We start from the raw sequence: 576,716 nt of genomic DNA on the forward strand, positions 1-576,716 counted from the left end.
CATGGCCAGTTCTTGTGGGAATTGGGGATATAAAGATCGGACAGCTGCCCAGAATCTAATCTATATGAACACCAAAAGTGGAGTATGAGGCTGTGTAGAAGGTAATGTATCCAGTGTCAAGAATTTTCCCTCAGGGTAGGGTTCTCTGATTGTAGTTAGCCCTGCTCTCGCTAGTATATACTCGTGCTCATAGGTTTGTGTCAATGTAGCCCAGCTGCACCTTGATTGTTTACCAGCCTAGGCCAGTTTTATGCAAGTTTTGAGGGTCTTAAAATCTCCCATGTCAATAATATAGGAATGCTAACGAACATATACAGAAACCTGGGCAAGAGAACCCTTTTCATAACTGCTACCCTGTCAGACAGAGACAGAGGCAATCGTATCCATTTATCTACGTGGTCTACCAATTTTTTAACTACTCACCCATAGTTTAGCCTAATCATGACCTCCAGGTCTCTATGTACCCATACACCAAGGTATTTAACGGGTTCTGAGGGAATTCCATGGGTGAGGTATAGTGGTCTATGTAAGAGGGAATATGGAGGATTTGTCCCAAATGATACTGAGACTTGAGTAGCATTCATAGCACACATATTCACATATGAGAAGTGCTAGTTGTGTGTCAGGGTCGTGAACATAGAGCACCATATCATCTGTATGTAAGGGGATGGCAAGTGGACATTGAGGAAGCTGCAGTGCAGCTGCTGCGTGTCACTGCCAAATCATATACGCTAAAAACAAGATCAGCGACAATGGGCATCCCAGCCTTGTTCTCCTGCAGATCTTGACTGGCTCAGAAATACTATTAGTAATGAGTACTCTTGTTACTGGGTTTGAGTATAATAGATGCATCCACCTCAAAAATGCTTGTGGCATTCCCATGTAATCTAGACCTGTGAACATATATTCCCACTGTATAGATTTGAAAGCTTTTGCATCATCTAACAGCACAGCTGCTGCCTTAATCTGCGGGTTCAGTTGATTGAAAACTGAGAACAAAGTTTGCAGATTGTGTGAGGTTTAGAGAGCAGGTACACATCCAGATTGATCTGGTACTACTAAGCTAGGGAGGAGGGGTTGTAATCTAGCATCTATTATTCGTACCAACATTTTGGTGTCTATTTTTATGGGGGATAGTGGACTTAGCATTCGCATCATTTTGGGACCTTATCTGGTTTCAATAGCGTTATTATTAAGGCTTTGCGGAATGTTAAGAGCAACTTGTACTTGTCATACGCTCTAGATACATGGCATGCAGATATGGTGCTAATAGTCTTGCAGAACTCACTGGGAATTTCATCCCCACCTGATGCATTCCCATTTGGCAAAGTGCTTATGGCTTCTTTCACTTCCTCAATCGTAATCGACTGTACCAAACATTTGTTCTGTCCCGGAGAGATCCACGCTAAGGCCATATCATTGTGGTATTCGGCTGTGACTGCTACTGCTGCAGCTTCTCGGCCCATATAGACGAGTGTAGAAATCTATAAATTGTGACATAATGGCTGGGGTGTCATAGCATCTATTCCCCTTCTGGTGCTCTATCTCTATAACATCTGCTTTTCCCCTTGGTTCTTTTATTTTAGATGCTAATGTATGACTCATACTCCTGCCTTCCTCATACAATCTTGCTCTGTATCTTCAAGACATATGGCACACTTCCTGCTCTGCTGTGTCAGTGTATTCAGAGAGTTGTTATTGTATTTCAGATTGTATGTCCCTGTCAGGAAATAGTTCATATCTACTCTCCAATGTTTGTAATTAGACGTCCATGTCTTTTGGCCGTGAGTGGAATGACTTCAAGACCCTCGTCTCCACTTGCCATACACTCTCTTGTAATTTTGAACTCCTTCTTCTTATAATACCCGAGCCTCTTCCGCAGAGCCCTAATTTTCTTGAATGTAGCGCATAATCGCTACCCCTATGCTAGCCCTAAAGAGTGGATTTAGTAAGGAAGAGGCTTGAATTCTCCATTGAAATTGTGTGGGCATGTAGATAGGGATTGCAAGTTCTAATAGGACTGGTGTGTAGTCTGATATTGTCCTGGGTAGATGTCACTGCTGCTGTCCATGTGCACGCTTCCCTTGACAGTAACCAATATTGTCGTCAAGACCATGTGTTGTGTATTGATGAAATAAATGTTCCCACTCTAGTATCCACCATCCAATATACATCCATATTGTCCTGAATAACCTGGGCAGCCTGCTTCGCATGCCATTCCTTGGTGGCTGACAGGTCCAACATTGGGTCGATATAAGTGTTAAGATCTCTACCCCAAACCACCGCTGTAAAGTGCAAGGCAATTAGGCGTCCCCAAACCTTAGTACAGAATTTTGGATCATCTATTTTGGGCCTCATAGGTATTACCAATCATCACTATAGTACCATCTATGCACCCCTGCACTAGGAAGTACCTCCCCTGGTTGTCTGTTTTGGAGTGTTCAAGTGTAAATGGAGTTCCTTTCTTTATCAGCAGTAGCAATAAGAGGCATACGATGAGACCACCCACTGCCCATCTGGCACCTATGTTGAGCTCTGTGAAGCGTGCAAGATGTGTTTCTTGTAGCAGGGTTATTTGTACATAATGGAGGTCAAGGTACACTAGAACTTTTTAGGGTTATTGAGCCCTCTCACATTCCATATTACAAACCTAAAGTGGCCCATAGGGTGTTCCAGCTTAGCCGTGTATGTGTGTATGTTCTGTGAGATAGTGGTCATATTGTAGTATGGAGTAATATATTCTGCTCTTGTTGTAAAATGCACTGACAGTGCAAGAACTAACAAACAAAAACCCTCCCCTCAACCACTTCACTTACACCTACCCAAAAAAACTAAAAAAACAAGTTTCAACTAAGTGTCATTAGGGGTGTACCCTTTGAGGGTCGCTAGAAGACAAATTCCCCTCCCAGTGGTGGAGGTGGCCAGTTTCAACATTTTGACTGCAGAATATCAGTGTTGCAAATAGAGGGAATAGCGTTAACATTTTTAGAGCGGCCTCAGTAGTAGATCACGCAATGGGGATAACATAGAGCTACTCAGTAAATATCTTACAGTCTTTTAGGGTTGTATATGCCAAACCTGGACTGCAGCAGCCATGTAACTTCTCAGCTGGCCAGTAAAGTCTTTTTCGAATACAGGCAGCCTCAGCTTTCGGTCAACCTGCCACCTCATAGTCTCTGCAGAAGTGCACTGGTGCACACATCATAGGTTCATTTTCCTGGCGCTCAGCTTGTCGTGTCTTCGCCTTCCATTTCATGTTGAGCTTGCAGATTGTGGACCATTATTTTGATGAAGTCTAGCGCTTCTTTAGGTGTGGTGAAGATCCTTTGCGTGTTTACGAGGTCTATAGAGAGTCGAGCTGGATAAAGCATGGTGTATTGTATATGCTTAGTTTGAAGTTTCTTTTTGATGTGTAGAAATTCTTTGCACACTGCTTGGACTGCTGCTGTAAAATCAGGATAAAAGGCAATGTCATTGCCATGATAATTTGCAGTCTGTTTCTCTAATGCCAAGCAGAGAACAGCGTCATGATCCCGGTACTTTAGTAATTTGGTGATAATTGGGCGATAATTGGGCAAGGGGGCGCCCCTGGAATGGGCCATGCTGTCAGGGATCTGTGCCCCCTCTGCACTATCAAGACTGCAGGCAACTGCTTGTAATCGATGATCTCTCACAGCATGTTTTCTACATAGTACTCTAATATGCCAGTATTGGTGGACTCAGGTATACCGGTAATATGGATATTGTTGCGGCTGGAATGCGTCTCTAAATCTTTTTTTTTAGCTTGTATAACTGCCAATACCTCCATATTCAGACATTTTGTGGTGAGAGTCTGCAGGCCGTCTTCAATGTTGATATACGTAGCTCTGCCTCTATGAGTCTTGCACCCTGTTTGTCCAATTTGGCCATCATGTGGTTCATGCGCAGATTAAGTGCATCTATTTTGTCATCTATTGATTGCAAACTTTGCTGCATGGCTAACAGAATGGTCTCTAATGCTGTGTCCCCATGGGATGGCAACTCCTGCTCCAAGTTTGAGAGTGCATGCTGTTGGGACTTAGTGAGTCGCTGGGCTTAAAATGTGTTGTGATTGCTGTTTGTCTGTTTTCTCCATTTTGTCTGGACCACGCAGTGTTCAGCAGTGTAGATACTATTGTGCTGTTGCAGTGATCTTTGAGTGAGTGTTCACAGGGACTGGGGAAGTCCCCAGGCTGCTTACTTGCACAAAAACTATAGGAACCAATTTAGTAATGACTTGGATTTGGAAGCACCCACTTCTAATGTAGCACTGTTCTTTGCTGCGTACACCCCAGGAATGAGCAAGATGGTGACAGTCGAGCGCAGTCTCTCGGTAGCCCATTCAATAGTCAGTATGCCCATCTCCTCTCTTCCAGGTACAGATGAAGTATTTCACAGACCTTGCAAGTCTTATTTTAGAGTTCCCGATGTCATCAGCTTGCAAGGCCTTAAGTTAATCTATAGTCATGTGTTTCGTTTGTCTCATTTACCAGGCCCTGCACACCAGCGATACCTTACAGGCATCCCGTCCAGTCCTGGAGTCTCACACTCTCAGCACCTCTTTAGAGATAATAACAGGCACATCCCAATAGTGCTTTAAAACTGATCCTCGCTGCACTTGCACTCCTCTTACTAGGGCCTCTACCTCTTTCTCCCCGGGCCCGACGGTGCTTGGCGCCTGTCTCCCCACTGCGATCACGGAGCCCTGGGCCTCTTTCCGCATTCAAACCAGGTGCTCTGCACTGTCTCTCACTTAGCGGCTCAGAGGGGTCTCGCAGTCCGCTTCAGGCTAGTGACATTATACATCCGTGCTTTTTAGCTGCCTTCACAGCCTCAGCCATACGTTTTCTATGTGGCGGCCCGTCTCCCTATATATATTGCGTGCTACACAGGCTGTTGCCAGTGCACCCTCAGCTTCACATCTGCGAAACTATCAAGGCTTAGTGTTTCTTTGGTCAACTTGCGCTTCATGCATATATGCGGGGCTAATTCAGTGACTATCATTTCAGCCTCGCCAGTGCCACTGCGGTGAAGCTGTTTTCCCCCTGACTTTACGAGGTGGCAGGCATTTTCACCCTCAGGCGTTCTAGCTGTGGTCACTATAAATGGTTCAATACTCAGCTGAATGTTCACGGGCATTGCAGTTTTAGCCAGTGTCGGGTCCTGGCATGCTCAGGGATACTATAGCCTTTGTTTTAATCTTGGATGGCAGTCCATATTGCAGGATACATTACAGATCAATGTACTCGGCCAGCAGAGATACACTAGAGCGCGGCCATCTTGCCATGGGCTCTCCAGCGCCCCCATCAAGATGAATGTTGAGGTCGCCGAGTAGAAGTAAGTCATTGGACCTGATGGTGAGTGGGGTGATAAAGTCGGTGAGGAGGTTACTAATGGTGGTGCGAGGTTCTGGCAGTCAGTAAGCAAGGGTGCCTGAGATGGTCATGGAGTGGCTGAGTTGGAAGTGCAGGTGCGCCATGAGCATGGTTGGTTAATCAGAAGAGGTAGTGCAGGTGATGGTATCCTTGTGGATGATACTTAAGCCTCCTCTTGGATTGTGGGGCCTGTTGTGGTGGATGATCTTAAATCCAGGTGCAATGGCTATTGCAATGGCGGAGGCAGAAGATGTGCTGAGCCAGGTCTCATGAGGAGGGAAATGTCTGAGAGTGATTGTCGATGACATCCCAGATCTCAGTGGCATGCTTGCAGAAGGATATGGTGCTGAGGAACATGCATGTGATACAGGGGATGTTTGTGAGGTGGGTGGCATGGAGGATCCTGCAGGAGAAGCGGCAGTGAGCACATGAGAAAAGGACTTAATGTACAATATAGCGCAGCGCAAGGACAGTGGTGGTGGCAGCGTGAAGTGGTCAGTGCTAGCAGGTCGGCTGACCTGTAGCGGTGGAGGTCAGAAGTATAAGGGTCCATGGCGCTGCAAGCAGTCCAGGCACAGATGTGCACAGATTGGCTTGCTTTGGTGTACTGACAGCCTGCCCTCCGGGTGATGCCACTGATGCCACTGTGCATTCGAGATGCAGGTGCAAATAAGTAGGTCCGAGGGGGGGTGTGCAGGTGGCAGGGATAGAGAAGAGGAAAGCAGTGGGAGACTGCAGTGGCAGAAGGCACATGGGAGAAGCAGGTAAGGAGATGTGGAGGAGGGAGGTGGTAAGAGTGAAAGGGGAGGAGGAAAGGGGAGCAGGATTACAGGCCCAAAGTGTGGGCAGAGCAAAATGGACACAAAAGTACAAAGGCACCAAAAAACTGTCAAAACAAGCCCAAAAGACAAAATGGGCACAACAGAAAAATTCATTAAAAAAGACCAAAGTACAAAAGGCAAAACGGGTACAGAGGCAAAATGAGTACAAGAGACAAGGCACAAACACTAGCACAAAATACAAATGACTGGGCAGAGCAACAAAGAGGGCACAATCAACAACGGGCACAGAAGGCCAAGCACAGGGACAGACAGGCACAAAGGAAGAGCGCAGAGAGCTAAGTCCTCAAGACTAAATGGTCGTGTCTGGAAGGGCCACAGTCTAGTCATGTGGTCGTAGTACCAGTCCAAAATAAGTGTAAGCTGGGTCTTAGACACCTACTGCTCAATGGGGTCGTGCATCGGTCGCCATTAAGTAGGACCTCGGAGGGGAGAAGCATGGGGCTAGGGAGGGGTGGGAAAGCAGTGGGAGAAGGCAGCGGGAAAAAGCACAGGGAGAAGCATGTAAGGAGAAAGAGAGGAGGGAGGTGGGAAAATTGAGGGGGGAATAAAGAGGGAGCACAATTACGGGCCCAAAGACAGGGCAGAACAAAATAGGCATGAAAGCACAAAGGCATACAAAACGGGTAAAAACGAGTACTAAAGACAAAGCCACAAAAGGCAAAATGGGCACAGAGAACCATTAGCACAAAAGACCAAAGCACAAAAGGCTATACGGAACAGAGGGAAAATGAGTACAAGAGACCAGGGACAAAACTATCACTAAAGACAAAAGAACTGGGCAGAGCAACAAAGAAGCCACAAATGACAATGGGCACAGAAAGCCAAGTATGGGGAAAGACAGGTACGAAGAAAGAACATGGGGGCATATCAACAACAACCAGCGATAATTATCGCTAAGCGCACTTAGCGCTAGGATAATTATCGCCGGCTAGCGTTGATTTTTATCGCTGAGATAGCGTGCTATTAGCAACGCTTATCTCAATAGCGATAAAAATCCTCACGCTAAGTGGCTAACGTGAGATTATCGCTGGAAACCCAGCGATAATCTCACGTTAGCTTGTTGATAGGGACAGACAAACTTAGCCATGATATCCTCCTTCCATAGGATATCATGGCTAAGTCAGAAAAATACCAGACGTAAAAAAGCAGCGTTAACCGCGGTTAGCGCTGCTTTTTTTGTCTCTAACAGAGTTAGCGATATTCTTGATAATAGGAGAAATATCGCTTAGCGACATTTCTCCTATTATTTTACTCTGGAACGCCCCCTTTGCATCTCATTAGAGATGCAAGGGGAAGCGTAGAGTAAAAGGGTGCTAACATGCAAATTTGCATGTTAGCACCCTGTTGTTGATAGGGTGCTAGTTTTATCTCTGCTTTTTTGGCTTTTAAAGCCAAAAAAGCAGAGATAAGCCCTTGTTGATATGCCCCATAGAGATATGGGCCTCAAGGCAAGTCTGAAAGTGCCATAGACTAGTCAGAGGACCAGTCCAAGTAAGTGATAGCTGGAGCCTAGGCACCTGCTAAATGGGGTCGCGCAGCGGGCACCATTAAGTAGGTCCCACATGAGGAGGAGGTGAGGAGCGTGGCGGGGCAGGGCTAGGGATGGGCAGGAAAGCAGCAGAAGGCAGTAGGAGAAATCATGCGGGAGAAGCAGGTAAGGAGAAAGGAAGGAGCAAGGTGGCAAAAGTGAAAGAGTGGGGAGGAGCACAATTAAAAGCCCAAAGACTCGGCAGAGTGTAACAAGCAAAATGGGCACGAAAGCACAAATGCACAAAAAACTGCAAAACAAGCACAAATGACAAAGGCACAAAAGACAAAACAGTTACAGAGGGAAGACAAGTACAAAAGACCAAAGCACAAAAGGCAAAATGGGCACAGAGACAAAACGAGTACAAGAGAACAGGCACAAAACAGGAACTGTCCAAGGTAATTGGGAGCGGGGGCCAGTTCCCATTACTCGATTTTTGCTGTTTTGGTGATTTTTGTTCATTATCATATTCTCTATTTTTATAAATTGGAATAGAATTTTTATTGTGTTGTTTTTTCAAATTTTTACCTGTTTTGATACTTTTAAGTGCTTTATATATTTTCTTTAAACCTGTCTGCTCTATGCCATACCTATCAGTGTCTGATCTCAGATTTAAATTACTGAAACCTTTTGAGAATAGTGATATAATTACTATTGATAGGCTACCATCCACCCCAACTAATTATCCACTTTCTCACATCACTTAACAAAAAAAGGTCTAGTTAAAATAAAAACGTTCACTGCTAATTCGCTTCCGGCTGCTGCCAACGTGATTCCAGAAAATGCATTCCAAATATACTCCGAGACACAAGAAAAGTAAAACAGAGAGCAGGCAGGCCTCCCAAAGACCCAGTCATCAAGCAACTAGGCCCTAACACCCCACCCGACTATTCCTCCAGCAGTCCTCCTCCTCCAGCTCCCCATGATAGTAAGACTGTGCCGTCTCTCTACCTTCCTGACAGTGTTGTACCTGTAAATCCAAGGCAAGATGTGACATGGAGGAGTGGAGCCCAACAGAGCACAGGAGCAGCACCGCACAGTGCAAATCATGCATGCACAGTGAAGGCACACAACACCACGGAACACCTCTACAATTGTTGTTTGGTGCTGGAAGGAGTCCAGGAGCTCAGCATCCAATAACGGCTCACTGGGAAGCACACAAACAAGGGCATCGTTCTTCCCTGCACAACTTGACTGAGTCATAGGAGTACAAACAGGAAACAGAGGCATGAGCAAGATGTGACGTGAGAGCTCAGAGCAGGAGAGGGGAGGAAGAGCAATGCAGCAACAGCACAAGGAGGGACATGAGCATGCACCAAACTGTCCAGAATTCAGATCTCTTATAGTCACATGCTTAAGAACTTTGTTGGCCACATGATGCGAATGGGCCACTGAGTCTGTCTGAAGACTGTCTTTAATCATTCCTTGGTGCACACGGCCAAACATTCCTTGATGCACACGGCCAAAGAGAAAAGGCTATGCACAGCTGGGGGTGGCTGCCCGGAGTTTTTTTGAGCCGGCTGTATGCGAGGTCTTCTGTTCAAGTTCCAGCGCATTCAATTGAAGGTCCTGGATAGAGGTGCGGAGAATACTTTCATATCATTAGGGTGCAGTATGTCATCAAAAAGCTTTGAAAGTCACTGAAAAAAGCATAGTTAAAGTCAAGTTAAGACCAGGATTGTTTTAATAGCTTAAAGTAGGTTTAAAAAAGTCTGAAACTCACTTAAAGCGCCATAGTTAAAGTGAAGCTGTGATTACAAAAGAAAATCTAAAAACGACTAAAACTTGCCATTTATGGTAAGTCGCACGAGAGTGAATTACTATTTGCAAATAAAGTGAAAATGACTTGAACCATAATGTTTTTATGGTATGTCACCTCCTAAACCTCGATCTTTTCCTTAAATATAGACAATAGTAGAAAATGGACATGAATACTGAAAGCAGAACAAAGGTAAAGCAAAATGAGCATATCTGTGTTGCCTCCATCTTTAATGCTGAATATACGAGATAGTTGCCTGGATGTCTATATGTACACCCACTGTCCCTGTATTTTATCAGAAATCAGAATCATAAGAAACCAAAGATTACAGGGTAGATTTTTCAATGTTTCATGCAATGCAGCAAGACACTTTGATGCACAGGGAGAAAGGGACAGGGAAGGCATGTGCTACATTTTACATTATATGGTGCTTTACTGTCCTTTCCTTGCACTGGTGCACTTTTGGCTGCCCAGCACTAATGCAGGCACCCTTGCATCATGGTACAAGGGTACTTGTGTTGCAAGTGGGATTGTCTTTGCGCAAGAAGGCACACTTTCCAGCAGAAAAACAATCCCCTGAGGTTCTTGTCTTCATTCTACGTGTGCTAAAGAATGCAGCACAGGTAGAAAGAGGAAAACACAAGAAGAAATACAAATATTTCTCCTCGTTAAAAAACGTCAGCAGCTGTTGTTCATGTTGCTTTTTGTTTTGCATACATTTCTTTGCACCAAAATTGTGTCTTTGCATTCAAAATGGACGTGGGGAAGCACTGCGCACTAAAATGCAGAGGCAACATTTTGTGTAATTATGCAAAAGCTAATTATGCAATGGTGCACCCCCTAATGATTAACTTTGTAAGTAGATCCTCTTGGTTGACTGAAAGTGCTTTAGAGTAGCTGACAATTGACAATACTGTGATAGAAATCCTTTAATAGATGATTGAATTGAAAAAAGCGGGGCAGTTCAAACCAACTTCTAAATCTACATTTGAAACAAAACAAAAATATTCTGCAAAACGTGATAGTGGCAAACTTGAAATGTGGTATTAAAAAATAGTATGTTGCCACATCACACTGACTGTTAGATGAAAAGCACACACAAGCGAGCGATGATGGTGACTTAATAAAGAATGCAACAGAAACAAATGCCCAATGCTGGACATGGCTGTCAAACACCGGTGGAGAAGAATATTTATAGAGCTGCTTGAAAATTCTGTAAACTATCTAGTGATTTACAAATGCAAATTGGGAATTTGGGGCGATGTGTAGGGTTAAAAATCTGATCTAAGTTCTCAAATCTTTGAGACTCAGCACAATAGGAAAATGTATATATATGACTAGATGGCAGTTGAGGTAGGGCTGAAACATGTCGGCCTCCTAACAGGATGGAATTATTCCCTTACAATTCCGTTTAATCTTGGTGACATGAACAGCAATAATTATTACTCAGTGGATAGTTTTATTCTCACCACTCCTATCCCCTCTTGTTCCTTTCTTGACACTTCACCACTACATGTTAGACGCCTGAGGTCAGAGAGTGCTCCCATTGAATAAGGGTTGTAGCCCACACTGGTACAGCCTCTTCAATTAGTGTGGGAAGTAGCACCATGATGAAGCACGCCGTGATGGGTGAGTGGCCCCTTTTAGCCAAAAGGGCTTGATCGTTCATTCATTCATGTCAGCGGCTGGACAGGACTGGTATATCCTGTATTTGCACTCAAGTTTTCCTTCAGCCTCCAGAGTACTTGTTGATGAGTTTATATGTATACCTTTTGTCACTTTTTGGACAGCTATTTAAAACAAGACATTGAAAAGCAGAAGTGATAGTTACAAATACTTGTGAGCCAATTATAGTGCTTGAATCTTGTTCGAAAATCGAACTAGATTCAGAACTTGCTAACACATTGGAGTGCTCAGATCTCCTTTATAGGGCAGGGAAAGAATCCGGCCCACTCTGAAAGCATACATTTATGTGAAAGCAGAGTACATGAGAGTGTGGAATAACTTATAGCAGAATTTGGAGTTTACGACATTGCTGAAATGCTGAAACGAAAAGTAATTCAATGGATACAAATTATAATCACTTTATGCCGTGGAGTGTATGGAAATTTAGGCTTGAAACTAGCATTGTTCAGATAGATATCTAGACACAACTCTTCTGGACAGTGTAGAATAATGTATAGGAGTGCTTGGAGATAGTAACATTGGCGAACTACAGAAACTAAAACTTCAGTGGATCTATATTATAACAACTTTGATCCAATAAACGAAACCCATCTATACTGTCGCAAAGTATCGTTTTCTTTTGAAATATGGTTACATGGTGATTAAGTGGATTTACAATTTTCTTTCCCTTTTCATGAGTAAAAGTCGGGTATTTTCTCCCTAAACAACGCATGATATGACCCTTTAGCAAACTTGTACCACCTTTTCTCTTGCATTTATCTGAACACGTAGTTCACTTTTCAGATAATGCATGCATGCAGAATGCAATTAGCAGTTCGTATCAACCCTCAGATAAACTAGTAGCGAATTTTTACATTTTGCAAATTAGTAAAAGCAGAGAAGCTTGTATCTGTTTTCATGTGCAGGTGCAGCCATTTTCAATCAATCGGAGGTCTCCTACATTGAAACAATAAGCGTGGACGTGGCTGCTCCTCTTTTGTGCTGTTCTAAGAATGTCTTATGTCCCTCCAAAACCCACAATGATAAATTACTGGCACTGTTTTTCTACGTTATCATGTTTAACGTGTTTCTATGTCAAGTACTTCCTGCAGGAATATTTTTATGCAGCACAGTTCCATGAATTATAATTAAGTAATGTATTTTGGTAGTTGTTTGCTTGTTTTTGAATGGGTTTGAGAATGATTGTGTACACGCACTGTGGGACATGGGGCATGGGTTTAGCTTAAGATATGCTCAACGTTTTCTTGAAATAAACATTTTCATGTCTTTATACAATATGTACTGAGGCAAGTTGCAATTAAAATTGTCTTCGAATTGGCCAATAGAGCTCTTTCCTAATCACATTAACATTAAATGCAAGAGCGCAGCCACTTTGGAAGTGCTTTCCTTCTGAGGATTTAGATATCATAATGAGTTTATTTTCCCTTTCAACAGACACAATAAATATCAGTCTAAATATATTTGTCATGATCCCCTGATACCTCATCTCTGAAACCCCCAATGGATATTCAGCTCTTCAGCTCTCCAGCTTTCTGATTTGATTATTCTCAGAACCTGATTTTTTGAATATAAAATAGCATACCATATTTTCCTCTACCTGCTACTCAGACATCCCCCTTCTCAAACATTTTCTCGAACAGATGAGTGTGTTTTCTGCTCTATATTGATCTGTGGGGTCAATGAGACATTTTGCATATAAATAGATATAGATGAATTCAAATAATCAGGGCCCCTGCCGATGTCTTAATATTTTGCAAACCATGTATAAAATCCATAGTGTACTGCAGCTAAACAGTACAAGGAGACACAAAAGATTTCATAGCAAAACGTCCCAATTTTAAATCCAAAACAATATGTATGTATGTATGTATGTATTTATATATATATTCACTTAAAAAACCATAGGTTTCACACATGTTATAGTTAGCTGGACATTTCCCTCGTAAAAAACCAATGAAATTCCCCCGTTATAGTTAGTAAAGGGAACTATAACTCACGCGACCGCAATCCACTGCTGATGACGTCAGATATTACATCACTGTATTTATTCACTTATTTACCCATTTTTCTTTCCTTTAACTTTTAGCTATACATATTTATTAAATATTTATTTTACAGAAAGACACATATGTCATCAGTGATGTAATATCTGACGTCATCAGCAGTGGATTGTGGTCGCGTGAGTTATAGTTCCCTTTACTAACTATAACGGGGGAATTTCATTGGTTTTTACGAGGGAAATGTCCAGCTAACTATAACATGTGTGAAACCTATGGTTTTTTAAGTGAATTTGCAAGCTTTTTTAAATGCTAATTCCTAACTATAATGTGTGTGAAACCTATGGTTTTTTCAGTGAATTTGTACGTTTTTTTAAATGCTAAGTTATGTATTTATTATTTATTTATTTATTTTTTTTAAGGTTTTTCACCGTGCGCGTACCATGCACGCACGGTGCGCTTCGCACACCATGCGTGCTCTGTGGGCGCGCGGTGCGCGTACGCCGTTCGCGTAATTTTCACGTTTCTATAAAAATATTAAAAACATTTATGGCCCTTGGGGGTCCTTTGGGGACCCCTTGACAATGGCTAGGGGGTCAGGAACTGTCCACCCTGCCCCCTTTTCATGTTCTCCACCTTTATTTTTCACCTCCCTCGGACTGCGAGAGACAAAATGGCGGCCGACACTTCCTGATTTCGACCGATTCGAATTTTTACTAAGATCTAGCAACCAATCAGAATTGCGCTCGTGCACGTCAGGGTGCGCTTACCGTACGCGCACGGTGCGCGCCTATAGATATATATGCTTTTAAATGCTATTTTCTCAGAAAATACTGAACAGATTTACACCAGACCTGCAAAAGGCACATCCCTGACCTGAGGACTACCTCTCTGCCAAATTTAAAGGTTTTCTGTTCAGCCGTTCGGGCTGTAGCGCGGACTAAAGGTCCTATGGGAAAATGCATGGGGAAAACGCGTTTTGGGACCCCCCCTTTTTCTCAGCCCCCGCTTGACGAATCCCCCCGAGACTTTCAGAGCGGAGCGCCCCACCTATTTTGAAAATTTTGCGAGGATTCGTCAATCGACGCAAAAGTTATTCCAAATAAAATGTTGCGGATTTCCTATGGAAACACGGTCCTAACTATAACTATCTACTGGCGACCGCCAGTAGATGATATATATATATATATATATATATATATATATATATATATATATATATATATATATATATATATATATATATATATATATATTATATATATTTATAGCGCTCCTCGTGGGTGTGTAACCCTGTGGCAGAACCATGCCGCTCCAAATCCTTTCCCAGCAGGAAAGGAAACACGGGTCGCACTCCCATAGGTTTTTTCAATTTCAGATTTATTTTCTCCTTTACATCAAAAAGACTGGAACACAGGCAACAATACCTACATGTTTTGGTATTACACAATACCTTGTTCACGGTCTCCTTGTTCACAAGATCATGAAAAAGGTATTGTGTAATATCGAAGCGCGTAGGTCTTGTTGCCTGTGTTCCCGTCTTTTTGATGTAAAGGAGAAAATAAATCTGAAATTGCAAAAACCTACGGGAGTGCGACCCGTGTTTCCTTTCCTGCTGGGAAAGGATTGTGCGAGGATATATATATATATATATTACCTACTGGCGGTCGCCAGTAGGTAGTTATAGTTAGGACCTAGTTACTATAGGAAAATAGCAACATTCTATTCGTAATAACTTTGGCGCCGGCTAATGAATCTTCGTGAAATTTTCAAAACTAATTCTTTGTTAAGCTCAGCTGCTCTGTGAAAAGTTTGGGGGTGATTTGTCAGGGGGGGGCTGAGAAAAAAGGGGTGTCCCAAAATGTGTTTTCTACATGTTAATTTCCATAGGAAACTTTAGACAAGGCTACAGGTCGAACGGGTGAACGGAATTACCCCAAATTTGGCAGGAAGAAGGGTCTTGGTCTAGAAAGCACGCTTTTGTTTATTTGGTGTAAATATGTTCAGTAGTTTTTGAGAAATATAATAATTTACAGATATCACTATTTGGGAATTCTGCCATCTGATTGGCTGAGGCGTTACGAGCACGAGCTTGTTGCTGATTGGCTGCGAGTGGTGCGAGCGATTGCAACTAGGAAGAGTTGGCTGCCATTTTGTGATTCCGTTGAAGTGAGTAAGGTGAAAAAAGGGGGAAAAAAGGGGGGGAAAGTGGGAAATAGGAGGGTAGGAGCACTGTAACCTCTGTGGGGTATTTAGGGTGTGCTATAGAGGGGGTGTGAAGCGAAGTATGTACCCCTACCAGTGTGTAAGTGGTGGGCTATGGAAATTAAGTGAGGTATTGGGTAGAGTCTGATGCAGGTAAGGTGAGCTGGTGAGGGGCTCCGGGATTTAAGCAAGATCACACATTGTGTGTCTTATGCTGTGAAGTCATGTGCCATGGCCGCTGCACTACAGTTGTGGAAGTAGTGTCCGGATGTGTTTCTAACTACTAGGACAAACTACTGACCCGTACTGGTATGAAAGTCCTGGGGTACGGAATATATGTGAGGTATTGTCTAGAATCTCATGTTGCTAAGCTGAGCTGCTGCCGGAGTCAGGGATTAAAGCGTAAGCCCAAACTGTGTGTCATATGCTGTGAAGTCATGTGCTCTGGCCGCTGTGCCACATCTGTGCAAGTAGTGTCAGCATGTAGTTATAGGTACTTGGATGAACTTTTGTTTAAAACATTGTAGCTTGTGTATGGTGCTTAGGTGGTGTTGTATAGGGAGTGCGAAGGTAAATCAATATGGTATTTGTAGAGCGCAAACTACTCACCCCTATTGGTGAGTAGAGCTGGGGATCAAAGTGAGAGGTCTGTGCTGCAAAGTGAGATGGTCTGGCTGTTGCGCCACAGCTGTGTGGAGGATAAATTTAGGCGAGAGTGCGGGAGTTGGCGTTATATGGCACTAAAATAGGGGGCCTAAATTGTAAGTTATAGGGTGGCTCTAAAAAGAGCCCTTGTGTTCATTAGTTGGAGCTACATATAAGTGCAGATGCACACCTTCAAGTTATTCAGGAAAACTCGATTTCCCTGATCTGTGAAGTGTGCTCCATCACTTCTGTATATATCTGCCATATCAAAACATATGTTGTTGTTGTATATGGACCCCATTTTGTGGTCTCTGAGGTATGCACAGACAACTTTGTTGACTTTTTTCCGAAATTTTTCAATCTGAGGACAAAATTGTTTGGACCATTTCCACTTCTGTCTTTGGCATATATTGGAACATACAAAGACTGTTTGAGGCAAAAGTAACATCAATTGTCCAAAGGTGTCCTTCCTAAGCATTTCCAAATCCACCCCAGTCAATGTGCCTAGGTCGTTTCCACCACAGTGCACAATCATGAGGTCAGGGTGTTGGAGATGCAAACAGGTTTGAACCAAAGGCAACAATTAGTGGCACTTCAATCCTCTCTGTCCAAACCATTTAATGTCCGCATTTTGTAAACCTAGGTCTAAGTCAATACGTCTCTGTTCTGCATACCTCTTGCACCAGAAAACATATCTATGTCCTACGATCCACACTAGCATTTTGAAGGTATGGCTGGAAGGTATGGAAAGATGTCTGTAGCTCATGCAGTGCCTTCGTAGAATAAGAGATATGTTTAAATATGGGGAACTAGTTTCTTTTCGCATACAAAACGGTACCTGATTGGGAGATGAAAAGCATTGTTTTTTAAAAGTAGGGTGCACATTTGTTTGTGGAAAAGTATGTTTGCACGTACATATTATAGTACATATTATAGGATAAAATTTGCTCAACTCAACCACACCTGCTACTTGCATTTGGGAGGCACTGTTCGAACTTAAAACAATTGTGAACTTTAAACCTGCACATGCCGTTAAATGTTCGAGAAAATGTTGCAAAAAAATATCATTAGATTTAAAAATATTGATGAACTTTTAACCTCCATGTGTTGTAGAATGTTCTAGAAAGTGTGTTGATAGAATACGTTGCATTTCTGACTTCGATGTGTACTTGAATATTAAAAAAACTATTTATATGGAAAAGTAGAAAGACAGTAATAGAGAGAATTTTTTAAAGCTAAAAGAATCAAGGAACTATTGTAATTTGTTCTTGATTACCTACTGGCGGTCGCCAGTAGGTAGTTATCACTGTTAACGGTCTCAAATTGCGGTGTTGCTCAGAGTGGCATGGTGGTGATATGATATGGTGCTACACTCGGGTATGAAACCGAGAGTCTAAACCGTGAGGTCATTGCTGTAAAGTGATGTGGTCTGGTGTTTGTAGCATACGTGTGCAAGTAGTGTTAGTAGGTGTTTATACCATACAGGGAGTGGAAAGCGAACTACTGATCGCTACTGTGTGTTGATAGTATACCGGAAGCGGGAAGCGAAGTAGTTACGCCTACCGGTGTGAAGACTTGGGGATGAAACCAAGCTGATTGCTGTAAAGTGATGGGCTCTGGGCAGTGTAGGATACAAGCCACTGTAGTATATGTGTGTAAGTAGTGTTAGTATGTGTTTATAGTATATAGGGAGTGGGAAGCGAACTACTCATCCCTACTGGTGTGAAGACTCAGGGATTAAACCGTGAGCCTAAATTGTGAGCTCATTGCTGTAAAGGGATGTGCTCTGGGCGCTGTAGCATACATGTGGAAGAAGTGTTACTTTACGTTTATACAATATAGTTGGTGGGAAGCGAAAGTCTTATCCCTACCGGTGTCAAGACTCGTGGATGAAACTATGAGCTCATTGCTGTAAAGTCATGTGCTCTTAGTATACCATTGTAAGTCATAGTAGAATGTTAGTATGTAATTCTATTAGAATCTAAGGGCCATATTATCAAGGAACGGCGTTAAAATTATCACCGCTTTCGTGGCAGGAAACTGCCGCTAAAACGGCGATAATGGGCTTGATAATATGCCTTAGAGAATTCCAATAGAAGCCCATGTTAACACAAGAGCATGAGCTTCTATTGGAATTCTCTACAGCATATTATCAAGCCCATTATTGCCATTTTAGCGGCAGTTTCCTGCCGCTAAAGCGGCGATAATTTTAACGCCGTTCCTTGATATTATGCCTCAGTATGTAATGTTAGAACGTAGGGCTGTCATGAGGGGAACCTTGCGGAGTTTGTACATGGTGCTGGATTAGACGGTTGCTTTAGGCTGTCTGCTCCTGTTGGTGGTTGTTTCAGGTGTCTTGTTTTCTTGTAATAAATCTACTTATTGGATTCACTGCTGTCTGCCTCTTCACTACATAAATTTGATAACGAGTGGGATAAGGCAAAAAGAAGGCACCACTCAGCAATATTTCAAAATTGCTTGCGTTGAGCTGAAGACCCGTTTTGTCCGTGTAGCTGTTTCTACACTTGCCAGGGTCGTCGGCTCATTGAACTATGTCATCCGACTTCTGGTAAGATTTAAATTTTTAGATTTTGCACTTCCTCGGCTTCTTCACTACATTCTGGTAGCTGTACTACATGTGTGTAAGTAGTGTTAGTATGGGTTTATACTAACAAATGCATCGTGGTAGTAGGGAGGGTGACATCTCAGGCGCAGCTCATACAATGTCTCGGGGTGTGCATTCGCTGGACATTTGTGTTTGCTATTAGAGGGTGGTGCATGGCTTCCACCCTGTGATAGCAAATACTTGTTCGACTACATGAAGCGAGAGGAGGAAAACCTCGTATCGCTGTAATAGAGGGGATGCGGCCGGTAAAAATGGAGAGAAAAGAACAAAACAAAAAAAAGCGGGGTCTCACCCGTTCTTTTAAATGAGGCCCCTGGTGGGTGGGTAATGTTCCGTGGCCAATCCAATTATTATATTGCGGAGTCTCTGTAGGACTGGGGATCTTAATGTCACATGTAAATTAGGCGCGGAAGGGCACAGAGACGTTTTGCATTCTAGGGGAGCACCACCTTCCCGGTATTGTTCACTAATTGTTCGGGGGGTTCAAGACCAACCGAAGTCCGGGGACCACCACACTCCAGGTCTTTATTTAAATATGCAGGGTGGGCCTCGGCAGTCCCTGAAGCCTCGGTGGTCCTAGGCAGTGCCTTATTTGTTCTGTAATCACACGGGCAGTACTTATGGTGTTATAAAGTGATACACTCATAGAACTCTTGCAGTTGTACAATTACCCAGGCTTCATTTGTCTAATAGTCAGTTAGATCATGTTTGGTAGGTGCACTCTAATATTAAATAACGTTGTCCTTAAAATCTCCTATAAACAGATGATTTTCACAATAAACAATAGACAAGTGTTGTCAGACAAAGAAGACCTATACACTCAGTTATTTATTTGAAAAAATAAGCAACCTTTATTAAAACAGAAATAAATATAAATGTAACTTTAATAGAACAGTATAATAAAATATATGTTGATCTCCAGTGGAAGCAGCGTAGGAAACCTGCAAGACAAAATTGAAGCATAAGTATGTGTGCTATGTGGAAGAGGTAAAAAAAGGTAGTCCGAATGAAAGGACCATAGTGAGAATGGAAGGCAGGGGGAGTGGGTGGAAGGGAATAGGAGAGGGAGAGTCAAAAGAAGAGAGGGAGGAGGAGACAGAGCGTCGGCCTATTGCACCCAGCCCTTAGTGTTTACCCTCCGTCACCCGTTTGTCTAGGACGCTGGGGTCTGCGAGAAAGAGTGTGGTTCAGCAAGTCCCTAAAATTAAATACATGAGGCCAGAGATTATGGGCTATATTATGAAGGAAGGGCGATAACATTATTGGTGCTTTACCGGCAGGAAACTGCCGCTAAAGCGGCAATAAGGGGTTGATAATATGCCCTTGTGAATTCCCTTAGAAGGGAATTTACAAGGGCATATTATCAACCCCTTATCGTCGCTTTAACGTCACTTTCCTGTCGCTAAAGTGGTGATAATGTTATCGCCGTTGTTTGATAATATAGTCCTACATTATTAGCTATGGGAAAATCACTTGCATGCACCTGTGCTCCCAGGGTGCTGCACCCCAACCCCTTCCCCCGCACTGTGCTCAATTGTAGGTCTTGCACACCAAGGCTTCACTGCTCACCTGCCACCACTGGTGTGTCCCACGACGTGTTGGTGCAAGCTCCTAGTCCGGGGTATGTTTGTACGATTGACCAGGTCTCCGGTCAGGGACGGTGTCTTGATACCATGATGGAAGGTGTCAGAATGCCAGGGCATCATTGCGGGGTCAGCTCCCGCTCCACACTTCTTGTGGCAATCAATGGAATGTCTGAAAAGGGAGAAAAAATTTAATGGTGGAAACGTCTGGAGGTAAATGAAGGTTTATTTCAAGCTTGATAGAAAATAGGATTTGAGTGCATCCTTTGTTTTTGAAGTACGATCTACCAACTGTTAGTGGTAATCGTGGTTCAAAGAGGAGTTGGAGCGCACGAGAATACACAAGGTTAAATAATAATATGTTATGCCAACGTTCACATACAAAGGAACAGAGCGCATGCTAGAAGCATAATGTGCGTGTGTAATGTAGTGACGGGAGCCTGTGTGCATGTACACTTAGTAAGGAGCTCACTACAGTGTCCTAAAAGCCAACGCCACATGTCTGTAGGGCAGCTATGCCCGCTGGCTCAGGCCTACAGTACGGTCCAGCAAGTCCTTAGATATTAACCGATGTGACTGAATGAGGTCAGAGATTACATCATTACACAAGGCAACATCGCTTTTTCGCACATGCGCAGTCTGGCTTATGCATCCCATCCCTCCCGCAGCACCGCGCTGAAGAGATGTCTGTAGGGCAGCACTTCCCGCTGGCTCAGGCCTACAGTACAGTCCAGCAGGTCTTTAAAATGAGACAGAGATGTGACTGAATGAGGTCAAAGATCACATCATAACACATGGCAATATCGTTTGTTCGGGCCTGCGCAGCTAGGCTGCAGCACCCCACCCCTCTCGCCGCAGCGCGCTCCATTGGAGGCCCTGTGCAACCGGGCCGCTCTGCTTACCTGCTGTCATTGTTGTGTGAGTAAACACCACGGGCAGCAGTGCTCACAATTCAGATGGAGTGTTGATTGCAGGACAGTGTACACCTCATGGATCCCTTTCGTAGACGACGGGCAGTAGGGCTCACAAGTTAGAGCCCATGTTGATTGGCAGGATGGAGTACACCTCATGGATCCATTTCTTTTTTTTATTGCGCATTGTGATATGCGAGGTGGATGCGGCAAATCATTTGAGGTAGTGTGGAAGAAGAGGGATGTGTGGCGTCGTGGTTATCCTATTTATACGTATGCAAAGTTGGCTGGGCTTGCGTACGCCAGGCCAGCGTAGGGCTGTGAATAATTATTCCGGGGACTTGGGCGTTGTTCAGTTCCTGCCTGCCCAGGAAGTGTACTTATGTGTGTTTCTTTTGTAGTTTTGACCTCGCAGAGTGTGCAATTTAGATTAGTGTAGCGTGCGTCGGGAGGGCGAAACTATTGTTAATGAGATGGCATGTGATCCAGGATGTGCAGTCTGCCCGTGGCTGATGATGCTCCTTAGAGTCAGCAATTCCCAGGCCGAAAGGCAGCACAAAAATGTGCAGACACACACACCAGGGGCATCGTGTAACACATATTTGTTTTTTGATGGAACGTTTCAGATGCATGGCAATCACACTTGGAAGGCTAATGTAGAGAGCATGAAAATTGATCAAGATGTTCGTTGCATGTTGTGTGTAGTATAAGGTATGTGTATACAGGAAAACACTTTTCAAAAAAGCTTTCTAAGCAGAAGAGGTGTCTCTCATCAAACGCTGTGGAGAGAATGAGTAAAATGGGTGGGGTCGTATAACTGCTACAATGGGAAATGTTATGAACCAATTGTTAGAAATGGGATTTCTGGCTGGCTAAGGCGTGCGCCAAAGCCAGGCAGAAACCACCACTGTAGTCAGGGCAAGGAAATTACACGCCAAAGATAACCCCTGCTCACCCCCTTGGTAGCTTGGCACGAGCAGTCAGGCTTATCCCGGAGGCAATGTGTAAAGCATTTGCGCACGCACACAGCAACAACCTCCCAGGCCCACCACAAAAGAAACTCCACACAAGGTTATATATAAAAATAGCCTTTGTATTATCATAACACATTAGAATAGTAAGCACATATTATATAGGGTGCCACCGGGCACTAGGTCATATTTACAAGGGATTATTTACACCTGACCGGGCCCACTGGACCACTGTCAGTACCATCACCAAGTGAACTTAGTAAATGTAGAATTTAGCATAAACATAGAACACAAACAGTACTACTGGTAATCACTGTACTTAGCATCGGCCTGTAACATAAACTACATTATGCACAGTATCACAACAGGCGCACATTACATTCTGCGCCAACCTCACCATCATAAAAACATGAGGCAATCATCTCAACAGTCTAAAAGCATTGGACCCCAACATCCTAAGTATAACTACACTAGGGAATAACTCTCACTAGCATAACCATCATATTCGAACCAACCTCATAATCATAAAACATATTTAGAGGCATCAACACAGGTGCGTAAATCATTCTACAGAAATCACATTTCCTAGCACCCAAAATCACAGTAGGGCCTGCCGCCCTATAAATCTAACAATCCCAACAGCCCCCCTGGCCAACTGGCCATCGCAAAGAAGGGGCTCAAATGCCCTGTGTCCCGAAAGTCAGGGCGCGCTGCCAATGCAGCGAAAGCCAAGGGTGCGCCACTGCACAAACCTAAACGTTGCAGCTGGCACTAAGTGCTGCGCATCTGTACAGGTAAAGATGGGGGCGAAGGAGTGCGACTCACTCCTGGATTCAGCATGTCCCCCAAAATAAAGCAAGGCCTAAACGATGCAGCTGCCCACTACTTGCTGGGCAGCTGTAAATACTAAAATGCGGCATGGGCTTTGCATAGCCCTTAAAACAAATGTGCCCAATGTTGGAGCTGTCTAGGCTCTAAAACAATGATGGGGGGCAAATGTGGGAAAGAATACGGCTCTCAAAGTAAACCTGCACCAAAAAAAGAACTTGGCCCAAGCCCCACGGGGACCCCTACCAAAGTGACCACTGCCGCTCTCGTTGGAGCGGCCCGCTGCCAGCCGGGGCTGCTCTGCCTCTGTCTGTCTCACACAGGACCACAATACCCACGAGCTTTCACCCCCACGGAGCCCTACTCACCGGCTCTGGTCGGGGGAGGCTCTCTCTCGGCGTGTGCTCCTCTGCGCCCGGTCCCCCTTCTGGGACCGGGACTTCACCGTGGAGCCTGGATGCTCCGTCACTTCCCTCTTCACCCACGGTGGGGGCAGGCACCGGCACTGTGCCTCGAGCCCCCTCCGCCTTAAATCAGCACTTGGTGGTGCCTGCGGGGCTCTCCCTAAGCCATGGGAGCCCGCACAGTCAAGTGCCATCTTCCTCCCTCCGGGCAGCTTCCTCTCCGGGGCTCCTCCCAGCTAATGGGAGCCCCGCAACGCTTGCACTGCTTCCTGCTTCCGTCGGATGAGCCCCTCAGTTGCCAGGCAACGCCCGCGGTTGGGTCCAATCCCAGCGCGGCGGGCTCCTTACGTCAGGGGCAAAGTGAGGCAGCACTTGGGAGACTCCAGGCCAGCGGCAGTGATGCGGGGTGGGCACCCGCTGTCCAAACAACATGAGAGCAGGGTGGGCACCCACAAATCTGAACAACATGAGAGCGGGGTGGGCACCCGTAAATCTGAACAACATGAGAGCAGGGTGGGCACCCGAAAATCTGAGCAAAACAGATGCGGCCATGATGCGGGGTGGGCACCCTCATTTAGATATAAAAATAAGCGGGGTAGGCTCCCGCTAGGCATGAAAAAAATGAGGGGTGGCCATCCGCTTTCAGAGGTATCATGAGGGAATCCCTCACGCCGGGATTCCCTCTCCAAGCGGGCTGCAGCAACAACGCGGTGCAGCCCACACGCTCTTCTTGGGGGAAAATGGACAGGAAGTGCACACGAGGCGCTGGAGGCATCACAAAGTCTTGCACCCAAAAATAAGGGACCTAAGCAAGCAAAAGGGTCCCAAGAGTCAGTCCTCCAGGCATCCAGGAGCTGGGCAGGGCCCAGGGAGGCAAGCCTTCCCCTGAGCCCCAGCAGCAGCACGCCCCTGGTAGATTCAAGTCCACAAACAAGAACATTTTCATGGGGTCAAAGCCCCTTCTTTTATACAGCATTTTCCTTTGTTCTGCAACTGTAGGGCAAGGGGAGAACCAGATACAACTGGTTCAGGAGCACTTTGTTTTGTTCAGCTCCCCTCTCGATTCACAGGACAGGCCAGGGACATCATACGCACCACAGGAGGTGGAGCCAGCATAGTGAAGGGATGGCCCGGCCCCATTCAGGTCCCAGGTGCAACTCCTCCCTCCCATCTACATGCAGATCTCTCCATTCACCACCGGGCAGACTCACCCTGGCTCCTGGAATTCCCCAGCCCTCCCAGCTCCAGTCAATCACAAGCCAGACAGGCATATCACATCACACAGCACACCGACATGCCAACTCCTAGAAGTGGCACTTCTCCACCAGTCACAATAAATCTGCGCACACCATTGCACAGCATTTATCCTCACGAGTTCGCACATACCAAACTCGCCCCTGCACTCCTCTCACATCAGGAACTACCATGGACACACATATCCCCCATGCATTCCTATGGGAGGGCAGGCCAGTCTCACAAAATGTCACACAGAGCGCACACACTTTAAACTGGGACACAGTGTTAAAGTGCCTAGCGGCCTAAAACTACTAAGACTACATAGGGAAAAAGGCCAGGATAAATGCAAAAAGTTTAGGGGTGAACCTGCCAAAAGGGCCAGGTCCAACATCAATCAAATGCTTTTTTTTAAGCTCACATGGCAATCGCACACCGAGCGCGCAAAGCGGCCGCATCCGATGCGATTTTAACAAAATGTATTTATCATAATATAAGTTTATTACAGTTAGAAATATATAAATGTTTAAAATAATTTAGATTTTCGCGTGCTCTCATATACTGTTTAAAGTTATTTAGATATACTTTTGAGACAAAAAAAATAAGGGAATGGCGTACCCGGCACGATACTATACCTCTGTGATGTAAAACAGGGCCTGGCAGCGTGGACTTGTCGAATATGCAACGCGCAGCAGGCGCGACCCCATACGTACATGACGTAACGCGTGGCTTGGTACTGTGTACCCGTCGGATACTAAAGTAGTACCTATGGTGACTTCATGCGTATATGATGTTACGCGGGACGCGGTGCCACAAACTCGTCGGATACGAAATGCGCATCCTTTACGAGTTTAGCAATATGGTGGATAGGTTTTATAAACATTAAAATATGAAATTAATATTTAAAAACCTTCGAAATTCACTGAAAAAACCATAGTTTTTACAGACGTTATAGTTTAGAATTAGCATTTAAAAAACCTTAGAAATTCACTAAAAAAACATAGGTTTCAGGGACGTTATAGTTAGTTGAACATTTGACTCATATAAAACCAGAGAAATTCGCCCGCAATGCACTGCTGATGATGTCACATACTACATCACTCATGACATGGTCAGTGACATCACTGATGACATCACTGATGACATCTCAAATGGCATCACTCATGACATCATCCACATGACAATCTGATGTACATACTGATGCTCTAATATAAACTTTGATACACCCATTCTAAAATGCCGACTACTATTTTTGAAACCATACACAGAAGAATGCCATATACTACATAGCACTCACTATTTCCTAGGTTTACACACACATCCAGTTACTTATACATGTAGTTACTCATCAATAGAGGACTATAATATGCACTCATACATCCATACATACAGTCACACGCTGCCACTCATCCATAGAGTTACTCACACACCTAGTCAGTAATGCAAAGAATGAATCACTTACCCATTTGATCATGAATACAGTTATACACACCAACTTCGTTATTTGTAGACATAGCACACCACTTATTTATACAGATACTAACACATATTTACTGTCTTATACAATCACTGATAGAAGCAGACACTTATTTATACACCCACTCTTGAAATAACTTAGTCTCACGTATACTCATTTATATACTCTAACACTCACTTATAGTGGCTTAAAACATATGTAGTTAGTCACAGATATACCACTGAGACATTTATTCACTCACCAACACAACCATAGACACACTAACTCACCCATACAGCCCTTTCCAGATGCACTTTTTAATCCATACAACCACTGAATCACCCACTCAGACATCTATGCACAGACTCATGTACCCACCCACCCACACAGATACTCAGACAACTAATCAATAACCTATATAGACACTCATGTATGTATTCAGCAACCCATGCAGTTGCTTGCATACCAATGGAGAGACTAATACAGACTTTTACAGTTTAGTCACTAACCCATGCATTCAGTAAGACACGTTCAATCACTCACTTATACAGTCAGTCAAACACATACAAAATAATTCCTTTAGGCACTTGTAAATGCATTCATTCTTCAATACACCTTGGCATATATATATATAAAACATATTTACATTTTATAGAAACACACATTCACTGGATGATGTCATGAGTGATGTCATTTGAGATGTCATCAGTGATGTCACTGACCATGTCATGAGTGATGTAATATGTGACATCAGCAGCAGTGCATTGCGGGCGTGCAAGTTATAGTTAGCTAAACTAAATATAACAGGCAAATTTCTCTGGTTTTAGATGAGACAAATGTTCAACTAACTATAACGTCCCTGAAACCTATGTTTTTTAATGAATATATATATATATATATAAACTTTCTGCATTTTAAGCAGTTTTAATTTTTGCAGTCTTTTCTCTGCAGTTAATCGGCAGATTGTTTTGAGAGCATTGACGCCATTCTTTTAAATTACCATAAAGCACCTCGGCACGTCATTATGACTTGTTTAACCTCAGGCCAACGAGACATAATTATACATTTGCTGTGTATACATAAGGAATTTGATTAAGCCTAATAGCTGACATTACTTGCTCATTTGCGCAGTATGCAGTTTTCATATTTGTCAATGAAATTGTTTACATCTTGCATTTTTGCACATGTTAAAACCAGTATGTTTTACTAGCCACAATTCCGATCACACAGTCCACTTTCTATGTCCATTATAAGCCTGATGGAGGGAGGAGGGCTATATATTTCAAAAACTTTATGGCGCCAATTAGATTGACAAAGCCTGCTGCGCAGGTGAAACGCGTCTCTTTTTATGCGGGGTCGTGGGAGACCTGAACAAATAATAAAGAAGTCTTATCTATACATACCTTGAGTACGTGCCTCTTCGTTTGGAGCAGGATTGTTTTCTTTGATATATATATATATATATACATACCATATATATATATAATATATATATATATAAATATATATATATATATATGTGTATATATATATATTCACTGAAAAAAACATAGGTTTCAGGGGCGTTATAGTTGGTTGGACATATCACTCGTACAAAACCATCGAAATTCTCCTGTTATAGTTAGTTCAGCTAACTATTACTCACGCGCCCGCCTTGCACTGCTGCTGACATCACATATTACATCACTCATGACATGGTCAGTGACATCACTCATGACATCACTCATGACATCTCAAATGACATCACTGATGACATCATCCAGTGAATGTGTGTTTTTCTGAAAATTAAATATGTTTTATATATGTATATCTCAAGGTCGATGGAAGAAGAAATGGGTATATAAGTGCCTAAATAGATGAAAAAAGGGGGGTCCCATAGGAAACTTTAGACACGGATAGAGCCCGAACTGCTTTACACCAAATTTGGCGAAAAGGTAGCGTAGGTAGTGTAGGTGTTTTTTCTTGGCCCCCGCCTGCCGAATCACCCCGAAACTTTTAAGATAGGCGCTGACCGGAATGCCCCACGAGTTTTGAAAATTTCGCGAAGATTCGTCAACGGACGCAAAAGTTATTGGGAAAAGAATGTTACGATTTTCCTATGGAAAATAGGTCCTAACTATAACTACCTACTGGTGACCGCCAGTAGGTTATATATAACGGGACGCGCAGCGCGAGGAGTGTGGACCTTGTTGTTTGGCATTTGAAGGAACTACCAAGCCCAGAACACCTTGGGGGCAGTATCACCACCTGTTGCCCCTCCCTTCTCCCGGCGGCAGACTTAAAAGCGCCTCGCGCCTCCCGCTTCACGGGACGCGCAGCGCTAGGAGTGTGGACCTTGTTGTTTGGCATTTGAAGGAACTACCAAGCCCAGAACACCTTGGGGGCAGTATCACCACCTGTTGCCCCTCCCTTCTCCCGGCGACGGACTTAAAAGCGCCTCGCGCCTCCCGCTTCGCGGGACGCGCAGCGCTAGGTGTGTGGACCTTGTTGTTTGGCATTTGAAGGAACTACCAAGCCCAGAACACCTTGGGGGCAGTATCACCACCTGTTGCCCCTCCCTTCTCCCGGCGGCGGACTTAAAAGCGCCTCGCGCCTCCCGCTTCGCTGGACGCGCAGCCCGAGGAGTGTGGACCTTGTTGTTTGGCATTTGAAGGAACTACCAAGCCCAGAACACCTTGGGGGCAGTATCACCACCTGTTGCCCCTCCCTTCTCCCGGCGGCGGACTTAAAAGCGCCTCGCGCCTCCCGCTTCGCGGGACGCGCAGCGGGACACGCCGGGCTAAGCCCGGGCAAAGGGCGGGCCGTCTACGGCCGTCCAAGGCCGATCAAGGCTGGGCTGGGCCACCCCTCCTGTTGTTGGCCGTACAGCTCTCATTAGCCGCTCAGGACTAAGGTGATTGAAATAGCATACAGTTTCCTATTTATTTTAATTTTTTTTCACTGGTTATACCTGTTATACTTCAGTCATTTCACGTTAATAGTTGTGTATAGTCTTTTACTGCTTGGGAATACATTGTCAGCACCTTATCGTACGCAATTAAGTATAATGGCAACACGCTCTTCAAAATCTAGACACTCTTTGGTGGGGGGCTCGGTTAGGGGGACATTAGACAACTTTATCACTAGGGCCGCTACTGTTCTAGAACAAGAGATCGCTATTACAGAGCGCCGTTTATCTTTGGACCCTATTTATCAGAAGCGCTCGTCTCTGGGTCATATTCAACAGGTCCTGTCACCCCCAAACAGGAATATGGGCCCCGTTCCCATGGATAATGTTGCCCCCCCTTTGCAGTCACCTGATAAAATGGATACAACGGCTATTCCAAAGCCTTCTAATACACGTTCCCCCAACCTACAATCATCAATGGATATTTCTCTTGAGGACCCAACCCCAATTCAGCCCACCAAAACCGCTAAGATAAAACATGCAAAAATTAGACCCACCCCTTTTAAGCTCGCTGTAAAAAAATCATCTGCGCCAAAAAACAAAAAAAGACGAAAAGACCATCCTTCTGAGCCTCTTATCCTTACGCCTCAACTTACACCAAACCCAATGAGAGCCGGGCCCTTAAAAGACTTAAAAGACTTGACACAGCCTCCTATGTCACCTTATTCTAACTTACTGGCTGACATAGAGCTTTTGGTAAAATCTCTACTTTTACCACTGATGGAGAGAGTTAAAAACATAGCAAACCAGTTAACCTCACTAGAAACTTTACATACATCATTCACCGCATTAAATAGCGATATAAACACTTTTCTATCTAGAAACTTTACTCCAGTCACTATACCTTCTCCATCCACTCAAATAGCCACTCAGTCTAGCACTCTGAACCCTATGGACACCACCCCTGTTCCCATGCCTACAGTAGGGAAAAAACCTATTGCCGAAGGGGCTCCAATAGGAGATCATTTCTCCCACCCTGTAGTCCCCTTGGGTAAAAATGCCAAGTGGCAGTCCCCTTCAAAAAATAGAGTGGAAAAGACTTTCCACATCGACCTGCCCCCTGAAGCAGCCCCCTACGTAGTAACACTTACTGGCGTCCCAGAGCTTACCCAGGGTCAAACGGAGAGTTATCAAGGACTTAAAAACAAAGTAGTACACTGGTTAACCCAAAATAGACCACTTCCCCCAGAAATAAATGGCGAAATATTGCACGTGAGAAGACTGGGATGGTTGGGTTCTAGACCCAAGGACATACAGGGCGATATAATTATAATCAACTTTAGGGATCGCAGGGTATTACCCCATATAGTGGATTGGTATACTCCGAGTAGGGGCGCGGGTATCTCAACGTACGATCTGAGTTACTTTTACCCCCGCTCCCTCCTGTCTAATTCCCAAATCCCACATCCATCGCTGAGGACTAAGTCCGAGGCCCACCGTCCCACTCTCCCTACTTCCAATAGATTCGCCATTCTCTCCGGTTTGGATGAACAAGATTGACTTTCTAATTTTGCACCCTTGGAGGATAACTTCCCTAACACAAATATCCCGCCGGCCACTTCAGAACCTGATATTCTTAATTCCAAAAAGAATACCCCGCTCATTGACAATCTCAGTAGTAAGCAGCTCGAAGGCATCGCTCCTTTTTTTACTCCCTTTGAGCAAATGAGCGTAACTGGTTACTTAACACCCAATTCTTCTTTGATTACTCATTCTATGAGGGATATCTCCTCTCCACAAATCCTCCAGAAATCGCAAGAAACAGACCTTAATAGATCCTATGATCAGTAATCCCCGTACGGATGAAACTCCACTGGGTGATAGTCTTTTGTCCTGGAATGTCGCAGGTCTTTCTGACAAATTGACCAACCCTGCATGGGTTCAGATCGTCTCCCATCATAGCATTATTTGCTTACAGGAAACATGGACTATTACCGAGCTTCATCTTTTAGGGTATCAGACCTTTCATACCCCAGCTTCCCCAAGCCTTCATGGCAGAAGCAAAGGGGGCCTCGTGACTTACATTTCCGTAGAAAGTCAACTAAAAGTAGCCTACATCACAGGGACTTCAAATTATCAGATCATTTGTTTAACCGGTGGTTCAATCAAGTACACTGTTTTGGTTAACTTTTATAATAACATCCCAAGCCCTCATCTTGAACAGATACTTAATGGGCTTAAAACCGATTTATTAAAAATAGAGAATCAAAATAAATCTGATTCATTAATCATTTGGCTGGGTGATTTCAACTGCCCTCTGTGTTCACAGAGTATTAAAGGCACCTGTGGAATGATATCTGATACCGATGATTCTTCTTCTAGCCACTTCCGACACTCTAAACTAGGAGACTTTTTAAATGGCTTAACATCCTACTTTAACCTATCCTATGCCAACGAACTATGGTATCCCACCTAAATGTTTTAAACCCACTTACAATGGGAGAGGTAGTCACACTACAATCGATTACATACTCATATCTTCCAGGTATTCAGGGCTTATACGTAACTGGGAGACTCTTGATTCTGTAATCAGTGACCATTACCCAATTGGGTTGATCTTAAATCTCACCTCACACGCTAAGCACAAGGTTAGGCAGAATCCTCCCTACACCCAACCTCTTCAGCCAGGAACCACCATGGGGCTTTACCTTAAATGGGACAAAGTAGTCCCTCCCACCTTTTTAAATTCCCTGGTGAAGAACACATACGATCATATCCAAACATGTCTATCACTCTCAGACAATCCGCACGCAATAAGTCACTCCTTTTCTAAAATCTTATTGGAAATAAAAAGACTGCTTGAATGTGCCCCAAGGAAATCCTCCTTCTCTAGTAACTGTTGGTTCGATAGGAACTGTTCTAAAGCTCTGCGACTCCTGAAAGCTGCTTTAAAATCTAATCCCAGAAATCGCTTGGAAGTCCAGCAAGCTAGAAAAAATTACCACACCATACGCCAGGCCAGGAAAAATCAGCTGAAGTCAGAGGCCTGGCAAGCTCTTATGGAAGCTTCCACTAAGAGGGATAACACCGCCTTTTGGAGGGCAGTCAATGCCCCTTTTTTTCGATCTTCACAACCTCCAATTTTGGACTCAGCCATAACTGATGAAACCTGGGTTAAACACTTCAGTGCCCTATATAATCCCTTTGATCCGGGTGACCAACTGAATGAGAGGGGAAGTAATCCTAACCCCCTCCTAGATTCAAATACTCCTACTTTTTTTCCCCTGAACATTTCCTTCGAATATGTCGAAGTATTGATGGCATTAAAAGAAAGTCCTTCCGGGAAGGCGCCAGGTCCTGACTGCGTACCGATAGATGTTTTTAAATCACAGCCAGACCTTTGGGCACCTTTGCTTACAAATGTTCTGAACTCACTGAACATAACAGGTTTCATACCTACCTGGCCTGAGGCAGTCATTGTCCCGATTTTTAAAAAAGGCGAGAGAGATAATCCCGCCAACTATCGCCCAATTTCACTATTAGACTCTCTCATGAAGGTAGCTGGGCGAATTATTTTAACTAGAATACACGACTGGATAAATGATCAAGATATCATTTCTAACCTGCAATATGGCTTCAGACACGGCAAAGGTACTATTGAGCAAGGCCTGAACTTGTCTCTCATAAGAGCTAAATATACTCAGGCCAAAAAAGGCAATCTCTTTATTACCTTTGTAGATCTCAGCTCGGCATTCGATTGTGTTGATCATGAGCTTTTATGGGTTTCCCTTGCAGAGATAGGTTTAGACCCCCTCATCCTTTCATTTATTAAAGAGCTGTATAGGGATGCATCAGCCCGCGTTAGGTATGGCAGAACGGGAGAATGTACTGACAGATTTTTCATCAGGCGTGGCGTCAGGCAGGGTTGCATATTAGCTCCCCTGCTTTTCACCCTTTACATCAATTCTGTTGGTCATCATTTAAATAGAATTTTTCATGATTACCCTACAATAAATGGTAAACCCATACCTATCCTGCTCTACGCGGACGATGCAGCAATCATGTCCCAGACCCGAAGGGGGCTACAAAGGGCAGTAAATGAATTCACTGACTATATGTCAAAGAGAGGCCTAAATGTTAACACCTCTAAAACCTTTACCATGTCATGTGGCCTAGGGACTGGGAAAAAACCATGCTCTATTTTTTTAAACGGTCAAAAACTAGACAGCATTGATAGTTTCTCTTATTTGGGCATCATTTTCAATAAAAGGGGTACCTGGCATGCCGCAGCCCAAGCTAGGGGGTTAGCTTTGTCTAAAGCCATAGGCGCATTGACCAACTTTTCAAAAAAACTTGGGGGCTGCCCGATTAACCCCTTACTTCAGATTTATCGGGTGAAGTGCATCTCAGTTGGAACTTATGGAGCTGGGATCTGGGGGTTTGACTCCGTCGACCAAATTCAACGCCTCGAGAACGCCTTTTTGCGTTATCTCTTGGCTGTCCCCTCTGGTACATCTACCTACCTGGTACACACTGAATTAGGTCTTACACATATTGCGGATACGATTAATTCCTCCCCACTCATCCTATGGCACAAAGTCTGGACCAACCAAGAGACTCCTTTTAACAGAGAAATCATCAAAGACTGTCTTAAACTGAACAAGGTCAGGAATATTAAATGGTTGAATGATGTAAAGAATTTGTCTTCGGACTTAGGACATCCTGAATTCTTTTCTGACCCCTTAGCCCTAAGCAAAATAGCAAGAGTTACGCTAAAACGTCTTGTCCTAAACCACTTGAGCAGCCAGCGATGGTCCTCTGAAAAACAAAAGAGTTCAATCGTGGAATATCAACACTCGACCATTACAAATGGGATCCAGCAATATCTACTCCTAGAACCATCGCCTTTTACTCGCATGCTCCTGACCCGTTTTCGTACTGACTCTTTTTTCAGATTTTTAACTTTTCCTAACCCAAACTGTTGGTCTACTGACATGGAGAAATGCCCGTGTGACGGCCTATCTATGCAATCCAATATACACTGTATCCTATTCTGTAGATTTTACCAACTGCCAAGGACTATCTTTTTGAAACCTTTGCTCAAATCATGGGGTTTACGCTCACATAGAGTGGCTTATTATAAATTAAAGACCCTGGATACCCCTTTAGCCTTGGCAGCTATCCATCCTACTTGAAAATGACCATGAAGCTGAGGGCTACAATGCAGACTTAGTTGATACATGTCCTTAAAGTTCTATCGTGTATCCGTAATTTTAATTGAATCTGAGATTGTTGTAAAATAACTGAAATTTTATTCTATTAACAAATTTTATTTGTATGTACTTTTATGATATTGTTTTTACATATCGAATAAAGTTCATTATCTATCTATCTATCTATATATATATATATTCACTGAAAAAACCATAGGTTTCACACATGTTATAGTTAGCTGGACATTTCACTCGTAAAAAACCAATGAAATTCCCCCGTTATAGTTAGTTCAGCTAACTATAACTCGTGCGCGCGCAATCCACTGCTGATGACATCACATATTACATCACTCATGACATGGTCAGTGACATCACTCATGACATCACTGATGACATCTCAAATGACATCACTGATGTCATCAGTGATGTCATTTGAGATGTCATCAGTGATGTCATGAGTGATGTCACTGACCATGTCATGAGTGATGTAATATGTGACGTCATCAGCAGTGGATTGCAGGCGCGCGAGTTATAGTTAGCTGAACTAACTATAACGGGGGAATTTCATTGGTTTTTTACGAGTGAAATGTCCAGCTAACTATAACATGTGTGAAACCTATGGTTTTTTCAGTGAATTTCAACGGTTTTTTAAATGCTAATTCCTGACTATAACGTGTGTGAAACCTATGGTTTTTTAAGTGAATTTGTAAGGTTTTTTAAATGCTAATTTATGTATGTATTATTATATTTTTTATATATTTATTTTACAATAAATTACCTATGTATATAGTTATAGATTGACTGTATCCTGTAATATTGAATGGCTCAGCTCTTTTTTTTTAAATTTGGATAAAGTTGAACAGCATAGTTAATATCTTCTATAAACTTATAAACACTTTATTTTTATTTTTTTATTTTTTAAGGGTTTTTGACCGTGCGCTCCACGTGCGCATGCGTACGTTGTGCGTGCTCTGTGCGCGTGTGCTCCCTACGCGCGTGCTTCGTACACGCATGCGTGCGTGCACCGTGCGCGTACAGTGCGCGCACCTGCGTGCTCCGAGTGCGCATGCGTACGTTGTGCGTGCTCCGTGCGCGCGTGCTCCGTACGTGCATGCGCACGTAGTCCCTACGTGCGTGCTCCATACGCGTATGCGTGCATGCACCGTGCGCGTACGGTGCGCATACCGGCGTGCTCCGAGTGCCCATGCGTGCCTGCTCTGTGCGTGCTCCGAGTGCGCATGCGTGCGTGCTCCGTGCGTGCTCCAAGCGTGCTCAGAACGCGTATGGTGCACGCACCGTGCGCGCACGTCAAGTCATGTGATTACCAAGCAACACTTTTCATTGGTTCATATTAGTTTCAGTTTCAGAGTCTTCAAACACCACACCCACTCCCCTCACTTTTTCTACTAATTTCCTGGGAGAAGGAGCAAAACAACCTTTTGAAGCAAAAACTTCAATTGAAAATGGCAGAGCACCACTCCACTTCAGAAAGTGAGGAAGAGACCTTTTTTGAACCAGCAACAAAAAAGAAACAGAAACACTCCTTCATTTGGAATTTTTTTACATTTCCTGATAGACAAAAAAAGGTAAACGCACCACAAATTACTTGCACTGTATATGGGACAGTCTTATCTCGTGGAGACCCAACCAAAAAATACTCTTTCAGTATTTTTTCAATGATTCAACACTTTAAAAAAATGCACCCTATAGCATATGCTAAGGAGTCAACACGGGCCATGAGGGAGAATCCTGAATCTGCTCAGATTAGCACTTCATCTGCGGCTGCAGAATCACCATGCTCCAGATCTCTGGACATCCGTCCTCTCTTCAAAAACGTCCACATTCATTGCAACATGTGCAATGTTAGACTCTGTTACGGAGAGACCAGCATCAATCTTATAGAACAGAAGATCCAGTAGCACACTTGCTCCCCCCGTTAATTTAAAAAAAAAAAAATTTTGTTCCTGTTGAACAGTTTTTTTTGTTGCTCTAAAAAAATCCACAAAAAAAATACATTTTTTAAAATAAAAAAAATACAAAACAAAAAAAAAAAAAAAAGTTCTTTTCAGAACTCACTTCACTTCTCCAAGAAGAGCTATATTCTTAATATATATACTGTGTTGTAAATTAATTGAATGAATGTGTAGTGTATACATGAATGATTGAAATGAATGAAATGACTGAGTGAAGAGAAGGAAAGGACTGACAGAATGAGAGTGACAAGGAAAGTATGATCAGTCATGAAAGGGAAGTGAGAGACTGACTGCAACAAAGGGTAGAGGATACAGGTAAGAAGCGTGAATGAGTAAGGGAATGGCAGTGAGTAATGGAGAGTGAGGGAGGGGGAGGAGAAGTGGAGTGATGGTGAGATAAGGGGTATGAGGATTAGAAAAGGTGGTAAGGGAAAGTGAGAGATGGGGAGCGAGGGGATGGAGAGATTTAGGAAACTGGAGTGAGACAAAAGGGAGTCAGGATTTCAATGAGCAAAGCAGAGTGAAGGAGAGTGAAGGAAAGAATGCGAAAAGGTGAAGAGGTGTGAGATACAAACAGGAGGAAATGAAGTAGGAGAATAGGAGTGACTATGAGTAAAGGATAGTGACAGTTAGGGAAGGTGAGGGAAGGAGAATGACGGAGAAGGTTAAAAAATTAACATAGATGGAAAATGAGTGATGGAGAGAGGAGGAGTGGTAGAAACAGAGGGGCAGATTTATAACAAACGACTGCAGCACGGTGCAGCAAGTAATTTAGCTGCGCCGTGCTGCGTTAGTTCCGAAGCATGAAAAGTGACGTAGTGGTGGCGCAGGGGGCTTCTAAATCTGCCCCAGAGATGTTATGGAAATTAAGGGTAAGACAGACAAAGGGAGAGAGACAGAAACAGAGACAGAGATCAAGGAACTGAGAAGGAATAAAGCAGTTAGAATGACTGAGACATATGGAAACAGGGAGAGTAACATGGTTGAAAAAATAGTGATGGAGGCAGTAAACCTAGGGGAGTAGTAGAGAAGGAGTGAGGGAGTTACAAAAGAGCAGTAGAGGAAGAAGAGAGAGGGAAGGGGAATGAGAAAAGCAGAGTGAGGAGAAGTGAAGAAAAGGGAGCATGAAAGTGAAGAGGTGAGAAATACAGATATTTTAAACTTACCTGACCAACAAAATAACTTAATTAGAAATAAATGTTTTTTTTTAATTGCTAGAAAAAAGGATTACATTTCCTAAATTTTCTTTCTCGATCTGAAAAAAAAGAAAAAAAGTATTAATATTTAACAATACATTTTAGAATACAGTACACATATTTTCATATTTAACAAAGTCATTTTTTGCCGTTTTTTTGCTGTTTTCAGAATATATTGAATTTCACTGAAAATAGTGATATCAATTGCAAAAAAATTAACAATCTGAAAGATTGTTTAAAAAAGGCCCTGAATCTATCCTCTGTAAAACATACCTTGATAGAAATGTAACATATATATTAAAAATATCTTCTAAGAACAACAACAATTTGCAATAAATATCGTCTGTAAATCTTGTTGCTTAAGCACATACACCAAAATAATATCTGTCAAAGAAGTCCACAATAGAAACAGTTACCTTTCCATGAGGCCAAATGGTAATTTTTAAATTCTTTTTTGGTGAAATATCCAATTGTAATCCAATAAAATCGAAATAATGGTTTCTTCAGATGCTGCAATTTGTATCTAAAATTTTGGTTTTAGAAAAATTAAGTAGGAATTTGGTAATGCTGCAGGCAAACGTTGCTTGAAAATCAATTGTGAATCATTATACAGTGTCCAGCCTTTTTCACATTTTAGATAAACCAGAAGTTATAAAAGGTCCCTCATGGAAAATGATTGCAACTGCAACAAAAGTCTTTCCTGATATTGATAATTGATTTCCTATAAACTTCTTTAATAAAGTGACTAATTTTGTTCCATCAGCTCTACAACGTTGCATCATTAAAATTACATACTGTCCATATTTCTTTTAAAATAACGTTGATCACATTTCTGATTTACATTGAGAACATTCCATGTTGTGATTTGCATCTTTAACTAATTTACTAAAAGTCACTGATTTACTCTCTGGTAATGTTAAATATATGAACCTTTCAGAATCAACATTAGAGCTGCATGTGTTCAAACAGTTTTCACAACAATGTTCCCATTTATAAGAGAGACCAACCATATTTTCTAACTCTACCCCTTCATCTTCCAGTACCAGAAGCATATACATGAAGAATTCCTGTGCATCTTGCTGGACATTTTGAGTAAACTGTGTACATCCAGAACATACATAAAAGATTTCTAACATCAGAAGCACTTTCTATTTTAGTTTTATCATTACTCAGCTTCTCATAAAAGAAACTCAGCAGAGAACAGAATCTTTTTTCATGATTTAGTATTATCTGCTCTTTCAAACTTTCTATATAAAATACAACATTCAGCACTACATTAGCGTAGCAGTTGACACCAGAGCTATTTTCAAAATGACAACCAATAACCTCTTCAGCATTGTCCTTTTTCTTTTTGCTTGCAATCACATCAGTCTCTATTTGTTTACTCCTCTGTACATCCTCATTACAGATATTCTCAATTCTCCTTTTCCGACAAACAACACGTTTTTCAAACACAGGATACTGACCTAAATGAGGAGCATAGCTTCTTCTTAATCTATTATACTCCTTTACACAGTTTGCATCAGCACTAACTTTTGACTCATCAAAGTTTATCATGAATAAACCAGATATTTTTTTCACGCGTGACAAAGCAAAATATGCCATACCTTCTTTAACCCCTTCGCTGCGGCGCGAATTCCGCCGCAGCGCTGGGGGGGTTTGGGGGGTTTGCGGCACCGCTATGCTCATGACGGAACCACGCCGTCATGAGTCACGGGCGAGCTGTGCTCATGACGGAGTGGTTCTGTCATGACTCCACCCACTTGCGCTAATCGCCCGCACAGGCGGGGAATTAGTGCCGCGTGGGCGGAGCAGCCGCCAACGGCCGCAGCATGACGGAACCACTCCGTCATGAGCACACGGCGCCCGTGGCTCATGACGGAGTGGTTCCGTCATGAGCGGGGAACGGGTTAAACACACTAGATCCAATGTTTACAAAAGCACTATCTACAGTTAATCCTTCAGATTTGTGAATAGTTACAGCATATGCTAGAGAAAATGGAAACTGCTTCCTACGTACATATAAGTCTTTCACAAGCAAGAAACGAACTGAACAACGACTAATGTCTTTAACCTCTTCAATCTGATCAAATTGTATTTTTAAAAATTCAATTACATTTTTTTTCTGGTAATTAACAAAACCCACAACTTTACCCATAGCTCCATTCACTAAACCTTTTTCTACATCCAAATTACGTCTTAAAATTACTCGACAGTTCCTACATACATAAAGATTCTTTTCTAAACCAGCTGTTTTCGATATGTTTTTCTCTAGAGAATCCAATTTAGTTGTCAATTTGCTTGTCAATATAATAGTTATTCCTTCATGCTGTATTTTATCCACAGCTTCCAGTTTTATAGTCTCTTCATTTTCCAATTTCAAAAGTTCTTGATTGAATATAGAGCATTCATGTAGTGTTGGCATTAAGCAGATTACAGTATTTTTTCCTGCAATTTTCTTGTATATTTTCTCTGGAACTATTTGTTCTGTTGTAAACAAATTACATAGCAATCGACTCTGTAAAGCTTTTCTGACATGTTCTGTGAGTAGTCCAATTCTGATATCTTTGAGAATACTTGCATAATCATCATCATTTGCTTGCCGCATATTGGTAATGAGTTCTTTACTCAAAGTATGTCCAAATATTCACATTACCTATATTTCCTAATGACTATTTCATGTCTTCATGTGTAAGAGTATGACATACTGGTTGTCCTTTAACTGGAGTGAGCTGCAATAGATCCCCAAAAACTATAACATGTTTTCCTCCAAACAGCACGTCATAGTCTGTCTTTAGAATTTGCTGCATTCTTAAATGCACAAAGGCAAGCATTAAGTTTGATACCATGCTTACCTCATCAATAATGAGAACTTTCATTTTTTTCAATACTCTTGAAACTTAAAAACATGCTTCTCCTGTTAGCTTGTGGTATTGTATGTTTTTCTCATGCTCTACTGGTAACATTAGCAAACGATGGAGGGTAATTCCTTTTATGTTATATGCTGCTAACCCAGTTGGAGCAGTAACAACACAAGACAAAGTTGAATCAGTTTTTTCTGTAGGTAGCTTCTAATTACTTTAATTAGGAAACTTTTTCCAGTTCCAGCTTGTCCACTCACATACATTCTGATTGGTTCAAATGATGTGCATGAGCACTCTTTATTTTCATGTAGTAATCCATGATCAATTTGTTTTGTGACTTCCTCATAAATTTGTTGTTGTTCATCATTCAGTTGTTGTTCCAAATTTGGTAAGTTTATTAAATCTTCCTGAGCTTGATTCATAGCTGTTTCCACTTCAGTCATGGCTATTGCAGCTTCATTTTCTACGATTGGTTGTCCTAGAGGATCTTGACTGAGCGTCCCAGAACTTTGACTGTCTTGAGAACTGTCTCTAGCTACTTCAGCTGCAATTGCTACTTCTTGTTCAATTTCTTCATTTAACATTTGTACATACGTTGTGAAAGTACTGCATTCTATGGTATCTTTGCATGCATTAAAGGAATCTTCATAGCTTTGAAAATGTCCAAGTAATTCATCCTCTGAACGCCATGGTTTAAACAACTGTAAAAGTGCTAAGTAGTAAAATTCCTTCTTGTCAGTAGTGTCGCAACTCAGCTTTCTGTGATTAATCAAACTTCCTTTTGTTTGTTTTACCAAACATCCTTCCTCACCAATGACTTTATATTTTCCATTGTTGATGTCTTATGTGGTATTCCGTTTAATAATGTAGTTCTGCAGCACTTCATAGAGACACATGTTCTCAAGATGATGACTTCTCTTTGGGTAATATGTGTCCAACATGTTTGTTCTTAAAATGTATGTACTTTCTGGTTCGTACTCTGCTAAATATTCAATTTCCTGAATAGATTTTAATACCCGATTTCGCATTCCTGCAAGGCCTAAACTTACCCAAATTATTCTTCTGGATTTGGAGTACAGACTTGCAGATGATAACCTATCTGAGCATTCGTATGACCCAATTTCTCGATGCGATAACATCTTTAAACTGAAACTGTATAGCTTTTTACTGACAGTCTTCTCGTGAGAAATCTCTTCCCACATTTCTTTCAATTCCGTTTTCTCAGATTTAGTGATGTAAGATGTGACATACCGAGCAACAGCAATAGAATTGTCAGCTACATACTGAATATCGATGTTAGCATTCCACATGGATAAAATGACTGGGTTGTAGTCATTTATATATTTTGCCTCTTCTTTTCTTTTTAGGTTGTAGGTATTTTTAGGCGATTTTCTTGTAATAGTATGTCGCACAGCTGACATAATAATGTTTACTCTTCCTTTTGAAAGAACAGGTCGTGGAAATCCAAATCGACATTTTGTGTAGAATTTATCTTTACTCTTGTACTTTCTTCGACAGTATTTTCTAGGCCTGGGCAAAAATTTCGTTCCGTTCGCGGAAATTGCGATAATTTGACACTTTCGCGTTCCGCGGAAAGCGCGAAAATGTCAAAATTTCCGCATTCCGCAGCTTAGCGATAATTTGGTTCTTGCTCGCGCTGTAAAATAATACATTCTCGTGCGTGCGCGATCGCCTTTCCTGAATCCCTGCGTTCGCCGACAAGTTTTCTTGATCCGGTCGCGTTCTCCATGAGATGTTGTATTGTTTTTAGCCATTTGCGCTGTCTTGCGACAGTTCGCGCCCGCAGTGACGTCATGCGTCGCGCGATCACGTCTTTCTTCTCGCGATCATGCACCGCGAGACAACTGAAAACAAGATGGCCGCACCCACGAGCAACCGCATGGGTAAGTTGGCGAGCCGCAACCATGCAGAAAATCTCACGAACATGCGGGAAAAAAACTTCCGCATCTTCGCGATATTTCCGCGTGTTTGCGATAATTTTTAACATTTTCGTGATAATTTGCGAAAGTGGATTTCGCAAATTCCGCCCACCCCTAGTATTTTCCACACCGATGACTTTGAAAACGTAAAACTTGCTCTTTTAAGTTTTTTTCTTCTGTGCTTTTAGGTATAGCACATGTTGCATATCCTTCAATGAAAGATAAAACTGCATCATCAGAATCTGTTCCAAATTTTGGGGCATCCTTGATCCACAACAGCATATGAATATGAGGAGCACCTCTTGCTTGGTACTCTTTTCTCCAAAAGAAATCCACAACTTCTCCAAGAGGTGGATTTTTTTTATTGCAGATGAAGGAAATCATAGCCTCAAATCTATGATTGAAATATCTGCAAACATTAACCGGATCCAATGAGCACAATTCTCCTGCTGTCTTGTATTGGATGTTTTCAATATTTGAATTTGCCTCTCGAAGAAAATCCAGTAAATCATCCCAAGCGCACTCAGCACAGCTTAGGGTAAGGAACCATGTAGGAGTTCCTAAATTCCGTAACATACATTTCAATTCTCCATGGCGTCGGTACCAATATTCATTAGTCCCACGCTGACAAGCCATCAGATTAATCAATTGAGATTCCAAATGATCATCTCGCTGTTGCACTTTGTTCAGAAAATCCTTTGCAGACACATTATGTAGATGTACTCCAGTTTTTAAAATGTGATTTACTGCATAAGATAGTGCAGGCAAGTCACTTTCAAATAAAAGATGGAACAAATAAGGAATACTTTGACAAAATCTTGGATCTTCTGCATATAATCTTGTAGTCTGATACTCAGAAGCAGGAATCTGTACTGGACGTTCATCATATCGTCCACCTTTTCCTGTAGGAAACAGCTGGGGAAAACAACAAGCTTCCAAGCTCTCCTCCCATACACTCACGGGAGTTCCTTTTGCTTTTTTCATCTGAAACAGATCAATAGTGTTTCCCATAACTTCTTTAGAATGAAGAGGATGTATGCTGAAAGGTTCATAAATTTCTTCTTCTTTTGACTTATCCACTTTTTCAATTTGCCCAGTTGGTATTCCTGTGTCTGCTAGTAAAACTTCTTCATCTTCATCCATATAAATTGATTCATACCATTTATTATTTCTTTTCAAATATAAATTTGCTCTTTGTACTTTTCGTACATCTACCAGCTCCTGCCAAATTTTCTTATTCTTTGTAGGTACACCATTAACCAGAATAACTAATGGTTCAGTTTCCAAACTATCTGCATCAATTGTTTCAATATTGTTTTTCAAATCTAATGGCAAATAGACAACTCTTCCTTATAAACCTCTTTGTAAATCTGAAGGAGGTAATTTACCTGTTTTGGGCTCCATACGAACTATAGTCTGAAACGGATGGAAACATTGAATGAGTATAGACTCATACGCATTTAAATCAGAAAGTTCTGCAGGAATATCAACCAATTCTAAATTATTATGTACAGCTCTAGCTGGCATTTTATTTTCTTCTAACTTGTTATAACAGTATTTACAAATGCGCTGATCTTCACCCAAATCAAAACAATTTTCCAGAAATAAATATGTAGCAAAATCCTTCCACTTAGAATTATTTTCTTTTTCACTTTTTATTATAGAGATCAACATTCCTTGTTTGAGTTTTATAATGGCTTCTCCGGCCACAAATACAAGTAATATTTGGTCTTTCATTAGAGATGATAGTAAATTTTGTCATTTGATCTTCAACATTTTTAATAACAGTGAGTTCTACATTCTCTTCCACATTTTCTTAAATTACTGTGTCATTTCCTGCACTTTCTTGCTCTGGTCCAAAGTAACAAAACTCAGTATCCTCACAAACCTTCTTCACATCTGATACAGATCCACGGAACAGAGCACTATTCAACTCACTTAACTTTAGTGCTGGACTTTTAGAAAAATACAATCTTCTCACAAATTTTCTCATTTCAGTATGATGAACTGCTAGCATGCTAAAATGGTGAAAAACACTTTGACAAACTTTCCTAGAAAGACAAGCCAGAGAATGTCCTTGCAAACCAGTATTCTCTCTCACTCTGCATGGATCTAGTCTTTGAAGCACCTTAATCTTCTGTTTGACACTTTTTTTACTATATTCTCTTAGAAAGTCACGTAATTTATCAATAGATTCCTGTCGTACAGTACAAATACTACTACAATTCCAAGTGTACACTGGGGCTTTAGGACGTCTCCCCATAACCTCATCTGCTAAAAATTCTTCCTCATTTCTTGGAACCATTTTCTTCTTTTCCATTACACAACCATCTTTAACTTCATATGCTCGACCACTGGTGTCAACTGCATGCAGCAAACTATTACTTTGAAGCTAACTCTCTTCATTAAAAAATGGTTCAGTACTTGAACTATGCTTCCAATCTCCTAAGAACACTTTACAAAAGCTGGTTTTTTTCACTTCTCTTTTTCTTTTGCTGTTTGACTTCATTACATTCTCTAATTTATCTAATGTACGGATCCTGTTCAAAATTAAAATGAATAGTTTTCTTTTTAATTCCAAAGCCTTTGCAACAATTGATTCAATATGTTTCTTTTTCTTATAAAATTTGGCTTTCTTCCTATATTTTTTCACATCCTTTAGCAAATTGAACATCACTCTTCTCTGAAACATTTTTCTACGAATGTTTTTAAAATCTATTTTTCTTTTTAAGTCATTCTTTCTTACTTCTGATTGTACATTAGCATTTAGTATATTCTGTTGATTGTCTTGTTGTTTTCTACTTGAAACACTATTTGCAGTGGATATATTTTTTACATTTTTTCTTTGCTCGAGGATATTTTTTATAAAATCCTTAGTCTGCTTACCAGAAGACTTTTTATTTTTTCCAACATGAGGTTCTTCAACTAATTTTTGTTGTCCAGTTGTCTTCAAATATAGATGTTGTTGCTGTTCTTTTCTCTTTCTTGATTTCATAGGCATCTTTAATTTATTTCAGTGTTGTTCAGCAATACCTGAAAGAAACTAAAAAAAAAACCTTTATGTAATTTAAATATATTACTATATTTTTTATGAGCTTTTCAAATCCTATCATATGAGCTGTCCCTTTCCTACGACTGCAAGTCTTACACAATAAAAGCTACACAAATTAAATCTCTGACAACCATTCCTGTGTGCACACAGACTCATGGTGTGATTCTAGGCAGAAAGCGATATTTGATTGGCAATTTCAAAGCACATTTACTACTGTGGTAGAGCAAGTGATAATTACTGTAACAGCCTGACACATTTTCCTTATAGTTGAGAGAGGTAGAAAAGAGCACATGTCCTAACAGCTACTTGAGACCATGAGCATGTGGAACCTGGGTGAGTGATTAGACTAGAGCAAAGGAAATGATCCTTGGTGACATTGAATGTGTTAGCGTTACACACTGCTATCTGATATACCACACAGTGCTGAATACTTAGCGTGGGACTGCAGGAGAAGCAACTGCCTGTGTGCTAAAAGTGTGTTTCTGGAGACTGTGTATTGTCAGGTGCAAGAGAGATCTGCATGGATGCTTCCACAACTGCATGAAGACTGCAGAGATGTATATAAGAGTACATGTATGGTAAGGGTTAATTGGAGTTTTGAACATGTAGGAACTACCTCACCCATTGCAGGAGTGTACGGAAAATCTACCATGTTGATTTCAAATGTGTTTGCATTTGCCTTTCATCTGTGAGATAGTGATGAGTGCTGTATGCTAACTATCACTGTTCAAGAAAACAAGCTGCCCCTTTCCTACGAGTGCAAGTCTTCCAGAACAAGAGTAACACAAATTAAATCTCCGACAACAATTCCTGTGTGCACACAGACTCATGGTGTGATTCTAGGCAGAAAATGATATTTGATTGGCAATTTCAAAGCACATTTACTACTGTGGTTGTGCAAGTGATAATTACTGTAACAACCTGACACATTTCCCTTATAGTTTAGAGAGGCAGAAAAGAGCACATGTCCTAACAGCTACTTGAGACCATGAGCATGTGGAACCTTGGTGAGTGATTAGACTAGAGCAAAGGAAATGAGCCTTGGTGACGTTGAATGTGTTAGCATTACACACTGCTATACCACACAGTGCTGAATACTTAGCATGGGACTGCAGGAGAAGCAACTGCCTGTGTGCTAAAAGTATGTTTCTGGAGACTGTGTATTGTCAGGTGCAAGAGAGATCTGCATGGACGCTTCCACAACTGCATGAAGACTGCAGAGATGTATATAAGAGTACATGTATGGTAAGGGTTAATTGGAGTTTTGAACATGTAGGAACTACCTCACCCATTGCAGGAGTGGAAGGAAAATCTATGATGTTGATTTCAAATGTGTTTGCATTTGCCTTTCATTTGTGAGATAGTGATTTGTGCTGGATGCTAACCATCACAGTTCAAGAAAACAAGCTGCCCCTTTCCTACCAGTGCAAGTCTTACAGAACAACAGTAACACAAATTAAATCTCTAACAACAATTCCTGTGTGCAGACAGACTCATGGTGTGATTCTAGGCAGAAAACGATATTTCATTGGCAATTTCAAAGCACATTTACTTCTGTGGTAGAGCAAATGATAATTACTGTAACAGCCTGACACATTTTCCTTATAGTTTAGAGAAGCAGAAAATAGCACATGTCCAACAGCTACTTGAGAATATGAGCATGTGTAACCTAGGTGAGTGATTAGACTACAGCAAAGGAAATGAGCCTTAGTGATATTGATTGTGTTAGCGTTACTCACTGCTATCTGAAATACCACACAGTGCTGAATAGTAAGCATGAGAGTGCAGGAGAAGCAGCTGGCTGTGTGCTAAGAGCGTACTTGGAGACTGTGTATTGTCAGGTGCAAGAGAGATCTGCATGGACGCTTGCACAACTGCATGAAGACTTCACAGATGTATGTAAGAGTACATGTGTGGTAAGGGTAAATTGGAGTTTTGAACATGTAGGATCTACCTCACCCATGGCAGGAGTGGAAGGAAAATCTACCATGTTGATTTCAAATCTGTTAGCTTTTGCCTCTCATTTGTGAGATATTGATTTGTGCTGAATGCTAGCCATCACGGTTCAAGAAAACAAGCTGCCCCTTTCCTACGAATGCAAGTCTTACAGAACCAGACCACCACAAATTAAATCTCTGACAACAATTCCTTTGTGCACACAGACTCGTGGTGTGATTCTAGGCAGAAAACGATATTTGATTGGCAATTTCAAAGCACATTTACTACTGTGGTTTTACAAGTGATAATTACTGTAACAGCCTGACACATTTTCCTTATAGTTTAGAGAGGCAGAAAAGAGCACATGTCCTATCAGCTACTTGAGACCATGAGCATGTGGAACCTGGGTGAGTGATTATACTAGAGCAAAGGAAATGAGCCTTGGTGATGTTGAATGTGGTAGCGTTACACACTACTATCTAAAATACCACACAGTGCTGAATACTTAGCATGGGAGTGCAGGAGAAGCAGCTGCCTGTGTGCTAGGAGCGTGCTTCTGGAGACTGTGTATTGTCAGGTGCAAGAGAGATCTGCATGGACGCTTGTACAACTGCATGAAGACTGCAGAGATGTATGTAACAGTACATGTGGGGTAAGGGTAATTGGAGTTTTGAACATGTAGGATCTACCTCACCCATTGCAGGAGTGTAAGGAAAATCTACCCTGTTGTTTTCAAATGTGTTAGCATTTGCCTCTCATTTGTGAGATATTGATTTGTGCTGAATGCTAGCCATCACAGTTCAAGGAAACAAGCTGCCCCTTTCCTACGAATGCAAGTCTTTCAGAACCAGAGCAACACAAATTAAATCTCTGACAAACATTCCTTTGTGCACACAGACTCATGGTGTGATTCTAGGCAGAAAACGATATGTGATTGGCAACTTCAAAGCACATTTACTACTGTGGTAGAGCAAATGATAATTACTGTAACAGCCTGACACATTTTCCTTATAGTTTAGAGATGCAGAAAAGAGCACATGTCCTACCAGCTACTTGAGACTATGAGCATGAGAAACCTGGGTGAGTGGTTAGACTACAGCAAAGGAAATGAGCCTTAGTGATGTTGATTGTATTAGCGTTACTCACTGCTATCTGAAATACCACACAGTGCTGAATAGTAAGCATGAGAGTGCAGGAGAAGCAGCTGGCTGTGTGCTAAGAGCGTACTTCTGGAGACTGTGTATTGTCAGGTGCGAGAGAGATCTGCATGGACGCTTGCACAACTGCATGAAGACTGCACAGATATATGTAAAAGTACATGTGTGGTAAGGGTTAATTGGAGTTTTGAACATGTAGGATCTACCTCACCCATGGCAGGAGTGGAAGGAAAATCTTCCATGTTGATTTCAAATGTGTTAGCATTTGCCTCTCATTTGTGAGATATTGATTTGTGCCGAATGCTAGCCATCACAGTTCAAGAAAACAAGCTGCCCCTTTCCTACGAATGCAAGTCTTACAGAACCAGACCACCACGAATTAAATCTCTGACAAAAATTCCTTTGTGCACACAGACTCATGGTGTGATTCTAGGCAGAAAACGATATTTGATTGGCAATTTCAAAGCACATTTACTACTGTGGTTTTGCAAGTGATAATTACTGTAACAGCCTGACACATTTTCCTTATATTTTAGAGAAGCAGAAAAGAGCACATGTCCTAACACCTACTTGAGACCATGAGCATGTGTAACCTGGGTGAGTGATTAGACTACAGCAAAGGAAATGAGCCTTAGTGATGTTGATTGTGTTAGCGTTACTCACTGCTATCTGAAATACCACACAGTGCTGAATAGTAAGCACGAGAGTGCAGGAGAAGCAGCTGGCTGTGTGCTAAGAGCGTACTTCTGGAGACTGTGTATTGTCAGGTGCAAGAGAGATCTGCATGGACACTTGCACAACTGCATGAAGACTGCACAGATGTATGTAAGAGTACATGTGTGGTAAGTTTTAATTGGAGTTTGTAACATGTAGGAACTACCTCACCCATTGCAGGAGTGGAAGGAAAATCTACCATGTTGATTTCAAATGTGTTAGCATTTTCCTCTCATTTGTGAGATATTGATTTGTGCTGAATGCTAGCCATCACACTTCAAGAAAACAAGCTGCCCCTTTCCTACGAATGCAAGTCTTACAGAACCAGACCAACACAAATTAAATCTCTGACAACAATTCCTTTGTGCACACAGACTCATGGTGTGATTCTAGGCAGAAAACAGTATTCCTGGGTGATACCAGTACACCTTAACTTATGGTGAAGACATACGCCATAATATCTTACAAGTTCAAGGCAGTTAAATATCTTCCAAAACATAAAATGTAAAACACACCTTTAAAACAAGAATCACAATTCTAATATTTATATCAAAATGCACCACATACATCCCCTCTCAAATTCATAACTCACCTTTAAAAGTAGTTAGTTGAGAAAGAAATGTGGCACTCACACAGCAGATTATCAGAGCCAGAATCTCTGAGCTGTACACCTCTCACCAGAACCAGTAAATGGCAATCTTTCCCTCTCTTTTTTCACACATATACATGTTAACTTCAAATCACAGCGCTTCCCACATTTTTTCAAATGGAAACACACATTTCTATTGGTTGCAAATTTCAACCCTTTCCCTACACCCAACATGACATCTGCCTGCTACCATAGCAACAGGTCATGGAACACTGGTGTGAGCAGAGAGGTCAGAAGTTCAGCACACAATATTTCTAATCCAAAGAGCAAGAGTGCTTGACTTTTCAAACCTAACAGCAAATCCAAAGTAATGTTCTGTGGGAACACATTTTTCTGAACCAATACAAAACATGCTTTTAAAAATGTAAACATACAGCCTAGTTTTTAGTGTTGAATGGTCTGAAACAGCCAATGAGTTCTTTTTATTAAAAAAAAGTATATAAGCCTCCATTTTACAACTATCTTTCTTTTCGTATTGCCATTCTACTGAAAGACACCTTCTGAGTGCATCCAGATCTCCTTGAAAGATGTTCACAGTGTGGATTGTAGGTCATAGCTATGTCTTCTGGAGTGAAAAGTATGCAGAAAAAAGAGGTATTGTGAAAGACCTTGCTTTGCCAAATGTAGACATTAAATGGATTGGTCAGAGAGGGTTAAAGTGGCACCAATTAATGCCTTTGGTGAAATCCTTTCTACATCTCCCACAGCCTGACCTTATAATTGTGCACTGTGGTGGAAATGACCTAGGCACTTTAACTGGGGTAGGTCTGGAAATGCTTGTTAAGGACACCTTTGTGCAATTGATGTCACTTTTTCCACAAACTACCTTTGTATATTCTAATATATGCCAAAGGCAAAAGTGGAACTGGTCCAACCAATATTGTCCGCAGATTGACAAAGCAAGAAAGCACGTCAATAAGTCTGTTTCTGCTTTCCTCAGAGACTATGGTATGGGTTCTATATACCACAACAACTTGCGTTACAACATGCAAGGCATTTATAGAAGAGACGGTGTACATTTCACAGATGAAGGCAACAGAGTCTTCCTCTTGAACTTTAGACTCTGCATCGGTAGTTACTTGTAGGTAAAAACAACACTCAATGAACACAACGGCTCTTTTTAGAGCCAACCAACATCTAAACACTTAAACTTGATTTTTAATTCAATTTTTTTAATGGTTTTTTTGCTGCCGTGCGCGCACCGTGGCGCACCGTGCGCGCACCGTGCGCGCACCCCGCGATATATATATATATTTTTTTTTGGGACCTAAGGGGTCTTTCATGGTCCCCCTGAGAAGGCCTAGGGGGTCATGAACTCTCTACCCTGCCCCCTTTTAACGTTCTCCACTTGTGTTTTTAACTCTCTTCTGCCTCTAAAACTCAAAATGGCAGCTGGGGGGTGTGCGCATCATGCGTGCACCCCGCGATTTTTTGAAAAAAAATACACTGTTTTTTTCACCCTTCGGGGTCCTTCAGGGACAAAGGCTAGGGGGTCAGGAACTCTCTACCCTGCCCCCATTTCACGTTCTCCACCTTTCTTTTTCCCTGTCACACACACAACACACAAAATTGCGGCCGACACTTCCTGATTTCGAGTGATTCGAATGTTGACTGGCATGTAACCACCAATCAGAATTACGCTTGCGCACGGCACCGTGCGCGCACGGTGCGCTCACGGTGCGCGCATATACATATTTATGTACTTTTAACTGTAATTTTCTCAGGAACTACTGAAGAGATTGACACCATATATGCAAAAGGCACATGCCTGTCCTGAGGACTACTTCTTTGCCAAATTTCAAGTAATTCTGTTCAGCCGTTTGGGCTGTACCTTCGACTAAAGGTCCTATGGGAAAATGCATGGGGAAATCGCGTTTTGGGACCCCCCTTTTTTCTCGGCCCCCGCTTGACGAATCACCCCGAGACTTTCAGGGTATGAGCTGAGCGGAGCGCCCCATTAGTTTTGAAACTTTTGCGAGGATTCGTCAACCGTTATTCAAAATAGAATTTTGAGATTTCCTATGGAAACTCGGTCCTAACTATAACTATCTACTGGCGACCGCCAGTAGATAATATATATATATATATATATATATGTCCACGAACCCTCCAGCAGAACTGTAGGAAGAGGCCACACGAGGAACTCAGGAAAGAAGCCTTTAATGGACATGCAGGTAAGGCATAATGCATTTCGACCTTGTGGTCTTCCTCAGATGCCACTGCCACACTGAGAACCAGCCCCACGCCTCCACTTTAGAATCCAACTGCAGACCTCCCACTTCAGAGAGGAAGCACCTCCCCTGCCATGTGATCGCTCACCATCTGTAGTGCTGTCAGTCCTACAGCTCCCAGAAAGCATCATCTCTGGGTAGGTGCTGCGAGGGGAATGGATGATTCAAGTTCATGTGATATTGGTGCATTGCAGAGCGGGGCGCACTGGTGCTAGTGCAAATTAAGTCCTCGGGCTTCCCTGGGTCCCCGCATACGTCATAGCCACCTCAGCACTAGTTTAGCCGAATCATAGGCCGGTGAAATATCCAAACCTTTCCGTGAAGTCACGAGCTGCCGGTTGGCAGCTACCCTGCTTGACTCGTGCTAACGTGGTGGGCTGGAGCAATCCGATACCTCGGGTGCAAAGAAGAACTGCTCACGCAGACGCCAGTAATGCTACAGCCACTTGACAGACGGGGTCTCTTGAAGCGTCCCTGGCTGACGCTGAAAATGTCCACGAACCCTCCAGCAGAACTGTAGGAAGAGGCCACACGAGGAACTCAGGAAAGAAGCCTTTAATGGACATGCAGGTAAGGCATAATGCATTTCGACCTTGTGGTCTTCCTCAGATGCCACTGCCACACTGAGAACCAGCCCCTCGCCTCCACTTTAGAATCCAACTGCAGACCTCCCACTTCAGAGAGGAAGCACCTCCCCTGCCATGTGATCGCTCACCATCTGTAGTGCTGTCAGTCCTACAGCTCCCAGAAAGCATCATCTCTGGGTAGGTGCTGCGAGGGGAATGGATGATTCAAGTTCATGTGATATTGGTGCATTGCAGAGCGGGGCGCACTGGTGCTAGTGCAAATTAAGTCCTCGGGCTTCCCTGGGTCCCCGCATACGTCATAGCCACCTCAGCACTAGTTTAGCCGAATCATAGGCCGGTGAAATATCCAAACCTTTCCGTGAAGTCACGAGCTGCCGGTTGGCAGCTACCCTGCTTGACTCGTGCTAACGTGGTGGGCTGGAGCAATCCGATACCTCGGGTGCAAAGAAGAACTGCTCACGCAGACGCCAGTAATGCTACAGCCACTTGACAGACGGGGCCTCTTGAAGCGTCCCTGGCTGACGCTGAAAATGTCCACGAACCCTCCAGCAGAACTGTAGGAAGAGGCCACACGAGGAACTCAGGAAAGAAGCCTTTAATGGACATGCAGGTAAGGCATAATGCATTTCGACCTTGTGGTCTTCCTCAGATGCCACTGCCACACTGAGAACCAGCCCCACGCCTCCACTTTAGAATCCAACTGCAGACCTCCCACTTCAGAGAGGAAGCACCTCCCCTGCCATGTGATCGCTCACCATCTGTAGTGCTGTCAGTCCTACAGCTCCCAGAAAGCATCATCTCTGGGTAGGTGCTGCGAGGGGAATGGATGATTCAAGTTCATGTGATATTGGTGCATTGCAGAGCGGGGCGCACTGGTGCTAGTGCAAATTAAGTCCTCGGGCTTCCCTGGGTCCCCGCATACGTCATAGCCACCTCAGCACTAGTTTAGCCGAATCATAGGCCGGTGAAATATCCAAACCTTTCCGTGAAGTCACGAGCTGCCGGTTGGCAGCTACCCTGCTTGACTCGTGCTAACGTGGTGGGCTGGAGCAATCCGATACCTCGGGTGCAAAGAAGAACTGCTCACGCAGACGCCAGTAATGCTACAGCAACTTGACAGACGGGGCCTCTTGAAGCGTCCCTGGCTGACGCTGAAAATGTCCACGAACCCTCCAGCAGAACTGTAGGAAGAGGCCACACGAGGAACTCAGGAAAGAAGCCTTTAATGGACATGCAGGTAAGGCATAATGCATTTCGACCTTGTGGTCTTCCTCAGATGCCACTGCCACACTGAGAACCAGCCCCACGCCTCCACTTTAGAATCCAACTGCAGACCTCCCACTTCAGAGAGGAAGCACCTCCCCTGCCATGTGATCGCTCACCATCTGTAGTGCTGTCAGTCCTACAGCTCCCAGAAAGCATCATCTCTGGGTAGGTGCTGCGAGGGGAATGGATGATTCAAGTTCATGTGATATTGGTGCATTGCAGAGCGGGGCGCACTGGTGCTAGTGCAAATTAAGTCCTCGGGCTTCCCTGGGTCCCCGCATACGTCATAGCCACCTCAGCACTAGTTTAGCCGAATCATAGGCCGGTGAAATATCCAAACCTTTCCGTGAAGTCACGAGCTGCCGGTTGGCAGCTACCCTGCTTGACTCGTGCTAACGTGGTGGGCTGGAGCAATCCGATACCTCGGGTGCAAAGAAGAACTGCTCACGCAGACGCCAGTAATGCTACAGCCACTTGACAGACGGGGCCTCTTGAAGCGTCCCTGGCTGACGCTGAAAATGTCCACGAACCCTCCAGCAGAACTGTATATATATATATGGCGCAAAACACGTGTTGGCACTTTCTGTGATGTTTCTTTGTGAACTTTTGACTTCTAAAAAGAAAGAAGAATAAAAACATCATGAAATGAATGAATAAGAAGACTATTCATCTGTGTATTATTGAATTTATGGATTATTATTTTTCTCAGATGTGTTTGTGTGCGGTCGCCAGTAAATAATTATAGTTAGGACCGAGTTTCCATAGGAAATCTCAAAATTCTATTTTGAATAACTTTGGCGCCGGTTGACGAATCCTCGCGAAAGTTTCAAAACTAATAGGGCACTCCGCTCAGCTCCTACCCTGAAAGTCTCGGGGTGATTCGTCAAGCGGGGGCTTTCCTGGTGAGTAGTAGCTTTACTACAGTGATCTAATACGCAACTAGAGTGCTAACATTCTGAATTTATGGCAAATGTGTGACACATCTGAATGCCTTCTTGATGGAACCAAAATAAAAAACTGAAAGTATTTCCTACTGAGGAGACTGTAGTAAGTGAGGAAATTAGGAAACTTCATAACAAATAAGTCTCCCAAAATGGACACCAGAGACAAAAGAGCCCAAATGTAGCCCAAATATCACCCAGATGTAGCCCAAGTATAGCCCAATGACAGAATGTCCCAGAGTGTTCTTAAAAACAACTAGAGCGCTTACTGTCTTCATTATGACAAAAGTATGGCACACCTGAAGCCATCTTGATTGGAATAAACTGGTAACACTTAAAACATTTAATTTAAAAAGGAACACAATGAGGGGGTTCATTTTGCCATAGAAATTATGATTAATGCTGAAGAAAGAAAATGAGGGCACATTTTGAGTGACTTCTCAAATCCTCTTCTATTTCATTAAAAAATTCTGACATGCAGACTGAAACATGCACTTTTAATACCAGGAGCAGACTTCCATGGTGAACAGTAGTTTTACTACAGTGATCTAATGAGCAACTAGAGTGCTAACATTCAGAAGTTATGGCAAATGTGTGACATATCTGAATACCTTCATGATGGAATCATAGTAAAAAACTGAAAGCATTTCCTACTGAGGAGACTGCAGTACATGAGGAAATTAGGAAACTTCAAAATAAATAAATCTCCCAAGATGGCCACCGGAGACAAAAGAGCCCAAATGTAGCCCAAAATCACCCAGATGTAGCCCAAATATAGCCCAATGACAGAAGTGTGCAAAACACTTATTATTTTGTGTTTTTGCAGTGTTATATAGTGCAGACTTGTCAGGTATTGGAGTGCTTTACATGAGCATTGGTTACATCACACAAGAACAAATTCATTTTGGTTGTAGACATGGGGAGACTAAGTGATTTGACCAGAATCACAGAATGTCGAGCTGAAGCAGAAACTCCAACCTGGTTCCCCAGTTGCAAAGTCTGCAGTTCTGGAAGTAACACCACATCCTCTCCCCTAAGTGCAACATTTATTCAAGTGGTCAACTGGATAAAAAAACATAAAGATAACAAATAATTTAAAAGTGCTTTGTTGCTATTTGAAAACTCAGAAAATATGTCCTTATTTTAGTCTTTTAGAGCACTAACCATAATTTTGATGCCAATAAGACCCTCTCATATATGTAATTTCTAAAGGAAATGCTCTAGGTATTACAGTTTTGATTACATCAAGATGACGTCAGGCGTTCCACACTTTTGTAATAAATATAGAATGTTAGCAATCTAGTTGTTCATTAGGATACTGTTGAGAGGCAGAGGCCAGGGGCACGGACTCTGAAAATTGAAGGCAGGTAGGAGGGTGCAAAGGCAACACTTTAACCACACTGAGCAGGCAGGAAGGGCCGTGGCAGCACAACAGACTATGGAGGGCAGTGGAAAGGGGGGCAGGGGCAACAAACCAACAATACAGGACTTGCAAGAGAGGCTGTGGCAATGTAATAGACCATTGTGGGCAGAAGGAAGAGGCAATGGTAGTACAACCATACATGCCAACAGACCCTATTCAGCCAGGAAACGTCCAATGTGTTTAAGCTCAAATGGGCTTTATTTGATCCGTCTCCTGTCTACAATCTCCTCTTTTTCAATGTAACTCAAAGGGGAAAATCAATACCCCAGTTTTTTTTTCAAAATCTCCCTCTTACCAAGTTCAAAATGTTCGCAAGTATGGTACATTGGATCATGGAAGGAAATGGGGTAGGGACATGGACTTGGATAACAGAGGACAGGAGGGACATGGAGAGGTGCACCAAACTGACCCTGCAGGGCAGGCATCAGGGTTTGCAGCAGCACAATACAACACACAGGGCATGCGGGACGGGAGTTCAGCACAACAATCCAAAGAAAGAAAGAGGGAGGGGACAGGACCATGCACATGGACAACAGAGAATAGAGGGGCAAGAGGCAATGGTAGCTAGCTGACCATAATGGACAGACAGGAGAGAAAGCTGCAGCATAACAGAAGGGCAGGAGGGACGGATCAGGGGCATTACAATGGAACAGCAAGCCAGGAGGGAGGGAGTAGGGGTCTGCACATGTAAACAGAGGGCTGGGGGCAAGGGCGCAGGGCAGGAGCAGCAAGATAGCCATGGAGGTCAGGCAGGATGGGCACTAGCAGCAAGACACACCATGAAGAGCAACACTGAGACTGTGATGGCATACACACAGACCATGGAGGGAAGGTGGGAGGGGGTCAGGGGCAGCTAACTGACCACACAGGGAAGGTGGGAGGGGCCATGGCAGCACAGAAGACCATGCATGGCAAGTGGGAGGGTTAGTGGCAGCACAATGGCTATGATGGGCAAGAAGGAGGGTGCAGGGGCATGCACAAAGGACGATGGAGGATAGAAGGGAGGGTCAGGACCTGTGCACAGACAAGAAAGTTCAGGGGAAGGGGCCTCACAACAGACCGCACGGGGCAGGCAGGAGGAGCAGTTGCAGCACAACAGACCAGGGAGGGCAGAAGGGTGTGGCAGTACAATGGACCATGTAGGACAGGAGGAAGAGGATAGGGGCATGGCATGTGGACAGGCAGGGTGGAGGTGGTAGGGACAGGTTACAGTCATCTGACAATGCTAGGCAGGTGGGAGGGGAGCGGCAGCTCAACAGAACACTCAGAGTAGATAGGAGTGGCAGGTCCATGGAACATGGTGGGCAAAAAGGATGGAGCAGGGGCATGCACAAAGACATCGGAGGGCAGGGGGAAGGAGAATAGGGGCAGCAAGCTAAGCACAGAGTTTAAGCAAGAGGTCAATGATGGGGCATAGAATTGGGCAATGGAGGGCAGGAGGAGTGGACTGGTACATCATACTAAATTGAGGGCAGTGGCAGCACATCAGACCATGCATGGCAGGAGGGAGGAGGCTAGTCCATGGATTCACACAACAGAGGATAGGGAGGAGGGGGATGGGGCAGCAAGCTAACTGTTCAGAGAAGGCGGGTATTAGGAACTTTATTGTTTTTAAAACGTGTGTCTGTGCGAACTACTTAAAATATGAACAAGTATGCAGCATAATCTCACTTTTATTCAGGAAGAAGAGGACGTTTGTGACTGTGACTCCGGGCTCACTTGGCAGAAACTCCCCCTGACCCTCCACCCCCTATCGCAAAATGTAATGCCCGTGAAAAGGGTAGGTGAACACAGTGTTATATAGAACATAGTCCTGAGAGCACGATTGAAAATGAAAACTAGATATAGTGTATGGTATAAAATATGCATCAAAAAGTGTGATATAAGATAAACCGTCGTGAATTATAATATGCAATACATTGTGCACAATTACAGATTCATTGGAGAGCGCGAGATAGCACAGGTACCAGCGCGTGCTATGCGATATGCGCCTTGGAGTGTAATATGCACAGGGCAGTGTTGTGTAACCTAACTAGTCTCTAAAGTTGTAATATAAAATATGTGCTGGGGAGTGTAACGTTGCATATGCACTGTGACAAAGATATGGATCCCAGATTGTAATATGTATGGCATAGCACTGTGCGTTATAACATAGGCATCGAGGAAGGCACGTTAGATGGGGCAATTTAACCCGTGCGAAGACAAGTGTGGCATGACATATTCACGGGGTGGTGTTACAGTGCACATGGGCTAGAGAGTGACACAGCATATGCACTAGCTAGTGGAATACAACACAGAGGTGTGTGGCACTCAGCAGGCAATGGTGGGTGTAACACAGCATTGGGCTCTGCCAGGAGCGCGCTGTGACTCTCAAGTGATGTTCGTCCCCTTTCCAGAGAGTAAAATAAAAAGTATTACACATCCGGCAGTGGATGTGTGTTTAATTAACCGTGAGGGGGGTTTCTTGCATAGTTTTGGTCGAATTTTTGTCGAATCCCCTTTGAATGGCTTGGTGTGCATGTGTATTAAATTTGCCCGTCAATAGCTACCCATATTTGTATAAATAAACAACAAGGATGTCTACCGGGATTAGGCACGGTAGGGCATCAGACATGTCAGAGCTTCACTAGTGATGTAAATACATTCCACGTGGATTCATTGTATGCATAGTCGCCTTTTAATGAATATCACACAAATCGTCATGGTGATAGGTACGTACGGTTTGTCCAGCATGTCCTAGGTATGTCTATAAACAGTGGCTGACCCTGGGGATTGGGGTCAAAAAAATATAATTAGGAGACAGGCCCTGGGGGATGGGGTCATCAGGGCCAATAAATTAGAATAAGAAGGGGAACCACACAGCCCCCCTTCTTAAAAAACTTAATAAAAGACTGGCATCGTGCCGGAGGCCACGCCCCCTCCTTGCAGCATTCTGCAAACGCGCCCCCTGGCGAATTGTAAGTTGGGGAATTAATTCCTCTTCAATACTGAGGGTCCCTGAGGGCCAACTAGCCCAACAGGCATCTCCAGTATGCGCCAGGGAGCTGTGCTGCAGACAGGTGTTCTGAGGCCAAGCCCCTTTTTACACCTCTCTGCAACGCAGCTCTGTGGCGCTTACTGGAGGTACCTAGTGGTCTAGTTTGACCCTAGGGACCCTTAGGATTCAAGGGGACTTAATCGCTCAACTTAGAACAGCCACAGGGCGCGTTTACACAGTGGTGAAGGGAGGGGACGGGGCCTGAGGTGACGTGTGCAAACACGCACTATGGCACGTTTTAAATTGGGGATATAATTTCCCTTCAATACTGAGGGCCCCTGGGGGCTAACTAGCCCACCAAGTGCTTCCAGTAAGCGCCACTGAGCTGCATTGCAGAGAGGTGGTCCAGGCCATGCCCCTTTTTACACCTCTCTGCAACGCAGCTCTGTGGCACTTACTGGGGGTACCTAGTGGGCTAGTTGGACCCTAGGGACCCTCAGGATTCAAATGAACTTAATCTCCCAACTAAAAACGGACACAGGGCATGTTTACACAGTGGTGAAGGGAGGGGACGGGGCCTGAGTTAACGTGTGCAAAAACGCCCTGTGGCCTGTTTTAAGAGGTAGTTTTAATCCCCCTGCCCTATTATATACTAGGGGCTTACAGAGGAGGTCATGCTAATCACAGGGGGACCCCAATGCATAATGTTCCCTAGTGTATGTAGGTGTTTTCACTGTACTCTAAGTGTCTTTTAACATAGCACTGGCTCTAGGACTGGTTAGTCAGACTCAGTTACCACCAGTATCCATCTGAAAAAGTTGAGGGTACAGGATGATTTTACAACAAGGCTTCTTTCTGCTCTTCTTTTTGTTCTTTCTGCACGTTATCCTTCTTCCTGCACTTTTCTTCGTCTTTGAGGACTTCTGTTGCTTCTATCTGCACTTCTTTTTTTTCTTTCTGTGCATTTTTTCTTCTTTCTTCACATGTCCTATCTCTGTAGCCATAGTTAGAAATTAGCATTTAAAAAACCTTTGAAATTCACAGAAAAAACCATAGGTTTCAGGCACGTTATAGTTAGGAATTAGCATTTAAAAAACATCAGAAATTCACTGAAAAAACCATAGGTTTCAGGGGTGTTATGGTTAGCTGGACTTCTCACTTGTACAAAACCATTGAAATTCCCCCGTTATAGTTAGTTCAGCTAACTATAACTCGCGCGCCCGCAATGCACTGCTGATGACGTCACATATTACATCAATCATGACATGGTCAGTGACATCACTCATGACATCACTGATGACATCTCAAATGACATCACTGATGACATCACTGTTGACATCATCCTTGTGATAGAGTGGCAGACCTCCTCTCACCCTAATATAACCTTTGATACACACATTCAAAAATAGAGACTAAAATTTTCAAAACAATGGACATACCAATACCAGTTACAACAACCTCTTCAGTAATTCTAAGATCCACATACACATCCTCTCATTCACCAACAGTCCTATACAGTCACTCATACATGTACTCACTCATCATATGTACTCATACACCTATACATCCTGTTACACAATGCCACTCATCCATAGAGTTACTCACACACATAGTCACTCATGCTAATAAAGAATCAAACATACATTTACTTGCATATACAGTTATACACACACCACCACACTTACTTCTACGGAAACGTACACATACTTAGTCTTTTAAACAATCACTTATAGAAACACATACTTATTCATACAGGAACTCTTTCAATCTCTCACTCTCACATATACTCACTTATATACACCAATAGTCACATATACTAGTTTAAAACATATGTAGTTACTCATAAAGACACTATTGAGACAGTCATTCACTCACTAACACACCCACATACACACTCATCCACCCATACAGTCCTGCACACATGCTGTCTTCAACACATACATACAGTGAGTCACTCATTCATGCACCTATGCACTACGTAATACCCCCCACCGAACCATGCAGACACTCAGACTGATACTCAAAAAACCAACTAATAACCTATATAGACACCCATGTAGCTACTCACCAACCCATGCAGCCACTTATACACAAAGTGAGAGACTGATACAGATATTTACATATTTAAACATTACTCACTAAGCCATGTATTCACTATGATACACTTAATCAGTCAGTTACACAATCAATTTTTCAAAAACAAATCATCCATTTAGACACTTATATACCCATTTATTCTTCCATCGACCTTGAGATATACATATATAAAACATATTTAATTTTCAGAAAAACACACATTCACTGGATGATGTCATCAGTGATGTCATCAGTGATGTCATTTGAGATGTCATGAGTGATGTCATGAGTGATGTCACTGACCATGTCATGAGTGATGTAATATGTGACGTCATCAGCAGTGCATTGCGGGCGCGCGAGTTATAGTTAGCTGAACTAACTATAACGGGGGAATTTCAATGGTTTTGTACAAGTGAAAAGTCCAGCTAACTATAACACCCCTGAAACCTATGGTTTTTTCAGTGAATTTCTGATGTTTTTTAAATGCTAATTCCTAATTATAACGTGCCTGAAACCTATGGTTTTTTCTGTGAATATATATATATATATATATATATATATATATATATTCACTCCACAAAATCTCCTTATACTGAGAAAATACTCGGACTGCAAAGTCGAATGCAAAGAAGATTTAATCACAAGTGCAGAACGACGCGTTTCGCCATTACGGCTTGTTCACGCTCAAACTCGTAATACAATACTCCATGTTTAAATTACATAAATTAGAAGATGGACTCATCACACCGAAGTAAAGAAAGTGTTTGTGAATGTAGCGGCCATATTGTAACAGTGAAATACCGATGAAAAACAAACTGTACATTCTATATGAATATGTGGTCTAGAACATCTCGTTGTTTGATCATGATAATACACAGATTGTCTTTTCAAACATTTTACACCCAAAATCGGTAAACCTGTTAAGGTAATAAATAGACTATCGACACTATAGCCCAAGTGGGCCGGAGTTCGTAAATATAACTAAAATACATATCGGTGCACAGGTTATACCTTGGTTATAGTAAACCATGTGGTGACAAGGTTGTGCGTGTTCGGGGTATAATAAAGTTACCAATTACAATGACCCGTACAAAATGAGGAATAACCAAAATTGCCAACATCAGTAACGCACAAGGAACTTGCAGTACATCTGCACTGATTATGTTAGAATGGCTTGCCAGCAGTGTTGTTTAGTAGCTTCTTTTTAAAAAAAATGTGTATTGTATTTTATTCTAGATGGAGTCACACCGGGTGTCATACGAATTTCACATATGAAGAAGGAAGCATTTGATTAGATATGTAATGCTTCATTGTCAACAAATGAATTTTCCATTTTGGATATGGTTTTGTTGCTAATCTCTACTGTATAAAAAATGCTTACATGTTTTGCTGCATAGGATGCAATGTTCTCTATTAGTGGTTGTGATTGTACTCTGCCCACTGGGGCTGTACAGCCAATAACTTTATTATATTCGGAGCATATACAACTTTGCTATTACACGTTGCCTGTGGGTATTATAACCAGGACAGGAATTTTAGACCGATGTGTTATTTATACGTGACTACGAACGTATGTCTTTTCATCCTATATTGATGTTGACAATTGTGGTTCTCTGGTGTATGGATCATTGAAACCGATAATTTTATTATACATCGAAGATGTGCATATGTGACAGCATATGTCACTGTTGTTTATTGTAAGCAGGACATAACCCATGCACAGATGCGTCTTTTAGGTGTGATGTTGTACCAAAGCCTACTTGGGCTATACTGATGTAGATGATTGTGATTATTCTATACGTTTATTATTCTTGTGCATTTTACACAAGATTATGAACGTATGTCCTCTCGTGCGTTACTGATGTTGGCAATTTTGGTTATTCCTCATTTTGTACGGGTCATTGTAATTGGTAACTTTATTATACCCCGAACACGCACAACCTTGTCACCACATGGTTTACTATAACCAAAGTATAACCTGTGCACCGATATGTATTTTAGTTATATTTACGAACTCCGGCCCACTGGGCTATAGTGTCGATAGTCTGTTTATTACCTTAACAGGTTTACCGATTTTGGGTGTAAAATGTTTGAAAAGACAATCTGTGTATTATCATGATCAAACAACGAGATGTTCTAGACCACATATTCATATAGAATGTACAGTTTGAACTGACCGTTTTGTTTTTCATCGGTATTTCACTGTTACAATATGGCCGCTACATTCACAAACACTTTCTTTACTTCGGTGTGATGAGTCCATCTTCTAATTTATGTAATTTAAACATGGAGTATTGTATTACGAGTTTGAGCGTGAACAAGCCGTAATGGCGAAACGCGTCGTTCTGCACTTGTGATTAAATCTTCTTTGCATTCGACTTTGGAGTCCGAGTATTTTCTCAGTATAAGGAGATTTTGTGGAGTGAATGAACTACGGAATTCCAGTTTCTGGACTCGGACCGCCGCTGACAGACCGTAACTCGTTGGACCGGTACTTGTGGATTTCTTTTCATATATATATATATATATATATATATAAAACAAGGCTCGGACGAGCCGAAACGTTATGGCGACATATTGCACAAAATGAATTAATTTGCACTTAACTTAAGGTCCGTGTCTGTACGTGTTGTGTTAATGCTGCTGCTCGACTGCGGAGTTGAGGATATATATATATATATATACAGTATTTGCATAATAGAAACCAAGCAAAATACAGCACAATGCTGAACAGGGTCAAAGACAAATATTGAGTCGACATATGATTGGAGGGGTAGCTGATTTCTAAGATTTAGGGGCATATTTAAAACTTGCTGGTTGGACTTTGGTCTGCCAGGGCAACAGAGTAAATTACTTCAGAGTTCTGGCAACAAATTTTGAAATGTCCCTCAGGCCGGTGGATATTTCAAGTATCGACGGGAACCACCATCAAGACGATTCCTGCCAATGTATTGTAACTTTCCCATATGACTCCATCAAGCATGATGTAGCAGGATTGCAAAGTTACAAAGTTTTTTTTTTTTTTTCAAAAAACAGAAAGCTGAAGTGGGATTTTGAATATATAAAAAAATGCCCCCCTTGCCATGGGAGCTATTTCCCATGATGAGGGGGAGGTTTTACAGTTTTCACTGGCCCTTACCGCATGGGTTTTCCTGGCGGTGAGGGGCAATAAAAAATGATCTGTATGTCCACCCACCTTAAATGAAATTACTCCATCAGGTCTTCTGAGGAATGTAACCACGGTGGGAATGGAATAGTCTCCGCCGTCATTACACTAAATATTTGCCTGCATTTAAATCGGGCTAGCACATCATTATGATGGTGGGAAAGGTGCTCTGTAACGTGTTAAACAAAGTACCCTTTCCACCAACATACAAATCACCCCTCGGACTGGATTGTTAATGTGTGGCCTAAAGGTACATTCAACAGTGACCTTTATTTTAATATCACCCTCACTTTTCACGTCACGCTTATTGTCACTAATTGTGTGAGCACCTGAATACTGTTGTTTTGGTAATAAATACCTGTCATAAACTGACCTACATGTCCCTTTGTATATTACTGCTCCCTTAAAGAATTAACTTCCTACTCTTACACGCAGTGCCCCCCGTAGGGTCACTGTTGAATGGACCTTTAGGCCACAACAGAACCACTGCTTTCCTAATAACGCATTACCACCCCAGGTTCACATATTGGGGTATCGTTGTATTTTCTATTACTGGATTGTTAATGTATCATACTCTTTCCTAAATTGGAGCAAGGTTGGAGCAGTCCAGATGGATATGGGGTATGCCATTCCAGATGCTGGGTGCCATGATGGACAAAGCCCTTTTTCCCTATTTGTTTCTTTTCTGCACCATTTTTTCTTTCCAGTCTGATGGTGCAGTGGCTGCAGTTGAGCTAAAAGTCACAGAAAAAAGCCCACCAGTCCTCCCATCCTCTTACAACATACACTGGTGCAACCACACTGCCAGGGCTTGGGATATAGATGAATAACTTTTGGTGGGGGGGAGAGCAGGAGGTTTTGAGACTTCCTGGGGTCTTTTTGCAGACACGGCTTGAGCAACGATGATGTAACAAAGGTCTACCCGTCCCTGTCTGCCCTGAATCGTCTTTAACCCTCCAACTCCTGACAGTTTATTTGTATTTCCCGTCCCCCCCCCATAAAATTGTTTTCTAAATGATTTTATTTTGTAACCAATCACAGTGAAGAAAAGAAAGGCATGTTTACTGTTTCATTTTGATTCTCCAGCAATAGCTTCCAAAACGATGTACCAATTACCTTCCTGAAATCACGTTGGAAAAACATTCTTCAAAGAGTTTGTTTAAGGGATCCTGAGACATCCCAGTAGAAGGAAGCGTTATCACTGAACCAAAATATGTTAAAACATGTTAGCGAGAGCTGGTAGGTAGCACAGGAAATGTTAATGTTTTTTATAATGATAAACCACAACAAACAGCGGCCAATATTATGAGACAACCTAAACATGAATGCTGGATAACACAGCCATAGCAACAAGTAGTGACAGAAACATATATCATGATAGGCATGTTGCTTTATTGTGGCTTGCATGTGTGCATCAGACGATCATAAAAGAGCATATTTCTCCTTGGGTGGGCTTGGTTCCCAGAATAAACATGGGAAATAAAACCAATAACCACTAGCCCAGACTAACTGATCCTAAAAGAAGCTGTTGACTTTAACCTTTGAGATCCCTGCAAATATTATTACATTGCTCTGATTCTATATGTGGCTCGAGAATAATTCTCTATTGATTAATACGCCAATATGGATGCGCCCAGGGTCTGAAGAGGTAAAGGAAAAGTTAGTTTGAAGCATCTCTCTGCTAAGGTACCATTGGCCACATGGCTGACTTTTACAAGCAGTGGAGATGGTGAGTGTTAGAAACGGGGGTCTCTAGTTCGCAAAGGTAGGTACCGTTGTCCAAATAGGGATCCTTGCTTCTAGTCAGGGAAAGGGGGATACACTCGCTAGATAACTTACATAACATAACATAACATGTGTATTTGTAAAGCACACGTTCACCCATAGGTCTCTTGGTGCTGAATAAGAGATGTTTATTGTTACCCAACTCAATGGTAACCCCTGCTCACCCACTTGGGAGCTTGGCACAAACAGACAGGCTTATCCCAAAGGCAATGTGTAAAGTATTTGTACTCAAAACACACAGTAATACAGTGATAACACCATAAATGGACAGCACACCAGCTTAGAAAAATAAAGCATCTTTATCTAACCTTAACAAGACCAAAACAACAAAAATCCAACATACACGTATTGAGAAAAATGACTTTAGCAATTGAGTCCATAGAAAATTTTGGATGCGTGCTTTCTTGCAAAGTACCTGTCGTTGCCACCAAATTCACCAAGCCAAAAAGCTGGAGCGATGGGAGGCGTCGAAAAACAAAGCGATGCGTTGATGCCTGAGACCTTTGTGGCTGCGATGCAACAGTTCCACTGGGCACAGGGTAGCGGGGTGTCGGGTCCGGTCTTTAAGGGGAAGTGATGCGACGACTCCTGTCCGGAGGTGATGCGTCAGGGAAAACTTGCCACCCAGGGACGATGCGTGGAAATCCGGGATGCGTCGGTGAATGATGCAGCAGCGTCAAGTGGCTCTGTGTTGATTTCTTCAGCCGCGATCCCTTGATGCGTCAATTCTTGCAGCAGTGACAGGCGCTGCGCCAGTTTCAGCAGCGGCGCGTTGATGCATGGAGATTCTTCTCGCACCACGGTGTTGCTCAGAAAACTGTCGTAAGAAGAGCAATGCATCGATTTTCTCGTTGTTGTGTTGCTTTTCCAGCTCCCAGAAGCAGAAACAACCTCCAGAGGCCCCACACAGTCACAGGCACTTCTTGGCAGGTCAGAACTCACAGCAAGGAAGTTCAGGTGAGCTGGCGGTGAAGTCTTTGTGTTCCAGAGACTTCAAAACAGGAGGCAAGATCTACTCAAGCCCTTGGAGACTTTCCTCAAGCAGGGGACACAGCACACAGCAAAGTCCTACTCATTTCCTTTGCAGAAACAGAAACTGCAGGCCCACCCCAGACACACAGCAAGGGCAGTACTTCTCCTCAGTTTCTCCAGCTCTTCTCCATGGCAAAGGTTCCTCTTGATTCCAGAAGTAGTGTAAAGTTCAGGGGTTTTAGGCTTAATACTTATACCCCAAAATGTATTTGTTTTCTTTCTGCATAGAAGCCCTGTGCTCAGTCAAAACCAGTTCTGTCCTCTATGGTGCAGCTTCCTGGCTGGGGGTGGAGACAGCATTGTGGAAAGCAGACCAGGCCCATTCAGGTGAAAGGAAATCTCTTCCCTCTACTCTAAATGCAGGCCAGGTCTATTCAGCCCAGCCCTAACTCATCAGGCTCTCTGGAGCCACTGCTCCTCCCCAGCCCCAGCCCCTGACACTCCAAACCCAGACAGTCAATCCACATCATAGCAGAGGCACACTGGATGGCTATGCAAGAAAACACCTACTTTTTAAAAAGGGCATTTTCAAACACAGAATGTAAAAAACGCCCTCACTAAAAGATGCATTTTAACATTCTGAGTTCAGGCATACTAAACTTTATTTTCCCGCTATGTTCCCAGGGGTAGTTATGTTTATAAGATGTTAAGGGCCAACCTTAGGGGTGACTAACATGTAAGAAAAGGGAAGGTTAGGGCCTGGCAAGTGCGTGCACTTGCCAAGTCGAGATGGCAGTTAACAACTGCTCACATACAGTGTAGTGGCAGTTCTGAGTAACCTTTTCAGAGCTACTCGTGTGGGTGGCACAATCAGTGTTGCAGGCCCACTAGTAGCATTTGATTTACCAGCCCTGGCACACTTAGTGCCTTTTACTAGGGAACTACCAGTAAATCAAATATGCCAATCAGGGATAACCAAATTGTAACAACAATTTACACAGGGAGCACTTGCACTTTGACACTGATCAGCAGTGGTAAAGTGCCCAACGCATCTAAGCCAGCAAAATGAAATCCAGCACAGCATCAAAAATACTGGAGGTAGAGGCAAAAAGTCAGAGGAAACCACGCCAAAGATGCCAAGTCTAACAATGAGAATAGCGGCAATCGGACGGTGTTATCCTCACCTCTGCCATCTCACATAGGGCCATATATACAAAGAAGTGGCGGAGTGAGGGGTTTGCCGTCATGGCTTAACGCCTCATTCCACCAATTCAGAAATGCAAGGCTGCACCATATTTACAAGAATACGGTACAACCTAGCATTTCCACCTGCGCTGGCACTAAGGTTAGCAGCTTAGCGCCAACGCAGGCACCCTTGCACGATAGTGCCAGGGTGTCTGCATGCAGGGGAAGATTGTTTATGTGTAGGAAGGTGTCCCTTCCTGCACACAAACGATCTTTAAATGTTGTTTTGTTACTTCTATGTGTGCTGCTTAATGCAACACACATGGAAGTTACAAAATGTCTTTTTTTTTAAAGATTGTTTATGTGCAGGAAGGGACACCCTTCTACACTCAAACAATCCAAGGCGTTTTGCTCTTTTGATGTGTGCTGCACAAGGCAGCACACATGGAAAAAAGTAAAAACGAGTAGAAATAAAGCATTTCTCCTCGTTTTACCAAGTTAAGACCAGGGATTCCCTGGTCTTAATTTTGGCGCTGCCTCCTATTTACGTTACCATTGTAAATAGGGGGCAGAGTCAAAATCAGTGGGTGGTGCAACACCCACTGCCCACTCCTTTCACTATAATCATAGTGGGAAATTGGCCTTATTTACAAGGCAGCTTTATGCCAAGTTAAGTGGCTTAAAGCTGCCTTGTAATTAAGGCGACCCCTATCGCCACAGGAACGTTGGAAAAAGTGACGTTCCCGTGGAGTTAGGGGCTTGTACATATGCCCCGTGGTCCACAAATCAACGGCCATGTCATAAATGGGTGGCAGCATTCATAATCCAATTTTTATATGAACTGGTGAGGCTAAAAAATGGGACTGGAGAGGTAGTAAGGTCTGTCATGGATTGATAAACTGCTGCTGTCAGCCCTGCAAATTCCCTTTTTGCACCATGCATATGCACTGTGTTGGCAAGAGACTGCCAAGAAAAACTCTTTTGTGAGGATGTGCATACACAGTTCTGTGAAGGTAATCCTTGAGATTACCAATGAGTCTTGGAACCTTTACATCCTGGAGAATCCATGATGATTTGCTTGCCAGTAATACATACATGCACAATTCCGTCAATGGAATTCCTAGTTATTCCCCAGGGCACAGGTGTCACCACTAGGCACGATTCCCACCAGTAAGCCCAGCAGGACCCACAGGGTGACGGAGACAGGAGGATTAAGGATGGGGGTGCATGTCCACTTTTGCCCAATCATCCTCAAACTATGGCCCAGCCGCCCCTGAAATCAAGTGCAAATATCACTGGTGGGCTGAAGATGTGAGTGAGGTGTCCTTATTAATAATTACAAGTCAAAGAAGACACCTCACACAGCAGGTAAATGTCCCTGGCTCACTCCAAAAACCTTGGAATTAAAAAAGAAAACTAAGAGACTGGGGAAAAAACTATGACTGGTCCATGAAACTGACTTATAAAGGCACAGTCAGTAAATATCATGATGCCATTAGGGCTGCAAAAAGTAGCTATATTACAAAAAAAATTGGGACTGCTTCAAATTCCTCCAAAGAGTTATATCAAATAGTAAATAATCTTATGAAAATCCCCAAGAATGGAAAGCATCCTATACACTCAGAAGATCGCTGTAATGATTTAGAAAACTTTTTCAGGGAAAAGGTAGAAAACATCAGACAAGCTCTTGGTGGAGTCATAGAAACCCTTTCCAGAGATAACCCAATTTATGGAAAATTAACACTTTTACAGAGATGACAAATGATAAAACTACTGAGATTCTCTCTTCCCTTAGGTCAGGATCTTCTTCTGATCCAGCCCCCCCAGATATTGTATTAACCCCTTCGCCGCATGGGTATTTCCAACGCGGGACGGGGGGGGGCGGCGGCCAGCTCGTCATGAGGCACAGTGGAACTGGGCTCATGACGAGTTGGGCTCGTCACGACTCTGCCCACTGATTGATTCTCCCGCACAGGCGGGGAATAATTGCGCGTGGGAGTGCCACGACCGTTATGAGCCCAGCTCGTCATGAGCACAGCTCCACTGTGCCTCATGATGAGCTGGGCTCATCATAAGTATGGAAGCAGTTAAAAGGAGGTGATATACCCCTACGTACCCTAAGCAATATCTTTAATCTTTCTCTTATCTCAGGTACAATACCAGCAGCATGGAAACACGCTATATTGAAGCCACTATTGAAAAAGTTCCATGCCAAACTGTTTGCTAAACAACTACTACTGCCCTGTTTCTTTGTTGCCTGGACACAATAAAGTCCTGGAAAAATATGTAAATTTCATCCTGACCTCATACCTTGAGGAAAAAAATATTTTACACACATCACAAACCATCTTTAGAACTGAGACTGCCCTCCTCGCCACCACATAAGAGCTCAAAGCCATGCTAGATAATGGAGGAACAGCAGCCCTTATCCTCCTTGACCTGAGTGCTGCTTTCGACACGGTCTCTCACCCAATCCTTATCAACAGATTAGGGCGAGTAGGGGTATCAGGAACTGTGCTCGAGAGGTTAGCTGCCTTTCTTCGAAATAGAATCTTTCAAGTCATGGAAGAAAACAAATACTCTAACCCTCTTCACTTGAAATGTGGAGTACCACAGGGGTCTTCCCTTAGTCCTACACGTTTTAAAATATACATAAATCCGTTAGCTGAGATTATAAAAGAACATGGCCTTGCAGCCATTTCTTAAGCAGATTATATTCAAATCATCATGTCTTTCAAATCAAACAGAATTCACCTCCGCACTTCATGACAAATACCTAAATCAGGTTGTGACCTGGATGGCAGCTAGTAGCAGGTACTAGGGAAAAACTCATTGCTTTGGGGAGAATTGATTGGCCAGTATCTATGGGAAACAAACCCTCCCCTAAGGAAGAAGTAAAAAGTCTTGGTGGTGTTTGCCTCATCCAAGAACTTGCAATGGCTTCCCAAACCAAGAAATTGGCAGCTAACTGCTTTGCTCTCCTTCGCAACCTCAGGAGTGTACTGAGATGGTTGCCTAGATTCACATGCAGGACCGTAGTTAAGGGCCAGACTTTGTCTCGCCTTGACTGCGGTAACTCTCTATACCTAGGCAGGCAGCCCCAAATTTGCCGTATATTGGTTTCAGGGGATACAAAATGCAGCAGTCCTCGCAGTGCTGAACATCCCGAAGTTTCAGTCAGTCACGGCAGCAACATACTCATTACACTGGCTTCCAGTGCAAAAGAGGATACAGTTTAAAGTGCTCTGCCTGGCCTACAAAGCAATTGACAATCCATCAATCTGCAAGTCATCTGTGATCTGCCTCCCAGCTACGTCTGATTGTCCCCAGATTCAAAAGAGTGAGAGCCGGAGGATGGTCCTTCCCCGTCCTAGTACCTAGGCTATTGAATGCCCTCCCTCTTCAAACTAGGAAAGCAGAACCTGAGCTTACCTTTAGGAAACTGTAAAGACCTTCCTATTCAAAGAAGTAGTTTCCTTTTCCCCTTTCTCTTCTTCCTAGTGCTGGGAAGCCCGATGAGGGCAGCCATGAGCTTTACAAATCTCGGAGAATAGAATAGAATACAATAGTTATGGTGGTGGGTGCCAGAGTCACGTTCTGATGTTTCACATGCTCTGGTAATCTGCCCTTTCTTCTAAGCTTGTATAGAGAACTTTGTATAGATGAAAGATTCTGAACTATATGAGACAATTTAGATTAAATCGGTGAATGGTTCTGTTAACTAAAAACATTTGAAGTTACCTTCCCCCGATTTCTCCTGAGAGACAAGGATATAAGCAGTCTTTATGTTTACCACCTGTCAAGAGCACTGTAATGTATTGCGCCCCGGAGCTCTCAATCTGTGGGCCCCATTACAGCTGGTAGAAAACACTGATGCGCAATGCGCAAATATGATGAGTTCTGGTTTTAACTCATGAACCCCTTTAATTACCAAATAGAGCAGAACATTCTGTTCACTCCACTCTGCCCTGTACACTGTGTCATATTCTGAGTTCCCGCCCATGCTACAGGTTAAACTTATTCCTCCCGTGCATTTGACAAAACACAAGTTGTTATTTGTAAAACATTTCCTGTAACCAGTGGCATCTTTAAAAGGGTTTTTAGGATGGGGACACACAAGGGGCAGCAAATAAAAAGGGTGGAGCCTCCTACTGCAAGCAATCATGACGATTGTGAGCACATTTGTAATATATCTAAAATCGTTCTTCTTCAGCTCTTCGTTTGGACACTTAGCTGGTCTCGCAGATCTCACGCCACATCTCTTTCATCTACTGCAGGTTCTTTTCACTCTCGCCTGTTCATACTTCCTTGCATCTCCTTTGTCTCACCCCCCACACCCACCATAAGAACTGCCTTCTCATTAACTTTCATGTCAACATTTTGATAACTGTGTTCCTCTTCGATAGCTTTCTCATAGAATCATATTTACAATTGGCACACCTGTCCATTGTTCTGAATGCTCTTCAGAGAGACCAAGGATTGGATGAGCATCTATTCTCAAGCCCTTTATGACCCACCGGCAGGCACTATGAGAAATTCGTATGGACTTCGGCCTGATTCCTACAGACCTAAAGCGTGGCATGTTATAAACTCCCACCCACAACCTGTACTCACACCAGTCACGTAGCAAAACTTAAGGGGGCCCCTGCAAGGTACTGATGAGCCTCCCTCCTGACCTAATCCGGGGCTCTCAGGTGAGGTTAATGTCCTGAGGTGGCCCCTGAAGCTTGAGGGCCCCTTGCACCACAGGGGATGCGGGGCATATGTTACTCCACTGACTCATACAGATATGCAGAGGCAGCCCCTTTTACAGTATGCACTATACATGAGTAATGTGTTTCATGAAAAATACAACAGAAACACAGCATCACCTAAAACTACTTTTAGGGAATTGAAGAGTAAGTCAAATGTGAAAAAGAAACAGGAACAACTTTGCTCTTCCCAGGCTGGGAGTGGAGAGCCCAGTGTCAGTCCTTGCTGGCAGCAGCTGTCGCCTATGGAGGGTCTGGGAGTGTACGTAGATGAGTGCAAGGGGGTCAGGACAATTACAGATGGGGCACCAGCCCCACCAGGCCCCTTCCCCCCTAAGTGACTCTACTACTTGCAACACTGCAAAAGTGACAGCAGTACTTTACAACACACTGAATTCGGATTCCTACACTTTGTTTTTGGTCGTCTGTCTGTAAACCCCGCTTTCATAATAGTCAATGTTTCTGACTTAAGAACATTGTACAACATCTGCTGAGCACAGCACCAAGAAACCTCATGGTGTAGATGCACTATACAAGAGCAAACACAAGAGTTGCATGACAACTCATAGGAAATTATCCCACTCACCCTATGTAGCTCTTTTGTAGCTTCTACCTTGGGAGGAAGCATTTCAGATAATTTATGCTATGATAAAACATAAAATACTAGTAATTACTACACTTTCCAACCAAGTTCAATACTGAATCAAGTTGTAATATCAAAAGGATCATGTAATAATTTTGATAGCAGATGGAGCCAATGGTAGGTGTAATCGCCACGGGATCAAACACAAGTAATTTGTGGCAGCAATGTAATCCCTGTTTAGGCACAACTGGGAGTTTATATCACAAGTAGATTAATCAGCCCATAATAATCTGGAGTTTGTCTGCCATTTTACCTCACTCACTAATCCATCAAGGGGCTTATTTATAGGCCCATTGAGCCGCTGGTGCATCACTTTTTTAGACACACTGGCGGCGCAATGGGCTGGCCCATATTTACAAGGCCACGTAAACTCACCCTCCCTGACTTTTCATGGCCGTGTAAATATGGGCCCCTTTCACGCATTACTTTGCATGAAAGGGGCACTCCATTGGGGTTGCTCTGGGTGTTCCCACGCAACATCCATGGAACTGGACGCAATCCCAAATTTACAACATTTTGTAAACTGGGAATGCGCCAGAATCCTACGCCTCCCCAGGGGAGGCGTAGGATTACCACAACAGTGAGAAATACTTTTATTTCTCCTTGTTTTTTCTCTTTCTATGTGTGCTGAAGGATGCAGCACAAGTAGAAAGACGACAATGCAATTCCTTGTTTTTGTGCAGGAAGGTATATCTTCCTCTACAATTACAATCATCCCTGCAGCGCAGGCACCCAAGCAAAATGACGCAAAGGTGCCTGCGCTAGCACATGGCAGTCAATTGTGCGCCAGCACAGGAGAAAGTACAGGGATGTGTAGTATTGTTGTTAATACATCACAGCTCAGTGCTTTGAAAATGATGCAGAACAGCGCAGCTAAATGACTTGTGACACCACTCAGCATAATTTTCTTGTAGATGATGCCCCAAGTTTGGTAACCATACATACGAGTGTAAGACTCTTAATAAATATGAAAACAGGAATTTCTAATAGGGCATGCTGCCCATGTGTAATAAGAGGTCTATTATAACCATTTCACTTACCATGTTTTTTTTAAGTTGCTGTGGAGTTTTTCGCCCTTTAAAGTTTTCTAGTTCGAGAGAGCGGAAGTAAAGTATGAAGCTTTATCATCAATATCAGCTCAAATAAATCAAAATATCAAAGCAGAAGTTCCCTTAAAGAAATGTTTAAGAAGCTCAGTAGAGTCTCAAAGCAATGTGACATAGTCTAGATCTGGGTAAATCTCAATAGCAAGTGGGTCACACAGAAAGTGGTAAAAAGTGGGGTAACCTACTCTCAGAACACGCAATATTATAGACATCACTTTTCGCGAAGCTTTGCAACATGTTGCTCTTCTCTTCTCCCATCAGCGAATCAGCGCCCAATGTTTTCCTGGGAAAAAGATCACTCTTTGTCTTCTCATAGAATACCATAGTCCACAGACAGCAATATTACGTTTTCAACTAAATGATAATGATTATGTGTTCAAGGGGATATGGCCTCATTCAGGCCTAATTTGCCACATAGCTACTACATCTTTTACCGTCTGATATCACACCTCTAAACAATAGTCTATGTAGAAGTTGAAACATCTGCATTAATAAAAAGAAAAATATTTTGCAAAATCACCATAGATTGTGAATGAAATAGTAGGTTGGAAAAACAAGTTCACGTTTTAAATCCTGCATTTCAATGTATGAGCTCTTCAGTACCCCATTAAATGACAAAGATTAATCATGAGTCAACAGTGGTCTTTGTGTATATAGAAACATTTAACAGAAATACTTGAAACCATATAAGTAACTTATTATTTATTATGAAAAACATGCTCATGGAGAGGTCTAAAATCAAACTTTTAATCATATTTAGCATTTTCTATTCAAGCCTTTTTAGCCATATGAGGCCTAGTACGAGCAAACAGGACAGCTTACTGCTTAATGCATGTAAAATGTTATCAAAGCTTGCACGTAAATTCTGCACATTTATTTTAAACTGTTTTATTTCCATGTACATTTTTACATCCCTCCCTCACTTACTAAAGCACTACTTCACCCACCGTGGTAGCCCTGACACTGAGACTAGGTCAATCGTGAGCATTAACTTCGACTGGTGCTCTGTAGTTTCTTGAAATGGCACAAAAGTTTAAGAAGTTAGATCTTCTGTTTCTTTAACCCTTTTGTAATCATTTTGTAAAATCGTTCTTAATAAATCTTGCTTTTTCTAAATTGGTTGGGTACTTTTATAGTTTGGTTCCTTGACTCTAATGTTGTTTGACACAGGTTTCAGCTATTACGTAAATCCCTCGGGAAGAGTCTGCTGCTTTTGCCATATCTATCAGAAGTTTAGCATAGATTTCTCAGTCAACTATGTTTTTACATATTAGTGTCTTAATAAAATGGTGGGACATCCCTATCCCAAATTAATTATTCACTTTCTCATGATTTGAAATACGGACCCTTTTTTGGATACCTGTAAGAAAGGCCGGCAATGGAAATCTATATCCCTGATAATTCACTTCCTCTCTGAGTTCATAGATTTTGCTTCAATTATTATTTTCTCTTTCATCTCACTCTCGTGTAAAGTAAATACAAGACATGGATTACTTTTTATCAGTAGCTCAAGTGGAAATGTAATTATTCTCAAATATGTGAACAAATAGTACTCTCTATGAAATGACCTTAGGGCTTGGTTTTCGGCTGTCTAGAAGCCGGAGGCATGCCATCGGTCCACTCCAGGACTGCTGAAACTCACCACCCCACCCACCAGATTACAAGTAATTTTGTGTTCTGGCAGGTGGGCAGTGTGGCAGTCCTGCGGTGGAGCAGTTTAAAAGCTTATTGTGGGCAGAATGCCGCACACATAGAAAGAGGGGAAACCGAGGAGAAATGAAAACATTTCTCCTTGTTATGCCTGCTTTGGGGAGGCGCACAGTTTTGAGGTATTCACAGATGTATACTAACCCTGGGCGTAGTTTGCGAAGTAGCGCTACGCATAGCTACACAAAGTGCACTTCGCACTGTGCGAGCTACACGCAGCACTTCGCAAACTGCATAGTACCCTGTTCGCACTGTGCAAGATGCCGTTTTCAATGATTGCACAGTGCGGACAAGCATCCGGGACTTTTCAATCATTGAAAACGGCATCTTGCACAGTGCGATCTGTAGTTTCCTGCCACTCGAGTAGATTTTTACTCGAACGGCAGCTTTCTCAACGCGAACTGGTAGTTTCTCATCGCGAGCGGTCGCGAGCATACGCGACCACTCGCAATGAGAAACCTGACCTCCCCGCGTTGAGAATCTCGCCGGGAGGTTTATTTTCCATGCTCGCGATCACCAACTTGATGTTGCTGATCGCGAACGAGGAAAAAGTCTCGCCGGGATGTCATTTTGCTTGCTCGCGGTCGCCAACTTGACGTTGAGGACCGCGAGCAAGCAAAAAATGACCGCTGCACTACGCAACGCTACGCTACACGTGTTTGCACTGTGCTATGTGCAATTCGTGAAGTATTAATTTATACCCACAACAACACCCATGGAATGCCTCTTTGACTCAGAGTGCGGCAAGGCAGAAACTCGCACAGCTTTGTCATACCCCTTTTCTATGAAGCCACACAAGTGGCTTAGTGTGATCTCGTAAATATGGGTCTGCACACAGCTCCTCCAGAGCATCACAAGCTGTGCAAGTGTGCCACAAGGGGCTTGTAAATAAGCCCCTAAGTGTTCAAATAAATTTGACTTTAGCTAATTCCTAAACAATGACCAGGTGTGCTTCTGATAGAAGTGGAGAGGAAATTCATGAGCCTGGGAATAGAAAGTGAAAAGACTTGGTTCGCATGTCAAATTTTCTGGCGAGTGGTAGGTTGAGAAATGCTCAAAATGTATTTTAAATAATGTGTCCCTCCAGAGAACTGAAGCTTCACTGTCAAATTGGAGGGTTGTCATAGGATGAGGTAGGCAAGGTTACAATAAAAGCAAATTTTAATCCCAGCCCGTGCATAGATTTAAGAAAAAGTGTGTAACCATCGGTGAGCCTAGTTACTGAACATAAAATGAGTGTGAGTGGGTTGAGAAAACATTAAGGAATCCCTATCAAGATATCACTGTCAGTACCAATGTAAGATAACACCAAAGATTGTTCCACAATCACCAATCAAGGTAGAGCGATAAATGTTTTCACATGCTAAGTAATGTCTGAAAATGGGTGGTATGTTCTTTTTTGATAATATGTGCTCACATAGGAATATATGAGTTAAGACAAACACTAAAAGACCTGCTGAATTGGTTCCCAAATGCAAAGTACCCCTATTAGCGAACACGGAGAGCCAGGACTGAAGCTGGGTTTTATGCTTACAGCTTAAAACAGCATATAGCATATCTTAATAGTTAAATTGATAACTAGCTTTTGCCAACCAGGCTTCAACCAGCTGAAGGCACCTCTCCAGGCAAAGAACAATGCCTTTTGATGACATTGTATGGAAGACTTGGCCTGATTGACTATCAGTCTACTGGTGGATGGACAGCCCAAATACGGCCACCAGATCTTCTATTGGCTACATACACCAGCACATCTATGAAGAACACATTGTCTGTCATAATGTTCCTGAACCTACAGGTCCAAATTCATTACATGTGACCACAGATTTTTGGCTCATATTCGCTGGCGGCTCGTGCTCAACGCAAAACAGATAATCTGATGTTTGCCTGCTGTTCTGTTTGCATTAGCTTCCACGCTGACCGCAGCCTCCATATAGGGCATTCACCATACTGTACTCGATCTTTGGATTGGAACACCCTAGTGTTGTTGCATCAGTCCTTTCTAAAAACATTGTGCAGACTGCTCGCTAACCATATCAAGACAACCCGGTGCATTTAACACACCATGGGGCATATTATCAAGCATGGCGTTAAAATTATCGCCGCTTTAGCGGCAGAAAACTGCTGATAAAGCGGCGATAATGGGCTTCATAATATGCTGCAGAGAATTCCAATAGAAGCCCATGCTGACACCAGAACATGGGCGTTAATTGCGAGCGTCTGGAGCCCGAAGTCTCCATGCATTACTCAGACATACCTGATGGCTTTCTGACGAAGACAGCATGCTGACACGAGGGTAGAACATCATAACCCTGCAGGATCTTGTCTTATGGTTACAATATGTATATTAATTGAAATAGTCAGCAATCTTTTTTATTGTGTCTAATTTTGTACCATCATATATCAAAATAAATTTTGTGTAATTTCATATTATACTGCTTTTGAGAATGATTAGGAGAGTATGTATGTATGAGTGAGAGTATGTCTGATGAATGTTTCTTTCTGAAGTTTGAATATGATTCTATGTCATTATTCATTGATTAAACATATTTTTTTGAGTTTTGGTATAATAATAACAATCCGTTGAGCTGTGTTCTTTTGTGCCCTAATTTTCATTGTATATTCACTTGCCTTAGATTTAGTGTAAACTTTATGCAATAATCCCTGCTCCCGGCAAGCCATTTTATTGTGAGGGGCCCCTTATTTTTCAAAATATCTGTTTGCATTAGCTTTAAGGGTGAATATGAGTTGAGGGACCTCTCCTTTTGAAGTCATGAGGCCCATGTCACTTCAACCATGCATGGGATGAGCGCTGCATTGACATCTGCGGCCAGGCTCACCCTCAACCTCCCACACCGCACCTCAAAGAGAACCTCTAGCTCCTAAACAACAAAGCCTCACATGCCTCAACAACCACATAAACTTCAACAAACCCACCAGACGCCTCCATTCAGTGGAACTCGTACTTTCATCCCCCTCATCCCTCCAACCCCCCAATTACGCAGTACCAGATCCGGCAGTCATGCCTTCCACCTCGCTCCCGAAGCCTGGACCGACCTGTCATTGCACATGAGAGCCTTCTTCTCTGTTCTTGAATTATCCAAGAAGCTGAAGGCCTGGCTGTTCACCTAGCCCTGGCCCTGGCTCAGCCAATACAGCTCCTGCTCCAAACCCAGGATACTCTTCCAGGTGAGATACTTATAACATAACAGGTCTTAGAGGGCCTATACATGTCAACGCAATGAATTAAGTTCCCACTGACTGTAGGAGTGAAATGTGATTGTGTAGTCACGCTTCTAATGAGCAGTGAAGTGGGGTATCGGCGCTGCAATCGAGATAATATTGTACACGTTTGCATTACACCTTCAGTCTTGGCAGCTGTGCACTAGTTCAAAATACCACAGAGGAGCATGACGACTTTCAGGTGCAGAACTCATGACTGTTCTCTGAGTATTGAGGATGGGCTGAGACGTGCACCCACCACGCCCCCTATGATAGTCCCTCCAAACTCTGATTTGGGCTTTGGACAGATGCTCGTGGGAAGGACAATCTGAGCACACAGTGCGTCTTTAGTATAAGCCAATTCATTTTAGGAAGTAAGGTATGTGCTAAATGTGTGTTCCAAACCTTCAGAAAGGAAACACAACATTCAAGAAACTTCTTCTTAGCGTGACAAACGGTCATTGAAATGTGGAAAAGTGAAGAAACAGTCATAATCTATGCAAAAGTGTGTGCCAAGAACCTGAGAGGGGTGACAAGCACCTGCTATGTGAGAGTACACGGTTGTAAATGAAGGATGGACAAAGGATTAATATCTCAAGGGCATTTGCACTACCCGGCCAAGAATGCCAACAGAAGGGGACATCTGTCTACATATCAAACTACAGTGCATGCTCTCTATGATAGCAAAAATAATGTTTGAATTTAAAGTAAAGCAACAAAAAAACTGTAAGACACTGTTTTTGTACAACCATTTTTTCATATAAATTGTGCCAGAAAAATACCAGCAAGCATGCTTTCAAAACGAAACCTATCCTAATCATTGCAAACTATTTGCTCTACTTCACCACTTATACCACTTAACTTATTAGAACATTGGAATGTTGGGTGCTCCATTGAAAACAATGGAGTGCTCTGGGCTTATAATGGCTGGTATAAGCCCGGAGCACCAACATTCCAATGTGTCTTTGTTCACAGCTCTGGCTGTGAACAAAGACTTCAGGGAGCCTGAGGGGATTTCAATTCCCTCGCGCTCCCTGAGGCTTTGTTTTGTTAGAACATTCTGCCCTTTGGTGGCAGAATGTTCTAATAGCCTTATAGCCCTTCGTAGGCGGGCTATACAGGCTTTTAAAGTCCCTCTGCTTTGTTAAAGTCCCTCGCCTTCGGCTCGGGCCTTAAACGCTGCAGCGGGCCTTTAACAGCCGGTATAGCCCGCTACGGCGGGCTATAAGGCTATATTAACTTGTATAAATGTATTACACACAAACTCAGATAGGCTATTTGTCCAGGTCAAGTGTTTATCCTGCGTTTGTTTTTTTAACTTTGGAATAATTTATTGAAGTGCGCTCAAGTACGGTTCCGCAATTCAATATACCACTAAACAAAATCATATTGAACATTTGACTTTCTAACAAACAATCCTACATTCTACAATAGTCCACAGGAAGTGTGTAAATGTTTTTAAATAAACCCATGTACACATTTAGCTTCGCACAACACTATGACAATGCAACCTGTTCAGAATAAGTAACAAGAATTCACATCTCCTTACAAACCAAGATCAACTTTTAATTTAAAACAAACAATCCCAGAGGTTGTGTTTTGCAATATATTATGGGGGAACACTTTTGGCTCCTAACGGACTCTGTAGAGCTGTGAGGTCTATGTCAGAGCAAAATGCTATGAAGCCTGGTTTAGAATTTAGGGTTTGGAGTTACACCCAGCAGAATAAAGATGTGTAATACTAAGCACCATGTGATGACATAATCATTGGAGGATACCCAGGCTGGGAAAAAGCTACACCAGAGGCTATAGCTTTGTACAAATTTCTTCATCTTAAGTTTGACTTTCTCAATACAAGGAGTTAACTCAGTAGAAATGTGTCACAAGGAGCTGGAGGCAGAGAGAGATGTGCTATGTATAAGGCATGTTCATTTGCAGTTCGATCTTTCTGCTTTCTTTTCTATTCGGCAACATAACTTTAGTCGGCTGTCTGGGGCAGCATTAACATTGGCCTGTGCCGGCAATGATTTATCTATTCTGGAGTAGCACTCTCAGATGAACCCACAACCATGGCCCCCTTCATTCCTCTGTGGTCTTATTTCTTGGTGGTCATCACTAGCCCCTAATCATTTTATTGTTTTTTACAACCATAGCGAGAGGTGATAACATCCTTTCACCTCCAAATACTCCATACTCTGATGGCATCAATAAGTAACATGACATTAATCATTGTTATCGCTAAGTGATTATAATTAACCCCGGGCGGAGCTGGCAGAGTGCAACTATGCGGAGGTCCACAGAGTTGGGGAAAAACTCAGTGGAACTCCACGCCGCCACCCGCCTCCACCCCCCCTAATAAAATAAAACTTATAAAATATTTTAAAAGAAATAAAGTCACTTACCTGTACTGTGGCGTCCCCGGGCTGCCCTCCTCCTCCTTGCCGTACATCTTGCAAGAAATGCGCATGCGCACACATGCACACGTGTATTTCTCACAAGACGTCTTGCCCTCTACTCTGCATTCCCAGCGGAGCACGGAGTAGGGGAATTGCCGCACACTCTGCTGGCGTAGCGGAGTTCTCCACCCGCTTAATTATAATCAACACACTGTAATATGGAGGATCACAACCCTAAAGCCAAAATGTAGTTTCTTTGTTATGAGGTTGTAACCTTTACTATTTGTGAAAAAAGTATTATTGAACATTGACAAGACTATGAGAACGCAACAAAAGCAAAGACAAACAGCTGACTGTGTACCTGATACCAGGAAAAGAAGGGGGTGATTTCTTGGAGTTTTAAAAGGGCATTTACTATCTCTGCGAATTTAAGCTTAGTGCTTTGATTTGGGGTTAGTGATGCTGGTGACACCAAAGGGAAATATCTTGCCAATTGGGGTCTCACGATGCTTCAAGTTAGTGACTCCTCACTCGTGTGAACCAAAGTTGATAATGATGAGGTAGAAAGCTGTAAAACATATAGAGATGGGTACAAATTCAAAGGCACAATGGGCCTGATAATATCTTTAGCTGGCAAGTCAACCGAGTACTTCACCACCTCAAAGGCAGCATAATGACTGTTAGAAATTGGATTTCTGGTTGGCAGAGGTATGCACCCTGTCCAAGAAGGAACCACAAATCTAGCCAAGGTAAGTCACAAACACACCCTAAATTAACCTGTGCTCACCTTCTGGGCTTGGCACCGAGCAGTCAGGCTAAAGTTAAGAGGCAATAGGTAAAGTATTTGTGCAACACTTGAAACAGTACCACAGTGAAAACTCCACAAAAAGGCTCCACAACATATTAGAAAGATAGAACTCAATTTTATAAATTAAACAAGACCAACTCTACAAAAACCAAATAAGTCTAATGTGAGATATGATTTTTTTAGAGAATAAACTGAAAAATAGCGCTTAGCAGCAATAAGAGCTGAAGTGGGATATCTGGTCGCACAAGACCGGGACAAAGTCAAACGTTCAGGCTGACTGAGATGGAGCATGGGCCGGATACAAGGACCCACTTAGGCCCACTGAAAAAAAGTACCTTGATCTGAATTGCTGCGTTGTTGATAAAGATGCGAGGTGCCACTACATCGCATTGTAGGGTCTTTATTTTATAACCTAAAATAGAGACTTGTGTAACTCGCATTAGTTTATTGTTGATTGCTGATTGTCTCCTAGAATTATGCTATCACTTCCACCCTTAGGGCTTCCAGGTTAACAAAACTGAGTTTCAACTGGCATCAACATTCCTAACACTGATGATAGTCCATGTTTTGTTGTTAGCTGTAAAGGTAACTCCAAAACTACTTTGCAGTTATTACTGCATTTTGCATGTCTGAAACCTGAATTTCTCCCGTGCTGTTTATCTCACTCCTGCTGTTATTGACGGGTCCCAACATAAAGCGGACAGAGTCATGTCGCACTCATATGTGAACCACCTTAACCTTCATCTTTAGGGCCTCCTGTTTACTGTAATTCCTGGCTTTTAGACACCGCTGAATTCTGGCTGAGCAGCACATCAAATGTACAGTGGTGGCATATGCAGGGAAAGTGTTACCCCTAAGGCGTGCCTTATAAACCCATGTGGCATGGTGCTAATATATAGAAATAAGGCACTCTGCATTGTGGGGTCAGTGTGCTTTCTAGGGGTGGGTGTAACTCATACAATTTGCTCTAGCATAATAATGTGAAATTACAGCAAAAGTATGAAAAATTATTGGAGGAGCATAACTCTACATTTAGCAATATTTTCATAGTCCAAAATGCACCCTTGTATGCAAAATGGACCAGAGGATGCATTTTGCATCAAGAAAATAGCTTGAGGAGCAAATGGGTGTTAACACTTAGCAGAGATTAGTTGTTTGGGGTGGACAGGAATAGTTGGGCGATCACAGGCAGCTTTAGTGCTACCTCTGTTAACCGAGGCTGCACGAAATTTGACTAAATTGCCCTCATGGAACTACGTAAAATGTCAGAAAAATGAAACAAAAATACAGATGATCATGCAACATACCAATCCACTATTTAGCACTATATTTTAGTGCAAACTGAGTCTTCATATCAATGTTCGAGGATTCATTTTGCAAAAGAAAATTGCATGGCAACTCAATTGCTGTTAACAATAGCTGCTATCATTTTGCCACAACAGTGGTATAACTATGCACATGGTGTAATAGCTTAATTGCAGAAATTTTGTGCAACAAGTATAATACTAAATGACTGTAATTACGCGAATGACGGCAGCATAATTTAAATTTCACCCGGGTCTAATTTTGACATTGGCATGACAGGGAGGACGCCTCTGTATCATTCCCAGGCCCATTCCAGAACAACAGGCTTCAGTCACAGCGGGGAGTATGTCATGTCTGACCCGGTCAGAAGGCAGGAGTGCTCATGTAAACAGCAGAGTGGCTATCTGAAAACAGGCCTGTCTGGTGGTGGTTGGGTTCTGCCATGTTGAAACTGGGGTTCCTGTCTATTTTTTTCAGTGACGCAAAGAGGAAGACCAAGCTACAAAGCACCTTGGAATTGAAGTGGAGTAAGTTATAAATGGCGAAACCGACAGGTATCCATCACTGCTTCCTGAACCCAAATGTGTTAGAGGAGCGGATCAATTCAAAGGCTAGAAAGCGGCATTTATAAGTTGTGGGTTGTCGAACAAATCACCAACATAAACAGAGCACCTCGCCAGCTGTGAATAATGATTAAAGCGATATGACACATTCTTTCGTTCAATCCGAGAGCGACTAGTCGATTACATGACAGTATTCATGCTTTGTGTCGGAGTCCCCTGGACACAACGATCTCCCCTAAAAGCTCGTGCGCGGCTTCCCCTTCCAGGCAAGAAATAGTCTCCTAAAGACTCCCCCGGCGCAGACCCGTGGCAGCTGGCAGGAGGCAAATGACTCGGAGGCAAGACAGAGGAAAATGTCAAGAAAGCTGACACAATTAGAGCACAACGCTGCGCTAACCTACATAGATCACAGGAGCGTTCAGTTAATGGCATGGCGGAGTGGCGCCCCTCCTTTCTTTCCCGCCACTGTAGAATGGTTTAATTCATACACTGGCCATGCAGTGCTCGGAGCAAGCTCTAATTTAGGACTCCCTTCGTTTCTAACAAGGTCAAGCCTTGCTGTGCCAACGACCCCGGGGCAGCCTCGCCTCCGATCGTTTCATCTGCTGTGGAAAATGAATTCAGATGGAAGAAAAACAACTTTTTGTGAGTAACAATATAGAGTTAAGTGGCAGTGGCGCGCCGCAGAGATCACAGCCCGCAAGATGTCAGCTTCACAAAGGTAAGCGGAGCTTGCTTCTGTCTCCTGACTTACTTCAGCGCATCTTTGGCTCACAAAGGACTTCCAAACTGCACCTTGTCAAACAGAAAAGAGTCTTCTCTCATACAGAACATCTAATGCATGTTGGTGTTTTTGATATCAAGAGTGCGCCATGATCAGTTTTTATGCAAGTTCCTAGATGTTTGCAAATGTCGTGACTGTGAGCAAAGGCTTGTTAGATCATGGAGGTGTAAGTGCTACTAACATCAACAACACTCGAAATTGACAGAAACAATGTTGAACGGTTTTTTTTTCTCTTGGTATGTGGGGATTTTCGGAAATAGAAGCCATAGAATGTTATGCCTGCACAGTCCAATTTAATATTCGATGGACGTCTAAACTAGCATGAAAACTATGACATTTGGCCTTATAATTAATGAAAGGCCTTTGCCGTCCATAGAGAGGCAACCCACCACTTTTATTTTGCTTTTTCGCGATGTCATTGTACATCAGGCAAATGATTGCTCACACACTAACTTTGTGTTCCGTATAAGAGCCATACACACATGATGTTTGTATCTTTCACTAATTAGCAGGAAGCTGTGTTTGTGTTAATAAGCTATTTCAAAATCTTGAGGGAAAATTAAAGGCTTTTTTTACACCACATTATTTCTAATCAATTACACTTTCAGGAAATTGGCTCTTAATTTGAAAGGGGGCACCCTACCAATTTAAACAAATCCTGGCTAGACCCGAATGCAGCTGTAGTATAAATCTCTCCTCAATTTCTTATAGCAACAGTACCAGTGGAGGCAATGCCCCACAGAAACGTTTCCTAGGTCCATTATTAAATAAATGAAAGTCAAGAATACAATATAAGGCAATTTCAAACCAATTTCACAAAAACTGTGAAACATTTATTAAATAAAAAGATAACAAAACCATCAGTGTTGGATAAGGAGAACCTGAGGTATAAATTAAAAAAAAATGTTTTTGGGCAATAAAGCACCAAAAAGAGCACAAATTGGCAAACAAAAATTAAAGTTCATACTTGATGGGACCTAAGCCCATTATCAGGACCATAGTTATACATTGCGTATGCCATGTGGGTCACACGGGTAAAATATTTGCCTTTTGGCGCAGTTTACTTTCTGAACTTTTAAGTCTTTGAACAGGTCAGGTCAAGAAACTGAATCCTGCAAGCAAGCAAGGTGCATGGATTGGTTAGCCCAGATGTGAACGAGAATAGTAAGGTGAACTGACCAATTGATGACGGTGCCTTCACTCTTCCTCTGTCAAAGTGGGAAACAGGTCAACTTTCTCCACTAAGCCATTTTTTTCATTGTGTAAAAGGAGATGGGTGCTCACTCTCCTCTTTTTCTTCTCCTCCTGATGGTAGAATCATTCACCATGCGCATGGTTACCTTGTTGTCACGTTTTAATCGCAAGAACTGTGAAAAAAGGGAGAATAAATACAATCAACACTCATTCAGATTTCCGAGTACCTTACTGCTGTGCCTATACGGTGACTACTTGACATCCTAGTGTGCTTCGGTACATTTTTTCCCCAAAACCGTGTAAGGCCCAGTCAACCTATCCTTAATTGCTCAGGACATCACTGGTGTCATGACCAGAAGTCAGATAGCATGAGGATGCCGAAGCCAATTCCTCTGCCTCAACTTATGGGTACGCTAACCCCTGGTAGCTACTTTAAGGTCCCAAGTTTCAAGGAAAACTTTGGTATCGAGAGGGAGAAAGAGAAACACATTCCAGTGGGTTGGTTGATAGAAAACCCGAACTGGAAATTTTCAGCACAATGTATATGACCAATATTCAATGTTTGATGGATTGACAGTGTATGATCAGTAATGAGGAAGTCTGGGACAAGAGAGGCAAAACTAACAGACACAGGATACAAACAAGTCACAGGAATAATAGTGGCTAGGGAACCAAGGGAGCGAACTGAAGCATATGAAAAGGAGACCTAAAACCCACTGTTGCCAGATAGCCTACTTCTGCACTTGGTTGGTTTTTATATTGCCTCTACCTCTCTGTTGACCCAGAAGTACTGCTTCTTGGGATGATTCTAGGGTCATTGGTGCAGTGCAACTGGTCTATCTTACTCCATAAGCATCTGAACTTTTTATGAGTCTTCAGGAAGTCTCCAGGAAGATGGCCGCCGAGTAGGAGCCTCCTAAGGAGCTCCCGGTTTGTTGATTACCTTCTGGTAGTTATCCATGATAAACTGCTGTCACTGGCCCTCCACCTGCTTGCCCCTGGAGCTGACTTGGACCCCTCCCATAGCACATCATTGCAGCTATATACGACATCTATCTTACCTGCTGGATCGCTCTCCGCGGTTGCCCAGGTCCTGCTTGTTCTGCCCAGACGCCAGCGCTACTGGTCGGACCCTCTACTCCTGGGTCAGTTTGCCGCTGTGGGGCTGTTTTGCACGGTTTTCCACGGTTTTCCATCGCTGCAGGTTCCTGCGGTCACGCGCAGCCTGCCCTGCTGAGGATATGGATCTGTTCGCCTGGTTCCAGGGTTGGCCCTCCAGACTGGTGCCATTTTGAGGATCTCTACCGATGCCCAGCTGAGAGGCCGTCACCTCATAGGACTCCTCCCGATGCCCAGCCGAGTGGCCGACGAGTCCTGGCTTGCTAACGGCGATCTACATGTTGGGATTCTGGCTCCACTATGGCTTAGACCACTCCTTGCAGCCTCTAACGCTGCTGCCCCTCCGTCCTGCCTGGAACCCGTTCGATGGACTGGGGTCGCTGATGCCAGGTGTCCTCCAGTTTTCTATCGAGCTCTGTCCTGGTCTGGTCAGTCCTGCAAGGTACTGACCTCCGGTCACCTAACCTCAGGCGCTACTCCTTCTGTGCCTCTTCCGGCTTCTTTTCCCTTCCGCTGGGAGCTTCGCTGCCTGCAGGGATGTGCATGCAAAGACCCGTATCCACTGGAGCGAGTTCCTGAGGGGCTAGTGGGTGACCCTCAATTGCCGGCTCGCTTCACGGTGACTTCCCCTAGAGCTGGCGTTTCTCGGCGGCATCTCTCCCTGCCAGCATTGGCGGAGATCTGGTTGGCGCTCGATTTTGTCAAAGGTGGCTTGAGCGAGGAGCCCTGCCCCTCCTCCTCCGGTGATCCAGGGAGTGCCCCACGTCAGGTGTATTTTTTCAATTTTCTTTTCTGGTTTATGGTTTTTCCATTTTCTTTTCTGGTTTATGAATTTTCAAAATGATCATTAGCTGAATGTTGCTTGGACCTAAAATGGCGTCGCCTCACTAATACGGGGATTACGGTTCTTTTCAACACTGATGCCACCACATTCTTTAACAAGGTGATAAGTAAACGTTATTCGGAAGCATTACTGCCATCAGCCTCTGTGAGTGAGATACAGAATTGGGGTCGATTTCAAATGCATCACAAGCTGACCAATGCCTGACCCTAAAATGGCAGCGGTTCGTAGACATGTAATTACCTTACATTGCCTGACTTTAAAATGACGGCGGCATTAAATCAACATGATTATCCTCACCCTGCTAGCTACCCCTACAGCTGCAAACTAAGAGTAGCAGTCTCCTTTTGAATCGCTATTTTACTAAACTGCTTCCTCACTTGGGATATTCCATGCCAAGCCCAACTTGGTTGCTGAAGCCTGGAACTGACTTCCAATCTCTAAAAAAAAAAAAAAAAAAAACAAGAGGTCTACTGGCCACGGTCTGCCTTGTTGTCACCCAGGACCGAGGCGTTGTGACTGGCCCAGCCTCTCTTTCTCTACTGCAGCCTCGTGGACGGCCTCTTCAGACCATTGCAAGTACGCTTGGCCTTTCCGACAGCTCACTCACTCAAGACAGTTCACCTTGGTACACACCCCTCTTTCCATAACACAGCTGTGATGTGGCTACCCTACCTCCCTGCCCTGAAGAGACCAAGCTAAGTTAGCCAACTTCAACTCCTACACGCCTTGGTAGGTGGTTACCCTGCCTCACTGCTGCTTAACTGACCCTGTCATTCCTATAGTACCCCTCCCCAGCCACCATGGCAAGTCCTAGCCTAACTGCTATGGGGGGAAACTCTTTTACTCTGGTTTACCCTCCCAACCTCTCCAAAACCACTACCAAATCTTTCAAGCAATCCACCCTGAAAAGTCACCCTGAGTCATTGATTTCCGACCTGCGTTACAGCGCGGACAATGGCACGGTCATTAACGACCTTATCTTCTACTCCAGAAGAACCTCCACCTGGCACAAAACCTTTGTGCACCTCCTCAATGTACGCACAACCAGGAATATTCCACATGGCACTAAGCCTACAATAGCGCCCTCCGCAACCCTGCGAGCTGACCTCACAATCACCCTCTACAAAAATGGCATTGTCCTTATCCAAGCCTCAACCAAAAACCTTAACAAATTTGTGGACCTCTTTACTCTCCTCAGTAACCATGTGCACAACACTAGCAAGGCATCTAACACCCACCCCTCTGACCCGCCGACCAGCCTGTCTAGCGTCCCTAGCCACCCACACACCACCCCTCTAAGGATTTCCAACAGAGATCATCCTATCCCCTCTTGCACATCTCCCAGCCTTGCCAACAGATTCACCCCTAGACCTTTGGTCTCCTCCCCGCTAGCTCCCCACGCTAACTGTGAGACCGATTTGCCTCCAAAAACTTCGATACAGGTTGAGCCACCCGTTCTACCCGATCCCCTTTGCATGCCGATAGTATTGCTTCTGAAATACCTCCCTCCTGCCCTCTAACGCCTCCCTCTTATATGGCTATCGAAACCCTGCACTCAAGAGCTGCCAAATTAACTCAGAGCATCCATTTCTCCATTCTGGATCTAATGAACCTCCTTCACCTCACTGAACTCTCCTTCACCAACATCAAACCCCAGCGGAACTCCACCCCCTCACACCACAGAGCCCCCATAGACCCACTACCGCTATCCCAGAAACACCTCTGCCCTCGCAACCAACTTTTCCACCTCTCGAAGGAAGAAACCCTAGCTCTCGTCCTCTCCTACAACTCTACACTTGACACCCCAAGTCCGCTAGACCTCACTGAAGATTAAATCCTTGCCATCCTTTGTGACTACAACTCTGCCCCAGCTACCCTTTGTCCTCTAGACATGAGTGCCGAACATGCCATCTGCACGGTCACTATCAACCCCAAAAGATCGGCTACCCTCCGCAACAGAAGTGTGGTCAAAAGCAACCTAGCCCCAGTTCTCCTGTCCGCCCTGACTCCCAACACTCCTTCCGATCCCTCGCTATCTGGTCGCCGAATTAATTGCCGATCGGCCTTTAAGCACACCGCCAATATTACAGATCTTATCCTGAACAAAAACTTCGACTTAGCAATTGTAACAGAATCTTGGCTCAACGATTCCTCATCCCCATGCCTGGACCTCTTAGTCCCTCCCAACTACAACACTGCAAGACTGGACAGGCAAACTAGCAAAAAAGGAGGAGGCATTGCATGCATCTACCTCTCTAACCTCCTTTTCACTGAACTTCTGGCAGATACCACCGACTCCTGTGAATACCTCGCCCTTTCCATTTGCAGCAACTGCACCAAACTGTGTAATTTGCACATCTTTTACCACCCCCCAGGCATGAATAACACCTTCACTGACCACCTCATGGAACCCATCACAGCTAAGATTTCTTCCAACGCTAAAGATATTTTCCTTGGTGATTTCAACCTGCACTGGAACAACCCCAAGGATCCTCATGTCAATGCCATCAAAGACCTCTTGGCCGATCAAGCCCTGAACCAAGCCTGCTCACTCCCAACACATATTAAAGGGGTCATCCTTGACTGAATCAACAGTCAAGCTTATCTCTATAGACCCTTGCGACTGGTCTGACCACCACTCCATCGCCTTTCTACTACCTGGCACCCATAAGACAAGGGCACCGCAACCAGTGATTCCTAAACGCTGGGTCAGAGACACTAAAAACCTGGACCACAGGGAACTGGAGGCTCGCTGCAAATCAGACCTCCCCCTTTGCATATCACAACGGTCAGTGACCGCAACGATCACTACTCTGCAACTATATTGAACATTCTGGATGACCTAGCCCCACTAAAGCGAAAGAGAACTCAAATCAAAGACAGGAACCCCTGGTTCACTGGATCCCTCAACAATGAGAGGAGAGCCCTCCGACAATCCAAAAGAATCTGGAAACAGCACCCCTCTGTAGCACATCTAAAAATTCTCTGCCAGGCCAGAAATGCCTATAACAGGGACATCATCAACTCAAAAAAAGAATTCTTCAGATCTGAACTGAGGAACGCCAAGAATAGACCCCGCAAGCTCCTCGAACTGGTCAAACACCAATCCAATAAACTGGCCAAAATCACGAAAGAAACCCCCAACTCTTTAATATCATTCGAGGAATTCTCCTCCTTTTTCGCTGACAAAGCCACAGCCTTGGGAAACGAACTTAGTGCCGCCGCATACTCTCTACTCCTTCCTGACCTGCCTCCTCCTCTTGTGCTGCCGCCACAGACTTCACCTAAAAATAAAGCACTCTGGACCGATTTCAAACTCTATGACGAAGACTCTGTCTATAAAATCCTATTGACCTTAAACCCGAACAACAATTTTAATGACCCTCTCCCTCCCAACTGCCTAGCGGCCACCGCCCAGTCCATTATTCCTAGCTGGACTGCAATAATTAACGCCTCTCTGTGGCAGGGGTCCATTCCTGACTCTCTGAAAGTCGGGCAAGTCCTCCCCATTTTGAAAAAGCTGCTGCTGAATCCAGCTTCTCCTAACAACTTCAGACCTATCTCCAACATCCCTCTCTTAGCTAAAGTGTTGGAGAAATATGTACAACAGAAACTAAGTCAACACATCAACAACTTCCACCTACTTGATGACTTCCAATCTGGATTCAGACCCTGGCACAGCACTGAAACGTCCATGCTCTACATTGTTGACGATGCCGTCCAAGCCCTCAACCAAGGGAAAACCTGCCTTCTAATACTCCTAGATCTATCCTCGGCCTTCGACACGTTCAACCATGTAAAACTACTTCAAAGCCTCAAACGCAGGATGGGATTGGATGGCTCCGTTCTAGAATGGTTTAGGTCCTTCCTCCAAAATTGATCACAGAGATTTCTAATCAACGGCAACCTAACGGCTCCCTCTCCGGTCACTGTTGGAGTCCCTCAAGGATCAACCCTGTCCCCTACCCTCTTCAACCTTTACCTTGAACCTCTTGCCGAAGTTCTACGCACAGTGAATATCTCCTAAAATATGTACGCTGATGACACTCAAATCTGCATCAAAACATCAAGCCTCGAGGAGATTCTCTGCCAGAGTGAGGCCCTGAAAGTGACTGTCCAATGGCTAGCCTCCAATCAACTCAAACTCAATGCAAAGAAAACAGAATTTCACCTAATTTCCCCCCAGAAAACCAATCCCAAAATGCAGACATGGATTAAGGCTATCACAGCCTTAGATTGCCCACCGCCAAATCTCTGGGATTTACCCTGGACAGCAATTTGAACATGAGGGACCACATCAATGCGATGGCCAAATCAGCCAGATTCCACCTGAGCTACCTTAGGAAACTGAAACCCTTCCTCGACACTGCAGACCCAAAAAAGGCAGACCAAGCACTTGTCATCTCCAGACTGGAATATAGCTGCTCTACCCTCTCTGGTTTACCTAAGATCTCCCTGGCACCTTTAAAAGCCTGCCTCAAGACTGCCGCCAGACTTCTTCGAAGCTTAAGAAAATTCGATCACATTTCTCCACACCTGAAAGCTTTGAACTGGCTTCCTCTTGAGGCTAGAATACAGCTTAAACTGGCCTGCATCACACACAAGGCCTTATACTCAAACTCCCCTTCTTATCTTGCACAGAAGCTTGTGGTATCCAGAGGAATCAGAAACTCCCGATCTGCCAGAGACCTCCTGCTACAACCTGCACGTTTCCAGGAAAAAAAAAAACGTACAGTCGGGCTTTCTCTGGGGCCGTTCCAAGAATATGGATCTCTCTCCCGCCCGCCATCAGAAGAATCCCTTTTCTGGCCCGCTTCAAAAAGGAGGCCAAAACCTTCCTTATGGGTAAATTCCTCGGTTAAATGTTGCCTCCAACCAGCACAGAGACCCTGATCAACTCCCGACTAGCGCCTCCCCTCGGATTACCTAGTCACCTCTCCTAGAAACCTGGGGACTTGTCTTGAGTAACAATAAAATGCAAACTGTACATACGTGTCCTCTATCCTTTATATATCCTTCACCCTGCCCCTCTTTGCCTTTTGTATATTATTGTGATTCCAAGCCTATTGTACATTACTATGATTCCTGTAAAGCGCTCTGATACCCTAACAGGTCAAGTTCGTGCTCTATAAAACACAAAAATAAAATAAAATAAAATATTGGCGTCTGTATTTTCCACTGTCTTGTTTTCCACATTTTCTGTGTCTGATATCTTCTAGGTCTTTTCTCTCTTGTGTCTAGCGACCTGACAGTACCTCTCCAAATGAGCCCCTGCCTCTTTGATTTGGGTTGGGAATGGAACTGTCTATGGAATGCAAAATTCAATCGAAGAACATGAAGAAAAGAGGATGGGTCCCATGGGCTGTGTGAGACATCATATCTCTTCATTCAAGCAAATATTGCAAAATTTTCCTACTCTACGTAGTGTCTCTAATAACCTCAGATGCATGCTCTTGTGTTTCATGCACTAAAGTACATGACAGAACTAAAGGAGTGGATTAAATGGCCTTCTTAATGGGGAGACATGAAACATGTGATGGATTTTCCAATTATCAGGAAGGTCTAATTTAACAATTGCTGTTTTACCGCTTGGAAGGGACCCACATATTTAGAATCAAATATGCGGTGGGTTACAGGAATTGAAAGGTAATATTTATGGAAAGTCATATCTTCTCATCTATACTGAAAGTTGGACTAGTGTTACGATGACTATCTGCAAAAGTTTTTTATCTGGCTTCTGTAAGTTTCAGGTCACTATGGGCAGTTTTCTGTATGTCTCTCATATCTCGTTCATGAGTTTGAACAGAGAGATCTGTAGAAGGTCAAACTTTAGGATGACAAATGTAAGGCTGGAACCCAAAGGACCAATAGAAAAGGGATATTCTAAATAGGTACACTAATATGCATACTCGTCATCTGAGAGAAAGGTCTGAAAGGACAGACCTGCCAATCTCCAAACACCACTATGGACATCCGTCAACTCAGGCAGAGGTGTGTCTGAAAGGAAAGGCCTGTCCATCCACACACCCGACTATGCACACCTGTCATTCAAGAGAGGGGTCTCCGCAGAGAAGCCTATCTCTCCCTCTGCACCTTAATATGCACACTTGTTATCCAAGACGTCTGAAAGGAAAGGCCAGTCCCTTCCCCCCTACTATGCTAATCTGTCATCTGAGAGAGAGGTCTGAAAGGAAAGGCTAGTCCATCCACACACCCTACTATGCACACCCATCATCTAAAAAAGATGACTCAACAGAGAGACTAGTCTCTCTTTACACTCCTACCATGAACACCCATCATCTGAGAGATAGGTCTTGAAGGAGAGGGCTTTGCTTCTCCACTCAGTACTGCACACACCTGTCATCTCAGAGAGAGGTCTGAGAGGGAAAGGAGTCCCTTACCACTCACTACTATGCACACTCAAAGGAGAGTTTACTATATCCACACACCCATCATCTGAGAGAGATATCTAAAAGGAGAGGCCAGTCCCATGACACACCTTACTATGTACACCCATTATGCAAGAGAGGGGACTCAGCGGGGAGGCCAGTCCCTGCACACGTCCTCCAATGCAAAGTTGTTATTTGAGAAAGAGGCTTGAAAGTAGAGGGTAATCCTTCCTCATAGTTCATTATGCAGAAGCATTATCCAACAGAAGTTTTTAGTGGGGAGAATGGTGCTTTCCATAGACTAATATTTCTCTTCAATTCTATTGTGATCCCAAGAGAGTCTTACAAGAGTAGCATGCAAGCTTCAGGGAGTGAGGCTTTACAGCTTGAGGCCGTGTGATCCTGTAAGACACTCACGATACCCACATGGAAAATTGCTGAGCTTGCCAGGAGGTGTTTGTGATCCAGAGGACCTCTTGCGAAACCCACATGGAAAATTGCTGAGCCTGCCATGTGGCGTTTCACAATTCCATGAAGTCTTGCAAGGTGGTATGGGCAGACATTTAATAAAAGGGCCCAAGTCTAAACCAATTGCTACAAATCCTATTACATGGTTGAATAAGTGCTGTGATGTGATTGTTGCAGAACCAGAGATAGCTCAGTTTGTCCCTGTTGCTTTGGAGGAGAAGGAAGTCTGTTTCAGTTGTGCTCAGTGGAAGTGAATTTATGTGTAGCTGAAGGAGGCTGGTGTCTGCATCTTATTAAAGAAAGAACTTCAAGTTCAGGTATTTAATTATATATCTTATAAACTTTGTTGTGAAGTGTCAGTAAGTGTACTAATGTTGATAAACCTATTCTACACATGATTTACTGAGTGAAAAGCTATTTGTAGAGGTGTAGATGTCTCAATTTAGTTTTTGAGAGGTAAACACTAGACTGTAGAGAGATATCAGGAGGAATTGCAGACTGTGTTAAAATGAAGTGCATGTACATTTAAGTAAAGGAAACAGAGTTTCTCAAACTATAAAAAAAGATTGTGGATTGTGTTATTACAAGCCTTAGTGTTTTTATGAACCTCACTGTACATATACTATAGCTCTATGAGGTGTTTGAGTGGTGATATTGTTATTTCTAGTGTGAAACACTATGGTGAGTGTTATCCAAGGAGTATGAATATGAATGTGTTACTTCATAAACTGTTATGGATGTAGAGATCCTGGCATGTTATAATTTAATTGAGAAAATATGAAAATAGAGTGCTTACGGATGTGAATTTTACTAGATATAAATATGGGATTGTGGGTCAAAAATGCAGTAAAGTTTTGACAGTATAGTGCTGTATCAATGTTATCAATTATTGATCAGTAGGTAACTTTTATCTTTTTTGTTCTTTTATCTTTTTTTATATGGAAAATGGAGACTTGTTGCTGAGGAAATAAATATCTGCGTACATGAGCAGCATAATAGAGCCTTGATAACACAATCAGGAATATTGTGCTGCTGAGCAATAACTACCTCTTCAGACACAGTGTTTTCAGATTTGAAGTATGTGGAAGCACCTAAACAGCTGTGTAGTTCAGCAACACGAGATAACTCTGCACAAGCTAGCCTTTGTGAACTGTAAATTATAGATATGCTGCTATGCTTTGCTGATACTTTCTTTCCAGGTAGCCTGTTCTCATATACGAGGAAACTGAAGACCCTTTGGCAGGCAAGGGGGCTAAAAGACTGGAAAACAAGTTCTATGCACATCAAAATCCAGTAGACAAATAAAGCAAAAAGGGGTGAGACATTATCACTTGCTAATGAGTATCAAAGAAAATTGTTTTATATTACATAATTGTTTGTTTTGTTTATTTAATAGTTGTTCATATAGTTTTTCAATATAGTTGTTGTTTTGTAGTGGTGTAAAATCGTTTTGCTGTAATACAAAAGTTCAAAGTTACTTTTGATTTCTTAGTTTAGCACTAACTATACATTTATATGTTATTATGGTATTGCAATAGTGACTAAACCTTGCAGTTCTCCACAGAGAGGATACTCCATTGTATAGTCTACTATGGACATTCATCACTATGTAGAAAGGAATAAGCAGAGATAGCAGTCTCAACACACAGCCTACTGTGCACATATGCTCTTTAGGGAGATGTCCCAGTTGACAGGGCAGTGTGTTTCGATATCATAGACTGTATAGTTGTATGCAAGACAGACTTGTCAGCATAGAGGTAATTTCATCCCCACACATAACATATTGTCATCTTAGGGAGAGCTGTGACCATCTTTTCACACCCATCACCCAAGACACAGATCACAGAAGAGAGGCTCCCCACACTACTATGCAGAAGTATCATGCAAGAGAGAGGTGTTAGCAAACAAGGCAGTTCCTCCCTACAGTCTACCGTACATACCTATCATCATGGGAAGAGGTATGAGCAGAGAGGTAACTTTTTCTGAAAGCCTTTTACAGGCACCACTCATCCTGAAAAAATGTGCTTGTGGGTATGTCACTCCCTTCTCAGACACCACTGCATATCCCTGCTTCTCTGGGGAGAGGTGTCAGTAGAGAGGCCACTGCTTGCCCACACCACTCATTCATATTCTCCCGGAGATAGGTGTTAGTGGAGAGGACAATGTTTCCATACACACTACTGTATATGTCTGTTATCCTGAGGAGAGATGTGACTGGACAGTTAAACCCATTCCCACACCCTAATATATATAGTTATTTCTCTGGGGAGGAGTCTCAGTAGAGAGGTCAGTACTTGTTATAGTTACTATAGTTACTTACGAGTAAGGTGTGTACCTTCACCACCCTACTATACTGCCGATCCTGGGTAAAGGTGTGAGTGGATAGGTAGTGTCTTTTTTACACCCTACTCTAGAAACTGGTTATCTTCATGCAAGGTCTCACTGGAAAGGCCAGTCTCTCCCCATAGTCTACTATTAACAGTTGTGGAGAGATGTCAGTGAGATCATAGTATTTCCTTATACCTTGCTATGCACTTTTATACTGTGAAAAGTCTAATTTGAGAGTGTACTTTCTCCCCACACACTACTAGTCATGACTATAAGGTATATGTACTGTAATAAAGGAAAGTGTAAATTCTTCTAATTTTTTTTATCAATCTTGCAATACTCTCAAGAGATTATAAAAAAGTAGTGATCAATATTATTCTAATATTGATAAATGGACTTAAAGTAAATAAGTGAGTACAAATGTGTGCTGTGTACCAATGTTTGTCTCATGCAGATAAAACAAGTGTTTTTATAAAACTCTAAGGGCCCTATTAGGATGGTGGGCGGACTTTAGTCTGCCCGCCACCCTAGCATTACTGGGACTGGCCGCCTGGGGTGCGGCGGTCTTGCACCGCCAATTAGGAGGCTACCGCCACCCTGACGGTTGCATCCTGCATCCTTGACATTGCGGCGGGCGGTGCTGTAAGAAGCCATGGAAAGGCATACCCACCGGAACCATCATAATATGGATGGCGGTGCCTGAAAGGCACCGCCACCATATTGTGGGCTTTTTCCGCCCGGCTGGCAATCGTGATGATTACCGACCGGCGGAAAAGCCGTGGACAGACTTTCTGTCCACCGCGTTACCCCCTACCATGGTAATATGGCGGGAGGTAAATGTAGTTGTGATGGCGGGCGGTTCACCACCGTCGGCCGGGTGGTGGCGATCCGCCCGCCATCATAATAGTACCCTAAGTGATTTATTTTGCCCCACAATTATATAATGGATTGTATTTAATTAATCTAAACACACTGTTGCTACTCTATCCTATATAAATTATACATGCTACATCTGGATATATTCAGTGTAAATGTAAAGTCCATTATGAGAAGTAGGATCTCATCAGAGGCTTGCAACAGAAAACCAGGAAACACTGCCCCTCAGACTGCATATGAGGGATTGCTCACCTGGCTTTCGTAGAAGTCTTGCAAGAGCTTTTGAGAAGGAGAAAAAAGGAAAACATAGTAGAAACATCATACATCATGAAACTATAGAGTAGCTCTAAAAGGAGATTTTTTTGTTAATAGTTTCCAGCAACTATAAAAAAATGTGTGATTTCAAACGCTGTATATATTTTGGTCTTTTAAGGTGTTTTATTTAAAGGCCCTGGCAAAAACATACAACCTGAAGTGGTAAACAAACACCAACAGCATCTCCTTAACCCCTTCGGTGATCATGACGGAACGGTTCCGTCATGAGCCACGGTTGAGCTGTGCTCATGACGGAACCGTTCCGTCATGACCACGCCCGCGCAAGATTCCGTCAGCACAGCGGCGGAATCTGCGCAGCATGGAAGGGGTTAAAAACAAAAAAGAGAAAAACATACAAAAAACTGCCTAGGAGGCACTTGGGCATGTGCAAGCCTTCGTGGATGCATTGACCTCACATGTCTCCACATCCCTAAGGTACTCATGCTACATTGTTTTTTTTTACTCCCTTGGCTAAGCTTTATGCTGTAAAGTTTACAGGTAACACACTTCCCAGAAACTGTCCTGGCCACATTTCAGAGAATTGCCACACCAAGGAATCCTTGGGTGGCTGAGGAGGCTGAGCTGGTGCAAAAGCCCCTTGCTGTTCATTTGAATCTGACGAAAACATGTTTGTGTAGAAAGACAAACAGGAAGCAAGAGCAAGCCAAATATGGCTACTCCCACCAGCATCCAAGAGTAAAATAAAGCAAAAAGTATGGAATCTTCTAAAGAAAGTCATTCATATGAACTAATAACAATCACAGTGTAGACCTCCCATGAAATACCAGCAAGTGACTCACGAGATTGTAAAAATATTACTGCCTCATATAGTTCATGTAAAAATTCTTAATCAATGTTTCAAGCTAATCAACATCTCTATTGTCTTAATTTGTTTATAATTGTAAGAAACCACCATTATTAACCTAATTGTAAATGCACAATCTCGCAGTTAAATCGTGAGAGCCGAATGGGAAGTACAGCCCACTCGGAATCAATGAAACAGTTAATCAGGTTTCTTTAAAGCGTGACTACTTACCTGTTTGGGTCTAAGGATATGGGGGGGATCTGTGGTTCATTCGAAAGCCAGGTCTTGAGGTCCTTCCTGAATTGCAGCAGCGACAATGATTGCCTGAGATGCAGAGGGAGGGAGTTCCAGGTCTTCACAGTAGAGTAAAAGAAGGATATTCCTCAAGCCTTGGGTCTGCATAGTCCACCCAGGGGATTGTGGGCTTGACTCCCGCAAGCTTCTCGCTAGATCACAAAAATATTATTACTTTATATATTCAATGGAACAAATCATATGCAATTTTACTAACAATCAATTTCTGTAAATTGTTACTATGTTCAGAATTACAGGAATACATTGTTCTTAACTTAATCCCAAATATACGATCTCACAAGAGGATTGCAAGAGTCAACTAGGAAGTACATCCACTCTTGGAGTCTGTACAGGAGATTGTGTATTTGACTCCCTTGAGTGTCTTTTTACTGATGAATATTAAATAATAACACATGATAAAAAATCTAACAGTAGATTAAAAAATATAGAGCTCTAGTGAGTAATCAGACACGCAGAAAATAGATTTATATAAATAAACTTAATACTATACAATATTCCAAAAACTGATTATTCTCATTCTGAAGTGTAATGATGACTTCAATGTAAAAACACATACAAAGGGGTGCCTGGGATGCTGCCAGTTCTGAGTGACAACTTAGTAATACTAGGGAAATTGCTACTCTCAAGCCCAAATTATGGACCTTTGGCCTACAGGTTCTATGGGGGCTTGCTCTACTAAGCTCAATTTTCACAGTAAAGCAATCAGTTACTGCCCCAACTGTAATTTCCACCTTAACACATGATGTGCTCTTCGTGCTCCCCTACCAACAGATGGGGAAAATAAGAACACAAAGCTGTAGTAAATGGCCCCGTTAATCAGGAATACATCCATGGTGTGCTAATTAATGCCTGCGCCCTCATCGAACATAAAATCTAAATTTATGATTTGATTCTTCCACTGTTTCTTGACTGCCTATTTATAACTGAAACCTGGGCACCCATAATGATCTTTTGAACGTGGATAATATTGACAGGTATTTACAGACTCTACCAACAGGGCAGTAGGGGAGGTGTGCTGGCTATTATAGCACATGCTGCATTTAACAGCACCTTAGATTCAGTGGCAAAGAATATAGAGGACTTATTGATGGTAGCCCTCTTTAGGCACAAACTCTCTGCCCATTAGCACGTTCTCTGATCTACTGGTGTATCATCCCCTGGGTATATGTGCCAATTTTCAAGGGGTTTGGTGCTGGACTCTGTAACCTTATTTGGTGCATGCTCACTTTACTATTTAGAGGGATTTGAAATTTTAAATCAATCAATCAGTACTTGTAAAGCACATCAAGCAGTTCTTTACAAAAACCTTTTCAGTGGTAGAGTGCCACATAAATTATGCAAATAAAGGCAGCGAATGCAGGGTAGTTTCCAAGTTTTGGTGGAGAGCAGCTCCTATAAAGAGCATCCTACAGTACCATATATGCTGACCTAGGGTGAGTGAGTGTCTGTATAGGTGAATAAGTGTGTGTGTGTGTGTGTGAGTAGCTTTATGGGTGAGTATATGGCTGTATGGGTGAGTGACTGATTGTATTAGTAGCTGCATGTGTGAGTGAGTGGTTGTGAAAGTGGCTGTATGGAACTGCTGAATTTGACTAGTTTTGTACGAGTGAAATATGAGCCTACCTATAATGTCTCTGTAACCTTTGATTTTTTCAGTGAATTTCTATGGTTTTTTAATGTTTTTTGCTAACTACAACGTCCCTGTAACATTTTTATGTTTACTGAATTTCTATCATTTTTTTAATGGTATTTCCCAACTATAACATCCATATAAACTTTGTTTTTTTAAGTGAATTTCTAAGAGTGAGTGTTTGAGTGCATGCATGAGTGTCTCAGTGGGCGTGTGAGTGAATGTGTGAGTTTCTCAATAGGTGTGTGCATGGGTGTGTGAGTGTCTGGGTGGTTCTGTGAGTGGCTGCTTAAGTGTCCCATTGGGTGTGTGAGTGTGTGCATGAGTGTCTGAGTGGGACTGTGAGTAGGTATGTAAGTGCCTGAGTGACTGCACGACTATCTGTGAAAGGGTATGAGAGTGTCTGACTGGGTCTGTGAGTATCTCTGTGAGTGTGTGAGTCAGTCTGTGAGTGAGTACATGAGTATCAGAGTGGGTCTGTGAGTGGCTGTGTGAGTCTCTGAGTTGGTCTGTAAGTGGCATGAAAGTCTCTGAGTAGGTCTGCATGTTGATGCATGAGTCTCTGAGCAGGTGTAGGAGAGGATGAGTGGTTCTGTAAGTGGGTACATGAGCACCTGAATGGGTCTGTGAGTTGGTGTTTATATCTGAGTAGGTCTGTGAATAGGTCCATGAGTGTCTTAGTGGGTCTATGAGTACATGTGAGAGTGTCTGAGTAGGTCTGTGAATGGGTATGTGAGAGGGTGTGTGAATGTCTGAGTGGGTCTTTCAGTGGGTGTGTGAATACCTGAGTGGGTGTCTAAGTATCTATGTGGGTCTGTCAGTAGCTATTCCAGCAAGGGTACCACATCAGAACCACACCTGCCACTTTATCAAAAAAGAGTTCACAGTTTTGCAAAAAATATCTACCCACTTGGAGTAATTTCTACTGGTTAATTGCTAAGTGCTACCTCCTTGGGTAAATGTCCAGTACATATTCTACACTATAGCTGCACAATGGAGCACAAGGAAATGTCACCAGTGACCTTCTAAGCATTTTGGCAATGTGATTTTTCCTCGGGCGTCTTTATCCAGACATTTGTGATACATGAACTTTACTGTACAGAAGACAAAGAGAATACAAAGAGGTAAATCTCCACCAAACAAGGTCCTTCCTCTTAACTATGTGAAGTAATCAGTTCTTTGTTTGGTGAAGCTGTCCTCCTATTCCTCGGCATCAAGGACACATCACCAAAATCGGTGGGAAACATGCTGGGCGGCCTTTTGGTAAGCTGCTCATCATTCAGGCAATAGGCTGAAAAAACGTTGCATATTACAAAGGTGGAGGCGGTAGGGCCAAATGGGCTCCACCCCCTCTACCTTTGTCGTATGCAACGTTCAGGAGATTCAGGTGATTTCATAAATCTGTATACTTGTAGTCATGTGAAGGGAGAACCATGGGCTCTCATCAGGTAAGGACAAGAAAGAACCCACTCATCACAGTCAATACTAATTGCGCTCCAATAGATTAAGAATGCATTCACCAACCTAAAGCATTTGAGATCATCTTTCAATGTGGAATTGCAGAGAGAACACACTTGCTTTGCCTTTGTGAAGCCCAGGAGGCTCAGTATCATGTGTCAATTAGAGAAGTGGAGCTTCAATTGGGTCACCTTCTATGTTTATACAGGTGTTTCCTGTTAAGGTTTAATTTCTGTCAGAATTCAGCAGGTCCTCGTGCAAGCTCCCCTACGACAATTATCCTGTCCAGCTAACCTGCAGTCCACTACCCTCTGTTGTCTGTTTACCTGCTGCCCTCTGTTTGTGCATCCTCTGCTTGCTTCTTACTCTGTTTTGCATTTTCTGCTCATTTTTCTGCCCTCTGTTTTGCCTTTTATGCTCATTTTTCTGCCTTCGGTTTTGCCCTATCCTGCTCGGTTTTGCCTTTTCTGCTCCTTTTTTGCTCTCTGTTTTGCCTTTTTATGCTAATTTTTCTGACATGCGTTTTGCCATCTTCTGCTCTGTTTTGCCTTTTCTGCTAATTTTTCTGCCCTCTGTTTTGCCTATTCCTGCTTGTTTTCTTCCCTCTGTTTTGCCTATTTCTGATTGTTTTTCTGCCCTTTGTTTTGCCTTTTTCAGTATTGTGCTGCCCTCTATTTTCCCTTTCCTGCTCATGTTTCTGCCCTTTGTTTTGCCTTTCTGCTCGATTTTCTGCCCTCTGTTTTCCCGTTTCTGCCAATTTTTCTGCCTTCCTTTGCCTTTTCTGTTCCTTTTTCTGCTGTCTGTTTTGCCTTCTTTGCTTGATTTTCCTGTCCTCCATTTTTCCCTTTTCTGTTCTCTTTTGCTTTTCTGCCCTCTTTTTGACCTATTCTGCTTATTTTCCTGCCCTCTAAAACTTAATAGGGGCATTTTAGCCTCATTTCCCTGGCTGATTTTGGCCCCGACTACCCCATCCCCATGAGGTCTGGCAAAAATTCAATGAGGGAGAGGACCAATTTCAGTCCTCAGTACCCTATCCCCTGGAGCCTGTCCACAAAAGCCTGGGTGCCCTGGCCCTGTCTTGATGGAGACCGCTGAGGGAACCTTCATGCCTGGCAGTCCCAGCTGGTTACCCACCTCTTTCAGGAGCCAGCATTGCTCCCGCATGCAGGGATCTCCTAACTATGCAACCCCCTGTGTAAGGGAGCAATTCTTTCACCTGTTTCCCTGCCCACTGTCATGCAGATGAAAACTCTGCTTGGCAGGAACTGTCACAGCTCCCGTCAGGCTAAAGCAAACTTCTATCACATGAGGTTGGGTACCTCAGGAGACAGCAGGAGCCGGCCCAGGGGGGTGCTGATCCCAAGGGCCATTAATGGCTTCAAGAGGGGGTTATGCAGTATCCCTCCTTTAGTGTCCGTGGGCCAACCCCGTGTAGGTGGTGGTCTGGGATTGGGACCGTGCAGTCCTGCTCCAATTATTTAAAGTTGCATTCGGCCCCGGGGAGGTTATGGTTCCCGGGGCCAGGGGTGTCAGTGCAGGCCCCCAGCATTTTTATTAAATTAGGAGGTGGTATCTGGGGCATATTTAAGCCCCAGCAGTGGGCCCCAGATGGCCCCCTTTTTTTAAATAAAGCCCAGGGAGATGGTGGTTCTGAAAGCTTCAAAGAAGCCAATGGAGGGGGATCCCGGCCCTCCCTACAATATTTACATAAAACCTTGGGGCGGTGGTAGTCCCCCTGGCTTCAAAGAGTCCTAGAAGGGGGGGAACCATGCACCACCCTCCTTCATTTGTTTTTCAAATATTATCATGTCCCAGCGACCGGTCCACACTGTGTCTAAACTGCTTTTTTTTTTTTTATAAAATGTAGCCACAAGTTCAGAACTCCATCCTTATTTTCAGCACAAAAATAAAATAAATGTTTTTTAGGCATGGCTGGGTCTCTGAAGGTTCCATCACCAGAGCTAGGGGGTGAGGGTATTCCTACCCTGACACCTTTTCTTACTTTTTGGAGTTTATTTTGGGACTCGGCTGAGTCCCAAAATGGCTGCAAACACTTCCTGGTTGACGTGTTGACAGCTAAACAGATCTCTACACGAGATCTGGAGGATATGGAGGATATGAAGAAGGGGTGCGTCTATATATATATATATATATATATATATATATATATATATATATATATATATATATATATATATATATATATATATATATATATATATATATTTATTTATTTATATAAATATATATATATATTACCTACTGGCGGTCGCCAGTAGTTAGTTATAGTGAAGACCTATTATCCATAGGAGATTCGTAACATTCTTTTCCCAATAACTTTGGCGCCGGATGACGAATCTTCGCGAAATTTTCAAAACTGGTGGGGCGCTCCGGTCAGCTCCTATACTGAACGTTTGGGGATGATTTGTCAAGCGGGGGCAAAGAAAAATGGGGGGGTCCCAAAACATGCTTCCTCCATGGTATTCCAGGTACCTCCAGAAAGCACCACAGAGCTGCGTTGCAGAGAGGTGTAAAAAGGGGCGTGGCCTCTGAACACCTCTCTGCAACGCAGCTCCCTAGTGCATACTGGAGGTACCGGGTGGGCTAGTAGAGAAATAAACCACGTGTTCCAGTATGCATTGCGAATATGTTCCTAACAGGGAGGCACACCGGAGGCCTATAAAACATTAGCATATGGGGGCTGTGGTTTTTGCTGACACTGCTGCACCTTCACGTTTGCCTTGAGAAAGAAGCAAGAAGCTTCGAAATGCATTGGCATAAGGACAGAAGATATCGGGGTGGAATTGCTGTCTTCATTAAGAAAATTAAAGGTTGTACCTTATCTGATGTGGAGTGCGTCCTTAAATCTGGGAAACTGTTGGAAACAATATATATATATATATAGGTGGCAGTACATTAACTGAGGACACTATTGGGGGCCCACTGAGGGTCTGAGATTTTTATTAATTTTGTTGTTTGGCGAAATTCATCATAGATTTTACTTGGAGCACTACAAGTCCCATGAGGCTCCTTTGATTCGCCCATTGGAGGGCGTTATTTAACAAGGATGACGTTTGTGCTCGTTTTGCCACTCAACAAACAGCCCGTGAACAAGGAGCACATGGCTCCGAAACGCGTAGGGCAGAACTTCAAAGCCTGATGTCAAGTCAGTTCAGCCTAATAAAGACTTTGTGGTGCATAACGAAGTCTGCCTGTTCCTGAGTGCATTCTCGAAATTGGGACGCTTTTGGGATGATATATATATATATATATATATATATATATATATATATATATATGTAGTACTGCAATGCGGCTTGGATTCGGATCGCTCAGCAGCGGGTGCGAGTGTTGGGCCAAGCCAGCGGCCAAGAGTCAATTTTACAGCAAATGACACTCGCACTCAGGAACCTTGCAGATATTTTATTCTTTAACAGAGTACCCTTCTGTTACACCAACGCGTTTCAGCCCTGTCGGCCTTGTTCACGGTAGGTGACACCATATCCTGTTGCAATTTAAAGCATTTCCTGTGCAACAAAATACCCCCATGGACTTCTGGGAGCTGTAGTTTTTACATTTTGTGAGTTTTTTTAACATAAATAAAGTTTCATGGTGAACACCAGGTAACAGAAAAAATCAATTAATTCAATTTCCCGAAGCACCAATAAAGCATTTGGACAGTTGTCAATTATTACAACAATTGATTGAATAAGAGTAGATTCCCCAACGTAAACTGAGTAAGTAGTACTACTCGAGGATTGGTATTTTCAATGTATACAGCCTGAATGTTCCGGTTCTGTAGTAGCCTGAATCTAGAACATACACAGTGGCAACATTTTAACAATTTCACCACAGATTTCTCAAAGAACCGGCATTAGTGGCCAGTTACAATTCCCTGAATATACTTCAAATTTTTTAAAGTTATGCAGAAATCTACTAAATCAATGAATGTTTGCACAAAAATAGGGAAAGGAATTTGCAAAGATGGGTACGTAAACTACACACCCTAGTGGTGCAGTCCTACTAGAGGTGTACATAAAGTTCCTCGTCCAAGTTCATCCCTCTCGGGTGTTTAGTTCGAAGTCGAATGATGTATTTTGATTCAAGTTGTCTCAATTTTTTCTGACGGTCGCCCAGTCTCTCATTGGTTTCGATAGAATCAATTGCAAAGAATGACATATTCATCCAATTACCCTGCTGGCATGCTAGCATGTGTTTTGCGGTAGCATAGGAAAGGTCTTTGTTTTTGACCGCTCTGACATGTTCCAAAATGCGTTTTTTTAGCATGCAGATAGTGCTACCTATGTAGAGGATCCCACAGTCGCATTGAATTGCATAGATGACAAATTTGGTGGTACAAGTTATTTTATGTTTGATGTAAATAGTTTTGCCTTCTGGGTCAGTAAGTGTCTTCATGTTTTTCCCAATTTTGCAGGCTTTGCAACTGTTGCATTTTCTAAACCCTACTTGTTGCTGCGTGAGCCAGTTGGATTGCGTGGGTTTGATGCCTTGGAAGTGACTCTTGGTAGTAAGGTCTCGAATGGATTGGACCTTTTTATATGCAATTGATGGTTGATTTCCGATAATCGGCATCAAGTCTTGATCCTGTTGTAAAATCGACCAGTACTTTTGTATGTAAAAAAAAAAAAAAAAAAAAATATATATATATATATATATATATATATATATATATATATCCACTCCAACTCGCCTTCACTTTCTTTGTTCGAAACAAACGAGCGCAGACCCAATAGTTCTTGTGCAGAGTTTATTTAGCCATTATCCGCCATTACGCATTTCGGGCGATCCCGCCCTTGATCACATGACAACTCTATGGCTGATGACCGCTCTATTTAAAGTGCAAGTGCTAGTGAATCAATTCATGGACATAAAAGAAATATTTCACAATAGAAGAAAGATACCGTATGCTTAGCAATACCTACATAATGTAAACATCATATCTTGCTATTTTTTATATCTGTATATACATCACAAAATTTTGAAATGTACAAAGGTATCTCAACTTCATAATATCTGCATAAATGCAAAATGAATTCGCTTCATATCATGTCCAGAAAAAGTATTGAAATAAAAAGTGCTAATCATATACATATACATAATTATTTTAAAGTGCAAATAACCATATACCAATTACAATAAATCCATTCAACGGATGCTAGAAAGTGACCAATTCTAATCACAAAGAGGCTACTCCAGACCTATTATGACGTAATGTCAGTTCTCCGCTTGGGTCGGAATAGAGTGCAAATCGCAAGGATATTTATAAAGCGCAAAGAAGCTCAGGATGACAGGAAATAAATACTTAAATAGATTGTATTAGGTGGACCATATCAGAAATTGTATATCAATTAATAGAAGTAAAAAATATATACTCTCTATTACCAATTTCTAGAAATCAGACCTAAAACACTATATATATATACAAATAAATATATAAATATCATCCTTAAAATATTTGCCTAATATATCTTTTCCTAAAACCTTTTGCAGTGGTGAAAAACAAATTCATGCACCCATTAAAGGAGGTATAAAAATACATAAAGAGAAAGAAGAAGAAATTCCTATTTAAATACATTGAACTATCTTAAGGTTATTGGACAACTTGTTTTCAATTAAAAATTGTTGTGTAAAAGCACTATATTTATATATTTATAAAAATGTATAAAGATCTTCACTGTTGTTAAGTCCCATGGGGTGTTTGTAATCCAATTGGAGGATATATGTTGTTTCTAACCTCCTTAGTTTGGATTCCCTATCACCTCCTCTCTTTTGTGGGATAACTGTATCAATAACAAAATACTGCAAATATTTAGCGTCACTGTTGTGTTTACTTTTAAAATGCCTGGCTACTGGATAGCTTTTATCGTTGTTGCAGATTGCTCTTAAATGCTGAAGGATTCTTTTATGTACTGGCAATCTTGTGCTTCCTACATATCTTAAATTACAGCTACAGGTAAGCACATAAAGAGCAAACTCTGTTTTACTTGTGAGAAAATGCCGAATATCACATGATTTAGAGCCAAATGCTGTAACATAATTTTTGGTATTGATTGCATATTTACACGCTTTACAAGATGTACATTTAAAGAATCCCTTTCTCATCGTTAGCCAGGAGCCCTTGTTTCCCATCTCCAAGTTGCTTCTGACTAAGGCCATACCCATACTGTTAGTCTTTCTGAAAGCGACTGAGGGACTACTAGATAATAGTTCTCCAATTATGGGGTCGTCTTTCACTATAGGCCAGCTTTTTCTCACAATATTTCTTATTTGGTTTTCCTGACGAGAAAATCCTAAAATCAAACGAATAGGCTCCTGCGCTCTGTTTGGGTCTGCTAGAACCTCCTTCTGTTTTAATAGGTCATGTCTAGCCAAAGACCTAGATTTGGTAATGGCAGATTCAATAATTTCAGAGCTATATCCCCTATTAAGGAATCTGACCCTGCTCTCCCTCTGCTTTATATTGCATTCCTCTTCCTCACTACATATCCGTCTGATGCGGAGCATCTCCCCATAGGGGATACTCTTAATCAGGTGTGGAGGATGGGCGCTAGAGGCGTGCAGTAATGTATTCCCTGCCGTCGGTTTCCTGAAGAGGGTAGTGGATAACCTATTGTTAATTATCTTTATTTCTACATCTAGGTATGTGACTTTGTCTTTGCTAATATTTGAAGTAAAATTTAGATTTAGTGCATTATCATTCAGCTTTAAAATAAAAGCAGTGGCGCTTTCAACATCGCCGTCCCACACTATAAAAAGATCGTCTATATAGCGGAGCCAGGAAATTACTACCCTCTCATTAAATACTTGTTCATGCTGTTGCATGAGGACCAGCTCCTCCCACCAACCCATAAATAAACAGGCATTGCTGGGGGAGAAGCTGGCCCCCATAGCAACTCCCTGTATCTGCTGGTACATTAAACCATTAAAAAGAAACAGGTTGTTTTCAAGGCAAAATACAAGCATTTTCAACAGCATTTTGTTGTGATGAAGGAAATCAATTGGCCTATTCATCAAAAAATATTCTACAGCTCTGATACCATCATTGTTCCTAATACAGGTGTATAGCGAGGACACATCTAGTGCAATCATTAAATAAGAGGATTTCCACCTAATATTTTGCATTTTCCTTAGAAAGTCACTTGTGTCCTGTACAAAAGATTTTAGACTTTTCACAAAATCTTGCAGAAAAAAGTCAATGTATCTAGACATGTTCTCCAAGAGACCATCACACGCAGCAATTATGGGGCGCCCTGGAGGTTTATTCATGTCCTTGTGCAATTTGGGTATAAAGTAGATTACAGGGATGGTGGCATTCTCCTTTTTGAGATATTTGTATTCATCCCAGCTGAGTAAACCTGTACTTCTCCATGCCACAAGCTGGGAAAAGAGCGCCTCTTGTGTGATCTTAAATTTGGTCGGTGCAACTCTTTTATAGCACTCAATATTGTTCAATTGGCTATGGGCTTCTTCCAAGTATTCTTTTAGTGGCCACAACACCAAATTGCCTCCTTTGTCCGAATTCCGTATGATGATTTCGTGGTTTTCCCTTAATTTTTTGATGAGTTGCGAATATTTTCTCTCATGATTGGTGAATTTCCTTTTACTTGCCTCATTAGTAGCAATGTTGAGTCTTTTAATTTGCGCCACAATTTGTTCATTAAAAACATCTATAGAGTCCCTCGCCATCACTGGTACAAATTTAGATTTTGGTCGAAACGGAGTCCATCGCTTAATATTCGTACCAGGGATCTGAGATGTTTGTGTATTGGTTGACATCCTTTCATCTTGTGACTGACTATTAGTATTGACGTCACCTCTTTCCAAACTACGCATATCCTTAAGAAGCTCATAATCAGACCCCTGAAGACCATACAATTCGGAAGTTTGAACTGGGCATTCCGTTTGTTCTAATCTTTCCTTAATGCCTCGCTGGTGATGATATTTTTGCAGTTTGAGCTTACGTATGAATTTATAGATATCAGCGCGAGTTTGAGTGTAGTTAAAGTTGGATTCTGGGCAATAAGAGAGTCCTAATGATAGAAGTTGGCGTTCGGCAATGGAGAGATCGATACCTGCAAGGTTAACGATATATATATATATATATATATATATATATATATATATCAAAAAGTTTCTTCAAATGACGATGCACACTCAGGAGTCCATTGCATCCACAGGTATTTATTTCAAACAATCGCTACGCGTTTCGACACACAGAGTGTCTTGATCACACGAACTCATAAGAAGTTCATGACGTGTATATATTAACAAGCAACATAGAAAAGGCACTTCCTGTCAGGTATGTACTCTCGCCTCATTAATTGGCATCCATCTTGCACTAGTTTTCATATAATGAAATACATCCCTGTTTCTTAGGTTTGCAAGTCTATAGAACGACAGAAGATTGGTTTCGGCATTAATATATCATGTATTCCGTAATCATACATAATGTGGTCGTTTGAAAACTGGTGATGTTAAACATTGCAATATAACAAGATAATCATACATCAGTGCTATAAGGTTGATTCGATTGCACAGTAAACAAATATGTGTGTTGTACTCACGAACTGCAAGTGCAGAAAATTGCAAAGTAACCCATCGGCCGAAAACATCTAAAACCAATATTGACAGCTGTGTGAACTCGTGTTGTCATTGCCAGTTGTCAATAAAGTTTACAACCAAAAAATAAAAAATTATATATATAATGCGACAAGTGTCCAAAATAATACAAGACTCAGTTTGTTTCTTGGTAAGTTATTACCAGTGTTGTGCTTACAGGCTATTGTAGCAGAACAGATGGAATGCATCCTATGATTAGACAGCTTATTCGGCCATACTAAAACATGTGCGATCTAGTGTCCAAATTATTTAACGTTGATGAAGTATAATCATGGCTTGAAAAGGCAAGTGCCCTACAAAAACTGACTTGTTATTAGGGAAATGAAAGTGAGATGGACCGTATAGAAATTAAACGCAACAGTGGCTTTGATCCAGGCCTTTAGACGTGGTTCAAGTTAATAAATTCCAGGTAAGTGCATATAATCATACAAAATAGTATCAGAAAAAGTGCTGTACATAATCTAATGTGTTTTTACTTCTCTTTGATGGTGAGTGCCCAGATGATTCTGACGAAGGAAAAGGGTAGGGTGCCCGTGAAGTTGTGCCCGCAAGTGCCCGTGAAGGGTCCCTTCCTTTCCTCCTAAAATTCAACAAGAAAAAAATTAGTTAAAAACACATTATTTACAATACAAATATGAAGTAATCAATATATTTATCACAAAATTTCTGTACATACAATTTCATATTTAACACAGTTTGTAGCCAAGAGGGGGGGGGGGTTAATCTTCATGTAGATGACTTGTTAGTTCTTCATCGAGATTATGCCCCCCCGGGAATCTGGTTTCTAATTCTATAATCCATCTGGATTCCTTCTTTCTAAGGGCTGCCTCTCTGTTTCCGCCCCTCTTACTTGTGTTGACCTGTTCAATGGCAAAAAATCTCAGAAGGGAGTTGTTTGATTGATGTTTTGCTTCGAAATGACGAGCTACGGGGTAATGCTGATCTTTATTAGTAATAGCCCGTAGATGTTCCTGCACTCGTTTCTTAACCATGCAAGTTGTGCTCCCCACATATCTTAATTTGCAAGGGCATTCTAGAACATATATTATGAAGTTAGTGCTGCATGTTAGGAATTGCTCTATCTTTCTGTTGTGTTTTGTCCCTGGGACCCCAAACTCTTTCACCATGTGGCTAGATTTACACGCCCTACAGTGCCCGCATGGGTAGAAGCCTTTGAGGTTATGGTTCTTTTCAGGAATTTCAGTAATATCTCCTTTAACTAAGATATCCTTTAGGCTTCTGCCTCTCCGATACGTGATCAGGGGTCTGTCTCCTATATTGGGACCTATCACGCTGTCAGTTTTTAAGATTTTACAGTTGTCAACTAATATTTTCTTAATCTTTTCAGAATCATGATTGAATGTAGTGATTACTCTGGTTTCAACTTCTTCACTCACTATTGGTTGTTTGGTTTCCAGGGTACTTGATCTTGTGGTATCCTTGATTTTATCAATTGCTCTGTTATTGATTAATTTACATGAACAGGAGAAAATGCTTGCTAGGTTCAGAGAACGTGGCTACCCAGAATGGGCTCTTAACAGAGCAATTGATAAAATCAAGGATACCACAAGATCAAGTACCCTGGAAACCAAACAACCAATAGTGAGTGAAGAAGTTGAAACCAGAGTAATCACTACATTCAATCATGATTCTGAAAAGATTAAGAAAATATTAGTTGACAAATGGAAAATCTTAAAAACTGACAGCGTGATAGGTCCCAATATAGGAGACAGACCCCTGATCACGTATCGGAGAGGCAGAAGCCTAAAGGATATCTTAGTTAAAGGAGATATTACTGAAATTCCTGAAAAGAACCATAACCTCAAAGGCTTCTACCCATGCGGGCACTGTAGGGCGTGTAAATCTAGCCACATGGTGAAAGAGTTTGGGGTGCCAGGGACAAAACACAACAGAAAGATAGAGCAATTCCTAACATGCAGCACTAACTTCATAATATATGTTCTAGAATGCCCTTGCAAATTAAGATATGTGGGGAGCACAACCTGCATGGTTAAGAAACGAGTGCAGGAACATCTACGGGCTATTACTAATAAAGATCAGCATTACCCCGTAGCTCGTCATTTCGAAGCAAAACATCAATCAAACAACTCCCTTCTGAGATTTTTTGCCATTGAACAGGTCAACACAAGTAAGAGGGGCGGAAACAGAGAGGCAGCCCTTAGAAAGAAGGAATCCAGATGGATTATAGAATTAGAAACCAGATTCCCGGGGGGACATAATCTCGATGAAGAACTAGCAAGTCATCTACATGAAGATTAAACCCCCCCCCCCCCATCTCTTGGCTACAAACTGTGTTAAATATGAAATTGTATGTACAGAAATTTTGTGATAAATATATTGATTACTTCATATTTGTATTGTAAATAATTTGTTTTTAACTAAGTTTTTTTCTTGTTGAATTTTAGGAGGAAAGGAAGGGACCCTTCACGGGCACTTGCGGGCACAACTTCACGGGCACCCTACCCTTTTCCTTCGTCAGAATCATCTGGGCACTCACCATCAAAGAGAAGTAAAAACACATTAGATTATGTACAGCACTTTTTCTGATACTATTTTGTATGATTATATGCACTTACCTGGAATTTATTAACTTGAACCACGTCTAAAGGCCTGGATCATAGCCACTGTGGCGTTTAATTTCTATACGGTCCATCTCACTTTCCTTTCCCTAATAACGAGTCAGTTTTTGTAGGGCACTTGCCTTTTCAAGCCATGCTTATACTTCATCAACGTTAAATAATTTGGACACTAGATCGCACATGTTTTAGTATGGCCGAATAAGCTGTCTAATCATAGGATGCATTCCATCTGTTCTGCTACAATAGCCTGTAAGCACAACACTGGTAATAACTTACCAAGAAACAAACTGAGTCTTGTATTATTTTGGACACTTGTCGCATTATATATATAATTTTTTATTTTTTGGTTGTAAACTTTATTGACAACTGGCAATAACAACACGAGTTCACACAGCTGTCAATATTGGTTTTAGATGTTTTCGGCCGATGGGTTACTTTGCAATTTTCTGCACTTGCAGTTCGCGAGTACAACACACATATTTGTTTACTGTGCAATCGAATCAACCTTATAGCACTGATGTGTGATTGTCTTGTTATATTGCAATGTTTAACATCACCAGTTTTCAAACGACCACATTATGTATGATTACGGAATACATGATATATTAATGCCGAAACCAATCTTCTGTCGTTCTATAGACTTGCAAACCTAAGAAACAGGGATGTATTTCATTATATGAAAACTAGTGCAAGATGGATGCCAATTAATGAGGCGAGAGTACATACCTGACAGGAAGTGCCTTTTCTATGTTGCTTGTTAATATATACACGTCATGAACTTCTTATGAGATCGTGTGATCAAGACACTCTGTGTGTCGAAACGCGTAGCGATTGTTTGAAATAAATACCTGTGGATGCAATGGACTCCTGAGTGTGCATCGTCATTTGAAGAAACTTTTTGATACTTATTTACCGGCTTGGGTTTCTGCCGGTCGACGCATCACCTGGCGAAGGGACTGATCCCGGAAGGACCCGTATTTCTCTTGGTATATATATATATATATGTATATAATCTACTGGCGGTCGCCAGTAGATAGTTATAGTTAGGACCTATTTTCCATGGGAAATCCGCAACATTCTATTTGGAATAACGTTGCGCCGGTTGACGCATCCTCGAGAACTTTTCTAAGCATATTAGTGGCCAACCCTTGGTCATGGACGGCACCACCACAGGAAGATTGTGGGTCCGCGGCCGCCGGAGCACCGAGCGGCATCGCGGAACAGGAGATGCCTGGTGATATTTATGTACTCCCCATTTGACTTTGTTTCCTCGACTTTGATTGTTGGTATTATTGAAAATTACTATAGCACCCCACCTGGATATATATTTTTTGGGTGACTACCAGCCCCAGAATTCATCGTGATTAAAACCAAGGAGTAATAAACATAAATAAGGGGATATGCTGGTGGCTGTTCGCTATTTGTTTTCATCATGGCTGCCTTAGAAGAAGAGCTAAGTGCTTGAAACGCGTCGCAGCAGATGATGTAGAGGCTGTCAGGTTGGGACCTGAGCGATCCGGAGTGTGCCTCCACTTCGAGGGGTAACTTTTTAAGCATATTAGTGGCCAACCCTTGGTCACGGACGGCACCACCACAGGAAGATTGTGGGTCCGCGGCCACCGGAGCACCGAGCGGCATCGCGCAACGGGAGATGCCTGGTGATATTTATGTACTCCCCATTTGACTTTGTTTCCTCGACTTTGATTGTTTGTATTATTGAAAATTATTATAGCACCCCACCTGGATATATATTTTTTGGGTGACTACCAGCCCCAGAATTCATCGTGATTAAAACCAAGGAGTAATAAACATAAATAAGGGGATATGCTGGTGGCTGTTTGCTATTTGTTTTCATCATGGCTGCCTTAGAAGAAGAGCTAAGTGCTTGAAACGCGTCGCAGCAGATAATGTAGAGGCTGTCAGGTGGGGACCTGAGCGTTCCGGAGTGTGCCTCCACCTGGAGGGGTAACTTTTTAAGCATATTAGTGGCCAACCCTTGGTCACGGACGGCACCACCACAGGAAGATTGTGGGTCTGCGGCCGCCGGAGCACCGAGCGGCATCGCGGAACGGGAGATGCCTGGTGATATTTATGTACTCCCCATTTGACTTTGTTTCCTCGACTTTGATTGTTTGTATTATTGAAAATTATTATAGCACCCCACCTGGATATATATTTTTTGGGTGACTACCAGCCCCAGAATTCATCACGATTAAAACCAAGGAGTAATAAACATAAATAGGGGGATATGCTGGTGGCTGTTCGCTATTTGTTTTCATCATGGCTTCCTTAGAAGAAAAGCTAAGTGCTTGAAACGCGTCGCAGCAGATAATGTAGAGGCTGTCAGGTGGGGTCCTGAGCGATCCGGAGTGTGACTCCACTTCGAGGGGTAACTTTTTAAGCATATTAGTGGCCAACCCTTGGTCACGACGGCACCACCAAAGGAATATTGTGGGTCCGCGGCCGCCGGAGCACCGAGCGGCATCGCGGAACGGGAGATGCCTGGTGATATTTATGTACTCCCCATTTGACTTTGTTTCCTCGACTTTGATTGTTGGTATTATTGAAAATTACTATAGCACCCCACCTGGATATATATTTTTTGGGTGACTACCAGCCCCAGAATTCATCGTGATTAAAACCAAGGAGTAATAAACATAAATAAGGGGATATGCTGGTGGCTGTTCGCTATTTGTTTTCATCATGGCTGCCTTAGAAGAAGAGCTAAGTGCTTGAAACGCGTCGCAGCAGATAATGTAGAGGCTGTCAGGTGGGGACCTGAGCGATCCGGAGTGTGCCTCCACTTCGAGGGGTAACTTTTTAAGCATATTAGTGGCCAACCCTTCGTCACGGACGGCACCACCACAGGAAGATTGTGGGTCCGCGGACGCCGGAGCACCGAGCGGCATCGCGGAACGGGAGATGCCTGGTGATATTTATGTACTCCCCATTTGACTTTGTTTCCTCGACTTTGATTGTTTGTATTATTGAAAATTATTATAGCACCCCACCTGGATATATATTTTTGGGGTGACTACCAGCCCCAGAATTCATCGTGATTAAAACCAAGGAGTAATAAACATAAATAAGGGGATATGCTGGTGGCTGTTCGCTATTTGTTTTCATCATGGCTGCCTTAGAAGAAGAGCTAAGTGCTTGAAACGCGTCGCAGAAGATAATGTAGAGGCTGTCAGGTGGGGAACTGAGCGATACGGAGTGTGCCTCCACCTTGAGGGGTAACTTTTTAAGCATATTAGTAGCCAACCCCTGGTCACAGACGGCACCACCACAGGAAGATTGTGGGTCCACGGCCGCCGGAGCACCGAGTGGCATCGCGGAACGGGAGATGCCTAGTGATATTTATGTACTCCCCATTTGACTTTGTTTCCTCGACTTTGATTGTTTGTATTATTGAAAAATATTATAGCACCCCACCTGGATATATATTTTTTTGGTGACTACCAGCCTCAGAATTCATCGTGATTAAAACCAAGGAGTAATAAACATAAATAAGGGGATATGCTGGTGGCTGTTCGCTATTTGTTTTCATCATGGCTGCCTTAGAAGAAGAGCTAAGTGCTTGAAACACGTCGCAGCAGATAATGTAGAGGCTGTCAGGTGGGGACCTGAGCGATCCGGAGTGTGCCTCCACCTTGAGGGGTAACTTTTTAAGCATATTAGTGGCCAACCCTTGGTCACGGACGGCACCACCACAGGAAGATTGTGGGTCCGTGGCCGCCGGAGCACCGAGCGGCATCGCGGAACGGGAGATGCCTGGTGATATTTGTGTACTCCCCATTTGACTTTGTTTCCTCGACTTTGATTTTTTGTATTATTGAAAATTATTATAGCACCCCACCTTGATATATATTTTTTGGGTGACTACCAGCCCCAGAATTCATCGTGATTAAAACCAAGGAGTAATAAACATAAATAAGGGGATATGCTGGTGGCTGTTCGCTATTTGTTTTCATCATGGCTGCCTTAGAAGAAGAGCTAAGTGCTTGAAACGCGTCGCAGCAGATAATGTAGAGGCTGTCAGGTGGGGACCTGAGCAATCCGGAGTGTGCCTCCACCTTGAGGGGTAACTTTTTAAGCATATTAGTGGCCAACCCTTGGTCACGGACGGCACCAGCACATGAAGATTGTGGGTCCGCGGCCGCCGGAGCACCGAGCGGCATTGCGGAACGGGAGATGCCTGGTGATATTTATGTACTCCCCATTTGACTTTGTTTCCTCGACTTTGATTGTTTGTATTATTGAAAATCATTATAGCACCCCACCTGGATATATATTTTTTGGGTGACTACCAGCCCCAGAATTCATCGTGATTAAAACCAAGGAGTAATAAACATAAATAAGGGGATATGCTGGTGGCTGTTCGCTATTTGTTTTCATCATGGCTGCCTTAGAAGAAGAGCTAAGTGCTTGAAACACGTCGCAGCAGATAATGTAGAGGCTGTCAGGTGGGGACCTGAGCAATCCGGAGTGTGCCTCCACCTTGAGGGGTAACTTTTTAAGCATATTAGTGGCCAACCCTTGGTCACGGACGGCACCACCACAGGAAGATTATGGGTCCGCGGCCGCCGGAGCACCGAGCGGCATCGCGGAACGGGAGATGCCTGGTGATATTTGTGTACTCCCCATTTGACTTTGTTTCCTCGACTTTGATTTTTTGTATTATTGAAAATTATTATAGCACCCCACCTGGATATATATTTTTTGGGTGACTACCAGCCCCAGAATTCATCGTGATTAAAACCAAGGAGTAATAAACATAAATAAGGGGATATGCTGGTGGCTGTTCGCTATTTGTTTTCATCATGGCTGCCTTAGAAGAAGAGCTAAGTGCTTGAAACGTGTCGCAGCAGATGATGTAGAGGCTGTCAGGTGGGGACCTGAGCGATCCGGAGTGTGCCTCCACCTTGAGGGGTAACTTTTTAAGCATATTAGTGGCCAACCCTTGGTCACGGACGGCACCACCACAGGAAGATTGTGGGTCCGCGGCCGCCGGAGCACCGAGCGGCATCGCGGAACGGGAGATGCCTGGTGATATTTATGTACTCCCCATTTGACTTTGTTTCCTCGACTTTGATTTTTTGTATTATTGAAAATTATTATAGCACCCCACCTGGATATATATTTTTTGGGTGACTACCAGCCCCAGAATTCATCGTGATTAAAACCAAGGAGTAATAAACATAAATAAGGGGATATGCTGGTGGCTGTTCGCTATTTGTTTTCATCATGGCTGCCTTAGAAGAAGAGCTAAGTGCTTGAAACGCGTCGCAGCAGATAATGTAGAGGCTGTCAGGTGGGGACCTGAGCGATCCGGAGTGTGCCTCCACCTTGAGGGGTAACTTTTTAAGCATATTAGTGGCCAACCCTTGGTCACGGACGGCACCACCACAGGAAGATTGTGGGTCCGCGGCCGCCGGAGCACCGAGCGGCATTGCGGAACGGGAGATGCCTGGTGATATTTATGTACTCCCCATTTGACTTTGTTTCCTCGACTTTGATTGTTTGTATTATTGAAAATTATTATAGCACCCCACCTGGATATATATTTTTTGGGTGACTACCAGCCCCAGAATTCATCGTGATTAAAACCAAGGAGTAATAAACATAAATAAGGGGATATGCTGGTGGCTGTTCGCTATTTGTTTTCATCATGGCTGCCTTAGAAGAAGAGCTAAGTGCTTGAAACGTGTCGCAGCAGATGATGTAGAGGCTGTCAGGTGGGGACCTGAGCGATCCGGAGTGTGCCTCCACCTTGAGGGGTAACTTTTTAAGCATATTAGTGGCCAACCCTTGGTCACGGACGGCACCACCACAGGAAGATTGTGGGTCCGCGGCCGCCGGAGCACCGAGCGGCATCGCGGAACGGGAGATGCCTGGTGATATTTATGTACTCCCCATTTGACTTTGTTTCCTCGACTTTGATTTTTTGTATTATTGAAAATTATTATAGCACCCCACCTGGATATATATTTTTTGGGTGACTACCAGCCCCAGAATTCATCGTGATTAAAACCAAGGAGTAATAAACATAAATAAGGGGATATGCTGGTGGCTGTTCGCTATTTGTTTTCATCATGGCTGCCTTAGAAGAAGAGCTAAGTGCTTGAAACGCGTCGCAGCAGATAATGTAGAGGCTGTCAGGTGGGGACCTGAGCGATCCGGAGTGTGCCTCCACCTTGAGGGGTAACTTTTTAAGCATATTAGTGGCCAACCCTTGGTCACGGACGGCACCACCACAGGAAGATTGTGGGTCCGCGGCCGCCGGAGCACCGAGCGGCATTGCGGAACGGGAGATGCCTGGTGATATTTATGTACTCCCCATTTGACTTTGTTTCCTCGACTTTGATTGTTTGTATTATTGAAAATTATTATAGCACCCCACCTGGATATATATTTTTTGGGTGACTACCAGCCCCAGAATTCATCGTGATTAAAACCAAGGAGTAACAAACATAAATAAGGGGATAGGCTGGTGGCTGTTCGCTATTTGTTTTCATCATGGCTGCCTTAGAAGAAGAGCTAAGTGCTTGAAACGCGTCGCAGCAGATAATGTAGAGGCTGTCAGGTGGGGACCTGAGCGATCCGGAGTGTGGCTCCACCTTGAGGGGTAAGTTTTAAGGCATATTAGTGGACAACCCTTGGTCACGGATGGCACCACCACAGGAAGATTGTGGGTCTGCGGCCGCCGGAGCACCGAGCGGCATCGCGGAACGGGAGATGCCTGGTGATATTTATGTACTCCCCATTTGACTTTGTTTCCTCGACTTTGATTATTTGTATTATTGAAAATTATTATAGCACCCCACCTGGATATATATTTTTTGGGAGACTACCAGCCCCAGAATTCATCGTGATTAAAACCAAGGAGTAATAAACATAAATAAGGGGATATGCTGGTGGCTGTTCGCTATTTGTTTTCATCATGGCTGCCTTAGAAGAAGAGCTGAGTGCTTGAAACGCGTCGCAGCAGATAATGTAGAGGCTGTCAGGTGGGGACCTGAGCAATCCGGAGTGTGCCTCCACCTTGAGGGGTAACTCTTTAAACATATTAGTGGCCAACCCTTGGTCACGGACGGCACCACCACAGGAAGATTGTGGTTCCGCGGCCGCCGGAGCACCAAGCGGCATCGCGGAACGGGAGATGCCTGGTGATATTTATGTACTCCCCATTTGACTTTGTTTCCTCGACTTTGATTGTTTGTATTATTGAAAATTATTATAGCACCCCACCTGGATATATATTTTTTGCTACCAGCCCCAGAATTCATCGTGATTAAAACCAAGGAGTAATAAACATAAACCTGAGCGATCCGGAGTGTGCCTCCACCTTGAGGGGTAACTTTTTAAGCATATATATATATATATATATATATATATATATATATATATATATTTATATATATATATATATATATATATATATATATATATATATATATTCACAGAAAAAAACATAGGTTTCAGGCACGTTATAGTTAGGAATTAGCATTTAAAAAACCTCAGAAATTCACTGAAAAAACCATAGGTTTCAGGGGTGTTATAGTTAGCTGGACTTTTCACTTGTCCAAAACCATTGAAATTCCCCTGTTATAGTTAGTTCAGCTAACTATAATTCGTGCGCCCGCAATGCACTGCTGATGACGTCACATATTACATCACTCATGACATGGTCAGTGACATCACTCATGACATCACTGATGACATCTCAAATGTACAAGTGAAAAGTCCAGCTAACTATAACACCCCTGAAACCTATGGTTTTTTCAGTGAATTTCTGAGGTTTTTTAAATGCTAATTCCTAACTATAACATGCCTGAAACCTATGGTTTTTTCTGTGAATTTCAAAGGTTTTTTAAATGCTAATTTCTAACTATGCCTACAGAGATAGGACATGTGAAGAAAGAAGAAAAAATGCACAGAAAGAAAAAAAAGAAGTGCAGAAAGAAGCAACAGAAGTCCTCAAAGACGAAGAAAAGTGCAGGAAGAAGGATAACGTGCAGAAAGAACAAAAAGAAGAGCAGAAAGAATCCTTGTTGCAAAATCATCCTGTACCCTCAACTTTTTCAGACTGATACTGGTGGTAACTGAGTCTGACTAACCAGTCCTAGAGCCAGTGCTATGTTAAAAGACACTTAGAATACAGTGAAAACACCTACATACCCTAGGGAACATTATGCGTTGGGGTCCCCCTGTGATTAGCATGACCTCCTCTGTAAGCCCCTAGTATATAATAGGGCAGGGGGATTAAAACTACCTCTTAAAACAGGCCACAGGGCGTTTTTGCACACGTTAACTCAGGCCCCGTCCCCTCCCTTCACCACTGTGTAAACACGCCCTGTGTCCGTTTTTAGTTGGGAGATTAAGTTCATTTGAACCTCTAGTAAGTGCCACAGAGCTGCGCTGCAGAGAGGTGTAAAAAGTGGCACAGCCTGGACCCCCTCTCTGCAATGCAGCTCAGGGGCGCTTACTGGAAGCACTTGGTGGGCTAGTTAGCCCCCAGGGGCCCTCAGTATTGAAGGGAAATTATATCCCCAATTTAAAACGTGCCATAGTGTGTGTTTGCACACATCACCTCAGGCCCCGTCCCCTCCCTTCACCACTGTGTAAACGCGCCCTGTGGCTGTTCTAAGTTGAGAGATTAAGTCCCCTTGAATCCTAAGGGTCCCTAGGGTCAAACTAGACCACTAGGTACCTCCAGTAAGCGCCACAGAGCTGCGTTGCAGAGAGGTGTAAAAAGGGGCTTGGCCTCAGAACACCTGTCTGCAGCGCAGCTCCCTGGCGCATACTGGAGATGCCTGTTGGGCTAGTTGGCCCTCAGGGACCCTCAGTATTGAAGAGGAATTAATTCCCCAACTTACAACTTGCCAGGGGGCGCGTTTGCAGAGTGCTACAAGGAGGGGGCGTGGCCTCCGGCACGATGCCAGTCTTTTATTTATTTTAATTTTTTAAGAAGGGGGGCTGTGTGGTTCCCCTTCTTATTCTAATTTATTGGCCCTGATGACCCCATCCCCCAGGGCCTGTCTCCTAATTATATTTTTTTACCCCAATCCCCAGGGCCGGCCACTGTTTTTTATTATTTTAAAAAAATATATATTTATAGACACACCTAGGACATGCTGGACAAACCGTACGTACCTATCACCATGACGATTTGAGTGATATTCATTAAAAGGCGGCTATGCATACAATGAATCCACGTGGAATGTATTTACACCACTAGTGAAGCTCTGACATGTCTGATGCCCTACCGTGCCTAATCCCGGTAGACACCCTTGTCGTTTATTTATACAAACATGGGTAGCTATTGACGGGCACATTTAATACACAAGCACACCAAGCCATTCAAAGGGGATTCGACAAAAATTCGACCAAAACTATGTAAGAAACCCCCCTCACAGTTCATACAACACACATCCACTGCCGGATGTGTAATACTTTTTATTTTACTCTCTGGAAAGGGGACGAACATCACTTGAGAGTCACAGCGCGCTCCTGGCAGAGCCCAATGCTGTGTTACACCCACCATTGCCTGCCGAGTGCCACACACCTCTGTGTTGTATTCCACCAGCTAGTGCATATGCTATGACACTCTCTAGCCCATGTGCACTGTAACACCACCCCGTGAATATGTCATGCCACACTTGTCTTCGCACGGGTTATATTACCCCATCTAACGTGCCTTCCTCGATGCCTATGTTATAATGCACAGTGCTATGCCATACATATTACAATCTGGGATCCATATCTTTGTCTCAGTGCATATGCAACGTTACACTCCCCAGCACATATTTTATATTACAACTTTAGAGACTAGTTAGGTTACACAACACTGCCCTGTGCATATTACACTCCAAGGCGCACATCTCATAGCACGCGCTAGTGCCTGTGCTATCTCGCGCTCTCCAATGAATCTGTCATTGCGCACAATGTATTGCATATTATATTTCACGCCCGGTTCATCTTATATCACACTTTTTGGTGCATAGTTTATACCATACACTATATCTAGTTTTCATTTTCAATCGTGCTCTCAGGACTATGTTGTATATAACACTGTGTTCACCTACCCTTTTCACGGGCATCACATTTTGCGATAGGGGGTGGAGGGTCAGGGGGTGTTTCTGCCAAGTGAGCCCGGAGTCACAGTCACAAACGTCCTCTTCTTCCTGAATAAAAGTGAGATTATGCTGCATACTTGTTCATATTGTAAGTAGTTCGCACAGACACACGTTTTAAAAACAATAAAGTTCCTAATACCCGCCTTCTCTGAACAGTTAGCTTGCTGCCCCATCCCCCTCATCCCTATCCTCTGTTGTGTGAATCCATGGACTAGCCTCCTCCCTCCTGCCATGCATGGTCTGATGTGCTGCCACTGCCCTCAATTTAGTATGATGTACCAGTCCCCTCCTCCTGCCCTCCATTGCCCAATTCTATGCCCCATCATTGACCTCCTGCTTAAACTCTGTGCTTAGCTTGCTGCCCCTATTCTCCTTCCCCCTGCCCTCCGATGTCTTTGTGCATGCCCCTGCTCCATCCTTTTTGCCCACCATGTTCCATGGACCTGCCACTCCTATCTACTCTGAGTGTTCTGTTGAGCTGCCACTCCCCTCCCACCTGCCTAGCATTGTCAGATGACTGTAACCTGTCCCTGCCACCTCCACCCTGCCTGTCCACATGCCATGCCCCTATCCTCTTCCTCCTGTCCTACATGGTCCATTGTACTGCCACACCCTTCTGCCCTCCCTGGTCTGTTGTGCTGCAACTGCTCCTCCTGCCTGCCCCGTGCGGTCTGTTGTGAGGCCCCTTCCCCTGAACTTTCTTGTCTGTGCACAGGTCCTGACCCTCCCTTCTATCCTCCATCGTCCTTTGTGCATGCCTCTGCACCCTCCTTCTTGCCCATCATAGCCATTGTGCTGCCACTTGCCCTCCCACTTGCCATGCATGGTCTTCTGTGCTGCCATGGCCCCTCCCACCTTCCCTGTGTGGTCAGTTAGCTGCCCCTGACCCCCTCCCACCTTCCCTCCATGGTCTGTGTGTATGCCATCACAGTCTCACTGTTGCTCTTCATGGTATGACTTGCTTCTAGTGCCCATCCTGCCTGACCTCCATGGCTATCTTGCTGCTCCTGCCCTGCCCCCTTGCCCCCAGCCCTCTGTTTACATGTGCAGACCCCTACTCTCTCCCTCCTGGCTTGTCTGTTCCATTGTAATGCCCCTGATCCGTCCCTCCTGCCCTTTATGGTCTGTTATGCTGCAGCTTTGTCTCCTCTCTGTCATTGAAAAAGAGGAGATTGTAGACAGGAGACAGATCAAATAAAGCCCATTTGAGCTTAAAAACATTGGACGTTTCCTGGCTGAATCGGGTCTGTTGGCATGTATGGTTGTACTACCATTGCCTCTTCCTTCTGCCCACAATGGTCTATTACATTGCCACAGCCTCTCTTGCAAGTTCTGTATTGTTGGTTTGTTGCCCCTGCCCCCCTTTCCACTGCCCTCCATAGTCTGTTGTGCTGCCACGGCCCTTCCTGCCTGCTCAGTGTGGTTAAATTGTTGCCTTTGCACCCTCCTACCTGCCTTCAATTTTCAGAGTCCGTGCCCCTGGCCTCTGCCTCTCAACAGTATCCTATTGAACAACTACATTGCTAACATTCTATATTTATTACAAAAGTGTGGAACGCCTGACGTCATCTTGATGTAATCAAAACTGTAATACCTAGAGCATTTACTTTAGAAATTACATATATGAGAGGGTCTTATTGGCATCAAAATTATGGTTAGTGCTCTAAAAGACTAAAATAAGGACATATTTTCTGAGTTTTCAAATAGCGACAAAGCACTTTTAAATTATTTGTTATCTTTATGTTTTTTTATCCAGTTGACCACTTGATTAAATGTTGCACTTAGGGGAGAGGATGTGGTGTTACTTCCAGAACTGCAGACTTTGCAACTGGGGAACCAGGTTGGAGTTTCTGCTTCAGCTTGACATTCTGTGATTTTGGTCAAATCACTTAGTCTCCCCATGTCTACAACCAAAATGAATTTGTTCTTGTGTGATATAACCAATGCTCATGTAAAGCACTCCAATACCTGACAAGTCTGCACTATATAACACTGCAAAAACACAAAATAATAAGTGTTTTGCACACTTCTGTCATTGGGCTATATTTGGGCTACATCTGGGTGATTTTGGGCTACATTTGGGCTCTTTTGTCTCCGGTGGCCATCTTGGGAGATTTATTTGTTATGAAGTTTCCTAATTTCCTCATGTACTGCAGTCTCCTCAGTAGGAAATGCTTTCAGTTTTTTACTTTGATTCCATCATGAAGGTATTCAGATATGTCACACATTTGCCATAAATTCTGAAAGATAGCACTCTAGTTGCTCATTAGATCACTGTAGTAAAACTACTGTTCACCATGGAAGTCTGCTCCTGGTATTCAAAGTGCATGTTTCAGTCTGCATGTCAGAATTTTTTAATGAAATAGAAGAGGATTTGAGAAGTCACTCAAAATGTGCCCTCATTTTCTTTCTTCAGCACTAATCATAATTTCTATGGCAAAATGAACCCCCTCATTGTGTTCCTTTTTAAATTAAATGTTTTAAGTGTTACCAGTTTATTCCAATCAAGATGGCTTCAGGTGTGCCATACTTTTGTCATAATGAAGACACTAAGCGCTCTAGTTGTTTTTAAGAACACTCTGGGACATTCTGTCATTGGGCTATACTTGGGCTACATCTGGGTGATATTTGGGCTACATTTGGGCTCTTTTGTCTCTGGTGGCCATCTTGGGAGACTTATTTGTTATGAAGTTTCTTAATTTCCTCATTTACTGCAGTCTCCTCAGTAGGAAATACTTTCAGCTTTTTACTTTGATTCCATCAAGAAGGCATTCAGATGTGTCACACACTTGGCATAAATTCAGAATGTTAGCACTCTTTTTGCTCATTAGATCACTGTAGAAAAGCTACTGCTCACCAGGGAAAACTGCTGCTGGTATTGAAAGTGCATGTTTCAGTCTGCATGTCAGAATTTTTTTATGAAATAAAAGAGGATTTCAGAAGTCAAAATGTGCCCTAGTTTTTCTTTCTGCAGCACTAATCATACTTGTTATGGAAAAATGAACCCCCTCATTTTGTTCCTTTTTAAATTAAATGTGTTAGACCTGGCACCATTGGCGTGGGTCACCCTTCCATTTTTGTCTGTGCCTCAATGTGTTTTTGTGTTGGTGTTAGCTGCTCAGGGCACTGTGCCACTGCCATCCAGTGCCACAGTGCAAGTGCTCTCTATGGTAAAATGTATTATGTGAATTGACTTCCACGTTTGGTTTATTTGGTTTACTATCAGTCCCTAGTAGAGTGCACCAGGGGTGCCAAGGGCTCGTATATCCAAATGCTGCTAGTGGGCTTGCAGCACTGGTTGTGCCACCCACCGAAGCAGCGAGGTAAAATGTGTCTGCGGTCTGGTACCGTCGCGCTGACTGAGCAAGTGTCCCCACTTGCCCGTCCCTAAACCTTCCCTTAACTACATGTTAGTCACCCCTCTGGTAGGCCCAAGCGCAGGGTGCATTGTAGGCATAAGGTAGGACATGCCCTGATGTGTGTGGCATGTCTTAATAGTGAATTACAGCCATTTTCGTTTTTCACTATTGAAGGCTACCTGCTCTCCATAGGCCAGAATGGGCTGCTGGGATCACTACCCGCTGTGACCCCAGTGGACTCAGAGAGCATGGTAGAAAGTCATGTTTAGTATGCCTGAACTCAGAATAATAAAATACTTCTTTTAGCAAAGTTTATTTTAATATCCTGTGTTTGTAAATACTGCTTTTAGAAAGTTAGTATTTACTGATCTGACCATCCAGTCCGCCTCTGCGTGTGTGTGTGTTCTGCCTAGCAACAGTAAAGGAGCAGGGCTGGGGGATTCCAAGAGACAGGTTGGCTGCCAGGTGGTGGGTAGAGAGATTACACCAGGATGGGTGGGAGGAGTACACCTTGACTCTTGAATAGGCCTGTGATCTGCTACCACAAAGCCGGCTCCGCCCCCTGTGGAGCGGCTGATGTCTCTGCCCTGCTGCTGAAAGGAAAGAGCAGAGTCACCAAAACAAAGTACTCCAGAACTGGACTGAGCCAGGCCCAGGCCCCCTGGCGCTAAAGAACAAAAGAATCACTGTATAAAAGTAGGAGCCTGGCTCCTAAGAAATCAGATCCAGATTGAACCACAAAGGAACTCTGCCCGACTAGAAGGACCTGGAAGAAGCTGAAGGAGGAGTAACTTTCCCTAACCTGAGGGACTGGCCTGCAGTAGGTGCCTTGCTGAGGAAGGAGAGGAAAAGACTGAAAGAGACTTTGCACTTTGTTTTCAACTATCTCCAAGGGCTTGGAAGAAGAGCTTTCCCCCTGAACTGAACCCCAGGACCAGTGGGTTCACCGTGTCTCCGCTCGTCTGAGAACTCGAGCCGTGTGCTTTCTCCCGCCGGAGTGCTCTGCGCACCTTGCCACCCCTCCTAGGGCCGTGACACCCAGAAGCCTGGCCGCCTCCCCTCGCCGAGAGCCCCGCTCTACCTGAGTCGCTCTGGACCCATCGAGGCTGGCCGCCCCGCTTCCCTGTCACCTGCCTGCCACTGGAGCGTGCCTGGTGCCCTCTCGCCCTCCCGCCGGATTTCTAATTGGGAAGTGAAATCAAGCCTCGGACGGCCGCCCGTACGTCGTAACGTATCCGGCCACCCGCTTCACCTCCCAGCCTGAGTCTGACCGTGCTGCCCTTCGCAGTGACCTCCTGCACAGTCCGTGTCGGAGGCCCTGGGCCGCACCTTTCTACCGAGAGCCGCCCGCTGAATTCTTGATCCGGAAGACCCACGAGGTACAGAACCTGCATCTCCCCTGAAGACTCGTCCAAGCACATCGCACGTTCCCAGGTACAGTGAACTATCTATCGGACTCGGGGTCCGCAACGTTCTGATTTCCCCGTATCACTGTATCCCGGGTTCACTGCGCATCATCGTGACTGGACCGACTCAACCGAGCCCTGTGAAGCGCTCGTGATCGAATAAGTTACCAAAGAAAAGAACAGTGCCTAATTATCATCTTGTGGCTTCCATTTCGCAACCGTTATTGATGGTCTTGTACATGCCTGCGTAACCAAGAATCTTTTATATAAAGCATCCGTATTTTTGATACAACTTACGCCTGGTGTCCATTTGTGGGGGATCATTGTGGTTTACTGTGTGTGATCATAAATGCTTAACTGACTAGCGCCCTGAAGTTTAGCCCTGACTGCTCGCGCCACACTACCTATAGGGTGAGCAGGGGTTGTTCTGAAGGGGTAATTCTCTCGCCCTGAATAGAAGAAGGGACCACTGCTTGTCACAAGTGCTTACCTGTGCCAACCAGAGGTTCCCCATTCTAACATTGGTGGCAGCGGTGGGATTTCGAATTTGCATTTATGATTTACATACAGTGAATTATTGATCACCACGTAGAGCAGACCTATAACGCAGCCACAGATTGATTGACAGTTGTTGCTAAAGAAGAATCTCCACCTTACGAAACCATGCCTAGCTCAGTCAATGGAGGCGGAGCGTCCTCTGTATTCTCTGGAGTGGATGACATCGATTGGGAGCCCGAGGCACTGAGGAAGTGCACAAATGATGTCCTGAAAGGATATCTCTCCAAGTACAGAATTAAGCAAAGTGGACTAACGACCAAGGATCAGTACGTGAAGGCGCTGAGAGCCTGGCACGAATCAAAGTTTCCAGAGAATGCACGAGAGGTGATACCCCCAGAAGGTGTTTTTGAGCCTAGCAGAGGCCTGTCGCCCGAGGAGATGGCCGACAGGAGTGCTGCACGAGCACATGAGGTGGAGATGGTAAAACTGCAAATGGAGATGGAAAGGCAGAAACTGGCCATGGAGCATGAGGTAAAAATGAGGGAGTTGGATCTCAAGGCCAGGAGTTTAGACAACTCACCCTCTGGTGGCAGCAATTCAACAGAGTCAAGGGTGCACATTCCTAAAGATGTAGTCAAAGAATATTATAAGCAGGATGATATTGGGCAGTGGTTCAGGGCCTATGAAGTAGCCATGTCCTCCCACCGGGTCCCTGAGAAGGATTGGGGAGCGGGGTTGTGGGGAAGGTTCCTGAGTGAGGGGCGGGACACACTGCTAGACCTCCCCTCTGATGTCCACACATCCTATCCACACATGAAGGAGGCTCTTATGACCAGGTATGGGTTAACTCCTGAATTGTACAGGCAGAGGTTTAGGGATTGCACCAAGAAACCTGGTACCACTTATGTAGAATATGTGACCTTTTTTTGCAGAGCGCTGGATGGTTGGGTGAAGGGTAGCAAAGTGAATGATTACCAAGGGCTGTTTGATTTAATTGCATGGGAGCACTTGTCGGATAATTGTTTTCCTGAGCTACGCCAGCACCTGATCGATAGCAAGCTGTCCAACCCGAGGAAGCTTGCTGAGGAGGCGGACCGCTGGATCAGCACCAGGGTCCACAAGGGTCCCGTGGGAGGCCCCGCCAAAGGTGTTCAGGGTCCCCAGCAGAAGAGTGGGGGGGACAAGGGTAAACAGAGGGAGTTCTACAGAGGGCCCCAAAGTAATTCCCAAGGGAACCAAGGGAAAGGTTCTCAGCCACCCCCAAAGCAGACCGGGGCCCCGACAGGTAACCCTGTTCAAAGAGGGCCCCTCAGATGTTACAGGTGTAACAACCTGGGGCACATTTCCGTGGATCCCAAGTGCCCCCTGTATGGTAAACCTGCACCCTCTGGTGCTTCACCCCCCAAGCAGGTGAATAGTGTAGCCTTGGGGAGGGAGATAGATGTCCAAGGGGCGGGGGATCCCGTACAGATGACCCTAGTCTCATTAGGAGACAGTGAGATGGTCGCTGAGGCCCAGCTGCCCCCCAATACTCAAAAGTATGGGCAGTGGGTGACCATAAATGGCAAGAGGGTGGGGGCTCTTAGAGATACAGGAGCCAGTGTGACTGCTGTCAAGCAACACCTGGTGTCTCAAGAGCAGGTTGTCCCCCACGCATTCTGCCGTGTTGTCAACGCCGACAACACAGAGAGTCAGTGTCCAATGGCTCAGGTTCCCTTTGAGTGGGGGGGGGTCTCTGGTACTCTGCAAGTGGCTGTGAGAGAGGCCATGCCTGTTGATTGTCTCCTAGGTAACGATTTGGAGAGCTCCCCTTGGGAAAAGGTGGAGAAGACAACTCACCTGCGGATGGTGGGCTTGCCTGATTGGGCGTGCGTGACCACCCGCTCGATGGCAGCTGGTAGGGGTGTTGAAGGAACCCTGGAGCCTGAGGGAGAGGCCCAGGAACCGGCCTTAGAGAGAGGGCAAGGGAGGCACGGGAATCCGGCTCCTGAAGTTCCCACGGCCCAGGAGGAAGCAGTCCTTGAGGGGGATGCCCTGGAGCCTACCGGGGAACAGATAGCCGAACTGGGGGACCTGCCTGAGCTGACCCATTGGCAGCAAGAAGGAGGCCCCACCAGGGAGGAATTCTGCAGGGAGCAGAAAGAGTGCCCCTCTCTAGAGGGTATGCGGCAGCAGGCTGCAGCCCAGGCCAATGGTGATCAGTCCGGAACTCACTTGATCTACTGGGAGAACGACCTCCTATACTCAGAGCCTAAGGTTGCTGAACCTGGGTCAGCCCGTGCGCTGGTGGTACCCCAGAAGTTCAGAGCCTTCCTACTGGGGCTGGCTCACGACGTGCCGTTAGCAGGACATCTGGGGCAGGACAAGACCTTTGAAAGGCTTGTCACCCACTTTTATTGGCCCCAAATGCGCAGGAGTTCTGACACTCACTGCAGGACATGCCAGACTTGCCAGGCAAGTGGCAAGAGTGGAAGGAAGCTGAGAGCTCCACTCCAACCTTTCCCTGTGGTCAGTACCCCATTCCAGCGGGTGGGGATTGACATTGTGGGGCCACTGGACCCCAAGACAGCCATGGGCAACAGGTTTATCCTGGTCTTGGTGGACCATGCCACCCGGTACCCTGAAGCCATCCCTCTGAGGACAGTGACGGCCCCCGTGGTGGGACGGGCACTGATGGGAATTTTCTCACGAGTAGGATTCCCTCTAGAGGTGGTGTCTGACAGGGGGACCAACTTCATATCGAAATATATGAAGTCCCTTTGGCAAGAGTGTGGTGTAACCTACAAGTTCACCACACCTTACCATCCCCAAGGAAACGGGTTGGTTGAGCGCTTCAACCGAACCCTGAAGGGCATGATTATGGGTCTCGAGGAACCCATGAGGCGTAAGTGGGACGTCCTCTTACCATGCCTTCTCTTTGCGTACCGCGAGGTGCCACAAAAGTCTCTAGGGTTCAGTCCCTTTGAGCTTTTGTACGGCCACCCCGTACGAGGACCTCTTAGTCTGGTCAAGGAAGGCTGGGAGCAATCTCCCAGGAAACCTCCCCAGAATGTATACAGTTACATGCTGGCTTTCCGGAACCAGACTAGGCGTTTCAGGCAACTTGCTGAGGCAAACCTGGAAGCCAGCCAGGAGGAAATGAAGCGGTGGTACGACCAGAATGCCACTCTGGTTGAGCTTCAACCTGGTCAAAAAGTGTGGGTCCTGGCCCCGGTGGAGCCATGTGCACTCCAGGACAAGTGGACCGGACCCTTTGAGATTGTGGAGCGCAAGAGTTCTGTCACCTACTTGGTGAACTTGCGGTCCCCTCGGAACCCCTTAAGGGTCCTGCATGTCAATCGACTGAAGCCCCACTTGGAGAGGTCCGAAGTGGGCATGCTCTTGGCCACCGATGATGGGACGGAAGAGGAGTCCGAGCCTCTTCCTGACCTCTTGGTAGCCTCAGAGCGGGACGGGTCAGTGGATGGAGTTAACCTCTCACCCACCCTGACCCCTGAGCAACAGGGTGACTGCCGCCAGCTGCTGGGGCAGTTCCCTGACCTGTTCTCCCTGGTTCCTGGTATCACAAATTGGTGCGTCCATGATGTAGATACAGGAGACAGCTTACCTGTGAAGCACAAGGCCTACCGGGTAACTGACAGGGTCAGAGCCTGCATCAGAGAGGAGGTCTCGAAGATGCTTGCTCTAGGGGTGGTTGAGTCCTCCAGCAGTCCTTGGGCCAGCCCAGTGGTCTTGGTCCCAAAGGCTGCAGCGCCGGGTGCCACGCCCGAACTCCGGTTCTGTGTGGACTACCGAGGACTCAACTCAGTCACGAAGACTGACGCGCACCCCATCCCCAGAGCTGATGAGCTCATCGATCGGTTAGGGGCTGCACGGTACCTCAGCACGTTTGATTTAACGTCTGGGTACTGGCAGATCGCCTTAACTGATGGGGCCAAAGAGAGGTCCGCATTCTCTACACCAGATGGGCATTACCAGTTCCGGGTGATGCCCTTTGGGATGAAGAATGCCCCTGCCACCTTCCAGAGGTTGGTCAACCAGGTGTTGGCTGGGCTCACCGAGTTCAGCGCCGCCTACCTGGATGACATCGCAGTGTTCAGCGGCACATGGGAAGAACACCTGCAACATCTCTGGGAAGTGTTGATGGCGCTGCGCAAGGCAGGCCTCACGATCAAGGCAAGCAAGTGTCAGATCGGGCAGGGTTCAGTGGTGTACTTGGGACACCAAGTGGGGAGCGGCCAGGTGGCGCCCCTCCAACCCAAAGTTGAAACCATCCTGGCTTGGGAGCCCCCAAAGACCCAGACGGAGGTGAGGGCCTTTTTAGGACTCACAGGGTACTACAGGAGGTTTGTCAAGGGGTATGGCAGCATCGTTGCCCCCTTGACCGAGCTGACTTCGAAGAAGCAGCCCCGAAAAGTGATATGGACTGACACCTGTCAGAAAGCTTTCGACACCCTGAAAACTGCCATGTGCACGGCGCCCGTGCTCTTGGCACCTGACTTCTCCAAAGAGTTCCTGGTGCAGACGGATGCATCAGAGCATGGTGTAGGGGCTGTTCTCTCACAGATCACTGAGGAGGGCTTTGACCAACCCGTAGCCTTTATTAGCAGGAGGCTACTTCCCCGGGAACAAAGGTGGAGTGCGATAGAACGAGAAGCATTTGCTGTGGTCTGGGCGCTGAAGAAGCTAAGACCCTACTTGTTTGGGTCTCACTTCCGGGTTCAGACCGACCACAGGCCCCTCAGATGGTTGATGCAAATGAGGGGTGAGAACCCAAAACTGTTGAGGTGGTCCATCTCCCTACAGGGTATGGACTTTACGGTGGAGCATCGCCCTGGCACAGATCACGCCAATGCTGACGGTCTGTCCAGGTTTTTCCGCCTTAGTGATGCAGAACTCCCTGGGGTAGGGTAGTTCTCCCCACTTTTCAGCTGGAGGGGACACGTGTTAGACCTGGCACCATTGGCGTGGGTCACCCTTCCATTTTTGTCTGTGCCTCAATGTGTTTTTGTGTTGGTGTTAGCTGCTCAGGGCACTGTGCCACTGCCATCCAGTGCCACAGTGCAAGTGCTCCCTATGGTAAAATGTATTATGTGAATTGACTTCCACGTTTGGTTTATTTGGTTTACTATCAGTCCCTAGTAGAGTGCACCAGGGGTGCCAAGGGCTCGTATATCCAAATGCTGCTAGTGGGCTTGCAGCACTGGTTGTGCCACCCACCGAAGCAGCGAGGTAAAATGTGTCTAGGGTCTGCCACTGCAGAACCTGCGCGCGGTCTGGTACCGTCGCGCTGACTGAGCAAGTGTCCCCACTTGCCCGTCCCTAAACCTTCCCTTAACTACATGTTAGTCACCCCTCTGGTAGGCCCAAGCGCAGGGTGCATTGTAGGCATAAGGTAGGACATGCCCTGATGTGTGTGGCATGTCTTAATAGTGAATTACAGCCATTTTCGTTTTTCACTATTGAAAGCTACCTGCTCTCTATAGGCCAGAATGGGCTGCTGGGATCACTACCCGCTGTGACCCCAGTGGACTCAGAGAGCATGGTAGAAAGTCATGTTTAGTATGCCTGAACTCAGAATAATAAAATACTTCTTTTAGCAAAGTTTATTTTAATATCCTGTGTTTGTAAATACTGCTTTTAGAAAGTTAGTATTTACTGATCTGACCATCCAGTCCGCCTCTGCGTGTGTGTGTGTTCTGCCTAGCAACAGTAAAGGAGCAGGGCTGGGGGATTCCAAGAGACAGGTTGGCTGCCAGGTGGTGGGTAGAGAGATTACACCAGGATGGGTGGGAGGAGTACACCTTGACTCTTGAATAGGCCTGTGATCTGCTACCACAAAGCCGGCTCCGCCCCCTGTGGAGCGGCTGCTGTCTCTGCCCTGCTGCTGAAAGGAAAGAGCAGAGTCACCAAAACAAAGTACTCCAGAACTGGACTGAGCCAGGCCCAGGCCCCCTGGCGCTAAAGAACAAAAGAATCACTGTATAAAAGTAGGAGCCTGGCTCCTAAGAAATCAGATCCATATTGAACCACAAAGGAACTCTGCCCGACTAGAAGGACCTGGAAGAAGCTGAAGGAGGAGTAACTTTCACTAACCTGAGGGACTGGCCTGCAGTAGGTGCCTTGCTGAGGAAGGAGAGGAAAAGACTGAAAGAGACTTTGCACTTTGTTTTCAACTATCTCCAAGGGCTTGGAAGAAGAGCTTGCCCCCTAAACTGAACCCCAGGACCAGTGGGTTCACCGTGTCTCCGCTCGTCTGAGAACTCGAGCCGTGTGCTTTCTCCCGCCGGAGTGCTCTGCGCACCTTTCCACCCCTCCTAGGGCCGGGACACCCAGAAGCCTGGCCGCCTCCCCTCGCCGAGAGCCCCGCTCTACCTGAGTCGCTCTGGACCCATCGAGGCTGGCCGCCCCGCTTCCCTGTCACCTGCCTGCCACTCGAGCGTGCCTGGTGCCCTCTCGCCCTCCCGCCGGATTTCTAATTGGGAAGTGAAATCAAGCCTCGGACGGCCGCCCGTACGTCGTAACGTATCCGGCTGCCCCGCTTCACCTCCCAGCCTGAGTCTGACCGTGCCGCCCTTCGCAGTGACCTCCCGCACAGTCCGTGTCGGAGGCCCTGGGCCGCACCTGTCTACCGAGAGCCGCCCGCTGAATTCTTGATCCGGAAGACCCACGAGGTGCAGAACCTGCATCTCCCCTGAAGACTCGTCCAAGCACATCGCACGTTCCCAGGTACAGTGAACTATCTATCGGACTCGGGGTCCGCAACGTTCTGATTTCCCCGTATCACTGTATCCCGGGTGCACTGCGCATCATCGTGACTGGACCGACTCAACCGAGCCCTGTGAAGCGCTCGTGATCGAATAAGTTACCAAAGAAAAGAACAGTGCCTAATTATCATCTTGTGGCTTCCATTTCGCAACCGTTATTGATGGTCTTGTACATGCCTGCGTAACCAAGAATCTTTTATATAAAGCATCCGTATTTTTGATACAACTTACGCCTGGTGTCCATTTGTGGGGGATCATTGTGGTTTACTGTGTGTGATCATAAATGCTTAACTGACTAGCGCCCTGAAGTTTAGCCCTGACTGCTCGCGCCACACTACCTATAGGGTGAGCAGGGGTTGTTCTGAAGGGGTAATTCTCTCGCCCTGAATAGAAGAAGGGACCACTGCTTGTCACAAGTGCTTACCTGTGCCAACCAGAGGTTCCCCATTCTAACAAAATGTTTTAAGAGTTACCACTTTAATCCAAGCAAGATGGCTTCAGGTGTGCCATACGTTTATCATAAGTAGGACTGTTAGCGCTCTAGTTGTTCTTTGGAACACTCTGGGAAGCTGCAGTAGAACACAAAGGAATCAACTGACAGTCTCTGCCCTTGTTGGATGTACATGTTTTACTGAGAATGTCAGACTTCATTCTCACATGACTGAGAAAGATAATGTGAATTTACAGAAAATAAGCTCTCAGTTTAGCTTATAGATCACACTGTGGGAAAAGCATGAGAAAATATTTTTCTCTCAATCATGATATCCCAGCAGAAGGCTTTTTCACATGGTGAAATCACCTTAGAACATACCACAATCCCTAAAATGAGTATGGTACCATCAACATATGATTTATAATGTAACTAAAGTCTTTAAACCTTCTATTAAATGCAATGCTTTTTAATGAGGTGCTATCATGTATATTGGTCCCAAGATGGCTGCCAACACTTCTTGGATGAAGTGCTGACAGCCAATCAGATCTCAGGATGAGATGTGTGGTTAGGCTCCGCCCACATATATATATGATTTTACTTTTGATTTTCTCAGGAACTACTGAGCAGATTGACACCAGACCTGCAAAAGGCACTTCCCTGAGCTGAGGACTACCTCTCTGCCAAATTTCAAGTAATTCTGTTCAGCCGTTCGGGCTGTACCTTGGACTAAAGGTCCCTCTGGAAAATTGCATGGGGAAAATGCGTTTTGGGACCCCCCTTTTTTCTCAGCCCCCGCTTGACGAATTCCCCGAGACTTTCAGGGTAGGAGCGGAGCGGAGCGCCCCACCTATTTTGAAAATTTCGCGAGGATTCGTCAACCGGCGCCAAAGTTATTCCAAATAGAATGTTGCGGATTTCCTATGGAAACACGGTCCTAACTATAACTATCTACTGGCGACCGCCAGTAGATAATATATATATATATATATATATATATATATATATATATATATATATATATATATATAATCTACTGGCAGTCGCCAGTAGATAGTTATATTTAGGACCTATTTTCCATAGGAAATCCGCAACATTCTATTTGGAATAACGTTGGCGCCAGTTGACGAATCCTCGCGAAATTGTCCAATCTTTTGGCCAGCTCCGCTCCGCTCCTACCCTGAAAGTCTTGCGGTGATCTGTCAAGCGGGGGCCGAGAAAAAAGGGGGGTCCCAAAACGCGTTTTCCCCATGCATTTTCCCATAGGATCTGTTGTCGCAGCTACAGCCCGAACCGCTGAACAGAATGACACCAAATTTGGCAAAGAGGTAGTCCTCAGTTCGGACTCGTGCCTTTTGCATATATGGTGTGAATCTGTTCAGTAGTTCCAGAGAAAATTAGGGTAAAAAAGTTAGTGATATCTATGGCCGTGGAGGATCCGCGGACCGTACCCGCACCGTAAGCACACCCTCCCCGAACTGAGCGCGCACCTTCCCGATCGCACGCTGAATGCTAATTGGCTGTTGAGTGTCTCTCTACATTCAAAACCAGGAACTGTTGGCGGCCATTTTCTGCCTCGGTAGAAGCGAGGCTGAAGATGCAAGGGGAATAAGTGTGTAAAACATATAAAGGGGGCAGAGTGGAAATACTCTGACCCTCTAGAGGTACTTAGGGGTCCCAGAAGGACCCCTTGGGGCCCCCTTTTTAAAAAAAACAAACACGGGGAAATGCGCGCACGGTGCGTGCATCCTATCGCGTTGGATGCACGGATTCTCTCACGGTGGGTGCGCGGATCCACGGCAACGTTTTTTGAAAAACGACAAGAAATCATTGGTTGTATGACAACTTTCTACACTGAAAGGTAGTGTGTATATTTCTGTTTTTTAAAGGTATGATTGTTATTGGTTAACAAAAACAGATTGTAAGGAACATTATATATGATAAGCTGATATGTTGAATAGTCAAGCACACTTCCTGTCTTGTGTAGGAACATTGTGTGCTGAACTTGTGACCTGTGAGCTCAGTGCAGTGTTCCATGACCTGCTTCTATGCTAACAGGCAGAAGGCAGATTGGGGGAAGGGTTGGAATGTATTTCAGTTGGAAAGGGTTGAAATGTTTAACCAATAGAAATGCGTGTTTCCTTTTGAGTTTATGTGCGAAGGATTGTGATTTGATGTTTACATGTATATGTGTGGAAAATGAAAGGTAAACTTTTTCATTCTTTGCTTTTGCTGAGAGGTGCACAGTGCAGAGATTCTGTACAAGAAAATATGGTGAGTGATTGATATACTTCTTAATCTGCAAAATAATTAGAAAGATGAGTTATTTAATTGTGAAGGGATGTATGTAGACTATTTTGATTTTAATCAGACTAATGTATTTTTCCTGCTAAAGTGTAGGGAGTACTTTTTTTCTCTACAATGTGTGTGCATGTAGAAACCATTCTGTGATAAGCATTTGTGTTTTTCATGTGTTTGTAGACAGATAACTGTGCTTTTTTATATTTTGGCAGAATTAGAAACCAGTCATTGTTTATGAATTTGTGAAATGAGTTATGTTATGTTTCTATACTAAAATGTAGTACTACTTCTAGATGAAGAAATGTGTTTTGGTATAGTGCAAGGGATAGTGTTGTTTGTCTAGAATCACACAGTGAGTCTGTGTGCATTTGGGAACCACTGTGAGAGAAGCATTTGGTAACATCGTGTATTTGCTGACAGATAACTGTTGTAACTTGTCATGTTGTGAAGTTTTAGTAGCATTAGAAGACAGTTATGGCTTATGATTTGATTAAATGAGTCAGGCTTTGACAGAAAAGTGCAGTCCTGAAATATGTAGATTGTGTGCAGTTCCCTTACCAGTTGCACTGTAGTGAACTAGTTTTGGTAAACTCATAGGGATAGTGTCACACTGAGAGAAGCATTTGGTAACATCGTGTATTTACTGACAGATAACTGTTTTAAAACCTGTCATGTTGTCAAGTTTTAGTAGCATTAGAAGCCAGTCTTTGCTTATGCGTTGATTAAATTAGTCAGGCATTGACATTAAAGTGTAGTCGTCAAATATGTAGATTGTGTGCAGTTCCTTTACCACTTCCACTGTAGTGCATGAGTTTTGGTAAACTCCTAGGGATAGTGTTGTTTGTCTAGAATCACACTGTGAGTCTGTGTGCATTTGGGAACCACTGTGAGAGAAGTGTTTGGTAACATTGTGTATTTGCTGACAGATAAGTGTTGTAAAACATGTCATGTTGTCAAGTTTTAGTAGCAGTTATGGCTTATGCTTTCATTATATGAGTCAGGCATTGACAGTAAATTGCAGTTGTGAAATATGTAGATTGTGTGCAGTTCCCTTACCACTTGCACTGTAGTGAATGAGATTTGGTAAACTCATAGGGATAGTGTCACACTGTGAGTTAGTGTGTATTTGGGATCACTGTGAGAGAAGCATTTGGTAACATCATGTATTCGCTGACAGATAACTGTTTTAAAACCTGTCATGTTGTGAAGTTTTAGTAGGATTAGAATCCAGTCTTTGCTTATGCGTTGATTAAATGAGTCATGCTTTGACACTGATGTGGTGTACTTAAATATGTAGATTGTGTGCAGTACCATTAACTCTTCCAGAGTAGTGATTGAGTTTTGGTAAACTCCTAGGATAGTGTTGCTTGTCTAAAATCACACTGTGAGTCTGTGTGCATTTGGATAAGGATTGTGAGAGCAGCATTTGGTAACATCGTGTATTTGCTGACATATACCTGTTTTAAAACCGGTCATGTTGTGAAGTTTTAGTAGCATTAGAAGCCAGTCTTTGCTTATGCTTTGATTATATGAGTCAGGCTTTGACATAAAAGTGCAGTCCTGAAATATGAAGATTGTGTGCAGTTCACTTACCACTTCCACAGTAGTGAATGGTTTTTGGTAAACTCCTAGGTATAGTGGTTGTTGTCTAGAATTACACTGTGAGTCTGTGTGCATTTGAGAACCACTGTGAGAGAAGCATTTGGTAACATCGTGTATTTGCTGACAGATAACTAATTTAAAACCTCTCATGTTGTCAAGTTTTAGTAGCATTAGAAGCTAGTATCTGCTTATGCATTGATAAAATGAGTCAGGGTTTGACACTAAGGTGCAGTACCATGTACTATTCTGTTCACTGTGGCAGAACTGACAATTTAAAAGTTTTACCTAAGCACTGTCCTAGAAGTAGTCTGATTATTTAGTCAGCTTCTAAGTACCAAATAGACTGCTTCAAATGTCTATGCAGTATGCATGTAGTGTTCTAACATACTATACACTTGTCTTTTACACCTTCAATTCCCTAGTCAGTATCCATACACTTCCAGGAAACTCTAGAGACCCATTCAACAGCATGTACTAATCCATTCACTGTGCCAAAACCCAAACACTTACAAATTCACCAAGACACTCTTTTTCCAGTACTCTGAGCCAGGTCTTAGCACATGGACTTCTTCAAACCCCTATCCACTATGCATGCAGTCCTCTAAGCACCTACACACTTGTCTTTCACACCTTCAATTCCCCAGTCAGTATCCGTTCACTTCCAGCAAACACCCTGTCACTACATTTGCACTCCTCTAGTGACCCATTCAGCATCATGTACTAATCCATTCACTGCCCCAAACCCTAATAAATTCACCCAGGCACTCTCCTTGCAGTACTCTAATCATTCAGTCAGTACCCAAGTACTCATCCAGTGACCCAGGCCTTAGTATATGGACTGCTTCAAACCCTTATCCACTATGCATGCAGTCCTCTAACCACCTACACAATTGTCTTTCTCACCTTCAATTCCCTAGTCAGTATCCATACACTTCCAGGAAATACCATGTCACTCCCTTTGCAGTCCTCTAGTGACCTATTCAGCACCATGTACTAATCCATTCACTGTGCTAAAACCCAAACACTTATAAATTCACCAAGATACTATCTTTGCAGTAATCTAATCATTCAGTCAGTGCCTAAGTATTCATACACTGAGCCAGGCCTTAGCACATGGACTGCTTCAAACCCCTATGCACTATGCATGCAGTCTTCTAACCACCTAGACACTTGTCTTTCACACTTTCAATTTCCTAGTCAGTATCCATACAGTGCAGCACTTGTGACTGCCTTTGCACTCCTCTAGTGACCCATTCAGTACCAAGTACTAATCCATTTCCTGTGCGAAAAGCCTAGCACTTATAAATTCACCTAGGCACTCTCCTTGCTGTACTCTAATCATTCAGTCAGTACCCAAGTAGTCATGCAGTGAGCCAGGCCTTAGCACATGGACTGCTTTAAATGCCTATGCAGTATGGATGCAGTCCTCTAATCACCTACACAGTTCTGTTTCACACCTTCAGTTCCCTAGTTAGTATTCATACTCTTCTAGCAAACACCCTGTCACTCACCCAGTGTGTCTCCTTATAGTACTGTAATCATTTAGGGGCATATTATCAAGCCAGGCGATAAAATTATCGCCACTTTAGCAGCAGAAAACTGCCGCTAAAACGGCGATAATGGGCTTGATAATATGCTCTATGGAATTCCAATTGATGCCCATGTTATATGTGAAGGACGTCTAACATGGGTTTCAATTGGAATTCCATATAATTTATCGCCTGGCTTGATAATATGCCCCTACATCAGTTAGCATGTAGTCTTTTAGTGAGGTAGGCTTTAGGGCATGAACTGCTTCAAAGTAGTATGCACTATGCATGTAGTGTTTTAATGATCGTCACACTAGTGGTTCAGGGTTATAGTTTCTTAGTCAGTTTTTATATAAAATGTGTTTGTACAGTAATGGAATAGTATAAATTTGAAAGTTATTAATATACATTTATTTGTGATTCTTTTTTACAGATACAGAACAGGAGTGTTTCTCATCTGTTTGCACTCTTCTCGTGCAAGATTGTTTGGATTAAGGGTCCTTAGGTGTTTCATCATACTTGCTGTGCCGCACGAGTATTTTTTGTTAGGATCCCCTCGTAACAGAACTCTTTGGCAAATCTTGCGAATGAAGAAGGTGGCATTGGTCTTTGTTTGCCCCTTGGAAAAAGTTAAACATTTCTTCACCACTGAAGAAAAACGTTGTGGGCGTGGTGCCTTCTGCTAAAAAATTTCCTACGATTCGGTAAATATTTTAAAGCGGCAACATTTACAGTTTTTGAAAGTTAAACTTATAATATTTTGTTAGCTGTATACATTTTATATATCTGTGATTTGTTTCTTGTGGTATTTTGTTGAGAATACCATGTTGTTTTTTTTTTAACAATCTTTCTGATTTTCCAGGTCTGTCATCGACATCCGTGGTTCCCATAGGAGTGTTCCGCCTTGTTGTTTTGTATTATTGTTGTTACATTGTGTTTATTAGTTTATTGTTTATATTTATGTTAATAAAAAAATAAAGTTTGAAAATAGTTTATCGTTTATATATTTATTATTATAAAAAATAAAGTTTGAAAAAAAAATTAATAATGTTTTTGGTTGTTCTCTTAACTGCTGTGTGACTCTTTCTTGTTCTTATTACTGTTATTTGATGGAGTCCACCATGGTGTTAAATTTTGGGGCACTTATCGCTGGAATACTGGTGATATCTGCAGTTTGCACCAACTTCTGAATAGTGTGTTAGATTTATCTCAACTTTACTTCCGTTAAAGTGCTGATAATGAAATGGAGAGTAGCCGTTCCCGTGCACAAAGACACGAGGTGCACCTTTGCGATTTATTCTAAAAACTAAAATCCTGTATTGTATTGCAATGAGGTATTGGCTGCACTTACAGAGTACACACAAAATCTATTAAGAAATCTCATTGTATTTATATTGATTGGGAATAGTGCATCAGGTGCTGGATCTTGACGAGATACACTGCTCAGTTCGTATATTGTTGTGCACACGAAAAAAATCACATCACAACTTTCACACCAATTGCAATGCGAAACAAATTCCGACGATAAGACACGTTAGCACCAGGGATTTTACACTTGCTTTCTGCTGGTATTAAGCAGGACAACTACCTGCACCATGAAAGGGAACACAGCCAAGAGCCACACCAGAACACCCACAGGTGCCATAGAGTCAATGAGCATGATACAGGGACACCCATGAGGGCCAGAAGACTTATCTCAACAACTCCCGGACCGCCAATGCCCCCCAAACCCACATCTTAGTAAGTGTGTCCCTGTGGTCATTGTCTGAGCATGATAGACACGAACCCTGCAACATCACAGTGTGCTGTCACCTCAGCATTGGCAGTGAGCCTGGATGTGTAGCTACGTACGTATCCTCCTTCATGCACAACTGGCGTGTGCCGGTCTGTTGTTCAAAGGTCAGTGCAGGGGTGTGCCTATCCGGCAAGGGGAACGAGGTGTCTCGGACATGTCCGTGTACAGGATGTGCAGTAAGTGTGTCTCTGTGTTCTGGTGTGGCCTGTTACAAGAGCCGCAGCAGTCGATGTTGTAAAGTGGCATGCACCACTTCCAAACGGCACTGTGATGTTGTAGTTTGAATGTAGCAGGACATGCGCAAATAGGCATTACAATGGCGTGCCGTATGAGTGCACGAGATACAACAGCTCACCATACAAAAGTGTGGGGGCTTGTGGGATGGAGGAGCAGCCGTTTGGCAACATAACACACAGTGAAATCGACCATGTGCCACATGCTGGGCATCTCATCCATGATGACCACGGTCGCAGACATCCCACAACACCAACGACTGGCCTTTGTACACATCCTGTATGAATGCAGCGTGCTTTTCACTTCTATGCTCGTTCAGTGGTGTGAAGTTGGCAGGTTGTGTGACTTGTGCTTGTGCTCCTTGTTGGTGTGTTTCATTTTGGCCATTGCTAGTCTATATGTGTGTTGCACTTAATTGTGCATGTGTGCCATTCTGCCCATCTCCCACCCATACCCCACTCCCTGCTTCTTCCTCTTCCTAGTGCTGTTGTGTCTATAATTTTGTTGCTGCACACATAAATACATGTAAAGAATAAACTAGAATAGTTCCTTGATTCTTTTAGGTTTCAAAACTTCTCTATTGGTTTCTTTTTAATTTTCCATATGAACCGTTTTTTTAAATATTCAACAACACATAGAAGTCACACTTTCTAGAACATTCTACAATACGTGCAGGTTAAAAGTTCATCAATTTTTTAAAACTTTACGATATATTTTTGTAACATTTTCTTGAACATTTAACGACACGTGCAGGTTAAAAGTTGACGATTGTTTTAAATTCGAACAGTGCCTTCCAAATGCAAGTAGCAGGTGTGGTTGAGCTGAGCAAATTTTATCCTATGATATGTACTCCACGTTGAAACTGCTTTTTCTTAACCAATCACAAAGATGCTTTTCCACAAAACTAATGTGCACCCTACTTTAAAAAAAGAATGCTTTTCATGATATCTTCAGAGATAAGTTATAGATAGGAATTAGCATTTAAAAAACCTTTGAAATTCACTGATAAAACCATAGGTTTCATGCACGTTATAGTTAGGAATTGGCATTTTAAAAATCTTTGAAATTCACTGAAAAAAAACAAAGATTTCAGGGGCGTTATAGTTAGGAATGGGCATTTAAAAAACCTTAGAAATTCACTGAAAAAACCATAGGTTTCAGGGGTGTTATAGTTAGCTGGACATTTCCCTCATACAAAACCCTAGAAATTCCCCTGTTATAGTTAGTTCAGCTAACTATAACTCGTGCCCCCGCAATGCACTGCTGATGACGTCACATATTACATCACTCATGACATGGTCAGTGACATCACTGATGACATCACTGATGACATCATCCATGTGATAAATGAGTGCATCTTCTCACACCCTAATATAACCTTTGATACACCGACTCAAAATTTCAGACGGTCATTTTGACAACCATAGATACTCCAATACCAATAACTACTCACCCACTCATTGACTTTTAGGTCTACATACATCTCCACTCACTCACCTGTACAGTCACTCATACTTACAGTCACTCTGTGCATTTATACACCTATATAGACACTCGCACACCGCCAATCATCCATTGAGGTTCTGACACATCTTATCAGTCATGCAAATAATTAATCACAGTAAAATTTACTCACCTATACAGTTAAAAACACTCAAGTTCACTTACTCATAAAAATACTAGCAAATTCTGTATCTTCCTGCAGAAAAACAAATAAAACATTACACAGATATCCTTGCACTATGGCGCATACAGCCACTCCCAAAATCGCACACTCTCACATATAGATAGTTATATACTCTTATACACATATACACTGTGTTTCACATATGTAGTTACTGACACATATGCAACTGAGATATAGATTCAATCACTAACACACCCATACATACACTCACCCAACCATACAGTCCATCACAGATGCACTCTTAAAACATGCACCCACTGAATCACCCACTCACACATCTAGTCACAGAGTCACACACACCCTACCCACACAAACACTCAGGCACCCATACAGATACTCAGACAACCAATCAATAACCCATATAGACACTCATATAGCTATTCACAAAACCATGCAGCCACTTATACACCAACAAACAGACACATACAGACATTCACACAGTTTAGTCACTAGTCTGCAGTAAGATACATTTAATGACTCACTTATAGACTCAGTTACGCACCTAGAAAATCATCCATTCACACACTTGTGCACCCACTTATTTTTCAACAGGCCTTTCCCTATATATATTAAACATAATAAAACTGTTCAGAAATACATACTCAATGGATGATGTCATCAGTGATGTCATCAGTGATGTCATTTGAGATGTCATCAGTGATGTCATCAGTGATGTCACTGACCATGTCATGAGTGATGTAATATGTGACATTATCAGCAGTGCATTGCGGGGGCGCGAGTTATAGATAGCTGAACTAACTATAACAGGGGAATTTCTAGGGTTTTGTATGAGGGAAATATATCCAGCTAACTATAACACCTCTGAAACCTATGGTTTTTTCAGTGAATATATATATTATCTATTGGCGGTCGCCAGTAGATAGTTATAGTTAGGATCGTGTTTCCATAAGAAATACACAACATTCTATTTTGAATAACTTTGGCGCTGATTGACGAATCCTCGCGAAATTTTCAAAATAGGTGGGGCACTCCGCTCCTTCCCTGAAAGTCTCGGGGGGATTCGTCAAGCGGGGGATGAGAAAAAGGGGGGGTCCCAAAACGCGTTTTCCCCATGCATTTTCCATAGGACCTTTAGTCCAAGCTACAGCCCGAACGGCTGAACAGAATTACTTGAAATTTGGCAGAGAGGTAGTCCTCAGGTCAGGGATGTGCCTTTTGCAGGTCTGGTGTAAATCTGTTCAGGTTTTCCTGAGAAAATAGCATTTAAATCAATATATATCTATAGGCGCGCTCCGAGCGTGTACGGTAAGCTTACCGTACGCGCACGTTGCCGTGCGCGAGCTTAATTCTGATTGGTGGTTACATGACTGTAAACATCCGAATCGGTCGAAATCAGGAAGTGTCGGCTGCCATTTTGTGTGTCTCACACTGATAAACAAAGGTGGAGAACGTGAAAAGGGGGCAACGAAGAGAGTTGCAGACCCCCTAGCGTTTGTCAGGGGGTGAAAGAAGGACCCAAAAGTATGAAAAATAAATTTTATATTTTTCTACAAAAATCACGGGGTGCGCGTACGGTAAGCTTACCGTACGCGCACGGCAGAAAAAAATCATTAAAAAAAATAGAATTAAAAATAAAATATATATATTTTTTTTAAATCGTGAGGTGCGCGCACGATTCGCGCACGGCGATCCGTGGTTGCTCGGTGCGCGAAGCGCACAGAGCGCCCACAGCGCGCGCCTACGGTGCACGCACGGTGAAAAACCTGAAACAAAAAAAAAAATACATAACTCAGCATTTAAAAAACCGTACAAATTCACTGAAAAAACCATAGGTTTCACACACGTTATAGTTACGAATTAGCATTTAAAAAACCTTGCAAATTCACTTAAAAAAATATAGGTTTCACACATGTTATAGTTAGCTGGACATTTCACTCGTAAAAAACCAATGAAATTCCCCCGTTATAGTTAGTGCAGGCAACTATAACTCACGCGACCACAATCCTCTGCTGATGACGTCAGATATTACATCACTGATGACATATGTGTCTTTATGAAAAATAAATATTTGTAATATATATATAGCTAAAGATTAATGGAAGAAGACATGGGTAAATAAGTGTCGAAATACAGTGATGTAATATCTGACGTCATCAGCAGAGGATTGCGGTCGCGTGAGTTATAGTTGCCTGCACTAACTATAACGGGGGAATTTCATTGGTTTTTTACGAGTGAAATGTCCAGCTAACTATAACATGTGTGAAACCTATGGTTTTTTAAGTGAATATATATATATATATATATATATACATATATATATATATATATATATATATATATTATCTACTGGCGGTCGCCAGTAGATAGTCATAGTTAGGATCGTGTTTCCATAGGAAATCCGCAACATTCTATTTGGAATAACTTTGGCGCCGATTGACGAATCCTCGCGAAATTTTCAAAATAGGTGGGGCGCTCCGCTCCTTCCCTGAAAGTCTCGGGGGGGATTCGTCAAGCGGGGGCTGAGAAAAAGGGGGGGTCCCAAAACGCGTTTTCCCCATGCATTTTTCCATAGGACCTTTATTCCAAGCAACAGCCCGAACGGCTGAACAGAATTACTTGAAATTTGGCAGAGAGGTAGTCCTCAGGTCAGGGATGTGCCTTTTGCAGGTCTGGTGTAAATCTGTTCAGTATTTCCTGAGAAAATAGCATTTAAAAGCATATATATATGTCTATAAGCGCGCACCGTGCGCGTACGGTAAAACTTACCGTACGCGCACGCTGCCGTGCGCGAGCGCGATTCTGATTGGTTGTTAGATCTTAGTAAACATTTGAATCGGTCGAAACCAGGAAGTGTCGGCCGCCATTTTGTCTCTCACAGTCTGAGGGGTTGAAAAACAAAGGTGGAGAATGTGAAAAGGAGGCAGGGTGGACAGTTCCTGACCCCCTAGCCTTTGTCAGGGGGTCCCAGAAGGACCCCCAAGGGCCAAAATTTCCTTTAATTTTTTTGCGAAAAATAGCGGCGTACGCGTAGCGTGCACGTTCGGTAGAAACGGAAAAATTCCGCAAATTGCTTAATGTGGCTGTGCGGTGCGCGAAGCGCATCGCGCGCCCACAGCGCACGCACGCTGCGCGAAGCGCACTGTGCGCGTACGGTACTCGCACGGTGTAAAACCTTAAAAAAAAAAAATACATAACTTAGCATTTAAAAAAACATACAAATTTACTGAAAAAACCATAGGTTTCACACGCGTTATAGTTAGGAATTAGCATTTAAAAAACCTTGCAAATTCACTTAAAAAACCATAGGTTTCACACATGTTATAGTTAGCTGGACATTTCACTCGTGAACAACCATTGAAATTCCCCCGTTATAGTTAGTGCAGGCAACTATAACTCACGCGACCGCAATCCTCTGCTGATGACGTCAGATATTACATCACTGATGACATATGTGTCTTTCTGAAAAAAAAATATTTGTAATATATGTATAGCTAAAAATTAATGGAAGAAGACATGGGTAAATAAGTGTCTAAATACAGTGATGTAATATCTGACGTCATCAGCAGAGGATTGTGGTCGCGTGAGTTATAGTTGCCTGCACTAACTATAACGGGGGAATTTCAATGGTTTTTCACGAGTGAAATGTCCAGCTAACTATAACATGTGTGAAACCTATGGTTTTTTAAGTGAATATATATATATATATATATATATATATATATATATATATATATATATATATATATATATATATATATATATATATATATATATATATATATATATATATTCACTGAAAAAACCATGGGTTTCACACACGTTATAGTTAGAAATTAGCATTTAAAAAACCTTGCAAATTCAGTGAAAAAACCAAAGGTTTCACACATGTTATAGTTAGCTGGACATTTCACTCGTAAAAAACCAATGAAATTCCCCCGTTATAGTGAGTTCAGCTAACTATAACTCGCGCGCCCGCAATGCACTGCTGATAACGTCACATATTACATCACTCATGACATGGTCACTGACATCACTCATGACATCACTGATGACATCTCAAATGACATCCCTGAAGACATCACTGATGACATCATCCAGTGAATGTGTGTTTTTCTGAAAATTAAATATGTTTTATATATGTATATCTCAAGGTCAATGGAAGAATAAATGGGTATATAAGTGTCTAAATGGATGCTTTGTTTTTGAAAAATGTATTGTGTTACTGACTGATTAAGTGTATCATAGTGAATACATGGCTTACTGAGTAATGTTTAAATATGAAAATATCTGTATCAGTCTCTCACTTTGTGTATAAGTGGCTGCATGGGTTGGTGAGTAGCTTCATGGGTGTCTATATAGGTTATTAGTTGTTTTTTTGAGTATCAGTCTGAGTGTCTGTATGGTTCGGTGGGGGGTATTATGTAGTGCATAGGTGCATGAATGAGTGATTCACTCTTTGTATGTGTTGAAGACAGCATGTGTGCAGGACTGTATGGGTGGATGAGTGTGTGAATGGTTGTGTTAGTGAGTGAATGACTGTCTCAATAGTGTCTTTATGAGTAACTACATATGTTTTAAACTAGTATATGTGACTATTGGTGTATATAAGTGAGTATATGTGAGAGTGAGAGATTGAAAGAATTCCTGTATGAATAAGTATGTGTTTCTATAAGTGATTGTTTATAAGACTAAGTATGTGTAAGTTTCCGTAGAAGTAAGTGTGGTGGTGTGTGTATAACTGTATAAGCTAATAAATGTATGTTTGTTTCTTTATTAGCATGAGTGAGTATGTGTGAGTAACTCTATGGATGAGTGGCATTGTGTAACAGGATGTATAGGTGTATGAGTACATATGATGAGTGAGTGCATGTATGAGTGACTGTATAGGACTGTTGGTGAATGAGTGGATGTGTATGTGGTTCTTAGAATTACTTAAGAGGTTCTTGTAACTGGTATTGGTATGTCCATTGTTTTGAAAATTTCAGTCTCTATTTTTGAATGTGTGTATCAAAGGTTATATTAGGGGAAGAGGAGGTCTGCCACTCTATCACAAGGATGATGTCATCAGTGATGTCATCAGTGATGTCATTTGAGATGTCATCAGTGATGTCATGAGTGATGTCAGTGACCATGTCATGAGTGATGTAATATGTGACGTCATCAGCAGTGCATTGCGGGCGCGCGAGTTATAGTTAGCTGAACTAACTATAACGGGGGAATTTCATTGGTTTTTTACGAGTGAAATGTCCAGCTAACTATAACATGTGTGAAACCTTTGGTTTTTTCACTGAATTTGCAAGGTTTTTTAAATGCTAATTTCTAACTATAACGTGTGTGAAACCCATGGTTTTTTCAGTGAATTTGTATGGTTTTTTAAATGCTAATTCTTAGCTATAACATATGTGATTCCCATATTTTTTTTATTGATTTTGTTTTTTTTATAAATTCTTATATTAAATGTGTTTTTTTTAAAAAAAACAAGTTTTTTTTTTACTTTTTATTCTCTTAAAACACAATGGTTTTTTTCTTTAAAATCTGCAATATTTCAAGATTTTTTTTTTTTTTTTACCAAACAGGTAAGATATATTAGTATAATTGTGAAAATATTTTTATTTTTTATTTTTTTTAGTGCGCGTACGGTAAGCTTGCGGTAAGCGTACGGTTTACGCAATGTCCGTAATTTATCTACGCTGTTTGCGTATAGTTACGCAATTTGCGTAGCCGCGCGTACTGCGCGTGGGGCGCGTACGCGTGTACGCTACACGCGCACGTTACGCGGAAGTGTTGGGGAGTGACTGTTATGCGCATGCGCGCGAGCGCGTGTCTTTTTTACGCGCATGCGTACTTTTGCCGTAAGCGCACCGTAAGCGCACCGTAAGCGTACGGTTGGTCATGTGATCATGAAACACAACTTTTGATTGGTTGAAACTACTTTCAGTTCTAGAACTCTCCTACACCACACCCATTCCCCTCATTTCTGCTTGTGATCCCTTAGGAGAAGGAGCTGGGTTGTCTTTGTGATACGATGGCAGAACAGCAGAGCCCTTCTGAGAGTGAGGCTAGCAGCACTACCTTGAGGCAGAGAGCGAGGAAACAAAAGACCTCTTTCATATGGGAGTATTTTTCTTTTCCAGAGGGCCAGCAAAAGGTAAATGCACCCTTAGTGACTTGTAAGCTGTGTGGCCGTGTACTTTCAAGAGGGAATCCCGACAGGAAGTATTCCTTCGGGAATCACACCATGTTGAGACACCTTAAGGATGTACACAGAAGGACACATGCTCGACTTACTGAAGGTAACCCTTCAGTAAATCAACCAAGCACATCCACAGCAGCTCAGCCTGGACCATCATCTGCATTGCCGAGTCCTTCTTCTCCAGGTCAGGTGAGCCCTTCATCTGTGGGGGGAGCATCTCCTTTTTCTTCTCCTCAGGAAATTAACCCTCGGTTTCTGAGGGTTGAAATACGGTGCGCCACTTGTCATGATCTAATTTGTTATAGGGAGACCAGTATTTCCCTAGTGAACAATAAAATAGATCAGCACACTTGTCGTACCGTCTAATATTCCCATTCTTTCTTTCCTCTGTCCCTGCATGAACACAACAGCTCTTTTAAGAGCCAACCTTACCTTTCATCTATTTTTTATATATGTTTTTAAAACTTTTTTTTTTTTTTTTTTTACCGTACGCGTACGGTACGCGTAATTATTATTTTTTTTTAAAAAAACACTAAAAATCAATTATCACATTACAAGGTCCTTGAGAGACTACAATGAAAAACTGAAAATGTGATTGTGGAGAAGTGGAAAAAAGGGACCATGATATTTTTGACTTACCATACCCACTCAAAAAAATATTTATTCATTTACATTTTTTTTTAATTGCTTTAAAAATGGTTCTAGTTTTCGAAAATTATCTATCTCAATCTGAAAAAAAAGAAAAAAGTATTAATATTTAATAAAACATTTTATAATACAGTACACATATTTACATATTTTTCAAAAAAAAATGTTGCCTTTTTTTTGCTGTTTTCAGAATATATTGCATTTCACTATAAATTGAGAAAGCAATTGCATTCATCATTTAACAGCGGGCAAAAAAAATAACAATCTCAAAGATTGTATAAAAAAAGCCCAGAATCTCTTTTAACTTAAACATAACATTATAGAAATGCATAATATTCTAAAAAAATAGCAACTAATATTAATACTTATTTCTTTAAAATACCGTCTGATATTTTTGTTTCAGAAGTATAATCCCAAAAATATATCTCAAATAACTCCACAATACATCTGGTTCCATTTCCTTTAGGCCAAATAGTAATTTTAAAATTCTTTTTTGATTAAATTTCCAATGTTAATCCAATAAAAAACTAAAGTTTAAATTGTACAGATCTCACCGATTCTCTGTAACATTTTGGTTTCCGAAAGATTAATTAATAATTAAATAAGTCCACAATAGAATTGTTTACCTTTCCGCATGGCCAAATAGTAATTTTAAAAATCTTTTTTGAATAAATTTCCAATGGCAATCCAATAACATTCCAAAATTTAAATTGTGCAGATGTTACCGATTTTGTCTAAATTTTTGTTTTTCCAAAGTTTCATTAAAAATTAAAAAAGTCCACATTACAATTGGTTACCTTTCCATTAGGCCAAATGGTAATTTGTAAAATCATTTTTTTTGAAAATTCCACTGGTAATCCAATAAAATTTTTAAATTGTTTTGTCCAGATGTTGCCAAATCTCTCTAAAATTTAGGTTTCAGGAAGATTAGATAGGAATTTGCTAAATCAAAAGGCAAACGTTGCTTAAAAATCAATTGGGAATCATTACACAGTGTCCAGCCTTTTTCACATTTAAGATAAACTGTGTAATGTCCAGAAGTTACAGTAGGTCCATCATGGAAAATTATTGCAACTGTTACAAAAGTTTTTCCTGAAATTGATAATTGCTGTCCTGTAAACTTCTTTATTAAAGTATCTAATTTTGAACCATCAGCTTTACAGCGTTGCATCATTAAAATTACATACTGTCCGTATTCCTTTAAAATTAACGTTGAAAACATGTCAGATTGACACTCACTGCATTCCATGCTATGATTAGCATCTTTAACTAATTTAGCAAAAGTGACTGTTTTACTTTCTGGCAATGTTAAATAAATAAACCTTTCAGAATCAACATTAGAGCCACATATATTATAACAGTTTTCACAACTATGTTCCCATTTATAAGAGAGACCAAATACATTTTTAATGGGAACCCCTTCTTCTTCCAGTACCTGAAGAAAAAATATCAAGAATTCCTGTGCGTCTTGCTGTACATTTTGAGAAAACTGTGTTCGTCCTGAACATACATCTAAAAGTTTTCTAATTTCAGTGGCACTTTCTATTTGAGTTTTATCATTACTCAGCTTTTGAAAAAGGAGACTCAACTCAGAACAGAATCTTTTTCCCTGATTTACTATTATCTGCTCTTGCACACTTTCCAGATAAAATGCAACATTCAGCACTACATTAGCGTAGCAGTTGACACCAGAGCTATTTTCAAAATGACATCCTACAACCTGTTCTTCATTTTCCTTTTTCTTTTTGCTTGCAATTACATCACTCCTCTTTTTTTTCCTCCTCTCTACATCTTCATTACAGATATTCTCATTTCGCCTTTTACGAGAAACTACACGTTTCTCCAACACAGGATACTGACCTAAATGAGGAGCATAGCTTCTTCTTAATCTATTATACTCCTTTACACAATTTGCATCAGCACTAACTTTTGAGTCATCAAAGTCTATCATGAATAAACCTGATAATGTTTTCACTCGTGACAAAGCAACATATGCCATACCTTCTTTGAACACAGTTGAACCAATGTTCACAAATGCACAATCTACAGTCAATCCTTGAGACTTGTGAATAGTTACAGCATATGCTAGAGAAAACGGAAACTGCTTCCTACGTACATATAAATCTTTCACAAGCATGAAACGAACTGAACAACGACAAATGTCTTTAACTTCTTCTATCTGATCAAATTTTATTTTTAAACATTCAATTCCATCTTTTTTCTGATAATTAATAAAACCCACAACTCTTCCCATAGCTCCATTAACTAAACCTTTTTCAACATCCAAATTTCTCCTTAAAAATACTCTACAGTTCATGCAAACATATAGATTTTTTTCTAATCCAGCTGTTTTGGAAATGTTCTTCTCTAGTGAATCCAATTTATTTTTCAGTGTGCCTGTTAATGTGACAGTAATTCTTCCATCCTCAATTTTGTCCACTGCTTCCAATTTCCTGATATCTTCCTTTTCCAATTTCAAAAGCTCCTCATTGAATATTGAGCATTCACGTAGAGTTGGCATTAAGCAGATGACACTTTTCTTTTCTGCAATGTTCTTGTATATCTTCTCTGCAACTATTTCTTCCTTTGGAAATAAATTATGTAGCAGCCGACTCTGTAATGCTTTTTTGCCAGCTTCAGTGAGTAGTCAATTCTGATATCTTTCAGAATACTTCCATATTCTTCATCGTTTGCTTGCCTCATATTAGTAGTTAGTTCCTTGTACTCAAAGAAGGACCAAATATTTGCATTACCAATGCTTCCCAATGACTTCTTTGTGTCTTCATGTGTCACAGTATTAAACACTGGTTGTCCTTTAACTGGAGTAAGTTGCCAAAGATCTCCAAAAACTATGACGTGTTTTCCTCCAAATAACACGTCATAGTCTGTCTTCAGAATTTGCTGCATTCTTAAATGCACAAAGGCAAGCATTAAGTTTGATACCATGCTCACCTCATCAATAATGAGAACTTGCATCTTCTTCAATACTCTTGAAACTTCCAAGCATGCTTCTCCAGTTAGCTTGTTGTATTGTATTTTGTTCTCATGCTCCACTGGTAACATTAGCAAACGATGTAAAGTGATTCCTTTTATGTTATATGCTGCTAACCCAGTTGGAGCAGTAACCACACAAGACAAAGTAGAATCCGTTTTTTGCTGTAGGTAGCTTCTGATGACTTTTATAAGGAAACTTTTTCCAGTTCCAGCTTGTCCGCTTACATACATCCTGATTGGATGAAATGATGTGCATGAGCACTCTTTTTTTTCATGTAGAAATCCGTGATCAATTTTGTTTCTGATCTCTTCATAAATTTGTTGCTGCTCTTCGTTCAGTTGTCTTTCCAAATTTTGTAAGTCTATAAATTCTTCTTGAGCTTGATTCATAGCTGTTTCCACTTCATTCATGGCTATTGATGCTTCATTTTCAACGATTGGTTGTCCTAGGGGATCTTGACTGAGTGTTCCTGAACTTTGGCTGTCCTGAGAACTGTCTCTAGCTATTTCTGCTGCAATTGTAGTTTCTTGTTCAATTTCTTCATTTAACATTTGCAGATAAGTTGAGAATGTACTGCATTGTATGCTGTCTTTGCAAGCATTAAAAGAATCTTCATAGCTTTGAAATTCTCCCAGTAGTTCATCCTCTGTACGCCATGGTTTAAACAGCTGTAAAAGAGCCAAGTAGTAAAATTCCTTTTTGTCAGTAGTGTCGCAACTCAGCTTCCTGTGATTTATCAAACTTCCTTTTGTTTGCTTCACCAAACATCCTTCCTCACCAATGACTTTATATTTTCCATTGTTGATGTCTTCTGCGGCTTTCCGTGAATAAATGTAGTTCTGCAGCACTTCATACAGACACATGTTCTCCAGATGATGACTTCTCTTTGGGTAATATGTGTCCAACATGTTTGATTTCAAAATATCTGTACTTTCTGGGTCATTCTCGGCCAAATATTCAATTTCTCCAACAGATTTCAGTACCCGATTTCTCATTGCTGCAAGGCCTAAACTTGCCCAAATGATTCTTCTTGATTTCGAGTAGAGACTTGCAGAAGATAACCTATCTGAACATTCGTAGGATCCAATTTCTCGATGCGATAACATCTTCAAACTGAAACTGTACAGCTTCTTACTGACAGTCTTCTCGTGAGAAATCTCTTCCCACATTTCCTTCAATTCTGTTTTTTCTGATTTCGTAATGTAAGACGTTACATATCAAGCAACAGCAATGGAATTGTCAGCTACATACTGTATATCCATGTTAGCATTCCACATGGATAAAATGACTGGGTTGTAGTCATTTATATTTTTTGATTCTTCTTTTCTTTTAAGGTTGTAGGTATTCTTAGGTGATTTTCTTGTGATAGTATGTCTCACAGATGACATAAAACTGTTTACTCTTCCATTTGAAAGAACAGGTCTAGGAAATCCAAATCGACATTTAGTGTAGTATTTATCTTTGCTCTTGTATTTCCGTCGACAGTATTTTCCACACCGATGACTTTGGAAACATAAAACTTGCTCCTTTAACTTTTTATCTTCTGTGCTTTTTGGTATAGCACATGTTGCATATTCTTCAATGTAAGATAACACTGCTTCATCAGCATCTGTTCCAAACTTTGGGGCATCCTTGATCCACAACAGCATATGAATATGAGGAGCACCTCTTGCCTGGTACTCTTTTCTCCAAAAGAAATCCACTACTTCTCCTAGAGGTGGATTTTTTTTATTGCAGATGAACGACATCATAGCCTCAAATCTATGATTGAAATATCTGCAAACATTAACCGGATCCAATGAGCACAGTTCTCCTGCTGTCTTGTATTCGATGTTTTTAATGTTTGAATTTGCCTCTCGTAGAAAATCCAGTAAATCATCCCAAGCGTACTCAGCACATCTTAGAGTAACGAACCATGTTGGTGTTCCTAAATTCCGTAACATGCATTTTAATTCACCATGACGTCGGTACCAATATTCATTTGTCCCACGCTGACAAGCCATCAGATTGATCAGTTGTGTTTCCAAATGATCATCTCGGTGCTGCACTTTCTCCATAAAATCCTTAGCAGACACATTTTGTAAATGTACTCCACTTTTTAAAATGTGATTTACTGCATAAGACAGTGCAGACAAGTCGCTTTCAAATAAAAGATGGAACAAATAAGGAATACTTTGTCGAAATCTGGGATCTTCGGCATATAGTCTTGTAGTCCGATACTCAGAAGCTGGAATCTGTTCCGGACGTTCATCGTATTGTCCTCCTTTTCCTGTAGGAAACAGCTGGGGAAAACATCGAGCTTCCAAGCTCTCCTCCCATACACTCACGGGAGTTCCTTTTGCTTTCTTCATCTGAAACAGATCAATATTGTCTCCCATAACTTCTTTTGAATGAAGAGGATGTATGCTAAAATGTTCATAAATTTCTTCTTCCTTTGACTTGTCCACTTTTTCAATTTGTCCAGTTGGTGTTTCTGTGTCTTCTTGTAAATCTTCTTCTTCTTCTTCTTCTATATAAATTGATTCATACCATTTGTTATTCCTTTTCAAATACAAATTTGCTCTTTGTACTTTCCGTACATCTACCAGCTCCTGCCAAATCTTCTTATTCTTTGTAGGTACACCATTAACCAGAATAATTAATGGTTCAGTTTCCAAAGTATCCGCATCAATAGTTTCCATATTTTTTTTCAAATCCAAGGGCAAATACACCACTCTACCTTTTAAACCTCTCAGTAAATCTGAAGGAGGTAATTTACCGGTTTTGGGCTCCATACGTACTATGGTCTGGAACGGATGAACACATTGAATGAGTATAGACTCATATGTATTTAATTCAGAAAGTTCAGCAGGAATTGCATCCAATTCTAAATTATTATGTACAGCTCTGGTCGGCATTGTATTTTCTTCTAACTTATTATAACAGTATTTACAAATACGCTGAACTTCACCCAATTCAAAACAAATTTCAAGAAATATATATGTGGCAAAATCCTTCCACTTATAATTATCTTCATTTTCACTTTTTCTATAGAGATCAACATACCTGGTTTGTTTTCTATAATGAGTTCTGCGGCAACAAATACAAGTAATATTTGGTCTTTCATTAGAGATTATTGCAAATTTTGTTATGTGATCATTAAATGTCTTACTTACAGAGGGTTCTACATTCTCTTCCACTTCTTCCTCATTTACTTGTCCTTTTCTGCACTGTTTTGTTCAGGACCAAAGTAACAAAACTGAATTTCATCAACAACCTTCTCTACATCTGATACCGATCCACGGAACTTTATTGCTGGACTTTTAGCAAAATACAACCGTCTCACAAACTTTCTCATTTCAGTATGATGAACAGCCAGCATCCTAAAATGATGGAAAACACTATTACACACTTTTCTAGATAGACAAGCCAGAGAATGACCCTGCAAACCAGTATTCTCTCTCACTCTGCATGGATCCAGACTTTGAAGCACCTTAATCTTCTGTTTTACACTTTTTTTTACTATATTCTCTTAGAAACTCATGAAATTTATCAATAGATTCCTGACGCACAGTGCAAATACTACTACAATTCCAAGTGTACACTGGGGCTTTAGGGCGTCTCCCCATAGCCTCATCCGCCATCACTTGTACCTCATCTCTTGGAACCATTATCTCCTTCTCCATTATGCAACCATTTTTCACTTCGTAAGCACGACCTCTGGTGTCAACTGCATGCAGCAAACTATTACTTTGAAAATAGCTCTCTTCATTAAAAAAAGGTTCACTACTTGAACTATGCATCCATTTTCCTAAAAACACTTTACAAAAGTTTGTTCTGTTCACTACTCTTTTCCTTTTGCTTTGTGATTTCAGTACATTAACCATTTTATCTAATGTACGCATCCTATTCAAAATTAAAATGAATAGTTTCCTTTTTAATTCTAATGCCTTTGCTGCAATGGCTTCAATTTCTTTTTTTCTCTTATAAAACTTAGCCTTTTGCTTATATTTCTTCACATCCTTTATCAAATTGGACATAACTCTTCTCTGAAACATTTTTCTACGTATCTCTTTAAACGCTGTTTTTCTGTTTAAGTTTATCTTTTTAGTTGCAGAAGGTATATTTGCATTAACTAAATGCTCAATTTTTTCCTCTCCTTTTCTATTGAAAACATTTTTTCCAGTACAGACATTTTGTACATTTTTCCTTTTTTTGAATATGTTCTTTAAAAAATCTTTTGTTTGCTTACCAGAAGATTTTTTCTTTTTCCCAACATGAGCATCTCCAACTAACTTAGGTCCTCCAGTTGTCTTCAAATATAGGTTTTTTTTGTGGTCTTTCTTTACTCTGGATTTTGTAGGCATCTTAAATTTTGTTCACTGCTCTTCAGCAATACCTGAAAAAAACTAAAAAAAAATTCGTTTATTTTATTTAAATATATTACTACATTTTTTATGTTCTTTAGAAATCTTAAAATACTATAAACCCCTTTCCTATAAATGAAAATCACAATAACACCTTCACAAATTAAATTTCTAAAAATAATTCCTGTGTGCACACAAAGTCATGCTTTGAAATTAGGCAGAAAACTGCTTTTTCAGACCAGCACCATGTGTAACCTGGTTGACTGCCTACACTCCAGCAAGGGCAACCAGCCTTAGTGATGCTGAATGTATTTGCATTACTGACTGAAACCTCAAACCCCACTCGCTTGTGAATACTGTGCATGATTCCACAGGGTAAGCAGCTGGGTGTCTGCTAAGAGTCTGCTTCTGCACCAAAAAATGGCTCCCCCTTTCCATCCAATGCAACTGTGAAATCACCAGAGCAATACACAATAAATCTCTGCCTGTAATTCCTATTTGCACACAGAGTCATTTTTTCACATTAGTCACAAAACGAAATTTCTTTGCCAATTTGAAAGCACACTTACTACTCTTTTTTTTGGCAAGTGATAAACACTTTTACAGACTGACACATTATGAATCCACTTTTCAGATTCTTAAAAAAGCACATGTCCAAACTGCTTTTTCAGACCAGCACCATGTGTAACCTGGTTGACTGCCTACACTCCAGCAAGGGCAACCAGCCTTAGTGATGCTGAATGTATTTGCATTACTGACTGAAACCTCAAACCCCACTCGCTTGTGAATACTGTGCATGATTCCACAGGGTAAGCAGCTAGGTGTGTGCTAAGAGTCTGCTTCTCCACCAAAAAATGGCTCCCCCTTTCCATCTAATGCAACTGTGAAATCACCAGAGCAATACGCAATAAATCTCTGCCTGTAATTCCTATATGCACACAGAGTCATGTTTTCACATTAGTCAAAAAACGAAATTTCTTTGCCATTTTGAAAGCACACTTACTACTCTTTTTTTTGGCAAGTGATAAACACTTTTACAGACTGACACATTATGAATCCACTTTTCAGATTCTTAAAAAAGCACATGTCCAAACTGCTTTTTCAGACCAGCACCATGTGTAACCTGGTTGACTGCCTACACTCCAGCAAGGGCAACCAGCCTTAGTGATGCTGAATGTATTTGCATTACTGACTGAAACCTCAAACCCCACTCGCTTGTGAATACTGTGCATGATTCCACAGGGTAAGCAGCTGGGTGTGTGCTAAGAGTCTGCTTCTGCACCAAAAAATGGCTCCCCCTTTCCATCTAATGCAACTGTGAAATCACCAGAGCAATGCGCAATAAATCTCTGCCTGTAATTCCTATTTGCACACAGAGTCATGTTTTCACATTAGTCACAAAACGAAATTTCTTTACCAATTTGAAAGCACACTTACTACTCTTTTTTTTGGCAAGTGATAAACACTTTTACAGTCTGACACATTATGAATCCACTTTTCAGATTCTTAAAAAAGCACATGTCCAAACTGCTTTTTCAGACCAGCACCATGTGTAACCTGGGTGACTGCCTACACTCCTGCAAGGGCAACCAGCCTTAGTGATGCTGAATGTATTTGCATTACTGACTGAAACCTCAAACCCCACTCGCTTGTGAATACTGTGCATGATTCCACAGGGTAAGCAGCTGGGTGTGTGCTAAGAGTCTGCTTCTCCACCAAAAAATGGCTCCCCCTTTCCATCTAATGCAACTGTGAAATCACCAGAGCAATACGCAATAAATCTCTGCCTGTAATTCCTATATGCACAAAGAGTCATGTTTTCACATTAGTCACAAAACGAAATTTCTTTACCAATTTGAAAGCACACTTACTACTCTTTTTTTTGGCAAGTGATAAAAACTTTTACAGTCTGACACATTATGAATCCACTTTTCAGATTCTTTAAAAAGCACATGTCCAAACTGCTTTTTCAGACCAGCACCATGTGTAACCTGGGTGACTGCCTACACTCCAGCAAGGGCAACCAGCCTTAGTGATGCTGAATGTATTTGCATTACTGACTGAAACCTCAAACCCCACTCGCTTGTGAATACTGTGCATGATTCCACAGGGTAAGCAGCTGGGTGTGTGCTAAGAGTCTGCTTCTGCACCAAAAAATGGCTCCCCCTTTCCATCTAATGCAACTGTGAAATCACCAGAGCAATACGCAATAAATCTCTGCCTGTAATTCCTATATGCACACAGAGTCATGTTTTCACATTAGTCACAAAACGAAATTTCTTTGCCAATTTGAAAGCACACTTACTACTCTTTTTTTTGGCAAGTGATAAACACTTTTACAGACTGACACATTATGAATCCACTTTTCAGATTCTTAAAAAAGCACATGTCCAAACTGCTTTTTCAGACCAGCACCATGTGTAACCTGGTTGACTGCCTACACTCCAGCAAGGGCAACCAGCCTTAGTGATGCTGAATGTATTTGCATTACTGACTGAAATCTCAAACCCCACTCGCTTGTGAATACTGTGCTTGATTCCACAGGGTAAGCAGCTGGGTGTGTGCTAAGAGTCTGCTTCTGCACCAAAAAATGGCTCCCCCTTTCCATCTAATGCAACTGTGAAATCACCAGAGCAATACGCAATAAATCTCTGCCTGTAATTCCTATATGCACACAGAGTCATGTTTTCACATTAGTCACAAAACGAAATTTCTTTGCCAATTTGAAAGCACACTTACTACTCTTTTTTTTGGCAAGTGATAAACACTTTTACAGACTGACACATTATGAATCCACTTTTCAGATTCTTAAAAAAGCACATGTCCAAACTGCTTTTTCAGACCAGCACCATGTGTAACCTGGTTGACTGCCTACACTCCAGCAAGGGCAACCAGCCTTAGTGATGCTGAATGTATTTGCATTACTGACTGAAACCTCAAACCCCACTCGCTTGTGAATACTGTGCATGATTCCACAGGGTAAGCAGCTGGGTGTGTGCTAAGAGTCTGCTTCTGCACCAAAAAATGGCTCCCCCTTTCCATCTAATGCAACTGTGAAATCACCAGAGCAATACGCAATAAATCTCTGCCTGTAATTCCTATATGCACACAGAGTCATGTTTTCACATTAGTCACAAAACGAAATTTCTTTGCCAATTTGAAAGCACACTTACTACTCTTTTTTTGGCAAGTGATAAACACTTTTACAGACTGACACATTATGAATCCACTTTTCAGATTCTTAAAAAAGCACATGTCCAAACTGCTTTTTCAGACCAGCACCATGTGTAACCTGGTTGACTGCCTACACTCCAGCAAGGGCAACCAGCCTTAGTGATGCTGAATGTATTTGCATTACTGACTGAAACCTCAAACCCCACTCGCTTGTGAATACTGTGCATGATTCCACAGGGTAAGCAGCTGGGTGTGTGCTAAGAGTCTGCTTCTGCACCAAAAAATGGCTCCCCCTTTCCATCTAATGCAACTGTGAAATCACCAGAGCAATACGCAATAAATCTCTGCCTGTAATTCCTATATGCACACAGAGTCATTTTTTCACATTAGTCACAAAACGAAATTTCTTTGCCAATTTGAAAGCACACTTACTACTCTTTTTTTTGGCAAGTGATAAACACTTTTACAGACTGACACATTATGAATCCACTTTTCAGATTCTTAAAAAAGCACATGTCCAAACTGCTTTTTCAGACCAGCACCATGTGTAACCTGGTTGACTGCCTACACTCCAGCAAGGGCAACCAGCCTTAGTGATGCTGAATGTATTTGCATTACTGACTGAAATCTCAAACCCCACTCGCTTGTGAATACTGTGCTTGATTCCACAGGGTAAGCAGCTGGGTGTGTGCTAAGAGTCTGCTTCTGCACCAAAAAATGGCTCCCCCTTTCCATCTAATGCAACTGTGAAATCACCAGAGCAATACGCAATAAATCTCTGCCTGTAATTCCTATATGCACACAGAGTCATGTTTTCACATTAGTCACAAAACGAAATTTCTTTGCCAATTTGAAAGCACACTTAGTGATGCTGAATGTATTTGCATTACTGACTGAAACCTCAAACCCTTAAAGTATTCTTTATTTTTACCAGTACACCTTAATTTATGGTGAAAACATAGTCCATATTATTTTACATGTTCTTCACATTTAAATTTCTCCCAAAACAGAAAATAATAAACACAACTTCAACAAAAGGAATCCCATTTCTATTATTCATTTCTTAATTTACCATATACATCCCCTCTCAAACTCTAAACTCACCTTTAAAATTAGTTAGTTGTGAAAGAAATGTGGCACTCAAACAGCAGATTATCAGAGCCAGGATCTCTGTTCTTTACACCTCTCTCCTCTCAGCAGAACCAGATAATGGCAAACTTTCCCTCTCTTTTTCCACACATATACATGTTAGTTTCAAATCTCAGTGCTTCCCCCTTTTTTTCAAATGTAATCACACATTTCTATTGGTTGAAAACCAACCCTTTTCCAAAATACCCTTCCCCCAACTTGACTTCTGCCTAGTACCCTTCCCCCAACTTGACTTCTGCCTGCTACCATAGCAACAGCTCATGGAACACTGCTGTGTGGAGTTAGGTCAGAAGTTCACCAAACAATGTTTCAATTCCACAGAGCAAGAGTGCTTGACTTTTCAAACCTAACAGCAAATCCATAGTACTGTTCTTTGGTAATACATTTTTCTGTACCAATACAAAACATGCTTCTATTAATTTACACATACAGCCTAGTTTTTATTCTAGAATGGTATGAAACAGCCAATCAGTTCTTTTTTTTATGAAAAAATATGTATGCCTCCATTTCCAAACTGTCTTTCTTTTCATATTGCCATTCTACTGAAAGACACCTCCTGAGTGCATCCAGTTCTCCTTTGAAGATGTTCACAGTGTGGATTGTAGGGCACAGCTATGTCTTCTGGAGTGAAAAGTATGCAGAGAAAACAGATATGGTGAGAGACCTTGCTTTGCCAAATGTAGACATTAAATGGATTGGTCAGAGAGGGTTAAAGTGGCACCAATTGATGCCATTGGTGAAATCCTTCATGCACATCCAACACCCTGACCTCATAATAGTGCACTGTGGTGGCAATGACCTAGGCACTTTGACTGGGGTAGGTCTGGAAATGCTTATGAAGGACACCTTTGCACAACTGTTTTCACTTTTCCCTAAAACTGCCTTTGTGTTTTCTAACATATGCCAAAGTCAAAAATGGAACTGGTCCAATCATTTCTGTCCGCAGATTGACAAAGCAAGAAAGCACGTCAACAAATCTGTTTCTGCTTTCCTCCGTGACTATGGTATGGGTTCCATTTACCACAACAACTTGCGTTACGACATGCAAGACATTTATAGAGGAGATGGTGTGCACTTCAATGATGAAGGGAACAGAGTCTTCCTCTTGAACCTTAGACTCTGCATCGGTACTTATTTGTAGGTACCACTAAAAAATCATTTCATAAACACAACGGCTCTTTTTAGAGCCCCCTAATATCTAAACACTTAAATCTGAATTTCATTTCTTTTTTTATTTTTTTTTTCTACCGTACGCTTACGGTAAGCTTACCGTACGCGTACCCCGCGATTTTTTTTAAAATCAATAAATGTTGTCTTTGTACTTTTCTGTCCTTCTTTGACCCCCTTACAAATGTTAGGGGGTCTGTAACTCTCCTCCTTGCCCCCTTTTCAAGATATCACTCTTTTTTTTTCTGAGTGAAACACATGAAATGGCGGCCGCCGCTTCCTGGTTTCGACCGATTCGAATGTTTACTAAGATCTAAGAGCCAATCAGAATCGCGCTCGCGCACGCCACCGTACGCGTACGGTAAGCGTACCGTAAGCGCACCGTAAGCTGGCTCAGATATATATATTGATTTAAAGGATATTTTCTCAGAATCTACTGAACAGATTTACACCAAACCTACAAAAGGCACTTCCTTGACCTGAGGACTACCTCTCTGCCAAATTTCAAGTAATTCTGTTCAGCCGTTCGGGCTGTAGCTGTGTCTAAAGGTCCTATGGAAAAATGCATGGGAAAAACGCGTTTTGGGACCCCCCTTTTATCTCAGCCCCCGCTTGACAAATCCCCCCGAGACTTTCAGGGTAGGAGCGGAGCGTAGCGCCCCACCTATTTTGAAAAATTTGCGAGGATTCGTCAGCCGGCGCAAAAGTTATTCCAAATAGAATGTTGCGGATTTCCTATGGAAACGTGGTCCTAACTATAACTACCTACTGGCGACCGCCAGTAGGTAATATATATATATATATATATATTGGGTTGGTGTTAGTATATGTTTAAATAAGTGAGGTGATGTGTGTATAACTGTACAGGTGAGTAGATCAAAGTGTAATTGATTATTTCAATGACTGACTAGGTGTGTGAGTAACTCTATGAATGAGAGGCGGTGTGTGAGTGTCAGTATAGATATGTGAGTGCATATGATAATGCTGCATTGATGGCTGACTGTATGTATGAGTGACTGTATGGGTGAATGTATGGGTGAATGAGTGGATGTGTGTGTAGAGCTAGGAATTAGCGAGTGGATATGTACTAACTGGTATTGGTGTGTTGATGGTTTCGAAAATGATACTCTGTATTTTAGAGTGGGTGTTTCAAGGGTTATATTAGAGTGTGATGACATGTATCAGATTTTCATGTGGATGATGTCATCAGTGATGTTATCAGTGATGTCATTTGAGATAGCATCGGTGATGTCATCAGTGATGTCACTGACCATGTCATGAATGATGTAATATGTGATGTCTTCAGCAGTGCATTGCGGGGACGCGAGTTATAGTTAGCTCAACTAACTTGTGTATTGAGGTCGACTATCTATAGCGTGAATTGGACCCAACTCACAGCCACATATAAAGACCAACACGTGATACAGCTACTGATCATGCAGCTCCTACACCCAACAAGGCCACAACACCCACCACCACCAGGACCTCCGCCCCGGACCACCACCCCTACTACCACTGAGGCAGCGCAAAACAGTACAACGGCCCTTCCCAAAGCGCCATGGCCCCTCAGCCGCACAATAGCTGAATGTTGGGAGATGTGGGAACCAAGTATGTATGAAGGAGGCAAGTCACCCATCAATAATAATGCACACAATACCAAGCGTGGCGGTGATGTGCTGGACAGACCTCACTATGCAAAGCACAAACCTCTCCATGTGGACATATACTACTGATACTTGTAGTGTTGTGCACAGTGGACGCAACCATTTTACCTCAGGCAATGGGGAAGATCTCGGTCATGTAGCTGTGTTGTCCCTCCCTGGAAGCATAAGCAGAGTGGGCTAGTCTAACGTACGGCACTCCAGCATAGGAGTATGAATAAATAGGCTGGGGCTCTGGGCGTGGTTCACTTGTGGGAGGGCCAAAGCTTCTGCCAGAGCAGCGGCCCTCACCCTGCCATGTGGCTGCCACAATGACCACGAGCCTCCTTGACACAGCCCCCTGCGAACCCAGCGGCACAGCACCGCAGACTTATGTCTGTACAGACTACTGCCTTCGATCTACACTGCGGACAGTAGGCCTCACAATTCAGATGGAGTGGCGGTTGCAGATGATGCAGTCCAGTAGGCAAGGCACATTGCTCCCACGGCGGCCCGCCCGGACCATGCATGATAGCACGCTGCGTACACGCTGAGCGCCAAAGGTACCACTTACTCAGTGAACCACAAATCAACGCCACGTGGCCTTAATAAGGCAGAATTCATTAGACAAAAGACATTGCTCCCAGTGCGGCCCACCGGGACCACGTATCATCGCAGGGTGTGCACACGCTGAGTGCTTCAGGTGCCAATAACTGTGCAGCTCAACTCAAAGCCATGTGGCTATGCCCCCATCCTGACCACTGCCTCCGGCCTACACTGGGGTTAGCACGGTTCACAATTCAACATTAGTTGCGATGCAAATTGTGTAAGAGACTATAATGGGTTAACAAGACCAAATGCTCCCAATCTGTGTAGCTGAAGTCAACGTCATGTGATTGTGGGCCTTTGCTGACCGCTGTCTCTTGCCTACACTGTGGAAGACCGGCGACACGTGGTGCCACTAACCCTGTTCAACACAAGCCGATACCACATGTGGAACTGTGTCCTGAGTCCTGAAAGGCAGTGACACCAACTCCGTGAGAGAACCACAGCAGCAGACTCCCTTCGATTAGTGAGGCGTATTTGCATATGGAAGGCCGGCGACACATGGTGTCACTAACCCTGTTCAACACAAGCGGATCCCACATGTGAAACTGTATCCTGAGTCCTGAATGGCAGTGACCGCAACTTTGTGGCAATGACCACAGCACCAGACTCCCGTCAGTTTTATTTGTTGTTGTTTTCTTCAAATAAAATGTTCTATATGTAAACCTATACATGACTAAGATTCTTGTTTGTCCAACCGCACAGGGACACTTCCGGCCCAAGAAGGTTGTCGGGGGTATGTTGGTAATGTGGGAAGAGGGTGCATTACCTGCTGATGTGGGGAGAAGCAGCGTGAAAGGGGTATCTCTCACAGAAAGAACTCCGATATGTTTTCAGAAATGCCTCGGACAGATGCCAGCTGACGGACTGAATCACAAAATGGTTTTTCAATGCTTATGTAGTGTGTGTTATGAACAGTACGCACCCAGGCTCACAGAGGGACAACTGCGGCCCGTCCGCTCCACTCACAGACGCAGTACTACGAGCCGTCTGCTCCCAAAGGAACAGCGGTGTAGTAGCTCGCAGATGTACAGGCACAGTAGCGTACTAGCTCGCAAAGGTAGAGAGCTGCGAGCCGATGGACTGGCTTCTAATGGCATAGCTGCGAAGTGGTGATGTTGGGCAGAGGGAGTGTGAAAGAGTTATCTCGCAGAAACAGAGCTCCGGTATATTAAATTGCCCCCAAGACCTTTCTTTTATATTTTCACTCGATGTGAGAAAGCGTGCTTTCTGGACCAAGGCCTTTCTCCCTGCCAAATTTGGCGTAATTCCGTTCAGCTGTTTGACCTGTAGCCTTGTCTAAAGTTTCCTATGGAAAATCCATTGAGAAAACACGTTTTCACCCCCCCCACATAGCTACCTGTCGCAGGCGTACTCGCTGTTGGTGTACAGGTCAGTGGTCTAGTTGTCAACATGTGACGGCTACTCCCTGAGGGCAGGTTTGCACATACACCCCACCCATCTGGCACAAGCGTCACAGGCCATGTGACCACGCAAATGTAATAGATCGACAACGTCACATCCTTTTTTACCGGTGGTGACTGGATGGCGGACGCTCCATGGGTCTCAATCATAAAGAGTCCATGAAAAGTTGCGCAGAGGGTTAGTCGCACCCTGAGCTGTATGGCCGTCAGAGGCCTACTACCACAATGGCGCGTACTTGAGTTCCACAGGGTTAGTGCCACCCAAAGCTGATGTGGCCATCAGGGCCCTACCACCACGTGGCGATGACTTGAGTTGCACAGGGTTAGTGCCACCCAAAGCTAATGTGGCAGTCAGGGGCCTACCACCACGTGGCGCGGACTTGAGATGCACAGGTTTAGTGCCACCCGAAGCTGATGTGGCCGTCAGGGGCCTACCACCACGTGGCACGGACTTGAGTTGCACAGGGTTAGTCGCACCCTAAGTTGTATGGCCATCAGCGGCCTACCACCACATAGCGCTGACTTGCGTTGCACAGGGTTAGTGGCACCAAAAGCTGATGTGTTCTTTGCCATTGATGACTCAGGACTCAGCAAAATGAGTGAGATTTGAACGGGCCGCGGAGCAGCTGATGTGATCTCCGCCATTCATGACTCAGGACTCAGCGACATCTGTGAGATCTGCCGGGCATGCCCTCGAGAGTATTGAATGTTTAATAAGGTCACTTGTATTACCCATATTAGAGAGGCTAAAAAAGATGCAGCAACGGTTGGGGGACCTAGAATTGGCTATTAGCAATAATGTGGGGTTACTTAAGGAGTTTGTAAATTTGGCGCCCCCTTCTGTTGCACCAGTGATCCCTTCTATGTCAGATATTCACAATGGCGTAAGCATAAATAGTAATTCCATTACTAGTGCTCAACGTGGAGCTATTCCCCCCAAAATAGCTCAACAACTGGTACAGCCTGACTCTGGCGAAGCTTCAAAGAGTAGGAATCGACCTCCTATAGGAATTTTGCAAGATGAGAGGGGAAGCACCAGCCCTGTTAGGGCTGTGGATCACAAGAGGCGCCAAGTTCAACTACCTCCTGAAGCAGTTCCCTATGTGATAGTGCTTACGGGAGTTCCGATATTGGAGAAGGGTAGGAGGGAAGGGTTCTTTCAGTTAAAAAATAAAGCCATGTATTGGCTTAGCCAAAATAGACCCCTTCCTCCTAATGTTAATGGCGAGATTTTGCACGTTCGGCGACTCCCCTGGTTGGGATGCAGAGCCAAAGACATTGAGGGGGACCTAATTGTTATCAACTTTAGAGATCCTAGAGCAGTTAATTACATTTTAAATTATATCCCAGGGAAAACAAGCACTTCAATTCTCCCGTGTGATTTGACATATTTTTATCCGAGACCACTAGCGACCCCTATGATGTACCCTGGGGCTACAGTGTGTCCGCAGTTTGCCTGCTCCATTTATACCTTTAAATAATTGGCATACAACTTATGCACCCAATCCCGTGCCTATTGAAAATGCACCTGGATGGGATACTGTACCCCCCAGGAGCTATAGATATAGTTCTAGGAGGACAGACTATCGGTTACCATTCACCCCGTTGGAAGTTACTAACAGATTTGATGCCTTTTCAGGCTTCGATGATTGCGACTGACAGGGGGGATCCCCTAAGGGTATGCCGCCCACTACCGAGCATCAGGCTCTGAATGACAAGTTAATCCCCCCAGTGCAAACTTTGTTATTGGAACAATTTATCCATCCTGTAACTGCCCCCTCCCCTACTGACCAACTCTCACCGACTTGTGAGAATGAGCCGGCAATAGAAATTAGTTCTGTAGTGACTAATGATGTTTCTGATTCCTTGGACTATGATCCAATTAGTCCAGAACTGCCGTCTGCTTATGTCAAAATTCTTTCTTGGAATGTGGCGGGACTCAAGTGCAAATTGCCTATTCCTGAGTGGGGCTCTTTTATGGCCCTACACGACATCTGTATACTGCAGGAAACTTGGGCATTAAAAAGAAGTATAGCCCAGGGATTTGCTGTGAACGATATTTTGGCAAGTAAGGGTGAGAAGGGCAGACCTATGGGGGGATTGTCTATATGGGTCGGCACGCACTTGGGAGCTAAGGCATCGCAAATTCCAACTAATTCGTTGGATGTCCAGTGCGTATAGCTGACAACTCTAAAAGGGCCAAATATTGCCTTGATTAATGTATACTCAAGGCCAGTCAGGCGGGGCCTTGTGTCTGAGGCTATTGAAACCTTGCTGACCCTTATCCAGTCAATGGACTCTTCCACTGTGTTAATAGTGGGAGGTGATTTCATTTGCCATTTTGAACCACTTATGGACACGAATTCGGCCGGACTGGATGATGTTGATTCATTGTGGATTACCCCCGAGCCATTGACTACTCGGGTTAAGGCTTGGACCCCCTTAGTTTTACAATTACAGTCATTTGCGCTCATCACTTCTCTACGAGCATGTAACGGGAGGGTTGAACCCGATAGACCTGGGAAAGCCACATTTAATCGACTAAACCGGTCCTCAATTATTGATTATATCTTTGTAGAAGCTAGACATTGGGATAGGGTGCATGAGTTTAGGGTCACTGAAAGATCTGACAGTGACCATAATGCCCTGGTACTCTCATTAAAGATGGGGAGCTTCGGGTTGAAATGTCAAACATTGGGTGAAAATTGTGCCACAGCGCCTCTTATTATCTCAAATAGTAGACGTAGGGTTAAATGACCAGAATTCCAGATGTCCGACAGCAAACTTGCTGCATTATAAGAGATCATTATTCCATTCATTGAAGAGATGGGGAATATCGGTCACTTAGGTAGGGCATCTGATATACATAACAAACTGGTTATAGCAATTAAAGATATTTTCTGCACAGAGAGAAGGGAAAATCGGTTGCGGACTACGTCCGCTCCGTGGTATAATGCCTCTTGTCGCAATGCAAGAAGGGCACTCTTTAGAGTTTTAAAAATTAATAATAGGGAGGCTGTTAAAACACAACGCTCTGCGTATAAAAAGGCACTTTTTAAGGCAAAGAGAGAATGGGAGGCCACTAAGTGGGAGAATGTGGGATCTGCACTTACTAATAAGAATCCTAAACTATTCTGGACCCTGGTTGCAACTGGACTTGGTGGGCATGTCCCTGCATTTGTCCCCAATATAGCCCCTTCTGCTTGGGAAAGTCATTTTTGCGCTCTTTATGGCACTTCTGAGTCTGGTGGTACGTTTGTTAATACTACTGAACCCCAGCGATCCCAAAGGACTAGCGGGGCAGCAGATCCTGGGCGGTCAATTATTGACCGTCCATGCTTTCCTGCAGATGAACTAATTACCTTGTCCGAGGTAGAGGTAGCATTAGGAACTTTGCTCCCAAACAAGGCTCCAGGCTTGGACAAACTGCCAGGAGACCTGTTTTGCACACAACCAAAAATATGGGCCCCTTATTTGGTTACTCTTTTCAATGGCATTTTGCAGGGTGACGACTTGCCTCCCACATGGCTAGGAGCAGAAATCATGCCTATTTTAAAAAAGGGTTGCCCACTAACTCCCTCTAACTATAGACCCATCAGTCTTATTGATACATCGCAAAAGCTGATGGGGAGGGTTATTCTTGATAGGATCCTTGGGTGGATTGAGGAAAAGGGGATTTTATCTACATTCCAGGCAGGATTTAGGTCTGGCACTTCCACCTTAGACCAGATATTCCGCCTGCAGGTCCTTTATTGGAAAACAGCAAAAGTGGAGGGTGGCAGCCTCTACCTTGTGTTTGTGGACCTGCGGGCTGCTTTTGATCTGATCCCGCGTGCAAAACTATGGAAAGTACTGGCAGATTTAAGCCTCCCACCCTAAATGCTAGCTATCCTCTCGAGGCTCCACTTAAACAATTTTGAGCGGGTTAGGAGTGGGAGGTATGGTGAACTTACAGACCAATTCCCTGTCCTAAAAGGAGTTCGTCAAGGGTGTGTGTTGGCACCAACCTTGTTTAGCCTCTTCATAAATGGCCTAGTAGATCACTTGAATGGTGTGGCAAATAACGATGCCCCTAGATTGGCCACAGGCAGAGTGCCCGCTCTGATGTTTGCAGACGACACTTTGTTGCTGTCTAAAACATCAACGGGCATTCAAAAAATCCTTGATGGTTTTGTGGAATTTTGTGACCTTCGGGGTTTGGAAATCAATATAGGCAAAACAAAGTTTATGATCTTCAACCCCCCCAAAAGGGTGCGTCCAAATCCAGTACTTCATGATGCACCCTTGGAAAGGGTCAAGACATTCACTTATCTGGGTCTTACTCTAACTGAGAATTTTGATTGGCACAAGCAGATTGCCAAATCTACGCTTAGGCTATCTCAGCTGGCGGGGGGACTGAGCAAAGTTTTTAAACAATCTACTTATAGGCCGGTTTCCCCTGTACTTGAAATATATAGTCGCCAAGCAAGAATGGCAGCAATTTATGGGGCTGAATTGTGGGGGCATAAGCAGATTGTGGATCTTAAAAAGGTGGAGCAATCTTTTGCTAGAAACTTAGTTGGACTACCGCCTAGCACGCCATTGATCCCTCTCAGATTCGATCTTGGCCTGTCTCCAATAGAAGAGATCATAAGTGCTAGACCAATTATGTATTGGAAGAGGTTGTGGTCTGTTCCTGAATTAGCTGATTACAGAGCAGAATTTTCTGAGATTTGGCCTATTCTTAAACACAAAACTATTCCATGGCTTCGGTATATTAGTAGAGTTAGTGCCCGGCTCGGTTTTCCTGGACTAGGGGACACTCCTGAGATCTGTTGCACTGGGATATCTAAGAATACACTCCTCTCTCAGTTACGCTCGTTAAACCATCAAACATTAATGAGCTCTACATTATTGGGTAGGTTGACATCCGAGTTCCTCTCTGTAAAACCAGAACTTAAGGCTGAGGAATTCATGGATTTAATTGAACCCCCAGCTGCTCGAAAGCTGTATATTCAGCTAAGGCATGGTACCCTTCCTATAGGGTCCTTTACCTCTAAATGGTCCAAGTCTAGCATTGATACTTGCCCCACATGCATCCATACAACCGAGAACATCTTCCATGTATTGTTCTTTTGCCCTGCCTATTCTGCAATCAGGAAACGTTGGCTGATTCCTATCTGCAAGAACTTAGGATTTTTGCATTTTACACAGGCTTGCAGAATACTGATCTATGATACCGATCCTCCCATCGTGTTTGGGGTTTCTCGCTGTTTGCTTTATATGTGGCGTATGAGGCAGAACTTTTTAAGTAAATTTTTGTGTTCAATGTTTTTTCTAATGTTATGTGTTGTATTAACTTATAAGTGAACTTTCCCTTTTTTTCTTGTTGATACAGTTTATATGTACTTTTTATGGTCTGTTGACCGAAATAAAGTTATTACAACAACAACAACAGCATGTGGAGTGCCCACTAGTAGACACACTGGTGGCAGCAGGTAATTATTTGGTCATGGATGCGCAGGGGCGGCAGTATCTCTCTCTCACTTCCCTCTCTTCACTCTCTCTCTCACTCTCTTCCTTCCTTTCCTTCTCTTTCTCTATCTTTGTTCTCCCTTTCTCACTCCCTTTCTTTCCTTCCCTCTCTTTTTCTCTCTGGCTTTTTTTCCTTCTCTGTGTTTGATATGCGCATTACACACGTCCTTATTTTGTGCTTTAATTTCCAGGCTGTGTCGTCCACATTCATGGTCCCGACAGGAATCTTCCGCCTTGTTGTTTTGTGTTCATTTTGTTAAATTTAGTTTATCCTTTATATATACGTTTACGAAAAAAGAAAGTTTCAACAAAAAAAATCAATAATGTTTTTGGCTGTAACTTAAGTGCTGTGTGACTCTTTCTCGTTCTTATTACTGTTATTTTGTAGTGTCCACCATGGTGTTAAATTGTGGGGCAGTTATCAAGGGAATACTGGTGATGTCTGCTGTTTGCACCAGCTTCTGAATAGTGTGTTAGATTTATCTCAACTTTAGTTGCATTAAAGTGCTGATAATGAAATGCAGAGTAGGCGTTACTGTGCAAAAAGACACGAGGTGCACCTTTGCGATTTATTTTAAATACTAAAATCCTGTATTGAATTGCACTGTGGTAGTCGGTGCACTTACAGTGTACACACAAAATCAATGAAGAAATGTCATTGTATCTATATTGATTGGGAATAGTGGGTCAGGTGCTGGATCTTGACGGGATACACTACCCAGTTTGTTTATTTTTCTATACACGGAAAAACCACATCACAACTTTCACAACAACTGCAATGCGAAACAAATTCCAGCGATAAACTGTGTTAGCACCAGAGATTTTACACCTGCTTTCTGCTGGTGTTAAGCAGAACGACTACCTGCAGCATGAAAGGGAACACAGCCAAGAGCCACACCAAAACACCCACAGGTGCCATAGAGTCAATGAGCATGATACACGGATACCCATGAGGTCCACAACACTCATTGCAACAATCCCAGGACCTCCAACGCCCCCCGAACCAGCATCTGAGCAAGTGTGTCCATGTGGTCATTGTATTAGCATGATAGGCACGGTCCCTGCAACATCACATTGTCAGCGGACATTTCTATGTCACCTCAGCATTGGTAGTGAGCCTGGACATGTAGCTATGCATGCATCCTCCTGCATGCACAAGCGGCATGTGCTGGTCCGGCGTACACAGGTCAGCACAGGGGTCTGCCTATCCGACAAGGGGAACGGGGTGTCTCGGACATGTCTGTGTTCAGGAAGTGCGGTAAGTGTGTCTCTGTGTTCTGGTGTGGCTGCCACAAGGGCCGCAGCAGTTGATGTTGTACAGTGGCATGCACCACCTCCAAACTGCAGTGTCACAGTGTGGTTGGAATGCCGCAGGACATGCGCGAATAGGCGTTCCAATGGTGTGCCGTAGGAGTGCACGGGATACACCAGTGCACCGTACAAAAGTGTGGGGGCTCGTGGGAGGGAGGAGCAGCTGTTTGGCAACATAACACAAAGTGAACCTGCCCATGTGCCACGTGCTGGGTATCTCATCCATGATGACCAGGGTCGCAGACATCCCACAAAACCCACAACCGGCCTTTGTACATATCCTGTATGAATGCACCTGAAGAAGTTACTTTAGGGATGAAAGGTTTTTTGTCTGAGCTAACTTGCGCTAGCGCATCTGCTGCTCCGAGAAGGAACTTGCAAGTGGCCAGCCCCCCGACAGATATGATAATATTTGCATCCGTCTCCCTCACTATGCACTGCCCAATTTGAGAACAAAGAGTACACATCCCACAGTCAAAAGTCCTTTGTCGTAGTTAGCTTGCGTGAAATGGCCTTCACATGTACTCCCACCACAACCCTGCCCTGCACCCATTGCACACATATCCGGCTCATTGCACCAAGCTGTGCCATTTCATCCACAATACTGGCACACGGCAAGCCAGTGCAGCTACAAGCAGAGCCTCTGATGCAATGGCAAAGCATCCCGAACCCATGGTCGACTCCATTCATGTCCACCTATACCTTGCACATCTGCTGCATGTCCTGGGTGCACTGCCTTTGGCTGTACTGCGGATCATTTACCAGCTGAGCTTCCGCATTGCGGACGTCACCTGCTTTCAACCTGTATTGCAATGTCGCACGTGCCTATACAAGTGGTGCGTGAACGTGTGCCTCTCCAACGAGTGGGTAGCTGACATGGATTACGACGGGTGTCTGCGCCCCCTGTTGGCCCACGACCAGGAGTGTCATGGTGTTGCCTGTTTATGGCATGCATGGATGTTTGGCATGCATGTTGGGAACTGGGCCTGGGAGATTGCACGTGTCGTAGTATGCAGTGAGCAAATTGACCCACTTCCCGATTCTGCTTTGGTGCATATTGGGTACAGTGGTTGGAGTCAGCACATTTGTGTCCTGTGTTCGATTGTGCAAATGTTTGTGTTTGGACAACATTGTGTTGGATGTTAGTGTACTCTGCTTCCTAAGTGTGTGTTCTGCATTGTGTGTGAGATGTCCCTTCATGTGAGCCTTTGTTCACCCTTCCCCCTTTCAGGCAGTGTGGTTTTCACGTCTATGCTTGTTCAGTGGTGTGATGTTGGCGGGTTGTGTGACTTGGCTCCTTGTTGGTGTGTTTAATTTTGGCCATGGTTTCTCTATAGTTGTGCTGTACTTAATTGTGCATGTGTGCCCATCTCCCCCCGTCCCCCCACTCCCTGCTTCTTCCTCTTCCTGGTGCTGTTGTGTCTGTAATTTTGTTGCTCCACACATAAATACATGTAATGAACAAACTAGAATAGTTCCTTGATTATTTTAAGTTTCAAAACTTCTCTCAATTGTCAAATTTTCCATAGAAACAGTTTTTTAATATTCATGGACACATAGAAGTCAGAAGTGCAACGTATTCTATCAACACACTTTCTAGAACATTCTACAACACGAGCAGGTTAAAAGTTAATAAATTTTTTTAAACCTAACGATATTATTTTTGCAACATTTTCTCGAACATTTAACACTGCGTGCAGGTTAAAAGTTCACGATTCTTTTAAGTTCGAACAGTGCCTTCCAAATGCAAGCAGCAGGTGTGGTTGAGTTGAATAAATGTTATCCTATAATATGTACTCCACGTTTAAACTGCTTTTTATTAACCAATCACAAACATACTTGTCCACAAAACGAATGTGCACCCTACTTTAAAAAAAAAAAATGCTTTTCATCTCCCAATCACCTATCGTTTTGAATGTAGTTCTCCACCTTTAAACATATCTCTTATTCTACGAACGGACTGCATGAGCTACAGACATCTATCCATACTTCCCAGCCATACCTTCAAAATGCTAGTGTGGATCGTAGGACATAGCTATGTTTTCTGGTGAAAGAGGTATGAAGAACAGAGACGTATTGACTTAGAACTAGGTTTACAAAATGTGGACATTAAATGGTTTGGACAGAGAGGATTGAAGTGGCACCAATTGTTGTCTTTGGTTAAAACCTGTTTACATCTCCAACACCCTGACCTCATGATTGTGCACTGTGGTGGAAACGATGTAGGCACATTGACTGGTGTAGGTTTGCAAATGCTAATGAAAGACACCTTTCGATGATTGATGTTGCTTTTGCCTCAAACTGTCTTTGTATATTCCAATATATGCTAAAGACAGAAGTGGAAATGGTCAAACCAATTTTGTCGTCAGATTGAAACATCTAGGAAGAATGTCAACAAAGCTGTGTCTATATACCTCAGAGACCACAGAATGGGGTTGATCTACAACAACAACATACGTTTTGATATGGCAGAAGTGATGGAGTACACTTCAAAGATCAGGGAAATCGAGTTTTTCTGAATAACCTGAAGCTGTGCATCCACACTTATATGTAGCTCCAACTAATAAACACAAGGGCTCTTTTTAGAGCCACCTTATATTCCCAATATCGGTTCGCAGAGTAACAGCTGTGATCTGGCTAGCACAGGGAGACCTGCGGGCCATCGAGGAGCCTCGCAGAGGGACACCAGCGGCCCATGGGCTCAGCTCGCACAGGGAGAGCTATGGGCCGTTGGATCGGCTTGCAGAGTGTGAGCTACGGGCCGTCGGCTCACAAACGCACACCAGCATGCTGGCGCGCAGAGGGAGAGCTCCGGTATAACTTGCAATGGACACCAACAGGCCAACAGCCCTGCTAGCAGAGACACACCTATCAACTAACGGACTGACTCGCACATGTACAGCTAGGAACACGACAGCTCGCAGACGCACAGCTGTAAACCGATGGACTGCTACTGTTTTATGCTTTAGGGTAGTACAGTGGTGTTTGGGTAGTGTAGGGGGTTGTGCTGGAGGTAGTATTTTATGCTTTACGGTAGTACAGTGGTGTTTGTGTACTGTAGGGGGTTCGTGCAGGAGGTAGCGCTTTTGGGTTGAAGGTAGTGCAGTGGTGTTTGTATAGTGTCGGGGTTCATCCTCCGGGTAGTGTTTTAGTGTTTACAGTACTGCAGTGGTGTTTGTCTACTGTAGGGGGTCATGCTAGGGTAGTCTTTTAGGGTTTAGGATAGAACAGTGGTGTTTGGGTAGTGTGGGGGGTCGTGCTGGGGGTAGTGTTTTAGAGTTTAGGGTAGTGCAGTGGTGTTTGTGTAGTGTAGGGGTTCATGCTGGGGTAGTGTTTCAGGGTTTAGAGTAGTGCAGTGGTGTTTGTTTAATATAAGGGGTCATGTTGGGGGTAGTGTTTTAGGGTTTAGGGTAGTCTACTGGTGTTTGGGTAGTGTAGGGGTCATGCTTGGATAGTGTTTTAGGATTTAGGGTACTGCAGTGGTGTTTCCGTAGTGCAGGGGGTTCTGCTAGGGGTAGTGTTTTAGAGTTTACAACAATGCAGTGGTGTTTGGGTAGTGTAGGGGGTTGTGCTGGGGTAGTATTGTAGGGTTTAGGATAGTGTAGTGGTGTTTCGGTAGGGGGTCGTGCTTGGGGTAGATTTAGGGTTTACGGTAGCGCAGTGGTGTTTGTTTAGTATAGGGGTCATGTTGGAGGTAGTGTTTTAGGGTTTAGGGTAGTCTACTGGTGTTTGGGTATTGTAGGGGGTCGTGCTGTGATAGTGTTTGAGGATTTAGGGTACTGCAGTGGTTTTTCCGTGGTGTAGGGGTTCTACTAGGGGTAGTGTTTTAGAGTTTACTACAATGCAGTGGTGTTTGGATAGTGTAGGGGATCTTGCTGGGGTAGTGTTTTAGAGTTTACAACAGTGCAGTGGTGTTTGGGTAGTCTTTGGGTAGTGTAGGGGGTCGTGCCGACAGACTGACTCACAGAGCTCCGAGCCGACGGACGGGCTTCTCAAGACATAGCCGCGATCTGGTGATGTCGGTAGAGGCAGCCTGAAAGGCATATCTCACACAGACACAGATGCCAGTGTTGCCTCGCAGAGGTAAAACTACGAACCCGATGGCTTCTACACGGAGAGATGCGAGCTGACGGAGTAAATCACAAAATGGCTACCAACACTTCCTGATTTCAACCATTCCCAGCCAATAAGCCGCAAGCTGCTGCTTGTAACCCCTTAGCCAATCACTTGTCAGAATTCTCAAATATCGATATCTGTAAAATTTTATATTTCTCAAAAACTACTGAACGGATTTACACCATTTAAACAAAAGCGTGCTTTCTGGACCATCACCTTTCTCCCTGCCAAATTTGGAGTAATTCCGCTCAGCAGTTTCACCCCTAGTCTTCTGTAAAGTTTCGTATGGAAATTGCATGGAGAAAGCATGTTTTAGGACCCTCTTTTTTCTCAGCCCCTCATACACAATTCACCCCCAAACTTTCAATTTAAGAGCTAATCCAAAAAAGAGAAACGTTTTGGATAATTTCATAAAGATTCGTCAAACGACGCCAAAGTTACAAGCACATACAAGGCTCCAGAAGGGGGGGCCGCGCAACCCCCCTCCCAACATAAGTGAAGCCTTGGGGCTGCGCAGACCCCAGCGGACCCCCACAACCCCTGCAAGCCCCTTATATTATTTTTAAAAAAATACCGCCGGAACCTAGCCCACCCAAGCGCCTCATTAAAATGTAACGCGAGAACCCGCGACCCCAGCGCAAACTTTTGCCGATTTTTTTTTTAATGATTGTTTGGGCCCTGGGGATCCTTCTGAGACCCCCTGAGCAGACCTAGGGGGCCAGGGTTTTTTTCACCCTGGCCCCTTCTCTTGTTTTATACCTTTGTTTCTCCGTTTTTGGGTGAATCACTTCTACCGAGCCACAAGATGGCTGCCAACACTTCCTGGTTTGGAGTGCTAGCAGCCAATCACAATGAAGCTCGCACACACTACTTAGGCTCCGCCCAGATATCAAAATTTTTATTTTTCTAATTTCTCAGCAACTACTGAACGGATTTATACCATTTTTAAAATGTTAGCTTTCTGACCCAAGCACTACCTTTCTGACAAATTTGGAGTAATTCCGTTCAGTAGTTTTGGCTGTAGCCTTGCACAACATTTCCTATGGGAAATTTATTTTTTGAATAATTTTTTGAATTTCTCAAAAACTACTCAATGGATTTACACCATTTGAAAAGAAGTTTGCTTTCTGAAGCAAGCTCTACCTTTCTGCCAAATTTGGGGTACTTCCGTTCAGCAGTAAGAGCTGTAGCTCGTTGCAAAATTTACTACGGAAAATAACATGGAGAAAACGACTTTTGGGACCCCCCTTTTTTCTCAGCTCCCGCTTGTTGAATCACCCCCAAACTTTCAGGATAGGGGCTGACTTGGATAGACTTATTTTGGGGAGAATTTCAGGAAGATTCATCAAACGACGCCAGTAGGTAGTTATAGTTAGGACCTAGTTTCCATATGAAACTAATTTTTTGTTTTCCCAATAACTTTGGCGCCGGTTCACGAATCTTCGCAAATTTTTCAAAACTTATGGCCCGCTCCGGTCAGCTCCTATCTTGAAAGTTTTGGGGTCATTCACCAAGCGAGGGCCGAGAAAAAAGGGGGGTCCCAAATGTGTTTTCTCCATGCTATTTTCCTAGGAAACTTTAGACACGGCTACAGCCCGAACTGCTGAACGGAATTACACCAAATTTGGCAAAAAGGTAGCCCTTGGTTCAGAAAGAGCCCTTTTTGTTAAATGGTGTAAATCCGGCCAGTAGTTCCTGAGAAATTAAAAAAAGTCATTGAAAAATGCATTTCCCATTGGAGCCTTTAAACACGGCTACAGCTGGAACTGCTGAACGGAATTACACCAAATTTGGCAGAAAGTTAGTGCTTGCTTAAGAAAGCATACTTTTTTTTAATGGTGTCAATCCGTTCAGTAGTTTTTGAGATATTAAAGGAAAAAAAACCTTTATATATGTGGGCGGAGCCTAAGCCCAGAGCACGAGCTTGGCTCTAATTGGCTGCCAACAGTTCCAACCAGGAACTCTTGGCAGCCATCTTGTGCCTCGCATCGAGAGAGAATGCATCCAGTCTCCCCACAAAGAGCCACGTTTTTTACTTATTTAATAGGCGGTGCTACACCACATTTGGCAAAAAGGTAGCCCTTCGTTCAGAAAGCGCCCTTTTTGTTAAATGGTGTAAATCCGTTCAGTAGTTCCTGAGAAATTTAAAAAAAAGTGGTAAAAAAATGCATTTCCCATAGGAAACTTTAGACACGGCTACAGCTGGAACTGCTGAACGGAATTACACCAAATTTGGCAAAAAGGTAGTGCTTGCTTCAGAAAGCATCCTTTTTTTTAAATGGTGTAAATCCGTTCATTACCTACTGGCGGTTGCCAGTAGTTAGTTATAGTTAGGAGCTAGTTTCCATAGGAAACTTACTTTTTGTTTTCCCAATAACTTTGGCGCCGGTTGACGAATCTTCGCAAAATATTCAAAACCTATGGCCTGCTCCGGTCAGCTCCTATCTTGAAATTTTCGGGGTGATTCAGCAGGGGGGGGGGCAGAGAAATAAGGGGGTCCCTAAATGTGTTTTCTCCATGTTATTTCCCATAGGAAACTTTAGACACGCTACAGCCCGAACTGCTGAACGGAATTACACCAAATTTGACAAAAAGGTAGCCCTTGGTTCAGAGAGAGCACTTTTTATTAAATGGTGTAAATCCGTTTAGTAGTTCCTGAGAAATGTAAAAAAAAGTGGTCGAAAAATGCATTTCCCATAGGAAAATTTAAACACTGCTAAAGCTGGAACTGCTGAACGGAATTACACCAAATTTGGCAAAAAGGTAGTGCTTGCTTCAGAAAGCATACTTTTTTTAAATGGTGTAAATCCATTCAGTAGTTTTTGAAATATTAAAGGAAAAAAACCTTTATATATGTGTGCGGAGCCTAACCCCCGGGCATGAGCTTGGCTCTAATTGGCTGCCAACAGTTCCAACCAGGAACTGTTGGCAGCCATCTTGTGCCTCGCATCGAGAGAAAATACATCCAGTCTCCCTACATAGAGCTGCGTTTTTGGCGGTGCTACACCACATTTGGTAAAAAGGTAGCCCTTGGGTCAGAAAGAGCCCTTTTTTAGGTCTCGCCTATGCAGTGCGCATGCGCTCAATAGGAGAGAGACCTAACGTGCTTGCAAGTCTGGCGATTTCCATGCGGGAGCGCGCGGTGCCATATGGTCGCATGCTCCCGCAAGGGAATCGTGCAGGCCCCCTCCCCCTGCTGCCATGCGAGGTGTGCGCTTGTGCTGGTTTCAATATATTTTCTTCCTGCGCTCTATTTTTTTTCCATTTCACTCTGCTCATGTATCAGAAAAGGCGCCTGCTTTACAGATATTGCGTCATGTTTCGAATAGCACTTATTTCATTTATATTATTCCTGCCTTATCTTTCTCTTCCGTTGCTACCTCTTTGTTTTTGGCTTTCGCCCTCCCTCCTCGCGTTAGGAGCCCCCATCCTCCTAACACAAATGCAGCTGTGGGTTTCTCAGTATATGGCGAGAGCCAAAGCCAAGACCTCGGATTACACACCTCTCCCACCACCAGCACCCACCCTTTGCCTGTCTCCGTTTACTTGGGTGGACGCATGTGCAGGTCCGGTAACCCTTTGCCCCTCTGCCGATACTTTCGGCAGTGTGCAGTTATATGCAGCGTGCTGCCGCTTAAAGTTTTCCATGCATCTAGCTTGCTGACTTTCTGCTGTTTCCAGACCCCCTGACATTCGATAGACTAACAAAAACTAACAATATGGCAAATCAATGTATTTATTTCAGTTACCAAGTATGAGGAACAAAGACGAAAACTCAGATTTGCACACTGACTCTGTGAAGCCACAGAGATGTAGGTGAAATGTGGGGTGTCAAGCCTACTTCCACCCGTTCCCACCCAGACTCTCGGTCACTGTGATTCTGTAGCATGCTAATCTGTAGGGGGCCTCAAAACTGACCTTGATGTATACATTCCAGAGATATATAAACTTTATTCCACGGTACTCAGAATTTAATTTACTAATGGTTAACAATTCTGCTTTCCATTGGTGCACTTGCATAACTTCTCTGTTCTGTCCTTCTTGCTCTCATCTTTCAGGTATCTGTTTACAGCTTTGTGTGGTGGGTAGGGTTTGGGAAGATCCGGTAGCTAGTCGAATTACATAGCGTTTTACGGTTGAAGTGCCAATGAATAGTATGATGTATTGCTGAATGCTGTGATTTTAGTAAGATGGTGTGATGTGGCTGGAGGGTAACATTCTTTTAAATGATATGCTATGGCTTTGTGTGGCACGACGCGGTGTGCATGTTGTTATTGTATTTCTGGTGTTATATGATGTGGTATAATGTTCTGTGGTGCAGTATGGTATAATGTGAAGTTCGGTATGATTAAGTGTGATTTGGGGAAGTTTTATATGGTGAGATATTAAGTTATGTTGTATGGTATAAGGTGGTATATGCCGTAGAGTAGTGTGATGTAGTGTGTTTTGTTGAGCAGGATGAACTGATTTTGGATAGTGCTATGTCGTTCTATGATGAGAGACAGTGTAGTTTTGTGTTGTGTATCTTAGATGCTTTGATGTCTTATGGTCACGTATAGAATGAGGTGATATTAAGTGTTGCGATGTTATGTGCTTTTGAACGGTGTCTTATGCATCGAATGGTATTGCATGTGTAAGGTATAAGTTTGCTGGTTAAGTATGATGTGCTGTGGTGGGGTATGTTGCTGTATGGTATTATGTGTTGCGATGTACAATGACATGATGGAGTGGTGTGTGAGATAATGTGGCATGACCTGTTGCATGAAGTATTCTGTATGTTCTGGTGTTCTATACTGAGACTGGTGTGGTGAGTAAGAGACAGCTTGCAGTTTTGGATGTTGCAGTATGGCCTGGTGTAGAATTGTATGTTGTATGGATGGTGTAATACGATGAGGTTTTGTAATGTGTGACATGGTGTGTTGCATAGTCTGGTATGATGTGATGAAGTATTGAATGGTGTTGTATGGTATAATGTGGTATAGTACCTGTAATTTGATTTACTATGATGTTGTGCGGTGCTGGATGGTATAACATGGTGTGTATAGTTTGTTGTGTGGCAATATAATAAAAGATGATACACACTCTTGTATATATGTGTGACTTTTGAGGCACTCCAACATGTGCTCAACGTGCTCAGAAGGTGTCCTACATCCCAGGTAGTGCTTTTTATGTCACAAATTGCATTTAATTAATTTTGCATGCATATTACAAGATGTTTTGCACAGAGTGGGTTAAAATGTTTGAGGAACCTTGCCTCTATTTTTGTGAAACTTATGTACAATGTTTTGAACAGCTTTGTTTCTGTAAGTTGTCTGAAGGTTGCCAATGTTTTTGTGAAGAGCTTGGTTCAGTCGCAAAACTCTCTCCCTGCAGCACCACACAATTAAGTGCCACGCAATCCCACACAAATGCACACAGTATAATTCCACTACACAACACATTTCAACACCTCATAATTCCACACCACACAATGCAATTCCACATCATTCCACTCATGCCACATAATCACAACCCATCAAATTCACTCCAAAAATGTCCACTCTGCTCCATGCCACATCATACCACTTCACATAATACCACACCATGCAACATAATTTCATTACACTCCACACAACACAATTCAACTCCAGATAATTCTACTATACATAATTACACTCCAACCTACATAGTTACAATTCACATTACATAATTACACTCCACATATATCCACTCAGCTCCAAAACACGTAATTGCACTCAACAAAATTCAACTCCACAACATACCCCATATTTGCAATTCACCACACCATTCCACACAATGCCACACCACACAATTCAGTGCCACCCAATTACATCCATACAACATAATTACACTCCATAGCATGCTATCACACTCCACATAAATCTACTCCAAGCCGCATAACAACACTCCACATAAATATACTACACACCATGCTACATCATTTCTCTCAACATAATTCCTCTCAATGTCACACATTTCCATGCAACACAATTCAACTCCACACAATTTCATTCCAAGACACAAAATTCCACTCCACATCACATATTCCACTACACACTGCATACATCCAATCTACACCACAAAATTCCACATCATGCCACATAAATCAACACCACACCACATACATCCACTCAATACAAGCTCTCCGTGACGCACAATACCATTAAACATAAGTCCGCTACACTTAATACCGCATAATTACAATCCACATAATTCCATTGCACAAGCATGCACTGAACCAACATTGCTCATATTGGTTCACTTCAGGTCTTTCAGCACAGTTCCTTTAGCATAACTTTTCAAAAAATCCAAACCACACACAGTCTCCTCCATTTCTTTTGGTGTTGTTTAAGTACACAAACACAGCCGCTCTATGCATCTTTAACCTTCTCTCCCCTTCATTCTCTATCTCACACACTCGTTCTACTACTCTATCTAGACTTCATTCACTACTTCATACACAAACTACCTATTCATCTCAATCTTACTTTCTACCTATTTTGTACAGCTCTCACTCCGTATCTCACTATGCCACACCATTCCACTACACAAATACACTACACACACCACACAATTCCATCCCACACAATTTCACTACTAACAATTCCAATTCAAGACACATAATTCTAGTACAAACAACATACATTCACTCCACTCCTAACAAAAAACATAAGTAAAAAACAAAATAATTTACAATGCCAATAGCTGAAACTCATGTAAATGCGAGACCTATCACATTGCAAATGCTTGTGTTTTTATGGCACAGGTGAAAATCTCAGCGTGGGCTCATCATCATGTGATCCAGGTCAAATCACTTAAATCTCCTTGTGCCATTAAAAAATAAAATTTGCTTTTGCGTAAAACTTGCGCTTCTCACGTTAATGCCCTTGTGTTAAGTTCAAGTCATATATCATTACAACACCAATTACACCCTGCAGCTATGAGCAGAACTTGGCCAAGGGCACTGGGTCACTTTATATTGAAGAAGAAAATGCTGATAGTGTACAAGGCTGCCTCGAAGCCACGCCCCTTGACACGCCCCTCCCAGGCCGCACCCCAATCAATTTGGTGAGTACCGGCACTTCTCTTTTTCCATTTAAAGCACTGCCTGGCGGTGTGCCATGGAACCCCTTAATGAAACCTTAGTTACCTTAAACTCAGGGCTTTAAGTGGGATAAAAAAAACTGGGGGGTCTCTCAAAGGGGAGAGGTCAATGTAATTAAGGGTGTGGCTTAAACACATAAGATAAAAATCTCTGTTTAGCACAGTGTGCCACCCGACTTGTAATTTGCTGTTCCTTCCTGTCATGGCATCCAGATATATGATACAAGTAGTCACATCATACCTAGAAGTCAGGACTATTGGCTTTGTCAATGGTTGCTAGTTGCATAAGATATATAAGCAGCAACTATGGCTTATATATAATATTGAAAAAACTTCCACTTAAAGCACTGGTGACACCATGACAATGCTGCTGCTCCTGAGTTTAAAAAAACAGAAGGGAAATCCAGAGAGAAAATTACTCTCTATAAGAGATTTCTCTTCCTCTACAACGCTCATCACACGCACATCAATGTGCCAGTCACTGCAGTCCGGAAGAAAAACAAGCATTGGCATAGCCAATAGGTCTCGCCTTTGGGACCTTATAAGTGTTTAGCCATGCAACAGTTCCATAACTAAATACATATAAGGTCCCAAAAGTGAGACCTATTGGCTATTCCAATGCTTGTGTTAAATGGTGTAAATCCGTTCAGTAGTTCCTGAGAAATTAAAAATAAAGTGGTTGAAAAATGCATTTCCCATAGGAAACTTTAGACGCAGCTACAGCTGGAACTGCTGAACGGAATTACATCAAATTTGGCAAAAAGGTAGTGCATGCTTCAGAAAGCATCCTTTTTTTAAATGCTGTAAATCCGTTCATTACCTACTGGGGGTCACCAGTAGGTAGTTATAGTTAGGACCTAGTTTCCATATGAACTAATTTTTTGTTTGCCCAATAACTTTGGCGCCATTTGACAAATATTTGTGAAATTTTCAAACCTTATGGCCCGCTCCTATCTTGAAAGTTTCAGGGTGATTTGCCAAGTGGGGGCAGAGAAAAAAGGGGGTCCCAAAACGTGTCTTCTCAATGTTATTTTCCATAGGAAACTTTAGACACGGCTGCAGCCTGAACTGCTGAACGGAATTACACCAAATTTGATGAAAAGGTAGCCCTTGGTTCAGAAAGAGCCCTTTTTGTTAAATGGTGTAAATCCGTTCTGTAGTTCCTGAGAAATTTTTAAAAAAGTGGTCGAAAAATACATTTCTCATAGGAAACTTGAGACACAGCTACATCTGGAACTGCTGAACGGAATTACACCAAATTTGGCAAAAAAGGTAGTGCTTGCTTCAGAAAGCATCCTTTTTTTAAAATGGTGTAAATCCGTTCAGTAGTTTTTGAGATATTAAAGGAAATACCTATATATATGTGGGCGGAGCCTAGTTTCCATAGGAAACTCATTTATTGTTTACCCAATAACTTTGGCGTCGATTGACGAATCTACGCGAACTTTTTAAAACCTATGGCCCGCTCCGGTCAGTTCCTATCTTGAAAGTTTCGGGGTGATTCGCCAAACGGGGACCGAGAAAAACGGGGGTCCCAAAACGTGTTTTCTCTCATGTTATTTTCCATAGGAAATTTTAGCCCAAACTGCTGAACGGAATTACACCAAATTTAGCAAAAAGCTAGCCCTTGGTTCAGAAAGAGCCCTTTTTGTTAATTGGTGTAAATCCGTTGAGTATTTCCTGAGAAATGTATTTCCCATAGGAAACTTTAGACACGGCTACAGCTGGAACTGCTGAACGTAATTACACCAAATTTGGCAAAAAGGTAGCCCTCGGTTCAGAAAGAGCCCTTTTTAGGTCTCGCCTGACCCAGCACATGCGCTGGTCTGGCGAGACATTTTGTGAGGGCTCCAAAAAGTGCTACCAGGCCAGCCTAGACCTACAGTGCATGTGCGCGGGCACGCGCGTCGCATTTTACCGCGATTACTTTCACTTTCGCAGCCACAGGGCCGCTTTGATGTTTGATCGCGATCACTTTCGCGGCCGCTTTGATGTTCTCCGTGAGGCTTCAATAGATTGCAGCAGTTAAAACAAGCATTGGCATAGCCAATAGGTCTCGCTTTCGGGACCTTATAAGTGTTTAGTTATGCAGCTGTTGCATGGCTAAACACTTATAAGGTCCCAAAGGCGAGACCTATTGGCTATGCCAATGCTTGTTGTTAAATGGTGTAAATCTAACACTAGTGCCTCACTGCAATTGCGTTTCATCCTCAGATGCTCAGCATAAGGAATACTCATTTTAAGCCTCTGAGGATGAAAGCTCCCAGTGTAGAGGATAGTGTTTCCTGCTGTCGGCTTTCTGAATGTGCAAGTATGAATCACCCCATGCTCGACATATACCTCTAGGTCAAGGAACTAAACTGTAGATTTACTGATGTTATCTGTGAATCTAAGATTGAGATCATTTTCATTGATGTCCTGCACAAATGTCTTCGCTGAATCCCACGACCCATCACATACTACAAATAGGTGGTCGATAAAACGGATCCAAGTTATGATGTTTTCACTCCATTCCTTGGCATATATATATTACCTACTGGTGACCTAGTTTGACCTAGTTTCCATAGGAAAAGCATTTTTAGTTTTGACAATAACTTTTCCGCCGTTTGATCCTCACAACATTTTCAAAACTAAATTGCCACTCACTACCAGCTGCTGTCTTGAATGTTTCGGTATGATCTGTCAAGCAAGGGCCGAGAAAAAAGGGGTCCCACAATGCACTTTCCCCATGCAATTTCGTATAGGGATTTTAGACACCGCTAAAGCCCGAACCGCTGACTGGAATTACCCCAAATTTGGCAGAAAGGTAGCTATTGGTCCAGAAACTACCTTTTTGTAAATTGGTGTAAATCCATCCTGTAGTTTTTGAAATTTTAAGGGAAATCCAAATTTGAATATATAGGGATGCTGATCCTCTTAGGATCGAACAGTCTCATGCTGAATTGTGATTGGCTGCCAACTCTTCAACCAGGAAGTGTTGGCAGCCACCTGGAGACTCAGATTCAGCCGAGTCCCACCAAAAGCATTTAAAATATTGAAAAGGGGGTAGGGTAGAAATACCCTGACTACCTAACGTACTTCTCCTTCCCGGGCCTCTTTTTCTAATAAATAGAAGGGGGGGGCACATGAGTCCTCCTGGGCATGGGGACCACCACCTCCTGGGTGCCAAATCGTTTTCTGAAATGAAGGAGGGGGCGGAATACAGCCCTTGGGACCACCAACTCTTAGGGGGGTCCATGCAAATAGAAGGAGGGGGTCATGTAATCCCCTCCTGGTGCCATACATGGCCCTGGGGACCACCACACCCAAGGACTAGCTCCTGCTTTTTCCCAGGGTGCCCACCCTCAGGACATAGCTGACTGCAAAAAGCAGTCAGAGACGAAAAAGACGGCAGAAAAATCAAGCAGGAAAGACAAAAAAGAGGCAGCAAAATGAGCATGAAAGGCAAAACAGAGTTCAGAAAGGCAAGCAGAAAAGAGAACACTCAATCCCTCAAACACCCACTCACAGACCCAGCTAGGCACTCTCATACCGAGTACCAGACTCACTCAGAGACTCATTCACCTACTCACAGACATAGTGAGACACTCATGCACTCATTCACACACTCACTGTCAAGGGTTAGTGGTTATATTTAGGAAATAACATAAAAACACTTAGAATTATTTTAAAAAACGAAAGGTTAAAGGGACATTATAGTTAGGAAACATCATTCAAACAAAGCCTTAGAAATTTACTGAAAAAAACGAAGATTACAGGGTTGTTATAGATAGAAATAGAATTAAAAAAAAAACAATTTGAAATTCACTGAAAAAAACAAAGGTTACAGGGACGTTATAGCTAGACTCAAATTGCACTCATACACAACCAGTGAAATTCAGCAAGTGCAGTTAGCTAGGCTAACTATAACGTATGCCCCGGCAATGCACTGCTTATGACTTCACATATTACATCACTCATGACATGGTCAGTGACATCACTGATGACATCACTGGTGACATTTCAAATCGTATCACTGATAATATCATCCACAGAAGAGCACACACACTCACACCCCTATACAACCTCACTTACACCCACTCATTAGCCCACACATTCACAGTCCTAAACAAGTATACACACAATCACTCACTCACCATAGAGCTGCTCGTGCAGCCAGTAACTTACCCATGCAGCCACTCACACAGCCACCTACTCACATACAGCCACTCACACAGCCATACAGCCTTTCTACTCAGCCACTCACTCACCCATACAAGCGAGCTGGTGTGTGAGTGGTTGAATTGGAGAGTGAGTGTCTGTGTGAATGACTGTATGGGTGAGTGAGGGGATAGGGGACTGCTTATATGGATCTGTGAATGGGTAGATAAGTAGTTTTGTGGGTGTTTGAATGAGTGTGTAAGGGTTTTTATGGGTGTGTGAGTGGCTCTAAAGGTGAATACGTCTGTGTGTAAGTAGCAGCATATGTGAGTGTATGTCTATGTGAGTGTATGGGAGAATGAATGGTTGTGTGAGTGGCTGTATGAGTCAGTAAGTAGGGGTGTGAGTGGTTCTATGGAGGAGTGAGTGGGTGTGTGAGTACTGTATGGGTATGTGAATGGGTGTGTGAATAGTTGTGCGGGTATGTGAATAGGCATTCAAGAGGTTGTTTGCAGGAGTGAGGGGGTGATGTTATCAGTAATATTATTTGAGTTGTCATCAGTGATACCATCAGGGATGTCATTGAGCATGTCAAGAGTGATGTAATATGTGAGGTCATAAGCAGTGTATTGCAGGTGCATAATTTATAGCTAGTTCAGCTAACTAATACTACTGAATGTCAGTGGTTTTGTACAAGTGAAATATGAGCCTAACTATAACTTCCCAGTAACCTCTGTTCTTTTTTCAGTGAATTGCTGTGGTTTTTATGATTCTATTTCCTATCAATCACACCCCTGTAGCCTTTGTTTTTTAGGTGAATTTCTATGTTTTTCAACTGCTAGGCATGTTTGCAGAGTGCTGGAGAAGTAGGTCGGAGCCTCTGACCAGCTCTCAGCAATCCTGCTGTGTGGGACTTTCTTCTGGTAATAGGAGGGCTTCTTGGTTCCCAAGGACCCTCAGCATTCAAAGGGAGTACATTCCCCAACCAGTAGTGTACCAGGAGGCACATTTTCAGAGTGGTGGAGAAAGGGGGCAGGGCCTCGGATGAACTCTCAGCAATCTTGCTGTGTGGGACTTACTGGAGTTAAGAGGAGAGGGTGTTTGCCTCCAGTCACCCTCAGCAGCCAAGGGGGCTTTATTCCCCAACCAGTAGTGCTTCAGGATGCACGTTTTCAGAGTGGTAGAAAAAAGGGGTGGGGCTTCCGGTGACTTTCCTTGATGCTGCTTTTTTTTATACAGAAAGCCCCCTACCCGGGCCTGTTTTGGGCATAGAGACCCCATCCCCTGGGGCCAGGCCTTTTTTAAAAAAAAGTGTAAAGTGAGAGGGCTCGCACAGGCCCCCTTGGCCTGAGGACCCCATTTACCAGGGCCCGGTCATTACACTATGGGGAGGGGACTGTGAAGCCCCCCTCCACAGGCTGATTTTGGCTCTCAGGACTCAATCCCTGGGGCCTTGCCTCTTTTTTCTGGGTGCCACGAGGGTACCCAGTGACCTGTGTTGGGGACTGCGGGGGGAATCTCAAGGCACTTACAGTTCCTGCTGGCTTGATGGCTTCCTGCCTCCTGCGGAAGCCGGCATTGCTATGTCAGACAGGCGGCTGCTGAAAGGCAGCACCCTGTCTTGCAGAGCAATGTTTTCATCTGTTACCCTGCACACATATTTACGTGCAGAGAAACAGATGAATACTCCACTTTCTGCAAGCTGGAGCTGTTTGACAGATCCAGCTTTCTGAAAGCGGAGTTATGTTTGCTTCTGCTTCTGTTTGCTTAGCTCCCACCAGGCAAAAGCAAATAGCTACCTCCTGAGGCTGGGCACCTTGGGTGGTAGCAGGAGCCAGACCTGGGGGGTGGCTGTCTTCAGGGCCATAATTGGCTCCATGAGGGGGGCTGTACACCACCCCTCCATCTTAAATATTCACCCCAGAGAGGTGATGGTCTCTGAGTCTGCTACAGACCCCCTACATTAAATATATTCAGCCTCAAGGAAGTTGTGGTCCCTGAGACTGCGGGTGCCAGACATGCCCTCTTTAAATTCAATAAATTGCCCCTGGGAGGTGGCGCCTCCAGGGATGCTGGGTGTCCGTGCGAGCCCCCCACATTGATTTTATTTTTTGCCCCAGGGAGCGGGCGGTCCTTGACTTATTTAAAAAAATAAACAATTATACATATGGGGAAGCTGATCCTCCAAGGATCCGACAGCCCTGTGCTCAAATCTGATTGGTTGCCAACACTTCAACCAGGAAATGTTGGCAGCCATCATGGGACTCGGCTTCAGCCAAGTCCCACAAAAAACATTTTTCAAAAAAAGGTGCCAGGGTAATAGTGCCCTGACCCCTTATCTATGGTCATGTTGTCCTAGATGGACCTCGACAGGGCAAAAAGCATTTTATTTTTTAATTTTGCTGCAGAAAAGCGACGTAGCTGTGAATCCACTGTAAAAAAAAGCATGTGGGGCTGCCCAGTTGGAGGCATAATACAAAACGCGTTGGCATCCTGTTTCTTGTGTCTGAGTCGAAAATAAAGAACTAGCAAATATCCCGCCACTGTCCTGCCAAGCATATTATAAGTTTCCTCCTCCTTGAAAACCATGGCAGACAGGAACCGAAGGGGGCCCCTTGGTGCCTCACACTCTGTGGATGCACATAGTGGGAACAACATATGCCCTCCTGTGTGCATGCACACCAGTACCTGCATGGCATGGACTTTTCAGTCCATGCCGTGCAGGAACTGTATTTGGGGATCCTATTGCAGTGCCCATTTTCTGGCCACCACCTTGGGAACATCAAAAAGAAAGCCCACCATGCTGGAGAAAACTCCTAATCTGGCAAGTGGTCTGACCATGGCTTTGGCAGCGCCGCACCGCCAAAGTCAGAATCGGGCCCTTAGGGCCCTATTACGAGTCTGGCAGTTTGAGAACCGCCAGACTTGTAATGGCGCAGCGGTGGTGGATTCAGCCACCGCTGCACCAGTGGTCTGACTGCTCAATTAGGATTAGGGCAGTTGGATCGCCCAAAGGCCTCAATATGCGTTATAGGATCGCCACGGTTTCCACCAAGCAGACTAAGAGTTTCTACTCTGCCAGGGTTTTCATGGCAGTTGCACCACCATGAAAACCCTGTCACAGAGGAAACAAAGGGGGGGCCAACAGGGTTCCCCTGTGCCTCAAACATATGTGGATGCATGCAGGGGGGCATACTATGTGCCTCCTGTGTGCATGCACATTTGTTCCTGCACTGCAGGAACCTTGAAGTGCAGTCCCATTGCAGTGGCTTTTTTAATAGCACTGCCACCAAAAGAGACACCCTTTATGGGATAGCCATGCCGACCGCCTGCCAGAATACTCAAAAGTCATAATCTGGCAGGGGGCAGTGTGAGCTTTGGTGGAGTTGTTGCATGATGGTGTGCATCGCAGTTCCACAGCTCTGCCAAAACTTGTAATTAGATCCTAAGTGTTTTCCTCCACATTGGACACCATAGTCTGTTTTTAGAATTTGTTGTATTTTTAAATGTATAAAGGTATAAATTAAATTTGAAACCATGCATGAGAACTTATATTAAAAAGCTTTTGGCAGTGCCAGCCTGACCACTGACATACAACCATATAGGCTAGAATGACATACGTAAACACTCTTTCTTCTCATGGAGGAATCCATGCTGAACTTTCTCTTTCACCTCTATATATATTTCTTTTGCTTGTAATTTTGTTTTGCAACTAACTCTTTCAAATCAATGTTTTCCTGTATTTCTAGTTGCATTGCAGTCTCCATCTCATCCATTGCAATAGCAGCTTTATTCTCGATTATTGACTGTCCAAGAGGACTTACAGTACCTGTACTATAGCTGCTTTGTGAACTCTCCTTAGCTAACTCAGCAGCAATTATTTTTCCTGTACAATTTCATCATATAACATTTTCAAATAGGATAAACTGAACACTCAATGCGATCCTTTGCAGCACTGAAAGAGTCTTTGCAGCAGTCAAACTCTCCTAGTATTTGTGTTTCAGAATGCCAAGACTTAAAGAACTATAGAAGTGCCATATAGAAACTCTCTGGGGCAGATTTATGTTCCCTGGCGCATCCCTGCAAATCAGCATGGATGCGCCAGGGATGCGTCACGATGTAAATGGGGCGCAACATGGCACAGGGTTTACGCCGCCGCTGCGTCACAAAATTGATGCAACGGAGGCGTAAAAGGGGCGCAAGTCCCTCATAAATCTGCCCCTCTATTCACAGCAGTATGGAAACTCAGTTTTCTATGTTTCTTTAGACTGCCTTTGCTAAGGCGTACTGAACAACCTACACAACCATCCGCTGCAAATTTATTTTTATCGAGATTTTCTGTCACGTTGCTTCTATATTTGTAATTTAGAAGAATTTCATAAAGACATACAGTTTCAAGATTTTGACTCCTTTTTGGATACTCGGTGTCCAGCATATTTGTTTTGACAACATCTGTGTTTTCCGGGTCGAATTCTGCAAGTTCCTGAATTTCAAGGAATAATTCAGCAATCTATTTTGCGTGTATGCTAAGCCTAGACTCACCCAAACAATTCCTCTTGATTTATAGTGCAAACTATTTGAACACATCCAATCACTGCACTCATGAGATTCAATTTGCATCTTCAAACTGAAGCAGAACAGTTTTTCTGTTAAGGACTTTCCAGCAGAATGCTCTTCCCTCATATCCTTCAGCCACGCCGTCTTTTCAAATGTTGTTATATATGACCTAACTTAATGAACAACATCTATGGGGTTGTCTGCCACAAACTGAATATTCCACATTTTGAGATGACAGTATATATTTCAAAGCTTCTGTTCTTCTCAGATTGTAGGTGTTTGTGGGTGAATTTCCAGTAAGTGTATGTCTGACTGCAAACAAAACAAATTTGACTCTTCCTTTGTAATTACCAGGTCTTGGAATACCAAAACGACATTATTTGTAAACTTTTCCTTTTGCTCTGTTCTTCCACTGACAGTACTTTCCACATCTATGTGATTGAAAATGCAGAACTTGCCACTTTGGGCATATTTCATCACTCTCTTTTGGGATAGTACTTGTAACATTTTGCCGTATGAAAGAAAGTAGAAACTCCTCTGGGTCTGTTCCAAATTTGGGTGCATCTTTTATCCACAAAAACATGGTGGCTAGCTGAAGAGTCCGGTTGGGAGCTCCCGAGCTCTCCAGGCAGAATCACATGAAATTAGCACAAAAGCTCATGGGAAAACAGAGTAACGATAACAGAAAATGAAGACCATGTTTCACAGCACCGTAACCTCTACGACAGGACTCGTGCTTCCAGTGGCGTCCCAGGAGGATAGCAGTGATACCACAGAACAGGAAAGGCAACCGCGGTCACCAGTCTCCTGGGCAAGTACAGTGTTGGCTGAAGTGGCATTGGTCCTCTGCAACAACAGGAAAGCCGCTCCTCGGGTCTCCTTCCGGGGCAAATCGGCAGTCAGCCCAGGCAGTGTCAGTAGCAGCAGCTTGGTAACAGACTTTACCTCTTTATGTAGGGGGAAAGGAACACCAAGAAGAGACAAGAATATCAGGCAAAGCAACTGAGGCAGGGGACAAATGAGCCGGGTAAGTGAACGGGCAGAGGGAAGTGAGGGAAGTATCCTCAGGCGTGATCTGTTTTTCCTACAAACCATAAAGGAAAAGAAAGAGGAGGGAGGCAGGGGCACGCAGAAGGAGCAATTGCAGGAACTTAGTCAAAGAAGAGGGATAAGATATTGCCTGAGAAGCAGGAACCTGGCTCTTAACGTATCAACAACAACAGGAGTAATTCAGTAGCCTAAAGCTCTTGTGCCCCAGAACAGTGCGAAGAACAGTAAGAAGTCTATACCTCCCTAAAATTTGGAGGCTACTCTGGCATTACCCAGAGCAAGGGTAGTAGACTCAAAGGTGAAAATCACCCCCTACCTCTGCTCATATTTTAAGGTCAAGCAGAACCTTCCAAGCATTCTAACAGCACATGCGGGAGAACAAGGGGATGATGGAGAAGATTTAAGGATGTCAGGCGTCAGCCCAGTGGCGGGTATACCCCGCAGTAGCAATAGATTCTAGGGGTTAGAAACAGATGGAGAGAAGGAAGGGGAAGATGCGACCCCAAACCGTGCAGATTTACATACCGCAGGGCCAAACACCACAAAAGGACAGGAGAATACAGAAGAACATAAGGGAACGGAAAAAATGATCAAGACTTTGATTCTAGAAATGAGGGCGAATTTTACTACCATGGAAAAAAACATATCAGAATACAGGAGCTTGTGAGGTCTTGAAGGTAAAAATTAACACAATAATGGAACAAATCACTACAGTGGAAGCCACTGTGGCTGAGCTGGGGAGGAGAGTAGAAATGAATGAAGAATGAATACAGATATTGAAAGTAAATGAGAAGGACCTCAGATGGAAAATTGAATCAATGGAAAATCAAGCAAGGCGTAACAATCTGAGAACCTTGAATGTCCTGGAAGGTCAAGAAGGGAAGGACATCAAAAAATGTGTGGTCGACCTCCTGAAGGGGTTTTTCCTGTGACTAGAGACAGGAATGTTGGCAGAGGACATCCAGAGGGTACTTAGGACCAGTTTGGGAAAGGTAAACTGAGGAAAAACCCAAGAAAGATTCTGGTAAATTTTAGAACATACACCCTGAAGGACAGAATTCTAAGCGAGGCAAGAAGAGCTGGACACTATACAAAGGGTGAATGGGCTTTTAGAGTATGATCGGATATTTTCAAAGTAACACAGGATAGGCAGTGGAGGCTAGGGCAATACATGCAGGAGTTGAGGTCTCTGGGGGCGTCAGTGCAGATGCATTTCCCAGCATCCCTGAGAATAATGTGGGGAAACCAAATGCACAACTTAAGGTACACCAAGGAGGTATTATCTCTAATAAGTAGGATTAAAGTGCAACCAGTATAATGAGTGCCTAGAGAGCATGGGGCTCGAAAGGGTGAGAATGTCTCACCATAAAAAGAAAGGGAGGGTTCTCCAAAGGAGGGTGATGGCTAGGGGGGAGTCTGGGGGGTGACATAAGAATATTTTGTGATAATAACTTCACAAAGGGTGTGGGAGCATATCGGGAAAAAAGAAAAAGAAAAACAAAGTTTGTCCAACTTGTGAGAAGATAAGAGGGTCAGGGTTGAAGGGCAGGAAGAATTCGTAACATTCTACTCTGAGGTAATGACAGTTAACATCCTAACCTGGAACTTAAATGGCTTGCGGGTCAGAAACAGAAGGCAACATTTTTTACAGTACTTAAAATGGACTAAAAGTTAAATAATGATCTTATAAGAAATGCAGCTATTAAAAGCAGAATAGGGGGAGATAATGAAGAAGCAACACTGGGTGACATGCTCTGTGAAAGGAGTGATTATACTTTTTAAGAAAACAGCAAAAGCAACAATAGAAGCGGCCAATTGTGACCCGAAGGGGAGATGGATCATAGTGAAGGCATGCATAGCTGGTAGATCCTATGTATTAGCTGGATAGTATGGTCCCAATGTGGATGATGATGCTGCAATGCAGGCCCTGTATACACACCTCCTATATATTTCAGCTCCTGTGATACTCAGCAGAGATTTTAATTTGATTATAGATCCAAGGAAAGATAGATATCCAGCTAAGAACATCTTAAACTTGCCTAGAATGAGGGGATAGCTGAAACACTATTTCGAAGACCTAGGGCTGGTTGATATATGGAAGGAGAAAGGAGCTAAAACACAAAAATTCACTTTCAAGAACAAAAAATATGGTCCCTCTTCCAGGATAGATTTTTTCTAAGTGGTCAAGGCATTATGCAGTAAAGTAAGGAGAGTGAGCACCTGTCGGAACATATATCCGATCACTCTGCAAATCCTAGGGAAATTTATCTATATTTTATGTTGCCACACATCCTTTGCGCTCTTTGTCCCTTTGTTATGCTCAGGTCCCTTGTTTTAAGTTTCAGAGAATAGGGGGCAGTTCCTTTATGGTGAAGGCGACAGCTGCCTGGAACGCCCTCCCCCTTGCCCTTCGCACTATTCAAGACCCTGCTGTGTTTAGGAGGAAACTGAAAACACACCTATTCTCCTGATTTTCTCCATCTCCTCTACCCGCTAGGCTCCACACCAGGATACTCATGAGTAGCTGTGCGCGCTATAAATTTATATAACATAACATAACATCTTGAGAAGGCTCAGATTATGCCGAGATGGACACTGGAAAGATCTATGCTCCTTGGCCCTGAGTTAAAAGAAAGTCCGAGAACCAAGAGACCAACCTCTTTTTCTTAACAAACACAAATGAGACCTCATCTCAGGTTGCATGGGATTCACTTAAGACAGTGATAAGGGGGAAACTAATCAGTATAGCTGCCTTACAGCATAAAAATACTAAGATCAAGATCCGCCATCTAGAGAAGGAACTACAATATCTGGAGAAGAAAATGGAGGAAGACAACACAGCACAGGAAAGGGATAAAATAGAACTGGAAAGAAATGCCAAAAAGGAAGAGCTATCCAGCATATTAGATGCTATAACCAAGAGTAAGTGGGAGGCAAGTAAGCTCTCACATTATGAATACGGGGAAGGCTGTGGTAAAATGTTAGCCTGGCAGACCAAGATAGAACAAAGTTGTAAAAAGATTCTATATATTCGGGAAGAAAATCAGACAGAACCCAGTATGGAAGAAACAGTGATCAAGAGTGCTTTTAACACATTATTTAAAGACCTTTATACAGAGGACATAGTGGCTTGTGAAGAACAAATAGAGGGTTATCTCAAGAATTTGTTAAAACAGACTTTAACAGAAGAGCAAAGAAGTGAATGAAATGCGATAATAATAACGGAAGAAGTAGCAGGGGTGATAAAAGAATAAAAAAAAGCAAAAGTAGCAGGCCCTGATGCAATATCAAATGAAATATATAGTTCATTGATAGAAGAGCTTACACCTTGCCTGATGGTCTTTTTAAGGGGGCAAGATCTACGTAAGTCCTGGAAAGAAGCAACAATATGTATTGTGTTAAAACCAGGGAAAGACCCAAAGAGGTGTGACTCATATAGGCCTATGTCACTGCTAAACAGCGATTATAAAATCTACACTCAAATTTTGGCTAAAAGACTGGGTAAGGTCACTGATAGACTAATTTATGAGGACCAGAAAGGTTTTATCAGGGCAGACAGATCCAAGAGTTGATGCATGAATTGGTGGGAGCAATAGATGTGGCTATTCAGGAAAGGATGTGATCACTTTCGATGCCGCGAAGGCTTTCGATAGGGTTAGCTGGCCATTTTCACATAAAGTAATTGAAACATGTAACATGGGGAATATATTCGCAGGAGCAGTAAAATCCTTATATAAAATCCCAACAGCTAAAGTTTTGGTCAACGGAAACCTCACAGAAAAGATAACTATTAGAAGAGGTACCAGGCAGGAGTGCCCGCTTCCCCCTCTCTTATTCAATCTGTATATTGAGCCTTTAGCATATGCCCTTAGGTCCAATCATTCGATAACTTCTTTTAAGTATAGGGGATGGGATAATAAGATAGCCCTTTATGCGGATGACCTAATGGTATTTAGTAATGACCTGACGGGCTCGCTCCCGAAAATAACTGAGGTACTTGAGCAGTTTGGGAAAATCTCAGGTTACCCGATAAATCCTTGGTGAAGGAACAGATGAGATATTTGGGTATACAGATAGTTGGAGATAGAGTGAAAATTGCTCACTTAAAATTCAATAAAGTTTTAACTGAAACCAGAAAGCTTTTAAATAACCCTGGGTGTAGTTCGCGTAGTAGCCTACGCGTAGCTACGTGAAGTGCACTTCGCACTACGCGAGATACGCGTAGCGCTATGCAAACTGCTTAGTACGTTGTTTGCAATTATTGCACAGTGCCGGATGCTTGTCCGCACTGTGCAATCATTGCAAACGTCATCTTGCACAGTGCAAGTGGTCGTTTTCTGCCGCTCGAGTAGATTGTTACTCAAGCGGCATCTTTCTCAACGCGGATTGGTAGTTTCTCATCGCGAGCGGTCGCGAGCATACACGACCACTCGCAATGAGAAACCTGACCTCCCCGCGTTGAGAATCTCGCTGGGAGGTTTATTTTCCACGCTCTCGATCGGCAATTTGATGTTGCTGATCGCGAACGAGGAAAAAGTCTTGTTGGGATGTCATTTTGCCCGCTCGCGGTCGCCAACTTGACGTTGAGGAATGCAAGCGAGCAAAAAATGCCAACTACGCTATGCTACACGATTTTGCACTGTTCTACGTGCAATTCGCGTAGCGCAAAGTAGCACAAACTACGCAAACTTCGTGAGCGTAGCGTAGTTGTCTGCCCAGGGTTACTGTTAAATGTGTGTGAAAAGCCTACCGTTATCATTTCTGGGTCGCTCCAATATTGTAAAGATGGTAATTCTCTCAAACCTCGCATTTTTAATACCATACCCCTAGAATTTAGGAGAGAGTGGTTTAACAAGTTGCAAGAAGACATACACAGCTTTATATGGGCTTCAAAAGAGGTTAGAATAGCCTGGAAAAGATAAGGAGGAAGAAAGAACAAGGGAGGATCGCTAGACCAGACCTGTTCCAGTTCTATAAAGCTTTTCACTTAAAAAATATTAGAGTATTACTTAAAAAATACCGGACCTACCCACTTTACCTACAGGCCATGGCACATACAGAAGGAAGTAATTTCCTATATAAATTTGGACACCCAAAATATTTTTTAAAGTGAAACTAAAGATGCTATGGTACGCCGCTAGGTTATGGTACCAAATCAGGCGCCTGTTGAAAATTCCATACTATAGTGAACATGCCCCAATGTGGAATTACCCAGGAACCTTGGAATGCCTGAAAGACAGGCTGTCAGTACATCTGAGAGATGAATGAATATTGAAGTGGGGACAGCTAATAACAGAAAATGCAATTATTGGATGGGACCAGCTGTCAATTTTGACTAATGGGACACTTTCTAGGTTTAAGTATTATCATTTGGTGAGTTGGTCAAGGTCGCTAGAGAAGGATGGTGTAGGAAATAGTGACATTGAGAAGAAAATACAAGGGGATACAGTAATGAAGAAAGAAGTATTGACTTGGTATTGGTCATTTATATCAGCTGGAGAAGGGGATTTCACCTTACCCATGGAGATTTGTGGGAGGGATCTGCCGACGCTGGATGTATAAAACTTATGGCAAGTACTAATGTCTTCATGTTGATATATTATCAAATCTGCACTTCTAAAAAAAACATTTGTTTACTATGCATAGAGCATATTGGACGCCGAAGAAACTGTCAAAATTGTACAAGCGAGAGGTGAAATGCTGCCCTAAGTGCGGGGAGGAAAGGGCAGACGACATCCACATGTTTCGGCAGTGCTTCCAACTACAGGGATTTTGGATCAACGTGGGTAAGACACTCTCAGAAGTGCTATGCCAAAATATAGAGGTAAGCTTAGAGTTAGTTATATTCAGGGTGACAAACGGCAATATGGGAGGATTTAAATGAAGTAAAAAAGAGTAACTTACTTTTTGTACTAATGTTATTAGCTAGACGAGAGATCGCAATTAAATGGTTACACTAAAACAATCAGAATGGCTAGCATCGGTACATATGGTAAATAAGTTAGATCGTGCAAGGATGCAAAGCAGGAGAACAGGGTTTTGGGATATATGGGAACAACAATAAAAGCCACGAGAGGGCTGAACAGAGGGTGTTCAGGAAAACCGAAAGTCAAATGATTAAGCAAAACAGCAATATGACAAAGGTGGCTCCAGAAGTGCAGGTTTATCGCCCCACAGGGGAAGAGCGGGATGAGGTGCTGAGGGGGGGCCAAGAGGCCGAAAGGATACCCCCATACACCTAAACCACATCCCACCTAAAGGTGTATGTCCTGGGGTAGGGCCAGATCATAACAGACTGGTAGATATGGCCCCCCTAAATGAAAACCCAATAGCTCATCTCAACCTGATTATTGCACAATGGGGACAACAACAAAAAGAAGTGAAAAAAAAGAAAAAAATCCACAAAAACATATGAGTTGCAGCTCTTGCTTGGTACTCTGTAAGCAAAAAGAAATCGGTGATTACTCCAAGAGGTTGCTGTAGATGAAGGTAAGCATGGCTTGAAATCTGTGATTAAAATATCTACGAACATTTATAGAATCAAAAGATCAAAGTTCTGTTTTCTTCAGATTTATGTCAATTATATTATAGTTTGAATCTCTCAAAAGATCATGTCAGTCATCCCATGCATACTCTGCACAACGATACCAATATTCATTGGTGCCACATTGGCATGCCATCCAATTTATCGAATTGCATTGCAACTTCTCATCTTTTCCACAAATTTTGTTGACAAAGTCTCTTGCAGACATATTTTGATGATTAAATCCTGTCTTCAGAATACGGTTAACAGCATATGATAGTCCAGACAAATCGCTTTCAAATACCAAATGGAACATATATGGAATACTAATCTAGGGTCCTCTGAATTTAAACTGGTTGACCTGTACTTAGCTGTTGGTATTTGCACTGGACCGTCATCATACCATCTGCCTATTCCAGTTTAAAATAGTTGTGGAAATCAACGAGCTTTTAAACTTTTCTTCCACATAACTCTTGCTTGTTTCATCTGGTAAATTTCAATGGCATCTCCGATAACTTCTTTTGAATGCAGTGCATTGATGCTGTACTGCTCATTGATATCTTCAGATTTAGGGGGTGATTACGATGGCAAGTGGACTTGGTCCGCCCGCCCTCGTAGCGGTGTTTGGGACTGCCTGCCAGACATGCGGCGGTCCCACAATTGCGATTTGGATGCGCCCGCCTATACTGGCGGGCAAATCCTGGGCTTTTCACATTGCGGGCGGTGCTGCTGTCAAAAGTGAGTGCACAGTATTTCCCTGCACTATGTGGCAGGCACCACGCAGTGCCTGCCACATGGTGCATGGAAATGAGTGGGGTACCATGGGTACCCCCCAGTGCAGCAACACCCCCCCACAGAAGGGGGGCCAGCAATGAGCCCCAAACCAAATCCCCGCCAGCCTTTCCATGGCGGCATCGCCACCATGGAAAGGCCTTTTTGGACCCACATCCTAATGTGGTAGGCAGTCCCTGCTAGGCACCGCCACCATATTAGTGGCCCTGCTCCATCCACCAGGCAATCGGTGTGATTACCTTTGGCGGTGAAGCAGTGGGCAGACTTTTCGTCCGCCACGGTACCCACCGCCATCCTAATTTGGCGGTGGGTAAATAGCTACATGATGCGGAAGGACCGCCACCGCCGGCCCGGCGGTGGCAGTCCCTCTGCAATCATAATGACCCCTTTAGTTCTGTCCACTTTTTCAAACTGTGCACTTGACGGCAACATTTCGTCCTCTTTGCAACTTCCATCTGTGTGAACATCCACATCTTTGTAAGACACAACTCAAACTTTAAGTCCTTTCTGCAGCTCAGTCGGTGGTGGTTTCCCTATTTCTTTGGTTCCATATGAACTATTGCTTGAAATAGGTATATAGTTTGTAACAATAATGTTTGATAAACATTTAGTTATCGAAGTTCCTCTGGGCTTTCAACCATCTCTAACTTATTATGCTTTGTTCTTTCAGGCATTTTGTTGTCCTCTAATTTGTCATAGCAATACTCACATATGAACTGCCACATTGACAAAATTGCAAATTCTAGCCACTTTTTCTCTATTTTACTGCTCACTTTTTTATGACACATTTTGTGTTTGACCTTTGTAGTGAGTGCGCCAACAACATAGACAAACATAGGTTGGTTTCTCCGTTGAAGCTGCATTAGACTTTATTATTTCTCATGCAAAGTTACCAGTGCTAACATCTGTGTTCTCTTCCTCTAAACCTGGACAAACCAACTTCTCATTTTCCCCATACTCTACTTCAGGGCCAAAGAAACGGAATTGTATATCATCACAAACTTTCTCAACCTCAGATACTGTACTATACAAAAATTCTTTGTTCACTTCTCCTAAATAAAATGCTGGACTTTTCACAAAGAAAAGTCTTCTAAATAAATTTTGCATTTTTGAATGAAGAAAAGCCAACATTCGGAAATGAAGAAAAGTGCTTGTAAACACTTTCTTTGAAAGACTACGCCAATGAATGTCCTTATAGATTAATATATTTCCTCACTTTGCACGGATCTAATCCTTGCAACATTGCACTTTTCCCTGGAAAATGATGTAAAAAATGTCTTAATAGATCTATTGATTCCAGGCGAACACTCGAAATCGAGCTACACTCCCATTTATACACAGGGACATGTCTACACTTTCCTTGTACCGCTTCAGCTATCTCTTTCTCTACATTCCTACGAACCATCACTTCTTTTGCAATGGGAGTACCTCCTTTTACCTCACAGCATCGACAACTGTATGCACTAATTGTGTTCTCTTGCAAGTAGCTTTATTCATTAAAGAAAAGCACAGTACTAGACACATACTTCCATTCTCCTTTGAAGATTTTGCAAAAATTACTTTCATTACTAAGCCTTTTTTCTATTTCTTTTCTCTTCATAGACAACAGTATTTTATCCAGTGTTCCAATTTCCTTCAGTATTAAAATTAATAGCTTCTGCTTTACAACAAATGCTTCATTAACTACGCTTCAATATGTTGTTTTTGCGTCAGTGTTTCCCTTCTCCTCTTATTCTGCTTCATGTTTCATACCAAATTCTGTATTACCGTATTATGAAACATTCTCACACTAATTTCCTTAAATGTCTTCTTTTTTAACTAGTTGGTTTCTTATAAGATTTCTCAATTTGAATTTCACTTCCTCCTTCTCCTTTCTAATCTGATTTTAAACATCGCTTTTTATTACAATGATTTATTACATTTCCATATACTGCTTTTAGAAACTTCTTTGTTCTCTTACCAGCTGCTCTTTTCTCTTTAACCACATTTTTCACATGATGTCCCGTTTCATTGTTAGCTGTAAGCAGATAGTACTGGTTTCTATCTTTTTCCGCATTGTTAATCTTCCTTTGTAAATAAAAGTTGCCGTCTAAGAAGCCAATAAACAATACATTTACTTTAACATTACATTCTATTAAATTACATATTATCAGCAATGGAAATACCTACATAAGTAGTTATATCAGTGTGTAACACATTGTAAGTCTGCACATTCAATGATGAGTGATTAGCTTGCTGTGTTAGTGGGTAATTGTGTATACAACTGTGTATTCAACTGACTCAGTTACTGCTGGATACATACATACATTGTGTGTGTATGTGACTGAATGTGTAAGTGCCTCTGTCGATGTCTGATTGGTTGTGAGAGCGACTCTATGATTTTTACATCGGTATGGGTGGGAGACTTGATGTATCGCTAGACATACAGGTCTGTAAGTGCAGGTGTAACTCACTGAAACTTCAAACAACATCTCTTACCTTTCAAGTACATAGCACCATGCAGTATGCATGCAGTATGGGCTACCTACGGCCTACCTTCGGGGTATCTTATTTACACACTGTGTGTGCAACTAGCTTAGTTACTACTGGATACATAAGTGCTGTGTGGTTGTGGGAATGTATGTAATAGTACTTACATTGCTCTCTCATTGGGTGTGTGATTGGCTGTATGGTTTTGTAAATAGGTATGTGAATAGCTGTACAGGTACGTGACAGGGTGTATAGGTGTGTAAATGCATGTGTAACTGACTCTCTGAGTGCTGGGTACATGTATAGCTGTACAGGTGTGTTAGTAGGTGTTCCAGTGCCTGTATGAGTGAGTAAAAATAAGATATGTGTATGTATATGTGAGTAAATGGATGTGTGAATGGTTTAATGGTGTGTGACTTAATGTAGTAATCACTGTCTGCCTATATGAGTGATGGGTACATAAGTGTTTTTATGGAACTGTAAATGGATATGCAAGCGCCAGCCTGACTGTGTGAGGGGGTGTAAATTACATGCTATTAATTTACTATGAGCAAAACCCACATCTAATTCCAAACACATTCATACTGGATTAATTAAATTATAATAGTTTCAGTATACCAATTCCTCTTTCTCTACTCACAATTTAAGTTAATGTTCTGATTTAAGCTACCTTCTGTTTTGCCTTATAGTACAGTGTCTAAAAGCTAAAAAATGACTTTCATCTTACATGCACTCACAACGTTTTGTCGAAATATACTCTTTTATACTGCAACCTAATTACCATACCTGTAAAAGTTGTTTGCTGCTCTCCAACTTTAATTTCTATTTCTGTTAACATCTGTTTTTTGTTTAAATCTCTAGTCAGAACTATGGCAATCCTCATCCACTCTCAGCACAAAAGCAGCTCAAATGGCTATCCTTCAGCGTGTGCTTTTACTTATATTCTCGTAGTTAACAAATCACTGGCTTCCTTTCATCTTTTATTTTTCTTATACCACTTCTAAATTATCATTTTTTTTAACTCTTCCCATGTTTCCTGGGAAGAAGCCTAATTATTATTATTTTTTTAACCCGAGTCTTCGGATCCACCCCAACATTTAGTGTGGCCCGTATAACTTTGTGATGTAGCCGTGGATCTACTTGATACCCCATAGAAGCATTAAAAAATCTACTATTAATAGTTTGCATTTATATTATACTTTGCAAAACCTACTCAATTAAAAGCCAAACACTCCATAATTACCAATTCACACCACTCCTTTTGAGTTTCAAAGTGCAGTTGTTTTTGTTCCCCTCCCCCATATTCTTTTAGCTCTGTCCATGGTGACCATGTTAGTAGCCCTCTCTACTTACCAGTAGGTCAAAAGTAAATACCAGCTTCATATTAAACTGTAGCAGGTGTGGTTAACTGGTTGCAATTTCAAATATATTCCTAACAACAACTTTTTTTAATTTTTCAAAACCAATCACAGGTGTAGTTACTTTTTTCTCCAAATCACTACCTAATTTTAGCTCCAGGCACAACGCCACCATCCAATCAAATATATTATTTCATATTCTGCTTGAAGTCCTCCATTTTAGGTCACGTTTATTTTCAAATCTTCCTCATTCTACTGCAGCCTTCTCCTCTGTGCTACTTGTCCTTCACTCTCAAATGGTCATAGTGCGGATTATGAGTCATAATTTAGTGTGTTGAGCATTGCGGATATCAAACCTAAAGCACACTATCAACACATAATAGCACCGGGTTTTCCTCAACCAAAACCATGTAATTAACACAACAAAGCATTTAATGCAGTAGGTGTATAACTGGCTACATGGGTATCTGACAGAGTGTGGGAGCACCTGTGTAGGTCTATGAGTAGGTGTGTCAGTGGTTTTAATGTTTTTTGAGTGGGTGTATATGAGGCTCCATTGATCTATAATTTGGTGTGTGGTTGGCGGGATGGGTCACTGAGTCACCCTGTCAGCGTGTGATTGGGTGTGTGAGTAGGTCTTTCACAGACTGGATAGGTGTGGTAGTAGGTGTGTGACTATGAGACAGGGTGTCTCAATGGCATTATAAGTAGTAATATGGGTATATGAATTGCTATGTGAGTGGTAGTGTTGTAGGGATTCTGCGTATGCACAGAACTATGCGCAGGAAACCAGAACCTTAGAGAATTGTGGTGTACCAGAAACTCCCCTCAGAACTAAGAACCCCTTATCCGACTAGCTTAGTGTCACATTCGTTATCCGAGATTTAGCTCTGCGGTCCCAATGTATAGACAACCCAGAACATGCGACTTAGTTATTCTCAGGAATGGTGGGAACCCGAAATACCCGTTTGCACATATATATTAGTCCACAACAGAATAACTAAGACACAGTAAAGTTTAAAGAATGTATTCATAAACCTCGAGTCCTGTTATACAGTACTTTGGCTAACATAAGCAGACAAATGGTTAAGATCATTACCATTAGCATTGTTACAATACCATAGAAAATGAAAGAAGCGATCAGATTGTAATGACAGTGGAAAACAACCACCCTCCTTTCTCTAGCAACTAATAATATATTATTAGACTATTAGAAGGTCTCATAGGCTTGCATAGGGGACCCCATACCGTATAGATCAGCTCGGGTGTATCACATCACAGGATCAGCTCAGTGTTCTCTGCAACAGCTCTTCTATCGAATGCCCTAACAATACGCTGCGCTGTGATATTAAAGCCCACGACATTCTGGTATGTGCGGCTGCGTGCATGTTGTGACTAAACAGTGGTACGATCACCCTGAACATAATCAGCCGGCACCGTCTAGTGTCCTAGAACAGTTCTTTACTCGATGTACAGACCAAGGGCACTAGCAACTGTTAAGGATGTATAAATAACATTCACTTGAGACGAGTCTGCATTTCTCAAATGAATAACATGTAACAACAGTGTCGGGTGCAAAGGCAGCAAAAGCAACAAGATGTTTTTCCAACAGCTAACGTGATTGAGCGAACTTAGCACTGTAAATAGGGAGTGGCCTAAAACCACGTGACATCCCCCTTTGATCGAACCACTGTACAACCAGGGGCGAACAATTTTAGCAGAACGCAGAGTTCAAGATCAACGATGCAGACTAAAGAACTTGAAATGTGAGTTCAGAAAGTCAGAGGAAGAAAAAATCTCGAAGAGTAGAGAGAGAGACAGAAAAAAAATGTAAAAACACAATCCATCGTCCACAGAGGCCAACGATCGTTTGTGAGAAGATAGAAAAAAATTCACTCCATTGAACTCGCCATCCGGCAGTCAATTTAAGAAGGTATAAGCAGCATATGTAGCTGCAGCTTCCAGCAGAAAATCATTGGAGTCATCCGCAAAATTGGCTGTCATCCAATTCAGCAACGAAAAAGAACACACGTGTTCCACCGGGAAATGAGCATCAAGCACTCCACGTGGACAAGAAGCAGGCATCTCGATGTAACTTCGTGCCAGGAAGTCAACTGCTGCTTTCTCGATATCCCATAATCCAAGGACTCCATGCGCCGCACCCAAGGCCATAAACCCGACTCCAGAACAGTCAAACTCATGAACCACTAAGGGATACATCAGTCGATCAAAATCCAGGTCAGGTGACACCAAGTTTGACAGACACACATCCAGAGCCCATTGGAACGGACATTCGAGACAGTGAAAAACAGGCTGTACACAAGTGAAATACGGGAACCGGAAGGATAATCCATAAGCGATACTCAAGGTAGCCAGTGGTAAAGTCCCATAAGTTTCCCACATCCGGCTACGCAGATGGAACAGGCTGAATCTGTGGTCGAGAAGCGCAAGTTGTGCAGCCATAGCGTAGTGCGCAGACCAACAGTAGTATGCCAGCAACTAATGCGAGTATCAGAGGAAACCCTCCGAAAACACCAGAAAAAATAGAATGAAAAATAGCTGGTATTATACCAAAAATAGACTGGAAAGACGTCACAAGGCCAGAGCCTACAACTTTAAAAAAATGGACCAGACCAGTCGTAGAAGAAGCATTGAAGATAGTGTGTATTAGTGTGCCAAAATGGAGGGGGAGGTCAGTATTCAAAAGTGCTTGAACTTCCGTGCGAGCGTTTGCCACCTGAAGGAGAAATGTTTCACGTGACGAAGTCAACGCAACCTCCTTTTGAGACAAAAGAGCCCTTATTCTGCTCATCCTATTGAACTCTGCTTTCAAGGTCGGAATCGTCGGCCAGATGGATATATCCAGTCGGCCTTGCGGGGGTGGGAACAGCACGTTATTACAGCAAATTACTCTCCGTGAAACTGAAACAATATAGGGAATTCCAGCTAACATCCCACAGCAAGCCTCACTATTTAAAAGCAAATAACTACCATTAGCAAGCAGCGTAAATGACGGTGTTATAACTGGCACAGGAATGCCCTTCAGAACGCAAGCTAGATTAGGGGCATTCATATTACACGACCCATGTAATTGGATATGTCTACATACTACAGAATGATCAGGAGCAGACGTACACTCCTCACCTTTCAAATAAACTTCTTTGCCGTCTCTCTCACATCGATATGTAAATGGGAGAGACCATACCTCATGCAAGAATGCAGAACCAAGTTTTTCGTATCTGCCTAAGGCATAATGTTTCATGCATGAACTAAACCTATACATAGAAATTGGCAGAGTGACCATCCCATGTACGAGCCACACAGCATAATCCGACTCAGCAACAGAAAAAGGCAAAGGTTCTAACTTTTCTATATGCAGTAGTGAATATGTAGCATCTTTCATGGACATGAATTGCTGCTTTGATGTCAGATTAAATGGGCGGAATAAAGAAGAAATATTCATGTAATCCCACGGCACTTTCCCCGCCTTTAACGTCTGCAAAGTCCATGCAAATTGCATTATTGAACGCAATTGATTTTGACCATGATACAATACAGACACATCGTCCTGGACAATATCTACAACAGATGAAACAATGTTATCCAATGTATATATTCTCGAAGATAAGGTATTAATACTATTATCTATTACAGCCAATACTTTTTCCATATTGGCTTGGTCAATAGCACGGACTCTGGAAGCAGCCTCAATCTGCGACAACTTCCAGACCTCGTTGTAAACAGCATACACCCATCTTTTGGATCTACCCAATGCGGGACCCTTAACAAAATCATTCAAATCAATTTTGTCATGCAAACGTGACAAGTGAATCTTAACTGAATCTAATGTGGAATGTTGCAACCATGTCTGGCACAATTTACCTACCGAGTAGGTAGTGACAGTGTGTGAGGACAGAAAACGTGGGTCTACTCTATCCTGTACATACCCGGGAATTAACCCTAAAAATCTACGTTGACAGTTCTCCGAACTTTTCTGCCATACCAACCAACCTTTAGGGTCTAAGGCACTAATATTGAAGGTGGAATTGGAAATAAAAGACTGCAACATAGTAAGGGACAAATCTGTGTGATTCTCCCAACCAGGGTAAGCTCTCAGATCCGGGATCGAGGGGGAATTTAATTTTTTAGAAACAGCCAATCCTAAACAGGTTGTCTGAAAAATTGTAGAATTTAAAAATAACATGTGGTTTGGGATGAGGCAGGCACGATGTAAAGCTTCTGTACCTTGTACTTGCCAAGATTTAGTTCTCCAAACCGATTTGAGATCAATAGTATGTTTCCAAACGTCATACCCACCAACAGCCAAATCGTCCATGAAGGACTTAGAAAACAACAATTTAGTGTGGGTCAAACGCACCTTTGAAATAGGTTCGTCTCTAAGTTTAAAATAAAAAGATGCATTATTCGATGTACTGAAATCCGAAAAATATGAAAATTTTTCGATCAATGTTTTTGAACTACCAATCTTCGGGGCTGGGCAATGTTCCCACTGTGTAAAGTTGACTAAACTACGAAACGTGTTTGCCCTATGAAGAAAATGTGTGCCATAATGTTGATAACAAAACTGTTCTGCATAGTTTACATTATTCAAATACAAATCCTCAGCATCAAATGCGGCATAGTATTTTAAATCAGAAAACAGTGTCTCTATAGTTTTAACATCCCAATCATCAGATCGAATGTCTTGCTTCACCACATCACCCATAGAAACACGATATACAGATGGCACAATAATCACTTCCGTCGGCCCATGAATTTGAAATTTAACTGCATCCCATGCTATCCCATCACGGACAGGCCAGGCGGTGAAATTTACAAAAGTCAGGTCCCTCTTCATGATGTGCGACGATGAATGTGGGGCCAAAGTTCCATTAATTAAACTAATTGTAGAACGTTCATCCAGGTAGTGTCCATTTATCAGCCTAAAAAACACCACCACAAAACCAATGGACATGAACAAAAAAATGCAAATGAGCACCAGCCAAATGTAAATCCAGGGGGGAACCAAAAATTGTCTCTTGAACCAGGCAAAACATTTAAAAAATTTGGAAGGGGCAGTGGAAGTCAATGATTCAGTTCCAAAGGAAGAATTAGACTGGACAATGTTAGTTGATTGCAAAAGGGACAAAGGGACATCAGCAGGATAAGAATACTCAGCATCATCAGGCAAAGCACCATCCGCAGGTGAAACAGCAGAATCAGAAAGTACTTGCATTCCAATGGCAACCGCAGACACGATGTCAGAAGGTGGAACCACTACCGAACTGCGCATCATTGAAGGGCAAGAAACTGAAGGTGTCAGACTATGGAGTATCGGCCACCCTGTGTAGCTTGACATTGTCAACTGAAATGTACCTGTTGTCTCTGTGACCAGGAAGTGGAGGCAAAACAATTGTGCGGGTACCCTCAACTCCAAGCACCGGCACTGGTGCACGATAAGAGGGGCCAAACTCCTTCTTCTTCTCCACCTTCTCACGGACCAGATCACCAACTCTGGGTAGCCAGCCGACTACCGGAATCTGAAGTCCAGCTTCGGTCGCAGAGGATACGTGTTCTTTTGCTAGAGTGTCTCTGGTTTCTTGAAGATTCTGTAAGACAGTACAGTGGTCATCTAAGTCAAAAGGCGCGGCTGCCGCCGCCATGTCGAGACCCTCAAGGTCAGGAACAAACATTCGAACTCCGAAGAGCATCATGTACGGGGTCCTCCCACCCAGAGACCTTCTAGGGAGATTATTAAGTGCACGTTGGACGTCATACAAATGGGCTAGCCAGTTTTTGCCAGTACCTAACACCCTGGCTGTCAATGATTGCTTTAGGTCACGGTTCATTCGTTCCACAACACTATTGCCCTCAGGCCGGTATGGAGACGAAAATTTGACTTGGACCCCCAAACTTCTCATAGCTTCTTCTGTAAGCCTTAGAGGCGAACGCAGGGCCCTGATCAGAGTGAAGGGTGCCACATGCAAAACTCCCTATAAAGACACGCAATGCTTTGATGACAGTCCGGGCGTCAGCACTCCTGTGTGGCCACACCCAAAGAAAACATGTGCACGAATCTACTGCAACCAAGATATACTTGTACGCAGTGTCCGAGGAAAAAGGACCGCAGTGATCTAAATAAACACACGCCAGTGGTTGATTAGATATATGCAGCTGCGTTTGTGGTGGACGCGCCACCGTAGATGGCTTTATCTGTTGGCAAATCCCACAATTGAGGACATAAGTCCGTGTATGTTTGTACAAACCGTACCACCAATAACGCTGTTGCAACAGTGACACAGTTGCGGACACTCCGGCGTGCGCAGACGCAACACCCTCGTGCGCAGCTGGTACCAATGCGGGCCTGCAGTCCGAATTGGGAATAACCCTATCCCCAACATCATTAATCCTCACTAACGGGACGTTATCAGGACTTAAGTGATAATGGTATCGAGAAGGGAAACCTCTAAGGAAGTCCGTCCCAGTCTCTGAAACAGCAATAGCTGCCAAGATGTCATCATCGATCTTACTTTTGGATCTTGTAACTGCTGCTACTAAGTATGTTGCCACTGCTGTTTTAGCTGCCTCGTCAGCCAAACTGTTACCGACAGCATGGACGTCAACTCGTTGGTGACCAAGAGTGTGAATAACATTCACAAGGGGTCGACTGCATTTTAGTTCAGCCACCCTAGCCCAAAGCGTTTTATGCTTCACTGTGCTACCTTTTGAATCACGAAATCCATTCGCAATCCAAAACATCAGATTGTCGTTGTAAGATTGAACACAATAGTAAGAATCACTCACTATAAGAGTTGTGACTCTGTAATCAGCAAACTCCAGTGCAAGCACTAGAGCTCTAAGCTCCGCCAATTGTGCGGTACAATCACCCAAAGTCTGCGTATGCACCGCATCCTGTACGAATTCACCATTCACGAAAGTACCAACAACAATTGCGCAAGCCGCTGAATAAGCGTGCCTTGATCCAGTTGCGGGCTGCGCGGACCCATCAGTGTATATGACACAATTGAACTCCTCCAACGGGCGCAATGTAAGTGGAGCCGGATGAACTAATTCATACTCCAAACTCTCCTGAGTCTGAAGTCCTGCGTCAAAAATGAATTCGACATCAGGCGAGTCTAAGGAGGTCGCCCATTGCATCCACCTTGGATGCAAAGCTTTAGAATTCGGCACACTGGCTTTAGTGACTGCCTCTAGGGCAGGAAATGGTGTTACCACCATCATGCGCTTCCCCTGTGATAGCGCTCGCTCTTTCAGGATTGCCATCTGAACTGCTGTCAAAACTTTTTCGACAGTGGAGAAACGCATTTCAGCCGAAGTATATAAATGAGATTTGTAAGCAATGGGAACAGTGTCGCCCTCATTGTATGTTAAGTACGTGAACCCCTCCACACCCGGTACAATTCTTATGACCAGGTTTGTGTGGTTATCACGAGTTTGTAAATATTTCGCAGTAAGAAGGTCAGACTGCAAAGAGTGTAATGCAGCCGAATGTTCTGGCAGCCAGCAAGATTTGGTAAAAGTTGGTTGCACCAAGGCATATAATGTCTTGATACGCTGGGCATATTCAGGAATGTAGGTACGACCGAAATTCAGAAAGCCCAGCAATGATTGTAGTTGTTTCAGTGTCGTAGGGATACGAAGGCGTGCGCATTTCTCAAGGAACTGCGGAGCCAAGCCTCGGCCTTCATTGTTGAGTTCGTACCCCAAGAATAAAACAGTGTACTCGGCAATGTGGGACTTCTTAAAGTTAAACTTGTAACCAAAGTCCGCAAACATACAAATTATGTTGTCCACGCGAGCAAGGTGTGGAAGCAACTCGTCGTCTGTTAAGTAGATGTCATCAACGTACAAGTACGCCTCCGGGTCTACCATCTCTAAGAGAGAGACCACACGGGCAGCAAATACCCCAGGACTATTTTTATATCCCATTGGGAGCCTTTTGAACACTTTTTGTTTACCACCCGAAGTAAAAGCGGTCCACTCATAACTATGAGGGGATATGTTATGGCAATAAAAACCATTGGACAAGTCGAGTGTGGTTTTGAACCTTTTTCTCACAAGACTATCTACGAGGGCTGAACTATGGGTATTTTGCACCGCACAATTCCGGCAGTGCGAGTTTAAATGCCGGTAATCCAAAACTAGGCGGTACGATCCGTCAGGCTTCGTTACAGTGAATAAAGGATTATTCATGGATGACACACACGTTTCAATTACACCCTGATATTCCAATTGTTCAAGGATAGCCGCGACGTGAGACCTAGCCTCACGACGCATAGGGTATTGGGGCTGAGGCTGGGGGTCGGACCGCAATGGAAATTCGTGGAGGGTAGAACTTTTATCCCACCCCACCTGATTACGATACAACGCAGGTGCAAGCACCCGCGCCCACTCCTCGGCCAACTTCTTAGACTCCTCCTTGGGCACTACGTGTCCAAAAGAAGGAAGAATGACTTCTTCCCCCCTTGGAGCGTTTAGAACGAAAGCCGGGGGCCAATCTTTCTCCGCCAATAGTATATCATAGGTGGTCGTTAGATTATCCCAAAATACCGCGTTAATTTTTCGTTGTATGTCACCCTCAATATTGAGGACTATGTCAAATAATCTCTCAGGGGGGGCTACGTGAGTATCAGCCGTTTCTACTGTTACATAGATTTTAGTTGCTGTCGCCTCCAGAAATGGACGCAGTGCTCCCCGCACTACTGTAACTTCCGCCGCGCTGTCTAGCAGCGTCAGCGCCCATTTCATGTTCAGAAGCTGTGTCCGTACCATCTGAGGCATACTTCGCTGAGATTGCAGCAACCTTCTTTTTCTGAAACGGAGGACGTGGACGTGCAGAATCCTCCTGCTTGCCTTTCCTGTCCTCCTGTCGGGGCTGGTCTCGACCTTGAGCACCCCGGCCTCTCCCACGGTCTCCTCCACCAAAGTGTGAAGCCGCTGTTTCCTGTGAAGAACGAGGAGAGCGCTGGTCAGGAACCTGAAACCTATCAGGTGACTTAATACGAGAACGATCACGCAAATCATAAGTGCGTTCAACATAAGCCTGAACTGGGGACGCAGGACGTGTCTCCTGTTTCTGTTGCTGTTTATCTTGTTTTTTAGCTCGCCAATTTTGTTTTGGAAAGTTGGGTTTATCGTCTTTTGTAAACGAACTCACTTTAGTGTGCTGTACTACATCAGGAATTTTGATGACGGGTTTCACGCCTAGGGCACTACGTCCAACCATCCTATAGGCTTTCGCAATAACTTTTGCAAACTCCCTCGGCTTATCGTCATCCGCAATAAGTGCCATCATGTTTCCCACTTGAAACTGCATGGCATCTCCTTTGAGATTTCCCATTATCATGGAACATACTATATCGAAGCTGTCGATAAGCCGCATTCCCAATTCAATAGCTGCTTCCGCCCCATGGTCCTCCTGGACTTTCTTGATAACGGAAGGTAGTAACGACATAGACGTAGTGCCGAAGCACTTCGAATAGGTCGCGGCAAAGACCTTGCCCCAATTGTCACAATCGACAATGTCTGGGACCAGTTCTTTCGGCAAAGTAATAGTGAGTATCCTGTGTTTATCCACAGGACTAGTGTTAGGAAACACGGCTTCTAGTTGATCGAATTTTTCTGCAAGCCAATAAGGATACTCATCCTTATTCTGGGGGCGCTTGCCAACAACCGTGTTTACCATTACAGGACTAATCACAACCGCATGATGGTGATCAGCCCCGTGTCCCGCAACTGCAGGTGCCCCCACCTGTACAGTGCGCGACACATACTGCACTAACGCCCTATGGACCGTAATCAGGGTCGTGTGTAGTATACGTAAGCTATCCACTCCTACCGTCAGGTAGCGTGGATGAGGTGTATGTCCGGCCAGCACCGGCCAAGTAGCTCCTTCAATAGACAAAGGACCCAGTCTCGCCGGGGTGACCGTGTGGGGGAGGGCGCCATTAAACCAAATAGTGTGCTGCCAGGTTGAAATAGGAATTTCTAAAGCCATATATGGGGTATAATGTAGAGGCACCTGCGTGGCAGTGTATTTGTGGAACGTTTTATCGACATCTTCCACAGCCTCAAAGGTAACCCAAGAGTAAAACAACTCATAAGGGTAAGTGGCACTTGCACTTACGACAAACACCACTGCCATCCCGTCATCAGGCACCCCGTACGTCCTCAAATGAGCACGTAGAGACAGCCTACTATGAGCGGGAATTTCTACCGCCATTAGGACGAAAAAGAAGATACAACGAGGATCTTTAGTAGCACTTGGGCTTAGATTAGTGTAACCTTTTTTATTATCAAGCTTGAAAGAACCTATAGCCTAAAACCTAGGTAGGTTAAACCGTCACTCCCGTTATCCGGAAACCAGAGTGAGGGTGTTATGGACTAATAAAAAGCACTACTAAGGCATCTCAGATATTAAGACCAAACGTTAGGTGCGCCATGTTGTAGGGATTCTGCGTATGCACAGAACTATGCGCAGGAAACCAGAACCTTAGAGAATTGTGGTGTACCAGAAACTCCCCTCAGAACTAAGAACCCCTTATCCGACTAGCTTAGTGTCACATTCGTTATCCGAGATTTAGCTCGGCGGTCCCAATGTATAGACAACCCAGAACATGCGACTTAGTTATTCTCAGGAATGGTGGGAACCCGAAATACCCGTTTGCACATATATATTAGTCCACAACAGAATAACTAAGACACAGTAAAGTTTAAAGAATTTATTCATAAACCTCGAGTCCTGTTATACAGTACTTTGGCTAACATGAGCAGACAAATGGTTAAGATCATTACCATTAGCATTGTTACAATACCATAGAAAATGAAAGGAGCGATCATATTGTAATGATAGTGGAAAACAACCACCCTCCTTTCTCTAGCAACTAATAATATATTATTAGACTATTAGAAGGTCTCATAGGCTTGCATAGGGGACCCCATACCGTATAGATCAGCTCGGGTGTATCACATCACAGGATCAGCTCAGTGTTCTCTGCAACAGCTCTTCTATCGAATGCCCTAACAATATGCTGCGCTGTGATATTAAAGCCCACGACATTCTGGTATGTGCGGCTGCGTGCATGTTGTGACTAAACAGTGGTACGATCACCCTGAACATAATCAGCCGGCACCGTCTAGTGTCCTAGAACAGTTCTTTACTCGATGTACAGACCAAGGGCACTAGCAACTGTTAAGGATGTATAAATAACATTCACTTGAGACGAGTCTGCATTTCTCAAATGAATAACATGTAACAACAGTGTCGGGTGCAAAGGCAGCAAAAGCAACAAGATGTTTTTCCAACAGCTAACGTGATTGAGCTAACTTAGCACTGTAAATAGGGAGTGGCCTAAAACCACGTGACAGTAGTATGAGAGTGTGAGTTGGCGTTTCATTGGTTTTATGCATATGTGAGCGAGTGTGTGTGTGTAGCTCTCTAGGTCTATGAGTGGGGGTGTGACTGGTTGTATGGGTGTGTTTGGTGTGAGAGTAACTGTGTGGGTGTGTGAGCAGCTCTGTAAGTGTGTGAGTAGGTGTGTGAGTGCTTCTCTCATAATGTCAGTGTCTGTGTGAGTACCTGTGTGGATGTGTGAGTAATTGTATGGGTATGTGAGTTGGTGTATTGGTGTCAGTGTGAGTCTGTAAAGGGTATGTGCATGCCTGTGTGGGTCTGTGTGTGGGTGTGTGAGTGGCTGTGTGAGTCTGTGAGTGGCTGTGTGAGTGCCTGTGTGGATCTATGAGTGGGGGTGTGAGAGTCAATGTGGGTCTGCAAGTGGGTCTGTTAATGGGTACATGAGTGTATGAGTGGGTGTGTGAGTAGGTGAGTAAGTTGGTCTGTGAGTGGGTGTGTGAGTATCTGTTTGGGTCTGTGAGTGGCTGTGTGAGTTGGTGTATGGTCTGTGAGTGGGTATATGAGTGGCTCAATGGGTCTGTGACTGGGTCACTGAATGCCTCTCTCAGTCTGTCAATGGGTCTGTCAGTGCCTGCATGTGTCTATGAATGGGTGTGACAGTGTCTGTGTGGCTCTCTGAGAAGGTGTATGAGTGACTGTGGGTCTGTGAGTAGATGTGAGACTGTCCTTGTAGGTCTGTGAGTTGCTGTGTGGGTGTCTGAGTGGGTCGGAAAGTGTTTTTTTTCAAAGTGCACCAAGATTCATGAATCAGTAGTGGATTTACACAGGGGTCACTTTGAGCTTTGTGGGGGATCTGCGGATTCCCAAAGAGGAAAAAAGTTTTAATATAACTCAATTTTGTACCCAATAGAGGTTTCCCTCACACTACTCTAAAACACCCATGGGGTAGGGTGCTTCTAGGCTCACCCCATTAATCATTTTGCAGATAGATTTTGATCCCAGGACTGTCCCACGATACTTAAAATGGCAACCGCAACCTACCAGTCAGGCTGTGGTCATCCAATCACAGCGTTGCTGGAGGCACATGGCTTCATGGACCCACCGTTGGAGGATCCACAGTGGTGCCCACATCCCTATCTACCTATATTTCTTTTTCCTTTCTTAACATCATAACAGAATGGATTCACACCAATTCACAAAAATGTCTCTTTCTGGACCAAGAGCTACCTCTCTGCCAAATTTAATGTAATTCAGTCCAGCAGTTCAGGCTGTAGTTGTGTTCAAAATCCCTAAGGGGAATTGCATAGTAAACACATATTTTTTGAACCCGCTCTTTTTTCTCAGCCCCCACTTGACAGATCACTCCAAAACCTTCCATTCAAAACTAAACCTACTGTGGCTCTTTTTTGGAACATTTCGTGAAGATTCGTCAGACGACACAAAAGTTTTACGCAAGTCAAAAAATGCTTTTCCTTTTCATTGTTTTGCACTTTTCTTTGGAAGTTTGGCATTCACACAATAAATAGAAGAGTTTTGCATAATCTACCTGACTGTGGATGATATTGTGCAGATCTGCGGTGTCAGTGTTCTAAAAGGAAGACCTTGTGTGTGTATATATATATATATATATATATATATATATATATATATATATATATATATATATTACCTACTGGCGGTCGCCAGTAGGTAGTTATAGTTAGGACCCCTTTTCCATAGGAAATCCGCAACATTCTATTTTGAATAACTTTGGCGCCGGTCGATGAATCCTCGCGAATTTCTCAAAATAGGTGGGGCGCTACGCTCCGCTCCTACCATGAAAGTCTCGGGGGGATTCGTCAAGCGGGGGCTGAGATAAAAGGGGGGTCCCAAAACGCGTTTTTCCCATGCATTTTTCCATAGGACCTTTAGAACGAGCTACAGCCCGAACGGCTGAACAGAATTACTAGAAATTTGGCAGAGAGGTAGCCATAAGGTCAAGGAAGTGCCATTTGCAGGTCTGGTGTAAATCTGTTCAGTATTTCCTGAGTAAATAGCATTTAAAAGCATATATATATGTGGGCGGAGCCTAACCACACATCTCATCCTGAGATCTGATTGGCTGTCAGCACTTCATCCAAGAAGTGTTGGCAGCCATCTTGGGACAAATATACATGATAGCACCTCATTAAAAAGCATTGCAGTTAATAGAAGGTTTTAAGACTTTAGTTACATTATAAATCATTTGTTGATGGTACCATACTCATTTTAGGAATTGTGGTATGTTCTAAGGTGATTTCACCATGTGAAAAAGCCTTCTGCTGGGATATCATGATTGAGAGAAAAATATTTTCTCATGCTTTTACCACAGAGGTTTGGAAGGTGATCTATAGGCTAAACTGAGAGCTTATTTTCTGTAAATTCACATTATCTTTCTCAGTCATGTGAGAATGAAGTCTGATATTCTCAGTAAAACATGTACATCCAACAAGGGCAGAGACTGTCAGTTGATTCCTTTGTGTTCTACTGCAGCTTCCCAGAGTGTTCCAAAGAACTACTAGAGCGCTAACAGTCCTACTTATGATAAACGTATGGCACACCTGAAGCCATCTTGCTTGGATTAAAGTGGTAACTCTTAAAACATTTAATTTAAAAAGGAACAAAATGAGGGGGTTCATTTTTCCATAAAAAGTATGATTAGTGCTGCAGAAAGAAAAATTAGGACACATTTTGAGTGACTTCTCAAATCCTCTTCTATTTCATTAAAAAATTCTGACATGCAGACTGAAACATGCCCTTTCAATACCAGCAGCAGTTTTCCCTGGTGAGCAGTAGCTTTACTACAGTGATCTAATGAGCAAAAAGAGTGCTAACATTCTGAATTTATGGCAAATGTGTGACACATCTGAATGCCTTCTTGATGGAATCAAAGTAAAAAACTGAAAGTATTTCCTACTGAGGAGACTGCAGTAAATGAGGAAATTAGGAAACTTCATAACAAATAAGTCTCCCAAGATGGCCACCAGAGACAAAAGAGCCCAAATGTAGCCCAAATATCACCCAGATGTAGCCCAAGTATAGCCCAATGACAGAATGTCCCAGAATGTTCTTAAAAACAACTAGAGCGCTTACTGTCTTCATTATGACAAAAGTATGGCACACCTGAAGCCATCTTGATTGGAATAAACTGGTAACACTTAAAACATTTAATTTAAAAAGGAACACAATGAGGAGGTTCATTTTGCCATAGAAATTATGATTAATACTGAAGAAAGAAAATGAGGGCACATTTTGAGTGACTTCTCAAATCCTCTTCTATTTCATTAAAAAATTCTGACATGCAGACTGAAACATGCACTTTTAATACCAGGAGCAGACTTCCATGGTGGAGTAGTTTTACTACAGTGATCTAATGAGCAACTAGAGTGCTAACATTCAGAATTTATGGCAAATGTGTGACATATCTGAATACCTTCATGATGGAATCAAAGTAAAAAACTGAAAGCATTTCCTACTGAGGAGACTGCAGTACATGAGGAAATTAGGAAACTTCATAACAAATAAATCTCCCAAGATGGCCACCGGAGACAAAAGAGCCCAAATGTAGCCCAAAATCAACCAGATGTAGCCCAAATATAGCCCAATGACAGAAGTGTGCAAAACACTTATTATTTTGTGTTTTTGCAGTGTTATATAGTGCAGACTTGTCAGGTATTGGAGTGCTTTACATGAGCATTGGTTACATCACACAAGAACAAATTCATTTTGGTTGTAGACATGGGGAGACTAAGTGATTTGACCAGAATCACAGAATGTCGAGCTGAAGCAGAAACTTCAACCTGGTTCCCCAGTTGCAAAGTCTGCAGTTCTGGAAGTAACACCACATCCTCTCCCCTAAGTGCAACATTTAATCAAGTGGTCAACTGGATAAAATAACATAAAGATAACAAATAATTTAAAAGTGCTTTGTCGCTATTTGAAAACTCAGAAAATATGTCCTTATTTTAGTCTTTTAGAGCACTAACCATAATTTTGATGCCAATAAGACCCTCTCATATATGTAATTTCTAAAGGAAATGCTCTAGGTATTACAGTTTTGATTACATCAAGATGATGTCAGGCGTTCCACACTTTTGTAATAAATATAGAATGTTAGCAATCTAGTTGTTCATTAGGATACTGTTGAGAGGCAGAGGCCAGGGGCACGGACTCTGAAAATTGAAGGCAGGTAGGAGGGTGCAAAGGCAACAATTTAACCACACTGAGCAGGCAGGAAGGGCCGTGGAAGCACAACAGACTATGGAGGGCAGTGGAAAGGGGGGCAGGGGCAACAAACCAACAATACAGGACTTGCAAGAGAGGCTGTTGGAGGGAAGATCTATTACGGGTCAAGGAAGCTAGGGGCGGTCCCCAGATCCCCGGGAGCCACCACAGAACTGAGCAGGAGAGTGAGTCAGGGACAAAAGGGGCACCTTAATTTGAGCCGGGGTGCCTAGGAACGCTTGCTCCAAAAATGAAGAAAACAGACATATGAGACATGGAATTGGAGGCAGAATACAATGGCAGTTTAATGAGAAGATGCAACTTCAAAGAAACCGCAGAATAGAGACATAAAGTACAAAAAACAGAATCCAGATAATCATACAGCTGTCATAATATTCTCTGTATCTCAATTAATGTACTGACAGAGAGAGAGAGAAAACACATCTATAAATGCATCATGAGAAACAAGTTACACCAAGGAAAATGTTACCTAGGAACACTCACGTTTACTCTTAGAGCAAGCATTCCTGCAATTACAATACAAAATCTTTTAAATGCAAAAGTAAAGAGAACCATGGTTAAACATAACATGACATTTCATATAGGTAAAATAGAATAAGATACTTCAAGCAAAGCAGAGCAAGACATTTTAAGCAAAGGAAGACAAGAGCTCCCAGCTCTTGGGGAAAACCTGCACTGCCTGTTAACCTACATACAGACGGCGAGGTAGTCCGTCGATATCTGTGGGTGCTCCCTTTTTATATCATTTTGTGGGCTCCTTTGCACGCTACATCTACCTACGTATGCTACCCAAAAGCTTCGACTGCAGATTTTACCAGACATTTCGTCATTTACCCACTTAATGCTGACAATGGACTGGGTGAAAAGGTCAGTCTCTCAGGCCAATCGCTTATCGTAAGTTCCATAGAGCAAGCAGAAAATAATGGGTATTGTACGGGAATTCAATATATTCATGTATAAAATCTCCTCAGTTCTCCTAACTTGACGCTCTGCGGTTGCCACTTCCTTAAAAGCGGGAAACCTGCCCAGGAAGCAAGTACCAGTCCAGGATGCAGCCTACTGTATGTCGACAGCTTCAGGGGGATGTTGAACTTTGATACCGAGCACGGAGCACTCGGGTAGGGTGGGGGCTACTAGTTTGGATCAGAAGGGCTCGCAGACCTGCCTTCAGACTGCTATACACTAAAATTGCAGAGCTATGGTCAATTTAACAAAGAGGCCTACATATTGAACAGAAGGGCCTACACAGGGGTTTTATGCTGGCTGAGTGGTAAGGATGTCTCAGGATAATTATATAGCAATACAGGACCCGCTGGTCAATTTAATACGGCCTACAAATGCAGCTGGCAGGGCAAGGACAAGGGTCTCATACTTCAGGTGTGGACAGAACGGGCCAGGGGCCCCCTGTGATACAAAATCTACCCTCCTTCAAGGCTGTGGCAATGTAATAGACCATTGTGGGCAGAAGGAAGAGGCAATGGTAGTACAACCATACATGCCAACAGACCCGATTCAGCCAGGAAACGTCCAATGTTTTTAAGCTCAAATGGGCTTTATTTGATCTGTCTCCTGTCTACAATATCCTCTTTTTCAATGTAACTCAAAGGGGAAAATCAATACCCCAGTTTTTTTTCAAAATCTCCCTCTTACCAAGTTCAAAATGTTCGCAAGTATGGTACATTGGATCATGGAAGGAAATGGGATAGGGACATGGACTTGGATAACAGAGGACAGGAGGGACATGGAGAGGTGCACCAAACTGACCCTGCAGGGCAGGCATCAGGGTTTGCAGCAGCACAATACACCACACAGGGCATGCAGGACGGGAGTGCAGCACAACAATCCATAGAAAGCAAGAGGGAGGGGACAGGACCATGCACATGGACAACAGAGAACAGAGGGGCAAGAGGCAATGGTAGCTAGCTGACCATAATGGACAGACAGGAGAGAAAGCTGCAGCATAACAGACCATAAAGGGCAGGAGGGACGGATCAGGGGCATTACAATGGAACAGACAAGCCAGGAGGGAGGGAGTAGGGCTGGGGGCAAGGGGGCAGGGCAGGAGCAGCAAGATAGCCATGGAGGTCAGGCAGGATGGGCACTAGAAGCAAGGCACACCATGAAGAGCAACAGTGAGACTGTGATGGCATACACACAGACCATGGAGGGAAGGTGGGAGGGGGTCAGGGGCAGCTAACTGACCACACAGGGAAGGTGGGAGGGGCCATGGCAGCACAGAAGACCATGCATGGCAAGTGGGAGGGTTAGTGGCAGCACAATGGCTATGATGGGCAAGAAGGAGGGTGGAGGGGCATGCACAAAGGACAATGGAGGATAGAAGGGAGGGTCAGGACCTGTGCACAGACAAGAAAGTTCAGGGGAAGGGACCTCACAACAGACCACACGGGGCAGGCAGGAGGAGCAGTTGCAGCACAACAGACCAGGGAGGGCAGAAGGGTGTGGCAGTACAATGGACCATGTAGGACAGGAGGAAGAGGATAGGGGCATGGCATGTGGACAGGCAGGGTGGAGGTGGCAGGGACAGGTTACAGTCATCTGACAATGCTAGGCAGGTGGGAGGGGAGTGGCAGCTCAACAGAACACTCAGAGTAGATAGGAGTGGCAGGTCCATGGGACATGGTGGGCAAAAAGGATGGAGCAGGGGCATGCACAAAGACATCGGAGGGCAGGGGGAAGGAGAATAGGGGCAGCAAGCTAAGCACAGAGTTTAAGCAGGAGGTCAATGATGGGGCATAGAATTGGGCAATGGAGGGCAGGAGGACTGGACTGGTACATCATACTAAATTGAGGGCAGTGGCAGCACATCAGACCATGCATGGCAGGAGGGAGGAGGCTAGTCCATGGATTCACACAACAGAGGATAGGGAGGAAGGGGATGGGGCAGCAAGCTAACTGTTCAGAGAAGGCGGGTATTAGGAACTTTATTGTTTTTAAAACATTGTGTCTGTGCGAACTACTTAAAATATGAACAAGTATGCAGCATAATCTCACTTTTATTCAGGAAGAAGAGGACGTTTGTGACTGTGACTCCGGGCTCACTTGGCAGAAACACCCCCTGACCCTCCACCCCCTATCGCAAAATGTAATGCCCGTGAAAAGGGTAGGTGAACACAGTGTTATATAGAACATAGTCCTGAGAGCACGATTGAAAATGAAAACTAGATATAGTGTATGGTATAAACTATGCACCAAAAAGTGTGATATAAGATGAACCGGGCGTGAAATATAATTTGCAATACATTGTGCGCAATGACAGATTCATTGGAGAGCGCGAGATAGCACAGGCACTAGCGCGTGCTATGCGATATGCGCCTTGGAGTGTAATATGCACAGGGCAGTGTTGTGTAACCTAACTAGTCTCTAAAGTTGTAATATAAAATATGTGCTGGGGAGTGTAACGTTGCATATGCACTGTGACAAATATAAGGATCCCAGATTGTAATATGTATGGCATAGCACTGTGCGTTATAACATAGGCATCGAGAAAGGCACGTTAGATGGGGCAATATAACCCGTGCGAAGACAAGTGTGGCATGACATATTCACGGGGTGGTGTTACAGTGCACATGGGCTAGAGAGTGTCATAGCATATGCACTAGCTAGTGGAATACAACACAGAGGTGTGTGGCACTCGGCAGGCAATGGTGGGTGTAACACAGCATTGGGCTCTGTCAGGAGCACGCTGTGACTCTCAAGTGATGTTCGTCCCCTTTCCAGAGAGTAAAATAAAAAGTATTACACATCCGGCAGTGGATGTGTGTTTTATTAACCGTGAGGGGGGTTTCTTGCATAGTTTTGGTCGAATTTTTGTCGAATCCCCTTTGAATGGCTTGGTGTGCATGTGTATTAAATGTGCCCGTCAATAGCTACCCATGTTTGTATAAATAAACGACAAGGGTGTCTACCAGGATTAGGCACGGTAGGGCATCAGACATGTCAGAGCTTCACTAGTGGTGTAAATACATTCCACGTGGATTCATTGCATGCATAGTCGCCTTTTAATGAATATCACGCAAATCGTCATGGTGATAGGTATGTACAGTTTGTCCAGCATGTCCTAGGTGTGTCTATAAATATATATTTTTTAAAAATAATAAAAAACAGTGGCCGGCCCTGGGGATTGGGGTCAAAAAAATATAATTAGGAGACTGGCCCTGGGGGATGGGGTCATCAGGGCCAATAAATTAGAATAAGAAGGGGAACCAAACAGCCCCCCTTCTTAAAAAACTAAAATAAATAAAAGACTGGCATCGTGCCGGAGGCCATGCCCCCTCCGTGCAGCACTCTGCAAACGCGCCCCCAACAGGCATCTCCAGTATGCGCCAGGGAGCTGCGCTGCAGCCAGGTGTTCTGAGGCCAAGCCCCTTTTTACACCTCTCTGCAACGCAGCTCTGTGGCGCTTACTGGAGGTACCTAGTGGTCTAGTTTGACCCTAGGGACCCTTAGGATTCAGGGGGACTCTCAACTTAGAACAGCCACAGGGCGCGTTTACACAGTGGTGAAGGGAGGGGACGGGGCCTGAGGTGACGTGTGCAAACACGCACTATGGCATGTTTTAAATTGGGGATATAATTTCCCTTCAATACTGAGGGCCCCTGGGGGCTAACTAGCCCACCAAGTGCTTCCAGTAAGAGCCACTGAGCTGCATTGCAGAGAGGTGGTCCAGGCCGTGCCACTTTTTACACCTCTCTGCAACGCAGCTCTGTGGCACTTACTGGAGGTACCTAGTGGGCTAGTTGGACCCTAGGGACCCTCAGGATTCAAATGAACTTAATCTCCCAACTAAAAATGGACACAGGGCGTGTTTACACAGTGGTGAAGGGAGGGGACGGGGCCTGAGTTAATGTGTGCAAAAACGCCCTGTGGCCTGTTTTAAGAGGTAGTTTTAATCCCCATGCCCTATTATACACTAGGGGCTTACAGAGGAGGTCATGCTAATCACAGGGGGACCCCAACGCATAATGTTCCCTAGTGTATGTAGGTGTTTTCACTGTATTCTAAGTGTCTTTTAACATAGCACTGGCTCTAGGACTGGTTAGTCAGACTCAGTTACCACCAGTATCCGTCTGAAAAAGTTGAGGGTACAGGATGCTTTTGCAACAAGGCTTCTTTCTGCTCTTCTTTTTGTTCTTTCTGCACGTTATCCTTCTTCCTGCACTTATCTTCGTATTTGACGACTTCTGTTGCTTCTTTCTGCACTTCTTTTGTTTCTTTCTGTGCATTTTTTCTTCTTTCTTCACATGTCCTATCTCTGTAGGCATAGTTAGAAATTAGCATTTAAAAAACCTTTGAAATTCACTGAAAAAACCATGGGTTTCACACACGTTATAGTTAGGAATTAGCATTTAAAAAACCTTAGAAATTCAATGAAAAAACCAAAGGTTTCACACATGTTATAGTTAGCTGGACATTTCACTCGTAAAAAACCATTGAAATTCCCCCGTTATAGTTAGTTCAGCTAACTATAACTCGCGCGCCCGCAATGCACTACTGATGACGTCACATATTACATCACTCATGACATGGTCACTGACATCACTCATGACATCACTGATGACATCTCAAATGACATCACTGATGACATCACTGATGACATCATCCAGTGATCGTGTGTTTTTATGAAAATTATATATTTTTTATATTTATGTATATCTCAAGGTCAAAGGAAGAATAAATGGGTATATAAGTGTCTAAATGGATACTTTTTTTTGGAATTTTTTTTGTGTAACTGACTGTTTAAGTGTATCATAGTGAATACATGGCTTACTGAGTAATCTTTAAATATTTAAATATCTGTATCAGTTTCTTACTTTGTGTATAAGTGGCTGCATGGGTTGGTGAGTAGCTACATGAGTGTCTATATAGGTTATTAGTTGGTTTTTTATCACTATGAGTGTCTGAGTTTCTGTATGGTTCGGTGGGGGGTATTACTTAGTGCATAGGTGCATGAATGAGTGACTCACTGTTTGTATGTGTTGAATACAGCATGTGTGCAGGATTGTATGGGTGGATGAGTGTGTGCATGGGTGTGTTAGTGAGTGAATGACTGTCTCAATAGTGTCTTTATGAGTAACTACATATGTTTTAAACTAGTATATGTGACTATTGGTGTATATAAGTGAGTATATGTGAGAGTGAGAGATTGGAAGAGTTCCTGTATGAATAAGTATGTGTTTCTATAAGTGATTGTTTAAAAGAGTAAGTATATGTAAGTTTCTGTAGAAGTAAGTGTGGTGGTGTGTGTATAACTGTATATGCAAGTAAATGGATGATTGATTCTTTATTAGCATGAGTGACTATGTGTGTGAGTTACTCTATGGATGAGTGGCATTGTGTAACGGGATGTACAGGTGTATGAGTACATATGATGAGTGAGTACATGTATGAGTGACTGTAGAGGACTGTTGGTGAATTACTGTATGTGTATGTGGTTCTTAGAATTACTGAATAGGTTGTTGTAACTGATATTGATATGTTCATTATTTTGAACATTTTAGTTTCTATTTTTGAATGTGTGTTTCAATGGTTATATTAGGGGGAGAGGAGGTCTGCCACTCTATCACAAGGATGATGTCATCAGTGATGTCATCAGTGATGTCATTTGAGATGTCATCAGTGATGTCATGAGTGATGTCAGTGACCATGTCATGAGTGATGTAATATGTGACGTCATCAGTAGTGCATTGCGGGCGCGCGAGTTATAGTTAGCTGAACTAACTATAACGGGGGAATTTCAATGGTTTTTTACGAGTGAAATGTCCAGCTAACTATAACATGTGTGAAACCTTTGGTTTTTTCATTGAATATATATATATATATACCTATCTATATGAATATCTATCTATCTATCTATCTATCTATCTATCTATCTATCTATACATTTGTTCTTCTTTTTTTTTTCTCTCTGCAGCTTCAGCGAGGCAGATTTTGGGGCAAATAATTATTTTCCTCACATCCAGGTACATTTTTCAATCCATTTATTGCAGTTTTAGCTTAACCAAAGGCACATTATGTATATTGATTCATATTCTTGTATCCTAAGGTAACTAACTATAACTCTTGTCCCCACTGTGCACAGTTTTCTCATCAATAATTTCATTGCAAATGTTGCAGTGATATTAACAGTGATGTCACAGAAGATGTCATGAGTGACGTAATATATTGGGTAATTAGCAGGACATGGTGATGGTGGAAGGTATCATTACTTTCGAGTTATAATTACAACTGACTAATTTCTGTGTTTTTTTTGTTTGTTTACAACTTTACGTTGTTACTGAACATTTCACCTAACTATAACTTAACTTTTGTTTTTTCCAGTGAATTTCTATTTGTTTAACATATTTTAAGAAAAGTAATATTTTATTACATAAAGCCAACCTCCTGCTGCGCACAACCTTTGGCGATGCATGGCAGGGGGTTGTCCATAGGCAGCCAAACCCACGCTGTGAGGTCTGCTGCAGGGCCATCACTCCCACAGGTAGCCAACTCCATGCTGCGCAGCAAGAGGTTGGCCACAGTTATCGGCCTGTGTCCAGGCTCTTTGGTAAACCCCCTGTAGGCAGCCAAACCCACACTTTCAACAGCCTTTGGCTATGTGCCGCAGGTGTTTGGCCTTACCACCTGAAGGAAGTCAACCCCCCATAGACTGACAACCCCAAACAGAGCCTTTGGCAATGCGCATAGAGGTGCCTTCAGGCTCAGAGACCTCATTCCCACGGCCAAAACATGTATATTAAGAGGAATGTGGTGTGTAGCCACCCTCCTCAAGCCTTAATATATCACCGGGACCCCGTCATGTGGGGCCAAACTAAACAAAAAAAAGACTTAATAAGCCGCTGGGACCACATCCCGTGTCCAAATTCAAAGGGGGAGGCATGCAGCTCCCTAACCTTAATAGGCTCCAGGTACCCCATCCTCTTGGGTCAAATACAATAAATAAGGGAGGAGGCCTCACGGCCTGGTCCCCGAGCCTTATCAGTCCTTGGAGATCCTGTTCCCTAGGGTTGCCATGTGGCCCCCCTCCCTGAGCCTTCTCAGCTCCAGCAACCCATGGGGGCCAAACACCTAAAAAGGGGAGGGGGCTGCTTGCCCCCACCCTGAGCCTCATTTGGTCCTGGGGATCTCACCCCCACAGAACCATATCAAATTTAAAAGGGGGTATGCAGGCACCCTCCCATATGACTTCTCAAGTCCTGGAAACCCCATCCCCAAGGGTAAATCGACTTAAAAAGGCTACAGGGCCCTCTCCTCCCTGAGCCTCATTAGGCCCTGGGGATCATATCCCCTGGGGCCAGAGGAGGGTAACCAAGCACCCACCCAGGTTATCCACATGCCACATGTTGGGCACCACATGGGGTACCCCAGGGTCCCCATGGCCCCAACCATCTCCCCGAATGGTGCTGGAGCCACTATTTATCCTGTCTAGACTGAGCACTATTTATGGTTGCTCCCTCTGCATCAGAGCATGCAGGGAAACTGAACACAAGTCTGCTGCCAGCCAGTTGAAGCATTTTTAAATCCACTGCTGGCTGGCAGCAGACTAAGCATTTGCTTCCGTTTGGTGGGAGATTTAAAAATGCTCCTGCCATATGAGAGCAAATGTAAGTTTCACCTTTCTGTGGTGCAGAAGGGCAGGCGGGAGAACTGACATTGAGCCAGCCACGGGGGAGGGGGTCCTCTGGACCTTTGAAGGCTCATGCAGGGGGTGGTTACATGGCCTAACGGCTAGCACAGTCTACCTCGAAGCTGGGGAATCAGGTTTGAGTTTCTGCAGGTTCGCTCAACATCCTGTGATTCTGACCAAATCACTCAATCTTCCCAAGCCTAACATAATGTATTAGTGACACCTGAAGGAGCTAATTGGCCCAAACGGAAAAAAACTCCCTCAGACCATCAGAAGGCTCTCTCGCGCAAGTCCTTTGAACTCGACTGTAAAGATATTCATTTTTTTAACCATAATTTTTCAAAAACTACTGAGCAGATTTACATCAAATCACAAAAAGCACATTCTGTCGACTAAGATTTAGCTTTCTGCAAAATTTTTGTGGTAGTCTTTCTTAAAGTAGTCTATGGAAAATGCATGGGTATTTTGCATTTTGGGGCTCTCCTGTTTCCTGGCCCCTCGCTTGACGTATCAACCCAAAGCTTTCCAGAAACGAACTGAGGTGGATGAACTTATTTTTAAAAGCTTCATGGAGATTTGTAAGACAGCACCAAAGTTATTATAAAACAAAAAATCACTCTGTCTGTGGAAAAGCATATCTAACTATAACTACCCAGTACTGACCATATATTTATAATCAATTAAACTTCACATTATTTTTAATTAAATAGTACACATAAATAAAAATAAATGACATTTATTTTTTAACCTGCATTAAATAGTGCACAACATTTTGCAATAATGTAAAACTTTACTTACAACCAAACTGTATACAAACTAAAAAAAGATAGAATGTTAGCCTGGTTGAATGGTTTCAATTTTAAAATATTGTTTAACAATAAATAAAACTGAAGCAATATATTTCAATCAATTTGTACTAATGAAAAGTTAATTTTAAGGTAACGATGTGTTGTTTATCTTTAAGTATTCAAGTTGGTATTTTTTAAAAAATATTTTACATTTTCAATTCACATATTTAAATACATTTTTATTTTTTTAATATTCCTATATGTTCCTGTAGGGAGCTCTGCGCTCAACTAATTAAGATCTCCACAAACATGTGTAAAATTACTGTTAGTAAGACGTTAGAGTCTCCACTCTCTCATATAGGAACGAGAGACTCAAGTCTACATCTAATTGTAAATCTCCATTCACAAATGGTGAATAGTAAAAAAATGTACACGTAAAAGCAAATTTACACATGAGTAGATTCACACAGGCAAACTACCCTTGTGAACTGGCACGATAAGGTAGATATGCCGCTACCGCTGCTATCAGTACATTTCAATGGAGATGTGCATTCCCTGAGCTCAAATATTCTAGGGAAATATTAAAACAATCAAGACATGGACAGGTGGGCTTGTTACTTGTAGGGTGATAATTACAACTGTTGCTGGTAAATATGGCACAGATGTAAATATTTACACAGATAATGATTGCAGAATTTGGCAATGTATAGCCAATGTATAGGGACTAAGGAAAACGAATCTACTTTCAGGAGCTTCTGCTTCTGAAAGAAAATAGAACAGAACGTGTTTAAAATTATTTTCGTATAGCATTGCAGCCCTGCTACATCACAGCACTTAAGCAAGCTATCTTGTTTAGAAAGATACAGAAATAAAATAAAGGGGATAGGCTACTCTAGAACAGACAGGTTTGTGCTGTGCAATTTCTGCTATGTGGCGTAGAATGAAAACAAAATGCAATCACTCACTTGCACAAGGTGGTTTAATAAGGGCTTGCAAGATTAATTTATTGATTTTAAAAATGGTTTCAAAGGTGCATGCTGCTAAAGTGCCAGGGGAAGAAATCACAAGTGAATATTAGAAGAAATCAGCAGGCAGGAACACAGCAGCTTTTCTGAAACTGCAGCATGCAGAAGCAATCGCAAATTACAAGTTATTGTTGAAAAAAGACATACAAATAATTTGAGCATGATCTCATTTGGAATTCGGAAACATTTTTAAAAATGCACTAGTTTAGTTCGAATTGTGAGAACAGAATTTATTTCCGGTATTTAGTTTCTGTTTTCTCTTTTCAGGATGCTTTAATTTTCAAATTATATATGATACCCAAACTCATTCTACAAGCACTACATAAGTCACAAAGTTATTCAACAATTAATGTGGGTATGGCTTATAGTCATTTATAAAAAAGGGAATGTTCCTCAGGCGCCCATCGTGAATTTGTTGAAAGTCGCTTCAGAAATTACAAATGTAATTCTTAAAAAAGGCTCAAATTCAATGCAAGCATCCCCTGCGCCATCATGGTCTTTTTCGTTTGTTTGGTGTATCTAAAATGTCCTTCGACACTAATTTAAGACAAAGTAGAAAAGAAAGACATCAAGGCATTTTTATAGAGAAATTTGCAGTAAGGTGACCTTTTCGAGGTTCTCTAAAAATCAAACAAAGAAAAGAAGGAAAGGATGAACTCAGCTTACTTTTTCTGGTTATTGTACCACCGTTTCTATAGCCTGTATAAGAATAAAGATTTCGCAGCAATAAATGATTTTTATTTTAAACTCAAAACATATTTTTCAAGGGCAGTAATTTGAAGAAATCACAATGTAATATTTAAAAAACAATAGACCACTGTAAACATACATTTACACTGCTCGAATTGCCCATCTTGCGAAGGACATTAACATATTCGTATTATGCCATCAGACCATGAAGTAATGTCTTCAGACACGATATTGATAAAAGAGAGAGATAATAAGTCTTCTTACCAAAAGAGTGAAAGTGCGCCCCAAAAACAAAACAAGCGTGTTGTTTAAGACTCAGAAATGTACATACGTCTCAAGCACATTATACTTTTCATGAAATGAGTAAATGCATCTTCATTTTATGAGATAACAGTGAAAATAATATTCTGAGAGACAGATTATTTCTCATCAACATTTGCACTGACAAGCACATTATTTTCTAAGTGAACAACCAGTGCACAAACAAATTGCATCTACTAACTGGTTCTAAAATGGTCACAGTTTTGTATGTAAATGATGTTTTTACATTGGTCAGGTGATGCAAATATTTGTGTAAAATTGTACTGCACTTGTAAACAAGTTTATATAAATTCGCCTTCAGATGCTAACGGTCGCGCAGTAAGTCTCAGTTATTACAACTATGTCAACTTGTTATTGTGTGTTACGCAATAAAGATACTTTGTAAATCGTATTCTAAATGTAGAATCAGTTGCCTTTCATGTATAATATGCACTGGAATATTTTAACTCTGGGCACAGAAAGACTGAAATATTTCCAGTGTATGTGTTCTTAACCCTTAACATCATGGAAGATTAGTTGACATATAGTGGCATATTTAAGTAAGGCCAGTGCAATGTGTCTCAGGACGTCTATCAGTGATATAAAAGGTAAGTCTTACATGTAGGACAAAGTTACATGACTCACAAGCAGGGCTTTAAGAATGCCAATGGAAACCTGAATGGCTGTATGTTAGAGATGGTTTTCTGGTTGGCTAGGGTTTGCACCTAAACCAGGCAGAATCCACCACCCAGTTCCTTGAAGTTGATAGCTCTGTCCGGGGCTATCACGGTGTCATGAGCAAACAAATCCAAACAGTTCTGGCTGATCGCGGCATTGCAGGCCAGCTAAGGTGTCGGGAAGACCTGCAAAACAGTATGTTAGACTTGGCCCTTTTTGCAGGGTCATCCCAGAACTTTTTGCCTTCCTCCTGTATTTTTTCTGACCTGTTGTTGGTGGTTTTAGGACTCCTGGCACTTTATCACCGCTGTTCAGTGCTAAAGTGCATGTGCTCTCTAAGGTAAACTTGGTAAGATTAGTCTACACCTGTCTGGCATATTTAATCAGTCCATTGTACAGTGGTATATCATATACCCAGGGCCAGTAAATTAAATGGTACCGGAGGGCTTGCAGCGCTGCTTGTGGCACCCACTGAAGTAGTCTTTCAAACCTATCTCAGGCCTCTGCCACTGCAGTTTACTGCAGCAGTGACGTGGCACATAAAGTGGTTGCCACATCTGTGACTCTCCTTTCACTACATATCAGTCACGCCTAAGGTAGACCCTAGCTAGCCCTATGGGCAGGGTGCGTTGGAGGTAAAAGGTAGTACATGTGCCTTAACTGTATGGCATGTCCTGGTAGTGACATACAGCCTATTTGGTTTCTCACTACTGTGAGGCTTCCCTCTCATAGGAATTCATTGGGGATTCCCTGATATGTGCTTCAGGGCTAACTCCTGACATGAGAGGGGTAGCGTGATCAAGTTTGGAATGATTGGAATAGTGGTGATAAATGATGCGTATTGATGTTTGTGGATTTATTATCACTATTTTAGAAATGCCACTTTTAGAAGTAGGCATTTCTGTGTGCTATGTGACTTTGTGCCTGCCTGTTGTGTATTGACTGTCTGGCCATGGAGTGACAGGGGCTGGGGAGGTGCAGTGGCTCCAGGGACTCTGAATGAGTCATCGCTTGGCTGCATAGGCCTGGTGTGCATTTGGAGTGGTGGGAGGAGTAGCACCTGCACCAGCATGGCTCTGTGCCTGCCTTCCACAATGATGGCTCCATCCCCCTGTGGTGTGTCTAGGGCCAGGGCTTACACCTACAATGGGGAGTGTTGTGCCCTGTAAGGATAACTTTAAGTGCCCCCCAGAACTGGTTTGGACTGGGAACATAGCCCTAGGCCAGAGAGAACAACGACATATGCCCAATAATTAATGGGGCTGGAGGGACTGCCATGGGACCCAGCTGCTGCCTAAGGGGGGTTGGAGGGGCTGCCCTCTGCTGGAAGGCCCTGCATGCTGGCCTACCTGCGCCGAGCTCTGCTCTTGTAGATTTCTGGTAAAGAGCCCTGCCTGCTCCCTGTTGGTGTCTTCAGTTGGGAGACAGGCTCAGCGCTTTATTTATGGTGCCCTCTGAATTCAGCTGGTGGTGAGCATTTTACTTTTTGACCCAAATTCAGGTGAATTTCTTTGCCACAAAAGCGCATGCTGAGCGCTTTGATTTTCATTTTTAAGCTGATGCCACAGTAGGAGCTCATGGTGAGCACCATCTGCACAATTGTCCTCAGAGGCAGAGAAGGGGTTCAACCCTCAAACCTGCAGCTGGCGCTGAGTGTGTATCCGCGCTGGGAGAAAGAGAGAAGCACCGATGGAGACTTTGTGAACTGGAATTGCCAAATGTCAGGCGGAGGACTCCTGGTTGTTGGCGTGAGAAGAGGAGAGCCCTGCATGGTTGCCAAGCCTGGTTGGAGGCGTGGTTGCATTCCAGAAAGGAGACGGATCCCCATGTGGTTGCCAAGCCTGGTTGGAGGTGTGGCGGCATTCCAGGAAGGAGACGGAGCCTGCAGCTGTAGAAGGCTGGGCGGACAGGACAAAGTCCACGGAGACTTCACTCCATGTCCCTCCTCTGCCAGGCCATGCCGAAGGAGACAGTACAGCCTGAAGTTGGTGGGGTAAGAGACCCTGCCGTAATTGGTGTCCTGCCGCAGAAGGCAGCGTGGGATCACACTTCGCTTCATTAGCAGGCAGCTGCCCTGGCCAATCCTTCTGTTTGTTTAGTGGTCCTGCACGATTGCAGGTAACCGCCCTTTGTGATGGGACCCAGAGGAGAATGGGGTGAGACCTCAATGGAGGCCCCCCAAACCAGGATCACTTTCTCCTTTTCCTGGCATTTTGAGGGCTGGGCCACCTTATTGCAGTCAGCTGCTTCTTCATTAGCAGTATACGGCGCATTATCCTTTTCAGAGACAGGGTGAGTTGCACTCTTGCCCCTTTGTTGGTAGCATTGTGCCCCAGAACGGGGTGAGACCTTGACGGAGGCACCTAAATTAAATGTGCCGCTTTCTTTGTGGTAGACGGGCAGCAGCCTATGCAGGGGAAATCAGTGACCGTGGGCATAAGGTCTATAAGGTGTGCACTGGGCCAGTGGCTATCCTGGCGCACGGTGGACTACGGTTATACTGGGCTGTGTTAGACCCAGATGTGATTAGGCTGTGGTGTTAAGCCTACTGTTGGCAGGAGGCTCCTAATGGGGGCATGATGTATTCATGATGTGTGCCCAGCGGAAAGAGGACTACGGTGCACTGGTAATAATACACATATTGGGCTATACTAAATACCGTTGTGATGTTTATGCCTAGGAGGTGCTCCTGATATGTGTACTGCAAGTGTTTAGTTTGGTGCACTGTTCCTGATTCTTTTGCCTATGCTAAGTGCAATCCTGCCAGTATTTAATCAATCAATGAATCAATCAATCAAGCATTTATATAGCGCACTACTCACCCAGAGGGTCTCAAGGCGCTAGGGGAGGGGGGTCCGCTACTGCTCGAACAGCCAGGTCTTGAGTTGCTTCCTGAAGGCGAGGTGGTCCTGGGTCAGGCGGAGGTGGGTCGGGAGGGAGTTCCACGTCCTGGCGGCGAGGAAGGAGAAGGACCGTCCCCCTGTGGTGGCTCTTCGGATGCGGGGGACGGTGGCGAGGGTGTGGCCGGTCGATCAAAGCTGGCGTTTGGGAGCGTAGAAGTTGAGGTGGCTGTTGAGGTATCCTGGGCCTTGGTTGTGTAGGGCTTTGTGTGCGTGGGTGAGGAGGCGGAAGGTGATTCTCTTGGTGACCGGGAGCCAGTGCAGGTCTCTCAGGTGTCCGGAGATGTGGCTGCGACGGGGGATGTCCAGGATGAGTCGTGCTGAGGCGTTCTGGATCCGCTGAAGTCTTTTCTGGAGTTTGGCGGTGGTTCCGGCGTAGAGGGAGTTGCCGTAGTCCAGACGGCTGGTGACGAGGGCCTGGGTGACCGTCTTCCTGGTCTCGGTGGGGATCCACCGGAAGATCTGGTGACGCTAAATGTTTATGACAGTGGCAGGTTTGGCCAACAATTAATGTAATCTCTGTAAATTAATGACAAGTGCCTGGTGACACAGATTATACATGTGATGGTGTTCTAATGTGTTTTATGGATAATGCAAAGGCTATTTTTATTTAACCTTGTGTGGAGTTTCTTTTGTTGAGTACCTAGTGTGTCGCTGCTGTGTGAGTGTGTTGTGCAACCGCTCTACACATTACCTCCGGGATAAGCCTGACTGCTCTGCTCTGCCTAGCTATCTTCAGTGTGGAACTCCTTTGCCCTGACTAGAGTGGTGGTTTCTGCCTGGCTTAGGTACAGGCCCTAGCCAACCAGAAATCCCATTTCTAGCACAGTACCTTTAGAAATGTAGGGCATCGGCGACCTCTCATTGAGCTCCAAAGAGCCGGCATCGGCAGGCGTCGGTTCCGGAGGTTGGTGCAGGAGTCATTGGGCCCTTGAAGTCAAACACATTGCTGGTAGAACTCCGTGAGTTTGATGTCAAGAGTGCTGGTGTCGACAGGTGTCGGGGCTTCGGTGTGAAGTGCAGTGGAGCGGTGTGAAGTGCCGTCAGGTTGTGGTGCAGGCAGTGGCTCAGTGACGGTCATCCAGTGGCATCGGTAAGACCAGGGCTGCGGTTCAAAGTGATGCGGTGCTCGTTGCAATGCTGGCAGGTCATGGTTCAAGCAGCAGCGTCGCTGATCTCCTGTCAACGGTCGACCCAAGGCTGTGCTGCAAGACGGGGACATGCATCATGCGGACCCACAGGTCACAAAGCAGGCAGCTGCATTGGTTGATAATCTGGTGTCGATGGCGCTGGAGTCGGTGGGCCAAGGCTGCAGTGTGGGATGGGGCATCGAGTAACCTATGAGCAGTGCCCTTGAACCACAATGCAAGCAGAAGCATCCATCTCAGCTTGGAGCAGCATCGTAGGTGAGACCAGGCCAGCGGTGCAAAGTGGTGTGGTTTTCCATGTTCTCCACGAGTGATGTTCACGGTGCTGGCAGTGGCGTCGGTGATGACGTCACGCTGTTGTCTGGGTTACCAAGGCAGCGGTATGAAGCAAGGCGGTGCGAAGTGAGGTGCTCACAGGTCACGTGCAAGTAGCGGCAAGGTGGCGGCATCAGACGGTGTCATCGATGAGATCAGGGTTGCGGTATGATCTGCGGCTGTGCCCTCTGCTGTACCTTCAGGTCATGGAGCCGGCAGTGGCATCATTGATGGTATCAGGTAACCCTTTTCCTTTGTGGCAGCTGAAACATCCAGTTCCAGAAGCTGGTACCCAGAAAATGTTGAAGTCTTTGATTTCCCTGAGAATTTCAACAGGCAAGCTCTACATCAAGCCCTTGGAGTTACTTTGATGCAGAAAGAACAGTCCAGTCCTTTCCCTGCCCAAGACAGAAGCAGCAACTGCAGGCCAACCCCAGCAAAGCACACAGCAAAGGGGCAGTACACCTCCTGGCAGTTGTTCCAGCTATTCATCCTGGAAGGTTCCTTAGTCCAGCAGTAATCTAAAGTGATGGGGTCTGGACCCCAATATTTATATCACATTTTCCTTTGTTCTCTTGTGGCAAGAGTCTCTCAGCTCAGTCCAAACCAGTTCTGTCCTCTCTGGCCCAGCTTCCTGGCAGGAGGTGGAAGAGACAGGGCCTATTCAGGTGTAAGGGAAATCTCCCACTACTCTAAATGCAGACCAGGCCTAGTCGGGTGCTAGTGAAACTCCTCCTACTACTCTAAATGCAGCCCAGGTCTATTCAGCCCAGCTCTGAGTCACCCAGGAAAGACAGAACACACCTCAACCCCCCCCCAGTGGCTGTCTGCAGTGAATGCACATTCCCAGCCCCTGTCACTCCAAAACCAGACAGTCAATACACAAACCAGCAGAGGCACATTGGATGGCAAACAAATACCCACTCTCTAAAAGTGGTATTTGCAAACACAAAATAGAAAAATCATCTTTACTAAACGATGCATTCTTTAATCCTGAGTTCAATTATACTAAACTCCAGTTCCCTATCTTGTCCCAATAGGAAGTTATACTTGTAAGATGCTACACAGTAGCTCCAATTCTATCCTATGGGACAGTCAGCCTTTCAATTGTGAAAAACCAAATACACTGTATTTCACTATCATGACATGTCACACACACCAGTACATGTCCTACCTTTCACATACACTGCACCCATCCCATAGGGGTACCTTGGGCCTACCTATGGTGTGACTCACATGTAATAAAAAGGAAGGTTATGACCTGGCAAGTGGGTGCACTTGCCAGGTCGACATGGCAGTAAAAACTGTACACAGACACTGCAGTGTCAGGTCTGGGAACCCCTTTAAATGCTGCTTGTATGGGTGGCATAATCAGTACTGAAGGCCCACTAGCAGCATTTGATTTACAGGCCCTGGGCACACACAGTGAACTGTACTAGGGACTTAGTAGTAAGTCAAATAAGCCAATCATGGATACACCAATCCATAAACACAATTTACATGGAGAGCATATGCACTTTAGCACTGAATATCAGTGCTAAAGTGCCCAGAGTCCTAAAACCAATGAAAACAGGTTCAGAAACCAGAGGCCAAAAAAGCAAAAAGTCTGGGGATAATCCGCTGAAAAAGCCATGTCTAACACTGTAATAAACCTGCAGCCGACACATGCCTAATAGTTAGATTGGTATGTCTCTGTTGTGGCAGGATAAAAAGCCCTTTTTCCTTAATGTTTGTAGTTTACTTTTTCCTACAGTAAAAACATACTTGCGATAAAAATCATAGTCTTCATAAATTGATTTAGGAAATAGATACAGAAACCATCCACACGTCTTGTCAATGTTTATCGAAAAATCCAAATCAGTGTTGAACATAGACCTATGTTGAATCAACAAAGATAATTGTATTAAAGCTAGTATTTTTCTGCCAGAAAACCTGAACAGCATTTAATTAGGTTCTGCTAGACACACCCTTCTGCTTTGGCTCTAATTACCCATTGATGAGGTGTGAGATACTTTGGCAGGAAGGCATGTAAGAGGTAATTACCCTGTTATCTTGAAATGTGGTAGAGGGGAGTAGAAAGGAACCGCAGTTGACGGCAAAAATTATAATCTTGCAGCTGATAGTTGAGACATTATAGTAAACAGGACTCCAGTGAGAGGAAAACCTTTAATGTTTTCCTGTTCTAGCCGACCTGTCTTCATGGACAACACAACAGGAGGATACTTGCCATCCTAAGCAGGCAGGGTCTGTTTGTTTAGAATTTTTTTTTAAGCTTGTTGTTATTGGCATTTCTATAAGCATACGTTCTACATGCACTGGGGGTACGCACCGTACATACACGGGTGGGGGTACGACTCGAACGTACACGGGTGTACATACAGGGGGGTTCGACTCGAACGTACACGGGGGTTCGACTCGAACGTACACGGGGGGTTCGACTCTAACGTACACGGGGGGGTTCGACTCGAACGTACACGGGTGTACATACACGGGGGGGTCGGCGCATACATACGGGGGCTGGGGGGGGTCGGCGCGTACATACGGTGGCTGGGGGGGGGGTCGGCGCGTACATACGGGGGCTGGGGGGGGGCGTCGGCGCGTACGTACGGGGGCTGGGGGGGTACGGTGCATACCGGGCGACCTACTCTGGTCGATTCGCGCCGTACTTCGCTTTTCCGGCACTTTTTGGGTGCCGTGAAAATATTGCCGTCCGGACTGCTGTCGGTTCGAATCGTAATTCCTGGGTCGTGAAACGCTGCCTGAAAGCGTCCCGACGTCACGTCGCAGCATTCCCGGATCACATTCGTATGTATGTTTTCGTCGGTCGGTGTTTTTTTACGATTCGTACGGAAATGGTGTTTCCGTGCGAATCGTAATTCCATGTTTGTAAAGTTTTACGACCGGGTACGAGTCGGACGGGGAAAACGCTCCGACCGACGGTTCGTACCCGGTTTTTACCGGATCGTGATCGGCACCTCAATCTATTAATCCTGAGACTTCTGTTGGTCAATTGGGAATTTGAGCCAGTGCACCCTTTAAATAATTTCTCAGTCATGTATAAAAAAACTGCTGCCCTCTTTCTTTTTAGCCACTAGTTTATTAAACAGTGCGAGGTAAATGATGAGTTCTCTATTTTCTTGTCTCAGTTCTAGTAACTCATTGTAAGTGGCTTTTGAAACTTTTCTTCTATCAAAAACTCAAAGAAACTGTCTTTTAAGTTCTCAAAAATATACAAAATTGAGTCATCTTGAGAGACTAGGGGCATAGACCAGGATGCTGTATCACTGCTAAGGTAAGACATAATAAAAGCCACTCGAGATTGCACATCTGGAAAAATTGAAGGTCTGCACATAAAGTGTAAAGAACACTGAGTTAGGAAGACTTGTGCCGCCTGTGGATCTCCACTAAAGCATTCAGGAGGAGCCAGCGAAATTACAGGGAATAAGGAATGTACCACCAGTATAGAGATATATGAGGTGTGACTAGATGTTGAACCTGACCCTGCATCCTCTGGTGATGGGAATCTAAAATTCCCTCCAGAGAGTATCCCACTCATTTTGTTTGCCTAATCTGAGGTTTCACTCTTAGATGTCACTAAATCTTGTTTTAAGTTTTCATTTTCTCCCCTCACTGCCAGTAATTCTTTTTGGATGGCTCAAGAGTACCACCCAGGTTTTTAAGTCAAATCCCTTGGTCATTCTGCTTGGGTGAAAGACAATCATGGGTACTTCCCTCTGTCAGACCCTTGGACAAACTTACATGGGAGCAGAATGTCGACATTTCCCAATGCCCCTCGTGGAACCCATCCGTAATCTAAATTTACAAAATGATAGGTGTGCTCCAAGAGGGAAAAGGGGTTGGGGAGAAAGAAGAGACAGAGTGATAATCTCTGATTCTCTCTGGTCTTCTAACTTCTTATGGACGCGCTCTATCTAAGATGAAACACTTGTTTGTTCTTGCTTCATTTCTAGGTTGCTGTAGTTGTAAACTGTAAGAAACACATGTAACGCTTGATCAAAACATCTATAAATCTGTATTTCTTAACTGAACGATATACTAAGTACCATAACTACATACCCAGAGTTAATCATGATTGAGCCTCTCCTCTATTGATGAATTGCCACTATATTTTGTACAAGTGGGAATAACTTCTCTTTAATTCTTTTTGTTTTCCAGGAAAGGAGAAGATATTGGTTCCAGAAGGATTTTTCTATAACTAGTTTCCTAAAATTAAGTCTTTTCTTGTACTTTTCATAGTTATAGTTCTTTTCATTGTTTCATCAGAAACTCAAGCTTTACGCTAGCCAATCCTTTTCAGACTGTAATTTCAATGATAACAAAATAGTTAATTTTCACTTAGCTTTCTGTATGGAATCTTCTGAAGCTTTCTGCTGCTAGTCTTTCCTGAAGGTTCCTGCTGCTCCTGGTTCTTTTTTGGTCTTCAGAGCCTGCACATATGCGGAGAAACTGGTCTTGTCTTTGGGTGGCTACATAGAAGATACGCTAGTCTCCAGACTCAGATTCTACTAACTGGAGCCTTGGAAGGAGACACCGGCGCTATGGCAGACTGACAAATTGTGAAACTTCACCTGACATAATGGAAGAGACTCACTACCGAGACACTCCTCACTTAGAAAGGTAAATACTAGATTAGAAATTCACGTAGGAACTTAACAACACCCCAAAAAATGATGCCTTTATCTTATCTGAGTAGCTCGATGAGAGAAACAAAAATACATTCCTCGCAGGAGAATAAACTTGGTGAAGTGCGCAGAGTAGAATCTTTGCATGCTAAACATTCTACTCTAGGCTTCAGTGGAAAACTTTGACAATAACAGAGCTGTTTGGTACTGAGTGCATTTTGGCAGCCATCTTGGAATTTCTATGATTCCATCTAACTTTCCATAGTTTGGATTTAACCATCCCTGAGGTGTCTGTTTTTCCTTGAAAGGGAATCGTATTGATTGCCTTAACTCTGTTTCTAAGGGCCATATGTAGGTACATTTGTTTTACCGATTCTTAAATACCGAATTTTACCGAATCGGTATTTAAGAATCGGTAAGTTATATGTAGGTCAACAATCGGTAAACATTACCGAATCGGTAAAATTCGGTAAACATGAATCGGAATTTACCGAATCGGTAAATACCGAAGCGGTATTTTCCGAATCGGTAAATACCGAAGTGGTATTTTCCGAATCGGTAAATACCGAATCGGTAAATACCGAATCGGTAGTTCAAAAACACATGACTTCAATCAGCCAATCCTGTGCTACCTAAACCCCACCCAACCAGGGAGTGGCCACACCCAGGCAGGTGCACACAATCAGCAGACTCTGGAGAGGCTGGGAGTGCTGAGGAGAGGAAGAGAGCAACTGCCTGATTCAGCCCTGGAGACTGCAAGAATGGCCAGCCAGGACACAGAGAGGGAAGGAGGGGAGAGGAAGCGAAAGCTCAAATTCAGCCCAAAGGAGCTGCAAGTTCTGGTGGAGGAGGTCGTGAAGCAGCACCAGAAACTTTTTGGAAAACTGTCACAGCAAGTGCCTGAGTCAGAAAAACGAAAGATCTGGCTTGGAATCCAGGCACAGGTGAATGCCATGGGAGTGACCCCCCGGGACATCGATGTCCTGAAGAAACGGTGGTATGACATCCGCATCATCACAAAGAGGAAGGTGGCAGAATTAAAAAAAGAGGCCAGCCAGACAGGAGGTGGACGCAACAGAGCACCAGCCCTGACAGAACTGGAGGAGCTAGTGGAGACAACGATTGAGCCAGAAAGCATCGTGGGGATTGGGGACGCTGACAGCTCCGCCAGAGGCACCTCCAAACAAGGTAAGACGCTTGCACAGCAATGTGCCCCCCCCTACCCCTATCCCAACTCCCAAAATGTGCTATGAGAATCCCACTCCAGTACAGGTATTGGTGCATGCCTGCAATGCATCATGGGAGATGTAGTCCCTGAAAGCCCAAACATGATACGAGGACATTGAGATACTGTATAGAAAATGTATTGTCATGTCATCAAGAAAATGCTTCAGGTACACTTAGCTGCTGTCGCTTTTCTGTTCACAGGCACTACTGCGCACAGAACTGGCCATGACAAGGGAGAGAGGGCACACCACACACCCAGCACAGAGAAGGCCACCACCAGTTCCGCCCAGGGAACGGCACCACAGGCAGTTACACCACCCCAGCCAGCATCGCCGCTCCTGCCAGCATCCCCAGTCCTGCAGGTGTCACCACCATCTTCACCTCCTGCATTGCACAGGTTGAGGAGGCGTCCTGCAGCCAGGTTGGATGTGACCGACTCATCATCCGAAGACTCGAGGGGCCCGGAAACGTCCACTGTACCCCAGGATGTAACCCATGCCAGTGTGCCTTCCGAGTCTGAGGGAGAACACACAGTTGGCAGACGGCGCCGCAGGGCTCGGCTGCAGAGTCCCCCTCCCCTTGGGCAGGGCCATGGAGTGTTATCAGGTCTTGAGGGCACCATGGTGAAAATACAACGCATCCAGGCAAGGGCAATGGTGTCCGTACAGTGACAAATGCGTGGCCTCAACAATACCTTTGGAAACATTGAAAAGGGCATCAGCACCATGGCAGGGGGCATGGCTGATATGGCAGCGGGCATGCGGGACATGTCCCAATCCATCATGCTGCTGTGCTCAAAGTACGATGAGGATAGGGCAACACGGCGCAGGGGACATCAGAGGAAGGATCTGACCTCGAGGGCAGTGAACCGGCCGGCGACTGCCACATCGCTGATCTGCAGGCGCTCTGTGGCGATGCAGGAGGGCCTTGCACAGTGCAGCACAGATGTGTCCAGGGGGATGGTTAGGGTCACAAGTGCACTTGTGGAGGAGTGTGGCTCAATGGTTAGAGTGGCAGACCCTGAAGCAGAGTTCTGGCCAGGGACCAGGGTTCAATTCCCACCTCGGCGGGGTTCGGACTCAATTTCCTCAGACCTGTCTATTCTCGCCTCGGTGCCTATTCTAATCATGGGCCCCACGCTGCAACTCTGGGCAATAGCTTGCTTAGCCTCCACACCGGCCCCAACAGCGCTAAGGATGCCTGGCTTCACCCTGGGGGTGCCCAGGAGTGGACACTTCACAGGGAAAGCCAGGAGGGGTTCCACAGCAGTATGAGTATCAGCGCCAGGAAACCGCAAAGGCGACACCGCAAGGTGGCCGTCTGGTGACAGTGCGCTCTATAAGTACCTTGACATTTACATTTACTAGAAGTGCTGCTCACCAGCCAGTCTGCAACAGCTGGCGCTTTGGATGCTGGCGACACAGAAGACACGACCAGCAGGAGCAGCATAACCCCCCCTGTCCCAGACACTCGTCGGAGCAACAGGCATCAACGTGGTGCCACTGGTACCCCAGCCACTGAGGACTCCCCCTCAATTCCATCCCGCACTGGTGCGCGTGGGCGCAAACATTAATGCGTCAGGCAAAACAATGACACAATTGGGTGAAGTAACCCTTAACTAACAAAATTTTAGTTTTCATTGTTGTTGGAATACGATTTCCTTTGTGTTGTGGCGTAGTGCTGCCTGATTAAACTACGTTATGGCATCCAACTACAGGCTGTGTCCCCTTACTCATTCAGAAATAGTTGCATGTGATCTCTGCCCGTCTCACTCTTCCATCTGTTGCTGTTGGCACTCCTGCTGCGTTGGCCTCTGCCTGTGCAGACTCATCATCATTGTCCTCAATATATGTAATTTCGACCTCTGTGCCTCTCTTTGTGGCAAGGTTGTGCAGCATTGCACAAGTGGCAATAATCTTGCAGCAGAGGATGGGTGTGTACTGGCGTGCACCTCCACTCTTATGGAGGCAGCGAAACCTGCTCTTCAGTAGTCCAAACGTGCGCTCCACCACATTGCGTGTAGATTTGTGTGCCACATTATATCGTCTCTCACTCTGGGTTAATGGGTGTAGGTAGGGAGTGAGGATGAATGACCGCACGGCATATGCACTGTCCCCTAGGTGAGTAAAAGGGAGACATCAGTCACATGCCTCAATACACTATGATTTGCACTGAGTACTATGGAGCGTCACTGTTACTTACCTAGCAGGTATCCTTCTCCAAATTCTCCCGCAAGCAGTCGTGTGTAGATCCCACTGTTCTGGAAGATGTAGGAGTCATGGGTGCTCCCAGGGAATTTGGCAACGATATCAGTGATGATGTTCCCTGCATCACAGATTACCTGCACATTGATGGAGTGGGTGGACTTTCTGTTTCTGTAGATGTGCTCAGTGGCAGCTGGTGGGCAGATTGGGATGTGTGTGCCATCTATACAGCCAATGACATGGGGGAACTGTGCCATGTGATAAAAGTCAGTTTTAGTTTTCTGCAGTTCAGCCTGTGTGTTTGGGAAGCTGATGTAGTGGTGCATTCTCTGCATCATGGCATCCAGGAACTTCCTGAAGAAACGGGACAGGCAACTCTGGGATACACCGCCCACCGCAGCTATCACCCCCTGGTAACTGCCAGATGCAAGTAGGTGTAGGCTGCAGAGAACCTGCACATGTGGTGGTATGGCATGCGCCCTTCTTGTTGGCTGGTCCAGGAGTGGGTGCAGGTCCCTTATCAGGTCCATGATGGTTTGGGGGTGTAGCCTGTACCTTTCATGTATCTCTGCGTCAGTCAGTTGGAAGAGTGTGATGCGCTGTCTGTAGATGCGTTCCTCCCTTCTCCATATCCTCAGTCCTGCCGCCTGTAGACGTAGCCGCCTTGCAATGACATACAGAGCGGCCATGTTGTCCATGCTGTTGCATTTTGGGATTGCTTATATGCACTGTTGAAAATTACCACCTGCTTTCTATCAGTGTTAATTACCGACTCTTATTTACCGATTTTCAAGGATTTCTTAATTACCGAATTTACCTACATATCATTTTTCCGTATTACCACTTCATATTTACCACTTCATATTTACCGAATCGGAAAATATGTATTCGGTAAATTTGAAGCGGTATTTTAGAAGTCGGTAAATTTGAATCGGTATTTACCGATTCATATTTACCGAATATGGGTTTTTGGCCTCCTACATCTCAACTATCTAAATACCGGTCGGTAACGGGTTTTTTACCGAATTTCGGCCGTTACCGACCGATATTTAGCTACCTACATGAGGCCCTCAGTGTCTTGGGGATGGTTCTGACACAGGAGCACATCACTAGTAGGAGAGCCAACATATCCTTGAAGCCTTCATTGGGTTGTAGGCACAGCCTGTACACTTACTGCTGCTTATGTCCAAGAGTTCAGCAGTGAACCAAGTTAAGAATGTCCTTTCCCAAACTTTGGAGCACACTAGGTTGTTTATAAAACATATAATACGTTCAATGAGTGCTGTCACTTCTAAGGAGGTAGCACTGGCTGCTACTTTAAAGGTACTTTTAATATGACTGCAAGGGCACTTCTAAACACATTGCCAATACTTCAATGCAGCAATACCTTAATTTTTTTGTAAGGCTTTTAATAATATTGGGTGATGCTTGTGGTTCTCATCCCATCTCTAGCTGTTAGGGATATTCAAGCATCCCGCCTCACCTCACTATTGCTGGGCCACCTTCCTTACTCTCTAGCCTCCCAGAGGAAGAAAACAGCCAGAGACGTTTTAAGGAATGAGCTATGTGGACAAATGCAAAGGACCATATCCTCAAAGATCCCTTCTGATAAAATTATCTCCAGTTCTCTTTTTTCTCACTTCTGACTCTTAAAAATATTTCTTTCCCTCTCTCTGGCTATCTCTGACTGTGTCTCTCTTTCTCTTGTAAGGGCAAAGGCAGTGCAGGGCAGGAGCGCAAGTAATAGTTACTTTAGGGTGAATTTCGGAGGTTTTGTTAGTTTGTAATAGTATGTTTAACGTGACATTGTCACCTAACTATTATATCCCTTTAACCTTTGCTTTTGCCAGTGAATTTCTAAGGTAAAGTTAATGTAAAGTTAGATATTCTTATATTTCCTAACCATAATATCACTTTAACCTTTGTTTTTTCAGTGAATTTCTAGTGTTTTTGTAACATAAAGTAAGATGTCCATCATAATGCTCGGAAGGGAGTGGGCACAGGGTCTGGCCTGCCATTGTCTATTGTGCCGCCCCAGTCCAAACATGCTGCCCCTTCACCTTGCCCTCTATTGTCCAGGTCGATACTCCTTCCACCACGTCAATCCCTGTGTGGGCATTGTTCTGCCACAGCCCTTCCCATCAACCCTTCACATTTAGCTTGCTGCCCCCTAGCCACTGCCTCCCTTTCCTCTGTTGTCCAAGTCCATGCACCTGACCGCTTGCTCCTGCCCTGCATGGTCTCATGTTTCCTAACTGTTCGGTGTCCAATGTTTTTTCACTGTTAAGTATAGTTTACCTTGCCATGCCCTAACCCTTTTTCTATTTGTTTAACATTTTAACAATGGAATTACTGAGTTCAGCTGCAAACAAAGGAACACAGAAAAATGTATTTCCCTACTACAAAACGCAAAGATGCAAAACAAATATCAATATTGTATTTGTTCACTAAAAAAAAGGAGTACCAAAGACCCTCCTATAGGTTCTAATGAAAAGCAAGAGAACAAAAGAGTATTCTGATGCTGCTCTATCTAGCAGTGAAGGCATATGCTCACATTCGTATGACATCCCTGAAACATCATCTGCTGACATTGCAGCTGCTTCTCTGTGTGCTGATGATAGTTCTGCCAGTGTTCATTTCACACTGATGCTGAAGATTAATCTTCTTATGTTGGCAGCTTAGACAACAGTACTTCTCTGGCTGGCCTTGCTGACTGTTCATCATCATTTGATGACAATACAGCCAGCTCTTTTTTGAGGAGTGACATAATCGAGGCACCTCGAATCAAAGAAACTAGTCATACACCAACATCAAAATCCCATCCGACAAGTAAATTCTTAACAGATGACTTTCACTGATTCATTATAGTGACCTGGTGCAACCAAAACTTGAAACATCCTCCTTATTTGCATGCTGTGTGTTAAATTGAGTTTACAAAGCCCGTCCCTGTGTATAGTATTCAGTCTTTAACCCCTTCAGCGCGGCGCGGATTACCGCGCTGTGCTGAAGGGTTCGTGAGCGGGCGGGGCCGTGACGGAGTGGTTCCGTCATCCGCACAGCGCGACCGACGCGCATGACGGAACCACTCCGTCTCTCGCATCGAAGGGGTTAAAGATGCTGTTCATTGTTTTGCCTGCAGGCATTTTAGTGCTGGTTCTGAGGGAGAAGGAGAACATGAAACTGATAATGTTGCATTCAGTAAAATTGGATTCAGTAAGTGGAAATCCTACTTGTTCTTTGTCCAAACATTCACAGTCAGAGAAACATAAATTGCTAGTTATTGCTTGGACCACTTCAAAAGATTACAGCAGCCCACAAGCCATCAACAGTCAATTTCTTCCATGATAGTAAGAGATGCTGAGTAGGAAATTCCGGAAAATAGACAACATGTTGAGCAACTGCCTAAAGTAGTATGTTTCTTGGGTCGTCAAGGGCTTGCATTCCGTACTACGGATTAATCTGAGCATTCTCACAATAGGGGACATTTTGTTGCATTGTTAGAGATGATATCTGATAAAGATGAGAGGTTAAAAGTAAAAATGACCAGCAGGTATTGGCACTATACCTCTTGTGATTACCAAAATGACATGATATCTGTGGTGGCAGCACATGTCTGTGAGCGTATTGTGAAAAAAATGGCAAAGTACTTTGCGGTGCTAGGTGATGAAAGCAAAGGTGACTCACATAAAAAGAAACTGAGTTTGATTATCTTCTTTGTTGATGGTGATGGAAATTTTCAGGAGAATGCATTACGGTGTTACCATGTGGAGAAATTAGATACCTCCAGCTTTGCTGCAGCCATTGTTGAAGCAGTACAGAAAGCTGGACTTGATTAGAAGAAATGTGTTGCACGGTGCTATGATGGAACATTCTCTGTGCGTGGCTGTTTTAATGCTGTCCAAGCAAAAATAAGGGAAATCACATCACAAGTAATGCATGAACACTGCCATGCCCATCGACTAAAGCTTGCGTTAGTGCAAACAGTAACCAACATACAACCAGTAAAACATTTCTCTTCCGCATTGCAAGCAGTTTATGTTTTTCACTCACAAAGATCACCGAGGCATGAGCTTTTTCTGAAAGCTCAGAAAGAGAATGATCTGTATGTAATGGAGTTATAAAGACTCTCATGTACAAAGTGGTTTTACTGGTACTCCTGTGTTAGAAAAGTACAGATGCATTTTGAGTCTGTTATTGTTGTTCTCCGTGTAATAGAATCACAACAACGTCACACGTTCAGAAGCCAAAGAACTTCTTAAGAACATTGAAAACTTTGGTTTCTTGCCTACATTTCAATGTACGGAACTCATTCTCTGAAAGATGCACAGTCTATCCGAAGTACTATAGAGCAAATACCTTGACTTGCTAAGAGCATGTGATCTAATTAATTCAACAAGAAGTGATTTAGTGAAACTCCATCAAGACATTCAGTGGGCCAAATTGCTAAGTCAGGCTAAGGACTTAGCAGAGCAGTGTGGAATTGAGATTCAAGAAAATCCAATTCAAGGGCTCCACCTTTGAGACACCATAAATTGAGTAAGAAACTGACAGATTATTTTCTCTGTACCTCTGTAGCGAAAAGATCTAGCCATTTTAATGTTTCAGAAAGTAAAAATCCACTGTCTGAGTGCTTAAAGTAGGACGTTTATTTGTCTACTTTGGATATATTTGTAAATTAGTTTGTAGCTCATTTACAGACTTGGCTGACTTGAGACCCGAGCAGAACACTGGTGAACTCAGAGTGGTTCTACCGGTCACTTTATTTTAAAAAATGTACACTGCTGCTATAGAATACTATTTTTACCTGTTTTTCTTCATTTTATGCACTCCTCTGTCCTGGGAAAGAGCTGTGTTCAATGCTCTGGGGGTAGGAGGGTTTCGCGCTCAGTTCAGCATCTTTGCACTTTAGACGCCGGGTCAGCGGTCTAGTTGCTGTTCCCGGCGCCGGATAAGTCGCATAAAGACGCCCGATGATGCGACCGCACAGCGGACGCGCACAAATTTTTCACCAAGCAAGAAGCTGGAATATAGGAGAGTAATCGGCACTTATAGAGCAGAAATTAAAAAGGCCCAGGCCTCCTATTACGAGGAAAAAATCCTGTCAGCGGCCAACTCCCCCAGAGAAACCTTCCTTGTCATAAAAAAACTCCTCAAAACCCCTGCCCCGCCAGTTGCCCCCGACACTTCGGGTCAACGACGCAATAAACAGGCAGAGTTCTTTACCACTAAAATATAGAATATTCTTAAACTCCTGCCCCAAATTGACTACGAATGCAACACCTTAAATGAGCGCGCAGGTCAGGGTCCACTTATAACCGGACACTTGTTGGAGGTGATTCCTTCTCTCCCCCAGGAAACAATTTTGACCCTACTGTCCTCGGTGAAAAGTGGCTCATCCAGGGATCCCGCACCACTGAACTTCCTGAAAAGGGTAGCACCCATAATTGCCCTTATCATCACGGACGTGATTAATGCCTCACTTGTTACAGGAATAGTCCCCCCCAATTGGAAAGGGGACATGGTAAAGACACTACTGAAAAACCCCAATCTAGACCCAGCGGATCTGGGCAACTACCGCCCCATTTCCCTTCTTCCTGGGATTGTCAAGATCGCTGAGAAATATGTTAACCATACCTTTTCAAATTTTCTAGAATCCCATAATTTGCTTCACCCCTCCCAAACAGGATTCCGCCCACGACAAAGTACGAAAATCGCTCTGTTAGCAGTGGTAGAAGAAAGCAGAAAGATCCTGGACTCAGGAGGCTCATCAGCCATTATACTCCTTGACCTGAGTGCAGCATTTGATACCGTGAATCCCCGTATCCACCGTCTCAGAAATATAGGAGTAACTGGCACTGCATTGCAATGGTTGTGTTCTTTTCTGGAGGGAAGATTTTTCCAGATATTTGAAGGGGAGACAGTTTCTAAACCCTTGCCTTTGCCGTGTGGTGTCCCTCAAGGCTCATCGCTAAGCCTGACTTTTTTTTAATGTGTATATGGCCCCACTGGCGGCTATCGTGGCCCCTTTCAGAATCCACATGGTGACCTACGCCGATGATACCCAAATGGTCGTTGCGTTGAATCAAGCAAAGCAGTTGTCAAATGGCCTTTACTCATGTCTTGAGGAAGTTTCTAAGTGGATGGGGGCGTCCCACCTTAAGATCAATGGTGAAAAGACTGAGATCATGATTCTGGGCAATCCTTCAAGCTTTACATTGAGCACTATGTGGCCAGCATGTATGGGCCCAGTCCCAGTCACTAAGACCAAGATAAAGAGTCTGGGCATTTGGTTAGACCAGGACTTGACATTTAAGGTGCAAGCAAGGACGATGGTGGCCACTTGTTATGGCCTGCTCAGAATGGCCCGCAAAGTGCTTCCTCTTCTTCCTTCCCAGGCCCAAAAAAATGAGTCCAATTACTGATAATCTGGAGCATAGATTATGGAAATGCACTATACTTGGGGGCCCCAATTGCAATATTTACGAAACTTCAAACTGTTCAAATCTGCACAGCCTGACTGTTGTCGGCAATGTCTAATCGCCTCTCGGCAAAACCTGCCCTTCGCTCCCTTCATTGGCTACCGGTGAAAGAAAGAATTAGCTTTAAGGCCCTCTGTGTTGTCCAAAAGTCCCTGCAAGGGCCTGATAAACTTGACCATGATCTGCAAATACAAGGCCTCCAGGAAACTGCACTGGGACGAACTTCACCTGGTTGAAGTCCCAAGGATTAGAAGGCCCAGAAGTGGCAGCCGACTCTTTTCTCATAATGCGGCCTAACTCTGGAACGCACTGCCACTGTATCTCCGCAGGGAATCTAGCCATCCTGCCTTCCGAAAGCAGCTGAAGACACTATTGTTTCCCTAAGTTTCTCTGCTACTGGTCACTAGTCTCGCCCGACGCTGGGATGCCCTCGGGTAGCCATGCGCTATATAAATGTATTTTTCATTCACAGAAAACAAAGGCCTCATGTCTGCCTTTGGAATGTTCAATCCAAAAGCTGCAAATGTTTCGAATTTTTCCTCTGCACTAGTTATTGTTAACAAATATCCAGAGGCTACAGTAGATAGAACTCTTCTACAAGCCAAACTGAAAACTGCAAAATCCTATCTTTCAGACAAGAATGTACAAGGCATTCACTCTGTCAAGCAGTATCCTATGTGTCTACTAGGAGTGTTTCCTCAGGTTTTGGGTAGTTTGCATCTAGTTCTTACATTACCTATTACTACTACTACAAATGAGAGATTATTCTCCTATATGAAAAGAGTAAAAAGGTATTTGTGCAATAAATGTGGAGAAAAGAGACTCAGGGCATGATTATGATGTCGGGCAGACTGAGGAAAGGCCAACAGGGATTTGATCTCTGAATGTACCATCATAATCCTGAAGGCAAAAACGCCTTCCTCACAGGATTATGTAGCCCTTCCAACTGGCCCATCGGAAGTCAGCCATATTGACAGGCCTGTGTGAGTTCCAACCACGGTAATTGTAATATGGCGGTTGAAAGTCAAACCAGGGTTGTGGGTCAGATGCTTTCCGACTGACACCCTAATTATCCTCTCTCTGATTTAATGATAACGGCTTGTGAACCTAATGAGGTTCAGCAGCTAAATTTTAATGAAGCCATCGAAAGATTTACTGACATGCTCCACCAGAGGTATCCTCCTAAAAATTAGCTGGTCCTTTCTCTCACTCAGAGAAGCAGCTTAACACTTTGCCAGGCAAACAACAGTTACTCCTCAATCACTCTCTTTTCCCCTTGAAGCCTATGCCACCTGAAGAAATCTGCCAGTGATCACAGAAGCCTATAGCCTATGCAGGTGCATGAAGAGAGCAGCTACCACACAGCCATGTAGTATGGGCCTTCTCCTGATGACCAGGCAAACAACGGATACTCCTCAATCATTCTCTAATCCCGTGAGGCCTATGCCACCTGGAGATATCTGCCAGTGATCACAGAAGTCAGTAACTTATGCAAGGGCAAGAATAGAACAGCCACCATGCTTCTAAGCACTATTGGCAAAGCACCAACTTGCTGTCCATTTTGTTACTTTCTGTTATAGCCTCATCACATCAGCATGTCATGTGTAGAAATATGGAACCAGCACTGTTAGCTACCTTGATTTCCTGTAGCCAAGCACTTGCTGTCTTCCTATTTATTTTCTCATCAAGACTGGCAATTATCAGTACAGCAACTATTCTTTGTACCAGCCAGTATCCTATGCAGAGAATTGTATACCGTATCTGTGGTATTGTCAGTCTTTTCTGGATTTCATATTAGCTAAGCATCAGCTAACCCTCAAGTCAGTCCCTACATAGGATTCCCCAATCATCACAAGAACGAGCTGCTACTCATACCAGTAGATACAATTCTAGATGGGGAGAAGTGGACTGTTGGCCTCATTGTATCCACCTAGTCAGCGCCTTCTTCTTTCGAAGGTAGCTGGGCTGCAGCATCTCTTCTTATTAGTAATGCAGTATCAACACGACAGCCAGTATCTTCATTCATGTGAGTAAAATCTGCCCAAATTTTCATACTGCTAATGCATATATAATGATCTGTAGAAGAATTTAATGATAGTAAACCTGGAATGGTTCAATGACTCCATGGCTTTAGACTATGTATACCATGTCATGGAAAGGAAGGTTGTTGGGAAACCTTGACCTGCATTAAATAGGACAGTTATCTACTTTCCAAGACTTAGATTGAATTACATGGTACACTTAGTTCCTAAAGCAAATGATAACGTGAACTTGTTTTGAACATTAGAAGCCCATCAACCTTCCCATTTTATGAGTAATTTGATATTGACAATGCCTTATTTCAACTTGACTAGTGTATTCTCCATTGTTGTACACTATTTGATAGGTTCTTAATCAATGCTACATTATCTTGATTGTATGTTTGAAGATATTACCTGAAACAATGCATGCAGCTGCATTTTCAATAGGATTTAAAGTATTTCTATTTATAGGGTACTTCTTTTGTATCTGTAGAGGTTTTCCAGCCTCTGTGTGTGATGTAAGTAATTAAAAGTTAGATGCTTCACTTACTGTGATTGCATCATGTCAAAGGTAATGCAATGTCGCTTCCTTTGATTTCATCGGGGTCCATAGGGCAGATTATGTTACTTCCTGTGATGTCACCAGGTCAACGTGTGTGTGATGTCACTTCCTGTGACATCATAGGGGTGGGTCACATGGCATGTGATGTCACTTCTGCTACCCCAGGCATTTTCATGAATCGACATCCATGGAGGACACTGAGGAATACAAGGATGTTTCTTCATAGTGTTGCAGCTATTTTAACAAGATCAGAAGTGAGAAAACATCTGGCTTAGCTAGCATACTAGGACCGTAGGGAAGTGAGAAACTGCTCTAAAATAGCAGACAGATCCTCTGAAGGAGTTGAAGTTGTGTTTGCAATAAACAGAGAAGTTTAATTCAGTAAAGGTAAAACAACATTTTCACTTTCTACTGTGACATCCAAGTAAGCAACATACAATACAATCCTAGAGCAAAACACAGTACAATCCACTTTACATAAAAGATCTTAACTGAAAAGGTTAGACAGGACATTAGACGTAAGGAAACAAGAAAGAGATATGTAACATAGTGGGGTACCCTATGCTCAGAAATGCCAAATGTCTCAATTATTTTGACTGAGAGAGTATTTGCGATATTTACCTTTCCATTAAGGTTATAGTATACATTGCAAGAAAATAAACCAATGGCATGATAGTTAAATGAGACCTGTTGGCTGCAACACTACTTGTGCCATGCACTATGCTAACAAGTAAAAACATGGCTTCAGGCATACAACTGTAGTTGGAGGTTTTACAATTGCATACCATGTCACAATGACCCTTTTTCATAAGAAGAAACCCTACTTTTAATATTAAATAAGTCAGCCCATGTAGGCCTTGTACAAGGTAGGGTGATAAGTATTAAAAAGTGGAACATGTATGAATTTAAGGTTAGCATGTTACTCCAATGATGATCCCCCTAAAACTGTTTTCACTGTATAGGGTTGTAGCTGTTTGAATGAAGAAAAACTAAAGTAAAATTACATTATTATGTTATGGTACTTTTGTTTTGAAATAAGCTACAGAGTTGATTTAACCACTGTTTTAATAGTTAGGTGTGAGATATGTGACTAATATTATCTCAGGAAAGGCAGTTAGGGAAGGTTGGGGAAGGTTCAGGAACTTCATTACCTTGAAAGGAACCCCAGTAAAACCTGCCCATTCATAGTAAACTGTATGCTGAGACCTAGGGAAGATAGGCTATTTGATCCTAAATTCAACTGTAGGCAGTCTGGCTCCATAACAGTGCTGGGGAAGCTGTTCATAGAGCCAGTCTGATGTAGTAGGAAGTGACTGCTAATGTCCTAGACACACTCCTGGGTGGGTTACCAGCCTTCTCTAGGAGCAGAAGGATTCTGCCCTCTCGGTTTTCCTTGAGAATAATGCACTGTGGGATTGCTTGCAGTAAGGTAAATATAATGTGCTGCTAAGAGAAAGAATTGTCATTGTGAATGTGGTGTTCATTTGTTCTGATTAAGGTGTGTAGAATCATTCTCACCAACTGGCTAGTGAATTGTACAAAACTGGGACCTCACTGGACTTGTGAAAGAACATAAGAGCATTAGACAAGTAGTTTGCAACCTGTGTGGGGACCTGAGGGGCTGGACCTGCTCACACATGTGAAGGAAGTGACCCACTAGGGTCACCTGGGTCACTTTCAACCTCCTCTTGCCTTCTGATGATGAAGAGTCAATGACGCAGTAGAGAATACAAGCAAACTAGTTTATTCACAAAATACACTGCAGTGGAGTCCAGTCTAACCAGCCTCCTATGATGGCTGACGAAGGGCTAACTCTAACAAGCATTAAGTTACATTATGTAGGTTGCGGAGCCCCCAAAGACCCGTCTATAATGGAAAAGTACTGGTAGCTGTCGTAATACAATGGGGGCACAGAACATACGTTTCGATTCCACAGCCTGGTATTAGCTAGCTACTATCCAAGGTCGCCTGGCCTATCCTCCCCTCTAGATAGGTGGGAGAAGGCCTCTATGTAACAGAAATGCCATGTGTTAATGAGCAAGTTTCAGCATTAGAGAAACAAAACTTACCAAGGACCATTTCTCGTAAATGAGCAAATAACAGTTTCATTTATAATAGAAAATGGCATCTTAGAGAACTAAAATGGTGGCTCAGATGTCAACATAACTAACACAACATCTGTATTTACCGATTGCGTCTACACACAATATGCAGATATAATGTATTAGCCATATAAATGCTAACATAATTTTGGGTAAAACACGAATAAGATGGTAATGTTACATTTCAATTCTATCACCTGTACCCAGGACAAGGCGGTGCACTCCAAAGGTCAGTTAGATGTTCACCTGTTGGGCTACAGAGATATCAAAAGCTGCAAAAGGCGTTTTCCCTGGAGTGACTAGTTGATCAGTTAAACCTGTAACTGGACTGGACCTTGCTGATGGTCTCTGCTGAGTCCTGGCTCCTAAGTGCTGTCCCTGAGGTCATGTGAGCCTTCCAACTGACAAAGAGGAACTACTCCAGAAATGTGAGAATTAGAACATTGTTCGATCTCTGGTGCTTCAGTGGACTCTGTGGCAAAGGTATATCATTCAAGAGGACTTCAGTCAATATAACTTTGCAAGCTTACCCTGCTGGAGGATCTTGAGCTTCAAAAACTGCTTATTTTGAGTTTGCAGAAGGACAACCCTATATGCCCACGAGGGCTAGGGTAAATGTGTATAATCAAATAATTGTCCCATGGTGCTCCTTTAAGTGATTATCTCTAACATCTCATAGGTCATCCAATCAATCACATATGTTCATTTGACATGTCTAAAAAGTCATACAAAACAAAATTGCATTCTCTTAGTTTTCGATTCAGTTATTCATTGGATCATTGGATTCGATTTGAGTGCACAACTAAAGGGAGGGGGCATTGACGCTTTGACCTGGTATTATTTTTCAAGTCTTATCAGGACACCGTCATCTGTCCAATATATATATATATATATATACGAATCACATATGACATGGAAATTTAAAAACATTTTTCACCTGCCCACTTGGGCTGTGAAAAGAAGTACTGTGTATACACACCATCAGGGTTATAGGTATCCTGAAATTAGTGGAATCCATGGCAAAGCATCCTTTCTCCATGTCTTCTTAAAAACACACAGTAAAAAACGCAAAGTAATAAATGCAACTTAAATAACACAATTTATTAATGCATCAGTGTATTATACTACTATTCTGCGTTGTTCTGTAAATATATACGCGTCTGGGCGATCCTTTGGAATAAATATTTCTCTTTGACATACTGTCCCACGGTGTCAGCGCCTGTTTTTGCATACCTTGAATCAGGATTGGTACAATATATATATATATATATATATATATATATATATATATATATATATATATATATATTCACTGAAAAAACCATAGGTTTCACACACGTTATAGTTAGGAATTAGCATTTAAAAAACCTTGCAAATTCACTGAAAAAACCATAGGTTTCACACATGTTATAGTTAGCGGAAATTTTACTGATAAAAAACCAATGAAATTGCCCCGTTATAGTTAGTGCTGGCAACTATAACTCACGCGACCGCAATCCTCTGCTGATGCTAATACTGTATTTAGACACTTATTTGCCCATGTCTTCTTCCATACATTTTTAGCTATACATATATTACAAATATTTTTTTTTCATAAAGACACATATGTCATCAGCAGAAGATTGCGGTCGCGTGAGTTATAGTTGCCAGCACTAACTATAACGGGGCAATTTCATTGGTTTTTTATCAGTAAAATTTCCGCTAACTATAACATGTGTGAAACCTATGGTTTTTTCAGTGAATTTGCAAGGTTTTTTAAATGCTAATTCCTAACTATAACGTGTGTGAAACCTATGGTTTTTTCAGTGAATTTGTACGTTTTTTTAAATGCTAAGTGACTTTACGCCATTCGTGGCGTGCGCGCCCACTTAACGCAGTTCGTTCCGTGCGCGCACGGTGCGCTTCGCGCACCGTGCGCGCACAGTGAGCACGCGGTGCGCTTCGCGCACCGCGCACCCACTTTACGCAGTTAGTGCCGTGCCCACGTTACGCTAGATGGGCCATGTACGCACGATGCGCTTCGCGCACCGTGCGCACATGGAGGACATATTATGCGCTTCCTTGTGATAGGTAATCTGTTGAAATTTTTTGGGAAATTTCTGTGCTCTGTGCATGGCTGAAAAGCCATGCACAAATGGTGGCCTTCGGCCACCATTTGCACAAGGGGTGGAGAAAGTGTGGATAGTGTTTTTTTTATTTTTATTTATATATTTATATATATATATATATATTACCTACTGGCGGTCGCCAGTAGGTAGTTATAGTTAGGACCCCTTTTCCATAGGAAATCCGCAACATTCTATTTTGAATAACTTTGGCGCCGGTTGACGAATCCTCGCGAATTTCTCAAAATAGGTGGGGCGCTACGCTCCGCTCCTACCCTGAAAGTCTCGGGGGGATTCGTCAAGCGGGGGCTGAGAAAAAAGGGGGGTCCCAAAACGCGTTTTCCCCATGCATTTTTCCATAGGACCTTTAGACAGGGCTACAGCCCGAACGGCTGAACAGAATTACTAGAAATTTGGCAGAGAGGTAGTCCCTAGGTCAAGGAAGTGCCTTTTGTAGGTTTGGTGTAAATCTGTTCAGTAGGTCCTGAGAAAATAGCATTTAAATCAATATATATATCTGAGCCAGCTTACGGTACGCTTACCGTAAGCTTACCGTACGCGTACGGTGGCGTGCGCGAGCGCGATTCTGATTGGCTGTTAGATCTTAGTAAACATTCGAATCGGCCGAAACCAGGAAGCGGCGGCCGCCATTTTGTGTGTTTCACTCAGAAAAAAAAGAGTGAAAACAAGAAAAGGGGGCAAGGAGGAGAGTTACAGACCCCCTTACATTTGTGAGGGGGTCAAAGAAGGACAGAAAAGTATAAAGAAAACATTTATGGATTTTAAAAAAAATCACGGGGTACGCGTACGGTAAGCTTACGGTAAGCGTACGGAAGAAAAAAAAAATAAAAAAAGAAATGAAATGCAGATTTAAGAGTTTAGATATTAGGGGGCTCTAAAAAGAGCCGTTGTGTTTATGAAGTGATTTTTTAAGTGGTACCTACAAGTAAGTACCGATGCAGAGTCTAAGGTTCAAGAGGAAGACTCTGTTCCCTTCATCATTGAAGTGCACACCATCTCCTCTATAAATGTCTTGCATGTCATAACGCAAGTTGTTGTGGTAAATGGCACCCATACCATAGTCACGGAGGAAAGCAGAAACAGATTTGTTGACGTGCTTTCTTGCTTTGTCAATTTGCGGACAGAAATGATTGGACCAGTTCCATTTTTGCCTTTGGCATATGTTGGAAAACACAAAGGCAGTTTTAGGGAAAAGTGAAAACAGTTGTGCAAAGGTGTCCTTCATAAGCATTTCCAGACCTACCCCAGTCAAAGTGCCTAGGTCATTGCCACCACAGTGCACTATTATGAGGTCAGGGTGTTGGATTTGCATGAAGGATTTCACCAATGGCATCAATTGGTGCCACTTTAACCCTCTCTGACCAATCCATTTAATGTCTACATTTGGCAAAGCAAGGTCTCTCACCATACCTGTTTTCTCTGCAAACTTTTCTCTCCAGAAGACATAGCTGTGCCCTACAATCCACACTGTGAACATCTTCAAAGGAGAACTGGATGCACTCAGGAGGTGTCTTTCAGTAGAATGGCAATAAGAAAAGAAAGACAGTTTGGAAATGGAGGCATACATATTTTTTTCAAAACAAAAAGAACTGATTGGCTGTTTCATACCATTCTAGAATAAAAACTAGGCTGTATGTGTAAATTAATAGAAGCATGTTTTGTATTGGTACAAAAAAATGTGTTACCAAAGAACAGTACTATGGATTTGCTGTTAGGTTTGAAAAGTCAAGCACTCTTGCTCTGTGGAATTGAAACATTGTGTGGCGAACTTCTGACCTAACTCCACACAGCAGTGTTCCATGAGCTGTTGCTATGGTAGCAGGCAGAAGTCAAGTTGGGGGAAGGGTACTAGGCAGAAGTCAAGTTGGGGGCAGGGTACTTTTGGAAAAGGGTTGGTTTTCAACCAATAGAAATGTGTGATTACATTTGAAAAAAAGGGGGAAGCACTGAGATTTGAAACTTACATGTATATGTGTGGAAAAATAGAGGGAAAGTTTGCCATTATCTGGTTCTGCTGAGAGGAGAGAGGTGTAGAGAACAGAGATCCTGGCTCTGATAATCTGCTGTTTGAGTGCCACATTTCTTTCACAACTAACTAATTTTAAAGGTGAGTTTAGAGTTTGAGAGGGGATGTATATGGTAAATTAAGAAATGAATAATAGAATTGGAATTCCTTTTGTAGAAGTTGTGTTTATTATTTTCTGTTTTGGGAGAAATTTAAATGTGAGGAACATGTAAAATAATATGGACAATTTTTTCATGATAAATTAAGGTGTACTGGTAAAAATAAGGAATACTTTAAGGGTTTGAGGTTGCAGTCAGTAATGTAAATACATTCAGCATCAATAAGGCTGGTTGCCCTTGCTGGAGTGTAGGCAGTCACCGAGGATACACATGGTGGTGGTCTGAAAAATCAGTTTGGACATGGGCTTTTTAAGAAAATCTAAAAAGTGGATTCATAATGTGTCAGTCTGTAAAAGTGATTTTCACTTGCCAAAAAAAAAGAGCAGTAAGTGTGCATTTAAATTGGCAAAGAAATTTCGTTTTGTGACTAATGTGAAAACATGACTCTGTGTGCAAATAGGAATTACAGGCAGAGATTTATTGCGTATTGCTCTGGTGATTTCACAGTTGCATTAGATGGAAAGGGGGAGAGATTTTTTGGTGCAGAAGCAGACTCTTAGCACACACCCAGCTCCTGTCCATGTATAATCATGCACAGTATTTACAAGCGAGTGGGGTTTTCAGGTTTCAGTCTGTAATGCAAATACATTCAGCATCACTAAGGCTGGTTGCCCTTGCTGGAGTGTAGGCAGTCACTGAGGATACACATGGTGGTGGTCTGAAAAAGCAGTCTGGACATGTGCAATTGAAAAAAATCTGAAAAGTGGTTTCATAATGTGTCAGTCTGTAAAAGTGATTTTCACTTGCCAAAAAAAAAGAGCAGTAAGTGTGCTTTCAAATTGGCAAAGAAATTTCGTTTTGGGACTAATGTGAAAACATGACTCTGTGTGGAAATAGGAATTACAGGCAGAGATTTATTGCGTTTTGCTCTGGTGATTTCACAGTTGCATTAGTAGGAAAAAGGGGGAGCGATTTTTTGGGGGAAGAAGCAGACTCTTAGCACACACCCAGCTCCTTTCCATGTATAATCATGCACAGTATTTAGAAGCGAGTGGGGTTTTCAGGTTTCAGTCTGTAATGCAAATACATTCAGCATCACTAAGGCTGGTTGCCCTTGCTGGAGTGTAGGCAGTCAACGAGGATACACATGGTGGTGGTCTGAAAAAGCAGTCTGGACATGTGCAATTTAAAAAAATCTGAAAAGTGGTTTCATAATGTGTCAGTCTGTAAAAGTGATTTTCACTTGCCAAAAAAAAAGAGCAGTAAGTGTGCATTCAAATTGGCAAAGAAATTTCGTTTTGGGACTAATGTGAAAACATGACTCTGTGTGCAAATAGGAATTACAGGCAGAGATTTATTGCGTTTTGTTCTGGTGATTTCACAGTTGCATTAGTAGGAAAAAGGGGGAGCGATTTTTTAGGGGAAGAAGCAGACTCTTAGCACACACCCAGCTCCTGTCCATGTATAATCATGCACAGTATTTACAAGCGAGTGGGGTTTTCAGGTTTCAGTCTGTAATGCAAATACATTCTGCATCACTAAGGCTGGTTGCCCTTGCTGGAGTGTAGGCAGTCACCGAGGATACACATGGTGGTGGTCTGAAAAAGCAGTTTGGACATGGGCTTTTTAAGAAAATCTAAAAAGTGGATTCATAATGTGTCAGTCTGTAAAAGTGATTTTCACTTGCCAAAAAAAAAGAGCAGTAAGTGTGCATTTAAATTGGCAAAGAAATTTCGTTTTGTGACTAATGTGAAAACATGACTCTGTGTGCAAATAGGAATTACAGGCAGAGATTTATTGCGTATTGCTCTGGTGATTTCACAGTTGCATTAGATGGAAAGGGGGAGCGATTTTTTGGTGCAGAAGCAGACTCTTAGCACACACCCAGCTCCTGTCCATGTATAATCATGCACAGTATTTACAAGCGAGTGGGGTTTTCAGGTTTCAGTCTGTAATGCAAATACATTCAGCATCACTAAGGCTGGTTGCCCTTGCTGGAGTGTAGGCAGTCACCGAGGATACACATGGTGGTGGTCTGAAAAAGCAGTCTGGACATGTGCAATTTAAAAAAATCTGAAAAGTGGTTTCATAATGTGTCAGTCTGTAAAAGTGATTTTCACTTGCCAAAAAAAAAGAGCAGTAAGTGTGCTTTCAAATTGGCAAAGAAATTTCGTTTTGGGACTAATGTGAAAACATGACTCTGTGTGGAAATAGGAATTACAGGCAGAGATTTATTGCGTTTTGCTCTGGTGATTTCACAGTTGCATTAGTAGGAAAAAGGGGGAGCGATTTTTTGGGGGAAGAAGCAGACTCTTAGCACACACCCAGCTCCTTTCCATGTATAATCATGCACAGTATTTAGAAGCGAGTGGGGTTTTCAGGTTTCAGTCTGTAATGCAAATACATTCAGCATCACTAAGGCTGGTTGCCCTTGCTGGAGTGTAGGCAGTCACCGAGGATACACATGGTGGTGGTCTGAAAAAGCAGTCTGGACATGTGCAATTTAAAAAAATCTGAAAAGTGGTTTCATAATGTGTCAGTCTGTAAAAGTGATTTTCACTTGCCAAAAAAAAAGAGCAGTAAGTGTGCATTCAAATTGGCAAAGAAATTTCGTTGTGGGACTAATGTGAAAACATGACTCTGTGTGCAAATAGGAATTACAGGCAGAGATTTATTGCGTTTTGTTCTGGTGATTTCACAGTTGCATTAGTAGGAAAAAGGGGGAGCGATTTTTTGGGGGAAGAAGCAGACTCTTAGCACACACCCAGCTCCTGTCCATGTATAATCATGCACAGTATTTACAAGCGAGTGGGGTTTTCAGGTTTCAGTCTGTAATGCAAATACATTCAGCATCACTAAGGCTGGTTGCCCTTGCTGGAGTGTAGGCAGTCACCGAGGATACACATGGTGGTGGTCTGAAAAAGCAGTCTGGACATGTGCAATTTAAAAAAATCTGAAAAGTGGTTTCATAATGTGTCAGTCTGTAAAAGTGATTTTCACTTGCCAAAAGAAAAGAGCAGTAAGTGTGCTTTCAAATTGGCAAAGAAATTTCGTTTTGGGAGTAATGTGAAAACATGACTCTGTGTGGAAATAGGAATTACAGGCAGAGATTTATTGCGTTTTGCTCTGGTGATTTCACAGTTGCATTAGTAGGAAAAAGGGGGAGCGATTTTTTGGGGGAAGAAGCAGACTCTTAGCACACACCCAGCTCCTTTCCATGTATAATCATGCACAGTATTTAGAAGCGAGTGGGGTTTTCAGGTTTCAGTCTGTAATGCAAATACATTCAGCATCACTAAGGCTGGTTGCCCTTGCTGGAGTGTAGGCAGTCACCGAGGATACACATGGTGGTGGTCTGAAAAAGCAGTCTGGACATGTGCAATTTAAAAAAATCTGAAAAGTGGTTTCATAATGTGTCAGTCTGTAAAAGTGATTTTCACTTGCCAAAAAAAAAGAGCAGTAAGTGTGCATTCAAATTGGCAAAGAAATTTCGTTTTGGGACTAATGTGAAAACATGACTCTGTGTGCAAATAGGAATTACAGGCAGAGATTTATTGCGTTTTGTTCTGGTGATTTCACAGTTGCATTAGTAGGAAAAAGGGGGAGCGATTTTTTGGGGGAAGAAGCAGACTCTTAGCACACACCCAGCTCCTGTCCATGTATAATCATGCACAGTATTTACAAGCGAGTGGGGTTTTCAGGTTTCAGTCTGTAATGCAAATACATTCTGCATCACTAAGGCTGGTTGCCCTTGCTGGAGTGTAGGCAGTCACCGAGGATACACATGGTGGTGGTCTGAAAAAGCAGTCTGGACATGTGCAATTTAAAAAAATCTGAAAAGTGGTTTCATAATGTGTCAGTCTGTAAAAGTGATTTTCACTTGCCAAAAAAAAAGAGCAGTAAGTGTGCATTCAAATTGGCAAAGAAATTTCGTTTTGGGACTAATGTGAAAACATGACTCTGTGTGCAAATAGGAATTACAGGCAGAGATTTATTGCGTTTTGCTCTGGTGATTTCACAGTTGCATTAGTAGGAAAAAGGGGGAGCGATTTTTTGGGGGAAGAAGCAGACTCTTAGCACACACCCAGCTCCTTTCCATGTATAATCATGCACAGTATTTAGAAGAGAGTGGGGTTTTCAGGTTTCAGTCTGTAATGCAAATACATTCTGCATCACTAAGGCTGGTTGCCCTTGCTGGAGTGTAGGCAGTCACCAAGGATACACATGGTGGTGGTCTGAAAAAGCAGTCTGTACATGTGCAATTTAAAAAATCTAAAAAGTGGTTTCATAATGTGTCAGTCTGTAAAAGTGATTTTCACTTGCCAAAAAAAAAGAGCAGTAAGTTTGCTTTCAAATTAGCAAAGAAATTTCGTTTTGGGACTAATGTGAAAACATGACTCTGTGTGGAAATAGGAATTACAGGCAGAGATTTATTGCGTTTTGCTCTGGTGATTTCACAGTTGCATTAGTAGGAAAAAGGGGGAGCGATTTTTTGGGGGAAGAAGCAGACTCTTAGCACACACCCAGCTCCTTTCCATGTATAATCATGCACAGTATTTAGAAGCGAGTGGGGTTTTCAGGTTTCAGTCTGTAATGCAAATACATTCAGCATCACTAAGGCTGGTTGCCCTTGCTGGAGTGTAGGTAGTCACCGAGGATACACATGGTGGTGGTCTGAAAAAGCAGTCTGGACATGGGCTTTTTTAAAAAACTGAAAAGTGGTTTCATAATGTGTCAGTCTGTAAAAGTGATTTTAACTTGCCCAAAAAAAAGAGCAGTAAGTGTGCATTCAAATTGGCAAAGAAATTACGTTTTGTGACTATTGTGAAAAGAAATGTAGTAATATATTTAAATAAAATAAAGGATTTTTTTTTTAGTTTTTTTCAGGTATTGCTGAAGAGCAGTGGACAAAATTTAAGATGCCTACAAAATCCAGAGTTCAAAAAACGCACAAAAAAAACCTATATTTGAAGACAACTAGAGGACCAAAGTTAGTAGAAGATGCTCATGTTGGGAAAAAGAAAAAATCTTCTGGTAAGCAGAAAAAACAATTTCTAAAAAATATATTCAAAAGAATGAAAAATGTACAAAATGTCTGTACTCGAAAGGATGTTTTGAACAAAAAAGGAGAGGAAAAAATTGACAATTTAGTTAATGCAAATATACCTTCAGCAACTGAAAAGATTTATATAAATAGAAAAACAGCGTTTAAAGAGATACGTAGAAAAATGTTTCAGAGAAGAGTTATGTCCAATTTGATGAAGGATGTGAAGAAATATAAGAAAAAGACAAAGTTTTATAAAAGAAAAAAAGAAATAGAAGCCATTGCAGCAAAGGCATTAGAATTAAAAAGGAAACTATTCATTTTAATTTTGAATAGGATGCGTACATTAGACAAAATGGTTAATGTACTGAAATCACATAGCAAAAGGAAAAGAGTAGTGAACAGAACAAACTTTTGTAAAGTGTTTTTAGGAAAGTGGATGCATAGTTCAAGTAGTGAACCTTTTTTTAATGAAGAGAGCTATTTTCAAAGTTATAGTTTGCTGCATGCAGTTGACACAAGAGGTCGTTCTTACGAAGTAAAAAATGGTTGCATAATGGAGAAGGAGATAATGGTTCCAAGAGATGAGGTACAAGTGATGGCAGATGAGGCTATGGGGAGACGTCCTAAAGCCCCAGTGTGCACTTGGAATTGTAGTAGTATTTGCACTGTGCGTCAGGAATCTATTGACAAATTTCGAGAGTTTCTAAGAGAATATAGTAAAAAAAGTATAAAACAGAAGATTAAGGTGCTTCAAAGTCTGGATCCATCCAGAGTGAGAGAGAATACTGGTTTGCAGGGTCATTCTCTGGCTTGTCTATCTAGAAAAGTGTGCAATAGTGTTTTCCATCATTTTAGGATGCTGGCTGTTCATCATACTGAAATGAGAAAGTTTGTGAGACGGTTGTATTTTGCCAAAAGTCCAGCAATAAAGTTAAATGAATTGAATAGGGCTCTGTTCCGAGGAACGGTATCAGATGTAGAGAAGGTTGTGGATGAAATTCAGTTTTGTTACTTTGGTCCTGAGCAAAACAGTGCAGAGAAGGACACAGTAAATGAGGAAGAAGTGGAAGAGAATGTAGAACCCTCTGTAAGTAACACATTTAATGATCATATAACAAAATTTGCAATAGTCTCTAATGAAAGACCAAATTTTACTTGTATTTGTTGCCGCAGAACTCATTATAGAAAACAAACTAGGAATGTTGATCTCTACAGAAAGAGTGAAAATGAAGATAATTATAAGTGGAAGGATTTTGCCACATATATATTTCTAGAAAATTGTTTTGATTTGGGTGAAGATCAGCGTATTTGTAAATACTGTTACAACAAGTTAGAGGAAAATAGAATGCCGACCAGAGCTGTACATAATAATTTAGAATTGGATGCTATTCCTGCTGAACTTTCTGAATTAAATACATATGAGTCTATACTCATTCAATGTGTTCATCCGTTCCAGACCATAGTACGTATGGAGCCCAAAACTGGTAAATTGCCTCCTTCTGATTTACTGAGAGGTTTAAAAGGAAGAGTGGTGTATTTGCCCTTGGATTTGAAAAAAAATATGGAAACTATTGATGCGGATACTTTGGAAACTGAACCATTAATTATTCTGGTTAATGGTGTACCTACAAAGAATAAGAAGATTTGGCAGGAGCTGGTAGATGTGCGGAAAGTACAAAGAGCAAATTTGTATTTGAAAAGGAATAACAAATGGTATGAATCAATTTATATAGAAGAAGAAGAAGAAGAAGATTTACAAGAAGACACAGAAACACCAACTGGACAAATTGAAAAAGTGGACAAGTCAAAGGAAGAAGAAATTTATGAACATTTTAGCATACATCCTCTTCATTCAAAAGAAGTTATGGGAGATAATATTGATCTCTTTCAGATGAAGAAAGCAAAAGGAACTCCCGTGAGTGTATGGGAGGAGAGCTTGGAAGCTCGATGTTTTCCCCAGCTGTTTCCTAAAGGAAAAGGAGGACGATACGATGAACGTCCAGAACACATTCCAGCTTCTGAGTATCGGACTACAAGACTATATGCTGAAGATCCCAGATTTCGACAAAGTATTCCTTATTTGTTCCATCTTTTATTTGAAAGCGACTTGTCTGCACTGTCTTATGCAGTAAATCACATTTTAAAAAGTGGAGTACATTTACAAAATGTGTCTGCTAAGGATTTTATGGAGAAAGTGCAGCACCGAGATGATCATTTGGAAACACAACTGATCAATCTGATGGCTTGTCAGCGTGGGACAAATGAATATTGGTACCGACGCCATGGTGAACTAAAATGCATGTTACGGAATTTAGGAACACCAACATGGTTCGTTACCCTAAGCTGTGCGGAGTACGCTTGGGATGATTTACTGGATTTTCTACGAGAGGCAAATTCAAACATTAAAAACATTGAATACAAGACAGCAGGAGAACTGTGCTCATTGGATCCGGTTAATGTTTGCAGATATTTCAATCATAGATTTGAGGCTATGATGTCCTTCATCTGCAATAAAAAAAATCCACCTCTTGGAGAAGTAGTAGATTTCTTTTGGAGAAAAGAGTACCAGGCAAGAGGTGCTCCTCATATTCATATGCTGTTGTGGATCAAGGATGCCCCAAAGTTTGGAACAGATACTGATGAAGCAGTGTTATCTTTCATTGAAGAATATGCAACATGTGCTATACCAAAAAGCACAGAAGATAAAAAGTTAAAGGAGCAAGTTTTACGTTTCCAAAGTCATCGGTGTGGAAAATACTGTCGATGGAAATACAAGAGCAAAGATAAATACTACACTAAATGTCGATTTGGATTTCCTAGACCTGTTCTTTCAAATGGAAGAGTCAACAGTTTTATGTCAGCTGTGAGACATACTATCACAAGGAAATCACCTAAGAATACCTACAACCTAAAAAGAAAAGAAGAATCCAAAAATATAAATGACTACAACCCAGTCATTTTATCCATGTGGAACGCTAACATGGATATACAGTATGTAGCTGACAATTCCATTGCTGTTGCTCGATATGTAACGTCTTACATTACGAAATCAGAAAAAACAGAATTGAAGGAAATGTGGGAAGAGATTTCTCACGAGAAGACTGTCAGTAAGAAGCTGTACAGTTTCAGTTTGAAGATGTTATCGCATCGAGAAATTGGATCCTACGAATGTTCAGATAGGTTATCTTCTGCAAGTCTCTACTCGAAGTCAAGAAGAATAATTTGGGCAAGTTTAGGCCTTGCAGCAATGAGAAATCAAGTACTGAAATCTGTTGGAGAAATTGAATATTTGGCCGAGAATGACCCAGAAAGTACCGATATTTTGAAATCAAACATGTTGGACACATATTATCCCAAGAGAAGTCAACATCTGGAGAACATGTGTCTCTATGAAGTGCTGCAGAACTACATTTATTCACGGAAAGCCGCAGAAGACATCAACAATGGAAAATATAAAGTCGTTGGTGAGGATGGATGTTTGGTGAAGCAAACAAAAGGAAGTTTGATAAATCACAGGAAGCTGAGTTGCGACACTACTGACAAGAAGGAATTTTACTACTTGGCTCTTTTACAGTTGTTTAAACCATGGCGTACAGAGGATGAACTACTGGGAGAATTTCAAAGCTATGAAGGTTCTTTTAATGCTTGCAAAGACAGCATACAATGCAGTACATTCTCAAGTTATCTGCAAATGTTAAATGAAGAAATTGAACAGGAAACTACAATTGCAGCAGAAATAGCTAGAGACAGTTCTCAGGACAGCCAAAGTTCAGGAACACTCAGTCAAGATCCCCTAGGACAACCAATCATTGAAAATGAAGCATCAATAGCCATGAATGAAGTGGAAACGGCTATGAATCAAGCTCAAGAAGAATTTATAGACTTAGAAAATTTGGAAAGACAACTGAATCAAGAGCAGCAACAAATTTATGAAGAGATCAGAAGCAAAATTGAACACGGATTTCTACATGAAAAAAAAGAGTGCTCATGCACATCATTTCATCCAATCAGGATGTATGTAAGCGGACAAGCTGGAACTGGAAAAAGTTTCCTTATAAAAGTCATCAGAAGCTACCTACAGCAAAAAACAGATTCTACTTTGTCTTGTGTGGTTACTGCTCCAACTGGGTTAGCAGCATATAACATAAAAGGAATCACTTTACATCGTTTGCTAATGTTACCAGTGGAGCATGAGAACAAAATACAATACAACAAGCTAACTGGAGAAGCATCCTTGGAAGTTTCAAGAGTATTGAAGAAGATGCAAGTTCTCATTATTGATGAGGTGAGCATGGTATCAAACTTAATGCTTGCCTTTGTGCATTTAAGAATGCAGCAAATTTTGAAGACAGACTATGACATGTTATTTGGTGGAAAACACGTCATAGTTTTTGGAGATCTTTTGCAACTTACTCCAGTTAAAGGACAACCAGTGTTTAGTACTGTCACACATGAAGACACGAAGAAGTCATTGGGAAGCATCGGAAATACAAATATTTGGTCCTTCTTTGAGTACAAGGAACTTACTACTAATATGAGACAAGCAAGCGATGAAGAATATGGAAGTATTCTGAAAGATATCAGAATTGGACTACTCACAGAAGTTGGCAAAAAAGCATTACAGAGTCGGCTGCTACATAATTTATTTCCAAAGGAAGAAATAGTTGCAGAGAAGATATACAAGAACATTGCAGAAAAGAAAAGTGTCATCTGCTTAATGCCAACTCTACGTGAATGCGCAATATTCAATGAGGAGCTTTTGAAATTGGAAAAGGAAGAGATCAGGAAATTGGAAGCAGTGGACAAAATTGAGGATGGAAGAATTACTGTCACAGTAACAGGCAAACTGAAAAATAAGTTGGACTCACTAGAGAAGAACATCTCCAAAACAGCTGGATTAGAAAAAGATCTATATGTTTGCATGAACTGTAGAGTATTTTTAAGAAGAAATTTGGATGTTGAAAAAGGTTTAGTTAATGGAGCTATGGGAAGAGTTGTGGGTTTTATTAATTATCAGAAAAAAGATGGAATTGAATGTTTAAAAATAAAATTTGATCAGATAGAAGAAGTTAAAGATATTTGTCGTTGTACAGTTCGTTTCATGCTTGTGAAAGACTTATATGTACGTAGGAAGCAGTTTCCGTTTTCTCTAGCATATGCTGTAACTATTCACAAGTCTCAAGGATTGACTGTAGATTGTGCATTTGTGAACATTGGTTCAACTGTATTCAAAGAAGGTATGGCATATGTTGCTTTGTCATGAGTGAAAACATTATCAGGTTTATTCATGATAGACTTTGATGATTCAAAAGTTAGTGCTGATACAAACTGTGTAAAGCAGTATAATAGATTAAGAAGAAGCTATGCTCCTCATTTAGGTCAGTATCCTGTGTTGGAGAAACGTGTAGTTTCTCGTAAAAGAAAAAATGAGAATATCTGTAATGAAGATGTAGAGAAGAGGAAAAAAAAGAGGAGTGATGTAATTGCAAGCAAAAAGAAAAAGGAAAATGAAGAACAGGTTGTAGGATGTCATTTTGAAAATAGCTCTGGTGTCAACTGCTACGCAAATGTAGTGCTGAATGTTGCATTTTATCTGGAAAGTTTGCAAGAGCAGATAATAGTAAATCAGGGAAAAAGATTCTGTTCTGAGCTGAGTCTCCTTTTTCAAAAGCTGAGTAAAGATAAAACTCAAATAGAAAGTGCTACTGAAATTAGAAAACGTTTAGATATATGTTCAGGACGAACACAGTTTTCTCAAAATGTACAGCAAGATGCACAGGAATTCTTGATGTATTTTCTTCAGGTACTGGAAGAAGAAGGGGTTCCCATTGAAAATGTATTTGGTCTCTCTTATAAATGGGAACATAGTTGTGAAAACTGTTATAATATATGTGGCTCTAATGTTGATAATGAAAGGTTTATTTATTTGACATTGCCAGACAGTAAAACAGTCACTTTTGCAAAATTAGTTAAAGATGCTAATCATAGCATGAAATGCGGTGAGTGTAAATCTGACATGTTTTCAACATTAATTTTAAACGAATACGGAAAGTATGTAATTTTAATGATGCAACGATGTAGAGCTGATGGTTCAAAATTGGATACTTTAATAAAGAAGTTTACAGGACAGCAATTATCAATTTCAGGAAAAACTTTTGTAACTGTTGCAATAATTTTCCATGATGGACCTACTGTTACTTCTGGACATTACACAGTTTATCTTAAATGTGAAAAAGGCTGGACACTGTGTAATGATTCCCAATTGATTTTCAAACAACGTTTGCCTTTTGATTTAGCAAATTCCTATCTAATCTTCCTGAAACCTAAATATTAGAGAAACTTGGCAAGATCTGGACAAAATAATTTTACCATTTTACTGGATTACCATTGGAAATTTCTAAAAAAAAGATTTTTTAAATTATCATTTGGCCTAATGGAAAGATAACCAATTGTAATGTTGACTTTTTTAATTTTTAATGAAACTTTCAAAAACCAATAATTTAGAGATAATCGGTAACATCTGCACAATTTAAATTTTGGAATGTTATTGGAGTGCCATTGGAAATGTTTTCAAAAATGATTTTAAAAATTACTATTTGGCCATGCGGAAAAGTAACCAATTCTATTGTGGACTTATTAAATTATTAAAAAAAAATTCTTGAACCAAAATGTTACAGAGAATCGGTGAGATCTGGACAAATTAAACTTTAGAATTTTATTGGATTACCGTTGGAAATTTAATCCAAAAATTTTTTTAAAATTACTATTTTGCCTAAAGGAAATGGAATCAGATGTATTGTGGAGTTATTTGAGATATAATATTGTGATTATACTTCTGAAACAAAAATATCAGACGGTATTTTAAAGAAATAGGTATTGTTTTTTGATGATATTTTTTTAGAATATTATGCATTTCTGTAATGTTAAGTTTAATTGAGAAGAGATTCTGGGCTTTTTTAATACAATCTTTGAGATTGTTATTTTTTTTTTTGCCCGCTGTTAAATGATGAATGCAATTGCTTTCACAATTTAAAGTGAAATGCAATATATTCTGAAAACAGCAAAAATAAGGCAAAAATATTTTTTTTAAAATATGTAAATACGAGTACTGTATTTTAAAATGTTAAAAAAATATTAATACTTTTTTCTTTTTTTTCAGATTGATATAGAAAATTTTCGAAAACTAGACCCATTTTTAAAGGAATTTTTTTTTTAAAAAACAAATGAATAAATATTTTTTTGAGTGGGTATGGTAAGTCAATAATAATAATTGTAGTGTTTCAAAGTCCTTGTAATGTGATTATTGATTTTTAGTGTTTTTAAAAAAAAAAAAAAAAAAAAATTACGCGCACCGTACGCGTACGGTAAAAAAAAAAAAAAAAGTTTTTAAAAATATCTATAAAAAAAAGATGAAAGATAAGGTTGGCTCTTAAAAGAGCCGTTGTGTTCATGCAGGGAGAGAGGAAAGAAAGAATGGGAAAATTAGTCTCTGTGACAAGTGTGCTGATCTATTTTGAGGTCCACTAGGGAAACACTGGTCTCCCTATGACAAATTAGATCATGACAAGAGGCACATCGAATATCAACCCTCAGAAATCGAGGGTTAATTTCCAGAGGGCCAGCAAAAGGAGATGCTCCCCTCACAGATGAAGGGCTCACCTGACCTGCAGAAGAAGGAGTCAGCCCTGCAGATGATGGTCCAGGCTGAGCTGCTGTGGATGTGCTTGGTTGACTTTCTGAAGGGTTACCTCCAAAAAGTCGAGCATGTGTCCTTCTGTGTACATCCTTGAGGTGTCTCTTCATGGTATGATTCCCAAAGGAATACTTCCTGTCAGGATTACCTCTTGAAAGTACACGCTTACACAGCTTGCAAGTTACTAAGGGTGCATTTACCTTTTTCTGGCCTTCAGGAAAAGTAAAATAATCCCATACATAAGAGGTCTTTTGTTTCCTCGCTCTCTGCCTCAAGGTAGTGCTGCTAGTGCTAGCCTCACTCTCAGAAGAGCTCTGCTGGTCTGCCATCGTATCACAAAGACAACCCAGCTCCTTCTCCTAAGGGATCACAAGCAGAAATGAGGGGAATGGGTGTGGTGTAGGAGAGTTCTAGAACTGAAAGTAGTTTCAACCAATCAAAAGTTGTGTTTCATGATCACATGACCTACCGTACGCTTACGGTACGCTTACGGCAAAAGTGCGCATGCGCGTAAAAAAGACACGCGCTTGCGCGCATGCGCATAACAGTCACTACCCGACACTTCCGCGTAACGTGCGCGTGTAGCGTACACGCGTACGCGTCCCACGCGGAGTACGCGCGGCTACGCAAATTGCGTAACTATACGCAAACAGCGTAGAAAAATTACGGACGTTGCGTAAACCGTACGCTTACCGTAAGCTTACGGTACGCGTACTAAAAAAAAAAAAAAAAAAAAGGAAAAAATGTATTGCTAATAAATTTTACCTTTTTGTATTATAAAATATTTTTAAAAAAACATATTATAGAATTTTAAAAATTTAACCACAGTCTTAAAAAAAGGATAGAAAATTTTAAAAAAAAATATGTAAAAAAAATAGAAAAAAATACATAACTTAGCATTTAAAAAACCGTACAAATTCACTGAAAAAACCATAGGTTTCACACACGTTATAGTTAGGAATTTGCATTTAAAAAACCTTGCTAATTCAATGAAAAAACCATAGGTTTCACACACGTTATAGTTAGGAATTAGCATTTAAAAAACCTTAGAAATTCAATGAAAAAACCAAAGGTTTCACACACGTTATAGTTAGCTGGACATTTTACTCGTAAAAAACCATTGAAATTCCCCCGTTATAGTTAGTTAAGCTAACTATAACTCGCGCGCCCGCAATGCACTGCTGATGACGTCACATATTACATCACTCATGACATGGTCAGTGACATCACTCATGACATCACTGATGACATCTCAAATGACATCACTGATGACATCACTAATGACATCATCCTTGTGATAGAGTGGCAGACCTCCTCTCACCCTAATATAACCTTTGATACACACATTCATAAATAGAGACTAAACTTTTCAAAACAATGGACATACCAATACCAGTTACAACAACCTCTTCAGTAATTCTAAGATCCACATACACATCCACTCATTCACCAACAGTCCTATACAGTCACTCATACATGTACTCACTCATCATATGTACTCATACACCTATACATCCTGTTACACAATGCCACTCATCCGTAGAGTTACTCACACACATAGTCACTCATGCTAATAAAGAATCAAACATCCATTTACTTGCATATACAGTTATACACACACCACCACACTTACTTCTACAAAAACTTACACATACTTAGTCTTTTAAACAATCACTTATAGAAACACATACTTATTCATACAGGAACTCTTTCAATCTCTCACTCTCACATATACTCACTTATATACACCAATAGTCACATATACTAGTTTAAAACATATGTAGTTACTCATAAAAACACTGTAGAGACAGTCATTCACTCACTAACACACCCATACACACACTCATCCACCCATGCAGTCCTGCACACATACTATCTTCAACACATACAAACAGTAAGTCACTCATTCATGCACCTATGCACTACGTAATACCCCCCATCGAACCATAAAGACATCAGACACTTATACTGATACCCAAAAAACCAACTAATAACCTATATAAACACTCATGTAGCTGCTCACCAACCCATGCAGCCACTTATACACAAAGTGAAAGACTGATACAGATATATACATATTTAAACATTACTCACTAAGCCATGTATTCACTATGATACACCTAATCAGTCAGTTACACAATCAATTTTTCAAAAACAAATCATCCATTTAGACACTTATATACCCATTTATTCTTCCATCGACCTTGAGATATACATATATAAAACATATTTAATTTTCAGAAAAACACACATTCACTGGATGATGTCATCAGTGATGTCATCAGTGATGTCATTTGAGATGTCATCAGTGATGTCATGAGTGATGTCACTGACCATGTCATGAGTGATGTAATATGTGACGTCATCAGCAGTGCATTGCGGGGGCGCGAGTTATAGTTAGCTGAACTAACTATAACAGGGGAATTTCTAGGGTTTTGTATGAGGGAAATATCCAGCTAACTATAACACCCCTGCAACCTATGGTTTTTTCAGTGAATTTCTAAGGTTTTTTAAATGCCAATTCCTAACTATAACGCCCCTGAAACCTTTGGTTTTTTCAGTGAATATATATATATATATATATATAAAGTTTCACATTTGCCCAAGCTTTTAGGACGCACTTTCCATCGTCAAAATAAGGCAACAACACATCTGCAGCTCCCTGGATAAATAAATTGCCTTACGCGTTTCAGACATCAATCGTCCTTATTCATAGGCAGAGCAACCTCACATGTAAGGCACAGAATGCTGTTGAGTAAAACAAATACCTTTTATTAGCCACAGGTGGAGCCTTGCAATCAAAGTAGAATAGCATTCTGGGAACGGCACAAAAGGGGGTGGTGATGGACGGAGCATCAGAACCAATCAAACACTCACACCCAGTCAACAGATCTGGGTTTGATCCATCACCGTTCTTTAGCCCACTCTGCCACCCCAGTTCAGACATGGCCATATGCAAATCAGTCTGACCCTGTGCCTCATGGGAACAGTCCAGCCCGAACTGCCAAGCCATGCCTTCCCTGGACCGGAAACAAGCTTCCTAGGACCGGTTTCTGGCATTTCAGCCGTCTTCAGCCAGGCTTGCTTGAATCCAGTGGCAAAGTGAGCAAGGGACTCACGTCTGAGCATACCCTGACAACTTATGGCGAACAAAGCGGTACAAAAGGGGGTGGTGATGGACGGAGCATCAGAACCAATCAAACACTCACACCCAGTCAACAGATCTGGGTTTGATCCATCACCGTTCTTTAGCCCACTCTGCCACCCCAGTTCAGACATGGCCATATGCAAATCAGTCTGACCCTGTGCCTCATGGGAACAGTCCAGCCCGAACTGCCAAGCCATGCCTTCCCTGGACCGGAAACAAGCTTCCTAGGACCGGTTTCTGGCATTTCAGCCGTCTTCAGCCAGGCTTGCTTGAATCCAGTGGCAAAGTGAGCAAGGGACTCACGTCTGAGCATACCCTGCCAACTTATGGCGAACAAAGCGGTACAAAAGGGGGTGGTGATGGACGGAGCATCAGAACCAATCAAACACTCACACCCAGTCAACAGATCTGGGTTTGATCCATCACCGTTCTTTAGCCCACTCTGCCACCCCAGTTCAGACATGGCCATATGCAAATTAGTCTGACCCTGTGCCTCATGGGAACAGTCCAGCCCGAACTGCCAAGCCATGCCTTCCCTGGACCGGAAACAAGCTTCCTAGGACCGGTTTCTGGCATTTCAGCCGTCTTCAGCCAGGCTTGCTTGAATCCAGTGGCAAAGTGAGCAAGGGACTCACGTCTGAGCATACCCTGCCAACTTATGGCGAACAAAGCGGTACAAAAGGGGGTGGTGATGGACGGAGCATCAGAACCAATCAAACACTCACACCCAGTCAACAGATCTGGGTTTGATCCATCACCGTTCTTTAGCCCACTCTGCCACCCCAGTTCAGACATGGCCATATGCAAATCAGTCTGACCCTGTGCCTCATGGGAACAGTCCAGCCCGAACTGCCAAGCCATGCCTTCCCTGGACCGGAAACAAGCTTCCTAGGACCGGTTTCTGGCATTTCAGCCGTCTTCAGCCAGGCTTGCTTGAATCCAGTGGCAAAGTGAGCAAGGGACTCACGTCTGAGCATACCCTGCCAACTTATGGCGAACAAAGCGGTACAAAAGGGGGTGGTGATGGACGGAGCATCAGAACCAATCAAACACTCACACCCAGTCAACAGATCTGGGTTTGATCCATCACCGTTCTTTAGCCCACTCTGCCACCCCAGTTCAGACATGGCCATATGCAAATCAGTCTGACCCTGTGCCTCATGGGAACAGTCCAGCCCGAACTGCCAAGCCATGCCTTCCCTGGACCGGAAACAAGCTTCCTAGGACCGGTTTCTGGCATTTCAGCCGTCTTCAGCCAGGCTTGCTTGAATCCAGTGGCAAAGTGAGCAAGGGACTCACGTCTGAGCATACCCTGCCAACTTATGGCGAACAAAGCGGTACAAAAGGGGGTGGTGATGGACGGAGCATCAGAACCAATCAAACACTCACACCCAGTCAACAGATCTGGGTTTGATCCATCACCGTTCTTTAGCCCACTCTGCCACCCCAGTTCAGACATGGCCATATGCAAATCAGTCTGACCCTGTGCCTCATGGGAACAGTCCAGCCCGAACTGCCAAGCCATGCCTTCCCTGGACCGGAAACAAGCTTCCTAGGACCGGTTTCTGGCATTTCAGCCGTCTTCAGCCAGGCTTGCTTGAATCCAGTGGCAAAGTGAGCAAGGGACTCACGTCTGAGCATACCCTGCCAACTTATGGCGAACAAAGCGGTACAAAAGGGGGTGGTGATGGACGGAGCATCAGAACCAATCAAACACTCACACCCAGTCAACAGATCTGGGTTTGATCCATCACCGTTCTTTAGCCCACTCTGCCACCCCAGTTCAGACATGGCCATATGCAAATCAGTCTGACCCTGTGCCTCATGGGAACAGTCCAGCCCGAACTGCCAAGCCATGCCTTCCCTGGACCGGAAACAAGCTTCCTAGGACCGGTTTCTGGCATTTCAGCCGTCTTCAGCCAGGCTTGCTTGAATCCAGTGGCAAAGTGAGCAAGGGACTCACGTCTGAGCATACCCTGCCAACTTATGGCGAACAAAGCGGTACAAAAGGGGGTGGTGATGGACGGAGCATCAGAACCAATCAAACACTCACACCCAGTCAACAGATCTGGGTTTGATCCATCACCGTTCTTTAGCCCACTCTGCCACCCCAGTTCAGACATGGCCATATGCAAATCAGTCTGACCCTGTGCCTCATGGGAACAGTCCAGCCCGAACTGCCAAGCCATGCCTTCCCTGGACCGGAAACAAGCTTCCTAGGACCGGTTTCTGGCATTTCAGCCGTCTTCAGCCAGGCTTGCTTGAATCCAGTGGCAAAGTGAGCAAGGGACTCACGTCTGAGCATACCCTGCCAACTTATGGCGAACAAAGCGGTACAAAAGGGGGTGGTGATGGACGGAGCATCAGAACCAATCAAACACTCACAGCAGGAACAGCAGTTCTGTGGTTAGCCTCTTAGTTCATGATAAACAACAAAGTCACTCTAATATATTTCTCATAAATCCAGCCATTAGTGGGCTATCCAAAAGAAAGCAGATAGTGTTGCAAACAATGATATGCCGACACGATGGATGCGGTAGTGCAGTCCCCACTCATCATATGTACCGATACACCTATACATCCTGTTACACAACGTTACTCATCCATAGAGTTACTCACACACAGAGTCACTCATGCTAATAAAGAATCAAACATCCATTTACTTTCATATACAGTTATACACACACCACCACACTTACTTCTACAGAAACTTATACATACTTAGTCTTTTAAACAATCACTTATAGAAACACATACTTATTCATACAGGAACTCTTTCAATCTCTCACTCTCATATATACTCACTTATATACACCAATAGTCACATATACTAGTTTAAAACATATGTAGTTACTCACCGCACCCTAGTGCAGCGCCTCAGCAACATCGGAATCCAAGAGAAGGCACTGGAGTGGATCACCTCGTTCTTCGCCGGAAGAACCCAGAGAGTCCGCCTCACCCCGTTCAGATCCGAGGCCACCGAAGTCATCTGCGGCGTACCGCAAGGATCATCACTCAGCCCCACCCTCTTCAACGTCTACATGAGCCCCCTCGCAGCCATCGCACGCCAACACAACCTCAACATCATCTCCTACGCTGACGACACACAGTTGATCCTCTCCCTCACCAACCACCCAGCCACCGCCAGAACCAACCTACACGAAGGGATGAAAGACGTAGCCGAGTGGATGAGGAACAGCTGCCTGAAACTGAACTCAGACAAGACGGAAGTCCTCATGCTTGGATCATCACCCTCTGCCTGGGACGACTCCTGGTGGCCCCCTGCCCTGGGCAGCGCACCCAAACCAACGGACCATGCACGCAACCTGGGCTTCATCCTGGACTCCCCCCTCTCAATGACCAGACAAGTCAACACCGTCTCATCATCTTGTTTCAACATCCTACGCATACTCCGAAAGATCTTCCGATGGATCCCCACCGAAACCAGGAAAACGGTCACCCAGGCACTCGTCACCAGCCGACTGGACTACGGTAACACCCTCTACACAGGAACCACAGCCAAACTACAGAAAAGACTCCAGCGCATCCAGAATGCCTCCGCACGACTCATCCTGGACATCCCCTGACACAGCCACATCTCCGGACACCTGAGAGACCTTCACTGGCTCCCCGTCAGCAAGAGAATCACGTTCCGGCTACTCACCCACCCACACAAGGCCCTCCACAACCTGGGCCCCAGGTACCTCAACAATCGCCTGACCGTCTACACTCCCACCCGCCAGCTACGATTGACCAGCCACACCCTCGCCACCGTTCCATGCATTCGAAGAGACACCATGGGAGGAAGATCCTTCTCCTACCTTGCAGCCAAGACTTGGAACTCCCTGCCCATCCACCTCCGTCTGACCCAAGACCACCTCTCCTTCAGGAAGCAACTCAAGACCTGGCTGTTCGAGCAGTAGTGAACCCCCTCCCCCAAGCGCCTTGAGACCCTCCGGGGTGAGTAGCGCGCTATATAAATTCTTGATTGATTGATTGACTGATAAAGACACTATTGAGACAGTCTATCACTCACTAACACACCCATGTACACACTCATCCACCCATACAGTCCTGCACACATGCTGTCTTCAACACATACAAACAGTGAGTCACTCATTCATGCACCTATGCACTACGTAATACCCCCCACCGAACCATACAGACACTCAGACACTCATAATGATACTCAAAAAACCAACTAATAACCTATATAGACACTCATGTAGCTACTCACCAACCCATGCAGCCACTTATACACAAAGTGAGAGACTGATACAGATATTTACACATTTAAACATTACTCAATAAGCCATGTATTCACTAAGATACACTTAAATCAGTCAGTTATACAATAAATGTTTCAAAAACAAATCATCCATTTAAGACACTTATATACCCATTTATTCTTCCATCGACCTTGAGATATACATATATAAAACATGTAATTTTCAGAAATACACACATTCACTGGATGATGTCATCAGTGATGTCATTTGAGATGTCATCAGTGATGTCATCAGTGATGTCATCAGTGATGTCACTGACCATGTCATGAGTGATAGCATATGTGACGTCATCAGCAGTGCATTGCGGGCGCGCAAGTCATAGTTAGCTGAGCTAACTATAACGGGGGAATTTCAATGGTTTTGTACGAATGAAAAGTCCAGCTAACTATAACGTGCCTGAAACCTATGGATTTTTCAGTGAATATATATATATATATACACACTAAGATTTAAATCGAAATAAGTATCAGGGAAAGTTAATTTATTGCTTTCATACTATATCAACTTAAACTACACTAACATTAGAAATTAAATAATTTTATTTGTAACTTTATAGTTAAAGATCAAAGTTATAATTTGTGCCTCTCCCAAAACTTCCTATAACTCCCGCACCTCCGTACAGAGTTTTGTCAACTCACTAGCCAGACTAAATTAAGTATAACTTGCTCTTTCCCAATCCCCTGCTGACACTCTATCATACTAACCTACTTATAGCATGTTAAGTCATAGCATTGATTACAACACTCATAACATGTCAAATGACATCATTTATGAGAAAAGTGTGCAATATTTCTGACTATATTTCAGTAATATTATCCGAAACGTTACGTTCCCCAATAATTTAGCTATTTTAGTTTTTAAAGGTGGCTCTGCCATAGCATGCATTTCAATAACATTTGGTATTTTTCGAGTGTGTTTTCTTACTGGTGGTGTTTTTCTTACTAAGTATATTTTCTTTGTAATCCAACAGCGTCTTCACTTTGGGATGTGATGTATTTTGCTATTTCTGACATTTTATCTGTAGGTGTTACATTATGGAAAATATATGATAATTTTTTCTTTTTTTTAAACAGTATGTAATGTTATTTTTTTAAGCATTTCTAAATTACAGGTGCATATTTTAATTTACATTCTCAAGGTTGTCAATACCTTTAGTTGTAGATTTGTGCTCTGATGCTCTGCTGGGTGTGGTTTCTGGCACAGTTTTATTTTGTTGTAGTCTGTTGAGAGGAAAATGTGTTAGCTGCGTTTGTTTAATTTTATTTTTTTGATTTTTTAAAGGGTCGTTTTTCATTCGCTTTCAGTTTTGTGCTTTGGTTACAACTCTTACTCTCGAGATGGTATTTCTTTGTGGAGATATAACCATGTAGTATAGTCTTAATGATTGGCTATTTTAAGATACTTTTAATTCTTTATTAATTTTATTAGCTTTTCTTTTAAGCTAGATTTTTTTGTTAGCACTATTTAGTGGTTCATTAAAGTGTTTCAGACTTCTTTTGAAGCTTTGCATTCTAGCAAAGAGATGCTGTCCTGATGTAATCGCTGTTTTAGCATTCTGTTGTGATTCTCTGAGGCCTTTTTATACTGTTTGTTAGTTAGAACAGTTTTTCTATTTTATGACTGTTTTCAAGTTTAATTTTATTGGTTGGAGACTAGTTGGATTTTCTTTGCACCATTTATTGTAAAAGCTAGTCCAGCCCGAACTGCCAAGCCATGTCTTCCCTGGACCGGAAACAACCATCCTTGGATGGACTGTTCCCATGAGGCACAGGGTCAAGACTGATTTGCATATAGCTGGGTCAGAACTGAGGTGGCGAAGTGAGCTAAAGAACGATGGTGGATTCAACCCAGATCTGTGACTGGGGGTGAGTGTCTGAAAAGGTTCAGCGCTCCGTCCATGATCTCCTTGTGTTTGCTTCATTAGCCCAGCTGGTGACAGAAAAATGAGCAGTGGCACACATATCACAACAACTCTTTTACTGTCTCCTGACTGAGCTCATCTGTACTTCCTCATCCTGAAACCAATAATCCTAGAAGACAGTTACATCTTTTTATGATATCTCTGTCATATCTCAGGCTAACAGCAGACATAAGGTTAGGAATAGGGTATAGAGAGATAGGGCTAGTAGAAGGGGGTCTTCCACAAGCACAAGTGAGGAGGTGAACAGAAGAAGGACTGCTTTGTTACCCCTATGGCAGTAGCTTGCAGGAGGAATGAAGGAAAAGGTCATTGTTTATATCCTGTTTCCACAGTACGATCTCCTTAAGATACATTGACAGTTTACCTAGATTACAGTAGACTAAAAAATGTTTGAGGAAACACTGTGGACTTTCATAAAATGCTTATAACCCAAATTGCCCACTCTCAATCAGTTGTTGAGAGGTGTGGTTGCCATGCAAGTCAATGGCCAAATGATTGCAAGAGATAATTGGCCAAAACAGTCTCCTGTTGTACATGCTGCTATCATAACATCCAGAAAGGTTCTTGCCAATGCAGTTGTGGAAGTAAGTCCAACCAAAACAAACTGGATGAAAATAAATAATTGTTAACAAAACAAAGCCTGCTGGCTATTTAGACTGATTGAAAGATGACTTTGACAGAAATGATGGTTTCCAAAAGACATCAGAAAAAGCCTTTGACCTCTGTGGGGCCACCTTCTTTTAAGAACGTTTCAGGAATGGGGTTATTTAATTTGGAGATGGGTATTCTTCCAACTCAATAAAACCACTCTGGATAGGTCAAAATACATTTCTAAAGAATATGTGCTCAACTCCTGGGAGCTATGGCACAGGCAATTCACAGAGAAGTGCATGCTAAGTTCAAGCAGCACCAGCAATTTCAAAGTAATGAACACAATACACCAACATTCTTAAACCAATTTTGAAAATTAGAGAACAATTAAATTAGCAAAAAGGCGCTAATATTATTACAATAGGTAAAGAGAACCAGACAAGTGTTTTTCAAAAATTGTAAGCCAAAAATCACCTAGAAAAAGTAAAACCGCCATTGAAAGACAACTGTTCAAGTTGAACTGGGATCTAGTTGCCTGCTGCGATGGAGCGGAAGTGACACACACATGCACACCAGTTCATACGGCCAAGGGGGCAGGCAGCCTACATTCCCCAGCAATGCCTGCGGCTTCTGCCGCATGCCCAGGTCCACGTCATTCCGTGCCCAGAGGTGCTCTTGAGCAAAGCGGGTCTCCCACAGTGCGGGACACATGCAGGCGCTCCCGGGCAAAGCCCGGGCTCAAGGGCGGGCCTGTCTGCACCCGTCAGAGCCTGGAAGAGGCTGGGCCACCCCTCTAATCCCTGTGATCTGGGGCATCTTTTTAAGGTACTTTATAAAGTTAATTAATTTATTTTGTGCTGTGTTTCCAGACCGTGCAATATGTCAGCGGTAAACGTTGTTTGCTGTGCAAGTTTGTGGGCAAGGTTCTTTTTAAATCTCATAATTTATCTGGTAAGGCACTACACACAAGCAATCGAAGCCCCCCGGTCAGTCTTTGTAAATTGCAAAGTTCCCACTTAAGGTTCCTCAAAGCATGCATGATGAAAAGGAATGGGAAAAAGGAAGCAAACCATGGGCCCACCAGGTGTGGGGAGCACAGCTACTACTCTGGATTCGTTCCTAGCCAGGGCTGCAAACGTTTTGTCAAATGAAATTACTCTAACTGAATGGAGGCTCTTGCTGGAATTAGTAAATCATCCTCAGACTTTATCACCCCCTATTGACACTTTGCAATGGAAGATGTAGGCGAGATGGTACCCACGGCGATTATTGCTACTGATACTGATCTGCCATTTGGAGCGGATGGAAACCAAGCTAAAGTCACATCTTTTTCTGAACCTTCAATTAAAAGGAAGAGAGGAGGATGGGAAAAACTGTGCAGATACCCAAGAAAGCTGGTGGTTCAGTTGCTATAGACCGGGTGGACTCGAGTCTGTTTGTGTCTGAGTTGTTACCCAAAATTGAAGATATGTTAAAGTTACCTTTGGTACCTATTAATCTGCGGTTGACTAAGATAGAAGCCTTGCATCATCAGGTAACTGAGTTGCACTCTCGACATTTACTCAGCAACTTGGGAGCAGCAACTGGGGAGGTGGCAGAGGGTGCAGGGCAAACACAGTGGGTTTGACAGGTGCCCTTGGCCCACTTAACAAGTGGCTGTCAGCATAAGGACGCTAAAAGTAGTTCACAATCGGGTTTAGGAAACAAATACCCACCACAGGACGGCACACGCCCACAAAGGGCACCACACAAAAAAACGAGATGGTGAGGGGAAGTGCGGATGCAGTCCTATTGAGATTGCTAGATGCCCATAAGATTGTCACTCGGAACAACTCTTGGCCCGATCTGCAGGGCCCAAATTCCTCCAGCCTCCCTCTGATGGTAGAGGGGAGCACTGACATATTACATCTGCCTCCGTAGTCAATCCCCATAGTGGCTGTTCTGAGTGCGGTTCCTCCAGTCAAGCAGGGTACCAGAGAGTCTACGATAGACCTGCTACACAAAGTGATGCATTGACTGGACAACTCGCTAATAAATGGCTCCCATTTATCACCTCATGTCCTCATGGCCAGAAAAGTGGGATGGGTTAGATTCTCCATAAAGAAAGATAGGGAGGGCTACTGCATTGTGGTTAACCTAAGGCACCTGATACACACAAAAAACATGATTCACAGTCTGTGTACACAAGGTTGTAAAACCGGAATTAAGAGCTTCCCGCTTCACTTTTTTATCCTATAGGGATACCACGTTACAGAACCCAGGGTACAAACATCGGTTTCGAACCAGTTAGGTCAATACATCACCCAAACATGAACTCAGCTATCCCCCTTGCAAATAGATTTGCTCCGCTGAGGGATTTAGATGGTATTGATTGACAATTAGTCTCGACTGGGGGTAGGGAGATTACATATTGTCCAACATTACCTATTGGGGGGAGAGAAACGTCCTTAACAACTGTCTCCACCCAACCAGACCCATCGAATCTTAAAATCATTTCCTGGAACATTGCGGGACTAAGGGAAAAAAAAGATGAGGAGGCGTGGCTTATAATAATAAGGTCTGGTCAGAATATTATCCTAAAAGAAACATGGGATACATTTGACTATTTTGTCCTGTACACCTTTGCCCCTTTTTATAAAATGGCTTCCCCTTCTACTGTAGGTTGTGTAAAGGGAGGCTTGCTTACCCTGAGCTCACTCAAAATAGCATGCTCAATGAAGATGTTGGGCCCGATTCACAGAATTAACTTAAGACAAAATCCTAAACTTACTACTTTTGGTATTCACAGAATGCACTTACTACTTTTGGTATTCACAGAATGGATTTACGACTACTAACTTTACGTCTGCACTCGGGCCGGAAATTCCGGCCCGGAGGTGGAGCTTCCGGCCCAGAGGCGGAGCTTCCTGCCCGAAGGCGGGGCTTCCGGGCCGGAGGCGGAGCTTCTGGCCCGGAGGTGGGGATTCCGGCCAGTGGCAGAGATTTAGCCATGGCCAAAATCTCCACCTCCGGGCCGGAAGCTCCGCCTCCGGCCCGGAAGCCCCGCCTCCGGGTCGGAAACTCCACCTCTGGGCCGGAATTTCCAGCCCGAGTGCGGACGTAAAGTTAGTAGTCGTAAATCCATTCTGTGAATACCAAAAGTAGTAAGTGCATTCTGTGAATACCAAAAGTAGTAAGTGCATTCTGTGAATACCAAAAGTAGTAAGTTTAGGATTTTGTCTTAAGTTAATTCTGGGAATCGGGCCCGTTGTTCTGTTCTTCTCTCTATTTGTTAGTAGTTGAATTAGCCTTTTCCAAGTGACCTACATTGTTGGTTATTCATTTTTATAATTCTTTTTGAAGTGAAAATGATAGGAAGCATATTGACGCACTTGAGGGCTTTTTGGAGCATTATGGGGAGACAAGTCGTTCCTACTATGAGGTTATTTTATTGGGGGATTTTACTGTACACCCATATCCTTCTAATTGTACTTTAGGTAGTGGCTCTAGGGATACCTTTGTAACATCTGTTCTATTTGAACAATTTGCCCTATTTGGGGGCATATCTACAAGGCGGTGATATAAAATTATCGCTGCCTTTGCAGCTGTTTTCGACTGAAAAGCAGCGATAATTTTATCGCTATATCAGCAAGGTCACGCTATCGAGTGAAACCTTGCCTTAGCGCCTGAATTCCTAATGCCCATCTTTGCATCTCTAATGAGATGCAAAGTGGGCGTTCCTCCACAGGATAACGGGAGAAATGTCGCTAAGCGACATTTCTCCTATTATCAAGCCTCGCGCAAAGCAGCATAGCGACGAGAAAAGTAGCGATAACCTCTGTTATCGCTACTTTCATTACGCCTGCTTTGAAACTGACTTAGCCATGATATCCTATGGAAGGTGGATATCATGACTAAGCATGTGAGGCCCTATCAGCAAGCTATCGCCAAACTTTGTGGGATTATCGCTGGGTTTTCAGCGATAATCTAATTTATGGGAGTTAGCGCTAGGATTTTTAACGCTTTTGAGATCAGCGATGCTGATAGCACGCTATCTCAGTGATAAAAATCCACGCTAGCCGGCGATAATTATCCTAGCGCTAAGTGCGCTTAGCGATAGTTATCGCCGGTTGTTGCTGATATGCTCCTCAGTCGGCTAGAAAATGTACTTGCCACAAATAATTTATACTGCCTTGAGCACACTGGTGAGACAGAGCTAGTACCATCTTTTATTGGCAGGGGCTGTTCTTCACCTTTAGACTTCATCCTGGTATCTGCTCCCCTGCTCCTTGATATATTAAAGGTAAACCCCATGTGGAGCAGCTATAGTGATCACAACCCACTAATTTTAGAAATTATGGGAGAGCTGGTCTTCCATGGAGCTGAAAGAAAGAGTTTATCAAATTGGGATTTTAAACCAACAAATGAGGCCAGCAAAATTAGGTGGGGGAAGATAGTGCCGGAGGCCTTTTTAGGTAAGTTATACATGGAGGGGGATATAGCATGTTACATCGCATGCTATTACATTGCGTTCCTTTACAACGCAGTGGTTACAACGACCGTGTTGTTAGAACGAGATACCTTTACAATGCAATTCATTAGATAGACTTGCTGTAGGGGGTGCCCTGGATTTAGGAATAGTATAATTTACTATTCCAACTCCAGCCTGCGCAACAGTAGGGATGGTGTTGGAAAAGTAAATCATACTATTCCTTATGTTAGAGCGCACCCTACAGCAAGACGATCTAATGACTTGCATTGTAAAGGCATCGCGTTCTAACAACACGGTCGTTGTAATGACCGCGTTGTAAAGGAACTGCGATGTAATGACTGCTCCTTCTACGTACCCAACAGGATACTCCGCTCCGCTGACCACGCTCTGGCCACGGTCCCGCGCATCCGTAGAACCACTTCCGGAGGCAGATCCTTCTCCCACCGGACATGGAACACCCTCCCCCTCTACCTACGACAAACCAAAGACCCACTGACCTTCAGGAGACAACTCAAGACTTGGCTTTTCGACCAGTAGCAGCAGCACCCCCCCAGCGCCTTGAAACCCTTGCGGGTAAGTAGCGTGCTTTACAAATTAACTGATTGATTGATTGATTGATTGCTTTGGAAACACTGTCTCCCATGGAGGGTGCTGAAGATATCAAACTGTGTCTTGATTCCCAGGCTGAGGCTGGTGTGATAATAGGGGCTTCTGTAAATCTTACAAAGCAGATTGCAGAAAGTTTAATGGGGAGAGGAAGAATAGGGACCCTACAGGGGGAAAAATGGTTTGACGCAGACTGTTCTAAATCCCACAAAGCTCTTATGAGTGCTTTAAAACAAAAACCCAAGGATGTAGAACATATTAAGACATGTAGGAAAGCCTATAAATTGGCTATAAATCAAAGGAAAGACAAGATATGGGAACAAGCATGGCACAATCTGAATCAGGATAGTGTTTTGTCGAATGGATGTATGACTGTAAAACTACTACCTAAACCACGAATTCCCTAACCACGAATGCTAAACAACGAGCCAACCCAAACAACTACATTTTTAATAACGAGTTCCTGAACCACGAAGATGTCCATATTCCTCTTTGCACATTTTTTCTATTTTGTCCTTTTCAATCCTCTGTTTTATAACAATTCCCACAGATCTTACTTTACTTTGGAGCTACCCACCATGCTATTATACTATATAAATCGTTTTTTAATCTTACTTCCCTCCGATTGCTTCCTCTTCTCTTCATCTCCGGAAAGCACTAGTTCTGCAATCCAGATTGAAACGATCTTGCCCCTACCTCAGTAGATTCGACAGAAATGGAATGCATGCATTCCCCACATTTTCATTAGATAGTATTACAGCCATTTTTGGAACTTCACAACTTCATTATTCTGAGGTGACAGGGCTCTCCTTGAACATATTTTTTAGATATTAAGAAAGATGCATTTACTGTACAAATATTTTTTGCAAACATATTTGTATTCAAAAGTTTGGACATACATATCTCATCGGTCATTTTGAGTGATAAACACATTTAAAAGGAAGTTGACTTTCTTTTGTGAAAAAGGAATACATTGTGTGAAATAATGAATCTCATTTGATGGATAAGTAATGCCACGAATGTTTTTGCAGTCAAATGCTTGAGTAAGATGCAATGTTCAAGGGAGCACAAGCCTCATTTCTCTGAAATTGGCTTTTTATTAGATATGACACCAGTTTTAAAGAGCGGGAACAGTATATGTGATATTTCCAGAGCTCGATAGATAAATATACACCACGAAGCGGGCCAGATGCTGAGCTGAAGATCAAAGAACAAAGTGTAATTTCATTCAACTGCATGAAATGAATCTGCTGCGCCTTCTTATCAAATAGTTTTACCTCCCTAGAGGCGGAGAAGTCTGAGACGTGGTTTAAGAGTGTCGTGGTTCAGGAATTAGTGGTTAAGCACTTAGTTGATCGGGATTCCTCGTTGTTCTGACTTCGTTGTTCAGGTAAGTCGTTATTCAGACTTCATTCTTTAGGATGTTTCCCTTGTCGAATAGTGCACATTTTGGGAAAATCGTAAACAGTCCTTCTCCAATAGAAGGCACTCCATGAGAACAGATTGTGTCATCCCTGCTGATGTATGGGTCAGTTATTTGGAGCAGATCTATAGAGGAGTGGATTTGGAAAGAAACGTCACCCCCTGGGAACCTTGCATAGGGACGTGTCCGCTATGCTTTGGGGCAGCTGAGGTCCAGAAATCCATCATGGACACATCAGGACAAAAAGCCCCGGGCCTGATGGAGTACCTGCAGATCTTTACAAAGCTGACCCAGGGACGTGGGCAAAGATCCTAGTTAGGGTTTTTAATGCAGCAACGGTAGGCAGTTCACTGCATTCATGGTCCACAGCTGTTATTTTACCCATTTTTAAAAAGGGTGCTAGGGATGACCCTGCATGTTGTCGCCCAATCTCATTATTAGACTCGGCTGCAAAAATTATGTGGCAGGTGATTTTACAACGCTTAACAACATGGTTAGACGCAACTAATATAATATCTGACCTGCAATACAGTTTCAGGAATGGCAATGGCCAGTGGACCAATGATTATTGGCAAATTCTCACTCTCTAAAAAGTAACATATGCACATAGCTTTCATGGACTTAACGTCCGCTTATGACCGAGTGAATAGATCCAAATTATGGCCTTTATTATTAGAGACTGGAATGGATGCCAATTTAGTGGCTTTTCTGCATTGGTCCCACCTAAATTTAACAGCCTGGATCAGATATAATGAAGATGGTTCCCTTACAGAATCCTGCGACGTTAAGCGAGGGGTGAGACAGGGACGCATTTTGTCCCCAGTTTTGTCTACGTTATATATTAATAATCTGAGGGGCTGATTTACAAACTAAGCCTGGGTGGAGCAGGCGTAGTGCCTTTATGCGAAGTTCCACGGAGTTGGAAAGCAACTCAGTGGAACTTTTCTCTGCTCCGCGCCCTCCCCCCAAAATAATTAAAAGTAATTAAAAGGCACTTGCCTGCCCCGTGGCTGCCTCCTCCTTGACTTCGCCGCTCTCTTGCCTCCGGCTCGCCGTCCTTCTTCACTAATAACCCGTATGTTGTACGTCTTGCGCGTGCACATGCACACTTGCAAGCCGTATACAATGTAGGGGTTATCAGTGAAGCAGGAGAGTGGCCATGTCAAGGAGGAGGCAACCACAGGGCAGGTACATTCATTTTAATTAGTTTGAATTATTTTGGGAACGTGGAGGGGCCGGCTAGCTATGCACCGCCACGGAGTCGAAGTTTTGCCTGAACTCCGCACTCACAACGGAACGCGGAGTAGTAAAAACTACATAAACTCCACTGGCGAAGCTTAGTTACCCGCCTGGGTTTACTACAAATAGCTAGAAAAGACATTCTTAGAGCAGGCGCTAAACTCATCCCTGCTCTTTTATATGCTGATGATGCAGTTTTACATGCAAGGACACCAATGGCGCTGCAAAGACTTTATACATCAGTGATGTCATTTGAGATGTCATCAATGATGTCATCAGTGATGTCACTGAACATGTCATGAATGATGCAACATGTGACATCATCAGCAGTGCATTGCGGGCGCGCGAGTTATAGTTAGCAGAACTAACGGGGGAATTTCTATGGTTTTGTACGAGTGAAATGGCCAGCTAACTATAACACCCCTGAAACCTATGTTTTTTTCTGTGAATTTTTAAGGTTTTTTAAATGCTAATTTCTAACTATAACGTCTCTGAAACCTATGGTTTTTTCAGTGCATTTCAAAGAACTTTTTTAAATGCTAATTTCTAACTATAACGTCTCTGAAACCTATGGTTTTTTCACTGAATTTCAAAGGTTTTTTAAATGCTAATTTTTAAGTGTGATAGTAGTCATACCTATTATTTGTACTGATTTTCTACAGTTTTTTAACTGTTTATTTATAAATATTTTATTAATTAAAAAACATTATATATTTTTCTGAAAATTGCAAAAACAATTTTTAAAAAAACATTCAAACTGAAATGTTGATTCATTTTTTTGTTTTCATTTTTTATTTTAATATATTTATATTATTTTCTTTAAAAAAAATAATTTCCAAATTGTTTTCGGAGTCGTGCACTCAAAGCGTACACATCACGGTGGGTGCACGGATTCTAGCCGTAATTTTAGAAAAGTTGTGCTGGATCTGCGACGGTGTGCAACAGCTGCGTGTTTTTCAGTTACATCATATACATTTAATATTACATGATGTGCGTGATTGGTATGCGACCAGTCCGCGTCTCCTGCTCCCACGCATTTGCGACACATGCGCATTACGGTACGAGATGCTTGCACGGTGGCAGGTCCCACGTGACGTCATACACATGCTGGGACGCGCTGGCTGCGCGACTCCCGCAAAAAAGTGCATATTCCAAAATGATATGTATGTGTCTTCCATATACACATTAGGGCAAGAGATTATTGAAGATATTCATAAAAATAATATATTTGTACTTATATTAAACTTATATTATTTTTAAATATATTTTCGTGAAGTCGGGTGCGTGCATCGTGAGCGAAGAGAACCAGGTCAGCAGAGCTGCTGTAGAGCCAGAGAAACCAGGTCAGCAGAGCCGTTGTAGAGCCAGAGAACCAGGTCAGCAAAGCTGCTCTAGAGCCTAAGAAGCAGGTCAGCAGAGCTGCTCTAGAACCAGAGACCCAGGTCAGCAGATCTGTTCTAGAGCCAGAGACCCAGGTCAGCAGAGCTGCTCTAGAGGCCGAGAACCAGGTCAGCAGAGCTGCTGTAGAGCCAGAGAAACCAGGTCAGCAGAGCTGCTTTAGAGGGAGAGAACCAGGTCAGCAGAGCTGCTTTAGAGCCAGAGAACCAGGTCAGCAGAGCTGCTCTAGAGCCAGAGAACCAGGTCAGCAGAGCTGCTTTAGAGCCATACAACCAGGTCAGCAGAGCTGCTCTAGAGGCAGAGAACCAAGTCAGCAGAACTGCTTTAGAGCCACAGAACCAGGTCAGCAGAGCTCTTTAGAGGGAGAGAACCAGGTCAGCAGAGCTGCTTTAGTGCCAGAGAACCAGGTCAGCAGAGCTGTTCTAGAGCCAGAGAACCAGGTCAGCAGAGCTGGTTTAGATCCATAGAACCAGGTCGGCAGAGCTGCTTTAGAGCGAGAGAATCAGGTCAGCGGAGCTGCTCTAGAGGCAGAGAACTAGATCAGCAGAGCTGCTTTAAAGAGAGAGAACCAGGTCAGCAGAGCTGATTTAGAGCCAGAGAACCAGGTCAGCAGAGCTGCTTTAGAGCCAGAGAAACCAGGTCAGCAGAGCTGTTTTAGAGGGAGAGAACCAGGTCAGCAGAGCTGCTTTAGAACCAGAGAACCAGGTCAGCAGAGCTGCTCTAGAGCCAGAGAACCAGGTCAGCAGAGCTGCTTTAGAACCAGAGAACCAGGTCAGCAGAGCTGCTCTAGAGCCAGAGAACCAGGTCAGCAGAGCTGCTTTAGGGCCAGAGAACCAGGCCAGTAGAGCTGCTCTAGAGGCAGAGAACCAGGTCAGCAGAGCTGATTTAGAGGGAGAGAACCAGGTCAGCAGAGCTGCTTTAGAGCCAGAGAGCCAGGCAAGCAGAGCTGCTCTAGAGCCAGAGAACCAGGGCAGCAGAGCTGCTTTAGAGCCAGAGAAACCAGGTCAGTAGAGCTACTTTAGAGGGAGAAAACCAGGTCAGCAGAGCTGCTCTAGAGGGAGAGAACCAGGTCAGCAGAGCTGCTCTAGAGCCAGAGAACCATGTCAGGAGAACTGCTTTAGAGCCATAGAACCAGGTCAGCAGAGCTGCTTTAGAGACAGAGAAACAGGTCAGCAGAGCTGTTGTAGAGCCAGAGAACAGGATCAGCAGAGCTGCTCTGTAGCCTAAGAACTAGGTCAGCAGAGCAGCTCTAGAGCCAGAGAACCAGGTCAGCAGACCTGCTGTAGAGCCAGAGAAACCAGGTCAGCAGAGCTGCTTTAGAGGGAGAGAACCAGGTCAGCAGAGCTGCTTTAGAGCCAGAAAACCAGGTCAGCAGAGCTGCTCTAGGTGAAACTGACTGACTGACACTGACTGACTGACTGACACTGACTGATTGACACTGACTGACACAGATTGACTGACACTGAGTGACGCTGACACTGACTGACACTGAGTGACTGACACTGACTGACTGACACTGACTGACTGACACTGACTGACTGACTGACACTGACTGACACTGACTGACTGACACTGACTGACACAGACTGACCCTGACTGACTACTCTCTACTACTCTACTACTCACTCTCTACTACTCTCTACTACTCTCTACTACTCACTCTCTACTACTCTCTACTACTCACTCTCTACTACTCTCTATTACTCACTCTCTACTACTCACTCTCTACTACTCTCTATTACTCACTCTCTACCACTCACTCTCTACTACTCTCTACTACTCTCTCTCTACTACTCACTCTCTACTACTCACTCTCTACTACTCTCTACTACTCACTCTCTGCTACTCTACAACTCTCTACTACTCACTCTCTACTACTCACTCTCTACTACTCTCTACTACTCACTCTCTACTACTCTCTACTACTCTCTCTCTACTACTCACTCTCTACTACTCACTCGCTACTACTCTCTACTACTCACTCTCTACTACTCATTCTCTACTACTCTCTACTACTCTCTATTACTCTCTACTACTACTCTCTACTACTCACTCTCTACTACTCACTCTCTACTACTCTCTACCACTCACTCTCTACTACTCTACTACTCACTCTCTACTACTCTCTACTACTCTCTCTCCACTACTCACTCTCTACTATTAACTCTCTACTACACACTCTCTACTACTCACTCTCTACTAATCGCTCTCTACTACTCACTCTCCACTACTCACTTTCTACTACTCTACTACACTCTACTACTCAGTCTCTACTACTCACTCTCCACTACTCTACTACTCTCTACTACTCTCTCTACTACTAACTCTCTACTACTCTCTAATACTCACTATACTACTCTCTACTACTCAACTGAAAATTAAGTTGAATGTATTTACAATTTCTCCAACGGTCATTCATAGTATAGATATAATCAATTAACAATGGTTTTATGATTTTTTGACCTCATTTGATTATGCGAATATAGATTGGTGTAACGTAACGACCAAAAACTACGAGTATGTATTCACTTTTGATGGTTGTAGTTTGTCACGTGATATGGAAATCATGCACGGTTAAAATTGCGAAAAAAACTTTATTGAAGATGTTAGTGAGCAAGCCTGCTGGGCAGGCGAAACGCGTCTGACTCTTTTTAGCTGACAATAAAGAAAACTTCCGAAACGACACAGTGTCGACATTCCATTTCTTGGAAAGTGAGCATATTGTTGGACCGGGCTTCGGAGGTCTGTCAATGCCGACGCGCCTTTCCTTCAGGAGGTGGTGGGTCATAGAAGCAAACAAGGAACCTATATAGATATATATATATATATATATATATATATATATAGAGAGAGAGAGAGAGAGAGAGAGAGAGAGAGAGAGATATGACATATAGATTTACACACATATACATAATATATATACATATATCTAAACACACACATATATATATTTATGATTTTAACCCGCATTGTGAGAACTTCTCATGGTTCATTTTCTTTTTACCACCGGAGAAAATGGAGGGGACGAATTAGAGGATCATCGAAAGTGCACTCCTCTTTCCTTTTCTTCAGAATCACCTCGGTGGAGGGCGACACCCTACAGATAAGAGATACGTTCTCCATTATCTTTTTTTCTTAAGAACAAATTTTATTTGTCAAATAAAAAATATGGCGCAGACCACTGTACCCCAGCAACTTCTGCATACGAAATGTACATTTAACTGACTTTGACAGTTTCAATAATCAAAATAGGACAACTGAAAAGCAATACATATGAAATATCATCAAAATAAAAATAAAAACAAGAACCCCACGAACCCACCCCCCATCGCTCTTGCACCTACTCCAGAACAGCACCACAAAAAGAACAGCATGGTTCACATAGACATGATCTGTCAGTGCCCAAGGGGCAGTATCATATGTCAGCTAAGGTGGGAGTGAAGCCGGGTCAGGGGTCCTTGCTATGGAGACGGGTTCCAGATCTAAGTCGCGATAATCTGCCCACCGCTTCCAGATTTTTTAAAATTTCTTTTTATTATTTTATTTTTGCTGGTCAGCATAAGAGAAAACAGAAAGGAAACATACTGGGATAGGTACATATTGTCACATAAAAATGGCCCCATAATGGACCTGACATAAGTACATCACCAAACGTGGCCCACCCATCACAGAAAGGAAGAAAAACCATATGTATTGACCCATATTACCACATTTCGCCACCACCTCACTGCAGCATCTAGCAACAGTTTTGACATAGATAATGCACTAGTTTCAGGAAACCTTTGTGGGGGCTCTATCGCAGCATCGGGTGGGGTACTGAGATAGTGAACAAAAGGTTCCCAGAAGTCCCTGGGTCGGGAAGCTTGCGGTATCTCCTCTGCATATGTCTCCAGAGTCTCCTTGCAATATGTCATGTCTGATACCCAATCTTTGAAACGCGGTGGGCGCTTGTCCCCCCATCTTATAGCTACCCTGCGCATGGCCAGCAGCAGAGCCACTGCTAGCAGCTTCCATCTCTTGGCCAGTCTCAGCCTCTGGGTCCCTAATAAGCATATTTGCGGAGCATTTGGAATGGGTTCAGAGAGCATGGTTGTAAGAGCGACTGTAATTTCTTGCCAGTAGGCTTGAAGTGGTGGGCATGACCATGCCATGTGCAGGAAGTCTGCACCTGCATCGCCACATCTTTGACAATTATCATCTTTACGAAAGCCTTATTTGTATAGTCTGGCGGGGGTACAATATATTTGGTGCAGAAATTTAAAATGAATGATGCGGAGGTTACAGTTGGAGGTCAGTAGGTGCAATTGGGTGCAAATGTACTCCCAGTCCCCCTCCTCTATACTGACACCCAACGTCTCCTCCCACTTTTTTATAGATTTATTCTGAGCTGGGATCAGTTCTCCCTGAGATGCCTTATATAGACGTGTGACCAGTCCCTGTCACGTGGGTGCTTTTAGCAGTAGTTGCAGGGCTTGGAGCTGGGGTGCCTCCCTCGGAAATGTTGGGAATAGTTTCTTGATAGCCATTCGTAACCGTAAATAGGCAAACACCTACAATGGTCCGCGATATGAGCTAAGGGATGGCTCGTCTTGTGGGATGAATTGGTTGTGTGGGAAGATCATGCTCATGTCGGTGAGGCCCAAATCTTCTAGTAGTGTGAGCATCTTTTTCACCTGGGTGACTAAAATTTGCGGATGGTGGGCTATGGGCAGTGCAGGGGCATATATTGGGAGTTTCTGGGCTCTGTATGCAAGCATGTACCATGCTCTCGACGTGCAGATCACAGGATGTATTGTGTCTCTTGGGGTATGCTTTTTCGGGTCAAATATGTAGGCTAGCAGTGGAGAAGGAAGAACACTCTTGTGTTCCACTGCTATGTGGGGTATAGGCACATGTGGCTGTAGCCAGTATTGAGCGTGTTGTGCTTGCATGCAATAAAAATACAGTTGGAGATCCGGTGCCCCAAACCCCCCTTGGAGATATGGTTTGGTTAAAGTTTTCCAGCCCAGCTTCGCCTGTTTCCCAGCCCATGTGAGTTGTTGCATGGCTGATCTCAATTTGGAAAAAAAGGCTTGTGTAAGCCATATCGGGATGTTCATAAATAAATTTAAGAATTTTGGTAGAACTATCTTTTTTGTATAGCGATCCTATCTGCTAGAGATAGTGGCAATCTTATCCAGCGGTCCACTTGTTCCTCTAGTTTCGTTATGGCCCTACCCACCATTTCGGGATTACAGTGTACCCAATACCAAGATATTTCACTGGGTCTGTATGCCACTGGAGCGGGTATTTCAGATCAGGTTGGGTTGTGACAGGTGTGAGTGGTATAACCATTGACTTGTCCCAGTTGATTCCCAGTCCTGCGTATTGTTCATATCGAATGTATTCCCTGATGAGCGAGTTCAAGTGTAGAATCGGGTGGCACGTGTAAAGAACCATGTCATCTGCATAGAGAGAAATGCCGATTGGGTGGAGATGGAATTGCAAGGCAGACTCCGGATGTAATTGACGAATCTTACAAGCCAGGGGCTCTAGTGCTAATGTAAAGAGAAGAGGTGAGAGCGGGCAGCCTTGCCTTGTTCCGCGGCTGATGTTAATCAGGGTGGAAGTGTTCCCGTTGATTCTAATGCGTGCACTGGGCTCTGTGTAAAGAAGTGCAATCCATTGCAGGAAGGGTTCTGGGAACCGCATCTGGCGTAGGACAGTGAACATGTACACCCACTCCACAGAGTCAAAAGCCTTTGCCGCGTCTAGTAGGGTCGCGGCAGCCGGGAGGTCGGGGTGCAGCTGATGGAACATTGTGAAGATAGCACGTAAGTTCTGCGTTGTAGATCTGGTTGGTATGAAACCTGCCTGTTCCGGCAATACCAGATTGCAGATCAAAAGCTGGATACGTGTCGCAATAATTTTAGCTAGGATTTTGACATCAATATTTATCATGAAAAGTGGGCGATACAATCCGCAGTCATTTAAGTCTTTATCAGGTTTGGGGAGGGCTATTAATAAAGCTTCTCTCAGCATGGGCAGAAGTACACCGTCCTCATAGGATTCTTCGTACATTTTGGCCAAGTGTGGAATCAATATATCTCTAAATTCTTTATAAAATTCCCCTGGGAGCCCATCTGTGCCAGGCGCTTTATTATTTGGGAGTAAATTTATCGCTTCAACAATCTCGTCCCGCGTAATGTGGTGACCCAGGAATTCACGGTGAGTATCCGATAGCCACGCTAGTGCTATGTCATTGAGATATTGATCAATTTCGGGTGGGGACGTGGTCGATTGCGTGGAGTAAAGACGAGTGTAGTAGTTGGTGAAGCTATCTAGGATCATTGGCATGTCATACACCAATTGACCATGTGTGTTGATAATCTGCATGACGTAGGATGTTGTGCGTGTGGGGTGAATTCTGTGTGATAGAACCCCCCTCCCTGTACTTTCGCGCCGTGTATCTGCACGAAAGGTATTTGAGCTCATCCTCAGCACGTTCATTATACACGTCAATCTTTTGTCAGATGTCTGGTAATATTTCTGTATTTTGCGTGGCTACAAATGCTGCTTCAAGTTGCTGGATATCTCTTTCCACCAGTGAAAGTTGTTGTTCGATATTCTTCAGGATGCCCGTGTATTTACCTATGCAGTGGCATCTGATTGTGACCTTAAAGGCCTCCCAGAGAGTTTTCGCACTGCTCACGGTTCCCGTATTTAAAGCAAAAAACTCCTCAATGGCCTGATGTAGTTCGACATGATAGACCTGATCCAGTAGGGCGTTTGGTTGAATGCACCAGGTAAACTGTCATGGGGTGTGTGTTGGGATAGCAAGCATCAGGCGGACAGGTGCATGTCCTGGGCATGTGCTCTATCTGTGTGGTCCATGTGCTGATGTCATGTGTGGCCAGCCAAAAGTCCATCCTAGACCATGTGTTATGTGCTGAAGACATGCAAGTGCCATCCCTACAACCCGGGTGTCTATGTCACCACAAGTCGAGCACTGCGTGGTCTGCCATACCATCTCTTAATACTTTGGCTGTTTGTTTCCCATACCGGTCATTTTCAGTGGATCTGTCAAGAGCTGGGTCAAGACATGTGTTGAAATCGCCCCCCCCCCCAAACAATAGCAGTGGGTGGAAGCTCACGAAGTTTGGCCCAGATGTGTGCATAGAACATAGGATCATCTGCATTGGGGCCATATGTGGTGACCACTGTCAGTACCGTACCCCCAAAATTGCCCTGTACGATAACATAGTGTCCCATATCATCTTTGATAGCATGGAGAAGTGTAAAGGGGGTGCCGCGTCTAATGAGGAGCATTACTCCCCTAGCATAATTTGAGTATGAGGACACCATGCGGTACCCTGCCCATCTGGCACCCACCCTTCCCTCTGTACCTGTAGTAAGGTGTGTCTCCTGTAGGCAAGCTTCATCTATCTTGTTTCGATCCAGGTATGCCAGAACCTTCTTAATTTTCTGTGGGTTTTGGAGGCCCCTTACATTCCAGGTTATGAACGCCAGTGGTCTAGTGTGCTTTGGGTTGTTAGCCAATTGTGTCAGTTGTTTGTGTGAGTCCTTGCAAGCTGTTCATGGTATGCTCCCTATTTACATAAAACTTGAATTTTCGTGTAATCTCCGACCAGTTTTTTATAATACCATCCCCCGCTCCCACACCACTGTCCCTTGTACAATGGAGACAATCCCAAAAACAGGAACCTTCCCCAACATGGTCCCTCGATACTGAGAATAAACCCAACAACAATGAACTATTTTGTGGTGTACACAAGTGGGCAGGAACCGCCGCCCTGATCGCCCTGTGATAGAAATCACATGGGTGGCCGTGCCATAAAGGTGAGAGAGTAAGCCATAACTGAGTCCCCGAGAGAGCTCCCTGATGCTAGGAGAATCCTCCAGTCCTGTGGGCCAGATGCCGTAAATGTTATGCAATATTGACAGTACCCCATCCCCATAGGTCTATCAAACTGTAACAGCCAGCACACAAGGTCCACTTAGCTGTGTCCATCGGGCACGCGTGTTGCCAGTCCTCAACTGGATTACTCATCATCGCGCTAGTGCTAGTGTGCGTGGTGTCGCAGCCGTCCGACGCAGAGCCTGCGCCTCTTGTCTTAGCCCCATGTGCTCATTGAGCACTATTTCGAGTTGTTAGCAATTATTGTGATTTGCCATGTTTCAGAGCTGATTCTCGGCGCATGGGTGGATTTCCAGGTATTCCACGTCTGAAGTGGTCACTTGTTCCTCCAGACTTCCTCTGGGCGAGCGCCAGCGCACATTCTGGGACCCCTTCTGCTGCAGGAATTTTTGCATGTCCTTAGGGTCGTTATAAACCTTTGACTTCCTGCTATCCGTCACCCGTAGTCTGGCAGGGTATAACATTGCATATCGAATGTTCATCTCACTGAGTTTTTGCTTTACAGGCAAGAACTTTTTCCTCGACTCCTGGACAAGCTGTGTGACGTCTGGGTATGGCGAAATTTCCAATCCCTCATGCCTCAGGTTGCCCAGTTCTCCGGCTTTGCGCAGGGCCGCATCTCTGACCCTGTAATTTAGGAGTTTTGCTATTATCGGTCTCGGTCTAGCCCCGTCAGCAGTGGTGGAGCCAGGGATCTGTGCTCCCTCTCGATGATGAAGACTTCTGAGAAGGTCTCTCGGCCCAGCAATGTTATAAGTAGGTTTTCCACTTACTTTTCCATGGGGCCTGTGTTCGTGGTTTCCAAGACTCCCACCAGGCGGATGCTATTTCGGCGTGATGTCGCCTCAGCTTCCTCGGCCCGAGCCATGAGCGCCAATAGTTGTTTGTCCATCTTACCCTGTCTGTTGTCCATTTGTGTCTGCAAATCTTCAGCTTCAGATATGCGGCGCTCAGCCATGTTGATCCACTCCGTATGCCAGTTCAGACGCTCCGCCATGTGATCCAGTTTACCGTTTATATTTGCGAGTGCAGCCTGAATCATCGTAAACATGGTATGTACGTCCCCGGCTGTGGCATCACTCGCCGACGACCCTGCCTGCAGCGGTTGTGCCTGGTCTGCATGGCCCTGATCCACCAGTTTTTTGGAGTTATCAAATGTTAGCTTGGGATTATTTCTGTCAGGCTCGTCCATGTTGTGGTAGGCCGTGTTGTGTCAGTGGCTGCCCCGCTCAAACTTCACAGGGAGGCAGTGCCATTTTAAGGTGTTAGTAGATAGTAAACAATGGTGGTCCCCAACGTGCTCCGGCAGTGAGGCCATGAAAAGTTTGTGGGCCGTGCTCTTCTGCCTGTAGTCCCAGGCTGCGCCTATCCTGCCAAGGGCCCGGTAGTTTGTTCAAAGGCCCACTCGCAGTGCCAAGGGGATCCGCTGTGGCAGGCCAGCGCTGCAAGAGGCCAGGCTGTCCCTCACCTCTCTGCAACAAAGCTTCAATGGGGCAAGTCCCTGGGGGCACACCTCCGATGCACAGGACTCGACGGCGCTATTGCCCTCGGTCTCAGTGCCCGTCTTTTACGGTCTGCGGCAGGTGGGAGATGTTCTGCCTGCAGTCCGCCGTCCTTCCCCCACTGGCCAGGAGAGATAAAGTGCTAGCAGAGTGTCCACTGGCCCCACACAGGCTCAGGGTGCTCACTCACCCTCCGGGGTCCACATGCGGTAATCGATGGTCCGTCGCAGCCAGCAATCCTCAGCAGACCACCCGCTGCAGGTCCCCGGCCAGGCCGCTCCCCAGGCTCCCTCCGCTCAGCGAGGTGGTGCAGCCCCTGCCGGCGCCCATGCTCTGCGTCACCGGACAGTCTGCACGTAAGTCCGCTGCTCAGGATTTCGGCTGCAGGCCCGATGCCGGCGGCCAAGTTCTGCAGGTGAAGGAGTGGCTCAAGGGTCTGCAGGTAAGTGATTAGGAGGCTGCCCAGGTCAGGAGATGGGTCCACAAGGTTTGGAGATGACCGTAGGAGCAGGATATCTTTAGGATCATTTTTCGGCCGGAGGAGCGTGCTCAGGAAACGGCCATCTTCCAGCGCTGTTGGCTCCGCCCCCCACCGATATCAGATTTTAAAATGCTTAAGCAGGAACCCCATGCCCACGAAGATGGGAATCCCCAAACCCATACAGAAATCCATGTCATTTTTCCACGCAGACACCGATGGCGCCCTCGGAGCCTTCCAGGCCCTAGCGATATCCCTCTTAGCTAAGGTAAACTCTATGAACATAAGATGGCACTTGTATATGTTGCCTCCTATGTCGTCCATAACATGTACCAGGACCAGCTTCGGTGAGTTGGCTAGGTCCCAACCCAGCACTTCAGAGAGGCACGCCATAACCCCCCTCCAGAATCTCGCTAACGTGGAACAGTGCCAAACAGAGTGCAGTAGAGTACCTTCTTCATGTTCACATCGAAGACAGATCGGGGAGGCTACCAGTCCCACCCTCCAGAGCCTGACCCTGGCGAAATAGACCTGGTGGAGATGTTTAAACTAGATAAGGTGCATGCTTACGGCTATGGCTGATCCACGCGGGTCAGCTAGAGTCTCCGTCCAGTCCTCCTCTTCCAGTGGTCCTATGCCTCCCTCCCAGACCTCCCTAAGGTGCTGCAGCATGGGGGAGCTATGGGTAACCAGGGACTGATACATTTTGGAGATCTTGTGGTCATGGAGGTCCCCCATAAATACCTTTGTCTCTATGGGACTAAACTCAGCCAGGGACCCCAGACCCTCGATGTGCTGAGAGATGGCGTGTCAAAACTGCAGGTATCTGTAAAATTGGGTTTTAAGCATCTGAAAGTCCTTCTGTAGATCTTGAAAGAATTTTAGGATCGACCCCCGCATTACGTCCCCAAGAGTAGAGATACTGATGCGGTCCCAGTCCTGAAAGCCAGACAATGTAGCCAGTTGCGGTAGCCGCCGATTATGCCAAAGAGGGGGTCTCCCGGGCCAACCTATTCCACCATCCAATCCTCCGCAACGCCTGCTGCCAATTTGGAATGCAAGTTTTGTAGCAGATGGCAATGAGTTACGTATCGGTGCAGAGTAGAGTATATTGTGTAAAGTGTAATCTCCCATACACTGCCTCTCGACCGCATAAGCCGGGTAGGTCCTGTCCCCATACCACCACTCATTGAGAACCAGTGGATGCGAGGCCATGTAATATGACAGAATATCAGCCGTTGCCAGCCCCCCACAGTATGTGGACTGTGAGCAGGTCCGCAGGGCCACCCTCGCCTCTCCGCCAGCCCACAGAAACTGCCCCACGGCCGCATTAACCTGTCGGAACCATCTGGGAGGAATCAAATATGGATGGTTTTGCAGCTCATAAAGTATGCGTGGGAACAATACCATCTTAAAATGGCCGACCGGCCCTAAATAGACAGGGGCATATGAGACCAGGTTTTAAGATCTTCCCACACGCGATGTAACAGGCAAATCAGATAAAAACACTCCCAGATACTTCAACCTCCCAGAAGCCACTTGAACGGAGGAGGCCCAGAAACCGAGACCCACCCCCCCAAAGACCCAAAGGGTAGATTTGCAAGGGTTCATATATAGGCCCGAGGTCTCCCCAAAAATCTGCATGATGTGAAGCAACTGTGGTCCCGTCTTGTCTTTATCTGTGAGAAAAAAATAAAACATAATCGGCATTGAGGGCAATACGATCCGACAGACCAGGCGCCCACTCAAGACCAGTCATCTGGGCATTTATCTGCACCCAGGACACCAAGGGTTCCATAGCTAACACAAATAGGTAGGGGGACAGTGGGCAACCCTGTCTGGTGCCTCGTCCGATAGAAAATGTAGAAGAGATGGAGCCTGACACCCACACAGATGCAGTCAGGTCTGTATAGAGTGGAGTCAGGTATGTCAAGAATTGTAGTCCAAAATTCAGCCTGCGGAGGAGTGCGAATAAATATACCCAGCTAAGGGAATCAAATACCCTATCCATATTCATAAGTAGCAATGCAGCCCGTTCCCCCAACCCCATGACAGTTGCCACGGCAACGTGCGCACGCCGAATATTGTGGCGGGTCGCCCGTTGGTGCATGAACACAGCCTGATCGGGATGAACCAGTGAGGTAATATGGGAATGGAGGCGGTTAGCCAGATCCTTAGCCTCTACGTTCAGAAGGGATATGGGGCGGTACGACGCGTGCTGATCTGGAGGTCTACCAGGCTTGTGGAACACCACAACCTCCTCATGTCTCCAATTGCGAGGCAGACGGCTCTGCTCCCTGGCCTCTTCTACCACTCTGCAATAGTGGGGCCCCAGCTGTAAAAAATATTATATGAAAAATTCACATGGGAAGCCATTTGGTCCCGGGGCATTCCCAGGTTGCATGTCACCCAACGTAGCACTCAGTTCTTCCTCTGTGAGCGGGAGATCCAACTCTGCACTCACTGCGTCAGATAGGGCCTTAGGCGGCAGGTCAACTAGGAAGTGACCAATCACATCTGCATGAAGACATACCCTGGGGGCATAGAGGTCAACATAATACATGGCAACGCTTTCGGCAATAGCGGAAGAGTCTGTGAGAGGGGACCCATCAGGGCCCGCAATGCCAGGCAGGGCCTAGGGGTATAGCGACCCCTGACACAGTCTATGCAACAGCTTACTGGACTTGTCCCCTTACTGGTAGATCCTGCTGTGGGTCGCTAGCCACGCCTGTCGGGCTTCATCTAAGAGGAGGTGTGCATAGTCTTGCTGTGTTAATAGGAGTTGATGACAAGCCTGCTGATCCCCACAATCCCTACTGCGAGTTTCTAACTCAAATAGTTTTGCCTCCGCCTGAACAAGGGACTCCCTGCACAATCTACGGGCCGCTGCGCAAAAGGAAATGTCTACACCACGGAGCGTGGGTTTCATCGCCTTCCACAGACATTCAGGGCCCTCCACCAATCCCACATTAGATGTCAGGTATTGGTCAATAGCACCTTCCATATGTTCTTGATAGTCCTCCCTCTGGAGGTTCCAGGCCATATGACGCCACCGAAAAGGCTGGTGTGCCCGCCCCACCCACAAGGTGAGAGCGACCGGTGAGTGGTCTGAGAGTTCACGTGGAAGAATATCGGCCGCGACCACACTGCTATCCACTACCCGGGGACAAAGATATAATAAAGGCGAGAGAAGGAGTCATAGACGGCCGACAGGTAAGTGTAGCCCTGTGTTGTCCCATCCAGGCGACACCATGGGTCCACCCAAACTAGGCCCATCACCAGGGAGTGTAACTTGGTAGACCGTCTGGCATCCAAAGAGCCTCCGGGCCACCAGCGGTCCCAGCTTGGTCCAGCACATCATTCCAATCCCCCCCACAGCAGCTAGACCACCTGGCATATCCGCCCACAAGATCATGATTTTCTCCACCATGCCCCAGGAGAGGTGTGGGGGGGTGTAAATGCATCCCAATACTATGGGTTCAGTCCCTATCGTCCCTTGGAGAAACAGATATCTACCCTGTGTATCCCCCCATGTCTTCACATGTGTGTCGGGAACCCGCCTATGGATCAGGATCGCAACTCCCCGGGACCCCCTCACAAACCCGAAATGGAAAACGTGAATATAGCCAAAGCGTTGAAAGCATAGCGCCTTAATCCCCATAAGATGTGTTTCCTGCAAAATAAGAATGTCTGCGTGTGCTCGTTTTGCCTCGCTTGATCTTGTCTAGTGCCCCCCTGACATTCCAACAAATTATCTGAAGGGTCCCAAGGGGATCCCGCTGGGCACCAGAAAACACTGCCATGTGAGGACTCGGTGCACAACATTGACATAGACAAGAGCATGTGCTCTGAGAAAGGTGACTTTGAAGCAATGTAAGTCCGTGCGATCAAACAACAACCCCTCAAACAACCCAACAACACTCCCCCAACCCTATACCTCAAGAATGATGAAGTACCTGTTGTGGCGGGCGTGGTCGGCAGACCCCAACAGGAGGTCCCCCCGCCCGCCAATGGATCCCCAACTTACAGCCCATTGTCTGCTGGTCCTCTCCCTGTCAGCTGATGTCCCACAGGGATACCGGCCCTCATCAGTGCTTCACCGGTCAAGGCAAGCGTATCAAAGACCCATAGAGCTAAAGCACCCCCAAAAGCTCGGGAGGATGTGCCACACGACTGGGACTGACGTCTGGACCTGGCGCAGCTGTTCCCCCTCCCTTTCTGCGTAGGCTGATTCCGCACCATCTCGCTCGATGAAGAATCTGATTCCCTCCGGGGCGGTGTGTGTGGGCGAAGACGCACCATCTCATCTGTCCACTGGAAGACCTCCTCTGGTGAATCAAAGAAATGAGTGTGGGATCGGTATACCACCCGCAGTCGGCCGGGTACATCAAAGCATAGGGAAGCTTGATATCTCAGAGAAGGGCTTTCGCCGCCATGAAGGACTGCCTTCATTGCTGGACCTGTTTAGTATAATCGGAAAATATTAGGATATGGGCATTGTCAAACAGCAACGGTTCCTTGGCCCGAGCTTGCTTCAGGATAACGTCCCAGCCATGGTAATTGAGTAACTTCGCAATAACAGGTCTCGGATGGGCACCAGGTGGGGGCTTCTGAATCAGTGCCCTGTGGGCACGCTCCACCACAAAACATTACAAACAGCTCGAGGGGGGCCCCCAAAAGTCCCACACCAGCCCCTCAAGGACCTCCACACAGTGCGCAGATGATGTTATCACAGCCCTGGGGGCCAAGCAGAGGCTCCGCTGCAAGCTTGCACGGTCCGACCGACTGACCGCCGAGGTGAGTATGCCACTCCACAAGAGATAAAAGAGGTAGGGGGTCCATCAGATGGCCGACGGGGACTCCGAGGCATCACAGGAGGTATTCGGGCCAAGATCCACAAACAGAGGCCCTGGATGCAGCCACGCGGTGCAGCATTCTGCTGGGTCTGGTCCTCAGTGCAGCAAAAGGGAGAGAGGCCCAGGGAAGGCCCTCCCCCAGGCCCCGGAAAGGCCACCATCACCCACCAACACAATGACCGCCACTTTCTCTATCCAACCATACTCATGGATGACACTCCCCGTGGCCCAATATAGCTGCCGATCATCGATACGCTGCTCCCGGGGAAGGAGCGGCGGTGGGAGGATGCACCCTGGCAACCAGGGATTGTTGCCTAGGAGGCTACCACCTCCAAGATCCTCCACCAGAGCGCAAGCGGCCCGACAGGCCATTGGTATAAGCCCCCCACACCAAAGAGGAGAGGAGCGCCCCGTGGGACCCGGGGCCCTGGGGAGCTGCTTTCACTGCCACAGTCCGAAAATCATTAGGCGATCACCGGCCCCCAGCCCAGCCGCGCACGCCCCCAGCTCTCCCCCCGTGACCCGGTATGGCCGCCGACCAGCAGTACTCACCGCAGCAGGATGAAGGGAAGCAGCAACCAGTCTCCGATGGTCATGGAGCAGGTCTGAGAGCTCCCGCTACGTCGCAGATGGCCACTGGGGAGATCTCACTGCCGAGGCAACACACAGGCTCCCTGTCCTGTCAAGGCTCAGTCCGATCCAACTCTCCGGCCTCTGCACTCTGATGCCAGATTCCACCGGGCACAGGCCCGACCCAAGGCCTCCGTCGGCATCGCACCGCTCCGGGCTGTTGTTTGAGCCGGGACTTGGAAGGTAGGTGCAGCACCTGTTCGTGACGCCTCTGAGGCACAGTCTGGGTGCGAAAATGGACCAAGGAAGCAGGATAATTCAGGATTTTAGTTCATGCTAGACGGAGCTCTCCTAGCACACGTCCCCCATGATGGCTCACTAGGCCACGCCCCCCGTTCTCCATTATCTTGAACTTTATCTCATTCAATCTGGGGTGGCTTTTTTTTAGAAATCTAGATCACAACACTCTTTTTTAGTTACACGTGGATTTTTGGTTTTACAACAGAGTATTACATCTGTAACCTCTAGAAACTGTAAGATTTCTGGCACTATGTCGAGAGCAGTACTTCTTACTATTTGCATGACTATTCACCATTTTGATCGAGTGTAATTTACGGGCATTTGCTTCTGCTTACTACAACACCTTCCTTAACAGCTCTAGGACATTTAGCCTTGTTTCCCTGAGATGTGCAGGACATAGCGAGTTTAGGTGAATAGCACTTGGCTTGGTATTTCCAGTACCACTCCAGTATAGGCTCCGTACTCGTTGCTTACTTGTCAAGTTTGGTGATATTAGCACAAACGCACACATTTATCTCTTGGCAACATGCAACCAATTGTGTTATTTTTCTTGTGCACTTGAGCGAGGCTCACATCACTCTGGGGGGCTCTGAACGTATGACAGCACAATACCATGCTAGCCCCTAAACAACATTACAAAATGGATGCCATTTTGGTATCAATGGTAAATGCTTATGTTGTCCTTCATTGGTTTCAATACTCTGTATGTATCTGTGTCTTTTCCCACAATGCAGTGTGAGAACAAGCCTGGCGAAACGCGTAACTGAATTAAACCATCAACTGATGAGTACACTACCTCAGAGTGTTCACTTTATTGAACTTTGTCTATGGTAACAAAGTCCGGTGCGCTCCGCCGGCTACAGCGATCCTCTACCTTGGGTGTGGGGAGACAGAAGGAGCAAAACTGACATATATAGATATATATATATTTCCAACATTGCACTGAGCTCGAAGATGCCACTTCACAAAGGACAGTTCACCTTGAACACTTTATTACCAAACCAGCTATGGCATTCCAACAATTCAACATCCCTTACGCGTTTCCGAGCTGCTGCTCCTTCATCCGAGGGAAAACTGAAAGTCACGGATAGCGCTGCACGCAGAACACTCCATATTTACATAATCATACTTGATTGCCCTCCGGTGGGTAATGACAGGTGAGTTCTGGGAGTTGTAGTTGCTGTGCAGTGAAAATTACTTCCCCACAGTGGGTTCCGTGTCCTGACAGTCAAATACTTAATCATTTGTCAGCCCTCTGGTGGGCCTCAGAGTGTCAAGCTGGTTTGCAATATTTAATCCTTTGTGCTGAAAACAGGGATGAAATAATTCAACATTACAGACCCATTATTGAAGGCGGTGCAATCTTCCACGGCCGGGCCGCCGCGTCGTATTTGTTTCCAACATTGCCCTGAGCTCGAAGACGCCACTCCACAAAGGACAGTTCATCTTGAACACTTTATTACCAAACCAGCATTGGCATTCCAACAATTCAACATCCCTTACGCGTTTCGGAGCTGCTGCTCCTTCATCCGAGGGAAAACTGAAAGTCACGGATAGCGCTGCACGCAGAACACTCCATATTTACATAATCCTACTTGATTGCCCTCCGGTGGGTAATGACAGGTGAGTTCTGGGAGTTGTAGTTGCTGTGCAGTGAAAATTACTTCCCCACAGTGGGTTCCGTGTCCTGACAGTCAAATACTTAATCATTTGTCAGCCCTCTGGTGGGCCTCAGAGTGTCAAGCTGGTTTGCAATATTTAGTCCTTTGTGCTGAAAACAGGGATGAAATAATTCAATCTTACAGACCCATTATTGAAGGCGGTGCAATCTTCCACGGCTGGGCCGCCGCGTCGTATTTGTTTCCAACATGATTTCTGATAAATCTAGGCATGTGTCTTGTTCTATGAGTATTCAGTGCAATCATGCAGGACAACACTTATAGAACACCCTTTCAAAACAAAGTGGTCTGCATGATGAGGTTGTATTTACATGGAGTATAAAAAGTGCACAGAGTGCCTTTTCCTCTCTTTGTAAATATGAAAGAGTATCTTACACAATAACTATGTTACAAAAAGTGACATATTTCCGTTTTTAAAATTACTTGCGAATGATAAAAGGTAAGCACAGAGTTTTGTCTGCAAAGATGTTCAAAGAAGAATGATTGAAATAATTGCGGTCCTTCAATACCTAAAATAGTAAATATTATGAACCCCTCAAATCTCTTTTTTTGCAGGTCACATGATATCTGATTATGGTCAGATTTCTAAACTACATAGGTATAAACAGAGTGTTTTTAGAAACATGTTTCCACTTTGTAGCTTCTTGCAGACCTCCTCATTCTGAATATTGAGACTTAGTTAAACTTACCTTCACAGTAATAGGAATAAAAAATGGTACACATTTTTTTCACATTTTCATTCCAATCTAAATTTTAAAAAAATGCTTATTTTAAAATTTGGATCTGTGAAAGAAAAGGAAAAAAAATTATAACATGTAATAATACATTTTTTACAACACGGCATAATTTCCAAAAAGTAATTTTTTTGCCTTTTTTGCTGTTCTCAGAATGTATTATATTTCACTAAAAATAGTGATTTCAATCGTACTCATCACTTAACAGCGGGCAAAACAAAAACAATCACAAAGATTGTTAAAAAAAAAACAACATGCTATTCTCAACAACATACCACAAGATACAAATCACAGATATATAAAATGCTTACAGCTAACAACATTTTATAAGTTTAACTTACAAAAACTGTAAATGTTGTCGCTTTCAAATATTCACCGAATCTAGGGATGAATTTTTGGAGGACGCACCACGCCCACAACATTTTCCTTCAGTGATGTGGAAATTTTCTACTTTTCTCGAGGGGCAAACAAAGACCCATGCCACCTTTGTCACGCGCAAGATTTGCAAAAGAGTTCTGTTACGAGGGGATCCTAACAAAAAATACTCGTGCGGCATGGCAAGTATGATGAAACACCTAAGGACCCTTCATCCAAACAATCTTGCATGAGAAGAGTGCAAACAGATGAGAATTACTCCTCTCCTGTACCTGTAAAAAAGAATCACAAATAAATGTATATTAATAACTTACAAATTTATACTATTCCATTACTGTACAAACACATTTTATATAAAAACTGACTAAGAAACTATAGCCCTGAACCACAAGTGTGACGATGGTTAAAACACTACATGCATAGTGCATACTACTTTGAAGAAGTCCATGCCCTAAAGCCTACCTCACTAAAACACTACATGCTAACTGACTAAATGATTACAGTACTATAAGGAGAGTAGGAGACACACTGGGTGAGTGACAGGGTGTTTGCTAGAAGTGTATGAATACTAACTAGGGAATTGAAGGTGTGAAACACAACTGTGTAGGTGATTAGAGGCCTGCATGCATAGTGAATAGGCATTTAAAGCAGTCCATGTGGTAAGGCTTCGCTCACTGCATAACTACTTGGGAACTGACTGAATGATTAGAGTACAGCAAGGAGAGTGCCTAGATGAATTTATAAGTGGTAGGCTTTTCGCACAGGGAATGGATTAGTACATGATGCTGAATGGGTCACTAGAGGACTGCAAAGGGAGTTACAGGGTGTTTCCTGGAAGTGTATGGATACTGACTAGCGAATTGAAAATGTGAAAGACAAGTGTATAGTATGTTAGAAGACTGCATGCATACTGCATAGACATTTGAAACAATCTATGTGATAATGTATGGTTCACAACATGAGGACTTGGAAACTGACTAAATCATCAGACTACTACTACGTTAGTGCCTGGGTAAAACTTTAAAATTTTCAGTTCTGGCACAGTGAATGGAATAGTACATGGTACTGCACTTTAGTTTCAAACCCTGACTGACTCGTGTTATCAATGCATAAGCAAAGAATAGCTTCTAAAGCTACTAAAATTTGACAACATGACTGATTTTAAAACAGTTATCTGTCATCAAATACACTATGTTACCAAATGCTTCTCTCACAATCCTTACCCAAATGTACACAGACTCACAGTGTGATTTTAGACAAGCAACACTATCCCTAGCAGTTTACCAAAACTCATTCACTAGTCTAGAAGAGTTAATGGTACTGCACACAATCTACATATTTCAGGACTGCACTTTTCTGTCAAAGCCTGACTCATTTAATCAAAGCATAAGACATAACTGTCTTCTAATGCTACTAAAACGTCACAACATGACAGGTTAAAACAGTTATCTGTCAGAAAATACACGATGTTACCAAATGCTTCTCTCACAGTGGTTCCCAAATACACACAGATTCACAGTGTGATTCTAGACAAGCACTACTATCCCTAGGAGTTTACCAAAACTCATTCACTACAGTGGAAGTGGTAAGGGAACTGCACACAATCTACATATTTCAGGACTGCACTTTTGTGTCAAAGCCTGACTCATTTAATCAAAGCATAAGCAAAAATTGTCTTCTAATGTTACTAAAACATGACAACAAGACAGATTTTAAAACATTTATCTGTCAGCAAATAAACAATGTTACCAAATGCTTCTCTCACAGTGGTTCCCAACTGCACACATACTCACTGTGTGATTCTAGACAAACAACACTATCCCCTGCACTATACCAAAACACATTTCTTCATCTAGAAGAAGTACTACATTTTAGTATAGAAACATAACATAACTCATTTCACAAATTCATAAACAGTGACTGGTTTCTAATTCTACCAAAATATAAAAACTGCACAGTTATCTGTCTGCAAACACATGAAAAACACAAATGCTTATCACAGAATGGTTTCTACATGCACACACACTGTCAATAAGATTGTTGAGAAAAAAAAGTTCTCCCTACACTTTAGCAGGAGAAAAACATTAGTCTGATTAAAATCAAAATAGTCTACATACATCCCCTCACAATTAAATAACTAATCTTTCAAGTTGTTTTGTAGATTAAGAAGTATATCAGTCACTCACCATATTTTCTTTTACAGAATCTCTGCTCTGTGCACCTCTCAGCAAAACAAAGAATGGAAAAGTTTCCCTTTCATTTTCCACACATATACATGTAAACATCAATGGATATAGGTCCTAAGTATAACTATCTACTGGCGACCGCCAGTAGATAATATATATATATATATGTATTACCTACTGGCGATCGCCAGTAGGTAGTTATAGTTATGACCTATTTTCCATAGGAAATCCGCAACATTATATTCCCAATAAGTCGGGCGCCGGTTGACGAATCCTTGCGAAAATTTCCAAACCTTTGGCCAGCTCCGCTCCGCTCCTACCCTGAAAGTTTTGCAGTGATCCGTCAAGCGGGGGCCGAGAAAAGAGGGGGGACCCAAAACGCGTTTTCCCCATGCAATTTCCCATAGGATCTGTTGTCGCAGTTACAGGCCGAACCGCTGAACGGAATGACACCAAATTTGGCAAAGAGGTACTCCCCAGTTCGGACTCGTGCCTTTTGCATATATGGTGTGAATCCGTTCAGTAGTTCCTGAGAAAATTAGAGTTAAAAGTACATATATATCTATGGGCTCGGAGGATCCGCGCACCCTACCCGCACTGTAAGCGCACCCTCCCCGAACCAAGCGTGCACCCTCCCGATCGCGCGCTGAATGCTAATTGGCTGTCGAGTGTCTCTCTACATTCGAAATCAGGAACTGTTGGCGACCATTTTCTGCCTCGGTAGAAGCGAGGCTGAAGAAGCAAGGGGAAAAAGTGTGTAAAACATACAAAGGGGGCAGAGTGGAAATACTCTAACCCTCTAGAGGTGCTTAGGGGGTCCAAGAAGGACCCCCTGGGGCCCCTTTTAAAAAAAAAAATACGGCGAAATGCTCGCACGGTGCGCGCATCCTATCGCGTTGGATGCACGGATCCTCTCGCGGTGGGTTCGGGGATCCAAGGGAAAAAAAATGAAATTGTTGGGAGATAAAGATTAACCTTAAGTGTTTTGTTCTTGAGTGGCTCTAAAAAGAGCCTTTATGTTCATTCAGAGTTTTTGGTACTTATAAGTAAGTACCGATACAGAGTCTAAAGTTGTTGAGGAAGACTCTGTTTCCTTCATCAGTAAAGTGTACTCCATCTCTCCTATACATCTCTTGCATATGAAAGCGCAGATTGTTATTGTAAATGGACCCCATTCTGTAGTCTCTGAGAAAAGCAGAAAGAGAGGTGTATCATTCTTGGCGTGGAGGTTCCACAACAAATTCCTCATCGGACGAAAGGTCTGATTCAGATGTTGGTTGTTGTGCAGAAGCCATTGTTTTGAGAAAAATTGCAGCTGTGGAAATCTTCCCCAAAAAGCTTCTTCTAGATGAGATGTTCCTCTAAAGAAGCTCAAAGAAGAATGATTGAAATGGGTGGGGTCTTTCAGTAGTTAGAAGAGGAAGTGTAATGAACCAATCAAATCTCTTTTATTGGAGGTCACATGGGATCCGCGCACCGTGCGCTTATGCAGCACGCACCCAGCGCGCATCCGCGAAATTGAATTAAAAAAATTATAGGATTAGATGTAAAAATATATTAGTTTTAAGACTAGTTTAGCATTTGTCTTCAATTAATATTCACATGAAATACATATATATGTTTTTTTAAATGTTAAATACTTCGCGGGATCCGCGCACCTACCGCGTCATAGACGCAGATGACGCACCGCGGAAGCGCGTAAACGTCGCGTTACGTACATCGAACGTGTCGCGTATAGGCTGGGAGTCTCGCACCGGTCGCATAGCGATCGCGCACTAACCACGTACCCGACGCATACCATGCGCGGACGCTATCGCGTAGGAATCGTGAACGGTGCGCTTAGGGTGCGCGGATCCAAAAACATTTTAAAAAATATATATAAAATGAAGTTTTGCACATATAGTTCAAATAATATTTTGAAAAATATAAAAAAGTAGGTTTGAAAAAGCAATTAACTTCAAATAATATTTTTTAATTTTTAAAAGAATTAATTGAAAAAATAAGTTTAAAAAATGGTGATAAAAAAGTCTATAAAAAAAACAAAATTCATGAATTTGACACACTGAATTTGAAAAATATACAAATCCAATTAAAAATCATTAAACATGACATCTTCAGAGATAAGTTAAAGATAGGAATTAGCATTTAAAAAACCTTTGAAATTCACTGAAAAAAAACATAGGTTTCATGCACGTTATATTTAGGAATTGGCATTTAAAAAACCTTTGAAATTCACTGAAAAAACCAAAGGTTTCAGGCACGTTATAGTTAGGAATTGGCATTTAAAAAACCTTAGAAATTCACTGAAAAAACCTCAGGGGCGTTATAGTTAGCTGGACATTTCCCTCGTGCAAAACCCTAGAAATTCCCCTGTTATAGTTAGTTCAGCTAACTATAACTCGCGCGCCCGCAATGCACTGCTGATGACGTCACATATTACATCACTCATGACATGGTCAGTGACATCACTGATGACATCACTAATGACATCTCAAATGACATCACTGATAACATCACTGATGACATCATCCATTGAGTATGTGTTTCTGAACAGTTTTAATATGTTTAATATATATAGGGAAAGGCCTGTTGAAAAATAAGTGGGTGTACAAGTGTGTGAATGGGTGATTTTCTAGGTGTGTAACTGACTCTATAAGTGAGTCATTACATCTATCTTACTGCAGACTAGTGACTAAACTGTGTGAATATCTGTATGTGTCTGTGTGTTGGTGTATAAGTGGCTGCATGGTTTTGTAAATAGCTATATGAGTGTCTATATGGGTTATTGATTGGTTGTCTGAGTATCGGTATGGGTGCCTGAGTGTTTGTGTGGGTAGGGTGTGTGTGACTCTGTGACTAGATGTGTGAGTGGGTGATTCAGTGGGTGCATGGTTTTAAGAGTGCATCTGTGATGCACTGTATGGTAGGGTGATTGTATGTATGGGTGTGTTAGTGATTGAATGTATATCTCAGTTGTACATGTGTCAGTAACTACATATGTGAAACGTAGTGTATATGTGTGTAAGAGTATATAACTATCTATATGTGAGAGTGTGTGATTTTGGGAGTGGCTGTATGCGCCATAGTGCAAGGATATCTGTGTCATATGCTGTTTGTTTTTTCTGCAGGAAGACACAGAATTTGTTAGTATTTTTATGAGTGAGTGTTTTTAACTGTATAGGTGAGTAAATTTTACTGTGAATAATTATTTGCATGACTGACTAGATGTGTCAGTACCTCAATGGATGATTGGCGGTGTGTGAGTGTCTATATAGCTGTATAAATGCACAGAGTGACTGTAAGTATGAGTGACTGTAGAGGTGAGTGAGTGGACATGTATGTAGACCTAAAAGTCAATGAGTGGGTGAGTAGTTATTGGTATTGGAGTATCTATGGTAGTCAAAGGTTATATTAGGGTGTGAGAAGATGCACTAATTTATCACGATGCGTTGTGCGTGCCGTGCGCGTATGGTGCGCGCACCTCACGCTTTTTCAAAAAAGTGACCCCCTGACAAAGGCTAGGGGGACAGGAACTGTCCACCCTGCCCCCTTTTCACGTTCTCCACCTTTGTTTTTCACTGCCTCAGACTGCGAGAGACAAAATGGTGGCCGACACTTCCTGATTTCGACCGATTCAAATGTTTACTGACATCTAACAACCAATCAGAATTGCGCTCGCGCACGGCAGCGTGAGCGTACGGTATGCTTACCGTACGCGAACGGTGCGCGCTTATAGATATATATATACTTTTAACTGCAATTTTCTCAGGAACTACTGAACAGATTGACTCCAGATATCCAAAAGGCACATCCCTGACCTGAGGACTACCCCTATGCCAAATTTCAAGTAATTCTGTTCAGCCGTTCGGGCTGTACCTTGGACTAAAGGTCCCTATGGAAAAATGCATGGGGAAAACGCGTTTTGGGACCCCCCTTTTTTCTCAGCCCCCCCTTGACGAATCCCCACGAGACTTTTTAGGGTAGGAGCGGGGCGGAGCGCCCCACCTATTTTGAAAATTTCGCGAGGATTCATCAATCGGCGCCAAAGTTATTCCAAATAGAATGTTGCGGATTTCCTATGGAAACAAGGTCCTAACTATAACTATCTACTGGCGGTCTATTTATATATATATATACATATATATATATATATATATTATCTACTGGCGGTCGCCAGTAGATAGTTATAGTTAGGACCCTCTTACCATAGGAAATCCGCAACATTCTATTTTGAATAACTTTGGCGCCGGTCGACGAATCCTCGCAAAATTTTCAAAATAGGTGGAGCGTTGAGCTCCGCTCCTACCCTGAAAGTCTCGGGGGGATTCGTCAAGCGGGGGCTGAGATAAAAGGGGGGTCCCAAAACGCGTTTTTCCCATGCATTTTTCCATAGGACCTTTAGACAGAGCTACAGCCCGAACGGCTGAACAGAATTTAATGAAATTTGGAAGAGAGGTAGTCCTCAGGTCAAGGAAGTGCCTTTTGTAGGTTTGATGTAAATCTGTTCAGTAGATTCTGAGAAAATAGCCTTTAAATCAATATATATATCTGAGCCAGCTTACGGTGCGCTTACGGTGCGCTTACCGTACGCGTACGGTGACGTGCGCGAGCGCGATTCTGATTGGCCATTAGATCTTAGTAAACATTCGAATCGGTCGAAACCAGGAAGCGGCGGCCGCCATTTTCTCTCTCGCACTCTGACAGGGGGTTGAAAAACAAAGTGCAAAAACATGTAAAGGGGCTGTTTAGACAGCTCCCAAGCACCTAGCCATGTCGAGGGAGTCCCCAACGATCCCCCAAGTGAAAAAAGGCAATTCTAATTTTTTCGAAAATTTCGCCGATTACGCTTACCGTACGCGTACGGTAATAAATAATGAAAAACAAAAAAAAATATCCACATTCTCCCCACCCCGTGTGCAAATGGTGCCAGAAGGGCACCATTTGTGCATGGCCTAGTACAGCAAAACAAAACATATATTTTACCTGTCACAACGATGCTCATCATATGTCCTCCATGTGCGCACGGTGCGCGGAGCGCATCGTGCGTTCATGGCCCATCTAGCGTAACGTGGGCACGCGGTGCGCGAAGCGCACCGCGTGCTCACTGTGCGCGCACGGTGCGCGACGTGCGCGCACGGAACGAACTGCGTTAAGTGGGCGCGCACGCCACAAATGGCGTAAAGTAACTTAGCATTTAAAAAACCGTACAAATTCACTGAAAAAACCATTGGTTTCACACACGTTATAGTTAGGAATTAGCATTTAAAAAACCTTGCAAATTCACTGAAAAAACCATAGGTTTCACACATGTTATAGTTAGCTGGACATTTTACTGATAAAAAACCAATGAAATTCCCGCGTTATAGTTACTGTACGCAACTATAACTCACGCGACCGTAATCCTCTGCTGATGACATATGTGTCTTTATGAAAAAAAAATATTTGTAATATATGTATAGCTAAAATTTAATGGAAGAAGACATGGGCAAATAAGTGTCTAAATACAGTATTAGCATCAGCAGAGGATTACGGTCGCGTGAGTTATAGTTGCCTACAGTAACTATAACGGGGGAATTTCATTGGTTTTTTATCAGTAAAATGTCCAGCTAACTATAACATGTGTGAAACCTATGGTTTTTTCAGTGAATTTGTATATATATATATATATATATATATATATATATATATATATATATATATATAACCTACTGGCAGTCGCCGGTAGGTAGTCATAGTTAGGACCTATTTTCCATAGGAAATCCGCAACATTCTGTTTGGACTAACGTAGTCCTCAGTTCAGACTCGTGCCTTTTGCTGAAATGGTGTAAATCCGTTCAGTAGTTCCTTAGAAAATCAAAAGTAAAATCACATATATATCTGGGCGGAGCCTAACCACACATCTCATCGTGAGATCTGATTGGCTGTCAGCACTTCATCCAAGAAGTGTTGGCAGCCATATTGGGACCAATATACATGATAGCATCTCATTAAAAAGCATTGCAGTTAATAGAAGGTTTTAAGACTTTAGTTACATTATAAATCATTTGTTGATGGTACCATACTCATTTTAGGAATTGTGGTGTGTTCTAAGGTGATTTTACCATGTGAAAAAGCCTTCTGCTGTGATATCATGAATCATGTTTGAGAGAAAACTATTTTCTCATGCTTTTCCCACTGAGGTTTGGAAGGTGATCTATAAGCTAAACTGAGAGCATATTTTCTGTAAATTCACATTATCTTTCTAAGTCATGTGAGAATGAAGTCTGACATTCTCAGTAAAACATGTACATCCAACAAGGGCAGAGACTGTCAGTTGATTCCTTTGTGTTCTACTGCAGCTTCCCAGAGTGTTCTAAAGAACAACTAGAGCGCTAACAGTCTTACTTATGACAAAAGTATGGCACACCTGAAGTCATCTTGATTGGAATAAAGTTTAAACATTTAATTTACAAAGGAACAAAATGAGGGGGTTCATTTTGCCATAGAAATTATGATTAGTGCTGCAGAAAGAAAAATTAGGGCACATTTTGACTTCTCAAATCCTCTTCTATTTCATAAAAAAATTCTGACATGCAGACTGAAACACGCACTTTGAATACCAGCAGCAGACTTCTCTGGTGAGCAGTAGTTTTACTACAGTGATCTAATGAGCAACTAGTGTGCTAACATTCAGAATTTATGGCAAATGTGTGACACATCTGAATGCCTTCTTGATGGAACCAAAATAAAAAACTGAAAGTATTCCCACTGAGGAGACTGCAGTAAATGAGGAAATTAGGAAACTTCATAACAAATAAATCTCCCAAGATGGCCACCAGAGACAAAAGAGCCCAAATGTAGCCCAAATATCACCCAGATGTAGCCCAAGTATAGCCCAATGACAGAATCTCCCAGAGTGTTCTTAAGAACAACTAGAGCGCTTACTGTCTTGCTTATGACAAAAGTATGGCACACCTGAAGCCATCTTGATTGGAATAAACTGGTAACACTTAAAACATTTAATTTAAAAAGGAACACAATGAGGGGGTTCATTTTGCCATAGAAATTATGATTAGTGCTGAAGAAAGAAAAATTAGGGCACATTTTGAGGGACTTCTCAAATCCTCTTCTATTTCATAAAAAAATTCTGACATGCAGACTGAAACATGCACTTTGAATAACAGCAGCAGACTTCCCTGATGAGCAGTAGTTTTACTACAGTGATCTAATGAGCAACTAGAGTGCTAACATTCAGAATTTATGGCAAATGTGTGACACATCTGAATGCCTTCTTGATGGAACCAAAATAAAAAACTGAAAGTATTCCCACTGAGGAGACTGCTTTAAATGAGGAAATTAGGAAACTTCATAACAAATAAATCTCCCAAGATGGCCACCAGAGACAAAAGAGCCCAAATGTAGCCCAAATATCACCCAGATGTAGCCCAAGTATAGCCCAATGACAGAATGTCCCGGAGTGATCTTAAGAACAACTAGAGCGCTTACTGACTTACTTATGACAAAAGTATGGCACACCTGAAGCCATCTTGATTGGAATAAACTGGTAACACTTAAAATATTTAATTTAAAAAGGAACACAATGAGGGGGTTCATTTTGCCATAGAAATTATGATTAGTGCTGAAGAAAGAAAAATTAGGGCACATTTTGAGTGATTTCTCAAATTCTCTTCTATTTCATTAAATATTCTGATATGCAGACTGAAACATGCACTTTTAATACCAGCAGCAGACTTCCGTGGTGAGCAGTAGCTTTACTACAGTGATCTAATGAGCAACTATAGTGCTAACATTCAGAATTTAGGGCAAATGTGTGAAATATCTGAACATCTTCTTGATGGAATTAAAGTAAAAAACTGAAAGTATTTCCTACTGAGGAGACTGCAGTAAATGAGTAAACTTCATAACAAATAAATCTCCCAAGATGGCCACCAGAGACAAAAGAGCCCAAATGCAGCACACATATCACCCAGATGTAGCCCACATGCAGCCCAATGACAGAAGTGTGCAAAACTGTTATTTTTTGTGTATTTGCAGTTTTATATAGTGCAGACTTGTCAGGTATTGGAGTGCTTTACATGAGCATTGGTTACATCACACAAGATCAAATTCATTTTGTATGTAGATATGGGGAGATTAAATGATTTGACCAGAAACACAGAATGTTGAGTTGAAGCAGAAACTCCAACCTGGTTCCCCAGTTGCAAAGTCTGCAGCTCTGGAAGTAACACCACATCCTCTCCCCTAGGTGCAACATTTAATCAAGTGGTCAACTGTATAAAAAAAACATAAAGATTACAAATAATTTAAAAGTTCTTTGTCGCTATTTGAAAACTCAGAAAATATGGCCTCATTTTAGTTTTTTAGAGCACTAACCATAATTTTGATGCAAATAAGACCCTCTCATATATGTAATTTCTAAAGGAAATACTCTAGGTATTACAGTTTTGATTACATCAAGATGACGTCAGGCGTTCCACACTTTTGTAATAAATATGAATGTTAGCAATCTAGTTGTTCATTGGGATACTGTTGAGAGGCAGAGGCCAGGGGCACGGACTCTGAAAATTGAAGGCAGGAAGGGCAGTGGCAGCACAACAGACTATGGAGGGCAGTGGAAAGGGGGGCAGGGGCAACAAACCAAAAATACAGGACTGGCAAGAGAGGCTGTGGCAATATAATAGACCATTGTGGGCAGAAGGAAGAGGCTGTGGTAGTACAACCATACATGCAAACAGACCCTTTTCAGCCAGGAAACGTCCAATGTTTTTAAGCTTAAATGGGCTTTATGTGATCTGTCTCCTGTCTACAATCTCCTCTTTTTCAATGTAACTCAAAGGGGAAAATCAATACCCCAGTTTTTTTTCAAAATCTCCCTCTTACCAAGTTCAAAATGTTCGAAAGTATGGTACATTGGATCATGGTAGGCAGGAGGAATTAGGGTAGGGACATGGACTCGGATAACAGAGGACAGGAGGGACATGGAGAGGTGCACCAAACTGACCCTACAGGGCAGGCATCAGGGTTTGCAGCAGCACAATACAACACACAGCGCATGCGGGACGGGAGTGCAGCACAACAATCCATAGAAAGCAATAGGGAGAGGACAGGACCATGCACATGGACAACAGAGAACAGAGGGGAAAGAGGCAATGGTAGCTAGCTGACCATAATGGACAGACAGGAGAGAAAGCTGCAGCATAACAGACCATAAAGGGCAGGAGGAACAGATCAGGGGCATTAGAATGGAACAGACAAGCCAGGAGGGAGGGAATAGGGATCTGCACATGGAAACAGAGGGCTGGGGGCAAGGGGGAAGGGCATGAGCAGCAAGATGACCATGGAGGTCAGGCAGGATGGGCACTAGAAACAAGAAACACCATGGAGACCAATAATGAGACTATGATGGCATAGACACAGACCATGGAGGGAAGGTGGGAGGGGGTCAGGGGCAGCTAGCTGACCACACAGGGAAGGTGGGAGGGGCCATGGCAGCACAGAAGACCATGCATGGCAAGCGGGAGGGTTAGTGGCAGCACAATGGCTATGATGGGCAAGAAGGAGGGTGCAGCGGCATGCACAAAGGACCATGGAGGATAGAAGGGAGGGTCAGGACCTGGGCACAGACAAGAGAGTTCAGGGGAAGGGGCCTCACAACAGACCACGTGGGGCAGGCAGGAGGAGCATTTGCAGCACAACAGACCAGGGAGGGCAGAAGGGTGTGGCAGTAAAATGGACCATGGAGGACAGGAGGAAGGGGATAGGGGCATGGCATGTGGACAGGCAGGATGGAGGTGGCAGGGACAGATTACAGTCATCTGATAATGCTAGGCAGGTGGGAGGGGAGTGGCAGCTCAACAGAACACTCAGAGTAGATAGGAGTGGCAGGTCCATGGAACATGGTGGGCAAAAAGGATGGAGCAGGGGCATGCACAAAGACATCAGAGGGCAGGGGGAAGGAGAATAGGGGCAGCAAGCTAAGCACAGAGGCTAAGCAGGAGGTCAATGATGGGCCATAGAATTGGGCAATGGAGGGCAGGAGGAGTGGACTGGTACATCATGCTAAATGGAGGGCAGTGGCAGCACATCAGACCATGCATGGCAGGAGGGAGGAGGCTAGTCCATGGATTCAGACACCAGAGGCTAGGGAGGAGGTGGATGGGGCTGCAAGCTAACTGTTCAGAGAAGGTGGGTATTAGGAACTTTATTGTTTTTAAAATGTGTGTCTGTGCGAACTACTTAAAATATGAACAAGTATGCAGCATAATCTCACTATTATTCAGGAAGAAGAGGACGTTTGTGACTGTGACTCTGGGCTCACTTGGCGAAACACTCCCTGACCCTCCACCCCCATCGCAAAATGTAATGCCCGTGAAAAGGGTAGGTGGACGCAGTGTTATATAGAACATAGTCCTGAGAGCACGATTGAAAATGAAAACTAGATATAGTATATGGTAGAAACTATACACCAAAAAGTGTGATATAAGATGAACCGGGGCGTGAAATATAATATGCAATACATTGTGCGCAATGACAGATTCATTGGAGAGAGCGAGATAGCACATGCACTAGCGCGTGCTATGAGATATGCGCCTTGGAGTGTAATATGCACAGGGCAGTCTCTAAAGTTGTAATATAAAATATGTGCTAGGGAGTGTAACGTTGCATATGCACTGTGACAAAGATATGGATCCCAGATTGTAATATGTATGGTATAGCGCTGTGCGTTATAACATAGGCATCGAGGAAGGCACGTTAGATGGGGGAATATAACCCGTGCAAAGGCAAGTGTGGCATGACATATTCACGGGGTGGTGTTACAGTGCACATGGGCTAGAGAGTGTCATAGCATACGCACTAGCTGGTGGAATACAACACAGAGGTGTGAGGCACTCGGCAGGCACTGGTGGGTGTAACACAGCATTGGGCTCAGCCAGGAGCACGCTGTGACTCTCAAGTGATGTTCGTCTCCTTTCCAGAGAGTAAAATAAAAAGTATTGCACATCCGGCAGTGGATGTGTGTTTTATTAACCGTGAGGGGGGTTTCTTGCATAGTTTGGTCGAATTTTTGTCGAATCCCCTTTGAATGGCTTGGTGTGCGTGTATATTAAATGTGCCCGTCAATAGCTACCCATGTTTGAATTAATAAACGACAAGGGTGTCTACTTGGAGAGTACCCACCGGTGGGGGCGCCGGGATTAGGCACGGTAGGGCGTCAGACAAGTCAGAGCTTCACTAGCGGTGTAAATACATTCCATGTGGATTAATTCTATTCATAGTCACCTTTTAATGAATATCATGCAAATCCTCATGGTGATAGGTACATACGGTTTGTCCAGCATGTCCTAGGTGTTACTATAAATATATATATTTTTAAAATAATAAAATACAAAGGCCGGCCCCGGGGGATGGGGTCCCCGGGTCCATAAGTGGCCTGAGGAGGGGGGCAACGCAGCCCCCTCCTAAAGAATCTTTTTTTTAAAAAGGCCATGAGCCGGGGGTTGGGGTCCCCGGGGCCGATTAAGGCCTTGGGAGGGTCAAATTATTTTTTTTCAACAAAAAAAATTAGGGTACAGGCCCTGGGGGATGGGGTCCCCATGGCCAGTAAACTACAAAAAGAAGGGGGGCCACACAGCCCTTCTTCTTAAAAAAATTAAATAAATAAAAGACCGGCATCGCGCTGGAGGCTACGCCTCCTCCTTGCAGCACTCTGCAAACGCGCCCCCTGGCCAGTTGTAAATTGGGGAATTAATTCCCCTTCAATACTGAGGGTCCCTGAGGGCCAACGAGCCCAACAGGTATCTCCAGTATGTGCCAGGGAGCTGCGTTGCAGACAGGTGTTCTGAGGCCACGCCCCTTTTTACACCTCTATGCAATGCAGCTCTGTGGCGCTTACTGGAGGTACCTAGTGGGCTAGTTGGACCCTAGGGACCCTTAGGATTCAAGGGGACTTAATCTCTCAACTTAGAACGGCCACAGGGCGCGTTTACACAGTGGTGAAGGGAGGGGACGGGGCCTGAGGTGACGTGTGCAAACATGCACAGTGGCGCGTTTTAAGTTGGGGAAATAATTCCCTTTCAATCCTGAGGGACCCTGGGGGCCAACTAGCCCACCAGGTGCTTCCAGTAAGTGCCACTGCTCTGCGTTGCAGAGAGGTGGTGCAGGCCGTGCCCCTTTTTACACCTCTCTGCAATGGCGCTTATTGAACGTACCTATTGGGCTATTTTGCCCCTAGGGATCCTCAGGATTCAAGGGGACTTAATCTCCAAGCTTAAAAAATGGCCACAGGGCGTGTTTACATAGTGGGGAAGGGAGGGGACAGGGCCTGAGGTGACATGTGCAAACACGCCCTATGGTGCGTTTTAAGTTGCGGAAATAATTCCCCTTCAATCCTGAGGGCCCCTGGGGGCCAACTAGCCCACCAGGTGCTTCCAGTAAGCACCACTGCTCTCTATTGCAGAGAGGTGGTGCAGGCCGTGCCCCTTTTTACACCTCTCTACAATGGCGCTTACTGGACGTACCTAGTGGGCTATTTTGCCCCTAGGGATCCTCAGGATTCAAGGGGACTTAATCTCCAAGCTTAAAAAACGGCCACAGGGCGTGTTTACACAGTGGGGAAGGGAGGGGACAGGGCCTGAGGTGACGTGTGCAAACACGCCCTATGGTGCGTTTTAAGTTGCGGAAATAATTCCCCTTCAATCCTGAGGGCCCCTGGGGGCTAAATAGCCCACCAGGTGCTTCCAGTAAGCGCCACTGAGCTGCGTTGCAGAGGTGGTCCAGGCCGTGCCACTTTTAATACCTCTCTGCAATGCTGCTCTGTGGCGCTTACTGGAGGTACCTAGTGGGCTAGTTGGACCCTAGGGACCCTCAGGATTCAAATGAACTTAATCTCCCAACTAAAAACGGCCACAGGGCGTGTTTACACAGTGGTGAAGGGAGAGGACGGGGCCTGAGTTAACATGTGCAAACAAGCCCTGTGGCGTGTTTTAAGTTGGGGAAATAATTCCCCTTCAATCCTGAGGCACCCTGGGGGCCAACTAGCCCACCAGGTGCTTCCAGTAAGTGCCACTGCGCTGCGTTTCAGAGAGGTGGTCTAGGCCGTGCCCCTTTTTACATCTCTCTGCAACGCAGCTCTGTGGTGTTTACTGGAGGTACCTAGTGGTCTAGTTGGACCCTAGGGACCCTCAGGATTCAAGGGGACTTAATCTCCCAAATTAAAATGGCCACAGGGCGTGTTTACACAGTGAGGAAGTGAGGGGACGGGGCCTGAGGTGACGTGTGCAAACACGCCCTGTGGCGCGTTTTAAGAGGTCATTTTAATCCCCTGCCCTATTATATACTAGGGGCTTACAGAGGAGGTCATACTGATCACAGGGGGACCCTAACGCATAGTGTTCCCTAGTGTATGTAGGTGTTTTCACTGTATTCTGAGTGTCTTTTAACATAGCACTGGCTCTAGGACTGGTTAGTCAGACTCAGTTACCACCAGTATCCGTCTGAAAAAGTTGAGGGTACAGGTTGATTTTGCAACAAGGCTTCTTTCTGCTCTTCTGTTTGTTCTTTCTGCATGTTATCCTTCTTCCTGCACTTTTCTTCGTCTTTGAGGACTTCTGTTGCTTCTTTCTCAATTTCTTTTTTTTCGTCCTGTGCGTTTTTTCTTCTTTCTTCACATGTCCTATCTCTGTAGGCATAGTTAGAAATTAGCATTTAAAAAACCTTTGAAATTCACTGAAAAAACCATAGGTTTCAGGCACGTTATAGTTAGGAATTAGCATTTAAAAAACCTTAGAAATTCACTGAAAAAACCATAGGTTTCAGGGCGTTATAGTTAGCTGGACTTTTCACTTGTACAAAACCATTGAAATTCCCCCGTTATAGTTAGTTCAGCTAACTATAACTCGCGCGCCCGCAATGCACTGCTGATGACGTCACATATTACATCACTCGTGACATGGTCAGTGACATCACTCATGACATCACTGGTGACATCTCAAACGACATCACTGATGACATCATCCTAGTGATAGAGTGGCAGACCTCCTCTCCCCTAATATAACCTTTGATACCCACATTCAAAAATAGAAACTAAAATTTTCAAAAAAATGGATTTACCAATATCAGTTACAACAACCTATTCAGTAATTCTAAGATCCACATACATATCCACTCATTCACCAACAGTCCTATACAGTCACTCATACATGTACTCACTCATCATATGTACTCATACACCTATACATCCTGTTACACAACACCACTCATCCATAGAGTTACTCACACACATAGACACTCATGCTAATAAAGAATCAAACATCCATTTACTTGCATACACAGTTATACACACACCACCACACTTACTTCTACAGAAACTTACACATACTTAGTCTTTTAAACAATCACTTATAGAAACACATACTTATTCATACAGGAACCCTTTCAATCTCTCACTCTCAGATATACTCACTTATATACACCAATAGTCACATATACTAACATACCCATGCACACACTCATCCACCCATACAGTTCTGCACGCATGCTGTCTCCAACACATACAAACAGTGAGTCACTCATTCATGCACCTATGCACTACGTAATACCCCCCACCAAACCATACAGACACTCAGACACTCATACTGATACTCAAAAAAATAACTAATAACCTATAGAGACACTCATGTAGCTACTCACCAACCCATGCAGCCACTTATACACAAAGTGAGAGACTGATACAGATATTTACATATTTAAACATTACTCACTAAGCCATGTATTCACTAAGATACACTTAATCAGTCAGTTATACAATCAATTTAAAAAAAAAAAAAATCTTCCATTTAGACACTTATATACCCATTTATTCTTCCATCGACCTTGAGATATACATATATAAAACATATGTCATTTTCAGAAAAACACACATTCACTGGATGATGTCATCAGTGATGTCATTTCAGATGTCATCAGTGATGTCATGAGTGATGTCACTGACCATGTCATGAGTGATGTAATATGTGACGTCATCAGCAGTGCATTGCGGGCGCGCTAGTTATAGTTAGCTGATCTAATTATAACGGGGCAATTTCAATGGTTTTGTATGAGTGAAAAGTCCAGCTAACTATAACGCCCCTGAAACCTATGTTTTTTTCAGTGAATTTCTAAGGTTTTTTAAATGCTAATTCCTAACTATAACGTGCCTGAAACCTATGGATTTTCAGTGAATATAAATAAATATATATATATATATATATATATCTATGCAAGAAATCTCCCCAAACTCTATCATATGAGAGGGAGCCGGCACTTCAAAATCTGGGTTTTACATCCTGTTTATTCAGTCAGGTTACACAGGGCACTGAAACATCAGAGAGACACGTTTTGGCAGTAACACTTCCTTTTTTTCAATCTAAGGTGCGCCATTTTGTTTCCCTTTTTTATACAATAAAATCAATCAACGTAAATGATGCATTATTTTCCAAGGCTGTAATACTGTGCCCGGAGTGGTAAAAGGCTTTTGACATTTTACAGCTCGGCATGGATGACACTGTGCTATTCTTATGCGTAAAAACTCTGCTGTGAAATAGCAAAGACTTTGTGCCTTTCTATCTCGGCGTGCATGGCACTGTGCTAATGCTTATTCTTAAAGACTTTGAGAGAAAAGCAGACATTTGAGGTGAGAACATTTAGAGTGTTGCCGGTGATGAGAGTGCTCTATACAGGAGCTGCTTTCCACCTAAACCTGAGAACCACCTAGAGTTGTCTGCTACCTTTTTGTATATATATATATATATATATATATATATTACCTACTGGCGATAGCCAGTAGGTAGTTATAGTTAGGACCACGTTTCCATAGGAAAACCTCAACATTCTATTTTGAATAACTTTGGCGCCGGTCGACGAATCCTCGCGAATTTCTCAAAATAGGTGGGGCGCTACGCTCCGCTCCTACCCTGAAAGTCTCGGGGGGATTCGTCAAGCGGGGGCTGAGATAAAAGGGGGGTCCCAAAACGCGTTTTTCCCATGCATTTTTCCATAGGACCTTTAGAACGAGCTACAGCCCGAATGGCTGAACAGAATTACTCAAAATTTGGCAGAGAGGTAGTCCCTAGGTCAAGGAAGTGCCTTTTGTAGGTTTGGTGTAAATCTGTTCAGTAGATTCTGAGAAAATAGCCTTTAAATCAATATATATATCTGAGCCAGCTTACGGTACGCTTACCGTACGCTTACGGTAAGCGTACGGTGGCGTGCGCGAGCGCGATTCTGATTGGCTCTTAGATCTTAGTAAACATTCGAATCGGCCGAAACCAGGAAGCGGCGGCCGCCATTTTGTCTCTCGCACTGAGAGAGATTTTTAAAATCGGAAGCCCAAAAACATGTAAAGGGGCTGTTTTGACAACTCCCTCCCACATAGTCATGTGGAGGGAGTCCCCAAACATCCCCCAAGTGCAAAAACGGTTTTATTTTTTTTTCGGCAATTTCGCGGGGTACGCTTACCGTACGCTTACGGTAAGCGTACGGTAAAAAAATAAAAATAAAAAAAACACTATCCACACTTACCCCACCCCCTGTGCTTTTGGTGGCCGAAGGCCACCAAATGTGCTGGGCTTATTACAATGGAAAAAAACACTATCCACACTTACCCCACCCCCTGTGCTTTTGGTGGCCGTAGGCCACCAAATGTACAGGGCTTATTATAAGGGAAAAAAACTTAGCATTTAAAAAACCGTACTAATTCACTGAAAAAACCATAGGTTTCACACACGTTATAGTTAGGAATTAGCATTTAAAAAACCTTGCAAATTCACTGAAAAAACCATAGGTTTCACACATGTTATAGTTAGTGGAAATTTTACTGATAAAAAACCAATGAAATTGCCCCGTTATAGTTAGCGCAGGCAACTATAACTCACGCGACCGCAATCCTCTGCTGATGACATATGTGTCTTTATGAAAAAAAAATATTTGTAATATATGTATAGCTAAAAATGTATGGAAGAAGACATGGGCAAATAAGTGTCTAAATACAGTATTAGCATCAGCAGAGGATTGCGGTCGCGTGAGTTATAGTTGCCTGCGCTAACTATAACGGGGCAATTTCATTGGTTTTTTATCAGTAAAATTTCCACTAACTATAACATGTGTGAAACCTATGGTTTTTTCAGTGAATATATATATATATATTACCTACTGGCGGTCGCCAGTAGGTAGTTATAGTTAGGACCCCTTTTCCATAGGAAATCCGCAACATTCTATTTTGAATAACTTTGGCGCCGGTCGATGAATCCTCGCGAAAATAGGTGGGGCGCTACGCTCCGCTCCTACCCTGAAAGTCTCGGGGGGATACGTCAAGCGGGGGCTGAGATAAAAGGGGGGTCCCAAAACGCGTTTTTCCCATGCATTTTTCCATAGGACCTTTAGAACGAGCTACAGCCCGAATGGCTGAACAGAATTACTAGAAATTTGGCAGAGAGGTAGTCCCTATGTCAAGGAAGTGCCTTTTGTAGGTTTGGTGTAAATCTGTTCAGTAGATTCTGAGAAAATAGCCTTTAAATCAATATATATATCTGAGCCCGCTTACGGTACGCTTACCGTACGCTTACGGTAAGCTTACGGTACGCGTACGGTGGCGTGCGCGAGCGCGATTCTGATTGGCTGTTAGATCTTAGTAAACATTCGAATCGGCCGAAACCAGGAAGCGGCGGCCGCCATTTTGTGTGTTTCACTCAGAAAAAAAAGAGTGAAAACAAGAAAAGGGGGCAATGAGGAGAGTTACAGACCCCCTTACATTTGTGAGGGGGTCAAAGAAGGACAGAAAAGTACAAAGAAAACATTTATGGATTTTAAAAAAAATCACGGGGTACGCGTACGGTAAGCTTACGGTAAGCGTACGGTAGAAAAAAAAAAAAAAAAAAAAATGAAATTCAGATTTAAGTGTTTAGATATTAGGGGGCTCTAAAAAGAGCCGTTGTGTTTATGAAATGATTTTTTAGTGGTACCTACAAGTAAGTACCGATGCAGAGTCTAAGGTTCAAGAGGAAGACTCTGTTCCCTTCATCATTGAAGTGCACACCATCTCCTCTATAAATGTCTTGCATGTCATAACGCAAGTTGTTGTGGTAAATGGCACCCATACCATAGTCACGGAGGAAAGCAGAAACAGATTTGTTGACGTGCTTTCTTGCTTTGTCAATCTGTGGACAAAAATGATTGGACCAGTTCCATTTTTGCCTTTGGCATATGTTAGAAAACACAAAGGCAGTTTTAGGGAAAAGTGAAAACAGTTGTGCAAAGGTCTCCTTCATAAGCATTTCCAGACCTACCCCAGTCAAAGTGCCTAGGTCATTGCCACCGCAGTGCACTATTATGAGGTCAGGGTGTTGGATTTGCATGAAGGATTTCACCAATGGCATCAATTGGTGCCACTGTAACCCTCTCTGACCAATCCATTTAATGTCTACATTTGGCAAAGCAAGGTCTCTCACCATATCTGTTTTCTCTGCATACTTTTCACTCCAGAAGACATAGCTGTGCCCTACAATCCACACTGTGAACATCTTCCAAGGAGATCTGGATGCACTCAGGAGGTGTAATTCAGTAGAATGGGAAAATGAAATGAAAGGTTGCTGGAGAAATGTAAGAGCTCCGTTATGGCTATCCATTTACTTATTCAGAAGCAAGGCATACAGCCATACTTGAATCTTGTCGATAGCTGCTATTCTCGAATGCTTTTAACCCGATTTAGGGTTGATGCCTTTTTTAGATTAGTGACTTTTCCTGTGATGAATTGTTGGTCTAAGGAACTTACTCCTGGTACGCGTACTAAAAAAAAATAAAAAAAAAAAAAAAAGTACTGCAAATAAATTGTACATGTTTATTTTAAAAAATATATTAAAAAAAAACATATTAAAGAATTTTAAAAATTTAGCCATAGTCTTTATAAAAGGTAAGAAAAATAAAAAAAAAAAAAGTTAAAAAAATAGAAGAAAAAAAAAACTATTAGCATTTAAAAAACCTTGCAAATTCACTGAAAAAACCATGGGTTTCACACACGTTATAGTTAGGAATTAGCATTTAAAAAACCTTAGAAATTCAGTGAAAAAACCATAGGTTTCACACACGTTATAGTTAGGAATTAGCATTTAAAAAACCTTAGAAATTCAGTGAAAAAACCATAGGTTTCACACATGTTATAGTTAGCTGGACATTTTACTCGTAAAAAACCAATGAAATTCCCCCGTTATAGTTAGTTCAGCTAACTATAACTCGCGCGCCCGCAATGCACTGCTGATGACGTCACATATTACATCACTCATGACATGGTCAGTGACATCACTCATGACATCACTGATGACATCTCAAATGACATCACTGATGACATCACTGATGACATCATCCTTGTGATAGAGTGGCAGACCTCCTCTCACCCTAATAAAACCTTTGATACACGCATTCAAAAATAGAGACTAAAATTTTCAAAACAAAGGACATACCAATAACAGTTACAACAACCTCTTCAGTAATTCTAAGATCCACATACACATCCACTCCTTCACCAACAGTCCTATACAGTCACTCATACATGTACTCACTTATCATATGTACTCATACACCTATACATCCTGTTACACAACGCCACTCATCCATAGAGTTACTCACACACATAGTCACTCATGCTAATAAAGAATCAAACATCCATTTACTTGCATATACAGTTATACACACACCACCACACTTACTTCTACGGAAACTTACACATACTTAGTCTTTTAAACAATCACTTATAGAAATACATACTTATTCATACAGGAACTCTTTCAATCTCTCACTCTCACATATACTCACATATATAAACCAATAGTCACATATACTAGTTTTAAACATATGTAGTTACTCATAAAGACACTATTGAGACAGTCATTCACTCACTAACACACCCATACACACACGCATCCACCCATGCAGTCCTGCACACATGCTCTGTTCAACACATACAAACAGTGAGTCACTCATTCATGCACCTATGCACTACGTCATACCCCCCACCGAACCATGCAGACACTCAGACTAATACTCAAAAACCAACTAATAACCTATATAGACACCCATGTAGCTACTCACCAACCCATGCAGCCACTTATACACAAAGTGAAAAAATGAAACAGATATTTACATATTTAAATATTACTCACTAAGCCATGTATTCACTATGATACACTTAATCAGTCAGTTACACAATCAATTTTTCAAAAAGAAATCATCCATTTAGACAGTAATATACCCATTTATTCTTCTATCAACCTTGAGATATACATATATAAAACATATTTAATTTTCAGAAAAACACACATTCACTGGATGATGTTATCAGTGATGTCATCAGTGATGTCATTTGAGATGTCATCAGTGATGTCATGAGTGATGTCACTGACCATGTCATGAGTGATGTAATATGTGACGTCATCAGCAGTGCATTGCGGGCGCGCGAGTTATAGTTAGCTGAACTAACTATAACGGGGGAATTTCATTGGTTTTTTACGAGTAAAATGTCCAGCTAACTATAACATGTGTGAAACCTATGGTTTTTTCACTGAATTTCTAAGGTTTTTTAAATGCTAATTCCTAACTATAACGTGTGTGAAACCTATGGTTTTTTCACTGAATATATATATATATGCAAACAAGAGAAACCAAACTTTGGAGAGGCACACACCTTGTTTCATCCTTTATTCCTGCAAGGCAGTTCCGCTTACAACCAGCAACCCCACAGAATTCAATTGCCAATGTTCATATCCTTACGCGTTTCGGGAGTCATACGCCCTTGATCACAGGTGCTGGCAAAATGCGGGAAGGCAGCATCCCGCCGCTTTTAAATAGCAGTTAGTGAAAAGCCCGCTGGGCGTGTCCGCAAAGTGCATCCTGGTATTTAAAGTACATGTTCTCAGCGGCTGCCACTCCCACATGGTAAGTATTCAATACCTTGGTAGGTTTCCGTGATGGTAACTGGTTACTGCAGGACTGTATTGCTCCTTCGAATGCAGAAACGACAAAGCTCCATATTGCAATGTTTGATAACATGCTGGACACCACTTTGTGTGTGGGGGACCTCTCCGTGACCTTGGACGGGCCACAATTTAATGCAAACGAGAGAAACCAAACTTTGGAGAGGAGCACACCTTGTTTCATCCTTTATTCCTGCAAGGCAGTTCCGCTTACAACCAGCAACCCCACAGAATTCAATTGCCAATGTTCATATCCTTACGCGTTTCGGGCGTCATACGCCCTTGATCACAGGTGCTGGCAAAATGCGGGAAGGCAGCATCCCGCCGCTTTTAAATAGCAGTTAGTGAAAAGCCCGCTGGGCGTGTCCGCAAAGTGCATCCTGGTATTTAAAGTACATGTTCTCAGCGGCTGCCACTCCCACATGGTAAGTATTCAATACCTTGGTAGGTTTCCGTGATGGTAACTGGTTACTGCAGGACTGTATTGCTCCTTCGAATGCAGAAACGACAAAGCTCCATATTGCAATGTTTGATAACATGCTGGACACCACTTTGTGCGTGGGGGACCTCTCCGTGACCTTGGACGGGCCACAATTTAATGCAAACGAGAGAAACCAAACTTTGGAGAGGCACACACCTTGTTTCATCCTTTATTCCTGCAAGGCAGTTCCGCTTACAACCAGCAACCCCACAGAATTCAATTGCCAATGTTCATATCCTTACGCGTTTCGGGCGTCATACGCCCTTGATCACAGGTGCTGGCAAAATGCGGGAAGGCAGCATCCCGCCGCTTTTAAATAGCAGTTAGTGAAAAGCCCGCTGGGCGTGTCTGCAAAGTGCATCCTGGTATTTAAAGTACATGTTCTCAGCGGACACGCCCAGCGGGCTTTTTACTAACTGCTATTTAAAAGCGGCGGGATGCTGCCTTCCCGCATTTTGCCAGCACCTGTGATCAAGGGCGTATGACGCCCGAAACGCGTAAGGATATGAACATTGGCAATTGAATTCTGTGAGGTTGCTGGTTGTAAGCGGAACTGCCTTGCAGGAATAAAGGATGAAACAAGGTGTGTGCCTCTCCAAAGTTTGGTTTCTCTCGTTTGCATATATATATATATATATATATATATATATATATATATATATATATATATATATATATATATATATATATATATATATATATATATATATATATAATATATATTATCTACTGGCGGTCGCCAGTATATAGTTATAGTTAGGACTGAGTTCCCATAGGAAATCTGAAAATTCTATTTTGAATAACTTTGGCGCCGGTTGACTTATCTTCGTGAAATTTTCAAAACTAATGGGGCGCTCTGCTCAGCTCCTACCCTGAAAGTCTCGGTGTGATTCGTCAAGCGGGGGCTGAGAAAAAAGGGGGGTCCTAAAACGCGTTTTCCCCATGCATTTTACCATAGGACCTTTAGTCGAAGGTACAGCCCGAACGGATGAACAGAATTACTTGAAATTTGGCAAAGAGGTAGTCCTCAGGTCAGGCATATGCCTTTTGCTTAAATGGTGTCAATCTGTTCAGTAGTTCCTGAGAAAATCAAAAGTAAAATCACATTTATATCTGGGCGGAGCCTAACCACACATCTCATCGTGAGATCTGATTGGCTGTCAGCACTTCATCCAAGAAGAGTTGGCAGCCATCTTGGGACCAATATACATGATAGCACCTCATTAAAAAGCATTGCAGGTAATAGAAGGTTTTAAGACTTTAGTTACATTATAAATCATTTGTTGATGGTACCATACTCATTTTAGGAATTGTGGTGCGTTCTAAGGTGATTTTACCATGTGAAAAAGCCTTCTGCTGTGATATCATGAATCATGCTTGAGAGAAAACTATTTTCTCATGCTTTTCCCACAGAGGTTTGGAAGGTGATCTATAAGTTAAACTGAGAGCATATTTTCTGTAAATTCACATTATCTTTCTCAGTCTTGTGAGAATGAAGTCTGACATTCTCAGTAAAACATGTACATCCAACAAGGGCAGAGACTGTCAGTTGATTCCTTTGTGTTCTACTGCAGCGTACCAGAGTGTTCTAAAGAACAACTAGAGCGCTAACAGTCCTACTTATGACAAACGTACGGCACACCTGAAGCCATCTTGGTTGGAATAAAGTGGTAACTCTTAAAACATTTAATTCAAACAGGAACACAATGAGGGGGTTCATTTTGCCATAGAAAGTATGATTAGTGCTGCAGAAAGAAAAATTAGGGCACATTTTGAGTGACTTCTCAAATCCTCTTCTATTTCATTAAAAAATTCTGATATGCAGACTGAAACATGCACTTTTAATACCAGCAGCAGACTTCCGTGGTGAGCAGTAGCTTTACTACAGTGATCTAATGAGCAACTAGAGTGCTAACATTCAGAATTTATGGCAAATGTGTGACATATCTGAATACCTTCTTGATGGAATCCAAGTAAAAAACTAAAAGCATTTCCTACTGAGGAGACTGCAGTAAATGAGGAAATTAGGAAACTTCATAACAAATAAATCTCCCAAGATGGCCACCAGAGACAAAAGAGCCCAAATGCAGCACAAATATCACCCAGATGTAGCCCACATGTAGCCCAATGACAGAAGTGTGCAAAACACTTATTTTTTGTGTATTTGCAGTTTTATATAGTGCAGACTTGTCAGGTATTGGAGTGCTTTACATGAGCATTGGTTACATCACACAAGATCAAATTCATTTTGGTTGTAGACATAGGGAGATTAAGTGATTTGACCAGAATCACAGAATGTTGAGCTGAAGCAGAAACTCCAACCTGGTTCCCCAGTTGCAAAGTCTGCAGCTCTGGAAGTAACACCACATCCTCTCCCCTAGGTGCAACATTTAATCAAGTGGTCAACTGGATAAAAAAACATAAAGATTACAAATAATTTAAAAGTTCTTTGTCGCTATTTGAAAACTCAGAAAATATGTCCTCATTTTAGTTTTTTAGAGCACTATCCATAATTTTGATACAAATAGGACCCTCTCATATATGTAATTTCTAAAGGAAATACTCTAGGTATTACAGTTTTGATTACATCAAGATGACGTCAGACGTTCCACACTTTTGTAATAAATATAGAATGTTAGCAATCTAGTGGTTCATTGGGATACTGTTGAGAGGCAGAGGCCAGGGGCACGGACTGATTGAAGGCAGGTAGGAGAGTGCAGATGCAACAATTTGACCACACTGGGCAGGCAGGAAGGGCAGTGGCAGCACAACGGACTATGGAGGGCAGTGGAAAGGGGGCAGGGGCAACAACCCAACAATACAGGACTGGCAAGAGAGGCTGTGGCAATATAATATACCATTGTGGGCAGAAGACAGAGGCAGTGGTAGTACAACCATACATGCCAACAGACCTGTTTCAGCCAGGAAACGTCCAATGTTTTTAAGCTCAAATGGGCTTTATTTGATCTGTCTCCTGTCTACAATCTCCTCTTTTTCAATGTAACTCAAAGGGGAAAATCAATACCCCAGTGTTTTTTTCAAAATCTCCCTCTTACCAAGTTCAAAATGTTCGCACGTATGGTACATTGGATCATGGCAGGCAGGAGGAATTGGGGTAGGGACATGGACTCGGATAACAGAGGACAGGAGGGACATGGAGAGGTGCACCAAACTGACCCTACAGGGCAGGCATCAGGGTTTGCAGCAGCACAATACACCACACAGCGCATGCGGGACGGGAGTGCAGCACAACAATCCATAGAAAGCAATAGGGGGACAGGACCATGCACATGGACAACAGAAAACAGAGGGGAAAGAGGCAATGGTAGCTAGCTGACCATAATGGACAGACAGGAGAGAAAGCTGCAGCATAACAGGCCATAAAGGGCAGGAGGGACGGATCAGTGGCATTACAATGGAACAGACAAGCCAGGAGGGAGGGAATAGGGGTCTGCACATGGAAACAGAGGGCTGGGGGCAAGGGGACAGGGCAGGAGCAGCAAGATGACCATGGAGGTCAGGCAGGTTGGGCACGTAATACCCCCCACCGAACCATACAGACACTCAGACACTCATACTGATACTCAAAAAACCAACTAATAACCTATATAAACACTCATGTAGCTACTTACAACCCATGCAGCCACTCATACACAAAGTGAGAGACTGATACAGATATTTCCATATTTAGACATTACTCACTAAGCCATGTATTCACCTAGATACACTTAATCAGTCAGTTATGCAATCAATTTTTCAAAAACAAATCATCCATTTAGACACTTATTTACCCATTTATTCTTCCATCGACCTTGAGATATACATATATAAAACATATGTAATTTTCAGAAAAACACACATTCACTGGATGATGTCATCAGTGATGTCATCAGTGATATCATTTGAGATGTCATCAGTGATGTCATCAGTGATGTCACTGACCATGTCATGAGTGATGGCATATGTGACGTCATCAGCAGTGCATTGCGGGCGCGCAAGTTATAGTTAGCTGAGCTAACTATAACGGGGGAATTTCAATGGTTTTGTACGAAACCTATGGTTTTTTCGGTGAATTTCTAAGTTTTTTTAAATGTTAATTCCTAACTATAACGTGCCTGAAACCTATGGTTTTTGTCAGTGAATATAAATATTACCTACTGGCGGTCGCCAGTAGGTAGTTATAGTTAGGACCTATTATCCATAGGAAATTTGTAGGATTCTTTTCCCAATAACTTTGGCACCGGATGACGATTCTTCATGAAATTTTCAAACCGTGAAGTGTTGTTGGCAGCCAAGAAAACAGAAAAAGAACGAGAAAAACAAGAAAAGGGGGCAGGGTAGAAACACCCTGACCCCCTAGGCCTGCTCAGGGGGTCCCACAAGGACCCTCAGGGCCCACAAAAACATTTTTTTTAAAACAAAATCAGCGAGATTCGTGCACCCAGCGTGAATTTCAGACGAAAATAAAAAAAGCCTGCGCTTCGTTTAATTAAGCCCCTGGGTGGGCCAGGTCCAGGGGGCAGTTAAAAAATGTGTGGGGGGTCCCCAATCCCCCCAACACTGCCCTGGGGACTGACACCTCCCGTGGCAAATTTTTAAATGTGTGGGGCGCCTCTAAGGCCCCACAAGCCCCGGGGGCGTCACCCCATGGGATTTTCATTAATTGTTTGCAGAGGGCAAACAGGCCCCTCGCAGTCCCAGGGACCGCCACCCCGGGGCTTTTTAAAAAAATAAAATAAACCTTGTGGGGGGCTTGAGTCTCCCCACACACCCCGGGGACCACCACCACCCCGGGGCACTAATTATTCAAATTTGGGGGTCCATTACGGACCATGGACCCCCGAGCCGCGGGGACCACCACCCCCCAGGGCTTTGCATTAATTGGGAGGTGGGCGAGAGAAGGGCCCTGGGGACCACCACCCCCCAGGGCCGGCCCCTGCAGTGTCCCGGTGTGCCCACCCCGGGACACTGCTGTTTGCAATGACAGGGAGGGAGCCTCGCGTCAAACCTGCTCTCGCTTCAATGAAGCAAAGCAGATTGCTTTTTCACGTGGGGAGCTGCATGTTAGCAGCTCTCCATGTGGAAAAGCAATGCCGGCTCCCGCAGGATTCGGGGAGCCGGCAGGGACTGTGGGTGCATTGGGGCTCCCCTCACAGTCCCCAAAGGAGAGGGTCAGCCCCGGGGGATGGGGCCCCCGGGGCTAGGAGTGGCCCGGGAGGGGGGCCACGTGCCCCTCTCCCCTGTGCATTTAAAAAAATAAAAAGCAGAGGCCAGGCCCCGGTGAATGGGGTCCCTGGGGACATATTTGGCCTGAGGAGGGGGGCCACGCAGCTCCCGTCCGAAAAAACAAAACAAAAAAGGAATGGCCAGGCCCCGGGGGATGGGGTCCTGGGGCCAGAATTGGCCATGGGATGGGGGCCCACGCGGCCCCCTCCCATAATATTCATATTCATGCGCCAGGGCCCATAAAATAGAAAAGGAAGGGGGGCCACACAGCCTCCCTTCTTTAAAAAATAAATAAATAAAAAAATACCGGCATTGCGCCGGAGGCACCGCCCCCTCTCTGTAGCACTCTGCAAACGCGCCCCCTGGTGCGTTGTAAGATGGAGAAGTGATTCCCCTTGAATACTGGGGGTCCCTGGGGGCCAACTAGCCCACCAGGAACCTCCAGTATGCGCCAGGGAGCTGCGTTGCAGAGAGGTGTTCAGAGGCCACACCCCTTTTTGCACCTCTCTGCAACGCAGCTCTGTGGAGCTTACTGGAGGTACCTGGTGGGCTAGTTGGCCCCCAGGGACCCTCAGGATTGAAGAGGAATTAATTCCCCAACTTAAAACGCACCACAGGGCGTGTTTGCACACATGTCACCATAGGCCCTGCCCCCTTCCTTCACCACTGTGCAAATGCACCCCCTGGTGACTTGTAAGTTGGGGAATTAATTCCCCTTGAATACTGAGGGTCCCTGGGGGCTATCTAGCCTACCAGGTACCTCCAGTATGCGCCAGGGAGCTGCGTTGCACAGAGGTGTTCAGAGGCCATGCCCCTTTTTACACCTCTCTGCAACACAGCTCTGTGGCGCTTACTGGAGGTACCTGGTGAGCTAGTTGGATCCCAGGGACCATCAGGATTGTAGAGGACTTTATCCCCCAACTCAAAACGCACAACGGGGTGCGTTTCTGCTCAGTGGGTTGGGAAATTCGTGTGACGGTGTTAGATAAATTCTCAGACCCCTTGGCACCATTTGTTTATCCACATAATCCTGGAGGGAGATAGCCTCCCACCATTTAGATGTTTCTTGTTTCTTAAGTTTTTCATATCGCCTCAATTTGGTATTCAAAGAACTGTCTATTTCCTTGTTGCGTGATGGTCCCAATGGCCCCCCTTTTTCCGGTGCTCTTGCGAAAAGGGCTTGCGCTACCAAACGTCTCTCACTTTCTTCTTCCATGATGAGATGATTCTATGAGATGTAGTTCTCAATTTCTGAAACTCCCCGTCTTAGTTGCAGGAGAATAACATTGCATAAACTTTGCCAGTTCCCTAAAGCACCCCTGGTATATCTACACCTCCCCGCCTTTACGTAGGCGGTTCCTGATGCCACTAGTTTTATCGCTGTTAGCCCATGAGGTTGCACGATAGTTGGCGAAGTGCAAAATTCAAAGGCACAGTGCCGCTTGACATATACTGAGAAAGAGAGCACAAGTATAAAACCAATGAGGGTGATTACTACATTTAATCATCAATTGAAACAATTCCAAAAAATGTTGGCAGATAACTGGAATATTCTTAAAACTGATACCGTCATGGGTCCCAATCTCAGTGACAGACCCATGGTAACGTATAGAAGAGGCAGAAGTCTCAAAGACATACTAGTCAGGGGTGATACCACTGAAGCACAGCAAGCCAATATGCATAACCTTAAAGGGTTCTATCCCTGTGGACATTGTAAAGCTTGAAAATCAAGTCGAATGGTGAAAGAATTTAAAATAGCGGGATCCGGAAAGAACAGGACAATTACACAATTCCTTACCTGCAGTACTAGTTATGTCATCTACGTTTTAGAATGTCCCTGTCAACTTAGATACGTGGGTAGTACGAACTTTATGGTCAAGAAACGTATCCAAGAACACCTTAGAGCCATTACCAATATGGACCCACACTATCCAGTTGCACGGCATTTCCAAGATAAGCATCAGTCTAAAAACTCTCTCTTACGCTTTTTTGCCATTGAACAAATCAAAATGGGAAACAGAGGGGGTAACAGGGAACTAGCACTGAGAAAGTAGGAGTCCAAATGGATATTAGAGTTAGAAACCAGATTCCCTGGGGGCCATAACCTCGATGAGGAGTTAGCAACCCATTTACATGAAGACTGAAATGCTTTATTGGAATTCAATTTTTTTTTTTCATTTTTCCATGATTTTATTACTGTATGATTGGAATTTGAGTACAGTTTAACATTTATCTATTTGAGATGCATGATGTAGATTTTAATTCTTTCTCTTATCTTGTGTTTTTTCACAGGAGGAAAGGAAGGGAACCATTACTGTCACATCACGGGCTCCCTACCCTTTTCTTCGCCAAGATTATGCTCTGCACTTATCACAAGTTAAGAGATTCTTGCTTTTTATATTATTGCACCTTTATCACTGGAGGCTTTTTATAAGTACAGTTCTTATTTTCACCTTGTTTGACAAAACTGTGAACATTTAGATATTAGCGGACCAAACTGCCACTCGGCTTTTTAGATATATTCGTATTATGCGATCACATACATCTATGACTCAGCATGGTGTGCCATTTCACACTTTGTGTTTCTTTATCTGCAGGCACTAGTCCGCCTGAAATAGAACATATTTACACCACAAGGTCCTATGTAGAGCATGCCTGTATTCCTCCATGGTATAACCTAGGGGAGTAACTGCTTAAATCAAATGGCCCGAAACTGAGTCTCGTAGTTACTATGGCACAACATGAGTTTCAATGCGTTTTGGATTATTCGCTAGTACATTGCAGGACTACGGCACTGGCAGATTCGAAACGTGCAATTTCACAATATTGTCATACGAGTTTACAGCGTATTGTACTACTGTCATATTCACTGATGTATTTTTCTAAATAACTAAGGGTAGAAATATTTATTGTCAACAATGCTAACAATATATCTTTTACCACCTTAGAAAAATTGCAGGATGTAATGTTTGTATTTATAAACACTCCTATTACAAAATGGCCTCTGTATTTTCCGCATTATGAAAGCCACATGGGTAGAAACGTCTATGTCTATTACGTTTTGTATACATATGCACGTCTGTTTGAAGCGACCATATCGTGTGATCAAGACACGCGTCACGGTTGGAATAAACTCCTGGTATTATCTGGACCCCTGAGAGCGCGTGATTATTGACTTTTGAGAATTGAAGGTTAAACCGGCCGGTTCTGGGTTACCGGCATCACCACGTCCCAACTGGCAACGGGACAGATCTCAGTAAAGACCCGACTTGGATTGTATATGTATATATATATATATATATATATTATCTACTGGCGGTCGCCAGTAGATAGTTATAGTTAGGACCGTGTTTCCATAGGAAATCTCAAAATTCTATTTTGAATATCTTTGGCGCCGGTTGACGAATCCTCACGAAATTTTCAATACTAATGGGGCGCTCCGCTCAGCTCCTACCCTGAAAGTCTCGGGGGGATTCGTCAAGCGGGGGCCGAGAAAAAAGGGGGGTCCCAAAACGCATTTTCCCCATGCATTTTCCCATAGGACCTTTAGTCGAAGGTACAGCCCGAACGGCTGAACAGAATTACTTGAAATTTGACATAGAGGTAGTCCTCAGGTCAGGGAAGTGCCTTTTGCAAATATGGAGTAGGGGTGGGCGGAATTTGCGAAATCCACTTTCGCAAATTATCACGAAGATGCGGAAGTTTTTTTCCCGCATGTTCGCGAGATTTTCTGCATGGTTGCGGCTCGCCAACTTACCCATGTGGTTGCTCGCGGGCGCGGCCATCTTGTTTTCAGTTGTCTCGCGGTGCATGATCGCGAGAAGAAACACGTGATCGCGCGACGCATGACGTCACTGCGGGCACGAACTGTCGCGAGACAGCGCAAATGGCTAAAAACAATACAACATCTCATGGAGAACGCGACCGGATCAAGAAAACTTGTCGGCGAACGCAGGGATTCAGGTAAGGCGATTGCGCGCGATCGAGAATGTATTATTTTACAGCGCGAGCAAGAAACAAATTATCGCCAAGCTGCGGAATGCGGAAATTTTGACATTATCGCAATTTCCGTGAACGGAACGAAATTTTAGCCCAGGCCTAATATGGAGTCAATCTGTTCAGTAGTTCCTGAGAAAATTGCATTTAAAAGCACATACATATCTATAGCCGCGCACCGTGCGCGCACGGTGCGCGCACCCTAGCGTGCACGAGCGTAATTCTGATTGGTGGTTACATGTCAGTCAACGTTCGAATCGGTCAAAATCAGGAAGTGTCGGACGCCATTTTGTTTGTTGTGGGTGCGAGAGTGAAAAAGATAGGTGGTGAACGTGAAAAGGGGGCAGGGTAGAGAGTTCCTGACCCCCTAGCCTTTGTCAGGGGGTCCCTAAAGGACCCTGAAGGGTGAAAAAACATATATATATATTTTTTTTAAATCGCGGGTATCGCGCACGGTGAAAAACCATAAAAATAAAATAAAATTAGCATTTAAAAAACCGTACAAATTCACTTAAAAAACCATAGGTTTCACGCACGTTATAGTTAGGAATTAGCATTTAAAAAACCTTGCAAATTCACTTAATAAACCATAGGTTTCACACATGTTATAGTTAGGTGGACATTTCACTCGTAAAAAAACAATGAAATTCCACCGTTATAGTTAGTTCAGATAACTATAACTCGCGCGACCGCCACTCTATCACAAGGATGATGTCATCAGTGATGTCATGAGTGATGCCACTGACCATGTCATGAGTGATGAAATATGTGACATCATGAGCACTGGATTGCGGGCGCGCGAGTTATAGTTATCTGAACTAACTATAACGGTGGAATTTCATTGGTTTTTTACGAGTGAAATGTCCACCTAACTATAACTTGTGTGAAACCTATGGTTTTTTAAGTGAATATATATATATATATATATTATCTACTGGCGGTCGCAGTAGATAGTTATAGTTAGGACCTATTTTCCATAGGAAATCCGCAACAATCTATTCCCAATAAGTCTGGCGCCAGTTGACGAATCTCCACGAAATTTTCCAAACTTTTGGCCAGCTCCGCTCCGCTCCTACCCTGACATTTTTGTGGTGATTCGTAAAGCGGGGACCGAGAAAAAAGGGGGGTCCCAAAACACATTTTCGTCATGCAATTTTCCATAGGATCTGTTGTCGCAGCTACAGCCCGAACCGCTGAACGGAATTACACCAAATTTGGCAAAGAGGTAGTCCTCAGTTCAGACTTGTGCCTTTTGCATAAATGGTGTGAATCCGTTTAGTAGTTCCTGAGAAAATTAGAGTTAAAAGTACATATATCTATGGCCGGGGAGGATCCGCGGACCCTACCCACACCGTAAGCGCACCCTCCCCGAACCGAGCGCGCACCCTCCCGATCGCGCGCTGAATGCTAATTGACTGTCGAGTGTCTGTCTACATTCGAAACCAGGAACTGTTGGCGGCCATTTTTTGCCTCGGTAGAAGCGAGGCTGAAGAAGCAAGGGGAATAAGTGTTTAAAACATATAAAGGGGGCAGAGTGGAAATACTCTGACCCGCTAGAGGTGCTTAGGGGGTCCCAGAAGGAGCCACTGGGGCCCCCCTTTTTGTTTTTTTCAAACGGCGGAAAGCACGCACGGTGCGCGTATCCTACCACGTTTGGTGCACGGATCCTCTCGCGTTGGGTGCGCAGATCCTAGGAAAAAAAATTGGAAAAAAACCAAGAAATCATTGGTTGTATGACAACTTTCTACACTGAAAGGTAGGGTGTATATTTCTGTTTTTTAAAGGCATGATTCTTATTGGTTAACAAAAACTGATTGTAAGGAACATTATATGATAAGCTGATATGTTGAAAAGTCAAGCACACTGGCTGTCTTGTTTAGCAACATTGTGTGCTGAACTTGTGACCTGTGTGCTCAGTGCAGTGTTCCATGACCTGTTTCTATGGTAACAGGCAGAAGGCAGATTGGGGGAAGAGTTGAAATGTATTTCATTTGGAAAGGGTTGAAATGTTCAACCAATAGAAATGTGTGTTTGCTTTTGAATTTATGTGTGAAGGATTGTGATTTGATGTTTACATGTATATGTGTGGAAAATGAAAGGGAAACTTTTCCATTCTTTGTTTTTGCTGAGAGGGGCACAGTGCAGAGATTCTGTAAAAGGAAATCTGGTGTGTGACTGATATACTTCTTGATCTACAAAACAACTTGAAAGGTGAGTTATTTAATTGTGAGGGGATGTTTGTGGACTATTTTAATCAGGCTAATGTATTTCTCCTGCTAAAGTGTAGGGAGTACTTTTTTCTCTACAATCTTATTGACAGTGTGAGTGCATGTAGAAACCATTCTGTGATAAGCATTTGTGTTTTTCATGTGTTTGCAGACAGATAACTGTGCTGTTTTTATATTTTGGTAGAATTAGAAACCAGTCATTGTTTATGAATTTGTGAAATGAGTTATGTTTCTATGTTAAAATGTAGTACTCCTTCTAGATGAAGAAATGTGTTTTGTTATAGTGCAAGGGATAGTGTTGTTTGTCTAGAATCACACAGTGAGTATGTGTGCATTTGGGAACCACTGTGAGAGAAGCATTTGGTAACATCGTGTATTTGCTGACAGATAACTGTTTTAAAACCTGTCATGTTGTTAAGTTTTAGTAGCATTAGAAGCCAGTCTTTGCTTATGCATTGATAAAATAGGTCATGCTTTGACACTAATGTGCTGTACTTTAATATGTAGATTGTGTGTAGTCTCCTTACCCCATGAACAGTAGTGAATGAGTTTTGGTAAGCTGCTAGGGATAGTGGGGCATATGCATCAACATTAGCATTTGCGATTCCTTATTAGCGAAAAATAAGGATTCGCTAATAAGGAATAGCAAAAGGCTATGCATGTAGGAATCGCTATTCAAATAGCGATTCCTTAACTTTCCTTAATTGCTACTAGCAAATAGCGAGTAGCAATTAAGGAATGCCGTCCCAATCATTCCTATGGGCCTCCAGGCCCATAGGAATGAATCGGAGATTGCATGAGCAAATAGCGAGTACCAGTAGGTTCTCGCTAATTGCTCATGCAATTTCAAGGGTGCAAGGGTGTCAAAATGACACCCTATAGCACCCCTGAAAATGATATGTGCACATATGTTGCACACACACATGCTCTAAGGGCATGTGTGTGCGCAACATGAACAAAAGTGCATTTTTCAAAGTTTTTGCAAATTACCATGCAGTTCATCTTCATGGTAATTTGCTCCCCCTATTAGCGAAATCGCAAATTTTTTAACTTTGATGCATTGCATTTAAGGAATCTCACTTTGGGATTCCTTAAATGCAATCGCTATTTAAGGAATCGGTATTTAAGGAATCCCTATTTAAGGAATCGGTATTTAAGGAATCCCTATTTAAGGAATCGCTATTTTAGGATTCCTTAAATAGCGATTTCTGCTTTTGGGTTGATGCATTGGGATTGGGTATTTTTAACTTAATACCGGGAGCTATTAGCGAATCGGTATTTTACCGACTGGATTTTGGGTTGATGCATGAGGCTGAGTGTTGTTTGTCTAGAATCACCCTGTGAGTCTGTGTGCATTTGGGAACCACTGTGAGAGAAGTATGTGGTAACATCGTGTATTTGCTGACAGATAACTGTTTTTAAACCTGTCTTGTTGTCAAGTTTTAGTAGCATTAGAAGGCAGTTTTTGCTTATGCTTTGATTAAATGAGTCAGGCTTTGACACAAAAGTGCAGTCCTGAAATATGTAGATTGTGTGCAGTTCCCTTACCACTTCCACTGTATTGAATGAGTTTTGGTAAACTCCTAGGGATAGTGGTGCTTGTCTAGAATCACACTGTGAGTTAGTGTGCATTTGGGATCCACTGTGAGAGAAGCATTTGGTAACATCATGTATTTTCTGACAGATAACTTTTTTTTAAACCTGTCATGTTGTCAAGTTTTAGTAGCATTAGAAGCCAGTCTTTGCTTATGCGTTGATTAAATGAGTTAGGCTTTGACACAAAAGTGCAGTCCTGAAATATGTAGATTGTGTGCAGTTCCCTTACCACTTCCACAGTAGTGAATGATTTTTGGTGAACTCCTAGGTATAGTGGTTGTTGTCTAGAATTACACTGTGAGTCTGTGTGCATTTGGGAACCACTGTGAGAGAAGCATTTGATAACATTGTGTATTTGGTGACAGATAACTCTTTTAAAAAGCTGTCATGTTGTCAAGTTTTAGTAGTATTAGAAGCCAGTCTTTGCTTATGCATTGATAAAATGATTCATGCTTTGACACTAATGTGCTGTACTTTAATATGTAGAATGTGTGTAGTCTCCTTACCCCATGCACAGTAGTGAATGAGTTTTGGTAAGCTGCTAGGGATAGTGTTGCTTGTCTAGAATCACACTGTGAGTCTGTGTGTATTTGGGTAACCATTGTGATAGAAGCATTTGGTAACATCATATATTTGCTGACAGATAACTGTTTTAACCCCTTCGATGCTCATGGCGGAGCGGTTCCGTCATGAGCATCGGTTGGGCTATGCTTATGACGGAACGGCTCCGTCATGAGCACAGCCCCTGGGGGAAGCGCTGGCGCTCCCCCCCTGGGGCATCGATCCTGCCCCCACAGAGGGGGATGGCAGCGGAAGAGTTTCCGCTGCCACCCCCGAGCCCCCCAACGCTTCCCCATGACGTCAGCGCGCACAGTGCGCGCCGACGTCGTCAGGAACTGCTGGGACGCCTGGAAGCCATTTGCTTCCAGGCGTCCCAGCAAGGAGGAGGTAAGTATTGCTGGCTGGTGGGGCCGCGGGGTGATTTTGTTAGCGATTGAGGCATCGGGGGAGAGGAAAGAGTATTTCCTCTCCCCTGATATCTCAATGCTGGGCATTCCTGCTTCACGATCGCGCACAGCGTCGCGATCGTGGAGCAGGGATGCCCCCACTAGACACCAGGGATGGCTTTGTTGTGGTAGGAAGCGACCCCTTGGGCAAGGGTCGCTTCCTGGGGCCCCATTTGTTTTGGAACACTTTTCTGCCCCCTCTGGGGGCAGATCGGTTTGATTTTGTTGCCGTTTCCGCTCCCAGGGGGGGCAGAAAAGCCCGCTAGACACCAGGGATGTCTTTGTTGTGGTAGGAAGCGACCCCTTGGGCAAGGGTCGCTTCCTGGGGCCCCATTTTCGTTGGAAGACTTTTCTGCCCCCTCTGGGGCAGATCGGTTTGATTTTGTTGCCGTTTCGGCTCCCAGGGGGGGGCAGAAAAGCCCACTAGACACCAGGGATGTCTTTGTTGCGTGAAGGAAGCGACCCCTTGGGCAAGGGTCGCTTCCAGGGGCCCAATAATGTTATTAAGACTTTTCTGCCCCCCCGGGGGCAGATCGGTCGTTTATGTAGCCGTTTCTGCTCCCAGGGTGGGCAGAAAAGCCCACTAGACACCAGGGATGTGTTTTTTTTAGTAAAGGAAGCAGCCCCTTGGGCAAGGGTCGCTTCCTGGGGGCCCAAATATTTTTCAAGACTTTTCTGCCCCCCCTGGGGGCAGATCGGTCTTTTGTGTAGCCGTTTTTGGTCCCGGGGGGGCAGAAGAGCCCACTAGACACCAGGGATGTTATTTTTTTGCGTAAAGGAAGCGACCCCTTGGGCAAGGGTCGCTTCCTGGGGACCCAAATTTTTATTAGGACTTTTTTTGCCCCCCCCCCCGGGTGCAGATCGTTCTTTTGTGTAGCTGTTTCTGGTCCCAGGGGGGGCAGAAAAGCCCACTAGACACCAAGGAATTAGTTTAAATAAAAATGGAAGTGACCCCTTGGGCAAGGGTTGCTTCCAGGGTGCAATTTTTTATAATATGTATTTGGCCTACCCGCCCCGGGACAGAGTAGCCCTTTTTTTTCCTGCTGTTTTCTGCCCCACCTGGCACACAACCCGATTGACCATTTGGGTAGTAACATAGCATGTTATAATGTTTATTGTAATATTTTTTGTGAATTGAAATTGCAATGTTTTTTTAAAAACTTTTTTGTTCTAGGTGAAGGCTTTTGCTCTTTCCAGTTTGCCGTTTCGTTACTGGTGGTTCTGCTGTTTGTGTAGTTTGGTAAGAGACTTTTTTTTGTACAATGTAAATGTGTTTCATTTCTCTGCATGAATTTTTTTTGCAAATGGTGTAATAATAGCAGTATGTTTGGTTTTTCAGTGTCAAAAACTGTTTGCATTTGTGCTCGATGTGTATTTTGTTGTCTTGTGAGTAATTTGTTTTTTTTTCTTCTTTCTAGTTGGATATCGTTGGTTTTTTCTGTGTCAATGCAGAGTAGGTTCTGGTGAGTGTTGCTGTCTCTTGTAATTGAATTCTATAGTTTTTGAGTACATTGATCTTTGTGATAAAGGTACACATTTCTTTACTTACTTGGTTTGCACATTGTTGGTTGTTGTTGACTTGTTTGTGCAGTCTTCTATCTTAGTAAGTATAATGGTTAGCCGCAGGATTGCTGCTCAGCCGATAGTGTGGCAAGAGGCATCTGGGCTGCAGCCTGGGGCTGCAAGGCTTCCCGTTGGTGTAGTGCGGCAAGAGGCTTCTGGGCTTCAGCCTGCGGCTGCAAGGCTTCCCGTTGGTGTAGTGCGGCAAGAGGCATCTGGGCTGAATGCTGGGGCTGCAAGGTTTCCTTTTGAAAGTGATGACCTCTGGGTTGCCCCTGGCATGGTGCAGCCGGCATTGCCAGACTTTACTGGTGTTTCAGGGTGTAGAGTGAATACTGAAACTTTTTGCCGATAAATTTTTTTCAGATGTTTATGGACGATGTGTGTTTGGCAGAGATTGTTGAGCAGACTAATTTGTGTGCCGAACAGTTTTTGAGGGACAACAGTACCAGTCTTAAACCACACTCTAGAGCTACCCGGTGGACTCCCACAAATCTTGAAGAGATGAAGAAGTGCTTGGGTTTAACTTTTTTGATGGGCTTACTAAGGAAGCCAGCAATGTCTTCATATTGGTCTACTAGTCCCTTGATGGCAACTGCTATTTTTCCGGCAGTCATGAGTCATGACAGGTATTTGCTTCTGCTTCGGATGATGCATTTTGTTGATAATGGTTTAGCTTAGCCACGAGATCACCCTGAGTGTGAATTTTTATGATTAGGCCTGTCCTTGATCACTTTGTTGATCGATTTTCTGGGATCTATGCTCCTGGGAAAGAAATTGCAGTGGATGAGTCTTTGGTGTTGTTCAAGGGCCGCTTGGTTTTTAGGCAATATATTCCTAGTAAGAGGGCACGCTATGGAATTAAGCTGTATATGCTGTGTAACAGTAGGACTGGATATGTCTCTAATTTCAGGGTGTACACTGGTAAGGAATCCAGGATTAACCCCCCTGGTTGTCAGTCCACTTTTGGAGTGACTGAGAAAATTGTTTGGGAACTTGGTAGACGATTTTTTAACAAAGGCCACCATTTATATGTAGATAACTTCTACACTGGTGTGCGGTTGTTCAGGGAATTGGCCAAAGTGGACACTGTTGCTTGTGGCACAATCCGCTCTAACCGTAAAGGTTTCCCAAAAAAACTGGTTTGTCAAAAGCTTGTGCGGGGACAGTATAGTGCGTTGCATTGCGAGGAGCTTCTTGCTGTGAAGTTTTCAGACAGGACAGATGTCTACATGCTGACTACCATCCATAATGAAAGCACTGCACCTGTGACTGTTTGGGGTCAGGTCGCTGAGGTGCGCAAACCTGTGTGCATTTTAGACTATAATAGGCACATGGGTGGTGTTGACAGAGTAGATCAGAGGTTGGAACCTTACGCTGTTCTTCGTAAGGCTTACATTTGGTACAAGAAGTTGGCTATCCATCTTTTCCACTTGGCAATGTTTAATGCTTTTGTTGTGTTCCAGGATTCTTGCCCTGAGTCAAAGATTACTTTTGCTAAGTTTCAGTAGTCTGTAATAGGCAGCCTTGTTGTAGTGGAACAGGCAAGTGTTCCTAGAGTTGGAGTGGTGGAGGATGTTGCTAGATTGAGAGATCGCCACTTTCCTGATCACATTCCTCCCACACCCTCAAAAGATTTTCCCAGTAGGAGATGTAGAGTCTGTTGGCGAAGAGGTATGCGGAAGGAGATTCGTATGTACTGCCCCGACTGTCCTTCTAAACCTGGGCTGTGTGTCCCGGCTTGTTTTAGAGCATACCACATGCAAAATAATTTTTGGGAGCATTCATGAGTGGTAAAGTGAACGGCCTGGTCTGTATTCTTTTGAAAATTTGATTCTGTTTCAAGGTTGGCGTTAGTGCAATGTATTTAGTTGGTGATTTTGTGTTTGTAGATTTGTATCTATTTGCGATTTGTTTGTGTTTTTATTTTTGTCTTTAAAAATCCTAAATGTGATGGTGGCGTGTGTAGGCTGGCGCTTGGCTGTTGGTGTGTGTGGACTGGCACTTGCTTGGCGGTGTGCGTGGAATGGTGCTTGGCTGGTGGTGTGCGTGGACTGGTACTTGGCTAGCAGTGTGCGTGGACTGGCGGTGTGCGTGGACTGGTGCTTGGCTGGTGGTGTGCGTGGACTGGAGCTTGGCTGGCGGTGTGCGTGGAATGGTGCTTGGCTGGCGGTGTGCATAGACTGGTACTTGGCTGGCGGTGTGCGTGGACTGGCGGTGTGCATGGACTGGTGCTTGGCTGGTGGTGTGCGTGGACTGGAGCTTGGCTGGTGGTGTGCGTGGTTTGGCGATTGGCTGCCGGTGTGCCTGGACTGGCGATTGGCTGGCGGTGTGCCTGGACTGGCGCTTGGCTAGCGGTGTGCGTTGGCTGGTGTTTGGCTAGCGGTGTGCGTGGACTGGCGCTCGGCTAGCGGTGTGCGTGGACTGGCGCTCGGCTGGTCACTATACACACTGCTAGCTGAGTGCCACTCCACGCAATCCATCAGCTTGTGTAGTTGCTGTGTCAGGAATGTTGGCGTGTGAAAGTGATGGGCCCTTGAATGGCGCTGTGTGCTGGTGTGAGTTTTGTTATGTGATGGGCCCGCGGCTGGCGGTGTGAATGGTTTTGTATGTCTCACACGTATGAAAGGTGTATGAATGGCCTGTAAAGAGGTTGGTGCCTTGGCGTGGCTTTACAGCTCACGAGCTGTGAGTCAATGGTTCAGTTTCTTGCCCTTTCAATTATTAACAGTGCTTTTCATTTTTGTGAAATCACTTCCTAATACAATTGTATATACTGAACCATCACTCACCCTCATGCCAAATCCAACCAGTATGTGTGTGTGCTTGTGGATTAGATGGCTGTGCAGTAATATTTGTCTTTCTGAAGCAGAGTGTACCTTGTCCCTTTTTGTGAATTTTGTAATGTGTTTTGCTTTTGTGCCTGGTGGTGCGAATGGTCTTGTTTGTATCATGTATGAAAGGTGTGTGAATGGCCTGTAAAGTGGTTGGTGCCTTGACGTGGCTTTACAGCTCACGAGCTGCGAGTCATTGGTTTGGTTTTTTGTGAATTTAATTATTGACAGTGTATTTCATTTTTGTGAAATCTCTTGTTAATAAAATTTAATACACTGAACCATGACTCTCCCTTGTGCCAAATCCAACCAGTATGTGTGTGTTTGAGGAATAGATGGTTGTGCAGGAATCTTTGTCTTTAGTTTCTCTGCCAAGGTGTACTTTCCATGTAAGAATAACCCACCAACTGTAGATATTGTTGAAAACCCTTGGGAGTTCATGGTGATGTCTCTCTTGTGAATTCAAAAAGATTTTTTATCCCCAATGTCCTGCAAACCTCAAAATGTCTGCCACATTTTCATTGCAATATTGTTCCAAAATTCTCACGCTGTAGAAACAAACCAATGATTATGTCTAAACTATCTGGTTTTGCAAGGGGGGTCATTTGGGTTTTTGGCCCGGTGCTTGGCGGCCATCTAGGGAAACCTACCAAACCCATACATTTCTGAAAACTAGGCATCTGGGGGCTTCCAGCGAGGTATGGCTTGCATGCGTCCCCCAACGTTTCCTTACCCAGAATCCCCTCAAACCTCAATTTTAGCTGAAAAAATCCCTTTTTTCACACATTTTGGTGTGGGAAAGTTGTGGCATCACCGGGCTCACACAAATTTACCACCACCCAGTGTTCCCCAGGTCCTCCGGTAAAAATGGTGCCTCACTTGTGTGGGAGGCCCAAGTACCCGCGGCAGGCAAGGGCCCAAAACGTAGTGAGGTGACATCAAAATGGCCTATCGCAAAACCACCTGGTTTTGCAAGGGGGGTCACTTGGGGTTTTGGCCCGGTGCTCGGCGGCCATCTTGGGAAACCTACCAAACCCACGCATTTCTGAAAACTAGACACCCGGCGGCTTCCAGGGAGGTATGGCTTACGTGGATCCCCCAACATTTCCTTACCCAGAATCCCCTGCAAACCTCAATTTTAGCTGAAAAAATCACTTTTTTTCACACATTTTGGTGTGGGAAAGTTGTGGCATCACCGGGCTCACACAAATTTACCACCACCCAGCGTTCCCCCAGGTCTCCTGGTAAAAATGGTGCCTCACTTGAGTGGGAGGCCCAAGTACCCGCGGCAGGCAAGAGCTCAAAACGTTGTGTAGTAGTATTAGAAGCCAGTCTTTGCTTATGCGTTGATTAAATGAGTCATGCTTTGGAAACTAATGTGCTGTACTTAAATATGTAGATTGTGTGCAGTACCCTTACCTCTTCTAGACTAGTGAATGAGTTTTGGTAAACTGCTAGGGATAGTGTTGCTTGTCTAAAATCACACGGTGAGTCTGTGTACATTTGGGTAAGGATTGTGATAGAAGTGTTTGGTAACATGGTGTATTTGCTGACAGATAACTGTTTTAAAATCGGTCATGTTGTCAAGTTTTAGTAGCTTTAGAAGCTATTCTTTGCTTATGCATTGATAAAATGAGTCAGGGTTTGACACTAAAGTGCAGTACCATGTACTATTCTCTTCACTGTGCCAGAACTGAAAATGTAAACGTTTTACCCAGGCACTGTCCTAGCAGTAGTCTGATGATTTAGTCAGTTTCCAAGTACTCATGTTGTGAACCATACATTACCACATAGACTGCTTCAAATATCTGTGCAGTATGCATGCAGTCTTCTAACATACTATACACTTGTCTTTCACATCTTCAATTCCCTAGTCAGTATCTATACAGTCCAGCAAACATCCTGTCACTCCCTTTGCACTCCTCTAGTGACCCATTCAGTACTAAGTACTAATCCATTCACTGTGTCAAAAGCCAACCACTTATAATTTCACCCAGGCACTCTCCTTGCTGTACTCTAATCATTTCGTCAGTTCCCAAGTACTCACGCAGTGAGCCAAGCCTTAGCACATAGACTGCTTCAAATGCCTATTCACTATGCATGCAGGCCTCTAACCACCTACACAGTTGTCTTTCACACCTTCAATTCCCCAGTCAGTATTCATACACTTCTAGCAAACACCCTGTCACTCACCCAGTGTGTCTCCTTATAGTACTGTAATCATTCAGTCAGTTAGCATGTAGTCTTTTAGTGAGGTAGGCTTTAGGGCATGAACTGCTTCAAAGTAGTATGCACTATGCATGTAGTGTTTTAACCATCGTCACACTTGTGGTTCAGGGACATAGTTTCTTAGTCAGTTTTTATATAAAATGTGTTTGTACAGTAATGGAATAGTATACATTTGAAAGTTATTAATATACATTTATTTGTGATTCTTTTTTACAGATACAGAACAGGAGTGTTTCTCATCTGTTTGCACTCTTCTCATGCAAGATTGTTTGGATGGAGGGTCCTTCGGTGTTTCATCATACTTGCCGTGCCGTACGAGTATTTCTTGTTAGGATCCCCTTGCAACAGAACTCTTTTGCAAATCTTGCATGTGACCAAGGTGGCATTGATCTTTGTTTGCCCCTTGGGAAAACTAAAACATTTCCACACCACTGAAGAAAAACGTTGTGGGCGTGGTGCATCCTCCAAAAATTCATCCTTAGATTCGGTGAATATTTTAAAGCGACAACATTTACAGTTTTTGTAAGTTAAACTTATAAAATGTTGTTAGCTGTAAACATTTTACATATCTGTGATTTGTATCTTGTGGTATTTTGTTGATAATAGCATATTGTTTTTTTTTAACAATCTTTTTGATTGGTTTTTTTTTTGCCCGCTGTTAAGTGATGAGTACGATTGAAATCACTATTTTTAGTGAAATTTAATATATTCTGAGAACAGCAAAAAAGGCAAACCAGTTACTTTGTGGAAATTATGCTGTGTTGTAAAACATGTATTATTACATGTTATAATTTTTTTTTCTTTTCTTTCACAGATCCAAATTTAAATATAAGCAGTCTGGAAGAAGCTACAAAGTTGAAACACGTTTCTAAAAATACTCTGTTTATACCTATGTAGTTTTGAAATCTGACCATAATCAGATATCATGTGACCTGCAAAAAAAGAGATTTGAGGGGTTCATAATATTTCCCAATGTAGCTATTGAAGGACTGCAATTATTTAAATCATTCTTCTTTGAACATCTTTGCAGACAAAACTCTGTGCTTACCTTCTATCATTCGCAAGGAATTTTTAAACTGGAAATATGTCACTTTTTGTAACATAGTTATTGCACAAGACACTCTTTTCATATTTACAAAGAGAGGAAAAGGCTCTCTGTGTACTTTTTATACTCCATGTAAATACAACCTCATTATGCATGCCAGTTTGCGTTGAAAGGGTGTTGTTGTGCATGATTGCACTGAATACTCATAGAACAAGACACATGTCTAGATTAGTCAGAAATCATAAAACTCGATTTGTGTGTGAATGCTGCACCATTCTAAAAGTGGTGTAGGAAAGCACAACAAGGAGAATTGTTTTCATTTCTCCACATTTTTACATCTTCAATGCATGCTAAAATGCTCAGCATACATTGAAGGAGAAGAATGCCTTTACTGATTGTTTTTGTGCAGGAAGGTGTGTCTTCCTGCACAAAAACAAACAGCACATGACACAGATGCAAGGGTGTCTGTGTCACCACATGGCTTCAGTTTAAGCAGCCGTGCAGAGAGAAGCATAGATTTGCAACATATTTATGTACATATGTTGCATCCCTGTGCTTCGGAACTACTACAGCTCACTGCAGTTAATGAGGTTACTGTGTGATGCTGCAGCACTTCCTCATAGATCTGCACTCATACATTCACCATATGCTACTAATGCATTCATTCAGTCAATTACGTACTACACATACATTCATCTAAACTTTCACAGACAAACAAATATAGCTCTTTTTTTAAACCAGGAAAGTTAGTTCTTAGAAGAACTTTTTTTTTCTTCTTTTTTGTTTTTTAATTTTTTTTTACTTTTTGGAACAATTTTGTTATTTTTTTTTTTTTCAAAAGGAAAAAAAGACAACAGGAGAAACAAAACAGTCAACTTCTGCAAGAAAATAAATAAACACAAGTTTAGCACTCGGCAGATTAGTTCAATTGACTGCTCGCAGTAACATAGTAGTTTGTTGCATTTAATGCAACTAATTTTTAGTTTTCAAAATTCTGGACGTATGTCCGGGTGAGTGCTCGATGGTGATGCTGCAGAAGTGCTTGCCACTGCTGGCTGAGGCTGCTGTCGGAGTCTTCTGCATTCCTGCTTGGCAGTCCCACAAGAGTATGTTTTTTATGGATCTCCTCTGGAAAGCACTCTTTGACATATTTTACATGTCACTTTAGTTGAATTAGTTTTATTTTGTCCTTCTGGGAAGGTAAAAAATGTCCACACCACAGAGGTGTATCTTTCTGTGCGTGGAGGTTCCACAACAAATTCCTCATCGGACGAATGGTCTGATTCTGATGGTGGCTGCTGTGCAGAAGCCATTGTCTTCAGAAAAATTGTAGCTGTGGAAATCTTCCCCAAAAAGTTCTTCTAGTTCTAAGGTGTGAGATATTCCTCCAAAGAAGCTCAAAGAAGAATGATTGAAATGGGTGGGGTCTTTCAATAGTTAGAATAGGAAGTGTAATGAACTAATCAAATCTCTTTTTTTACAGTTCACATGGGATCCGCGCACTCTGCGCTTACGCATCACGCACCCAGCGCGCATTCGTGAAATTCAATTAAAAAGAAATATAGGAATAGATGTAAAAATATATTACTTTTAAGAATCGTTTAGAGTTTTTCTTCAATTAATATTCACATGAAATACATATATATATGTTTTTTTAAATGTTAAATATTTCGCCGGATCCGCGCACCCATCGCGTCATACACGCATATGACGCAACGCGAAAGCACGCATGCGTCGTGTTACGTACATCGTACATTTCGTGTATAGGCTTGGAGTCGTGTACCCGTCGCATTGGAAACATGTACCCAACGCATACCGCGCGCGGATGCTTCCACGTAAGGATCGAGAACGGTGGGCATAGGATGCGCGTATCCCAAAAAAATGGGAAAAAAAATAAAACATAAAGTTTTGAATATATAGTTTAAAAATAGTTTTAAAAATATAAAAAAATATTTTTAAAAAACGCAATAAAAACAAATAATATTTGAAAAAATAAGTTAAAAAAATGGTGATAAAATAGTATTTCAAAAATACATAATTAATGAAATTGACACACTGAAATTGAAAAATATAGAAATCCAATGAAAATCATTAAACATGATATCTTTAGAGATAAGTTATAGATAGGAATTAGCATTTACAAAACCTTTGAAATTCACTGAAAAAACTATAGGTTTCATGCACGTTATAGTTAGGAATTGGCATTTCAAAAACCTTTCAAATTCAATGAAAAAAACACAGGTTTCAGGGGCTTTATAGTTAGGTTTTGGCATTTAAAAAACCTTAGAAATTCACTGAAAAAACTATAGGTTTTAGGGGTGTTATAGTTAGATGGACATTTCCCTCATACAAAACCCTAGAAATTCAACCGTTATAGTTAGTTCAGCTAACTATAACTCGCGCCCTCGCAATGCACTGCTGATGACATCACATATTACATCACTCATGACATGGTCAGTGACATCACTAATGACATCACTGATGACATCTCAAATGACATCACTGATGACATCACTGATGACATCATCCAGTGAGTATGTGTTTCTGTACAGTTTTAATATGTTTCATATATATAGGGAAAGGTCTGTTGAAGAATGAGTGGGTGTACAAGTGTGTGAATGGATGATTTTCTAGATGCGTAACTGACTCTATAAGTGAGTCATTAAATGTATCTGACTGCAGACTAGTGACTAAACTGTGTGAATGTCTGTATGTGTCTGTGTGTAGGTGTATAAGTGGTAAGCCTGGGCGTTGAACTACGCTCCGTTCGCGGAGCTTGCGAATTTTAGGCAACTTCGCGATTCGCATAGAGCGCGAAGTTGCAGATTGCTACGCAATCTAGAGCGTAGTGTAGTAGTTTTGCTTCCTTGCGCGCTCAATATTCATTCTCGCACGCATGGTAATGTCTTACCATGATTCTGCGATCGCCAACTTGCTTTTCTGTCCGTTCGCGAGCACCACGAGATTGGTACTATGGCTGCCCAAGCCCATGAGAGTGTGCGAACGCGAACACGTCATTCGGAAGCGCGAGCTGACTTCCGGCGGCTGTCTTGGTAAGATCGCGATCCCGAACATGCAAAAACTACAATCTGGCGAAGAATATCTTGCGATCTTCATAAAACCTTCTCTAAAATGATTATTTAGCTCAGAAAAACTCCTCAGATTGTGATTTTGCTGTAGTCTTTTGTGTATGGAGGAGTCCTTTAATTTTTTTAACTCATTTTTTCCAGAGGAAGGAAGTGCCCCTGAGTCTACAACTTCCTGTTCCTGTCCAGCAAGCTCCTCCCAGTGCTTTGTGCATGTGCTGTTCACTTTCATTTGGATTTGGAGCTGGAAGGATCACTTTTTGTGTCTGTCTGCTCAAACCATTGGATTGGATTTTTTTGAGGACTTTTTGATTTGAGATTTAATTTACTACAAGTAAGTTGGAGAATTGGTGTGTTTGTTTCATTGGGGCTTGTATTACCTACATTTTTCTGGGTTTTTCATTGTTTTTTAAAATTATTGTTGTGGCGGGTGGCCTGTGCTTTCAATAGGGGCCTAGTTGTTTTTCTCTGCAATTTCAGCCAGTAGGGTACCCATGGGTTCATGTTTCGTGGTGTCTGTAGAATTTTCAACATCATGTAGGGCATGGATGGCATAGGATTATTTGAAATGCTAAATGTGGCTGTGGTGTATTTCTCTGTTGGGATGTGTGTGCTTGATGTGTAACTTCTTATCAATCCTTTCGTAGCCCTGTTGATTTTCATTTGTGTATTAAAGCTGTATTGTTTAGCAGGCCTCCTTTGTCCAGTCATATATTATAGGCCTGCTTCAGTTCATTGTTTTCCATGGCCTGTTGTGACTGTGTGCCCATGTGGCTTGTGGCAATTTTGTGGTGGTAGTTTAGTAGTGCGTGCTTCTTTCTCCATAAAGGCGTGTATTTCTTTTATTTGTTCCCCTTGGATTATGCTTGTTGTTGTTGTGTCCTCCTGGCCATGTGTGTGGCGGCCATTTTGTTAAGGCAGGCATTGTGCTTTTGCCATAGGCTTACATTGAGTGTTCCAAGCTTGTGGCCTAGTCTGCCAGTAGGCCCAGAGGTAGTCAGCCTCCAATCTTTGGTGCGTTATTTAAATGTACAGTTTGTGTTGTCTGTTGATGTTCTTTTACACCATGGATGGCTTTGGATTTTATTGCAAAAGGTGTGTTTTGGGGTGGAATAGCATTTTTTGGGTGTGTGTTAAATAAATTGGGCTTTTTAGCCAGTATGTAAGCCTAGGGATTCAGCTCGCGTACTTTTGGTAACTCTGCACAGCGCGACAACGCGGACTTACAGTTTTCTTCATTTTCGCGCTCGCAATATGCGTGTTCGCGCACGCGATAAAGCCTTTTTGTACAGTTCGCGACCCCGAACACGCAGCTTTTGCAATCTGGCAAACAATATCTCGCGAGCAACATAGATCCTTCTCGAAAATGCTTTTTTGTGCATTTCTGCAAAAAAAACTCCTCAGGCTGTCATTGAGCTGTAGGTTTGGAGCACGGAGAAGCTTTTATTTTTTTGAAAATATTTTTATGAGAGGAAGTAAGTTCCACAGACACTACAACTTCCTGTTCCTGTCCTTTGTAATCACTTTTTGGTTATTTGTGGTGGGTGGCCTGTGCATGTGTGTGGCGGCCATTTAAGGAAGGCAGGCATTGTGCTTTTGCCATAGGCGTACATTGACTGTCTTCCATTTCTTGTGGTTGTGGGTGTGTGGCGGCCATTTTGTGGAGCCATCCAAGCAGTGTGCTTGCTTTTGCCATCCGGTTCCAAGCTTGTGGCCTAGTCTGCCAGTAGGCCCAGAGGTAGTCAGCCTCCAATCTTTGGTGCGTTATTTAAATGTACAGTTTGTGTTGTCTGTTGATTTTCTTTTACACCATTGATGGCTTTGGATTTTATTGCATAAGGTGTGTTTTGGGGTGAAATAGCATTTTTTGGGTGTGTGTTAAATAAATTGGGCTTTTTAGCCAGTATGTAAGCCTAGGGATTCAGCTTGCGTACTTTTGGTAACTCTGCACAGCGCGACAACGCGGACTTACAGTTTTCTTCATTTTCGCGCTCTCAACATGCGTGTTCGCGCACGCGATAAAGCCTTTTTGTACAGTTCGCGATCCCGAACACGCAGTTTTTGCAATCTGGCAAACAATATCTCGCGAGCAACATAGATCCTTCTCGAAAATGCTTTTTTGTGCATTTCTGCAAAAAAAACTCCTCAGGCTGTCATTGAGCTGTAGGTTTGGAGCACGGAGAAGCTTTTATTTTTTTGAAAATATTTTTATGAGAGGAAGTAAGTTCCACAGACACTACAACTTCCTGTTCCTGTCCTTTGTAATCACTTTTTGGTTATTTGTGGTGGGTGGCCTGTGCATGTGTGTGGCGGCCATTTTAAGAAGGCAGGCATTGAGCTTTTGCCATAGGCGTACATTGACTGTCTTCCATTTCTTGTGGTTGTGGGTGTGTGGCGGCCATTTTGTGGAGCCATCCAAGCAGTGTGCTTGCTTTTGCCATCCGGTTCCAAGCTTGTGGCCTAGTCTGCCAGTAGGCCCAGAGGTAGTCAGCCTCCAATCTTTGGTGCGTTATTTAAATGTACAGTTTGTGTTGTCTGTTGATTTTCTTTTACACCATGGATGGCTTTGGATTTTATTGCAAAAGGTGTGTTTTGGGGTGGAATAGCATTTTTTGGGTGTGTGTTAAATAAATTGGGCTTTTTAGCCAGTATGTAAGCCTAGGGATTCAGCTTGCGTACTTTTGGTAACTCTGCACAGCGCGATAACGCGGACTTACAGTTTTCTTCATTTTCGCGCTCGCAATATGCGTGTTCGCGCAAGCGATAAAGTCTTTTTGTACAGTTCGCGATCCTGAACACGCAGCTTTTGCAATCTGGCAAACAATATCTCGTGAGCAACATAGATCCTTCTCGAAAACGCTTTTTTGTGCATTTTCTGCAAAAAAAACTCCTCAGGCTGTAATTGAGCTGTAGGTTTGGAGCACGGAGAAGCTTTTATTTTTTTGAAAATATTTTTATGAGAGGAAGTAAGTTCCACAGACACTACAACTTCCTGTTCCTGTCCTTTGTAATCACTTTTTGGTTATTTGTGGTGGGTGGCCTGTGCATGTGTGTGCCGGCCATTTTAGGAAGGCAGGCATTGTGCTTTTGCCATAGGCGTACATTGACTGTCTTCCATTTCTTGTGGTTGTGGGTGTGTGGCGGCCATTTTGTGGAGCCATCCAAGCAGTGTGCTTGCTTTTGCCATCCGGTTCTAAGCTTGTGGCCTAGTCTGCCAGTAGGCCCAGAGGTAGTTAGCCTCCAATCTTTGGTGCGTTATTGAAATGTACAATTTGTGTTGTCTGTTGATTTTCTTTTACACCATGGATGGCTTTGGATTTTATTGCAAAAGGTGTGTTTTCAGGTGAAATAGCATTTTTTGGGTGTGTGTTAAATAAATTGGGCTTTTTAACCAGTATGTAAGCCTAGGGATTCAGCTCGCGTACTTTTGGTAACTCTGCACAGCGCGACAACGCGGACTTACAGTTTTCGTCATTTTCGCGCTCGCAATATGCGTGTTCGCGCACGCGATTAAGCCTTTTTATACCGTTCGCGACCCCGAACACGCAGCTTTTGCAATCTGGCAAACAATATCTCGCTAGCAACATAGATCCTTCTCGAAAACGCTTTTTTGTGCATTTCTGCAAAAAAAACTCCTCAGGCTGTCATTGAGCTGTAGGTTTGGAGCACGGAGAAGCTTTTATTTTTTTAAAAATATTTTTATGAGAGGAAGTAAGTTCCACAGACACTACAACTTCCTGTTCCTGTCCTTTGTAATCACTTTTTGGTTATTTGTGGTGGGTGGCATGTGCATGTGTGTGGCGGCCATTTTAGGAAGGCAGGCATTGTGCTTTTTGCATAGGCCTCCAAGCTTGTGGCCTAGTCGTACAGTAGGCCCAGGGGTACTATTCAGTCATCAATCATCACGGGTGCATGGAATTTAAACAACTGTTTTTGTGTTGTGCGTTAAATTTCATCATCATGTATGGCTTTGGATTGAATTGTAAAATGTGGCCTTTACTTTTTTACGGGGTTAGATTTCAATTTGTGGGTGTTGGAAATAAACGCCTTTAGTTTTTATGTGTATATGTTCATTGTGTTGTTGCTCCCTGATCCTGCATCCATCCCATAAGATTCACACATTTTTATTTAGGTCAAACAGGCTAGACTACATTTATGTTTTTGTTCCTTGCTATTCTTCTTCATGAGTGTACACAGTACAAATACAACAGGATCCCTGGCCTTGTCAGTCTCTTAATGGCTGGCTATACTGTTGTTGTTCACTGACTTTATAAAATTTAAGAATTGTGATGACCACCCACCAGACACTAATAAGTTATATATTAGTTAGTCGTTAGTCTGGGACATTGCTTCGCCGCCATCTTGGGGGTAGTGTAGAGGACTCTGTAGAGGCGCCACTTCCGCGTGTGCTCTAGTTGGAGACACAGGAGGCGGGGCCCCTACTTAAAGCTGCCATGACAACGCGCAGCGGTGACGCGCAGCGGAAGCGCCGTCTCAGCGCCGGAGTCACGCCAGAGTCCAGCCCGTCTGTGCTCGTCCGGGCCCAGACGGGCATAGGGCAGGATACTATGGCGAAACCTAAGTCCGCGATGCGTTCTTACGAGCGCAACGAACTTATGGCTCTTCGGCATGCACTACCTAACAGCGAGGACTTTTTTACGCGTCGTCCTTCCCCCCCTTTCGTCAGAGAGGTAAGGAGGAATCCCTCGGCTACTAAAGGTAAAAACGACCTGGCTATCGGTCTGCTGAATTGCAGATCCCTCCCTCGTCATGCGACAGAAGTCAATCTGCTCATCCAAGACTCTGCCCTAGACGTTTTGCTTCTAACGGAAACGTGGTTGACCCCCAGCTCCGATGCAGACATCGTGGAGGCTCTTCCGCCAGGCTACCTGATTTGTCATGTAGATAGACCAGAGGGGCGAGGGGGTGGCCTCGCCATTATTTACAGGAGCCTGTTCATTTGCAGGGCACAGAACGGCCAACTCTCGGATTGTGAGAGCTGCCATTTTGCCCTCAGGATATCCCCGACAGTGTCTATATCGGGCCTGCTGATTTACCGCCCCACAGGTGTAGTGGGCAATTTTGTGAGTTCCCTTGTTGAATCAGTTACGACTCTGGCCACAGCGACGGCTAATTTTATGGTGTTGGGTGACCTTAATCTTCACTTCAACGAGCCCACTGACCAAACGGCTCTGGATCTCCAGAGCGTTTTAAAAGAGAGTGACCTGAACCGCGGGGCCCCTACTTAAAGCTGCCATGACAACGCGCAGCGGTGACGCGCAGCGGAAGCGCCGTCTCAGCGCCGGAGTCACGCCAGAGTCCAGCCCGTCTGTGCCCGTCCGGGCCCAGACGGGCATAGGGCAGGATACTATGGCGAAACCTAAGTCCGCGATGCGTTCTTACAAGCGCAACGAACTTATGGCTCTTCGGCATGCACTACCTAACAGCGAGGACTTTTTTACGCGTTGTCCTTCCCCCCCTTTCGTCAGAGAGGTAAGGAGGAATCCCTCGGCTACTAAAGGTAAAAACGACCTGGCTATCGGTCTGCTGAATTGCAGATCCCTCCCTCGTCATGCGACAGAAGTCAATCTGCTCATCCAAGACTCTGCCCTAGACGTTTTGCTTCTAACGGAAACGTGGTTGACCCCCAGCTCCGATGCAGACATCGTGGAGGCTCTTCCGCCAGGCTACCTGATTTGTCATGTAGATAGACCAGAGGGGCGAGGGGGTGGCCTCGCCATTATTTACAGGAGCCTGTTCATTTGCAGGGCACAGAACGGCCAACTCTCGGATTGTGAGAGCTGCCATTTTGCCCTCAGGATATCCCCGACAGTGTCTATATCGGGCCTGCTGATTTACCGCCCCCCAGGTGTAGTGGGCAATTTTGTGAGTTCCCTTGTTGAATCAGTTACGACTCTGGCCACAGCGACGGCTAATTTTATGGTGTTGGGTGACCTTAATCTTCACTTCAACGAGCCCACTGACCAAACGGCTCTGGATCTCCAGAGCGTTTTAAAAGAGTGTGACCTGAACCTAATTAATTCTGGGCCTACTCACGAAAAGGGACACCTACTTGACCCGATGTTTTCGAACATTCCTCGCCTTACAGCGAAGTCCGCCCTCTCTCTCCCATGGTCAGACCATTTCTTGGTCCCAGCTTGCTGGCAAATTGACCCACTACCTGTACGTACTAAACAGGCCTTCCTAGTGGATCGAGCCTGGTCCAGACTATCGGTTGAGAAGTGGACCTCGAAACTGGAAGACACGATCCCTCTTTGTGCGTCGGACCCAGTTACGGCCGACACCAACATTAACAACTGGCTATCCGCCTCCCTTGATACTCTGATTCCTAAAAAGAGAGTCCAAAAGAGGGAGAAACGAGTTGGATCAGCTCCGTGGTATTCGGGAGAACTACGCACCCTTAGGAAAGGATGTAAAAGGATGGAGAGGTTATGGAGGAAGAACTGGGAAGATCATAGGAGAGAAGAATATCGTGCTGCAATGAGGGGCTATAAGTCAGCTGTACGACTTGCGAAAGCCCTTTTCTTTGAAGACCGTATTAAATCCGCTTCTAGTTCTTCCAGGGAAAGTTTCAGAGTGCTTAGAGAACTGCTCAAAGTTCCGGAGCCGGTTGCCATGCATGATAAACAAAAAAGCACGGAACTAGCGGAGTTCTTTCACACGAAAATTGAGAAGATCTTAAACCCCCTTCCCCAGCCCAGGTTATCTCAGGACCACGGCAAACGGATTGGGGGAACTCAGGCCAGAGAAAGCGCTCCCGGCCTTGACACCTTTGGCCCAGTGTCAGTGAGCGACGTCGCCAAAACTCTATCGTTGATTAAAAGCAGCTCCCCCATGGACCCGGTTCCCATGAAGTTCCTTAAGCAGGTAACAGCGGCCATTGCAGCCCCCGTGACTGATCTAATGAACGCCTCTTTCACCCAGGGTCTGGTCCCATCCACTTGGAAAATGGCAGTTGTTAGGGCTTTATTAAAAAAATCCAATCTGGATTCTACGGTCCTCTCGAACTTTAGACCCATCTCATTGCTGCCGGGCCTCGGCAAAGTTGCTGAGCGACTGGCCAATAAGCAGTTGTCTGCCTTTTTGGAGCTGAATGGTCTCCTCCGGCCATCTCAAACTGGATTTCGCCCGGGTCAGGGCACCGACACGGCTCTCGTGGCGGTCGTGGATGAGGCCAGACGGATCCTAGACTCAGGAGGATCAGTGGCAGTGATCCTCCTGGACCTCAGCGCGGCATTTGACACCGTGAGCCATCAGTTGCTGATACAGCGGCTGGCTGAGGTCGGGGTGTCTGGGGTGGCTCTGCAGTGGTTGAGATCTTTTCTCTCGGATCGAACTTACCAGGTTTGGGATGGATCAGAGAGATCTAAATCAATCCCCCTCCAGTGTGGAGTGCCACAGGGCTCCTCGTTGAGCCCTACACTATTCAATGTTTATATGGCCCCGCTGGAGGATGTAGTCTCCCCCTATGACATCAAAATCGTCAGTTATGCTGACGATACGCAGCTAGTTGTTTCCCTATCCCATCTGGCCGACAACCCGGACATCTTGAATTCCTGTCTGGTGGATGTCCATACTTGGATGGGAGAATCCTCCCTCAAGCTAAACGGCTCAAAGACGGAATTACTGCTGCTGGGGAGTAAAGCTACCCTCCTTCCCCCACTCAGCTGGCCTGGTTGTATGGGTGAGCCTCCAGCCCCCAAGGAAGCAATTAAGAGCCTTGGAGTCTGGTTAGAACCGGACCTGTCACTTCGCACTCAAGCCAAGAAAACGGCAGGAGTGTGTTATGCCTTACTCAGGTCGGCTCGGAAAATCTTTCCTCTTCTTCCGTTAACATCGAGGAAGCTGTTGATTCAGGGTCTTATAACATCTAGACTAGATTATAGCAATGCTATTTTCTTGGGCGCCCCTGAATCTACTTTTAAGACCCTTCAACAGGTCCAAAACGCGGCGGCAAGGCTGCTCATGGACATCCCGAGGACGCAATCTGCGAAACCGGCACTAAAGGCATTGCATTGGCTCCCTGTGCGGGAGAGAGTGACTTTTAAGGCACTCTGTATTGCCCATAAAATCTTCTTGGGGAAAGGCCCCCTCATTCTAAAAAACCTAGTTACGGCATACAAAGCAAGCAGAACGCTGCGTTCAGAGAGGCAACACCTCTTGCTAGTTCCTAGAGTAAAAAAGGCCCGAACAGGCGGAAGAAGATTCTCATTTAACACGGCAAAGCTTTGGAACTCGCTTCCGCTTAAACTACGCGCTGAGCCTTGTACACTGCGTTTTCGCAAAGGTCTTAAAACCTTTTTGTTTCCTGGATAATGTGTCAACGCTGTCCTCCACCTCTCATCGGATGTTTGTCTGGAAGCGCCGGGATGCCCAAGGGTAGCTGCGCGCTATATAAGATTTTAAATAATTAAATAATTATATTATGGATGTTTTGACTGATGTGCTTTTTTGCTTTTAGATGCACAAAATACAGAGGAGGTGTGTCATCATCATCCACTGTTGTGGTGCCAGACCGATGTCCTGCTGCTGTACACAACGTGACGTGTGAGTGACCTGACCAGGCATCTCTGCAACTTGTGCAACTGAGTGCTGTTTTGACATCTGTTGAAGATGCCCCCAAAGAAAGCAGGTAGCAGGTCCTCCAGTACCAAGCAAGTTGCCATGGAGAAGAAGGAACAGAAGAAGAAGGAAGTGTTACTTAACTCTGGTGTGCCTCCCAAAACCTTTTTTGGTACACCAAAAATGACGCCTGCAGCAGCGGTGTCGAGGGGGCCAAGCTGGGGGCAGCACCTCCACATCAGTGGGCCCAACCCACCAACCCAGGCCCAAGCAGATGAGTGTGGAAGAGATAGCCAGCCTTATGGTGGAAAGCAGTGATGCTGAGCCTGAACTAAACTTATCGCTATCTCACAGTAGTACACAATCAACGCAGGAGGGAACATCATCAACACAGCAGATAAGTGGTCAACAGCCGCAGCCACCGCCCGCAATAGTAGCTGTTGTTCCTCCCGAAGTAGGGGCAGTTCAGGAAATTAAGCCTCATGCAGGGGAAGAAGAGGAAGCCACTCCTTTAGAAGTTCCATTGGCTTCCAAATCCCCAGCAAGTAAAAGGAGGGTTAGTACATCAAGTTCTTCACCAAGCCCCCCTTCTGATGATCTAGATGCCACTTGGAAGCCACAAACTGAGTCTGAGAGGGAAACACATCACAAGAGCAGGCATGGGAAAAGGAAGGTTCCAGAAAGCCTTACACTTATGGATGTTGATGTAGAAGAGCAGGATGATGATGATGATGATGAGCCAGTCATCACAAACATCACTCCCGGGCCTGAGGAGATGGAGACCAACATTTTTACACTATCCAAAATGGATGCGAGGGATGTAGCACGCATACTTCCAACACAGGTAACACCAACACGACCTCCAGCTTCCATATTTACATTAGCAAAGGGCCGGCAGCGTCCTACATCCAGCACAACAAGCACCACCTCAGCAGAAGTAGGTAGTGGTCCTGCACAGAGTCAAATTCAACACACACCGTCCAGTTCATCCGGCATTGGAAGTGGGAGTGGCACCTCCAGCAGGAGACAAAAGTTAAGCTCCCCAGTGTGGGACTTCTTTACGGTTAGCGGAAAGGAGGAGAACATTGCTATATGCTCCGTTTGTCATACCTTTGTTAGTCGTGGTAAGCTTGGTACAAACTATGGTACCGGAGGCCAAATGACCCATCTGAAAAAACACCACGCAATCCAGTGGGAGGAGCACCTTAGTCGCTTCAAAACTGGAACCATTGGCCATAAACGAGTAGAAAGTCTGCTCCCGGTGGAACAGGAAGAAGAGGGAGACATTCTCTGTGGTAGTGGTACACAAAGTAGCCCTGTCCCCAGCACTGCAGTGGTAACGCCCACATCCTCAGCCACATCTCATTGGCACAAGAGTAAGAGTCAGCCTGAGACACCAAGGAGTACTGCTGGCCCAAAAAGTGCGACGTTGACCACAGGAAGGAATACCATGCAGCCTACCATTTTTAGTATGTTTAGTAGGCCGGAGTCGCAGTACGAACGCAACCCCCCAATAGCACGTTTGTACAATGCAAAGCTGGCAAAAATGTTAACACTGGACCTTCTCCCTTTTTCTTTTGTTGAAGGGGTGGGTTTTCTTGAGTTTGTGACCACCATCTGCCCAAAATGGAAAGTTCCCAGCCGCTACTATTTCGCAAGAGTTGCTGTTCCAGCACTACATCACAACGTGCTGGAATTGCTTGGAAAAGCCTTAAAACAGAGTGCTGTTCAGAGTATACACCTGACAACAGATATGTGGACCAGTTGCCAAGCCACTGATTACATGTGCATCACTGCACACTGGGTCTCTTTTTCGGGTGTTAAAGATAAGATATCTGACGGTGTTGTTGACACCGCTGAGATTTTTAAAGACACTCGCAAACATGCAACTGTAGCCATGTTTGCTATGGAGAAATCTCATACTGCTGCTAACATTTTGGATGAGTTTAACAGCAAGGTGTTTGAGTGGCTGCGACCAAGAGGTCTTACCATTGGTTTTGTTGCCACGGACAATGGCAGTAATGTAGTTAGGGCCATGAAAGATGGTGGCTATTTCAGGGTGCCATGTTTGGCACACTGCATTAACATTGTTGTTCAAGACTTTCTGAACAATGAAAGCAAAGTCAGCAACTTACTGACCACCTGCAGAAGAATATGCACACATTTCAACCATTCTTTCAGAGCCCGAAAGGAGCTGAGGGTCATTCAACATGACCATAAAATGCCAGTCAAAGCACTCATCCAAGAGGTGCCAACACGTTGGAACTCAATGTATTACATGCTTGAGCGTCTGTTTGAGCAGTACATACCACTTAATGCTTCTGTCATGAAAAGGTCAGGGGATCCTACTGTGAAAGGCATGAGAGTTGAGATCTCCCAATGGGTCCTTGTCAAAAGCCTGACAGAGATGTTACTTCCTTTTGAGGTCTTCATGCGTGAAGTGAGCAGGGAGGACTGTACTATGGGCCAAGCTATCCCATTGTTGTACATGCTAGAGCAAGAGCTGAAGGAGGTGTCAGAAATGTACGCAGGTGTGGATGACAAAGTAGACGCATATTATTTGCAGACACCTTATCCGCTCGCTTATCTCACAATACAAGGATTCAAAATAACATTGTGTCACATCCACATTACATTACTGCCTCAATTTTGGATCCACGTTACAAATTATTGCTGCGCAGTAATGAAGTCATTCCTTTTTCAGAAGTGAATGTTGCCCAGTACAAAACTTCATTAAAGGCCCGCCCCCCCAGGGCAGAAAAAGTACTGCAGGGCACCCAGAGCCAAGTTCTACTTCAGAGGCCAAGAGCAGTGCGTTTGCCTCCCAGCAGTCAACAACACTGCCAGCAATAACATCAACAGCACCAACAGGATCATCAGGCACATTTAAAAAAACGGCAGGTGATTGGTTTCTACGGAAAGGGTATTGTACGTCCATGACTGATGCAAAGGCAAAAGAGGTCCAGGAAATCGGAGCACCCCTGAACATTGAGCGGATGGTTCAGGCCTATCTAGATGACACAACAGAGGTCTTCATGGAGCAAAGCCCATTGGTGTATTGGCATGGGAAAAGAAGCCAATGGCCAGTGCTCAGCAGGCTGGTGATAAAGTATGTGGCTTGCCCAGTTGCAAGTGTCTCTTCAGAGCGTGTTTTCAGTGCTGCTGGTGCCATTGTTACTGTCAAACGGACCAGTCTCTCGCCCAAAAACGTTGTGAGGTTAACCATGATCAAAATGAATCAACACCTTATACCACCGGAGTACAACATACGTGAATCACAGCAGGAAGAGGAGAGCTACTTCGATGACATAAGTAGTGGGTTGTTAGACGAACTTCTGTCTGAACCACCAGAGTTTGAGGACGAGCTCCTCTTCCCTGACAACTAGGCTTACAAATTGTTCTCCCTTCCTTTATTTGTGTGTGACTGTGTATCTGTTTTTCTGGTTCAAAAGCTAATCACAACAAATTCATCAACAGTCTCCTCTTTTTATTTCCCTATTGAAGTTGCACGTCTGTGCATAACTGTCCACTCCACTCCTCAGGGTCCTGCTCCATCTTCCTTACTCTCCCTAAGTACATTTCAAGCAAGCCAGACATTGGATGGAAATGGAGAATAGTACAATACATGTTGCCTCTAACAGTAACTCCATAAGAAGTGAAACGTGACTCCAGCTATATTCCATTTTGTTTCCAAGCTGAAAGAAACTCATCACTGACTGGCAGAAGGCTAGGCAGGCATCAAATCAGACAGCCAAAGAGAATACCAAGACAGGTAATGAGTGTTGATTATTGTGAATGATGGTGGCATGCATTGCATTAGATGCTGACTGACTTCGAATAATTGTGTATGAAGTAGAACTAGACTAGTTTATTGACAAAGTAAAAGTGACTCAGGTGTGGTGACAGTTAATGTTTCCTTGTTGTTTAATAATAACCACATTGTACTCCTACCATTGCAGGTGCCGGCCAATATCTGTTGCAATTTAGTAATATGGAATATATTCTAAACTTAATCAGTCACTACAGACTGAGTTGGTGTTGGAGAAGACGTACCACACGGTCATCATCATGATGCTGCTGAGCATACTATCTTTGCACACAGTCAGTTGGATCGGAGAAAATTGATGGAATAACTGCGTTTCATGGGCTGACTTAAAAGGTAAACAGTTTGAACAAGGACCACAGCACAGACCTAGGCTAGATGTCCGTGTAGTGGTGTGGACTGGAGTAGAGTGTAGTGGTATGAGGGACAGTGGCGCATTGATTTATTCACTTTGTTTGGAAAATGCTCGGTTGCTGCAGTGCATATGACATTTCTCTGGCTCTCTCAAAGTGTAATTAAGGGGTAGGGTGCCTGGCCTGTGCCGCGGTTCTCCTGTTCTGTGGCTGTGCTGGCTCCTGAGTCCTGTCCCGTTGTTTTTGTACCTTAATGCTGTAGAGTAGACACTTATGTATCCTATCCAAGCTGCCTCAGTCTGAAAGTGTTCTCTCCAGAGTGTTGTCTTCTCATCTTGCACTCCACTGTAATTGAGTTTATTGTTTTAAATGCAGTAATTTTTCAATACCCCATTTGTTTTTCCATCTACACTTACAGGCCGGCCTTTAACCTGTGCTATAGTGGGAGAAACGACAAACACTTACCTTACCAATCCGCATCAGGCAGGCAGTGGTACCCAAGATTGATGTGCGGAGTCGGAGTGTCCATGGAAGGGAGGACCAAGAGGAATGACGATAATGATGCAACTCCACATTTGGACAAGGATAATACAGTAACTTTAGTATCATTCATCATTCTTCTTTAAATTTATTTGATTGCTTTTTTCTCTTCAATCAATACGACTGTGTCTTGTGGTTTGTTTGGTAATTGATCCCTACAACTATTTTTTTAATTTCCTTTGCTTGCTTGAAAAATAAAAGTAAGCCCGGTACATCATGTAATTGGGTTTGGTCTGAGCTCTGAGGGCGGCAGACAGGCAAGGCAAATTTCAATTTCTTCCCTGACTGTACAGTCTCATTGGGTAATAGTAGTTATAGTACAACTCATTATCATTACCATCAAGTTCTCTTCCTCAGCATGCATGCATTTGCTTTTTCTCACTTTATACTTTGATTTCTTTGATAATGGATCATGGTCGTCTTACAAGATTGTGTTTTACTTTTGTTGTGTCCATGCATACTGTCTGTTTTTCTTTCTCAAACCTTTCCCAAAACTCCACTTCCCATCCATTCTTCAATCCCTAACCCTCTTCCCCCGGGCTGTGTGATTTATATTGAGGTGTGATGTGATGACTACATTAAATGTACACCAATTGACCACACGCTTGCTGGGGCAGATGTGGTGAAAGCAACACGAATTGAATTTCAACTGAGGCTGTGCAAGGATCTTCTTCTGCTAGCCCACCCATGCTGTAGTTTACTTTCAGTTCTGTTCTACTACTCCTCCCACAGTCTCTCAGTCAAGTGACTTTCTCTTTCTTTTTTCAAATGTTATTGCCAGTGTCTACTACTACCACCACAATAATGGCATCTTGTCCATTAATTTGGGAAACCAACCATGCAGCCATCAGTGTGCCGAACTTCATCATTAATTGCAGGTAAGATAAGTTTGGTGGGAGGTATGGACCAGGAGGAGAGACTGACAGTACTATTATGACAAAATAACTCAGTGAGGGGTACTGCATCTATCGGTTTGTGTGTTACAAAATCGGCAGATCTTTTAAATCAAACACTGGCTGTGGGCATGTAGCAGCACGGAAACAAAGTAAACAACCATGTAACTTAGATTGAATTCAGAAAACTGTAACCCACCACAAAACATTAACATCGTATAAGTAAATAGTATATATTTTAATTTCCCTAACAAAAATAAACTATCCCGCTCTGACCTAACCCACCCCCCTCCCTAACCCCAACCAATGTCCACAACGAAACGAAACGAAAGTCCAAAGTCCCAATGTTCGAATGAATCCCCAACGCCCACAAACCCACCCACCAACAAAAGGAATTAAAAAAGGGGCAAATGACGAGGTCCTCTATCGTCGGCGGGCCTTAAGGTGTTGATCAACCAGGATCTTTACCCGCTCCTCCAGTTTCTCCTCTAAGCGGGCCACCCGGCGGAGCAGCTGGCGGCGAAATGCCCTGCAGTTACATGCAGGGTGGGGGGCAGCAGTGCTTGATATTGATGGGCGCCGGCGGCCGGCTGCCGGACCACGGCGCCGTGAAAGTGGAGGCAGGGCCTGACTGGGGCCCGGGGCATTGGAGGAGGCTGCAGCTGCAGCCGCCTCCTCCTCCGCCTGAGCCACCAGCCGGCGATAATGCTCACAGATGGCCTCCAGTTTCCGGCGCTGGGCCCTAGCGGCCAACTCCTTCCTTGATGGTTTCGTGGGTGTGGAAGGAGTATCTATATCAAGAAAGAAAAAGAACATGTTGTAGGCAATACTCTTAGCAAAACAGAAACACTAAAATCATTCAACACATGGTGTCACAGGATCACTAGCAAACACAGTTCATAACATTTGAGATTTGGTGGTAAGTATCTATTCTCTAATCCTACTTCCTTGGACTCTAACATTTGTGGGAGTTTCCGACATTATAAATATAATCGTACTATGTACTCCGGACCGGTACACCAGTCGTGTGTTTCTTATCTGTAGTTTAGCCCAATTACATAACCTTGTTGTAGCCGGCGTGCCAGCTCAGTCAGCTAAGCTTGCACCCAAGAGAAACAGATATGAGCCACATGATGCAGACTCACTTTAGTTTTATTTACTACTACTGTCTGCAGGTGGGGAAGCTCATATTTTTGTATGATGCCTTACGGCCGTTGGCACTGGCCATACTCTGTTACATTTTTATGTTGATTACCTTTAACACTCCCACCACCAACCGCTACTGCAGAGGGTACTTTGCTTTCATTGATTGTGTAACCAATAACCATAAACAACAGATAGTCCACCCTTTGCAGGCTGGCTGCCACAAGCGAAAATAGTACATTAATAATAGGTAGGGATTGGTCCCCAGAGTGGGAGGAAGGGGCTTCCGCTCGATAATGTATATATATATAAATATATATGACGTGCTTGCAAACTACTGCAAGTGTACTGTATTCGGAAAATACTACCTATATTCCCCTAGGCTTTGCTCATGTCGCGCAGTTTCTTTTACATTTTCTTCAAAGTAAGAATCTCCAGTGACACTTTCCAATCCTTTACTGACTATAGTACATCCAGGAATACATCCATTCAAGTAAACGTTTATCCTTCTTTTTTATATCTCTCATACTTAGTTGGTTTCACCAACAACCACCCATGCTTCCACACCTTCCTTGCTTGCCTTGGCTTTGAGATTGAATTTGAACGAAACAACGCTGGTTTTTGCTATCTAGCACTATCCACCCATACTTTGTCGCCCACCCAGGCAGGCATTCTTTCACCTTCCACCCATCCTTCAACAACCCATGCATCTGATCCGATTAATATCACTATCAGCCACCTATGCATGCTTCCAACAACATATCCTTCTCTGCCAGTCAGTCATATTATTTATCTCGCCCGTCCTTCCACCCTTAGTTCTTTCCCTCTTTGTTGAACACATCCATCAAGGTCATCTGATCTGAGTTTGTCTTCTCCATAAAACCTTCACAGCTGATTTTGGAGTCAAATTGAAGAGGCCATTGGTTACTCTACTCACGCTGCTAATGCTAAGTAAAGGGTGTCTTCTTCAACAGTTGTATAATAATAAGTCGCACAGTACAGTGAAATAGTGAACACACTTCCATCTAGTAATGTCAAGAATTAATGAATATAACTTACCGCCGCTGACCACTGCTGCTGCATCCTGTCTCGCCTGCAGGTGCCCCCAGTTCGCCTGCCCCCTCCGGAATGGCCGCATCGCTGGCCCCGACGGCACTGGTGGATGGTAGTGTGCCTAGAAAAAAACATCACACATTTTTAGATGCCTGGAAACCTCCCCTATTTAAAGTGTTGTTCACTTGGAACATTGAAAAAAAAGTTAATACAACATACATCAGAACTAGACAGTATGTACAGTCAGTAGACAGACACTAGTGGTGATATGGTTCCACTTCCTAGGGTCATCTAGTCCTACTCTACTCTTTTGAAAGTTAGCCTGAGCCATGTGTAACCCTTTTAGATTCATCATGTCGACTACTACTCTTTTGGCGCATATTTAATTATACCTGCAAGCTTAGTGAGATGTGCAGGAGAGTAGATGCCTTTGAGGCCACTTGACTGTTGCGTACATGTGACGAGGTTGGAAAAAACACACTTATTGAGTTTGTTTAGTTCATATTGCTTAGCCATCACATACATGTTACAATTTTTGCCATGACTGCAAAATGCTTCCATTCACCAGTATACTATGTAACGGCTAACACGCAGCATTTTTCTCATATAATAGGCGGATGATTCCCTTCTACAAACCAGAGATTTACAGAACATATAATGATGCAAGATTATGTAACCATTATTTCTACGTTCTACGGTGAGGGGTCTTCCAGAATTCAAAAGATCTTGGCTCTTGTTCTTGTTGTCATGCACTTGTAAATGTTTACTGTTTTAATGTTAGCATTTTGCTGGCTTATTGACTATGGCTGTAGTAAAATAAATTTTGATGTACCGAGTTTGATACTTGTTTCAAATAAACCTTTTGATCTTCCACATAGACTCTGTGGTATTTGGTGTGGTGGGGTGGACTTACACAAGTGAGTGTGCAAAATGGTATTATTATGTTCTGGGTTGTCTGTTTCAGTCATCATCAACACTTTGTATCTTCGTGGGGGGGTTCGGGAGTGGGACCCTAATGTGAGACACTATAGCTAGTCGGTCAGGGAATCCTGGGTTCTTCGGACTGAGGTTATGTTATGTTATGTTATAACGTTTTATTGAGCGCGAACAGCTGCCCCAGCAACGAGGCGTCCCGGCGCTGAACTATAACGAAAACCTGAGAGGGGAGAAGGAAAGGGCGGGCTATAGGAGATTAGGATGGGGAGAATAGAAATGTTTTAATCGCTTTGCGGAAGGTCAGCAGGTTAGTCATCGAGCTAATGTGATGTGGCAGGGAGTTCCAGAGTCTTGCCCCCAAGACTCTGAAAGAGCGACCGCCCGTTCTGCTTAACCTTGTGCGTGGAATAACCACCAAGTTTTGACCAGAGGAGCGTAGGGCCCGTTGAGGGGTATAGGGCTCTAGGAGTGGACGCAGGAGGCCAGGACAGTCAGTTTTGAGAATTTTAAAAACAGTAATGAGGGCTTTAAACTGAACTCGGGCTTCCATGCGCAGCCAGTGTAGTTTCCGGATGGTGTTTCTAGCAGAGCACCTACGAGGGAGGCCTACAACTGCCCTGGCAGCGGAGTTTTGTATACGTTGTAGCCGCGCCATCTCAGCTTTATTAAGGCCAAGAAAAAGGATGTTGGCGTAGTCCAGTCGAGCCAGGATGGTAGATTGGACTATCATTTGGTGCGTATGGTGGTCAAAAAAGCCAAGGACCGGATGAAGGCTCCTCATCAGACCCACACAGGTGGCAGCCAGTTTCTTGGTGTGGGTCTGGAAATTAAGAGATGCGTCCACCCAAACACCAAGGTTTTTTACCACAGTTTTGGGGGGCGGGATAGGGCCCAGTGCGGACGGCCACCATTGATCAGTCCAGTAGTCAGGATTTTTACCCAGAAGCAACACCTCTGTTTTGCCAGCATTCAACTGGAGGCAGTTGTGTGACATCCAGCGTGCAACTGCCTCTAACCCGTTCTTAAATCTCGCCGCTGAGATCGAGGGGCCTTCAGTCAGAGAAATGACGAGCTGGGTGTCGTCGGCGTACGACACTAGCGTCAGGTCCCATTCTTTTGCTATGTCAGCGAGAGGCTGGACATAAAGATTGAATAGGGACGGGCTGAGCGCCGATCCCTGAGGAACGCCTTGCTCTATGGGGTAAGGCTGGGATATGAACGGGGGGGCAGAAACCCGGAAAGATCTGTTTGTCAGGAATGATCGAAACCACTCTAGAGCAAGGTCTTTGATACCTATGGCTTCGAGACGTTTCAATAAAATAGAGTGGGAGACCGTATCAAAGGCTGCGCTAAGGTCGAGTAAAACCAGCGCAGCACTTTGACCGGCGTCCAGGATGTTCCGTAAGTGTTCGATGGTGGGCAGCAGGGCGGATTCGGTACTGAATCCTGGCCTGAAGCCGTTCTGTGATGGGTCTAAAATTTGGAGGTGTGATCAGTAAGGTCCAACCTCCCATCAGCAACATCCTATTTTGTTCTGCATAGTTCTGTATGTGGCTCTGCAGAATCCCTAGACAATAGAAGTAGCATGTACTATCCGATCAAAAATACTAGTCAAATATCTGGTTGACCATTTTGTTTGTGGTAATTGTCAAAGCCTCAACATTGAGAAGACATGAAGAGGACAACCCAAAGGACAGGACACAGTGGCTAGAGCTATTGGTCAATCAGAGTTTTATTATTCCAAAGAAAACCTTCTATAAAGAGTGGGCAACTGTGCAAGCTTCGCTACAGACAGAGTAATATAATAGTAATAGTAGTAGTAGTACAGAGAGTCATAGCAGAGGCAGTTAGAAGCAACTTAGTTAGAGGCAGGGATGAACAGAATTTGTAAACAGATAGTCAAGGTCAAAGAAGTAAGCTTTTGTAAAAATAGAATTAGAAAGTGGAACCATAATTTATAGTTCTGAAAAAAAAGATGCAGTAAAAGTTAGGGAAATATAAATGTCAATAACCACTGGAGGACTTACTGGGGCCAGCAGCAGGAGCCTCGGTAGAGGAGCGGTTCTCCTGTGGTTCCCCCGCCGACTCCGACCCCGTCTTCTTGCCCCTGGGTGGTGCTGATGATCATGTAAAATATAATAAAGAAAGAGACAAACATTAAGGAGTGCTGTGAAAGAAATAATAATAAATCATTTGGAAAAATAAGTAAAACAACATTTTAGGAAACAACAATTGCAATAAAATTGACCTATCTAATCAGATGGATCGACTACTAGCTTCTTCCTGCATTCACGGATTGTCTACTTAGTTATTTATGAACACTCCAGTGTTCCATAATCATTCTGATTACAAATACTAACGAAGCCTAGTAAGTACCACCTGACCTACACGACCTATTCCAGACGGGCCAATTGTTCACTAAGTCTGCATTTCCATTTTTTTTCAGCCATCAAATGCATAGATGAGATGGAGGACACATGCATACATTAGTGCATACATAGATACAACTAATTGTGGGTTGGTTGCATGATTCTGATCTAGTTCTGCTACTGACTGACCATGCTAAGCCTACCACTCACTAAACAAAGTACAAAACGTTTGATGGAGGACTGGGGTAAGCAGCACTCAGTGACAGAGGAGGCATCACGCAGACCGCATAAAACAATTATTAACTAATACTAACAAACTGAACCTAGTATCCAATATCCATCCACCACTATGTCACAGTAGGACAATGAAAGGACTAGAGTTTCTCTAACAAATCGCATTACCTAACTTCAGTTCTGTAAAATAAAATCTTATATAATCAGCATCAGCACAAGCTAGCGCAAACTAAGTTGCAAACAAGTAAAAGTACCACCGAGCACCTGGGTCCTTAAATCAAAGAACATTTTGCTTTTTGGAACTTAATTTACCCGCAACGCCTGGCACGCAGCAGTAATCTTGTTGTTCATCAAATTTAATATACACAATAAGTTTCTCACCAAGCCCGACGACCTCGACACCTAGCTGGTCCAACAGGTCCTGCTCCCGGTCCAGGATGTCGGCCCACCGGTGGGCTAGTTGGTTGTGGGTGCGCTGAACCCCAGAGCACTGGAACACGGCCCGGCGCACCTTCGCCCACCGACGTGCCGCTCCTGGGTAGCGTAGCCGGAGCCGGGCCTGCTACCTGCTGCCAAGGTCAAGGGGAGGTGGCGCTGGATAAAAAAAACAAGGGCGGCCACCTCCTCCTCCCCAAATAGTTGCCGGGCCTGCACCCCTGCAGGACGCATTCTGCCGCAAGGCAGGCGGGCCTTCTGTGCTCCTGCAGGTCCCTTGCCCTTGCCACTGGGACTTGCTGTGCCCTTGGCCATGGCTCTGGGGTGGTTGGGAGGCGGAAAAGAAAAGTTAGAAGGAAAAAAAGAAGTTAGGGGGAAGAAGATAGAAAGAACTTTATAAAAGTAACAAAAACACAGTAAAAGTAGAAATAAAATGGAAAATATAAACTTAGGCAAAGAGAGAGATAGATAATGATTAAAAAAAGTCAGAAAAAATGTTTTAAAGACAAAGGATGGCAAAGATAAGGGGAGGATACAAAAGTAGGCCCAGAACCATAGCATAGAGTGAAAAACAAGATGGCTGCGCCCATTCGCGACCGCGTGGGTAAGTTTGCGCGATATTTCTCGGGAACATGTACTATTCTTCGCGAACAAGTAAAATGCGCTCCCGAACACGTCAATGCAGATCGCGAACACGCTATCCGCGACCCGGAACAGGAAATAAGGCCTCGCGAGCGGGCGGGACAATAGAAAAACAAGATGGCCGCGCCCATTGGCGACCGCATGGGTAAGATCGTGAGATATATCCCCCGAGCATGCAAACAGCTCCCCGAACATGCTTACCGCGCTTGCGAACAAGAAAAAGCCATCGCGAACAGGTTACCACAAGCAACTACGCAAGCTCGCGAAGCTTCGCGAAGGTCGCGTAGTGCAATGACATCTTCGCGAAGCGCGGCTACGCAAACTACGCCCAGCCTTAATAAGTGGCTGCATGGTTTTGTGAATAGCTATATGAGTGTCTATATGGGTTATTGATTGGTTGTCTGAGTATCTGTATGGGTGCCTGAGTGTTTGTGTGGGTAGGGTGTGTGTGACTCTATGCATAGATGTGTGAGTGGGTGATTCTATGGGTGCATGTTTTAGGAGTGCATCTGTGATAGACTGTATGGTTGGGTGAGTGTATGTATGGGTGTGTTAGGGATGATATGTATATCTCAGTGGTACATGTGTGACTAACTACATATGTGAAAGGCAGTATATATGTGTGTAAGAGTATATAAGTTGGTATATGTGAGAGTGTGTGATTGTGAGAGTGGCTGTATGGATGAGTGTGTGCTTGTATCAATGATTGTATAAGAGCCTTAGAATGTGGTACTATTTTTATGAGTAAGTGAACTTGAGTGTGTTTAACTGTATAGGTGAGTAAATTGGACTGTGTTTAATTACTTGCACGACTGATTAGGTGTGTCAGTACCTCAATGGATGATTGGCGGTGTGTGAGTGTCTATATAGGTTTATAAATGCATGTGATAGTCTTGTACGGAGTGACTGTAAGTATGAGTGACTGTACAGGTGAGTGAGTGGAGGTGAATGTAGACCTATGAGTTAATGAGTGGGTATGTAGTTATTGGTATTGGAGTATCTATGGTTTTCAAAATGGCCGTTTGAAATTTTGAGTCAGTGTGTCAAAGGTTATATTAGGGTGTGAGAAAATGCACTAATTTATCACATGGATGATGTCATCAGTGATGTCATCAGTGATGTCATTTGAGATGTCATGAGTGATGTCACTGACCATGTCATGAGTGATGTAATATGTGACGTCATCAGCAGTGCATTGCGGGGGCGCGAGTTATAGTTAGCTGAACTAACTATAACGGGGGAATTTCTAGGCTTTTGTACAAGGGAAATGTCCAGCTAACTATAACGCCCCTAAAACCTATGTTTTTCTCAGTGAATATATATATATATGTATCTCCAAATATACAAACACACTTCAAAAAGAAAAATACTAAACAACAATATTTGTTTCTCACAATATAATTTCTATTATATTTTGTCAGAACACCTGTGGAACATATGGTACAAATGGCATTTTATATAAAAAAAAGTAAGTTTATTGTGTATACAGATACAAACAGTATTAAATAATTTACCACTGATTATCTGTTCAATTCCCTTCTAGTGTCTCAGATTACTAAGAAAGTCATTTGTTTTTTATTAAATTCAAAACAAAAGCATACTTGTACCTATCTATGCTACCTCACTGGCAAGCATAAGCAAAACTTTAAATACAACTATAACATGCGTAAATAACAAAGTAAAAAAGCAATCAAACATTCATATTTGCACAAATTGTATAAACAACCTTGGATATATAATGACAGTATTACTTTATTTATATATTTTATGTATAATTTATGTTTTATGATATACAGCAAAAAGTGCTTCAATATATATATCCATATAGTAGAAGATATAATATTAACAAAACAATTTTATTTTCCTTTAGATATGTTATACAATTCAAATTTGGATGCGAAACAGCAGAACCAAAAGCATCTAGGAGACAAATAAAATACAAACATTGAGATATTCTCAAAAAGATTAAAAGTGTTTTTATTACAACCACATTTTAGAATGTACTTCTCACTAAAAGCTTGATTTACAGTTTGGCGAATGGGATAATTTTTCACAAACGTGGGAGGTATCCTGTCCGCCATATTGCAAATGTTATAGGATATAATGCACATGTAATACAGCAGACAGGATATCTCTTCATCTCTTCCATCCACCAAACTCTAAATCAGGCCCCAAGTTTCTAATTTCTTGAAAGGCTTCCATGGCTCTCACATCATATTTCCTAACCAGCCAAAGATGGTGTCATACCTGTCTCTGAGTGAGAAAACAAGAGAAACAGGATGTCATGGAAGGTTGTATGACATAATTTCGAAAGACAAAAATTCGACCTCAAAAATATCGCAACAAAAATATCGTGGTCAAGAATATCGACATCCTATCTACAACATGGTAAGTACAAAAATATCGATAATTTAATATCGATGTCAAAAATATCGTAATTCAAAAATATCGGGTTTTTTTTAGTTTAAAAATATATGTAAAATGAACCAAATAATACTTATAAATCAAAGAAACATAATTAAATATATTTTATAATATGTAAAATTTATAATAAATATATATAATTAAATGAAACTTTAATTAAACATATATATATAATATATAATATATACACTTACTTAATAATTACTTTTAATAATAATTTCTGTAACATAAAAATTATTAAATATTTATTTAAATTACCAATACATCTATACACATAAAACAATAACATTAATAAATATTAAATAATTACATATAGCAAATAATAATCAATATTTTTAATTTGAATAATTTTTATTATTAATTATATATTACAATAGCTAAAATATTACAAAACATATTAAATATCAGACACAATAAAACTACTAGTCCAACTTCAACAAAAACAACAGTAAGGAAAATGTTGGATAGCGTAGGGGTAAAAATAACTATTCCAACTCCCGAGAGTGCAACAGTAGGGAAAACATTGGATAGCGTAGGGGTAAAAATTACTATTCCAACTCCAAAGAGTGCAACAGTAGGGAAAGCGTTGGATAGTGTAGGGGTAAAAATTACTATTCCAACTCCAGAGAGTGCAATAGTAAGGAAAGTGTTGGATAGAGTAATGGTAAAAATTACTATTCCCACTCCAGAGAGTGCAATAGTAGGGAACGTGTTGGATAGCGTAAGGGTAAAAATTACTATTCCCACTCCAGACAGTGCAACAGTAGGGAAAACGTTGGATAGCGTAGGAGTACAAATAACTATTCCAACTCCAAAGAGTGCAACAGTAGGGAAAACGTTGGATAGCGTAGGGGTAAAAATTACTATTCCAACTCCAGAGAGTGCAATAGTAGGGAAAGTGTTGGATAGCGTAAGGGTAAAATTTACTATTGCCACTCCAGAGAGTGCAATAGTAGGGAAAGTGTTGGATAGCGTAAGGGTAAAAATTACTATTCCCACTCCAGACAGTGCAACAGTAGAGAAAACGTTGGATAGCGTAGGGGTAAAAATAACTATTCCAACTCCAAAGAGTGCAACAGTAGGGAAAACGTTGGATAGCGTAGGGGTAAAAATTACTATTCCAACTCCAGAGAGTGCAATAGTAGGGAAAGTGTTGGATAGCGTAAGGGTAAAATTTACTATTCCCACTCCAGAGAATGCAATAGTAGGGAAAGTGTTGGATAGCGTAAGGGTAAAAATTACTCTTCCCACTCCAGACAGTGCAACAGTAGAGAAAAGGTTGGATAGCGTAGGGGTAAAAATTACTATTCCAACTCCAAAGAGTGCAACAGTAGGGAAAGCGCTGGATAGCGTAGGGGTAAAAATTACTATTCCAACTCCAGAGAGTGCAACAGTAGGGAAAGCGCTGGATAGCGTAGGGGTAAAAATTACTATTCCCACTCCAGATAGTAAAACAGTTGGGAAAGCACTAGACAGCATAGTGATTCTATGAACATTATAACCAATTCAATAATTTCTTATAAACAAATTGCATGTTAACAATGTTTTTAGAAAAAATATATTATTAAATACCAATTATGTAAAATAAATATTTAAATATTTAAATAAATAAATTTAAATTACATCCCACACTATTCCCCCTTTAACACACAACACACTACACATACAAAATACAAAATAGATTCAATTTATCTCTTATATACAATTAATGATACATTCTTTATAATTAATATAGTTATTAATTGACTAATTAATACGTATTAACTACGAAATTACAAATATTCACCTATTAATTATTAATTAACAATACATTAATTAGCAATAACAACAAATAAAATACAATAATACATTATTTATATTTACTATATTTAACTAACTAATAACAATTAATTAATAATAATTACAAATAAATAAAATATATCATTATTTATTTTATTTTAATTACATCCCACCCTATTCCCCTATAAACCCACAACCCACTACACATAAAAATTCACATAATTAATTTAATTATGAATTAATCACTTAATAAAATTAAATCACCAATGAATTACCAATTAACAATTAATTAATTAACTATAACAATAAATAAATATTATTAATAAACTAATTATAATGTATATAATTAACCAAATAATAAAATCATTTTACAATTAATAATTAATTAACAATTAATTAATCTATTAATCAAATTAATTACCAAATATTAATTAATTACCAATTAATTAATCTATTAATCAAATTAATTGCCAATTATTAATTAATTACCAATTAATTAGTCATAAATACCAATTAAATAATACATATTAATTCATTAATTATAATTAAATTACTTCCCACCCTATTCCCCTATAAACCCACAACCCACTACACATAAAAATTCACATAATTAATTTAATTATCAATTAATCACTTAATAAAATTAAATCACCAATTAATTACTAATTAACAATTAATTAATTAACAATAACAATAAATAAATATTAATAATAAACTAATAATAATGTATATAATTAACCAATTAATAACATAATTCTACAATTAATAATTAATTACCAATTAATTAATCAATTAATTACCAATTATTAATTAATTACCAATTAATTAATCATGAATACCAATTAAACAATACATAATAATTCATTAATTATAATTAAATTACTTCCCACCCTATTCCCCTATAAACCCACAACCCGCTCTGATACTAAAACGCTAAATTAAATTTAAAATAATTATTAATCTCTAAACATTTATTTTTAAATGTATTAAAATACATTACAATAATCTTTAACATACAAATAAAATACATATTAAATGACATTACACTAAATAAATATCGATATTATTGACATCGAAATTTTTACTTATGATATTACTTACATCGATATTAATTACTTCGATATTATTAACTTCGATATTACTTATCTTGGGATCGATATTCTGTCCGCCGATATTCTTGACTTCGATATTCTGTACCTACGATATTAAAAACACAATATTATTGTAGGTCGAAATTTAAAACTCGATATTTTGGCTAAACACCGTCATGGAAAGTGTTGGTAAGTCTGCTACCTCTTTATGAGTGAAGCGCCTACACATACAACTAGGTGCCAATTACGATCCGGTAAAATAAATTCCCGTACGACTCATATCCGGTCTTTTTACCGTACGAATCGTACAAGTGCCGTACAAACTGGCAATCACGATTCGCATGGTAAAAAGCCCATACGAGTCGCATTGGGAATAATTCCCCACACGTCCTCGGGTCGGAAAAAGTGTCCGACACGTCCTCGGACGATTTACCGTACAAACGTGAAAAGCGAAGTCCGACCGGGGAATCACGATCCGTCCCGGGCGTCCGAATGTACAACCGTATGGTTTAAAGACCGTCCGCACCGAACTCCAATAGCAACCATGGAGACGTCCAAACAGGTGCCTGGTACGCGCCGTACCCCCCCCAGCCCCCGCATGTACGCGCCGTACCCCCCCCAGCCCCCGCATGTACGCGCCGTACCCCCCCCCAGCCCCCGCATGTACGCGCCGTACCCCCCCAGCCCCCGCATGTACGCGTCGTACCCCCCCCAGCCCCCGCATGTACGCGCCGTACCCCCCCAGCCCCCGCATGTACGCGCCGTACCCCCCCAGCCCCCGCATGTACGCGCCGTACCCCCCCCAGCCCCCGCATGTACGCGCCGTACCCCCCGTGTATGTACACCCGAGTACGTGTCGAACTGTACGTGCCAAACCACCCCGTGTATGTACGCCCGAGTACGTGTCGAACTGTACGCGCCGAACCCCCGTGTATGTACACCCGAGTACGTGTCGAACCCCCCTGTGTATGTACATCCGTGTACGTTCGAGTCGTACCCCCACCCGTGTATGTACGGTGCGTACCCAGCGCTGGGGGTACACACCGTACATGCACGGGTGGGGGTACGACTCGAACGTACACGGATGTACATACACAGGGGGGTTCAACACGTACTCGGGTGTACATACACGGGGGGTTCGGCGCGTACAGTTCGACACGTACTCGGGCGTACATACACGGGGGGGTTCGGTGCGTACAGTTCGACACGTACTCGGGCGTACATACACGGGGGGATCGGCGCGTACTCGGGTGTACATACACGGGGGGTTCGGCGCTTACTCGGGTGTACATACACGGGGGGTTCGGCGCGTACTCGGGCGTACATACACGGGGGGGTTCGGCGCGTACTCGGGTGTACATACACGGGGGGTTCGGCGCGTACTCGGGTGTACATACAAGGGGGGGTTCGGCGCATACTCGGGCGTACATACACGGGGGGGTTCGGCGCGTACAGTTTGACACGTACTCGGGCGTACATACACGGGGGGTTCGGCGCGTACATGCGGGGGCTGGGGGGGTACGGCGCGTACATGCGGGGGCTGGGGGGTTACGGCGCGTACATGCGGGGGCTGGGGGGGGGGTACGGCGCTAACCGGGCCACCTACTCTGGTCGTTTTGCGCCGTACTTCGCATTTCCTGCACTTTTTGGGTGCCGTAAAAATATTGCCGTCCGGACTGCTGTCGGTTCGAATCGTAATTCCTGGGTCGTGAAACGCTGCCTGGAAGCGTCCCGACGTCACGTCGCAGCATTCCCGGATCACATTCGTATGCATTTTTTCGTCGGTCGGTGTTTTTTACGATTCGTGCGGAAATGGTGTTTCCGTGCGAATCGTAATTCCATGTTTGTAATGTTTTACAACCGGGTACGAGTCGGACGGAGAATACGCTCCAACCGACGGTTCGTACCCGGTTTTTACCGGATCGTGATCGGCACCTTAGTGTTCTCACCTTAACTTGGAAGTAAGGTTGCCCTTTTTGTCTTAATGAAGAAGCTCTTGAGATAGCAGATTCTGGAGAGGCTTACTGCTCATGAAGTCAGACCTTTTTGTGGCCTTCTGTACCGTGAACCATAACCTACTTCATGACAGACTGCGTTTGGGGGTGCATGCTCATCTCCAGACATTGGCTAGGTTCCAAGCTTATTCCGACTGGAAGGTGACAGAGGTTCCCAGTCTATTCTGACTAGGAGTTGACAGAGGATCAATCTGGGGTCCATTCAGCTCCAAATCAGTATCTCCTCCCTACAAGATTTACAAGAGATTCTCCAACTTTCCTATGCCCTGTAGTGTACATGGCTTCCACTCAAAATGTTCAAGGGAGAATCATTGTTTATTTGATCCTCTACTGATGATACCCAAATATACATAATTCTCCATAGACCCCAGTTCCACATTTACTTTCCAAAAGGTCCTTAAAAGAAGTCAGAGACTGGTTGATTCAAAATAATCTCCAACGTTATGGTATGCACAATATCAAACAAGTACAGATTTGGTAGACACAACCACAGTGATTACCACATGGACATAAGTGTAACAGCCAAACGTATGAGTCACTATACAATAATAAGGGATAATGACTGAGGAGAAGCCAATACCCTCAACAAACATTTTCTTCACTTGGGGGTGAGCCAGTGTGTTTTTGCGAATGAGTTTGCAGTAACCATGTGTAAACTATCACAGCAAAAAACCTTGCAAATGCATAAAATATGCATTGTAGATGTGTTGAGCATAATAATTGTGGATCAGTGAATGAATGATAATAATGGTTTTTCTCCCTCCTAATAGGTCTAATGACCAGAGACTGCCCTACAGGCAAGGTGTAACCACAAGAGGAGTGAGGCCTCATACTGATGATTGCCCTCAACCAGTACTACCCACAAGGAGCAAAAACATGTTGAGATGTCATTATTGATCAGCATCACTCAGATTCTAACAGTGCATTTGCTTTTATTGATGTGATGGAGGGGGTAACAATAAACATATCTTATCCCAGCCATTCCTATTGCATTTCAAACCTTTATCAAGGTCTCTGGTACCTTAGTAACTGGAAGATATGCCTCACAAACCCCTCACAAGAACTCTAGGGGGAGCCCAGTGTGTTAACCTTCGGAAAATTATGCTGTGGAGGGGCTTGATGATGAAGCATGCCACTTCAATAGATGAGGGCTTTTGTCCTTGTTGGTGTAAGCCCCAAGGGGATGAATTTTTTCCTAAGCACTCATACCAGTGTGCTTAGCCTGCTCGATTGAGTTCCACTGTCAGATGCTTCTTTGGAATCACGGCATATTTTAGCAGGGTAAGAACATTTCCCTGGCGGAAGTGGAATTTATAATGTTTGTGATGCTTCCTAAGACAAAAAGGTGTTCTGTCATAGACACCTTCTAAGCAGGTCCACAGCAGCAGAAGGAACAGGCAGAGGAAGAGGATGTGACAAAAGCAACTGAAGGAGGTCACATCCCATATCAACAGCAGAAAGACTTTGGGGCATTTATACAGTTCATTATTTGAGTTGATCAACAATGTACCAGCGCAATCACCAGTTTCTGCATATGTGTGGAGACAATAGATGACTCTAATTAATTATGCCTTGTACATATGGTATAATATGCAAAAGTAACACCACTGGTAAAATACGTTGGCGCTGATTTAGAGTTTGACATATAGGGTACTCCGATGAAGACGCAAGGGAGTTCTTTTACCACCAAATACTGGTTATTTACATATGTTATTTTATGCAGATTTGTACAACACACTGTCACCAGGACCCTACGTACACCTAAAACCTAGTGAGACAGCTCAAAAAGCTAGGTCTAGAGCTTCTTGCGGAATTAAAGAAGTGAGGAGGAATGTGTAGCGGCAGGTTGTTCTGCTCTTTCAGAGCAATAGAGTAATAAGCTTGATTGCCGGATCTGGTTTTCCACATGTGTGGGATTTGTGTAAGTAGGAGTCCAGATGAGCAGAGGTGTCAGGGGAGTCAGGAAGGTTTGTGAAAGCAGACTCAGGGGAATATTCTCAAGAACGTGTGATAACTACCGCAAAATTAGCTTAACGCTACTCTTCACATCGCAGTCCATTGCGGGAAAATAACACTGCGTTAATGTGGTATTCACAGCCCGGCGGCACCATGCGATAGTCCCACGATAACACATCAAATGACCGTGCTAAAATCAACGCGACTCCGCAAAAATGCAAAACACCAACACGAAAAAGTTGCAATGCCCCAAATTGCACCAGTCCGGGTTCCGAAGCAACCACAGCACCAAAACTGCCCTCATCGCCACCACTGACGACATCAGCGCCCTGCTGGACAATGGCAAAACCACAGCCCTCATCCTCCTGGACCTGTCTGCCGCCGTCAACACTGTCTGTCACAGCACCCTATGTACACGCCTCCACGACACTGGGATCCAAGACAAGGCTCTAGAATGGACTACCTCCTTCCTCTCCAGTAGAACCCAGAACGTCTGCCTCCCCCTTTCTGTTCCAAAGCCACAGAGATCATCTGCGGCATACCCCAAGGCTCATCCCTCAGCCCAACACTGTTCAACATCTATATGGCACCGCATGCCCATGTCGCCTGACTGCACGACCGCAACATCATCTCCTACGCCGACGACACCCAGCTGATCCTTTCCCTCACCAAGGACCCCCTCACCGCCAAAACCAACCTCCACGAAGGAATGAAAGCCGTCGCCAAGTGGATGAAGAACAGCCGTCTGAAGCTGAACTCGGACAAGACCGAAGTCCTCATTCTTGGTGCTACCAGCTCAGCCTTGGATGACTCCTGGTGGCCAACTGCACTGGGAATAGCACCAACACCCACCGACCAAGCACGCAACCTGGGGTTCATCCTCGACTCTACTGTCTCCATGACAAAGCAGTTCAATGCTGTCTCGTCCTCCTGCTTCAACACCCTCCGCATGCTCCGCAAGATCTACAGGTGGATCCACACCGAAACAAAAAAAACGGTCACCCAGACCCTCGTCAGCAGCAGGCTGGTCTACGGAAATGCCCTCTATGCAGGAGCCTCAGCCAAACTCCTGAAACGACTACAACGCATACAGAACACCTCAGCATGCCTGATCCTTGACATCCCCCGCTGTAGCCACATCACACCCCACCTGAGAGACCTGCACTGGCTTCCCATCAACAAGAGGGTCACATTCAAGCTCCTCACCCACGCACACAAGGCTCTCCACAACACCAGACCGGCAAACCTCAACAGACGACCTTCTACACCCCAACCGCCAGCTCCGCTCCACCAACCTCGCCCTCGCCACCGTCCCTCGCATCCGAAGAGCGACCTCTGGCAGCAGATCATTCTCCCACCTTGCCGCCAGACCAGGAACACCCTCCCCATCCTTCTACGACAGACCCAGCACCTGCTAACCTTCAGGAGACTACTCAAGACCTGGCTATTCGAGCAGTAGCAGCATCCCCCCCCAGCGCCTTGAGACCCTCACAGGTGTGTAGTGCGCTCTACAAATGCTATGATTGATTGATTGATACAAAAATCAGCGACAACCAGCCACAGGCCTGCATTCCCACGCGTCATGCGGGAAAATGCACTATAAAAGCAACAAAAAAAAAACATACCAAAACCCATTCAAACTGCGTAGCACCATGGATGCACCTGGACCGAGTGCAGAGGACAACCCAAACCCCACAAGCCCCACGGAGGACCAGCCTGGAACCCCGTGTTCAGGGAAGGGAAAGGAGAAGAGGAAGATGGGGTTCAGTCCCCAGGACGACCGGATCATCGTCACGGAGGTGATAGAACACTACCAACAACTGTTTGTCACCTTCACATTGGCAACACAAACAGAAATATGGCAGTCCATCGTCACCAACGTGAATGCAGTCAGAGTAATGAGGAGGTCAATGGAGGAGGTCAACAGGCGCTGACATGAAGTACACAGCCAAACCAAGGAGAAACTAGCTGCCAACAGGAAGTCAGTAAAAGGCGACTGGAGGTGGGAGTCCTGCGCCACGGGAGAAGCTGGATGAGCTGGAGGAAATGGTGGCTACAGTCATCAGTGTGGAGACGGTGCAAGGAGGTGGGGATCTGGACACAGCTCGATATGACCTGACCAAACAGCAACAGGGTGAGTAACGACCAGGGACTGGGGGTAGGGAGGGAGATGGGCACAATGGCACACATGCACAATCATGTGCAGCACACTGCACACCCGAAATGAGTGTGGAACATGTCCCTGATACCCTTGGCATACTGCAGCACACATAGACACACCAAGTAGGCCCCCGTCCACAATGTGCACAAATGGGCCCCCCTCCATATCACCAATGCCACAACCTACCCATGCACATGTACTGAATCCAGAAAAGCAGCAGCTCTGTGAGCCACACTGACAATGCAAGTGACACTGCATGACAGATAGCATGGCTGCAGTCACAATACATAACATGGTGCACAACACAACATTGAGGTGGCTGATTGTGGACCACATACGTAAAGGAGCAGGTCACTCTGACACATCCATGTGCACCTACAACCCATGACGTCAAAAACACATCTGCAGACAAACCATGCACAAGAGTGCAACATTTGTCCAAGAGCACAAATGACCCAAGTGGCAAACATCCCAGCACACGAAAAGCACACAAGTTAAAGGCACACCAACTCAAAGGGATAAGGGGCCACCAAATCAGAGCTGAAGGGGTGGCTCGCCAACAATGCAGCACACACACATAGCAATCACAGTACCTCAACATTGATGACAATGTGGTACAAAGAGCAACCGTCGCACCACAGCACAGAGGACACAACTGGTGCCGCTTGTGCATAGAAACTGGCCAATCACATCTTGCATTGCATGACACTGTGAGATGATAATGTACGAGTACAATCACACATCTGTCATATACTCGAAATGTCCACTGTCTCCCATCAAATAGCCAGCTTCACCAAAACAGCCACAATGTACATTGTTATGCAGTCTGAATGTAAACATCTACAATGCATCAACATACATTGAAAACACTGTTAACCTACATCTCCCCGTTACATTGCAGAGGGACAATCAACACCTCCTGCAGAGCAGACCACACATCTCGACAGTGATGATGAAGAGAACACCCTGCACATTTGCCCTGACACACTCCAACGTCTCGTGGACAGCCTCCATACCCCACCCCCAGGAGCAGGGCAGCCCAGCTACATCGCGGTGACCCCACACCATGCACAGACTGCACAGCAGGAAGCACACACCACCACGGCTGACTCACAGGACCCCCACGACCAACACATGGAATTCCAATGCCGTGTGTTAGGGTGCCAGGAGAAGATGGCTGATCTAACGACAACCAAACTCGATGCCATACGTGGGTGTCTGAGTCCCATCAGGGACCACTTACAGTCCCTAACGGACACCCACTGTCTGCACCATGCTCACCAACACTCCTTGGCTAACCTCGCTGGGGCCATTACTTGGACTGTATAGTCAGACAGGCTCCAGCGATGACAGCACAGAGTTGGCACAGATGCGGAGAACAATGGAGACCATGGAGCTGATGCAGCCTGGAAGTATGGCTGCCATGGCTGTACACAAGCGATACGTAGCTGGGATCTTCCATGCCTTGCAGATCCTCATCTTGTCATTGCTGCCACTGAGTCTGTACCAGATGAGTGCTGCAGGAACCTCAACACACACATATCCGGCCCTGAAGTGTCATTGGCACACAGTGTTGCAGCCCTTTCATCTTTGCACTCTGATGTGTCAGTGGTACACAGTGATGCAGGCATAACACCACCTAACACACCTGACACATCGGACACAGAAGATGTCTCAGAGGAGTAAGATGCGTAGGTTAATGACTGTGTGAGGAAGGAGGTAGTAGCATCCTTCCCCGCCACATGGCCTGTCCCTGCCTGATTCAGCCCTATGCATCATGCCCTGGAACAATACCTCCCACTGTCCCCCGAAACACTCTGGGACATTCACCTGGACCCCAAAATGGACTGCCACATCTGCTCTGCAGTCAATGACCTAGCAATCCAACTGCGGACCAAACTCTTCCTCTTCAGATTTACTGTGCATTCCCCCAAGGACTCTGGTTGACCCACCACTGGGCAACCATGTTATGTGGGCTTGAAATAACAATGTACTGCTCCAGCTCCGACACTCCCCAGAATGTGGTTAAAACATTCCAAATCACACAGATGTGTCATGTCTATGTTCACTCACGTATGAAAGTATGGATGAATGTAGGGACATTGATTGCACAAAAAGGTACACCCTGGTAAATGTCATCAGTGCGCATGTAAGACCCTGACCCACATGGCCAATTAGATAACTGTGAAGGTGTGAACTAGCTGTGGCCTAATTGCACATGAACGGCAATCTCGCAACCTCCCAACCTAGCCCCATGTCCATGTATTAATTAGGGCTGTGTGTAGAAATGTCAAAATCGGTAGCATGCCTGAAGTAGTGTCCCCATCGCTTGTGGCCACAGAACATCTCTACGCATGACCTACTCACACACATCAGTGTGGACACAGCCTGTTTTGATGGATCACAGTGATCCACATGGCAAGGAGTTGGACACCATACTGACAATACTGAAGAGACGTAAGAGCACAGGTCTACCAGAAACTATCCCAGACACAATGTCTGGCTCACAGAGGTGGAGCTGCCAATAGGGACTCACCACCAAGTTACATGCATCAGTCTGTCCCTCCCTGTGTACGGACAATTCTCATTGAGGCACATGATTTGTCATACTAATCAACAGTTGTACACTTGTGAAGTTGAGTAGACTTTATCAGCATGTGCGTGTCAGTACGGGCAAGGAATGGGCCACAACATGCAGACAAATACTTAAGACTTACAGGCAGCATGGGAACGTGTCGAGGTGCAAGAATTGGGGAGGCAGAAATGAACACAAATCATTACGGATGGCAATGAACTCAGCCCACCTTGCCTGCTCATTCCCCCATGTCAGGGGACACGACTCACAGCCCATAGGATCTGCATGGAGCTGTACCACCGGACTGCACAGACTGTGTGCTCTGCTGACAGTGAGCAGGTGACAGTGTCCAACAAGGTCACATGTTGTGCTACATTGCCATGTATGTAGTCTCCCTCCAGCTGTATGTCAGATTTAGGAACGTTGCCAAACGACGCTGTGCAGCACTGCCCATGGAGCTGCATCACCTTGCACAGGTGTGTTACAACACACGTAGGTACACGCACATGCATTCTGAGTCCAGGTGAATGCAGACATTCCCACTGTTGTTCTTGGATATGTGCCCACTCCTCCACGATGCAACACGGTGTTGGGACCTGTGCTCTGAGTGTCAATCAGTTGTGGCTGCAGGAGGGTAGCTGCTCATCCATGAATGCGAGCGCAGCTTCATAGGCAATCAGTTCCAGAAGTACGTCTTTCTCGAGTTCAAGGAACACGAGGGAGAGCCAATCCATTAACTGGTCCGGACAGATGTGCTCCGTCCACGCAGTTTCACCAATCCGCAACACAGCCCAATAGGGGAGCGCCTCGATGTGGTCACTGCACACGATGACTTGTGCAATCCCATATTCACTACTGCCAGCACATACGCCACAGATCAAGGCATCCCATGCACGGGTATCCCAGTTGCACTCCTCTTTGTGGGCCAACAGGGGGCGCACACACAAGTCATAATCCAGTTCAGCTACCATTGTGTTCGATAGGCAGACATTCATGGGCCACTCAAATGTGCATGATCGACAGTGGAACCAGGGCTGGACGCATGTGACTTACACAAGGCAGAAACTCAGACGGTAACTGATTTGCAAAACTGCCAGTGGCAGTGATCCTAACAGATGCAGCATTTGTGCACGGTACAGTTCCACGTGACAGGCGTTGTGCATGTGCCCAGGATTGCCTGCCATTGTGATTGTTGGTCTCGTACCATCTGCCCTCCTCAGACCGGCAGCAGTTCTGTGGATGATATGCCACAGCTCGGAGCAATGAGTCGCATGTGTGCTCAACATTTGGACGTATGGGTTGTTTTTTACCAATGTGTCAGGGGCATCCCATGCAGGTGTACCTCGAGCAGGGACAAGTGTGTATGGGGTGTGGACAAGTTGATGTTTCATTAGCGCTGTTCGTGGTGTGGGAGTCATCAAAGTCTGGTATGGTATCTCACTCAGGGGGTGCCGGGCACATTCAAGACCAAGGTCGGAGGTTTGGATGTCCTTACGCCTTGTGTATTGAGACAAAGGAGCTTTCATTCCTAATTTTAGTCTGACTGCTGCTTGCATTTCTGAAATGTGATGTAGCCTTCACGCTGAAATTGATACCAGGCCTTAGATTTAGGGTGCACCAATTGCGCAGCACACGCAACAGTTGGCATGTATGAGCCAAGGGCCCAATTGGCCTTGCGCTCCTTGTTCAGCCTCTCTCTTTCTCTCTTTCTTTCTCTCTCTCTCTCTCTCGTTCTCTCTCTCACTGTCCTTTGATGAGTGCCTTACACACCTTCTTATCTTGGATATCGCCTTGCAGGCTGTCACTTACAGATTGTCCAGGGATGACCAGCCATGACTCCTCAAAATAGTTGTTTGGGGACAAATTTGTTTCGGATATTTTGTTTGGACTTTCAATTGTGAATGATTGATTCTGCTTTTTCTGTACTCACATAACTGTTATTTATTGTAATTCTGCAACATCAGGTGAATTATTTTGTTCATGATTTCGTGACGATGATGTGCAATCGCTTGGTCTGGGGGAGGTGGGGGGTGCCTGGGGTAGGGCCCAGGGGAGGGTGGGGGGGTGGTCCGGGGGGTGGGTGTTCTGGCCCTCTTGGAGGTTCGGACTGCATGAGCGTTGGCTCCATGGCATCTGTTGTTCTTCAGGTGTGGCTCTGGGCTGGGCTCCCTTTTCTGGTGCAGGTTGTAGTCCGGCTTTACGCCAGGTGAGAGCAGGTGTTAAATTCCTGCTGCTAACGTGCCTTATCGCATGTTTTCTGATCTTATCACTGATCTGGCTGGTCGCTGAGAATGTTGTGGAGAGGTATTGTCGTGGCTTTTTGCACAGGAATGCCTACTCTGCATATCATTAGCGTTAGCCGCCGGGGTCATCTGTGGCGATGTTTTTTGCGACTGCTATCGCAGGTAAACTGGTGATATGGGCTGTTAGCACCAGCTTGTAAATGGGGCAATACATTTATCACGACTTTGGCTGTGATAAAGTGTTGATAACTTGGTGATAGATCCTTGAAAATATGCCCCCCAATTGCTTAGGTATGCTGAGTCAGTGTTATGTAGTTAATTGAAAATATGGGTGAGGAGTTTGAGATGTGCTCATTTGTGAATAGGGATCCAGTGGAGCACCTTCAGGTGTGGTGAGTTGTGAGTGTGGCATGGGAGGTTGGGAGTGAATCTGGCCTCTGAGTTCTGAATGGTCTATGGCCTTCTGGTGAGTTTCTGGTTGATAATGACATAGAGAGTGTTCCTATGGTCCAGCTTGCTTGTGACCAGGGTTTGCGTGATGGTTCTCCAAGGGCTGATTGGGGACATCTTTCTCAGCATCCTCAGGTTATGGAAGCATGAGGTGGAGACAGCATTGATTAGGTGGTCATGTCAAATATTGCTGTTAATGATGATCCTGAGATTCTTGGCATGAGTGCCGTGGTGGTGTCAGTCCTGTTGCCACCAAGTTGAGTATCACAGTGATGTGCTCTTCCCGGAGCTCGAGATTTCATTTTTTTCAGTGTTTGCCTTTAGGCAGTTGGGGTCTGATCCTCAAAGGGAAATGTACACTTTTCTGTAAGTTTACAATTTTTGCTATTCCCAAACAAAGTTTTCGAGTAGGGTCTTAATGACTGTGGAGTCTCCGCACTTGTGGCTGAGACTACGCACATAAAATGATAAGATTGTTGTAAAGATACTACTCATAAATATGTTCGTGAATAACAAAAAACATTACCTTTGGAAATCAGGACCTGCGTCTTCAGCCAGTGGGTGATTTTATTCATGCAGGCATTGATCGTACTGGCAGTCTTGTCCATGAGGTAGAGAAGGAGTTGCACGTCGTCAGCGTAGGAGAGAACACTGATATCATGAGAGTGAATGATGCTGGCTGGAGGCATCATGAATGCATTGAAAAGAGTCGGGCTCAGGCAGGATCATTGCAGACCTCTGCATTTAAGTTCACAGGCCTTAGAGGAGTAAAGCCCCAGACTGACTGACTAGGTCCTTCAAGTAAGGTAGGAGCTGATCCAATAGAGTGCATGTCCTTGAATTCCGATGTTGTGTAGGCATTGGATTAGGATCGGGTGGGAGACTGTATTAAATAGTGTGGAGAGGTCCAGGAGTATGAGTGGTCATGCCTCCTCCGTCCAAAGTTATGAGGATGTCATTTGTGGCAATGATGAGGGCAGTTTTCATGCAGAGCTTAGGTCTGACTCTGAAGCCAGACTGTGGTGTCAAGAAGTTGATAATCATTGAGGTATTTAGTGAGTAATCTGTTGAAGATGTCTCTAAGACTTTGGCTGGGAATAGTAGCAGGAAGATTGGTCTGTAGTTGGCGAGTGTTGAAAGGTCCATAGAGAGTTTTTTTCAGCAATGGGAGTACAGTTGTGTGCCGCTATACATCTGGAAAGTTGTGGAAGAGGTGGAGGCATTGAGAATGGGTGCAGAATATATGAAGAAGTGTGCCCAAGGCTATTTTGACATGAATCGGTATAGTGCATCCCGGAATACAGTTTGGGACGCATGTAAAGCTTCCCTAAGAGGGGAAACGATCAGTTTTACTGCCACGTTAAGGAAAGAGGTGCAGAACGAAAATGATAGACTGTTGAGAGAGCTATCGATTGCAGAAGAACAACATACAGAAGATATAGGTCAGGGAAAAGAGGCCTCTGAGATTCAGCATAGGATTCTGACCCTTAAATCTGAGCTGCATTAATGGTTATCTCAGAAAGCCGCAGATGAATACCAATCATACAGGGGTAAGGTATATGAGACAGGAGAACAGGCGGGTAAACTCTTAGCACTCCGTATTAGACAGGAAAGTACTAGGAATTTAATAACAGACATACGAGAGAGGGATCAGGTGTACACAGAGCCTGATGATATACTTAAGGTCTTTAAGGACTTTTATCAAAAGTTGTATAACGAAGAGATTTGCACGGAAACTTATAGTATGTAAGATGAGGGAGTGGGGCCCCAGTTGGACAGTCAGGTAAAGGAAGAACTGGAGAAACACTTTTCCATGGAGGAAGTCATCGAATCCATGCAAGAAATGTCATTAGGAAAGGCACCCAGGCCCAATAGTATTCAGCTGGAAGCCTATAAATATATTCAGAGAGAGATTGCCCCCATAATGCTGGACTTATTTAATGGTATATCGCATACGGGTGAAATTCCAGAATCCTGGAAGGAAACCAATACTGTAGTGTTCCTTAAAAAAGGGAAACCAAAAGATAACCCAGCGTCAGAGATGACTCTTCCACTGAATATACAGTTTGTGTGCTATAGAATACACAGTTTGAGAGCTACAGAATATACAGTTTGAGAGCTGTATGCATTCTTTTGACACTACAGTGTCGAATACTGCCTCAGTGTCCAATCCTGCAGTACAGGTCTGCTAGGTTCATATATATAATTTTGGCGAACACTTGAAATGGAAAGTTCAAGAAGCCAAGACAATTATTGGTTATCTGCTGTTTCATTAGACTTCAGTCTCCCTGGTTTGTTATGGTATAGTACCTGCTCCAAACTGGATATTGGTATTAGATCTGGGAGTACACTAGGGCTGCCATGGTACACTCCCCACACACACTTAGCACCCAAGCACAAATTGATTATGGCCGGAGGCTTTCAACATTTTGAAAATGTCCTAACATGCAACATTTTCAGCCTGCTTGCAGTAAAGCAAACAGGAACTGTTGGACTTGGCCCTTTTTGGCTAAATTTTCCTAAACCTTTTGCCTTCCCCCTAGACCTTTTTTCTGTCATGGTGTTGCCAACTTAGATGCTTTGGGCACTTTGCCACTGCTGAGCAGTGTCAAAGTGCAAGTTCTCCCTGTATAAAGTGTAATGGTAATTGGTTGTCCATAATTGGTATATTTGTTTTACTAGTAGAGTCCCTAGTAAAGTGCCCTATGTGTGCCAGGGCTGGTAACACAAATGCTACTAGTGGGCCTGCAGCACTAATCGTGCCACCCACACCAGTAGTCTTAAAGAGGGAACTCTGGCCTGCCACTGCAGTGCCTGCACGTAGTTTGTTCAACTACCTTGTTGCCCTGACAAGTGCACCCACTTTCCAGGCCTTACCCTTCCCTTTTTATGCACATCAGACACCCCTCTGGTAGGCCTAAGGTACCCCCATGGGCAGGGTGCAGTGTAAGTGAAAGGTAGGACATGTACTGAGGTGTGTACCATGTCCTGACAGTGAAATACTCTCCAGTTCGTTTTTCACTGTTGAAAGGCCATCTTGCCCATAGGAAAGAATGGGGGAGGCTGTGTCAAATGTTTCAAGCCTATCTTACCATAGACATAAGATGGAGAGGTGAAGTTTAGTGTGCCTGATCTCACAAATTAATAACACATCTTTTTGTGAAGGTGGGTTTTGCATTGTGTGTTTAGAAACAACACTTTTAGGAGTGGCTGGTTTTTTGTGTTCTAACAATTCTGTGTGTCTCTGCCTGGTTGTGGATTGACTGTCTGGATTTGAAAGTGATAGGATCTGGGAAATGTCTTGAGCCAGGGGAGGAGGTGAAACAGCAACAGGCTGACCTGCATCTGGAGTGTAGGGGGGAGGAGTAGCCCCTGGAGGTGAAGAGGCCTGGGCTGCCGCCATAAACAATGGCTCCATCTCCTGCGGAGCGATTGAGGAAGAAGGTGTCATGGGCAGGGAGACACCCAGAACTGGTTTGGACAGGGTTCAGTGCCCCTGAACACAAAGACTTCAAAGACATTTAGGGGTATAACTATGAGAGCTGAAACCCCTGAACGTTGGACTGATCAAGACTGAAAAGGATTGAAACTACTTTGTGGTCAAGAGGGACCTCTGCCAAGGAAGAAACAGCTGAAGAGACTGAACCTTGCTGTGTGTTCCGGGGCTGGCCTGCAGTTTGCTGATTTAACGAAGGAGAGGGTAAGGTACTTTGCTATGTGCTGTGTCACCCCTGCTTGAAAGAACTTTGCTGTGTGCTGTGTCCTGAAGTAATTTGCCCCCAAGGGCCCGAGGAGAGCTGGCTCCCTGTTGTGGAAACTCAGGAACATAAACGTTCCCAGGTGTGTCTCAGCGACGCTGTGTGTGTGTGCTTCGTGCAGCCTGAGACCTTCATGAGTATTGCCCTGTGATCGTCTACACCCGAAGCTCAAGTGAGTCACAGCGAGGAGTGGCAGTACCAAGGGCCGGAGTGTGGAGCTACTCTTTGTTTTCTATCATAAACCGTGTTGGGGGCATATTTTGGCAGTAGCTGACCGTGAGTCAGTAAGAGTGGCATAGAGAACGTCCAGAGTACAGCGATCGGTGATGGAGTACATTATTTTGGCATTACAAACTGCCTGATTGTTGCATTACGCATTGCATTATGTTTGCATAACGAACTGCCTGATTGTTGCATTACGAATTGCATTATTTTTGCATAACAAACTGCCTGATTGTTGCATTACACATTGCATTATTTTTCCATAACAAACTGCCTGATTGTTGGATTACGAACTGCATTATTTTGGCATTACGAACTGCCTGATTGTTGCATAACCAACTGCATTATTTTTACATTACGAAGTGCCTGATTCTTGTATTACGAACTGCATAGAATTGCATTAGGACTGCATTGGATCATCGAGAATTGCTCATTAATACTGCAAGAACCTACAAAGGCTTGCTGGCCTAATAACCGGCCAGGTGAAATATTACAAATACGCATATGTTGGATTTTTATTGTGTGGTCTCATCCTATATCTTTTTATATAAACATATAATTGTTTTTTATGAAACTCGTGTGGAGTCCATTTGTGGTGTTATCATTTGGTTACTGAGAGCGTGGTTGCAAATACTTTACACATTTGCCTTGGAGATAAGCCTGGCTGCTCGTGCCAAGCTACCAAGGGAGTGAGCAGTGGCTATCTGAGAAGGTGTCCTTCCTTTCCCTGACTTAGAAGCAAGAGTCCCTATTTGGCCTAAGGTACCTACCTCAGCCAACTAGAGACACCCAGGTCTAACATTGGTGGTCAGCGGTTGGGGATTTGAACGTGTATTTGCAAATTCACTCACAGTGATTGGTGTACATCACTAGTTTAGCGCAGACCTCGATGCAACCACATATTGTGTTTTGATTTTTGGTTCTATTTTTGAGTGGCCTTTAAGCCACACATCATATCTCAGAGAAGTCAAGTAGCCAGTGAGGTTACAGAATTGGAGATTGACATTGAGACATTGCCTACCTACAAAGTTGATCAATAAAGGCAATTCTGCAGAGCTTTGGGATGTCCCATGAAAAGTAGCGCCAAGAAGGAGGAGCTGCAAATGGCCTTGAGGGCCTGGTGGAAAGCCAAAGAGGTTCGGGAGACAGGTGATGTTGAGGTGGATGAGGATGGCCGAGGGAATGAATTTGGTCCACAGGATTTGCCAGTGGAAGGACCAACCTCAGGGGCTGGTGGTAACCATTCAGGGAGGAGTTTTTCCCCAGAGGAGCTGGAGGAATACCAAAGGGCCAGAGAGCATGAGTTGGAGGTTTTAAAACTTAAAGCTCAAGCCGAAGAGAAGAAGCTGCTCATTGAAAGTGAAAGCGAGCAGAGGAGAACAGGAACGCTCTCTCCTTGGAAGAGAAGAAGATTCTCTTAGCTCATGAGTTAAGCATGAGGGAATGGACATTAAGACTAAACAGATGGAGTCCAGTTTGAATGGTGGCAGCGCACAGCCAGTGGCAAGTGTGGATGAGTACAAGCGTGCACAGGATGATTGGGTGATGGTTAGCATGGCAAATGATTTGAAAGGCTTGCTCAATTTAGCCCCCAGGGAGCCTAGGCTCAGTAATTGTTTTCCAGGATTGCGCACACCCTTGTTAGGGTGCAAACTTTAATTCCCGGTAGCTTGCACAAGAGCCCAACCCCTGGTCATGGGTCCAAAGGTCTGAGGAGGCATTAGGGAGGGGAGTAGAGCAGTTAGGTCCCAGAGTAGTGGGGGGGGGGGCATGCGGGCTAGCGCCCTGTCTCAAAGGAGAGGGAGGGAGCGTGAGCAGCATCCCTAGGCATTCACAACCCCACACCAGAGACTGCAGGGTTCCTTGGAGGAGCACCAGGTAGGAGGCCTAGCGCCTACTTGCCAGCTAGACCTAACATAAAAGTGGATAGCTTAGGGCATGGGAACATTTACCCCATTGGTTAGGGAGGGGCAGGAATTCAACCCACCCACTAGCTCATGCCAGGCATATATGTAGCACCTCCAGGCACCCACTTCAGAACAGATACTGGACCTTCAGAAGATCAGAAGAGGATTGGACCTGTTGTCTGTGACCTGAGAGGAACCATGAAGGACTGAACCTGCTGTCTCTTTCACGCAGGACAAAAGCGTGGACTCCAAGGCTCAGTTGGCTTACTTCTTATGCAGCTGAAGGGAGACAACAAGTTTCAAGAGGCCTTTTCCTGGAGGTACCCAGCTGATCAGTGGCAACTCGACCTGGACCGAAACCTGCTGGTGGCCTTTTTGCTGCCACTCTATCAGTCTCTAAATGCCTCGCCTGATGTCATGGGGGCTTACAAAGTGTACTCCTGTGGAGGTTTAGGACTTAAAAGACAGTCAGAAGGTAAAATCTTTAATCAGAATGAACCTGTTAAGTGTGCCCAAACCACGCTCCATCGCTGTCAGCCTCAAAGTGCACTTAGGTTGCATTCTACTATTAGCTCTATTTCTGCATAAAATGTTTTCAAAAATCATATCTCCAGTTTCCCTTATTGGACTTTTATCATTTATGTGTGATTTTGTTTAGTAAATTTTACTCCATGTTACTAAGTTATGAGATTTTCATTGTTTTGTATTTTGACTTTGTTACTGTTTTGATGCTGCATAAATGCTTTACATCTTGTCCTAAGTTAAGCTTGTCTGCTCCGTGCTATAGGTATCAAGGGGTTGAACTATGGTTAATTTAGTGATGTTAGAGGTTCACTCTTACAGGGGTTCTTAATATTGCTTAGGGTGGGTAGTCACCCACTCCAAATAAAATTCAATGTCGTACAGTTAGCAGATCACATACGTAGTGACTACTTTATGACTCAGTGATGTTATATCCAAAAATCAATGCCCTGCTTGTTCAATGTTCTACTCTCGAAAGACAAGTCAAGAAGAAGTCCTTAAGTATCATCACTACGTCCAGTCATTACCAAGCTCTGTCACCAAATTGCACTGAAAAAGTATGGGTGAAAATTGGTTGACAATGCAAAGAATTGCTATACATCCAACTGCCACAGAGCATGAAAAAATGCCACCTAATCACAATGTCAAGAGTACAGTGAAAAAGCTTTATTCTAACAACGAACCTGCTTGGGAATAATTTTTCCCATACCTATCTTGCTCCTTCTTTACCCACTATTTTTATCCCCCTCACCTACCAATTTACACATAGCCCCTTCCACATTGATATTCCTTTGTATTCACTTTTCTTATTCTCTCGATTGGTGCTAAGAAATTAGATTATTTTGTTCTAATTGAAGTGCTACGAAGAAACAGAGGAGCATATTATCAAGACAGGCGATAAAATTATCGCCGCTTTAGCAGCAGAAAACTGCCGCTAAAACAGCGATAATGGGCTTAATAATATGCTCTATGGAATTCCAATTGAAGCTCAGGTTAGATGTCCTTCACATCTAACATGGGCTTCAATTGGAATTCCATAGAGCATATTATCAAGCCCATTATCGCTGTTTTAGTGGCAGTATTTTCCCGCTAAAGCGGCATTAATTGTATCGCCTATCTTGATAATATGCCCCATAGTTCGAAGAACAACACAAATCATTTTGTCAAAAGATGCCTTGTTGGACACTATCAGTCATACCACGGGCCATCGGACCAACTTGCAGAGTGCCAAACACCACCTGAAGCCCTCAGTATGGTACAAATATTAGTAGGTCATGCAGGCATTAATTAAGGGTGGGCGATACGTTCTGCTCTCCCGTTGAGTGCGCAGAGATTTGCCCACTCTGCGTTACGCTTGTAATGAAGACTACTGGCAAAACTCCACCAAGTGCTGGGTGATGGAGTTTTTGTTTTACGCGCAGCTCACGAACAGTAAGTTTGCAAGTGCAAGTGAGAATTGGCGTGCCCTAGCGTGATATTTGGGCACTAGGATGGCACCCAGTGAATCTTTCTCAACATAGGCGGTCATGGGCGGTCGCGACCATTTGGGTGGGAAAGCTGCCACTCAAGTGGAAAATCTACTTGAACAACAGCAAAGAAGCAGCTGCTACTGGCATGCAATGTGGTGCCATATGTGCTGGTTTTGCAGCGCTGAAGAAGCGCCTGGCACTAAAAAATAAGCGGGCAGCGCGATGTGCTGATTCTGCCAACTTGGGAAATTCTCCGACTCTTGGGAGTTTTCATGAAACTCCGCAGAACTTCGTGGAGTGAACCTCTGAGAGTTTCGCCCATCCCTAACGTTAATACAGCAAATTACATGATAGCTCACCCATATTAAACACATAGGGGCATATTATCAAGAAACGGCGTTAAAATTATCGCCGCTTTAGCGGCAGAAAACTGCTGCTAAAGCGGCGATAATGGGCTTGATAATATGCCCTTGAGAATTCCCATAGAAGCCCATGTTATGGTGAACCTGGGCTTCTATTGGAATTCTCTGAGGCATATTATCAAGCCCATTATCACCACTTTAGCTGCAGTTTTCTGCAGCTAAAGCGGCGATAATTTTAACGCCGTGCTTGAAAATATGTCACCTATGTCTTATTGGAGAATCGGCTAAAGGAACTTATTCAGATTTCTTTTGAGTAAAGTTTCGTTGTGCCCTCAACATCTAGGTGGCATTCTGTGTGCCCTGTGGTGGTCTTCACCTTGATCAGGAGCTCTTTGTAGTTTCTGGTATGTCATCAGAGTGCTTCTAGTTTCTGGATGTTTATATTCTCACACAATTTCTCTTTCCAGGGTTCGTTTAAACACACTAGTGCCTCCGATTCTGTGATACAGAAAGGACCAACTAAAATTGCATCAAGTTCGACTAACTCAATTGTGTTTGTGTCTCCCTGTGGCAAGTTTTCAGAACCAGAGTGCTAAATTAAGGCCCTTGATGTTATTAGTGTCAGAATGTTTGTGCCATCTGGAAGCGGTTCTGGTTCTATTGATTCTTTGGGATAGAGCACCTTATTCCTCACTACCACTATAGCCCCAGGCTGTTAAATATTTAGGAATGATGTGCAAGAATATATGTTAAAACAGCAGTGCAACAAACTAATCTGAAATATGCTAGAGGAGACTGCGTTCTTGCAGGATCCATGTAGTAGCCTGTACAGAAAAACAATTAGACATGCACATTATCCCAACACGTTGACAACAATGACCGGTAGCAAATCGGACCATTAGGTGTACATGAGTATCATAAAAAAATAAAATAAAGTGCAAAGAATCAGAGTTAATTATGTTAGTTAGGTATGGTGCCAATGGCTGCAAACATGAAATGGAAAAAGAAAAATAATGTATGGTAATAAATTAACACAGGATCTATATCTTTGCCAGTGTTTTGGGGAGATCTGCTCGACATTGTGAATTCGCACCAGGATTCTCTCCCAAGCAATAGGACAAAAACCTGACTCCAATGATCACCTCGATGCTATGCATGTCAGTGAGAACACAAACAGTGCAATGCAACATATAAAACCTGGTATATTCCGTGAAATTGAAAACAGGACACTCAAACCTGCAAACAAGAGGAAGAAAGGAGAAGCCTACTAGTGTGTCTCAAAAACCTTTTCAGCCAAATGAGTATTTCACTGTTTAAGATTCTACAGGCGATGTTGGGAAAAATGAGAAGGGAGGGGGTCCATGATAAAAGTGCCTCTGTGTCTGTTTGAAATGCATCACAAGCTTTTGTCAGCCACTCTAAGATCCTTATTTACAGGCAGGCCTGCCTGCCTGGGCTGTGTGTGTCAGAGAGCATCAGTGTGTTTAGGAAAGTGATTTAATGTGGCAGCAAGAATCGCTAATTATGTGCATAGCTTACAATGTTTTCAAGCTCGACCCTCAGCGAATGAAACGTCGACTTCTTGATACGTGCCTCTTTATGGCGTTCTCTCCTATCCTTTCTCAGACAAAATTGCCTTGAAGTTTTTAATTTCATTTGTTTAGTTAGAACATTCTCGCACAGAACGGTCAGGACATCATAACCTTTCAGGAAATTCAATTAAAGATGGATTAAGAATGAGAGGCAGAATGCTCTTTGAGTGTTTTGGGAGTTGTTTTTTTCATTTTTGGGTGGGAGCACTTTTGATTCCAGGGTCGGTGTAAAGGGACTGGGTAGATATATCTGTCTCCAATTAGTCACAATCTCTTCGCAAATCCTTTCTCGGTTTTCATTTATAACAAGATGCCGAGACACGCGCATAGTCTCCTCTTTTGCTCAACTGTTTGTATGAGGTAAGGTTTTAGCTATGCAGAATGGGTGTACAGACATTAAGACTACAAGGTTACGTTTTAACAGCTATGGGTGTCAGCTGCGGAAAAGTGGAGAAGTTGAAAGAAGGAAATACATTTAGTAACAAGTATTACTGGTTGGGTCACAGACCTATTCAGTAAAAATGTTGTTGAACGCCAAGGCCCTTAAGGGCTAAGTGCCACATGGTTATACCTTTTTGTTGTCACAGAATTGGGCCACTCGAGACCACCAAAAAAGCTCTTTGCATGTACATAACCCTATTTTGTGATTTGGTAACCTACATTGCCAGATTGGGAACCGAAACCGGCCCTGGCAAACAGCTCGGCCGGACCCCCTGGGGCGGGAAACGGGGGGGGGTGCCGTCGAGCTGTTTGCAGGGCCGGTTTCGGACGATTTTGTTACAGGGGGCCGATATTGCCGGCCCCGGTATAAAAAATGGCCCAACAGGGGCCTAAAACCAGCCTCCAACCAGGCGGCCCACCGGAGAAACGCCCGGTGCCCACTACGGCCAGTCCGGCCCTGGTAACCTATCATCGAATCGCAAAATGGGTTAGCGATTTAGTATTAGGAAGGGGCATGTTAAGGGCGTCCCTTCCTAATAGCGACTCGCAGTGCTATGTATGAATGTTTTGCAACCAAAATGTGGTTGCAAAGCATTTGCAATTTATCACCTACTTTTAGTAGACAGCAACCTAATTATAAATACAAAGTAGTCCCCAGGGGCCCCTTCCCCTTTATGAATGCATGCTAAAACGTTTTTTAAGACAGGCACTTTTAAATGCAGCTCGTTTTCCTTTAAGGAAATTGGGCTGCATTTTAAAAATGTTTTGCTTTATTTAAAAACAAACATAGACATGGTGGTCTGCTGTCCCCAGCAGGCACACTATCCCTGTGTTTTTAGCTATTCCCAATAGGTCACTCATTGCGATCGACCTCATGAATATGAATGAGGTAGGTCAATTGCTACCCCATTAGGAATCGCTAAATGTGTCAAGAGCACATTTGTATAAAGCAAATCACAACAATTCGCTATTAGGAACTCCCAAAATGAAATTCTAGTACATGTGGCAATAAGTTCTGATCCCTGTGCATGTAATGTTTGCACAATGTGCTGAATTAGTACTTGTATGATAATTGTCACACCCTTGCAGTTTTCCCCAGATAAATTCCAGCACCAACAAACCTGCCTGGAAAAAAAGGCAACCATGCCGATTTTTGTGATAAAAACAGATTTTCTATGTATTTACCAACCACAGTATGTACTTCCACCTGGAGTAATGTATGACTTAAAATACTATTGCAAAGTTACTACTAGTATTTCTATGGGTTTATTTTAGACACAAATCTACCAAACCAGCTTCCAAATTGCATAGGCAAGGGGTTCATAACCTGTGGTCCACATACTCCTATGGCAAGGATCTACAATCCCATGTTATAAGCTATACATTTTATAACATCTGTAAATATGAAGTATTATGAAATTGAAAGCTAAAAATGACCTGAGTATCCTTATCTAGATATGTGGGAGCAGCACGAGTACAGCAGGGAGGCCCATAATTGATGCAAGCATTTACTAATGGATCCTAATGAATGTATGAAAATAAACATTGTAAGTACAGAACCCTTTCGACAAAGTTTTAGACTGTCTCACAATGTACTTTATTTTCTGTCTTTATGTATGTCTTCTTAATCCCTTGGGTGCTATGGACGTGCTGGACATAACCTCAGTGCTGGTGCTCAGGTGCTGAGAACTTGCCCGGCATGTCCTAGCACCTAGTAGTTTTTGGTTGTGGGAGCGGCCCCTGGGGCATGGGTCACACCCCCTCTGCGGGAAGATTGCCCATTTGCTAGACTGATCTGCCTCCTGGGGTGGTGGAAAGCCACATTACACCATGTGTATGGGGAGCAACTGCTTGAGCAAGGGTCACTCCCTTTTGATCTCACACCATCCTTTGGACATTTTCCGTCCCTTTGGGGGCAGACTGACCATTTTTAGTGCCGATCCGCCCCTGGAGGGGGGCAGCGTGGAAAGCCATTAAACACCTGGGATTTTTTATTTATTTGTATGTGGAGTGGCCCCTATTTTATGAGATCATCTTTTGCCCGTTTTAAGGACGTTTTTAGGCCAATCCACCCCCCTCCCCCATAGTGGTCAAAACCCACTAGATACCAGGGACATAAATCATTATTTTTATGGGAAGTGACTGCTTCCCAAAAATATTAGGACATGCTTTGGTCATACCATCTGCTCCAGGGCAGAGTGACCTTTTTTTAGGTAGATCTGCCCCAATGGGGGGTGGGGGGAGGGAATCACAAGACACCAGGGATTTTGCATTTATAGATGCTGGAGAAACTGCTCCTTTGGCGAGGGGCACTTCCCAGCATTGTCAACCCATGTCCTTTGTTTTCAGTTCCTAGTTTTCAGTATATCAGATTATTTTTGTAGGCCTATCTGCCCATGGGGTTGGCAGACAACCACTAAAAACCAGGGGACACATTTTTGTGTGGTGAACTCACATTTGGCTAGCGGTATGTGTGGACTTGGTTGTGCCTGGTTCTTTGGCTTGCAATTGCCTGATGATGTGTGTGAACTGGTGTTTCACTTGTGTTCGGCTGGAGGCTGGAGTAAGGGTCACTCTGCACCGCATTACACATTTTTTTGCCTGTGCTATGTGCCCTCCTTGGGCCTTATTGGATGGTTGTGACTCTGATCTGTCCCAGGTGCAGACTGCATTGTGTTTTATGATGTTAACTGTTTTATTTCTTGTCATCATTTGCATTTGTAGACTTAGTAGCTGATTACAATGCAGCCTGTGAAAGATCCAACCTCGTTCGGTTTCCTTACCGAACGCTTCCTTATGATGGAGACGGTCGGAAAGGAAACCAGCTGGTCATTCTGGATGGCTTCCGATGGGCTCGGAAAGCCCATCCACCAGTCGGAAGCCGGTTAGTAATCTCAAGAGCGGGCCTTTCCACCATTGCGATTACAATGCACGGTTTCTAACATGGTTTCCATGCCAGCCTGCATGACATGGCAACCATGTCGGAAAGCGTGTTTGGGGGCCCTCAGCATGTTAGCCTTTGGTGCACAGCCTCTGGTTGGAGGCTGAGAGAGCACCTATGTTGATCCCTGCACCTGACCTTGAGGTGCTTGCCACGAGGTGCAGGATGAACCACCCTCCCTTTTCACTATGGGAGCATGCATTATGGCCAGTTTTTGCCCAGAATGCATGCTCCAATAGTGAAATATAGGACTGCGACCGAACAGTGTTTGGTCGCATAATATTGTGGCGGTCGGGACTGCTGACCGGGTGTCGGTCAGTCCCAGAAAGAATTCAGCCCGACAAAAAAAAAATCAAAATCAGTTCAAAGCTCTTGATTTCCTTGGTAGTGACTCCTGCTTGCAGTTTCGGCATTGATATATCTACAATTTGTGTAGTTGCATGTGTTTGGTAAGAAAACATTTTTGTACTATTTACCTCAAATGAGTATCATTTCCCTGCATGAATGTATTTTGTTAAATGGTGTAATAATTGCAGAATTTTAGCTTCTGTTTTATTGTGTGCCAAACCCACTTTGGATTTGTGCAAGATGTGTATTGTGTTGTGTATAATTTGTTTTTGTTTTCTAGTGGGATATCGTTGATGCGTGCTATGTCTGTACAGAGTAGGTATTAAAAAAAAAATCAAAATCTGTTCAAAGCTCTTGATTTCCTTGGTAGTGACTTCTGCTTGCAGTTACGGCATTGATAGATCTACAATTTGTGTAGTTACATGTGTTTGGTAAGAAAACATTTTTGTACTATTTACCTCAAATGACATTTCCCTGCATGAATGTATTTTTTTAAATGGTGTAATTAATAATTGCAGAATTTTAGCGTCTGTTTTATTGTGTGCCAAACCCACTTTGGATTTGTGCAAGATGTGTATTGTGTTGTGTATAATTTGTTTTTGTTTTTGTTTTCTAGTGGGATATCGTTGATGCGTGCTATGTCTGTACAGAGTTGGTACATGTGATCCTCAGTCTAGCTGTTTGTGGCAAGTGTAATGTATGTGTTATAGTATACAGTTTATTGTGTGGTTTGTATTGAGAGATTTTCTAGATCAGTATATGCCAATAGTTATATTTACCACAGCCACAGTTTGTTGGGTTCGAATTTGACACACTGTGTTGTTTATTGTTGTTTTGTTGTTGTGTTTCATTAGCAAGCATTATAGCTGTCCATAGGCTGACTGCCTTTTAGGGTGTTGGTTTGCATTTTAAATCTCCCTCTGAACATGGCTATGAGACTAACTCTGCATCTCAGGCAGATGATTCAGTTGAAGAGTCTGGCAGTGAAATTTCTGCTTGAGAGCAATCATCTGATGATGAATCCACTATTACTGCTGATGAAGTGTCCTTTTTAGAAAAGGACACAGATATGCCAGTAGTGCTCAAGAGCCAGGTGGATTGCAGGCACAAGCTGGAAGGCTTCCCATTGGAAGTGTTGGACACTGGGTTGCCCCTAATATATTGGAAGCTGTTTTGCCTACCTTTAGTAGTGTTGCAGGTTGTAGAATCAATACAGAGCACTTTTTACCTATCATTTTTTCCAACTGATAAGTGATTATGTGTTTTTGGATAATATTGTTGAGCAGACTAATTTGTATGCAGAACAATGCCACATCTAGGACCCTCACTAGAGCTACCAGGTGGCTGCCCAAAAACCTTCAAGAGATTAAGCAGTTCTGGGATTTAACTCTGTTGCTGGTTTTGTTAAGAAAGCCATTACTGTCTTTATATTGGTCTAATAGTCCATTGATGGCAACTGCTATGTTTCCAACAGACCGGTATTTGTTTCTGCAGCAGATGCTGTATTTTGTAGGGAAAATGTTACAGTGTTGCCAAAAGATCACCCTGATTGTGACCATCTATTCAAAATTTTGCCTGTTTTTGATCATTTAGTAGATTGTTTCCCAGAGATATATATTCCATTGAGTAATATATCTGTGGATGAGAATCTGATCCTGTTTAACAGCCATTTGGTTTCAAGCAATACATTCCCAGCAAGAGAGCATATTATGTTATTTAGATGTATATGTTGTGTGAAAGTGCCACTGGATATGTGAATAATTACTGGGTGTACACTGGTAGGGATTCTTCAATTGACCACGCTGGCTGCCCTTCCACTTTTGGAGTCAGAGAAAGAATTGTGTGGGAACTTGCTAGAGGACGTTTTATTAAAGGACACCATTTATACGTGGATAATTTCTACACAGGTGTGCAATTGTTTAAGAATAAACACTGTGGCATATCGCACAATCCACTCTAACTGTAAAGGTTACCCAAAAGTTAAAAAACTTCAATGGAGAAAGAGCAGTGCTTTGTGTTTTATTGATGCGCACAACTATTCATGATGAAAGCACTCCATCTGTGAGCATTTGGGGTCAGGTAGCAGAGGTGTTCAAACCTGTTTGGATTTTAGACTATAACAAGCACATGGGATGTGTAGATAGAGTAGGTTAAACGTTGGAGACTTACCATGCTTGTTTCAAGCCACTCACCTGAAACTCTTGGTGGTTCCAATATGGTGAACACAGTTCCCAAATCCTTCGGAGGACTAACTACAGGTAGCAGTGGTATGAGGAAACACTGCAACGGTGAGAGTCGCCAAAGAGAATAGGGTTGGGAGAGAGAGAAAAAAACAAAACCGGATACTCAAGATCCAGGACAACATCACCGGACTGCATAACAGTCTTCTGAGCATTCTGTGTGGTCTGCTTGGAATGATACTGGAACAGCTTATAAGGGATGAACTGGATATTTCAACAAGTTAGCCAGCTAAGGTTCTCTTCAAAGTCACAGTTACATTGAGACCAGGCCTCTCTTTCTTACACAGTGTAATACCAAACTGTTGTCTCAAGCACAATATCTCTAAGATAAGGGTATGTGCTGCCACTAGCACAAAGTCTTAATGCCAGTATGCTAGGTCTCATAAAATTGATCTTGTACTTTTACCACAAGCAATTTTGTCTCATAAATGGAGTTTAAGCTGTTCTGCAAAAGGAAGTACACTTTATCTTGTTCTGTCTTTGCTGTTCATCATCAAAAACTCCATAAGAGTCTGGTACCTGACATGTGTTAGACCTTCACTCACCTGAAAAGCAGGACGTTCACCTTGAGAGATGTGTAGCTTGTTCTCAACTTCCCCCAAGAGCTTCCCCTGGGCTCAACTGATTATTTGACACAGTTTACCCAATTAAATCTCTTAAGGGAAGGGGGAAGAGGGACAAAATAATAAACAGAGAAAACACTGCCACTCTCTGCTGGCTTCTATTTTGCTATCTGCTTTCTTCAGGAAAAGATCTCTAATAATAAACAAACAACAAAGACAAGCATTAACATAAAACGAAGAAAGAGCGACAATAAGTATGCCAACTAAGTTGAATCACAGACTATATACCTTAGGTACTTTCTGGTATTTCTGGAGACCTGATCACAGATTATAAATGGTAGTTCTGCAGAAGTAAAGAAACAGTTGTTTAGTTGTCGGCTGTTGAGTCTGCATTGACACACTGCTTTTGTTTAATCTGCTTCTTACTTGTGTGCCACTTACAATGAATTTGCCTGAAGGTGTTCGTAGAAACTCTTTGCTAATGAAGGTAATGTCTTTCCTTTTTATTAGAGCCTTGACTGCAGAGATGACGAAGCAAGTGTGAAGGTTTTCACAAAACTCAGATGAGCGGAAAGTTTTTATACTCTTAAAATCCTTGTTTGATAATTAAACAAACTGTCCTGCAAACCTGGCCAAAAGTCTATTATATGTGCTGATAACGTGATCAAAGTACTAAATTATATCAGGGACTTACTGTTTTGTCTCTCAAACTCTGCTGGTTACTCACAGTTCTTTAAAAAGGCTTTTCATTTCCTTTTTGCAGCGTAGGAAGGTTTTTCTCGCCGCTCCGGAAGAAGCTTGCTTGGTTTCCAGGACTACGGGGAAGACTGTGAAGAGCGGACCGGAAGCGGGAGCTTGGATCGGGAAGAAGTCGGATTCCTGCTTTCAGGTAGGTGTTGGTAGCAATGAGCGCAAGCGCTAATGAAAGGAAGCCTGGGGTTTAAATAGACGTGTCTAAAGGGAGGGGTCGGCACAGGGGGAAGACCGGAGTCACACGTGCCAGCAATATTCATCTCGTCTGTTCATAAACGTGAGCTGCAACTGCCGGTTATTCTAAAACGTGATGCTTACGTGCAGCATGAACAGAGCGAGCGAAATCTACCTACATGGTAATGAGCCTAATGAAAACACGTGTTAAGTACAAGATGATAAATCATAACGAGTCCCTGTTTACAAATACAAACAAGCATTGGTTAACACTTTAAGAAAAGAATAAACAGAACCATGTTTCTTAAACAACAACAAACATTACTTCAAAGTTCTTCTAAATGAGTCTGAGCATGTTTCAGAACATGATTGTTACTACACATTGTAACAGTCGCTCCCCTCAAAGGCCGCCCCACTGGACGAGGCTTGAGGGGGAAACGTAGGTAAAATTGTCTCAACAGTCTTGGAGCATGAACGAATGACGCAGATTCCCATGAGTTTTCAGTTGCGTCAAAACCTTTCCATGCAATCAAATAATACAGTTTACCTCGCATTCTTTTGGCATCCAGAATCTTCTGCACTTCATATTCCAAATGTCCACCAACATGAATGGGTGGGGGAGGTGGTTCTGGCCTCGTGTGTGGATCATAGGGTTTCAATAAAGATACATGGAAGGCAGGATGCACAGGATATTCTGGAGGCAAGTCCAATTTAACAGTTACAGGATTAATTACCTTATTTACAATAAATGGTCCAATGTACTTTGGTAGCAATTTTCTTGCTCCTGTTAATTTTAAGTTTTTGGTTGAAAGCCATACTTTATCTCCTACCCGATATTGTGGAGCATCCAATCTAGGCTTATCCACTTGTCTTTTCATGGAGTCTTTGTACTTGTTTAAATGTTTTTTAGCCTTTTCTTGTATGTTTAGTAATGTAGAATGTCTCTCTGTAACTCCTGGAGTTAAAGAGGGAGTTACTGACATGGGTAATGCTTGTGGATGATACCCTTGTAAAAAGTAAAAAGGAGTACATTTTGTTGCAGAATGCACATTATTATTATACATAAATTCTGCAATTGGTAATACCTTATCCCAATCAGCTGTAAATTCTGTCATTTAACAACGTAGAGTTTGTAATAACGTTTGATTAACTCTTTCGGTCTGGCCATCGGTTTCTGGATGAAAGGCGGTTGAAAGAGCTATTTCCATTTTTAGACTTTTTCCTAAATTAGTCCAAAATTTAGAGGTAAATTGACTCCCTCTGTCCGAAAGGATTTTAGTGGGCAAACCATGTAACCTCACAATTTCTTTAATACAAATATCTGTCAGTTCTGCAGTCGTAGGGAGTTTCACCAAAGGAATGAAGTGTGCCATTTTTGACAAATAATCTACCACAACTAAAATAGTTGTGTAAGCGTTTGCTTTAGGTAGATTGACTATGAAATCCATACTAATGGTGTGCCAAGGACTCGGAGGAGTGGACAAAGGTTGTAATAATCCCATTGGAGCCTTGTGTACAGATTTATTTCTTGCACAAATTGGGCAGGACTTGACATATTCCTTAATGTCTGCAATCATGGAAGGCCACCAGAAATGTTTTTTACAATTTTCCAGTGTCTTTTGTGAACCTGGATGACCTGCTAAAATCGAATCATGATGCCATGTCAACAGTTTTTCGTAAACACTTAGTAGGAACATATAACAAGGAGTTATGGTATAATAAACCATCTTGTATGATATTGTGGGGATCTTTTAACTATTTTTGTGTCTTTATTTTGAAATGTTCTTCCCTGACTTGGCTTAAAAAGCTTTGTTGTAGAATTGGTGCCGCTATTTTTTGCGGAGGAATTATGGGCGGACCTGTTTCTTTCTTCAAATCTGTAGTGTGCCCATATCTAGATAAAACATCTGACTGAATTTGCTGCGCCCCAGGTCGATAAGTTATAACAAAATCAAAGGCACTACAAAAATTTAGCCACTGCATCTGTCTAGGTGTTAAAGCTCTTACAGAACTAAAAAACTGCAAATTTTTGTGATCACTAAAGATAGTGACGGCAAATTTTGAGCCCATTAAATAATGTCTCCATTCAGTAAAAGCTAATTTTATGGCCAAGAGCTCCCTCTCTGCCACAGTATAATTTTGCTCCGCTGGTAACAGTTTTTTAGAATAAAAAGCTACGGGATGTAATTGCCCATCCTGAATATCTCTTTGAGAGAGCACAGCTCCCACCGCCACCTGCGAAGCGTCTGCTTCTACAAAAAAAGGAAGATCTGGGTCTGGGTGTTTTAACAAAGGTGCCGAAGTGAACTTTTCTTTAAGTGACTCAAAGGCCTGAGCAGTTTGTCCTGACCAAATGAAATTCTGTCCCTTATGCAGCAATTTGGTTAAAGGTACAACAGTTTCAGCAAAATGAGGAATAAAACGCCTATAAAAATTGGCAAAACCCAAAACTTTTTGTACTTCTTTAACAGTGGTGGGCTCTGGCCAATCCTTTATGGCTTGTACCTTTTTAACATCCATCATTATTCCTGTTGGAGATAAACAATACCCCAGGAAATCTACAGTGTTAGTGTTGAAAATACATTTTTCAAGCTTAGCGAACAGATGGTTTGTCATTAACTTCTGTAACACTGCTCTCACTTGCTGTACATGTTCTTCCTTGGTTTTAGAATAAATAAGTATATCATCAATATACAATAACACATACATCCAGAAATTCATGCAACACCTCATTAATAAAGAATTGAAATGCTGCAGGCGCATTACATAAACCAAATGGCATCACTGTATATTCAAACAATCCAAACTTGGTCTTAAAAGCTGTTTTCCATTCATCATTCTCTTTTACCCTAACAAGATGATATGCACCTCTTAAGTCGAGCTTTGTATAAATAGTGGAATCCCGTAATTGGTCTAAAAGAACAGGTATCAGAGGCAATGGGTATTTATTTTTAATTGTAGCCTTATTTAAACCGCGGTAGTCTATGCAAGCACGAAGACTGCCGTCTGGTTTAGGAATGAAAAATAAAGGCGAGGATACTGGGGAGGTAGAATGCCTTATAAATCCTGACGCCAGTAAATCATCAAGGTATGTTCCTAAATACTTTGGTGCCGATTAGGATCCTGGAAAAAAATTCCCCGTACGACTCGTATCCGGTCTTTTTACCGTACGAATCGTACAAGTGCCGTACAAACTGCCAAGTGCGATTCGCATGGGAAAAAGTCCACACGAATCGCATTGGGAATAATTCCCCACACGTCCTCGGGTCGGAAAATGTATCCGACACGTCCCTGGCCAATTTACCGTACAAATGTGAAAAGTGAAGTCCGACCGCGCAAGTACGATCCATCCCGTGCGTCCGATGTTACAACCGGATGGAAAAAACACCGTCCGCACCGAACTCCCATAGCAACCATGGAGACATGTGCCCGCATACGCGCCCAACACCCCCCCCAGCCCCCGTATGTACGCGCCCAACCACCCCCCCAGCCCCCGTGAGTACATGCCGTACCCCCCCAGCCCCCGTGAGTACGCGCCGAACCCCCCGTGTATGTACACCCGTGTATGTAGGAGTCAAACCCCCCCTGTATGTACACCCGTGTACGTACGAGTCGTACCCCCACCCGTGTATGTACACCCGTGTACATACGAGACGAACCCCCACCCGTGTATGTACACCCCCCGTGTATGTACACCTGTACGTAGTGCTGGGGGTACGCACATAGCGCTGGGGGTACGCACCGTACATACACGGGTGGGGGTACGACTCGTACGTACACGGGTGTACATACACGGGTGGGGGTATGACTCGTACGTACATGGGTGTACATACACGGGGGTACGACTCGTACGTACACGGGTGTACATACACGGGTGGGGGTACGACTCGTACGTACACGGGTGTACATACATGGGTAGGGGTATGACTCGTACGTACATGGGTGTACATACACGGGTGGGGGTACGACTCGTACGTACACGGGTGTACATACACGGGTGGGGGTACGACTCGTACGTAAATGGGTGTACATACACGGGGTATGACTCGTACGTACATGGGTGTACATACACGGGTGGGGGTACGACTCGTACGTACACGGGTGTACATACACGGGGGTACGACTCGTATGTACACGGATGTACATACACGGGTGGGAGTACGACTCGTACGTACACGGGTGTACATACACGGGGGTACGACTCGTACATACACGGGTGTACATACACGGGGGTTCGGCGCGTACGTACACGGGTGTACATATACGGGGGGTTCAGCGCGTACTCACGGGGGCTGGGGGGGTACGGCACGTACTCACGGGGGCTGGGGGGGGTACGGCGCGTACCGGGCCCCCTAATCTGATCATTTTGCTGCGTACTTCACTTTTCCGGCACTTTTTGGGTGCCGTAAAAATATTGCCGTCCGGACTGCTGTCGGTTCGATTCGTACTTCCTGGGTCGTGAAACGCTGCCTGAAAGCGTCCCGACGTCACGTCGGAGCATTCCGGGATCACATTCGTATGTATATTTTCGTCGGTCGGTGTTTTGTACGACTCGTACGGAAATGGTGTTTCCGTGCGAATCGTACTTCCATGTTTGTAATGTTTTTGTCCCGGGTACGAGTCGGACGGAGAAAACGCTCCGACCGACGGTTCGTACCTGTTTTTTCCAGGATCCTAATCGGCACCTTTGTCTCTTCTTCCGTGAGGGCATACACTCTAGTGTTAGGCAAAGTAGCTCCAGGAATTAAATCAATACGACAATCGTATGACCTGTGTGGTGGTAAAGAGCTAGCCTTTACAGGGTCAAAAACATCTTTAAATTCTTGATACTCAAGAGGTAAACCAGTCAAGTGCGTGTGTGTAGTGGCGCAGTGTAAAATTGTCATAGATTCATTGAGAGCTTCTTGATAACATGATTCTCGACAAAACGTGGAATCTAGAGTTACTGTTCTTAGAGTCCAGTTAATTCTAGGATTATGCTGAATTAACCATGGTACTCCTAAAATTAACCCAAATGTAGGTGTGTCAATTAAATCAAAGCCAATCTTTTCAGTATGACCATTCTGGCAAACCATCACCAGTGGAGTAGTTTTCTTGGTTATCATACCTGAGGATAAGGCTGTTCCATCAACAGCGCAAACTGACTCAGGTTGAGTCTTCCACTCAGTAGGAATCTGTAACTGCTCTGCCATGTTAATGTCCATAAAATTCCCTGTAGCTCCGCAATCTAATAAGACTGGAACAGAGTGTCGCACATGGGCACTAACAATAAGAACTACCTGTATAACAAAATGTCTAGGTATTCTTGGTACCATATTAGTGGAAACATTGGAGGTCAATAAACATTCCTCACTCGAACAAGAGACCCCCCTCCTTGACGAGTTTCTTAGTTTTCCTGTTCTGTAGGATTTGTGATTACTGAATTAATTTTCTTTGCCCCTTTAGGTTTAATTGGACACTCTTTGGCATAATGCCCAGATTTAGCACAATATAAACAGAGGTTTAATTTTCTTCTTCTATCCTTTTCCTCTGTTGTTAAAGGACCTTTGATTGTCCCTATCTGCATAGGTTCAGACTCAGAGAATTTAGCATCAGTTTCCTTCCTATCATTCTTGGACACAGAAAACCTTGGTTCAAATTTTTTATCGCCTTTACATTCTCCTAATCGATGATCTAATTTTACAACTAGGCCCACAAATTTAGAATATTCCTCTGGAAGATCCACAATATGAGCCAGGGCATCTTTCAAGTCATCACGTAACCCTCTATAAAACAAGGAGGTACGTTTCTCCTCTGGCCACTGGGTTTCTGTCAGAAGCCTATTAAACATGGTTACATAGGTTAATAAATCCTGCTTGCCTTGTTTTAGATTTAGTAACTCATTGTCACTAGCTTGCACATAAGTGTGTTTTGCAAACAATTTAGTCATGGTATTTTTAAACATAGGCCAGTTGTGTAAAATGGGGTTGTCTCGATCAATATAGGGTATAGACCAATTTGCAGCCGTGCCTCCCAAATAAGAAAGCACAAAAGCTACTTTGGTGGCATCATTAGGAAACAATTGTGGTTTACATATAAAATGTAACTGACATTGGCTAAGAAATACATTATACTTATTAGAATCACCCAAAAAGCGTTCAGGGGCTGCCATAGGAACCACATTAGAAACTGCTACAGTTACTTGCACTGGTGCTGAGTTTGAATCCGAACTCATGGCTACTTTAGAGGCTTTAGACCTAGTACCAAAATCAGAAGAATCAGCATGTTGTGAACAAACAGGATCTCCCCATAAAGAGTCTCTCGGTTTGTAGCGAAGGACTTCGCGTCTTAACACAGAGTTCTTTTGTTTTAATGAATCAATTTCTAATTGCATCTTTTGTAACATCTCGGAGACGGATTGATTTCTTAAAACATCGTCTGCAAGTGCCTGAGCCATAGCTTTGCCATCAATTCTTTCCAAATCAGATTCCATATCTCTCAAGGAGAACTTCATTGTTGTGAAGGCTTGCACTTCTGTTAGACCTTCACCCACCTGAAAAGCAGGACGTTCACCTTGAGAGATGTGTAGCTTGTTCTCAACTTCCCCCAAGAGCTTCCCCTGGGCTCAACTGATTATTTGACACAGTTTACCCAATTAAAACTCTTAAGGGAAGGGGGAAGAGGGACAAAATAATAAACAGAGAAAACACTGCCACTCTCTGCTGGCTTCTATTTTCCTATCTGCTTTCTTCAGGAAAAGATCTCTAATAAATAAACAAACAACAAAGACAAGCATTAACATAAAACGAAGAAAGAGCGACAATAAGTATGCCAACTAAGTTGAATCACAGACTATATACCTTAGGTACATTCTGGTATTTGTGGAGACCTGATCACAGATTATAAATGGTAGTTCTGCAGAACTAAAGAAACAGTTGTTTAGTTGTCGGCTGTTGAGTCTGCATTGACACACTGCTTTTGTTTAATCTGCTTCTTACTTGTGTGCCACTTACAATGAATTTGCCTGAAGGTGTTCGTAGAAACTCTTTGCTAATGAAGGTAATGTCTTTCCTTTTTATTAGAGCCTTGACTGCAGAGATGACGAAGCAAGTGTGAAGGTTTTCACAAAACTCAGATGAGCGGAAAGTTTTTATACTCTTAAAATCCTTGTTTGATAATTAAATAAACTGTCCTGCAAACCTGGCCAAAAGTCTATTATATGTGCTGATAACGTGATCAAAGTACTAAATTATATCAGGGACTTACTGTTTTGTCTCTCGAATTCTGCTGGTTACTCACAGTTCTTTAAAAAGGCTTTTCATTTCGTTTTTGCAGCGTGGGAAGGTTTTTCTCGCCGCTCCGGAAGAAGCTTGCTTGGTTTCCAGGACTACGGGGAAGACTGTGAAGAGCGGACCGGAAGCGGGAGCTTGGATCGGGAAGAAGTCGGATTCCTGCTTTCAGGTAGGTGTTGGTAGCAACGAGCGCAAGCGCTAATGAAAGGAAGCCTGGGGTTTAAATAGACGTGTCTAAAGGGTGGGGTCGGCACAGGGGGAAGACCGGAGTCACACGTGCCAGCAATATTCATCTCGTCTGTTCATAAACGTGAGCTGCAATTGCCGGTTATTCTAAAACGTGATGCTCACGTGCATCATGAACAGAGCGAGCGAAATCTACCTACATGGTAATGAGCCTAATGAAAACACGTGTTAAGTACAAGATGATAAATCATAACGAGTCCCTGTTTACAAATACAAACAAGCATTGGTTAACACTTTGAGAAAAGAATAAACAGAACCATGTTTTTTAAAAAACAACAAACATTACTTCAAAGTTCTTCTAAATGAGTCTGAGCATGTTTCAGAACATGATTGTTACTACACATTGTAACACACGTTAGTCCAGCCTTAGTGATGGTGTTTGTTTTCTCTTTTTCAGGAAGTATCAGGGAGCTGAACTGGATTCTGCCACTGCTCATGAACTTAAATACTGGATGGCCAAGCGAAAACTAGAAACACCGAGCTGGGGCTGCTGGAGTGAGAGGTCAGTGCTTCTTCCATACACAAGGTTAAGTGAGGAGCTGCGATGGTGGTGGCTTAAGTACACGCTTAGCGCACAGGTGCCCCACACAAGTGTAGCGGGGTAACGGTCTTTCCAATGAAGAATATCAGTACACATGGATGAATCCTTGATTTGGATGCCTCCCATGTGCATTACTTGGAATCACTCTGGAGCCACCAGTACCCATCTAATGAATCCTGGCAGTGATTGCCACTTGTCTCTTTATTCATGGCTGATGAATAACACAGTGCTCAAACACGTGTGCAGTTTTATTACACTTCAAACAAGGGCCACCACTGCCACCAGGGAATAAGGCCTCGTAACAGTTCTAAATCAATCAATCAATCAATCAATCAATCAATCAATCAATCAATCAATCAAAGTAGCTTTATTTCGATATCCAATATCTTAAAAGCATTTCCATGATTACATCCGTCAATTTTTATAGACCATAAAAAAATTATTATTATTTTTTTTTTAAAACATCAGTAAATACAATCAGACATTAAACACATCAAATTCTAATTGCCCGCAATATTAATTAGTATAATTATTTGCAAAGATAATCCAACCTTAGATCAATAATTACAAAATTTGTTTGTGGCTCTTCTAGTCATAAAGGCCTTTTTACCCTTTAAGTTATTTTTGGTTTATTTCTCGAGAGTAAAGTGGCAGTGCAATGGATGTATGACGTTACAACGCACACTTTTACAACGCATGCACTTACAACGCATTTTTTACAACGCATAATCCATTACAACGCATGACATTACAACGCATGACACTACAACGCATTTTTAAAAAATACCTTTACAACGCACTACCATTACAACGCATACTACCTTTACAACGCATACCATTACAACGCATAATATTAAATTACATTTAAGGTAAGTATTAGATAGTATAGGGGTAAAAATTACTATTCTAACTCCAGGGGGTGCAACAGTAGGGTAAGTGTTGGATAGTATAGGGGTAAAAATTACTATTCTAACTCCAGGGGGTGCAACAGTAGGGTAAGTGTTGGATAGTATAGGGGTAAAAATTACTATTCTAACTCCAGGGGGTGCATCAGTAGGGTAAGTGTTGGATAGTATAGGGGTAAAAATTACTATTCTAACTCCAGGGGGTGCATCAGTAGGGTAAGTGTTGGATAGTATAGGGGTAAAAATTACTATTCTAACTCCAGGGGGTGCATCAGTAGGGTAAGTGTTGGATAGTATAGGGGTAAAAATTACTATTCTAACTCCAGGGGGTGCATCAGTAGGGTAAGTGTTGGATAGTATAGGCGTAAAAATTACTATTCTAACTCCAGGGGGTGCATCAGTAGGGTAAGTGTTGGATAGTATAGGGGTAAAAATTACTATTCTAACTCCAGGGGGTGCATCAGTAGGGTAAGTGTTGGATAGTATAGGGGTAAAAATTACTATTCTAACTCCAGGGGGTGCATCAGTAGGGTAAGTGTTGGATAGTATAGTGTAATATTATGCGTTGTAATGGTATGCGTTGTAATGGTAGTATGCGTTGTAATGGAATGCGTTGTAAAGGTAGTTTTTAAAAATGCGTTGTAGTGTCATGCGTTGTAATGTCATGCGTTGTAATGGATTATGCGTTGTAAAAAATGCGTTGTAATGGTAGTGCGTTGTAAAAGTTGCGTTGTAAAGGTTGTTCCCCCAGTGCAATATATCACAGGTAAATCATAACACTAAAAATATGGGCATAGTTCATTGCAAGTCTTCGCTCAAGAATTTAAACCTTACATTCCAAGCACAGCCAAGGTATTTGGCTACACCACAAGCAAAGAGGGTCCGCGGATCAGCCTTTAAAATGCGTAAAGCAGTACAGTGTTCACGCGTGCTCAACTCTCTGCAGATAGTTTTAAGCCATTACTTCCTTGCACTTTTATAAGCGGGGCCCGCAAACATAAGATGGGCTATGCTCTCTGTCGGTGCTTTGCAACAGGGGCACCCTAATGGCGTCTGATGTGGGGTGCTCCATTTCGCTGTTAGATCTCTGACCGGCAGTGAACCTACCCTGAACTGAATATAGAGCGCTCTATCGCGTGGTGTTTTTATAAAATCTAGATATGGTTCTAAAAGTGTGCGTTGCTTGTGAAGATAAAACTCTTCCGTCAGCCTTACTACTCTTGGGTTGTTGTGTTCTTGAGCGTCAACCCAGGCCCAGTAACATCTTTTAAGATCAGCCTTATTAGGGGAGGTTTGTGTGTTCCATTCCTCCTTGAAGCCTAAAGCAGCGAGGGATTTTTTAAGATTAACTAGCCAGCTGATTCTTTTATTTACATCTAGAGCCATAATTTCTATAAATGCGGCTGTGTAGTTGGCTAGTTCGGGGGTCCGACATAGGCGGGCCCAAAATAACAGGGGTCATAATCTCGCTAAATCTTTAAAAGAGTGCCTACCCGTATCTTTTAACTGCGGTTTCAATGGCATGCTTCTGGGTAACATCACTAAATCTCTTAAAAACATGTGTTCAGACCTGCAAATACTTTCAGTATTCTCAAAGCCCCAGAATTCGGCTCCATAAAGGGCTGAGCTGACTGCTTTTGCTGCATAGATTGTAAGGGCAGGACCCACAGGTCTGCTCAATGATAGACAATGTTCTTTAATTAATATGCTCGTGGCACGCTTATGATTAAGGAGCATTTTGTCAATGTGATGCCTCCATCGCATTTTGTCATCTAGTCTTATTCCCAAGTAGTCGAACATTGGGACTTTATCCAAGCGTGCTCCATCTAAGCTAAAGTTGTCTCTGTAAGGCTCATAAGGGTTGAGCGCCATGAGCTTAGTCTTAGAGGTGTTCACAATCAAGCCCCTAGATTCGCAAAAAGTATAAAATCTGTCTAGGAGCTTTTGAAGCCCTGCTGGCGTTTTGGAGATAAGCAGTGTGTCGACTGCAAAAAGTAAAGTGGGAACCCTATCTCCTGCCAGGGCTGGTGCATCAGATGGAAACTCCTGCAAATAGCTCACCACTCCGTTCATATATAGAGAGAACAGGGTGGGTGCCAGAACACAGCCCTGGCGGACTCCTCTATTTACTGGGATTCTATTTGTTTTTTGTCCCTGGGACCCCCACCTCACTTGGGCGTAATTGCCTTCGTGTAGGCGAATCGAGATGTTCAATAGTAACGAAGGCATCCCCGTTTCTTCCAGTAGGTGCCAAAGCCAGTCACGGGGAACTAGGTCAAAGGCCGTTTTTAAATCAATAAATGCCAGATAAAGGCTGCCCTTGCCAATCAAGACTACCTTCCAATATATTAAAAACAATCTAAAAGCTTGGTCCACCGTTCCTGTACATGCCCTAAATCCAGCTTGGTATTGGGAGAGTACATTTTCTTCCTCCACCCATTGGTGGATTCGCTGTAATAGCACCCTACCAACTAATTTCTGCATGGCGTCTATCAAGCTAATTGGGCGGTAATTGGCGGGATCGTCCCTTGCTCCTTTTTTAAAAATCGGTACCACCTCTGCCCCTTTCCATGATTCTGGTATTGGACTCCCTCTTACAATTGAATTAATTAAAAGCATGGTATAGTTTGCCCAGTTACGAGAGCCGGCAAGAAAAAGGTCTCCTGGAAGACCATCGGGTCCTGGAGCTTTTGCTGGGACTATTTTCTTTATGGCCTTCTGGACTTCTTCTAGTGTAAAAAGGTCAGTGGAGTTTGGGATAGAATAGAGATTTGTTATTTTGTATATCCCTCCACTGTCAGTAGAATCTAATTCAGAATAAAGGCTCTCAAAATGATTGTACCAATCCTCGCCTATGATATGATTATGAATCGCATCAGGGTCTTCGTTACCAACCCGTCTGGCCTTGTTCCGGAAAAGCTTGGGGTCTCTGGCTATGCTTGCGTCTTTTAGGTCTTGCCAGTGTGACTCATCACAGTCTAATTTCGCTTGGTAAATTGCAATTTTATAGGCCTTTCTGGCTTCTCTAATTAAAAGACAGTTTTTACTTTGTATTACCAAGATCAAGTCCTTTTTTTTTGTCTGCAGTCCCCGTTAAACCAAGTATGGCGCTTTTTAGCTCTTCTAGTTGCCTTACCTGGATTACCTGCTATAAAATATGCTCCTATCTGAACTGTCAAACCGTCATACAAATCTGGTATTTTCATTAATCCCCCTGGTTCCTCAATGGCCTCTAGTAGTAAACAGGTGTTTTCACTCAAGGCTTGGCTTATGCCAGCTATCAAGGATTCTTGGGCAAGAACTTTGTGCCATTTGAGGGTCCTTCTAGAGTTAGAAGGCACTAGATCTTTTGTATTCATAAAGGGATCTAGGGCTGGTTACTGGAAGAGAGAGAGACCCAATGATTGGCTATAATCATACTTAGTTATGGTCACTGTCAATGGAGGGGAGCACCTCCATATCCAGTATCTTTTTCCATAACCTCACATTTACTAATATATAGTCGATTCGTGAGGGGCAATTCATTCTATTAAATGTATATGCTCCTGTAACATCAGAGGGGGTTCTTCCATTCACAGCCCTTAAACCAAATTCCAGTGTTAGCGCATTAATCTGGATTGCAATTTGAGACCATTTTTTAATGGGGGGTAGATTTAACATTGGGACACCCCACTTGGTATCCACTTCATCTGACCCCGTCAAATACTCTGAGTCTAATGGCTCGAAAGTGCAATTAAAATCGCCTGCAATCATAATACATGAATTTGGTGCACAATTGGCTAACTCCTGTTCTAAGGACAGTACAATATTTGACGGTTTGCCCCCAAATGTACCTCTTATACATACATTGAACAGCTCCACGGTTTTACCACATCTATGTCCCTTGATCATGAGCCGCATGATATCTAAGTTATCACAATGATGTTCAGTAATTTGGCAGCCCATATCAATCTTAATCCACACAATAAGGCCTCCGGAAGGCCTTCCCATCCCCTTGGAAACAGCAGGTTTAAAGAAACAAACGTATCCAGATTTATACAATTGGACTAAACTCCATGTTTCTTGGAACATGCAAATATGGTGTTCCTCGATCAAATCATTACAATCAGGTAGGGACATTTTCCTATGAAGGCCTGCAATATTCCATGAGAGAATCTTAAACTGCGAAAGTGAGGTTTTATTACAGATAGAATTTTGACATTTCAATTTGGGTTGGGCCGGTGACTAGGCAAGAATATTGGAAGATGTTACCACCCCTTGAACACTTGAGCCATTGGTCAAATTATTACTATTGATACAAAATTTTTGAGGGGTTTGGAGGCCATCAGAAGTGGCATTCATCCGAGATTGCCAAGGACATTTAAAGTGAACGGGCTGCCCTAGTCAGTCCACGGCCTCAAGCAGGGACCTACTAGGGATAGATGATAACTGCACACTATCATTGGCCCTGGCCGTGGCAGTTGTGGGAAAACGCTTGACCTGGATAGATGAAAAATCGGGAGAACAGGTTCTATACTCCAGTGCCAAGAGATTTTCCGCTAGGTCAGAGTTAATCAGGGTAAGCTCGATACAATCCGATAGTTGGCTAATGGACGTATGTCTCCTTGCTCTAGCTATGTCTTCCCTGATCAATGAGCGGCAACCCCTAATGTGTCGCAGCCAGTGGATGGACTTATTTATCAGGGATTCAGTGTTCTCATTTTTTGTGCCTATTTTGGGGACATTGACCATGTAAACTGTCTGGGCCTGATTAGTAAAACAAGGTGGTTCTGCGTTTTTTTGAAGAGATGTATAACCACTTAAAGAAGGAATAAATGGGGCGTTGGTTGATCTTCTACAGTTTGCTACTACTTGTGAGTAGGATTGTTTTTGTGAAGTGTTAGGGGGAGGGAGTCCAAAAGAACCTAGGGGCGGGATAGATTGGGTCTTATTAAGACACTGTGGAAGGGCGACCGAAGCTGGTGGCACAACACTATCTAAATGGTTTCCTAGTGATGACATGCGATGCAAATTAGGTGAAGCACAGGTGGTTGGTGTATGCGATGCACTGTTAGAAACTAGGAGTTTGACAGTAGCCACCAGCTCCTCAATTTTTGCTTTCAGAGACCGAACCTTCTCCCTAAGTAACTTGACCATGTGGGAGAGGGACTGTGGGGATAGAGAGCCTATATTATTTAACTCATTTAGGCTCTTGTTCGGAGTTACAGTAGGGACCCCCACCTCACTTGGGCGTAATTGCCTTCGTGTAGGCGAATCGAGATGTTCAATAGTAACGAAGGCATCCCCGTTTCTTCCAGTAGGTGCCAAAGCCAGTCACGGGGAACTAGGTCAAAGGCCGTCTTTAAATCAATAAATGCCAGATAAAGGCTGCCCTTGCCAATCAAGACTACCTTCCAATATATTAAAAACAATCTAAAAGCTTGGTCCACCGTTCCTGTACATGCCCTAATTCCAGCTTGGTATTGGGAGAGCACATTTTCTTCCTCCACCCATTGGTGGATTCGTTGTAATAGCACCCTACCAACTAATTTCTGCATGGCGTCCATCAAGCTAATTGGGCGGTAATTGGCGGGATCGTCCCTTGCTCCTTTTTTAAAAATTGGTACCACCTCTGCCCCTTTCCATGATTCTGGTATTGGACTCCCTCTTACAATTGAATTAATTAAAAGCATGGTATAGCTTGCCCAGTTACGAGAGCCCGCAAGAAAAAGGTCTCCTGGAAGACCATCGGGTCCTGGAGCTTTTGCTGGGACTATTTTCTTTATGGCCTTCTGGACTTCTTCTAGTGTAAAAAGGTCAGTGGAGTTTGGGATAGAATAGAGATTTGTTTGTTTGTATATCCCTCCACTGTCAGTAGAATCTAATTCAGAATAAAGGCTCTCAAAATGATTGTACCAATCCTCGCCTGTGATATGATTATGAATCGCATCAGGGTCTTCGTTACCAACCCGTCTGGCCTTGTTCCGGAAAAGCTTGGGGTCTCTGGCTATGCTTGCGTCTTTTAGGTCTTGGCAGTGTGACTCATCCCAGTCTAATTTCGCTTGGTAAATTGCAATTTTATAGGCCTTTCTGGCTTCTCTAATTAAAAGACAGTTTTTACTTTGTATTACCAAGATCAAGTCCTTTTTTTTTTGTCTGCAGTCCCCGTTAAACCAAGTATGGCACTTTTTAGCTCTAATAGTTGCCTTACCTGGATTACCTGCTATAAAATATGCTCCTATCTGAACTGTCAAACCGTCATACAAATCTGGTATTTTCATTAATCCCCCTGGTTCCTCAATGGCCTCTAGTAGTAAACGGGTGTTTTCACTCAAGGCTTGGCTTATGCCAGCTATCAAGGATTCTTGGGCAAGAACTTTGGGACATTTGAGGGTCCTTCTAGAGTTAGAAGGCACTAGATCTTAGGGTTGCATTTCCTCATGAGGATCAAACTTCCCGGCCAAGACTGCAAAGCGATTTGTACAGGTGATTAGGGGGACTGTGTGGCACACTGTATCCTGAGCAGGAGCGACAGGCAGTTGGAATGGAGAGCCGCATGTTTGAGAGACTGGCGCTGGTTGTGTTATTTTTCCGCGAACAGCTGATCCCTTACGTAATAGTTTCTGGAACATTGATGGAACAACGGTAGGACATGGAGGCGAGGGGTCTTTTGGGGATGTCAAGTTGACAGAATCGGTATTAACCGGAAGATCAACTCCCAATACCCCCTCACATTCAGTAATAAGATTGTTGATTCAGTCCATAACACAATTATTGTTCATGGCTACTTTCTTGGCTAGTTTCCTAGCCTTTTTCTCTTTTCCTGTCACACCAATGGAACCGCTTGCCCCCTACCGCACCCTCCATGGTCTTTCTTTTGCCCATTAGTGGGCCAAGGTGGCTTGATTCTCTATTTATGCAGTACAAATAGAGTTAAAACAAATCTAACAAAGCAATGATAATAAGACCTAATTCGCGAAAACAGATGCCCTAGAGGAATTTCGAGTATATTACTCTATCCTTAGTCAGTATAGTGCAGTACAGTACCTTCAGCGTCTTGGCATAAGCGTCCTATCCGACCTAATGGTCGGTTGGCCAGATGATAGGGGGCAAGCCCTGCCCTGCCTCTTCATGTCGATGACGGGCAAGGACGGGCCCGCCCTTGGCCCGGGCTTGGCCCGTCCGTGTCCCGCGCCGCGAGAATCACCGGCGCTTTTGAGCGCGAGACTGGGCAGGTCCCTCCCTCCAGGGAGCAAGGCACTCTGGGACTGGGAGTCCCCACTATCGGCGGCAAACAGGCTTTGATGCGAGGCGCGTCCCGCGCCGCGAGGATCACCGGCGCTTTTGAGCGCGAGACTGGGCAGGTCCCTCCCTCCAGGGAGCAAGGCACTCTGGGACTGGGAGTCCCCACTATCGGCGGCCATCAGGCTTTGATGCGAGGCGCATCAAAAATGTGCATAGTTGTAGTGACACTTTACACAAAGGCCACCACTTCACTAGGGAATATGGCTTATGCATGACACATACCACGTATCTATCATGGCTACCAGATGCAAACATGTCAAAAAAAGGGAACAGGTGCACCAGTATCACTGCTCCTATTACATTATGGCTAGGAGCATGTCAGTGCGCAAACTGGCTATGGTGAATGGGACTCATGACAATGCTGCTCAAAACTCATACATCTGGCATAAGAAGTTGGCTGTTCATTAATTTCATTAGTTTAATTTGATGTTCTTCATACTTATGTTGTTTTTAAAGATTGTCCTCCAGATTCCATGATGACAGGGCATATTTACAAGACCTTCGCGCCACCAGAGCATCACTTTTTTCGACTCTCAGATGGCAGACAGATCTGAGCCATATTTACAAGGCCATGCAAATGAAAATATGGCCCCCTTTCACTCATTACCCTGCGGGAAAGGGGCGTTCCATGGGTGTTGCTGTGGGTGTTCCGATGCAACACCCTTAGATTCGGAACATTCCCAGATTTACAAGGTTTCGTAAACCAGGGAATGCGTCAAATTCTAACGCCTCCCCAGGGGAGGCGTTAAAGTGGCATACCTTAATTTCTCCTCATTGTTTGCTCTTTCTATGTGTGCTGCATTCTGCAGCACATATAGAAAGAGGAAAACACCATCAGTGATTGTTTTTTGTGCAGGAAGATGTCCCCTTCTGCAAAAAACTTTCATCCCTACAACGCAGGCTCCCTTGCACCATAGTGGAAGGGTGCCTGGGCAGGCGCTAGGCAACCAAATGTGAGACAGCGCAGAGGAAAGCACAGAGATGCATCGTATTGCTGTAAATATAACGCATCTCTGCACTTTACTAATGATGCAGCCCAGCGTAGGAGGATGTCTTGCAGCACTGCACTGTGTCATTTTCTAGTATATATGCCCTGACATTTGGACAGTTTCAGCAGTCTGTAATAGGCAGACTTCTTGCAGTTGAGCAGATAAGTGATCCTAGAGTCTGAGTGGTGGAGAATGTAGCTAGATTGAAAGATGGCCACTTTTCTGAATACCTCCTGCCAACACCCAAAAGAGACTTTCCTTGCCAGATAATTAGAGTCTGTGTCAAAAGAGGAATACGAAAGCAGAGTAACATGTACTGCACTGATTGTTCTCTTTATCCTGGCCTATGTGTGTCCACATGTTTTAAATTGCACCATACAGAACTGAAGTATTGGGAACAAGCAATACAGTAAAAGGAAAATTACTGTGGTTTGTATTGCTATTTATCTTCTGCTTAGATACCTGGTTGTCAGTATTTTTATGTACCTAGTTACACCTGTTGAGGTTGAGTTTGCAGTCAGTTGGTATTCCATCTTCTTCCAATATGTTGGTTCTTTCTATTTGAAAATCAATTGTTATTTTTCATTGGATGCTTTATTTTTTCATGTCTGTGCTTTGTGTGTGTGTGTAATCTGTTCATTGTGGGAGTGTTTTAGAAATGAAATTGATGTGGAGATCATTTTGATGTCTAAGAGGGGTTTGGCTGGTGGTGTCTTTTGTTGGTGGTATGTGTGGACTGGTGTTTGTCTGCTGGTGTGTTCCGTGACCAGCATCATGTCACAAAGCACACCACTACCAAAACTCCAGCCCACATATTCCACAAGCATGTAGGCAGTGTGATTGTTGTGTCTGAACTGGCATCTGCTGTTTCAGTCTGTGGACGTATGAAAGTGATGGGCCCTCGAATGGTGCTGTTATCAGGGGATATGTGAGATCTCTTGATGGCTAGAAATGTGTCGCTCCCCGCAGGTTCCAGGTGAGTGTTGTAATGTGCTGGGACCACGACTGGTGATGTGAATGGTTTTGTGCGTGATGCATTAAAGGTGTCTGAATGGCCTGTAAAGCAGTTGGGGCCATATTATCAAGACCGGCGATAACATTATCACCGGTCTTGATAATATGGCCCTTGGTGCCTTGTCGTGGCTTTACAGCTCATGGCGCTGTGAGTCATTGATTCAGTATTCTGAACTTTCAATCATCTTATTAAGAGTGATTTTCATTATCTTGAAGTGAACATGTTGAACTTTTCACTCACCCTCAAGCCAAATCCAACTAGTATGTGTATGTACTTAAGTAGTAGATGGTTGTGAAGAAATATTTGCCTTTTCTGGCTTTCTCTGCCAGGGTGCACATTGTTTCTAGGGGAAATCTACCAACTCTAGATATTATCAGAAGCTAGACACCAGGGGGAATCCAGATTGGCCCGCATGGATCCCACAAGGTTTTCATACCCAGAAGTCCTTACAATCCTCAAACATTGGCTAAACTTGGCTAAAAACATATTTTTGCTTCATATTTCTGTAGCTCAAAGTATTGGAATCTGAAGGAGCCGCTAGTTTCCTGCCATGCAGAGTTCCTGCATATCCCCTGATAAAAATGGTACCTCACCTTTGTGGGTGGGTCTAGCGCCTGAAAAATTGTGGCGTCATAGACGCAATTTGGCAAAATCAACATAAGGAGTAGCTGCAGGTTTTGGGTCTGTGTCTAACAGCCATCCAGGACAACCTACCAAATGCAGGCATTTCTGAAACCTAGAGATACAGGGTAGTACAGGGTGGTGTACCTCTCGTGGTTCCCACAAAGTTTTCTTACCACAATGCCCTGCAAACTTCAAGATTTGACTGAACTTTCACATTTTCCTTGAATTTCTGTTACGTGTTCTTCCAAAATCAGAAGGAATCTGCAAAATTCCTACCACCCAGCATTTCCCCATTTGTCCTGATAAAAATGCTGCCACACTTGTGTGACTGGGAGTAATTCACATGACAGGAACAGATCAAAGCGACATCAATGGGAGTCCTTGCAAAGGGACACTGATTGACCTCGGTTTGATTTGTTCCTGGCACTAAGCTCTACCTCAGAGGTGCAGCAGCATTTTTATTGGAATAAGTGGGAGAATGGTGGTTGGAAGGAATTTTGTGGATTCCTGCTAATTTCAGATGTTTACATCAAAGAAATGCAAGGAAAATGAGCTGGCTGAACTAGTGTTGCCAAAATCAAATTTCCTTAAAAACAGAAGATAAGAGATATTTGGCAAAATAGAAACAATTTGCTTAATTTAACAGTTCAGCCAGGAGAACCGTTACCAACACTAGGGGTCCTATTAGGATGGCAGTTGGAAAATCTCCCTAACCGCCATGATAGCGGGAAAAGACCACCTGCATGGACCGCGGCATAATCGCCGGTCCAATTAGGATGCTCTGAAGTCGAAATCGCGGCGGGCGGATTCTGGCGATTAACATTGCGCCTGTTGCTGCTGCCAGCAGCACCGCCGCAGTGTGAATAGGAGCATGTCATGCATGTCACTGCACTGCATGGCAGTCACTGCATAGTGCCTGCCACCTGGTACAGGTACATGTAGGGGGTACCATGGGTACCCCCTAGTGCACCCACACACCCCCACAACACATTGGGGGCCTGCAATGGGCCCCCGGAGACATTCTCTGTATGCCTTTCCATGGCGGTTCCACCGCCGTGGAAAGGCTGGCTACCCCCGGCATCATAATCATGCCGGCGGAGCCTGTCCCTGCACCATCATCATTGTAGCGGTTCAGTTCTGCCCGCTAGGCATGTGTGTGGACTGGTACCGGCGGAAAAGTGGCGGGCGGAGATTCTCACCACCGTGGTCATCACCGCCATGCTAATGGGACCGGTGGTTTTCAGGGTTGCTATCGCGGGCAGATGTCCGCCGCCGGTCCGGCGGTTGCCACCGCCGGCCCGGCGCCGGCCATCCGCAAGCCATCCTAATAGACCCCTAGGTCTGAGGACTGTCTCAATTTACATCGAGTTTGAGTTTTTTTTATACAATATCACAACAAGCAGCAATGGCTTCTGGCATACCACATCTGATGAAGGAAGGTTGGTTGCTTCCTTTAGGGTCATAAATGAATGGTCAATGATTACTCTCAGTGGATCGTGACTTGCGTGGACACAGTGTAGCCAATGGTGAATGTTTCCAGCTGTACGGCATGTGCAGCATGTGATCACTACATGTGCTAGGCCCTGATTGGCTATGTGTTCGTAATTAATGTGGCATCTGACTTTATGGTGTTTTTAGGAGCAAGTACCCCCACCAGCCATGTGTATATTATTGGGTCAATCTCCCCTGCCCACTGCGCCTATCTGTGAAATTGATCAAGAGTTTCCTGCCCGAGTGTTCACCTGCCAGCTATGCATCTTCCCTTTTGTGACCCAACAATAAGTTATCCTGGACTTAGTTCACAGAGCCTGCCTGACTACGTACTTGCCTGTCGAGGTAGATATGAAGTTCAGAAAAGGTGATTCTATTAATAAGGCAGATAGGTCATTTTTATCGATAAACACATCAATATCCATATTAACATTCCCTCCTCTAGTTGTTTCTTCAACTACACTATCAAACTCATGCATTTGTACCACTATTTTATTTGGATCCTGTTGTTCCTCACTTTTGTTTATGACAGCCTTCCTAATTGCTTGCATTCTACCTAGTTTAAAGACTGTGTTTTTACAACAACTGATCCTGATTTTATTATTCCGCAAACCATTAGAAACACAATGATCACTGACAACAATGATTTACACAGACCGGATATCCATTGTGGGAGCCAAGAGAACCAGTTCGATAAGCACTCCTTCCTGCAGAGCCACTTTTTCAAATACTTACAGGTGAGACATTATTTTCTAAATGGCCGTAAGTTTAGAATTGATCAAGAATCATCTGAATTCCTCACCAGTTTATATCAGACCTCACAGAAATTAATTTCAGTAAGTATAATTTATCATAAGTTTATTTCACAATTTAAGGATAATAAAACGCAATTAGCTTCAAGATGGAGCCGGCTTTTGTCATCTGAAACTAAGCTACAGAAATACAGGCAGATTTTGCAGTACTAGATCGATTAGTAATCTCTGTTAGCCTCAAGTAAACGCAATTCAGAACAATTTGGATCCTTTATTAAACACCTGACCATATCTCAAAATAAGTATCTGCCCGAATCCCTGTGAAGTGCCGCTGTTATACAGCCAATAGGGTGTGTGTGTTTGCTGAATGTACAGTGCTTAAAGACTTTTGGGGTAGTTTATTTCGCCTGCCAGCAGAACATTTGGGGTTTGAATTCCATCTGGGTAGTAAGGAAACTCTGTTGGGTCATAAGTCAGATTTGGATATCAGCTCAGGTTCACTGATCTCGACTATAATTGTTTTTGCTTGTTTATGCATTGCTAGGGTATGGATTGACCCTTTACCACCGAAAGTGACAGAATGGTGGGTGATGCTACATCAAACCTATGAATGTGAACTAGCTGTAGCTAAGGATAGGAGCTGGCTGACCATGCACAAGAATTCCACAAGTTGTTAAAGAAGCCTGCCCCAGATAGCTAAAGGGGGATGAGACAAAATAGTGCTATAAATATTGACTTGCACAAATATCGAGTCAAAAATATTGTGACATGGAAACATCATCAGCAAGAATATAGTTGTCAAGAATATTGATTTTAAGGAAAGTAATGTCATTTTTTTTTAAATATTGAGGTTATTAATATCGATTACAATAATATAGTTGTTTATAATATTTATTTTTAATCATTATTATGTATTTTGATATATATTTTAAATGAATATGATGTCATTCTTTTGTCTAATCATTGTTTGTTTTTTAATGTATTTGTAAAATATTTAGTAGTTTTAAAATTTAATTTAAGTAAGTTTTGTTATTTTTAGTACAGTAACGGGTTGCGAGTTGGCTTTATAGGGGTAGAGGGAGGAAAGTAATGTATTTATAGTAAATCAATGATTAGTTTTTAATTATTATTGCATATGTAATTAATAATTAATTATGATAATAGTGAAATTAATATTTTTACATTTAAATTTCATGTGTGTGTTGTGGGGCTATAGGGGTTTAGGGTGGGAAGTAATTTAATTTGAATTGATTAATAAATAATTGTTAATTAAGAATAATTAATTAATTAATAATTAATTATGTTAATAGTGTAAGTATTTTGTTTTATTTTAGGTGTGGATTGTGGGGTTCATATGGGGTACAGGGTGAGGAGTAATTTTAAATAATTAATATTTAAATATTACTTAATCATGAATATTTAATTTATAATTAATTATGTTAAGTGTGTAATTATTTTTTAATACATTTTAGGAGTGTGTTTTATATTTCGTGGGGGTATATTGTGGGAGGTAGAATAAATTCATTTAAATAATAATTAATTTTTAATTATTGATAATTAGTTTGTTGATAAATATTTATGTTAATGGTGTAAATAATTAGCTTTTTAAAGTTAGGTTTTAGATGTTGGTTGTAAGTTTTGTAGGGGGTATATGCTGCGAAGTAAGTAAAATAAAATGTATGTTATAAATTATTTTTCTTGATAAATAATTTGAAGTTACAATATTTTTAGATAACAATTATTTTTATGTAATTTTTATTAATGTTTGTAATAATTTATGATATGTATTTATTTATGTTAAAATTATTATATGTATTTATGTAAAAAACGAATTATATGAAATATATTTGTTTATTTTTAATATTTATACTCTAATTTGTTATTTTGTTTTTGAAATGTTATTGCTTTGTAACTTGGTGGTTTCTAAAGTGGTACTGACTGCAGTGTGAATATTATTTATTTTCCTTCCGCAGTCCAACACTGTCCCTACTGTTTCATTGACTGGAGTGGGAATAGTAAATTTTGCCCCTTCGCATCCAACGCTTTACCTACTTTTGCACTCACTGGTAGTGGGAATAGTAAATTTTACCCCTTCGCAATCCAACACCTTCCCTACTGTTGCACTCATTGGAGTAGAGATAGTAAATTGTACCCCTTCACAGTCCAACACTTTCACTACTGTTGCACTGACTGGAGTGGGAATAATAAATTTCACGCCTCCACAATCCAACACTTTCCCTAATGTTGCACTTACTGGAGTGGGACTAGTAAATTTAACTTCTCCTCAATCCAACATTTTCAATACTTTACCACTGACTGGAGGGGAAATATTAAGGGGCTGATTACAATGGTGATGGGACCGCCATCGTCAGCCCGTCAGTGGCAGTCCCACCACCATATGACCATGTAAAACCGCCCGCCACTTTAGGATAGCGGGCGGATGGTCGGGTCGGAAAGACCATCTTACACTAATCCGACAGGCTCAATGAGGCCGTCTGACCATTGGATGGTCTGTAACTTCTACAATGGTCACACTGCATGACCCGCCATGTGAAATCCCGCCATGAGAGGGCTGTGGAAAATTAAGTTGGTGGCCCCTTCCACCCTTGGCTTCCAGTATGTGCCCCTACATACCCCTCCACCATGAGGCAGGCACCGCATGGTGCCTGCCACTTAGTGCAGGGATACGCAGAATGTGTATTTTTTGTACTGTGGCTTGTGCTGCAGCCCGCAGCACTCACCACAATACAAATGATACACATTGCGAATGCCTTGAAGGCGGTGTCATCGTGATTACAATGGCGGGTCCGCCAACAGATAGTTGGGCAGTCCTATTTCCGAAGAGATGGCTGTCAGACAAGAGTCCAACCGCCATCCAGAATGAGGCCCTTAATTTTATCCATCTGCAAACCAACACTTTCCCTACTGTTACACTCAGTGGAGTGGGAGTGAGAATAGTACATTTTGCCCCTCCACAATCCAACACCTTCCGTACTTTTCCACTTATTGGAGGGAAAAAAGTAAATATTACCCCTCCACAATCCAACACTTTACCCTCTGTTGCACTGACTGGAGTGGGAATATTAAAGTTTACCCCTCCCAATCCAGCACTTTCCCTACTGTTGCACTGACTGGAGTGGGAATAGTACATTTTACTCCTCAGCAATCCAACATTTTCCCTACTTTACCACTGATTGGAGTGCGAATATTAAGGGCCTGATTACAATGATGATGGGACTGCCACCATCAGCTTGTCGGTGGCTGTCCCATCGCCATTGGACCATGCAAGACCGCCCGCCACCTTAGGATGGCGGGCGGATGGTCAGGGGTGTAAAGACAGTCTAATATGACCGTTGGACGGTCTCTAATGCCTGCAATGGTGGCAGTGCCTGCTTAGGCACTGCCATAGGCATTTCAAAGTAAATTTCAGTAGGCCATTTTTTGACGGTTAACTCACCATGAGAAGGCTGGTGGAAAATGCAGTTTGGGGTCCCTAGCTGCCCCCCTTCCACCCTGATCCTCTGGTATGTGCCCTCCTTCATATCCCTGCACCCTGAGGCAGGCACCACATGGTGCCTGCCACATAGTGCAGGGATAGGCAGAATGTGTATTTTTTGTACAGCGGCCTGTGCTGCAGCCTGCTGCACACACCACAATACAAATGATACAATTTGGTTGCATCGTGATTCCAATGGCGGATCTGCCAACAGATAGTAGGACGGTCCTGTTTCCGAAGGGATGGCTATCGGACAAGAGTCCAATTGCCATCCTAATGAGACCCTTAATTGTATCTGTCCAGAATCCAACAATTTCCCTAATGTTACACTCAGTGGATGGGGAATAGTGAATGTCACCCCTCCACAATCCAATGCTTTCCCTATTGTTGCACTGACTGGAGTGGAAATAGTAAATTTTAAACCTCCACAATCCAAAACTTTCTCTACTGTTGAACTGACTGGAGTGGGAATAGTAAATTGTACTCATCCACAATCCAACATTTTTCGTACTTTACCGCTGACTGGAGTGGAAATAATAAGGGCCTGATTATGATGGTGATGGGACTGCCACCACTAGCCTGTCGGTGGCAGTGCCAGCACCATCGGACCATGTAAGACTACATTCCACATTAGGATGGCAGTCGGATGGTCAGGGGCGGAAAGACCATCTGACACCAATCTGACCGTCGGGCAGTCTGTAATGCCTACAATGGTGGCAGTAGGAAATGGGTAATGAAAGCAATCATTGATCCTGGAAAGCTATACATTTCAGAAAAGTAGACAAAATTCTGAATTCATCAAGTGGTCATTTATGTAGATCCTTCAAGTTTTTTTTATAGAATGTTGAACAGTTGAAAAAAGGAAAAATTTAAAATTAGTTGGAAAAACAGCCATTTATGCCGTTTTCACCTGTAACTTTTAAGTAGGACAGCTTTTTTTAAAGTAAAATGTTGTTACATCCGCTGGACTCTTCAGGTTGTGGGGATATGTAGGACTTGTAGGTTCACCAAGAACTCGAGGAACCCAGAGCCACTAACTCAGCACATCTGGGAATGGTTTTTATTGTGTGCCGGGTATATATATATAGCAATTCATTTGGGAAAATAGAAACAACGAAAAATCGGTATGAAAGACATCTATGTATTCCTGAAATGGAAACAAAATATAGAGTTTAGAAACAGTAGCTATTTGCACAACTCTGAAATTGTGACTACCCACACTATCATGTGAATTATAGGACATTTTTCATTTGGAAGGCAGCAATGCATCGAAAGTCAATAGGTAATAAGAGTTGCTCCACACTTCTGTGTTCCCCTAAGTCTCCTGATAAAAATGGTACCTCACTTGTGTGGGTAGGTCTAGTGCCCTCTACTGGCACCTAGGGAAAGCTAGAAAACCTATACATTTTTTAAAAGGAGACACCCAGGGGAATCCAGGATGGGGTGACTTCTCTGGCTCTCACCAGGTTCTGTTACCAAGAATCCCTTGCAAACCTCAGACTTTGTAAAAAAACACATTTTTCTCACATTTCTGTGATGGAAAGTTCTGGAATCTGCATGGATATTCCAAATTCCACCCACCCCACATTCCCCAAAGTCTTCCAATAAAAATGGAATGCCCGTGACAGGAAACAGCCCAGAACGCAAGTTGGACACACCACATTTTTACAGTGAAAACTGACCCTTTTTTTGCAAAGTGCCTAGCCGTATATTTTGAACCCTAGCTCTGCCGGCCCCTAGGGAAACCTATCAAACCTATACATTTTTACAACTAGACACGCAGAGGAATCCAGGAGGGTTGACTTTTATGGCTCTAACTAGGTTCTGTTACCCAGAATCCCTTGCAAACCTCAAACTTTGTCAAACAAAATACATTTTCCCAATATTTCTGTGATGGAAAGTTCGGGAGTCTGTGTGGATCCATAAAATTCCACCCACCCAGTACTCTAGAAAGTCTCTGGATAAAAATAGTAACTCACTCGTGTAGGTGGACCAAGTGCCCGTGGCAGGGAAGAGATATCACAATTACTTATCATGAAACGACCTGGTTTTGCAAAGGGGTCACCTGGGGTTTTGGCCCCGGGCTCGACGGCCATCTAGGGAAACCTACCAAACCCACACATTTCTGAAAACTAGAAAGCCAGGGAAGTCCAGCGAGGTACAGCTTGTGTGAATCTCACAATGTTTTCCTACCCAGAATCCCCTGCAAATCCCATGCAGTGAGCACTTGACCCACCCACACAAGTGAGGTACCATTTTTATCGGGTGACTTTGGAGAATACTGGGTGAGTGGAATTTTGTGGATTGGGACAGGTAAGGGGCTATTGCCCCATATGCCTCCTGGGGGCAGAAAGACTGTGGCATTTTGATTTGGGTGGAAGCATAGGCATGCCCATTCTGGGCTACCCCCACCCCTATGTATAATAATCCCTGGTGCCGAGTGGTCTTTCTGCCCCCTGGGGGGCAGATCAGGGGCTACTACCCCCACCTGCCCCATGGGGGGTAGACAGACTGTGGCATTTTGGGGGGTATGGGGGCTTTGGCATGCCCATCTTGGGCATCCCCCAACCCCTAAATCAAATGTTAAAAATCCCTGGCTTCTAGTGGGCTTTCTGCCTGCCGAGGGGTAAGATTGAGGGCTACTGCCCCTGACTGCCCCCCGGGGGGCAGAAAGACTGGAATTATACTGGGAGTGGGGTCGGGACATTGTTATGCCCATCTTGGGCAGCCTTCACCCCATAGCAATGCAAAACAAATTCCTGTATCAAGTGGGCTTTCTGCACTCGGGAGTCAGATTGGGGGCTACTGCCCCCATCTGTCCCCAGTGGGGGCAGAAGGACTGTAATTTCACTGGGGGTAGGGGCATTGTTATGCCCATCTTGGGCAGCCCCACCCCTATAGTGCTATAATGAAAAGAATTCTCTGGATCTAGTAAGCTTCCTACCCCCCAGGGGGGAAGAAACACTGAATTTCTCCTCAAAACAATTAGGGGCACAAAGGCTCAAGGGGCCGCCACCCCTCCCTGGTGTCTAGTGGGTGGATCCCTGCTTGGGGATCGCCCTCCTGGGGTGATCCCCAAGCAGAGACCCACTATGGAGATTCTCTCCTTTCCAATGATATCTCTCTTGACTTTCTACATGCGCAGGGGGCTGAGATAGCACCCTGAGCACATAGAAAGTGAAACTGAAATTAGCCTATCAACTCATTTCAGTTTTGGTTACTGTGCAATGACATCAGCACGATGTGTGTGCTGATCCTCATTGCACAGAAACCAGGGGAACAGCCTCGGGAGCTGGGGAAGCTCTTCCCCAGCTCCCGAGGCTGTTGGGGGTGAAAGGAAATCCCTCTTGGATTCCTTGTGCCATGTGATCGGACTGCTGGGGGCTGTCCGATGCACATGAGTACTGGTGTGTCGGAAGGCACCAGGCCGGCCGACGCACCGAAGGGGTTAAAACCAAAACAGTAAACACAAGTGCCATAGTCCCAATATGTAGGCTGACACAGGAAGTTGCCAGCAAGCCACATCGAATACATGCATAGTTGTAATCTAATCTGTCGCTCATCATCTGATCATCAAGCCAGTTCCTCATTATTTGATGCAGGGGGAATGGGCTCTAAATAGAGTCCCCAATAGTTTCCCCACCTCTTCCATATCTTAGGGTATTTCTGAGGGCACCCCCTCACCTTGAAGATTGGTATTTCCTGCCCCAAGGAGAAATCAAGACCCCACTTCCATGCCCCCACCAATGGAGGGGAAACATCTTTCCATGTCATGGCAATATCTTGCTTCGCCAATGTAAGTCCAAGAAATAATACATTATGTTTATACCTAATACCCCTATCCACTCTGTGATGTGTAACATAGCCAAGTGTGGTGATTGTGGAATATCCCAGCCCAAAACTTCAGAGAGACAGGTTATCACCCCACGCCAAACCATGCATTGCCAGACAGTGTGTATTAGAGTGCCCTCCGCGGCTCTGCAGCGCAGGCAATGCGGTGCAGCGATCAAACGCACCCCCAGAGCCTGTGTTGAGTGAAATAAACCAAGTGAAGATATTTGAATTGTATAAGGCGGAGGTGTGCTGCAATGGCTGCGCTGTGCGGGGGGGTCTAGCACCTCAACCCAATTATCGTCTATAGAACCGAGATCTTTTTGCCAGGCGTCCCTTGTTTTGTTGCATGTAGTGGGGCTATTGGTCACCAGTGTATGGTATATAGCAGTAATTTTGTGGTCACTCAATTCCAACATAAAGACTTTGGCCTCAATGGGGTTAAAGTCAGATATAGCTTCTTGGTGTGCTATATAGGGGAAGAATGCATGACGAAATTGAAGGTATCTGTAAGACTGCGAGCGGGGCACGTCAAATTCAGTTTGGAGCTCGTGGAAGGATTTTATGGTCTGACCATACAGGACCTCCCCAATAGTAGAAATACCAATGGCCTTCCAGCTCGCAAATCCGGACAGCTGTGGTAATAGGCCATTGTGCCAAAGAGGGGTCTCCTTATTCAATTTACCCCACCACCCCACCCTACGCAGTGCTTGCCGCCATGTCGCGAATACTGTCCTGGTTGCGGGTGGTAGCATTTTAAGCATCGGACCCGAGTACAGGATCATATGTACTGACTTAGCGTCTATTAACCAGAGCTCGACAGCATAGGCTGCATATCGTCTGTCGCCATACCACCAACCGTTTAGAATAAGAAGATGTGAAGCAGCATGGTATGCTTGAACATCTGGAGTCGCAATACCTCCGCAATATGTGGATTGGAAACAAGGTTCTTAGAGCCAGACATGCTGAGCCCCCACCCCAAAGGAGGTGACCAAGGATTGCATTTAGTTGTCTGAACCAGGTGAGTAGTATTGGGTAAGGGTGATTTTGAAGTTGGTAGAGGAGTCGAGGCAGGGAAACCATCTTAAAAATGGCATATCTGCTAAACAGGGATAACAGCAAGTGTGACCAAGAATGCACCTGTTCCTTGACCTGTTTCCATAGTGGGGCTAGATTTCTGTCCCATGAAATGGACTGAGATGCCGACAGGAACACCCAGAGATATTTAAACCCATCTGGGACCACCACCCACTCGCTCGTCCATTCACCCAATTGGTCTCCCCCGTAGTTGCCATAAGAAGGATTTACGGGCATTCATATGGAGACCTGAGGTCTCAATAAAGATTTTCATTATCCTGAGGAGCCACGAGCCCGATCTATTAGGTTGTGTAATGTAGTGAGGATTGCTATTTATATACGTACATTGCTAAGTTTGCACAACCGCGTTAGATGTTAGAAAGCCATCTTGCCACTTTTGCTGCTTTTGCACACGACACTGCAGTTACATGTTATTATTTGAGAAATGCTTGCTTGCCTTTGCTTCACATGAGAACTGTCTGTTGTTCACATCCCTAACAGTGAGCTGCGACCTTGGTCTGAACATTGTGTAAAGAAACAGTCTGGGTCGCTAGACAGTGCATGTTTTGGCCCACTATTTAGCCATGACACGCACGCAGCTGCAAATACCTGAAAGTCGAGTGCTTTTAATATTGCAGGCTGCATGCTTTACACACATTCGGAAGAAGAGCTTTCCCAGGAGCAGAGTATACCTGATCCTGTGATGTGATTCCACTAAGCTGATCTTTACGGTATGGGGTTCCCCATTCAGGCCTAGAGACCTTCCATTAGTCTAATAATAATAATATCAGTTTACTAGCGGAAGGATGGTGGCTGTAATATACTGTCATTTTATTATGATTTCTCCACGAGGTTTATAAAATAAACTCTTTAAACTTTACCGTGTCTCTGTTTACTCTTGTTGTGGACTGATATGAGAATAATAACGAACAGGTATTTCTGATTCCCACCATTCCTGAGAATACACTAAGTCGCTTGTTCTGGGTTGTCTATACATTGGGACCGCCAAGATAAAATCGGACAACGAATGGGACACTGATGCTTGTCGGATAAGGGGTTCTGGGTTCTGAGGTGAGTTTTTGGTACACCACAATTCACTGAGGTCCTGGTTTCCTGCGCATAGTTCTGTGCATGAGCAGAATCCCTGCAACAGTAAGGAACAAAAGTACATCATCCGCATATAGCGCTATGCAGTCTGAAAATTCCTGTGACCTTTCAAAGCCATGAACCTGAGCATTGATTCTTACCTAAGCCATCAGCGGCTCCATGCCTTATGCGAAGAGATAGGAGGACAGAGGGCATCCCTGTCGGGTTCCCCGCCCAATTGGCAAGGTCTGCGAGGTAGCCTCTGCCACACAAACAGATGCTGTAATATCATTGTAGAGGAGGTGAAGATATTTGAGGAGCTGGGCCAATATTTAGGCGACTCAGGGGTGCGAAAAGGTAGGTCCAGCTGAGGGATACAAAGGCCTTGTCAATATCTGAGAGGAGAAGCGCCGCCTGGATTCATCCAGGCATTCCACAGAGGCGATAGCATTATGTGCGTGGTGAATATTATCTTGTGTGGCATGGCCTGGCATAAAGCTGACTTGGTCAGGGTGAATTAACTCTGCAATATGTGGGACTATACTGTTAGCAATGACTTTTGCCAGGAGTTTTGCCTCAATAGTAAGCAGAAAAATTGGGCAATATGAGGTATGGCGTTCTGGTGGTCGACCTATTTTATTTTATTTTTATTTTATTTTGAAAGTTTTATACAGCGCGAACAAGACCCTTGTGGATATCAGAGCGCTTTACAGGGTGAGAGTCTAGGTTAAAAAGTACAGTTAATTGCACATCAGGTTAAAAGCAAGTCAAAGCGTGTATACACATCTTATCGTAAATGCATAGTTATAAGGTACATAACAAAACGTTCCAGGTATATCGGGCAAAGTGTATATATACTATCTAGGATACCTGGATGAACCGTGAGCATAGTAAAGTACAGTAGCGAGGGTAGGTTTGGTCTCCTAATTTCTTTAATCCAAGCTCAGGTGAATTTAGACATGAGAAGCTTTTCACTTCTTTTTTGAAAGATGCAATAGAGGGATTAAGCCTGGTTTCTGGGGGTAGAGCATTCCAGATTCTGGGCGCCATCCCTGAAAAGGTTCGGTTATATGTTTTCTTCTTGTTGAATCTTTGTGGTTTCAGTAGCATATTTTTTGCACTTCTTGAGGATCTGACCCCACACGAGAGCGTCGGTTTCTTTGCCAGATAGCTGGGAGCCTTGTGATGCATGGCTTTATGAGTCATACATGCTATTTTCAAATGAATTCTGGCTTCAAAAGGTAACCAATTCGGGGATTTTAGGTCCGGGAAATGTGGGAGCTTCTTTTATAGGCTGTGATGAGTCTTGCTGTGGCATTGAATGATGCTCTTAGAGGGGCCGTTGTAGCTTTGGGCAGGCCACAGAGAGAGACACTCCCGTAATCCACTCTTGGGGTAACTAGAGCTTGTACTGCCAGCTTGAAGTCCTTTTCCGGCAGGAAAGGTTTCAGCTTCCTCAATGTGTTTATCTGAAAGTTTGCTCCTTTTGTTGCGTTGCTGATGTATTTTTGCATATTGAGGTTTCTGTCAAGTGTTATTCCCAGCGATTTTGCTGAGTCCACGATGATTGGTTGGCAGTTGAGTGCAGTAAGGTGTTTGATCCAGTCTTGCTTTATGGGAACTTGGGTGGGAGAAGCAATTAGGAGGAATTCGGTTTTGAGGGCATTTAGTTTGAGATGGTTTTCTGCCAGCCATTTCTGGGTTTTTCCGAGAGTTGTGTTGAGCGATTTGATGTCTTCTAGGGTATGGATCTTAAGGTATAGTTGTGTGTCATCAGCGTACATGTGATATTGCACGTTAGACGTGTAGAGAATTTTGGTGAGTGGTTCCATGAAAAGATTTAACAGTGTCGGGGATAGTGAAGACCCTTGGGGGACTCCTAAAGTTAATGGGACGGGTTTGGACAGGGAGTGGTTGACCTTGAATTGTTGTGATCTGTTTTGGAGGAACGAGGTAAACCAATTTAGCACTGATCCCGATAGTCCCATTCTGTGTTTCAGAAGATCTATCAGGTTCTCGTGTTTGACCGTATCAAAGGCTGAGGAGAGGTCTAGCAAGATGAGTAGGCAGGCTCCATTCTGATCTAGGATTTGAAGAGCATCGTCAATTATATGTGTCATGGCTGATTCTGTACTATGACCTGCTCGGAAACATGATTGGTATTTGTTAAGAAGGTCAAAGTGATCAATATGTCTTATCAGCTGAAGGTGTACACATTTTTCTAATAGTTTGGCCAAGGTAGGAATGTTGGATATAGGGCGGTAGTTGTTTAAGTCTGTAGGGTGTGCTGTAGGTTTCTTTAGAATGGGGGATACCTGCCTGGCTTTCAGGGTGTCCGGGATGCAACCTTGTCGTAATGAGCTATTTATGATCTTGGTCCAGAGAGGTAGAAGCAGCGGGGTGAAGTCTTTTACAGCGTTTGCGGGGAGAGGATCGGTGAAATAATTGGCAGTATTCAGGGCAATAAGCATTTTGCGAATATATTCTTCATTGTAAGTAGCAAAGGATGACCAAGATGCGTCATTTTTTAGGTCAAACTTTGATGAGATTTGGTGTGGTGCAATTTGAAGGGATGGGGAAGTGTTCATATGTGAGACAGAGTGGGAACTTAGATCGTTGAGAAGGTCCTTCTTAATGCTGTCAGTCTTCTGAGTGAAGAAGCAAGCAAATTCTTCACAATTGGGTAGTGGGTATGATTTATCTTGCGGATGGTGAGGTGCATCCTTAGATTGAGTTTTGATTAACTCAAAAGGTTTTTTGGGACGCTTTTTTGCCTGGTCTAGTTGGTAGCTGAAAAAGTCTGCTTTAGTGCGCTTGATCTTTCTGTAATATGCATTTCTCTTCTTCCTTAGTATCTTGAGGTGTTTTGCGGATGGAGCTGATCTCCATGTGCGTTCAGTTGTTCTGAGAGATCGTCTGTCCTCGTTGAGTTTTCCATTGTACCAAGGCCTAGAATCTTTTGTGGAGACTCTCTTTAGTTGAAGGGGGTCTGCCTCATTTAGTATCAAGTTCATGGAATTGAGGTAGTGATTGGTGAGATCATGAACTTCTGAAATCCCTTCAGAGGGAAGAAGTAGGTTATAGCTAGAATTTGAGATTATGTTAGGGTTAATGTTTTTCAAATCCCTCTTCCATACTTTAGGTCTTGTGGGTTGAACCAAGTTAAGTTTCACTGTTTCATTGATGAAGAAGGTGATAATATGATGATCGGACCAGTCGCAAGGATGGATCGTCTCTAACTGAATGGAGTCAACTTTAGAAATTATTATATCGAGGATTGCCCCTTTATCGTGTGTAGGGCTGTTACAAATTTGGGTGAGGTCGAAGTCAGCGAGGAAGTTTTTGAGACTATTGACCACTGCATCATTGTGGTCGTTCCAGTGGAGATTGAGGTCTCCTAGAAATATTTGGGTATTTTGATGTCCGGTATTAGAAGTGACAATATCCATGAAGTTTTCGGTAAAGGTGAGGTTGTCACCTGGTGGATGATAGAAGGTGTGTAGAGAGCATACTGGTTTGCCATTACTAGTGATGTCGAAGCTTATGTATTCGCAAGAAGGGAATACCGGGGATATGGATCTGTTTACTGAAATATTGTTACGGTGTATGCAGGCGATACCGCCCCCTGTCTTATCAATCCTATCCAGTCTGATGATGTCATAATTTGGGGGTACTAGTATGTCAATGATGGGTGTAGAGGATTCCTTTAGCCAAGTTTCGGTTAAAGTTATCAAGTCCGGTTCTTGTGTGAGAATGAGGTCAGCTATGTGGGCTGCATGTCTTGAGACCGATCTACAGTTTAGGAGTATGCATTTAAGACGGGGCATGATGAGGGATGAATTAGGTTCCTGAATGAGGGGAACTCGTCTGAAGTTGTTGTCCATGACGCATCTAGGGTTGTGTTTAGTGGGCCAGTGCGGGTTAGGGGGGATAGTTGGGATTTATTGTGAGAAGGAACTGATTTCCAGCTGCGGAACTGGCTATTGGGTGAGTCAAGTGCCAGTTAGATTTAGACTGTCTTGTAGATCTAGTGTACCGTGGTTGTCTCGACGTCGTCTCCTTTAATGCTTGTAGTTCTTCTTTGATTTGACGTAATGAGAGTATGATCTCTTATCAAGTCTAGGGTCTGGTGCAGGTGGGAGCAGGATTGGAGGCTGTATTATGGGTGTGGGTGACTGTGTTATGCGTGTGGGAGGTGTTCTTGGGTCAAGTGGGTGAGCACAGAGTGGCACGTCTTCTATGTAGTAGTGGGACATCCTATTTTATTCCATCTCCCGATCGGGGAGGGGTGAACTGGAATGGGGAGTGTACGTGTGAGGCGTAGAGGTGTGCGGTGAGGATGAGGTCGTGGGAGTGTTGGTTTTGCAAGGGGTAGTGTTGACAAGGAGGGGAAATGTGTTCATTAGAGGGAGGGATGCTAAATCTGTTAAGGGTGTGTATGCTGACGCAGTAGTGAGGGGGGAGTGTCTTATGGGGGAGTCTAGTGGGGCAGGTAGCTTGGTTGTAGTTAATGGTCGTGATATCGCGGGAGTAGTGTGTGAGTCTGTGAGGGATATACATACTGGTGCAGTAGGAATGGGGGAGTGTCTTGTAGCCGATTCTAGCGTGGAGGGGGGAGTAGCAAGGGTCTCAGATGTAAATGTTGGTCAGGGTAATAGAGAAGCGTGGTTAGTGGAAGGGTTTGGCGATGTGATATGATGTGTGCTGGAGGTGGGGGTAGCCTGGGTGGAGGTAGAGTTTTCTCGGAAATAAATATTGGTTGGGATAGTAGAGGGGCGTGGTTATCGGAAGGGTGTGGCTATGTGATATGTTGTGTGCTGGTGGTGGGAGTAGCCAGGGTGAAGGTTTGGGGTTTTGACACTTGTTCTTTGATAATGGGGAAAATGTTATCCAAGAGGTTTAAACTGTGGTCTGTGGATTGCATGAGGATGGTTCAGTTATTATAGATGGTGATGGTTGCTGTCGCCTGAAAAAGATGGGAGGGGGAGATATAGATAACGAGACCAAGAGCGGTTTTCCTGGTGGAGGAGATCGCAAATAAGGCTAGGAATGCTTTCCTCCATTGTGCTCTTCATTTAGTGTGAAAGATGGTATCCGTGGTTATATGCCCGTTGTTTATTGAGAAAAGTAGGGGTCAGAGATGGGTGTTTCAGGGTGAAGTTTTATCAAATTGTGTTTAAAACATTTGGATGATTTTCTTGAGAGGTTGGGGGGTAGATGATGGTGTAGGTATTGCTTGTGAGCTCCATAATAGATCAGGCACTGCTGATATGTGATATGATGTTATGGGGCGGTATGTGTGTATGTGGCTCGTAGGGGGTCAGTGCTATACAGGTGTGATGGGCTTGGGGAGGAGGGTGGGTGAAGGAGGGAGAAGGATTAATTGTGGTGGTAGCTAGGTTTTGTGCAGGGGGAGAAAAAGGGGTTGGTTCTAGTACCGCCGTGGGTGCACCGTGGAAGACGAATGAGGGGTTGGGGGTGGGGCAAGAGAGGTAAAGAATGGGACAGAGAGGAATAAAGATAGATTAGATTAGTTGAAGTTTACAATGAGATTCTGACCTGAGTAGGTAGATAGCGAGATCAATGGTCGTAAACTACGTGCTGGTCCACTGTGAGGTAGTCAGTCCAATATGGCCGGCTCCTTTGGAAAGAACATCATAGTCAACCAGATATTCCTGTGTCTCTTTCCATTAACAGGGCTGAGCCAGGGGTAGTCCTGTTTCGGTTTCCACCCCTCTGTTGATGTTTTTAGTCCTTTTTCACTTATTATGCTTTGATACCTCAGGGGGTTGATGCCTTTCTCTGCTTAGAGTGGCCACCGGCTGGAGGCGGACCCCTAACCATTGTAATTTATGTGGGTGGCCATTTTGCAGGTTTGGGTCTCAAGGCAGCTGCTGACCGAGCTTAGTGAAAAGTCACAGTAAAAATAAAAATAACACTGATTCCAGTGGAAGCAGCCGTTGAATCTGCTGAAAATGATTCTGTGCAGGTGTGAGGCACCTTGACGTTATCAGTTGCGTCTGAGGGGCCGGGGCTGGGTTGCGGGCTTTAACAACATCTTGTTCCCATTTGAGGGGAAAGGAATAAGTTCAATGCGGATGCAACGTCCGCTGCCACCTAGCATAGCGGCTGCATCACCAGTGTTGCCGCGGTTTTCATTGGTGAACTGGCAGAGACGAACTACGGGCCTCGTCAGCGCCTCGCTCGCATACAAAGGGTTATGCTGTCATAGTTACAATGTGTGTTGCGGAAAGCGTATCGCCATGGCTGCAGGTTTCCGGGAAAGAGATTAAATGCGTTATCGGCGTTATTGTGCGTGGATCCTGAAGGGGCAGAGCTAGGCTGCTTCGTCTGGGGGTCGCGGGGGTGCGAGGTTTGCTCCGTATGTCTCCGGCTCCAAGCTGAAACCCTTCCTCTTTAGTTCAGGGGGCAGCGCTCTTCAGACAGCAGTCGAGTTAAATCTCCATTCTACTGTCGGTGATCCTCAATAGCACAGCCCTGCCGGAGCCTGAGTGGTCAGAGGTGGCCGGCGATGTGCTGAGGAGGGTCCGGTCAACTCTCCACTTCGAAGATGACGGTCCTTTGCTCGTCCATTCCCCCAGAGTTTGTACGGACATAGGTGAGCGTCGTGGTTGGCCCCGATCCTTATTTCAGTATCATTACTTGAAGCGTGTACTGTTCCTGTCCCGTTAATGTGATCAGTTCTGTTCGTTGACTGCCACTGACAGGGATATTCCAGGCAAGCGGATCCCAAGCGCTCGAAGCTCCTTTGGTGAGCTTCTACCAGTCGGCCAGCTTTCCTCAGCACCTAGTTTTAAAAAGACTACTATTTCTGTGTAACGCCAAATATGTGGGAGGCATCCACCATCTACATCAGTGTTAAGCGCTGCTAGATATGGATCAATCAATTGAGATTGGTACTTCTTATGAAACTCACAGGGGAAGCCTTTCGGACCCGGCGCCGAGCGCATGTCGGGCAGGTCACCTTGAATCTCCTCAATTGTTAGTGGGGCATCCAAATCCTCTCATACCAAATCCGACAGAGATCGCGGAGGCATGTCAGCCAGGAACTGGTGAATATTGTCCTCCGGGAGGGTCTCCCTTGGAGCATATAGGTCTGTAAAATATTCCACAAAGCTTGCCGCAATTTGTGCTGGGGCAGTGAGTACTTCTCCAGCGGGGTGAAGTACACCTGAAATAGATATGGGCCAGAGTGTCTGTTGACAGAGGTGGTGAATCAGAGCACTGTATTTGCCAACCCCACTGATATATCTGACTATGGGTAGCGAGCTAAAACGTTTTAGCCTCATCCAGCAGTTCACTGGCATATGTTTGTTGTGCAGTATGCAGCTGTGGATGAACTGTGCCCCCATTGTCTCCCCTGCTCCTACGTTCCAGATGAGTTGAGCCTCGGTCTGTATCAGCTTTTCACTGTGTTGTTCACGTCCCACGTTGCAGAATGCAATATCCACCCTCCTGAGTGTAGGTTTCATAGCCTCCCATAGAGTTCCAGGGGACTCAACCGTGTCTGCATTGTGGGAGAAATATTCTGAATAGCTGTATGCTGTATAGCTGACACAGGGGAATGGTCAGATAAGCCCCTAGGTAGAATCCCTGCTGACTCAATTCTGTGGAGATGGGGTGTAGATATGAAAATATAATCAAGGCGAGAGAAGGATTCATGAACACTGGAGAACTATGTGAAGCCTTGGTCTGTTGGGTGGAGTTTCTGCCAAGTGTCCACTCATCCCATTGTTGTGTGTAGATTTAGATTCCGTATATAGGTTTCCTGATTTATGCCCTTATGTAGGTAAAATTCATATTGCCCTTATTTAGGCATAGAAAATCCAGCCCTTATTTAGGCATTGTCCATGCTAACCAAATACAGGCATGGTCTCCTACATCCGTCCATCCACATCACAACGAGTTCTTGGAAAACCGGACTCTTAAGCCTTTAGGAATTTCCCTTGCTTGGATGTTGATTTCTCCAAGAACTAATTGGTTATGCATGAACATCAATTCCTTAGGGGTTCATTCATGCCATTCCTATGCCCGACTTTTACGTCAATACAGGCATTCCTAAACACCTTCAAGGTATAAATCTACCAGCACTTGCCCTGGCAAACCACCTTTCCGGTACAGTCCAGCTCAACTGCCTACTTGCGGTTCGCCGCGGCAAGTTCGGAAGGAGATCATGTTCCAGCCTGATGCACTGACCAGACGCTGTCATCCTCCTCGCAGAGAATGCAGCTCCAGTGTTTCTGACTCCCGTTGCGGGGTGTTAGATATCGAGTCCCGCAAAGAGATTCCAACCTCACACATTTTAAGGTATTGAGCAGACTAGAACTTAGAGAAACATTTGGCAACTCTTGGCAAAACTAAAACTATAGCTATAGCTAGCTATACTTTAGAAAACAGCACCTACTTCTTACCTGGTACTACACTTAGGTTAGGTACACTGGGGTAGAACTATTTAGAAGCGCACATTTTAGCCTGTGTTAATTATGTATGTATTTTAATTAATATATGTCATAGCTACAAACCATGCTATTGCAGTATTATTTTATCTTACTGCTAACTCATGTTGTACTTCGCAGCCTGTCTTACGATTGTAGCAGCTCATATCTCTTGCATGAGAAATAAGACTGTTCAATAAACCCTTTTTATTGAAACACCCATCTCTCTATTTCTGTGCAACTCTGTAGAAACGAAGCATGCACGATTGACTGAGTGAAACTTTTATCTATTGTTTCCACGGTTCTGAGATTGTTCCGACTCTAAAGGAAACAAGTTGTCATGTTTATGCGGTTGTCAGAAACTAATCCCTTCTTGTATATTCAAGAAGTTTCTAGTGACCTCTGAGTTAGCTGGCACATACAAGTAATTAAATTTAATGTACTCGATAGAGACATACTGACCTCAATCCTATGTCAAATCTATAGTGCATATTATTCCAATGTGCAGAGCCTATCAGGGATAAAGGAACTACACTACATGGCGCCCAACTTTTGGTAAGGCACTAATTTAACGCTAGATACTGAAGTAACTCATTCGTGCTTTTCTCAGATACCCCTGCTCATAATACTCCATAAGCCATAGCTGAGTAGGACAACATTTCTATGAATTAGCTGTTTGGTTTGTTCAACGTTGAAGGATACATTGTTCCAAAAATATTGTGCACCTTATCTTTGTTCCCTTGAAACTTGCTCTGAAACTTTCATTAAACAATGACCGAAAACGGCACAAACACCAATACTGGTGGAGCTGCGGCTGACCAAGTCACAGCAGCTTTTAATCGTACAGGTTTTCAAGAAACCGACGAGGATGCTATAATCATTCATCCAAATTTAAGTAGAGCCATCACTCTAAAACTTATAAAACATGGTCTAACACCAAGAGGTGGTAGAGCAGTTTTTGTGAAAGAGGCACATGAATCTCACCAGACAGAGGTATTCTATTCATGGATAGTATTCCCAGAATCAAATCCAGTAACACACTTGTTTCACTTCTACAAAGAAGATGATCCACCTGAGGAATATATTCCTTTTGAGGATATTGAAATTCCACTTTCATAATTACCAGGAGCATGAGCTCTGGTTTAAAGGCACCCTAAAACATTACAATCACATTACCAGGCTCGGTCCACTAGGTAGACCAGGAGCAACATGGTCGGTTTTAGCCGGCTACACACCTGACCCTGACATTGAGTCAATGTCGGATGAGGAATTACTTAATAACATACAAAAGCTAATAGAAATACACAGTTAAACCACAACTGTCTGAAAGTCTTGATAAGGTCTTTCCTAAAAACACTCCTACCACAAAAGAAGTGGGAAAATAGCAAACAGCATTCCAAAGAGAAGCATTCTCAATCCTGAGGTAGGTCTCCTTAAAAGGAGCCCTCTGAAAGGAGGTACAACCTCAGGAATAGGGATAATTTGAGAAAACCTGACTGATATCAAGATACTGATACATGTTCCTCTCGTACCTTTCAGATATCATCACAGACATCCGAAAGAAGAGGACGGTCAGAGAACAAAGAAGAACGCGTGAAGTCCAAAGACGATCAACATGTTCACAAAAACCTCAATTCTCCAAGAAGAAGGTAGCAGGTCTGAAGATCAGACATGCCGAGGATTCTGAGAACACAACTCAAGAACGGAGAATGGGCTCAGACAAGGTTGGACAGTGCAACAGAAGTTACAGTAGCTCGCTAGATCCTGAAGGGGCTTCTGGAGACAGTGGACATGAATGAGGACATTCAAGTTGAAACTGCAGACACCAGGGTTAGTTCTCCGCATAGGTTATATGAAATAACACTTCGGATGGAGGGAGACATCCCAAGAAAAGTGAAAGCACTCTTTTGGGAGCATCTTTCAAGGGGTTATTATATACTTCTAGCAGAATGGGCCTGGCCAGCAGAATTTGTCAGAGAGTGCCCACATGGCGGAATCATCATTATGCCAGCCTTCTCCAACGATGTTCCAATACATTTAAAATATACTTATGCCAGGAAATGGGCAGTGGCCCAAGCCCCAGCATTATACAAGAATCACCTCACCACAAAATCCTGTTAAAAAATCAACCAACTGCACAAAGGCAGTAACCAGTTAAGCAAGAAGCTTAAAAACAAGTCAGGGAGATCTTAGATCAACTTGAATATCAGGGGGTGATTGAAACATGCACCTCATCAATGAACAATCCTTTGTTTCCTGTTTCCAAACCAGACAATACATATCATCTAGTTTTGGATTACAAACACCTAAACTCATGTTGTAAAACATTTGCAGTGCAAAATGCACACAGTACAGCATTAATGAATAACATTGTGCGTAAAAAGTACAAAACCACATTAGACATTTCAAATGGTTTCTTTTGTCAAATTATTGCACCTGAAAGTAGATATTTGACCGCTTTCTCAATAATGGGGACTCAGTGTCAATTTTGTTGACTCCCACAGGGGTTCATGAACAGCCCGGGGTTATTCTCAGCAAGAGTAACAGAGTTACTACAAATTTATGATGACGAGGCATTGTCATATGTCGATGATATATATCGACGATGACCTGGACAGACACTTCAACAGGGTGAACACCATTATATTGGGGTTCGCCTCTGAGGTTCACAAATTCAACTTTAAAAAGTACAGAATTGCCAATCTCAACGTCCTTTTCCTAGGATATGAACTTTCAAGTGAAGGCAAAAGCCTGACAGCCAACTTTTTAGAAAAGTGTGCGCTGCTTCATCCTCCAAAAACGCTGAAAAACTTACGGTCAATTCCAGGTTTCCTGAATTTTGGAAGAACATACATTGTGAACTACGCAGAGAGGGTTAAACCTCTCTACGAATTAATCAAATTTGATTTCAAAGCAACAACTTGGACACAAGGACACACAGAAATTCTGCGTTCACTTCAAACAGACACGTTAGCAACTAAACACTTGCAAACACGCGTAAATGTACGCAACTTAGTGATCCGAATCATTCCGGGTCAATGCAGATTCACCTACTTATCTTTTAACGAAGGTGAAAAAGTACCAATTGCATACAAATCACACTTGTATAGAAAAGCACAAATTAAATTCACTTCTACAGAAAAGATTCTGACAGCAGTTCAAACTGCTGCAGCAAAAGAAAGAGCCCTAGCAGAGGGGAAATGCATAATGGTTGTGACTCCTGTACCAGCCTTAGAGGCAGTTACTAAAGCTAGCATTCCGAATGCAAAAGCTTTACATCCAAGATTGATAAAATGGGCTAATTCTCTTGCTGCAACTGATGTTGAATATGTTTTTGATCTTTTGATCCTTATTTGAAAGCACAAGCATTCCTGCAATACGAACACGAATGTCCTCTGCATACTGAAATTCTCCCTCTTGATCAGTGCGAATTTATAATTTATACTGACGGATCTGCACAACCCGCTACGGGGAGTAAACGAGCTTACAGTGCAGCAAGCGCGATCATTAAAGATCGTATGCGCGATGGCAAATTCAGACCAATGGTCACAAAAACGCAATCTCTAGGAGATTGAACAGCTCAGCGAGCTGAACGACAAGCATTCAAGATGGCAGTTTAAAACACGGATCGCGAATTCCCCACACTCATAGTGTGCGTTTCTTTTTACTGTGTTTAATCTCAACATGGATATTTACAGAATTGGCTTCAAAATGGTTTCAAAGATGCAAAAGGTGGCACAAGCAAGCATAAAACGCTTAGGAAACAAGTAGTTCAGTTGCGAAACGGACTACAAAACACTCACGTAATACACACGTTGAGTCATCAACGTTGAAGGGAATTCATTGGCTGACGAAGCCGCAAAAGGGCTTGTGCAAACGGCTTCCGTAGCTGCAATCACTGGTTCAAAAACGAAAATAGACAGTGAAATAATGCTGACTGTCAATGCTTCAAGCAAAGGCAGCGGTGCAGCATTACCTAAAACGTTTCCACTCAAATACTCATATATAATTGATGCGTACAATGTTCCGTTTGCTCGAATCCCTGGAGTGGGGTATAGGGTAATACCACACATGGAACGAAGAGCAGCTTTTACTTACGAAGCACATTTGGGAGAGGGTCTGACACATCAGGGGATCTCTAAAACAATTTTAGAACTAAAAGAGATGTACTGGTGGAAAGGAATGAATATACTGATTCATATCTTCATCAATAACTGCATAGACTTCAATAGAGATCGTAGTCCAGAACGCCACCAGATACCTGACTACAAGATAGCTAGCCCAGTTTAGACACCATTATTAGACAGCATTAGACTATCTACGTGCAGGCGTCCTCTTGGACAAATGCAGTCCCACAAACACTAAATCAAAGTTCCTATGGATGTGGCCTCAGCGCTCGGCTGACGCTCGAACTGTTATAAAAGATTTGCGAGTCTTTATCGGCACATACGCAATTGGCACACTACATTCTGACCAGGGTCCTGCGTTTAGCTCTCGAGCTTACAAAGAAGCCATGGCCAGTTTGGGCGTAGCATTGCGGTATTCTTCTCCATTCCATCCTGGGGGAAATTCTGTTGTGCAAAGAAAAAACCGGGACATAAAGCAGTCTATAACAGCTAGGGTATTAGGTTCGGGTGATGGGTGGGTCAAACACCTTTATGGGGTCCAGCGTGCACTTAATAACTTGCCAAGAAGTTCTCTTGGGAGTGTCACTCCATATGAAGTTCTATTTGGAACTAGAATATTGGTACCGGACCTTGATATGCAAGGCACAGTGATGGAAAATAAAAAATTTGATATCAAAGATCGTTTGGCTGTTTTACAGGACTTAAATGAACTAAGAACGAAACAAAGCAACGTGCTCCTAAAGCCAACCATCACTGGGGAAAAAACGTCCGTCTCAGCAAGGCCTGTCTGGATCCCAAAGCTTGGTGATCTAGTCAGAGAAAAGATCACGGACAAGAAGGAATTTGGGCCTTCTTACAGACAACCAGTACATGTCCTAGCAATCCACGGATCAAGAACAGTACTTTTTCCGCTCCTTGCTGGTAAAAAGGAGAAAAGATTTGTGTCCATCGATCTGATCAAACCACACTATGTGGCCGATACTAAGCAGTAGGCCAAGTGAACTCCACCAATGTAGCAGACACACTCCTCTAGATACAATCCAAGAGGTTCAAACTGAGAGACTCATCACCTTTGAAGATTCTGCAGTGAGAAATAAAGGACTAAGCAACAATGCTATGGAACTTGTCCCTCTTGAAACCCAAATAATAGTTTGTCCTGATGCACATGTCTACAACGAAGTGACAAGTGATCAAGTGGTTCCAGCAAATTCAACAAATGCTGATGCAATTACAACCATTGACAGAACTGCCTCTGGCTATTTCATGAACATTGATACGTTTTCTGAGGATCCCAGCGAACCTGAAATGACGCCAGCACAAAGAACTTTCAAAGAACAAGCAACAGACTTTTTTCATCTCTTGAAAAAGACTTATCTGGTTTCACCATGGATTGAACTATGGATTGTTTTCGGAATATTCTTCTTTCTACTTTGTTTAGCTCTGGTATTAACTCTGAGTATGCTGATAAATGGAAGATATATTCAAATGGACACAGCAAGTAAAAGAGTGAACTTACTTCTCCAGCCACACAAATCATCCCATCGTGAAGCAAGAGACTTGTCAGCAGTGAACATCACAGCAGTTCCTATGCATGATGGTATAGTTTGGGACCAAACAAAATATGACATTTTTGGCCCGTCTGAGCTTTTGAAGATTCCACATTTATTTAAGATTTCATTAAGGGACTTTATTACCTCTAGTACCTTTGCTGATGATTGGAACTTCGAGACTGTTAATAACATGATGTTTGATCTAGAGATGTCTACTGTATTCACAAGTCATGAATATTTAGAGGGTTCATCAGACTATGAATAAATGTATTGTTATAACCACTATGGTCATCATTTTTGCATAAATCTGCAACACCTAGAAGTGTATTTATGTATAACCAATGGGAACATTGTCCTACACCTCCAAAGGGTAGTTTGAAAACTTTTGCAATGAAATTTCCATAATTTTCAGGTTACAATTTGTCTAATCCAGAATCGTTTTACTTTAAAAATGTGAACAAGACAGGAACGAAAAATATGTTAACAAATACGAAACAGATTTATTCTGTAGCCTTTATTGCCCGACTGTCTAGACAAGGTTTCGACTTTTGGAAAGACAACGTTGAGACAAAAACTGTCTGGGGTACAAAAGATTGGCAAGAAGCTTTGTTTAGAGCCTGTATCATCCCTGAGCAAATTATGTTTTTGAATGACACTGTTCAGCAAACGTCTTGCCTTGGATTAGCCAGGATTAAAGACATGAACACACCGACCATACCTATACCTGCAAGTAATGGCACTACACGGGGAGAGTTTGACGTACATAATATTTTTCATCATAACAGATCAGATCCAGTATGGAAAAAATGGTTGCTCTGGCCCACAGACACGAATAACTGTCAAGATCGATTCCTGAACAAAACACAGGGTTTCACTATCAATAGGCCAGACCCACGCTATGTTCAAAGACAGCATCCAGGGGTAGTAACAACATACAGTGTAGGGAAACTATGCCTTGATTGGCTACAGAAAGCTACACTGAAGAATGTAAAACAACACTTAACTTTACTTCAAGAAGGCGCAGACCTTAGGGAATTTTAGCTAGGACTGAGAAAACCGCGTCAAAAACGTTTCATATATGCCCGTATCTATGCTGCTTATAATGAAATATGGAAAATTATCCAAACAGAGACTGCAGAACGAATAAGAGAAATTGATTGCATTAATTTAGAGAAATCTCTCTCTGTAGTAGACAATGGGTTAACGACTCTGTCGTCCAGGATATATTCATTGGACGTCATTGTGTCTTCTGCCATAGACATCATTGAACAAGACTTGGTTATGCTGCAACATGGTCAGTCTCAATTACGTTCTATAATGCTATTAGGCTGGACGCTCCAAAACTTGCGTTCAGGCTATGTGCCTTGGTGTTTAATCAACACTACGTCACTGTTTTCAGAATTCAGTCTCACTGATAAACAGATCAGACTGGCACAAAGGGGAGCAGACTACACTATGCTGAGCATTGAAAAACTGGAAAAATTACCATTCATGGTGGCAGAAAAACCAGCTACTGAGTGGATCATACATGGTAAAATGCCTGTTACAACTTTCCATTTTCAATATTGCCTAAAACATATACCAGTTGACAAATATAAAAGGTTGGGTAAAGGATACATCAAGACATCCTGGGATTGATCTTACACACATAGATGTTGGAGTGGGGAACGTGAAGTGTTTCTTAGCAGTGAAAACTGTGAACACACACTAAGCGGGTCAGGGTATTAACTTAAACGGGGCCTGTGATGGTTCGACTACAAACTTATCCTGTCACCTGCAAAGTTCACCGGCTGCAGTGATTAATCCAATTTTTGGCCAACTTTCTAATGGGAGTTACATTATGTTGAATGATCACAGCTGCTGTGTAATGTTGCCAGATATTCCATATCTAGTTACGGTTACATCCAGGGTCACTTGCTGTATGCAAGTCTTGTTTCCACAAATAGACACATTCAGGGAGTCGCCTTTGTGGCCTTCACTGAACATCTCTTCTATACGAATTGATACTCTAAGCAGAATGAAAGCCATTCTTTTACAAAAAACAGTGCCACTGACCTCGGCCAGAGAAACCTATGATCTCCAAGTCGCAAGGACTTCTGCTGATATACATACCCTTTTGTATACAAACTGCCCTGTACATTTCTCAGAAATGTTGGGTCGTATCTTAAACATGTCTGATACGAGCGGTATTATACATGTATTTAAGAGTGTGTGTGCAGGACTGTTAGCACCTTTTCAAGCAGTCCTCGGTTTTTTTTCCAAACTTCGTGCACTCTGTGTTTCATGGACTGCCGGTCCTTTTAGCACTCGTTGCAGGGATCCTATTTTTGCTCCTACTGCTACGATATGGCAAGCCAACTCACCATCGACACCCAATTCACCATGGGGAGAGCTCTTTTGGAGATGAAGTGTCATGAGCGCACCGTCCAACTTTTGGGTTTACCTCGTCTACGAGAATTAAACACCACAGGGTTTCTGTCATTCAGACCAATCTGGCAAGATTGCATCTTACCTGTTCTACGCTGCCTGCTCTGCGGTGAAGAATGCGTGCTAGACATCTGTCTAACACTCCCATCAGTCATGCCTACGGATATCGATACTCTGCTGGACCCGGTAAAGGCCCATGCTCTGTGTTGTCCCCAGCGGCTACCTATCCTGATGACGGCATTCATTGAGATCTCAGAGACGCAAATTGCTACTGCGGAGGTACGAGAAGAAACATCAGGCACGCAGGTAAGATCCGAGTCGAGCATTGCTGATGCAACCAATGTTGAAGGCGATAGTTAAAATCTATGTGCAGTTAATCTTCTAAACGAGGTATTCCAACTTTCACCTACAGCGGTAGACGACTTTTTGTCGACAGGATTAGAAGATTTCATGTTCTCTTCAGGCCCACACACTGACTTTTGATTCAGGCACACAGTGTTCCGATGAGACTCTGAATTTGGCCTTCATTCTTTTCAGACAAGGGACTAACTTTGGAACTTTTTTCCTATGATTAAGATTGAATTATTTGAAAATCTTCCAGGGACATTATGCCACCTTGTCACATTAACAAATGATTTGTGTTAACCTGATATGAAATGGTTTCGGCCCTTTTTCTTCTGTATTAACGAGCCATTTCATCATATGTATATATTTCTAGTTCATTCTTGTTTGCATTTTCAATCCACGCATATACTTAGAATGAAACATTGCTTTTTAATATGTACAGCACCTTATGCATAGCAATGGGTTTGTAATGCATTTTTAGGACATATGTTTTTAGATATGTTTTAGCATGTTTTCGATTATCATGCGATATTCTCTTTTAGACATGTTTAGTGTTTTTAGGATTTAGTAATGTCGTTCATACGAAACTGGAGTGGGTGTTGTGTGTAGATTCAGATTCCATATATAGGTTTCCTGATTTATGCCCTTATATAGGTACAATTCATATTGCCCTTATTTAGGCATAGAAAATCCTGCCCTTATTTAGGCATTGTGCATGCTAACCAAATACAGGCATGGTCCCCTACATCCGTCTATCCACGTCACAAGTTCTTGGAAAACCGGACTCTTAAGCCTTTAGGAATTTCCCTTGCTTGGATATTGATTTCTCCAAGAACTCATTTATTATGCATAAACATGTATTCCTTAGGGGTACATTCATGACGTTCCGATGTCCAACTTTTACGTCAATACAGGCATTCCTAAACACCTTCAAGGTAAAAGTATACCAGCACTTGGCCTGGCAAACCACGGTTCCGGTACAGTCCAGCTCGACTTCCTACTTGAGGTTCGCCACGGTAAGTTCGGAAGGAGATCGAGTTCCAGCCTGATGCACTGACCAGACGCTGTCATCCTCCTTGCAGAGAATCCAGCTCCAGTGTTTCTGACTTCCCTTGCGGGGTGTTAGATATCGAGTCCCGGAAAGAGATTCCAACCTCACACATTCTAAGGTATGGAGCTGACTAGAACTTAGAGAAACTTTTGGCAACTCTTGGCAAAACTAAAACTATAGCTATAGCTAGCTATACTTTAGAAAACAGCACCTACTTCTTACCTCGTACTACACTTAGGTTAGGTACACTGGGGTAGAACTATTTAGAAGCATCAGATGAGTATTCAGATTTTAACTTGTGTTATTTATGTATGTATTTTAATTAATATATGTCATAGCTACAAACCATGCTATTGCAGTATTATTTTATCTCACGGCTAACTCTGTACATATTATACTTCGCAGCCTGTCTTACGATTTTAGCAGTTCATATCTCTTGCATGAGAAATAAGACTGTTCAATAAACCCTTTTTATTGAAACGCCCATCTCTCTATTTCTGTACAACCCTGTAGAAACGAAGCATGCACGACTGACAGTGAAACTGTTATCTATTGTTTTCACGGTTCTGAGATTGTTCCGACTCTAAGGGAAACAAAGTTGCCATGTTTATATGGTTGTCAGAAACTAATCCCTTCTTGTATATTCGAGAAGGTTCTAGTGACCTCTGAGTTAGCTGGCACACACAAGTAATTAAGTTTAATGTACTCAATAGAGACATACTGACCTCAGTCCTATGTCAAATGTATAGTGTATATTATTCCAATGCGCAGAGCCTATCAGGGATATAGGAACTACACTACACCATCCCCTGAATCAGTAACTGTAGTTTCAAGTTTTGCGTGTCCTCCAGTTGCCCCATACTACGCCATCTATCTTCAAGTGACCACATTTCATCATTCCAATCCCCTACCATCATATGGCCCTGGGTCTCCACCCAGATCTCCACCCAGAGTATCATCAGGCACTCTACAAGGTTCCATGTTAGGGGTGGGGGGCATACTGGCTGCAGTGTTCGCCGTATAATGTACCTGTCACTACAGTATATCTGCCCCTGAGGGTCCAACCATGTCTTGTCATAGACATACGGAATCCTGTGGTAAATGAGGATTGCCACGCCATGTGAGCCCAAAGTAAATCTGGAGTGGAAGGTCTGAACGTATCCAAACCATGCCAAGCACGCTGTCTTGTTACCTAATGGGGGGTTTCTTGTAAGAGCAGGATATCTGCCTTGTATCACTTAGCTTGGTGAAGTATGGCTCCCCGTTTAATATTATCTAGAAGGCCAAGGACATTCCAACTAAGAATATGAAGTCCCCACCCCATGGATTTTGTCATGGCAGAAGGCTTGTCTGGTGGAAGTGTTATGTTTCATATAAGTACCCCAATATAGGATCAGATAGCAGCCAAACCTTTCACCTATATTTCATCTGCCATTACACTACATAACGGTTCTTGGGACTGACCTTTTACCTAGTTACAGTACTGCTTGCAGGACGTGGGGTTTTCCCTGAAAACTAGCCTCATTCATTATGCATGCAGATTCTTGAAAACTCAGCAGGACTACCATCTCCTGCATAATAACTATGTATAAGGGTCATTCCTTCAGTCACCCTAAGTCTTACATGGCACAGAAAGGTAGATACCCTGAGGGTACCACTTTGGGTATATAAACACCATATCTTTGATGAGGTAGGGAGAGGACTACAAGGACTTCCATGCTGACACACTGACGCAAGACGCTGCGGTTACTGCACGCTGACACTCCATCTCGCAGTGGTCTAACATGCCTCGCGGGGTGTCCATCTCGAGACCAAGGTCCCACAGTCTCTCACTTCAGGTAATGGGTTTGACTTTATCCTAGAGGGATTCTTGGCTCTACACCTACAGACATGCTAGTTACACTTAGATACATCTAGTTAGGGTTGCATCGTAGGAGTACACATTATTACTGTCATGTATTTTTATACTTGTTTGTATTCTTTCAGCACTATGGTAGAAATCTAAGATCTTTTTACTCTGTTGGTGCTTATAATCATTTATATCTGTTTCTGTCTTATGATTGTTTCAGCACACCTATTTTACACTAGAATAACGACCGTTCAATAAATGCCTATTGAAAACGTGCCCACCATTTATTCTGTGTATTTCTCTGAGACAAAGTGAGCATGAGTGACTGGGCGAAAAGTACTGTACTGTTTCCACAATCCCTGATGGGACAGAGTTGTCATGTTCGATAGTTGCCAAGAACTTTTCTCTCCTTAGTAAGAGGAGTTTACAGTGGCACTGTGAGCTAGCTGGTATACAGGCAAACATCCCGGGTTGAGGTGTCTACAATCAGTCTGAACACCAATCCTACAGTCTATGTTGTCTAAACGTGCAGATCCTATATAGGTTCATAGGAACTACACTACTACTGGGACATGTAGATGTGAGCTGACATAGTCCAGCTGGAAACTATGTATGGAGTGAATGACAATTACACTGGAAATCAACAATAACTTCCCATTAACCACACTACCCTCCCTCCCACCCAAATACCTCAATAACGTTGAAGCATCCATTGCTGCACAGTGAGCATCCTGCCCCCAACCAGGGGTAGGATTAACTCCCTGCTAATGGATCCCCAATGAACATCCCTTGTACATCAACGTGTCTTAAAACAAGTGGGATGCATATATACAGGTACCCCTTGCATTCTTGCTGTCGAGTTTAGTAAATGTCCATATACAGCTCTGCAGATGTGAATTAGGATGCTGTTGATGTCTGTTGACCCTCCATCGTGTGCCTGTGGTAGTCACTGCGAGTTTTGGATCATCTCTTAGAGTGCGACTAACGTCGTTGCTTGCCACTGGTCCTGGGGAGATCCTGGCTGGGACCCCTAGATGAAGTGTTGCAGTCCGTCCTGGGTGTAGTATGGGGCTTCAGTTTCACAGCTTTATCTGTTCAGTTAAACACCTCCTCTGGTGTCTCGAAGAAGTGTGTCCATGATTGATAGGACACCCTCAAGCAGGCCGGGAAAAACAAGGAGTACTGGATCTTAAAGCCCCACAGATGGGCCTTAGCATCGGCAAAAGACTGTCGGCGCTGTTGAACCATTTTAGTGTAGTCCGGGAAAATCATGATGTGATGAGAGTCATAGGTAAGGGTTCCCTTCAGCCTGACCTGCAGTACGATGACATCCCTACCCTTATAGTTAAGGAATCTAGCAATAATTGGTCAAGAACTGGCACCAGGTGGTGGTTTCTGCAATAGAAACCGGTTCGCACGTTCAATTAAAAAGGATGGGGACATTGATGTAGATGGGAGCCAGTCTGTAAGCTATTTGGTACGGAAGCCCTCCATATTATTATTCTCACAGCCTTCAGAAAATCCCACAAAGTGGAGGTTGTTCCTTCGGGCACGTCCCTCCACATCCTCCACACGCGTCGCTAGGCCCTTCGTGAGTGTCTCCAGAGTGGAAACTTTCTTTTGGAGGGTGGTTACCGTGTCCTCCACTGTTGAAATCTGAGATTCTGATTCAATAAACCGCTGCACCGCGTTTTGGAGGTCCTGCTGGAGCAGCATATCATCCAAGATGACCATGCCGATCTTAGCCTCCAGCATGTCTCTGGATTGTGTGATTGCTGCGAGCAATTCTGCATGGTCAGGTATAGGTGTTGCCAAGTTCCCAGGGTCGGGCAGTTGGGCCACAGCACCAGTGAATTTATCTATTGCACATTGTTTTGAGGTAGTGCCTGGCAATTTATTCTTCACCATTTTTATATGGTCATGTATGAGGTTGCCACTGGGCTTATGTCCAGGTGTACCCCAGTGTCCAACCCTGCACCTTAGTTTCACAGAGGATCACAGATTCTTCTTATGGTCACTCCTGGGGTTTTTAGTAATGGGCCCTGAGGTAGGTCAACAATATGTCAGGACTCTTCCACCGCACCCCAAACACTGCGTGTCTCTACCCTATGTGGGTGACAGTCTGCCACTTGACCTCCCCATAGGGGCCCCACACTCAGCGGATCAGTAGGGGCGTCGTGGGCTTCACGGCATCCACCACTCCACTGCCACCGGTGCCCCGCACAATCCACCCCAATCAGACGGGAAATCCAACTGCCGGGCCCAGAGCTGCGACACAGCACAAAGCAGAGGAGGCAATTGCAGGATGTCCAAAGTCTGTCTCCACCGGTATCCTGAGGCCACTAAAGGCTACCGGGGCTGCCCTCAGAGTAAAGCGGAAGGGGGAGGCAGGGGACTAAGAGCACTCACCCCAATCATCATCAGCACGGTCTCGGGCCAGGCCCCATCGGCCCTCTCAATTCAGATCTCGGGGTCTGCCCTGCAGAGACACAGCAAAGCAGATCCAGCTGTTTGTCCACCACCTCTCGGCAATGCAGGATCCAGAGCCAGAGGAAGCCGCAGCCCGATGCGGCCACCAAAGATCGGGCATCTGGCATCACTCGCGGCGGGGCTCTGCAGCTCCGATCCTGGGCCGGCCATGAATTTCACCAGGCAGAGGCCCCTACGACTGCAAAGTCCTAAACAGGGAGACTGCAGCTGGGGTAGAGGACACCCCACACATGCCTGACTCGGCCAGGCCGCACCTATGTTGCACACCGAAATGGCAGCTGAAGCACAGGCCGAGGCACAGATGGGGACACCAGGATGTCATGCCTCCAGTCCTGCAGTGGCTGCCAAACTTTTGGATGATGGCCCCTCCTCGACCGGGCAGGGAGCAGTTCTGATCGTCTCTGGTATGCACCGCGGCCATCTCGGCGGTGTGCCGCTCACTCCGGCATGATGCTCACGCCCAGGCCAGCACCCCGGGCCCCAGTCTGCTTGTGGCCACAGCCATGTACCAAGCCCGATAGGTGTCTCAGAGGGGTGCCCAGGCGGCCACTCGGTATTTCAAAGAGCCGCAGAGGGTGCCAGATGGAAATAGGCATGTCGATGTGGCAGGATTAATGTAGGATTTTGTAGGTCTACGGGAGCTACCTTGAGTCGCATCAGCCATGTTGGGCAGCCACGCCCCCAAAATATTTTATGTTTTTGATATATATGGTATATTATTATATTATTTTTAAAAAATAGTTATATTTTTTCAAATTGATATGTGTTAAGATATGTATAAATATGTATGTGAGTTGAACTTTTTGAAAGTAAGTTTGTTATATTTGTTAAAATATATATTAAATATATATTATTGTTATTAAATTAATGTTAGTATTTAATAGATTTTATTTTTAAAATTTTAATCTGTATTTGTTTAAAAATCTATAATTAATACAACTATATTATTGTAAACTATATATATTTTTGTATTTACTTTTTAAGTATATGTAGTCGATATTTTGTTATCAGTATTTTTGTCTTGATATTTTTGTAGGTCCATGTTTTCCTAGTCTATATTTTGTCAGTGAATTACGCTAAAGGCATCTCTCAATCCACAGATGGATGATAGAGCAGATGTGTTTGTGCATTAAGTTGGGGGTTTTGCTACCTCCAAGAATGTCTTCTCTGGGAAGTTTCGGGCCAAACAGTATCTTCCCCTATAATGACCCTCCTACTCAGCCTGTCCAGCTCGGTTTAGATATCGGTGGGTTCAGTGAAGAGGTATAACACTGTTGGTTTCTTGTTGTTTCAGGTCAGGTTTACAACTACCCTGTGTGGTTCTATATTGTTGGGTTGGATCATGACCCATATCCTACATAAGCAAAGGTGAATGAGGCACTTTGCTTTCTCAGGGGCTACCTCTTGGGACAGGTAAAGCCCATCTGTGCCTACCACATCTGGGATTTGTGTACAGACATAACATACACTGGCTGATGCTTGGGAGCAAACTGAGGTCATGTGTTGATGTCAAGTGTTATGTAAGAGTGTGCTGTGTGGTGCATGCGGGATGCTAGTGTTCAGTTAAGTGGCATTGTAAGTGGCATGTGAGAGGTACCTACACAGGCACTGTAGTTCTCCATTTGTGAATCGCTTTTGATCCTGCAGTTCTTCAAGCGTTAGTAAGAGTGGGCCTACCCATAGTAGGCCGCTCATACTCAACCATACCAGTATACATAGCTTTTGTGGAGATATTGAAGTTTGAGGTGTAAGCCCTTCAGAGCCATCTGTGCTCCTCTGTTGGCTGTGTTTCTTCTGCCCAATTTGAAGATGTTCGCAAAGTTTAGTCCAGGAAGGGTCCGATTGTACTTTGGGACGGTTCACCCACACGGGTGTTAGGCAGACTCCTTGTTGACGGCCTGTTAGGTTTTCCCCTGCCTCCATTTCCTTTTGGTTTTGATGAAGAAAATGGCACTGGTGCACTTGCTGTTTTTGTTGTCACCTGTTTTGAAAGAACTTTGGGGCATATCAACAAGGGCTTTATCTCTGCTTTTTTGGCTTTAAAAGCCAAAAAAGGAGAGATAAAACTAGCGCCCTATCAACAACAGGGTGCTAACATGCAAATTTGCATGTTAGCACCCTTTTCCTCTACGCTTCCCTTGCATCTCTAATGAGATGCAAAGGGGGCGTTCCAGAGTAAAATAATAGGAGAAATGTCGCTAAGCGACATTTCTCCTATTATCAAGAATGTCGCTAACCCTGTTAGAGACAAAAAAAGCAGCGCTAACCGCGGTTAACGCTGCTTTTTTACGTCTGGTATTTTTCAGACTTAGCCATGATATCCTATGGAAGGAGGATATCATGGCTAAATTTGCCTGTCCCTATCAACAAGGTAACATGAGATTATCGCTGGGTTTCCAGCGATAATCTCACGTTAGCCTGTTAGCGTGAGGATTTTTATCGCTATTGAGATAAGCGTTGCTAATAGTACGCTATCTCAGCGATAAAAATTCACGCTAGCCAGCGATAATTATCCTAGCGCTAAGTGCGCTTAGAGATAATTATCGCCGGTTGTTGTTGATATGCCCCCAAAATGTTTGTCAATTCAGCTAGTCAAACACACTCCGGTATTAATAGTTTCCGGAGACCCTGTATTTTGTTACAAAGTTGTGGTCCAATCAGCCTACTAGTTGCAATCTAGTGAGGCAGCGGAAGGCAATTTATATTAAAACTTATTTTAATGGTTTGGGGAGTGAGGATTATTGTAATCCACTATATCGATCTGATTTTTTATAAGCTTTTGAGCCCCTCCTCTCTAATCCTACTTGGATGGTCTTTTGGGCCCTCAACGCTCCTAGTCTGGCTGATCAGAGTGATGTTAGGTATGTTTTGTGAGGTGGCCCTCATGAGAACAGGGAGTGATGAGACTGTGGCTTCTAGTAGGAGTGCAATGGGTGAGACTGCCAGAATGGATAACTCAAAAAGAAAAAACTGAGCTATCTGGGAAAATCTGAGACAGCTGGTCACCTTACACTGAGACTTCTAGGTTTATTGACTCCTGCATGTGGGGTGGAACTGTGGAGTTTTATGGTCTTGCCAGCTTAGGTGTGAGACGAGAATTGGTTCTCGTCACTGAGGATGGCTTTGTTCATAGCTGAAAGGAAGGCTCCCATGCATCTGAGGCTTTTGGAACAATTTGGGGGTGCTGTTGGATTTGTACGTCATGAATGAAACATCAAACGTGGGCATTAGGCTTGAGGAAATGGGGACCTATTGGTGATTGGAGTATGTCCCATTAGACTTTAGCTGCAAGACCTGGGTGACGATGCTCTACACCGATATAGATATATGTGTGTTAATGAACTACACAAGAAAAGCACATTTTAGAATGAACGCTTTTCATTTCATTTCAATGCGCTTTATATTTAAAATTTGACTTAGAATAATAACACACAGTTGCATAAAACACATTTTAAATATAACCTCATTGTGCAGAATAAAAACACGCATTCCTAAAAAAACATTGCGGTTTCAGGAAAACAATGAATACTACATCGATGACCTTAAAATGCCAACATCTTTCTAAACAGTACTAAAACTGTACTAACTCTATTCCTCAGTTTAGTTACCACCAAACAGGAGCGGGTAGTGAAATATCCCTAGAAATGTTAAGTTCACCTTAACTGAAGAGCTTCTTAACGAATTATTGCAATGTACTCGGCTGCTGTTTATGCGTAGGAACTAATGTACCTCGCTTTAAAAACATGATTTTAAAAATATAGTTCGCTCCGTGCAAGTTTCCGTTTTTTGGCAACTTTAATTACCAGGCTTGCTTACTAAACAATATGGTACGCTTCTAACTTCATGTTGTATGTTTGAAACTATTAATACAATAACAAGGCGTGAAAGGAGCAGTTAATACATTTTCACCGCTAGAAACACAGAGGAGAAAGGAAAGTGCTTCTTAGCAAGGTCAGCAATGCGCCTGCGGCATTTACTTGGTATGAAAGTAGAACATCCCTTGCGGAATTCTATTAACCCCAATGCCGGGCATTTTGGAAGTTATCCTCGTGGTTTTTCTTATTTGTTTCTCCTTGCAGCAGTGTTTCTGTGCCAATTAAATGGAGCTGCTACACGTTGATTCTAAAGTACATAAAAACAGGCCTTGTTGTTTCTGTGGAATTCAAATGAGATGTGTGCGTCGTCAGCTCTTACGGGCGCCAAAATGGACTGTGTGATTAGAAACAGACAACTATGACAAAGTTAGCTATTGATCTGAAAATAAGCCAGGCCCACTTAGTGTATTCAACATTTCGTTGGTTTCATTGGGAATATGATCAAAGCAATGCGTTCTTTCCTCTTTTTATTGCACAGGCAGGAGAACTCAACACATCTGCTTCACTCTACTTCCCTAAGAGGAAGAAAGAGCTGGATATGCAGAGTTATGTACGTCTAAATAATGTATTTATTTCAAGGATGTGCATACAACTTACTGACTGTCATGCAGCGTTCAGAGCGTCCTTCAAAGTCTGTCAAGACGGCAAGAGAGCAGAATTAACCAATAATTAACCACATCACAATAGGGTGTGTGCAGTACATGTCTAGGGTGGGAAGAACTCCAGTCAGAGAAATGCTTGAAATGGTGTTTAAAGAGCCTGCTTCATAGAGTATCCAAGTTCTCAAAGAGTGGTTGGTCATTTAATGAAAGGGAAGAGGGGAAGTTAAAGATATTGAGTGCCACAATCATGGAATAATACAGGAAATGTATCTTTGCACATTTTTATTTTTTCATTTTTTGGGATCAAAAATATCACTATGACACATGCTAGTGAGCACCTATAAAGTTGCAATTTCTGAATAGTCAAGGACTCACACCGAAATCCCATTCTGCTGCAACAAAAATACATGAGTAAATATGTTTAAAAGGTGAAGTTCAGAGGGGAAAAGGGAACATCTGTGGCGCTGAGGAAGAGGGTTCTGAACAAGGACACTTTTTAACTGGAGAAAACTGATTTTACATAAAAGGGCAAAATAGCGATGTGAGAAATTGGGTTGTTGGTTGAGTGGGATGAAACCCTGCTCAAGCAACAGCCACAATCCCAGTCAGGGTGAACCACAGAAAGTCACTAAATGAACCTGTGATTAACCCTCTGGTAGCTTGGCACAAAACCAGTCAGAATTAACTCAGAGGTATAGTGTAAAGTATGTATGCAGCACACAAACAGTAATAAAATGAAAACTCAACACAAGAAAAAACCCACACAAATTTAGAAACTTCATGTACATTTTAATAGGATGTATGTCGTTACAACGCACACTTTTACAACGCATGCACTTACAACGCATTTTTTACAACGCAAAATCCATTACAACGCACTACACTTACAACGCATGACACTACAACGCATTTTTAAAAACTACCTTTACAACGCATACCATTACAACGCATAATAGAAAATTGCATTTAAGGTAAGTATTAGATAGTATAGGGGTAAAAATTACTATTCTAACTCCAGGGGGTGCAAAAGTAGGGTAAGTGTTGGATAGTATAGGGGTAAAAATTACTATTCTAACTCCAGGGGGTGCAACAGTAGGGTAAGTGTTGGATAGTATAGGGGTAAAAATTACTATTCTAACTCCAGGGGGTGCAACAGTAGGGTAAGTGTTGGATAGTATAGGGGTAAAAATTACTATTCTAACTCCAGGGGGTGCAACAGTAGGGTAAGTGTTGGATAGTATAGGGGTAAAAATTGCTATTCTAACTCCAGGGGGTGCAACAGTAGGGTAAGTGTTGGATAGTATAGGGGTAAAAATTACTATTCTAACTCCAGGGGGTGCAACAGTAGGGTAAGTGTTGGATAGTATAGGGGTAAAAATTACTATTCTAACTCCAGGGGGTGCAACAGTAGGGTAAGTGTTGGATAGTGTAGTGTAATATTATGCGTTGTAATGGTAGGCGTTGTAATGGAATGCGTTGTAAAGGTAGTTTTTAAAAATGCGTTGTAGTGTCATGCGTTGTAAGTGTAGTGCGTTGTAATGGATTTTGCGTTGTAAAAAATGCGTTGTAAGTGTAGTGCGTTGTAAAAGTTGCGTTGTAAAGGTTGTTCCCCATTTTAATACATTATTTGACACCCAAATTAGACAAATCCAATTAGTAGAACCAGAGATATGCAATTTTAAAGGTTTAGGTAAAAATAGTGCTTAAAAACACAAACTGCCAGCTGTGGTTATCTGGTACGCCGGACCGGGACAAATTCATAAGTTCAGATCGGCCACGATGAAGTGCAGGCCAGATACAAGGACCAGGTTAGGCCTGCTGAGAATTGTACTTTATAACCTTGATGCAGGTTGTTGTGCAGTGGTGGTTCCAATGAGTAATGTGGGTCCAGGGTGTGGAAAACCTTGTACCTTGTGACGGGCACCCCATGGTGCCTGCCACATTGTGCATTGTTGGGAAGAGCGGTCCCTTGGGTACCCCCATGGGCCCAAATCAGATGCTTCCCGTGAAGGGGGACCCGAAACGGGTCCCCAAAGACAGATTCTGACAGCCAAATCGGAACGGCTGTCCAAATCGGTCATAGTAATCGCTCATTCAGAAACCGTATCCATAGTGCTGTACATTTAGGCTCTGAAAGACTCGGGCTGTCTGACTTCCTTTCGGAACAGAACTAATTCAGACTGCCCAAATGGTTTTCGGGCATTGTAATTGGTTGTTGAGAAATGTGTATGATTTGTTCGGAAACAAGGGTTCAGAATCGGATTCTGTAATACTGAATCCCATTTGGAGCCTTTCCGAATTATATCATAGACGCTCTTTTCTGCGTGTGCTGCACTTCATAGCACACATACAAAGTGAGAAAAGGGTTAAAGTCAGTCTATGCTTAGTATTTTGTAATAGAAGGCTATCCTTCCAGTACAAAACCTATGCTAGACTCACGTAGACACCCTTGCACTATGGCGCAAAGGTGTCTCTGTGGTGCACAGCAGCTGATTTTATGGCCGGCGCCACGGAAAGGGTAGGAGAGAGTCATATTTCTGTAAATATGATGCTCTCCTCTACTTTCCATGAAGTGCAGCATTTGTGGGTTGCTGCACTGCACAAAAAGAGTAAGTGCTAAATCTGGCTCTCTCAGCGCTATTGTATTTCTGTACCATTGATTTTAGCTTTTAGATTTATTTTTTATTTTTTATTTTTGTCAAGCCAACACAATGAGTACTTAGGGTTATTAGGCAGTATTACTTCACAGTAATTACATGTTCTACTTTTGGGCACCATTAGGCACATCTATTCTTCTGTTTCATTTAACATGCTATGTGATATCAAGCATCAGGTATTTTGTAATCACAAGTCCCACTTGGGAGCACATTATTTACCCACTTGAGATTTCATTTTTAATACATTGCACACGTTTTTAGGTAGTTCAAGTATGTGGAGCTACATTGATGCAGATAATGTGGCATTTTATGTAGATCAAGAGCCACAATTATAATACCTTCAATAGAATGCTTGATATCAATGTACTATACATTTAGTCCAACGATGCATATTGTTATGAATGGATATTGAATGCACCTGTGCACTTTATATAGAACACTTGAATGCTGCGATATTGAATCGAGTCAGCCGTCTTGCCAAATTTACAATGTTACAATGATTTTGTATAACAATTAGAATACATTTTATTATTGATTTATGATTTAAGTGGTAGGTTTCGATGATGAATCATGTGATATATGAGATAAGCAGAGGTACTCGAACCAGCTTAAAGATATAATTCGAAGCAAACAAGGTGAGAGCCATATTGGATTGAGGATTTTTACACTGATTAGTTTTAATTATTATTAACAAGCAAGGGTTGGCTGTTATTCTACTCATGACTTAATGATCTGTAGACCTGTTTGAATTTATGCAAATAATTTGATTAATTGGATACCAATGTAGTAATTTCAAGTATTTATGCCATGTAATTTGAATACCTGGACATTTTTTAAGATGGCGACCCCATCACCATGAGCTGACATTGCCCAGCACACTATATTTGTTTCCTCTGAGTGATATCACATTATATATACTCTGAACAAAATAGCGCTCACTGTTGTTAGCAAGGTTGCAATTCGGCAACCGAAAAAACATTGACTGGTCATATCATTCAATAAACTGCAAATGGGTTTCCCTATCAGAGTATCACTCTCTTATTCCTGCGGAACATGAGATGAGTTGATATATATATATATATATATATATATATATATATATATATATATATATATACGCTGACAGCTCACAGCCTCCTTTCCTCCTGTAAACACGAGCCACACGAATCCAGTTCAATTTTAAAGTTTTATTTTCACGGGCAAAAAAAGACGTGTTTCGAGCACACAAGCTCTTGGTCACATGACCATAAGTTCCGGGTTCAGTGCATTTAAAGACATGCCAGACATGGAAAAAAGACTCATTAATTCATATAATCTCAGACAACGAGAGTAAAAGAAGAAATGAAAAATACAAAATAATATTTTGTCAAATTACTGCGTAATGATGTCAGGTAAATTGAACATAGTTTTTTAAAGAATTCAAAAACATACAGTCACTGTATGATGAACCACTGTGTTATACATAAATCTATGAGAATCATATTGAATTAGTGTCCTTCATTCAGCTGAAATTGTATATGTACATTATCAAACTTGTAGTAAGTATTTGCATATGGATAAGAAGACATAGGAAAAGGTACATATTCCTTTGCTCTCAAGTCCCACAAACAATCAAGGTATAGTACCTTATTCATAAGGAAAAAAGAGACTAAATTACTGTGTTCACATTAGGCTCACAAATTCCCTCCTCTGTGTTCCCACCAGGTCTATAAAGATCAAGGTGCATTTATAAAAAATGAAAAAAAATAATGAAAACGATAGACATAAAGATGACCCTTAAGGAGATGTTGCTAAAGTAAAGCCACCAGTTACTCCGTGCTCGTATCAGTTAACGGTAATGATAGTGTCTGTAAGCTTCCAGGTCCCATCTAGATGCAAAAGACAGAAAGGGAATAAATATTAATATCAGTAGTACAGTGAAACGTCAAACTTACATTCCAAAAGTCATATAAAAATGTGAAGGGACTCCTACCTACAATGTGTCAGTCTTATATCCTAGATGGAAAATAATAACAAAGGCCAACAGAGCTTATTGAACAAAACCATATACAAAAGTTCTTTAGTTCATATAAGTGGTCCGTTTATACATACATAAATGGATTCTTTAACAAAGTTGACTGAACAGGTCGTTGACATCAAAACATGCAGTGACTCAAAATTACAACATGAACTGAACCCATATAGCAATGAACTGGAGTAGCTGGGTGCTAAGAGGCTGAAGCTACATCAATCACTAAAATTCAATTTACAGATGAACATGCATCTCTTCATCATTGTTCATCCCGAAAGGGGCTACACTTCCTGCTTGTAGGATAAACCTCGATTCTGCTCTACGTTGAGCCTGAATTCTGTTCCCTCCTCTAGGGTCTTTGATAATGGTATCGAGGGCAAAGAATTTAGCTTTTGTCCAATCTCCATTATGTTCAGTATGTAAGTGTCTGGCTGTACTATAACTGAAGTCTTTATTGGTTATGGCACGCCAGTGTTCCAATATTCTCTTCTTCACTGGGAAAGTGGTAGAACCTATGTACCACTTGCCACATGGGCAAGTGATCACATAGATGACAAAGTCTGTACCACATTGTATATTCTTTCGAATATACCACTTTCTCTTGGTTCTCTCAAGGACTACTTCTTTTACATTGACACTGTGGCTGCACGCTTTACATTTCCCACATCGATGGAATCCCCCTATTTTATCTAACCATGTAGGTTTGATGTTGCTGAAGTGACTTCTTACAATCATGTCTTTGATTGAAGTGCCTTTTCTGTAGGTGATTGCAGGATGTGGGCCTAGCTTTTGTTTCAGTGTTTTGTCTTGGGTTAGGATATCCCATCTTTTTCTAACAATCTGATGGAAAAGACTAGATTGCAAATTAAAGGTGGTTATCAATCTGATAGGTGTATCTTTCTCAGTTTCTTTGCTTCTGGGTGCTTTATACAATGCTTTGCTTCTAGTAATGGCATCTGCTCTTTTCTCACCTCTCTTAAGCATCATATAGGGATACCCTCTAGCAAGAAATCTCTCTGACATTTCTTCTTTGTTTCTGACATATGTTTCCTCCGTGCTACAATTACTTTTAGCATGGAGGAACTCACCAAAGGGTATGCTCCACCTGAAATTCTGTGGATGACAACTAGTTGCGTGGAGTACTGAGTTTCCCGCAGTACTTTTCCTGAATAAGTCAGTCTCTAGTTTATTATCTCGTGCTGTTACTCTGATATCCAGGAAGTCAACAGTTTTTTGGCTATGCTGCATCGTGAATTTTAAGTTCAGGGTATTCTCATTTAGTTCTGATATAAACAACAATAGTTCCTCTTCTCTACCCTCCCAAACAAAAAATATGTCATCTATAAATCTTAGCCAGATACTGACCTTGTTCGCCCAATGTTCTAATAATTCACCACAGAGCACCTGCTTCTCCCACCAGCCAACCAAAAGATTGGCATAGCTAGGAGCGAAGCAGGTGCCCATGGAAGTCCCTTGTGTCTGCTTGTATAATGAACCATTAAAGGTAAATACATTTTCCACCAGGCAAAACTCGATCATTTGCAGCAACATCACGGTATGTTTTGTCACGTGTATACTCTTCGAGCTCAGAAAGTGTTCACATGCTTTCAGTCCGTCAATATGCCTGATACTAGTATACAGGCTCTCCACGTCTAGACAGACAAGCCAACAGTTTTCGTCCCAATGAATGTTCTCAATTTTCTGTAAAAAAAATATATATATATATATATACGTCGCAGGAAGGGAAACCGCTTTAGCAGCAACTTGGTGAAAATATATATATATAGACACATATATTGTTCTGTTATTCTGTGTATAATATCTACTGGCGGTCGCCAGTAGATAGTTATAGTTAGGACCGTGTTTCCATAGGAAATCTGAAAATTCTATTTTGAATAACTTTGGCGCCGGTTGACGAATCCTCGCGAAATTTTCAAAACTAATGGGGCGCTCTGCTCAGCTCCTACCCTGAAAGTCTCGGGGTGATTCGCCAAGCGGGGGCCGAGAAAAAAGGGGGTCCCAAAACGCGTTTTCCCCATGCATTTTCCCTTCGGACTTTTACTCGAAGGTACAGCCCGAACAGCTGAACAGAATTACTTGAAATTTGGCAGAGAGGTAGTCCTCAGGTCAGGCATGTACCTTTTGCATGGATGTAGTCAATCTGTTCAGTATTTCCTGAGAAACTTGCAGTTAAAAGTACATAAATATCTAAAGGCGCGCACCGTGCATGCACCGTGCGCGCACGGTGCGCGCACCCTAAAGTGCGCGAGCGTAATTCTGATTGATGGTTACATGTCAGTCAATGTTCGAATCGGTCGAAATCAGGAAGTGTCAGCCGCCATTTTGTTTGTTTTGGGTGCGAGAGTGAAAAAGAGAGGTGGCGAACGTGAAAATGGTCCAGGGTAGAGAGTTCCTGACCCCCTAGCCTTTGTCAGGGGGTCCCTAAAGGACCCCGAAGGGTGAAAAAAAAAATTTTTGTTTGTTTTTTTAAATCGCGGGGTGCGCGCACGGTGCACGCACGGTGAAAGACCTTAAAAAATTTAAATAAATAATACATACATAACTTAGCATTTAAAAAAACATACAAATTCACTTAAAAAACCATAGGTTTCACACACGTTATAGTTAGGAATTAGCATTTAAAAAACCTTGCAAATTAACTTAAAAAACCATAGGTTTCACACATGTTATAGTTAGGTGGACATTTCACTCATAAAAAACCAATGAAATTCCCCCGTTATAGTTAGTTCAGATAACTATAACTTGCGCGCCCGCAATCCACTGCTCATGACGTCACATATTACATCACTCATGACATGGTCAGTGGCATCACTCATGACATCACTGATGACATCATCCTTGTGATAGAGTGGTGGTCGAGCGAGTTATAGTTATCTGAACTAACTATAACGGGGGAATTTCATTGGCTTTTTACGAGTGAAATGTCCACCTAACTATAACATGTGTGAAACCTATGGTTTTTTAAGTGAATTATATATATATGTCTATATATATATTATCTACTGGCGGTCGCCAGTAGATAGTTATAGTTAGGACCATGTTTCCATAGGAAATCTCAAAATTCTACTTTGAATAACTTTTGCGCCAGTTGATGAATCCTCGCGAAATTTTCAAAACTAATGGGGCGTTCCGTTCAGCTCCTACCCTGAAAGTCTCGGGGTGAATTGTCAAGCGGGGGCCGAGAAAAAGGGGGGGTCCCAAAACGCGTTTTCCCCATGCATTTTCCCATAGGACCTTTAGACACAGCTACAGCCCGAACGGCTGAAAAGAATTACTTGAAATTTGGCAGAGAGGTAGCCATAAGATCAAGAAAGTGCTTTTTGCAGGTCTGGTGTAAATCTGTTCAGTATTTCCTGAGAAAATAGCATTTAAAAGCATATCAATATCTATACGCGCGCAGGGTGCGCGCACTGAGCAAGCCCTGTGCGCGCACCTTGCCGTGCGCAATCGTCATTCTGATTGGTTGTTAGATGTTAGTAAACATTCGAATAGGAAGAAATCAGGAAGTGTCGGCCGACATTTTGTCTGTCGCACTAAAAAGGAAAGGTGGAGACCGTGAAGAGGGGGCAGGGTAGGGAGTTGTAGACCCCCTAGTCATTGTCAGGGGGGCACAGTAGGACCACGAAGGGAAAAAAAAAGATTTAAATTTTTTTAAAAACATCGCGAGGTGCGCGCACACTACGCGTACCCGAAAAAACCTAAAAACATCACGAGGTGCGCGCACCCAGCGCACACCCGAAAAAAAACATTAAAAAAAGTAATAAAAATCACTTTTAAGTGTTTTGATATTAGGTGGCTCTAAAAAGAGCCCTTGTGTTCATTGAGTGTTTTTCGGTACCTACAATTAAGTACCGATGCAGAGTCTAAAGTTCAAGAGGAAGACTCTGTTCCCTTCATCATTGAAATGTACACCATCTCCTCTATAAATGTCTTGCATGTTGTAACGCAAGTTGTTGTGGTATATAGAACCCATACCATAGTCTCTGAGGAAAGCAGAAACAGACTTATTGATGTGCTTTCTTGCTTTGTCAATCTGTGGACATAATTGGTTGGACCAGTTCCACTTTTGCCTTTGGCATATGTTAGAATATACAAAGGCAGGTTGAGGAAAAAGCGACATCAATTGCACAAAGGTGTCCTTAATAAGCATTTCCAGACCTACCCCAGTTAAAGTGCCTAGGTCATTTCCACCACAGTGCACAATAATAAGGTTAGGCTGTGGGAGATGTAGAAAGGTTTTCACCAAGGACATTAATTGGTGCCACTTTAACCCTCTCTGACCAATCCATTTAATGTCTACATTTGGCAAAGCAAGGTCTCTCACCATACCTCTTTTTTCTGCAAATTTTTCACTCCAGAAGACATAGCTATGACCTACAATCCACACTGTGAACATGTTTCAAGGAGATCTGGATGCACTCAGAAGGTGTCTATCAGTAGAATGGCAATATGAAAAGAAACACAGTTGGAAAATCGAGGCATACATACTTTATTTTGATAAAAAGAACTCATTGGCTGATTTAAACCATTTTACAGTGAAAACTAGGCTGTATGTTTACATTTTTAAAAGCATGTTTTGGATTGGTACAGAAAAATGTGTTCCCACTGAACATTACTTTGGATTTGCTGTTAGGTTTGAAAAGTCAAGCACTCTTGCTGTTTTGATTTGAAACAATGTCTGCTGAACTTCTGACCTCTGTGCTCACACCAGTGTTCCATGAGCTGTTGCTATGGTAGCAGGCAGAAGTCATGTTGGGGGAAGGGATGATTTGCAAAGGGGTTGAAAGTTGCAACCAATAGAAATGTGTGATTCCATTTGAAAAAATGGGGGAAGGACTGTTATTTAACATTAACTTGTATATGTGGGAAAAAAGAGAGGGAAAAATTGCCATTTACTGGTTCTGCAGAGAGGAGAGAGGTGTAGAGCTCTGAGATTCTGGCTCTGATAATCTGCTGTTTGAGTCCCACATTTCTTTCTCAGCTAATTCATTTTAAAGGTGAGTTATGAGTTTGAGAGGGGAAGTATGTGGTGTATTTTGATATAAATAATAGAATTCTCATTCTTGTTTTTAAGTTGTGTTTTACATTTTGTGATTTAGGAGAAATGTAACTGTCTAGAACTAGTAAGATATTATGGAGTATGTCTTCACTGTAAGTTAAGGTGTAGTGGTATTAGTGAGGAATATTGTTTTGTGACTAAAATTACATTATGAGTCTGTCTGCACACAGGATTTTTTTACAGAGATTTAATTTGTGTGGCTTTTGTTCTGTTAGCCTTGCACTCGCAGAAAAGGGGTAGTTTGTTATGTTAAAGTGTGATGGTTAGCATTCAGCAGAAACCATTTACTGATCAGTGAGAGGCGAATGCAAACACATTTGAAAATAGTATGGTACATTTTCCTACCACTTTAAAAGTTGTGTTTAACATTTTATGTAAAGGAAGATATTTAAGTGGCTTGAACATGTTATATATTATGGAGTATGACTTCATCATAAGTTAATGTGTACTGGTATCACTCAGGAATACTGTTTTCTACCTAGAATCATACCATGAGACAGTGAGCACATAGGAAATGTAAAGAGAGTTTTCATTCCGGTTGGTCTTGCTCTATTACCCTTGCACTCGCAGGAAAGGGGCAGCTTGTTTTTTTGTAACACTCTAGTCTAATCAGTCACCCTGTAACACATGGTCATGGTCTCAAGGAGCTGTTAGGACATGTGCTCCTTTCTGCCTGTCTAAACTAGAAGGAACATGTGTCAGTCTGTTACAGTAATTATCACTTGCTCTACCCCTGTAGTAAATGTGCTTTCAAAATGACAATGGAAATATCGCTTTCTGTCTAGAATGACAGCATGAGTCTGTGTGCATACAGGAATTGTTGTTAGCGTTTTAATTTGTGTTGCTGTTGATCAGAAAAACTTGCACATTCAGGAAAGGCTCAGCTTGTTTTCTTCCAATGTGTTGGTTAGCAATCAGCAGAAAGCAGTATCTCAAAAATGGGATGCAAATGCAAACACGTTTGAAAATTGCATGGTAGATTATTGATCAATTCTTGCAATGGCTGAGGTGGTTCCTACATGTTGAAAACTCCAATTAACCCTTACCACACGTGTACTCTTACACACATATCTGTACTGTTCATGCAGTTGTGGGAGTCTATATGTAGATATCTGTTGCAGCTGACAATACACAGTTTCCAGAAACACACTCTTTGCACACATGCAGCAGCTTCTGCTACACTCCCATGTGTATTAGTCAGCTCTGTGTGCTGTTTCAGATAGCAGTGTGTAACGCAAACAGATTCAACGTCACCAAGGCTCATTTCCTTTGCTCTAGTCTAAACACTCACCCTCTAACACATGGTCATGGTCTCAAGGAGCTGTTATGACATGTGCTCCTTTCTGCCTGTCTAAACTAGAAGGAACATGTGTCAGGCTGTTACAGTAATTATCACTTGCTCTACCCCATTAGTAAATGTACTTTCAAATTGCCAAAGGAAATATCTCTTTCTGCCTAGAATCAGACCATGAGTCTGTGTGGACACAGGAATTGTTGTCAGAGATTTAATTCATGTTTCTTCTATTTTGTAAGAGTTTGACTCGTAGGAAAGGATCAGCTCATGTGATAGGATTTGAAAAGTTTTTTAAAAAAAATTATAATGAATTTAAATTATATAAAGATATTTTTTTTTTGTTTTTTGCAGGTATTGGTGAGCAACAGTGAAAAAATATAAAGATGCCTATAAAGTCAAGAAAAACAAAAGAAAAGAAACAACAACGACGACTGATAAAAAAAAATAGGAGGCGAAGCACGTGTTGGAAAACAGAAAAAGTCTTCTGGTAAGCAAACTAAAGATTTTTTAAAAAATATCTTCCCAAAAAGAAAATGATCGGAAGATACATTCAAACAGTGTTTCAAGTAGAAAACAACAACAGAGTCGACAGCAAAAACAAAATGCTAATATAGACTCAGAAGTTAGGAAGAGTGACTTAACACGGAAAATAGATTTTAAAAGCATTCGTCGAAAAATGTTTCAGAGAAGAGTGATGTTAAATTTGCTGAAGGATATGAAAAAATATAAGAAAAAAAACTATTCATTTTAATTTTGAACAGGATGCGTAGATTAGATAAATTAGTCAATGCAATGAAGTCACAAAGCAAAAGGAAAAGAGAAGTAAAAAAAAAAAACTTTTGTAAAGTCTTCTTAGGAGAATGGATGCATAGTTCAAATACTGAACCATTTTTTAATGAAGAGAGTTATCTTCAAAGTAATAGTTTGTTGCATGCAGTTGACACCAATGGTAGAGCATATGAAGTTAAGGATGGGTGTGTAATGGAAAAGGAGAAAATGGTTCCAAGAAATGAGGAACAAGTGATGGCTGATGAGGTTATGGGAAGACGTCCTAAAGCCCCAGTGTACACTTGGAATTGTAGTAGTATTTGTACTGTGCTTCAGGAATCTATTGATAAATTACGTGACTTTCTAAGAGAATATAGTAAAAAGAGTGTTAAACAGAAGATTAAGGTGCTTCAAAGACTAGATCCATGCAGAGTGAGAGAGAATACTGGTTTGCAAGGACATTCTCTGGCTTGTCTATCTCGGAAAGTGTGTCAAAGTGTTTTTCACCATTTTAGGATGCTGGCAGTTCATCATACTGAAATGAGAAAGTTTGTGAGAACATTGTATTTTGCTAAAAGTCCAGCACTAAAGTTAAATGAGTTGAATAATGCTCTGTTCCGTGGATCTGTATCAGATGTAGTGAAGGTTACTGATGAAATTCAGTTTTGTTACTTTGGTCCAGAAGAAGAAAGTGCAGAAAATGACACAGTTATTGATGAAAATGTGGAAGAGAATGTAGAACTCACTGTTAGTAAAAATTTTGATGATGAAATGACAAAATTTGCTATCATCTCTAATGAAAGACCAAATATTACTTGTATATGTTGCCGGAGAAGCCATTACAAAAATCAAACAAGGAATGTTGATCTGTATAAAAAAAGTGAAAATGAAGATAATTATAAGTGGAAAGATTTTGCAACATATATATTTCTGGAAAATTGTTTTGATTTGGGTGAAGATCAGCGTATTTGTAAATACTGTTATAACAAGTTAGAAGAAAATAGAATGCCAGCTAGAGCTGTACATAATAATTTAGAATTGGTTGATATTCCTCCAGAACTTTCTGATTTAAATACGTATGAGTCTATACTCATTCAATGTGTCCATCCGTTTCAGACCATAGTGCGTATCGAGCCAAAAACTGGTAAATTACCTCCTTCTGATTTACAGAGAGGTTTAAAAGGAAGAGTTGTCTATTTGCCATTAGATTTGAAAAAAAATATGGAAACAATTGATGCAGATACTTTGGAAACTGAACCATTAGTTATTCTGGTTAATGGTGTACCTACAAAGAATAAGAAAATTTGGCAGGAGCTGGTGGATGTACGAAAAGTACAAAGAGCAAATTTGTATTTGAAAAAAAATAATAAATGGTATGAAGCCATTTATATGGATGAAGAAGAAATACTAGAAGACACAGGAATACCAACTGGGCAACTTGAAAAAGTGGATAAGTCAAAAGAATAAGAAATTTATGAACATTTCAGCATACATCCTCTTCATTCTAAAGAAGTTATGGGAAACGCTATTGATCTGTTTCAGATGAAGAAAGCACCAGGAACTCCCGTGAGTGTATGGGAAGAGAGCTTGGAAGCTCGTTGTTTTCCCCAGCTGTTTCCTACAGGAGAAGGAGGACGATATGATGAACGTCCAGTACAGATTCCTGCTTCTGAGTATCGGACTACAAGACTATATGCTGAAGATCCGAGATTTCGTCAAAGTATTCCTTATTTGTTCCATCTTTTATTTGAAAGTGACTTGTCAGCACTATCTTATGCAGTAAATCACATTTTGAAAACTGGAGTACATCTACGTAATGTGACTGCAAAGGATTTTATGAACAAAGTGCAACAGCGAGATGATCATTTGGAATCTCAATTGATCAATTTGATGGCTTGTCAGCGTGGGACGAATGAATATTGGTACCGACGCCATGGAGAATTGAAATGTATGTTATGGAATTTAGGAACTCCTACATGGTTCCTTACCCTAAGCTGTGCTGAGTACGCTTGGGATGATCTTCTGGATTTTCTTCGAGAGGCAAATTCAAATATTGAAAACATCCAATACAAGACAGCAGGAGAATTGCGCTCATTGGATCCGGTTAATGTTTGCAGATATTTCAATCATAGATTTGAGGCTATGATGTCCTTCATCTGAAATAAAAAAAATCCACCTCTTGGAGAAGTTGTGGATTTCTTTTGGAGAAAAGAGTACCAAGCCAGAGGTGCTCCTCATATTCATATGCTGTTGTGGATCAAGGATGCTCCAAAATTTGGAACAGATTCTGATGATGCAGTTTTAAGTTTCATCGAAGGATATGCAACATGTGCTATACCTAAAAGCACAGAAGAGAAAAATTTAAAAGAGCAAGTTTTACGATTCCAAAGTCATCGGTGTGGAAAATACTGTCGACAGAAGTACAAGAGTAAAGAAAAATTCTACACAAAATGTCGATTTGGATTTCCACGACCTGTTCTTTCAAAAGGAAGAGAAAACAGTTTTATGTCAGCTGTGCGACATACCATTACAAGAAAATCGCCTAAGAATACCTACAACCTAAAAAGAAAAGAAGAGTCAAAATATATAAATGACTACAACCCAGTCATTTTATCCATGTGGAATGCTAACATGGATATACAGTATGTGGCTGACAATTCTATTGCTGTTGCTCGCTATGTCACATCTTACATCACTAAATCTGAGAAAACGGAATTGAAGGAAATGTGGGAAGAGATTTCTCATGAGAAGACTGTCAGTAAGAAGATATACAGTTTCAGTTTAAAGATGTTATCGCATCGAGAAATTGGATCCTACGAATGCTCAGATAGGTTATCATCTGCAAGTCTGTACTCGAAATCCAGAAGAATAATTTTGGCAAGTTTAGGCCTTGCAGGAATGCGAAATCGGGTTCTGAAATCTATTCGAGAAATTGAATATTTAGCAGAGTACGAACCTGAAAGTACAGACATTTTAAGAACAAACATGTTGGACACATATTACCCACAAATAAGTCATCACCTTGAGAACATGTGTCTCTATGAAGTGTTGCAGAACTTTATTTTTAAACGGAATGTCACAGAAGATATCAACAATGGAAAATTTAAAGTCATTGGTGAGGAAGGATGTTTGGTGAAGCAAACAAAAGGAAGTTTGATAAATCACCGGAAGCTGAGTTGCGACACTCCTGACAAAAAGGAATTTTACTACTTGGCACTTTTGCAGCTGTTTAAACCATGGCGTACAGAGGAGGAACTACTTGGAGAATTTCAGAGCTATGAAGATTCCTTCAATGCTAACAAAGACAACGTTGAATGCAGTACTTTCACAACTTATGTTAAAATGTTAAATGAAGAAATTGAACAAGAAGCAACAATTGCAGCTGAAGTAGCTAGAGACAGTTCTCAAGACAGTCAAAGTTCTGGGACATTCAGTCAAGATCCTCTAGGACAACCGATCATCAAAAATGAAGCAGCAATAGCCATGAACGAAGTGGAAACAGCTATGAATCAAGCTCAGGAAGATTTTGTAGACTTAACATATTTGGAGGAGCAACTGAATGAAGAACAAAAACAAATTTATGAAGAAGTCAGACAAAAAATTGATCACGGATTACTACATGAAAATAAAGAGTGCTCATGCACATCTTTTCAACCAATGAGAATGTATGTAAGTAGACAAGCAGGAACTGGAAAAAAGTTTCTTAATTAGAAGCTACCTACAGAAGAAAATGGATTCCATTTTTGTCTTGTGTTGTTACTGCTCCAACTGGGTTAGCAGCGTATAACATAAAAGGAGTTACCTTACATCGTTTGCTAATGTTACCAGTAGAGCATGAGAACAAAATACAGTACCACAAACTAGCAGGAGAAGCATGCTTGGAAGTTTCAAGAGTATTGAAGAAAATGAAAGTACTCATTATTGATGAGGTAAGCATGGTGTCAAACTTAATGCTTGCCTTCGTGCATTTAAGAATGCAGCAAATTCTGAAGACAGACTTTGACGTCCTATTTGGAGGAAAACATGTCATAGTTTTTGGAGATCTTTTGCAACTTACTCCAGTTAAAGGACAACCGGTATTCCATACACTTACACATGAAGACACAAAAAAGTCATTAGGAAGTATAGGGAATGTAAATATTTGGACATATTTTGAGTATAAGGAACTCATTACCAATATGAGGCAAGCCAATGATGAGGACTATGCAAGTATTCTGAAAGATATAAGAATTGGACTACTCACAGAACATGGCAGAAAAGCATTACAGAGTCGATTGCTGAGTAATTTGTTTCCAACAGAACACATAGTTCCAGAGAAAATATACAAGAAAATTGCAGAAAAAAATACTGTAATCTGCTTAATGCCAACACTACATGAATGTTCTGTATTCAATCAAGAACTTTTGAAATTGGAAAATGAAGAGATTATAAAACTGGAAGCTGTGGATAAAATAGAACATGAACGAATAACTGTTATATTGACAGGCAAATTGGGTACTAAATTGGATTCTCTGGAGAAAAACATTTCTAAAACAGCAGGTTTGGAAAAGAATCTTTATGTGTGTATGAACTGTAGAGTAATTTTAAGACGGAATTTGGATGTAGAGAAAGGTTTAGTGAATGGAGCTATGGGAAGAGTTGTGGGTTTTATTAATTACCAGAAAAAAGTTGGCATTGAATGTTTAAAAATAAAATTTGATAAGATACAAGAGGTTATAGACATTTGTCGTTGTTCAGTTCGTTTCTTGCTTGTGAAAGACTTATATGTGCGTAGGAAGCAGTTTCCATTTTCTCTAGCATATGCTGTAACTATTCACAAGTCTCAAGGATTAACTGTAGATAGTGCTTTTGTAAACATTGGATCTAGTGTGTTTAAAGAAGGTATGGCATATGTTGCTTCGTCACGCGTGAAAAAATTATCTGGTTTATTCATGATAGACTTTGATGATTCAAAAGTAAGTGCTGATGCAAACTGTGTAAAGGAGTATAATAGATTAAGAAGAATCTATGCTCCTCATTTAGGTCAGTATCCTGTGTTTGAAAAACGTGTTGTTTGTCGGAAAAGGAGATTTGAGGATATCTGTAATGAGGGTGTACAGAAGAGAAAACAAAAAGATAGTGATGTGACTGTAAGCAAAAAGAAAAAGGAGAATGCTGAAGAGGTTGTTGGTTGTCATTTTGAAAATAGCTCTGGTGTCAACTGCTACGCAATTGTAGTGTTGAATGTTGTATTTTATCTTGAAAGTTTGCAAGAGCAGATAATACTAAATCAAGAAAAAGATTCTGTTCTTTGCTGAGTCTCCTCTATGAGAAGCGGAGTAATGATAAAATTAAATAGAAAGTGCTTCTGATGTTAGAAATCTTTTAGATGTATGTTCTGGACGTACACAGTTTACACAAAATGTCCAGCAAGATGCACAAGAATTCTTGATGTATATCCTGATGGTACTGGAAGATGAAGGGGTAGAAGTAGAAAATGTATTTGGTGTCTCTTATAAATGGGAACATTGTTGTGATAACTGTATGAACACAAGCAGTAGTAATGTTGATTCTGAAAGGTTCATATATTTACCATTACCAGAGAGTAAAACAGTGACTTTTAGTAAATTAGTTAAAGATGCTAATCACAGCATGGAATGTTCTCAATGTAAATCAGACATGTTATCAACGTTATTTTTAAAGAAATATGGACAGTATGTAATTTTAATGATGCAACGTTGTAGAGCTGATGGAACAAAACTGGACACTTTAATAAAGAAGTTTACAGGACAACAATTATCAATATCTGGAAAAACTTTTGTTGCAGTTGCAATAATTTTTCATGATGGACCTTCTATAACTTCTGGTCATTACACAGTTTATCTTAAATGTGAAAAAGGATGGACACTGTGTAATGATTCTCAATTGATTTTCAAGCAACGTTTGCCTTATGATTTACCCAATTGTTACCTAATTTTTCTGAAACCCAAATTTTAAATACTAACATCATCATTGGAAGAAAGCATTATTAAAATTTCAAAGGATTAAAATTGGATATTTCTCTCAAAAGGGATTTTAAACTTATCATTTGGCCGTAAGGAAAGGTAAAACAAACAATTGTGGACTTCTTTGACAGATATTATTTTGGAAAATGTTCTTTTGCAACAAGGTTTACAGATGTTATTTTTTAGAAATTGTTATTCTTCTTAAAAGGTATTTTTAACATTTCTATTAAGGTATGTTTTAGTGAGGATACATTTGGGGCTTTTTTAAACAATCTTTCAGATTGTTTTTTTTTTTGCCCGCTGTTAAATGATGAATACAATTGATTTCACTATTTTCAGTGAAAATCAAAACATTCTGAAAACAGCAAAAAAAGGGAAAACAATTGCTTTGCTAAATATGAAAAAACATGTACTGTTTAATAAAGTGTATTGTTGAATATTAATACTTTTTTTCTATTTTACAGAACTAGAAAGAAAATTTAAAAGATGTTATTCAGTTATCTTTGCAATTAAATAAAAACATTTAATTCTAAATTATTTATTTTGATGGTCAGGTAAGTTTAACATATCTGTATGTGTCACTGGTTTCGTTTCATGCTTCCTTTTCTTCACCTGTCCCTACTCTACTTTTCTCATTTCTCTTCTCACTCTCTCTTCCTGCTTTACTACTCTTTTGTAACTTCCTCACTCCTTCTATACTACTCCCCTACCTTTACTACCTCCATCAATAATTTGTCATCCATGTTTCTTTTTCTGTATCCACATGTTTTAGTCTTTTTAACTGCCTTACTCCTTCTCAGTTGTTTGCTCTCTGTGTCTGTATCTGTCACTCTTGATTTGTCTGTTTCACCCTTAATTTCCTTAACATCTCTGGGGCACATTTACAAGCCACCTGCGCCACCACTACGTCAATTTTCTTGACGTACTAGTGGCGCAGGGTGCTCCTCCATATTTACAAGGAGAGGATAAGCCTCTCTGTGTGTCTTTTCCTCTCCTTGTAAATACAGCCAATTCAAATGCAACACTAAAATGAGCTATTATGTTTTTTGGGTACCTATACATAAATACTGATGCAGAGTTTAAAGTTTAATAGGAAAACTGTCTTACGTTCATCTGTGAAATGTACACCATCTCTTTTTTAATTACTTTGTCACTCCCCTCTCTTTCTCAAGGAGTTCCTGATGGTTTAGTCATGGTGCAAAAAAAATGTTTTTTTTTTTGTTTTTTTTAAAACCCATTGGGTGCGCGCTTGTAAAAAACAAGTTGTGGTGTTTTGATTTTAGGTGGCTCTAAAAAGAGCCCTTGAGTTAATGTAGGGACAGAGGAAGAGAAAAACGAAAAAAATAAAAAATAAGAAAATTATGGCCTCTCGCAAGGATGCTCCTCAAATTTTCTTTGAATGAGATCAATACTGCTCTCACCCAAAGTAATAAGACGACCACAATCCATGCAGTGAGTACTCATCCTCAAAAAACAAGGACGAATATCCAGAGGTGTGGTAGAAGGTGAAGGCACCACAGCAGAAGAAGTGCTTGCCTGAGCTGCCGCAGATGTGCTCGGCTGAGCTGCTGCAGATGTCGTCGGTTGAGCAGGTGGAGGGTTTGCTCCAGAAGCTCGATGTAAAGTCACTGGATGCATTTTCTCAACGTGTCTTGTCATAGTATGAATACTAAAAGAATACTTCTTGTTAGGATTCCCACGTGACAAGACGCACTGACAAAGTTTGCAGGTGACTTTTGGTGCATTCACCTTCTTTTGTCCCTCTGGAAAAGTGAAAAACTGCCATATAAAGGAGCTTTTCTGCTTCCTCTGCCTCTGTCTCTCAAGAGTGTCCTGCTCACTCTCAGAAGGAGGCTGCTGCTCTGCCATTGTATCTCAATACACAGATTAGCTCCTTCTCCTAGGGAATCAGAACTAACAATGAGGGGGGTGGGTGTGATTTTGGAAGAATCTGGAACTGAAAGTACATTGAACCAATGAAAAGTGATGTTTCTGGATCACATGACTTGCCATGAGGGGATTGGGTGTGGTGTTGAAACAATCTGAAACTGAAAGTAATGAAAACCAATTAGAAGTGTTGTTTTATTCATCACATATCCCGACGTGCGCGCACCGAGCAAGCTCCCAGCGCGCACGGTACAATTACGCATGCGCGAACGCATATGCGCGCATGCCCTTATGTACTATGCGCGTACATAACGCGCATACGCAGCACGCGCGTATGCGTAAACGTCAGCGCGCGTAGTCTACGCGTATACGGAAGTATACCGCGTGGAGTACGTACGACGTACGTAAGCGTGCGTACGTACGCATGCGTACTAGGTGCGCGCTCCGAGCGCGCAGTAATACGTATGTATGCGTACGTAAATAACGTACGCCGGAATTCATGAAAAATGTACCTAAACGTACTAGGAGCGCGCTCTGAGCGCGCACCCCAAGAATTTATATAAAATAAAAAAAAAAAGTGGACATAAATTAATAGAAGATATTAACTATGCTGTTCAACTTTAAATTAAAAAAACTTTTTAAAAAAAAGCCACACCAAATTAAAGGATACAGATAATATATAAATGTATACATAGGGAAGTTTTTTGAAAAGAAATATTTCAAAAATATAAAAAAAAAAAAAAAAAAATTGCATTTAAAAAACTATTGAAATTCACTGAAAAAACCATAGGTTTCACACACGTTATAGTTAGGAATTAGCATTTAAAAAACCTTGCAAATTCACTGAAAAAACCAGAGGTTTCACACACGTTATAGTTAGCTAGACATTTTACTCGCAAAAAACCAATGAAATTCCCCCGTTATAGTTAGTTCAGCTAACTATAACTCGCGCACCCGCAATCCACTGCTGATGACGTCACATATTACATCACTCATGACATGGTCAGTGACATCACTGATGACATCACTGATGACATCTCAAATGACATCACTGATGACATCACTAATGACATCATCTAGTGAGTATGTGTTTTAGAAAAATTTTAATATGTTTAATATATATAGGGAAAGGCCTGTTTAAGAATGAGTGGGTGTACAAGTGTGTAAATGGATGATTTTCTGTGGTGCTTAACATGATTCTTTAAGTTAGTCATTAAATGTATCTTACTGCAGACTAGTGACTAAACTGTGTAAATGTGTGTATGTGTCTATATGTTGGTGTATAAGTGGCTGCATGGTTTTGAGAACAGCTATATGAGTGTCTATATGAGTTATTGATTGTTTGTGTGAGTATCTGTATGGGTTCATAAGTGTTTGTGTGGGTAGGGTGTGTGTGACTCTGGATATAGATGTGTGAGTGGGTGATTCTATGGGTGCCTGGTTTTAAGAGTGCATCGGTGATGGACTGTATGGTTGGGTGAGTGTATGTATGGGTGTGTTAGGGATTGCATGTATATCTCAATGGTACATATGTGACTAACTACATATATGAAAGGCAGTATATATGCGTGTAAGAGTATATAAGTGGGTATATGTTAGAGTGTGTGATTGTGAGAGTGGCTGTATGGATGAGTGTGTGCTTGCATAAATGATTGTATTAGAGCGTAAGAATGTGATACTATTTTTATGAGTAAGTGAACTTGAGTGTGTTTCACTGCCTAGGTGAGTAAATGGGAGTGTGATTATTTGCATAATTGAGTAAGTGTGAGAGCATCTCTATGGATGATTTGTAGTGTGTGAGTGTCTATTTATGTGTGTGTATAAATTCATATGACACTTTTGTATGAAGTGACTGTAAGTATGAGTGACTGTACAGGTGAGTGTGTGGAGGTGTATGTTGACCTAAGAGTTAATAATTGGGTATGTAGTTATTGGTATTGCAGTATGTATGGTTTTGAGAATGGAACTCTTAAATTTTTTGTCGGTGTTTCAAAGGTGATATTATTGTGTGAGAAGATGTTCTACTCTATCACACAGATGACATCATTAGTGATGTCATCAGTGATATCATCAGTGATGTCACTGACCATGTCATGAGTGATGTAATATGGGACGTCATCAGCAGTGGATTGCGGGTGCGCGAGTTATAGTTAGCTGAACTAACTATAACTGGCGAATTTCATTATTTTTTTGCGAGTAAAATGTCCAGCTAACTATAACGTGTGTGAAACCTCTGGTTTTTTCAGTGAATATATATATATATAGACATATATATAGGTGTGTGTGTGTGTGTATATATATATATATATATATACGCTTTACACTCGTTGCTTGAAGTACGAACAGGAGCACGGACCACAAATTGGAGCAGATAAGTAATTTTATTTACTCTTCTCAAACAGCAGGCATGCCGCGTTTTGACCCCAGAAGGCCTTGATCGCATGACGCACCTCACAGTCAGAGGTTAGCTTTTAAACCGTTTTTGTGTCCTTCTTTTTTCTTTTTTTTTTTCCTCCTTAAAGTGACATGTGCATAAATAGTATGTAAGGGAGTGATTGAAATAGAAAACATACTGTCTGTTTGCATATATAGGTTCTGGTCAGATCTAGTCCAGGTATTGAATACCTAAAATTCATTCTGGGAATTTATAATTTGTTAAACCAAAGAACCATAAAATCATACACACTGTATAGACTCTAATAACAAAAAAATACATATATATAGTATATAAAATATATATAAAAATTATACATGTGTTGCCAGCCAATTAGCCTTTGCATCTGTAATTCTCATACAGTAACCATGCAAATACCAATGATAAAATATCAGTAATGCAATCTGCAGACATAGTATCAATTTTAACATGTAGACAACCTAATATGGTTCATGTGCGTTGCGACTCATTCTTGTGGACTTAACAGAGCACTGAAATTCTTACATATATATATATCCAGTGTCACTTTAAAGGCCAAACTGTATTTAACTGTATTTAAAAGCAAATACCATCAACTACGAGGCAATCACAATGAATTGGAGAATACCACAACATCCAAAACTGGTATAGGTTCTCCTAGTTTGACAGTATCAGATTTTGATTTACTGCCGGATTTATATGACTTGGAAACAGAGGTCGAAGCCACAACAAGTATTAGTGGGACCCAAATAGATCCATCAGACCTCACTCGACAACAACATTTGGCATTTGAGACATGTACCAAACCATCCAATCCCTTTAAAACTAAATCAAAGTTTGTACCAATCATGGCTAGAGACTCTATTGATGTATTTAACAAATAAATTGTGGCACAAGTCAGTTAAATATTACCATCAATAAATCACAGATGAAAATTACCAAGCAAAAGAGACAATACTATCAATTAATAGCCAAATTAAGGAAATAAAATAAAGTGGTGATTCGTAATTCCGATAAGGGCGGAAATATTGTTTTATGGCCTTTAAAGAAATATATGGATGAAGCATACAGCCAGTTAAATGACAAGGACTGTTACAAGATGAGCTCTTCATTGAAATTCAAAAATACACAGGAACTGCTATTTTCACAACTTCTTGCTTGGAAAAGTCTGGGCCTCCTGAGTTGGGACGAGTTCAAGTACCTCAAGAAAGAACATTTAACAATCCCTATCTATTGTATTCCAAAAGTACATAAAGTATTCTTATACCACCGGGGAGACCATCTCTGTGATGGCTCCCTAGAGAATGTATCCAGATACATTGATTTCTTTCTGCAAGAGTTTGTAAAGGAATTCAAATCTTATGTACAGGATACAGGCAATTTTTTAAGAAAGATCAAAAGTATTCAATGGAAGCCAGAATATTTATTAATAGCTTTGGACGTATCCTCTTTATATACATGTATCAGAAATAAGGATGGTATGCAAGCTATAGAATATTTCCTGTCATATAGACCAATGAAGTATGCACATCACACCAAAATGCTTCTTAACATGTTGCTATTTTGCCTAGAGAATAATTTATTCCTGTTTAACAGCCAAACGTATCAACTAATACAGGGAGTGGCGACGGGGGCCAGCTTCTCCCCCAGCTATGCCTGTTTATTTATGGGCTGGTGGGAGGAGCTGGTCCTCATGCAACAATATGAGCAAACATATACAACTAAAATTATAACGTGGCTGTGATTTATAGATGATTTATTTATAGTGTGGAATGGGGACGAACAGAATGCCATGGATTTTATTACTTAGATTAACAACAATGAAATCAATTTCCACTTACCTCAACTATAAGCAAAGACATGGTGACATTTTTAGATGTACAGATTGAAGTGATCAATACTTATATGTCCACTACTTTGTTCAGAAAACCGACAGCAGGCAACACGTTGCTGCATGATTCAAGTGTTCACCCTCCCCATTTGATTCAGAGCATCCCTTAAGGGGAAATGCTACGCATTAGAAGCATATGCAGCAATGATGATGATACCAGCAGAAAGCAAGCAGAAAGTCGGGCTCGCTTTCTGGCCAGAGGATATAGGTCAGAGATAGTGGACGCAGCGATAAGCTGGCCCAAAGAGCAGGCATGAGAAGATTTACTGCAAAATAAGGGAACAAATCATAGTGAGACAAGCAAAGCACAGGATGAGGCCCAACAACCTACTAGGCTTATTCTATCCTTTTCCAGGCAGGAAAGACAACTCAGGGCAATAGTTAGACGTAATTGGCCCATAGTTCGGGATGACCCTGTGATAGGCAAGTTTTTGCCATCTAACCCAGCAATTACATTCAGAAAAAACTACAAGTATGGGTAATATGCTGGTCAAAAGCAGCCCAGAGGATCAGGGTAAAGACATGTGGCTCACGGCTAGAAAGGGATTTTTAAGTGCTCCACATGCAAAGAATGCCAATATGGCATAAATACAACTTTGTACAAAACAGCTTTTAACACCAAAGCGCAGGATATTAAACAACATCTAACCTGCAAAACAGAGTATGCTGTTTATATACTAGAATGTAGTTGCAACCTTAAGTACACAGGTAGTATGAAGTTGGGTGTACATAAAAGAATACTCCAGCATTTACAGGCCATCTCCAACAATGATGCCAACTACCCGGTGGCAAGACATTTTAAAATGGGCCACAATAGCAGTCATAGGCACCTTAAAAATTATGTCATAGAGGCAATACCACCACAGAAAAGAGGTGGAGATTGTGAAGCCAATCTAAGATGCCTAGAAACTAATTACATTATGCAATTTGATTCCAAACAGCCAGGGGGCCTCAACACTAGCGAAGACTTATATACATATTTATGATACACTCGTTAATAACATCCCCTGAGCTAAATAAATCATATTTGATTTCACAGTATTGCTGACATGACACATTGTAATACCTAGTGTGTATACTCAAATGTGAAATTGAATGTTTGCATTTACATTATTTTGAATGATTTAAAAGGTTTTAGGATTTTAGTCATGTATATATATATTTATATGTATTTATTACTATGTACAGTTGATTTTATGGATCATATTTATATGGACATGTATTTTAACAAGCCATTAATTATTTATGAATCTATAAGCGGATCAACTGTGGAATGTGATATTTATAATATATTTATGATAGATCCTTTGTCCCTTTGCACTAACTTCTAGTTTTCACCTTAGTACCCAAATCCATGTGGTGATCATTAGCATTTATTTATAGAAATATTTCATCAAGGGGAAGGGTAATGTTTATTTTAATTTAGTACTATAGAGTCCAGCACATAATTCCTGGTTGGTGGTTAGCCTTTTTTTTTTTTTGTCCTCATCTCACCAATAAACACCTGTGGGTCTTATGAAGCCGCTTGTACGGTCAGTGGGGAAGAAGGCAGCCGGCTTACCACATATGTTTCCGTTGGTCGACCAGTCCCTTGTTTAGTATGGGTATCTGGTGTAATCATTGGACCAAAGTATTTAATCATAAGTTGTACCCCCAGCTCATAAAAGGATGCCAGAGATTGGTAGATTTCTCCTCTACTCCATCATATTCCAGATGGGCCATAGCAAAGGAGACCTTGAGCCAGTCTTCTCTATTAGGTGGTTGGGGATCCTTCCATCTCTTGCATATTTCTCTTCGTGCAAGCAAAACCAAGTATAACAATAGTCCTCTTTGCTGTTGTAACGCCTTTATGCAAAATAAGCCATCATCTCCCAAAAAAATCAGTGATATATTGACCACGATGTTAGATTTAAACACATCTTTGAGGATGTCTCCGATTTCCTTCCAGAAGGTCTTTATTGCTGGACACTCGAAAAAGATGTGGAGGTCATTAGCTAGAGGAAGCTTACACCTTTGACATTTCGGGGATGGCGCGGAGGCAAATTTTGCAATTCTTGCTGGGGTGTAGTAAAGCCTATTGATGATAAAGAAGTGGTTCTTTTTTAAAGCCGCAGGTTTAATATATTTGTACAGCAGCTTCAATGAAGGCTCAAACAGTGCTTCTATTGTTGGCTCAAGAGGGGACTGCTCCCATATTTTAATCGATGGGGGGGTCATTGGGTCTACAGCATCTAGGGCTAGATTGTACCACACCGATACCTCTTTTTTTATACCCAGGGCGGAGTGACATAGCCTTTCTATCTCCCAATTTCCTCTTGCTTGCTCTTTCTCTGCCTCAAACCACGAAGCCAGCTGGAGGAATTTAAACCTAGAGAACCCTGTGCCAATCCTGGACCTCAAAACCTCCCAGGGGAGAATCCCCTTTGAGTCTACCAATTCCGACCAGATTTTGATTCCAGCCCTCTTAATGGGTAAAGCCAGCCCGTCCTTAAGACATTGAGGTGTCCCGGGAGAATCCCAAATGAGAGCATAGTGTGAATAATACCCTATCCTCCATGTGGTTCTAACTTTATGCCAAAGAACTAGGGCCGCCCTTAAGACCTTTAGGCGAACTTTTTTAAAGTGCTTAGGAGCGCCAAACATATACAAAAAGGCTTCTTCACTTCCACCCCCGGTGGTTAGCCTTTAGAAACATTTTGTTTTGAATATAAGGCAGTCGGAACATAAGGATACCAAGCACTACCACTTTATTAATCACATTAGGCACTTCTTAGTATTCATTTTTTATCTTTAGCACACCGTCACTTTATTATCTTTAAACATATTTTGCTCTAAATCTTATCCCTTTGCCAAAGGCTGACAGGGAGCAATATACCATACATTTGAGTGGAGATTTTGTACTTCACACTCATGCATATATTGTACATCAATTATTTACAAAAGCATTTGAGCAGTAATATAATATGCAATTATATGATACAAGATCAATGACGGTACTTAAATACAATTAGGTTATACATATCATTGTTATTAGGGGTAGGCACTATGAAACTGCAACCGAACTTTGGGCCTGGGAAGCTTTAGGCAATATAGTCATTTATGCCAGTATTTGTTTAATAACAATCATTGTCATCAATATTGTGCTTTACTTATGATTTGTGTTGTCAATAATTTATATTATAAGATAACTATTAGCATTTAAGCAGCACAAGCAACATCAAGATGCAATTTTTTTTGTATGACTAAGGTGAAGTTGTTTGCACTAGCACTTTTGAAAGCGGTAACACTGTCTAAGTTTTGTCATGTGATCAAGGCCGTCAACTGGCCGAAACGCGTCATAGCGGACTAATCTGGTGGCAATAAACTAAAAATTTGCACTATCTACTGGGTCCATGCTCGTTTTTCCAGAAGGAGTAGCAACGAGTTACCATATATATATTGTCTACTGGTGGTCGCCAGTAGATAGTTATAGTTAGGACCTATTTTCCATAGGAAATCTGCAACATTCTATTCCCAATAAGTCTGGCGCTGGTTGATGAATCCTCGCGAAATTTTTCAAACTTTTGGCCAACTCTGCTCCACTCCTACCCTGAAAGTTTCGTGGAGATTCGTCAAGCGGGGGCCGAGAAAAAAGGGGGGTCCCAAAACACGTTTTCCCCATGCAATTTCCCATAGGATCTGTTGTCGCAGCTACAGCCCGAACCGCTGAACGGAATTACACCAAATTTGTCAAAGAGGTAGTCCGCAGTTCAGACTTGTGCCTTTTACATAAATGGTGTGAATCTGTTCACTAGTTCATGAGAAAATTAGGGTAAAAAAGTTAGTGATTTCTATGGCTGGGGAGGATCCGCGCACCCTACCCGCACCGTAAGCGCACCCTCCCCGAACCGAGCGCGCACCCTGACGATCACACGCTGAATGCTAATTGGCTGTCGAGTGTCTGTCTACATTCGAAACCAGGAACTGTTGGCGGCCATTTTCTGCCTCGGTAGAAGCGAGGCTGAAGAAGCAAGGGGAAAAAGGGGGCAGAGTGGAAATACTCTGAACCTCTAGAGGTGCTTAGGGGGTCCCAGAAGGACCCCCTGGGACCCCCCTGTTTTTACAAAAAAAACTGCGAAATGCGCGCACGGTGCGCGCAGCCTATCGCGTTGGATGCACGGATTCTCTTGCGGTGGGTTCGCGGGTCCAAGGAAAAAAAAAATGAAATTGTTGGAAGATAAAGATTACCTGTTTTGATCTTGAGTGGCTCTAAAAAGAGTGGTTGTGTTCATTCTGAGTTTTTGGCCCTTATAAGTAAGTGATTTGATGTTTACATGTATATGTGTGGAAAATGAGAGGGAAACTTTGCCATTCTTTGGTTCTGCTGACAGGTGCACAGTGCAGAGATTCTGTATAAGAAAATCTGGTGTGTGACTGATATCTGGTGTGTGACTGATATACTTCTTAATCTACAAAACATCTTGAAAGGTGAGTTATTTAATTGTGAGGGGATGTATGTAGACTATTTTTATTGTAATCAGACTAATGTATTTCTTCTGCTAAAGTGTAGGGAGTACTTTTTTTTCTCTACAATCTTATTGACAGTGTGTGTGCATGTAGAAACCATTTTGTGATAAGGATTTGTTTTTTTCATGTGTTTGTAGACAGATAACTATGCAGTTTTTATATTTTGGTAGAATTAGAAACCAGTCATTGTTTATGAATTTGTGAAATGAGTTATGTTTCTACACTAAAATTTAGTATTCTTTCTAGATGAAGAAATGTGTTTTAGTATGGTGCAAGGGATAGTGTTGTTTGTCTAGAATCACACTGTGAGTCTGTGTGCATTTGGGAACCACTGTGAGAGAAGAATTTGGTAACATCGTGTATTTTCTGACAGATAACTATTTTAAAACCTGTCATGTTGTCAAGTTTTAGTAGCATTAGAAGCCAGTCTTTGCTTATGCGTTGATTAAATGAGTTAGGCTTTGACACAAAAGTGCAGTCCTGAAATATGTACATTGTGTGCAATTCCCTTACCACTTCCACTGTAGTGAATGAGTTTTGGTAAACTCCTAGGGATAGTGGTGCTTGTCTAGAATCACACAGTGAGTCTGTGTGCATTTGGGAACCACTGTGAGAGAAGCATTTGGTAACATCGTGTATTTGCTGACAGATAACTGTTTTAAAACCTGTCAAGTTGTCAAGTTTTAGTAGCATTAGAAACCAGTCTTTGCTTATGCGTTGATTAAATGAGTCAGGCATTGACACTAAAGTGCAGATGTGAAATATGTAGATTGTGAGCAGTTCCCTTACCACTTCCACTGTAGTGAATGAGTTTTGGTAAGCTGCTAGGGATAGTGTTGCTTGTCTAGAATCACACTGTGAGTCTGTGTGCATTTGGGAACCACTGTGAGAGAAGCATTTGGTAACATTGTGTATTTGCTGACAGATAACTGTTTTAAAACCTGTCTTGTTCTCAAGTTTTAGTAGCATTACAAGGCAGTTTTTGCTTATGCTTTGATTAAATGAGTCAGGCTTTCACACAAAAGTGCAGTCCTGAAATATGTAGGATTGTGTGCAGTTCCCTTAACACTTCCACTGTAGTGAATGAGTTTTGGTAAACTCCTAGGGATAGTGGTGCTTGTCTAGAATCACACTGTGAGTCTGTGTTCTTTTGGGAACCACTGTGAGAGAAGCATTTGGTAACATTATGTATTTTCTGATAGATAACTCTTTTAAAACCTGTCATGTTGTCAAGTATTAGTAGCATTAGAAGCCAGTCTTTGCTTATGCTTTGTTTAAATGAGCCAGACTTTGACACAAAAGTGCAGTCCTGAACTATGTAGATTGTGTGCAGTTCCCTTACAACTTCCACAGTAGTAAATGAGTTTTGGTAAACTCTTAGGGATAGTGGTTGTTGTCTAGAATCACACTGTGAGTCTGTGTGCATTTGGGAACCACTGTGAGAGAAGCATTTGGTAACATCGTGTATTTGCTGACAGATAACTGTTTTAAAATCTGTCTTGTTGTCAAGTTTTAGTAGCATTAGAAGGCAGTTTTTGCTTATGCTTTGATTAAAAGAGTCAGGCTTTGACTCTAAAGTGCAGTTCTGAAATATGTAGTTTGTGTGCATTCCCCTTACCTCTTCCACTGTAGTGAGTGAGTTTTGGTAAACTCCTAGAGATAGTGGTTGTTGTCTAGAATCACACTGTGAGTCTGTATGCATTTGTGTAACCACTGTGAGAGAAGAATGTGAGTATTTAATTTCTTTGAATATGCATAACTGATTAAAACATTTCCTGTTGTCAAGTTTGGGTAGAATTAAAAGGTAGCCATTCCTTATGTATTCACAGAGGAACTGTCTTTGCAATACTGTAAACATTCAGTTAATATTCAAGTAGTAATGGAGTGAGGCAGGCCTTTGCACATGCATTGATTCAAATGCTTATCTACTATGCATGCAGTTCTCTAACATCTACATAGTTCTCGTTCATACCTTTAATTCCACAGTCAGTATCCATACACTTCAAGTAAACACCCTGTCACTCCCCATGTACTCCTCTAGTGACCCATTCAGCACCATGTACTAATCCATTCACTGCGCAAAAACCCAAACACTTATAAATTCTCCCAGGTACTCTGTTTGCAGTACTTTAATCATTCAGTCAGTGTCTAAGTACTCATGGTGTGAGCCAGGCCTTTCAACATGAACTGGTTTAAATCCTATACAGTATGGATGCAGGCTTCTAGTCACCTACACACTTGTCTTTCACTTCTTTAATTAACTAGTCAGTATCTTTATATTTCAAGAAACATCTTGTCAGTCATCTTGCACTCATTCAGTGACTGATTACGTACCATGTACTATTCTCTTCACTGTGCCAGAACTGAACATTTAAAAGTTTCACCCAGGCACTGTCCTAGCAGTAGTCTGATGATTTAGTCAGTTTCCAAGTACTCATGTTGTGAACTATGCATTACCACATAAACTTCTTCAAATGTCTGTGCAGTATGCATGCAGTCTTCTAACATACCATACACTTGTCTTTAACAGCTTAAATTCCCCAGTCAGTATCCATGTACTTCCAGCAAACCTTCTGTCACTCCTCTTGCACTGTTCCAGTGACCCATTCAGCACCATGTAGTAATGCATTCAGTGCGCCAAAACTGAAACACTTATAAATTCACCCAGGCACTCTTCTTGCAATAGTATAATCATTCAGTCAGTACCCAAGTACTAATGGAGTGAGACACGCCTTTGCACATAGTTTGATTCAAACGTGTTTCCACTATGCATGGAGGCCTGTAACTACCAACACAATTTTCTTTCACACCTTCAATTTCCCAGTCAGTATATATACACTCCAGCAAACAACCTGTCACTCCCCTTGCACTTTTCTAGTGATCTATTCAGTACCATGTACTAATCCATTCACTGTGCCAAAACCCAACCACTTATAAATTCACCCACGCACTCTCCTTGCAGTACTGTAAACATTCAGTCAGTACCCAAGTACTCATTCAGTGACTGCTTCAAACTCCTATCCACTATGCATGCAGTCCTCTAACCACTTACACACTTGTCTTTCACACCTTCAATTCCCTAGTCAGTATCCATACAGTCCAGCAAACATCCTGTCACTCTCTTTGCACTCCTCTAGTGACCCATTCAGTACCAAGTACTAATCCATTCACAGTGCCAAAAGCTAACCACTTATAAATTCACCCAGGCACTCTCGATGCTGTACTGTAATCATTCAGTCAGTATCCAAGTACTCATGCAGCAACACAGGCCTTAGCGCATAGACTGCTTCAAACGCCTATTGACTATGCATGCTGTCCTCTAACCACCTACACAGTTGTTTTTCACACCTTCAATTCCCCAGTCAGTATTCATTCACTTCCAGCAAACACCCCGTCACTCCTTTTGTACTCCTCTAGTGACCCATTCAGCACCATGTACTAATCCATTCACTGTGCTAAAACCCAAACACTTATAAATTCACCCAGGCACTCTTCTTGCTGTACTCTAATCATTCAGTCAGTACCCAAGTACTCATGCACTGAGCCAGGCCTTAGCACATGGACTGCTTCAAACGCCTATCCACTATGGATGCAGTCCTCTAACCACCTACATACTTGTTTTTCATACCTTCAATTCCCCAGTCAGTATATATACACTCCAGCAAACACACTGTCACTCTCCTTGCACTTCTCTAGTGACCCATTCAGTACAATGTACTAATCCATTCACTGCTCCAAAACATAAAAACACTTATAAAATCACCTATGCACTCTCCTTGCAGTACTGTAATCATTCAGTCAGTACACAAGTACTCTTGCAGCGAGCCAGGCCTTAGCACATGGACTGCTTCAAACCCCTATCCACTATGCATGCAGTCTTCTAACCACCTACACACTTGTCTTTCAGACCTTCAATTCCCTAGTCAGTATCTATACAGTCCAGCAAACATCCTGTCACTCCCTTTGCACTCCTCTAGTGACCCATTCAGTACCAAGTACTAATCCATTCACTGTGCTAAAACCCAACACTTTTAAATTCACCCAGGCACTCTCCTTGCTGTACTCTAATCATTCAGTCAGTACCCAAGTACTCATGCAGTGAGCCAGGCCTTAGCACATGGACTGCTTTAAATGCCTATCCACTATGCATGCAGTCCTCTAACCACCTACACACTTGCGTTTCACACCTTCAATTCCCCAGTCAGTATTCATAAACTTCTAGCAAACACCCTGTTACTCACCCAGTGTGTCTCCTTATAGTACTGTAATCATTCAGTCAGTTAGCATATAGTCTTTTAGTGAGGTAGGCTTTAGGGCATGAACTGCTTCAAAGTAGTATGCACTATGCATGTAGTGTTTTAACCATTGTCACACTTGTGGTTCAGGGCTGCAGTTTCTTAGTCAGTTTTTATATAAAATGTGTGTGTACAGTAATGGAATAGTATACATTTGAAAGTTATTAAAATACATTAAAGACAGGAGGATTATTTAAAGAAACATCAACCACAAGTATTTAAGGTACAAGATAATGTGGCTCAAAGGAAAAAATCTTCTGGTAAGATCACAAAGCAATTTATTAAAAATGTTTGTAGGAGCAAACAGAATGTAGATAATGCTGGAACTACTGAAAATTCTTCAAGTAAGAAAAAAAATCAAAATAAGAGGAAAAGTAAAAAAGCAAATGGTCAGTCAAAGGAGATAAAGTATGGTAAAAGAAGGCAAAATCAGTATAAGGAATTACGGAAAAAAATATTTTACAAGAGAGTAGTGCTTAATTTGCTGAAAGATGTGAAGAAATATAAAAACAGAGCATTATTTTATAAAAAGAAGAAGCATATTGAAAACATTGTGGAAAAGGCTTTTGAAGTAAAAAGGAAACTGTTTATTTTAGTATTAAACAGAATTCGATCACTAGATAAACCAATCCATGTACTGAAGGCCAAAAGTAGGAGGAAAAGAGTTATTAATAAAAAAAAAATTGTGATGTTTTTTTGGGAGAATAAAAACACAGTTCCAGTTCAGAGCCTTTTTTTAACAAAGCAAGTTATTCACTGAGCGAAAAATTATTGTATGCAGTTGACACCAGTGGTAGAGGTTATGAGGTTAGCGACGGTTGTCCAATTGAGAAAGAGAAAATGGTTGAAAGAAATGCAGAAGAAGTGACAGCTGATGAAGTTTTAGGGAGACGTGCTAAAAACCCTGTGTACACTTCGGATTGCAGTAGTGTTTGCAGTGTACGACAGGAATCTATTGAAAAATTATTTAGTTTTTTACGAGCCTATACTAAAAAAAGTATAAAAACAAAAGATTATGCTGTTGCAAGGACTAGACCTTTGCAGAGTGAGAAAACATACTGGTTTTCAAGGTCATTCTCTGGCTTTTCTTTCTAGGAAAGTTTGTCAAAGTGTTTTTCACCATTTCAGAATGCTGGCAGAACATCATACTTGCTGAGTTGGAGGTGGAGTCCAGCTCGGATGAACCGTTCCTAGGTGTGCTCTGCTCTGGAGCACCTGGTTCCTTTCAGAGTGAGGGGCAGGGTCGTTAGACGCTCAGCAGGGGGTGGAGCCAGCTTTGTGCTGGCAGGGGCAGCCCTATTCAAACCCAGGGACTACTCCTCCCACCCATCTAAAGCAGATCTCCCTATTATTCACCCTGCTGCTGACTCATCCAGGCTCCTGGAGCCACCTAGCCCATCACATGACACCAGTCAGCCAACCAGCACACAGGCACACAGGAAGGTTAAACAGGAGAATAGCTACTTTCTAAAAAGTGCTATTCTCACACAGTGAATTTAAAAAACATCTTGCTAAAAAGATGTATAATTAAATTCTGAACACAGAGATACCAAACTTGGATTTTCTATCTTGCCCTTATGGGAAGATAGGCATGTAAACAGCCTTCCCCATTCTATCCTATGGGCAAGATAGCCTCTCAGCAGTGAAAAACGGAAATGGCTGTAATTCACTACCAGGGCATGTTACACACCTCAGTACATGCCCTACCTTTCAGATACACTGCACCCAGCCCAGGGGGTACCTAGGGCCACCATAGGGATGCCTGACATGTACAGGAAGGGAAGGATAAGGCCTGGTCAGTGGGTGCACTGGCCAGGTCGACATGGCAGTCCTGGACTGCACATAGGCACTGCAAGCAGGCCTAAGACATCATTTTAGCGCTACTCCTGTGGGTGGCACAATCAGTGCTGCAGCCCACTAGTAGCATTTGAATCACCAGCCCTGGCACACTCAGTGCACTTTACTAGGGGCTAACAGGTGAAACAAATATACCAATCAGGGATAACCAATCAATATAACAATTTATACAGAGAGCATATGCACTTTAGCACTGATCAGCAGTGCTAAAGTGCCCAGAGTTCTATTGCCAACAACCACGGGTCAGAAAAAATAAAGGAGGAAGAAGCAAAAAGTTTGGGGATAACCCTGCAAAAAGGGCCGTTTCCAACAATACTCAAATGCGGAAGTTAGTGAGAAGGTTGTATTATGCAAAAAGTCCAGCACTAAAGTTAAGTGAGTTGAACAGTGCTCTTTTGCGTGGGTCAGTATCAGATATGAAGCAGGTCTGTGATGATATTGAGTTTTGTTACTTTGGTCCTCAGCAAGAGAGTGAAGAAACTGACACATTAGTAGAACAAAATGTTGAGGACAATGTACAACCCATAATTACAGAAAAATTTGAGGATGAAATCACAAAGTTTAAGGTAATTTCAGGTGAAAGACCAAATGTTTCTTGTATTTGTTGTCGGTGAAGTCACTATAAAAATCAGACTAGGGGTATCAATCTGTATTTAAAAAGTGAAATAGAAGATAATGATAAGTGGATGGAATTTGCAACTTATTTGTTGGTAGAGGATTGTTTTGATTTGGGATCTGAGCAGCGTATTTGCAAATATTGTAATAACAAATTAGATGAGAATAAAATGCCTGCTAGAGCTGTTCATAATAATCTAGAGTTGGTTGCTATTCCACCAGAGCTGATAGATTTAAATACGTATGAGTCTATTCTCATACAATGTGTTCACCCGTTTCAGGATATTCTTCGTATGGAGCCCAAAACAGGTAAATTACCTCCATCAGAGTTGCAAAGAGGATTGAAAGGAAAAGTTGTGTATTTACCGTTAGATTTAAGGACAAATATTGAAACTATTAGTGTAGACCATGCAGAGAATGATCCGCTAGTCATTCTAGTTAATGGTGTTCCTACTAAGAATAAGAACATTTGGCAAGAGTTAATGGATGTTAGAAAAATGCAAAAGGCATCATTGTATCTGTTCAAAAATAATGAGTACTATAGAAATGTGTTTGTAGGAGAAGAAGAAATAGATTTAGCAGAAGATACTCAAACATTAAGTGGACAAATAGAAAAAGTGGACATGTCCAGATGTGAAGAAATCTATGAACATTACAGTGTACATCCACTTCATTCCAAAGAGGTGATGGGGAATACAATTAAGTTGTTTCAAATCAAAAAAGCAACAGGAAGACCCATGAGTGTATGGGAAGAGAGCTTGGAAGCTCATTGTTTCCCACAGTAGTTTCCAACAGGAAAAGGTGGACGATATGATGAACGTCCTGTGCAGATTCCTGCATCTGAATATCGGACAACAAGATTATATGCAGAAGATCCAATATTTCGACAATGTATTCCTTATATGTTTCATCTTTTGTTTGAAAGTGACTTGTCTGGACTTTCATATGCAGTAAATCACATTTTAAAAACTGGAATGCATCTTCAAAATGTAACTGCAAAGGATTTTATGGATAAAGTGCATCAGAGAGATGATCATTTAGAATCTCAGTTGATTAATCTGATGGCATGTCAGCGTGGGACTAATGAATATTGGTACCGTCGACATGGAGAACTGAAATGTATGCTACGGAACTTGGGAATCCTACATGGTTTGTTACACTAAGCTGTGCTGAGTATGCTTGGGATGATTTACTGGAATTTCTTCGAGAGGCAAATTCCAATATAAAAAATATTGAATACAAGACACCTGGAGAATTGTGCTCTTTGGATCCTGTCAATGTATGCAGATATTTCAATCATAGATTTGAAGCTATGATGTCTTTCATCTGCAATAAAAAGAATCCTCCTCTTGGAGAAGTTGTGGATTTCTTTTGGAGAAAGGAGTATCAAGCAAGAGGTGCTCCTCACATACATATGTTGTTATGGATCAAGGACGCCCCCAAATTTGGAACAGATTCAGATGACACTGTTTTGTCTTTCATTGAAGATTATGCTACATGTGCTCTTCCCAATACCAGAGAAGATAAAAACTTTAAAAATGTCTTACGATTTCAAAGCCACAGGTGTGGAAAATACTGTAGACGAAAGTACAAGTCAAAGGATAAGTTCTATACCAAATGTCGTTTTGGATTTCCATGTCCTGTATTATCCAAAGGAAGAGTGAACAGTTTTATGTTCCATTGCTGTTGCTCGATATGTAACGTCTTACATTACTAAATCAGAAAAGACTGAATTGAAAGAAATGTGGGAAGAGATTTCTCAAGAGAAGACTCTAAGTAAGAAATTATACAGTTTCAGTTTGAAGATGTTATCGCATCGTGAAATTGGAGCATATGAATGTTCAGATCGGTTATCATCTGCAAGTCTATATTCCAAAAGTAGAAGAATCATTTGGGTGAGTCTAGGTCTTGCAGGAATGCGAAATCGGGTACTGAAATCTGTTCAAGAAATTGAATATTTAGCAGAAAATGAACCAGAAAGTACAGATATTTTGAAAACAAATATGTTGGACACATACTACCCAAATAGAAGTCATCATCTTGAGAACATGTGTCTCTATGAAGTGCTGCAAAACTACACTTTTAAACAGAATACTACAGAGAACATCAACAATGGAAAATATGCAGTTATTGGTTCTGAAGGATGTCTGGTGAAGCAAAGGAAAGGAAATTTAATTAATCACAGGAAACTGAGTTGTGACACTGCTGACAAAAGGGAATTTTACTATTTAGCCCTTTTGCAAATGTTCAAACCATGGCGTTCAGAACTGGAATTACTTGGAGATTTTCCCATCTATGAAGATTCATTTAATGCTTCTAAATATAGCATACTCGGGGGGATCCGTCAAGCGGGGGCTGAGATAAAAGGGGGGTCCCAAAACGCGTTTTTCCCATGCATTTTTCCATAGGACCTTTAGAACGAGCTACAGCCCGAACGGCTGAACAGAATTACTCAAAATTTGGCAGAGAGGTAGTCCCTAGGTCAAGGAAGTGCCTTTTGTAGGTTTGGTGTAAATCTGTTCAGTAGATTCTGAGAAAATAGCCTTTAAATCAATATATATATCTGAGCCCGCTTACGGTACGCTTACCGTACGCTTACGGTAAGCGTACGGTGGCGTGCGCGAGCGCGATTCTGATTGGCTCTTAGATCTTAGTAAACATTCGAATCGGCCGAAACCAGGAAGCGGCGGCCGCCATTTTGTCTCTCGCACTGAGTGTTGTTTATCAAACATGATGGCCAAAAACATGTTACGGGGCTGTTTTGACAACTCCCTCCCACATAGTCATGTTGAGGGAGTCCACAAACATCCCCCAAGAGCAAAAACGGTTTTATTTTTTTTTCGGCAATTTCGAGGGGTACGCTTACCGTACGCTTACCGTAAGCGTACGGTAAAAAAATAAAAATAAAAAAAACACTATCCACACTTACCCCACCCCCTGTGCTTTTGGTGGCCGAAGGCCACCAAATGTACAGGGCTTATTAATAGGTAAAAAAAACTAAATTTTGGCAACATGAAATTATAAAATTGAAATAAAAAAAACACTATCCACATTGACCCCACCCCCTGTGCTTTTGGTGGCCGAAGGCCACCAAATGTACAGGGCTTATTAAAGTTGATAAAAACCGTGCACGGAACGAACTGCGTTAAGTGGGCGCGCACACCTCGAATGGCGTAAAGTAACTTAGCATTTAAAAAAACGTACAAATTCACTGAAAAAACCATAGGTTTCACACACGTTATAGTTAGGAATTAGCATTTAAAAAACCTTGCAAATTCACTGAAAAAACCATAGGTTTCACACATGTTATAGTTAGCGGAAATTTTACTGATAAAAAACCAGTGAAATTCCCCCGTTATAGTTAGTGCAGGCAACTATAACTCACGCGACCGCAATCTTCTGCTGATGACATATGTGTCTTTATGAAAAAAAAATATTTGTAATATATGTATAGCTAAAAATGTATGGAAGAAGACATGGGCATATAAGTGTCTAAATACAGTATTAGCATCAGCAGAGGATTGCGGTCGCGTGAGTTATAGTTGCCTGCACTAACTATAACGGGGGAATTTCACTGGTTTTTTATCATTAAAATTTCCGCTAACTATAACATGTGTGAAACCTATGGTTTTTTCAGTGAATATATATATATATATATATATATATATATATATATATATATATAACCTACTGGCGGTAGTAACTATAACTATCTACTGGCGACCGCCAGTAGATAATATATATATATATATATATATATATATATATATATATTACCTACTGGCGGTCGCCAGTAGGTAGTTACAGTTAGGACCCCTTTTCCATAGGAAATCCGCAACATTCTATTTTGAATAACTTTGGCGCCGGTCGATGAATCCTCGCGAATTTCTCAAAATAGGTGGGGCGCTACGCTCCGCTCCTACCCTGAAAGTCTCGGGGGGATTCGTCAAGCGGGGGCTGAGATAAAAGGGGGGTCCCAAAACGCGTTTTTCCCATGCATTTTTCCATAGGACCTTTAGACAGAGCTACAGCCCGAACGGCTGAACAGAATTACTAGAAATTTGGCAGAGAGGTAGTCCCTATGTCAAGGAAGTGCCTTTTGTAGGTTTGGTGTAAATCTGTTCAGTAGATTCTGAGAAAATAGCCTTTAAATCAATATATATATCTGAGCCCGCTTACGGTACGCTTACCGTACGCTTACCGTACGCGTACGGTGGCGTGCGCGAGCGCGATTCTGATTGGCTCTTAGATCTTAGTAAACATTCGAATCGGCCGAAACCAGGAAGCGGCGTCCGCCATTTTGTCTCTCGCACTGAGTGTTATTTATCAAACATGATGCCCAAAAACATGTTACGGGGCTGTTTTGACAACTCCCTCCCACATAGTCATGTTGAGGGAGTCCCCAAACATCCCCCAAGAGCAAAAACGGTTTTATTTTTTTTTCGGCAATTTCGCCGAGTACGCTTACCGTACGCTTACCGTAAGCGTACGGTAAAAAATAGAAATAAAAAAAACACTATCCACACTTACCCCACCCCCTGTGCTTTTGGTGGCCGTAGGCCACCAAATGTACAGGGCTTATTACATCAGTAAAAAAACTATATTTTGGCAACATGAAATTATAAAATCGAAATAAAAAAAACACTATCCACATTGACCCCACCCCCTGTGCTTTTGGTGGCCGAAGGCCACCAAATGTACAGGGCTTATTAAAGTTGATAAAAACCGTGCACGGAACGCACTGCGTTAAGTGGGCGCGCACGCCTCGAATGGCGTAAAGTAACTTAGCATTTAAAAAAACGTACAAATTCACTGAAAAAACCATAGGTTTCACACACGTTATAGTTAGGAATTAGCATTTAAAAAACCTTGCAAATTCACTGAAAAAACCATAGGTTTCACACATGTTATAGTTAGCGGAAATTTTACTGATAAAAAACCAATGAAATTGCCCCGTTATAGTTAGTGCTGGCAACTATAACTCACGCGACCGCAATCTTCTGCTGATGACATATGTGTCTTTATAAAAAAAAAATATTTGTAATATATGTATAGCTAAAAATGTATGGAAGAAGACATGGGCAAATAAGTGTCTAAATACAGTATTAGCATCAGCAGAGGATTGCGGTCGCGTGAGTTATAGTTGCCAGCACTAACTATAACGGGGCAATTTCATTGGTTTTTTATCAGTAAAATTTCCGCTAACTATAACATGTGTGAAACCTATGGTTTTTTCAGTGAATATATATATATATGTATATATATCACTCCCCCAACTCCGGTAGAACTCAGGGCTGTCACGGGCGGTCCGAGTCAGGATACCGGAACTCCTCTTATAAACTCCACACTGTTCCCTTTCACGCCAAGGAAACACTCGGACACTCCATAGAAGGTGAATACTTTAATCAGCAAGCAGAGCGACGCGTTTCACCATTACGGCTTTATCACGCTCGTATGGTTAACTCTACGCCATGTTTAAATACAAAATTGATCGTGCATCAAACAGTCAAAACAAAAAGCGGACTTCTCGTATACTCTTAGCGGAAAAAGAAATACTAATGGAGTGGCCATTTTGAAGTGGTGAGTACGCTAGTCTCCGATAATGCAATTAAATGCACAAACCTCAAACGAAACAGAGAATACATACTACTCTATCCCATTGATCATTAGAATTTCAAAACATATAGAGAAATAACATATAATGCGCTGAGAATTTATTCACAAAATACATTACTTGTGACTCCGGAAACTGAAACATAGCGTACATCAGTCAATTACTAAACTATTGGTGAGTAGAGACTCTTTCAACATCCTCGTCCAAATGGACAAATCTAAATTATTCACCAATAATTACTCCATTCAGATGTGTATCGATCTGGTTGCTCGATAATAGTGCAAACCGTTACTTAGAAATATCGATCATATCACTGTATAATAAAGATCATTACATATCAGTTTATACATAATGTGTGATAAATTATGAAACCTCGATATAGCTTTTTGTTTTGAATGTTTGATGCACGATCAATTTTGTATTTAAACATGGCGTAGAGTTAACCATATGAGCGTGATAAAGCCGTAATGGTGAAACGCGTCGCTCTGCTTGCTGATTAAAGTATTCACCTTCTATGGAGTGTCCGAGTGTTTCCTTGGCGTGAAAGGGAACAGTGTGGAATATGTATATATATATATATATATATATATACATATATATATATATATATATATATATATATATATATATATATATATATATATATATATATATATATTACCTACTGGCGGTCGCCAGTAAGTAGGTAGTTATAGTTAGAACCTATTATCCATAGGAAATCCGCAACATTCTATTTGGAATAACTTTGGCGCCGGTTGACGAATCTTCGTGAAATTTTCAAAACTGGTGGGGCATTCCGGTCCGTTCCTATCCTTAAAGTCTCGATGTGATTCGTCAAGCGGGGGCCGAGAAAAAAGGGGGGTCCCTAAACATGTTTTCCCCATGCAATTTTCCATAGGAACCGTTAATCACAGCTGCAGCCCGAACTGCTGAACGGATTTACACGAAATTTGGCAAAGAGGTAGCCCTTGGTTCACACTCATGCCTTTTGGTTAAATAGTGTAAATCCATTCAGTAGTTGCTGAGAAAATCAAAAGTAAAATCATAGATATATCTGGGCAGAGCCTAACCACACATCTCATCGTGAGATCTGATTGGCTGTCAGCACTTCATCCAAGAAGTGTTGGCAGCCATCTTGGGACCAATATACATGATAGCACCTCATTAAAAAGCATTGCCGTTAATAGAAGGTTTTAAGACTTTAATTACATTATAAATCATTTGTTGATGGTACCATACTGATTTTAGGAATTGCGGTGTGCTCTAAGGTGATTTTACCATGTGAAAAAGCCTTCTCCTGGGATTTCATGAATCATGTTTGAGAGAAAACTATTTTCTCATGCTTTTCCCACAGAGGTTTGGAAGGTGATCTATAAGCTAAACTGAGAGCATAGTTTCTGTAAATTCACATTATCTTTCTTAGTCATGTGAGAATGAAGTCTTGCATCCTCAGCAAAACATGTACATCCAACAAGGGCAGAGACGGTCAGTTGATTTCTTTGTGTTCTACTGCAGCTTCCCAGAGTGTTCTAGAGAACAACTAGAGCGCTAACAGTCCTACTTATGACAAACGTATGGCACACCTGAAGCCATCTTGATTGGAATAAAGTGGTAACTCTTAAAACATTTAATTTAAAAAGGAACAAAATGAGGGGGTTCATTTTGCCATAGAAAGTATGATTAGTGCTGCAGAAAGAAAAATAAGGAACATTTTGACTTCTCAAATCCTCTTCTATTTCATTAAAAAATTCTGACATGCAGACTGAAACATGCACTTTGAATGCCAGCAGCAGACTTCCCTGGTGAGCAGTAGCTTTACTACAGTGATCTAATGAGCAACTAGAGTGCTATCATTCAGAATTAATGGCAAATGTGTGACACATATGAATGCCTTCTTGATGGAACCAAAGTAAACAAGCATTGAAAGTGCAATAGGTATCGCCCTCGTTTAAGTTAAAACAATTCCATGTATTCAATAAGATACACTTAATCAGTCAGTTACACAATCAAATTTTCAAAAACAAATCATCCTTTTAGACACTTATATACCCATTTATTTTTCCATCGACCTTGAGATATACATATATAAAACATATTTCATTTTCAGAAAAATACACATTCACTGGATGATGTCATCAGTGATGTCATTTGAGATGTCATCAGTGATGTCATGAGTGATGTCACTGACCATGTCATGAGTGATGTAATATGTTACGTCATCAGCAGTGGATTGCGGGTGCGCGAGTTATAGTTAGCTTAACTAACTATAACGGGGGAATTTCAATGGTTTTTTATGAGTGAAATGTCCGCTAACTATAACGTGTGTGAAACCTATGGTTTTTTCACTGAATTTGCAAGGTTTTTTAAATGCTAAATCCTAACTATAACGTGTGTGAAACCTATGGTTTTTTCAGTGAATTTGCAAGGTTTTTTAAATGCTAATTCCTAACTATAACGTGTGTGAAACTCATGGTTTTTTCAGTGAATTTGTATGGTTTTTTAAATGCTAATTCTTACCTATAACATGTGTGATTCCCATGGTTTTTTCATTGATTTTTTATGTTTTTTTTTTTTACAAATTCTTATATTAAACGTGTTTTTTTTTTTATTTGCATGTTTTTTTTTTGTTTTTTTTTACTTTATATTCTCTTAAAACACTATGCTTAATTTAAAAAAATTCTGGAATATATTAATTTTTCTCATTTTTTTTTTCCAAACAGGTAAGATATATTAGTATAACAGAGATTCTTTTTTTCCTTTTTTTTTTTTTTTTTTTTTTTTAAGTGCGCGTACGGTAAGCTTACGGTAAGCGTACGGTTTGCGTAATGTTCGTAATTTTTCTACTCTTTTTGCGTATGGTTACGCAATTTACGTAGCCGTGCGTACTGCGTACGTGGCGCGTAAGCGTGTACGCTACACGCGCACGTTACGCGGTAGTGTTGGGGCGTGCCCGTTATGCGCATGCGCGCGAGCACGTGTCTTTTTTACGCGCATGCGTACTTTTACCGTAAGCGCTCCGTAAGCGCTCCGTAAGCGCACCGTAAGCGTAACGTATGCGCACGGTGGGTCATGTGATCAAGAAACAAAACTTTTGATTGGTTCAAAGTAGTTTCAGTTCTAGAACTCTCCTACACCACACCCATTCCCCTCATTTCTGCTTGTGATCCCTTAGGAGAAGGAGCTGACTTGTCTTTGGGATACGATGGCAGACCAGCACTCTTCTGCTGAGAGTGAGGCTAGCAGCACCACCATCAGGCAGAGAAAGAGGAAACAGAAGAGCTCTTTTATATGGGAGTATTTTACTTTTCCTGAGGGCGAGAAAAAAGTCAATGCTGCCTTGGTGACTTGCAAGCTGTGCCAGCGTGTACTTTCGAGAGGTAATCCCAACAAGAAGTATTCCTTCGGGAATCACACTATGTTGAGACACCTTGAGGATGTACATCCTAGGACACATGCACGACATACTAGAGGCAACCCTTCAGTAAGTCGAGCAAGCACATCGACAGCAGCTCAGCTGAGTCCTTCTTCGGAAGCTCAGCAGAGCCCTTCATCTGTGGGGGCAGATTCACCTCTTTCTGGTCCTGTGAAAACTAACCATCGGTTTGCGAGGGCTACTATGCGGTGTTCATTTTGCCATGGTCTAATTGTTCATAGGGAGACCAGTCTTCCCCTCATTAACAACAAAATAGACCAGCACATTTGTCCTACCAGCTAATGTTCCCATTCTTCCTTTCCTCTGTCCCTGCATGAACACAACGGCTCTTTTAAGAGCCAACCTTACCTCTCAACTTTTTTTAATTTTTTCTTAAAAACTTTTTTTTTTTTTTTACCGTACGGTAAGCGTTTTTTTTTTTAAAAAAACACTAAAAAACAATTATCACATTACAAGGTCCTTGAGGGTTAATAACTAAATACTGAAAATCTGTTTGAGGAGAAGTGGAAGAAAGGGACCATCTAATTTCTGACTTACCTGACCCACCCAAAAATGTAATTATAATTTTTTATTTTAATTGAAATTGCTTATAAAAATGGCTTTATTTTTCGAAAATTTTCTTTCTCAATCTGGAAAAAAAGAAAAAAGTATTAATATTTAATAAAACATTTTATAATACAGTACACGTATTTACATATTTTCCCCAAAACAATTTTTTGCCTTTTTTTTGCTGTTTTCAGAATATATTGCATTTCACTATAAATCGTGAAAGCAATTGCATTCATCACTTAACAGCGGGCAAAAAAAAATGAACAATCTCAAAGATTGTTTTAAAAAAGCCCAGAATCTCTTCTCACTAAAACATAACATTATAGAAATGCAAAATATTCTAAAAAAATGTCATCTAATAACAATAACTATTTCTTTAAAATACCGTCTGACAATTTTGTTACAGAAGCATAATCACAAAAATAATATATCTCAAATAATTCCACAATACATCTGGTTACCTTTCCTTTAGGCCAAATGGTAATTTTAAAATTATTTTTTGATTAAATTTCCAATGGTAATCCAATAAAATTCCAAAATTTAAATTGGACAGATGTTACCGTTTCTCTCAAAAATTTTGGTTTCCGAAAGATTAATTAGGAATTAAATAAGTCCACAATACAATTGAATACCTTTCCTTTAGGCCAAATGGTATTTTTAAAAATCTTTTTTGATGAAATTTCCAATGGTAATCCAATAAAATTCCAAAATTTAAGTTGTACAGATGTTACCGATTCTCTCTAAAATTTTTGGTTTCCGAAAGATTAATTAGGAATTAAATAAGTCCACAATACAATTGGTTACTGTTAGAAAACCCACTCCCACACCGGAAGGGTGGTAGTGTTCTCCCAGACATACACTGTGGTAGCTTGGCTCGAGTGGTCAGGGATCAGGCACCGTGCTAAGCATACGTCATACCCACACAATAACCATGCGTGCATCGGGTCCAAAAACGACACTACACCGTAAAAATTATACTGAAAATATATCTCTTTATCTTCTTTTCTCTTAGTTGCTGATTAAATAAATAATAATACAATCACAGTACACAAGGCTTTTCCTGTGGAAGGGTAAATCAAATCAATAATACTTCAACGATTCAATAAATAAGGTAGATCATAAATAATCAAGGCATAAATATAAGTGCATTACATAAAAGGCAATTAAATATTACGAGGCAATAAATACTGCGTGACAATAAATACTGTGCGACAATAAATACTGTGAAACAATAAATACTGTGAGGCAATAAATACTGTGAGGCAATTAATACTGTGAGGCCATAAATAGGATGAATACAATAAATACAGTGCTCTCAATAAATAATAAAAGCCAACAGTGACACTTGAAAATCAATTCACATTCCTGAGGTACTATGGGATGATTTGACCCAATCCCAGCTTGTAGAGTTTTGGATGACCTGAGGGATGTACTACTTGGCTTGGTCAAGGCTGAGGCCTAAACTGAGGTAGATCAAGGGGGGATCTAGAGATCTGGCTCTCCCACACTACACAACCCCTCTGTATTAGTCTCAGCTCTCCCCTGGCACTATCAAGCTGCTTCCAGCACCTCTCTAGCCTCTAGGATGGTCTCTTAGGGCTTCACAGGGCCTTAGGCGCCCTCTATTCCACTTACTGCCCTTTTTATGAAGTTCTGACGCCGCTGGAGTCGTGTCGACGCCGTGAGGCGGTTCCGGTTCGATGTCGGCGGCCTCGGCTCAATGACAGTTCTTGTCGACGCCGGTAGGCGGTTCCGGTTCGATGTCGGCGGCCTCGGTTCGATGACGTCGGGCAGTCTTGGCTCGATGTCGACTTCGGGCGGCTCCGGTTCGATGACGTCGGGCGGCCTCGGCTCGATGTCGACTTCCGGCGGCTCCGGAGTGCGATGTCCACTCCCGACCTCGGCACGATTCTCTTCAGGTTCCGGCGACTCCGGAGTGCGATCTCCACTCCCGACCTCCGGCACGCTTCACCTCGGTCTCCGGCGACTCCGGAGGGCGGACTTCACTCCCCCGTCGACGCCGCACACTCGACCTCAGGTGACTTCCTCCTCGACCTCTGGTACTCTCCACGACCTCCGTCGGCGCCCTCTCTCGACCTCGGGCGGCTCCGGGTACGACGTCTGCTTTCCAGTCAGCGCCGCTTCTCCACCTCGGGCTCCAGGTCTCCAGGCTCCTCGACGTTGGACTTCAAGAAGTTACCAGTAACCAGGTCAGGAACTTGCTGTTCTTTACTTTTAAGGCCTGTTCCTGCTGTCCAGGTCCTTAAGATGGTTTTCTCTTGCTTTCTCCCACACAGGGCTCCAGGCTGGGCTCAGTCAGTAGGGACTAGTATCAAGGGTGGGTTTATGGACCCCACTCCAGGCACAAGTTTCCACCCCTGCTGCCTCACTCCTTCCTCCTTCAGGTTTCTGCTCCTCTCTCTTCACCAGTCAGGTGCCAACTGCCAGCTCCAACTGTCAACTCTGACTTAGCTTCCCAACATTCTAAACCGCCTCCAACTGTCACAGGGTTCCAGAATGTTGCAGAAGGTTCTAGTAGGTTCCAGTGATGTCACAGGTGACAATGGGTGGCCACCATTTTGTGCTCCAGGCCCTCAGACAGAAATTCCAGGGGTAGATAAAATGGCTCCCTGAATCTGCATCAATACTAAAAAGTCTGGTGGTTCCCAAAAAGGAAGAAATACTAACAGGGTTTGAGGCAAAAGTGGGACAAAATAAATAATGATGAGGAGGGACCACCCAAAGGGCTGACAGGTCTAACAGTTACCTTTCCTTTAGGCCAAATGGTAATTTGAAAAATCTTTTTATTTGTAAATTCCAATGGTAATTCAATAAAATGGTAACATTGTTTTGTACAGATCTTGCCAAGTCTCTCTAAAATTTAGGTTTCAGGAAGATTAGATAGGAATTTGCTAAATCAAAAGGCAAACGTTGCTTGAAAATCAATTGGGAATCATTACACAGTGTCCAGCCTTTTTCACATTTAAGATAAACTGTGTAATGTCCAGAAGTTACAGAAGGTCCTTCATGGAAAATTATTGCAACTGTTACAAAAGTTTTTTCCTGAAATTGATAATTGCTGTCCTATAAACTTCTTTATTAAAGTATCCAATTTTGAACCATCAGCTTTACATCGTTGCATCATTGAAATTACATACTGTCCGTATTCCTTTAAAATTAACGTTGAAAACATGTCAGATTTACACTCACCGCATTCCATGCTATGATTAGCATCTTTAACTAATTTAGCAAAAGTGACTGTTTTACTGTCTGGCAATGTTAAATAAATAAACCTTTCAGAATCAACATTAGAGCCACATGTATTGAAACAGTTTTCACAACTATGTTCCCATTTATAAGAGACACCAAACATATTTTCAATTGGCACCCCTTCTTCTTCCAGTACCTGAAGAAAATACATCAAGAATTCCTGTGCGTCTTGCTGTACATTTTGAGAAAACTGTGTTCGTCCTGAACATACATCTAAAAGTTTTCTAATTTCAGTAGCACTTTCTATTTGAGTTTTATCATTACTCAGCTTTTGAAAAAGGAGACTCAACTCAGAACAGAATCTTTTTGTCTGATTTACTATTATCTGCTCTTGCAAACTTTCTAGATAAAATGCAACATTCAGCACTACATTAGCGTAGCAGTTGACACCAGAGCTATTTTCAAAATGACAACCTACAACCTCTTCAACATTTTCCTTTTTCTTTTTGCTTGCAATTTCTTCACTCCTCTTTTTTTTCCTCCTCTCTACATCCTCATTACAGATATTCTCAATTCTCCTTTTTCGAGAAACTACACGTTTCTCCAACACAGGCTACTGACCTAAATGAGGAGCATAGGTTCTTCTTAATCTATTATACTCCTTTACACAGTATGTATCAGCACTAACTTTTGAATCATCAAAGTCTATCATGAATAAACCAGATAATGTTTTCACTCGTGACAAAGCTACATAAGCCATACCTTCTTTGAACACAGTTGAACCAATGTTTACAAATGCACAATCTACAGTCAATCCTTGAGACTTGTGAATAGTTACAGCATATGCTAGAGAAAACGGAAACTGTTTCCTTTGTACATATAAGTCTTTCACAAGCATGAAACGAACTGTACAACGACAAATGTCTATAACTTCTTCTATCTGATCAAATTTTATTTTTAAACATTCAATTCCATCTTTTTTCTGATAATTAATAAAACCCACAACTCTTCCCATAGCTCCATTTACTAAGCCTTTTTCAACATCCAAATTTCTCCTTAAAAATAATCTACAGTTCATGCAAACATATAGATTTTTTTCTAATCCAGCAGTTTTGGAAATGTTCTTCTCTAGTGAATCCAATTTATTTTTCAGTTTGCCTGTTAATGTGATAGTAATTCTTCCATCCTGAATTTTGTCAACTGCTTCCAATTTCCTAATCTCTTCCTTTTCCAATTTCAAAAGCTCCTCATTGAATATTGAGCATTCACGTAGAGTTGGCATTAAGCAGATGACACTTTTCTTTTCTGCAATGTTCTTGTATATCTTCTCTGCAACTATTTCTTCCTTTGGAAATAAATTATGTAGCAACCGACTCTGTAATGCTTTTGTGCCAGCTTCAGTGAGTAGTCCAATTCTGATATCTTTCAGAATACTTCCATATTCTTCATCGTTTGCTTGCCTCATATTAGTAGTAAGTTCCTTGTACTCAAAGAAGGACCAAATATTTGCATTACCAATGCTTCCCAATGACTTCTTTGTGTCTTCATGTGTCACAGTATTAAACACTGGTTGTCCTTTAACTGGAGTAAGCTGTAGAAGATCCCCCAAAACTATGACATGTTTTCCACCAAATAACATGTCATAGTCTGTCCTTAGAATTTGCTGCATTCTTAAATGCACAAAGGCAAGCATTAAGTTTTATACCATGCTCACCTCATCAATAATGAGAACTTGCATCTTCTTCAATAATCTTGAAACTTCCAAGCATGCTTCTCCAGTTAGCTTGTGGTATTGTATTTTGTTCTCATGCTCCACTGGTAACATTAGCAAACGATGTAAGGTGATTCCTTTTATGTTATATGCTGCTAACCCAGTTGGAGCAGTAACCACACAAGACAAAGTTGAATCCGTTTTTTGCTGTAGGCAGCTTTTGATGACTTTTATTAAGAAACTTTTTCCAGTTCCAGCTTGTCCGCTTACATACATCCTGATTGGATGAAATGATGTGCATGAGCACTCTTTTTTTTCATGTAGTAATCCGTGATCTATTTTGTTTCTGATCTCTTCATAAATTTGTTGCTGCTCTTCATTCAGTTGTCTTTCCAAATTTGGTAAGTCTATAAATTCTTCTTGAGCTTGATTCATAGCCGTTTCCACTTCATTCATGGCTATTGCAGCTTCATTTTCAACGATTGGTTGTCCTAGGGGATCTTGACTGAGTGTTCCTGAACTTTGGCTGTCTTGAGAACTGTCTCTAGCTACTTCAGCTGCAATTGTAGTTTCCTGTTCAATTTCTTCATTTAACATTTGCACATAATTTGTGAAAGTACTGCATTCTATGCTGTCTTTGCAAGCATTAAAGGAATCTTCATAGCTTTGAAATTTTCCCAGTAGTTCATCCTCTGTACGCCATGGTTTAAACAGCTGTAAAAGAGCCAAGTAGTAAAATTCCTTTTTGTCAGTAGTGTCGCAACTCAGCTTCCTGTGATTTATCAAACTTCCTTTTGTTTGCTTCACCAAACATCCTTCCTCACCAATGACTTTATATTTTCCATTGTTGATGTCTTCTGTGGCTTTCTGTGAATAAATGTAGTTCTGCAGCACTTCATAAAGACACATGTTCTCTAGATGAAGACTTCTCTTGGGATAATATGTGTCCAACATGTTTGATCTCAAAATATCTGTACTTTCTGGGTCATTCTCAGCCAAATATTCAATTTCTCCAACAGATTTCAGTACCCGATTTCTCATTGCTGCAAGGCCTAAACTTGCCCAAATTATTCTTCTTGATTTCGAGTAGAGACTTGCAGAAGATAACCTATCTGAACATTCGTAGGATCCAATTTCTCGATGCGATAACATCTTTAAACTGAAACTGTACAGCTTCTTACTGACAGTCTTCTCTTGAGAAATCTCTTCCCACATTTCTTTCAATTCAGTTTTTTCTGATTTAGTAATGTAAGACGTTACATATCGAGCAACAGCAATGGAATTGTCAGCTACATACTGTATATCCATGTTAGCATTCCACATGGATAAAATGACTGGGTTGTAGTCATTTATATTTTTTGATTCTTCTTTTCTTTTAAGGTTGTAGGTATTCTTAGGTGATTTTCTTGTAATAGTATGTCTCACAGATGACATAAAACTGTTTACTCTTCCATTTGAAAGAACAGGTCTAGGAAATCCAAATCGACATTTAGTGTAGTATTTATCTTTGCTCTTGTATTTCCGTCGACAGTATTTTCCACACCGATTACTTTGGAAACGTAAAACTTGCTCCTTTAACTTTTTCTCTTCTGTGCTTTTTGGTATAGCACATGTTGCATATTCTTCAATGAAAGATAACACTGCTTCATCAGTATCTGTTCCAAACTTTGGGGCATCCTTGATCCACAACAGCATATGAATATGAGGAGCACCTCTTGCCTGGTACTCTTTTCTCCAAAAGAAATCCACTACTTCTCCTAGAGGTGGATTTTTTTTATTGCAGATGAAGGACATCATAGCCTCAAATCTATGATTGAAATATCTGCAAACATTAACCGGATCCAATGAGCACAGTTCTCCTGCTGTCTTGTATTCGATGTTTTTAATGTTTGAATTTGCCTCTCGTAGAAAATCCAGTAAATCATCCCAAGCGTACTCAGCACAGCTTAGGGTAAGGAACCATGTTGGTGTTCCTAAATTCCGTAACATGCATTTTAATTCACCATGGCGTCGGTACCAATATTCATTTGTCCCAAGCTGACAAGCCATCAGATTGATCAGTTGTGTTTCCAAATGATCATCTCGGTGCTGCACTTTCTCCATAAAATCCTTAGCAGACACATTTTGTAAATGTACTCCACTTTTTAAAATGTGATTTACTGCATATGATAATGCAGACAAGTCGCTTTCAAATAAAAGATGGAACAAATAAGGAATACTTTGTCGAAATCTGGGATCTTCTGCATATAGTCTTGTAGTTCGATACTCAGAAGCTGGAATCTGTTCTGGACGTTCATCGTATCGTCCTCCTTTTCCTGTAGGAAACAGCTGGGGAAAACATCGAGCTTCCAAGCTCTCCTCCCATACACTCACGGGAGTTCCTTTTGCTTTCTTCATCTGAAACAGATCAATATTGTCTCCCATAACTTCTTTTGAATGAAGAGGATGTATGCTAAAATGTTCATAAATTTCTTCTTCCTTTGACTTGTCCACTTTTTCAATTTGTCCAGTTGGTGTTTCTGTGTCTTCTTGTAAATCTTCTTCTTCTTCTTCTATATAAATTGATTCATACCATTTGTTATTCCTTTTCAAATACAAATTTGCTCTTTGTACTTTCCGTACATCTACCAGCTCCTGCCAAATCTTCTTATTCTTTGTAGGTACACCATTAACCACAATCACTAATGGTTCAGTTTCCAAAGTATCTGCATCAATAGTTTCCATATTTTTTTTCAAATCCAAGGGCAAATACACCACTCTACCTTTTAAACCTCTCAGTAAATCTGAAGGAGGTAATTTACCAGTTTTGGGCTCCATACGTACTATGGTCTGGAAAGGATGAACACATTGAATAAGTATAGACTCATATGTATTTAATTCAGAAAGTTCGGCAGGAATAGCATCCAATTCTAAATTATTATGTACAGCTCTGGTCGGCATTCTATTTTCCTCTAACTTGTTGTAACAGTATTTACAAATACGCTGATCTTCACCCAATTCAAAACAATTTTCAAGAAATATATATGTGGCAAAATCCTTCCACTTATAATTATCATCATTTTCACTTTTTCTGTAGAGATCAACATTCCTGGTTTGTTTTCTATAATGAGTTCTGCGGCAACAAATACAAGTAATATTTGGTCTTTCATTAGAGATTATTGCAAATTTTGTTATGTGATCATTAAATGCCTTACTTACAGAGGGTTCTACATTCTCCTCCACTTCTTCCTCATTTACTGTGTCCTTTTCTGCACTTTCTTGTTCTGGACCAAAGTAACAAAACTGAATTTCATCAGTAACCTTCTCTACATCTGATACCGATCCACGGAACAGAGCCCTATTCAATTCATCTAACTTTATTGCTGGACTTTTAGCAAAATACAACCGTCTCACAAACTTTCTCATTTCAGTATGGTGAACAACCAGCATCCTAAAATGATGAAAAACACTTTTACACACTTTTCTAGATAGACAAGCCAGAGAATGTCCCTGCAAACCAGTATTCTCTCTCACTCTGCATGGATCTAGACTTTGAAGCACCTTAATCTTCTGTTTAACACTTTTTTTACTATATTCTCTTAGAAACTCACGAAATTTATCAATAGATTCCTGACGCACAGTGCAAATACTACTACAATTCCAAGTGTACACTGGGGCTTTAGGACGTCTCCCCATAGCCTCATCCGCCATCACTTGTACCTCATCTCTTGGAACCATTTTCTCCTTCTCCATTATACAACCATTTTTCACTTCATAAGCACGACCTCTGGTGTCAACTGCATGCAGCAAACTATTACTTTGAAAATAACTCTCTTCATTAAAAAAAGGTTCACTACTTGAACTATGCATCCATTCTCCTAAAAACACTTTACAAAAGTTTGTTCTTTTCACTAGTCTTTTCCTTTTGCTTTGTGATTTCAGTACATTGACCATTTTATCTAATGTACGCATCCTGTTCAAAATTAAAATGAATAGTTCCCTTTTTAATTCTAAATCCTTTGCTGCAATGGCTTCAATTTCTTTTTTTCTTTTATAAAATTTAGCTTTTTTCTTATATTTCTTCACATCCTTTATCAAATTGGACATAACTCTTCTCTGAAACATTTTTCTACGAATCTCTTTAAACACTGTTTTTCTTTTTAAGTTAATCTTTATTGTTTCTGAAGGTACATTTGCATTAACTAAATGCTCAATTTTTTCCTGTTGTTTTCTATTTAAAACATTCTTTCCAGTACAGACATTTTGTACATTTTTCCTTTTTTTGAAGATATTGCTTAAAAAATCTTTTGTCTGCTTACCAGAAGACTTTCTCTTTTTCCCAACATGAGCATCTCCAACTAACTTAGGTCCTACAGTTGTCTTCAAATATAGTTTTTTTTTGTGGTTTTTCCTTAGTCTGGATTTTGTAGGCATCTTAAATTTTGTTCACTGCTCTTCAGCAATACCTGAAAAAAACTAAAAAAAAATTCCTTTATTTTATTTAAATATATTACTACATTTTTTATGATCTTTTCAAATCTTAAAATACTATGTACCCCTTTCCTACAAGTGAAAATCACAATAACACGATCACAAATTAAATATCTATAAACAATTCCTGTGTGCACACAGAGTCATGGTTTGAAATTAGGCAGAAAACGAAATTTCTTTGCCAATTGGAAAGCACACTTCCTACTCTTTTTTTGGCAAGTGATAAGTACTTTTACAGTCTGACACATTTTGAATCCACTTTTCAGATTCTGAAAAAAGCACATGTCCAAAGAGCTTTTTGAGACCAGCAACATGTGTAACCTGGGTGACTGACTACACTCCAGCAAGGGCAACCAGCCTTAGTGATGCTGAATGTATTTGCATTACTGACTGCAACCTCAAACCCCACTCGGTTGTGAATACTATGCATGATTCCACAGGATAAGCAGCTGGGTGTGTGCTAAGAGTCTGCTTCTGCAGAAAAAATAGCTCCCCCTTTCCTACTAATGCAACTGTAAAATTACCAGAGTAATACGCAATAAATCTCTGTCTATAATTCCTCTTTGCACACAGAGTCATGGTTTGATATTAGTCAGAAAACGAAATTTCTTTGCCAATTTGAAAGCACACTTACTACTGTTTTTTTGGCAAGTGATATGTACTTTTACAGTCTGACACATTTTGAATCCACTTTTCATATTCTGAAAAAAGCACATGTCCAAACAGCTTTTTGAGACCAGCAACATGTGTAACCTGGGTGACTGACTACACTCCAGCAAGGGCAACCAGCCTTAGTGATGCTGAATGTATTTGCATTACTGACTGCAACCTCAAACCCCACTCGGTTGTGAATACTATGCATGATTCCACAGGATAAGCAGCTGGGTGTGTGCTAAGAGTCTGCTTCTGCAGAAAAAATAGCTCCCCCTTTCCATCTAATGCAAATGTAAAATTACCAGAGTAATACGCAATAAATCTCTGTCTATAATTCCTCTTTGCACACAGAGTCATGGTTTGATATTAGTCAGAAAACGAAATTTCTTTGCCAATTTGAAAGCACACTTCCTACTGTTTTTTTTGGCAAGTGATAAGTACTTTTACAGTCTGACACATTTTGAATCCACTTTTCATATTCTGAAAAAAGCACATGTCCAAACAGCTTTTTGAGACCAGAAACATGTGTAACCTGGGTGACTGACCACACTCCAGCAAGGGCAACCAGCCTTAGTGATGCTGAATGTATTTGCATTACTGACTGCAACCTCAAACCCCACTCGGTTGTGAATACTATGCATGATTCCAGAGGATAAGCAGCTGGGTGTGTGCTAAGAGTCTGCTTCTGCAGAAAAAAATAGCTCCCCCTTTCCATCTAATGCAAATGTAAAATTACCAGAGTAATTCGCAATAAATCTCTGCCTATAATTTCTCTTTGCACACAGAGTCATGGTTTGATATTAGTCAGAAAACGAAATTTCTTTGCCAATTTGAAAGCACACTTACTACTCTTTTTTTGGCAAGTGATATGTACTTTTACAGTCTGACACATTTTGAATCCACTTTTCAGATTCTGAAAAAAGCACATGTCCAAACAGCTTTTTGAGACCAGAAACATGTGTAACCTGGGTGACTGACTACACTCCAGCAAGGGCAACCAGCCTTAGTGTTGCTGAATGTATTTGCATTACTGACTGCAACCTCAAACCCCACTGGGTTGTGAATACTATGCATGATTCCATAGGATAAGCAGCTGGGTGTGTGCTAAGAGTCTGCTTCTGCAGAAAAAATAGCTCCCCCTTTTCTACTAATGCAACTGTAAAATTACCAGAGTAATACGCAATAAATCTCTGTCTATAATTCCTCTTTGCACACAGAGTCATGGTTTGATATTAGTCAGAAAACGAAATTTCTTTGCCAATTTGAAAGCACACTTACTACTCTTTTTTTGGCAAGTGATATGTACTTTTACAGTCTGACACATTTTGAATCCACTTTTCAGATTCTGAAAAAAGCACATGTCCAAACAGCTTTTTGAGACCAGAAACATGTGTAACCTGGGTGACTGACTACACTCCAGCAAGGGCAACCAGCCTTAGTGTTGCTGAATGTATTTGCATTACTGACTGCAACCTCAAACCCCACTCGGTTGTGAATACTATGCATGATTCCACAGGATAAGCAGCTGGGTGTGTGCTAAGAGTCTGCTTCTGCAGAAAAAATAGCTCCCCCTTTCCTACTAATGCAACTGTAAAATTACCAGAGTAATACGCAATAAATCTCTGTCTATAATTCCTCTTTGCACACAGAGTCATGGTTTGATATTAGTCAGAAAACGAAATTTCTTTGCCAATTTGAAAGCACACTTCCTACTGTTTTTTTTGGCAAGTGATAAGTACTTTTACAGTCTGACACATTTTGAATCCACTTTTCATATTCTGAAAAAAGCACATGTCCAAACAGCTTTTTGAGACCAGAAACATGTGTAACCTGGGTGACTGACTACACTCCAGCAAGGGCAACCAGCCTTAAGGATGCTGAATGTATTTGCATTACTGACTGCAACCTCAAACCCCACTCGGTTGTGAATACTATGCATGATTCCAGAGGATAAGCAGCTGGGTGTGTGCTAAGAGTCTGCTTCTGCAGAAAAAAATAGCTCCCCCTTTCCATCTAATGCAAATGTAAAATTACCAGGGTAATTCGCAATAAATCTCTGCCTATAATTCCTCTTTGCACACAGAGTCATGGTTTGATATTAGTCAGAAAACGAAATTTCTTTGCCAATTTTAAAGCACACTTACTACTCTTTTTTTGGCAAGTGATATGTACTTTTACAGTCTGACACATTTTGAATCCACTTTTCAGATTCTGAAAAAAGCACATGTCCAAACAGCTTTTTGAGACCAGAAACATGTGTAACCTGGGTGACTGACTACACTCCAGCAAGGGCAACCAGCCTTAGTGTTGCTGAATGTATTTGCATTACTGACTGCAACCTCAAACCCCACTCGGTTGTGAATACTATGCATGATTCCACAGGATAAGCAGCTGGGTGTGTGCTAAGAGTCTGCTTCTGCAGAAAAAATAGCTCCCCCTTTCCTACTAATGCAACTGTAAAATTACCAGAGTAATACGCAATAAATCTCTGTCTATAATTCCTCTTTGCACACAGAGTCATGGTTTGATATTAGTCAGAAAACGAAATTTCTTTGCCAATTGGAAAGCACACTTCCTACTGTTTTTTAGGCAAGTGATAAGTACTTTTACAGCCTGACACATTTTGAATCCACTTTTCATATTCTGAAAAAAGCACATGTCCAAACAGCTTTTTGAGACCAGAAACATGTGTAACCTGGGTGACTGACTACACTCCAGCAAGGGCAACCAGCCTTAGTGATGCTGAATGTATTTGCATTACTGACTGCAACCTCAAACCCCACTCGGTTGTGAATACTATGCATGATTCCACAGGATAAGCAGCTGGGTGTGTGCTAAGAGTCTGCTTCTGCAGAAAAAATAGCTCCCCCTTTCCTACTAATGCAACTGTAAAATTACCGTTTTTTACTGGTTGAATGGTGTTGCCTATATATTTCAGTTTGCACAGACATTCCAATGCGTATACAACAAATGGGGTACTGCATGTCAGGAATTGGGTCATCTTTTTATTGGGCCCCTGCTCTGTCCTGAGTTCCTTTCTCATGAAACTGTTTTTGTAGGCCTTACAGTGCCCACAGGGAAAGAACCTATTCAACCCGTGATCTCTTATGGTGATATAGAGTTTGACATCGCTATGTACCAACTTGTCTCTCAAGCTATAGCCTCTTCTATAGGTAATGCTAGGCCTCTCCTTCACCAAGTGTCCGATATTGGGATCACTGGAAAGGATATACCAATGTTTGGTTAGAATGTTTTTTATTTTCTTGGAACTTCTGTTGTACGTGAGGATGATCCTAGTGTTGTTCTCCTGGTCATCACTAGACTTCCTACTGTCTGGTCATGAAAACAATGTGTCCTTTCTCTCTACTTGGTCAACCTTTCTAATGGCTTTATTGAGTACCCACTGGGGATATCTTCTCTCCCTGAACATTGTGGTCATGATTTGGATTTCTTCCTCAAAGACCATGTCAATGCTGTAATTACGTTTTGGCATGTAATAAGGTATTGCCAGCTGTGGCCTTCCGGTACAGTTTAGTCTGGACTGTGTCCTCCTAAACTTCAACTTTGACATCTAAAAACTCCACTGAGTTTTTGCTGATTGTTCTGATGAGGATGCTGTTATGAGTGTTGTTATAGAGTTTATCAATAAAGCTGTTGACCTCATCTTCCTTTCCCTTCCACACCATGAAGATTTCATCAATAGAGCGGAGCCAGATGACGACTAGCTCCACCTCGGGAAAGTTGGGATTATCCATAAAGATTTATTTCTCCCATTGGCCCAGGAACAGATTGGCAAAGCTTGGGGCAAAGCAGGTCCCCATTGCTGTCCCCAGGATCTACTTGTATAGGGTCATCTCAAACAGGAAGATGTTATTGGTGAGAGAGAATCTAATCATCTTTAAGACCATGGATGTCTGAGATTTGAACCTTAGGTGTCTAGTTTGCAGAAATTGCTTACATGCATTTATACCTTGGTCATGCTCAATAATGGTGTAAAGTGAATTTACATCCAAGGTAATCAATAAAGAGTCTTCTTCCCAGTGTAAACCTTCTAGTTTGCTGAGGAAGTCTTTTGTGTCTTTGACATGGGATGGGAGATTACTCACAAAATCCCGTAAAAAATGATCCATGTATTTGTAGATATTCTAGGTGGTTCTACCTTTGGAAGATACAATGGGTCTGCCAGTGGGGTTGATCTTATCTTTCTGTACCTTCGGTAAAAGGTACAACACTGGGAGAATAGAATGATCCTTTTTAAGGTAGCAGTATTGCTCCCACTCTAAGATTCCCATGTCCCTCCATTTCTTAAGTTTATCCCATATTTCCTCCACACTTTGTGAGTAAATCTCTTTGTTGATGATGGTATAGAATATTTCATTTTGTCAGTTGGCGTAAAACCTCTGCAATGTACTTTTCCCTACTCAGAATCACTATATTTCCTCCGTTATCAGCTGGGCGAATCACTATACTGTTATCCTCAGAGATATGAGCGCTTTGTTGATCTCTAAACCACTTTTTGTGTCTAAATTTCATGAGATTGGTGGTGATCACATCATGAAAGTTATCAATATTATCATGTGTTAGTGAAAGAAAATACGTGGAACGTGGTCTAAATTGTGTTTTGGCAGTGTCATCATATGTTATGTTTAGATCATCAAGTACATTTTCTATGGTAGCGCTGCTATCTCCTCCATCCAACTCTGCCTCTAGTTGTTGTAAGGTTACTAGAGTATCAATATCACTGAAGTTTAGGTAAAGGTCCCTTTCTATATTGGGACTATCGTGTCTGCCTTGTGACCTACTTGGCCTGAGTAAATGACATTTTTTCAATTTGAGCTTGCGTATAAATTAAAGAGGTCAAAGAGGGTTTCTGAGTAATTAAAAGGAAGAGAGGGGCTAAATGAAAGACCTAAGCACAGAGTATTTTTGTCCACTTTGTTCAACTGGATTTCAGTTAAATTAATTATAGTTTTGTTCACCATTTCCATGTCCATCATAATGCTGTTGCGGGTGTAGGAGAGTAGGATCTGCTTCTTATGGTTACCCCCACTTTCTTGCTGATGTATCACTGTTTTCAACTAAGACAGACTGGGATCCTGCTATTCAGGACCCCGGTCTATCTGATTTCTCCTCTAAATTCATTCCATGTAGTTTAGGTACACTCCAAATTGGATACTTGGGTACCCTTATCAGTCCCTAGTACATGGTACACCATGTACACAGGGCATAGGTTCCCCAAAGGCCTCGCCGGGGCTGCAGCATTTATTATGCCACCCCTGGGAGACCATTCAAAATGGCACCACAGGTCTGATACTGCAGCCTTTGTAAGGTGGTGCACTCACCCCTTCCTTAGATATAGGTTACCTATATCTATTCTAAATCACTGCACATATAAACCTATCCGTCACCCCTATGGCAGGCCTTATAAATCCTGAAGGCAGGGTGCTGCGTTTTATGTGAGAGGATGCCCCTGCATGAGCAGAGCCCTTCTGCAGCCTTCGGAATCTATTTTCCGGGGTTGTCTGTGATGCAGCCAACCATATATATTTAAGAGCATTATAACCTTGCGGTAAATGCTAACTTTAAAACTTTAGAAACATGTTGTGTTTAGTGTCAAACACCTTGGAATCATACCTCCCTGTCAGTAACTGGCGGGGAGGTATGATTCCATCCTTCTAGAGGGACTTATGTGAAACACCGGTAAACCCGGTACCAGCTTTCTTGACCTGGGCATCACAAAATGGATGCTGCCAGCCACAGACACAAGTCTGCCCTTCTGCTGCTGAGCCTAGCTCGAGCAGAGGAAGGGCTGACAATAGGTTTCCTGTCACAGGGAGGTGTGACCACCTCCGAGACAGGCTTTAGTGTATTGGGGCTGGGTGGGTGCACTCTTAGTGTGCCAGAAAATCTGCACTGGGGGCACATTTGGTGTCCCTCTGCATAGTCCAGCTCAAACCGGTTGCAGGAGCCATTTGCTCCTGCTCTGGCATGAAACTGAACAAAGGACATGGGTGTAGCCACCCCCTGTCCTGACCCTCCCATAGGTGGGTCCCTGAGTTTGTCCTTACCCTTCCTTGGGTATAAAGTAGGAACCCTGACTACAGGACTTTAGATTTTACCTGGACTAAATTCTGCAAGCAGAAACCACGTACTTTGACAGGCTACACTCCACTGGACGACAGAAGAATCTCCCTTGGAGTAAAGGAGTTACTCCCCTGCAGCAGCAGGCACCTTAAGGCATCTGACCAGTTTGCATCTGCCAAGCTCCTGAGGACTCCGAAGATTTCTGCAACACAGGAGGTGGATTCCCGAGCGTCTCGGTGGTCGATCTGCTCTCTCAGCAATTCTGAGACCAGTATCCCTCGTGGGGACCGTGCAACCTAAACCCCTGTGCACTGTGTACATTTGCAGCAGCATATGCCATTTTGGCAATCCCTGAGGCTGTGCCTTGGGCTATGTATAGTCCGGACCCCTAGCAGTATTTCCACTGAAGATTTCCAACCTACACTCAATGAGTGTTCCGTGGGCTGGTATTTTGTGATTCATCTCGAGGTCCCTTCGCGATCCCTGGTCCATTGGCCTGTGGGTCCCTGTGACGGTAACTTTGACTTTCCTTGGGATTCCCCGGTTGCTCCAGACGTGCCCTGACTCTCCATTGCTAGAAGAGTTCCCAGGACCTTGCTGGTCCTCACCGTAACTTGTTTCCTCTGCCCGCGTGGGTTGCCGTTGCCAAGGCTTGTTGGTGTTCAATCCAGACACTGACACCCCAGCACTCGACATCCTTCATGGGATAGCTCACCTCCGGATTTTAGTCATCGTCGAAGTCCCCTGGTCCCCGTTGATGCAGAGTCAAGCATTCCATCTTCTCACCTGAAGCACCCGACATCGGTGGGCATTCGTCTACTGAGTCCCTGGTGACCCTGAAGTGACCCAGACTCTGTACCCTCTGCTTTCAGGTTCTTCTCACCTCGGATCCAGGCTTGGATTCCACTGGACACTTTTCATCTTCCCGGCAGCAGCACTTCTTCGCATCACGCCATTGAAAACGACGAGGGTTTCCGACACCACTTGACCCCTATGCACTCGGCTACTCTGGGATAGGTAACACAGTACCTCAGTACTCAGAAGGGTGTTGGCCTTAGAACCTTATATGTTCCAAAGGGTTTGCTTGAAGTCCTCTGCAAAGTGTCCTTAAACTGTAATTTTCCAACCGTGACTTTCCCATAGAGTTGTACGGAGCTCGCGTCTGTGTTCCCACACAGCAACTGTCCTCCGTGGGCTCCCTGTGTCACTCCTTTGGGTGGTTTCTTGGGGTCCCAGCGATTCTACGTGCTCTAGTTACTGTGTCTAGTGAAGTCGTTGTTATACCATTTTTTTAGTATATGGTTCGGTCTCCCCCTGGAGCCTGCTGTGTATTGTGCTATTTACTGTTGTTCTATTGATTCAGTATTGAGTGCCTTGTGCTCTAATCTCATAAAGAGGTTAGTAGAGAGTGTTTAGTAATAAACCCATATATTTTATATAACACTTGTGTGGTTCTACTTTCATTTGGTCATTCAGGAGGTTCTGATCTGGTAAAACAAGCTGCTTTACATTCCTTCAAGACTTAGCCTGAAGGCTGCTCTCCACAGCTACCACTAGGATGGCTTTCTATAAAGGTTGTCTTTAACCTAATCATCAATAAGGGTTGTTTGGACTGGTACAAGGTGCCCACTTTAATGAGTGGACAGCATATACCAGGCCAACTTCTCACAGCGGGGCTTTTCGTCTGTGGTTCTATACGCCCCCTTCCTCTGCCTCTTTTTCCACATTTGTCTGATTCTCTTTTTTCTCTCATGATTCTTCCTCTTTCTCTTCCTTTTCCTCAACCCTGTTGTCCCTTGGGCTTCATTGTCGGTGTCCCTCTTGGTGTTTGGCGGCCACGTCGTAGGAGCCTGTACTCGTCTAAATAAGTCACGGGTTTACTGCCTTGTTCCTTGTCCGACGAGATATTGCTGGTTGCAACTGAGTTGTCAGTTTCACTGCCACTGATTATGGCATCTTCAGATACCGAGTTCTTAGAGGTTCTTTATGAGGGGCCCGTTCCTGGCATGTGTGTTTTGTATATGTGGTCATATTTATTGCTAAATCTCAGAATACGACCATGTTCATAGCCTTCGCAACCTCTGTGTAGCTTGCATTGTTTACGCTCTTTGATCTCATCTTCATTTTTTATAAATCTTAGCTTCATGTTTTCCATTTCTTGGTTGAACACTGCTGGTTCCAAAGATTTTTCCAGATCCTCTTTAAGTATTTTCATGTCTCGCAGAAATGTCTCTCTAGAAGACTACGAACATGGTCGAGGAATAGGAAGAGGAATAGGAAGAGGAGGAATCATGAGAGAAGAAAGAGAATCAGACAAAGATAGAAAAAGAGGCAGAGGAAGGGGTCTTATGGAACCACAGATGAAAAGCCCTGCAACAGCATTATGATGGACATGGAAATGGTGAACAAAATTATAATTAATTTAACTCGGTGCTTAGGTCTTTAATTTTGCCCCTCTCTTCCTTTTAATTACTCAGAAACCTGCATTGACCTCTTTAAATTTATTCATAAGCTCAAATTGAGAAAATGGCATTTACTCAGACGCAATAGGTCACAAGGCAGACACAATACTCCCAATTTAAAAAGGTACCTTGACTTAAACATCAGTGATATTTATACTCTAGTCACCTTACATCAACTAGAGGCAGAGTTGGATGGAGATGATAGCAATGCTACCATAGCAAATGTACTTGATTATCTAAACATAACCTATGATTACACTGCCAAAACGCAATTTAGACCACGTTCCACGTTTTTTCCTTCACTAACACATGATAATATTGATAACTTTCATGATGTGATCACCACCAATCTCATGAAATTTAGACACAAAAAATGGTTTAAAGATCAACAAACCCAAAACCTCACTTTCCCACAGAGACAAACGCTCATATCCCTTCCTGAGAATAACAGTATAGTGATTCGCCCAGCTGATAAGGGAGGAAATTTAGTGATTCTGAGTAGGGAAAAGTACATCGCAGAGGCTTTACGCCAACTGACAAATAAAAGATTCTATACTATCATCAGCAAAGAGATTCACTCACAAAATGTGAAGGAAATATGTGCGAAACTTAAGAACTGGAGGGACATGGTAGTCTTAGAGAGGGGGGAATACTGCTACCTTAAAAAGGATCATCCCATTCTCCCAGTGTTGTACCTTTTTGCCGAAGGTTCATAAAGATAGGATCAACCCCCCTGGCAGACCCATTTTATCTTTCAAAGGTAGTACCACCGAGAATATCTCCGAATATGTGGATCATTTTGTACAGGATTTTGTGAGTAATCTCCCTCCCATCCCATGTCAAAGACACAAAGACTTCCTCAGAAAACTAGAAGGCTTACACTGGGAAGACTTTTTTATTGATTACCTTGGATGTCAATTCACTTTACACCATTATTGAGCATGACCAAGGTATAGATGCATGTAAGCAATTTCTGCAAACTAGACACCTAAGGTTCAAATCTCAGACATCCATGGTCTTAGAGATGATTAGATTCTCTCTCACCAATAACATCTTCCTGTTTGACGGGACCCTATACAAGCAGATCTTGGGGCCCACAATGGGGACCTGCTTTTCCCCGAGCTTTGCCAATCTGTTTCTGGGCCAATGGGAGAAATAAATCTTTATGGCTAATCCCAACTTTCCTGAGGTGGAGCAAGTTTTTATCTGGCTCCTCTATATTGAAGACATCTTCAAGGTGTGGAAGGGAAAGGAAGATGAGGTCAACAGCTTTATTGATAAGCTCAATAACAACACTCGTAACATCATCCTCACCAGAACAATCAGCAAAAACTCTGTGGAGTTTTTAGATGTCAAAGTTGAAGTCAAGGGGGACACAGTCCAGACTAAACGGTACCAGAAGGACACAGCAGGCAATACCTTATTACATGCCCTCAGTAGCCACCCAGAACCCCTGAGATGGAGTATACCAAGCAGGGAACTACTGAGGGCAAAATGTAATTGCAGCACTGACAAGGCCTTTGAGGGAGAAATCCAAATCATGATCACTAGGTTCGGGGAGAGAGGATATCCCCAGTGGGTACTCAATAAAGCCATTAGAAAGGTTGAGCAAGTAGAGAGAAAGGACACATTGTTTTTGTGACCAGACAGTAAGAAGGAAAGTGATGACCAGGAAAACAACACTAGGATCATCCTCATGTACAACAGAAGTTCCAAGAAAATAAAAAACATTCTAACCAAACATTGGGATATCCTTTCCAGTGATCCCAATATCAGACACTTGGTGAAGGAGAGGCCTAGCATTACCTATAGAAGAGGATATAGCTTGAGACACAAATTGGTATATAGTGATGGCACAATCTATAACACCATAAGAGATCACGGGTTGAATTGGTTCTTTCCCTGTGGGCACTGTAAGACCTGCAAAAACAATTCCATGAGAAAGGAACCCAGGACAGACCATGGGCCCAATAAAAAGATCACCCAATTTCTCACGTGCTGTAACCCATTTGTTGTATACGCCTTGGAAAGTCCTTGCAAATTGAAATATATAGGCAGCACCATTCAACCAGTAAAAAACGGGTATCAGAATACATGCAAGCGATCAATAATGTGGACCAACAATACCCAGTAGCACTGCATTTTCAGCAATACCATTATTGTAACAATGCCCTATTTAGTTACTTTGCAATTGAGCACATCCCTAAACCACACCGACAGGTGATAGAGTACTCAAACTGAGACAACGAGAATCGAAATACATTATTGAATTTCAGACAAATTGCCCAGGGGGCTTGAACCTTGATGAAGAGTTAGGAATCCATTTGTATGAAACATGAGATTATCTATGCTCCTTTCTGTACAACACTTCCCCCTGTTCTTTTGCTTCTAGGGATTGCAGTGCTGCTGAGTACTTCTGTTTTTAACCACTTGTCTAATTGTTATCACTTTATGTACAATTGATTTTAATCTATTACTATTCTTTCCCTTTTTCACTGCAGGAAGAAAGGAACGGACCCACGCTACCCCGGTACTTCACTGTCACATGTATCCTACCCTTTTTTTCAGAGGCACATGACTTTGACAAGTCACTTGAATTAAGGACATGCACCTTGCGGTTTTATTTTGTCTTTTTGCCTTCTCTCTCTTCTTGTAGAATTGTATTCACCTGTGTCAATAACAGGGCCATATTCCTGAATGTGGTACATTATGTGATACAATTGTGATATTTTCTGATGATCCATCTAGAGCAGGAGTTTCATATGATTCCCTTATCAGGACACGGTATTTGGGCACTGGCCCTTGATTACACGATATACCCTGTCCTCCGAGGGGTCCCAATTTAATATGCAACTAGTCCAATTGAACTGATTTGCACATTTTTGGGCACTGGCCCTTCAGTATACGACATACCCCGGCCTCCGAGGGGTCCCAATGTACTGTACAACTAGTCTGATTTTATTTATTTGTACATATTTAAATGTCTGGGGATCCATAACCAGTTGGTTTTACTTTATTTTTCCACACATTGAAATCAGTGGGTTTAGACTCTCCACCCAACTGTCAGTGCATCCGGGCGTACTAATGAGACGGGACGATTACACTCACTGTAGATCTTGCTCACAGTATTGAAGTAAGGCTGTAGTATTATATGTTTTACTTACCTAGATTGAGTCACATATGCAGAAAAACCTGTTATATTCTTTGGTACACACAAACCTGATAATGCACATATGTAACTACAGATGCTATGAAGTTACACCTTTTAGACTCTGAGAGGTATGTGCATTTGCGACCTTACGGGCAGTTCTTTGTCACTACACACTAGTGTTGATTTAGTTGATCTGTGACATGGTGTCACACTGAGAACTATCAGCGCTTGCAATTTCGCATGAGACAACTGTGCATGCAACATGGCCACCCATTTTATAACATTCTTTAACACTGTGTTTAATACGTTTCTTGTCTGGTACTATGTTTCGAGACCATCTCTTTAATTCAAGGTTCATTTGATATATTTGCATGTTTATCTCATGATTCCACATAATTACCAGATGTTTACATTTGCATTTATGCTGGACGTTGTACCCAAGAGGTGTGATGTATATAGATGTATATACATGCATCAGGACAGACACTTTAAGATGGCCTCCAAATTTTCTATTTTTTAGCTTGGTTGATGTGTCCTTTGTATATGTCGTGGGCACTGTACATATGCATTGTACTTCTCTTTGCTTCTTACGTGTGAGCAAGGCTGGTCACAGCAGAAACGCTTAACGAAGAAGCGGATTACATTCACTGAACTGCAAAATTCGATCTGTGTCCTGAGAGTGCATTATTCCGCATCCACGGTGGAACTGTGTGTAATGTTTGAGCCAGGTGCTCTTCCAGTGTGTGCACCACCTCTCAAGGGCTCAAGCGTCCTTGGTTTGGAGTAGGAGCATTCACAGCATATATATATATATATATATATATATATATATATATATATATATATATATATATATATATATATATATATATATATATTCACTGAAAAAACCATAGGTTTCAGGGGTGTTATAGTTAGCTGGACTTTTCACTTGTACAAAACCATTGAAATTCCCCCGTTATAGTTAGTTCAGCTAACTATAACTCGCGCGCCCGCAATGCACTGCTGATGACGTCACATATTACATCACTCATGACATGGTCAGTGACATCACTCATGACATCACTGATGACATCTCAAATGACATCACTGATGACATCACTGATGACATCATCCAGTGAATGTGTGTTATTCTGAAAATTAAATATGTTTTATATATGTATATCTCAAGGTCGATGGAAGAATAAATGGGTATATAAGTGTCTAAATGGATGATTTGTTTTTGAAAAATTGATTGTGTAACTGACTGATTAAGTGTATCATAGTGAATACATGGCTTAGTGAGTAATGTTTAAATATGTAAATATCTGTATCAGTCTCTCACTTTGTGTATAAGTGGCTGCATGGGTTGGTGAGTAGCTACATGGGTGTCTATATAGGTTATTAGTTGGTTTTTTGAGTATCAGTCTGAGTGTCTGCATGGTTCGGTGGGGGTATTACGTAGTGCATAGGTGCATGAATGAGTGACTCACTGTTTGTATGTGTTGAACACAGTATGTGTGCAGGACTGTATGGGTGGATGAGTGTGTGTATGGGTGTGTTAGTGAGTGAATGACTGTCTCAATAGTGTCTTTATGAGTAACTACATATGTTTTAAACTAGTATATGTGACTATTGGTGTATATATGTGAGTATATGTGAGAGTGAGAGATTGAAAGAGTTCCTGTATGAATAAGTATGTGTTTCTATAAGTGATTGTTTAAAAGACTAAGTATGTGTAAGTTTCCGTAGAAGTAAGTGTGGTGGTGTGTGTATAACTGTATATGCAAGTAAATGTATGTTTGATTCTTTATTAGCATGAGTGACTATGTGTGTGAGTAACTCTATGGATGAGTGGCATTGTGTAACAGGATGTATAGGTGTATGAGTACATATGATGAGTGAGTACATGTATGAGTGACTGTATTGGACTGTTGGTGAATGAGTGGATGTGTATGTGGATCTTAGAATTACTGAAGAGGTTGTTGTAACTGGTATTGGTATGTCCATTGTTTTGAAAATTTTAGTCTCTATTTTTGAATGTGTGTATCAAAGGTTATATTAGGGTGAGAGGAGGTCTGCCACTCTATCACAAGGATGATGTCATCAGTGATGTCATCAGTGATGTCATTTGAGATGTCATCAGTGATGTCATGAGTGATGTCACTGACCATGTCATGAGTGATGTAATATGTGACGTCATCAGCAGTGCATTGCGGGCGCGCGAGTTATAGTTAGCTGAACTAACTATAACGGGGGAATTTCAATGGTTTTGTACAAGTGAAAAGTCCAGCTAACTATAACACCCCTGAAACCTATGGTTTTTTCAGTGAATTTCTGAGGTTTTTTAAATGCTAATTCCTAACTATAACGTGCCTGAAACCTATGGTTTTTTCTGTTAATTTCAAAGGTTTTTTAAATGCTAATTTCTAACTATGCCTACAGAGATAGGACATGTGAAGAAAGAAGAAAAAATGCACAGAAAGAAACAAAAGAAGTGCAGAAAGAAGCAACAGAAGTCCTCAAATACGAAGATAAGTGCAGGAAGAAGGATAACGTGCAGAAAGAACAAAAAGAAGAGCAGAAAGAAGCCTTGTTGCAAAATCATCCTGTACCCTCAACTTTTTCAGACGGATACTGGTGGTAACTGAGTCTGACTAACCAGTCCTAGAGCCAGTGCTATGTTAAAAGACACTTAGAATACAGTGAAAACACCTACATACACTAGGGAACATTATGCGTTGGGGTCCCCCTGTGATTAGCCGCACCTCCTCTATAAGCCCCTAGTATATAATAGGGCATGGGGATTAAAACTACCTCTTAAAACAGGCCACAGGGCGTTTTTGCACACGTTAACTCAGGCCCCGTCCCCTCCTTTCACCATTGTGTAAACACGCCCAGTGTCCGTTTTTAGTTAGGAGATTAAGTTCATTTGAGTCCTGAGGGTCCCTAGGGTCCAACTAGCCCACTAGGTACCTCCAGTAAGTGCCACAGAGCTGCGTTGCAGAGAGGTGTAAAAAGTGGCACGGCCTGGACCACCTCTCTGCAATGCAGCTCAGTGGCGCTTACTGGAAGCACTTGGTGGGCTAGTTAGCCCCCAGGGGCCCTCAGTATTGAAGGGAAATTATATCCCCAATTTAAAACGTGCCATGGTGCGTGTTTGCACACGTCACATCAGGCCCCGTCCCCTCCCTTCACCACTGTGTAAACGCTCCCTGTGGCTGTTCTAAGTTGAGAGATTAAGTCCCCTGGAATCCTAAGGGTCCCTAGGGTCACACTAGACCACTAGGTACCTCCAGTAAGCGCCACAGAGCTGCGTTGCAGAGAGGTGTAAAAAGGGGCTTGGCCTCAGATCACCTGTCTGCAGCGCAGCTCCCTGGCGCATACTGGTGATGCCTGTTGGGGGCGCGTTTTCAGAGTGCTGCATGGAGGGGGCATGGCCTCCGGCACGATGCCAGTCTTTTATTTATTTTATTTTTTTAAGAAGGGGGGCTGTGTGGTTCCCCTTCTTATTCTAATTTATTGGCCCGGATGACCCCATCCCCCAGGGCCTGTCTCCTAATTATATTTTTTTGACCCCAATCCCCAGGGCCGGCCACTGTTTTTTATTATTTTTAAAAAATATATATTTATAGACACACCTAGGACATGCTGGACAAACCGTACGTACCTATCACCATGACGATTTGCGTGATATTCATTAAAAGGCGACTATGCATGCAATTAATCCACGTGGAATGTATTTACACCACTAGTGAAGCTCTGACATGTCTGATGCTCTACCGTGCCTAATCCCGGTAGACACCCTTGTCGTTTATTTATACAAACATGGGTAGCTATTGACGGGCACATTTAATACACATGCACACCAAGCCATTCAAAGGGGATTCGACAAAAATTCGACCAAAACTATGCAAGAAACCCCCCTCACAGTTAATAAAACACACATCCACTGCCGGATGTGTAATACTTTTTATTTTACTCTCTGGAAAGGGGACGAACATCACTTGCGAGTCACAGCGCGCTCCTGACAGAGCCCAATGCTGTGTTACACCCACCATTGCCTGCCGAGTGCCACACACCTCTGTATTGTATTCCACTAGCTAGTGCATATGCTATGACACTCTCTAGCCCATGTGCACTGTAACACCACCCCGTGAAAATGTCATGCCACACTTGTCTTCGCACGGGTTATATTGCCCCATCTAACGTGCCTTCCTCGATGCCTATGTTATAACGCACAGTGCTATGCCATACATATTACAATTTGGGATCCATATCTTTGTCACAGTGCATATGCAACGTTACACTCCCCAGCACATATTTTATATTACAACTTTAGAGACTAGTTAGGTTACACAATACTGCCCTGTGCATATTACACTCCAAGGCGCATATCGCATAGCACGCGCTAGTGCCTGTGCTATCTCGCGCTCTCCAATGAATCTGTCATTGCGCACAATGTATTGCATATTATATTTCACGCCTGGTTCATCTTATATCACACTTTTTGGTGCATAGTTTATACCATACACTATATCTAGTTTTCATTTTCAATCGTGCTCTCAGGACTATGTTCTATATAACACTGTGTTCACCTACCCTTTTCACGGGCATTACATTTTGCGATAGGGGGTGGAGGGTCAGGGGGTGTTTTTGCCAAGTGAGCCCGGAGTCACAGTCACTAACGTCTTCTTCTTCCTGAATAAAAGTGAGATTATGCTGCATACTTGTTCATATTTTAAGTAGTTTGCACAGACAAAATGTTTTAAAAACAATAAAGTTTCTAATACCCGCCTTCTCTGAACAGTTAGCTTGCTGCCCCATCCCCCTCCTCCCTATCCTCTGTTGTGTGAATCCATGGACTAGCCTCCTCCCTCCTGCCATGCATGGTCTGATGTGCTGCCACTGCCCTCAATTTAGTATGATGTACCAGTCCACTCCTCCTGCCCTCCATTGCCCAATTCTATGCCCCATCATTGACCTCCTGCTTAAACTCTGTGCTTAGCTTGCTGCCCCTATTCTCCTTCTCCCTGCCCTCCGATGTCTTTGTGCATGCCCCTGCTCCATCCTTTTTGCCCACCATGTCCCATGGACCTGCCACTCCTATCTACTCTGAGTGTTCTGTTGAGCTGCCACTCCCCTCCCACCTGCCTAGCATTGTCAGATGACTGTAACCTGTCCCTGCCACCTCCACCCTGCCTGTCCACATGCCATGCCTCTATCCTCTTCCTCCTGTCCTACATGGTCCATTGTACTGCCACACCCTTCTGCCCTCCCTGGTCTGTTGTGCTGCAACTACTCCTCCTGCCTGCCCCATGTGGTCTGTTGTGAGGCCCCTTCCCCTGAACTTTCTGGTCTGTGCACAGGTCCTGACCCTCCCTTCTATCCTCCATCGTCCTTTGTGCATGCCCCTGCACCCTCCTTCTTGCCCATCATAGCCATTGTGCTGCCACTAACCCTCCCACTTGCCATGCATGGTCTTCTGTGCTGCCATGGCCCCTCCCACCTTCCCTGTGTGGTCAGTTAGCTGCCCCTGACCCCCTCCCACCTTCCCTCCATGGTCTGTGTGTATGCCATCACAGTCTCACTGTTGCTCTTCATGTTGTGTCTTGCTTCTAGTGCCCATCCTGCCTGACCTCCATGGCCATCTTGCTGCTCCTGCCCTGCCCCCTTGCTCCCAGCCCTCTGTTTACATGTGCAGACCCCTACTCCCTCCCTCCTGGCTTGTCTGTTCCATTGTAATGCCCCTGATCCGTCCCTCCTGCCCTTTATGGTCTGTTATGCTGCAGCCTTCTCTCCTGTCTGTCCATTATGGTCAGCTAGCTACCATTGCCTCTTGCCCCTCTGTTCTCTGTTGTCCATGTGCATGGTCCTGTCCCCTCCCTCTTGCTTTCTATGGATTGTTGTGCTGCACTCCCGTCCTGCATGCCCTGTGTGGTGTATTGTGCTGCTGCAAACCCTGATGCCTGCCCTGCAGGGTCAGTTTGGTGCACCTCTCCATGTCTCTCCTGTCCTCTGTTATCCAAGTCCATGTCCCTATCCCATTTCCTTCCATGATCCAATGTACCATACTTGCGAACATTTTGAACTTGGTAAGAGGGAGATTTTGAAAAAAAACTGGGGTATTGATTTTCCCCTTTGAGTTACATTGAAAAAGAGGATAATGTAGACAGGAGACAGATCAAATAAAGCCCATTTAAGCTTAAAAACATTGGACGTTTCCTGGCTGAATCGGGTCTGTTGGCATGTATGGTTGTACTACCATTGCCTCTTCCTTCTGCCCACAATGGTCTATTACATTGCCACAGCCTTGAAGGAGGGTAGATTTTGTATCACAGGGGGCCCCTGGCCCGTTCTGTCCACACCTGAAGTATGAGACCCTTGTCCTTGCCCTGCCAGCCGCATTTGTAGGCCGTATTAAATTGACCAGCGGGTCCTGTGTTGCTATATAATTATCCTGAGACATCCTTACCACTCAGCCAGCATAAAACCCCTGTGTAGGCCCTTCTGTTCAATATGTAGGCCTCTTTGTTAAATTGACCATAGCTCTGCAATTTTAGTGTATAGCAGTCTGAAGGCAGGTCTGCGAGGCCTTCTGCTCCAAACTAGTAGCCCCCACCCTACCCGAGTGCTCCGTGCTCGGTATCAAAGTTCAACATCCCCCTGAAGCTGTCGACATACAGTAGGCTGCATCCTGGACTGGTACTTGCTTCCTGGGCAGGTTTCCCGCTTTTAAGGAAGTGGCAACCGCAGAGCGTCAAGTTAGGAGAACTGAGGAGATTTTATACATGAATATATTGAATTCCTGTACAATACCCATTATTTTCTGCTTGCTCTATGGAACTTACGATAAGCGATTGGCCTGAGAGACTGACCTTTTCACCCAGTCCATTGTCAGCATTAAGTGGGTAAATGACGAAATGTCTGGTAAAATCTGCAGACGAAGCTTTTGGGTAGCATACGTAGGTAGATGTAGCGTGCAAAGGAGCCCACAAAATGATATAAAAAGGGAGCACCCACAGATATCGACGGACAACCTCGCCGTCTGTATGTAGGTTAACAGGCTGTGCAGGTTTTCCCCAAGAACTGGGAGCTCTTGTCTTCCTTTGCTTAAAATGTCTTGCTCTGCTTTGCTTGAAGTATCTTATTCTATTTTACCTATATGAAATGTCATGTTATGTTTAACCATTGTTCTCTTTACTTTTGCATTTAAAAGATGTTGTATTGTAATTGCAGGAATGCTTGCTCTAAGAGTAAATGTGAGTGTCCCTAGGTAACATTTTCCTTGGTGTAACTTGTTTCTCATGATGCATTTATAGATGTGTTTTCTCTCTCTCTCTGTCAGTCCATTAATTGAGATACAGAGAATATCATGACAGCTGTATGATTATCTGTATTCTGTATTTTGTACTTTATGTCTCTATTCTGCGGTTTCTTTGAAGTTGCATCTTCTCATTAAACTGCCATTGTATTCTGCCTCCAATTCCATGTCTCATATGTCTGTTTTCTTCATTTTTGGAGCAAGCGTTCCTAGGCACCCCGGCTCAAATTAAGGTGCCCCTTTTGTCCCTGACTCACTCTCCTGCTCAGTTCTGTGGTGGCTCCCGGGGCTCTGGGGACCGCCCCTAGCTTCCTTGACCCGTAATAGATCTTCCCTCCAACAGCCTCTCTTGCAAGTCCTGTATTGTTGGTTTGTTGCCCCTGCCCCCCTTTCCACTGCCCTCCATAGTCTGTTGTTCTTCCACGGCCCTTCCTGCCTGCTCAGTGTGGTTAAATTGTTGCCTTTGCACCCTCCTACCTGCCTTCAATTTTCAGAGTCCGTGCCCCTGGCCTCTGCCTCTCAACAGTATCCTAATGAACAACTAGATTGCTAACATTCTATATTTATTACAAAAGTGTGGAACGCCTGACATCATCTTGATGTAATCAAAACTGTAATACCTAGAGCATTCCTTTAGAAATTACATATATGAGAGGGTCTTATTGGCATCAAAATTATGGTTAGTGCTCTAAAAGACTAAAATAAGGACATATTTTCTGAGTTTTCAAATAGCGACAAAGCACTTTTAAATTATTTGTTATCTTTATGTTTTTTTATCTAGTTGACAACTTGATTAAATGTTGCACTTAGGGGAGAGGATGTGGTGTTACTTCCAGAACTGCAGACTTTGCAACTGGGGAACCAGGTTGAAGTTTCTGCTTCAGCTCGACATTCTGTGATTCTGGTCAAATCACTTAGTCTCCCCATGTCTACAACCAAAATTAATTTGTTCTTGTGTGATGTAACCAATGCTCATGTAAAGCACTCCAATACCTGACAAGTCTGCACTATATAACACTGCAAAAACACAAAATATTAAGTGTTTTGCACACTTCTGTCATTGGGCTATATTTGGGCTATATCTGGGTGATTTTGGGCTACATTTGGGCTCTTTTGTCTCCGGTGGCCATCTTGGGAGATTTATTTGTTATGAAGTTTCCTAATTTCCTCATGTACTGCAGTCTCCTCAGTCGGAAATGCTTTCAGTTTTTTACTTTGATTCCATCATGAAGGTATTCAGATATGTCACACATTTGCCATGAATTCTGAATGTTAGCACTCTAGTTGCTCATTAGATCACTGTAGTAAAACTACTGTTCACCATGGAAGTCTGCTCCTGGTATTAAAAGTGCATGTTTCAGTCTGCATGTCAGAATTTTTTAATGAAATAGAAGAGGATTTGAGAAGTCACTCAAAATGTGCCCTCATTTTCTTTCTTCAGCATTAATCATAATTTCTATGGCAAAATGAACCCCCTCATTGTGTTCCTTTTTAAATTAAATGTTTTAAGTGTTACCAGTTTATTCCAATCAAGATGGCTTCAGGTGTGCCATACTTTTGTCATAATGAAGACAGTAAGTGCTCTAGTTGTTTTTAAGAACATTCTTGGACATTCTGTCATTGGGCTATACTTGGGCTACATCTGGGTGATATTTGGGCTACATTTGGGCTCTTTTGTCTCTGGTGGCCATCTTGGGAGACTTATTTGTTATGAAGTTTCCTAATTTCCTCATTTACTGCAGTCTCCTCAGTAGGAAATACTTTCAGTTTTTTACTTTGATTCCATCAAGAAGGCATTCAAATGTGTCACACATTTGCCATAAAATCAGAATGTTAGCACTCTTTTTGCTCATTAGATCACTGTAGTAAAGCTACTGCTCACCAGGGAAAACTGCTGCTGGTATTGAAAGTGCATGTTTCAGTCTGCATGCCAGGATTTGAGAAGTCACTCAAAATGTGCCCTAATTTTTCTTTCTGCAGCACTAATCATACTTTTTATGGAAAAATGAACCACCTCATTTTGTTCCTTTTTAAATTAAATGTTTTAAGAGTTACCACTTTAATCCAAGCAAGATGGCTTCAGGTGTGCCATACATTTATCATAAGTAGGACGGTTAGCGCTCTAGTAGTTCTTTGGAACACTCTGGAAAGCTGCAGTAGAACACAAAGGAATCAACTGACAGTCTCTGCCCTTGTTGGATGTACATGTTTTACTGAGAATGTCAGACTTCATTCTCACATGACTGAGAAAGATAATGTGAATTTACAGAAAATAAGCTCTCAGTTTAGCTTATAGATCACCTTCCAAACCTCTGTGGTAAAAGCATGAGAAAATATTTTTCTCTCAATCATGATATCCCAGCAGAAGGCTTTTTCACATGGTGAAATCACCTTAGAACATACCACAATTCCTAAAATGAGTATGGTACCATCAACAAATGATTTATAATGTAACTAAAGTCTTAAAATCTTCTATTAACTGCAATGCTTTTTAATGAGGTGCTATCATGTATATTGGTCCCAAGATGGCTGCCAACACTTCTTGGATGAAGTGCTGACAGCCAATCAGATCTCAGGATGAGATGTGTGGTTAGGCTCCGCCCACATATATATATTGATTTAAATGCTATTTTCTCAGGAACTACTGAACAGATTTACACCAGACCTACAAAAGGCACTTCCTTGACCTGAGGACTACCTCTCTGCCAAATTTCAAGTAACTCTGTTCAGCCGTTCGGGCTGTAGCTGTGTCTAAAGGTCCTATGGAAAAATGCATGGGAAAAACGCGTTTTGGGACCCCCCTTTTTTCTCAGCCCCCGCTTGACGAATCCCCCCGAGACTTTCAGGGTAGGAGCGGAGCGTAGCGCCCCACCTATTTTGAAAATTTCGCGAGGATTCATCGACCGGCGCCAAAGTTATTCCAAATAGAATGTTGCGGATTTCCTATGGAAACAGGGTCCTAACTATAACTATCTACTGGCGACCGCCAGTAGATAATATATATATATATATATATATATATATATATATATATATATATATACTTATATATACATGTAAATGCCCTCTAGCCACTATCCATGCCCCCTCACTTGGGTCATGCTGCCCGCACCCATAGGATTCCAAAGAGTGCCAGTCAAGCCCTGGTAAGGTTTGTGCATCCAGGCCACCGAAGGCCTCCTCCAAGTGCTTGTACCATCCTCTTTAATCATGGTTTATCTCAGCATCTCTCAGTGGGTTGCTGAACAATGGCTACTTCTGAGCACAGCCCAGACCTGCAGGGGCTCCAGTGGGCACTAAACCACAGGTGCCCAACCTGCCTTCCTGCTAAATGATTAAACACTTGCTCTAGAAAAAGTTTAAGGCCCATGCAGTTACTTGAACTAATAAGCACATGTCATCTGTGAAGTGAAGACTTGTTTAAATAGATTTAGGGCACAAATCAATAGAATCATTGCCTTGCTGATTCTGAGTCAAAAGACTTAGAAGAGAAAAATTCTCAACATCTATGGGTGGTCTGCCATGCTGTGGGTGGGCAAGTGTTTGCCAAACTCCATGCTCCAAGTAGATCGCATAGTGGCAAAACTCTGTCGACAGAGCAGAGTTCACCAGCCACCCTCCCCCTCTGGACATGATTCAGGAACCACAAGTCAGTAATAATTAATAAGAAACTTCACCAGCCTGTAGCCAATCATTTTATTCTTGTGGACCATTTTCTATCAGATTTGGAGATTTTCCCTGTGGAACATGTAATAAAGGAAGAACTACTTGACTCCAGAGCAAAATGTCTGGACGTACTGGTAAAAATCATTGCATCCAGATGGACTAAACATCACTGATAATACCACCTGATTACTGCATATCTCAAGAGATCTTCAGACTGCGTTGATTTCACATTTCAAATGGAACCTTTATTTATGATGCTTTTTAAAAATCCAGCAGTGTCAGTTGTGCAGCCACTGACCAAACAATCTTGTACTACCTGAGGAAGGCAGAAGCCAAAACATTGTAGAGGAAATATATTTTTGTTTTTTGGTGAGTCCACCTCTTTGAGAGACTTATTTCTTGGATAGTCCAAGTGTTTGCGACTTATTGTATCTTTTGGGATCCAGATTTGTGCCCTGGCTGGTTGATGTTTTCTTGTGATCTTTTTATTTTTCAACACTGGTATTGCAAATACAGCAGTGAAAACGTATGCATGTGTTTTTTATTCATGGAACAAACACTTCCTCTTTATGCAGAATCTTCAAATAAAGTATTTGTTCCTCTTCTGGTTTCATTGTAGTGTGCCTCTTGCTGAGTATTCCTGATTGAGGGACGGACCGGTCAGAGTGGGTCATGTACGTGGCTGAATATCTTACTACAAATGTAATAGTGTTGTTCTTACAAGTTTCACATATTTTTAGAAATCTGGGAGACTAACAACGCATGTAAATTATAAATTGAAGAATACTGTTACTTTATGAAAAAATAAATATGTAAGCTATATGAATAAGTCAACTGAAAAGTCATCTCACATTAGTTACCTAGGTGACAAATGTATGCCTTGCTGCTTCTGTACATTGATACGGCAGGTGAAGGCAGAGGGCAAAGCTACCATATGGCTTGCTAAGTCAAAGACAACACTCTAGCAATATGTAAGTAAACTCTCACCAGTACCCTGAAAAAAAGGATGCCAAGTTACTGAGAAACATGAAAAATAATTTGCTCGGAACAAAAATGGTCATTCTCGCAAAATTCCATTTCTTATTCTGGTATGAGTTACTCAGACTAAGTGAGCAGGTGGTGGCTCCTGTCAATGTTTCTGATCACCTTTTTGGGGTTGCATGCTCTTTCCAGTGAATCAGTCCACTCCAGTCACAATTTTGACTTGCAGGAGGCAAACTACATCCATGCAGAATAATTTCAGTTCATGACAACAAAGTACATTCAGGCTTGCTTTGTGAAAGTGTCACGGGCAATCCACTTACAAGAGATAAGGCTCCAATCCAGGTTCATGTTGGTTTATCTCTCACGAGTCTCTGGCAGATATACACTCAGCTCAAAGGTCAGCTGCAAACATTCACCCTGGCAATCAGCTCCTTCTGCTGGTTGGCTCACTCCTTTCTACTTTTCAAATTTTGTTCTGTCAGGTAAGCTTCTGGGTGCTTCAGGACAGGGATGAAGCTCTTCCTTCAGGGTCACATGCTAAGTGATGTGCCTCTCAGATATGGGAAGCTGATTTTCAACAGAAGCTAGCTGTGGTTACACCACAGTCCTCTATGTATTCTGTGGAGTAGCCACTTCCTTGGTTTTAGAGAACTTGGAGAGAGAACCTTAAGTCAATCAACTGCTCCCACTTTTAAGAAGGGATAGAGAGTTGATATGTATTCCCTGTTTACACTTTCAGAACCTGGTTGGGTCGATTCTCCTTTCATTTGTCCTTTTCAAATTTGCCTTCCAGTGGGTCACTGACACAATATGAAAAACATAAATATTGTGATACCAAAATATTGTGTCTTAAATATCGACCACAAAAATGTAGTTTTTCATACATATATTAGTAAATACAAAAATATAAAAAATATATACAAAAATATTGTTTTTAATATTATTATAATGTAACTTAAATATGTATGAATATTTATAAATATATATATATATATATATACATATTTTCTAAATTAAACAAACACATATATAAAAAGTGTGTATGTTCAAAAATTAGTTTTAAAAAACTACAAATTTCAACTCATAAAATATTTGTATAGAGGTTTTTTAATTTACCAATATAACAACTGTGTTAGACCTGGCACCATTGGCGTGGTTCTCCCTTCCATTTTTTGCTGTTGCCTCATGTGTTTTTGCTGGTTATAGATGCTTTGGGCACTGTGCCACTGCTGTTCAGTGCCACGGTGCAAGTGCTCGCTATGGTAAATTGATGTATGGATTAGTGACTCCATGATTGGCTTGATTTGTTTACTTGTCAGACCATAGTACAGTGCACTGTGTGTGCCCAGGGCTTGTAACCAATGCTGCTGGTGGGCTTGCAGCACTGATTGTGCCACCCACCGGAGCAGCTTGTAAAATGTGTCTTAGGTCTGCTATTGCAGAGCCTGTGTGCAGTCTGGTACTGCCATGCTGACTGGGCAAGTGCACTCACTTGCCAGTCCCTAAACCTTCCCTTTTATACATATGTCATCCCTATGGTAGGCCCAAGGGCAGGGTGCATTGTAGGTAAAAGGTAGGACATACCCTGGTGTGTGTGGCATGTCCTAATAGTGAATTACAGCCATTTTCGTTTTTCACTATTGCAAGGCTAACTGTTCTCCATAGGCCAGAATGGGCAGTTTGATTATTACATTTTATAATCCGAACTGACTCAGGGAAAATGGAAGAATTTTGAGTTTAGTATGCCTGAACTCAGGATGATTAAATACATCTTTTAGTGAAGTTGGTTTTAAACTTCTGTGTTTGAAAATGCCACTTTTAGAAAGTAGGCATTTTCTTGTCTAACCATTTAAACCTGCCTCTGCTAGTCTGTGTATTCCTTGTCTGGAGTTTGAGTGACAGGGCTGGGGAATTCCAGGAGACAGGGTGAGTCAGCCCAATGATGAATAGAGAGATCTCCATCTAGATGGGAGGGAGGAGTTGCACCTGGGACCTGAATAGGGCTGTGCCTTCCCTCCACAATGCTGGCTCCACCCCCTGTGGTGTGTCTGATGTCTCTGCCCTGCACTCTGAAAGTAAAGAAGGAGACATGTTAACAAAGTGCTCCAGGACGGACCAGAACTGGTTTGGACTAGGCAAAGGCCTCTCTGTCTTCAGAGAACAAAGGAAAGTATAAATATTGGGACTCAGACCCAAGAACTTTAGATCACTTCTGGGAATCAAAACAAACTGTTGCTGAGGAGAAGAACCAGGAAGCTGAAGGAGGAGAATACCCCTGTGCTGTGTGTTTGGGGGTTGGCCTGCAGTAGTTGTCAAAGAGAGGAGAAAAGGACTGAGTGTGCTCTCTATCAACTTGAAGAAGAATCTCCAAGGGCTTGAACTAGAGCTTGCCTCCTGCCTGTAGTCACAGGAATACAAGATTTCACCAACCAGCTCCCCCCTGAATTCCCTTGCTAGGAATTGAAGTGCCTGCTGTTGTGCTGGGCCTTCTGAGAGACAGCGTGCCGCTGGGAGCTGGAAGCGTGACGCAACAACGAGAAGTGTGTCGCTGTCCCAGCTGCTGTAATTGCATCGCCGAGGAAGCGTGCCGCCCCTGCTGCTGTCATCATCGCATCGCCGAAGCGCACCGCATCGCCGGAGAAGCGGGACGCTACCACCGAGGTCATCATTGCATCACCGGAGAAGCGCGTCGCAGTGCCTGTCGCGGCTCCAAAGATTATCGAGTCGCCACATAGCTGTCGGGCGTGCACGCATCACACCACCGTTGTCGCATCGCAACCAAGACGCCATTTTGTCGCATCGCACTGGAGAAGAGTATCGCATCGAGGTGCCAGCGTGTCGCATCGCACCAGAGAGCAGTAAGAAACCGACGCATCAGCTCCCCACACACTAAGGAAGCAAGCATCAACTCCCCTGCGCAGCAGTAAGGAACCGACGCATCCACTCCCCTGCGTGTAAGGAACCGACGCATCACCTTCCCTGCAACCTTTTTGTTTTCTATGCGCTACACATCTAAGGTACATTGAGAGTAAAGTGTTGCATTTACAACTTGCGAGAACTGAGCTATTTATAACATTTGAGAGACTATTGTTAAGTACAGTATTGGGGATTTGTGTACTTTGGTCTTGTGTTAAGTCTATATAAAAATACTTATTTTTATAATACAACCTGTGTGGTGTCCATTTGTAGTATTGTCACTGTATTACTGTATGTGTCCACAAAGGCTTTATACACTGCCTCTGAGATAAGCCCGCCTGCTCGTGCCAAGCTACCAAGGGGGTGAGCAGGGGTTATTTTAGGGGTGTAGCCCCTTACCCTGACTAGACGCAAGGGTTTCTATTTGTCACAGGTACCTACATATGCCAACTAGAGACCCCCAAATCTAACAAACTGTATGTACATATCAGGCCTGTGCTAATACAATTGTATATTGGCACTGCAATAACGAACGCTATGTGGCAGGATGGATAATCAGCTGCAGTGGGCAATGAATTATAGCACATACAACATGGATATATATATATATATTCACTGAAAAAACCACAGGTTTCAGGGACGTTATAGTTAGTTGGACATTTCACTCGCTCAAAACCAGTGAAATTCCACCGTTATAGTTAGTCCAGCTAACTATAACTCGCGCCCCAGCAATGCACTGCTTATGACGTCACATATTACATCATTCATGACATGGTCAGTGATTAATTCTCCTGGAATACTGAGGGTCGCTGGGGGCCAACTAGCCCACCAGGTACCTCCAGTAAGAGCCACAGAGCTGCACTGCAAGGAGGTGGCTCAAGGCCATGCCCCTTTTTACAGAACACTGCAAACGTGGCACTGCTGGTGGGGGATGAGGTCCTCTTGTGTTCTGAGGACCTGAGGACACAAGTGGACATTATCCTCCGAGCAAATGTTGAATAGAACCTTTGGGAGTGTTAATGTTTCAAAGGAAAATTCCTCTAAAGTTCACATTTATTACTTAATGTTGCCATCAATTGGTGTAAAGAAAAGAGCACAAGCACTTGTGATTCTATAAACATGCAAGGTTCTATTCAACATTTAACATGCAAATATGGTGGCCAGAAATAAAGGATTCAGCAATGGACGGTCTAGCCCTTCCTCTATGTTCACTGTGCATTCTCCCAATGGGAGTGACATCAAGTGCATTTAAACATCATGGCTAATGGCTTGTGTTCATCAAAGCAAACATTGAAAAAGGTAGCATTGCCGAAACTGCTCTGTTTGTGGAATAAATCCTGTGGTATTGATCCTGTCTGTGCCCATCTTTTCTTGAAGGAGTTTGTGTATATATATATATATATATTCACTGAAAAAACCAAAGGTTTCAGGGGCGTTATAGTTAGGAATTGGCATTTAAAAAAACCTTAGAAATACACAAAAAAACCATAGGTTTCAGGGGCGTTATAGTCAGCTGGACATTTCCCTCCTACAAAACCCTAGAAATTCCCCTGTTATAGTTAGTTCAGCTAACTATAACTCGCGCCCCCGCAATGCACTGCTGATGACGTCACATATTACATCACTCATGACATGGTCAGTGACATCACTGATGACATCACTGATGACATCACTGATGACATCTCAAATGACATCACTGATGACATCACTGATGACATCATCCAGTGAATGTGTGTTGTTCTGAAAAATTTAAATATGTTTTATATATTTATAGTGAAAGGCCTATGGAAGAATGAGTGGGTGTATAAGTGTGTGAATGGGTGATTTTCTAGGTGCGTAACTGACTCTATAAGTGAGTCATTAAATGTATCTTACTGCAGACTAGTGACTAAACTGTGTGAATGTCTGTATGTGTCTGTGTGTTGGTGTATAAGTGACTGCATGGTTTTGTGAATAACTATATGAGTGTCTATATGGGTTATTGATTGGTTGTCTGAGTATCTGTATGGGTGCCTGAGTGTTTTTGTGGGTAGGGTGTGTGTGACTCTGTGCATAGATGTGTGAGTGGGTGATTCAGTGGGGGCATGGTTTTAAGAGTGCATCTGTGATGGACTGTATGGTTGGGTGACTGTGTGTAAGGGTGTGTTAGTGATTGAATGTATATCTCAGTTGTACATGTCTCAGTAACTACATATGTGAAACGCAGTGTATATGTGTGTAAGAGTATATAGCTATTTATATGTGACAGTGTGTGATTTTGGGAGTGGCTGTATGGATGAGTGTGTGCTTGTATCAGTAATTGTATAAGAGCGTCAGAATTTGTTAGTATTTTTATGAGTAAGTGAACTTGAGTGTGTTTAACTGTATAGGTGAGAAAATTGGACTGTAATTAATTATTTGCATGACTGACCAGGTGTGTCAGTACCTCAATGGATGATTGGCGGTGTGTGAGTTTTTTTTAGGTGTTTAAATGCATATGATTGTCCTGTACTGAGTGACTGTAAGTATGAGTGACTGTACAGGTGAGTGAGTGGAGGTGTATGTAGACCTAAGAGTCAATTAGTGGGTATGTAGTTTTTGGTATTGGAGTATCTATGGTTTTCAAAATGGCCGTCTGAAATTTTGAGCCGGTGTATCAAAGGTTATATTAGGGTGTGAGAAGATGCACTAATTTATCACATGGATGACATCATCAGTAATGTCATCAGTGATGTCATTTGAGATGCCATCAGTGATGTCATCAGTGATGTCACTGACCATGTCATGAGTAATGTAATATGTGACGTCATCAGCAGTGCATTGCGGGGGCACGAGTTATAGTTAGCTGAACTAACTATAACAGGGGAATTTCTAGGGTTTTGTACGAGGGAAATGTCCAGCTAACTATAACGCCCCTGAAACCTATGGTTTTTTTAGTGAATTTCTAAGGTTTTTTAAATGCCAATTCCAACTATAACGCCACTGAAACCTTTGTTTTTTTCAGTGAATTTCAAAGGTTTTTTAAATGCCAATTCCTAACTATAACGTGCATGAAACCTATGGTTTTTTCAGTGAATTTCAAAGGTTTTTTAAATGCTAATTCCTATTTATAACTTATCTCTGAAGATATCATATTTAATGATTTTGATTGGATTTGTATATTTTTCAAATTCAGTGTGTCAATTTTATTAATTACATTTTTTTAAAATACTTTTTTATCACCATTTTTTAAACTTATTTTTTCAATCATTTCTTTTAAAAATTACAAAATATTATTTGAACTTAATGGGTTTTTCAAACATTTTTTTTTATATTTTCCAAAATATTTTTGTAACTATATGTGCAAAACTTTATCTTATATATTTTTTGCAATGATTTTGGATCCGCGCACCCTAAGCGCACCGTATCCGATCCCTACGCGATAGCATCCACGTATGGTATGCGTCATGTACGTGTTTAGGGTGCGATCGCAATGCGACACGTTCGATGTACATAACGTGACGTTTATGCGCTTCCGCGATGCGTCATCTGCATCTATGACGCGGTAGGTGCGCAGATCACGTGAAGTATTTAACATTTAAAAAAAACATATGTATGTATTTCATGTGAATATTCATTGAAGACAAACTCTAAACTAGTCTTAAAACTAAAATATTTTTACATATAATCCTATAATTTTTTTTATTCAATTTCGCAGATGCGTGCTGGGTGCGTGCTGCGTAAGCGCAGGGTGCGCGAATCCCATGTGACCTGCAAAAAAAGAGATTTGATTGGTTCATTACACTTCCTCTTCTAACTATTGAAAGACCCCACCCATTTCAATCATTCCTCTTTGACCTTCTTTATAGCACCATCTCTTTGGAGAGAAGAAGATTTTTTAGACTAAGTTTACACTTAGCTCTAACTTTTTTCAACCAAAAATGGCTTCAGGGCAGCAGGCATCACCTGCATCACCTCATAGTTCTGAGAATGAATTTTTGGCGGAGGCACGTTTTTCTTCAGTGGTGTGGACATTTTTTACTTTTCCCGAGGGGCAGAATAAGACCAATGCCACCTTGGTCACGTGCAAGATTTGCAAAAGAGTACTATCGCAAGGGGATCCTACCAAGAAATACTCTTGCGGCACGGCAAGTATGATGAAGCACATGAGGACCCTTCATCCGAACAATCTTGCACGAGAAGAGTGCCGACGGATGAGAAACACTCCTGCTCCTGCGCCATCCACCTCATCGCAGCCGAGCACATCAAGAGTGCATCCATAAGCCCAAACCTTGGACATCCGTCCTCAATTTCAATTTTTAAAAGTGCTCTGCACTAAGTGCAATGCGACTTTGTGCTATGGTGAGCAGTCGATCGATCTGATCTGCCGCCGCCAAGAAAGTCACATTTGCTATTTTTTTTTTTTTTTTATTGTTCCCTGAAGTTCATTGTTTGGTTTCTCCTGTTTTGTTTTTTGGGTTTTTTTTGCAGAAAAAACAAAAAAATTGTTCAGAAAACCCCAAAAAAATTAAAAAAGAAGAAAGAAGAAAAAAAAAGTTCTTGTAAGAATTAACTTTCCTGGTTTAAAAAAAGAGCAAAATTTCTTTGTTAGTGTTAGTTTAGATGAATGTATGTGTAGTAAGTAATTGACTGAATGAATGCATTAGTAGCGTATGGTGAATGTGTAAGTGCAGAAGTATGAGGAAGTGCTGCAGCATCACACAGTAACCTCTTTAACTGTAGTGTGCTGTAGTACTTCTGAAGCACAGGGATGCAACATATGTACATAAATATGTTGCAAATCTATGCTTCTGTCTGCACGGCTGCTTAAACTGCAGCCATGTGGTGACACAGGCACCCTTGCACTATGGTGCAATATCTGTGTCATGTGCTGTTTGTCTTTCTGCAGGAAGACACACCTTCCTGCACAAAAACAATGAGAAAATGCTTTTTTTCTCCTTCAATGTATGCTGAACATTTCAGCATGCATTGAAGATATAAAAATGTAGAGAAATGAAAACAATTCTCCTTGTTGTGCATTCCTACACCAATTTTAGAATGGTGCACCATTCACACACATATCGAGATTCATGATTTCTGATAAATCTAGACATGTGTCTTGTTCTATGAGTTTTCATTGCAATCATGCACAACAACACTTATAGAACACCCTATCAACGCAGAGTGGTCTTCATGATGAGGTTGTATTTACATGGAGTGTAAAAAGTGCACAGAGTGTCTTTTCCTCTCTTTGTAAATATGAAAGAATATCTTACACAATAACTATGTTACAAAAAGTGACATATTTCCGTTTTTAAAATTCCTTGCGAATGATAAAAGGTGAGCACAGAGTTTTATCTGCAAAGATGTTCAAAAAAGAATGATTGAAATAATTGCGGTCCTTCAATAGCAAAAATAGGAAATATTATGAACCTCTCGAATCTCTTTTTTTGCAGGTCACATGATATCTGATTATGGTCAGATTTCAAAACTACATAGGTATAAACAGAGTGTTTTTAGAAACATGTTTCCACTTTGTAGCTTCTTGCAGAACTCCTCATTCTGCATATTGAGACTTAGTTAAACTTACCTTCACAGTAATAGGAATAAAAAATGGTACACATTTCTTTCACATTTTCATTCCAATCTAAATTCTTAAAAATTGCTTATTTTAAAATGTGGATCTGTGAAAGAAAAGAAAGAAAAATTATAACATGTAATAATACATTTTTTACAACACAGCATAATTTCCACAAAGTAAAAATGACCACCAAAAAGTCCATAATTCAAAAATATACCTTTCCTTGAGGCCAATTGGTATTTTTGCACTTCTTCTTTATGTAAATTGTCCAATGGTAGTCCTATTAAATTATAATACTAAATTCCTTAGAGAGTGAATTATCTTCCTAAAACTTTGGCTTTTAAAAATATTAGGTAGAAATTTGGTAATTCACTAGGCAAATGTTGTTTGAAAACCAACTGGGCATCATTACAAAGTGTCCAGCCTTTGTCACATTTTAGATAGGCAGTGTAATGTCCAGATGTGGTGGAAGGTCCATCATGGAAAATTATTGCAATTGCTACAAAAGTCCTTCCTGATATTGATAGTTGTGCTGCTACAAATTGTTTTATTAAAGTATCCAGTTTTCTTCCGTCAGCTGTACAATGTTGCATCATTAAAATTATGTATTTTCCATATTTTGTTAAGATTAATGTGGATAACATTTCTGATTTACATTGGCTACACTCCATGTTTTGAATTGCACCTTTCACTAATTTATTGAAAGACACAGATTTACAGTCTCGTAATGTTAAATACAGAAATCTACATTGGTGCTACATGTATACATGCAATTTTCACAATAATGTTCCCATTTGTAAGAAAGGACAAAAATATTTTCTATTTCTACACCTTCATTTTCAAAAATGGTAAGCATATACATTAACAATTCCTGAGCATCTTGTTGGATATTTTGTGTAAATTGTGTAGAACCAGAACACATATCCAAAAGACTACGAACATCTGAAACAGATTGTATTTTACTTCTATCTGTTGTCAATTTTTCATAAACAGAATGCAATAGAGAACAAAATCTTTTTTGCCGATTCTCCATAATTTGTTCTTGCACACCTTCAGATAAAAAACAACATTGACCACTACATTAGCATAGCAGTTGACACCAGAACTCAATTCCTTCTTTTTTCTGATAATTCACAAAATCCACCACTTTGCCCATTGCACCATTAACTAAACCTTTCTCTACATCCAAATTACGCCTTAAAATTACCCGACAGTTTACACACGCATACAGTGTCTTTTCGAAACCAGCAGTTTTAGATATTTTTCTTTCTAAACAATCCAGTTTTGATCTCAACTTACCCGTCAAAATAATAGTGATTCCTTCATGCAGTATTTTATCGATGGCTTCCATTTTATAATTTCTTCATTTTCCAATTTTAATAATTCTTCGTTGAATATTGAACACTCACGCAGTGTTGGCATTAAGCAAATCACTGATTTATTTTTAGCAATTTCCACGTACACTTTTGCAGGAACTGCATTTTCATTTGGAAAGACATTGCAAAGTAATCGACTCTCCAAAGCTTCTTTCCCTTGTTTTGAAAGAATTCCAATTCTTATATCTTGAAGAACTCTTCCATATTCAGCATCATTTGCCTGTCGCATATTTGTTGTCAGTTCTTTGAATTCAAAATTACTCAAAATGTTCACATTACCAACACTGCCAAGAGACTTTCTGGTATCTTCATGGGCAAGTGTTTTAAATACCGGTTGTCCTTTTACCGGTGTCAGTTGCAGGAGATCTCCAAAAACTATGACGTGTTTTCCTCCAAATAACACGTCATACTCTGTTTTAAGAATATGCTGCATTCTTAAATGCACAAAGGCAAGCATCAAGTTTGAAACCATGCTCACCTCATCAATAATGATAAGTTTCATTTTCTTCAGGACTCTTGAAACTTCACAACAAGCTTCTCCAGATAGCTTGTGGTATTCCAATGTGTTCTCATGCTCTACTGGCAGCATTAGTAAACAATGTAAAGTAATTCCTTTAATGTTATGTGCTGCCAACCCAGTTGGAGCAGTGACAACACAAGACAAATGCGACTCAGTTGTTTTTTGCAGATAACTTGTAATTACTTTAATTAAGAAACTTTTTCCTGTTCCAGCTTGACCACTCACATACATTTGGATAGGTTGAAATGATGTACATGAGCACCCTCTCTTTTCATGAAGTAATCCATGGTCAATCGGCTCTTTCACTTGCTGATATATTTGTTTCTGTTCAACATTTAGTTGCTCTTCCAAGTTTTCCAACTGTATTGCATCCTCTTGAGCTTGATACATTGCTGTTTCCACCTCATTCATTGCAATCGCTGCTTCATTTTCAACAATTGGTTGTCCTAGTGGATCTTGAATCATTGCATCAGAACTTTGACTGTCTTGAGAACTGTCTCTATCAATCTCAGCTGCATATATAGCTTCTTGATCAATTTCATCATTCAACATTTTGACATAATTTGCAAAAGCACTGCATTGTATGCTATCTTTACAAGCATTAAATGAATCTTCATAGCTGGGAAAATCTCCAAGTAATTCCACTTCAGAACGCCATGGTTTGAACATTTGCAAAAGGGCTAAATAGTAAAATTCCCTTTTGTCAACAGTGTCGCTACTCAGGTTTCTGTGATTAATTAAATTTCCTTTCCTTTGTTTCACCAGACATCCTTCAGAACCAATCACTCCATATTTTCCATCGTTGATGTTCTCTGTAATATTCCGTTTAAAAGTGTAGTTTTGCAGCACTTCATAGAGACACATGTTCTCAAGATGATGACTTCTATTTGGATAGTATGTCCAACATATTAGTTTTCAAAATATCTGTACTTTCAGGGTCATTTTCTGCTAAATATTCAATTTCTTGAACAGATTTCAGTACCCGATTTCACATTCCTGCAAGACCTAGACTCACCCAAATGATTCTTCTACTTTTGGAATATAGACTTGCAGATGATAACCGATCTGAACATTCATATGCTCCAATTTCACGATGCGATAACATCTTCAAACTGAAACTGTATAATTTCTTACTTAGAGTCTTCTCATGAGAAATCTCTTCCCACATTTCTTTCAATTCAGTCTTTTCTGATTTAGTAATGTAAGACGTTACATATCGAGCAACAGCAATGGAATTGTCCGCAACATACTGAATATCCATGTTAGCGTTCCACATGGATAAAATAACTGGATTGCAGTCATTTATGTATTTTGATTCTTCGCTTCTTCTTAAGTTGTAGGTGTTTTTCGGAGACTTTCTTGTGATGGTATGTCGTACAGCTGACATAAAACTGTTCACTCTGCCTTTGGATAATACAGGACGTGGAAATCCAAAACGACATGTGGTATGGAACTTATCCTTTGACTTGTACTTTCGTCGACAGTATTTTCCACACCTGTGGCTTTGAAATCGTAAGACTTGTTGTTTTAAGTTTTTCTCTTCTCTGCTATTTGGAAGAGCACATGTAGGATAATCTTCAATGAAATATAAAACAGATTCATCTGAATCTGTTCCAAATTTGGGGGTGTCCTTGACCCATAACAACATATGTATGTGAGGAGCACCTCTTGCTTGATACTCCTTTCTCCAAAAGAAATCCACAACTTCTCCAAGAGGAGGATTCTTTTTATTGCAGAAGAAAGACATCATAGCTTCAAATCTATGATTGAAATATCTGCATACATTGACAGGATCCAAAGAGCACAATTCTCCAGGTGTCTTGTATTCAATATTTTTTATATTGGAATTTGCCTCTCGAAGAAATTCAAGTAAATCATCCCAAGCATACTCAGCACAGCTTAGTGTAACGAACCATGTAGGAGTTCCCAAGTTCCGTAGCATACATTTCAGTTCTCCATGTCGACGGTACCAATATTCATTAGTCCCACGCTGACTTGCCATCAGATTGATCAACTGAGATTCTAAATGATCATCTCTCCGATGCACTTTATCCATAAAAACCTTTGCAGTTACATTTTGAAGATGCATTCCAGTTTTTAAAATGTGATTTACTGCATATGAAAGTTCAGACAAGTCACTTTCAAACAGAAGATGAAGCATAAATGGGATACATTGTCAAAATCTTGGATCTTCTGCATATAATCTTGTTGTCCGATATTCAGATGCAGGAATCTGCACAGGACGTTCATCATATCGTCCACCTTTTCCTGTTGGAAACAACTGCGGGAAACAACGAGCTTCCAAGCTGTCTTCCCATACACTCATGGGACTTCCTGTTGCTTTTTTCATTTGAAACAACTCAATTGTATTCCCCATCACCTCTTTGGAATGAAGTGGATGTACACTGTAATGTTCATATTTTCTTATTCTTAGTAGGAGCACCATTAACTAGAATGACTAGTGGCTCATTTTCTGCATGATCTGCACCAATAGTTTCAATATTTTTCCTTAAATCTAATGGTAAATACACAACTCTTCCTTTCAATCCTCTCTGCAACTCTGATGCATTTTCAGTTCTGCCACAGTGAAGAGAATAGTACATGGTACTGCACCTTAGTGTCAAACTCTGACTCATTTTATCAATGCATAAGCAAAGACTAGCTTCTCATGCTACTAAAACTTGACAACAGGACCGGTTTTAAAAGAGTTATCTGTCAGAAAATACACGATGTTACCCAATCCTTCTCTCACAGTGGTTCCCAAATGCACACAGACTCACTGTGTGATTCTAGACAACAACCACTATCCCTAGCAGTTTACCAAAACTCATTTACTACTGTGGAAGTGGTAAGGGAACTGCACACAATCTACATATTTCAGGACTGCACTTTTGTGTCAAAGCCTGACTCATTTAATCAAAGCATAAGCAAAGACTGCCTTCTAATGCTACTAAAACTTGACAACATGACAGGTTTTAAAACAGTTATCTGCCACCAAATACACGATGTTACCAAATGCTTCTCTCACAGTGGTTCCCAAATGTACACAGACTCACTGTGTGATTCTAGACAACAACCACTATCCCTAGAAGTTTACCAAAACTCATTCACTACTGTGAAAGTGGTAAGGGAACTGCACACAATCTACATATTTCAGGACTGCACTTTTGTGTCAAAGACTGACTCATTTAATAAAAGCATAAGCAAAGACTGGCTGCTAATGCTACTAAAACTTGACAACATAATAGGTTTTAAAACAGTTATCTGCCACCAAATACACGATGTTACCAAATGCTTCTCTCACAGTGGTTCCGAATGCACACAGACTCACAGTGTGAATCAAGACAACAACCACTTTCCCTAGGAGTTTACCAAAACTGATTCATTACTATGGAAGTGTTAACGAAACTGCACACAATGTACATATTTCAAGACTGCACTTTTGTGTCAAAGCCTGACTCATATAATCAACGCATAAGCAAATACTGGCTTCTAATGCTTCTAAAACTTGACAACATGACCGGTTTTAAAAGACTTATCTGTCAGAAAATGCACGATGTTACCCAATCCTTCTCTCACAGTGGTTCCCAAATGCACACACACCCACAATGTGATTCTAGACAAGCACCACCATCCCTAGGAGTTTACCAAAACGCATTCACTACAGTGGAAATGGTAAGGGAACTGCACACAATCTACATATTTCACGACTACACTTTAGTCTCAATGCCTGACTCATTTAATGAAAGCATAATCCATAACTCTCTTCTAATGCTATTAAAACTTGACATGTTTTAAAACAGTTATCTGCCAGCAAATACACGATGTTACCAAACACTTCTCTCAGAGTGGTTCCCAAATGCACACAGACTCACAGTGTGATTCTAGACAAGCACCACTATCCCTAGGAGTTTAGAAAAACTCATTCACTACAGTGGAAGTGGTAAGGGAACTGCACACAATCTACATATTTCACATCTGCACTTTAGTGTCAATGCCTGACTCATTTAATCAACGCATAAGCAAAGACTGGTTTCTAATGCTACTAAAACTTGACAACATGACAGGTTCTAAAACAGTTATCTGTCAGCAAATACACGATGTTACCAAATGCTTCTCTCACAGTGGTTCCCAAATGCACACAGACTCACAGTGTGATTCTATACAAGCACCACTATCCCTAGAAGTTTACCAAAACTCATGCACTACAGTGGAAGTGGTAAGAGAACTGCACACAATCTACATATTTCAGGACTGCACTTTTGTGTCAAAGCCTGACTCATTTAATCAAAGCATAAGCAAAGACTGGCTTCTAATGCTACTAACACTTGACAAAATGACAGGTTTTAAAATAGTTTCTGTCAGCAAATACACGATGTTACCAAACACTTCTCTCACAGTGGTTCCCAAATGCACACAGAATCACAGTGTGATTCTAGACAAACAACACTATCCCTAGGAGTTTACCAAAACTCATTCACTACTATGGAAGTGGTAAGGGAACTGCACACAATGTACATACTTCAAGACTGCACTTTTGTGTCAAAGCCTGACTCATTTAATCAACGCATATACAAAGACTGGTTTCTAATACTACTGCAACTTGACAACATGACACGTTTTAAAAGAGTTATCTGTCAGAAAATACACAATGTTACCAAATGCTTCTCTCACATTGGTTTCAAAATGCACACAGACTCACAGTGTGATTCTAGACAAGCACCACTATCCCTAGGAGTTTACCAAAACTCATTCACTACAGTAGAAGTGGTAAGGGAACTGCACACAATCTACATATTTCAGGACTGCACTTTTGTGTCAAAGCCTCACTCATTTAATCAACGCATAAGTAAAGACTGGATTCTAATGCTACTAAAACTTCACAACATGACAGGTTTTAAAACAGTTATCTGTCACCAAATACACAATGTTACCAAATGCTTCTCTCACAGTGGTTCCCAAATGCACACAGACTCACAGTGTGATTATCGACAACAACCACTATCCCTAGGAGTTTACCAAAACGTATTTACTACTATGGAAGTGGTAAGGGAACTGCACACAATGTGCATATTTCAAGAGTGCACTTTTGTGTCAAAGCCTGACTCATTTAATCAACGCATAAGCAAAGACTGGCTTCTAATGCTACTAAAACTTGACAACGTGACAGGTTTTAAAAGAGTTATCTGTCTGCAAATACACGATGTTACCAAATGCTTCTCTCACAGTGGTTCCCAAATGCACACAGACTCTCTGTGTGATTCTAGACAAACAACACTATCCCTTGCACTATACCAAAACACATTTCTTCATCTACAAGGAGTACTACATTTTAGTGCAGTAACATAACTCATTTCACAAATTCATAAACAATGACTGGTTTCTAATTCCACCAAAATATAAAAACTGCATAGTGATCTGTCTACAAACACATGAAAGAAACAAATGCTTATCACAAAATGGTTTCTACATGCACACACACTGTCAATAAGATTGTAGAGAAAAAAAAGTACTCCCTACACTTTAGCAGAAGAAATACATCAGTCTGATTAAAATAAAAATAGTCTACTTACATCCCCTCACAATTAAATAACTCACCTTTCAAGATGTTTTGTAGATTAAGAAGTATATCAGTCACACACCAGATATCAGTCACACACCAGATTTTCGTACACAGAATCTCTGCACTGTGCACCTGTCAGCAGAACCAAAGAATGGCAAAGTTTCCCTCTCATTTTCCACACATATACATGTAAACATCAAATCACATTCCTTCCCACATAAATTCAAAAGCAAACACACATTTCTATTGGTTAAACATTTCAACCCTTTCCAAATGACATAAACTTCAACCCTTCCCCCAATCTGCCTTCTGCCCGTTACCATAGAAACAGGTCATGGAAAACTGTACTGAGCACACAGGTCACAAGTTCAGCACACACAATGTTGCTAATCAAGACAGCAAGTGTGCTTGACTTCTCAACATATCAGCTTATCATATATAATGTTCCTTACAATCAGTTTTTGTTAACCAATAAGAATCATGCGTTTAAAAAACAGAAATATACACCCTACCTTTCAGTGTAGAAGGTTGTCAAACAACCAATGATTTCTTGTCTTTTTTCAAAATTGCATCTTAGCCACCATTTTAGAAACATCTTACTTTCCAAACTGCCATTTCATTTACAGAGACCATCTGAGTGCATCCAGACCTCCTTACAAGATGCTTACAGTGTGGATTGTGAGACACAGCTACATTTTCTGGAGCCAAAGGTATGCAGAAAACAAAGTCATTCACAAAGACCTAGGTTTGCCAAATGTAGACATTAAATGGATTGGACAGAGAGGGTTAAAGTGGCACCAATTGATGCCATTGGTGAAATCCTTCATGCAAATCTAACACCCTGACCTCATAATTGTGCACTGTGGTGGCAATGACCTAGGCACTTTGACTGGGGTAGGTCTGTAAATGCTTATGAAGGACACCTTTGCAGAACTGATTTCACTGTTCCCTAAAACTGCCTTTGTGTATTCTAACATATGCCAAAGGCAGAAATGGAACTGGTCCAATCATTTTTGTCCACAGATTGAGAAAGCTAGGAAACATGTGAAAAAATCTGTTTCTGCTTTTCTCCGAGACTACAGAATGGGGTCCATTTGCAATAACAATCTGCGCTTTCATGTGCAAGAGATGTATAGGAGAGATGGAGTACACTTTACTGATGAAGGAAACAGAGTCTTCCTCAACAACTTTAGACTCTGTATAGGTACTAACTTGTAAGTACCAAAAACTCTCAATGAACACAACGGCTCTTTTTAGAGCCACTCAAGAACAAAACACTTAAGCTTAATCTTTATCTCCCAATAATTTCATTTTTTTTCCCTTGGATCCGCGAATCCACCGCGATAGAATCCGTGCATCCAACGCGATAGAACGCGCGCACCTTGCGCGCATTTTACTGTTTTTTTTTTTTAAAAGGGGTCCCCAGGGGGTCCTTCTGGGACCCCCTAAGCACCTCTAGAGGGTCAGAGTATTTCCACTCTGCCCCCTTTATATATTTTACACACTTATTCCCCTTGCTTCTTCAGCCTCGCTTATACCGAGGCAGAAAATGGCCGCCTGGTTTCAAATGTAGACAGACACTCGACAGCCAGCGCGCGATCGGGAGGGTGCGCGATCGGTTCGGGGAGGGTGCGCTTACGGTGCGGGTAGGGTCCGCGGATGCTCCCCGGCCATAGATATTTATGTACTTTTAACTCTAATTTTCTCAGGAACTACTGAACGGATTCCCACCATTTATGCAAAAGGCACGAGTCTGAACTGAGGACTACCTCTTTGCCAAATTTGGTGTCATTCCGTTCAGCGGTTCGGGATGTAGCTGCAACAACAGATCCTGTGGGAAATTGCATGGGGAAAATGTGTTTTGGGACCCCCTTTTTTTCTCGGCATCTGCTTGACGAATCACCACGAAACTTTCAGGGTAGGAGCGGAGCGAAGCTGGCCAAAAGTTTGGAAAATTTCACGAGGATTCATCAACCGGCGCCATACTTATTGGGAATAGAATGTTGAGGATTTCCTATGGAAAATAGGTCCTAACTATAACTATCTACTGGCGACCGCCAGTAGATAATATATATATATATTGCAAATCTTCCTTCACAGTGAGTGTCCTCGCTGTGAGTTGGGGTACTATACCCTCACTTTTCTGGTTTCATGGCAAAAAAGCAAAAAAACAGATAGTTTTGGTGATTATTATGAATACTGCATTGATTAAAGGTTTGCATCCATGTTAAGTCAGTGACCTTTGTCGCACTAATAACAGGTCTTGACAAAAGTTGAATAAGGAATGTCAACCGTATATACATCCATGACTATTTAAATAGTTTCACCTTGATCCACTTGATATGCATATATAATCTTTGAAAGAAGAAAAGTTTGAAATTTAAGATTTCTTGTTTATCTCATGTGTCATATCACGAGAATTTGTATAATTTTATATTTACGTTGATCTGCATGAATTTATATGAATGTCCTCGCCATTATTCACAGGAGTGAGGGATAATGTGACGTTGCAAGTCTTTTGTTTATTTTCACTGACTTTCTTTAAAAAGACTGAACTTTGAACTTATGGTCATGTGACCAAGAGCTGGATAGCCTTGCAAATTCACTTAAAAAACCATAGGTTTCACACGTTATAGTTAGCTGGACATTTCCCTCGTAAAAAACCAATGAAATTCCCCCGTTATAGTTAGTGCAGGCAACTATAACTCACGCGACCGCAATCCTCTGCTGATGACGTCAGATATTACATCACTGATTACATATGTGTCTTTCTGAAAAATAAATATTTGTAATATATGTATAGCTAAAGATTAATAGAAGAAGACATGGGTAAATAGGTGTCTAAATACAGTGATGTAATATCTGACGTCATCAGCAGAGGATTGCGGTCGCGTGAGTTATAGTTGCCTGCACTAACTATAACAGGGGAAATTCATTGTTTTTTTACGAGGGAAATGTCCAGCTAACTATAACGTGTGAAACCTATGGTTTTTTTAAGTGAATTTGCAAGGTTTTTTAAATGCTAATTCCTAACTATAACGTGTGTGAAACCTATGGTTTTTTAAGTGAATATATATATATATATATATATATATATATATATATATATATATATATACAAACACCGTCAGGTCCTTCCGGGATGAAAACCCTTGTCAGGTGGTGCGTTGTCCGGCGAACCTACGGCCGGATAATCCAACAAAGTTCAAGGAACAAGAAAAACGCACACTCGGAGGTTCTGCTCGTATTCTTTACTGAGCTATCGTTACGCGTTTCGACACAGCAGTGTCTTGGTCACACGATATCAACAAAGTTTTCAAACAAACATATAAGCACACAAAAATAGAAGAAGTACTACCATTTCCTGTGATTTACATATTTCAACTGGTCGCCATTTTGGAATGGGTTCGAAGCTCGATCTCATAACGAGATACATGCGTGTTGTTGAGTTAATAAACCAACAGATCTATACAGAACATGATATAAAACAAAATGTATCAAAGTATTTGTGCATACATGATTGCATATATCAAAATTAGTGTCCCAAGGTCTAAAATGCTCAAGATACGATATAATTGAATTTGTCAATCTTTATCGATTCCAACACCCATGCTGCCAGACCAAAGCTATAACAGCTGTACATTCTGGTACAGAAACAAATGCCAGTCGGACTAGTGCCATGAAACGTACGTGCACGTGGGTGTCGTATGGGCATGTTCAGAGATTCCGGAGATATCCAGGCTCTATACCAATTAATGGTGAAATTACAGAGTGACTAACCGACTAGTGCAGCGTCCTTACTCTGCATGCTAGTGATGCAAAAGGGTGTCATGTGAACTTTCCCAGTCTCGTGCTTGATGATGTTTAAAGAGGACTAGTGCCTATTCTCAAGCAACTCAATACCAGGATACAGCCTAATAACCAGGTCGAGATTGGAGACAGTAGTACTCATATCAAAAAGCTATAAGGTGCTGCGAGTGAGGGAAAACGGCAGTGTTGGCAGTCCCATAAGTCTATATGTGTAAGGATAGTATTGTGCAAACAAAAGATACAGAACAGTGGATAACGCAAGTGCAGTTCTTATCTTATTGGGCGTGTAGTGGCATCCGCGTGAAGAAAAGGGTAGGGAACCAGTGCAGTATCCATAAGACGTGAGTGGTCCCTTCCTTTCCTCCTAGGAAAATTGAAAGAACAAAACCAAATTAATGATAGCCCAATGTTGCATATATACATATTTACACAATTCACATTACACTCTCCACAGTCTAAAATTATTCTGGTCGCCAATATTTAGCATGAAGAGTTACAGCAAAGACACGGCAAACAAGGACAAGAAGAGATAGGCACACAAACTCAGTCAGCATGTAGGTGCGTTGCCAGTTCCTCATCAAGATTATGCCCTCCCGGGAACTTGGTCTCTAATTCCATAATCCATTTGGATTCCCTTTTCCTGAGGGCTAGTTCTCTGTTTCCCCCTCTTCTTGACATGTTGACCTGTTCTATGACAAAATACTTAAGAAGAGACTGGGTGGATTGGTGCTTGTCTTGGAAATGTCGTGCAATCGGATAGTTGTAGTCTAAGTTAGAGATGACTCTAAGGTGTTCCAGTATTCGCTTTTTAACCATGCATGTGGTACTCCCGACATACCGGAGTTTGCACGGACATTCCAAAATATACACAACAAAATTGGTGCTACACGTGAGGAACTGTGTTATGATTTTCTTCTGACCTAATTGTGTAGTCTCAAATTCTTTCATCATGTGACTGAATTTGCATGCCTTGCAATGGCCACATGGATAGAAACCTTTCAAATTGAATGGGTTTCTATTGGGGTTTTCCGTGATGTCTCCTCTAACTAGGGTATCCTTCAAGTTTTTCCCTCTCTTGTAGGTAATCAGGGGTCTGTCACTGATGTTATTGCCAATTATAGGATCTGCTTTCAAGATCTCAAGAAAGCAGATTCTATAATTGGCAATAACATCAGTGACAGACCCCTGATTACCTACAAGAGAGGGAAAAACTTGAAGGATACCCTAGTTAGAGGAGACATCACGGAAAACCCCAATAGAAACCCATTCAATTTGAAAGGTTTCTATCCATGTGGCCATTGTAAGGCATGCAAATTCAGTCACATGATGAAAGAATTTGAGACTACACAATTAGGTCAGAAGAAAATCATAACACAGTTCCTCACGTGTAGCACCAATTTTGTTGTGTATATTTTGGAATGTCCGTGCAAACTCCGGTATGTCGGGAGTACCACATGCATGGTTAAAAAGCGAATACTGGAACACCTTAGAGCCATCTCTAACTTAGACTACAACTATCCGATTGCACGACATTTCCAAGACAAGCACCAATCCAACCAGTCTCTTCTTAAGTATTTTGTCATAGAACAGGTCAACATGTCAAGAAGAGGGGGAAACAGAGAACTAGCCCTCAGGAAAAGGGAATCCAAATGGATTATGGAATTAGAGACCAAGTTCCCGGGAGGGCATAATCTTGATGAGGAACTGGCAACGCACCTACATGCTGACTGAGTTTGTGTGCCTATCTCTTCTTGTCCTTGTTTGCCGTGTCTTTGCTGTAACTCTTCATGCTAAATATTGGCGACCAGAATAATTTTAGACTGTGGAGAGTGTAATGTGAATTGTGTAAATATGTATATATGCAACATTGGGCTATCATTAATTTGGTTTTGTTCTTTCAATTTTCCTAGGAGGAAAGGAAGGGACCACTCACGTCTTATGGATACTGCACCGGTTCCCTACCCTTTTCTTCACGCGGATGCCACTACACGCCCAATAAGATAAGAACTGCACTTGCGTTATCCACTGTTCTGTATCTTTTGTTTGCACAATACTATCCTTACACATATAGACTTATGGGACTGCCAACACTGCCGTTTTCCCTCACTCGCAGCACCTTATAGCTTTTTGATATGAGTACTACTGTCTCCAATCTCGACCTGGTTATTAGGCTGTATCCTGGTATTGAGTTGCTTGAGAATAGGCACTAGTCCTCTTTAAACATCATCAAGCACCGAGACTGGGAAAGTTCACATGACACCCTTTTGCATCACTAGCATGCAGAGTAAGGACGCTGCACTAGTCGGTTAGTCACTCTGTAATTTCACCATTAATTGGTATAGAGCCTGGATATCTCCGGAATCTCTGAACATGCCCATACGACACCCACGTGCACGTACGTTTCATGGCACTAGTCCGACTGGCATTTGTTTCTGTACCAGAATGTACAGCTGTTATAGCTTTGGTCTGGCAGCATGGGTGTTGGAATCGATAAAGATTGACAAATTCAATTATATCGTATCTTGAGCATTTTAGACCTTGGGACACTAATTTTGATATATGCAATCATGTATGCACAAATACTTTGATACATTTTGTTTTATATCATGTTCTGTATAGATCTGTTGGTTTATTAACTCAACAACACGCATGTATCTCGTTATGAGATCGAGCTTCGAACCCATTCCAAAATGGCGACCAGTTGAAATATGTAAATCACAGGAAATGGTAGTACTTCTTCTATTTTTGTGTGCTTATATGTTTGTTTGAAAACTTTGTTGATATCGTGTGACCAAGACACTGCTGTGTCGAAACGCGTAACGATAGCTCAGTAAAGAATACGAGCAGAACCTCCGAGTGTGCGTTTTTCTTGTTCCTTGAACTTTATATATATATATATATATATATATCACTGAAAAAAACCATAGGTTGGAGGGATGTCATCAGTGATGTCATTTGAGACGTCATTAGCGATGTCATCAGTGATGTCACTGGCCATGTCGTGAATGATGCAATATGTGATGTCATCAGCAGTGCATTGCGGGGGCGTGAGTTATAGTTAGCTCAACTAACTATAACGTCTGTATTTCTCTGGTTTTGATGAGTGAAATATCCAACTAACTATAACGTCCCTTAAGCCTATGGTTTTTCCAGTGAATTTCTAAGGTTTTTTAACTATAGCGTGCCTGAAACCTATGGTTTTTTCAGTGATTTTCAAAGGTTTTTTTAAATACTAATTTCTAA

General features: G+C 42.7%; 1 pseudogene; it reads left to right on the forward strand.

Moving 5' to 3' along the window:
* Positions 1-252,244: 252,244 nt before the first annotated feature.
* Positions 252,245-253,345, forward strand: LOC146855511 (E3 SUMO-protein ligase KIAA1586-like; annotated as a pseudogene).
* Positions 253,346-576,716: the final 323,371 nt, after the last annotated feature.

The sequence above is a fragment of the Triturus cristatus genome, chromosome 4_1 (genome assembly GCF_964204655.1).
Source record: "Triturus cristatus chromosome 4_1, aTriCri1.1, whole genome shotgun sequence".
Classification (NCBI taxonomy): Eukaryota; Metazoa; Chordata; class Amphibia; order Caudata; family Salamandridae; genus Triturus; species Triturus cristatus.